The sequence below is a fragment of the Coloeus monedula genome, assembly GCF_965178545.1.
Source record: "Coloeus monedula genome assembly, chromosome: 1".
Classification (NCBI taxonomy): Eukaryota; Metazoa; Chordata; class Aves; order Passeriformes; family Corvidae; genus Coloeus; species Coloeus monedula.
This window is the reverse complement of record NC_138781.1, coordinates 116579062-117055007: the sequence shown is the minus strand read 5'-3', so window position 1 is coordinate 117055007 and position 475946 is coordinate 116579062. Positions and strand designations below refer to the sequence as shown.

General features: G+C 40.4%; 6 protein-coding genes across 8 annotated transcripts; 3 read left to right on the top strand and 3 right to left on the bottom strand.

Moving 5' to 3' along the window:
- Positions 1-19556: 19556 nt before the first annotated feature.
- MCM4 (minichromosome maintenance complex component 4) lies at positions 19557-29981 on the bottom strand. The gene is made up of 17 exons (XM_082296069.1): positions 29915-29981; positions 29684-29784; positions 29401-29559; positions 28496-28659; positions 28290-28388; positions 28049-28144; positions 27871-27966; positions 27317-27455; positions 26634-26854; positions 25991-26111; positions 24309-24568; positions 23001-23366; positions 22695-22822; positions 21198-21405; positions 20439-20667; positions 20186-20319; positions 19557-19825 (listed from the first exon to the last, which is right to left on the bottom strand). The coding sequence occupies exons 2-17, from the start codon at positions 29751-29753 to the stop codon at positions 19733-19735; spliced, it is 2583 nt and encodes an 860-aa protein (XP_082152195.1). The 5' UTR covers positions 29754-29784; positions 29915-29981; the 3' UTR covers positions 19557-19732.
- A 1036-nt stretch (positions 29982-31017) lies between these two features.
- PRKDC (protein kinase, DNA-activated, catalytic subunit) lies at positions 31018-113652 on the top strand (the record flags this gene model as incomplete). Its single annotated transcript, XM_082303206.1, has 86 exons — positions 31018-31159; positions 31615-31691; positions 31780-31872; positions 32678-32752; positions 34023-34131; positions 35282-35394; positions 36079-36178; positions 36718-36773; positions 36856-36886; positions 37882-38039; positions 38251-38397; positions 40507-40671; positions 41510-41678; positions 42738-42787; positions 43955-44092; positions 44381-44530; positions 44983-45098; positions 45761-45920; positions 47039-47125; positions 47482-47601; positions 47976-48135; positions 48571-48677; positions 50512-50602; positions 51895-52058; positions 52455-52607; positions 53821-53928; positions 54676-54902; positions 55329-55423; positions 56835-56934; positions 57887-58020; positions 58512-58766; positions 59821-60047; positions 60731-60939; positions 61062-61194; positions 62241-62396; positions 62560-62760; positions 64174-64359; positions 65295-65399; positions 66387-66554; positions 66832-66959; positions 67946-68153; positions 69281-69459; positions 70530-70698; positions 71205-71270; positions 71731-71803; positions 72028-72176; positions 73383-73520; positions 73721-73840; positions 74730-74873; positions 75095-75246; positions 75810-75941; positions 76373-76484; positions 77882-78006; positions 78100-78249; positions 78648-78821; positions 79632-79730; positions 80401-80611; positions 81199-81388; positions 81736-81951; positions 83196-83308; positions 84325-84456; positions 85630-85809; positions 89114-89322; positions 89774-89912; positions 90486-90674; positions 91191-91415; positions 92024-92132; positions 92822-92933; positions 94489-94678; positions 95775-95949; positions 96038-96228; positions 98801-98981; positions 99474-99634; positions 101006-101217; positions 102221-102308; positions 102986-103129; positions 105739-105943; positions 106487-106554; positions 106825-107045; positions 107359-107451; positions 109297-109389; positions 110608-110679; positions 110763-110964; positions 111401-111589; positions 112195-112334; positions 113360-113652. 86 exons carry the CDS (start codon positions 31018-31020, stop codon positions 113562-113564), a joined length of 12408 nt encoding a protein of 4135 aa, XP_082159332.1. The 3' UTR covers positions 113565-113652.
- Positions 113653-122082: 8430 nt separating this feature from the next.
- Positions 122083-123715, top strand: CEBPD (CCAAT enhancer binding protein delta). Its single transcript, XM_082296759.1, has one exon. It carries the CDS (start codon positions 122219-122221, stop codon positions 123245-123247), a length of 1029 nt encoding a protein of 342 aa, XP_082152885.1. The 5' UTR covers positions 122083-122218; the 3' UTR covers positions 123248-123715.
- Positions 123716-125292: 1577 nt separating this feature from the next.
- SPIDR (scaffold protein involved in DNA repair) lies at positions 125293-321682 on the bottom strand. Of its 2 annotated transcripts, XM_082291139.1 has the most exons (20): positions 321647-321682; positions 314642-314797; positions 313634-313712; positions 311935-312120; positions 309158-309315; positions 268786-269042; positions 259422-259522; positions 246180-246399; positions 193823-194033; positions 191747-191997; positions 152610-152768; positions 143293-143380; positions 140752-140895; positions 140598-140657; positions 137217-137415; positions 136039-136191; positions 130577-130670; positions 128743-128857; positions 128206-128259; positions 125293-125809 (listed from the first exon to the last, which is right to left on the bottom strand). In XM_082291139.1, exons 1-20 carry the CDS (start codon positions 321659-321661, stop codon positions 125675-125677), a joined length of 2835 nt encoding a protein of 944 aa, XP_082147265.1. In that variant the 5' UTR covers positions 321662-321682; the 3' UTR covers positions 125293-125674. The 2 variants fall into 2 exon arrangements, with proteins under 2 accessions (XP_082147265.1, XP_082147266.1); XM_082291140.1 differs by lacking the exons at positions 128206-128259; positions 128743-128857.
- An 8001-nt stretch (positions 321683-329683) lies between these two features.
- On the top strand, positions 329684-383433 carry LOC309571438 (ethanolaminephosphotransferase 1-like). The gene is made up of 10 exons (XM_082278930.1): positions 329684-329783; positions 342970-343038; positions 348206-348314; positions 350399-350473; positions 357091-357359; positions 366617-366725; positions 376872-376920; positions 378948-379128; positions 382037-382219; positions 383325-383433. The coding sequence occupies exons 1-10, from the start codon at positions 329727-329729 to the stop codon at positions 383388-383390; spliced, it is 1167 nt and encodes a 388-aa protein (XP_082135056.1). The 5' UTR covers positions 329684-329726; the 3' UTR covers positions 383391-383433.
- Positions 383434-386905: 3472 nt separating this feature from the next.
- On the bottom strand, positions 386906-445139 carry MAPRE2 (microtubule associated protein RP/EB family member 2). Of its 2 annotated transcripts, none has more exons than XM_082291119.1 (7): positions 444954-445139; positions 425091-425218; positions 412754-412899; positions 410589-410802; positions 399472-399611; positions 394907-395065; positions 386906-389868 (listed from the first exon to the last, which is right to left on the bottom strand). In XM_082291119.1, exons 1-7 carry the CDS (start codon positions 445070-445072, stop codon positions 389797-389799), a joined length of 978 nt encoding a protein of 325 aa, XP_082147245.1. In that variant the 5' UTR covers positions 445073-445139; the 3' UTR covers positions 386906-389796. The 2 variants fall into 2 exon arrangements, with proteins under 2 accessions (XP_082147245.1, XP_082147246.1); XM_082291120.1 differs by lacking the exon at positions 444954-445139 and adding an exon at positions 432877-433066.
- Positions 445140-475946: the final 30807 nt, after the last annotated feature.

Sequence of the window (475946 nt, the reverse complement as noted above, 5' to 3'; positions counted from 1 at the left end):
TGGTTTTTCAGCTTGGCTTCAAACAAGGCCCTTAGATTCACACGGGTCTTTGGAGCCGAAAATAATAATTAATTAATTAATTAATTAAAATGTGCCAAAGGCAGAAAAGGAAAGAATACAGATAAAAATTTCAAAGCCACAGAAATGCCAGAAGAAATAAATCAAAGAGGTGACAATTGGAGTTAGCTCCTCAGAATGATGTGACAGTTTCAAAGGCTGAAATATTTGACATTCGGTAGCATAAGAACTGGTGGAAAATTAATTCCACAAATGTCTAGCCATGATGCCAAATGTTTCTTCACCTGCAGAAGTCGATTACAAAACACAAGCTCCAGGCCTTTCCCCAGGAGCCAATGCTGAGCTCAGCTGAAGGTGGCCACTGCAGTAGCACCTCGCACATCCTACCCGGGACCCACAACCTGCACCGTGCTTGGGACCCACAGGCAGGTGGGAAAAGGCAGCTCCCCTTGCAGAGTGCTGGTGAAGGGCAGCAGGCTCAGGAAGAATCCGAAAGGGCCATGTCAGCATTCATGTGGACATGAGGGAAATGCACACCAAAGCAACCTGCAGGCGAACACATCTGAAAGGGAACACGTCCAAAAATTGCCGGGGTCAGTGCAATGAGGGATTCCCAGGAGGACTTGGAGCCAGAGCACTGGGCTGCTGCCAGAAGCAGTCTCTAACAAAAAAAGACTGTCACACACGCACCTCGCTAACCAGTGCCAACACCTACGTGCTATTCTTGACATCCTATTTTACAAATAACACTTAGTTGTTTCCTTTACAGGTTATAAAGAGAGAGTTAAACTCCTTCACAGATCCTTCTGGTAGAGATCAGAAAGAGCAATGATGCAAGATGTTTTTCTTCCAGCTAACCTGAAACCTCTTCAGCAGCGAGGACTCAATCACAAGAATATGCTGAGTCGGAAGGGACCCACAAGGACCAATGGAGTCCAACTCCTGGCCCTGAACAGCACCATCCCCACCCTCACACAAAATGCTCTGCCTCCCTTCATTTATCCTTTGTTCATTTTAGCCCAAATACTGGTTTTGCTGTCTCTGCATACATAAAAATGATAAATCTACAATAGTTTTTACTTCTCCCATTGATTTCTATTTTCTTTTATCAAGTTACCAGTTTCAACCAGGTATTTGTAACAGAAATAAGCAGGAGTTTCAATATTTACACCAAAAGAATTAGAAGTAAGCTTTCCCAGTACAGTGAAACTGTTCCTTAAGCTGCATTTCAATGACCTGTGGAGCTTTCTGTTGTCAAAACAAGCTGATTGTAGGGATTCTCTTGTGTAGCCTATTTCAATATTTTTGTGGAAGTAGTAAGGATACTGAAAAAAAAAAGTCAGAATATTTTTTAAAGTTCTCCCCTCTTGTAACATCACTGTAGAAAAGATTGTGGCCTTGACCAGAAAAAAAAAGTTCCACGAGTTATCCTTCTCCTATTTTTTGGAATCAAGAGCAGGTGCGGGAGGCTATTAGAGACCACTACACAAGCCTTGTCCACTGTAATGTCCAGAATGTAATCAGGCTGTTCTCCTATTAAGATAAAACCTGCACAGCTCCAAGGTCAGAAAGAAGCACAATGGCCACCCAATGTCTGTGCTTTTATTTTTTTTAAGGATTAATCATTCTTTTTTAGGTGATTCTATGCTAACGGCACACCTGCATATCTTGAGACACGACAGAAATACGGCCATAGGCTCACCAAACCAAAGCCCACTGGTCTTTGGTTTTGTCTCTAAAAGCACACAGAAGGCTCCACAGTCCATCTGTATCCAGACCCATCCACCAGATGTCAAAGCTTACACTTAGCAGCAACAAATTACTGCGATACTAATTACAACCACAGGAAATAAAACGGGTCAAAATGGAAAAAAGGCATAAGGTCGCTGGCCTAGGTGAGGAAACCTCTGCTGAATGACTAAAACCTTCTAAAAGCTTCTTATATTGGGCAAAGTTTACTGGGAAAAAATGTAATTTTTTTCAACATTGAATTTGAGAGGAAGAATACATGACAACTGGAAGCTGAACACATTTTAAAGGGGTAACTTCCTTTCCTTTCAAACAGGCTGAGAGAGTTGGGATTGTTCAGCCTGCAGGAAAGAAGGCTCCAGCAAAAGCAGCTTCCCAGTACCTAAAGAGGGCCTAGAAGAAAGCTGGAGAGTGACTTTTCACAAGGGCATGCAGCGCTGGGACAAGGGGTACAGCCTTAAACTGAGACAGGGTAGGTTTAGGTTCGATATTAGGAAGAAATTCTTTACTGTGAGGGTGGTGAGGCAGTGGAACAGGTTGCCCAGAGAAGCTGTGGCAGTGTTCAAGGCCAGGTTGGATGGTGCTCAGAGCAACCTCCTTTAGAGGAATGTGTCCCTGCCCACGGCAGAAGGGTTGGAACAAGATGATCTTTAAGGTCCTGTCCAATGCAAACCATTCTGTGGTTCTAGGATTGTAAGTGCTTACACATGGTAGTGAACTCACCTCTCACTCTCTTCAAAAAGGGTTCAAAACACAACTTCTGCTTACAACTTGGTCAAAATAGGATAATGGTAGTCATAGCAGAAAAAAACTTCCATTAACTTTATTGTCAAATATCCCACAATACCCATCAAGAGAAAAATCAGAACTGCAGTGTGCTCAGCTCAGAAAACAAATCTTCTACAATCATGTTGTGAAATAATTTTATTTAAAAGAAGCATTTCAGAGAGTTGAGATTTTTGAGTGCAGATTCTATAGATGGCCCTCATGTTGTAAAAAACTGTCTCCAGGTTGCTATATGATGGTCCCCAAGCTCCATCTCAGCCTGGAAAGATTTTCTAAGTAATATTTGGAACGAAGTACTGATAAAAGACAACTGAGGAAGAGTTATTTCCTATTTGCAGACTACAACAAAGACATAGCAATATCTTTCAGCAAGTTTAGTACAAACAAATTATTATTCAGCATTAATAACAAACTTGTGTAACTGATTTAAGCATGATATTCCAGAGGACTGTAAAGTATGAGTGGTAACAGTAATAAAAATAACAAAAATCAAATAAAATGGAATTCCCTCATGGTTCTTTACATAGAATATTTCTATGCAACTTCTGACTCAGAAGGCACAGACAGGCCCAGAGTGGTTAATCCTTTGACATGAGGCTCTGGGAACTACTTACCCACAAGTAAGTAGTATCCTTCCATAGGTAGTTCTTTTGAGAGCCAGGACCCTTGCATCTCTCAATCCAGTAAATTCTTCACAGGATAGTTTAGCTAAAAAATAAGGACATAAGACACCACATGGGATGAGAAAAAAACTCTTACTGCTATTCATATTTAGACCAAAAGAATTGGAAGAAAGCTTTTCCAGTGTTTACCAGCCCTAATAGACAGAAATGCTGCAATGTAGGAAGCTGGGCATAAACATAATGAAAAGTCATTAGTCCTGAGAGCTTTCAGTCAGAAGCCACAGGTTTTCCAGTGATTGCAGACTGCACTCGAACAGAGCCCCCGCCCCCAAATTCCCTCATTCCAGCAGTGCACAACTTGCACTTGAACTGCCAAGAACAACAACATAATTCATCCTCTTCAAAAGCACAGAAAGTGTCAGGTATTAAGCAGTAACAGAAACACAGAAAACACAGAAGCAATAATAATCACACAGAAGACTACTGAAGAGTCTCATTCCAGGCAAACAGACATTTAAATCATTACCTGAGTCCAGAGAGGACTCATGACAGGACCATAATACCTTTCTCTCCATTAGACTTCATTTTAAAAGGCATCAAGCAGTCTTACAAGCCACAATTCCTCTTTTCTCTCCAGTACTTCAGCAATACAAGAGAAATAAGCAAATTCCATTTCTATCCCATTCCACCTAGAAGCTAATTCCTTTCTTGTCATGGTCACAGGAAGATCTCCAAGCTCCCTTACTTTCTTCACAGGTGCTACTTGTACATCCATATAGCAGGGTACCTCCTCCTCCCCTAAAATGGAACCTAATGAATATCTTTTGTTTCCCATTTCTATTTGTTTTAATATGTGCCACTCACAAAATCCTGACTGCAAAAATTCCCTGTACTTATAGGAAGCAGGTTCTGCTCGTTTTCTCATGCTGCCTCTAACTGAAAGTACAAGCAGTTAAATATCTGAATGAGCAAGTAAGAAAATAAAACCAAAATTAAAAACAAACAAACAAACCACGAAACCAAATAAAACCCTCATGAAGACTTAAAATGTGCAAGCATATATTTACAGAGAAAATTTCCATGGTATTTCGGAGATGCGAAAATTCACAAGCAAAAGGTACAATCTTGCTACCAGGTGCAAAAGAACTATACAATGTTCTAGCCCACTCTTTCTAATAAACAGCCTATACAACCAAAATAGAGCAGAAACAATGAGTCTTACTCAAACCATGAATACAAAATTTTGTTCACTACACACTAAACTATAATATCAAATGTAAAGTTAAATAATGAATGAAATCATTAACCAAATACCTAAGGACCAATGAAAAAATTCCTCATTTCCTTTCCTCAGTAATTTTTACATGTCATTTATTATTGCATTAAAATCTCAGTAAATTTCGTTATTTCATGCAAATATATTTTTTACTTCCTCTATGCAAAAGAACAAACATCTGATTTTGAAATGAAAAAATGAAATATTTAAAGCAATATGCTTTTTTTTTTTTAGTTTACAGGTCTTTCAGGCTTCTTTACACCCTTATACAAGAAAAATTAAGTGCGAATAGGAAAATAATCTTAACTGCTGCCGTGTTGTTTATAATGAAATCAACACGAAAACACTGGAGAATGCGGGCATCGATCCCGCTACCTCTCGCATGCTAAGCGAGCGCTCTACCATTTGAGCTAATTCCCCGCCCAATAGACGAGCCTTAAAACCTGGGGATACACATTCTAAACTTGAAAAAACCCACAACACAACTATGTTGGATTATAAATTCGCTGTTTCTTGCTGAGTCATTCTTTCCACTCACCAACAACTGACTGCAGCTCGCAGCTGCAATCATGGGACACCGTCTTTCAGCATGTACACTACGAGAATAATCTTATTCATCCTTTTATAACACGAGCCTTTGTTATTTAGCTGTTTTCATACAAGAAGCTCTCCAAAAGATCGAGTGACTTAAAAGAAACCAAATGTCTGTTTAAAGGGGAAAAAAAAAAAAAGAAGCCAAACTTTTATTGAACAACTCTTCCAAATTCCAGGAAACCCCCGTTCTTTCCAGTTTTCAGGGCATGCACATATAAAGACTGGTTCAGGAAACGTTTAATGAAGGAAAAAAAATGTTACATGTTTGATTGAAACAGAGTTTTATAGTCAAAACTTATACTTGTGTGTGTGCATATATATATGCACACCCACATCCTCTCATATAAATACACACATACATCTTTTTGGAATGTGTCTGGCTTCTCTGAGGTGAGAGAGTCAAGTGAAAATAAAACAGCTCTGTATTTTTCTTATTTATTACCTCACCAAATGCACTTGCCTGTAATTAACACATTCCTTTTAACAGCCTTAAACCACTGTTTTTTCAAAAATGAACACACCCGTGCTCTCGTGACTTGACACGCAGCATAAAGCGGGGAACACGATGATGTATGGCCCCCCCAAACTGCACCCGCAGCCCCCCGGGCCGGGCCCCCTCCCCGCCAGGGAGCAGCGATGGCGCGGCCGCCCCGGAGCCGCGGTGCCCCGGAGCCGCGGTGCCCCGGCTGCAGAGGCCGCTCCGCGCTCGTCCCCGGGGCCCGGTCGTGGCCCCTGCAGCTGCGCTCCGTCAGAGACCGGCCCCTCAGCCTGGGCTCCTCGCGTTAGCTTCCCTGCTTCCTCAGGACAGCCCTCTCTCCTTCCATAAACCCTTCCTCTGGCGTTCCAAAATCCCGTGCCACCTGCTCAGTTCCCTTCCATCCCCTCCTCCACCCTGCCTCCTTGCTTCTGCTTCACAGAATCAAGTAGGTTGGAAAAGACCACAGAGATCGTCGAGTCCAACTTATGCCTGAACACCACCACGTTAACTAGACCACGGCACTAAGTGCCATGTCCAGTCTTTCCTTAAACACCCCCAGGGGCAGTGACTCCACCACCTCCCTGGGCAGCCCATTTCAATGTCTAATCACCCCTTCTGTGGAGAAATTCCGTCTGACGTCCAAACTAAACGTCCCCTGGTGCAGCTTACGACTATGTCCTCTTGTCCTGTCCCAAGCTGCATGGGAGAAGAGGCCGACCATCATCTGGCTACAGCCTCCTTTCAGGTGGTTGTGGAGAGTGACAAGGTCTCCCCTGAGCCTCCTCTTCTCCAGGCTAAACAGCTTCAGCTCCCTCAGCTGCTCCTCAACAGGACTTGTGCTCCTGCCCTTTTCTGGACTCGCTCCAGCACCTCAGTGTCCTTCTAGTAGCGAGGGGCCCAGAACTGAACATGGCGCTCGAGGTGAGGCCTCACCAGTGCTGAGTACAGGGTGACAGTCACTGCCCTGATCCTGCTGGCCACACTATTTCTGATACAAAAATAATGTGAACACACCTGTAACAACTTTCACATACACATAACTTGATCAACCCAGGTTTTTTGGGCTGAACCAAACCAAAGTGGCTGAGCTCCAATTTACATCTTTCCCCTACTTATTTTAACCACAGAGGCCTCTCAGATATCTCTTTGAAACATAAAGTGATACACCAAGCAAGAGAGCTGGGTTTGGCTCTCGTTTTCTGTAAGATGAGAAGAGTTTACGAACTCCACCTGATTTGCCGTGGCAGTGTTCACTTCTGCTCTTCTCCATAAGCTCCCTCTGCTCTTGCACATACAGCCAAATTATATAGCCCATCATCTGCCATCCAGTGACTTTCTGACTGCTGCTTGAGCATCTTCATTTACAGAGGAGATTGTTCCTGCCCTGTCAGCCCTAAACCAGACAATGGCTCCTTGTTAAGCCAGGCTGCATTTCTCACTCCCCAGCAGAATGGGAGAAGTTACTCATCCATCAAGTTTAAGCCAGGCAAAGAAGAAATCACATCAGAGCGTGAGTGGAGGTAAGATCAGCACCTGACTGGTTTCTAACCAGCCTGGCTTGTTTTTATTTCTGATGCTGAATCATTTTATGTAGCCCTGACATGTGATGGATGGTTTGGAGCTACTGTACATGCAAATTCAGTTGTTTCCAGAGCTGGATTCTTTGGCAGGTGGCAACACAGACTAGGAATAGCTGAAACTAACCCACTGTCTTTACTCTATGTGGCAGTATTCACTTCGTGCTTGACAAGGGTCAGCACTGATTTGCTACAATTTTTTGACAGTGCCAACCACAAGAAAATAGGAAGGGGAAGAAAAAATAATGGCATTCAGAAAAAAATATAGCTGTTAGTTCTAAGACCACTAATGGTACAAGTTAGAGTACTAATCAGGTATAAAGTTGTTCTGGATTTATGGCCAGCTGTATGTTTAAACTATACCTGATTTTTTTGGTTTGTTGGTTGGTTGGTAGTATTCTGTTTCGTTTTTTTTTTTTTTTTTAATCCTAAAGCTAGTCCTATCAGTTAAACCCAAGATTTTTGAAGTGGATGAGAGGGTGATTGATTGTGTATAGTTTTTCAGTGTTTGTAGAATGTTAAAAAGATTAAAAACAGTGTGAAAATGATGTAACACTTGTGAAGTAAGGAGAGATCGTTGCCATGTAAATAATTCAATTTTCTATGGCAGCTGCTAGAACATGCATAGGCACCTCAGCAGATTTTCTGTTGAAAACACTAGGTGGAAAACTGTGATACAAAATCCAACTGAAGTAGGGCACATTTGTTCATATGATCTTATTTATGTAGCACGAACCGCCTTGGATGCTCATCTGGGCCTAAAAGCACCTGCTTACTTGATCATCTCTAGGAATTTAGAGCAAGTTAGCTAACCAACACTCATTATTCCATTATTTAGCAGTGATGACAAGAACACATTTAGACCAGGCATTCCTGAGTAACTTCCTGGTCAACTATTTGGATTGAAAAAAAAAAAAATCACCTTATTTTTGTCTTTCTTGTCTGAGAAAATAAAGCTTTCTTCACAGGAAGTTGTTTAGAGATGGCTACTAACAATGCAAATGTTGTTATAATCATAAATGACTGGTAAACAACTCAAGATTCTGCATTGATCTTGTTTCAAGTTGTCTAACACCATTAACATTTTTTCATAGCCTTTTATTTATTTGAGAAGTCCTGAAGTAGCTGTAATTTTACTAACAACATTTAGCAAAAGAAGAACTCAAGAGCTACATAAAAATAGCTCAGCTGTTGCTGAAAGAAATCAATGAATTTCTGGTTTTTCCTTCTTTTACGTTTTTTCAGGAAAAATATTTGGCAATACACAAAAATAGCAAGGTTACAAACACACAGGAGATGCGTTATTGCCAAAACTTCAGAGACTCCAGAGAACTGAGGAAGAAGGGTGTAAGTTGGAGCACCTTAGCCTACACAGTTTCACCAAGCCTGCTGGCTGGATAAACCAAAGGTGGGTTTTACCATTTACTGATAAAACTGCCTTTTCTTGCTAACAGTTAACCTGATGTTTGGTGTCAAAAGTGCAGAAGCAGAGATTGTTTTGCAAGACAAGAACAGCTTTTACAGTTACAAATAACCCTTATGTTCTATGATCTCCTTAAGAAAAAAAAGTGACAAAGAACAATATACTGCATATCCAAATTATTCAGAAGTCATGCTCTCAGGTGTTAGAAACTATCAGGAATGTGTCTGGAAAATGAAAATTCTGTTCTCTTTAAACGCATATTAATACACATTTTTCAAAATTGTTTTCCTATCTCTGCCCTCAAAGCAATGCCTAGGAAAATGCATGAGCATAAACCTAATTATGAATTTACATTATGAAAAAAATATTTAGATCCATTTAAAGGCATACACACTTGGCTGATATTCCTGCTACCTATAGCCATTGCACTTGGGAAAACTAGGATAAATATCTGCCCTTTCCAGCATTACCTTTTCCCCCTGATGATACAGAAGGCAGCTTAGGGGGGAACAGAAGAGCTGACCGACAGGCAGACTTTTCTTTTGAAGACTTACCTGCCATACCAACAGCTGCCTCATGCATTAGGAGGAGACACAGCTACAGCACTTCCCTGTTGACACGATGACAAAACCTCCCAGCACCACCTGTTCACCGCTCCATCTATAAAGGAATAAAAGGAGGGCAGCAGCTGCCCTGGAGGAGAGAGTTGCTATGGGGGTGGGTGGAAGTACATACTTCCACAGAAGGTTCTAGCACAGGGCAGGGCGTGCTTGGGAAGGGCGGAGCAGAGGTCAGATCCTGAGAGGCCGGGAAAGTGGGAACATGTGGGGTGGGGGAGCTGTGTCTGCTCTGTTGTCACTTGGAGCAAGTCTGGGCTGAGACCATTGAAAGACAAAGCAGGCGGAGGAGGTTTGTGCACAGCCTTTTACCATGGGGTTTTCTGATTGTGGTGGTTTGTCTTAGTGGGTCTCACAAAATCTAGTTTTGGAGTCATGGGGATGTGTGTCTGAAAGAGGAGGTGCAGCAGAGCAGGGCTGCTCCTCAGTGGAGGGGGTGGTTTTGTGGGTTCCTGTGGGGTGCTTCCTATTCTTGTGCTGCTCTGCCATGACTCAGGCTCCAGTCCTCCTTCAGTTTTTCTCAACACCTACAACAACACTATTTACCATTTACATTGCATTAGTAAATTTTAATAGCTGTTATTTTCTTCTGATACTGCTCATCCAGAGTTTGCTTAACATGTAACATTAAGCCCAGGAGAGAAGTGGAAGACTCAAATCAGAGGATAACTTGGGCTGAAGTGGGTGCTATTCTAAACTTTTTTGTGGCCTTAATTCAGCATGGTTGTGATGTTTCGAATATACAGTAAGGCGGTAGCTTCATCAATGAATGCAGCTCCTCTAATGATAAGTCTGGTTTCCTTGTTCTAGTTTAAAATTATTGTATGCCATGGTGGTGTATAAATTTAAAAAAGAAAAGCTCTCAGATTTTCATATGGATCTGAGTTATCAGATGTTAAACATACGCTGAACTTCAGTGAGTTCTGTGTATCTTAACCTTCTAGTCTTTGAATATTGCAGCCAAATACGTTTTTCAGTTCATTCCATATAACCAGTTCCTTGGGGCTTTTTATAAATGGTTGGTTTATTTATTTGGATGAGATTATTGTTCTTAAAACTACTGTGTTATTCTGGATACAGTCTCATTTAGTGAGTACATAGTTCTGTTCCTTAGTAAAAACCACAGGATATAGGGATCTGAATCTTCTTAAGTCTTCTAAGCTGTGAAAAATCTTCATTCTCACCCCTGTTAAGTTTGGCATGAAAAGTGAAAGATGGATAAAAAGCCAAAAGATAAAGAAATTGTCTACTATTCTGTGTAAATCCGTGGCTTGGAAGAGACACTAAATGAACATGAGGAAAATCTTGTATGTGCTATTTAGTGATAGGTGATTAGCCAGGTGGCCTAGGCATAACTAGCACACATTCTCTCCTATGTGGAGTTATAGGGAATGTAGAAAATTTAGATTCTTGCAGTGGTGATTTAGAAGACAAAGGTTTGCAGATCCAGTGGGATTCAGGCATAGTCCATCTCACTGTTTTTGTAACAACCTTGTTTGATTTTTACTATTAACTATTAAACAGTTTGTTTTGTATGTAAAATGAGTAATACAGTTTTTCTATATTGTCATCCTGTGTATTTCAAGGAGGGCATTGTACATGAGCTCTGTGGTGTTGAAACTTTTAAACACTCATTAAATTAGTAGGGATACAACGTCTTAAAAAAAAAATTTGGAATAAGTTCTGATGTGAGTCTAGCCATTTTCCTAGGGAAAAAACCTAAATGCATCATCATGTTAATGTATGACTTCCTATTTCCCCATCTGAAAACAGCATTAAATCATTGCCAATTTGGAATCCGTATGAAAACCTAGATGGAAATTTAAAATCCATGGATCCTTTTAGAAAAAGAGAATGGTAATTTCTGTATTTTCTTGGTATTTCAACTCTCCGACGAAGTTTGAGATTTTACAGGTTGAAATAATGAGGGTGATTTTTGTATTGGTCCTCAGGGAGATGACAGAGTAGCATAAAATGATCTTGCTCAGAGCTGTGCTCTGAGATCACTGCCTTCTTATTAGTGCACAGAGAGCACAGTGTTAACCTAAGTGCTAATCTCGTAAATATACTCAAAGAACATTATGGTGTTGTACTTCCTACAAAAGCAGTATATTTAATATGAATTATTTTGGCCTTTGCAAGTTTCTGTTGTGGCTGCTAATGGTAACTGAAGTTACTCAGGATGCCTGGCTAAGCTGATCCTTTGACCAATATTACAGAATTTTGTACTGGTACATTAGCTCCCAGATGGACTATACTGATTTTCCTCAAACATGGTAACAGCAGTAGCAAATATTATTAAAAGTAGCAAATCTTTCTAGGGTTTATTATGTTTTGATTTTGGCTTTTTTCTTTTTGGTTGGTTCTTATGTTTTGGGATTTCTTTAGCATGTTTATGTCTTATGCTTTGGGTATGAATCAATGAATGATGGTAAAATGGAGGCAGAATTTTATGAACAAGCAATAACATCGTCATCAACAAATCAAGTTTTATTCTCTTTGTGGCCATTAAGAACAGACACAGGGATTCTGGGCGATTTCTTCTGACTCGTGACATGTCTCCAGTGTTGCTTTTCATGTGATTTACAGTGCAGTTAGGGAGGTGCTGTCTGTTGGGGTTTGAGGGGGTTTTTTTTTGTGGGTTTTTTCCCTCCACAGGATGGTGTGAATTTTGGTGTCCAATTCCGTATTTTGATACTGCTTTTCAGTAAAATTATCTCTGAGGTCCAAAACCCATTTCCTTCAACACTTTAAATACAGATTTTCCTTCAATGCTTTAAATATGGGATAAATACTGGATACAGAACTTGAGACATACTTGTTTCATTTTAATGCTATATCTATCAACTTGAAGGTTAGACTAATTAACAGAATGAACTGAATATACTATAGCTGTCCTTACTAATTTTGTCACTGCTTAATTTATAGGTCAGTCTTTTTGGTTGATTTTAAGTAGATTTTACCCTACCTGCTGTGTTAAAGCCTTAAGACTTTCAGTGCCTAGACACAAAAGTTTCAGTTTATGTGCAGCTGTAAGCCTGCTTGGGGATTGCCGTAATTAAACCAAGTAGATGTGCTTTACCGTTCAAAATCTGGCATGATGAAACCCTCATCCTACCTGGCTGTGTTCATACAAGCCTGATAACAGACACAACTAGAAGGGTTCTGTTTGCTTGCTTATTTGTTTTATAGTGTAGGTGGTTTTGAGACTTAAATAGTTTTTGTTCAGAAGGAATACTAAGAAAAATGTGAAACATCCCAGAATAGAAGGAGCAGCAAGCTTCCTTACTTTGCCAGACATACTGACCTGTGGGACTTTCAGTCAGCCACTTGCTTAAATGTCAGTGGTATCTGCAGCGTAATTCCAGTGGTAAGAACTTAATTACCTCCTGCAAATTAATTTCAGATGCTTCTTTCCACATTGATTAGTTTTAAATAGGAAAGGGAGAAGCATTTTTTTGGCAAAGCTAGCTGTTACAATCAGAGTGAGGGAATACGTGGCAAGACACTGGAATTTTGTTAATGGAAGAATCTGCACAGGACTTTTGGTATACGGCTTTAGGGTTAGACCAAAGACTGAAATTTTGTTATTTTGTTTTCTGAAATCACTAATTCATTGAAGAGGAGAGATTTGAAAGATCTTTATATGTCAGTGTGATTCCTGTGTCTTAAGCCATCCTGGGGAAATAAAGAGTTGTTTGTGTACTTATTCAATAAATTTCATTTCAGGTACTCCTTTTTCTCCAGAAAGGCAGATTATTTGATATTGTACATTTAATAAAAGTTCACAACTCTGTCTTGCTTGTTTTGTGAAACCAAACCATTGAACAGAATTTTCACTGCTGTTTCATTATAGTGAAAATTTATATTTTTTTACATTTTAGTTGTATATTCTTGATTTTTATATGTATTTGTCTGTGTGAGTGTGCTTGTTTATCTGGTGATAGAATCACAACTTAAAAATTCCTGAGAGATGTAAGTAAATAATGTGAACTACTACTTTATTTCCTAGTGTTCCATTTGCCTGGATGCTTTTTTTTTTTTTACCCCTTTTTTGTAACATGAACCCAGGCTCTTGCCACAAGAAAAAAAGATCTGGAAGAACCCTACCTATTCAGTCATATATATTTTATATATGGAGAAGGATGTGTATTTTGTGGAGAAGGGTGAAGTAATTTAGCTGATTGTCTTCCACCTAGGGATTACAAATAGGAAAAATCTGTTTTAGAAAAATACAGTATTTAAATATATCCAGATATCTCTTAAGCAGTAATAATTGTTTGGTGTGAGCATAAGTCTGCGATTGCCTAGAAACACAGCCCGGATGCTATCCAGATGCAGCTCCCCTTAACAAGGCGCTTGCTGTTGCCTCGAGGAGTCCAGATACCGGATTAGGCAAAATTCCCACTGCGGCTGTCAAAAGCAGTGCGCTTGCAGGAAGACCTAATTTTTTCTGCGTTTCACTGGAAGGCTGTGCGCTCTTACTGCCTACCGGGGACTTCGGGAGGGGATTAGAAGGGCTCGGACTGCCCAGCTACCGTGATTCGGGGGAGGAAGTTTTTGTTTGTGTCGGGAGACAGCGGGCCACGTTTCAGCGCGCTGTGTGGCTACTCCGCCAGCGAGGAAAGTGACAGCGCGAACTGTGAGTGAGGGGAGGGGGGGACTAGCCAAGGGGAATTAGCTCAAATGGTAGAGCGCTCGCTTAGCATGCGAGAGGTAGCGGGATCGATGCCCGCATTCTCCATCTGCGGGGCCGCTGTTTTGAAGATGCGTCCTCCTGGAGCAGTTTCGTAAGGATTAAAATGAATCAATTTTGAGACACGTTTGCACGATATGGATGATTTAAGTTTTTAACGTTGATCAGAGCTGAGCATTTTTTGTTTTTACAGTGCAAATTATTTTCTTCTCATGGCTAGAGGAAGACACTGAGTGATACTGTGAGAGACCAAATGTCACTTGAAACTCACGTTAGAACAAGCGTGCCCTCCCATCCTACAACGGGTGCAAGGTAGCTGGAGAGACAGTAATTCTGTGGTGAGCTGATGATTTATATAGACCCTACAAACTTTTACATCTTCGCAGAGACAATTTCAGTAACTTTTCGTATCATTAAAAAGCAGTAATAAATGGTCATATTCGGTGCAACGGTAAAGGACGGAAGTGACTTTTTTTCCTGTGTTACAGAGAGCAACAGCGTTAGTTTTGATGGGTTTGTGAAGAAGTCGTTCTTCGGAGAGTGCACAAGTGTAATCTTGATGGTCAACATTTCCCCTCCCCTTTTATTTGCCGGACGAGATGGTCTGCATGAGCTGCTGTGGATTTTCTACCACAAACCCGGGACAGTTCATGGAAGAAAATCTTTTCCCACCGTGGCGCTACAGCCGATCAAAAGTCTGGAGAATGCGGGCATCGATCCCGCTACCTCTCGCATGCTAAGCGAGCGCTCTACCATTTGAGCTAATTCCCCTTGGCTGATTCGCCCGGGGCTGCTGTACTTGTGCTGAATCACCGCGCGGCCGCTCCGGCCGTGGTTGCTGTGTTGAGTCATTCTGTCCAATAACACTGAGCCACCTCTGTATTTACGCGGAAAGCCCGATGGCTGAAAAGCCAGGCTACACACCTGGTATATGAGGAGCGTTTTCTGCTGTGTTCCTTGGGTAAAACAACTCGTTTTCCTGAGCAGTGCATCCTCTAGCGTTTATTCAGGAAGAAGAGAGAACTAATTTTTTTACATCTCTTACAGTGCATATACAAAGGCTTGTAAATCTAGAAAGTCTACTCCTAAAAGTCACTGAAGCACAGCTAGATTTTCCCTTCTTTTTTCAAGTCTCTAGTTCCTTTTCCAACTGGATTTTCCAATTAAAAATATGTAAAAGATAAATACAATGGTTTAAAAGTTCATGTTTATCATAGTTTGTGGAGAGAAAGAATTCATTAATATATTTCTGTGTTATATTCCAGAAATTATTTCTATTTCTACCTTTATTTATTGACCTTGATAATTCTGTTCAAATAGTATTGCATCTTAAATATATGGGGTTACTAAGAACACTTCTGAAATAGAAAAATTCACCTGTAGTCATGCTTATTGACTTTGCAGTAAGAAGCACATTACCAAAGCTCTGTTCACAGGCTGTTAAAGAATGCTTTCTGGATTTCAAGAAAGAAGATGTAGTTTACAGTGAGAGTGGATACACTGATGTGCTCTGTTTTAAATGCAGAGGAGTAAGTCCTGCTGGTAAACTAAAGTGTGTGCAGTAATCCAACAGTACATGTACTGGTGGTTTTCTCTGAAGGATTTAACTTGCTGGATGACAGCAACCAGTCAAAACAAAATAAATTTCAAAATTGAGCATCAGCAAGTTACAACTTGTCCTATGTAAGGTAGTACTCTGAATCTTTTACGATCTAGATTTAGGTCAAGATGTGGAACTACAACTACAGTGTTGCTGCAAACATTCTCTTAAAATTCAAATATTCTCCTGCCTAACTTCAGTCTCTGCACAATTAAAAAAAAAAAATTGTCCTTAACACTTCTTGCATTATATTGTAGATGATTTTATCTACCTCACTAGAGTAGACTTGAGGGAGAAAGCAAATACGCAAAAGCAGTTTCAGTCCTTCACACAGGTACATGTATATCTTAGGCTCACTGATGGTCCACTGCATGCCTGTGGCCAGGATCTCTCCCATATCGTGTTTCATGAGGTTCAGCTCTATGAACAGTTTTCTTTATCTACCCTGTGCAGTTCGAGTCATTATGAAAAAGGCAGATTACCTCTCCCTGTTTTTTACCACCACATCTCACTCTGTGGCCACTGAAAAGGCCTAAAGCTTCACCCATCCAGCTCACAAAAAACCAGTTTATTTTGTGCCCAAGCCAGGTAAAGGGGAGGAAAGACCTCTGCACTATTTTCAATTATTAAAATGTGTATTTTATATAATTGACAGCATTGTTTTGTGATCTTAAATTTGTTGCATTGCTAAATTTTCGTGTAAGAGGGCAAGTAAAATGTTCTAATTTCTTAGCCTGGTTGGGAAAACTTCCTTACCTATGTCTGAAAAATAGCCTGACTTTCTTAGTTCCGTTAAAAAAAAAAATTAGAGTGTTTCAGTTTTGAAGGCTTTGTGTCCACATACTTTCATTTAACACAGCTCACTTCACTGCATCTTCTTGTCAATACTAATGGAAACTCATATAATTTAATCAGGTTTGAGTTTTGCTTTCTAGATGGTCTCCTGAGGTGACATCAGGGCAAATGCGAGTTTTGTATTATGCTCAAGCTGCTCCACTGCATTGTCTGTGGTGTGATTTCCCTCGGTGTAGGAGAAGACCAAATCCAGCGTGCATCAGGTGCCACTGGAAGGCTGCAGGGCACCAGTTTGTCGTGGACGTTAGCGTGAAGCACCTTATCACATTACTCTGCCTTACCACGTTAGGTTTTTTTGTCATTTTGGGCAAAACCGTAGACAACTGAAGGTCAGGCGGTAGTTAAATGTTCTGAGGCTGCCCTGGGGTTACTCGTCACGGTAAAAGATGAAGGGTGCAGTTCGTATTTGTAGCTGTTAAAGTCTAGAGTTATAGGATGTTGCTTTGGTAGTGTGGGGGGAATTAGCTCAAATGGTAGAGCGCTCGCTTAGCATGCGAGAGGTAGCGGGATCGATGCCCGCATTCTCCACTGCTGGTTTTGCTCCTGGGGGGAAGTAACACCTGCATCCCTGTGAGTATTTCAGAAGGTATTTAAATACAGCCTGACGCGTGTAGTGAGAAAACGAAATGCCGTAATGGGCTTTACTTTGTGAACGGCAAGAAACAAACTGGGGTTCTTTTTGTTACTACATACACACAGCTGGAATCATGTCTGTTCCAGTTTGCCTTGTTTCTTGCTGCTTGATTTGGAAATGCTAAATTAAATACTACAGCTTTTGCAATCGAAGCTGAACGTGGTTTTGTTTGTGAGCAGAGAGGCCAGAGCAGGAGGGAAAAGTGCATTCTACATGTGGAACTGCGGTTTTAAATGCTCGCGGGGAATCAGAATTCCATGATGCCCGTCCCTGGTTTTGCAGAGGGGAATTAGCTCAAATGGTAGAGCGCTCGCTTAGCATGCGAGAGGTAGCGGGATCGATGCCCGCATTCTCCAGACTTTTGCCAAACAGGAATTGAGCCACACTACCAAACAGAACGTGTAACTATTATGGGTAAATGTTAATTTTTTTTTTAGTTGGAGTAAACCGGCTTTTTTTCCTTCCTCCTTTCCTTCCTCTGTCCTTACTACCTAAATCAGGCTTATATAACTGTATAGGTCAATCCTCTGTTGTAACAGTTGACTTCCTGGACAGTGTAAGTCAAATTTAGCAGAAAGAGAATGCTGCAGTATGACATTTTTCCATGTTAAACGAAAAACAGTGTCGTGGTTTAACCCCAGCCAGTCACCAAGCCCCACACAGCTGCTCACTCACTCCCCCACCAGTAGGAACAGGGAGACAATTGGAAGTGTAACAGCTAGAGAGCTCAGTGGTTGAGATAAAGGCAGTTTTATAGAGAAAGCAAGAGCCATGCACACAAGCAAAGCAAAACAAGGATTTAACTCACTGCCTCCCATGGGCAGGCAGGTATTCAGCCATCCCCGCGACAGCAGGGCCCCATCACGTGTAATGGTGACTTGGGAAGACAAACACCATCACTTCAAATGTCCCCCCCTTCCTCCTTTTTCCCTCCACTTTACATACAGAACATGTCATATGGTCAGGAAAATCCCGTTGGTCAGTTGGGGTCACCTGTCCCAGCTGTCTCCTCCCACCCTCCCATGCCAACATGGCAGTACAAGAAGCAGAAAAGGCCTTGGCTCTGTGTAAGCCCTGCTCAGCAATAACAAATACATCTCTGCATTACCAACCCTGTGTCCAGCACACATCCAAAACACAGCCCCGCAACAGCCACTGTGAAGAAAGTTAACTCTACAGGATCCAAAATCAGCACACAATGGATGAATGATGGTTAGAGACCTGAATTAGTGTGTCTTGATCATGCCATGGAAGTAGTTTAGGGAATGCTTGTTCTTCCCCAGCTGTCCATTGTGATCCCTGCCCAGATATATAGGATCTTCTTTCACTAATGATCTTTATTAGGCTGTGGTATGAGCTGCATTGGTCAATTTAAGTTTACAGGTAAAAGCTGTAAACCTCCCAAGTCTGTGTCCTAGAAAGCACCCTGCAGCATCCATGTCTTTTAGCTATGGCCTGTGTGCAGGTTATAATTGAGCTCCTTAGACTTCTACTTCCCTTTTGCAGAGCTGCCTTTGAGAGGCTAATGCCTACCACACTTCTGTTAGATCTTCAGAGATAACCTTGAGAATCTAACTGATTCACTGACTTCCCCCAACACCTTATTAATTTCTTCTAGTCCTTCTCCGGACATTATCCCTTTCATTATGTGTGCAACTTTCCCCTGACCCTTCCAGGAGCTGCACAGCAAGTGCAGCTTTTTAGATCTTGGTGACCAGCGATGCTAATTTTGTTGTGTCTTGAATGTTAACTGAGCACCTCACAGCGTGCAACAAGGCCTTCTTATTTCCTCACATTTTGTGTCTGTTCATGGGTAAGAAAACGTGTGCAGAACTAGAAAAATTTATTATTCCATTTCTTGGCGTGCCTCTGGCAGCCAAAAGCTTAACCTTCTCCTTGACCTCTCAGGCATGCCTGAAAATTCATAGCATCACCAAATGTAACTACTTTCAGTATGATCAGTAGATAGCATTGTATTTTTCTATTAAAAAATCAGCAATACCAGACACTTGGGAATATGATTGTACACAAGCTACAAGACCTTGTTCTTTCAGGACTGATTATATGTTATTACAGCAAAAGTGGGTATCTTAATTTATCCAGTCATAATTAAAATAATTGAAGTAAAGAAATGTGGTTTTAAGTAGAATCTATCTACCTTTTTTACATTGAGGATACTTCTGCAGTACACTCAGGTCAAATAAACAAACCAAAAAGCAAAGCTCCTTTCATGCTCTCACAAAGAACTTACAAAAAAATTGCAGAATTCTAGACTGAAAAGGGCTCAGCACAGGAGATGCTGATTTGTACTTGAACACAGAAGTCCTTTTAAGACAAATAATTTTATTTCAGCTTACAGCAATGCTAATAGTAAAAACTGCAGTTACTAAAAAGTCACTGAGGATGAATTTTTACAATTCAATTGGAAATACAGGCAATACTGTTAGCATGCTCTAAAAAAACCTCATAAAAACACAGAGGCCTTGACATATTAGTAATTACATTTTGCTAGAATGTAAATAGCATTATTGACATGAGGATTTTTCAGGTATTTCATAATATCTTGTAATGACAGAAGTGCCACTTAATCATGACTACCCTTGTCATAGCAAATGATAGCCCAAGCTGTGAAAATCTTGCAGAGTGACAATATAGTAAGGCAAAGTGAAGCCATGACAGCTGGCTGGCAGGGACAGGCTATGCCTGTCATAGCCGATGATAGTCCCAAATCTCAAAGATCTTGCAGACTGACACTATCTTGAGTGAAGTGAAGGTCATGACAGCAGGCTCTCAAGCACAGGGTAACTCACAGCAGCCTCACAGTCTTTCCAGTCACAGTCAAGAAGTCCTCATCAGCCAAGGCACGAAGTGCTTCTTCAAACATTTCCTTCGTGACAGCCTTATAGAAAAGGAGCAAATCAAATAAAGATGGGGAAAATACTTCAAACATAGTAAAAATGCTATACTTTCTATCAATTTTCTAATATTTTTATTTGAAGTTTTCATTGCTTCTATTTGAAATTTGAAGCCTGGCCTGGAACCTTGGAGCTGAGTTTGCTAATTCCAGAAGCCCTAATAAACTAAGATACAGCAGATTCAAGTCATTTGTCTGTAACAGAACTGGCTTTCTAGTTATGCCAACAGAAATTGTTCATGTTTCCATTTCCCTCCATAATGCAATTTGTGGACAAGATTGTTCATTTGGAAAAAAATGCTTTTAAAAATTAATGGAAATGTAAAAGCAAAGCAGGAAACTTACTGTATCAGACTGTGCTCGGAGATCATCCAAAAGCTGTTGGTACTTCAAAGATGGTGCTTTACCCTTTGATTGGATGAGCTTCCGTAAGGCTTGGGCCAATTCCTCTTTCCGCTTACGAGCTGTTGCGCTCATCCCTTATAAAAGCAAAGAAAATACCTTTTAGCAATCAGCTAAGGAGGACAAGGTTAAGTTACATTTTAAAAATTACAAAATCCCAACAGCGGCCCTGCTTTAGCACTACGGAAGCACAAACCTGTCGTGAGAATGGAAATGTCCACAATTCCAGTCCTTGGATCAGTAGCAGATTGTTTCAGTGCTTCCCGATGGAGGCGTTTTGCTTCCTCCACATCAATTGTTTCAACCTTCTCCGAGAAGCGCACCTTGGCGTGCGCCTCCGCCAGCCGGATCAGAGACTCCAGCTGCCGGGGATATGCAGAAACCATTCCCCTGCCACTGCCAATCTTCCTCATGTCCACGTACGCCTGAAAGGAAGGCAGTCGTTACATATCTCACTGCAAATTAATTCTTTTTCCTGCATCCCCCACCTCTTATTTCAGAATACAAGCAATTCTGGCAAGGCATCCCAAATACTGCATTTCTGCTCACACACCTTCACAGTTCTTCTGCAGTGATGAATAACCACATCACGTAACTTTTTTCCATTATAAAGCAATTAAACTATGGTAATGAATCACATTTGAATCACTTTAGAATTCTGGATTAGTCTTATATAGCAGTACTTGTGTCTATGATGACACATTTATTTTGCTTCAATACAATTTATTGTGTTTTATGGGATGGAACCAAACCAACCTATCTGAAAGCTAAACATTAGAACGCAGAATGACTTCTCATTTGATCCCTCTTTCCTTTAGAGACCTTCTTTTTTTTTTTTTTTTTAAGGATCTTACAGAAAGTTGTTATGTAGGTAAAGAGGGTACACACAAGGGAATTTCACCACTTCTGACAAGTCAGGGAAGACTCTGAATATTCTTAGCAGCAATTCCTTTACCTCAATAAGGGCTTGGCTTGCTTCTTCACCTAATCTGGGATTTACATAACTACGAGCATATGCAATGTAATCCCTCAATACTGCCATATCCATGTATTCCTCCTCCATCTTCTCTTCACTTTGGTAGTACAGCAAAACCAAATGGCGAGCAAGGCGTCTGTCATAAGCTTCATCACGTGGATCCAACATCAAAAAGATCAAGTCAAATCTGAATGGGATATGATCCAGTATTAGTGTGCTTTCTTGTCATTTAGGTACTGGTTTAGGAGGGTTTGATTTAACAAGTACAGGTAGGAGTTACTAGACTGTTAATTCCTACTCTAAGTAGAAATTGCTTTCTTACACCAGCAATTTTTCTGGAATTCTCAAGGTACAGAACAGCATAATGGATTTGCTTACACCCTAAGGACTTGAAATTTTGAAAGCAAGGTACATTCTGCAAAATTCAGATTCCCTGTTCAAGGCTGACATCTTTTGTTTCCTTAAAAAATCCACATCCTCTCCCCCCCACCCCCCCAAAAAAGCTGCACCTGCCACAAACAAAAAATCCCACACACATAACAAATGCACAGAACAAACTTGCTGGTAAAGATATTTCCATGAAAGGTAACAGCAAAAAAATGTAACTAAATAAATTATAAATAAGTCAAAAAGCACTTGGCAGTTTAATCCTGAAGAAAATGGTTTATAATTTTACAAACAATGTATTCAACTAGTTGCAACTATAAGCAGACATGGATAATCCATTTTTAGCCAGCCATTTATTTTTGTAAGCTTAAATCCGATAAATGGCAGACCTGAGATCCACTAGTTTCATCCAGTACACCTGTACTAAGGTACCATTTGTCATTAAGTGATTAAATTAAGGAGCTCTTAATTGAAATTTAAGCCATAAGTGTTCTCAGGATATCCAGTATACCATTAGTGTACTTCAAATTTAGTGTGGGAATTCTTAACAAGATGCAACTCCAGCATGTAGTTTAATTTTCTGTCAGCAAGCACTAAATGTGGCTCTAACAGCTACTGCCCAAATGATTGACTAGCACTGCTACCTCCTCAGCTGAATTTTGCAAAGCAACATGAAGCAGGCACAGATCTTAGGATTCTACCACCTCTGCTGCAAAGTTCCCTGCTCATCAGTGTTTCACTTTAAAAGCTTTATGGAGCTAAGAAAAGCATCCTGAATTTTTGCTAAAGTTATCAATATGCTAAGTTTCAGAACAGGTCTTTTCAAGGAGATGATTATGAAACAACAACATAGAATTAAATAAAAGAGATCCTACAGATCTTATCACACCTGCTGTTCAAGGTCTACATATAAGTATTAAAGGACACTTCTGTGCTCACATAGAAATTGTAAGAACAGCATTTGAAGTATGTGCTATAAAAGTTTTCCACTAGGTTGTGAACAACACAGTTGTTCTATTCTATGTAATCATCTTCAGAAGAGGAAGTGTAACATCTCCTAAAAATGACACATGGAGTGCAGTTCAGTACCTTGACAGCAGTGTATGAGGAAGCTGAATGTTTTCAATAGTAGTCTTTTTCGGATTCCACTGTGATTCTATAGGATTAGCTGCTGCTAGGATAGATGTACGAGCGTTCAATTGGCAAATAATTCCAGCCTGTCAAAAGGAAAGAACATTTCTGAAACCAGCTGAAGCTATGTGCCACCAAAACCTCCCTCCGATTTCCTGAGATCATCAATGTAATTAGATGGGTTCAGTGGTCAAAAACTGCATTGCGAAAGCCTCTGAGTAAAGCAAGAACAAAAGCCTCTAGGAATACTTTGGTTTCGTTTACCTTTGCAATGGAGAGTGTCTGTTGTTCCATTACTTCATGTAGAACTGACCTTGTGCTTTCATTCATTTTATCAAACTCATCAATGCAGCAAATGCCATTGTCACTAAGGACTAGAGCACCTGTCTGAAGAACCAGCTGCCGCGTTTCTGGATCCTTCATCACATATGCAGTAAGACCAACTGCACTTGAGCCTTTGCCAGAAGTATACTGGCCTCGAGGAACCAGGTTATATACATACTGGAGCAGCTGGGATTTGCTAGTACCAGGATCACCACAGAGAAGAATGTTGATCTCTGCACGAAAATTCCCTCTTCCTGTGTGAGTAAAATCCTTTCTTGATCCCCCAAAAAGCTGAAGCAGAATGCCCTATAAAAATGAAAACATCACTTCTTGTATAGATGTAACAGAGCAAATCCAACTGTTCAACTGAAACATCTGAAAAACAAACACTGCTAAAATTAACACAACTCAATGCATCTGGGTTTCAAGTATTAAAGACAGAAATTCTGTATGTTGTTGTAAGCAGATTTTGGTTGGAACCTGAAGAACCCCCTTTGATGACAGGTCCTTAGTTTTCCTCAACCCCACCCACTAGATTTGATGTGCCTTATTAGCATGTTGAGAAGGTAACAACAAATGGAATAGTCATTACTGTGTTCCCATTTCATAAGTAAAGCATTGTATGGTTTTGAATTATACTTTCAGAAACCTGTGAACTATAATAATGTATATATCTATTAAAAAACCCTCAAAGGAATATACTTGGAAGATGAGTGTGTGATGTCTAACAGTATCTTGAGACCTGCTACTGATTGGAGTTGTCACAATGTTCTAGTTAGTACCTCAGTTGACACTTTATTGGAATAGTCCCTTCTTGGATACATTTAAGTAAATGTTTTCATACTTCATAACTCGGAGTCAACCAAATGTCATTTTAAAGCTACTCTTCTCTTGTGGAAGCCTCTTTTCAGCAAGCACTTACTATGTTACAGCTATTTATTTTCCTTTGATAATCAGTAATCTGAACTTCTACGAAATGCCCAAGATGCATCCTGCAATTAAGTTGTCCCATTTCTGCTGCCTTCCTACCTTTTCAGTTATCTTCCCTCTAATTAACACTCCTTAATTGCTTGATAAGAATTATGCTACACTTAGCACCGACTCCACCCTGACAAGACCATGACATTTTAAGACTGCTCAAGATACAGCTTTTTGAATTTTTAAGCTTCAAGATTCCTTAACAACTAACATTACAAATATATACACATATAAATACATGTCTTACAAGAGAAAAACAAAACTTGTCACCTTTTTGATATCTTCATGCTCATAGATACTTGGAGCCAAGGCTAAAGCAAGTCTCTCATATATGTCTGCTTTCTTAGAAAGCTCTTTGAGCATTTCCACACGTTCCTCTGTAAACCTCTTTTGCTCTGTTTCCTCATCAACACCGTGCAGGCGTTTGGAGTCTGTCTTGCGATAGTGTATGACATCAATGTGGGTCTTATACACGGATTTTACACTGCTGACCCGTGGATTAACTCGAATGGGGACTGCCCTGTAGATACCTAAATACAAATTTCAACCACAGTGTTAGGCATGGAGAAACATGGTGATTACCAACACTAAAAATTTTACATGTTCCCTGGAAGAGTAGAGCTTTTCTAAACAGGCTAAATATTTTGTCATCTTATTTCTCACTGTGTCACTTATTTCTCATGTAGAAGCCATATTTAAAGTCATCTAGATCCTATTTTTGCAGATACACATATGTGTTTTACATTCCTACCGAAAGTGTTCTCAACAATGAAAGCATTTTTGAAAAAAAACGTAAGGCTTGGTGCTTTTGAAATTCCCGCTCCAGTCAGCTTTTCCCCCTCTTTTTAAGTGCCAAGTTTAATAACAGCTTTCAAATGCATTTCAAACAGCTTGGGTTTTTTACAGTGGTCGTTTTAAAGCAAAGTGGTTTTTAAAATGTTGCTGCAGTATCACAAGACTTACTATACATTACCACTCTCCTGACTGCAGACACTATTTAAGATACTGCCTCTTCTTCAGCTACAGTTTCAGAATGAAGGAATCCAGGTCAGACAGCCTGAAGATTGTCTAGTCCAATCATGGGCTCAAACTGGAGTCAGCTGGAGTCCACTGCTTGCTAAAGACTGCATTCAATCAGGTTTTGAGTATCTCTAAGGACAAAGACTCCACACAGCCTCACTAGGCAACCTGTGACAGGGCTCAACCACATAAACAGTAAAAAAAGTTCCTATTTTTACCTGGAACTGCCTATTTCATTTTGTGCCCTCTGTGTGCCACTGGGCATCACTAAGAAGAGTCTGGCTTTGTCTTCTTCACAGTACTGCCCCTCCAACCACAACAAATCAGGTGTTTCTAAACATGCTGCTAGGATTTCCCCAAGCCTTCTCTTCTCCAGGCTGAGCACTCCCAGCTTTCTCAGCCTTTCCACGTACGACCAAGGCTTCTGTTATCATCACAGACCTTTGCTGAATGCACTCCTGTATGTTCATGTCTCCCTTGCATTGGGGAGACCCCAAAACTGGACCCAGTGCTCCCTCAACCTGCTGGCAACACTCCTAATACAGCTCAGGAGAATGCTGGCACCACAGTCATCGTCTATCAAGCACTGCTTCCTTCCAGTTCTGTTTTTGTCTGCAAGTCTGCTGAGGGTGTACAACACGGCCCCAGTCAGAAAAGGTCTCCAGGATTATTGGCTCTATCACCTTTCCCAGGGGTCAAGATGAAGTTGACTAGCCTACAGTTCCCCAAGTCTCCTCCTCACTCTAGGGAGTGACACTGGCTTTTTTTCTAGTATTTTAGCCAGTCACCATGACTTTTCAAAGATAACTGAGTGGCCTTGCAAAGAAAGTGTCAAGCTCCCTCAGCACTAGCAAGTGCATCCCATAAGGTCCCTTTAGACACAGTTAAGATCAATGAAAAAGAAGAATGGAAATATTCAACCCAAATTTTACCTGTGACATTAACTCTGTCACCTGGCTGAACTTTATCAACAAGGTCATTGTGAGCAAAGAGCGCAACCGTATGCGGGGTCTGCCCAGCTGGCATATCTTCAGGAGACTCCTGCAGTTTGATCTAGCAAAAACACCAATTAAGTTTCAGTTGCAAAAAATGAAAGCTTTTCCACAGAGCATATAACAGGATTTTCTATTAACACAGTCTTCAGCATCATTTTCAATCAGGAACATTGCTCAGGAACAAAATACCCCCACCCAAACAGCAAAACTGATTACTGATTAAAAGAGAGAATGAAAATGAGAATTCTGCTGATTGCTACTGGCGTGGCTAAAATGCTGCTACGAACAAGGCACACCTAGTCTAGACAGAAGTGGATATACTGTAGATAAAAGGGCTTCCATACAGAAACATTAGAGGTGTACATACTTCATTTCATCCTACTAATGCATTTCTTCTCCAAAGCAGACTGTTTCCACTAAGTTGTTTACCCATTTCCACATTCCAAAACACTTTTTCTTTTCAAAGCTTTCAATCTCAAGACATGTAATTAATGTTATTGATGATTTAGGAGGGTGGGGAAGCAAAACCTAGCAACTGTTTCATTTTACCCACTATTAGCTACTACCTCAGCCAACATACCATCTGTTTGTCAGAGAACATGGATCTGTTGTGAATCAGCGCCATACTGTGCGTTGTGTTACAGTTCTTGCACACTGATGGTTCTGCAATCCTGCCACGGTCAATTTCCACTCTGGTGGTGAAAGCGCAAACCTGGCATCTAAAGAATGCTTCCTGCATCTCAGGAATTAACTGGGAGCTTCTGATAACCATGCCACTGATGGTGATGAGTTGATCAATGTCTACAAAAATATAGAGATTCATGTCATGACCTCATACTCTGATAATTTAAATAACCTTCAAAATTTCACATTACAGTAGTTTTTAGGCAGGAGGCAGACAGTCAGGTTACTATTATTTTGTTTGAGCAAAAAGAATCATAAATGCATAGTACAAATATTCTAATTTACAGGATGTTTGTATGCAAAATATGTATGCAAAATTATGTATGCAAAATAAAGAATCCTTTGCACCTGCAGTACCAAGAACATGAATAGTTGATGATAGGAGAGATTTCCTTTATGGGTAGATTATTCTGCATTTGGGCTCTAAAGCGTTTGCTTTTGAAACACACATATGAATGGAAGACATTGGTGTGGATGGACCACAATTCTACATAGTCCTAATGTAATTTTATGTTAGTATTCACCATGTTTATGAAAATCTTTAAGATTCTTTTCTAACATGGTAAGAAAAAAGTTTACCTTCAGGGTTTAGATTTCTCATATTCCTGGTCTTCAGTGCATTATATGGCCTTACTTGAATTTGGTGCTCTAGTATTGAATCAGGGTAACGATCAAAAAAGATCTCATTGGCAGCCATGTCAAATGTTGGAATAACTTCCTGTATGAAAACAGCTTAGAAGTTAAATCATAGAACGAAGCAATTGTGCATAAAGCATTTTATGTGCTGCTGATCAGCCAGCAATGACTATAAGTTACGCCATCTGAGCATTTTCCTATGTAACAGAAAACCTGCTGTTCAGATCAGATTTATTCATTCACTTGAGTATTGCAAAGGGTGGGAGGGAAGTACAAGACTGGACATTGCAGTTCACCAGCTAACTTTGCATGCACGAGGTACACACTGTGTCTATGATCATCTGCTATGAAACAAGACATTTTATATTCAGTAAAATAAAGTAGCCACTGAGATTGCACCGAACACACACAGTATGCACTGCATTTAAACAAACATTTTAAAACCCAGAAATATTGAAGAGCCACCTGAAAGCCAGAGAACAAGTGCACTACTTCACCTGAGGATAGCAGATCAACTGCCTGTAGAGATTTTCATCAAATGATCTCAGATGGTCACAATTTACGTTCAGGAATGGTTCCCCAACCATATTAATCTGCAAGAGAGTTAGGAAATCTTTAGCTCAATGGCATGCAAGACTGAAAAAAGAAAAGTTGAATTCACTGCCTTCCAAGTACCTCTTGAAGTCGTTGCATATAGCGTGGCTCATTAAGATCCAGGCCAATGTCTTCATCCTCTTTATCCAGTGGATCGATAAAGCGCTGGAGAAATCGCTGAATGATAGCGGTAAAAGAGAGACCGACAAGAAAAATGAGCAGAATTTAGCAATACAAACACCTACTTTGTATCAGATTCAACTAATATTTGTTTAAATCAAACTAGCTTTTCATTTAAAAAAAAGGAAGAAACGAAACCCACCTGGAATTTTTCTTTGCACGAGGCCACATTAACATCTGTTCCCCAAATAACAAGCTTTTGTCCAAGAGATTGCTCGGTTGCTACTATATCCTCAGCCAGCTGCATGGAAACAAGTTAAGCATATATAAATATATATATGTTTAAAAAGAAGCTTATATATGTTTAAAAAGAGGCTGTCAGATACAAGAGGTGAGACATCCACCTACCCCATCCGAGTGTAAATCCACTTGTCTGGCTTTACGGACAGACCCAAGATCTGGCCTCTGCCTGACTGGAGTTCCTCGTACACCACTTCGTGGGGTACCCTCTACCCTGGAGCTGGGTGTGCCATAAGTCAGAGGTGAACTGATGTCGAAGTCAAGAGGAATAGCTACAAAAGGAAGTGTTTTGTAATGATTATCGGCATTTTTTACTTCTAGAGCAGACTAAAATTCAGGCTCTGCATTTGTCTCATCGTTCTTTTAACTCTACTGTCATAGAATGAGTAGTATGAAGTCCAGTGCTTTGTCAAAACACACAATAAAGATGTTGCCAATCTACCTAGAACTTTTCTTTGTATTAACAGCTCTTCTCAAAGTTCTTAAGTTCTAATAAAGCTTCCCTAGAAAACTTTACAGTAGTACCGCATTTTAAAACTACATTGGAGTTCAAGCACAAAAATATGCAGAATTTTAGATGAAACGCTTTTTTTTTAGTATTTTGGGGGCTGTAAAGCAAGTGACACAATTAACAGCTACTGGAATTAAAAACAATCTTATCTATAAAAAGAAAGGCTTTCTATAGTAAACTACCTAATTCTTTCTGCATGAGTAGTTTCATTATTTTATTGTTTCTAGAAAAAAGCTTTAAAACAAAGTATAATCTCCGATACCTATTCCCATGCTAACTGGAAGCTACGATAGAGGCCTGCACCCCAGACACTGACTGCCCTCCTGTAGTATTCACTTCACTAAATTCAAATGAGAAACATGAGACAACACTCATTTTTTCCTCGAGTGTTTTTCAGCCGGATCCGTTCCCGACGCTGGCTCGCCCCACGGCGGTGCAGGCGGCTCTCCGGGCTGCATCCCCCGGGCCCGCACAGCCACGGAGCGCCCCAGCTCCAGCGTACCGGAGTGGCGGAACTGCGGCGGGCTGGAGAACAGCGCATCGGCGGCGCCGGGGCTCTGCACGTCCGCGGGCGGGGACGTGGGCATGGGTTGCAGGTCCCCGGTGGAGGTGGAGTCGTCTGTCCGACGCTTCTGGGAAGGAGGAGAGCGAGCATCTTGTGCTGCAAGACACAAGCGCACCCGGAGCCGGCGTTACAATAGCCAGGCCGCCGCACCAGGCGGACCGAGGAGGGGGCTGGGACAACACCCCCGGGGCGGGCGGCCCCTTTCCCCCGCAGCACTTACGAGTCGGTGGGTTGCTGCCCCGGCCGCGTTTGCCCCGGCGGCGGCTGGGAGTGGAGGCTGGCGACGACATGGCGCTGCTGCGGCTCCCGCGGCGGTCCTACCTGAGGGTAGGGGGTCGGCGAGAAAAATGAGCGGAGCGGGCGCTCCGCCACCGGCCGAGCCCCGACCGGCGGGGTTGCCTCCCTCTCCTCCCCTCGCCAGCCGCGACCCCCGCCCGGGGCCCCCACCCACCTGCACTGCCCCACAGACGCCGCCACACTCCGCGCCAAAGCCAGCGGCGTGCGCGCGCTCTCCCGGGCTTTCTGGCCAATGGCGAGGCGCGATCGTAACGGGAGCGCCCAACGAAGGCAGAAAGGGGGGATGCGGAACCGAGAAGGAAAGGAGGAAGGAGATGAATCCTCTAGACCCCCGAAGTGAGAGTTTCGCCCCACTCGACCTGCTGCAACAGAGAAAGAATTATAATTCAGGTTACTACCTGTGGTACAGGGCAGAGGCTGCCCTCAGTAGTGGCACATCGCTTCCCCCCCCGCAACCTAGAGTGGAGCTGCCCTCACCTTACTGAATTTCGCGGCAAAACTAGAGTTGCAGGGAGGCGGGGGGAGGTCGGAGCAGCCCATTCGGGGGGGAGGAGGGAACACTACTACTCTATCCAGCATTACTGTCCCGTTCCGGGATCCTCGGTACAACTGGAGCTCCTGGAGCGGGTCCAGAGAAGGGCAATAAAGATGATTAAGGGACTGGAGCATCTCTGTGATAAGGAAAGGCTGAGGGAGCTGTGCCTGTACAGTCTCGAGAAGAGACTGAAAGGGGACCTCATCAATGTCTGAGTATCTGTAGTGAAGGTGCCAAGTGGATGGAGCCAGGCTCTTGTCGATGGTTCCAAACAAAAGGACAAGAGGCAACAGGCAGAAACTGGTGCACAGGAAGCTCCATCTGAATGTGAGGAAGAGCTTTTTTACTGTGCAGGTGACCGAGCACTGGAACAGTTTGCGCAGAGAGGGTGTGGAATCCCCCTTACTGGAGATACTGAAGCACTGTCTGGGTGCAATCCTGTGCCTGCTTAAGCACTTGACCCACTGGGGTCCCTTCCTGCCTGACCCATTCTGTCATTCTGTATGTGCATGTCCTGAGGCCATCCTGCGACGAGAGACATAAAAACGCTCGAAACGCTCTTCCCTGCTGCCGGCCCTTATTCCGCTGGGAATGGTGTGGCGGAGCGCTTCGCCGGCCCGAGCTCAGCAGTGCGCGTCCCCCGCGGCTGGCGTTGGATGCGGCGGGAGGCGGGCCCTTCCCGCCCGCTTCCTTGCCCTCGTTGCCCGCGGGGCCGGGGCAGCATGGCTGGGGTGCAGCAGTGCCTGCTCCAGCTGCACCGCTGCCTGCAGCCCGGCGATGCCGCCGGCAGCGCCCTGCACGGATACAGCCTGCTGCGCAGCCTGGCCGAGACCTGCGTGGCCAGCATGGCCAGCAGCGAGCAGGGTGCGCCCGCGGGCCCGGGCCCGGCGGGGGGATCTGAGCGGGGCCTGGGGAGGGCTCGGCGGCGGCGGCACACACGCACCGGAGCGGGGCGGCTCCCTCCGCGCTGCGCTCCGTGCTTTGTGTCACTGGTGTGGCATAAAGGTGGATTCCGAGGGAGGGGGGTCTCTTGCCCCAGATAACCATCCACCGGGGTAAAAGCACTTCGGTGCGGGCCTCTATGCTGAGCTGCCCCAAGGCTGGCTTTCCGTCGGCCCTGAGCCAGGGGCGGGCTCCGGTGCGAGGGCACGGGCTCGGGACCGGGCCATGGGGAGGTCACTAGCACCCACACTTGTTGTGGTTTTTCTGGTGACAAGCGTCAGTCGTCCCCAAGGCGTCAGGGCACCCTTTGCATCAGGGGATGGGCTGGGTGGTGTACATCAAACCAACCACCTGATGGTTCCTTTGCCTCCCTGCAGCGCTGCACCTGTCCCTGGTGTTTTCCCAGGAGCATGGCTTACTCGTCTTTATCCACAGATCCCTCACCATCGAGGAAGTAAGTTGGCAAACTCCAAAGTAGCGTTTAGGTAGTGCTATATGAACAACATGTTACACACTTAAATTGGTTTTTTTTAACTTTTCAGTTTCGAGATTGCAGGGAAGAAGCGTTGAAGTTTCTTTGTGTCTTTATGGAAAAAGTTGGTGACAAAATTCATCCTTATGCCTGTAATATTAAGGTGGGTAAATGAAAATTATTTCCTAAAAGTGTCTTTGCCAGATAGTTGAAACAAGTCTGGTGGGTGTCATGTCATAACACTCATAGCTATACTTCACCTCTCCCAGTCAGCCTTGCCCATCTCTAGTGTTCGTGTTAGAGCTGAAATAATTTGTTTGACATGAAGTAATTCATACCACAGAGTGGTGTGGAATCGTTTGTTCACCTATAGACTTAATATAATTAACTTTTCTTTATAGGACATAGTAGGTATTGTTTCGGAAAATCAGTTACTTTCGTTGGAAATAATAGTTGTAACTTCTAATTTGTACAAACTAAAGTGATAATTTTAAGTGTAAACTTTTAAATGTTTTTGTAGGTGGTGGTTAATTTTAAATACCATTTTTTTTTAAAATTTCTACTGAGAAGTTGTTACTTTTGCAATATATATAGAAATTGGTGGTAACTACAATACCTGAGGTTGCTGGAGTCTGGATTGCTGAATAGCTGTATGCTGCTTTGCATAGAAATGCTTAACAGCACCACTGAAATTTTTGATCTCAAATTAGTAGCTACTGATTGTAAGGAATGATACTACTGAGGTAGAAAGTTTGCTCTGTGTGCCTTTTACTGCAGAAACTGCAATTTCTTTGCTTGAGCTGGGATTTGTTACTGTGTCAGACAGTGCTGCAGTATTGTCAGTGAAACCACTTCCAGGACTAGGTATTGTTTTAATCTTTTTAAAAAGGAGGTAGAGGAATGTTGTTATCTTTGAATTTTCACCTTTACTTACAAGTATTATAATCTCCATTTTTTTTCCTTTGTAGCAAACTTGTCTTAGTGTCTATACAAAAGAGAGAGCAGCAAAATGTAAAATCTCAGCACTGGAGCTTCTGATTAAGGTGAAATGCATTTTATAAATTTCTCTTGTTTGTAGAAAATTGGCTGTATTACTATAGTTATACTATATCATGCAGAAAATCTGTATCACAGAGTCGCAGAATAAGCTGAGTTGGAAGGGATCCACAAGGATCATGGAGTCCAACTCCCAGCCCTGCACAGCACCATCCCCAAAAGTCACACTATGTGCCTGAGAACACTGTCCAAACATTTCCTGAACCCTTGTGTGGTGCTGTGACCACTTCCCTGGGGAGCCTGTTCCAGTGCCCGACCACCCTCTGGGTGGAGAACTGTTTTCTGATACCCAACTTAAACTTCCCCTGGCACAGCTTCAGGCCATTCCCTTGAGTCCTGTCAGTGGGCACCAGAGAGATCAGTGTCTGCACCTCCTCTTCTCCTCATGAGGAGGTTGTAGTCTGCAGTAGCAGGAGACTAGTGATAGCGTAATATTTAGATGTTAGAAAAAAATATGTCTTAACAACAGATTGTCTTCAATATTCTCCAGTAGGTTCCTTAGATGTGGGCATGTCATTCCTTCATATGTTAGAGCAAAATACAATTGTTTTGGGGGCAATTGCAGATCTCTCTCCGTTTATTATGATTATTTAAGGAGAAATTTTGCTGTTGAATTGCATTCTTGCTTTAAAATACTATGTATTTTATATGTTATTGTAATATAAGATAAAGTATTTGAAAGGTGTGGAGGAGGAGGAGGAGGACTTTTTTTCCAGAAATTTATTTGCTGTGCGAGACAGTAGTTCTTTTGAATGCATTTAGACCCTTCTTTTGTAAATGCTTTTATGCCTACATAGGTTTGTTTGAGAAACTAAAGTCCCTTCTGAGTTACTCTGAGTCAGTTCTCTGAATTGGATTGGCTTTATACCAGCAGGGGGAGAAATGCAGTGTGATAAAAGCTACTGCAGACTTGTTAAGCATGTGCTCTTGTGGGGTTTATGTATACATATCTCTAAATCATACTGCGTAAAGGTTTTATGTAGGTGATCTGTGTATAATCTGTATACTATAAACGAAAAGTTGTAAATTTTGTATTTATGCGTATATAGGAAGGTAGTTTGTTGTTAAAGTAGGTTGCATGCCATTACTCTTCTTTGGACAAGTCACCTTAAATCTCTCTCATTGAATAGCATACTTGTTTACTTAATCTGAACTTACATGTATGAACTGTGTTTTTATTTAGACCAAGTAGTACTGGGTTATTGATCTTAATGTTTTTCTTTTTCTTTTCTTTTTTTTTTTTTTAATCTATCATAGTTGCTTCACAGGTTACAACGTTCCTGTCTGATGGAAGAAATGAAAGTTAGAGAGATATTTAATAAATTTTATGGGGAGCTTGCTGCAAAAAGTAAAATTCCTGGTACAGGTAGGCTTTAGTTTTTCTTAGATTGTGAACCTGTACTCAGCACTGGTGAGGCTGCACCTCGAATCCTACATTCAGTTCTGGGCCCCTCACTACACCTAGGACATTGAGGTGCTGGAGTGTGTCCAGAGAAGGGCAGTGGAGCTGGGAAGGGTCTGGAGCACAAGTCCTGTGAGGAGTGGCTGAGGGAGCTGCAGTTGTTTAGCCTGGAGAAAAGGAGGCTCAGGGGAGACCTTGTCACTCTCTACAACTACCTGAAAGGAGGCTGTAGCCAGATGAGAGTCAGCCTCTTTTCCCAGGTAACAAGTGACAGGACAAGAGGAGATGGCCTCAAATTGCATTAGGGGAGGTTTAGATTGGACATTAGGAACAATTTCTCCTCTCAAAAAGGGCTGTCAGTCATTGGAACAGGTTTTCAAGGAAGTGGTGGGGTCACCATCACTGGACATGTTTAAAAGATGTGTAGGTGTGGCACTTGGGGACATGGTTTCGTGGTGAGACTTGGCAGTGTTAAGTTAATGGTTGAACTTGATGATCTTAAAGGTCTGTTCCAGCCTAAACAATTCTATGATTCTAAAGCTCTTTGTAGTCTTATTCTAACCCTGGCTAGTGTTGTCCTCAAAGCTGCAGTTTTAGTGCGATAGTTCCTGCATTGATCACCTGTAATGTGAGCTCATCAGTTCTGCCTTGCCTCATAATATTATTTATGGCATATTACTATGAGCTCCAGTTTGGTCATCTTGGCTAGTTACAGCTGAAATCTTGTCTTGACAGGTCTGCCCCTCATAAAACTTGCTGTGCCTGCATAGAATCCTTCAGTCTGAATTCAAGCCTATAAACTTCTGCTAGCTGTTGGCCTTAACAAGAGCTTCCTCAGTGGATATGGCATTTAAATCAGTTTCCTGAGCCCTGTTTAAAAACAGTAAATGTGTTTAACTAATTGATGTGAGAGAAGGATGCATCTCACTTTATAGTATGTAGATATATAGATGTATGTGTATGCATAAAAATACGTCTGTCCTACACTTTAATCACCAATTAAACCGTCAGGGATGGTTGTCTCATGGATACAAGTTAGTAGGAATTGCACTGGAAAAGTTGAAGCAATGAGTTCAGTAATTAAGATTTAACAATATTAAAAATTACTTTCTAGTATTGGAAAAGATTTATGAGCTTTTGGGAGTTTTGGGAGAAGTCCAGCCTAGTGACATGATTAACAACTCTGAAAAACTATTCCGAGCTTATTTGGGAGAGCTTAGAACACAGGTATGATTGGAATTTCTTTTCATTCTTTGGTTTTTTGCTTTGGTTTTTTTGCATTGCTTTGGTTTTGGGTTGGTTTTTTTTTTTTCCTTTGAAGTGTATAGCACTGGGTGTTGGAATACTACTGTAGCTAGTACAGTTTGTAGGGATCTGAGTGGACAGTTGTAAATGCTTCCTTAAGGACTGTTTAAGTTTGTGTTCTCTGGTTCTGAGAAGCTTTCAAATTAAAAATTCAAGGCCATCAGTAACAGACAAATGAACCAATTTGCTGTGTGAAAAGATGGCATGTGATGATCGTTCCCCAAGGAATGTTATCTTGTCATGCACTGGTAGTTTCTGATTTGTTCTCTACTAGCTGCAAAGTCCTTGCATTTGAGGTAAACATCACATTTCTGCTGAACTTTCATATATTCTGCATTTTTAAGTACTTTTAAGACTAGTGTATTTTATCCAAGTTTTGGTATGGTTGGTCTTGGTGGAACATTTCCGTGCTTTACAAAGGATCTCTTACGCTTCCCTCCAAATGAAGTGACGCTTAGGAGTAAAAATGTTTCCGTGGAGTTGTTTCATAGAGTTGGGTGCTGATATAACTATTAAGTTGAAAGAAGTTATTTAACTACGCTTCTAGGAAATGGGAAGCCTTGGTGTAAATTTATCTTAGCTTGAGGGTATTTTATTTTTTTTCAGATGACATATGCTACGAGGGAACCCAAGCTACCTCTTGTAGCAGGTTGTCTGAGGGGACTGGGTGCACTCATGTACAACTTCACCAAGTCTGTGGATGAAGGTATGTTCTTTTCCTATGTGAAAGGCAGTTACACATTTTGATACAGTTTTACAGAAAGTCATACATACATTTAATTATTATACAGCCATAAAGTAGCACCATTTCTGTGTGTAAACTCAGAATTAAAATTTCCATGCTGGTAGGTAGTTTATGCAAAATACACAGTCCTTGTTGTCTGTCTTTGTGTGAAGTGGCCTCATCAGCGTTTTTCTATATGTAAATGTTTCAAGTGCTATCTTCTGACCGCATATTGGGCAGCTGTGAGAGCCACATTGAAGCCGAATGCAGTTTGTATGGAGATGTGTTTCTCTTAAAGAGTCTGTTAAAACATGGGTATTCAGAAAAATCAGCTAATATAGATGTACAATTTTTTTCAAATTCAAGAGTGTTTCAGGAAAAAAAGGTCTCTTTCTTAAAATGAGATATATAAGGCTTTCCAATATCACTTCTTCATACCAAGCTTTGTTAAAAATATCTTAGTCTTCACTCTGCCTACTGTATGTCATTAGTGAAATACTCACTATTGGATTGTTTCACAGATCCTCAGACTGCAAAGGAGATTTTTGATTTTGCAATGAAGGCAATCAACCCACAGGTAAATCTGCTGCATGTTAATTGTTCTACAATTAGCCCTGGTGAAGAGTAAATCACGTGACAAACCTTTTCTGATATTACAGGTTGATCAGAAGCGATACGCGGTACCTCTGGGTAAGATGTAAACTATTTCCATTCATGCTGAGGTGGATACTGTCTTTTGTCTGGAAGTGTTTATTCTTTACTTGATGTGTTCAGATGTCTCTAGTCTTTAATCTTCTAAGCTGGCCAAGGGGAAAGCTGCTGTACTTTTAAGTTGGAATATAGAGTTTGACATGTATTTGGTTAAACTAGTCAAGGTCTAACCAGCTTATGAATAGCAGCATTATACTTGATGTTGTTTGCTCCTTTGGAGTAGTACAAAACTGACGTGAGAAAGGAATGGTAGAAATAAGAGGAGTGTAGCTAATAAGGAGAAAAGATATGGCAGTGGATTGAGTTAAAAGAAAAATAAGGAGAGAAATTTCACTGGAAGAAGGAGAAAAAGAATGGGGGGAAAAAATTAAAGAAGGTTAGAGATTGGCCTCTGAAATATGAGTGGTTCATGCAGAAATTGCAAAAATGCAAGGTTTGAGTATTAGGCCCATAGTAACTGTGAGGGGTAAAACCCTCTTTAAAGACAGTCTTCCCTCCCCCCAGTTAATTCATTAAGTATCTTGAAATTTCATTTATGCTTATATTTGGAATAGCGAAATTACCTATAATCTGAATTCTTTATTTGTCTGCATCACAGTTTGGCAAAGGAGGGGACTTACGCATGTGTCCTGACAACAGAAACCAGATCCTTCTGAATTGTGCAATCAAGTATTCTTATTTAGAACCCCTAAAGTCCCTTTCTTTTTCAATATTAATGTAAATTACATCAGAACACGGTTGTGTGTTCCATAATGGTGTACATTTAAAAAGAGGATTTTGGAGGATTGTTTTTATGCTTAAATTTTTAATGTTTGGATACTGATACTGTATTGGCTAGAGGAATATATTTTATACCCTTCAGTCATGGTGGGTCTACCTACCTAAAGTCCTATTGTGGACTTTTGTAGTCTGGGCTGGTTGTGTGAAATGGAATATAAGTCTGTTTTTTAATGAGAATTGTTTTTAAATTGCAGCTGGGCTACAGTTGTTCAGCTGGCACGCTGCTCAGTTTGGAGCCTTGCTCCTGGACAACTATGTGTCCCTCTATGAAGCAATGTGCAAGTGGTGTGGCCACACACATCAGGAGCTGAAGAAAGCCAGTTATTCTGCACTGGATTCATTCCTCAAGCAGGTGAGCATCACCTGGATTCACTGGGATCTCCAAGTCTAAAGCAAAATTAAATTTCTTTAAATAGTGGGGATATTTGGTGCTTGGAAATTCAGTGAATCTTTTTCATAAATAATTATTTTGTTTGAAGTGCTTTGTATTACAAGCTAGGTATCTTCTAAGGCTTACTGTAAATTTTTTGTGAAATGCTTAAATGCTTTTGTCTGTTCTACAGATTTCTTTAATGGTGGCTAAAGATGCAGAGCTACACAAGAGCAAGTTGCAGTTCTTCATGGAGCAGTTCTATGGAATCATCAGGAGGATGGATTCAAGCAGCAGAGAATTGTCCATCGCCATTCGCGGATATGGGCTTTTCGCAGCAGTATGTGCGAAAGAGTTATTCTGATGAAGGAGCTTACTGAATGCATGTAAAGCTAGGATTCATATACCATGCATCTTACTGTTTTACCCAGCTCGTTCAATAGGGAATGCTCCTGGTTTTGGACTAAGTGTTGGACTTAATTAACTATGCTGTAAAATATCTTTTAGATGAAAATTTTTAAAACATATACTGAATCTAGTGGGAGCACTTGCAGCATGGGGCTGTAGTTGTAGTTACTTCCTGTGCACAAGTTCTGAAGTAGGAAAACAGGAGCTTCATATACAGCTGTCACAAAACTTGAGGATGTGCTTAATTGTTCAGGTACAGGCAATATGTTGTTATCTCTGTCTGCATTTAAATGGTAGAATCCAGGCCAACTTTGCTCTCAGAGTAGTTCAGAGATTCCTACAGAGCTCACTCAAACAGCTAAAAGGCACTGCTGACTGAAACAACCACAAACTAAAATACAACAAGAAACAGCAAACAAAACCATGCCTACATACCTATTTGGATGGCAGGTATGTTTATCAGGAAGCACCACTAGGAACAAACTTCCAGTTTTTGTCAGCAGTCAATTAAAATGGGAATATAACAATAAGTTAAAGCTCAATAAATAAAGGGTGGTATTTATGTATCTGCAGCCTCTGTGCTTGGTGTTGGTACCACAACTTTTATATAACAAAATTCTATACTTTTTTTCTCTCTCTCAAAGCAGAAATTAGGTTAGATAATGTCAAAGATTGTTGGGGTCCCAAAAAAAGATTAGGTAGAGAAGGTTATGAAAGGTGATAGAACAGCTAGTTACTAGCTGAATCCTTTCTATTTTGCTACCTTTTGAGCAGAGAGCATTTGTTTTGTAGAATTTTCCATGTTCTTTGTTGAAACCTCATCTTCCTTTTTTGTGGTATGAGGTAGAATGGAAATTAGTTCAAGGTATTATTTCCAGAAAAAAAAGAAGTATTCCAAATTCCAGAGTTGAAAGAACCCTATTGAAAACATCTATTATGGAACTCAAGAACTTAAAATTGCATAATGTAAATACAGAGATAGGATAAAACTGCAAATTTTAACAAATTTATTGCTCCAGTACCTATAAATCTTTAATATATTAAGACACACTGATAGTTGTTAGTGTGTTTAGATTAAATCTTGGCCAAGCATCAGATACGGGGTTGTGAGGAAGCAGAGTCTTGGTGCTACTGCAAGTTGTGATTGTAGCACTGAACTTGCGTTCATGCTTGGTTCAGTTTCAAGGCAGAATACTTCTTTAATTGCTAAAATAATCTTAAAGTAATACTTGAACTTCTGCAAACTATTAATGGATAGTCTTAATTTTGTGAGCATGTTTTTAGATGGACTAGATTCAACCTTTAGGCTAACTCCCATATTTCACTGCTATGTAAATCAGTCCATTCTTTTCCATGGTCAGTTCCTTACCACAGTGCTTGCCTGTGACCTGGTTTCTGTCCACAAAGACTGATTTTTAACCTAGTTCATGCTGTGATTTACAAATCATTCTATAGAAATTTATAAGCTTTGTTACAAACCCTCTGTTACTCCTTTGGATACTTCCCACTTGTTCGTTAGTTTAGGAATAGTCTTTATAGGTTCTGTTTGTACAGGACCTATAACAATAAAAGTTCAGAATTTGGACTGCTCAGTTAAGTGTTTAATAGTAGAAACCTGTCGGTGATAATCAGTTAAGCAACATTAAGGTAAGCCACTTATTACTTTAATGCGGCTAATTCAAAATACAAGTGAATCTTAGCATCCATAATGCCATATTTAAGATATTTACAGCCAAACTCCCATGTTTTTCAGGCTGAATATGAATTCATGTCACTGAAAGTTCAAGTACTTTTACAGTAAATTACACTGCATTAGTGAACTATTATTATAGTCCATTTCAGGTACTGTGTTTCTCATACATGTAGCAAGTAGAGTACTTAAAGTTAGTTTATTCAGATGTGTTGAGTTTCTGGAAAAACTTCAAATATCATTCCTATTATGGTTCAGTGAAGACGTGGCTGGGTTTTAGTGCTACAGCATGCATTTGTTTGCTCAGCTCTACAAAATTGCCAAAGCAGGTTTTTATTTTCTCTCTGTAAGCCCTGTAAAGCTATACATTCTGAGGATGTGGACCACATGTATGTGGAGCTCCTTCAGCGTTGTAAGCAAATGTTCCTCACAGAAGCAGAAACAGTAGATGACCATCTGTATCAGCTACCAAGTTTCCTCCAGTCCATTGCAAGTGTGATATTCCATATCGATACAGTAAGTGGAGTATTTAAAGTACCACCCAATTCTTTGATGCAGTTACAGGTCTATGAGGAGGTAGTAGCTGTGAACCTATCTATGGTAAAGGGTGTTCCTTTAAGTGAAATGTGATGACATCTAGCCCCTAGGGGATGGGAAGAATATCAGCAGAATGCTCTATTGGATTTTATTTGGATAAAGAAAATGCACTGAATGTGCTAAATAAAATGCTACAGTGCATTGAAATTAATGAAAACCATTATTGCCTAATGTGAATTCGTTTTTGTTTATTTTAGGTTCTTTATTTGGACGTAACCATACCCTTTATATGTTTATACCACTCTGCTGCTGCTTTGTCTTTTGGTACTGATAGTTAGCATGTTCTCTGAGGCTGATGCTTTGGTTCTGCTATGATGCTATGCTGTCTGTTTAAATGAGGGCCTTCTGGTTCCTACCTGTAGCTGTGAAGTAAGATTGGGGCATACATTTTGTATTCAGGCGGTTATGGATAAACATTATAATGCTGTTATTGGGATTTAATTACATTGGTACTTTTCTAGTAAGCTTAAGACTAGATTCACTGAAGCACTAATCTGTTCAGGAGCTACTTTCCATTATGTGGTTCAGGAAACTTTCTTATTCTGTTTGGTTAGTTTTATTTGTGGGGTAATTTGTTGGTGTTGTTGCTTTTGTTTGTTTCTTTGTTTGGGATTTTTGTATGTCTGAAATGAATTCAGTTGCAAAGTCTCTTCTTGTTCTCAGAGCAGATCATCATGCAAGCTTTTGTAACAAAGTAACTTGCTGAAATAATTTCATGTAATTTGCATGATGGATATTTTGTTTTTCTTTATTCTAGGTTCCTGAAGTGTACACTCCAGTTCTTGAACATCTAGTTGTGCTGCAGATCAACAGCTTTCCAAAGTACAGTGAAAAAATGCAGCCAGTGTGTTGCAGATCTATAATAAAGGTGTTTCTGTCCCTCTCAGGAAAAGGTCCAGTTCTCTGGAGCTTTATTAGCACTGTGGGTGAGTCTGTGATATTAACTTCATTGGAGTTTTTTGGGATCATGGGGTTTTTTTCCTCTGGTTGGTTGGGGTTTTTTTTCCCTAGATTGCTTAACCAGTTCTAATAGGGAGATGTGGAATAGCCATTTAAGATCAAAAATAAAGCTTGTTGTTCTTCAGTAATGGAGGTTGAGTGTTTCCATGGTGTTATTTTTCAATATCCACTGTTAAATAACTTCAGGAATGCATTTAACAATTGTTTTGGATAACAAAGTGGATATGGTTAAGGGCAGGTGAGCACATGTTTGTGATAATGCTTGCATTCCTGCCCTGAAGGATTATGGGAAGAAAGGGATTTCATGGCAAAGTGTACAAAAATCTATTCAATGTCCTTTCAGTTAGCCCTACAAAATAGCACAGAAAATAGGGGGAGTAGGGTGAGTGTTACCTCTATTGGAAATGCAATTTTTTTCATGCTCTGGAAATTTTAAATAGTAAAAGTTAAGATTCCAAATATGCAGTTAGTCAGGTACGGTTCTGTGAATGTGATACTGAATGTGTCAGCATTGGTAGCTGACAGTTCCAGTAGTCTCAAGCATGCTGACATTTCTTTTTAATGGTTTTCAGAAATGATTTTTAATTTCTTTCAACTATTTATCATGGCTTTTCTCTGTTGCTGGGGCATTTTCATTGTTTCCCATGTTCTTGAGTTGGGAAGTGGTGCACCCAAGTACTGTGTTGATCCTAAGTCCATGAAAATCATTGGGAGTTGTTGCCTCTTCAGCAAGGGCATTATGGCTGATTCCTTGGTCATCATTCATAATCAGGAAAAAGTCAAAGCAGTATTGAGAAAAGGTAGTAAGAAGCAAGGTCAGAATTGACTACCTGTGGAACATCCTGGAGTCAAGGCTCTGATTTGGGCTATTTTGTCCTTAAAGGTAAAAATTTTTTTGCATCTCCCTTACCATGACAGAATATAGAAAACAGAAGACTGATTTGTTTTGTTGTTAATGTAATGAGTAATATGAATGCTGTGTCTTTTTAAATCTATTCAGGGAATTTGGTTTTTGTTTGTTTCAGTGCATCAGGGATTAATCAGAATTTTCTCCAAGCCGATCACATTTTCGAAGGTAAAATAACTGTTTAAACACATTTATTTCATTTCTATTCCTAGGGTGTACATTCCAGCTCTTGGCAATCTAGCCCAGTAAACAAGGGGAAAGCCCAAAGAAGCAAAAATAATACTCTCCATTTTGTTATTAATCTGTTCTTATTATTAGTTATGGGTTCATTTGTTCTTAGTCTCTTGTTCCCACATGTGGTCTGCATAATGTGGATGTGCCTCTTGATAAAAAAAAATACAGGAAACAGACTTTTGTTTGGTCAGGTTGTGTGTAATAAAATAGGCTGTAATTAGAGTCATCCATCTTTCTTCCAGGGTAAGTTTTGGACATTTTAAAAGTTCTACTGAATGCTTGTGTTAAGCAAGGATATTAAAGCTTTTTACTCCTGTGCAGCAGAATAACTATAGAATTTCTCAAATAACTGGGCACTAGGAGAGCAACTTCAGGGATTTTTTTTTTTTTTTGGTGAGGAGGTGGTTGTTTTGTGCTCTTTTCAGATTGATGGAGAAAGTTAAACATTTCACTTTTCTACCTGCAGCAGTAATGTTAACACTGTGTTGTAAGACTCAGGTAGTTCCATAGGCAGTTGTAGTGAGATTTGACTGAGATGGAGTTAATTTTTCCCTTAGCAGCCCTCATGGAGCTGTGCTTGTATTTGTAACTGGAAATGTGTTGATAACACACCAGTGTTTTGGCTGCTCCTGAGCGGCACTGGCACAGGATCAAGGCTGGCTCTCCAACATTTCCCCCTCACCAATAGGCTGGGGGGACAGGATCTTGGGAGGGACCCGAGCCAGGACAGCTGACCCAAACTGACCAAAGGGGTATTCTGTGCCATATGGTGCCTGGTCAGCAATAAAAGCTGGCAGAAAGAAGGAGGTGGGCAGCATCGGTTATTAAGATGTTCGGCTTTTGGAGCATCTGCTCCATGTACCAAAGCCCTACTTCCAAGGAAGTGGCTGGACATTGCCTGCTGATAGGAAGTAGAGAATAAGTCTTTTGTCATCCTTTGCTATTAAACTTTTATCTTGACCCGTGGGTTTTTTCCATGTTACTTTCCCCTTCCCCATCCTGCTGAGGAGGGGAGTGGTAGAGTGGCCTGGTGGGTACCTGCCATGCAGCTAAGGTCAAACCACCAGAGCAATGTTTCTGAAAAATATTGTGTCCCTTCAGGATTTTTTTGAAAAAGAAACTTCTGGATCAGAAGAATCCTTTGAAACTGGAGAAGTTGGAACACGAAGATCAAAAGTACCGACTTGTAAGGACTATCTGTACCTCTTCAGAAGTCTACTGAGCTGTGACACAATTAAGGTAAAACATAGTTAACATGGAAATACAAAAGAAAACATGATTCTGAGTCTTCTCATCACTGGTTTTCTAACCCTAGACTTTTTCCAAATGTCATGTTGTAGAAGGATTGTTTCCTGGTTTTAGTTGGATTTTATGGCTGATAATTTAATTAAACAGTGATTAATTTATTCTTTCATAGCTGAGAAACATCTAAAACTGGATTCTCTGGGTCATTTTAATGTTAGTTTATAAATTAAAGAAATCATTTTCATTTGTGTTTTGAAACATGAACGTTTTTGTCCCACAAAGGAATGTGGTTTTGAAGATGCAAACTTTCTTACTGAAAATGCACAACTGCAATCCCTGAGTCGCTTGCTGTATGATGAACTTATAAAATCTATTTTGAAGATTATTGAGAAATTGGACCTGACTGTTCAGAAACTGGATGTTAGTGAACAGGTGAGACCTGAGGACCTATCCATTAACTCCTGCTGTTGCAGGGGAATCAAAATCATATTCCCTGTTTTGTTTTCGTTATGCCTAGATAGCACCCTTTAGTGTCCTTGAAGTAACATTTATCATAGATAAAATGTTTTACTTAGTATTTCTGAATGATGCATTGCAGTGTTAGGAGATGGAAACATCAGAATCAGTAGAAGTTCACAGAACCTGTTATTTTAGGCTTTTTACTCTGGAATCTACTGGTTTTCATTTTTCTACTTGCATTCACCTTAGAAGCAGGCATCTCTTATTTTTCCTTTCAATTACTGATGTGCCAATTGTTAGTCCTCCGTCTGTCAGACTACCTAGTAACAGCTAGAAAAAGACAGACTGTTAATGTGGCAAAAAAGGATGTAAAAGTTTCTGTTTTGTTGCAGATCCAGTGTTCTTTCTCCAATATTTATTTTCAGGGTGAAAATGCAGGTGACAGTGCTTTGGTTGGGCCTTCTTCTGACCCTGCTTCAAACCTTCAGCCAACAAAGCCAATAGATTTTATTGCCTTTATAAATCTAGTGGAATTCTGCAGGTATTGATATGTTTTTATGTAATTTGAAAGTTACAAAGTGGTTAGAAGAAGTTGGAGGTGAGATGTATTTAAGGTGCTTGTTTCTGAGTTAGTTTGATAGATTGTATTTCAAAATGCACAAGTGATTAGCAGGGAGACTGGAAGGGTTTTTCAGACATCTGGGCCATAGGTAAACATACTAGCTCATCAGCTCAGGTGTTTTTAAAGAGTACAGGAGACAAGCATTCACTTTCATTATTTGGGTGTAGTTGTCTTTCAGTATATGTTGCAACTTTCAGTATTATACTGACCATATATCCTAAATACTTCAAAGACCAGAGATACAGTCTTCATAGACTAGTAAGGGACATTAAGTGAAAGGTACAGCATTAGCTGCCTGTGGAGGTCCAGCAATGAAATGTGAAATATGAAGATGTGTGTTTGTATAAATTCAGTAATGAGATATAATGAGAAATGGCTTTGCACTCTAAAACAAAATTAAAATCTTGCTGTGCTTCTCAGAAGGCAGCATGCATTTATTCTCTGTCTGTCTTTGGAGCTGCTCTGTTACAGCAATATTTCTTTCTAGTACTGAGATGAAAGTTTGAAAAAATAAAACATTTTTTTTTATTTCTTTTTTCTTTTTTTTCCCCCCCCCTATGTTTTCTGTGCATCTGTTTTAGAGAGATACTTCCAGAGAAACATGTGGAATACTTTCACCCTTGGGTATATTCCTTTGGTTATGAGCTTATTATATATTCAACAAGACTACCTCTTATTAGTGGATTCTACAAGCTGCTCTCTGTTACAATGAAAATTGCCAAGAGGATAAAATACTTTGAGGTGAGATCTTTTACCCAGTGGAGGGGTAACATGTTGTGTTAATGATTGTGTCATTCTTTATGTATAGTATTTTATGCACTATGGGAAATAGTTCATTGAAACTGTTACTGGGTTGTTTCAAGTGTTTATAGCTTCCTATGCCTCCATAATTAGAAGCACATTAAAAGTCAAAATTTAGACTAGAAGCCCAGTTTCTGGAAAGACACCATCCATGTGTAATCACAGAATCTCAGAATTGCTAGGGTTGGAAAGGACCTTTGGAATTCATCCAGTCCAACCCCTCTGCTAAGGTAGTGTCACCTAGAGCAGGTGACACAGGAACTCATCCAGGTGGGTTTGGAATGTCTTCAGAGAGGGAGGGTCCACAACCTCCCTGGACAGCTGTTCCAGTGCTCTGCCCCCCTCCATGCTCTTTTCAAAATCCTGAGCTGGATGAACAGAGATGGGAGGTACCCTTGCAGTGCAGGTGGTATAGAAGATATTTTGGATAGAAACAATCTAACCAGAACAGCAGAGTAATGTACTGGTTAATTGCTCTACTTCTGGGGTATAGTCCTATTCCACTCACTGATTTCCACAGGGAATATGATGCCTACTGGTGGATGCACTATTTGTGGTAAGGAAGCTATTGGGCTAAAACACGTGGATGTGTAGCCCACCACAGAGCCCAGAGCCGTCCCTGCCACTGCTGCTGATGGCACCAAGTGAAGCACATTTGGAAACTCATTGGTGTAGAGGCTTGTACTGTGGGCACTGTTGAAAATTGTTTTCTTATTCTACCAGCATTCTTGCCACCTGGACATCCACTGTTAGGGAAGTTTGGGGTTTTGTGGTTTCTTGGGTGGGTGGAGGAAATTAAACCATTGAAAAGTTACTTTGCAGTCATATATCTGTTGTTTATGTGCCTAATATTTAGCATAGTCCAAAAAGTTGACCCTCAGTGAACCATAGTAGTGTTAATTTCTAACCTTTGAAAGATCAAAGATACATTTCAAGTTTTCACTGACACCAGTTTCATATTGGGCAGTGATGTATGTATTGTAAATGAGTTGAACTTGTGATTTGTAATTGTACTATGTGCTTTTTAGTAGTGTTGACTTTCGGTTTCTGTTTGGTAGGGTGTCAGTCCAAGGAGCCTCAGAAGATGTCCTGAAGACCCAGAAAAGAGCTCTTGCTTTGCACTCTTTGAAAAATTTGGAAAAGAGGTAAGGAATTTTGCTCACTAACTTTCTTAGTCTGAATATAAACATATGTGATTCAATCAAAATTTTATCTTCTGAGGAATCTTACATATACAGTAGAAGTATTCTTGCTTTCTGAGCTATGCAACACAGTGGGGTTTTAAGATCTTTTTCTGTCTTTTACTTAATGTCAGAAGAGGTGTATTGGTCACCAGTTCATATACAATTGAGAAATAACAGTATAAATACTTCTGGCAACTGTCTGCAGGTGAATGAGATTCCAGTATTGGTTTTGGCTTATTTTACATGGGTATCAATACAGCTAAGTTAAGATTTCAAAAGGTTTATGTTTGTTCTCGATCTATTTATCTGAATTTTAGGTTGCAGCAAAGATGAAACAGTATAAGGATGAGTTGTTGGCATCTTGTCTGATTTTTTTGCTCTCTTTACCACATGACATCGTCATGCTTGATATCAAAGCATATATTCCTGCACTGCAGGTGAGTCAAAGTGATGTACAGCTAACACTTTTTTTCCCCTAAGATACGTATAAACATTCTGTAGCAGAGTTAGCATCCTTTTGTACTATTAAGGTAACTATTAAGCTCTCTATAGTCTTCAGTGAGATAGAATACAAATGACTTGACTGTTTGGATAAACAAGTAAATTGTTGGAATTTGCTTTTGCACTAGGCAGACCCTCTTAGTGCCTGTGTTGCAATATAAATGTATCTCCTGTGCTGATCTTAAGTGAGAAAAGTTACTACAAAGAGAGATGTATTGTAAGCTAAATGCTTTTAAATTTGTCTCTTTTACCATGAAGTAACACTGGTCAATAAATATGAAAGGCTGATAGTTTTGTATTTGACACTTAGAATGCATTTAAGCTGGGCCTTAGCTGTACCCCAATGGCTGATCTGGGCCTGGATGCTTTGGAAGACTGGTCAGCTCACATCCCCAGGCATATGATGCAACCCTACTACAAGGATGTCCTGCCTCTTCTTGATGGTTATTTGAAAAGCTCTACATCTACAGGTACATACATGCAAAAAATTGCTAGTCTTAAGGAAGAGGAAAAATATTTTTTTATAAAGATGTGTATATGCCCTACCTTCTGTTTATATTGTGCACTTTCTGTGGTCAGAACAATACAACTTACCTTACACCCTAAAATGTACTTCTTTCTTAAACTAGGATTTACTTGCTTCTGCTGAACAATCAGTAATTGTTGCCATTTTATTTGTTACTTCTCTGTGATATGTTCCTTGTTTGCTTAAATTACCTTAGGTTTCTCTAGGAGACTTATTTTCCGTAATAAAGATTTTAAATGAAAGAATAATTGTCACATCTTGAAAATAAAAATGGGCAAAACCAGAGTGGTTTTTTTTTTTAAATGAAACTATGAGCAGGAACATGAGATACTGGTACAATAAACTGGTTTTGATATGCTGGGTTTTTTTTGTTCATCAGGTGAATCCCAGAATAACTGGGAAGTAAGGAAACTTTCTCAAGCAGCCCAGAAAGGACGTAATAAAGTTGTGATACAGCGTATAAGAAGAGCAAAGACACTTTCAGTGGTAAGAACCCTCTTTCTTTTTAGAGTTAAATATCAATCCTTCCCTCCCACTGCTTCTTTTTCTTTCTTGCATGCATACTTTTTTTTTTTACAAGGGCTACTTCTACATTAGATGAGTTTAATGAATTCCATTCTACAGTGTGGCTCAAGAAGCTGTCACATCAGCACAGCTGGAAAGATGTTATATTCCAGGGTGAGAATGGGAATTAAGCAGGGAAAAGGGACTGAAGAAATCCTGTAAGTCAGTATCACTGCTAGACTGATACATTATGGCAACAAAAATTTAACTCCAACTCCCAAAATCAGGGCCCAGCTTAGCAGTGTTGCAGTATGCAATATAATTTTGTGAGTGTTTAAGTGTTTTGGGTTTTATTAATTATCTTGTGGATAGGCTTTTAGTCTTTTGTGGTCAACATATGTATTACTTTGACCAGTGGCCTCTCAAGTGTTAAGTGTAGTTTTATTTGTATATTCCAGCGCCTCTTTTTAGGCGTGAAATTATTAGTTACTCCTATATGTAGAACATTTTCCAGCCTGATTGTCTTTAGCCATAATGCTCCTGGAGTGAATCCAGTGGAGAGCTACAAAGATGATTAGAGGACTGGAGCATCCCTTATGAGGAAAGGCTGAGGGAGCTCGGCATGTTTAACCTGGAGAAGTGAAGACTGAGAGGGGACCTCAGCAATGTCTGTCAGTATCTGAAGGGAGGATGTCAAGAGGATGGAGCCAGGCTCTTGTCGGTGGTGCCAGGCGATAGGATAAGAGGCCATGGGCAGAAACTGAGGCACAGGAAGTTCCATCCAAATGTGAGGAAGAACTAATTTACTGTGCAGTGACCATGGACTGGAACAGATTTCCCAGAGAAGTTGTGGAGTCTCCCTTACTGGAGATTTCTAGCACTGTCTGGATGCAATCCTGTGCCATGTGCTCTGGGGTGACCCTGTTTGAGAAGGGAGGTTTGACCAGATGACCTCCAGCAGCCCCTTCCAACTTGAATGATTCTGTGATTCTGTGAAACAAAATGAGTGAATTTTATATCCCATACAGGCTGCTTCTGAAAATCAGTTGCCTGAGAGAGGCACTGTTTAGTCTGAAGAAAGGAGGCTCAGAGAAGACCTTATTGCTCTTTACAACTATCTGAAAGGAGGTTGTAGCCAGGTGGGGGTCAGTCTCCCAGGTAACAAGTGACAGGACAAGAGGAAGTGGCCTCAGGTTGTGGCAGGGGAGGTTTAGGTTGGATATTTGAAAAAATTTCATCGTGAAAAAGGTTGTCAAGCATTGGAACAGGCTACCAAGGTAAGTTGTAGGATCACCCTCCCTGAAGTGTTCAAAAAACATGTGGGTGTGGTGCTTGAGGACATGGTTTAGTGATGAGCATGGCAGTGCTGGGTTAATGGTTGGACTTGATGACTTCAGAGATCTTTTCTAATCTAAATGATTCTGTGATTCTATATAGGCACAGGATCTAAACTTTAAGTTCTGGAATTAAAGCAAATGAAAAGAGCAATTTTTGCTTCAGATTTGTTTCTGCTTTTTATGCTTTTATGCCATTCTGTAGGTATATGTTATCTGTGATAATAAAATTTTACTTGAGAAATAGTAATTGAAAGCTCACAAAATGCCATGAAAATGCTTTCCAGTCTTGCCCTCTTTTGCTTACTAACCTGAAGTTCTTCTCTTGTTTGATGCAATTCTTGTCCTCATGGGTTCTTCATTTTACCTTTTTCATCTGTGTTTAATAAGAGCCATAAGACCTTCATTTTCTCTGTAAACCAAATTACTTCTATAAGGAAGTAACTGTTCTTTCACTAATATTAATCTTTCGAATTATTTAGGATAACAGTCCCTCCTTGGAAGCAGTAAGGAGTAGAGTGGCACACCTTCTTGGATCCTTGGGAGGGCAGATTAACCACAACTTAATTACAGGTGAGTATCCTATCAATGGAAATGAAAATATTTATATGTCTCTGCTGTCTCTCTTGAAAGTAGATTTCAAAGGCCTCAATATCACTTTATGAGAATGAATGAGCTTTTCAGGTTTACCTATTTTTTGTTGCTCATGTTTAAACAAAATTACTTTTATTCAATTCTGGAGTTTAGTAGAGCAAAAGTACTCACCAACTTAATATGGAGTACAGAAAGTGTTTAGGAAACTACAGTTAAAAGCAAAAAACTGTGCATCTGAGTGTATGGTTTTATTTATTTCCCCCTTCACCCTCTGGCTGCAAAGCCATTTTAAAACTTTGCCCCAGTGTGCAGCTTCCTAGTACTTATTTCTACCTCTACTACAGTTCTCAGTATTTTAAGAACTGCAGTCATGAATTGTGTAAATCTCAGCAAGCTTACTTTTTCACTTGCGAGTTTAAGGTACATCATGCCTTTAGTGTGTGTGGGTAGTAGAGTTCCATTGAGGGTGCTCCTCAAAAAACAAGACAAAGTTTTCTCCCTTTCTCTATCCAGTCTATGAACAAGCTTTATAATTTAAATATTAAATATCATACAATCTAATAAAAATGGAAAACAATAGTGTAAGTACCTGACCATGAGATTCAAGGGATAAATTCAGCACAAAATTTAATTAATCTAAAAATTAATGTAGTATTATAGATTTTTTTTTTTCCTTTCTTTGCATGCTTACTTTTGGTTTTTCTACCTTTACAATCGATATTCTTTTTGCCAAGTAATTCGCTGTTACTTACTCAAAAATACTGTGGGAAAGTAGCCTTATTCTCTGGAAATTAAATACAAAGTGTGGTCAGACTTTGTTAACCACATTTACAAATATAGGGGAGAGAAGGGTGTAAGTATGCCAGTTTTCCTTGGAGGAGATAGGTATAAATGGCTGTAGATGTAGTCATTTCCTGCGCAATTGCAGGAGTCAGTATGTTGGATCTTCTTGTCTGATAGACCTTCACAAAGTTTCTGTAACATTAGAAGACAAAAGCATTGTACTGGATGTCTTACAGAAGTATTTTAAATCAAGTGGGATTCAATGTCTTCTGGATTTATTGTCTCCGTCCTTAACCTATATTGAAACTGGAGGCTGCTGCAACTCTCACCTGAAACATTGGCTGCAATTTTTTCAGTAGTTTACAGAGCATTAACATTGCATGGCAATCTAACTGAAGTTGGAAGGTTGCAGATTTTTTGACTGAGCTAAATACTCACTCTATGTGTATTGTATTAAGCTTGTTTTCATCTTTTTTCAAATGCATCAGCTACATCTGCAGAAGAGATGATGAAGAAATGTGTATCCTGGGACACTGAAAAGCGTCTGAGCTTTGCTGTACCATTTGCAGATATGAAGCCTGTCATCTACTTGGACTTATTTTTGCCTCATGTGACTGAACTGGCTCTTTCTGCAAGTGACAGGCAAACAAAAGTATTGATGTTTTTTTCTACATCTTGTTTTATGCTAGATGATAAAATTGCATAAAGTAATGTGTTCCTTGTTACTAAAGACCTGTTTTAATTAATTCATAGGTAGCAATGTGCTTCTTTGGCACTCTTTCATGGTTGCACTATTCTGAGTGCTTAGAAAGTAAAGAGCAGAAGTTGCTGTAAGCTCTGTCTGACAGCATTGTGCTTGATTTAAAGGCCAGTTAGAATGTGTGCAAGTTATTTCCACGGTCATGATCTGGTCCTGGAATGGTGATTTAGCATAGATTGGAGTGATTTCTCAAGTACACCCTTTCATGTGACTCATTGTCTCCTGCCCACACTTTTGTCTTCTCTGTGAAAGTAACAGATGCAAACCAAAGGGATTTTTCAATTTCAGGTTGCAGCGTGTGAGCTGCTACATGGCATAGTCACATATATGTTGGGGAAAGCCTCTCAGATGCCAGAAGGACATCAGGGTCCCCCACCTATGTATCATTTACATAAGCGAGTATTTCCAGTACTGCTTCGTCTTGCTTGTGACATAGACCAGGTAAACAGATTTATTTATATGAATTTTAGCTTGTTCAAATACCCTTACATATGGGAATTAATTAATAGTTTTATTTATAAGTTTTCCTGACATGTTGGGGTTGGTTATTTTTCCCAAATGCAGTGTATTTTGTAAGCTGTAATTCTGTTCTAGGGATAGATTGTCTGGATTTTGGGAGTAGGTAGAAGCCTTTTCAAATAGTGGTTTCAAATACTTCTGTGAAACGTAGTTCAGAGTACCTCAGGGAAGTGTACAAGAGAGATTCAAGTTTCAGGGTTCACTCAGAGTTTGTGGCAGCAACACTCTATCACCATATTTAATTTCTGTAGTTTTTCTGTAGTAAGTTAATTGAAGGTGAAGTTGATTATTTCGATATTGAATGTGTACAAAGCTACAATCATAGGAAAAGCATTTGGGAGAGAGTTTGTAGCTGCCTCTTTGATATCTACAGATTTAATTCAAACATTTGAACTTTATATTTCTCCTCCTTTGCACAAAACAGAACAGATGCATAGGTTCATCTCCACTGAAATTATGGGTCTTATGCCTTTTGAGACTGCTGTTTGGACCCTGGCATCCATATCTATTTTTAGATCAAAGGGATTTTGTGTTCTGTTAAAATGTACAGGAAGTGGTGTTACCAATTTAGGTGAAACCTCTTTTACTGGCATGTGGCTGAACATAAACCATAGGAAAATGATGTCTGGATTGGTCCAAACCACAGGCGTATGCACTGCACTTGAAGCATGTATAAATGAGTGTATTTAATGTTTCTTCCCTTCATGTTGTAGTATGACAGTACTCAATCAGATAATTTGCAATTTAATTGTTGAAATCTAGGAAGTTAGAATAATGGTAAAGATAGATTTTTAGATCTAAATACAGATTAAGAAACAAACCTCCCTGTTTCCCTGACTGTGTATTGGCACATCAGTCTGTGGCATGCAATGTTCTTTGTCTCAGAGGATATTACTGAAAGTAAGCTTGGAGGTCATTTGGACTAGCTGAATAGAAAGCATCTAACCCATTTTAATGATTTGGGGTTTTTTAATCCTTAATATGGAAATGTAGTATGAAATTGGTTATTCATTTCATAGACCCTTTTCAAAAAGGGTTTTATTCTTATATATGGGTTTTATTCTTATATATTTTGAATAGCAGAGTATAGAAATGTATTCATCCTAGAAATGCAGTTAATGTTTGCTGTTTTCAGGTAGCAAGACAGTTGTATGAGCCTTTAGTCATGCAACTCATTCACTGGTTTACCAACAACAAAAAATTTGAGAGTCAAGATACAGTGGCATTCCTGGAAGCTATCCTGGTAGGTGATGAGTCTTTCCTCTCTTCTCTGTGCCATGTGACTTTATTTTTAACTAGCATAATTTTTACTACTGAAGCAACCAGGAACACGTGAACAGATAGAACGGCCCCTTAACTGTTTGAAAGAGAGAAAATGCTTGGTTTATTGATTTGTTTTCTTAACTGAGATTTTGATGATGGACTTCTCTTTCTTTGGCATTCTCAAAATGCAGGTATATCGTCTTCAGATAAATGAAACACTCTTTATCATCAGTGTGTACTAGAAACAACTGAAGCACATTCACCATTCATTCCCCTGGATGCCTTTGTTGTCTGTTTTATCTTTCTCTAAGTATCTTTGTTTTCACCAGTTGCAAAATTTTTACATTTAGAAGAAGTAGTTGGAGGCGAGAGGTTTGGAGTAGTTTTTTTTAATGAAAGTCAGTGTTGTCTACCACTTCTTAAGCACAGGAAACTCACCCATCATGAGAAAATGAAGTGACTTAGACAAGACTCCTACATTGATAGCTGAGACAGGAGTAGAAATCCAGATCTTTGAGGTGTAATTCAGTGCTGTGAGGGCTGAGAATGCTACCCTTCCTTTAGAGAGTGGCAATTTTGAATGAGCTTTGTTGATTTCTGGGGAACCGTGTGTACAGTTTTTTAATTTGTAAATAATGCCATGTAAACAAGCTTGCTCTAACACTGCACTGAGACAATGGTGGGGGTTTTTTCATTCTTGTAATGAAACAATCTTATGTCATTTCAGAGTGGCATAGTGGATCCAGTTGACAGCACTTTGAGAGATTTCTGTGGTCAGTGCATACGAGAATTTTTGAAATGGTCTATCAAGCAGACAACACCGAGACAGCAGGAGGAAAGCCCGGCAAACACCAAGTCTCTTTTTAAACGGTTGTACAGTCTTGCTGTTCACCCCAGTGCTTTCAAGAGACTGGGTGCAGCACTTGCTTTTAACAGTATCTACAGAGAATTTAGGTGAGCAAGCAGGGCTTGAAACAGTAGCTAACTTGAACTAAAGGTTCAATAAGATAAAAAGAATTAATTGTAGAACTCAAATAGTCATCCACTGACACTCATTCTGTTAATGTATATGGTAGCTGTAAAATTAGGTTACTCAGCTTCTTAGTTTTTAATAATGATTTTGTAGCTTGAGCTTTCTGCCAGTGGGAAATGTATAAAAATAAATTTTCATCACAAGTTTGTGGCAAGTTTTTTATGCCTTTTCAGGATGCTCAGCAAATTTCACTGCTGTTTTTAAACTGGTTTAGGTGTACTTTTTTTGTGCAAACATAGTGTGCAGTTTATATCTACAGTATTTAATTTGATAGGTTTTAATTAGAATTTTACACTTAGTGCTTCTTCTCATGTTTCTCATGAAATTTTTTCCTGATTTTTTTAAAGGGAAGAAAATTCTCTGGTGGAGCAGTTTGTATTTGAAGCCCTGGTTGTTTTTCTGGAAAGTCTGGCTTTAGCCCATACAGATGAGAAGTCATTAGGTGAGCCATAGTTAATTAACTGTGGAATGAAGCAAAAAGTTACCTTGTTGAATCTTGGGTTAAAAAAGAAAAACTATAACTGTAAGAAAAGTACATGCACTTACTTTAGCAACAAAGGAAGAATTATTTCTCATTATGGGTAGAGAGGTCATTTTGATACCTTAAGAGGCCACCTAAAAACAGAGACTAGACAGGAGTAAGGGAATAAGGTAGGTATTTATTTGAAAGGCCTTCAAAGGTACATCCTGGGGAGCCAGAGGCTTTTGCCAAGATGGACCCCAAGATGGATGAGAGGTCACGAGCGAGTTCTTCACACTTTTATAAGTTTGGTTCATTTGCATATCAGGGTTGATTCTCCAATTAAAGCTTCAGTTTAATGATGTAATTTCCGCTCAGCCTTCCCCCCTTTAGAGGCTTTTGGTTCGTACTTTTTGGGCCTAGGATGGTCTGAGTGTCCTTGGAGAGCAGGCCTGGAGAGGCTTTGTTATATCTAACCAGCAGGAGAGAGCAGAAATTAACAGGCTACAAGAAACTTCAGAGTTACACCCTAGGCAGTACAGGGTTTGAAAAATATGAAAGCTAAAACCTAAGGCATCAATTTGATATCTAGTTGGGAACTCTTGGAATCAACTCCTTGCAATGTATAAAGGTGGAATATTTTGAGCCCAGGAGAAAGAACCTTTTCATATTTATGATGATTTACAGTTTTGTAATAACACTGAAAATGCTGGTGGTGCTTCAGATTTGAGTTGTGGTTTTGCAGTTACACAGTGTAAAAAATGTAACTTGATGAGAATCAGCCCACTCTTACATAACAAATAAAATGCTCCAAAATTTGTCTTTTTTGACATATGCTGTGGAATATTGTCACCATTTTCTGATACCTTTTCCTCGTTGTCTTGTCATTCTTTACAACAGGATGTAGTTGTGTGAAGAATCTGTGACCTCTTTCACAGTACTAGTAGTTCTTCAGTAAACCTACTTTTCTCTTTTCTTTTTTTTTTTTTTTTATGCTCTTTCATTGGTTAATAGTAATTAGAACATAAAACCAAAAGTTGGTGTAACAGAACTTCATTTCTTTCAGATGAACAGTTCAGGATGTGATAAAATGTCCCCAGAAGAATTACTCACATGGGAAAATTTTATAGTTTCTCTAAGCATAATCACAGAAAGTAGAATGCTCAGTTTCATACCAAAGGCCTCAGGCTTGGCTCAGGCCAAGCTGACCTGTCTGGTATTTTGTGATTTTGTACTGCACCTTAGAAAAATTTACTGTAGAAGCATGGAGTAGTGGAGCTGGTAGACATTATCATCTAAGTCTCTTGCACCATGTCTGCAGTGCAAATATCTCAATTAATTTAACCAGATTACTGACATTTATTTATAGGTGTCAATTCTCTCTCTCCAACAGGTACTGCCCAACAATGCTGTGATGCTATTAATCACCTGAAGCGCATAATCAAGCATAAAGCACCTTCTCTGAACAAGGAAGGAAAACGGCGGGTGCCACGGTCAGCTATTTGCATTTATTTTCACGTTGCATTCTAATAAACATTGTCAGTAGTTCTATTAAATGCTTGGGATTCTGAATGAGGGTTTAATCCTATGACAGTTGCTGACCTCCTGGTGTGTCTGTTGAACAACTGGTGGGAAAACACTGGACATGATATGAGAGGAGCATGATTCTTTATTCCAGCATGGTGAACTTGATTTAGTTTAGCAAGAAGAGGTAGAAGAGGAGTGCATGTTTCCCTCACAGCAGTGTATATAATAATAACATTAGCACTGGTGGTACAAAGCACTTGGAGGAAACTCCTCCAAAGCCTTTCTTACTGTTGTTAAATGTCACCAGAAGCAGGACATGCTGCAACAGGATGATCAGCAATTAAAGAAGGGTAGAAAAAAAGGTAAAAGAAGCAAAAATGGATTCATTATCAGGATAGATGAAGCTCTGAGTCACCTAGCTGACCTTGCTTTGAGCTGATGGCATAGCTGAAACTGCTTTGAGCAGGAGATTGGACTAGAGACCTCCTTAGTTCCCTTTTTACCCAAATTATCATGTGATCTTGAAGAAACTGGCAAGTGAAGTTTAGATTTGTGTCGCTGGTATGGCATTTGATAAGCTGAAAATTATGGGGATGAAGAAAAACTGTGCAGGCTTATTTAAACTTTATCATCCATTTTTGCCTCTTTGAGTCACAAAGAGAAGGGAGGATACCTGATTCTGCATTTTAAATTGTTTTCCACAAGGACTTTGCTCTGGGGATCCCAAGTAGAGTGAGGAGAAGGAAAAGCAGTACAAGACATGATTGTGGAAGAGCTCTTTCTTGTAGTGCAGATAGGTTGTGGTTAGATAGATAAAAGGGATTCACAGTGCTCGTGGAACATTTTGATTTTTTTCAACTAGAAGACTATTGCTTCTTGGCAGATGTCAAGATGTTAATCCCTAGTATTTCTGTGCAGAGGATTCCCAGCTACTAAGTCAGTGTGTCTTCAGGACATTGTCATGTGGCTCTTAGTGCAGTGTGGACGACCTCAGACAGAGTGCCGGCACAAAGCCATGGAGCTCTTCTATGAATTTGTTCCTTTGTTACCAGGTATTTTTAAGTCACGGTGTGCTATTATCTTTGCTTTCAATATTCTGTGAATGCCTTCCCTCTGTGTTTTCTATTCAAGGTGGTAGTTACAAGTAAATATCTGTTCACTCAGTGTTGTTAAATAGAAACTGAGTAGTTGCTTATACTGCAAATCGGGTACTGTGAAGACCTCAGGGCTTGAGGGATGTTTTTGGATGTAGAAGAGGCTTTTATTGCAGACTTACTTCCAGGCCCAAAGCTACTGTTGTATCCAGCTAAAAAAAAGCAAAATTTGTTGATGGGGAACTGTGAATGTCTTAGAAGTTGGCCTCTTCCTTATGAGTAATTTTAGGAATGTGACCGAGGCTAAAGCAGAACCAATACCTTCTCTGCTAGAAGGCACAGTTTAAATCACAAAGTTTGAGTGTGTTAGTTCATCTGCCTCTAGTTCCTTGCTAGTTTGAAATGTGTTTTTCCTAGAGAATTTATATTTCTGTTTTTGTTTTTATCAGGAAATAAGTCTCCATCTTCTTGGCTGGCTGATACTCTAAAAAGCAGAGGTGTTTCTTTCCTCATTAACAAATTTGAAGGAGGTGGCACCGATGCCAAAAGTCCATCTGGGATCCTTTCTCAGCCAACTCTCCGTGGTATGCAGGAACCCTTCAGTTTACAAGCTGTCATGCAGTGGATGGACATGTTCTTAGCAGCACTGGATTGCTACAATACATTCTTTGAGCTGCAGATGATCAAACCTTATGAAATAGTGGGTGAGTGATTAAATGTTGCATTGGGTTCATTCGTGTGTGTTACACAAAGCCCACCCAAGATGAGTTCTTAACTTGGACTGGAAGCTTTTTTTTCAAATGTAGAATAGATGGTTTTACAAACTCTCCCAAAGTTTTCCAATGACAGCTGTAATGGGATGGGGGTTTTTTTGTGAAGTACTGTGAATCTTAAAATGTTTCTTTTTAGCCTTAGAAATGCATCTTTGCATTTCTGAGTCATCCACTTACCAGCAACTTCTTTTACTCTATCTCATCTTCGAAAATTATTCTGTACAGCTAAAATCCCACTGCTCAGAAGAGCAATAGATTTTTATCATATTTTTCTTTAAATCTGTCCAAAGCTTTTTACCTGCTCTTTATTAATATCTGGAGGAAGCTACCAGAAAACAGTGAAAGAAGTCATCTTTTTAATTCAAGCCCTGTACATGTTACCTTTCTTCAGTTCCTGATGTATCAATTGCATCAGGTCCAAAAGCCCTGTGTTTGAATTTTGATCAGGTAAAATAATTAACACCTTGTTTAGCCATTGGGTCTCCCAAAAGGTTTTTCTTTCAATTATTCTTGCAAGTCTTAACAAAATGCTTTTGTTCACCAATAGTACAGTTTCATAGTCTTGTACAAGTTTCAGGTGGTCTGTCTGTCAATGTTATGTCTCTCTTGGTTTAAAACAGTACTGTGAGATCATTGCTGGATGCAGCTAACATAAGGCTAAGTCATGCAAAAGTAGGGATTTAAATTTTTTATCCATTTCATTACATAAGCCTACATCATCATCATCATCATCATTAATCAGTGCTTGTAGTGGTCAGTTTCTGGAGTGATCACTAAGTACAAAGCTGCCCTGCTATTCTATTGCCCAGAATGGTAATATTTAGAACTGGCATAGAGCTTTCAGAAAACACTGGTGTGAGATGTTCATCTGTTTGTCATCTCAGTTTGACTGTTTTCTTCCAAGCATGAAACAGTCATGGAAGAATGACAATATTTTTAAATTGAGAGCTGCTGTATCATTTCAACTAAGTGTGATTCTTTCTAGGTGTAAATGAAAGCTCCTCGTTCTTGGAAGCCGTGCAGTTCTTCCTTGACACTATTGCTTTGCATGATATCCACGCAGCAGAGCAGTGCTTTGACTGCAGTTTGAAAGGCAGCACGTTCAGTCCACAGGAGAGAGATGTGTACAGCTACAGCAAGTGTACCATTATCGTCCGGATCATGGAGTTTGTCACCGTGATCCTGGAAATGTGCCAGCAGGATTTCTGGGAGGTAGCTCTGATATCTGTAGTGGATAAAAGATTCAAATTTTATATGTGGTTAAATATATGTGTTCTGTATATGGAGTACTTGCAATGAATAGTTCCTGTATGATTCCTGATGGCATTAAATGTGTGGAGGTGGTAGCTGCTTAAAAGGCAGAAAGGCAGATTGTGTTAATTCTTTCTTGAATTCAGTATAGATATTCAGGTTCCTCTATTTCACTTTCTCTATTTGTCCCTCTATTGGTGTCTCTATTTGATGCACTATAAACCATATTTAACTATATAAAGTGTAGTACTTCTGAGTCTCTTAGGAAATTTACACTGCCAAGTTTAGTTCTGAGACAGTGATTGTCTCTTCAGCAAATCTCTCTGATAGTGTGTACAGAGGTGTACATCAGGATTTACAGGTGTATAGTCAGGACTGAAACAGGCCTATGTGGTTTAAAAGGTCTTACTTGCAGTTTGATGGGATAGCATATATCCTATGTCTATTTCTATAGATACCTCATTTCTGTGCATTAGCATAAATGATTGAAAGTCAGACATTTCAATAGGGAAAGTCAGTGAGAATAGGTACTGTTTCATGTTTGTTTTCATTTTAGATAGGATTAATTGTAAGTTATGAAGAATTAAATAGAGAAATCTAAATTAATTTTTCAAGTTTTTATTTTATGTTTTTTTTCCTTCCAGCTGCTTGAGAAGAAACTGCTAAATGCAAGCTTCATAGAGCTTGTGGTGATGACAGTGTGTGATCCATCACGTGTAGGCTTTAACACAGCTGATGTGCAAGTCATGAAGAACCTCCCAGATATCTCAGTAAGACTCATGAAAGCTCTGATGAGATCTCCCTATCAGGAATCTTTGAAACTGTGCATAAGAAAAAGAATCACACCACAGAGGTAAGTAGGGGCTTTCTGGCAAGCATGAGTCCAGAGCAAACACTCACTGTGAGAAATGGAAAGTAAATAATGTTGTCTGTGGATGCACTAATGTAACATTATTGCTTCTCTTTCCTCTCTAGCCTTGAGGACCTTTATTCTGTTGATCTCTTTAATTCAGAGGCACGTTTTGATCAAGTTAGGTTTAGTGCTGTCCTTTCTGCCTGCAAGCAGCTCCAGAAATCTGGCCTGCTTCATTCCGTTCTTCATGGTCAGGTAATTGTTAATACAGAAAATAATAGTGAACATTTGTATATTGTAAAGAGCTTTTCCTGTGTAAAAAACCATGATAAAAAGAAAGAACAGATCAGATGAAGTTGTTTAAAATGAGATCAACAGTGAAAAGCTAGTGTTGAATGGGATCAAAAATAAATGTTTTATGGTTATTCTACAAATCTTAGTAGCACAAAAAGCTTGAACAACCTTTAAAATTATATTAGCCTTTCTCTGGTTGGCTCCAGACTCTGGAAATCAGAATGTAGATTCTCAAGCTTCCTTTCAGTGAGCTTCACAAGACTGAAAGCTCAAAAATCAGGATTAACTATCCTATAAAAGAGGCATTTTTTAACAGCTTTTACACAGAGACCATTCAAAGTGATGAGGGAAATTAGGAAAGGAATATGTCCTGTCTGATCAGAAGCAACATAGTGGGTCTGAATTGCAGGAAAACAGGATAAAGAGCTCTGAAGTGTGAGGATGTAGGCTAAATTACTCAAATTCCTTCTACTAAGTTTCTGATTGTAGTAAATCTCTGCTTTGGGCAATTGAAGGAAATCAGGTTATGCAACAGCCACAAAGACTGAGAACTTGTGAATCAGGCTTAACAAGGCTGAGCAAAACTAACAAGTAACAAAATATTTCATTTCTGTGTGCTATCCATCCTCTATATCAACCAAATCTAGATCTCTGATTGCAGTATAGTGATAATCAAGGAGCCACATGGTTTACCATTTGTGTCCCACCCATCCTGACTTAGCTGTTCATTTTACTTCTGTAGTCAAGTAAACCTGAGAAGGTGGAGGAGGATCAGAATATTGGGAAGATTTTCAAATTACTGTTGGTTTGTTCTGAACTTTGTGCACAATAGGGTTGTCTCATTTAAAATGTTATCCCCGAGTTAGAAAGGTGTCTTGTCATGCTGTATTTGCATTGCTTTTTAAGGAAATGATTGGCAGTTCAAGTGTTTTAATTAACTATACAGATGGATTGGAATGCCTTTTTTCAGCTTTTATTGATTGTCACTTCTTTTTTGGTTTCCATAGGATGAAGGGCCTCATTTAGTTGGCTCCAAGCTTCTTTCAGTTGTTTATAAAGGCATTGCACCTGGGGGTGAAAGGATATCCCTTCCATCATTAGACATCAGCAGTAAGCAGTTAGCTAATAGGCTCTTGCAGCTGGCCTTTGCTATTGATGAGCAGGTAGGACATGGTTCTCCAGTTTCAATACTCAAAATAAAATAAACAAAATAAATATGTTTGGGATGATAGCTTTAAAAAAAAATCATGTGCTTTTCTAAGAAATTTTTAAGTGAAATGTAGTGTTCTTGAGATAACTCTTGTCTCTATACCTTAATTTTCACAGTGTGAGGAGCTAGTAAGTCTGCTGTTGAACACAGTAGTGTTATCTGTGCCACTATCAGGAGCATCCCAGAACCACCTGATGAATTTCTCTCATGGACAGTATTTCTACAGCCTGTTCTCAGAAACCATCAATCAACAGCTGCTGAAAAACCTGGATGTGATAGTCCCACTTATGGAATCATCTGTCAGCAATCCTCAAATGGTATTGGACTTACTCTTTAAAAGGACAAAGTCAAAAGGGAATGTTAGAAGTAACAATTGTATTTTTATTGTTAGAGATAGGGTGTGTAGTGGGGAAAAAAGTGAATTGGGTTGGATTTCAGACAGCAATGCATTGATAGTTTTTGGTTTGGCTTTTGGGGTTTTTTTGTCTTGACCTACTGGCGCTACCTTCATGATCTGTGGCAACCTGGCATTACTCCATGATCTCACATCAAACTGAGTGGCAAGTGCTTACGTATTACCTATCCTGAAATCTATGTATTTCAGGATGTCTTTGCATAGTATTTCAGATTAAAAATGTCCTTTCAAAGGAGGGACCCATTTACTGTGCTTTGATTTTCATTGCTGAGTGGTCCCAGAGCATGTGGCTTGGATTTGTTTTGGATAAAACTAAACTGAAAAACAAACTCCAGCTACTAATGGGCATTTAGTCCACAGGACCAGGGTAGAGCTAGATCAGAGTATTAAAAAGAAAGACATACACACACACAACCCTCCTGAGCTGAAATAAATACTTTGTCATGTACTCAGTCTCAGCACTGCTTGTTTGGCTCAACAGGCTTCTTCCTGTTTGTCTACTGCACTTACAGAACTCAGTGCCATGAAGGAAGCTTCGATCTGAGAAGCCTTCCTTCACTGCTTCTGATAACAGAAGGGTCAAAAAGACAGATGAAAAGCCTGCTTTTCCTTTTGATTTAAAAGATGCTCAGCAAAGTAGAATCATCCTTTTAAAATAATTGGCTCTTTTATAATCCCAAATGTTATGCTTAGATGTGCTGCATCCAAGTAGTAGTTTAAAACACTTGCAGCATCATTTTTGGTCATACTAAAAATTGTTCAGTTAGACTGTAGAGGAATGTGTATGTTTTAAAAGGCTCTTTCTGGTGATGATTATCTAGTGTTTCCAGTGTGGAGCATGCCATAATACATTAACTCTTTTAAGTCTATCTGATTGATGATAGTGACTAAGAGTTTTTGAAGAAAAGAGATTTCAAGCATACTTAGTTCATACCTGCTATGCAAGGGTTGTTTTTCTTTTCAAAATGGATGTGAATAAGTTCGCATGTGTGCTATTTTTCAACTTCGCACTTACTAAAATTACCAAGTATTGATCTTTATTCTGGATTATCATTTATTTCTCCATATATACACAAAAGGTATCGGAACTAATTGCTGCACTGCTCTCTGAAACAGGAGTAAATTGGAGAGGCGCCTTTTCTTTTGAGAAGGGTGTGCTTTTAATTTCCTGCAGAGACCTTTCTTCTGCATCCTTTTGAGATTTAAATCTAGCATTGCTTTGTGATTCTTTTTTATGACTGCCCATACCACTGAAGTGATCCTATCACCCTTTCATTTGGGATGAAAGAATCTTACCTGTTGCTTTTCCTTCCAGGTTGGGAGCATTTTGAATGGCATGTTAGATCAGAGTTTTAGGGACCGTGCTGTGCGCAAGCAGCAAGGAGCAAAACTGGTGACAGCTGTCCTGAGAAACTGGGAGAGACTGGACAGCTGGTGGGCCAAAGGTTCATCTGCTGAGAGCAAAATGGCAGTCTTGACCCTGCTGGCTAAAGTTCTGCAGGTATGCACTGCTTTATAAAATAAAGGTAACCTTTCTAGTTCTGTAGTGATTGCATCTTATTTTCAAGAAATGCTGTTTAAGTCAAATGTTTTATGTTTGGGGAAAAAAGGGAAAAGTTGGACAATGTTAGAATCTGAGTTTTTATTAGCAAAGGACAAAAAAATTTGGGACAGGTGGAAATTACTAGATACTGCTCTTCTTCCCCCTACCACCTTTTTTTTTTTTTTTAATTGTTCTCATTTAATTGTTCTTGTTTAGCTGCCTCTTTTCCTTTTGGAGAATTGGTAGAAGTAGAGAGAGTGAACTCTGAGCAGCCTCTGATAACATTCTTTGTCATGTTGGCATCCAGAAAGTCACAGTGGAGGAGTTCTACACATATTAACAGACTGCAGAATTATCTTTATTTTAAACACTTAATTTTTGTGACATTGAGATTTTGGTCTGGTTTTTTTTCCCCTTATTTTGAAAACATAATTATCTACTTATCCTTTTGGGATTTTTGTGGGAACTTGTAAAAGTAGTTGTCCACAAAGATGCTCAAAGATCAACTGTTGAGCAGAATTTTTATTTTTTGTAATTTAATTATTTTAAATTTGAATTGTTTTACAGGTATGTGTTGGGACACAGAATGTGAACTGTATTGCTGTATTAGCTGGCAGTGAACTGACCAGTAGGAAATTCGGCTTTCAGAAGGAACTTAATATTTTTTTGAATTGAAAAATATCCAACATTATAATTTTGTTTATACTGTGTAGGAGCTTTTCTAGTTCTTCTTTTAAAACCAAAATTACTCTGTATGTGGTTTCTGTTAATTCAGTGTGGTTTTGGAAATAAATAAATCTAGCTCAAGGGCTTTTGATTATTCCTTAATGCAAATCTCTTTGACTAGTTAAAAAAAACCCAAACTAACTTTTTTATTTCTTTTGTCTTTCCAGATAGACTCTTCAGTTTCTTTCAATACCAATCATGAAGCATTTACAGCTGTTTTTAATACCTATACCAGTCTACTTATTGATCAGAATTTAGGCTTAAATCTTAAGGTAAATTGCTCACTTCTTCAGCTTCTCTACCCTCCCCAGGTTAGAATGTTAGTTGTTCATGGAATTCTCTGTTATTTGGCTTAATTTTTATCACAGACTTATGGGTTTTTATTCTTCTGTTCAACATCCTAAAACCTGTAAATCGTCCTTTTTGTTCTTCAGACAGAAGGCACTATCACAGATGTCATGTCTTGGTTTAAGGTGCTCTTTTTTTCTCCCTTGATCAAAAGAAAGGAATGTAATTGTTAGGAAGAAGAATTACCATCAGTTGCAAGTTGTCTTGAACTCCCAGGTGTTCACTGGAGAAATGACAGCTAATCAGGCTTTTAGCAAGGAGTGGCAATTCCTACAGCTCATATTATGAACATTTGTCGAGATTGAACGTCTGTGTCTGCAAGTGTGAGACCAGTACTAATGGAGTAGCTGCTATGTGCAGCTTGGGCAGGAGAGGGAGATAAAGTGCTGCAGAGTGGAAGTGTGAGTTATGAAAGATGCTAGAGCATAAAGGTTGGACTAGAATAATAAAAAATTGTATATTTATGAAAGTTTTGCATAGTTGCTTCTCAGTCAGCCTGCCTTTAATTAGACAGAGTTTTGTACTTTCCTATGCATTCAAAATAAATAAAGTTCGGGATTTTGCTTTGGCTGCAAGATGATGCATTAAATCAGTGACTTGTACGAGATTGAATGGTTGCTTAAAAGAGCAATGAGATGTTATTCATAGCCATGTCAGCCATGAGATATTAATTAACTTTTAACTCTCACTCAGAAGTGACCTGACAGTTAAAGGCTGTTCTCTGAACCAGTATCTGAAAAGATGAGCAGCTACATAACATATTTTTATTAGTACACTGAGCCATTGAATCGGTGAAAAAAACCACTGCTGCTGTTTTGTGGTCCTGTTCAGCTGGCTCCATAGTTAGGGAATAACTTATTTTTTAGTGTGAAACTGTATCTTTTTTATGTTTGTTTATTTTTTTTCTTCAGGGCCAAGCAGTGATAATTCTCCCGTTCTTCACTAATTTGACAGGAGAAAAGCTTAGTGACCTTAAGAATGCTCTGGATCAACTTGTAGCTTTCAATTTTCCCATGAGGTCTGATGAGTTTCCCAAAGGAACTTTGAAGCACAATAACTATGTAGACTGCACTAAGAAGGTCAGTATTTTTAACAAAACATAATTAGAAGCCGAAGTGAACTGTGTCTAGAAACAGTGTTTCAGAGGATCTGGAATTAAAGAGATATTTTCTAAGCTCACATGAGGGGATCAGCTTGCCTGTTTCTGGGTTACATATTTATCCAGAAATTGAATCTACAGAAGCACATTAAATAAGCACACACTTCTGTGCATCTGCTTCTGATCAGTATTAATCATTAGATTGAAGTGATCTGATCCAGTGTTGCTCTTCATGTTACATGTTGCTTCTTCTTCAGTTTTTAGATGCGTTAGAATTGTCTCAGAGTCCAATGTTGTTGCAACTGATGACAGAAATCCTCTGTAGGGATCACAGACATTTCATGGAGGATTTATTTCAAGCCAGCTTCAAAAGAATTTCCAGAAGGTTGGTTTAGTCCACTGGATTTTGTGCTTCTTCTCACTGAATTTTTGCTGAAGCAAATGTGCTTCTTGTATTTTATTGTCCTTATAAGAGTGATGATTTACACTATAAAGTTTTGCATAATAGTTTTAATTCAGGTTTTGCTTTTGTCTTCACATTTTCAAAGTATTTCCGAAGTGTGAACAAGTGGCACCAGTTTCCAGATTACACGTCCAGTGCTTGTGCAAATTTGGAAAGCCTTCTGTAAATAAGCTTGTTCTGAGAGAATCCAGTTGACAATAGTACTTGTTTGTTATATATTTGCTATCCCTATATGATCACTTAAGTTGATAGTACTTAAATTGACACAGAATTCATTTGTTTGACCCCTTTGAAACTACAACAATGCACTTATTTAATTGAATATTTCCAGGGTGTTAAATTGTAGACTCAAACATGCTGTGTCCACAGAAGAGGTATTCAGTATCTCTTCCAAAACCAACATTCCAGTTTTGATGGGCTCCACAATTGTGGAGCATGTTATTTCCTGAAAAAGTCATTTACCTTATGCCCAAATCCCATTTTTGAATCTTTAGCTTTAGTAAAATTATTCAGAACAACAGATCATCTAGTAGTGGAATGCTTGATAGCCACGGCTCTTTTTTTTCCTTCGGTTTGCCGACATCCTTCACATGTTCCAGATAATATATATATATATTTTTTTTTAGGTTTCTCAGTGAAAAGGACTTGAGAAAGTTAATGTTTGCTTTAGGATTAAATTATTAAAGATACACAAACAAGTTTGCCATCTCTTGCAGCCTAAGAAGCTGAGGTGGGTTGTTTTGAGAGGTGCGTAATACTTGGTGGTTCAACCTGATCTTGCATGTCTTGTAGGATAATCCAAGAGGGTATGAATGCAGACAATAAAAAATTTTAAAGTCCTAAGGATTTGAGATTTTAAGTGAAGTCTGGTAAAAGAGTTTTCATCTTGAGATTTCCATCTTGTTTAGGAGCACCACTGACAAGCAAGTGATACTGTTGGACACTGTTCACAAAATGTTCCAAAATGAAGAACTTCTTTCAAATACTGCTCGTCAAGCATTTGTGGATCGGTCCCTCCTCACTCTCCTGTGGCACTGCAGCTTGGATGCACTGAGAGAATTCTTTGGCAAGATTATAGTAGAGGCTATGGATACACTTAATTCCAGGTTTACAAAGGTATGAATTACTTTTTTTAAATTTTTTTTTTAGGGTTAGGGAAGGTCTAATAAAATGTTGATGTTGGTATGTACATTTTGCTTAACTTCGAATGAAACACTGATAAAAAGGGTTTCCTTTCTAGTTTTCTGTATCCTGGAACAGAAGCATGTGCCAGTTATATAATTTGATTGTTATTGATAAGCTTTTCTTTATATTGATAAGCTTTTCTTTATTCCCCAACACACTCTTCCTTTGGAGTTAATGCATGTTTACATATCTATTGTGTATAAAAATTGAAGTTGGAATGTTAGGTATATATATCTAAAGGGGTCTGAAGTTCTGTCAAAAGCAAAAACCCATTTTAACCTCGAAATATAAAAGCTGTATAAAATTGTAGCCTGTTACTACATTTTTGGAGAGGTTTTCAACCTCTATAATGAAAGCTGTGAAATTAGGTACATTACTTTTAGAGAAAGAAATACATCTGTAATCATTGCAAAGATTCTTCTGCAAGGGATTAGGAGCACAGTTCTTCCTTTCCCTATTTACAGGCTGTCTTCCAATTTAAGAATACAGTTGTGTGCAGTGATCTTGTTGCCAGTGGAGGTCTCTGCTCTTGCTATAGTTCTTCACTCCCATGGTTTTTCTGGTCAGATGTTCAAAGGCAGCAGGACGAGCAAGATGCTGAAATGACCCGTGTTTAGTAATAGTTATTGAAACAAAATGCTAAAACTAAGATTCATGTAGGGTCACCCCCACCATGTTCCTGTTGCTGTAAATGTTGGTACCAAAATGAGGTGCAGAAAGAAACTCATGAATGATACCAAGGATAGTGACAGGTGTGAGTTTTGCTTACACGTGTTGTGAAGCTGAGCTGTCACTTGGTACTCTGCTTATTTTCCTCCAGTATCCTTATAATAATTTAGGCCAATTGTAGTTAACACAGCTCACCAGACAAACATGGGTCAACACAGTTTTAATAACTGTACTACACAGGAACTCAGAGTCTGTCAGTCTTTTATTATTGTCAGCTCTTTCCTCTTTTAGAAGGTAGAAGTAAGCTAAAGGCTGTCTAAGAGAACCTTAAAGTGACTGTGGAACCATTTAAAAAGGACAAGATCCAAATTTTGCTTATTTGTTTCCAGTCCCATGAATATACTTTTGATAAACAAGTCACCAAGAAAATGGGGTATTACAAGCTGCTAGAAGTGATGTATGTGCGACTTTCAAAAGAGGAAGTTTACTCCAAGGACTCTAAAATTAACCAAGCTTACTGTGGCTCCATGAGTGTAGAAGGAAATGAACTTACCAAGACATTAATAAAGTAAGACTATTGTTTATTTTGTTACTTTATGTTTCTCGTTAGGTTTTGGCCAGATTTGCTTTTTTTAAGTAGGCCATATGAAGCAGAAGATGGATTTATTCAAGGGTAAATGTAATCTCTTACATAACTTTTGATTTTAAATGAAATACACAATATTGAGTTTGCATTGATAGCATGATCTACAGTGTAAACTTACAGTCCTATGTCAGGATAACTTTTGCCCCTGCTTTTGTCCTTTCCTTTTTTTAATTTGTTAAGCCTGTGCATTTATTTCACCTCTTCAGTATGATTCTTGGCCTTTAATTTGTGTTTTCACAACTTCAGTTTCAGCCTACTCACACTTTCATGTGGAGTATGGTTCTGTGTTGTAAAACTGATATTGATATGATTGATGAGAAGACAGGATGGATTTTCATTTACATTTCATAATACAGCAGCACACCCTGTAGGAGTAGTTTGGCTTAATCATCACTGCAAAGGGGGACAAAAGATAAGTACTAGATATGTATGTTAATTAGTATTGTTTAGTTTGTTTAATATTCAGAGAAAACCAGAAGATGCCTGAATTGCTGTTTGCTTTGTTTTGTTTTAATTTTGTTTTACAATACTATGTCCTCTGAGGACTTCAAAGAATTTCTTGGCTATGATTTGCAGATCTATAAATGGCTTTCTGCCAAAGACCTTTAGAAGTCACATCTAAACTGGTTTTCTTCAGCTAATCCATAAAATACCTTAGCATGCGTGTCCATTCATAATTCTTGGCAAAGGACCATGAGAGAAATTTATGTATGCATCAAAACATGTACTCATCTTACCTGAACATTACCTGTCATCATATTCCTGACATTAAGGACTCCTGTGTAAATAGTTGGGGAAGTTTTCTTTGTCGTTGCTGAATGGTTCCATTTTGGTTCCATTTACCTGCAGAATACTTGAACAAGTCTGAGGTGATTTAATCGGATACTGCTCCCTTGAAATTCTGTTGATTCACTGGTCTCTGATTGGAACTCTTCTCATACTGCTTAATAAAAGACTTCTAATGGTGTTTTCTTGCCTGTTTGTATTTCAAGGTCATGCTACGATGCATTTACAGAAAATATGGCAGGAGAGAGTCAACTGTTGGAGAAGAGGAGACAGTATCACTGTGCAGCATATAATTGTGCTATTGCTGTCATCAGTTGTGTCTTCACTGAAAGTAAATTTTATCAAGGCTTTCTTTTTTCAGAAAAATCAGAAAAGGTGAGAAGCTTTTGTTGCTGGTAGAAGGCTTCCAGAGCATGAGACACAAAGTGATGTTACCTGATTGCAATAAATCAAAGAATGAAACCTGAATGACATGCAATTATACTAACAAACTACCCAGTGAGGCAATAGAAGGAGTGGTAGCTGATGACAGTTTTACCAACTGTTTGGGAATGAGTGAAGTAGTAATACTGTTTTCCTTCCACTCCCAATTGATTTTCTAAAATATGAGGAAAAAGCCCCTATTGTTTAAGTTCTCCAGGGCTTGGAATGTACTTGAATAAGAGAGACCTTTTTACAGAGCACATTATGTGCCGTGAATTCTTGAGTAGTTAAATAGCAAAATTCTTCTTAGAGTACTGATGTAGAAGAGAAAACATGCCATACTTTCTATGTTGTACATTGATCTGTTGAATTTCCTTAAAGAAGAAATACATTCAAAGCAATTGTTATTGTGTGCAGCATTATAATTTTGCTATTTCCAAACATGCTTCGGTTTGCAGAACTTGCTGATTTTTGAAAATTTGATAGACCTGAAGCGTCAGTATACATTTCCTGTTGAAATTGAGGTGAGTGAAATTTCTGGCCTTTAGTATTTGGAAGTAAAAGAAGGGTATGAGTTAACAGTGTAGTTACTGAAGACCAGGTCAATTCTCACATATGGAGAAAGAGGGTTCTGTAGCGGATACAAAAAATGCAGTATTCCTCTAATGACTTAAAATACATTTTTGTGAGAGAAATCCAGACCTGAAATTTGTAATGGACCTGCAGTGTGTATACTTTTAACATACTTTTTAGCGTATTTATTTTGACAGTGAACAGCTATAGGAATAAAAAATTCAGTTGTTTTCATTTAGCACTAAATAATCATTTACAACATGAGATTTCCATTCATGTTAAATGGTTTTGATCTTTTTTTTTTTGTATCCCAGTAAATAAATAAGTGTAAATAACCTGTAGTATATTTTTTTTAACTAATTAACTATTTTTTTTAATTAAGTAATTAGAACTTTATTTCTTGCTGTTTAGGTGCCTCTGGAAAGGAAGAAGCGGTACATTGCTATTAGGAAGGAGGCCAGGGATGCAGGGAATAGCAGCCAGGGTATGAAAGTTTATTTATGGCAATGAAAGAAATGCTTTCTTACCTTTCATACAGTGTTTCTTGATGTGTTCTTAGTTGGCTTCTACAGTAGCAGGAACAAATAAAAGCATTCAATGTATTTCATCTAACAATCAATTCCCACCTACCCTCAAGTTTTAGTGGGCAGTAAAAGCTTGTTTCTTGTAATTACCTTGATTAATGGACTGTTCTTCTTTCCTGTTTAGATGAGCCCAAGTATTTAGCTTCTTCATCATACATGATGGATAGCAGTTTGAGTGAAGAAATGAGTCAGTTTGATTTTTCTACTGGAGTCCAAGGTTTTTCTTATAGTTCCCAAGATGTTACAGCTAGCAGCACTCGTTTCAGAAGAAAGGTAATTTAATAACTTATGGGCTGTGAGAAAGACAAGTTTTATGCTTTTGAGCAATTGCATACATTTATTGGGGTTGAGAAAGAGAAATTTCTAGTCTTCTATATTTGTGCTACCTGACTGAGAATGAGTTCCTCCAGAAGATGATGGAGGGGACCTGAGCTGTTTTCTGTCCGTCACTTTTCTTAGTTCTTCTCTCCAGTGTCTACAGCTGGAGAAAAACAATGCCCTATTGGGTTTCTAAAGCTGAGCAGTGTGAGTGAAGTCCAGCCTGAGTTGTAAAATGATGGCTTGCGACTGCACTCAGGCACATCCTGTGATGGTTGTGTTTTGCTGTTAGCCATCAGGTTTCATTGTTGCCCTCTTTTGGTCTGTGACAGAACTGGCTGTATTATTTGCATGGAATAAATAATCAAACAATTGTTTTTGCTTTTCTGTTGTGGCACCTTGTATTTAACTGTTGCTTTTGGGAAATATTAAGTGCTGTTCTTTGAAGACTTGAAGTTGTGTTCCTTCTGCAATCAAAAGATGTCTCACTAGCCCTAATGCTGATAGAATAGATACCTGCTGTGAAACAGACAGCTTGTAAAAGTATCATAGACACTGAAGACACAATCTGTCAAAATAACTGTTAACATTGGTGAAGATAAACTGTTTCCATGTTTTGGAGCGAGGAGGTGTTTTAGCTGCAGGGAAGTTAAGCAAGATAGAAAATATGCTTCTAGTTTGCCTAGTAATTTTGTAATTTCTAACTAAACAATTTTCTTTTGTGATTAACTCTGTGTCCCTGAAGAGAGCTGCTGCAGATGCTAGTCAATGTGAAACAACACATCCATAGAAGTAGAGCTTTCCCTCATGTGTTACCGCATTCTTTGAGCTATGAAATGAAATCATTTCTGTGAGGTTCAGCTTCACTCCTCCTCTGCTTTCAGCATTTGCCACACCTGTCCTGGCAGGTAGTAAAGTCAGAGTAACATAAAGTTGGCATCTGTTGGCACAAAAGGTAAAGGACGTGCAGATCTGCTGCGTGCATTTGGGAGGTGTCTGTTTGAACAATACATTTGATGTATTCCCTGTTGCACACACCGAGTGTGTAGTGAAATCTAAGCACAGATAAGATCAGGATGACTCATGGCATGATTGGGATTTAAAATAAAATGCAGTGTTGTTATTAATCATAGTAACACTTTTTTTTTTTTTTTAATTAAGGAGCCCACAGAATACAAGGTTTTAAACGATGAGATGGAACTGGAAATGGATGAATTCAACCAACATGAATGTATGGCTTCTATGACCACTCTGATTAAACATATGCAGAGGAACCAGATCACACCCAAAGTGGAGGAGGCCAGTATTAGCTAAAAAGTTGGCATTTTTCCATTAACGCTACCAAGAAAAGAGAGTCATGATTGAATCCTTTCATTTTTTCATTTTCTTGGCTATGTTATAGTGAAACCTGTGTGGTTTGAGCTTGGGGCTTTTTGGCTTGGTAAGCCTGTTTGGTGCAAGAAGTGATTTGACTTTTGCTCATCTTGTCTAAATTTCAGGGAACAGTTCCAGTAGCTCTTCCTCTTTGGATGAAATTTCTTCATGGCAAATTAGAAAACCCATCAGTACCATTAAATATTCGCCTCTTCATAGCAAAACTTATTGTTAATACTGAGGATGTGAGTAATTTTTTTTCATAATATAAACTGTGTAACTCTTGCAGGGTAAAATATTTCATCAGCTGAGACCTTGGGGGTATTCAAATTGAGTAGTTTGCTGTGATAAAAGGGAGTGCATTTATGGCCCAAAATTCCAGATAGTACAAGTATTTTGAATGTATTATTAATACTTTTTCTCCCATACTCTACTTCTATAAGTAGAGGGTGTCCACCATATGTGTCTTCTGGAAACCACAAGTAATGTATTCATTGATACTTATGCAAAAGGTGTGGCTGATTATACTTTCCATCTTCACAGCAAATACAATGTTTTATTAATGGTCACAGATGAGTCTTATAGAAACACTTTGAGTTAAATTTGTTGCAGAAAGATACTAAGATAGCATAAGGTGTCTTTGCTTGAGAAGAAATGTTTTCCAGCTCACATTCTTGAGTAAAACATTCTCAAGCTATTTCATACAATTATTTTAAAGTATAATGGTTCTGTCTGGAATATTCCAAATCCAAAAATGCTGAATTTCAGAAATATTTCAAGAAACTTTATACCCATTTAATGCTACTTTCTTAGTAAAGCTGTCTGAAATGGAAGGATAGATGAATGGCATACTCTTTCAAATCCTCTACAGACAGATTTTCTATGTGAGAGCCGTACTATCTGTGCCCTGGTGAAATAATTAACTTAATTAACTTTCTGTGGTTAAAGGTCTCTAAGCAAAAGTGAGAAGTGTAGTTATGGATACTTTTTATTTTAAATTTTTTATGGTTGTTGCCTCGAGGGTTGAGCAAAAGTGCTAGAGAGGTTGGTCTAGCAGTCTTACCTGTAATGTTTATTGAACAGCAGGTTGCTGAATACTTGGGTAATTTGTACTTTATCATTGATTCTCTGTAGGTATTCCGGCCTTATGCGAAGCACTGGCTTGGTCCATTGCTGCAACTTGTTGTTTCTGGAAATAATGGAGGTGAAGGGATTCACTACATGGTAGTGGAAATAGTAGTTACAATCCTTTCCTGGACAAGTGTAGCCACTCCTAAAGTAAGGAAATGTGAAATTCGTTTTTATTATTATTGTGGCTGTTTGGTAAAGAATGAATGAATTTGTTTTTATGCTCTTAAATAATTTTATGCATCAGTCCACTTTTACATTTTACAATTCTTTTACGTATTAACTTCAAACATAACTTGATTACTTACTTGGTTTTGTAAAATACATCTTCTTGGAGTCACTATGGTTATTTTTGCTCCTGGTCTTTGTAGGGGAATATTAAGGATGAGATTTTAGCTAACAGATTGCTTGAATTCTTGATGAAAAATGCCTTTCACCCAAAAAAAGCTGTGTTCAGACACAATCTGGAAATCATAAAGACAGTTATAGAGTGTTGGAAGAAGTGTCTCTCCATACCTTACAGGTAAACATTTGGAAAACTGCTTTCTTTTATCAGTATTTCAAAAATATAAGTGAAGGGTATCAAAGGACATGGGAAGGTAAATTCAGCTGCTATAGTAAACTTTTTGTCCCTCAAGTGGACAGTAGAACTTCAGAATCAAACTCTCCAAAGACTGTAGATTAATTTGAAAAGCAACAAGGAGAGAGATGGGAAAATATGTAAAGGATTATGACAGTAGCAACTAAAAGCAGTAGTAATCTCTACAAAGATGGCTTTTTATTTGAAGTTTTGGATATTATCATTGAATATTGGTGCCTTCTTAGTAAGACTTCTGCTATCTGCCATGCTCCAGAACTCATCAAGCATTTGTGTGGGGTTACAATCTCTTTTTAGTTGTTTTGGGGTGGGTTTCTTTGCAAAAACTTCTTCATTGAAGCTAAATATTTACTGCTTTCTGACAGTATCCCTTTGGTGGGTTGTACACGTGCATATATATCCCTGTATACACAGACAGTGAGTGATTTAGGGTGCATCTCTTTTGGGGTTTTAATGTCTATCACTGCTTTTGTGTTTTTATCCAACAGTTTAATATTTGAAAAGTTTTCTGGTGGAGACCCTGATACAAAGGACAATTCAGTGGGAATTCAGCTGCTGGGAATTGTTCTTGCTAACAATATGCCACCCTTTGACCCAAAATGTGAAATAGATCGTGTCAGGTGAGAAATGCAGATTTTTTGTGAATGATCTTGAAAAAATCTTAAGCCAAAGAGAGCAAGTTTAATTTGTGAGCATGATGTATGGGAGCTTGTTCTTTGGAATCCCTTGTCCCATCATCCCTTTGTTATCATCTGGCAGATGTAATACTTTTCTAGCTACAAATTGCAGACCACATTTATTTTGGAAAATATCTAGAAGAATGTACTCTTTTTTACGGTGGGCCCCGGGGTTGCAGTTTTGTGGACATTATTGGAGTCAGGAATTGCTAAAGCAGGGATTTGAGGCAGTGCAAGTGGAAAATCCATGTTGTGCTGTCAGCTCTTCTGAAAGCAGTCACTATTACTCTAGGCAACTCAGATTTAGTTTTTTGCTTCAGTTTAAATTTGTGTGCTGGAGTAGTGGCTTGCAGCAGGTCTATCTTTTGTGCTAGGTATTTTCAAGCTTTGACCAGCAACATGGGCTTACTAAAGTATAAAGAAGTTTATGCAGCTGCAGCAGAAGTGTTGGGACTTGCTCTTCAATACATTGCTGAGAGAGAAAATGTAAGTGAACTGTATTTTGTGTTTGACCATTCCTGTCTTAATTTTATATTCATCGTCTGTATGACTACTCAATTCATATCCAAAAATGGATGTATCTAAAACTCAACAGTCTTTATCCAACAGATTAATTAAAGATTTAAACTACTAACTCAACAGGAAAAGAATTTGAGGGCAGACTAAGTGCAGAATTTTTTTCCTTGCTCTTTTGGATCTGTCAGTGAATGATCTCTTTCTGAGGCTTTGTTCAGCTTTTGCCAGCCAGCAATACTAGCGCAGCATGTTTTAAAATTGGGGGGTTTTTAAGAGGAAAAAAAAAAGCAATTTGGGAGGTTTGGAGCTACCTTTTGAATAACTGTATCTGAATCCAGGTTTTTTATAGGTAGGGGATAAGATGAATGCAAAACTGTTACTCACCAAATCCTACACTACTAGAACTAGGGGATTGTGCTTGATGATCACAGAAGTCAGTTTGAGACATATGCTAGAGGTACTTATTCACACAATGGTTAGTGAACTTCTGTAGTCCGGTGCCAGAAGAGGTTCTAGGGATAAATAGATCAGCAGGGTCAAAGAGAAATTAGGGAAATTCATGCACAAAAAATTGTCATGGAGAGAGGTTCTAGAGACAGCAGACAGCAATGTACACTCAAAGATCCCTAATCTAATGACAAATGCATGTTGGATTGTGTATGAGAAAAGGAGGACAAAATGCAGCCAGGATCATGTGTTCCCCCTAAATATAATTCTATAACTGCTATTCAAGACAAAAATACCAAGTTGTTGGCTAAGTAGAGTATTAGCCTGACCTTGTAGTTTATTCTTCCTTCTCTCCTTATATCCTTACTTCTTTTCCCACTTAATTGCATTCTGGTTGTTCTTTCACTGTTTGTAGAGCATATTCCATAAATCTTCCTGAGTCTTTCTCAGTATTCCAAGTTCCATTATAAGCAGTGTTTTGAATAAATGAGAAAAGGTGGTCTAAATTTTATCCTCAACAAGGCTTATTTCTTTGATGTTAATTGCAGGTTGCTGGTTGTTTTTCACCTTTTTACTAAAAATGTCTTGGTTTTTTACATTCGTTGATTGGAAATTTCTGTACTGAATGAGAAGCTGCTTAATATTTGCATAAGCACACTAAGCAATTTGTACTACAAAATTAAGGTGTTGGTTCCAAACCAGTCAAAGGAAGCTCAAAAATGTGTTTTTCAAGCAGCAGTCATGTGTTTCAGCCAGGCAGATCTGTACAGGACCCATGAAGCACCATGAATGTTAAGATGAGTTGGATGGATCTTGCCTAGTGAATTGCACTAGAATCAAACAGCATAGCAGCAAAACAGTGTGTCATTAAGGTAGTTATGAGTTTCATGGGTATCCTTGTCTGTCTTTCTTATTTTTAGATACTTGAAGATCCAGTTTATGATTGTGTCGTAAAACAATTAAAACATCATCAGAACACCCAACATGATAAGTTTATTCAGTGCTTGAATAAAGTTGTTAAGAATTTTCCACCTCTTGCTGACAGGTGTGTGATGATTTATGTGATATGTTGACTGTAAATCTAGAGGAATAATAGAGAATAACTTGCTTTTCTTTGTGGGCTTCTGGCTAAATTAAGGTTTATGAATGCAGTATTCTTTTTGATACCCAAACTTCATGGTGTGATGAAAACCTATTGTCTGGAAGTAATAATGTGCCGGGCAGAAGAAGTTCCTGATCTCCACTTGCAGTTAAAGAGTAAAGACTTTATCCAGATCATGAATCATAGGTAAGTAGTCAAGTGATGGATTATGATGGATAGTTAAGTTTCTTGATAACATACATTTTTACATTCAGAAGCATTTATAACTCACCTTCACTTTTTGGTCATTGCTCTCCTAATTTGAGCTAATGTAATCTGGGAGTTAAGATGGTTAGCTCTTTGTGAAAAACAGACAAAAGCCCCTAAAATAGCCTTAGGGTGAAACACCAGTGGGATGTCAGTTTCTGAGGTCTGTATTAGTTTACTTGTATTCTTACTCTTAGGTTGGATCCAAAAGTATTTACCTAAAGCCCTTTATGCAAAACCAAATACTGTTGCTAAAACATAAACTGATCTTCTGGTTCTGTGTGTAGCAGTGATGAGAAAAGCAGTGTAACTGGGGTTTTTTTTCCCTCTTCTTTTAGGGATGATGAAAGACAAAGGGTTTGTTTGGATATCGTGTACAAGATGCTGTCTAAATTAAAACCACTAGAACTTAAAGAACTTCTGCCTGGAGTTACAGGGTTCATTTCTCACCCTTCTGTCATATGTCGACAGCGCATGTATGATATCCTGATGTGGATTTACGATAATTACAGGTGTGTGTTCCCTGCACAGGCAGAGTGAAAGTGTTTGTAAGAGTCTTCCAACTTCTTGTCCCTTGGTGAGGGATTTTTCCAGTTGTCAGAATAATAGAGTCTGTGATTTGCCTAACTGGCTCTGGCCTTTGGTGGCAATTTTATCACTTCCAGTAAGGGATAAATACTTGGACCAGAACTAGGACGTTGCATCACCACAGCAGGATGGCATAAGAGGTCTTAACTTCGATGTTCCAGCTTTTTTTCTTGTTGCTGGAATTTGTAACTAGTGAAAATTATACATTAAAGAAATTTGCTTTTAGGTAGAAGATACATTAAGGCACGTGGGCGTGATCTGGATCCCTTCAATCTGGTAGTATAAAGATGGTCTTTCTGCTTGACCCCTTAGAATAGGGAACAGGCACATGACAAGTGGGGTGCTGTTGAATTATCTAACTTAGTTGGGTTTTATGTGCTTTTTCCCAAGATAACTGTTTGAATGGACAGTTACTGTGAAGAAAAAGTACAGGCAATATTTACTCCAGCATCACTTGTGAAAAGCATTCTCTGCCTGTTTTTTCAGATTTAACCATGCAAACTTCATAATAAATACCTAATGTGTTACTTAGCTTATTAGATTATTTCTTTGATAAGTAGTGGATCTTCACAAGGCATTTTTGGCAAGGAAGACCTCATGTTATGTTGTCATGCCAAGTTGAGATTTTTATCAGAGGGCATAATCTTCCTTTTTGTTTCACCATCCTCATTCTCTTATTTTGCTATGGATTATTTGAGAGAAGTCATTAATAGATATTTTTCTCCTACCATCAGTGATCCAGAAAGTCAAACAGATGAAGATTCTCGGGAGATACTCAAAGTGGCAAAAGAAATGCTGCTTCAAGGACTAATTGATGAGAATGCTGAACTGCAGTGAGTAGAGCGTTGTGATAACTGTCTGAAATAAAAATACCTACATTTCTCTTACTTTGTTTATAGCAAAAGAGTTGATCCTGAGAGGTTTTTTGAGTATTTCAGTGTAAAAGAGCAACACTGAGATAATACCATTTCCTTTTCTTCCAGTTTATAAAATTGTGTCCCGTGGTTTTACACCGAATCTAAGTGGAGCATTTGAACGAACTTCTAAGCTGTGGGGAGGTTGTTTCACTATGTTAAACCTAATTCTGCATTAATGTTCTAGAGTTTTTGAACAAGGAGGACCCTCCTATACAAACACACAACAGTAGATTAAATGTTGGATTTTTTAAATTTCTCTTGGTGGAGCAAAAGATAGAAGAGGGGATCTTGGTGCTTATCTGTACATAGCACTTCTCAAGAGGAAAACACTTGACAGAAATATTTTGTTCAGAGTAAACCTTTACTATCAGGCAGAGAACATGGTAGATGAATGAGGAATTCAGTGTAATTCGATGGAAGATTAATGGCATTAAAGTGTTAGTTGAAGGCTTTAAAAGCTTATTGTTCTGGAGGTTTTTGTTGGTGTGGTTTTTGGGTTTTTTTCCTTTTTAACTTGACTTTTTTAGAAGTGTTTTTCTTTATGTTTGCAAATAACCAAGAATAACTTTATTCTTTGCCTTTGCAGATTAATTGTTAGGAATTTTTGGAGTCATGAGACAAGGTTGCCCACAAATACTCTTGATCGCATGCTGTCCTTGTTGAGTTCTTTATATTCCACCAAGATTGAAACACAGTACTTGAGTCTAATCACAAATTTTCTACTTGAAATGACTAGCAGGAGCCCGGATTATTCCAGAAAAATATTTGAGCATCCACTATCTGAATGCAAATTTCAGGTGAATTGTAATGTGCTGTCCTGTATGCAACTATGTGACAAATTCTGTTCCTTAATGTAGCTGCCACTTAGAAAAGAAGGGCATAATGAAGGAGATTTTTCGAAGTGTTTTGTGCTCCATAGTTAATGGGTGCAGCAGTTGTGAGTTATGCACAGTATCAGAAATTTGCTGGTTTTGTGGTGGCAATAGTATTAGTTTCTTTAAAAAAAAATTAATTAAAATAATTATACCACGTATAGCTGATTTGTAGAGTACTGAAATACTAAAAAAAAGGGTAGTGGAGAGAAGCACCATCAGGTGGAGAAATACTGTCAAGAAACAGGAATACTGGTGCAAGAGCTGTAAATCAGTCCTCAGCTGACCAGTCTAAATTAGTGAGCTTTCTTTACTGAGCTGTGGAGAACTTCTACATGTTTGTGGTTTGTTGGGGTTTTTTTTGTTTGTTTTTTATATATAGTCAAGTTCTGCCCCTATACCTGGGAGGGTGTTTTGGTTTCTGGACTGTAGTTTCTGCTGTCCTACTCAATGAAGAAATGCAGAAAGCCTCCATCCTTATTGTTCTACTTAAAATCTTTCTTTGTTCGTAGGACTTTGTAGTTGATTCCAGCTGGCGTTACCGAAGTACTGTGCTCACACCAATGTTTGTGGAAACTCAGGTTTCTCAGAGCATCCACAGGAATTTGTCACAAGAAAGATCCCTTTCTCCTTCTGGGTCAGTTGGTGGGCAAGTGAGGGCTACCCAAAGGCAATATGAATTTACACCTACACAGCATGGCAGTAAGTCCAGACCGGTGTCTTCTGAAATGTTCTTGTTTGCTGTAGGAATGATGTCATTTCTGTTACATATGATGTTTTAGTGTAGAAGTATAAATATGTTTAGTATTTTGTTTTCAAGGGCTTTTTTGTGTGTGCTATGAGAAAAAAATCATGTTTTTATTGGTCTCATACGTATTTTATGTTCTGCCTAATGTAAAAGAAGCACTGTCTTACCTAACAGCTTAAAATCTGTTGTGCCTATCAACATGAGGAAATTATATTTTTGGGAGGGAAAAAATACCTACTTTGTAGATGTTTTCACTTTATTTATCTGTATGTTACAGCTTTTTTGCAATTTCTTTTTACAGGTGGTAGAAGTTCTTTTAATTGGCTAACTGGAAGTAGCATTGACACATTGGCAGAGTATGCAGTTCCTTCATCCTCTGAATCCTTGTCTTCATCCATGCTGTTGGTTAGCAAACGGAGTGAAAAATTTAAACAAGGAACCTTTAAACCAGTGGGGCCAGATTTTGGGAAAAAAAGGTTGGGTTTGCCTGGAGATGAAGTGGACAGCAAAACTAAAGGTCTGTAAGCCTTATTGTGCAGTTTCTATGTAATTAGTACACTTTTATAAACCATCCTTTATCAGTTATTTGGCTGGCAGTCCATTATCTTTGAGACAGTCTAATTGAGGTTCACTTTGAGAGATTTTGTTTCCAGGTGTGTGTGATGATACATAACATGTGACAAAAAGCTAGGATTGTGCTAGGAATTGTAAAGTTACATGTTGCTCATTGAAAGAACTGACTGGCATGCTCTCTGCATTCCTACCTCTCCCTAAGATGTTCAGAGCATGGATGTCAGACAGTTCTGTCCCTTCTGTTTTAAATGTAACTCTTTAAAGAAGATATTTCTTTAAACATATTTTCTAAACCATTTCTGTCATTAGAAGTCCTTGCTTTTTTCTGAGAATGCTCCTTCATCCATCCAGTCAGTAAGTGAAAAATACCAGTACTGCTCTGAATTGACTTAGGATCCTTCTCCCTCTTTAACTCTTGTCTACTTTGTCATTAAAATTTTGACCAAAAGGATGACATTAGGAGTTCAGGCATAGAGCTGTAAAGATCAACCTTTTCAGTACCTGAGAGGTGTTTCAGGGCAGTTGCGGGTGAACTGTAGTTCATGCAGAACTACAGAAATAGAGAGGTCAGTCTACCTTTCAGTTATTCCCTGGTCTTCTACCCAGGCAAATACCAGTTACAGTGGTATGTTTTTGTTTGCTCACTCTCCTTCTCTAGGAGGTGGACTGAACTGAGTCTGTTGAGTGGCCTTTCCCCGTGACTGTCCTGAGCAGGAGTTGATCCAGTGACAGTTCTGTAACTGTAACTTAAAAAATACAGTACAATATTCTTATTACACAATATTTGAATATCTTTTAGCACCTCTTTTATGTAGGGGGTTATATACTTTCTGGACTACAGTGCGAATGCCATACATGTCTTTGAGAGTCTAAAATAAATCTGGCATAGGGGGTATATTTGTTCATAAGTTTTAGTGTCTTTTCCAGTACAGATCTTTATACCTCATCCATGCACTTGAAGTTTCTATATAAATGCTTATTACCTCTTCTCCTAAGAGCAACTTAATTTGTCATCATTGGCTGTCTTGTTAAAAGGCCTTGCACTGAGTTGTTTGCTAGGAAATTTAAAGACTAGCTGGTAAGCTAGTAAATGCAAAGATGGTGTTTGTTTTTATATGATGCTTTTGCCTTAAATCTGAAGTGTGCTTGGGAAATGAAAAGCTGTGGACATGATCATATGTTCTCTAGGTATAGAAGAACGAGCAGAAATTCTAAGACTGCGGAGACGTTTCTTGAAGGATCAAGACAAACTCAGTCTGATTTATGCCAGAAAAAGTCTGGCTGAACAGAAAAGAGAACAGGTTTGTCTATCCAAATGGGTTTAAAACTTTAAGTCTCGATGTCATTTGCAGTCTTGTACTTCAACTCTCCTGGTAACTTTGTGTAAGGTACTTGTTGCTACTTTAAGAGCTTTAGAAGGTTTGATTTGGAAATAATGCTATTTATGGCCTTAAAGCTAAATTATGTTACTTAACATGGGTGACAGAAGAGCTGGATGATAACACTTCCAGTCTACCACTTAAAGTGCATGAAGTGATTTTATGTGATGGAGTCCCTAGCAGCTAAGGAAGCCCTTTACAGTTGTCATTCTGGAAACTAGGAGCCTTGGAGCTACAATATGCTGCAGAAATAGCTGGAGAACATTATCCAGCATCCGAGGGTTAACTCAAAAATGTGGTACAGCTGATGGACTAACCAGAACTGGTTTGAACTTTTAACCTGAGGAATGTCAGTAATAATCATTTGCTGAGTGTTTGTCAAGGCCAGAAACATACTACTTTGTGGGTTTCCTGGTTGTGTTATGTACTTCCAATAAATCTAAGTATTTTTAAGCACTGTAGCAATTTTCCAGAGGTTCCTGTTGCTAAAAATAACATACATTATTGTCAAAAAATGATAGCATTTAGTCCCAAGAGCAAAGGAACCCAGGATTGAGAGCTACCAGTTTGAGACACTCCTGTAATACCCTCCAGATGCAGACAACTGTGTAAACAGAACTTATGTCTGGAAGAACCACACAAAACACCTCTTTTAGCCCATTTATGTTTACTTGCAGGCTAAAGCTACCATTTCCTCCCACCCTACAAGGGAGAACCTGTAAATGTGTTCTGTATGGCAGTCCAAAACACAGCTAACAAAATCCCCAGTCTTTTGAACACTTCCAACGATGGTGTTTCCACCACTTCTGTGGGAGGCTTGTTCCAATGCCTGACCACTCCTTCAGTGAAAAATTTTTCATAATATCTAATTTAAACCTCTCCTGGCACAGCTTGAGGCCATTTCCTAACTATTTTTTAACATGATTAATGCATTTCAGGAGATGAAATCCGAGCTGAAGATGAAGTATGATGCCCAGGTTACTTTGTACAGAAGTTACCGAGTGGGAGACCTTCCTGACATCCAGATTGAATACTGCAGCCTCATTGCCCCTCTGCAGGGCCTTGCCCAGGTCTGTCTGCTTTTCAAAGGTCATTTGTGAAGTTTTCTGGTCCTGTGGGCAAAATGTCATGTAGCTGAGCAACCACTTTGAAAATTGATTTGTAGTTTTGCAGTCAACCACTGTGATACACATTTAAAGACACTGTTTTGAGGGAGTGTTTCTCCTTCCCCTGTGCTGGTGCAGTGTTAAGAGACGAGGCTTTGTTGCTTGCCTCATCTGAGCAGTTGAGGATGGATACATCAGCTGTTTTCCATTTCCTGCAGGTTCCGCTGCTTGAGAAACTGATGGTGGTCTCTGCAGACATTATTGCAGAGGACATCTCACTGTACAGTAACAAAACAGTCATTTCTCATCTAGTATATGTCTGTAACAGACTTGTAAATATACAAATGAACTTAGTGTGACTAAGGCTGGACTCAGACTGCTCAGTAAAGCTGATCTAATATTCCTTTTCCTACGTGAGAGTGGTAGAAACTGTAGACCAAATTGAACAGTAGACTGAATCCCATTTTACAGTCTTTGGGAAGTCACAGTCTTCCTGACCACCTTTGTATTTCATTACTTTTGATAGTCCCTTATCTCTCTGTAAAGGGTGGAAGTAGCACACTCACAAGTTCTCTGAATAGCATTAGGTAGAGTTAGACCGAACTCTAGGCCTGTGATAGATCAAGATGCATAGGGTTATGTTACACACACATAAGTATTTCTGGATTGAAAAAATGCTGTTAAGTCTCAGATGAAACTGTCTGTCTGTACAGACAGTCTGTCTCTCTGTTAGCCGCCTCAATTTTTAGGACCAGGTCTCCTCACACATTGCTGTCTTCTTTTTTTTTCTGAAACTCACTTCATGGACTGTGGTGTCCCTAACATGATATTGGGTGTCTGGTTCCTGTAATGGGAGTTGTGAATATGTGCAAATTGTAAATTCCACCCTCTCCACTAACACTGGCCTGAAAACTGCATTGTCTTGGAGTTTCTTTAAGTAGAAGAATTAAAATGGGATATGAGTGGGTAGTACAGTAATTCCCAGCACAGGTGAGATGCATGCCAGACTAAATAGTCCACTCCCAAAGAGTGTCTAGGGATTACATACCGGGTGGATCGTGTCTTTTAATTTTATTTATTAGCCTGTTGTGTCACAGCAAAATTCAGTGACCTCACCACTTTTGTTGTAATTTACAGAAAGATCCAACATTTGCCAAGCAACTTTTCAGCAGTTTGTTTAGTGGAATTTTTCATGAGGTAAAAAAATCTAAAAACCCTTCTGAGAAAAACGCTATTGTCCAGAAGCTCCTGAACAACTTCAATAATTTCCTCAGCATGAGCTTGTCATACTTTCCACCGTTCATTGCGTGCATCCAGGTAAATCTTGATACATGGCGTGAAAGTAACTGGATGTCATGTCTTTGTCTGAATGTGTGATAAGTGGCAGTGAAGGTCAAATACTGTCACTGAAGTTTAGGCAGAGGTGGAAAGAGAGTTGTTAACCAAATGGGTATTTCAAGTGACACTTACTAAGGTGAACAAGGTAATTCATCCTCTGAACTGATTTTTCAAGGTTTCTATGATTTTTGATATCTAGAGTTTGAGTCACCTTTTAATGTTTTAATTGCATCAGTAACAAGAAGAGGTTTGATTACAAATGATAGCTATTTCAATTGAAGTGGGATTTGAGAACAATTGGAAGGGTTATGTGGGTGTTGTGCTTATCTTGCTGTTTCTGGGAAGTGCTTATTGAGGAATTCTTTGATGTCTTGAGGATATCAGTAGCTGCCAGACTGTTTGTTGTTAGCCTCTCTTGCTTATTTTTTCAAATTAGTCCCCTGAAGTAGTTGTCTGGGGATTTTCAGTAATGAGGGAAGGGCTCACCAAAGGATGAGTGGGTGCACCACAGTTGTTTCACTGGAAAAGATGCACAAACGTTTCTGTTATGAGAATATACTGACCTGGAATAGGTTGTGAATTTCATCTTTTAAACCAGTTTTCAGGGAGATAAAAAAACCTTGTCCCAACACCTGTTGCATACCCATTGTCGCTGTATGTAATGATTCTTATCAACTGTATTGCTTTTGTGTCTGATTCCTAGCTCTCGAAGGAATCTCTTTCTGAGTGACAGCTGATGGCTAAAGGCTTTTTGTTATGGAAATGTATATACTCTGTGACAGTAGGTGTCATTCCAAATACAGGAGAACCATCTAGTTTGGAGTAGCTTTGTAAACAGTGACAAACTTTGCTTCTTGATACTTGTAACTAGACATCTGAAAAAATGTAATTGCTTGTTTACTTTTTTCTGTGCAGCTGCATAAAAGGTCAAATACTATGGGGATTTTTCTGGGCTGTCTTGGTATTTTTTGAGCCAACGTCTCACAATAGCTATCTGTTAATATTCCCTCTTGACGTTGCATTTGTTGGTTCTGTCTTGACAATATTATTTGTGTCAAATTATGCTGTCTAGACCCTGCTAATAACACTGTTGCATTAGGCTACGATTTTTTTCTGAATAGACATTAAATGAAGACTCAAAAAGTAGGTAAGTTAAGATTCATCAAAAATACAGACTTTGTAAGAACAATAAAAGCATCTCATTGCCATCCTCATCAATAACCAAAGTACAATAGCATGAAGTACAAACAGCCTGCAAGCAGTGAGAGGAGGTTTTTTTCCCAGTAGGGAATTGAGTTCACATTGATCAAGAGAGCAAGCTGGGAGAGTGTGAGCAAGAGCAGAGCAGTGTCAAGGCTTTCATCTGGCTCACAAAGACTGTCCTAATGGCTCGGCCATTTGGAAATACAGCTTCTCTTTCCTGTATACCAACAGCATAATAAATACTGGCTGGTTTCAGAAAGGCTTCCTACTTAACTGCTGTTTCCTTCTGGCTCTTTGAGTTTTTAATCTTCTACACGTTCACATCCCATCAGGAGAGTAACTTGGTGGGTAAAAAGAGTTGGTTTTGTCTACACATAGAATCTTAAAATTGACTATGAAGCTCTGGGATTCACTTTCAGGGCAGATTAAGAGCCAGCTGTAATACTAAAAGAGGCTAACTCCATGACAAAAGTTTACATACCCTCCAAAGAGATGCTTGGCCTCTGAAGAACATATAATTGCGTTAGAAATATTTTAGCCGCCAGGCCAGCTTGGATGCCATTTCCCCTAATCTGTGAACATATGGTGCAAGTAAAGCCAGTGCTCCTTGCATATGGAGCAGGGAACATTCCCTCTGCTTTCAGAAGATAAGTAATCCAATAGTCACTAATATGCACTAAATAGAAAGATACCTCCTTTGATGTTGGATGATGTCTGTAAATCTGAAGTTTGGGAGGATATTAATTCTTGGGACATACCATTATATTTGCACAGTTCTTGCACTTTTTCCTGTGCTATGAGAAAGGGCTTTTGGCCTTACCTTAGCAAAGTTGTTCTTAAGGTTTTAGATTGTGCAGTTGTCACTGTGTTCCTGACATAATCCCTAAAAGCTGGCAGTCGAGGAATGTGTCTGGGGCATGTGTGCAGCTCATTGGAATTGCCTTAACAGTAGTGAAATATATATGCTAACCCCTTATTGGGATCTGCCTGGTCTGTAACTCAGGAAGCCACACAAGGCTGTGGTTTTTTTCCTCTTTCTTTATTGAGCAAAAATTCATTAGTGTGAGAGTCTCAACTCTGCAAATTGTGTCATGAGTTTGCTTATGCCAGGTGCCTCTTCTGTAGTTTTTGTGGTGGTTGTCATTTATCAAAGATGTATAGCTTGGCTGTTCTCAGTCTCCTGTTGCAATTTCCAAATAGTGGTTTCTTTTCACACAGTATTCTTGAACATACTGTGTTGCAAGAATCAGATTTTTTGTTCTAAAACATGGTGCTGTTCCTTGTAATGGAAGCTATACTGAACCTCTTCCACGTTGTGAATTTTTTCTGACAGTTGTTGAAGATACTGTTGCAATTTTTCTTTAGAGGGAAAGAAAACAAAGAAAAAACCCAACACTGGCTTTAATAAACATGCTGATTTTTTAATATATTTACCTGTATTTAGAGTAGTGATGTAAATATTTAAAAGACCCCTTCAAGTGAACAAGAATGTTTATCCCTGAAGAAGAGGTTATTCTATACTATTATTGGACTAATGTTAAAAATTATAAAGAGAAATACTGTCATGTCTCTAAATCATGCAGGAGTAGATGAGCACTGTACTAGAGGAGTCTAACAGGAAGCTGTGATGTGCTAAAACTGGCCGAGTGTGTGGACAGAAAGCCTCCAGCTCAGACAAGACATCGTGGTAAATCATGCCTTTGGCTTATGGCAGGAGCGCACCACTGAATAGGTTAAGTGAAGCACAGCTGCTGTGCAGCAGGCAAAATCCTGCCAACAAACAGAAGGAAAAGTTCAGGCTGTCACTGTGTCCATCTATCTCTCCCCCAATTTCCTTGTGATTCTGTCCAGAGAGCTGTCCCATGTCCCAGAGCCAAAGTATATAGGGTTATTCTGTACTGTTCTCTGTCCAAAGAGCAACAGCACAGAAGGAAAAGATTCCAGTTTTCCCTGAGTTGGGAACTTCTGGAGACCTAATGGCCGATTTCCAAAGCTTGCACTGTAAGAAAAAGGATACCAAATAAGTGATCTGTATAGTTTTACACCAAGTAGGCACCCATTGTTTTGTTTTATTCTACAGGAAATGAGTTACCAGCACAGAGAGCTACTGGAACTGGACTCAGCTAATGTGAGCACGAGCTGCCTTGCAAGTTTGCAGCAGCCAGTGGGCATTGTTCTTCTGGAGCGTGCCCTGATGGCTCTGTCCCCTGCAGAGGAGCCCCCGTCCAAAAGGATGCGTGGGAGGACAGAGCTGCCCCCCGATGTGATCAGATGGATTGAACTTGCTAAGTAAATTCTTATTTGAGACAATTTGCTCCCACTTAGGTTTACCTTCTGAAGAACTCTGCTTTTATGGCTTGTGGGATTTCTCTTTTAGTCTTTCTGTCTTTTAGAATCAGATATGCTTTTAATTTCTTCTCACTGACTTCTCTTAATACAGTCAGTGAGAGCAGTTAGACTTAAAAACTGTGCACTCTTATGGTGCTGTCAGACTGCTGAAAAACATCTTGTTCATAGCTTTTCAACTGCAGGAATTTCCATAGTTCAGATATTACCCTACAAGATGAAGTTTATGTGGTTAAGTATGTATTTCTGATCTTACATAATACTTGCTAAAAATTCACTACTACAAGCCAGTAGTATTACTGCTTATTGAATTGTTATTTTTTTAATAACTTCTGTTTGCATTGATATACATCTGCTGAGCTCTTTAAAATATTTTTCTTTTCAATTTTACTAGGCTCTACAGATCCCTTGGGGATTATGATGCCCTTCGTGGCATTTTCAGTGGTAAGATTGGGACTAAGGAAATTACACAGAAAGCTTTGTTGGCAGAAGCAAGGAATGATTATGCTGAAGCAGCTCAATATTATGATAAGGTAAAATGACAGCAAGGTATTTTCATTTCATATATCTCTTATAACTTTAATAAAATTAGAAAAATTTGAATTTTGAGAAGTACCATATTGTCTAAAATGCCCTTGTGCTTAATTGATGGTTCATTGTGTAAAGACACTGGGAACAGATGAGCAGTCACAACAAAGCAGTAAGCAAGATGCTTTTCTTACTGTTTGCTACAAAGCTTCACAAGTGCAGTTATCTAGGCAGACAAGTAAAAACACATGGGCACACAGCAACCCTGAGAGAGCAAATTGCATATGTTCATGGCATGAGTTACTGTGGGTAAAAACAAAGAAGGATTTCTGACCTTCTTTTAAAATGTTCACTCTTCAAAAATGCAGGTTTACTGAAGACAGCTACCTGAAATTAATTTATGTATAAACACTGTCAAGCTTGAATTTTCTGCATTTAATGTTGCTGTCACGCTCTGGTAAATGGGTAGATGTTTTTATGAGGCAATGAATTACTTGTTAAGTTTCTGGTGACTTAGAATTGAAGCGGGTTCTTGGCTGGAATCTGGCACTATTCTCCCCTCCAAATTCATTCCCTAGGCACTCTCCCAAGAAGACTGGCAAGATGGAGAGCCAACAGAAGCAGAGAAGGACTTCTGGGAACTTGCGTCTCTGGAATGCTATGACCACCTCACAATGTGGAAGTCTCTGGAGTATTGTGCTACTGTTAATATTGATAGTGGAAAACCTCCAGACCTAAACAAAACATGGAATGATCCATTTTTTCAGGTTTTTAGAAATTATTTCATTGATACTGCACCATTTTTATCTCTGCAGGGATGTCCTACAGTATTGAGATTATGGGTGAAAATCAATCATGTTGTTTGGGTTATTTTATTATGGAAATTAGTGGAGAGTCTGATATATTTTAAAAATTGAAACAATTACTTCTGCTTGTTCTTTTTGATGTTTAGTTTTTATCTCAAGTCAATGGCAGATCCTATAGGATCAGCTTTATCATCACCTTCTTCCTTTTGCAAGTCTTTTTGTTGCTTTTCTTGCTTTGTTTCCTCTTTTAAGAGTTACCAAACCATGGATTTTGAAACTGTTAGAATTTACTAACAACTTCTTGAGCTATAGGAAAAGGCTGCTGTGATTTGTTAGCAAATAGGAATTTGTCTAAAGGGAAAATATTTTTAAAAACATCCAAAATGTTTTTATATTTATTTGATCTGCCACTGATAACAAAAAGCTTGATCATTTACTAGTCCATTCCTAGAAATAAAGACTGTTTTCACCTTGTAGGAGACATATCTGCCCTATGTAATACGCAGTAAGCTGAAGTTACTGCTCAGTGGTGAGAATGACCAGACTTTGCTAACCTTTATTGATGAGGCAATGAAGACAGAACAGAAGAAAGCCATTATAGAAATGCACTACAGCCAAGAACTTAGTCTCCTGTACATCCTGCAAGATGATTTTGACAGAGCCAAATATTACATTAGCAATGGCATGCAGATCTTCATGCAGGTAATAGTGTCTTCTATCTCTGGTGTGGTTTTTTTGTGTAAACTGGAACAATGAAACTGCTGTTGCTGTTACTGCTGCTAGATTATATGCTCAAAACACTCCAGTACAATGAAATTTAGGTGTGTTCCATGTCATATGACAAAACTTCTTTTGAATTCAGTGCTTGCAATGATGAAAGGTGAGTGAGCCAGTGGAGTGCATCCTCCTGTTTTAGTTTGTTTTGTTTTGCTGATTTAATATTTTATACGTTTTTCAGTGTCATTGTTTGTGCAGGTAATAAAAGTTTTATTTCTTTCGTCTTTTCAGGGGCGTCCTGTCCCCAGAACAAGCTTGCAAAGAGTATTGCATTGAGAAGTTTACAAGTTCCATCCATTACCAAGTTCTAATTAGACTGTAGGACTTTGCTAAAACCTAGGATAGAAATTGCAGCTAGACTGTGCCTCTGTGCTTGTCCAAAGCAGAATTGCTCTCTGATTATGGGCTATTAAATTATTTGCAAGAGGTTGGGTTCTAAAGCATAATGTATAGCAGCATCAGATCAATAGTTTGTAGAGCACTGAACAGAACCATGCTTTAAATTCTGTCTGATTCTCTCCCTTTCTTTTCAGAGCTACTCCAGTATTGATTCCTTGTTATATCAAAGTCGGATGACCAAACTGCAGTCTGTACAAGCTTTGACAGAAATACAGGATTTCATCAATTTTATGACCAAGAGAAGTAAAGTGTTTTTTTCTCAAGCAATTTTCTTTTTGTATTCAGTAATCATGGTTTCCTGAACTTTGAATTTCTGAACGGCTGTTTGAAGAAGCATAAGTCTGGAATTACTTCTTATTGTCTTCTTGACAGTAAGAACTATTACAGTTTTGTAAGATAGGATTGAACATAACTTTGTGTTGTATTGCAAAGTTCAATTAGCATAACTCTTGTGATAAGAGTTAAGCATCTCTTTTAAGTGTCAATTAAAGTTTTAAACTAAGCTTTTTTTGTTGGAGTAACTTTTGGTAGTAAATAGCAGTTAGCAGAGGTAAAAAAATGGATGTGGTATATAAGTTGTACCTACTGACGTAGGCCTGAAGTACAAATTTATGTGCACAAACCAAATTAGATACTAAATTTAGTTAACAGTTCCACTATATCCCAGCATGTTGCTATATGGAAAGGAAAATATCTGGTGGTGATCCTCAGTGGCAGTTGATGCAGGTGTCCTTACGGAATCTCCTGTGCCTCAGCAACAAACAAAAGTAATATGATGGTCACTAAGTAGTGTTTTTTATGCAGTCCCAGAAATGCAAGTGCATTGCTTAATTGCAGTTTTTCTGGTTTGAATGTTAGACTATGTTTTCTTTAGCCTGTTTTTGTGCTGTTTGGCTTCAGATGCATTTAAAATGTTCTTAATTGATTTCTAGGTAACTTAGCTTCAGAGGCTTCCCTTAAGAGACTTCTCAGAACTTGGACAAGCAGATATCCAGATGCTAAAATGGATCCTATGAACATCTGGGATGATATCATTACAAATCGGTAAAATTGCATTCTTGGGTTAGCTTGAGTTCTGTCTGCTTGTGGAGTTCCAGGAAGTGCTTTTTCTAATGCTGCTTGTTTTCATATGTGGGAGGGTTTTGATCCAATGTATGACTGGTTTTTTTTCTTTTTTAACTGTGGTAGTAACTTTTTCAATATAACTGGGCAGTTTGTATGACTAACTTGTGGTGAGGAGCCAAAGGAGGTTGAGAATAAATTGTATTTTAATAGGGAAACATAGATGTTAGCTTAGTCATTTTCTTGCATCAGTGATTACATGCACTGTGTAAGGTGGCTCATTTCAGCAGCCCTTAAACATACTCACTTGTAATTGTGTAGATTAGCTGCATTTAGCTCAATGAAACACCACCCAAAAGGCCAATCTGTTATGAATAAAAATACTTGCCTACTTTGTAGGCAGTTCCAAAGTGAGGGAGTATATAAAACAAGCCCATCCATGTCACTCTCAGTGCTTCACCTGTTTATAGGAAAGTTAATGGCCACTGCTTTAATTGGAGACTTCTGTTATGCAACTGTTGCTAGAAAGAACAAAGGCTCGCTGGAGACTCCTTTGGATTAGCTCTGAAGAAACTGGAATGCTTTTACAAATTTGAAGGTTTTCTGTCCTTGCCGTGGTGTCTGTCTTCATCTCAATTCATTCTTCCAGTGCAAATCTAGATTAGTCCTCCTTCCTTGCAATAACTTCTTCAGTAGCTCTGCTGATACATACTGTGCTCTGTAATTTATTTTATTATCTCTTGGTGTCAGGAAAGCATGGCTACAAAAGAGCTTTTTGCAGTTCAGTATAAGGCAGAATACATGGCATGGCTTACTTTTGAAAAAAGTTTCGAAACGTTTATGACTTGAAGGGTTGTCAGGGCCTTAAACACTTTTTGTGCTTAGAAAACCTTTGTCTCAAATTAAAAACAAAGGATGTTCCAAGTGCCACTTCAGACTGCAGTGCTGTCCTCTGCTTTGAGTAACAGTCTGCATAATGAGATGTGCTATTAAATTAGATAGGACTAGTTGTGGAGTGACAGGATTCAGCATTGGTTCATGGCAATTCCCTTTCAAAAGCTGAGTGCGGTTGCTGATCTGGTCTGCAACACAGACTTTGATGTTGCCATGTGTTGATGTGATAAACATTTGAAGAGCAGGTTGACATAAAATACAGCCTGGCACTCACACTAAATAATTGAGGCTCTTGTTTGTTTACACTTCCATCAAATTGGAATGCGAGTTATGAGTTACGGCTTGGTGAACTTAGGGACTGTAGCTTGCACAAATGAACTAACTAACAAAAAATCCCACCCTATAATGGACATTTTCTAATACTAATCTTGTTAGTTCAAGATCCTGAATGCTCTCAGGGTCAGCCTGGCCCCTCTTAGGAGTGTCCAGACTCTGAGGCCTGTGTTTAGCCCTGCTAAAGGTGATAGCTGTAGTTTGACATTTTTTATTAGCTTTGTTTGCTGTTAGACAGATCAGCACTTTTGAACATTGATTCCCTTGAATGTATACCAGAGTGATCTACGCCCCTGTTGTTGTTGTGCAGGTGTTTCTTTCTTGACAAACTGCAGGAAAAGCTTCCCTCTGATCAGGCCAATGACAGTATGGAGGTGGACGGAGAATACAGTGCTGGTGACCAAATGGAAGTGGATCAACAGAGTGAAAACATTTACTCCATGATTAAAAGCTGCAAATTTAATATGAAAATGAAGATGATAGAAAGTGCCAGGAAACAGGTGAATATACTGTCTGATAGCTTCCAATTTGGTGAGAAAATACATAGGAAAAGCCTTTAAGGTGGGTTATGATACCCTTTTGCCAGGGCAAACCTTGTCTCTTTTTGACCCTACTGTCCAGGACATTTTGAAAGCTCAAGAAAGTCAGTTCCACAATGAAAGAAAACAAAAGGATAAATGTTAATTACAAAGTTGATGATAACTTGTCATTACTGGAAGTATGCCTGAAGCCTCCTTTGATCCACAGATGGTTTTGAACACTCTGAAGGGCAGATAAAGTATCTGAAATATTTCAGTCTTTAATGGAAGGGATGCTTGCAATCAAGAATTATGCTTTCTTATTTATAAATAATCTCTTCTGTACAAGAAAACAAATCAAATTCTTATTGAATTAGTATAATTTACTTCAATCAGCAATGCTGAATTTCTTTTTTTCATAGTTTTCATTACTACTGTTAGTTAACGCTAACAAAGAAGTAAAGTGACTTAGAAATTTTGGGTTGAATCTGGCTGTTGAAATGACTGGAACAGCCTTTTTGATGATGGGCCTTTGGTGTTTCAAGCTTGAGACAAGTTGAATAATTAAGTCAAGGTCTCCCATCTTCTGAGATGCTGCAGAAGTCTGCAGTCATTAACAAGAGTTTATTTTAAGCAATGTGACAAGCAAATATAACATTATTGCTTTGTTGACTATACACTCTTGAAGCAGTAAGTGAAAAATTAGATTTCCTTTAATGTTACTGTTGTGAAACTTCTCATCGAAACATAAACACAAGTGATTTTCTTAAAAATATCTTAAATCAAGTTGCTTTTCCCATATGTGTTTGTACTACAGAGCAGTTAAATGCTTGTTGAGTCGTGCAGCTGGAATTATTTTCTCAGTTTTTTAAACCTCTGTTCTTCTCTTTTGCTTTTCGAACTTCTTCATTAGCACAAATCTGGTTCTTAATATGAGACCTGGCAAGCAGTGGACATCTCTTTGCCTTATTGCAACTTCACTTGTGTTACTTAAATCTTCTCATCCCTAACTTGGTTGCAGTCAGTTTTAATCCTTCTTCAGATATATTGTCTGAAAATTCTCTTGATCCCAATGCAGAACAGCTTTGCAGTTGCCAAGAAGCTCCTGAAGGACTTGCGCAAAGAAGCCAGAACGAGGGAGGACTGGCTGGTGAGGTGGAATTACGCCTATTGCCGCTTCACTCACAGTAGCAGCCGCAATCTGAGCTGTCCTGAACGCGTGCTCTCAGTGTTGAAAACCATCTCCCTGCTTGGTAACAACCTTCTCTTTGCTTCACCTTGTTTCTTTTACGAAGTTGCTTTGTTGTCCAGTTACCAGCTTTTGTTTTTGAATTCCAACAGAAGATACCAAATCTGACTATCTCAGCAAGAACATAATGGCCTTCCGAAACCAAAATCTTCTCCTGGGTACTACATATCACATCATGGCCAATGCTCTTAGTCAGGACCCAAGATGTCTTGAGCAAATTGAGAAAGAAAAGGCTGGAAAGATATCACTAATATCAGGAGAAAGCCTTGAGAATCCTAAAAAGGTAAACGAGAGGGGAAGATCTTTTAGTTACTTCAGTATCGTAATTACTACAAATTACTACTTCAGTAGGTAGTGATGGCTATGGATAGGTACAGAGCATGTGAAACCTGTCTGCATTAGCAGTGATTTGTCCAGCAACAGCAGACAGAGAGAGAGAAAGAGAAAGAAAGAAAGACAGACGGAAAGACAGAAAGAAAGAACAAACTGTGGTTGCTGTTTCTTCCAGGTTTTGCTCTCCTGGAGTTCTGCATCTCTCTAGCCTTTTGAACTGGGAGAATGTTCTTGTGTTTCTCTGTACCTGCATTTTGAGTGGAGGGGAAAGACATGGTCAGAGCAGCTGTGTGTACATGCTGGTGGGCAGACAAGGCTTGGGATCCTCAAAGAATACCTTGATTTCAGCTGGGCCTTTGTGACCTGCTTCATGCTCCCAGACTGTTCTCTTCGATAAAGAGATATTTATAATACTGATAATAATGGTGATACGCTTTTTTTATCTAAGTAATTTTAATGGAAGAGAGAAGAGGGATTTTTTAAGGCAGAGCACATGCAGGTCGTCTTTGCCTATTTTGGGTAGGTGTGCATTTGAAGAATACAGTACTGGACTTTGCTGCAACTAAAATTATATTTGCTGTCAATTGTCCCACATGCTGGGGACATGGTGTCCCACCATGACAATGGGGGCATTGACTTCTTGTCTGTCAAATGGGTACAGATTTTGAAGTGCCACTGTTGGCTTATTTCTACTAATTTATAAAGCCACCGTGAAGACCCTTATATATAGAATCATAGATTGGTTTGGGTTGAAAGGGACCTTAAAGATCATCTAGCTCCAACCCCTCTGCCTTTGCCAGGGACACCTTCCACTTGATCAGGTTGCTCAGAGCTCCATCCAGCCTGGCCTTGAACACCTCCAGGGATGGGGTAACCACAATGTCCCTGGGCAGCCTGTTCCAGTGTCTCACCACCCTCACAGCAAAGAGCTTCCTCCTAATGTCCAGTCTAAACCTACTCTTTTTCAGTTTGAAGCAATTGCTTCTCATCCTGTCACTACATGCTCTTGTAAAATATCCCTCTCCATCTTTCTTGCAGGATCACTTCAGGGAATATGAACCATATTAGTATAAAACAAAACAAATGTTCTTAATTTGTGTTTCATGGTTGTTAAAAGTAAAGCAGACCAAGAAGAAATTCCTGAAAAAAAAAGGTTTTAAATTTTCTGGTGTGTAGAAACTTAAGCAAAAGCTTGAGCTTAATTTATTAGCTAATTCTTAAGAGCATTATTCTTTAGGCAATCTAAAAGATGAGCAGATGTCAAGTGTCAGATGAGTAAGATTGCCGTAGCAGGTATTTCTGTAAGATTAAGAAGCTTAGCCTTATTTTAGCTTAGTATTAAGCACTACTCTGACCCTGGTAGTCTCCTTCTACCTACTTGACTATTTAATTTCAGTTACAGCATTTAGTGTGGCCAGAAGGGCCAGGGAAGTGATTGTCCTGCTGTGCTCAGCAGTGGTGAGACTGCCCCTGGAATCCTGTGTTCAGTTCTGGGCCCCTCACTCCCAGAAAGACATTGAGGTGCTGGGACCTGTCCAAAGAATGGCAGCGGAGCTGGGGAAGGGTCTGAAGCACAAATCCTGTGAGGAGCAGCTGAGGCAACTGGGATTCTTTAGCCTGGAGAAAAGGAGACTCAGGGAAGACCTCACTGCTCTCTACAACCACCTGAGAGGAGACTGTAGTGAGGTGAGGGTTGGTCTCTTCTGCCATGTCCCAGGTGAGAGGGTTAGATGAAATGGGCTTAAGTTGTGCCAGGTAGGTTCAGATTGGATATTAGAATTTTTTTTTTTTTTTTTTTTATGAAAGAGTGGTCAGGCATTGGACTAAGTTGTCCAGTAGAGTCTAAGTTGGTGGAGTCACCCTCCCTGGAAGTGTTCAAGAGGCATCTGGGTGTGGCACTTCTGGATATGGTTTAGGAGTGATTATGGTGGTGCTGGGTTGGCAGTTGGACAGATGATCTTGAAGGTCTCTTTCAACCTTGGTGCTTCTGTGATTGTGTAAAGAATCTTGTCAAGTCACCCATTGCGTGAGCTGCATTAGAAATGTATGATGAATATTACTATATTTATAATAGGGAAAAAGGCATCAGATTCAACATAGTTTGATGCATGCTTTTTTTAACACAAATTCCAAGTGTAACTGTTATGCAGATGTTGCAGTTATGTTTTAATAGAAGAAAAACTCCGAAAGTTTTATTATATTTTCTGTTAACTGTTTCCAAAAACTTTAGAAACGTTAACTTTTTTGCAGTGACAAAAATTCCAGTTAACATGTCCAAAGACTAATTTAAGTTTAAATTGTGGTTTATATATTTCCATTGAAAAATTGTGGAAACTAAAGTTCTGGAAATTACTGCTAGAAATAACATCCCAGTTTTTTTCCTTTGTATCAGCTGCTCGGAAGATCTTAAAACAGTTCAAGTTTTATCTACTCAAGACTTGCAAAGAAGCTCCAGTTTCAGAAAGGATTGTTCAGTGCTACTTGCTAATGTGTGCTTTTTTCCTCTGATGGTTGAATGTCAGGTGCTGGCGGGTCTGAACAAGAAGGCTTTTCAGTGTTTCAGCTGTGCCGTGAGGAAGTCGGAGGAGGAGGTGCAGTCCCACTCCATGGAGCACGTGGACGTGGTGGGAGTTGTCGATGCATATATGACTCTGATCAGCTTCTGTGACCAGTATCTGCGCAGGGAAGAGGAAGGCTTGCTTGGTTAGTCAGGATTTCTCCTAAGCTTGTGAGGTGTATTTATCTGTGATCCATGAGCTTTTCCTATACCCACAGCTGGAATTTAGATGGAGCAGTTTGACCTCCAGTTCAGCAGTATTTGTATTCCTTTTTTCACATCCACTGTTACTGCTGGCTTTGGTGCTAGTGAAGCACTTGTAGTCTCCTTACTTCTGAGAAATATATCATATCCAGCAGATGCTTCCCTTGTTCCTTCCCAGACCACAGCAGCCTTGTATTTAAAACAGGCAAGATACCAGCAGTGATGCAGCTTCCTGATAAAGCTAATCCTTACAGTCCCCAAGTAGATGTGTTGCAGATGTGTCCAGTTCAAACAGATGGGAAGGAGAACAAAGTAAAAATACAAAATACACTTGAAAAAAAATACCAAATTGTAAAGATGAATGTTTCAGATGATCAAAGACATGGAACAAGTAATGGTGTTTCTGATAATTCTAGTTTAATGTCTCTTGGCAGAAATTGACACTGTGGATCTGCAGCAGTTCCCAGCTATTGTGGTGGAGAAAATGATAAAAGCTTTAAAACTGAATTCCAGAGAAGCCAGGCTGCGATTTCCTAGACTGCTCCAAATAATTGAAAGGTATCCAGCAGAGACATTGGGTCTAGTGACACAAGAGGTTAGTTGCTTCAATTTTTCTGGCAGCAAATGTTGCTGTAAATCAAATTTTAAAGGTGGGGGTGGAGGTTGGATACATAGAGAGGTTAGACTGGTAAGGTTTGCTTCAGGGAAATCAGATAAATTTTATCCCATCATTGTTCCTTGTCTTTTCTGTAACTTGCTGAGTAATTCATATGGACAGAAAAGTTTTTCTTAAAAGTTCAAATTTTTGTCATTATTCTGATTCCAAATGTTAGTTTGAGAGTTGCTGGAGAACAACTCTGGTATGTTTTTGGGGTTTTTTTCCTTCAGAACAATATAAATGAGCTGATAAAGGTGGTTAGTATTAGGGTGAGGAATGTATCTTATTCCTGTAGACTGAGTTTCCTGTATGCAGGAAGCCAGCAGCCTTTCCAGACTCATTCCATGTCTCCCACCTTTCCCAGTCCTCCTTCACTTCAGAGGTTACTACCTCTGAAGCTTTGTCTTCCTTTGTATTTCCCACTTCCTTCCTTCCTTCCTTCCTTCTACAACCCCTGACTTTCCACTGCCATTCCATGGCAGGATACCATGAGCCTTCCCTGCTGCCATGGGGCAGATAAGCTGAGACCTTCTCTGTGACTCATGCTTGTTCCTGCCTTGGCCTGCACGCCTTTTCAAGCCCGTGTCATTGTGCTGCTGCTCCCAGAGCAACAGGCCCTGTCAGAGAAGGAACTCAAGTGAGACAGAAACTCGGGTTAGTTATCCCAAGGAACTGGGAAAATAGAAGAAATGACTGAGGTGCATAAGGCGTGTCCACAGTGAAACACCAATAGTTCAAACAGAACCTGACACCTGGTCCAGTTGACAAATCTCACCCAGAAAGGGAGTTCACCAGGCATTTATTTATCCTATCCTCTGTCTTTCCGTGAGATAAATACTGACAATCTAATAATAAATTCTATTAGAAATTCTTAAAGCTGAACAGAGGACAAAACTGTGATAGGTGTTTCAGTGTTCCCCTTCCTGGCATTTTTTGCTCAAATCGGGACTTCAACCCAGTGGTGAATTCCTTCAGATTTTTGAGTTGTTTGTATGTGATGATGAAAAATTATTGTATTGCATCTAGAGACAAAGGCCACAAGTTTGAGTGTAAAGCCTCGTATTGATCAACAAGCTGCAAATCTTTATAATGGAAAACCTATTAAGCAGCAGTGGTGGTGGTAGTAGTAGTGATAGTAATAATCAAATCTGTGCTTCATCAGGGGATGTTTTGCACCCCTAGTTGACATTCTCTGTTTCCTTTTCATGTTTCTCCCTGTCAGGCTGCACCATGGAGCAGTTTCATTTGTTTGCTATGTTTGGTGCTTTTGAGGAGGACCAAAGTTGAAAGGGGTGTCTGTTTTTGCAGCTTTCTTCGGTTCCCTGTTGGCAGTTCATCGGTTGGATTAGCCAGATGATGGCACTACTGGACAAGGATGAAGCAGTAGCTGTACAACATACTGTTGAAGAGATTGCAAATACCTATCCCCAGGCACTCATCTACCCTTTCATGATCAGCAGTGAAAGTTACTGCTTCAAAGATACTGCAGCTGGTTGCAAGAACAAGGAGTTTGTAGAGAGGTGAATTTGCAATTGGAGTAGCTCTTTTGTATGTTTTTTATTCAGGAGTGGACAGATTTATTTATTTTTCCTATGCAAACTCTTTTCTTCAGTGAGCACGAGAAATATTAGAGGGTGGTCTTGAGTTTTCATTTAAAGGCACAGAGAAATGCAAGACATCAGCTCTGTCAGTGTCAGGCATACTCAGGTTGGTGGCATGAATGCTTTATGAAGTGTTGGGTACATATAGTACCTAGGCTGTTGGAAGTTAGACGTTTTCCAAGATAAAACAAAAAGACCAAAGAGAGGCAACCTGTTTTTCCTTGTAATTCTGTGGTATTGAACATTTACAATCTTTCTAATACCAAGAGGAAGCAGGTATGTTTAAATAGAATAGATGCTCCTACCAGACTTCAGAGAGGGCAGTGAAATGGATGCATGTTATCTTGGGGAATGGCAGCTCTTGGCAGTGGTGTTCTCTGCTTTTTCAGTATGCAACATGCAGTTTCTCTTACAAGCCTTCCCTTGCCCATTTTGCCATGAAGTAACACTTGAGTTAATCCCCAGGCAAAAATCAGTGTCTATCACACAATGCTGTAGAACCACATTTTGGGTGTCTTTTTGCCTTTTTCTCAAGTTTGATACATTTGCTGAATAAATTTTAGCTTAAAATAAAAATATAGTCTTGTGTTTCACAGACAGTATCACCCTTCAGTGACTGTCATGACAGGGTGTATAGTCTGGTCAATGCCTGTGTCTGTTTCAAGCATGCTTTCCACTCACCAAGTTCCTATTTTCATAGTGGGACATACAGTTAAAAAATTGGGAGTTGTGTGGCATGTTTAGTCAACATATAAACAGTCATGCAGCCCAGGAGGGAATTCTGAGGGAGTCTCACCTACCTACACCTGAATTATTTTACCAGATTCTTATATACAGCAGACAGTCCACATCATTGCTTATCTGCAGGCGAGGTGGTGATAGTTCCTGTTGCTTTGTGATGCATTTTTCTCTTCTTTTAAAGGATCAAGAATAAGTTGGATAGAGGAGGAGTAGTTCAAGATTTTGTTCACTCCCTGGAGCAGCTCTCTAATCCTGTAATGATTTTCAAGGTAAAGGTTTTTTTTCCCCCTTTCCCCTTCATTCTTCTCCCTCTGTCCAGAAGAGCAAGTGCTGGGTGGAGCCTGACACCACAGCCACAGGAAGTGGTTCAACTCAGCACCAGCACATGATGATGATGGTGATGTCAGGGTGCTGTCAGCAGCTTTCACTGGTGATGGGCTCCCTCCTTTGTGCCAGTTGGATGTTCTGCTTCAGCCCTTTTCAGCTTTCCCCTTCAGGGTCTATGCCCTGCCCCGCGGTCAGTGTTCCTTAATCATTCTGAAAGCCTTACACAATTATCATTTGTGGCCATCTTCATAATTTTGGACTACTTGTGTTCTTATGCCCTTTTCCTGCTGGGCATCCTGTCTACGTTCTGACTTGTTTGTCCAAGGGATTCTTGCCCTGTGTTTGGTGCCACTCCTGGCCCCACAAAGGCTTTCTTAGTTAGCACTAAACACTATGGTAGTAAACATAATTATTGTAATAAAGTAGAAACATTTTATCAAGACACAGAATGAAAGGAAAATATTTCCACAGTCTTTTGGTTGCTCTTTTTGTTGTCAAAAGACACATAATAGTTGACTACTATTAAATACAGTAACCCCAGTGCAATCTGAGTGGTTTACTGAAAAGCAAGGGTCACTAAATCTTTTCTCAGTACTCATCTGTTTTCTTCTCTTTGCAGGATTGGACTGAGGATGTCAAAAATGAATTGTCAAAACCTCAGAGAAACAAAAAGAAGCTTAAGGAAATGTATGAAAGAATGTACAGGAATTTGGGAAATTTGGACGCTCCTGGCCTTGGATTGACGAGGAAAAGGTTTATTCAGGTATATGAGGTTCCTGGGTAGCGTTGACATCATGTGCTTTTCTAGAAGACAATAGAAAGTCAAAAGATCACAGCTTTTACAGGTGCTGCAGGACTTGATGAGACTTGATCAAGTCAGGAGTACAGGACTGGGATTTCTTTTCCAGAAGCCATGGACTTAACATAGTTCACTTTCCTCTTCTAACTGCCCTACAGGAATAAATGTTCTTAGGGAGTTTTGCTGTATTATACTACTCAAATTTGCTGCCAATACAAGGTTACTAAGGGTAAGTAATACAGAAGAGTTACAACTATGAAGAATTATAGAGAAGACTTTACAAAACTGACTGAGTTCTAAAGTGGTGAAAATCAGTGTAGAAAATGAAGTGACACGTGTGGCAAGAAAATTTAATTACCCTAGTATCACATAGAAATTCTTTGGGGTTTAGCTGACTATTGCAATTCAAGAACAAAATCTTGATTTGTGATAGTTCTTTGAAAACATCAGCTGTGAATACTCAAGGGCAGTCAAGAAAGAAAAGTGAATGTTCATCATTCTTAAGAACAGAGAGCTGAACGTGGATTTGTACATTGGCATAGCAGCCTTCCCTGACTCTTGCTTCTTGAATGTTGTAGTCCTTGTCTGCAGTATTCTCAACACAGATCTAATAAAATTGGATGAGGTTCAAAGTGGCAAGAATAATCAGAGGTACAGAGTAACCACTGCATAAGCAACTTTAGCATTCCTCCAGTTGGAAAAGATGCAATGATGCCAGGTACAATAAAGCTCTTAACATCAGTCCCATGGTTGGACTTGGTGGACTTAAAAGCCTTTTCCAACCCTAACAATTCTGTGATTCTATCGGGAGTGCCAAACATGAAGTAAATACTCTATGGAAGTGGCAGGTTCAGACCAGTGAGAAGTGTTTCCTCATTCAGTACACACTTAAGTGCTGAACTCCTGCTGCAGGCTATTACAGGTGCTTTCATGGGTTCAAATAGCAAGCAGGCAGTAGCATGGAGAGGGGGAAATGCTTTGAGAGCTTTTACATACAAATGCACACTTCCTGGTCCAGAAGGCCCTGAGCTGCAAATTGCTGAGGCCAGGAGAGTGATACTCCTGTAGAAAGAGCATCCTGACTGCTTGCACTCTATGTGCAAAGCCCCGTGGCCAGGGTGGGGTGCATCCAGCTCTTTCCCATGTGGCCATCCTTATGTCACATTAGCATTAGATAAACTAACCTGGGTGTCTGTAGGGAGATTCCTTCCCCATGAGCGGGAAAGGTGGAGGATGAGAGTAAGGTGGAGTTGGGAGGAGGTGAGGTGACAATGAAGCAGAAAGGGTAATTGAGAGTTGAGGGGCACACTAGCCCTTTGAATGTGTTGCTGTGAGATAAGATGGGACTTTGATGATAATGACTTTAAACTTAAGAGCAGGGGATAAGAATGTGCAGGATGTGCCGGTGTCGGGGTGAGGGGTAGGGAGAGGGGAGCAGCTATATAGGGTGCATGCACAGCAAGGGACATGGCAGGCATAAGCACAAAGGCTGTTTGGGTGATTTGTGTGCCCACACAAAAAAAATCCATGGCTCTTTAAGAAGCTGAAATGTGCAGTAGTAGAGGATACCGAAAGAAGAGCAAGAGACATGCTAGAGAGGGATATCAGGGTTGTTCCTCTCTGTTAAAGGGAAGAAGGAGAGCAGTATTCCTGCAGAGAGTAGCTTCAGAAGAGAGTTAAGGTGATGATGCACAGGCTCTGAATTCTTTGCTTTCACAATGCATTATTATGAAGAAACAAAATGTGCTGTGAGAATAACTGTATCGTTTCTAGTGTTCTTGCTGGGGAAAAAAGGTTGTCTCTCTTGACTAACACATAAAATTGCTCTACTATGTGCAATACTTCAGGCTCATAATCTGGAAATAGATTTAAGTGATAAAGGTGTTTTTGACTGTAGCAGTCCCCTCAAAAGGATAATGTTTTTTGTATTTTCATTTACTGTAGTGAAATAGCTGTGTTTTCATAGCTTGGGAGAAAAATGATCAGGCATTAAAAAAACATATCTTTCCAGGTCCAAGAAGAAACATTTGGTTTTTCTAGAACCTTGAATTATGAACACAGGAAGTCAACTCAGTTAACTATTTGTAGATAATGCTTACTTGGTTTATTGAATGGGCCCATGTGAAATGACTTTGCACTTTTCCTTTATCAGGATATTTCAAATACTTTTAAATATGAGTTTATACATTTTATGTCCAAAATTATTGCTTGGCAGTAATAAATCCACGGATAATAAATCCGATAGTAAATAAAACATCTAAAACATTTCACAGAATCACAGAATGGTTTGGGTTGGAAGGGACCTTAAAGACCATCTGGTTTCCACACCCCTGCCATGGGCAGGGGCAGCTCCCACTAGACCAGGTTGTTCAGGGCCCCATCCAACTTGGCCTTGAACACTTCAGGGATGGGGCATCTACAACTTCTCTGGGCAGCCTGTTCTGGTTTATATTAAGAATTTCTTCCTGATATCTAAGCGAGCTGTGTGTGTAGATAGGAAGGTACTGTTTTGGTGCTCTTAGGTGGTGTCTAGCACTGTGTAAACAGGATTCCTTTCTATAAATGATTGTTAGGCTTTTGGGAAGGACCTGGATGATCATTTTGGCAAAGGTGGTTCAGAACTGTTGGATATGAAGATAAGTGACTTTGGTGAGATTGCAACGTCTCTTCACTTAAAAATGAGCAAAACCCATAAGGAACCTGGGAACCTCAAAGAATGTTCACCATGGATGAGTGAATTCAAAGCTGAGTTCTTGAGGAATGAACTAGAGGTTCCTGGTAAGTTCCCCTTCAGTGTTGATAGTGAACTGTCCCTTACAAGAAAGTTGCTGTTCTTGAGCTTTATTTCTTGTATGGGCTATATGGCCCTTCTTTCTGGCTTTATGCCTTACCTGGCCTTACTTGAAATAATTCTGTTCACTCATTATCTCTTAAATCTGTTCTTAAACTATAGTCCTGATTTTTAAAATTGTATTCAAGCTTGTATCTCTTACCTAAGAATTTAGTATTTTTCTAAAGGCCTGACTCCAGGAAATCTGAATATAAATCTGTGTTTAAATTTAATTCAAAAAAGGTTGTATCTTCTGAAACCATCAAGAGGTCAATTCTAAGAGATAAGGAAAGGGAGTCAGTAATTCACAGATTAAAATCATACTATGTGTATGTTGGATCTTTTTTACACATGTAAAAGTATTTTCTTCTCAGTTGTCATTCTACCAGTTTGACAAAACATTTGGATGGGTGTTCTGGTGTTAAACACACTTTAAAATAACATCAGTTTATGTAACTTTTTTCTAATTTTTTTTTCCACTATCACTTCAGGTCAGTATGATGGAAAAGGGAAGCCACTGCCAGAGTACCATGCAAAAATCTCTGGATTTGATGAACGGGTATGTTTTTAAGATTGAGTCAAAATCCTATGTAGTATAAATCTGTGTCCATATTCCAACTGAAAAATTTGGCAGTAGCAGGGTTGTTGCTTGTTTACACATCTTGCAGCATACAAAGGAAGGGCTGCAAGTGGGCATTTGTTCTCCTAGTATAATTGAGTAAATTGATTATGTCATCTAGGGATGACAGATATGCTTAATGCCAGTGGTGATTCTGTAAGACCAAGTCTTCTGTCACAAATATTCTGCTTTTTCCTGTCTCTTTCCAAGATAAGTGTAATGGAATCCTTGAGGAAGCCAAAACGTATAACAATCCGAGGCAGCGATGAGCAGGAGTATCCTTTTCTTGTCAAAGGTGGTGAAGACCTGCGACAAGACCAGCGCATTGAGCAGCTCTTTGATGTAATGAACATTATCCTTTCCCAGGATGCTGCATGTAGCCAAAGAAACATGCAGTTAAAAACTTACCAGGTCATCCCCATGACAACAAGGTAGTTTATCTTGAAGGGACAGAAATCTTTATATTAACATCTATTACTTTTGGGATGTTGGAAAGTGAGAATTTTGTGTGCCAGGTTCAGATTGAGAGTGTTTTGTGCCTTGGCTTAATTCATCTTTTTTCCTTTTCCTTTTAAACAACATTGAAATTGCTTTGTCTGGAAAGTGTTTTTCAGAGTATATTTAAATCGGTAGCTGTTAACCTTCTTTTAGTAGGCACTAGAATGTGGTGCTTTCCATTTGGGGTGTTCCTCTAAAGTTCAGCTCTGAGCTACTTGTTCTTATCTCTGACTTACTTTGTTCCAGACTGGGACTCATCAAGTGGCTGGAAAATACCTGTACCTTAAAAGAATTCCTTAAAAATAGCATGTCTAAAGAGGAAGATACCAGCTATTACAGGTGATGCTTGGTTTAGCTGTCTGCTCTAACAGCATTACTAATGAGGTTTTGGATAACTGACGGTCTTGTGGCAGGATTTTCTTTTTTTCTTTTCTCTTTTTTTCTTTTTTTTTTTTTTTTAATTAAGTAGTGAAATAAAAGCACTTATAAGCAAGGAGGCAGTTTGTACTTCCTGACCCAAATTAGTAATTGGCAACTGTTTGTTTAATGAGTGCCATTGTACCTGGAATATCCTCCACCCAGCTTGTTTAAACAAGAGGCTTATAATTATAATCATGCGTGACGTCATTATCATCACCATTTCCTTATCAGCAGGTTGATTTTACAAGCAGAGGATTTTGATCTCTTGATTTGATCAGGCAGGAAATGGACTTAGGTCAATAGGGGGCAGGGGAAGGGAATAGAGACAGAGCTGTTCAGAACCTGAGTTCAGCAGTGAGTCAGTGATGGGGGCTGGAAATTGGCAGCAAATGCACAGAACACGACTGTAAAAGAGCACTCTCTCTGGCTTGATACAAATGCTGGGTTTGAATAAATTATATTGCTTTCTCATGATTGTAATTGGAGGTTGAATATTTGTAAAATTGATTTAATTCTAGCATTTCAGCCTAGTTCTGTCCTGGAATTTAGAAATGCGGTTTAATTTACAAATGTGGTTCTTAGTTACATAATCTTTATTTGGGTTTGCCTGAGTGTTGTTGTCATCATTTGTTTTTACTGGTTAACATTTATGGGACAGGTTGGAGGAAACTCCAGCGTGGAGGTTGGACTCCAAAGAGTCTTTATTTCTATGGTTATTGGATTTGTGAGCGGTTTAGGAACTGCTACAGTTCCTGCATTACTGCTGTCTGATTCACTGTTGTGAACAGCAGTGGTATTACATTGATCTCAATTCACTGAGTGGGAAAGTGAAGGAGGACTCACATGGAACCATCTCGTGAGGGGAGGAAATTTATAGTATGCTCAATGTGGAAGATCCCCATACATTATTCAGTCAAGACAATTAAGTTATTTTATATGAGCTATGGTTAAGTGACAGCACTCACAAAGGAAAATTTTGGTTGGGGTGGGGGGAACAACTTCCTGAATTTTTGAAATACTTTTCTTTATCCCAAGGTGATGGGCTACAGTCTATAACTGATAAGTGCTTCTTAAATGGAAATGGCATTCTCTATCTCAAAACATGCTTTGGAAGGAAGAGAGAAGGCAGCTGCTCTGCTAAGTTGCTGCCTCTCTGGAATAGAAGTTTAATGTCTGATGCATTTAGTTAAGATGGGAGAAAAATACCAAATTATTCCATAAGCAGTGCAACTGATGAATACTGGCTTCTCATGGATTAATACCCTAAGTTCAAGCACCCGTTCATTCCTCCTCTCTCGTGCACACTGAGAAGATACCAAACTGCCTTCCTGCATTCCCTGCCCATTTGGGTGGACAAAGGGCAGCATGTACTGTGGTGGACTACATAAGTCTTCTCAAAGGCTACAAGGCTGTGTCAAAATTACCTTTTCCTCCCTGGAAAAATTATTTTGGACCTTTCTTCTGGAGGCAGCATCTAATTTTCACAGTACCTATTGACAAATTAACACCAGTGAGATGTCTTATCTGTCAGATATGACTGAAGTGTGTTCAAAGTTGGGGGGGGAGGAGATGGATGGATCAGCCTATACTCTGACTGCAAAAACTTCATTTCCATAGCAAGGCTAAAATTAATGTAGGCTGTAGCTTCCCGACTCTTCCTTTGCATAAAAATCTCATGGGTCAGAGCGGCACACAACCTGTGGGTAATCAAATAGAAAATAGATACAGGGAAATCATCAGTGCTTTTCTTCTTTTTGTCCCTAGCCCAAGAGGACCTCGTGCTGCCTATTCTGAGTGGCTGTCCAGGATGGGTGGGAAAGCACAGGGCATCATCTCTCGATACCATGCTATGTACAGGTAGGTTTCAAAAGAGAACTGCATGTGAAATGTAGAAACTAGAGTGTGCACACATGCAGAGTTGTAGAAATTCCAGGAAAAAAGTATGATCTGCATTATAATATGGTGGCTAGATCTGATTTTTGCTCATTTTACTGCTTTCTCTTACTGGAGATGCTGTGCAAAATTCCTCTTGCCAAAAATCTTACCAGAGCACAGGAATGCTTCCAGAAGCTTGCTCACTTCCTTTAGAAAGTGTCTAGAAGCAGATGCTGCTCTTCAACTTTATTTCCTAGGCATCTTGTTCCTGATTATGCAGTTAGGTAGGCTGCCTCAGAGCCCGAGCATCTGCTGGAGTTGGACAGAGAAAATCACCGTGATTCACTGAGAATTTAAGAATATTTGGTGGTTTAGGTCCCACCTTGAGCATCCTCTCAGAGGAATTTCCACACCTACCTAGATCTAGCACTGTGGGTGGTGAAGTGAAGCGTCCAGAGGAGCATTTATTAGCTCATAATGTGCAAATGTATTGCTTTTTAAAGCAAAACTTTGACTCGATTAACTGAATTAATACTTTTATTCAGATCCAGAATGTCCTTTTAAAGTAATTCCCCATCACCCCCATTCATCTTCCGTCTGCTGCATCAAAGAGCTGTTCTCTAATTCTCAACTCTGCTCCTTTCAGAGGGAAGTAGACTGGAAGGAAAGCACCCAACACATTTCAGCTCTCACGAGCATTCAGAACTAGACATGGGCTAGGACAAAGCCTCCTTCCCCAAATCTGCATGGCATGAATGCCCTCAGCACCAGTTCTTCAGTTCTGTTGCTTCCCCTGTGCTGCACTACTTTCTAGTGTCAGTATGGCCTCAGCCTGTTGCTGAGAGATTTAACTGGGGCCTTAATTCCTCTGCTTGGAAGAGACTGTCCAGCCAGAAAGGACATGATGATATTGCTGTAATAAAACTCAACCCATCTACTTAATTTGGGGGAAAATACACAAAACTACATACTCTTTTGTATTTAGAAATGTCAGACTTGGAAATAACCCTTGTGAGAAAGAGAGGGGATGGGGCATTTGTAATATCAGATAAAATTTGAGGGATGAACTCTTTGTGGCTTTGCTGTACTGTCTACTGGAGTAAGCACCGTACACTGCTGCCATCCTGGGCATATCTTGACTTTCAACATGCAGCAGGCTGTTATTTCAGCAGCTACCTTTATTTCTCCACTACTTTGCAGAAATGCCAACCGTACAGAAGCAGTCACGTCCTTCAGAAGCAGGGAGAGCAGCGTTCCAGAAGACCTGCTGCGGTAAGTGGCTGCTGATGGCTGCACATTGTGAAACAAATGTTGGTGTTTCTCTGCATTCAACAAGCGAGTTCTGTTTTGTTAAGGCGAGCCTTTGTGAAAATGAGCACATCTCCCGAGGCCTTCCTCGCCCTGCGCTCCCATTTTGCCAGCTCTCACGCACTGATGTGCATCAGCCACTGGATACTTGGGATTGGAGACAGGCATCTGTCCAACTTCATGATTAACAAGGAGACAGGTGGCATGGTGGGAATAGACTTTGGATACGCTTTTGGTGCAGCCACACAGGTATTTGTTTCCAACTAATTTGTTACAGCTTTTGCATTTGTTACGTGCGATTACGCATGTGTTCTCTGTACTAAATTGGATGCTCTTCAGTTGCCATTATTTTGGCGCAAAATTATCTTTACAACTTATTTCTAGTTAATTGAATAAAATATCTGAGTCCAGATATACTCAGACAAGCAGTGAGCTGTAGAACTCCACAGAGTCAATATGGTGGTGTTTTACACAGTTCAACCATGCTTTCAACCACTGTCACTGAATATTCATGACTAGAGCTTTGATGTCACAACTTGATTCAGTTCTACTTTTGCGCGTTATTTTCAGTTAAGTGACAAAGACAGTTTCAATCCTTAAAAAGAACAAAATATTCCCGTCTAATCCTTCTGTTCCAAGGCTTCTTACTTCTTGTTTTCTTTTGACTGCCCTTCCCCTTGGCTAGTTTTTGCGTGTGCCAGAGTTGATGCCCTTTCGCCTGACTCGCCAGTTTGTTAATCTGATGATGCCAGTGAAAGAGTGGGGACTCATTTACAGCGTGATGGTGCACGCCCTGAGGGCTTATCGTTCAGATCCAGACCTCCTCATCAGCACCATGGATGTATTCGTAAAAGAGCCTTCTTTGGACTGGAAGGTGGGGTTTTGTCCTCTTTCCTTTTTCTTCATGTGAAAATTCTTAAACTGTAATAAGAATAAAACTGATGAAAAAGGAAGTATTCCTTGAGGCTCACTCTCAGTACTCCTTTTATCTTTCTTGGTTTTATTAAGTTCTCAGAGAAACTGAACTTAAAAGTATTTTAAGTTTTAAGAAAGTGTTTTAAAATGACAGAATTCTATACTGATGCACAAAAAATAGTAGCATATGTCTGTGTTGTCGGTGTACTGCTCTTTATCTCTCGTGATAATCCTAAAGATGTGGGCTACTCTTGATCACATTATGTCACTTATAGCACCAGCATAAATATTTTCAACTTCTTGCATTGAACCTCTTAAACTTACGTAACAGCACTGTATATATCAAACTAATAGTTACAGAGAAAAAAAAATCTGAAACTAGTTGCACTTCGGTAAGTTGAGTTGTAAATTAAGGTCACAGGCAAGTTAGATATTATCTCACTGCTTTGTCCTCCACTGCATCTGCAGTTAAGATACTGGCTTGACTTGCTATGATCTGCGTCTTAAAAGCCTTTTTTAAGTGTGTGATTTAGGATAAATAGGGCAAATTTGTTTTCTCCTTAGAACTTTGAACAAAGACAGCTGGCAAAAGGAGGCACGTGGATTAAGGAAATAAACACATCTGAAGTAAACTGGTACCCTTTGCAAAAAGTCAGCTATGTCAGAAGAAAGCTTACAGGTGCCAATCCAGCAATAATCACTTGGTAAGATGCTCTCCTTTTGCTTTAAACTGCTCCACTAAGAGCTTTGGAAGGCTCCTGTGTCAGATCTTGCTCCCTTTGGATAGAATGGTGCCTAGGAAAAGAGAAGAGACAGACAGGGCAAAATTTCAACAAACCCTCTGTCAGAGTAATTTTGGTCCATGTACAATCTCTCTGAATCACCCTGCCAGCCAAAACACCAGATATCTCTCTGTGAGTTTTCTTGCTCCAATTCAGGCCTTCTGAGCAGTTTTACTGCTCCTGGCAACATATGCCTCCTCTCCCTGTCAGGCTGCTTAATCTCATATTCTTCAGCCCCACTCTTCTTTATGTTTGTCTCCACTGCTTTCAGGGTAGGGATCATATTTAAATTAATATATGCTTCTGATGGAGGATTGCTTGAAATGGAACCTGAACCAGCTGTGACGGAGGCATGGAAGAAAGCTGCTTATGAGAAACATCAAATTCAAATCTGGTGGCATTCCCAGGTTATTTATGTCAGTCTAGTCAAGTCTGGCTCAAGCCAGAATATCTTCAAAGTTCAGTTAAAAGTACAATTAATCCCTTCCATCCTCTCTTAAAAAGGCATTTTGGATTAATCAGGGGAAAGACAGAAAAGCAAAGAAAGCAAGCCTGTTTTAAAACCATACAAATATTGAAAAGTGCAGGACTTGGGAGGAGTCCCTTTTGCGGTCAAGGCTGAACTGGAAAAGGCAGCAAAATACTTGTTATAGGCATAAATCAGGAGGGCAGGTAAAGAGATCAACAGCTTGGATGTGAACTGCTGCATCTGTTCAGCTAGAGACCTTTGACAAGATTGGCATATTCATGCCAAATACCTACTAGTAGAGGACACCTGAAATCACCAGTCTTCACTGGCCAAGCCTTCTACAGCTCTTGAGCAGCCTCCACATCTTGATCTCAATTCAAGCTTTATTTTTCAAGTGCTGTTTTGTGTTTAAAAATCCATCTCACATTTTTTGCTTGTTTCTTTTAGTAAGAGCTTATTTTTGTGTTCTCAATTTCAGTGATGAGCTGCGCCTGGGCCATGAGAAGTCGGCTGCTTATAATGATTTTGCAGCTGTGGCTCGTGGTAACTCTAACCATGATATCAGAGCCAAAGAGCCAGAGGATGGACTGTCAGAGGAGACCCAAGTGAGGTGCCTCATCGATCAAGCGACAGACCCCAATATTCTTGGCAGAGTCTGGGAAGGATGGGAGCCCTGGATGTGAGGAACTGCCCTCTACAAACCTGTCTGCCAAGGGATCTGTACCCTAAAACACAGCTGCAAGTAGAGCAGAATTTTAAGGCCAAAAAGTAAAAAAACTCGTAACTACTTTTATCACCGGTTAACTTGACTAATAGAGAAAATAAACTTTTGTATTAAAGCTGTATTGAAACAGTGATTTTTGATTCTTTTTTTAAAATTATTTTTCTTGAGTGTGGTTCTGTAACAAAGCAGCTTTATTGTCTTCGTGTTAAAATCAATGTAGAAAGAACTGGAGAGGCTCTAGAGCTTAAAGATTTGAAAAGCACTAAGATTCCTCAGTGGAAAGCGCAAATTCATACCCTGCAAACTTGTGGGCGTCCATGCAGTGATGTAGTGAGTCTGTGCTTTTCTTTTGCAGAGACCTTGATGACAATCGACTGAAACCATTCTGCAGCCACATACTATTTGTAGTTAAAATTAGAAGATTTTCATATCAATAGTATCAGTGAACCACATGGTGAAATTAAACAGAAAACAGCTCTTAGCTCTAGATAACACCTAAAGTATTTGAACAGCTTTTTCATTACTGGATAATGAGATAGTAATGATGAGACTGTTTTTAGCAATTAGCCATTTACCCTGTTATCTTTGTCCTTTGGAAGTCTGCACTGCTCACAGTGTGTTATTTCCAAATTATTGTTTGGCCCAAGCCAGAAGTCACTGTCGACAGAGCTGAGCGCTGTAAGCTTCTTGCCGTAACTGCAGCACAGCACAGGAATGGCTGCTGCACTTTGGAATTTGCTTATGCCAAACTGTGGGGGTTGTGCCAGATGTGGCTCTTTGTCTCCAGCAGCCAGTTCTCAGGTGTGCTGGGTTTGCCTGGGCTTGAGTTTGTTTTCTTCAGAGCAGCTAGAGTGGGGCTGTGGTTTGGATGTGTGCTGGGAACTGTTGATAACACAGGGATGTTTCATTAGTGCAGATCAGGGCTTGCACAGGGACAAGGCCTCTTCTGCCTCTCACACTGTGAGGAGTCCGGGGTGCACATGGAGCTGGGAGGGGGCACGGCCAGGATAGCTGACTCCAGCTGACCCAAGGGATATCACATGCCATAGGGTGTCATGCTCAGCACATAGAGCTGGGAGGAGAAGGAGAAAGGGGGAGATGCTCAGAGTGGTGGTGTTTGTCTTCGCAAGTCACTGTTACCCCAGCTTTCCTGGGGATGGCTGACCACCAGCCTGCCCATGGGAAGTGGTGAATGAATTCCTTGTTTTGCTTTGCTTGTGTGCACAGTTTTTCCTTTAATCTATTACACTGTCTGTGTCTCAGCCCTCGAGTTGTCTCATTTTCCATTTCTCTCTGGGGGAGTGAGGAGCAGCTCTGTGAGGCTGAGCTCCCAGCTGGCATTAAACTGCAGCATGGGCAGTGAGGGAGAAGGAGAATTCTCTCAAACACTACTGTTGCTCATTACCCAGATTCACTGCAGGAGATAGATCCCATTGAGGCTTTTAATAATTATCATAAAGGATGTAATAAAAATGAGTCTTTGCCCTTTCACTGCTTACAAGATTTCCCTCCTGCCTCTGTGGCAGTGGGGCAGTTCTGGTCTCACTGAGGGCCATGTCTGCTGCTGGCACCAGTCTCAAATGAATCTGTCAGCTGGAGAGCAGAGAATTCTGCCTCCTGGATACAGCTCCGTGAAAACTCCTGATGAGGAAGAATGCTGAGCTCTAAAGAATGGGGAGGGAGCTTTTCTGCTTCAAATACTTTCCAGCAACAATTACTATTTGTTACCTTTCTTCTTAATAAACATATTCAATGGTTTGTGTCAATACTGTTATAAATCAAGAAATTCAGAACATTTTTATCAGACTTTATTAATTAAAAATATTGTTGGAATGTATTTTTGTAGAGGAAACATTTAAAAATAAACTTTCAGCTGTATACCTCATTTCAAAAGTTAATTCAGGGCACTTTAATCACAGAAAGCTTCTACATTTACCCATTTATGGAGATGATAATTACTGGGCAGTAAGGTGGGGGTTATTTTAATAAAAGTGTTTAATATAGTTTTTTATATACACTTCAGTAAGATGTTATGGTGTTTTGTTCTTTTGATCTCTGCTAACAATTAGGACTGCAACCTTATGACTGAAACTTGGTCAGGTGAGGTACCCTGGCTTTCATGCTGTCACTCTACAAATACAAGAAAGTTTAAAGCACAATAAAAAAGGTAACATGAAAAGGCAGAGGGCATTTAGAAATCAAGTGGCTGGGTGTACGAGGTGTTTAATGGCACTTCTGGCACATACCTCAGATAGTTACTGGGTACTTTGACCTGCACTGTGGAGGACAAAGTTTGGGTTTATACTTCAACGAGGCTCTTCTCGTAGGACTTTTGATATCTCAGCAACAGCAGATGTTTGTGCACAGCAGGCATCCCTCCTTGGCCTTTGGGAAGGGGCTTTGGAGTGCAGCCTGGCCCCTCCTGGGGAGGGGGCTGGGGGTTGCTGCCCCGTGCTCACTGCTCCCTGCAGTCCAGAGCGAAAGGCCCTCAAGGCTGTGACACAGGCAAGAGTGACACGGGCTTAGAACGTGTTCATGACAACTTCAATACTTAAAAGCTCCATTTTGGCCCAGAAGAAGCACAACAGTGGGAAGCCTCGGCTACATCAGCCCTTATTAGTCATGTGTTTGTCAAGCTCATGTGTCTGCTGAGGCACAAAGCACGAGGCTGCTGGGTCTTCAACACATCCTGTGCAGAGCAAGTGGAGTTTCCCTAACTTTCTTTAGGGAGCTTTCACCCTGCAGCTGAATGGCCCTGGAAATAACCTCCAGCACATGTGAATGGCAGCTTCTGTCCCCAGTCCTGGCTGCTCTCAGTTAAGATGCAGCAGCTAAATGGAAAGGCTGGAGCCAGCCTGTCAAGCAGCATGGGAGGTACTACACAATGCAAACCTCAAGTTGCTGGGCTCGGTGCTTTACAGGGTGGGTTTATTTGGCTTCCAGAAAAGAGTAAGATGATGTGAAGATCAGAGTCAGAGACTGCATCAGGTCTCATGATGCAAAACAAAACTTGGAAACTATTCACAAGTAAGACAGAGTATTTCCTTCTCAGATTAAATAACCAGCTAGATGGGCACTATATCTGGAAATCCATTCGTTGCATCTAAAAAGTTATGTAAAACATTAGCATATATTCTCACTAGGTTTTTCTTAGTGTATGGAATGATACTGTGTTTAAGCTAATCCTTACCATCCCTGCCAATCTTACAATTTCCCTCTAGCTAAGAATAACTTTACAGCTGAATCCAGAGGAAACTGGAACTGCAGCCTACAGTCTCCTTTCCCAGCTGATAGCGAGGTTCCTGCATGCTGCTTCTTGTTTCTCGTGATCAGGATTTTCTCCCTTAGTCCCCACCACTGCCCCCCAATTTAAATGTTATCTTGAGGTCTCTGTGGCTGAGAGGTGATACAGCACCAGCACACATTTGGGCACAGGAAAGAGCCTGGGAGCTTTCCACAAAAACAATGAATTAGGCTCATATTCAGACATGGAATAAGGAATTTCCTGCAGCTCTTCTGGTCTCACACTTACGGGTTTGGCCAGCTGCTTCCAAAAGTAAGCATCTATATAAAGAGACATTTCTCCCCAAAATTCTTGTTTTTCAAAATTGAGGATAAGGATTTATTACCTCTGCTTTAGAACTTTTTTTCCCCCAAGGATGAGGGTCTGACGAGTCACTTTATTAATACTGTGCCTCATTTGGAAATTACATGGGCTTTAAAAATGTCATTTTTAAGTTATGCTGCCTGTAAGAAATGGCACCCACACAGAAAGCTCACACCCTGGCGGACACCCACAGCACCAGTTGGTATTGCTGGTCTTGTCGCAAAACTACCAAAGAGCCACACCTTACATCAAACAAAGTTGTGTCCAGAATAGGGTGTTTAGAGGGGTATATCATTGTTGCAAAAAGGTTGGGAGGCTTTTTGGGCCACAGAGATGATCAAAGAGCTGAAGCACCTCTCCAGTGCAGGTAGGCTGAGAGGTTGTTCAGCCTGGGGAAGAAAAGGTACTGGGGAGACCCTACTGCAGCCTTTCAGTACCTAAAGGGAGCTTGTAGGAAAGATGGAGAGGGACTTTTTATCAAGGTCTGAAGTGACGGGACAAGGAGGAATGGTTTTAAACAGAAAGTGGGTAGGTTTAGATTAGATATTAGGAGGAAATATTTCACTGTGAAAGTGATGAGACACAGGAACAGAAAAGATGTGGATGCCCCATTGCTGGAAGTGTTCAAGGCCAGGTTGGATGGGGCTTTGAGCAACCTGGTCTAGTGGAACTTGTCCTGGCCCATGGCAGGAGGGTTGGAACCAGATAAACTTTAAGGTCCCTTCCAACCCAAACCATTCTGATAACATGAAGGAGTGGCCAAGAGGGACTGGAAAAGTTTTGGTTACAGTTTCCACGTTATTTACATGGTGAGTTTTTTCTTTGCCTTTTTGATGGGATAGAAGAGGGTGGCACTGACTCTAATTGTCCATTATACTCATAGTAAATTATACCACACAAGATTTCATTTGATTAATGAAGATATTAATCAATATCCAGGCAAAAGATATAGCTGTCAATTTGATCACATGAATGGCAATTCATGCAAAACCTGTATCACAAAAAAGTTCAGAGTATCCACCAAAGAGTGTGATAAAACAAGGAGCACAGGTTCTGAGGTGTTTTGCTGCAGTAGCACTTGGCCTTTGGGGACCCTGGGGACCCTGACCTTATTCAGCAGCTCAGCAGCCACAGGTGCAGCTGGACAAGCCCAGCCCAGGCTGACACTGCCAGAGCTTAAATGTCTGTAGGGAGACAAAACACAGAGCTTCAACTAAATGAGCTAAAAGGAAAAATCCTTTCAATTACCATCAAGTTCTTCAGCTGCCAAGAGTAGGGAGGCCACAGGCAGGCAATGATGTACAAGTACAGCACAAGTGACAAGCAAAATCCTGTTACAGTGCTTCAGGACAAGGGAGAGGCAGGAGCCCTGGCAGAGGTGGCACAAGCGGGTAGCAAGCGACTGTCCAGCAGTCACTGTGCTGGCTGACAAGAGCCAACACCAACCTCAGCCAGGTACTGTCCCTCCCTAGGAGTGTGTGGGGAGGTTGTTTGACTCTCCCCAGGCAACTTGTACCTCCTCCTTTATGTGTCCCATTTCCTGGTCAGGCCCCATGTGCCATTGCTGGCTTCCAGCTGGTGGATGAAAGGATACTTGCGCTCCTGGTGCTTCTTGTGGGGAGGAGAAATGCAGCAAACCAGTCCTCCATCTTTTTCCCCCTTGTCAGCTTGGTCTTTACCCATTAATCCCCCAGGACCTGATGTCCTGCTGGCACTTTCTCAAGCCCATAATATCAAGAGAAGAGAAGGGCTCTTGAGGCTCCTCAGGATCAGTACAGCCTCGCCACACTCCTAGTCCCACTGTCCCAAGAAGTCCTGTATGCCTGGCTGGCTTGCTGGAGGTGAGCATGCTGAGGCATTACCCTGTTTCCTTACCTCCCATGAGTGGCCTGTCCCCTATTTATGAGGAAAAACTTGTCAGAAATACAGTGTGATTTAACCGCCATCCCTGAAGGGCTCAAGGCCCTGATGTTTCTCTGGGATTCACAGCCAGCAGTCCAGAGTAAGTTAAAGTTTTGCCTTTTTTCTGCTTCTTAGAGAAAGGTTTCTTGTCCTTTCTCACCAGGTTTAAACACTTTCCTTGATTTGGAGCATGAACCTCAAGCAAGTTTTAAAGAATTTATTCTGAAATTCAGATGATCACCTGCTTCTTCTGCTGTTTAAAATGACTGGATCCCAGAGACAAGCTGTGAGTCGGTGGGTCAGATACTCAGCAGGACAGATGAGGGAAATCAAGGGCTTGTCTGTACTTCACTGCTCATGAAATTACACATGCATATGGGAACAGATTCAGCTGCCGAGATACCAGACAAATCCACCCCAGGAAAGAGTAGAGTGTGGATGTTGTCCTGCCTTCAGTGCACTGCTTTGGTAAGTGCCAAGTATCACATGCTCCTGGATGCTTTGCTGCAGGTGTCGTAGCACCCCAGGGCTTCACACCCTGCATGGCACATGGGAGAACCCCCTCAAACGTTCTCCTGAAATCACACATCTCAGGCTCAGCAACCAACACAACCAACCCACCTTCCAGGGGGTGGATCCTGCTGCTTGGGTTTGGGGGACAGGCACTGACAGGTCTGACCACAAGTTCTGAACACACCTCCAGGTCCTGAAGACCCTTTGGGCAATGCTGTACCCCCCATGGTTAGCTGTGACACAGATGGCTTATATTGAGGTTTACACAGTGGTTCTGTGCCTTTTACTGAGGGATTCTGAGAATCTAATTGCCAGGAGGCAAGGTGCCCAGCGGGGGTCGGGTGACCTGGCTAGGAATTGCATGTCTTTTTGGAGTAACACATGATGGGCATTAAATAGGCATGTTCAGGCTGGCACAGCGGCATGCCAACACTGGCTGACCTTTGGGGTAAGGACTTCAGTGAGCTGGAAATGTAACACAGTTCTGCATGCAAACAGTTAAATGAGTGCTTTCCAAGACAAATCATAATTTTGTGACTACAACCGGTGAAATCTAACCCCTTCCAGCAGAGCAAGGGGAGAGACAGTGGGTATCAGACTGCCTCTCATTCCTGAACTACCTTCCCATGCCTCATGTGCACACTCCTCTGCACTTCATGCAGAGAAAAAAGGTCCAGGAGCACCATGTTCCCCGCTGGACAGCCAGACCAGGCCAAGGGCAGGTGGCGCAGAGCTGTGCAACATGAATAGACCCCAGTGGTAGAAGGCAAAAAATAAACATGTAAAAAGAATTTGGGGCATATTATTTCTTTGACAATGTGGAAAAAAAGAAAAGCAACCATTTCTTGTGCCACTGTCAAATTCAGTGGTTAATGCTGGTGTAGATAGAGGTTGTGTGTAGATAGAGGTTGTGTGATCAATCCTCTGATGAGAAAGGAAATCAAGTTTATTTAAACATGAGACATCTGGCAATGCTAGAGTTAAAAGCAAAGCCTCTCCAAGCGAAACCTTACCTGCCAGATGTAAAATCTCACCTGCCAGGCACTGCGCACTTACCCTGATCCCACAAGCCTTCCCACGAGGAGTTTACATCCAAAGGGAGAGCATGTACCAGTCTTGTTCCCAGCTACTTATGTTAAAACACACACCCCTGTGATAAACAGCTGCGGTCCTGCAACAGCTGCGGCGGCGGCAGATGGAGTCCTGCCCGGAGAGGGGCAGCAGGCCCGGCATGATCGGCACGTACCCATGGTCCCCAGAAAGCCACTTCTGGGCGAGTGGCAGCGCACTCTGCAGGGCACAGCTCCGTGCCAGCAGCGTCAGCTGAGTGCTGGGCTGGAAAGTCCTATCTTAAATACAGAAGGGCCTTCTATAACTATTATAAATAAGTAAATGGTTTTTTGGAGTAAATTTTAAGGGCATCTTGTGTTTCTATAGTAATTCAGTCAGTGGAGCACCTGGGGGTGAAGCCAGGGTTTTAGAAACTCTTATACAACTATAAAACTTATCTTTTAGCTGAAAGTTCAGCTATTTTCAGTTCTCTGATACTTGCCAATTCTGTAGTAGTAGTTTGTGGGATGCAAGGAGGGCGGAGGTCAACAACATGCATAATTACTTTATGCAAGGTTTTAAGAGGCATAACTTCATGCAGACAGCGTGAAGCAGCTAAGATGCCTCAAAGACCCCTTTCCCACCGGAATGTCCTGCCAGAAGAAATCCAAGTGGCCACCCTCTCCCCGGAGCGGGGGATTTCTCGGGTGAAGCCGCCAATGCTCCAGCGAAGGGAGATGAGCCTGGGGAGGGCGCTCGGGTGATACACAGAGCCACGCGTGGGGCAGGCAGCATCTTCCCCGTACCGCTCCATCCAAGGAGCCGCTGGGGAAGCGCGTGGGGGATGCAGCGTGGCGCTGGTGGCGGCGGTGGGGTAAAATCGGCTTTTTCAACCAGCTTTTCCGCTGGCCCCCGTGGAAAAGGGAAAATTAACTCTCAGCCGCGGGAATGGGGTGCCGGTACCGGCGTCGGGACAGCGCTCTCCGGGGACGGGACGACGCGGGGAGGGCGCCAGGCGCCCGAAAGGCACCGGCACCGTCCCAAGCCCGTGGCGGGGGCATCTCGGACCGCGGCCACCCTCCGCCGGGAGGTGGCAGCTCGCTGCGGCGGCAGCCCTGCCTCCGCGGCCGCGCACCCCACCCGCTCCCGCCCCCGGGTCCCCGGGGGTGCCGGGAACAGTCGTTCCCCGTCATTGGGGCAGGAGGCGGGGCCCGCGCCGTATAAGAAGGGACCGAGCGGGCGTTTCACTCCCAGGTCCTGAGACGCCTTGTCCCATCCCCGCCTCCTACCGCTGCTCACGGCGTGACCGGAGCCCGGATCGGCCCCCTCGGGGAGGAGACGGCGGGGCTACAGCGGCAGCGCCGGTGTCACCGACCAGCAGCAGTGCCAGCGGTGCGAGCAGCGGCAGCAGCAGCAGCAGCAGCCCCGCTCCCACCTGCCCGTGACAGAGGCTGGAGCTGCGACCGTCGCGGAGCGGCGTTTGGTGCCCGCGCTCCGCAGCCCCCGCGCCGCGGCCGTGCGGTGCCGCGTCCCGCTCGCCGATGAGCGCCGCCGCTCTCTACAGCCTGGACTCCCCGGCATGTTATAAGAGCTGGTGCCTGGAGCCCGCCAACTTCTACGACGCCAAGGTGGGCAGCGGCGGCGGGCCGGGTCCCGCCTGCAAGCCGGGGGCCCGTGGCGGCTGCGGGATGAGCGGCGAGGAGGCGGGGGGCGGCGTGGGGGGCAGCGGCACCAACCTGGCGGAGCTGAGCGCCGCCGCCCCGGCCATGTACGAGGACGAGAGCGCCATCGACTTTAGCTCCTACATTGACTCCATGTCTGCCGTGCCCAACCTGGAGCTCTGCAACGACGAGCTCTTCGCCGACCTCTTCAACAGCAACCACAAGCCCGAGCGGGGCGGGGAATACGGCGAGTACTTGCCACCGGGCGGCGGCGCCGGCCGCGACCCCGCCAAGGACCTCGGCGCTGCCATGACCACCCTGCTGGGCTCCGAGCCCCGCACCGCCTCCTCCTCCTCCTCCTCCTCTTCCTCCTCCTCTTTCTCCTCCCGCGGCGCTCTGAAGCAGGAGCCGGACTGGAGCGACAGCGACCTCTCCTCCTCGCTGCTGCCCTCGCAAATCGCCACCTGCGCCCAGACCATCATGAACCTGAGCGGGCAGCCCACGCCGCCCACGTCCCCCGAGCCGCCGGGCAGCAGCTCCCCCTCCAGCTGCAGCACCCGCTCGCCGGGCCCCGCCGCCGTCGCCGTGCCCGGGCCGGCGCAGGGCGTCCCGCCGCCCGCCGCCGCCGGGGGCAAGGAGCGGGGCGGCAAGAAGTGCGTGGACAGGTTTAGCCCCGAGTACCGGCAGCGCCGGGAGCGCAACAACATCGCCGTGCGCAAGAGCCGCGACAAGGCGAAGCGACGCAACCAGGAGATGCAGCAAAAGCTGCTGGAGCTTTCGGCCGAGAACGAGAAGCTGCACAAGAAGATCGAGCAGCTCACCCGGGACTTGACCAGCCTCCGGCACTTCTTCAAGCAGCTGCCCAGCGCCTCCTTCCTTCAGCCCGGCTCGGGCACCGACTGCCGGTAACCGGGGGGGAGAGGGACGGAGAGACGGACTCCGGGAGACGGTGGATAAATACCTCAGAGGGCCGTGCCGAGCCTTGCCGGGCCGTGCCGCGGCGCCCCGGGCCGGGCCGGGCGCGGCAGGAGGCGCGGAGCCGCGGCGGGACCTGCCGGCCCGCGGCCGAGCTCGGAATGTGGCAGCGACGTGGAGCGATGCCTGGGTCTTTCACCACGAAACTTGCGAAAAAGGGAAAAAAAGCTAAATATATTATTTTTTTTTCTTCTCTCCCCTTAAATTATTTTTGTAATGGTAGTTTTCGTCTTTTCTACATTTTACTCATACCGATGCAGCTATGGTACATCTGTTAAAATGATTCAAAATCCCATGTATTTTAGACAGTAGGATGGAAAAAAAAAAAAGACTGAGCATGCTCAACCTTTTATATAAATTTTTACAGCATTTCTAAGAATAAAGAAAAGCATTTTAAATCAACCCTGCTCTCGTTTGCTCTGTGTCGTGACAGCAGCGGGCTGGCGGCGGGGAAAGCTGCGCTGCCCGGGAGGGGCTGAACACGGGCGGGGAACACGGCGGGGGGGGAGGGGGGGGAAGGGGGGGTCCCAGCAGCCGAGAGGGGAGGTGACGGCAAGCGAGGGGCGCTACGCTATCTCCCAAAGCAACCAGAGAGCGATGCAGGGGTGGGAACAACCGGGAGACCCCTCGGCCGCGGGTTGCGAAGTCTGCTCTCGCCGGAGCCACATCGCTGATTCGGGAGTGCTGACTCAGGGTTGCCGTGGCGCTGGTGGGACCGAGCAGCTGCACAGCAAGAGACTGGTCCGTGACCAGGACTCTGCCAGAAATACCGTACTCTAGATCTAAAAAAAAAAGCCAAAACCCACAACTATATAGGACTACTAGAACACCATTAAAAGAATACCATTGGTTAAAATTCCTGTTAAAAACTTCCAAGGGGTTTCCATTCCAGATAATAAAAGCTGCACCTACACTAACGCATTCCAGAGCTGGGAACAGCTGTAGTGAGTCCCAGAGGTGTTGATGCACCCTCAGGCTTCAGCCCACTGTAGGAGCTGGGCACTCTCACTGATCCCAGCTAGTGAAAGTGAGAGTGGGCAACCACTGCTCATCACAGACTGAGTGATCACAAAGACTTTCACTGATCCCTGCTAGTGACAGTGAGAGCAGCAACGCTGCTGCTCCTCGCTGAGTGAGTGAACAGATCGCAGAGGATCGGGCAACTTGTCTAAATGTTGGTAGTGCAGTGTTAAGAGCACCTACAGCATCTGTAGGGCACTGGCAGAAAAATGGCCTGACACGACACGCATCTCCAGCTTTCTCAGAGACTCAAGTCTTAAACGGTTTTGAAGGGGCAACCCCAGTCTCGAGTACAGACCAGTATCCTCTACACATGAATGGGCTGCAATCCCCTTTTTCCTTACAGGGAGGCAGGTAGGAGACTGAAATGCTTGGAAGAGGGGAGGAAAAAGGGGGAATTCAAAAGCTGGGTCATTCCTTTCGTAATCGTGACATCCATAAGACTTTTCACTATTGGCCTGAGCCACAGAAATGACCAGTGTGACAAGTTTGCTGTTCCTTTTCTGCTGGTTAATCACATATGGGACTTGTGCAAAACCACTCGTTCCTCCTCTGACCTGCAAGGGGCTTTTAAATACTGGGTGGGGGGGGAACCATCCAGTCTCTAATTCTTATATTAAATCTCGCAATGCACACTCAGAGGAAGATTTTGGCATTTATCTGATCTCTAGTCTCCACGGTCTGGCTGAGGATAGTTGCGTGGCCTACAATGCAGTTTGCTCCTTACCCGTAAAAGAAACCATAATGAAACACCTGCTTTGTGGGAAGCTACAGATAACACACTACTTCTATGCTGAGAGACCAATTAGCTGTAAAACATTAACTTTATATGTGGTTGACTTCAAAATATAAGCTTTATTCAAGTCTCTGTCTTTATAACAACTGTTGCAAGGTGATAACAACTCAGAATTCGCACATCACACAGGTCTGGAATCCACTGATAAAACTCAGCTTAGACCAACATTCGCTGCCCACAGCAAGGTATTTATTTCAAAAATATCAGTAAAGTATTTTCCATTGACATGTAATAAATACAGTATTTTTTAAAAAAAATTCACAACCATTCAAAATTCAAAACTTCCAGAACAAGATGTTTTACATTACATAACAGCAAACATGACAAAGAACTGTATTCTTAAGATTCTGCACTGATCAGAAAGAGTTCAGAAAGTTGAACAATATATGGATATTTTTTCAGTGTTAGCACAATGTGCTTTATAAATCACAGTTTTAATAAACTAACTTAATGCTTATCACACTTGCATTATACATTATCTGTGGCACTGGTTAACAGATAATCACATTACAAAGTCCACAGATGCTATAATAGCTGACTAGAGTTCAACTCTGTCTTGCTGCAGCTTCCAGAAGAACAATTTCCTCCAGTGCAACACAGTTGGGATGACTGGTTACAGAGTGGACGTAGCAGTTCAATAACCCCACCTCCTTTCCCAGCACGCTCTGCACCTCGTAAGTCTGCAGGAATAAAAGCATGGAGAGTAAAACAAACAGTGCTGGACGTTCTGTTCTGGGCAGCGTTCAGCTGGGAAGATGCAGCATGCAAGATCCTCTTCCAACAGACAATTTTTTTAAGGACTCGAAAAGTGCATTAGAACTAATGGAAAGAATGAATACATCAGATTTTCAATAATTAGATCACACTCTTGCCTAAATTGCTGCTTCTCTAACAGGCTTTAAAAACGAGCTGTTTAAAAACCAAAAATGTTCCTGTGACTTTAAACTCAGTTTTGCTAAAGCAGAACCTACACATGCTCCCTTTATCTGCCTTTCTGATACTTGCAGGACTTCACGTGTGCTGGCAATGCATATATCCATACTATATATTGATTAGCTGTGCTCACTGATCCACTAAAGGAAAAAACATTTTGTAACCCTTCTTACTCTCCTCCCTCTCCCCCTTTTAATTTTTTATTGTTCATGCATTACCATCACCAGCACCTACACAGTCCCTCCTGTTTAATGATCCGACCAGCATTTCACCTGTGAGTTGTGCCTGAGCAAATTTGTAGAGGCTGTATTCTGTGTGGAGGAGAGGGATGCAAGGCTGGCATGGCTTCACTAAGATGAGACAGCACATTAACACAAGAACAGGTAACACTCACAGCTGATATTTCACTTGTGAGGGTATCTCAGACGGCAGCTTCACATCCATTCTTTCCTTAATGGGCCTTGCCTGTGACCAGCCTCTGGCTGTGCCCCTGCCTTCATCTGTGCTGTGCTTCTGTACAGGTATGTGATACCCATGGCTTTGCCTGGTTCAAGGTATAAACAACCTTTCTCCTTTTTATTTTCCTGGATTATTTTTACCCCAGACCGGTTCTGCAGTCCAGTTCACCGTGCAGCTGCACAAACAACTCTACTGGTGTAACAGAAGGGCTGCCACAAGGTGAGGAACAAGTGGCCAGGGCTGGTGACAGCTAAAACCAACCTCCCTGCCAAAAGAACTGATTACAAAGCTACACCCTTAGAAACTTTAGCAGCACTGGCAACAAAATGCCACCTCAAGTACTATTTCTTGTGACTAATCTTTATCCCTGTGTTTCAGTAAGGGAAGAAAAAAATCTGAGTTGCCAGACTTCTAAATACTGGCATTACACACATTGAAACATGAACAAGAGGTTGTTTGAATTCTAATAACTCAAAAAAGAACTATGTTTTGCCAGGCACATCTTGTAAAACTCAGCAAGACTTAACTGCTATTAAAGGAGCAAACACATTTTGGAAATTTCTTGTATCTCTTTGCTTAAATGAAATATACACCCTCCAGCATAAAAAAAAAAAAAAAAAAAAAAAAAAATTAATTCAGAGTAACTTTCCACTTTAAATATTTTCCACAAATCCCACTAAAACCATGGAGCATGTAATAAGAAAATGCTGGAAAACTTGTAAGACAGGGAGAGCAAACTGACCCTAATGCATATCACCTAACTGAAGGTATTTAACTCAGATGATTAAACAAGACAACAAACCGACCTTTACTCCCTTCCACGTGCAAGGGAGAGGGAAAATCTTGGAATCTTAGCTGGACTTAATGACTCTCTGAAGGTGCTGCTCCTTTGCTGCTGGCCATCCAGCAGCCAATGCCAGCCAGGCACCTACCAGGTGCCTTCCTCACCCACAATAAATCTGGGTCACTGTGCCAAGTGTCAGGGTTCTTCTGATATCTCAGATTAAAGGAATAATCATGATTACATAAAGTGTACTTTAGCCCATGGATCTCCACAGCTTACGTGTGGTTCATTCATACAATTATAAAGTAACATCTTGCACGCATTTTGCAAATTCTTTTACTGCTTCCACCTGCCTGTACTTTCAGTGTTGTGCTGTTACAAAGTGGTTGTGGTTTATAAGATTTAGAAGACCAGACCCAAAAGGTGGGATGCTTGGAGGGTATCTTTCCTGTCTTTGGATGCTCAGCCAGAGAACAGAGTAAAGTCCAGCACTGCCCATGGCAGCTCTGAGTGCCTGGACACGGTGCTGTTTGCAGGTAGCTCTGCAGATCCACAGCTGAGCTGAAGCCACGCAGCCCATCTGCAGCATCCCCCTTCTGAAAAGGAGAGTGTGAGTCTGATGAGATGGAGGGCAGCCATCTGGAAGGTGGGATTGCCAAAGGGCACAGCCCACTCAAATCACAGGCTGGACATGGGAAAAAAAATCATTTCACTTCTAGTGAAATCTCCTATCACTCCTAGTGCAGTTCTGAACTGCCTGGAAAGTCAGAATCTCCATCACTGAAGATTTTCAAGACCCTGCCAACAAAGGTCATGGCTGACCTGCCAACATATTGGTACTCTGCCTTTACATTAAGTTCTGTAGTTTAACTTTCTTTGGACAGCATTCATTATACCTACCCCATCCTCACTGGCAGAGGACATCAGGAGAGAAGAGATTGTCCTTTGCAACAGCTGGAATGAGAAAATTCACAGGTTTTGTTCATGACAAAAATCTGAAGTGTGCAAAGACATTCTGTTTACAGTCACATAGAATAAAGATTTATCATTTTAATATCAAGAAGTTTTGTTTCTCCGGCCAAGAAAGCAGAGGAGAGGTAACACAAAAGATGTTCAGAACGGAAGTCTAAAAACACACATTCCTTTTAGACTGTGTAGACTGAGGTTTCCCAAGGCCCAACCTAACAAATCCCTCCATGTGGGCTGTAGAACAGTTTGCAGACCTCAGGGTGAACTCAACGACTGCATTACTTGAGCAAGACCTGGGAACTGGGTTCTTAGCCCAATGAAACAAAAGTTTAGTACTAAATTATGGGATAGTCTTACATATTTTGTCTTCTGACAGAACTGTTCATAAAAGTGTGACATAGAGTACCTATGTGTCCACACATCTGGCCTCACTACACCTGATACACCAACGCTTCTTTCATGCCATACCTTCACTTTTACTGTACTTTGAGATCGGGATGGACAACTCAAGAAGACTTCCAGCTGCATTTTCAAAACTGGTGTTGTGACAACTTCAGAGCACTGGCTGCAATATAGCAATTGCCTAAACGCACAAAATAATGATGGAAAAAACACAGAGAAATAGACAAGCCATAAATCAAATCATTTATCAGTCATAGATCAAAAGAAATAAAAGCCCAGTTAGTTTATTGTCCAAAATACATTGCTGGTAGACTTTTAGCAACAAAGCCCTGGTAGATACAGCTGATCATAGCAAATAGAGCTCTTCTGTTGGCAGTAACTCTCTTGGAGGACCTAAACTCTTCTGGCAAAAGGATCTTCCTTTTATAATTTCTGGCAGCATAGAGAGAGGTTGCTATTTATAGTGACCCCACTTAAGCAAATATTAATCTCATAACCTCCTAAAAGTTATGGCAAAAGAAAATTTGTAGTATAGATTTGGCTGAAGTGACTTATTGACTTAGGCCCTCATTCAGCAAACGTTCAATGTTTTCAGTGCACACTTAAGTCATGCACAAAATTAAGCTCAGCTATAAGTCCTTCTTGGAAGCACTTCTTAAATAAATATTGATAGTTCATTTGTTCTCCAAATGAAGCAAAAGTGTCCTTCACAGGTGAGATACTTTTTAAATTGGACTACACTATGTGAACATAGACACATCCTTATCTTTCACATGACAGTATAATACAGGACACCTGGTTCTCATTTTCAGCCTTTTTCCCCCCAAGGACAAAGCATAAAGGGCAAATCTTCTCATATTTAGGAAAATATTATCTATTACAGTAAGACCAACCCAACTTCTCCTTATGCTCTTTGTAAGCTTTTTCAGTAGAAAGAACACCTTCCTTCCTTCCTTCCTTCCTTCCTTCCTTCCTTCCTTCCTTCCTTCCTTCCTTCCTTCCTTCCTTCCTTCCTTCCTTCCTTCCTTCCTTCCTTCCGAGTTCCTTCCTTCCGAGTTCCTTCCTTCCTTCCTTCCTTCCGAGTTCCTTCCTTCCCTTCCTTCCGAGTTCCTTCCTTCCCTTCCTTCCCTTCCTTCCCTTCCTTCCCTTCCTTCCCCGCCTTCCCTTCCTTCCCCGCCTTCCCTGCCTTCCCCGCCTTCCCCTCCTTCCCCTCCTTTCCTTCCTTCCTCTAACTACTCTTATCCCTTGGGCTTTTATTCCATCAGGTATCTCACACTGCAAGCACAAGCTGGCTAGGCAGCTGCAGGGGAGGCTTTCCAAAAGTATGTCAGTGTGACACAGGTTCAGCATTTCAGGTGGCAACAGGTCCTGTAGGATCAGTCTTCACATTCAGGACAGACATAGTGTGGGAATTATTCAACATTCTTTTTAGAAAGGTGACTAATTTAATAGGTCTGAAGTGTAACTCTTTCATACTTAGACAAATTGTAGCAGACACCACAGTCCAGTATAAAAATGAGGTGAATTGGGGGTACACAGATTAATAAGGCAAGACACACAAACACATGTGCCTACTTTAAAGGAACTTAAAATTAGACCTGTGGCTTATATATTTATGAAAAGTAATACTATAATGCAGTGGGCTATGAAACCTTTATAAGCAAGACTGGTTTAAAAAAAAGTAGTAACTACAAAATCAAACCATTTCATATCTACTTGTATCTTTCTTAATAAATTAATGTAACCTTGCAGGTTTTATCAGTTCATCAGCAATAAAAATACTACGTCTTAGTTCTAGGAAGGAGCAAAGTGCAGCCTGTGCCTGCAGGAACCATTGCATCACCTGTTATGGCTACATCTACAAAACACCTGGAGTGCTCTGGAGCATGCTGACTCTCACCTGTCCTGGGGACACAGTTCCAACTTTCCATTGCCACATCTGTCGCATGTAGGCCAGGAGAAAGCAGTGCTCTCGTTAACTCCTACAACAGTACCTGCAGAACATGGAATTCTTAAAAAATGCTAACGTTAAGCCAGCAAACACAGTCACTCTTGGCTTCACAGCAGGTTTGAGCCTTTCTGACCCACAGCTTAAGACTTGTCAGAGCAAGATTCAGCTCTTCCAACAATCTCATTCCCTTTCTCCTTCGTCCCTCCAACATGGGATGAAAGTACAGCAGTGTTACATTCTAAAAATACCAAAAGGTAGATTGACAATTAACTTTCCAAACAGGCTTGGTTCTTTTGGTTTGGATTTTATTGCTTTTCTGATTTGTTTTTGCTTGTTTGCTTTCTTTCTGGTCCTCTGATGCTTTTTTGGCAGTAAACAGCTACAAAAATCATCAGATCGAACAGCTTGATATCGATATTTAGAAAATAAAAACCAATAAGAAGTCCCAATCCCTTTTGAAGACAACAGTGCAGATTAAATTCCACTAACAGTGGAGTTATTCAGCATTTATACTGATTTAACAGAGATTAGACCAGGCTCACGGTCTTAAGTGTGTGCATAAGAAGGGAATGCCAAAGATACTTTGGACTAATAAAAAGGGCCTTGCTAGTTTTGGCAAGAAAAAATATATTCAGAATTTTATGAGAAGCCAATAAAGAGTGTATTATATTTTATGGTAACAATATGCTGAAATTATGAGCATTATTTATAGAGAAAAATATTCACCTGTAAGAATGAAATTACACTAAAATAAAACCTCATTAGTACAACAGAACTACAGACTGAAAAATCCAGCTTCTATTGAGCAAGAATCTCACAGTTCTATACCACATTCAATAGAAGAAAGCCTTGGAGACTATGGAGCATTTACAGTGTCTGGACTGTGAGACAGTGTGTTAATCCCTTGTTTTTCTGGTTCTCCTGGGGCAAGGAGGGAGCTACACCTAAACAACAAAACTGTAATTTTCTTTGGGAATTCAAAGGACACTGAGTCTGAAGATCTGGAAAGTTGTTTCTCAAATACAACATTTATGACTCAATTTCTAAGCATACAACAAAACAGTAAGCACTTCACTGATAGAATAAACAATTCTACTTAACCACTTGGACTCTTAGAGGAATAATTTTGATTCTTCAGTGTTTGTGATAAACTGAGAGTTTCCATGGGTATGTTTCTCTTTAATTATGTGAATGCTTAATGGAGTTAAATCCAGTTGGTGGCCAGTCACCAGTGGTGTTCCCTAAGGCTCAGTATTGGGGCCAGTCCTGTTTAACAGCTTTATCAATAATCTGGATTGAGTTCACCCTCAGTTTGCAGATGACACCAAGTTGGGTGGAAGTGTTGGTCTGCTGGAGGGCAGGAAGGCTCTGCAGAGGGATCTGGACAGGCTGGATCAGTGGGCTGAGGCCAGTGATATGAGGTTCAACAAGGCCACGTGCCAGGTCCTGCACCGGGGTCACAACAACCCCAGGCAGCACCACAGGCTGGAGGAAGAGTGGCTGGAAAGTGACCCAATGGAAAAGCACCTGAGGATGCTGGTTGACAGTGGCTGAACGTGAGCAGGTGTGTGCCCAGGTGGCCAAAAAGGCCAATGGCATCCTGGCCTGCATCAGCAATAGTGTGGCCAGCAGGACAAAGAAAGGAATCATCCCCCTGTACTCAGGACTGGTGGGGCCACATCTTGAGGGCTGTGTCCAGTTCTGGGTCCCTCACTCCAGTAAAGACATTGAGGTGCTGCAGCAGGCCCAGAGAAGAGCAATGGAGCTGATGAAGGGGAGCTGGGTTTTTCAGCCTGGACAAAAGGAGGCTCAGACTTTCTTGCTCTCTACAACTGCCTGAAAGGAGTTTGTAACCATGCAGGAGTCAACCTCTTCTCCCAGGTAACAAGTGACATGATGAGAGGAAATGGCCTAAAGTCATGCCAAGAGAGGTTTAGATTGGATATTAGAAAGAATTTCTTCACTGAAAGGGTGGTCAAGCATTGGAACAGCTGCCCAGGGAGTGGGCACAGAGGGAGTCCCCAATCCTGGAGGTATTTAAAAGATGTGCAGATGTGGCACTTGGGGACATGGTTTAGTGGTGGACTTGGCAGTGCTGGATTAACAGACTCGATGGCCTTAAAGATCCTTTCCAACCTAAATGATTCTATAATTCTTGTTTATCAAAAAGCTACCAATTAGCTTGCTGAGTGTGCTTTCTTCTTCATTAAAAAATAATTTAAAAACCAAAACAAATCCCCCTTCTCTCTAAGACTTTTCACTTTCTCCCAGTTGTGTGCCATATTCCAACTGCAAGATGACAGTGCCCAAGTAATGAAAGTACATTTGAAGAAAATCAATCAGGATCATACGGATGAGATTATGTCCAGCCAAGAAGATAATTTTGATGACAATGAGAAAACCACCAGACATCACTGAAGTCAGAACAACTCAAAGTCAGAACAGGTGTAATAATCTAGTGACAGTCTTGTGCACCCCATACACAAAGTGATTTCTCGAGTTTAAGCTGCTGAACTGCTGCACATCTTTTTCAAGACTCTAGATTTTGCTTGACATGCAAAAACCTTTTGGATATTGACCCAAGATCCTTCTTTTAAATGAAAATGATCATAGCCAAGATTTGATTTTTACCTCTAGTCTATTTTTAAGGGTTGTGGCTGGTGTCATTAAGAAGAGATTGACAATAGGACAACACCTGGAAAAACATGTCTCCCATGTGGAATGCAAAGGAACACTCCAGTTGAAACATTAAAAAACGGAGGTGTTGTTTTGGACTTTTTTCCCCTGGTCAGTTACCCTGATTAATGGGACACAAAAGGCAAAAATTCAATCAAAAAAGGAAACCTAGGTAAACTGACTGAGCCCATTTTAGTCCCACTATTAAGCAGAACACTGAAAAAACCCCACACCCAAGTAAAGGCTTAAATAAGAAAACATCCAATGTCAGAATTCAATCACCGTTGGTGAGTCATATACTAAGCAAATATCATTAATCAAGTAATATTCCCACGTATCATGTGGTATAGACTAAGTAGAATTTGCTCAAAGCATGATTAAAAGGAAAAACAGTTCTGTGCCATATGAGCTGCCAACATTTCAGTCATCCTGACTGCTACTATAGAGCAAAAAGAGGTTAGGAATTACCTTGAAATGCATAGTGATAACAAAACAAATCTATTAACCCTAAGATCACAGGTGAAAACCGCAGATTCATCTTGCAATGAAGAATAAACTTTTCATTAGAAAGCAATCACAGGTTTTCACTCATCTGTTGAAGAGCAACACACTCCATTATCCCAGAGCTGGTACAACTGGACACCCCCGAAACAAGGATTTCTGACAAACTCATTGCATCTGCTTGGACTGGAACACTGTTTACTTTGATGGGGAAGGAACCTCTGAAGAACATCAAGTCCAGAGTTGTACCAAGTTGTTCAGGGCCCAGCTTTAAGGAGGAGCTTGGACTGGAGGAATTTCAGAGGTTCCTTCCAAAGGAGCAGGAAGGCACCTGCTCTTCAAGAAGGAGTAGAGAAAGTCTTTGCAGCCTCTGTGTTAGGTGGGAGGATGCCAATGTGCAACATACATAGGTGAGCAAAAGTACAGGAAGTGAAAGGATGCACAAACAAAAAAGAATGAATGAGGTAATACTGCTTCCCAGTGAAAGCCAGACTAACAACTCTCTGACTTAGGAGATAAGAGACAGTGACTGAACTTTAAAGATGTTACACCTCCCTCCATGCGTTACTCCACCAAAACTATATTATCCCACCAACAAAGTAGGGTCAATGCTATTAGTTTCATTACTTCAGCAGAAAGATGTAGGCACTAACTAATTGAAATTTAAAACAGTGAATATATCTCTTGAATGCTATTAAATTATTTCAGTACACACCAAAGTGAGAGTTGTCATACGTGTATTGCAGCAGCATAGGTATAAAGAAAATATTTTATATTCTATGTTGGTATTCAGGTGTGGGAACATAGTGGTAACAGCCACCCAGAACAAATTCCAGATTAAACAAGACAAGGTTGTAGGATTAATTTCTTTTTGTCATTCTTCTTTCTGTAATACAGAACAGGCAAAGCATGACATCTCCCATGTGTGTAAAGTAAGTACTTGTTTACACAACAGATCAGAAAGGTGTACTTTCTTTGCTCTGCTGGAAGAAAGGACAGAGAAATATTTCCTTTATCCTACTATGCACGCTGTCAACAAGAAAAAAAAAGACAGGCACTTCTCATAAAATTAACAGCAGAGAAGTGAAAATCCTTAGCATAACTACTGGAGAGGTTAAAAAAAAAAGTCAAAAAGTATTTCACACCCAGTGACAGAAATATCTTTCAAGTAGATGTATCAATGCAAGATGTCCATAACAACCAAGGCTTTGAGTGAAGTGCCTCTAGTTGTGCTTGGTTTTCATTATGCACTGTTCAACATTTGTCACTGCACGGTGCTCAGTAATCAATCACAGAGGCATTGCTAAGTTGTGGCTCTACCATAGCAGCAGGTATGTTTAGTAAAGGCTTTGCTTGGTTTCAAACTGTCTTCCCAGTCCATCATATTATAGCTGAAGAATTAATCTGAAAACGATTATTTGTTGTAATTTTAAAGTCAATTTCAAATGCTCCAGTGAATACTCGAAGGTGTAAATGCAAAACTGTATCAAGAATTTTCTACAAGGGCTACTGGAATAATAGGAGTTAATTTAAGGAAGGAAATAGCCTTTAAGAGTTGTTGGGCTTTTAAGGACTTTTTCCTACAGGCACTGTACAACTGGAGGTTTAAGAAGCTGTCTGGACAAAGCATTAGAAAATACACAGTAGAAAATGTTTCTGCATGATTTGGAAACACTAGAAAATATGTAGTAAGAAATGTTTCTGCATGGTTAGTGGTAAGACCAAGATATTAGACAAAGCTATGATCCAAAGTGGTTGGTGAGCAAATACTGGCCACATTATGCTAATTTACTATGGTAAAATAATAAATTCTCCTACTGCAGCAAAGCTCCAGGGAAATCAGTCACTAACCCCTACCACTCAAGATCTGGGTAACATATCTTATCCATCTGCCTAAAAAATATTGGTATAACTCACTGTTGCCAACATCAACAAGGCTGGTGTGAACAGAAGGCTCCTGAAAGAAGACAGTGAAGGAAGGAATATAATGAAACAGACTGTGCACTAAACATTTATTCTGGGGTATGAGTGAGTGGGAGCAGAGCTTGGCCAGCAAAAGGCAAACAGAGCCCACAAAGAAGCATACAATTTTAAATATCTTAAGGAACCACAGCAAAGCCACGCTTTTTTTTATCTCTCCATGCTGTTTGTGCAAGAAATCAATACAAAGACAAAAAAGACTAAAATGAGCACAAATAATTAACCGCATTCATTTCAGGCAAGGCCATACAAACCTCTCAGAGCACAAATGGAGTTGGCCTCTGTTGTAGAATCCAGCTCATCGAGTCTGACAGGGCCAGTCAGCTTACTGAGGTCAGCACCAGCAGCCAAGCACAAAAGAGGCTTTTGTAATAAGAGAACAGTACGTTCAACACAAATAATCCTACCTGCCAAAAAAGACATTTCAACTCAGTACAGTAACAAGGAAAAAGGTGACCACGTTAATTGTCACGGCCAATAAAGACAACAATCTCTGCCAGCTACCAAACAGATGAATAGACTGCATCAGGTTTTCTCAATGACAAAATATTTTGCTTTCAGTGATATACGCACCATGTTCTTGTTACACTTTTCGAGTCTTGGTTAGAGAAAGAAATCAGAATTTGAAAAAAACGAAATTCAAAAATTTGAACACGGTAGAAGAGAGTCTGATGCCACCCAGACTGTATCACATCTCGCTCCCTGCAAACAGGTTACAGTCTTTTCCTTGGTAATAAGCTTGGGCACCCCTTCAGGTGGTCCTACTTTGCTTCAAAGATTACAAAGAGTAGGTGCATGCGATGCTTTATTCTCCAGAGCAGAGATTTTTGCTTCAAGACACATAGCCTTTTGCATAGCTTGGTACTTCCAGTTCACTTACATTTTGGAAGTGACTGAAGGCATGAGATGTGAACCACCCCTGCAGTCACCATACAGAACTAAGCTTGAACCTCAAAAAAAAGTGACTAAAAATGAAAGTAAAGTGAACAACCATAATTTCATGATCTGTATGTGAGCGAAGGTTCACAGCTAAGATAGTTTAGGAGAGCTTGAAAAATTTCTCTAAGGACATTCAAGTTTCTTAATATTTTTGAGCCTTCTGTCAGCTCACAAATTTGATTGACACTGGTCATCAAATTCAACAGTCATCAGAGAAGACTTGACAGTAGTATTGGTGGACATACAACAACAGCACTGAATTTCTCATTGGCTTTGGAGATCAAGCCAAAAATATAGAAAAAAAGAAACCTATAGAATATAGAAACAGGAAAGCTCTAACTACAACCCCTTTCAAACTTCTCATCCCAAACCTGCAAAGTCTCATCTTCATCTGATAATGAAAGTCTCCGGAGGTCACATGTTGGGGTGTCAGAGATAAAGGGTGCTATTTCTGTGGGACTCCAAGAGCTTCAAAACCACGTTCAAAGCTTACCATTTCCCCACAGAGCATCCTTGAAGAAGACAAGTCGTGAGCCAGCACTGAGGGCTTCTCTGATTTCCATACTGAGAACACACGATGCAGTGACTGACACAGCAACAATTCTTGGAATCCCATGAACCACATTTTGCAGTGTGGAGTCAGTCACAAACAACAAAATATCTCTTTGGTCTATAGGAACATTGTGTTTTGTCTATGATTAGAAAAAAACCAAAGATACAAAATTGGAATGCAATTGGTAATTTTTTCAGTAGAAGGAAAGACTAAACATCTTCATATTTAAATAACTCATAAAACTGACAGAAATTATTACATTTAGGGCTTGTACAGGATAATGAGTCAAAGCTTTACTAGAATTTTTTGGTATTCCTTATTTCAGATACAAACCTTAAAATCTCTACCTTAAATTAACTTTTCGAGGTTGACTCTCTGGACTCTTGGCTTTACCTCAATCAATCATCACACTTTATCATAATTTTCATGGATTGTGCATGGGATTTGAAAATATATTTTCTAAAAAATATGTATTATATTGTACATATGGTATGTATAAAAAGTTACTTGGATGGTTTTTTTAAGACTTACATAATTTTTGTCTTAAAAAAATAAGGAAAGAGCATTTCTACTACTAATATTATTCCTCTGTGGGCACATTTTCTAGGCACTATTATCAGATTCCCAAGCATAACCAAGTTGCAAAGTGGAGCTTTTTCTTTCAGCTGAACAAATATCCCTAAATATTCCAATGATGCATAAAGTTAAGGAAGTAAGTAACTCCTAAGTAAGAGACATATGAATCTGCAGTGACAGTGTAAATTTTCTGCCCCAGACAGGTACAAAAGTATCATATCAAAGCATATTTCATATGCACCAGTGCAATGAACGTGCAAATTTTAGGATTCTGATATTTTAAAATATCTAAGATTAAATTATGTCATTAATTTAAAATGGTTTTGTTACTCTTTTTAATTAGTCTGCTGATCAAAAATGAATGCTTAAAACATTTAACTGAAAATTAAATACTGTAAAGACTGGAAAGACACTTAGCATTTTATTCTCAAAGCTACATGTCTTTAGCAGAAGGTAACAAAGCCCTCAAAATTTTGTCTTTGGTTGAATTCTAACCTTGAAACCATCAGCCACACTAAACATAGCTCACAGCTCTTAGAGCAAATGAGGTAATTGCAAATAGTAACTGGAAAAATTCACAGTTCAGATATCACAGTTATGCCTTAATACAGCACATGCTGCCTACGGCACCGATGTTGTTTTGGCTAGTAACTACATACATTTGGGCACCTCCTCTACATACATAACATTAGGACAGCTTCAAAGAAAGAATTTTTACATCTGTCCCTTGAGAATTACTAAGACATTAAAAGCTGGCTTTCAGAAAAATCATCCAAAAAGTAAATAATAATAACAGCAAAAATCCCAAGTCACTATAAAATCATCATCTTGCTATGTGTGACAATTTGTTCTGAACAGAGAGGACACAACAGACAAATAGCAGCAGGATTGAGTTACAAGGAAGGACAGCTCCTTAACCACAGATGGAATATATTTCCTCATATTCCTTCTGAACCACAGTTCGGATTCAGAGTAATAATAAAAGCGTATTTCCATTCTTCCTTCACACAAATTAAGTCATTAATTTAAGTACTTAATACTATAGCTAGAGAGAGTAAATACTAGTTTTTAAACTACATCTGAACTAGCTCATGTAGCAGATTATTTAATAATAAATCTGCAAAACAAACCAAATCATTGTCCCTTCCTCACTTATTACAACTTGGTGATTTTGCTTGTGAAGGGTACATACTCTTGGCAACGGCAATGACAGGATACAAGCTGCTGTTTGTGATCTTCTGGGAGGACTAGGCAAGTAATACACTAACAGCAGGTAAATACCCTTTCATTCTTAAAGTAGTTATCTAGAAAGTTAAACCTAAGAAGAATATCTTCTGTTGCTTTTCCATCATTACTTTCAAAAAACTTATGAGGACTCATGCTGTTCACTTATGAAAATTTAGTGCTTACAGTTCATCAAATGAATAGCCATTACAAAACAACTAATAAAACTCCTAGGAGCAAGAAAAAAAACATAGACCTTTATTTCTGCTACTCAACATTCCATTCTTCAAAATCACATCTGTTCCTGCACGCTTCATCTTTTCTCTAATTCAGTGATGAAGTGCTTTTACACAACATTACTGATAACCCACATCAGAATTTCGGATGCAGGCATTCCTGAATTCAAAAATGTTTGGCTAGGATGCCCCTAGTCTGCAATTTTATTTCGTTTTTCACTGGAAGAGTTTTTTTGGAAATAGGAGTTTATGCATGTATGTGTCTATCTTTCTGCTGGCACACTAAAGATCCCATCCTGCTAGCCCTAATTCCATGTTTGCAAATGCTCTGTTACATTCTCAACTAGCACGGAGAAAACACAAGAGATACCCCTCATCTCAGTAGTTAAAAGTACTCCCTGCCTAAAAATTAAATCATAACTCATTGGCTTTTGAAGCAAAAGGGCAAGACCTAAATTAAATTTATGTCTCAAACTTGTGGGAAGCATCTCCAGCTATTTTTCTGGCCGTTCTGGAATTTCTTTGTCTTTGGTTCATATGCTTTGATTCACACTTTGTTTCTTGTGGAGCTGATGGACAATTGCAAATTATTCTCTGCTAGAATTCAGTGCTGGCTTCACTAAGGATACAGTCGCCAGGAAAAAATAAATAAATCAGCAACAAAAAATTCCTTTAACTACTAAGGGAGCTAGCAACATTTTGAAAGAACATCGTAGCATCATTCAGAAACAAATAAAACATAATTGTAAGCTTTCCGGCATAGTATGGACGGCAGATGTATTTACCTAAGAGTTCCTCCCTTTTACTACTTATTGGACCATAAAAGTCAAATTTGCCTGAGGGTCTTCTATGTAAGTCAATGAAAATCCCCCACACACTTGCATGAAAAGAGCAAAACCGTATTTTTATATAACCATCATCTGTTCCATTCTATCCCCCAACAGACAACTGACTGGGAGCTTCTTGCTATGTTCCTAAGGACAGCATTTAGCTATAAATTGAGTCTCAACTAACTTCCTGCAAGCTCCTCTCTAGGGTGCAGTATTATCTCTGGTTAGATAGCAATTTACTCAGGAATAATTAGCTTTCTAGACTGAATGGTCTTGAAACTGGAGATGCAGTTCGTTTTACCCACCCACAAGCATTTTAAACATGGTGATAACTCTGCCTGTACAACACTTTAAGATAATCCTGGCAGTGGGGTTACCCCTAAACAAGATGAATGCTCTTCACATAAATATTATGCTGATTTTATGTTGAATTCATTGCTAAGTAAAAAGATTACCTGCAGCCTTTGATAGAGCACTTGGGCCCAGAAGCTACACCGCTTGTTACAACCATCCATCTGAAAATAGCACAAAAACAGGGAATGAGAAAACTGTGATACCAGAAATCCAGTGGTAAAAAGTATTTGTTATCTGATTTGTAAAGCAGATTACCCGAAGAATTTCCTTTAGACCGTGAACAGCTGGTGGCTGGTACAAATTAGAAATCTGTTCTTCCTCATCCACTTCCACATGTATTTCACCAGACTGAACAGTAAGAATGTAACAGAAGCTGGGAGGAGGAAGATTAGTTGTCATCTATTAAAAAATAAGAAAAAGAAATGTGACCATAAAAAAGGCACTTTAGTTTGGCTGGTCAAGTTTTATAGTAATAGGCAAAATGAACAAAAGAATTTACATTTTAAGATGGATAGGGAAACAAAATTATATGGTTAACAACAAGGACTCTGATGTAGAAGATGAGTTAATAAACCAACATTCACAAGTTATAAGTGAAATTAGCTTGTGTGCATCATTCTTTCCATAATCTGACATTGATCCTCATCACAAAAACAACTCGTAACTTGGCACACTTGACAAACACAGTGACTATTTCAAGGTGCTTTTTGCTGTTTTGCGTACTTTTATTACGTGGTAGGAGTGTGTCCATTAGTCATTTTTTTTTTTAACATCCATAGCTTTTCTGAGATTTGGGGACTTTTGCATGTGGGTGGGTTTTTGTGATAGTAAACAGCTGCCGAACTTTTAAAGCTGCCAAATTAAATCCAGGACAGCACAAGGAGATAATGAAGAACAGGAGTGCAAGAGCTGCAAGAACTGCTCTCTTTGTGGTATGCCAGATTTTTCTTCTCCCCTTAAAAAGTACCATGACGTAACAACTTTATCAATCACCACTTAGAGCGGTCCCAAGCTGGAAAGACTTCTCAGAAAAGAAAAGACAATGCTAGAAGATAATATTTTTGCAAATATGGTAAAATATTCTTTTAGCAATGTTTGTTGTTAATAAAACATTTAATTTAATAGAACAAACATGAATCTATTAAAGACAGTTGCCCACCCATTAAAAAGAATCTGCTTAAAGAAAAATAAGAGCAAAGGAAGCTGATACCCAAACTCTGTTTGCCTCTGACAGCATTAAAGAAGGTATTTGAATGTACATAAGGCTCAAAATAAATCAGTTCCACAGATCTCTTCCCAACAACATTATCATCATGCTGGCAATATTATTTATGTACCTATGTATAAAACTGCTTCCATAAAACTGTGCATAAAACTATACTGTTTGTATCAAGAAAAGTGTATCTCGGTTGAAAGAACTCCACCCAGCCAAAAACGTGGAGCATCAGAATGCACGTTGTAATTCTTCGTGGAATTAATTACTATTTCAAACCCATAACAGAAGTGTAAATTACATGACTATGGAAAGTTTCCTCCATTTTTAGATTGCTAATAAAAAAGAAAAAAAGAAGACATAGAAGGAGTCATAACAACACCAAACATTTAAGAGCTTTGCCTCAGCCATAGATATTCCCATTCTGTTGCCCACATTATTTTAATGCACAAACCCATCCATTCCTCTGAGACTTCCAAAATATTTAGATGAAAGGGAGAGTCAAAAAGAGCACAGCTATTTCACTGAGTTTCAGTCTTGATTTTCTTTATAACTGAGCTTTTTGTTCCTCAGTATATACCCCTGGACAATGCAAAGAACACTTTACATTTTAGACAAAAGGTCCTTGGACTTTAGAAATAACTAGTAATATCCACCTTCAATATTCCCTGGTTTTGAAACTTATTTCCAGCTTTCTCTTTTTTTTTTTTCATATTGACTCCTTTGGTCTAAAACAAATTTTAATACCACCCACTTCTTCCCAAAGAACAGCCTATACAAGAACATCAAGAAAGCCCAAGCTTGGCTACCCAGAAGCTTCTCAAATGATCTCGTATTACCAAAATGACTTGACACGACAGAACTCCTTTCCAAAGGTAAAAGCTAACTGAAGTAAGATTACAGATGTGATTTTAGCTTGCAAATATATGGTAACATACTTTAAATCCATGTCTATACTTTCCCTCCTCCTAAAATCACAGAAACATTCATTAACTTTTAGTAATTACTTTTGTGTACTTTAAATCCATTTCTATACTTTCCCACCTCCTAAAATCACAGAAACATTCATTAACTTTTAGTAATTACTTTTGTGTTCATCCTTCTAACCTCTCATGAAACAAGTATCAGTCAAAGTCATCCTAACTAGTAAGAGACCTGATTCCAGCAGTCACACTGTCTTCAAAGATAATCTTCAGAAAAGTGCTTTCAAACCTAAGGCTGAAAAGTGCTTTTAAAGAATGAGTTAATATCTTTGTATACAGATTTCCTTGTATATAGATTTCTCAGCAGGCTCCATGATACCTCATACCTCTTTACTCCTGTAAGGAGAAGAGAGGAAGAATTTGTCAGGGCGTCTTATCATTCTAGTTCTAGAGGATTAATAAGGGGCTAATTGTATCATTTTGGAAAGATGATGCTGATCCAGAGGGCTTCAGGTTAGCCTGGAAGGTTGTCAGAATGAGTAAAACAAAACTTGGTAGGTAAAAAGGAGAGTGTTGATTCCCAAAGTAAACATGATTATACCACCACCAAAAATACTAGTTGTGAGTGAAAAAGTTCATATCTATAATAACAAAACTTACCATTTCAGAGTCTTGACTTTGTCCAGGAACTTTTAGAGGCACTACTGGAGGCCACAGACTGTCTATCAGACTAAACAGTCCTAATGCCCTTCAAAGAGACCAATAAAATCAGGTTTAAAATTTTTTCCAGTGTTACGCATCATATTAAAAAGATTCATTAAGAAATCTAAATCTAAACCATTGCATGATTATGAAAGCAATTTAAAATCATATTTGTTTTGTGGAAGCTGGTTTTGATTTGGTCCAGTTGAATCCCCATAGTTTCTGCTGCAGGGTGGAGAGGGAGAGAAGGGATGTATCATATCCAGCAACAGGAAGACATGTTTAATCCTTTGCTACAAACAGCTTGCTACACGATAGAATTCAGGGGAACTGGGGTAAATAGTAGCTTGGGAAGGACACAGATATCAGTACAACCTCTTTTAAAAAACAGCTTTTAGCTATTTAGCTATTAAAAAGTTTTGCTTCTAACATTTTAATTTCTATTTTTTTTTGGGGGGGGGGAGGGTGTTGTGTGTGTGTGTGTTTGGTGGGTTTTCTGTTATTGTTGACAGCTGATTATAACTGCTTTCCAGAAAGTCAGCAATTATCAGATACAGAGCAACAACAGGCAAGATTTTGCTATGCTAAATACATGTGCAGAGAACTATCTCCTTCCTACACTGCTGATCACTTAGTTATGATTTGTATTTACTCATTTTGCAAGTTCCACACTTTTGATTTAAAAAACAAACATAAAATTAACAGCCCAGCACATTAAGGTAATACGTTGACCACTCTTTAGCAAACCAAGCTGTACTTTGCAGCAGTTCTGGGGCTGCCTTGTGGGTGGAGCATCTTTGCTGGACAGGCAGGAGTAGCCGAGGGAGGGGAAATAGCCACAGATAACCAGCTTGAAGAGGCATGCATTTTTGAGTTAAAGCTCTGAGTTATCTTGTCCCAGTTCTCTGTTCTGTGCAGTTGAAGCACAGAAATCTGGATTTTAACCCCACACTGCCTCCAAGAACAAGTTGTCCGTTCCTCCAATTAAGAAAACCACTATTTCTGAAACAACTCTAAAAAATGAAGTCAAAAACTTGTTAAAAGTAATATTAGCTTCTAAACCCAGCTGTTTAGAAGGAAACCACATACCCTGTTTACAGGGCTGAAGCACGTTGCAATATGCTGCTTCTCTTCAAGGGGTCATGGAAACTTTCCTTTTAAAGTTCTGCTTTTAGCTCACTTCTGCTTAAGCTTATTTATTTCTGCATTTCCTTAGTCCTTCTCTGGATCCTTAGACTTTGGGTGCCTACAGGGAGCTTCTCAGCATGTTTTTTCCCTGCCTGTGATTCACTGTTAATGGTGATGCCTTTGGACCAGCACTGCAAGAAATTTTATGGCCGTAAATCTCAGAGGAGATCCTGGGGAATAGAACTTGAGGCTCACAATTCAGGTACCAAACTGGCAGACTAAAAAGATGATGTTGCTACCTGTAGTTGTGTTCTCCACATGAATGAACAGACTAGAGACACAAATATGCTGCCCATTTACAGAAATGGACTTCCTGGCTTACATGGCATCATCCCCAGGTCGGTAAAAGGAAAGAGACTGGGGTAGTTTTGGTGTTTGGAGGTTTTTTTGTTTAGTTTGGGTTTATTGTTTGTTTGGTTTTGGTTTTTAACACTGATAACATTACAACACACAAAGCAGTATTTCTTAGGTATTAAAGATACTTCACAGCAAATCAATCACTTCTTGCTTGACTGGGGCAAAATTTTCTGTTTTGTATTGTACAGAATGATATCTGACACAAGGAAGGCCAATCCCCAGAGGAACTAACAGGTCTTGCTAACTGGGAGATGAAAAAGGAGAGCTACAAAATGAGAGCAAAGCCTCCTGTACAGCTCAGGCAGTTACATAAGTGGCCTTCCTCACACGACCCCAGCAGAAGGTCGGAGCACAGATATGAATGTACCACAAACAGTGCGTGTGTGTGCACAGAGACTGCGTATGTATCAACCTAGAGCAACTAAGCCATGCTGCTTGTTGCAAGTTCCCATCTTCACACAGACCTTACACTGACCCCCCATATGCATTTTAAAGTATTCACAAAGGACATGAAGTTGTCCTTTCTTATTCAGCTCACTTCTAACTTGTTACCCCATGTCAGAATATCTAAGACATATGGTACATTTTCTTCTGTTCTATGTGTCCTTTTGGAGAAGGCCATCTACTGCTTGAACTAGGAGCACTTAATTAATAAATGTAATTAATTAATTACTAAATGACAGAATTTGTTTACCAGCAGGCAAAGGATCAGTGCTGTGAGGGGTAAGTTTCCTGAACATCTTGGCCCCATCATTTCTTTGACACCAGTCAGGCCAAGGGCAGGGACAAACGAAATGATTAGCAAGTTCCAAATCACATCCTGCTGTGATCCTTGTCTATGAGCTGGGATGTTCTCTCCTGGAGCTCTCACTCCATCGGTCAGTGTCCCTGGTGGGGAGTTCCCCTCTTGCTCCACCCACTTACACACCTCCAGGAAAGTTAACTCTCTCTTTGCGCTTACGGGCTTCAACTTAGCAGAAGGGAGAATGAAGTGGGGGCACTGACAGTGGAGAAATGACAAAGACATTGTGTCCTCCTCTGTCGGAAATCCTTATCCTCACAGAAAGAATAAAACTAATTCCCTTCACTGGCCAAGTAACACTCAAACTCCAGTTCAATCTCATTTGAACAATGGGTGCAGTTTATTCAATATGTGTAGCCTTCTTCAGCTATGGAGTCAGGACAAGAGATGAACAGCTGGCTCTGTGCTACAGTGAAGGGACATGGTTAGCACCCATGTGCATATAGAGCCTCTCTAGATGCAGAAGACAAAATAAAAATGTTAAAATTTTGCTCTGTGAGTGTAATTACTAGTTACTTAAAAAAATAAGTAATTTTGATCACAGAAGGACAGACTTCTAAGAAAGGAAAAGCAGAATAAGAAGAGAGAAGAAACAGGCTCAAGGATCAAAAAGAAAAATGAACATGTGAAGTATTTTGAATAACTTTCTTTTTTCTTTTACTTCAGGGACTAGGGCTCTATTGTAGTACTCTATAACTTTGAAAAAAAGACTGAATCTATAGCAGGAGAAGAACAAAAATCATCAATCAGATTCTAAATGACAGACTCAGCTGTCTACTTTCCATGCCAGACTTAACTCTGTGTTTGGTAAAACAAATTTTGTCCCATCCCAAATATGTATGTTTCCACTGTTTAACACCAACACAATAAGACTACCAGTAACTCCAGTGGAGTGTTACAGTAAAGATTTCCACAGAAATATGGACTTATGACAGGCAGGTATGCCTCTCTTCTGTAAACCCACATCTTCAAGCTTTGCTTATGTATAATGAGATTTTTATATATGCGTGTGTGTATCTCCATATAACATGTAAAATAATTTTTTTCATGTCCTTAATTATTTTTATTATCCAATGTTCTCAAAGGACATCTCTCTCCACTTAAACTTTCTTTGCTAAACTTCAGTACATCTTTTCACTGTATCCATAAATGCACACTGCCTGCTGTGTACCCAGACAGCAGGAAGAGAATTTTAAAGCTATAATACTGTTAAACAAGCTAAATACATGACTGATAAACCAGTACTTACACTATCAGAACATCTCTGATCCTGTGGAAATTCCATTTATTTCATACTACAGGCTGTGTTTCAAAAGCCAGACAACTTCAAGCTCTGATTTTTCAAAACTGCATTTCACTGATTCTGACCTGACAACTTATTTCATAATTTAATAAGATGATCTTGTTTATTTCTCTCACAAGCATGAAGTTTCAGCTACAGTTCTGCTCCAAGAACTTTGTGTGTGCCATGCCTGATCCATCTTTTAACACACGGCTTATTAGTCTGAGGGATTTTTCAACTTTAATAATCACAACAGGCTCAGGGGAAAACTACTGGAGGGAGAAAATACCAGCAATGTCAGAGAAAAGAAGGCACATAAACAGGGAAAAAAGGAACACTATGTAAGGCTTACAGCAAGGAACAGAAAGATGCTAGGATTCTCTTCCAACATCTTCCACAGCTTTGCTCTGAGGACTCAGGACTTGGCACTTCTCTGCTTCCTCCTCTCCTACTTCTTAAAATTTTGTCTAAACTGAAACAGTTTTCCTTGGCAGTGTCAGTCTCAATTATTAAAAACTCAAAAATAAAGCAATTCCTAGCCCCCTGTGCAAAACTAAGGAATTCCTTAATAATCACCTAGACTGCATAAGCTTCAACTTCCAAGGGACAAGCAATCCAAACACAAGGCTGATACTGTAGGCTCTCTCTCTCCCTCCAACTGACCTACTAAGATTTTGCAGCGCACAAACTATGCAACACCACATTTTCTTAGACTTGAGTAATAAAAGCAACAAAATCACAAAGTAAAAATCAGAGCCTACTAAACCAGCATCTTTGCCAAAATGCAAACAGGGAGGAAGGGCTGCTGACCTTTTCTCCCCACAAGTTTTGTTTAGATATATGGAATTATTTTGTTGAATGATTTACACACTTTAATGACTCAGTTTTCTACAGTACATTAGAAATTACACGTACTACATTAAACCACTGAAATTATAATAAAAAAGTACTTTGGTTCAATATGGATATGCCTATGTTATTCTCCAGTGCTGCCTACTAAATAGATTAATGATAGAAGCACTAAGATACAAGCAGCAGTCCATGTTTATTAAAGAATAGAAAATTCAGAAAATAACAGAGTTCATTTCTGATACAAAAGCAGCCATAGAAATTAATTTTAAAATAATGCAAATATTCAAAACTTCAATGTGATTACTGAAATTATGCTTTAAATGAAACTCAACTTTCAACCACAGCAATTACTGAAGTATTTCAAGACCTCGAAACCCAGAGAAGTGGGGTGGATCTTTTAGACGGCAGTCTTTTTGGAGGAGGGAAAACCAAAGGAAGGAAGTTATGACCTCCTTGCTCTGCGGAGAGTTCTTACTATTACATTTCCTGTCTACGTCTAGCAGTTGAAACACGTACTCATGCAGCAGTTAGCAGAGGTCCTCTCTTCTGAGGACACAGCAAAATGAAGAGAAAGTATACAGAGAAAAGGGGAAAAAAGGAGAGAAATTGAGCTCAGAGAAGTATGTGACTCAAATAAAAAGGGAAAAAAATAGAAAAGAATGAAAACCCTCAAGCACAGTAGTGACCACTACAAACATACAGGGAGATTTCACATTTCAGTGCCTAACATTTGAAAGTTTAAAATGACAAACAACAGAAGCCAACTTTATTTGAAAATGCAGAAATTCCTCAGAAAAACATAACACTGGTTGATGAACTCAATATTCAGAGTCTGTTTACTGTAGAGGAAAATGCAACAGATAATACAGACTGCCATGAATTAAATGTTGGCTCAAAAGCCAAAGCTTAGGAGTTGATGTATCCTTCAAAGTGTTTTAGCCTATCCAAGACAAGGGTGGATTTTAGCACTCTCCATGCAGCAGTTGCCTCTTCTTTTGAAGCTTACTAACCATTTTTTTCAATTTAGGGACAAAATTTGCACTGACACCCTGTGCTCTTCCTCCCCCCTCCATTTTTAAATTGCTGTCATCTTTCTGTTCTGCTGCAGAGAAACTCTTCATATTTCTAACATATAAGAAAGCATAAAGAGAAGAAGCAGGTACATCTGCTATACTCAGCAGTAAAGCAACTCAATGCTTGGAAAATCAGGTGAAAAGACACAAATTGTCAAAATCCAAACTGTTGTTCTGTGTGGAACTCCAGGTAGGGCTGAAAAAAATAAAATCAGTATTTTTTGTTGATAAAGACAGGTATCTAAGTACAAAGATTTTCTCAGCTCATTGAAATTGATTTCTGGTAGGAAGCAGGAACCATGACAATTTATAGGTTATTTACTCCTGAGGCATTTTAGTGAGTGCTCAGTCCCTGCATCTAATTGCATTCATTTAGTTCCTGGTTATACCTGACATACCTGAAACATGCCTGGGACCTATTAAAACAGGAGGGTTGCATGTGCTGCATATGGATTCTTAACCAGCATTCCTGCCTCTAGCAGCACACCCCCAAAATCTCACTTCCTCTTCCTCAAGGGGCTGAATTTAAGACTGACACATGAGGCAGTGGGAGGTTGAGGGTGAGAACATGAGCCTCTAAGGAGCCAACACCACCAGCAGCCTTTCAATTAATATTTTTCAGTCTTCTCCCTTTAAACCACTGCACCTTTTTTCTTCTCTTTTGCTGATACTAAGCATGCAGTCCAGGGAATAGTTGTAGGAAAGGCTAAGAGACAAGTATGAATGAGAGGATGAAGAGAAAAGCTGTCAGGAAGCAGATACTGAAGCACACAAGTTCAGTCAGTTGCCACAGTACTGCTTCCTACTTTATCCAACAGCCTCACGAACAGAGTAGAAGAACTGCTGGAAATCAGGCACTGAACAAGCCATGGCAACTCTGCCATGACTCAGCCCGGTCCTTCTGTCTTACAGGATTGCCAGAAACTGGACTGCAAAGGGAAACACAACTTCCTTTACTGGACTGCAAAGGGAAGGAAGGACTTCTTGCAGGGGAGTTTAGGGGAGTATGCTTTATGTGGGGTATGGGCCTGGCTCTGAAAACCACCTAAATCAGTAAAAGACCTTCAAACAACCTATACAAGACCCTACTACTTGTCAAAGCATACTGAAAACCAATATTCAACATTACAAGTGTTTCTCTCAATGTAAGGTTACTATAATTCCAACTTTTCACAGAGCTGATCTTTGTCAAGACAGGACGTGGTTGTGTAAGTTCTTATCCCGCTTTTCTCTTGGAACACCAAGTGTTTTCTTATCAGAGAAGAAATGTGTTTAGTTTCTTTAGCACTCCTTAACAGTACAGGTCCGTTCCAAAGATCAAGCAACGTGTCCAGCCAGGTTTTCCCCTGCGTGTAGAATACCCCTTATTACAGGCTTATAGGTTTTTAGCCCTTGAAATGAAACTTCAGCTTACAACAGTGATTTTAAAATTGCATTTACAGGAGTGATGTCAAATAGCACTTTAAATTAAATATTTGATGGTGAGGATGGATGATGGCCTGGAGAATTTTCTGAACAATAACAGTGGTCCATTGACGCAAAATGCTTGAGAACCTCTTGTATCTATTAGCAAATCTCCTCTGTCTCACAGAGGGACTGATGAAGCACTCTGTCTCTGATTACAATCCATGTGACTGTGGGACAACTTGAACATACGGGATCTTATTAGCCATTCCTGGCTCTCTCCAGATCATGTGCTTCAAAGGCACATACAAAAAAAAGTCATTACTTTTCCCTCGTATTTCCTACACTTTCTTCCCTTTTATCCACTTAAAAGCCACTGTCAGACTCCAGGAAACAAACAGTTCAAAAGCCATCTCCTTCCAAAAAGTAATTGGTGTTCTCAAAAAAAAACCAAACAAAAAGGCAGCAGTCTTTCTTGCAGGGCAGACCACATAGTTCTTACTCACTCATGTGCTGCAAGCCAAGGTTGGGCACTCACAGGCATATCCCATCATGTGCTCGGATACACCACTGGCTCTGGAAATCCATTTATCCAGTGGCAATGAGTTCTACAGCTTAATTACACTCTCTGTGAGTAAGTACTGCCTCATATTCATTTCAGCTATGGCTTTACTGTGGTTTCCATCACACCTAGAATGTGTCCCAAACACTTAGAAGTAATAAAAAGTTATAAAGCAGAACTTAGGCTAAAACAATTAAGAAAAAAATAAATCCCTGAACAATTCCCCCACCCACCCATCTTGTACAATGAAATCACGTTTTAACCACTGCACTGTCCCCGAAGCTACACTGTACCCATTTTCTTTTAATGTTCCCTAGCAGGGTTACCACCAGCACAGCTCCAGCTGAGCCACCAGCATTTTCAGCAGTGTGTCTTCTAACTGTCCTCAGAATAGCCAGAAGTAAGTAACTGCTGCTTTGAAACAGAATTTACATTAGAAAAAGTCTGTCTCTTATTAGTTAGGCAGAGTACTGGAAGCACCAGCAGCCAGTTGTAAAACTTCATTTGTATCCAGAATTCCAAAGCCATTATTTAATTTGTTTGGAAAAAATGTAACTTGAAAATAAAAAGCCAACAAAATAATTAAATAAGAAGACGTGTTTGTTATTAAAGATCCATAAAAATGCAAGTAGGCTTGAAATCCAAAGGCTCTGAAAATTAACACTGCAAGTACATAAAAAGAAAAGCATACTGAATAGGGCTGGCTGGAAAACAACAATTCCATTTTGCTAAACATTTCAAGGCTTTGAAATTTGTTTTTGTTCCAATATGAAACAAAAAATGAGACTTTCTCAAAGTTTTCATGAAATGAGAATGAGAGAAAGAATATTCACTCCCTCTGGACCTGAAAAAAATCTTCCCAACAAAGCTGTCTCCAAAATAGATAATGTTTCCATGAAACATTCTGGTTTTGATGAAACAGCATTTTTCAACAGGAAAAAAAGTGTCAGCAGAAATACCATAGCCATTCTAATAGCAAAGCTTATCTAGATCGGATGCTTGTACGAATAAATTATGTTGAGAACTGAACCAATCTAATTATATTTATATAGGTCCCCATGAGAACATTGTATCACTTTCCTTAGAACGATACTCTCTACGATAATCGACGTATTTAAGGTTTTTTCTTGACTAAAGATATTTTTTTTGAGGAAAGTAAGAGGAATCACAGAGTAAGCAAAATCTGAGATGTACCATAAGTCACTTTGTTACTTACCTGGGGGAATTTTTCTATAAAGCTGTTGACATTCTTATTCCAAAATGAGAATGGCTTTGAGATTTGCAAGACTTTTTTTTTTAAAGAAACTTAAACTGTGGTTCTAAAACCATATAGACTTCACAGAATTAGGCTCTCATATACTAAAGGGAAGTTTGTGCTTGAAACTTCAAGCCATACTGGGCAGCACTGTAGAAGAACTTAGTGCAGTAAGAAGTTCTGCAATGAAAGGGAGGTGAACTAATGTTTTTAAGTCTCTGAATCTACTGAAGAAGAAGACACTCACATTTTATGAAATATTGCACACAGAATTCCTTACTCTGCTAAGTACATATTTGTGCATTAGCTTATTTATGCTCATTTTGGAGAATGGTTGGCTCAAGCACAGCTGGATGGCCCAAAAGTGGCAATGAGGACATTTGATTGAACAAAGCCAGGTTCAGTTGTCCCAAAGAATGTTGGTCACACATATAAATAAAAAGGCAGATCACCTCTGCCTGCCACAGCAAGCAATACATTCTTCCATTAATTGTTCTCACCTTCCTCTTGTAGTTCTCTGCAAAATTTTCATTCCAGCTAAGCAGCAGGATTTTCCTTCCCATCTCCTGCAGTACTGCTCAATGTCATCTGTGGAACTCAGGGACTGCAGCCACACTTCACTGAACATGCCATAGGCATCCTGGACAAGGAGGCATAACCTGCAAAACATTCCTCCATTACTCACTGGCATCTGCTCGTACCAAACCAGTGAGCAAGGTTCTGAGAACGATATTACAAACTTCAGGACAGGGCTTATCCTCTGCAGTATCTGCAGAATTCCTATCAAGTAATGTATCAATAAACAAACCCAACATCATTAAAGGTTTTCTCACGTACATTTTCAGGACATAACAGGGCCAAGAAGTAGAGAAGCATGACTGAAACAAAGAGGACAGGGCTTGCACTGGGGATTAGATTAATTAACTGCTAGGCACTGTGGTTTGTGTACTTAAAAAGGAAGAAAGTTGAGTTTTTGCCTTACTTGAGGTGAAGTCTACAGTGAAGAAAGAACAACAGAAACATAAATATGTGTGTGTTTATAAATATAAAAATTCTGCTTAGAAGTAAGCAAAGCAACATATTTCACAGGTAATAATCACTGAGACTGGCAAAGCAAGCATTACATTTTCTGATTTTTTTTTTTTAAAAGAGTCCTCAGGATGCAAAAAAGAGTGAAACATCATTTTTTTTTCTTTGAAGAAGAAAAACCCCAAACAAAACAACACAAAACTGAAGATTGGTATATTCAGTATGGGGTATGAAGCCCAGAGGAACTATTTTAAGAAGGTAATTAAAGAACCTGCTAAACAAACAAATTGATTAAAATCTATGGAAGTAGGGGCTGGGAAGTATTGCTTAACCAACTTGATGGCATTCTGAGAAGATAGTACTGTCATAACAGATAAGGGAAAATCAGTGGATGTCATACATTTAGATAGTCAAAAACGCATTTCACAAGATTCTGCACCTGAGATGAGCAGCCATGATAGCATGAGTCATGCAGGGCTGGAGGAAGGAGGCCCCTGTCTACAAGATTGGTTTTAATTGCCTCAGAAAGAGACAGTTAAGCATGGAAACTTTTCAAAGGGAAACAAAAATTACCTTTGAGGGTAGCACACACATCTTTGTTTCCAAATAAAACTCAGGGGTGCACTAGGCAGCAGAATTCAGTTCATTTCAAAGGTACATGCCAAAACTACCCTCCCCAGAGCAGCACCATTGTTCCTAGCAAGTCAACTCCAACTGCTTTTGGAGCACATCCTATAATGTGCATGCACACTGAAAGCATTCAACTGCAGTCACTACATCTTTATAAAATACATTTTAAATTAAATGAACTCCTACACTGAAGAAATTAATGTATTTTCTTCACATGGAAAAATAGGCACATGGAAGAGCACTAATCACACTTTCCTTGTTCATGATGAACTGTCTAACTTTGGCTTAGACCCTCAAGAAGGCTGCGTTTGATGTAAGATACAGCCCCAAAGGCTTTCTGACAGCAGCAATTGTGCAAGGACCAGCTAAGAGTCCTCATTTTTCAGATTCTGGTGCTGGTTTTTAAGAGCAGCGAGGGATAGGACTCGATATTTTCCCCATACCTCTAGCTACAAAGGTCCCATACAAACTGAATCATCATCAGAAAAAAACCCCAAAATAAATCAGAAAAACTACGTTTGCCTGCTGCTTTCCATGTTAGGACTTTAGAATCAGTTAAGAACCCCCCTGAGTTTCAACTGATTTGACTGACACTCCCTGTGATATTGTTATGTTTGGAAAACCAGAGCTCATATTCTCTGGACATTTCTGAAAACCAGATTGAGGGGAACCGGAACAACAAAGCAAACAGTTTTGCCTCTGTTAACAAAACGTTGACTGTTAATGGTGAAAAATTAGGCCTCCGTATCTTGGAGCAAGAAGGGCCAACTGAATTTGTGTCTCACATCAGATCAGTTCAGCAGTCTCTTAACTGATCACTGGAATTTCTCATATCTCTAGTGAGACATAACTGAACACAAGTAAGTCTCAGACTAGCTGGCACCAGGGTTATATTAAGTCCTCTGGGACATGTTAATTGCCCAAATAAAACTAGCTTGGTTGGTGCTGAAGACATCAGTCACCAAAAGAGCATTTTCCAAGTCCTTTTAAGTCAAGCTAAGAGATGGTTTCTGTCAGACATGGGAATCTCAACTCCCTGCATCCCTGGCCACAGATTTCCATTCCTTTGTGGTGGCACATAAATGGCTAGGACAGGAAACTAATCTGACCAAAAAATACTGTAGCCAAATCAGCAGCAGCAGCAGCATCTGAGTTCCTTGAAAATTAACTCTGTAGAAGTAAACTCCTACTTGCATGGAGTACTGTTCTAGGCAAGGATGTATTTTCCTTGAAGCTCCCACTCCAGCTGCCCAGTGTATGCAGCACATACAGCCATCTCAGGTCATATGATGGGAGAATGGTCATCTTATGACCATGCTCAATGCAGAGAAGAACTGTGTAATTTGAGGCTTCCATCATTAATGTTCCCATTCACACTGGGAATACGTTCATGATGATTGGCATCACGAAGGACCACAGAGCAGCAGAACCTATTGCATCAGATTCCAAGTACCTTTGCTCTGCCAGGTTCATACACAAGAGCAGACAGACATTATATTTAGTGCACTTGCTCTAAGTGTCCAAAAGGTAGTCACAGTTTCTCTACAACATGCATTTAAAATGAAATGTATGTATTGCCTCACTTGGAAGTCAGAATTTAATGAAAAACCTTCAGATGCCCGATTTCAGACTAAGAGAGAAATATCCCAGATCAACACCATGAAGACAATTTCACAAACACATTATCCCTGCTTTACCATGCCCTTTAAACAGTATAAATGAATGATGACAAAACCTTGAAATACTATAAGTGTTTGAGGGACTACTTATTTTTCCACTTAATGACTATCATGACATCAGCTGTATCCCACAACAGACTCAGCAATGCACTTGGAGAACTACTCTCCTGTTCTTTGGGACTGGTTCTGTTTTTATGGATTTTGTACATGCTGTCAGCATCACTGACAGTAGTTCAGTTGCATTCACAGCCTATTGATTCACAACCTTAACTTCTTTACCAGCACTCTTTTCCCCTTGATTTCACTTTATTCCAAGAGCAGTGCATTTGGATTCTTTTCCCATGTTGCAGTGTTGCTCTCACATTACAGCAAATGTTCTCACAAATTAATTTTTAGCTGGCAGTCTAACTGTGATTAAAGCCAACAGCTTGTCCCATTACTTTTTTTTCCCCCTTTGAATCTCACTACCATGATGAAAACCCACATTAAAATTATGAGACAAGCTGCAAAGCCAAAATGAGTATCTCCCCCCAGGAATTCAGCATTTGTGTTTTATGCACATCTATAGATTTTCTATTCTATAGAAAATACTTTTTTTTCATAAAATGTGGATTTGTATAGGTTAATCAGGTTAAACATACCTTTACCAATGCCTTGTCAGCATGCATAGTACTGAACTGTTAAAAAAAGACAGGCAACATCTGCAATTTAATCAGTGGTGCTTGTGCAGGGAGGAAATAAGGGCCATCTTTATTTTTGGGACAACAGGATGTAACCCTGTGTAAGACCTCAACTTAAAAGATGGGGTTGGAAACTGAAATCTCTCAAGTAAAACAGCAGAGAATTCACTCCTGGAGAGAGGGGTAGCAGGAAAGCCAGTAGAGGAGCAAATATAGGAGATACAGACTAAGGGAAAGGTGAAGTATGATGCATTGGTAATAACAAAGGGGGCAAAGATAGGGAATGATAAGAAGTGAGGCAGAGTTTGGCTTTTTTTTTTTTTTAATGTAATGACACAGTAAGTCTCATGCAAAAGCTTGGGAAGATTTTGTTAATTTGCTAATAGCCAGAAGCAAGGTTGGGGGCTGGAGGAAGATGAGACTGATTACTCTGCATTATTTCTATGATGGTGCTGATCTTTAGGACAAAATGCCTCCCAGTAGAAATCTGGAGAGGATTACAGGATTAATGCCATGCCCTTCTCCCAGTTAGTCACTCTTCATGGGTAAAGGGTAAGTCCTTCTTTTACTAATATGTTTTTATGCATGAAAAATCATCTCTCTCCATATTGCAGCCTTTTAGCAAGCAGCTGACTTTCTGGAGAGGTAAGGGCAATGAAAACCTTCTCCATTTTTGGTCACCTCCAGCCTCCTCAGCAGCTAGCAGCAAAGAATAAGAAAAGGAAGATCTGCCTGCAGAGATGAGCGCACAGGGAGGCCAGAACAGACTGATTACATAGACACTGCCTTTACTGAGTCTTGTGAAAACAAACAGCAGAAATTTGTCATGAGCAGATCTTAACCAACAAGTAATTGTTTTAGCCTTGGGTCGGAGGACAACTGTGTGGCCCAGGGCAGCTCTTCTCCATGCACAGCTAAGATGTGCAGTACAGCATGAGAAGGACAGCCAGGCAAACACCCCCACCTTTGCAGCACTCTGCACAGACCTCATTAGTTGCTCTTTCTTTGGAAGGGAGAAAAACGAGGGAATGGGAAAATGCCTGAAAACTAATTGACTTGTATTAGCTCTGATATTTGCTCATTCTTTATCTTAACCATCCATGAGACAGCTGCTGCTGCTTTGTTTGTCAGGAGGACTTCTTATCTCTGTGAGGTGCGGTCCTAGCAGAGGCATAAAGCACGCGTACATAAACACACACAAACAAAACCCCCTCTCCTTTCATCACCAGAGGCACAACACTACCTACACAACTCCAATCCAGCAACTTGTCTGGTCAAGTCTCAAGGTGGAGCTGATTAACTCCTGCTAATATGGCTCAGATTCAAATTGTAACCTGCAGGACACCACCCTACTCGGGTTTAATTTATCCCTATCTTATGAACTCCTTGCATTCACTATACCCATATAGTAACTGAAAAATCAAAGCTCAGGGCACAGGGACAACTGTCCATCTTCCCCCTTGCAACACTAGCAGGATTTCTTTATTAAAAGCACCATATTCACCAGGTCATACATTCCTTCATGCTCCTTTGTGAAAAGAAGGTACCCACTGTAGCCTTCTTTGGGGAGACACAAGATTGAGAGTTTTCTGCTTAAAATCCATACCATTTGCTGTCAATAAATAGTGAGTGAGGCTCTACAGAACACAGCTATGGATTGAATGCTACAAATACAAATTAATGATGATGGTAACTACCTCCTTCTCTGCACAGGTTGCAGAGGCACGCAGGTACACAGGAAAACACAAGCACCGCTGTTTCCAGTTTATAAGGGGAATGTCAAGCTGGAAGAAGAATTCTGGTCCAAGTACAGACATTTCTAGCACCCAGCCTGGTGCTCTGGTTTGAAGCACTGAGATGAACAAAATAGTGATAATTTGCTTTGAAAACTGTAGGTTTAAAATTACTGAAAAGTACAGTTTGCGATCATGTATGTTTTTATTTGGCAACCATGGAAGGGCCCAGAAGGAAAGAAAGAAGGCGGCAATTCTGGAGCGCTGGACCTGGCAGAAGTATTAGTGGAAACTGCTCATGTCATAGGAGCATCACCAGGGAAATGACCTAGTCTTATCTCGGCATCTCAAATAGAAAATATGTAGCAGAGGCCTCTCTGGTCTCAGGAAAGGAAACTTATTTTTGCAGATATCTCCTTACAGAGGATTTCTGTAACATACTTGCAAGAAACTCACTACAGTAACTATACCAAGTCACTCATTTTGGATTTTCCCTGCTTTTCATTACAATTTTTATATATATCTTAAAAAATGGAGTGAGAGTGGTTATAAAATAACTGTTGCTTATTTTTATTCACTTCCTTGAATCATCACGTAGTTCAATACAAACTGGAAAATCAAATACCACTTCCACAAGGTCTTTCATGATTCCCTGCCTGTTGATTGCTTTTTCCATTTCTTCATTCATGTTAATCCTTCCACCTACTATTTTCTGCCTGTGGCCTGAAGAAGCAGCACTTCTGTGGGAAACAGCTTTTGTGCGTAGGAAGAGACCTGCACGAGCCAAGCATGTCAGCAGAGCAACCTTTTAAATGCACAATGCGGGTGGAGAGAACAGGGCTGCACAGCACTGCAACCATTCCCACTCAAAACATGGAACACCACCTGCCTGGTGGGAGCTCCATACAACTTGTCAGGAATTGGTGTAGCATGAAAGCCAGCTTTTTGTACTTGCCACAGCAACCACGGCTTCACATGTGACAATTATTTCTGCAAAAACCATTTCTTCTATGAAGTTTTCACGTGACACCAAATGAACTTTTTAAACTCCCCATCTGATGCTGTCTCTAAGTGCACTTTTGAATGAAACTGCTGATGTGTGTTTTGTTTGTACTTGGAATTTCTCTAAAAGTAAACAAAACATTCAAAACCATAAAAAGACATTCCTGACATCCACTCAAACACGATATGGAGCCTAAGCTGTAATTTCAAACAGTTACAGAGTTGCATTTGAAAAATATTTCCAGTATTGTGGATAGCTTCACTTATGTCAGATTCAAAAATGAATACTGAAGTTGTTCTACACTCATAGCTTAAATCCAAAGTAACTATGCCATGTAAGTCAATATTTATAGTGATAGCTGGTTTGGAAGACACAGAGAGTTAACAAAAAATAACTTCCTAAGTATTGCCTAAAAGTTTGTATAAAGGCTAGGCCACAACGGAGCAGTAAGGCCTTCCTCCCTCCAGATCCCCTGTGTATCTCAATGCTGCATGGGACATAATTTATGGTCCTTCTGCTAAGACCCATTCCATAAAACCAGTTTTGAGTGGTAACAAAAAAGCAAGCACATCAGATCACCCCAGCCTGTTTCACTCACTGTGCTGTTAATTGTAGTTGGTAAGAAAAATAATGATGCACACACTCCTCAGGTTCCTCAGTGTGCCATTACTTCAGCATGGAATCCCATCACAATCCCTTGGTTATTTCAGTATACAAATCAGAGAAAATATTATTTTCCTGCATGTCATGATTTACTAATCCAGAGAAAAAATGTGTATTTAAAAAATTTACAGGCTCAGTTGAAAACTGCAAGTCTTTCTTATGGATGATGTCCAATAGAAAAATTATGTTCCAAATATAACATGTAATTACCACCCAGTGATTTCACGTACTTATCTATGAATCTGAGGAGGGGTTCTTTGTTTATTTTTTTAATCTCAAGACTTTGTAATTATTGTTTTGGCATCCAAGAATTCCAACAGTTAGTGGGGTGCTGCCAAAAAGATCTTTTCTTGCAAGGTGCTCAGCACCCTCCTTTCCAAGAAAATCAGCGTTCAGTTGCTGGTTCTGGCAGTGTTTCACATCATCCTCACTGCGCTACGTTTCCTCCACGCCTCAGTTCCTTACACGTAAAAATCAGAATAAAAGTCCTGTCTTCAAAGGGTGATCTGAAAGCAATAGCTGAATAACATGATTGTATCTGGGATGGCTGGTCCACAAAGCCTATTATGTGTGCTAGATCCCATTTGAGTTAGGGGAGGAGGCTATTTATATGTATGTGTATATCCAGAGAGAAAGGGCTTCCTTGCAGTATCGACTCATTTCTTTCACACTACAGGACTTAGAGAACTCTCAACTTGCCCTGCAAAACCCACAGTGAGGGCTTTACAGCATCTGGAATGAAGCAAGAACACTGCAGCAGCTGGACTGGGGTCCCTTATCTTTCAAGACTGTATTGTTTGTGGATTCACCAGATTTACTTCTGAACCACAGAGAACTATGACTGGGATCCTGGAAAATTTTATTTTAAAAACAAAAAATCAACATGCAGTGAGTATTAAAAAAACCCCTGCCCATTTCAGCAGGCACAGATCATCCTAAATCACATTCTTGGTAGTATAGCCCTGCTCATGCACTTCCTATGGCATGTGAAAGGTAAATGAAATGTAGCAACCCTGCAGGATTTCTTACACAGCTGTGGCTGTATTCAAAAAAACACTCTGCTGTGTCAGTGCCACATCATCCCACTGAACTAGCAGAAAAGTATAACATTCATCAAAAATCAAGGGCAGAGCAAAGAGCCAAGAAGAAAAGCAGAAGTGCAATCCTGCCGGGGCTGCTTCCCCAGCAGAAAGGCAATTTTCCACTTTCTCGCAGGGCCCGCTGGTTGTGTTTTTCACTCATGCTGTTTTCCTTCACTCCGTGTTAGTGGCTGCCTGTCCTAGGTGTGTTTCCAAATGAGGGAGAGGGAGCGTGTTTGTGTGTGCATGCCGTGTGTTTACAAGAGTTATGGTAGCAGTTCTCAGCAGTCCACTGAGAGTTCTAGGAAACAGCCCCTGTTATTTTATTCTCGGTCAATGTCAGCTCATGTCAGGCAGTAAAGATCACACAGGACAGCCCTCTCCATCTCGCAGTCCTGGCCGGAGGCCTCAATGGGAGAGGGAAAGGGATCGAGCTGTGAGTGGGCGGAGAGCCTTCCCAGCACTCTACCAACCACTGCAGGAGGAATTATGATAAACACCACTCTGGAAACCAGATACAACAGTACATTGTGTTCTTCTTCGGAAAAACAACCCTACTTCAGCTCACTTAAAGTAAACAGTTAATCCTGTTTATCTTTTTTCTTTTTCTTTCTTGATGAGTTGTTAACAGAACAATCTCTTCTGCAAAGCAAATAAGAGATCTTTCCCTTAAATTCATAAGATTTTTTCTTTCCTCAAGAAAAAAAAAAAGGCAGTTTGATATGTAAACTTTCTACTATCAGCAAACAGTGTGGAATAACAATCTTTCTTGGCTTAAACTGACTTAACAAAGTGATGCCAAAACTGAATGAAACCTTTCCCTCACTTACATATTTTAACTTGGAAAACTGAAGTCCCAAACAGAACATTCTATTCATCCCTTTTAACTACTCTGTTTCTGAAAAGAACAAGCGAAACTGGTAAAATTTAAAAAACCAGGATATTTGTTGTCCTTGCCACTGGAGCACAGGGTGCCTGAGGAGTAGAGATCAGCTACTGAGCAGGGGGGTGGCTGGTCTCAGGTCTTCTCTCAGAGGTGAAAGGAAAGGAGTCAGACTAATTGACTGCAACTAAGGTAACAAACTGTTATCCTCCTTTTCAAAATATATGCTTACTGTGCAAATTCGTGGTGTCCCTGACTTTCAATAATAAGGGTGATTAATCAGAAAAGCAGATGGAATTTATTATGTTGTTTTGCTGGAGTCACCACAGTCTACCTATTAACTACTTATTGGGGACTCCAATAGAGTCCACTGAAAGCTACAAGCTTTTCCAAAGGGAATTCTAATTTTTAGCACTCAGGAGTTTAAATAGTTCTGAAAGTCAACAACGAAAGTGTGCTTAACATTGCTGGTCAGTAAAGTTTGTTGATTTAGCTATTTATAATCAAAAAAATACATGATTTGAAAAACTGTAAGAGGAGAAGAAAAATATTTCCCTGTTTTATTTCTACTCATTTTCAAGCTCTGAGATCCTGGGTTTTCTGTGCAACTGATGTCATGAAGTGCAAAAACGTAAATTAATGCGAATGAAAGTCCAATTTTCAGATTTTTTTAAAAAATACTTTACATGCAAAATTTTTATATTTTTCCTGTTTGGTTTTTTTTTCCCCCTTGAGATCTTAATTTAGTTTGCATTTATTTTTAAAACTTTTGTAGCAGTTGTTGAATTTACACTGCTCAGGTGAGCTCTAACGTGACAGAGCAGGACAAAGGAGAGCTATTTCCCACGACAGAAGGGAGGCAGGCTCGAGAGGCAGCTATCAGTGGCTGCGGCCACAACCCCAGAGGAGCAGCCTCAGGACTATTCCCCCAATCCACCGCTTAGCCCACCGTGGCCTCCAGCCAAGACTGGAAGAGCCTGTATGCCTCCAGGGAAGACTGGAAGAGCCAGTATTGGTAGGACAGGACTGCTGCTGAACACTTCATCTTGCTCTAGGTGCACCCTGTCATTTAACCCCCACCCTCCCAGTGCTGCACCTGCAGAAGAAAAGCATGGATGCCCCCTCAAGATTGTGGGTTTGGCCTGCCAAATTTGTCCCCAAATTGATGTACAGCCCACAGCCCTCTCTATGAAGGATCCAACTTGCACCAAGGGGCTGCAGCTCTGAGCAGGGTGGGTACTGGCTGCAGGACCGCAGGGAAGAAGCAACAGACCTTGGTAAAACCTCTCTCTTGTGAAGCCAGAAAAGAATGTGGTGGTCCTACTGTCTCCACTTGCTGGGAGACTCTTGAGCATAGGAGAAGAAAGCAATAAACCTAAATCATTCAGCATGCAGTTGTAATCCACGTACAAAAAAGACCCTCTTGTATGAGCCCGTGGCGGCTGGCCACCATCACACCCTCCTTCAGGAGGGAATGGATCAGCCGAGAGGAATGCGGATGAGAGGTGAATCAACTGGAGATCATTAGGAGATGACGCAACAGCAGGAAAAAAATCGGGAAGGTGAAGGAGACAAAGATGAGGAGGAAACGTTCTCTGGTATCACCTCTTTTCCACTTCCTTTCTTACACCTTGCTGCTCTCCATATCTCTTTTAGTTAGAGATTAGAGGGGGAAATGCCAGTCTGTGGCAACACCACTATTATCCCATGGATGACCTACAAGCATTACTGAAGGAGCACTTTCCCCAGATACAGTGGGATTTTTAATATAAGAAATTATGGACACAACAAGCCCTGCTGAAAGAGAGGTGCAGATAGCAGCAGTTTTTCCAACTTGAAAATGAAAAATAAAGTTTATTTGCCATTTTAAGCTTTTTTTTTGAGCTTTGCAAAATGAGAAATCCCATTTTCAGTCATAGGTCAAGTAAAGCTTTATAAATTACTTTTAAATAAGCAGTAGGTTTGGGCCATTATCAAATTAACACCTTTCCTTTGATTTCAATGAGCTGTATTTCATGCTGTATAGTAGGCAGAGAAAATACCTGGGCAGCATCAGTTACATTCCTTCATCTTGATTTCATTCAATCATTCATGCAAATTCCATGCTTCTCTTTTAAACCATCTAAACAGAACACCAATCAGGGATCAAGCACTGAAGCAATTTTATTAACACCACACTTAAATTTTCTTATAATTTCAAGGAATCATTTTTGGCAGGATCAGAGCTTGGAATACAACACACAGTACACACAAAAAAAAAAATCTTAAATTTGCCATATTATCTCCTTTTTGTTTGGGTTTTTTTTCTTTGTTTGTTTTTTGGTGGCATTTAATTGGGTAACCTTAAAACAGGCACAGAGAACTTCTCACTTCTTTCAGCACTTTGGTTATCTTCAGATGTGTAAGATTTCAAATATTATGTGGACTAGCAGGAAGTGCTCCAAAATAAAAAGTCTCTGCTAGAGCATCTTAATCTCAATCACCCTGTACAGATGACAGTCTGTATTTTACATCTCATGCATGTGGAATACTATTTAATTGTAATGCCATAATCAGTAATTACACTGGATTTGATATAATACCCTGATCAAATACTGAGAAACTTCGTGCATGGTATATTTGATTCCATTTTCCCTTCCCGATACAAAGAAAATGGTCCTGCAAATAAGAACCTGTTCAAATATCAGTAAAGCATAGTTTATTCTCATCATTTATATTCCAAAGTAAAGAAGAAAACAGGACCAAATCTAATCAAAACTACAGGAAGAGTTTAGAGACACAGAAGATAATAACGTAAATTAGAACTGGATTAGGGCTTAGTAAACCTATCTATTCATGCCAAAAGAGGTGATTTAATATTCTGTGGTTAAGATTCTGGGTTTGTGTCTTATCCAAAAGAATATCAACAATAACACATTGTTCTCCTACCACGATTCTGGTGGTGTTACAGCCTCTGATGTGATTCAGCAAAGACTTGAAGGGACAGACACTGCTAAACATTTGGATTTTCCTGAGCTGTCACCCATTGCAGGCCAGCAGGAGATACAACATCCCAGCCAAGATAACAAGATAACTTCTGTTCTTTAAAACATGCAGTTTCCTGTTGATACTATTCTATATTGTCACATTTGCTGTCTTGTCCTCTTTTTCCTGTCACACATTACTGCTCTAATTAAGTCTTCAGGGTAGTGCACTGAGGAAACATCAGGACAGGGACTTCTCTGTGCTGGCAGAGCACCTGAGATCAGGGTATACGCCCTGATCTTCACTGGAGCATCAGTGTAACAAAAGCAGATCAAAGCTTTGGTGTAGCCGTCTAATCATCGGTAGCTGCTGCTTACCCTTCTTAGCCACAGGCAACAGGGCTGGTATTTGTATTTTCTGTCAGCAACTTAGCAGCTGCATTTTTCCCTTTCAGGCTCTCCACTTGAGTAGGATCTCTGCGCAGAAGGGCGTCAAATCGGGCTGGGAGGCTGCTCCTCCAGCCCAGCTTCACCGTCATCCCCAGAGCAAAGAATTCAGAGCACATCAGAGGGAGGTCTGAACGTTGCTTTAAGGGGGTTCCTTCCTACTGGACATGTGATTATAGGACACACCAGCATATGAAAATGACAAAATTTAAATAAATATAGGCTGTATTTTCATGCACTGCTTGTTGTCATGGGACACGCTGTCCATGGTGTTCTCTCTCTCCGCTCTCAGGTAATGTCAGAAACCTGTGGTTCTGGATCACTGTGACACTATGTAACTCATGTACTCCTAAGGTGAAGCATAAAAAGACCCTAAATTTAAATATCGAAATACGCTAAAACAAAATTGACAAACAATATTCAAACAATATTCTCAAAAATAGGAGACAAAATGCCTACATTTTTAGAAAATGTGCTTTCTGATCACCCACTTTTAAAACATGTTTCCTAAATTCCACTGCTGCAAGAAGTGTGACAATATCAATAAGAGAAGAACACAACAAATGAAAACATAGCAAGTGAAGCCCATTTGGATCAATTTAAGCATTTTGTTTTACCAATTCAAAAAAAAACTAGGTTAAAAAAACCTAACCAAAGTGGAATTTCTAAACAAGTGGTTTCAGAGTAGGAAAATGGCATTGTTCCAAAACATAGCATTTCAGCAATTTCACAACTTTTCATTTGCTTGTACAAGCTTTTCATAAGAAGTTTCCATTATTTTACAAGTTGATCTGACAGAAAATTATTTCTTTGAAAAATTCCCAACCATTTTTCCTAGAAATATTTTTCAAACCTCTCATGCAGTAACTATTCATTAACTTTCAAGGCTTTGTTTTAACAAAACGTATTTATTCAGCACAACAAAGAATAACTATCCAGTATGCCTGTGAGTAGAAGCAGTGCTGTACAGTGAGAGACAGAAATATAAAGATTTATTCCCCCTCCTTCTCTAACAATAGCTGTAGAAATACATTTGAACATATGTGCTGGATTTGGCTCTGGTAAAGTTAATTTTCTTCAGAGTAGCTGGTACGGGTCTGTGGTTTGGGTTTGTGCTGGAAACAGTGTTAATAACACAGGGATGTTTCAGGTATTTAGCCTGCAGAGAGTCAAGGCCTTTTCTGCTCCTCACCCCACCCCACCACTGAGGAGGCTGGGGGTGCGTAAGGATCTGAGAGGGGACACAGCTGGGATAGATGACCCCAGCTGACCAAAGGAATATCCCAGACTAGATGGCATCGTGCTAAGAAGGAGAAAGAGGGGAGAACATTCAGAATGATGGCATTTGTCTTCCCAACTCACCATTACTCATGATGGAGCCCACTGTTCCTGGTGATGGCTGAACACCAGCTTGCCCATGGGAAGAGGTGAATGTATTCCCAGTTTTCCTTAGCTTGCATGAGCAACTTTTGCTTTACCTGCGAAAGTGTTTTCTCTCAACCCATGATTTTTCTCATTTTTACTCTTTGGATCCTCTCCCCCATCCCACTGTGGAGGGATTGAGTGAATGGCTGTTGGGGCTCAGCTGCCATCTGGGGTTAAACCCTGACAACACATCACTTTTCTTTTAAGCAGAAGAAAAACTGTAGGAAAAGCTGTAAAAAAACCCTCCAAACCTCTTGAGTGTAAATTTTAAGTTTTGGAACTTACACAAAATAAAAGTGAATTTCTGAGTTTACATCTCTTCCTGATTGTTAAAAATAGCCTATTAAAGCTTAGGAAAAGTAGAAACCTAGTGGGAAAAAAAGGTAATCTTTAACTTTAGAAAGAAAACCCAAAAAAGCCTGGGTCCTTTACAGAAAAAACCAAGAGGTTGAGACTGCTGGTGTCATTTCTGGACATTCAGTATGGCTATAGCTGTCCTCCTGGGGGCTACCAGGGTGGGGTTCAGGCCCTGATCCTGAACGAGGTACCATGAGAACAGCCTTCTGCCTTTATATGCACCTGAAACAAAGGTACTGGGCTGGGTGTGGGAGCAGCAACCTGCCTGGACACCACTGGGTTTTTGAAGGAAGTCAGTGGAGAAGCCCAGTGAGGAGACTGAACTTCACTAAGAAAAGGGGCTTATTCCAACCTCCTCCACTACCTTATCTTACCTGGACTGCGCTAGGCTTGAGGCAGTGCTGACTCCCAACAGCAACTGCAGGATCTGATCTGGATTTTACAGTGTGACTGCACCTATGGTTTCCAAAAGTGGTAAATATGCATTTCCAGTGAAAAGAGGGAGAAACACTCATGAAAATTTTCTTGGAAAAAAGAGAACTACAACCTGTACCTAACCTGATTTGAATGTATCATTATCACTAATTTTAATTTCAAAATTGCAACAGACACGAGCCATATTTCACTGGTCTTTTTAAGCTGGTTAATAGGCTCCCTTAATGGCAGACCCATGAAATACAAAATGTTCCACACACAGAATTAGATTTTGAATTTTTAAAAATTTGTTTGGAAGTTTAATTCACCACAAACATTCCTTTCTTGACCAAAAAGTTATTTATCTACAGCACACACAAAAATTTATGTTCTTGTAGGACAAAAAAATGTGGTATCATCTGATTTGGGATGAAACACCGAAAGCACATTTAATTTCATCCTACAGTGGTTTAATTTGAATTCATAATTCTGTCTTTTCCCATTCACTTCCCCCTTCTCCCCAGTCTACTATACTACATGTGCTTTTCACTACTGCATATACTGACCTTTTTATACTTACTGAATCCAAATTTCAATGAGGTATCACTGAAAGGTTTCCAATATTCCTCATTTTTTCATTCCACACATGGACACTAGTATTAATCCTACAGCTGGTGTGTTAATGCATTACAACACTTATATAAACAGTGTATTCTTAGTATATTTTATATTACAATTTTGAATTATTATTGAATTAAGTGGTAGGAGCTGGGACCAATCAACTTTGTAAATACAGCTATGTGAACAACATTCAATTGATGAAGTGGCAAGAATCTTTTGTAGAAGTCAGTTATAGTTCCTTAGTAGGCAATACTGTTTTCTAGCTAAAAAAGAGCAGTTAACGAAAGATTATGGTAAGCAGAGTAGGAAAAGAAAGTGAACAGAAGTTCTCTTTGTTTTACATGCACAAGTCAACAACAGAGGAACAGAAATCTTGAGGCATGGCTGCAGATTCATCTTGCGAACTCCGGGTAACTTCTCTAGCGTCAGCGCTTATAAACCTTAGTAAGAAAGCAAGCAGCCACCAGGTGCCAGAGGGAAACACTGAAAGTATTCCAAAATGAGGTCATAGGGACAACTCATCATTTCCAAACAACTACTGCAACAACTAGATAGAGGGTGCTGGTGCTGGTCTGGAAGGACACCTCTTGGGAAAAGCACCGTGCTCACCACCTGTATTTTTGCCTACCTGAAGAACAACAGAGACAATTAATCTACTTCAACACCACCTACAAGGTGTTATTTATTCAGGTTTAGAAACACACAAATGGAAACTACTGTTATAACTGCTATATTATGATAATTACCACAATAATCCTCTTCTTCTACTGACTCAGTTTATTAAAGCTGCCAGAAAAGATTGCCTAACCGTGACCACTGCTTAGGAGTTAAGAAGCGGTTCAAACTTTGGGTATTTGCAGTTGCAGAATGGGTTGCACCATTTCAGAGCACAGCGGGTGAAATGGAATAAGGGGGGGGGGAACGCATCCTTTGGATATTAAACGCTTCCTAGTTTTCTACCTGCAGGTTGATTTGAGTAGCATTAAACGGAAAAACAATTAAATCATCAATATTTTCAAAATAACTTATCTGAAGCCTACACTGGGCAGAAATAAAATACCAGGTATTTAAACAACACACAAAAATGGCTTGGAATCTTATCACAGCTGCACACAAAGTGATGCTCCCAGAAAGCAAGAATATTATCTTTCACACTGCAGCAGCATTTTCACGTACAGTAAGAAACTTCCACACAAGCTTTGCACTTCAACAGGTTTCAGTTAGAAGTTTTCTTGAAATACAACCCTGTCAAAAGGAGAAGCCAAGGAATGCTCTTCCTCTGTCTTTCCAAGTCCTTCCCAACACCTCTGTTTAATCCAATCAAATTACAGGGATCTGTGATGAGGTCAGTTTGCAGTACGGGGTAAGACACAGAAGAATGCCATGTGAAAAGAAAGAACAACATCTACTATCTTTGATGACCTAAGGCTGTATTAATCTAAGTAAAACTGCTCAAAGAAAACAGAAATCAGACTTTGCAATGCTCAGGGTCAGAATACTTGGTCTGCTTAGAAACAGACAAAATGACCCTCCATGTTCTACTTGCTTTGTATAAGACTGTTGTATTAAAAGACTGAAATTAACATAGGCAATCTCAGGACACAGGAAACTTTTTACATTGTTTTCAAATTTCTAGTTGAGCAATGAAAGAAATATTAACATCTCCACCTACACTTCCCCACAAACTAAACTTCTTAATGACCAAATTCAGCTAAGAAAATATCCATCTTCTCATGGCATGCATTTGAGTGCTGTGTAGATTTCAAAATCATTTTTGTCTTCTGTGACTTGAAATTATGTCCACTGAAGGATTTTTCTGTAAAATCATAAAATTCTGTGTTTTTCATGACGTACAAGAACAGCGAAGTTTTAAACTAAACATTTTTCCTTGTGCAATATACATATCCATGGAGAAAAAAAAAAAGTATATATACATATTGAACTTTCAGACTTGAAATCACTGTTTGCCAGGTGGTATCAACAATGCAGTTAGCATCCACAAACAAAATTCCAAACAAAATTTCATGTCAGGAAGTAGAGAAACCATATGAAGATCTTTCTGCCCTACACCACTGATTTCACAGTTTTAAGCTGTCCCCTCTCCTCTCTCATAACTGTGATGGCAAAAACAGGTTGAGGCAGCACAAGAAATCAGATCAGGGAATTGATCTGCTTAACAAACAAGTCTCAGACACAAAAATAAAGTTATTTACCTGAAGTACTACATCCAGCTCTGCAGTTTTCAGCACAGGAAAGATATGAGACCTGTTGGAGCAGGTCCATAGCAGGGCTACAAAAATGACCAGAGGGCTGGAGCACCTCTCCTATGAAGACCGGCTGCTGAAACAATTGGGATTGATCATCCTGGAGAAGAGAAGGCTCTGGGAAGACCTTATTGCCTATTAATATTTAAAGGGAGCTTATAGAAAGATGGGACAAATTTTTCAATAGGTTTTGTTGTGATAGGTAAAGGGGTAATGGTTTTAAGTTAAAAAACTGTAGATTCAGACCAGATATAAGGAAGAATTTTTTTTTTTTTTTACAATGAGGGTTGTGAAACACTGCAGGAGGTTGCCCATACAAGTGGTAGATACCACATCCCTGGAAAAATTCCAGATTAGGTTGGATGAGGTTCTGAAACACCTTATCTAGTTGAATATGTCCCTGGTCAAGGCAGGGTGGTTGGACTAGATGGCCTTTAAAGGCCCCTTCAATCCAAACGATTTTATGATTCTGTTTTTCTTTTGCATCAGTTTGCTGACTTAGCATCACAAACAGCTGTCCCAGCTCACCTGAATGGGCACCCTGGCATGTAGTGGCAAAAAGACAGCTCACTGGGGTGAGGAAATCTGGGGAGATAGACACAGAATCAGATTAATTTCAAAGCAGATTAGAGAGAACAAGAATAATTTAGCGTGGATTTCCCAATGAGAGATCACAGCTTTGTCACGCCCAAAATGAAGCATAAAAACAAATGGGCTTTCTGCCACTGGCTGAAGGTCCATCACAATCCTCCTGCCTCAAGCATTTGTCTTTTGGCTTGGTTTTGATGGAAATATTGGTCTGAATCCCCACAGATTGGGGGCATTGTTATTCTTGCAAGAATAACACTTGTAAAAATAATTTTACACAAAATATTTACATAAATGATAGAGCAAAATGTAACATTGGAAACAATATTGCATTTTAATTTTATAACTGCAGAAGAGACAAGCAAATTAAAAAACGTAAGCTTAACCTAGCAGGACCAGCAGAAACAGTTCAAAATCAGTCTGAAAGCCAGTCTAATGGAAAACATCTTTAAAACCCTACAAAAAGTTTACTGTTTTGCATATTTTAAAGTCCATTTAGTCTTTTCAGTTTGCCAATGGGCATTTACAACTATACACTACAAAAACACACAAACACATAACCCAATTTCCCCAGCAGAATCAATCACTAACACTGAATATGTAAAACAGTCTTCAAAAGTGAAATTCAGGCTTTCAAACTCAAATTTCAATCTGGGTCCAACTGCCAACTACACTTCTGACTCATATTTTCTTCTAATGTACCTTCAGTATAGTTTACTGAATTTATTCAACTTACCTAAAGCTTCAAATGTGGATGCCATTTAATGGTCTGCTGTAGTGATTTTCTATTTTACTTGTATATCAATTTTATTTTAAAAATTGTTTCAAGATCCTTTAGTGACATTTGCAACTCTCGAAATACACTGGAGTGAAAAATTTTTACGTTCAAATGAACATATTCACTTTAGTATTTCCTCTTCTTGGACTGAGGCAGATCAGCTGGTAAATGAGACAGTTACGAACATTGTTTCCTTTGGTTTATCACTTCGTATTTGGCAGGAATTACAATTAAATTTTTTTTTCATAATGACCAAAATAGTACCTATTTAAGGAGATAGGGACAAACCCAGCAAATTTTCTTGCTGATATAAAGAGAGGGGATAAAAAAGAGAAGAAATCATGTTTGCTGTTTTTAAAGAACTAAATGGATATAAACTGTCAGACTCTGGGTCATCATTAAGCACAGGCCAGAGCATTGGCACAGATGACCGTGTTGTGAAGCCTACAAGCTTTATTTGGTTTTTAGTTCACATTCCTGTAGAGTGAGACATTCTTAATTCGGGAGAGCTACGGGGTAAACATTTATGGGAAAAAATTATTAAATATTTCCTTTCACAAAGGTAGCAGGCAGAATAAAAATAAAAACAACTTCTGCACAAAATGCTAAAGGTGGTCTTTAACTACCAAAATTCACCAAAGCAAATGAGGTATCTATGATCCTTTCTGACAGGCACTTGGGGCTTTTACTATTGAGAGACCAATCTTCCCTCCGCCATTTACCACTCACAAACTCCTACTATGCTTATTTTCAGATTGGAATAGTATTATCCATATGTGAAATGGATATCCAAATAGTCTAGCCCATCATACGGAGGTAATAGTAATTTATGTACACTTGCACCTAGATTTAGCCTTACAGAAGAAGTGAAAAGACTTACAAGGCAATGTACTTATTACACCACCTGATGTAATACATAACTACTGGTTCCTTCCCAAATCTCTCACTGAACTCCAGTAGCCTTTGAGAGCTGTTTGTTGCAATTCAGTTTATGAGACAATATTTTAAATGTTCTTACTCCAAAGAAATCTTGGAACGATGAAGCCCTCTGAATATTTTCTTTCTAAATATGAAACATGTTCTGCGAGCAGAAGATTTCAGAATTTTAAACAAATATAAAACACAGTTTATTCACCCCAGTGAAAAAAGACATCCTGTAGAGGGGTCTGAGGCTTGAGTGGACACTGTGCAATTTCTCCTGGCTTTAGCCCTCAGCACTACAACTCATTTGTCTAAGTTAAGTTTGAGAAATCCACAGGAACACCTAGGAATGTGTATCAGATGTGTTTTGACCAGCGTGTACAAGGAGCTGAACCTTACTCCAACTCTACAAGCAGGAACATGCTGGCCTGACTGTACCTGGACCAGAGATATCAAAGCTCTCTTCCTCCTCTGACCAAGTAAGACACAAACTTTTTCTAGAGAAAATTCAAAGGCACGCACACCACTGCTGCTGCTGCACTATAAACCTTATGTGATTTTTAGCTATTGAAAATTCAGAAGATTTCCTCCTCTTCCTTGTATCTATACAATGACGAGTGGCTCCTGGCTCCTTAGGAAGGGTGTTACTCTCCTTACCCCTCACTAATTGTTAAGACCGAAGTTCAAAGAGTTTGCACTAAATGGGCAAATCTTTGAGAGCAACCTGGTAGATCCTTCCAGTCAGTGTGCAAAGATGAGGTCGCTTTTCAAAATTTTACCACCACTGTGGTAAGGCCAAGGTTTTATTAGTATTTGCAGTATTTGATGCAATTTCCTATAAATGTCCCAATGTAGCTCAAAAATAATCTGGGGCACCATCAGTATAGCAAAACCTTGGGCATATGTTTTCCTGAAATCTCAGGCAAACATCTAGAACATTTCTCTTTGTGGTACCACCATAACGGTGTCACACCAGAAAAGTCAGTAACAATAAAGAATATTTCAGATGTCCAATGGAACAATATGCCAAAGATTTAACCTTCCAGAGGAACAGGTAACAGATATTTAGGAGAATTAGTTTCACAGCACTGTGTGTCACCACAGCTATGAATAAAGATGTCACAGAGCTTGGCCTTTGAGGAGAGAACAGAATCATTGAAAAACAGGACTGACAGGAGGAGAAAAAAATACTTCTTCCTGGGAACTGAGCTATGCTAAATAACTGATCCTTCTTGCTCAAGTATCATACTTCTCTGACTGTTCACTAGTTAACCTGCTGCCTGTCAGGGAAACTGGGAGTATTTATCAGCTAGTATTAGTCACGTGACTTCAAACATTAATCATATTTGTTAAAAAAAGTTGGTGTAGTAATTGCAATTTCTTACTCATGAGGGATAAAATGCTGCATTCCACTTCAGTTTATTGAACATTTCTGGACTATGTTAACTGCTGCCTAATATATCTAAAATATAGTCAAATGAAGTAACCTTTTAAAAATTAAAGGTTTATTTGTATGTGGCTTACTAAACTTCTTCTAGGAAGCAATAAAAGGGTAAAATGCCCTAACAAAACATCAAGATACTATGACATGGTAAAAGAGAGAATCCTACCTGATTGCCACACCTTTTAAAATTATGTATAAAGAGTCTTTTGTTCCCTGGTTTTTGGAATGTCAAGCAACTCATAAATAATAATCTGGACCTAAATAAACATACACTAGTTAAAAATCCCATCTTTATTTAAAGCATTAAATGAATCGTTACTTCAAGTGTTCAAATAGCAATATCTTTCCTCAGTTTCTTACTTAACCTCTCTTTTATAAAGCCAACCTAAGACTATACCAATAAGCTAATGACAAATTTTTCTCAACCTGTTTAAAACTTTCACCAGACAGTTTTAGATACCATCAGAAATGCTTAATATTATTATATTATATTATGCTAGTTTAAAGCAAGAAGCTACCTGCAAGCCTTTGTAGCAGGAGAAACTGAATTATGAGGATTTTTTTTCAGTATTCCCTTAATGCAATTACCTCAATTCCTGTATTTTGTCATTCCATCAGTAGCATCAAGATTTTTTCAGCAGAATTACAAGAAGCAAAAAGATGACGAAAGTAAAAAGACCCTTATAATACAGTCAAGACTTAAAAACCCCTACATGATAAAGAGTTTGTTTCTTGGTTTGTTGTTTTTTGTTTTTTTTTTAATAAGAGGAAAGTATCTTCACTTGGGGGTCACTTCTCCCCTTCACTTGTAACATACCTATATAAGATTAAAATGTTCTTTTATTCAAGAGAGGGTTCAGTTACTTATAAAGAATTACTTACTCTTTGGCAGTGGTTTGTATCAACTGAAGAGAATAACATGGAGAGATGTGTCTTTAAAGTGGGAAAATCCCACAACTCACAGACTTGAGCAATGAAGGTGCATACAACCTCTAAAACAGTAGTTGATGGGACAAAAAGGAAGCAGGGTCAAATCTTGGATCAATCCACTGTGAAAAAATGGCTAAATTGGTGTTTGAAGGATTTCTTGACCAACAAAGATGGCAACGTCCAGTTACCCCCTCCCTCCAGCCCCCTTAAGTAATAGATAGTTGCACTCAACTAAAACCACCTTTGTTTAAACACACAGTTTCTCCTACCCTCCCTCATTATCTGGTCAGAATTAATGATTATCTGATTCATTAATTGTTACTCAATTACCACTTAATCCAATCCCCATCAACCAATCCTAGGCACACCTTTACAACCACAATAAATAAGATGAATGTTCATCTCCTCCTCTTCTTTTCCCACATCTCCTTCCCATCCTCCCTTTCCCACTCCCCCCAGATTAACACATTTTGGGATTTATTTTCCTGTATGAAATCCAAGAACTAGAGCGTTCTCCCTACATTTTCCACACAGGGTGAATAGGAGATGCTGGTCCCAAGCCCACCCTCTGGTCTCACCTTGGGGAGAGTGTCAGTGACTCCTGCAGTGTTGCTGTTCTAGCAGAACTCTTTAAAAAGTGCTCCCACATTGCCCAACATTCCTTGACTGTCTTTTCTCCTCCAATGCTACTTTTTGGGATTCTTTTTAATTTCTCAGCTCCTTTCAGAGAAGCACCTGCTTAGCCCAGCTCACTTTAATTGTTCAGAGAAAACTTTTATTCACCCTGAATGAACAAACTACTTTAAACATGAAACAATCAAAAGACATACAAATTCACTAATAAAATTCCAATCACTGTACTGCCCTATTCCACATGCTCTGCAACTGGTCTATACTGTGTGCCATATGCCAAAATGATTTGTATATACTGTTGGCACTTTCCATGTTCCCCGCAATGTTTGGAATACCACACGGCACAGGGTGCAAGAAGATAAGATCATTTATGTAAGCAAAATATGACCTTACAGCGTGTAAATCCCCTATGTGCGTATGCAGGAGAAAGAGCCGCGAGTACCAGTACTATTTGTATGCGTAATTATTTGCTTTACATGCCACATCAATTCTGCAAACAAATTGTAACTATTTAGCAATATTCATCTCTTTCTATTGTATAACACAGAGCTGGGTAGAGAGAGAGAGAAAGGTAAGACTTTAAAGTTCATTAATAAATATATACTGCTCACAAACTAGTAGAGAGATCTCAAGTTTGTGTTGTGAAAACAGAAATTCATGGCTGATAAAACAGCAGAAAATGGAAAGAACAGTCTGATCCAAAAAACAGAAAGTGCAACAGGCTGTGCTGCTCTGGGAAAAAACATGGGCCTAGAAAGAGTAAACAGAGCGTTTATATGCATCATTCATTCACATAAACATATATAAACCCACACACATCCTAAGTTGTGCTCTTGTGGATTGTTTTTTTTTAATTCAGAAGCAGATATAGATAAAACTTCCTAAACCTTCCTGTTTGGAATCTGAAGGTGATAAGGTTAAGCACTCTGAAATCAACAGATGACACATTCACTTTTCAGTACATATATATGTATTCTGCAGAAATCCGGTATTACATGTCTTCGAGTATTTTGCACCTGTGCCTCTCAACACATGGTTAAAGAATGTCTATTTGTATTAGCAGGCCCACAGCTTGAGCAGACTGGTAGCATTTGAATCAGGGGACATTTGAGTCCCACTGCTGGGTAAGAAAGAGGAATGCTGTCAGCCCCGGGTCAGGCTATAGGTAAGTGCCACCCACCTATTGCTTCACACACAGGGAAAGTATCGTATGATGCCCTCACAGAGGGAGCTGGAACAGTGTGGTTTATGCCCTACTTGGGAGGATGGCTTGGGAACAGCTTTACTTCAGCTCTCTGTCCCGCACCTTGAAATATTTCCTGCCTGGGGTGGCATGAACCTCTCAGGCTGGAAGAGGAAAGTCTACCCTTTACCTCTCTCTCCCTCCTCCCTTTCCAACCCCAACTGTTTCCATGGTAGAGCCAGCTTCAGGCGCTGCCAAAGAAAACAAGGCATTTTCCCACCTCGAGGGCATTCCCCTCTGAACATCAAACGTCTACAGCAAACAATGGAGTTGAAACAGCTTTGCAAATAAAAGGTCACAAGAATTTTTCATAGTGGAAAACATCAGGCTACCTACAGGCAGGGGTTGCTTCCAGCTCACAAACACTACACACGCTTTCAAACACACCTCACTGTGAGCTGAACTAGTCTTTGCTGAGACATTCCATGGTCCCAGTGATGTAACTCGAATTCATTCTCCCTCAAGCTATTTGGTAATCACCTTAATTGTCAGGTCTTAAAAAGAAGAGATTTTTAGTTCTTTGGGAAGGGAATGCATTTACATGCTTTAAGAAGCCAAGCAAACTGTAGGGTGTTCTGAAACAGCAGGTCACACACTAAGCAGAGCACAAAGCAGGGAAAAGGAGAAAGGGCATGTGCTACTGGAGAGCTACAGGGAGAAGAGCAGAGCATGTGATAAGCTGTTGATGGAGCTGTACTTCACAAGCTCTAGCCAAAGGACAAAGGAGCAATGCAAAGAGCCCCTGACTGCCAGAAGCTACTGAACCCATACTAGAGGCCTCCATGGAGACTTGGCAGGATGGTGTTCAGCAACAGCAGGAGCCACATGTTTTCTGGGCTCCTGCTCTATGCCTGCACATACGCTCAGCACTGCTAGCACAGCAGTCTCCCATGGGGTCATGTTTCCCCATGGCCACCCTGGCCCCTGCTGCCCAAACTTCCCCTCTGCTCCACTCTCCTACACCACCAGCATTCCCGCCTTCTTCACAAGCATACTCTGGTGGTCTTCCCTCTCTCCTGCCTCTCAGAAGCAGAGGGGAAGTGTGTGATAGAGAACTCTTAGTCCCTAGACCAAGAGCAGATGAAAAGTAACTCAAGAAATAATTTAGTGGGAAAAATACTGGACAAGATATCACAGAACAAGTTCCTGTTACTAATCCGAAGCCAGACTAAAATTCCTTCAGATGAGCATAACAAAAAAGTTTTACTGTGGGAAATTACCAGAGTTTAAATGTGCACCTCATATATTTGGCATTCATCTCTACAAGAATTCTGCATACAGGTAAGCCTTAGCAAAGAGGCAAACTGTGATTATCTGTATTTTTCCGCATTGCTGGGGCAGTGGAGAAAGGGAGTGGCGGGCATGGGTTGAATGCTCTGAATTTTCAGAATTATGTTGAAAATGAAAATTGTCATAATTTCATAATAAAAAGAGCTTGCTTTGAATTTCTTTTTTATTTTCCCACTTTCCTACTGGATAGTTTAGCAGACACAACCCAGGAGAGTGGGTGATTGGAAGTGTAGTTAAGCACTTGCTCAATAAAAGAATTAACCCTACACATCTTTCACAAATTACCATCCTGCCAACTCCCATGGGAAGCTGCCCAACAAGACCATCACTCTCACTTACTGCCTACAGCTTCTCCTAAGATTTCAACACCATTCTGTACATTCATGCATGACCTAAAGTGCCCAGCATGGAAATGCTCCTCCAATCTTGCCTTCTCTCCTCCTTCTCCACTTGGAAAAGACTGGTCAGCCAACATTTTCTTCCCAACAGGATGAAGAAAACCTATGAGTCTGACTATTTGCAAGAAGACACTCATGCTAGAAGTACTGCTGAGAACAAAACATCTGAGTTTTTAGAATTAAATGTGGGTGATTGAGAAAACTTAACTGGTGAAGGAAACTGGTAGTTAAAGGTCACTGATAAATGGGGGGTAGGGGCTAAAGGGAGTAGTTCAGACATTGTCTGTCATTGGTATATAGAACATTTCTATTTGATAGTTTTCCATGTTCAACCATAAAGTTGAACAACTGGTTTATAGACACTGTAACTTTAATCTTAGCAGAGACCATCAATTCAGATTAATCTGAAATCTTAACTCAGCACTTCCAAATAAAAACAGAAATAAAAACTGTTACTGGTTAATAGCACCATATGAATAATCTTTTTTTTCCCACTCTTTTTCCATAAGGCACATATACCAATTATTACAAAATGCCTAGAAACTTTAACCAGGTTCATGCCCCACTGGGCACATGAGATACGCAGCAGTTTGCTTAGACTGCTCACATGCTTTTAGCAAATTTCAGCAGATGGATGAAACAAAGGGGTATGTACGTGTGTGTGTGTGTGTGTGTGAAGAACAACAGGCCATGTATATAATCTAGAGAAATCACTGTTAATTTTTTCTGTTGTCTTATCTTTACTGTAGTGAGTTGTACTGTGTATGGATGGATTTTCAAAACACACCAAGGTTTCCAATACCTCCTTAAAGGTCCCTCTTCTTCAGCATCCATTCCATTTGTACATCTGAACCTCAAGACAGTAATTTCTTTTTTTCAAGCAGGCAAAACAATTATTTCTCAGATATTAAATGTACTAACATAATACAGACATACAGAGAGAGAAAACATGCATTAAACATTTTGCAAAGGGGCCAGAGAAGGGAGTTTCTGGCAATTACTCAGCATAAGGAGTAAGGTATATGGTGAACAGATTAGATAAAATAAGTAGTTGTCAACCCAGTACTGCCTGATGACAGAAGTTACAGTTTTATCTCTCTCTTATCCATGCCTCCTACATATCACGTGCCTCATTAGGATCCTATGGACAGAACACACAAGAAAAAGACCATCCTCAAGCAATCAGAAAAATCCATCCAAAAAATAAGTGAAAAATCTCCTGCCAGATCTAGTAAAAATGATTTCACTTGGCTGCAGGATATAATTATGTACTATCCTAGACCATCACAGCATTTGAGGAATGGGAAAATCCATGCTGTAACCAGGTGCCTTGCCATGGTTAAAAATGTCTCCTTGCCCTCAAACACATGTTCTCTGCATGTTGGGAAAACTAGCCATAAATTAAAACCAAAAATTAAAGACAACTGGCAACTGACTCAGGGAAGGGACTGGGCAGTCAGGATCTAGCTATGATAAATTTGCCTGTGTTAAGTGAGGTGACACAGAAGTATGAACTTTGATAAAGCACTAAAAACATCTTTGCCAAATGTTCGGAGGAGAAAGATGTTTCTTTTTAGGCTACATGGTCTATACAGTATCTGGTACAATGATCTGTAGCCACAACACCCAAAGCTAGCAGTACAGTGCTGGTTGTCCCAGCCATCTTTGTGGGAAAACTCTGTTGGGTAAAACTGCTTTTCCCAATTATCCACATTCCTCCAACTAAGTTCTTGTGCAGAGGTTTTCATTTCAGTCACAAGAGCATGAGGAACAAATGAGCAAGGACCCTGAATGGCTGAACAGTAAGTCCAAAACAAGCCCAAGGGCCAGCATGTGATGACACCGCATAGGTCATTTCCTTCTGCATAAAAAAACCAAACGCTTATGAAGCATTTAGTAGAATAGCAAAAATGAACAAAAATATTGTCTATCAGATCACACTGAACAAGTTTCCAGCAGATTTACCGAATGGTGCAAAACATTCCAGCACAATTTTGCAGGTTTGCATTAAAAGGAAGGATGTGAGCACATCAAAGCTTGAATTTTCTTCTGGTCCTCAAAAGACCAGTTGACTTTGAAATTAGAACGAACTGAGCTTTGACCACATTTGTAAAGGCAAAAGAGAACCAAATCACAGATACGATCTGTAGGGAAGTCTAGATACTGCCGACATGAGTTTTCCCACCTGTATTTTGAGGTTAAGGCTGTAGGCACTGAACACGCATAATTCATGAGCTGCACTTCCACAGCTTCACAGGGCTTTCAAGAGCCTGTCACATTCTTCTCAAGTGGATCATTAAGGGTGGTGTACCTAAATGGATGGGTGGAGGAAATTTATCTGAACAGAAGATTAGAAGTGATTCAATTTTGGGAGATAACCCGACTTTTTGTCTTGGTAAAACTATAGTTCAACCATGTGAGTTGACTCTGGCATGTGGGGCTACTCAGCAGTTTCACACACAGATTCTGTTGTGCAGATGAAAAAGAATAGCACTATAAAACTTCTTTTTGTGAACCATAAAGGTATAATTCTGACATGATGATGGCTGATGTAATCAATGCTTTCATGAGGTTAGGCTTAAAGAGACAAACAAAGCTTTTTACAATGAACTTTTTGAATTCCCCTTGACTGAAAGGAGTTCATCACTGACAACTGGTGGGACTGTGACAAAGATAAGAGGAGTGGAAATTCACGCTGAGATCTTTTTACAATGGCGAAGGAATCTTCTCTAGTCTGTAAAACACACTGCAAGTAGCAGTGAAAGACCTGGGAAGAAAAGGAATAGAGATGATGGTCTTCAATACAATCTATCTTTGGAAGAAGAAAACTACTTGAGAGGAAAGTCAGTGCTGAAACTTTCCATTCCAAAGCTTTAACTACTAGAAGGACTAAATTCTCTGTGAGAAAGTACTAAGTTCACTTCACACCTTCTACAGAAATGCAAAGCAGAGCATAGACAAAATTTCCTATTTTTTCTTCAGGCATCTCTGTGGTTGCCTGGATGAACGGAGGTGTCAGAACTGTAAGGGGAACACTGACTGACCAGGAAAGGAAATTGTCTTATTGATGCAAATACCAGAGACCATGGTGCTTGTCATGCTGGAGCTCTAAATACAAAACTTCTCGTTCCTTCCTCATTCTCTGTTTTGCAGTTGCTTTTGTTATTTATTTTTAAATGCCCTCCCGACTAACTAGCTTCCAGAAGAAGAGGGGGGAAAAAAAAACAGTAAAAGCAAAAACTGGGAGAAACCAGAGAAGGATAGCTGAGCCATCAATTTCTCTAGACCAAACCCTTAGGTCCAATTCACCCTGTGCTACTGCCAGCCACTTACATCATTCACAGCAGAAACTTTAACAGTCCAAACTGGTGTGCTCAAGACTTGCAGGAATACTGCTTATTCGCAATATAGCCTAAAAGCTAAACACAACATAATTTTAGTATCTGCATAGCTGCAGAGCATTATTTAAATAGAATAGCTTTTAAACAAGCAATACTCCATTTAAAGATGCAAATCTCAAGATTTGCTGCACTAAAAGTTTTCATACAAAATCCTCTTGAATCCTGGAAAACTTGTTCGTTAGAAAGGTGCATGCTGTTCTAATATATATATCCTATGTCAGCACACACAGCCTTCATGTAAACACGCAGCCGGGAGTACCATGAGTAACAACTCTGTTTCCATCAGAAGCCCTTTATCCTGCGTAAGAGGTCTGCACGCTAATAGATGTCCTAGGCTAACGCTAACTAGCTACAGCTGGCTCGCAGCTATAAAAAGCATTAATGAAAACATAAATACTAACTTCTCCACTTCCCTCAGCCCGTACGTCAGGGCTGCGCAAAGGCACCGCTTTCCAAGAGGTCTGTGTGAATGAACTGGCTGCTCTGAACCAGCTCGCTCTGGTTCTCCCGAGTTTGTTTACTGAACAGCGTGTGCAGAGACACACTGGGGGATGCAGGGGGAGAGAGACACACCACGTGCCCTCCGGCAACCCCGAGCCCTGGGCTTCCAGGGAGGGCTGGGATAAAGGCAGGAAATATCTGTTCACCAAGGGGCTGACCCACGGGCAGAAAAGAGTCAGTCTGAACACAGCCCGACGTTACCATTTATCCCTGTGTTTAGCTGTAATATCCCTTTGCTTTGCTGTTACAGACTCGGTTATAATAAATAACGCGGGCAGCGACATTCACGGAGCAGAGAAACAACACTTCGTACCTGGGAGTTCTGCGCGCTCTCTAAACTTGCTACAGTACTTACATTTTTATTGTGCCAAGTATAAAACTAAATTGCAGGAAAAAAAAGGAAAGAGACTCAGGTTTATCCAGGACATATAGCGAAAAGGAAAAAAGCACCTATTTCTACTCCATGGGACTAAGAGTTGCAAATTGAGACCAAAACATCTGGATACTGAAGTGCTACAACAACCAGCAATTTTTATTAATCCACACTGCACACAGACAAAATCTTCATTATTATTTGACTATTGGACTGATTATCTGCTCCGTTAAAATAGTTGGTTTTATCGTGAAAGCAGTTCCTTTGCCACCATCTGCTTCTGTGGATTTCAGCAGGTTGACCTCAGACAGAGAAAAACCCTTCCGGTGTTTGCAGGGAGGCCAGGCATGTTGGCTTGCTATCCAACATGGTAGGCTAACCACAAGCCTGAATCAATAAGTAAGAATCATACCTAGCTTTTATTTTTTATTTTCATTTTTATAATTGAAATTCATTTATACACAAGGTCGATCAGAAAATTTGGGATTCTTCATTGAAAAAGTTTAGGAAGACTCAAAAGTACATTTATCTTAAAAAAAAAAAAAAAAAAAAATAGTACCTTATTTCCAAATACCATGATTCCTCTTTCTCATGATTTTGTTCAATGCGTGACTTTTTCATTTCTTCTGATTTGCACTACCCAAATAGCAACGGCAACCAGGCAGATCACCCCCAAACGCAGCTTCTATGTATTCAGCAGGGATCAAACAAATCACAAAATGCAACTCATTTGTCTATGCAGGAGTTTCCTAAATCTAGCATATAGATGTTATCTTATGAGGTCCAACCCTTGCAAGCATTTAAAAAGAAATCACCTGATTGCAATTCATTGATTTGCTGAAGTTGCAACCTCTAAACCAGATATGACACCTCTTTTTGCTTTGAATTCTCCTCCTTATCCTTGCACATATAAGCTGATTTCCAACTAATTTCTTAAAAATCCACTACCTTAGTAGAGTCCCTTCCCACTTGTTTATGCTTAAACATAAACGGCCTGAGAGACACTGATTTTCCTAACTGTTCATGCATCCACTTCAAATACCTGTTTTCTCAGAATGTTATTGCTATGATTCTCCCTCGAACCCTGGCAGTCCAAATACAAATGGTGACTCATACACAGAAGCACCAAGGTATAGATGAGCTCCTAACCCAGATATTTTTTCATCATGACTAAACAGCCCAAGCTGCAGCAAGAAAGTTTTGGCAGTTTTCAGCTCCCTTGGAAAGGAAATAACCACTTACCATTAAATTAAATAGAAATAAAGAAATTAAAAACACTTTTGGCAAGATTAGGCACTGAGTGTCTTTGCTAACATTGTCTTCCACGTCCCACTTACATTATGTTAATACAGCCACTTAATTTATAGCTCCATATTGAAGATGTGACATAACTTGTTCCAATCAAATTAATTTCCTTGAACATTTTTCCTCATGTCAAACAGAATTTACAAATTTTGGCATTTGTTCAGAGGCAGTGGAAAATGCATAATCCCATTGTTATAGGACAAAGACAAGAACATCTGTAGTTGTCATGACTAGATCATATTTGAATTCAATAGTGGGGAAAGCTGCTGCCTCAGAGAGGAAATCCACAGCTTCCAGTAGACCAGGTTATTCAGAGTTCCATCCAATCCGGCTCTGAACACTTCCAGGGAGGGGGCATCCAGAAACTTTCTGGGCAACCTGTGTCTCAGCACCCTTAAAGAATTTTTTCCTAATATCTAATCTAAACCCATGCTCCTTCAGTTTAAGGTCATTTCCCCTTGTCCTATCACTACATGCCCTTGTAAAAAGTCCCTCTCCAGCCTTCCTGCAAGGCCTCTTTATGTACTGGAAGGCTACTCTAAGTTCTTCCCTGGAGCTTTCTCTTCTCCAGGCTGAACAGCCCCAACTTTCTCAGCCTGTCAAATCTGAAACAGCTCTGAAGTACACTTTGCATTCACTCCTAGCCTTAGGCACTTGTAAAGCGTGTTGTCCAGAGGAGTCCACACTGCAGTCAAACACACACCTCCAGTAAAGTATCTAAATTCAGCCTGTTACAAAACCAGTTTGAACATTTATCAGGCAGTATGTATCAATTAAATAATTCCTTTTTTTTCTCACTGTAGGATGAAAATTAAAAAATAACTAAATCTCTCTTAACTGCCAACCCACTCAAACCCTTACACTGTGAAGTGTAATATACAGGAAGTTCATCCCAGGCCTTTGCTCATCACTTTTCCCATTTGAGGAGCATGTTCTTCTCCAAATGCTGTGAAAAGCCCTTTTGTCAAAAGAGGGAGTTGAAGCATTAACTGAAATGAGTTCGAGGATTTCAGCACAGCAGATCCCTACTCAGTGTGATGCTGCTGACTGCCTTTGGCTGTGAGAAATGGAACAAAACCAGCAGCCACCAGTCAGAACTGGCACGTGAATGTAAGATAACCTTGTTACATTTATAACTTACATACCAATTTTAAACCACAATACTTACTGAAAGAACTAATTGTCTTCTCAGAGGAGCTTTGTTTATTTGCATTGTTAGCTGTATCTTCATCTTTTGCATTTTATAAAAAAGTGTAGAAGAGCTTAAAATATAGATGTTCAGGCCTACGTTTCAGCAATATTGTCCCTTTCAAAGTCTGTCTTTTCTTAATTAATAGAGTATGCCCATCATCTGCACAGAACTGTGTATTCCTGACTCTTTGAGACTCAAGACCTCCTTCTTCCCAAAAGAGTATGTTAGTAATACTTTTCCAAGGAGTATTGATCAGTTATATCCAACAGAAGCTTTTACAAAGCTGATGACAGAAAGTTATTTCTAAGAATCTTCCATTTTGGAAAATCACTATTACATAAAATCTGCGCTGATGTTTTCATGCACGTGCTCTACCTCTGCAGATACCTAAGGCTATGCATACAAAGACTGTTTACCTGCCCAAGTGGCAAAGAAATGCCATGTAATATTCAGGTGGTTAAAATTCTCTCCCAACTGCTAGTTCACCTCCATCCAGGCATTTATAACATTTAACACTGCTCATGGTTCTTGCCTTCGGGTACGATGGTAGAAGAAAAACAAATTCCAGAGACACAATCTGACTTCTACAAAGGTTTCTGAGAGCTTCAGCACAACTTTAACACTTCCTCCAGGAAGTCGTGTAGTCAGTGAAATGTAGAGGTGTAAAACACACATGGAAGATTTCTGCTCTCAGTTCTATCAACCACATAACTTTCAGAGATAAAAAAATTCAGGGGGAAGAAAGGTCAAAGCCAAGGAAAAGATTCCATACCTTTTATGTAGGCCATCTTAGAATAATTTTAACAGGTGCTGGAAAATTACTATTCTTGTTTGAAACCACGGAATGTACAACAGCACATACCTTGACTGTGGCTCTAGGGCTGGAAAATTACCTTTTCAAATTGTTTGCTTTCTTCTCCCTAGACTGCTTTCTACTGTAGGATAATGTACAGGGACCACATCACTCTTCCCATTCCCTCCATTTACACAGTCCCTCAAAACCAACCAATTGGGTGCATACAGCCATGAAGCAAATGGCAGTGGGAAATGAGGTGTTCAGGTGCAATAAAGCTTCCCCAGCTTCCTAAAGCCCTGCATGTGATCATCAGAGGTGAGAGTTGTGAAATGGTATGGTTACAAGGTAAGTGGTGGGGAACACAGAGCTCTACATAATGAAGCTTCTATACCACTTACCTGTCTCTCTGTGCTACTCAGGTATCTCTACAATTTCTCTGTCATGGGGAATACATCCTTCTCGACCAAAAAAAAGGCTTGGGGTGTGTGTGACTGTCTTCTGTGAGCACATGGGTGCTTTACTGATCAGACTAAGCACTTGAGTATGGAAGAAACACAAGCAAACAGTGTCCCCTTTTTGCTAGATGCATACAGGAGCCTACACACAGTATTGGCCACCTGATGGTTTCTATTCCTGTCCATTTGCTTTCCAAAGAGACTGAATCCCTGTCACACTTGTGGTCTGTGCTGGCTATGGTCTTCTTAAGCCTCTTTTCTTTACCAGCATTTTTTATCACTGCCCTGACATATTTTAGAACAACAGCAAGTTGTTTAATTGCATATTCTCAGCACAGGGACGAAAAACGCTGGTGTACATTGAAGGGTCTTTTTTTTTTTTATTTGTACAGAGTATATCAGATAACAGTGCTTTCACCTTGCCCTTGGACAGAATAAGACTATGTAAATATTCAGCACTGAAAAATAAACAGCAATGTCAAATTAACAAATTGTTGTACTACGGTGGCACTGGAAGAAGCCCAAGTTCCATTTGGTCGTCTGCAGCATCAGCAGTAGGGAAAACAGACTCTCAGGGCTATCCAGACAACAGCATGGGGAAGCTACAGTGTTAACTACATAAGACAATTTAAAGTATTAGCTGGACAGTGTGATACCAAAGATGTTTTTCCAACAGTCTCTTGTTCTTACTCTCTGTTTTGGCGGCTTCAGTTTGAGAATTACAAATAGAGCAGGGTGGAGGCAAAAGGGAATAATCCAAGTGTCAGGGAGTCTTTATTGTGAATAAAAAAAGGAAAAAAAAAAAAAAAGAGAGAGAGAGACTTCAAAGCAGAAACCAGTTACTAGAGCTTGAACCACAGCTATTAGAGGAACTATTATAAGTCTGTCAAGTAGCAATTAGACTACTTTGCAAGAATATTAAGAGCACGTATCTTCACTTCGGAGAAGGATTTGAAAAGGGCAAAAATAGAGAAACTTTTTAGTTTATGGAGTACTCTCTACTGCATTTCAGTTACTTATTTCCTGTTTATTTTCCACTTGAAAAATCACATCCCAGAAACATAATGTAATTTTTAAAAACTTGCATTTATGACCATTCAATTTAAAATGTTTTGTTGAAAAAAAACACAAAAATCAAATGGAATGCTGTAAACAGATTTAAGTCAGCCACAAAAAACATTCTGACAGATGTTAGCATCTGTGAACATGGATCTTTCATGACAGTCCTTTCCAATCTGGGCTCTTTTCAAACAAGAATACCTCCAGAGTTTTTTTATGTTGTTTTTGTTTATTTCAATAAGCTTTATAAAACGTAAGGTAGGTTGTCCATACCAGAAGGATGACTTTTCAATATATTAATCCATCTCCTTGGAATGCTAGTTGCAGCATCTGACACTCAACTTTTATTTGTGCCTGTTGCCAGGCGTTGACCCATTGATTAGATCTGTGTTAAGATAAACAGCAAAGATCACTGGATGAAGAAAAAGGGGAAAAAATTAAATCTAATTTAGAAATTAATTAGTTCTACGGGATTATCACTTGCCAATAAAACTGTTTTGCGAAGAATTACATATGAACAGACTACTCAGAAACTTGCAACAACTTGCTAGACCACAACGAATTACAGCAACTGACTATCATGTTTCTGTGGGCCTGCTCAGAAAGAGAAATGTGATTGTCCTCACTTCTATTTCTCCCAGCCACTCAAACAAATCCTCAGCTCTTCTAAATATTTTGCTCCCCAAGGGTCCTGCTTGCATGGTGGCAGACCTTTCCACTGCTCTGTGATCTGGCAAATGGAAAACAAAATAAAGAGCAAAACTGAAAGAACTACAGATGACAACTAGTGCAGAGATGCCGATCACACTAATTTTTAAAGTAAATATATGGTCTTTCTTTTGTTCTTGGAATAGAAAGCTATAGCAGGCTTTGTGCAGGTAGGAAATAGGTTGAAACATGCCAAGAGAAGTGAATGGAAAATTTGTCGAGTCACCCACAGATTTCAAAGTGTGGATTCACAGCTATAGCTAGCATTGTTTTCTACCAGCAGTGGTTAGCTCTTCATGACAACACCCTTTTCTGTCCAGCCTCCTCACGCAAATCCTCCGAGTGCTCTGACCAGTTTAACTGCCTAATAGTCCTAAAAATGCATCTATTTTAGTTACACTGACTACCACACAACCAGCCCTGTCCTTTAAGGCACAAAACTGACCAGCTCTATTTTTTACTAAACTCACGTGGCCTGCTCAAAACAAACAGATACTGGCAGGAGCAAAATCCAAATTATACACTGCTTTATCCCAGGAACACAAAGTACAAGGCCAACGCAGTGAGTCAGACACCTCTGGGCCAGTGAGCTCCTCAGGTTGACAGGAGTCTCTTTGGGATCCTCATACTTTGTAAGCCAGAACATTTTAAAAAAGAATCAAAACAATTGGGTTTAGACAAACATGTGTTGTGTCATTAACAAAAGTATCTATCTGCCATCAGAGGGGAAAAGGCAGCAAAAAGCATGCCAGGAATGTTGGAAATGGGCAGACAGTCACAGCGAGTCATATTTTCTTCTTTTTTTTTCCACCCCAAGAAACTCCTTCAGCATGAAAAGTCCATTTGCAAGCGCAGTTAGTTATGGGGGAAAAGGCAGATATTTCAACAATAATACAGGAAATGTGGATCCAATTTATGGACAACAGAAGCCGGAGAACTCCTCAGTCTCTGCAAAGATTTCTCAGCATTCTTGGAAAATGCTTTGAATACTTCAGCTGAGCAAACTTAAACCCTTCAAACCTATCCCTTTGTCTATCAGTAAAAGGCTATATTCCACACGTGTGTATTTATGAACAATAAATGCTAGATGCATATGGGCAGCCCCGTAGTTTCTATGTTTCACAAGTGTTAGTTTTAATCAACTAAATTAATCCGCTTCCTTACAATCAAAATAGAGGTTTCTCCCACAACTTGCCAGTCTCCTACTAGAAACCGGATGCCTTGAACCAAATGCATCACTTCCCCTACTCCACATTTAATTTCATGTTTCTTTGCAGTTTATTGTGGAGGTTTTTATGCTTCCCTGTGCCAACAGCATCTAGGTTATTGTGGAGTGCTACAAAAGAAGATATGCAGTAAACCAGCCTGTTTAAAATACTAATCAATTAGGTATTATTGTACCTTGATATCCAATTAGAAATTTTTGTTTATGAAACAATGAATAATCTAACTCATCTTGCCTCATAAAATACAAACCTTGTTCTTATGGCAGTTTTACTTTACAGAAAGAAGTTTAAAATAGGGTTTTTTAGTTACAAAAGAATAAGCCATCAGTTGGTTCGAAGGACTGCCAGAGGGCCTTTTTGCTCACATAGATGTTTTTGGTAGAGGAGGTCTCATGTGGATGTTTATCAGCCATGGAAATAGCAGCTGAAAAAGCAGCAAGAGGTGTTTTTCATTCCTCAGTCTGTAAAAGAAGTGTTCTTTCTCCCCTTTGCAAAAGAGAAAGTGGGTTGTTTTTTTTGATTCAGGATCCAAAACAGTCTGATAGCTGTGAACAACAACAAACAAACAGTTTTCTGAGCTATCTATGAAATTTGAGGAACTTTTAAGAGACCAGTTTAACAACTGCACATGAGAATACCCAGCTACAGCATATACGTAGAAGCAACAAGCTCTCATTTTTTATTTCATTTCTATTTCACGTTTGACATAAGAAGTGCAATCTCAGATTTCTGCTTTCTTTCACCCCATTCCTGTGAAGGGTGTGGGCTCAGGCAGGTTAACTACCTCAAATTGTGTGACTGCAAGTTAAGTGTACTTTTGGTAAAGAGTTGGAAATTAAAAAATCAGCTTCAATAACACAGCTGCCCTGACATTTGATCAAATGTAGCTCTCTGGAAGAAAATCTACATGGAGGACTACTGTCCTCAAAACCACATATCGATGTGGGCTGGTAAAGTACTTTTTCTTTTTAAAAAAATATATATGTTATAGTAAGAATGAATTAAATACAAAGCAAAGAGTCCACACAACAAGATGTATCAATTACTTTAAAAAAATAATGTTCAATATAACTATTATATGTAAAAGAGCTCCTAAAAATGTTGGGGACAAGGCTGTTGATAATTACTTTCCTGTGGGTGATGACCAAACTTGTATTTTAGGAAAGAATAATCTTTCTAAGTTCCTTCTGGAGAAATTTTATTGATCAATTAGTGCTGTAAATTACCCAGTGGCTTACAAGGTACCAAGAATTGAGAGAATTCTAGTATTTCAAAAACTCAAGAAGAAGAACCGTTGAGGACACCACTATCCACCTGCAGGGTGGCTCAGAGGAACTCAAATTTTTCAAAACTGAGAAGAAACCTTTCAAAGCCTATTGCAAATTACATCTGGAGAGTTCTCAACAGGACCTGTTAAACTAATTGCACATCCCCATTCAAGTCCCAAACTCTGCAGGAAGAAATGTTTACTTATGTCCTGAAAGGCTGAACCTAGAACCTCAATACAAGCTCTTCTACTATAATGCACTTTAATCATCTTCCTGAGTGAAAATAAAATCTGATACATCTTACCTTTCAAAATTTTAAGCCAAATGAACCAAAAGCTAGTGCAAAACCAAAGGAAGAAAATGCAATAACAGACACAGCTAACACAGATGCAGGGTTGCTGAGAAAGACTGAAATCAGTCTTTGGCCTCAAACCTTGAGAGTCATAAAAGGAGAAGGAAAGAATTCAATGGTTCACTATTGGTCAGAAAGGAAAACTGTTTGCCATATCTTTTGTTTTTAAGAAAACAAGGTCCAACTCTTGATTCCTTCCACTGTAAACAGAACAGTGTTAGGATGCAAAGACTAAAACATAAGAGGCTAAAACAACTGGTTGAAAGCTGTATGTTCCATGGGGTTTGCATGTAATGTTTCCACAATGCTGCTCATGTTTTGACACCACAACACTTTTTACTGTAGAGGAATCTTAACTGCTGTGGCCTCCAGATTTCCAGAAGTCAACAGGATCTTTTTCCAGCGACTTCACAACGGAATATACACCTATGTTTCTCTAATAGCATGTGTGCAAAATCCTCATTATAGAAAAGCCTTTCATTTCTGTGTCTCTCTATGTATTTCTTTTTTGTTTCAAAAGACCATTGCATGAGCATAACTTACTAGCAGAGCATACCAGAGACTGAAACAGGCAAATGTGATGTAACAATTATTCTGTGAAGCTCAAGGAACAGTATATGATGTTCTCAATTAACTTCTCACTAATTAATTTTCAGTGTTCCTGTCATCTGTTGATGACATAAACATAGACAGATCCTTTCCTTCCCTGGGCAGGACTACTTCTGTGTCACACTATACCTATGAAAAAACGGCACCACTCTCATCAACAGCCCCATGCCTTCCTTGCTGAGTGTGCTTATTCCCCATGGGCTGACAACTAAGAATGACATTTCTGAACTCCCTCCTCTTTGGTTTCTCATATATCACAGCCTCAACAAAGAAATTGCCATGCATCTTATTACTCACCTAACATTTGGTGGATCTGAATTCATGCCAGGTGTTGCACAAAGAGGCTTATTTCCTTGAGTATGGCTCCTGTACCCTTCTCTTGCAGGCAAACAGTACACCCTCTGGATAACGACTCGTACCTGCACCTCTCTCCATCCCATGGCTCCCTGGCTTTCAACCATGTCAAGCAGAGAATCATTAACAGCACTCAGTGCCAAGGGATGCTGTTTTGAATCACCATTGTTACGAAGTTGTGGAGCACAAGCAACCTGGTGAAGGAAAACCCATTAAGAGAAACATTCCAGAGAACCTTGAAACTGTGTAGAGCTAGAGAGGAAAAACGTCAGCATGAAAAATCAGGTTTCAAGTGCAAAATCAGTTTCAAAATACTTACTGCTCCTAAGGTAACTTGCAGACTAGTGGCCAGTTATTTATTGTGTATTTTTAATAGACACTCAAGAGAGTTGCACACATAGTGTGCTCCTGTATTTAACTGGCACTCTGCACTGAGCTAACTCAACCCGTGAGAGATGAAGGTGACACCAGCAGGAAAACAGAAAACAGATATTAGCCCTTATGATTCTTCCCCTTGAATGGAGTTTCATTTTTACTTCTTTGATGTTCTGTTCCTTCCTCTTCTAAAAAAAGAGTGAAATTCATCTTGAATACTTCCGGACTTTCAAATAAAGTTGGAAATGAACAGGTGTCTTTTATAGACTAGTAAGCTAGTTCTCAGACTTACACATTTCAATGGAAAATATTTCAAAGTAAAATAATTAGATGATTAATGAAAAATACAAAACTTTTAAAGCAAAAACTTTAACTTATTTTTTCACTACTTTAAAAACATATTTTGTTAATAAAACCTTCCAAACTTGCAAAATAAACTTCATGAACACTGCAGTTTGCCTTAATCTAAATTAGTAATGTAATTTATCTTTATTTTAAAATAAATCTCTCTCGATAAAAATTGTATGCAGGTGTAGACTAACATGGTCAATATACATATAGGTCCCTTTGCAGCATGAACCAATTTTCTATTTTCACAATGAGACCTGTTTTTATAAAAAGCTGGATGCCAAGAAAGGTTTTCAGAGTATCACAGACTGTACCATAAGTATTATACACCAATAAAGAAGAATTTGCAGTATTTAAAAGAAAATTGTGGTACAACACTACCCTTTGTCTACAAAGTAGTTGCAATAAAACTTGTCTACCAAGTTTTAAATGAAGTGGTTTGCTTGTTAGGAGCAATGAGGGGAACAAGTAAATTGTTCTGGTTTTCAAATACCACAGTAGAAGCTTTTTACAAGTCAGAGTTGAAGCAAGAAAGGCGATTAGGATTTGATTTATGTAACTTTTTAATTCCCAGGCCTATAATGGGAATTATATATAAGGCAAACACAAAATGTTGACACTCATTGCTCCTCAAACTTGAAGGGCCAAACTTCTCAAATATTAAGAACCATTTAGGTAGCCAATATAAAGCTTTTACAAGAACCTTACTTTCAGAAAGTGCTGGCACAGACTATGAAGAAAACAAATCTCTTAAAATACCTCAGCTTGTACGACCACAGTTACAGAAATGCAGAGTCAGTAGGCATTTTAATACAAATAAAGTCAAAATGGGAAAGAAAACAAACTGAAGGGGTAGGAATGGGGGATGATGTTATCAACTGATGCTTTAAAGAAAGGATAGGATCAATAAGGAAATGAGTTAAGATAAAGGAATAGGAAAAAGGAATGCTTATTTTAAATAGAATCTTGAGTGAGTTACAAGAAAACAGCTATTTTTTAGCTATTCAGCTATAAAGAATATGAGAAAAATCAATGAAAAAAACAAGTGATAATTACTGTTTAGCACAGTAGTGAGATTTCAGCAAAATAACCTCACAGCAGTTCAGCATTTGGATGGACCAAAAGCCTCTACTAAGAAAATATTAAAATAGACACTGCATATTAATTCAGCCTTGACTAAATGAAGGGGAAACCAAACAGGTCAGTACTTTACAATTTTTGTTTTTCTTATGATATCCAAACATCTGCTCACCAACTTCTTACCAAGTGCTTAATTGTGAACCAAATGGACCATACCTGATTATCTGAAGGTTCCTGGCGTAACTTATCATCAAGGTCATCTAGTCTGAAGGTCTGTGCCAAAGATATAATATTCTTCCTGATAAGCATCTTTGTAAGACCATATGTCTTCTCTCTGGCTTCTGAATGTTCACTGAGTAGCACCTTCTGACTAAAGTAAGTGTTCATGATAACAGGAACATCTGCATTTTGGAGAAGCAGTTTTTGCCTGGAAAAAACAATTTAAGTGGTATCAAATCCATTACACGTTAAACTACTGATAAGCACTATTTAAAAATGTGTGCTGCATTGCATTTCTCTCACCTTTTTTCTATATTTACCACCAAAACACTTCAGAGGTGTGTTATCCTAATTGCAAATTACCCATCCCACAGAGTCGGCTTGGCTCAGCCATCTTAGCTCAGGCATAGCCCTGGGCAATTGGAGATCCACTGCACCCAGGGACGAGTTACACATGGAAGCCAGCTGAACTGCTGAGCCCCATCTGGGTTCACACAAATGCTACTTGGTGTCTCTGTGTTGTTAGCACAGAGCACCAGGACCCTCTGCATACAGTTACTGAGGTGAAAGCCATGAACAGAAGACTATTAATCCTGCTCCGTGTTAATTCAGAGCACTGCTCCGCTGGACCCAGCCTGACCCTTGCAGGACATTCTCTGGTGAGTGCTTGCCACCAACCCAAATCCATTCTCATGCAGCTGGCAGCAAGCTGCTGCTTCCTCCTCTATTTTTTTTAAAAGCAAAATCCTATGTTTTTCTTACACTATGCTGTATATTATCTTGCCTGTGTATTTGTTACTGTAATAAATGTGCTCTCCTAGATCCAGTTTTGGTTTCTAGTGCCAATGTAAATTCCCAAACAGCTCCACAAGCAGCAATTTCTTACCCACCAGATTAAGGGAATGTTTGCAGAATCTCTAAACACACAATAATTTCATGCCAAAGCACGTGTTGATGTTGGGTTTTTCTTATGCTGGTATCACAGTCGAACATTTGGAAGTATACTTTTTATGCTCAGAGGACACACATCTAATGAAGTCAGCTAACAAAACCAACCAGTAATCTCATTTTCTACAGACCATCAAAACAGACCAAAATCAACTTGGTGACTTTACCGCATTCTGAATTTTTCTACTATTAGATTTTTATCACCTAGGAGTAAAACAAGGCCTCCTGCCTTGGCAGCAAAGCTGTGCTGACCCGAGTTCAGAACTTCACCCTCTAGACTGCTCAGCAGTTATATTACGGAGATGAAGCAAGTTTCCACATCTGTGACATTGTTTCTCAAAATGCAACCATACAGAGTTAAAAAGCAAAATGAAACAATGAAACACTCAAAAATACTTATTTCTGATCTCAGTCCATACAAGATCTTCACCATGGTCTCTTTTATAACAGACGCCTTCGTTCTTTAGAGAGTGGATAGCTAAAGGGAGATTGATGTATTCATATTTTCAAAGGCATAGGAAGAGTTGCAGCAAGTTTTAAATATAATCCCTGTAATTCTATAATTAGGAAAATAAAACAACAGCCAGATGATCTCTGCCTTTTAGGAAAAAAGGATACATTTAAAACTAAGCTCACAACTTAGAACTATGAATCACACATATAAATTATGAACAAGATGCATTGTTTCTACTGTGAACACTCAGAGAAGTTATGATTTGAAACAGAAAATTCATGAAAAGTTACAGCATAAAACTAAGTCCTGAACTTCACCACAAAGAAGCCTTACTGCCATCTGTGAGCTCCCCCGATCTAGGAGAGCAGCAATTCATGTCTAAGGGACACCGAGTCCCTTGACTTCAGATGAATTTGCTAACAAAGCTCCCAGTTAAGAGCATGACAGTAGCTCATAAGGCTGCTGAACTGACATTGCTTGATAATTTTCTGCATTACGGGATTAAAACTGAGCAATTAGCTTGGTCAGCAAACTGAAACACCTCTGATTCTATGAGATTTTTAAACTGTCACCCCCTTTTTTCTAGAGAACAGAAATGTATATAAAGCTTACTACAGATCTTGGAACAGTTTGGGCTGTCTTTATTTGCAGATGTGTAATGAAAATTTTAGCACCTTCTTTCTTGAGATGTCTGTGTTCAGACCCAAAGTAAACAGGAAATCTCTCTGAACACGAGACCATTACGTCACTAATGTCAGAAGAATGTTTGCTTGATCTAAAACATCTCATTCTCTAAAAAAAATACTGACGTTAGTAGCAAATCATTTGTAGAAACTTTGAGGTTTATGGTTTTATTTTTATTTTCCTGAGCAGGAAAATGTGATCAGGTTTTTAACTTTCTTTTTTTTTAAGGCAGGTAGGTTTTACTGATACCCAAGTGACGTGTGCCTTGCTTTTGCTATGCTTATGCATTCCATGTCTTGAGTACTTCTATAATCGCCAAGAGCTTTCCTGGTGAAGCACTCATTATGTCATCATATCTTTACATGGGTAATGCATAAAGTAATGGCTAGTTGGTATTTCCACAAAGCAAAAATGGGGACATATATACATTTTCAGGAGAAGCCTCCCATTTCTTAAATGCAATTAGTTCACCAAAAACACTCTCCTGAAGAAATCACTTGTTTTAGACCTGCAAAAATGTGCACAGACTTAGCAGTAATTCTTCAGTTACATCAGAGGAATATTCACATATATCTACTTAAATCTTCCCTATTTCACAATGGACAGATACCTCACGATGAAAAGAACCAGGAATAAATAGAAATAAATCCCAATTGAAAGAAATAACAAAAAAGTTTGTAATAAGCTCATTATTTTGTGCAGTTAGACTGCTGAATGGAAGTATTTTGTAAGTATACATACACATAGAAAACATAAAGTTATTTATATTTTGCATACAATATATAGAATAATTGTACTGTTTATTTACATTATTACCAAGTTTTATATATATTCTTCAATATGAAGAATAAAATTATTAATATAGTATCAATTAATTGAATGAAAACTCTTTTTCCAGAAATTCTTTCTAGTATTGCTCAGCAAAATCAAGCTCTGCGGGATAGGAACTTTGACTGTCATCATGGCAGAAATCTCTGCATTGCCCCTGCATATTGTTTATACTTTTCTCTTTGCAACAAAGGCAACCACGCTAGAGACACATGTATACCTTAATTCTTTTTGTCTGTTTGACAGGTACAGATCAGGGCAAAAAAAGCCCAACAGGCTGGAAGATTTGGGACAAAAAAAAATCCCTTCCCCAAGCAATCCCTGCATGTGTTGCCCCTGTGCCTGAGACACCATAACTGATCACCTCAACTTTAAGCATCTGTTCCAGCTGCAGATTCCCTATACCCAGAAGCAGCCTTACTCTAGAATACAGAGTACACTCTGTAGTATCCTCTTAGACATAAAGTGTTAAATCAGCATTGCAAGCTTTCTGTGACCTCTCTTAAATGGCTTCTTTTCTATCTCCTTCATTTTATTTTAAAAGTTAGTTTTCAAAGAATGGGAGACATCATCTCATTCAGCTAACCACAGAGATGATGGGGAAAAAAAAAAAAAAAGCTCATCACAGATTACAAACCCCCCTGAAACAATCTATTGTCCTCTCTGATTTTTTCTTGCTCAGAAAAGGATATTTAAAAGTTGGATTAGTAGTTGACTTCCTTTGTAACTGCCTTTAGACCTTTGTAATGACATGAAGTAGAGACTGGGAACATTCTATACTACAGGGCATTATTTTCCTGGTATGTAGACAATCAGCAATTGCTGTAACTGGTCACATGCTAAAGGAACATGAGGCAATAATGTTATTTTTTTTATTTTCCAGCAGCAGCTTGCTTCTCTGTCCAAGAACGTAGCTTTCTTTTTCTCTTCCTCCCTCCTACAATGGAGGCTATCTGGCCAAGTAGAAGCAGGAGATGTCCTTGCCCACTTCTACGTTAATTGTGGTCTGTCCCCATCCGAGATGCGAAACCCTGCAGAACGTACAGCATGGCACTGGGTAAAGGAGCTGACGTTTCAATTTGGGGCAGGGTCTTAATCCTGGGGCAAACAATCAGTGGGTTTGCACTGTGGTCTGCCCTGCACAGCCCATCCACAGCCAGTGAGGAGTTGTGACTCCAGCAGCAGCGAGCTCACAAACCACACGCTTCCGCTCAGTTCTGCTGACATCAAACGGTGGTGCTGGTTCATGAACTTGAGAAGACTCTGGATCACTTTAAATTAGAGAACATATTTTTTTGTTCACTCTCCCTGGGTATTTTACTGGGCTTTTGTTTTTTGTTGTAGTTTTTTGGTTTTTTTTTTTTCCTTTACAAAGTGTAAAATGCCTAGAGTGGTTTTTTTTGAAGAGTACACTGCATTAAATGAACACTCTTAACATTTCAGTGACCTACAACTTGCACTGTAATTATGAAACAGGCTATTCTCAAGTCTCAGAACAATGATCTCTGTGTAAAGAATGTTTAACATCCACCAAAGTAGCACAGCAGTAGTACATGTAGAAAAAGAGTGTGCCAGAACCTTACACTGTTGCCCAGAAGTATGAGGAATCATTCCACATAGGAACAACATACAGGGCCCATCCCTGACTTCCTAGGAATCGCTTGTTTTATCCAATGTAGAGGAAGTTGCTCATGTTGCCTCTTGCTTAGGGTTGTGTAGCATTTGCAATGCTTTATCTGTGAAATGTCCAAGAAATGCCTGAGCATTGAGCTAATGATAATAACTAAGAAACAAACCCTCCCAAAAACCCAAAAAAACTTAACAAGTTCAGACAGATCTCTGCCCACCTATCATCCAAGGACAGTAACTATCTTCTCAGTATATACACCAAATCAACAGGCCATTTGGGACAGACCTGCTTTCTGCCATGCCTAGAGATTGCCCAAACACAGAATTTTCATCCATGAATGAGTAATCTCACCACTTGTGTGTGAGTCTCCATCAGCGTCACTGACTGCCCCTGTAACGCTGCACGGACACTGATTCTGAGCTCACACTTTTACAGTACCTAACTTCTTCCCATGCCCCAACGTCAAAGACAGAAAACAAAAATCAGCTGGTATCTCTTTCTCTGAAATTATCTTATTCAAAGCAACAGATTATTGTGGTACAAGTTCTCAAGGCTGGTTGTACTCTTTTCCCCATGAAAAAACAGCACTAACCATCCAGACCAACGTCCAGAGTCACATATGGCAAACATACAATTCTCAGCTGTGTCAGGTTTCCAAACAAATGTGGCTTTGGCACCTCAGAGTAGCAGGTCTGCAGAAGATGTAACAACAAAAAGCTACCCAAGCTATGTCTGAAACTTCTGCTTTTAAAGTATGATACTTTTATTTGTGAATAGAACAGCTAGATACTTGTTTTGTTCCCCTACTGGAAAAATACTTTGTCTGAGGACTTATTCCATGACTCCAAGAGACAAAGAAAAGAACAAGAAGCTGTTAAACGTATAGATTTGTTATAACCCAATCTGTCACCATTTGTCACTGAACCTTAAGCACAAAGCAAACTAAGAAAATCAGTAAAACAACACAAGTAATGAAAATAAATCTTTTCTACTGCAGTGTAAGTTCTTTCTGCAAAATACTATTGTACTTTTCAACAAAATTACCTGTAAACCTAAGAAATCACTCCAGGAAGAAATTACAGTACACAAAGCCAACATTTTTATCACTATATCATTTTACTAATTTCAGAGTAATCATATAAACTAACCACTGGCTTGCCATAGTGTTGCCTTTTGAAATATGACACCCTGTAGCATGAAAAAAAGTTGTATGGAAATTTTCACATTTAAGAGCTCTGCTATAAAAAGCTTGTGGTTAACATTAAGCATTATTATACCACACACCCAGTGCTCTCACCTCTGCAGGGAGCTGCACTGTGTGCTAACTGAAGGGGATGTACAGGTCTTCTGAAGTAGGAAAGCACAGATGGGTATCAAACCAAATCTCATCCACCTCCAGGAAATTATTCTAATATCAGGCTTTACAAAGACTGGAAAGCAGGGAAGTTTCTCAGAGCTCTCCAGCCACTTATTTTTGGCTATGAAGAAAGCACCTGAAATTTCTAGCATTCTGAACCCAAATTCATCCTGATGAGTCTTAACCTTTGGCACCACCAAAACATAAAATTCCACTCACAGGTAGTGCTTACGTACAAAGTGGCATGGAAATGATCTCTTGAGCTGACTGGGGTAATACCTTTGACAGAATTCACTAAAACTCTACTCCAACTGGGATGCTGAGATTTTTTTAAACACGTAATACGTAAGTCAGACACAAAACAATTAGTATTAAAAAACCTGCACACAATAAAGCATTAAATGGGAAAGTTGCTTTAAAAACAGAACAAAACCACTCCCCCACACATAGTATGAGGGTGTTACAAGTAAGTAGGGGGATATAAATATCATGGTTATCTTTTCATAATCAAGAGGCTATGAAAGAATTCCAATCTGTGTGTTTACCCCATAGATCAACTTGTGTGACTAGCCATGAGCTCATCATTCAGATTACTTCTTCCCTCTGTTCCCAGTGCTAAACTGCACGTAGGGTATGAGGTGGCTGAGGCAGCCACCATACACAGAGGGACATACCAGAGGGATTCTGAAAGGAGAGAAAAAGGAAGCAAGCAAACTGCAAAGTGACGTCATATTAAAACTTGTGAGTGTTAGAGAGAACAAAAATGGCTGCACTGGTGTGAGATCAGAGGCCCACCTACCCCATACTCTAGCTTAGAGCAGCAAACAGCAGATGTTTGAAGACTATGAAAATAAAAGCAAGCACCTAGTGAAAGTTCTGCAGAACACTGTCTGATAACTTCTAAAAACTTTCAGTTTAGGGACTTCCTAAGGCAGAAGTAATATCATTGTATCTAACAGTCTTGGGTAGACTTTTCTTCCAGGAACCTATGTGCCTGCTTTTTGACCACTTGCACATTGACAGCATCCACAACATCCTGTAGCATCCACCATGCTCTACAGTCTAATTACACGCATCTGAGAAACCACTTCCTTTGATTTGTTTTGATCTGTCACCTAGTGGTTACATTGCTGCCCCCCACTTCTTGTTTTTAAGAGGCAGTGAACAATCATCCTTCCTGATGCACTTCCTAATACAGACCTTTATCACATCCTCTCCCAGCCACTGCTTTCTCAAGGTGAAGAGCTCTAGTCATTCTAGTCATTTCTCACAGGGAAGCTGCTCCATATATCTCTTCTTGTCACTCTTCTCTGCTATTTTTCCACTTCTGCTAATTATCTTTGATTTGGAAGACTGAAATCCTAATGCAGAAATGCACCACGAATTTCTACAGTGACATCATGACGGTTTTGATGCCATTTCTAGTCAAGTCTTATTTTACCATGTATTTTCCTGATCATTAAATGAAGACTAAGCTGACATATTAATGAAGCAATGAGAACACTAAAAACACATTCCTGGATACCAGCAATCCAGACTCCATCATTTTGTATGTGCACTTCACATTTACCTACAATTTCCCAGCAGGAGAGCCTAAGTCCTTCCTCCAGTCCTAGTTTTAGAGCACTATGAGGATGAACACATGCCCCTGTCCATAGGATTGTGAGGATGACAGCATGCCATTAAATACAAACTTGCATAGTGTTCTGTTGTACAAAAAGGTGTCCAATTCTCTGTTTTCTTCATTGGTACCATGGAGATTTGAGGCAACAGGTTACACCAACAACTCCTCTGCCAGTGGATGAAAGATCAGGAGTGTTGCCATTCTGCCACCATTACACACAATGTCACCACTCCTGAAGTATCAGGAGAAGCTGCTTCTCACACCAGAACTCTGCAATATCCACCCAAGCAGCTGAGGGCCATGTGTTAAAATGAAGAACTTGAACTTGAGACTTTCTGACCAAGGTATGGGGAGTAAGGGTACTTTGTTGGTTGGTTCAAGTTTGGAGGACTATTGGAGAAACTTTAATAAATAAATGCCATTTTAAAAAGCATTGTTCAATGTTTTGCAGAGATTATTAAGAACACTGTCCTCTTTTTCCATAGACATTTGGCATTTGCTATTGGCAAAGACTCCTTACAAGTCCAGTCTCGCATTCATGCTCACAGGTGTCTTCACATGCACAGCAGCAAGAACAAATAACTATCCCTGAGCAAACTTCAGAAAGACAGATCAATATACACATATGCTCGATTTTATTTAAATATTTTATTATCAAATCTAGTATTAAAAAAACCCCAGCACAACTACTAAATAACCAAAAATCTTCAATCAGACTTGTTCTTATACTCCTGTCTTGTTCTGGTACTCATTTCTGGGCATTTCCTATTGTTTCTTTGCCAGGCCATGAAGCAAGACCAAATTCTGGTTTTATCTGGTGAGGTCACTTTTTATCTAGCCAAATCCAGTGCTGTCAGCACAGGAAGAGTAACTGAAAGTAGCAGTCGTTCTGGGTTCTCTGGTAACACAACTGGGAATAACAAAAGGTAGTGAGAGCTTGCTCTGAGCCACAGAGCACAACAGCAAAGCAGAACACTCCTGAGCTGGTCAAACTCTGCTTCAAGCAAGAAGATGCCTCAAGTAGCCTGGAGGTCTCAATGAATATCATCAGGCAAGGCGAAGGCTGAACCCCTGGTACAGAAAGCTGCCCTGCAGAGCTCCACAGGTCTTTAGGCAGGTTATAGACCAAGTTTTCCTCCACCACAGTCCACTTCAGCTTTACTGAGCTGAGAAAAATCCTTTTTTTCACTTTATTTGCTGCCACTATTGATAAATGTGTAACAAAAGTAAAGGTGGTGTGGATAAGCCAGGCAGCACAGAAATCTCTTTTAGGCAAAGTCCTTTCTGCAGTAATCCATTCACAACAATCATCAGTGAAAATACAGCAGTGCTAGTGACCAGAGTGGAAACTTCTTTACCGAAACATCCTGGCGGAGACATAGCCTAAGTGAAACCTTCTGTGCAAGGAAGAAGTTCAGCATCTCAGCCTGCCACAGAAACACTGATCGTATGTGATAAAAAAAATACCTTTCTTCTTTTTAGGTTAGAAAACAGCCCTCAATAGTGTGTGTGCTTTGAAGTTATCACTCACAAGAATAACTTTCAAAGCTTCATTTTGCTTCTATGCAATACCACATATCTTCTCCCTTAAATCACCATAGGTGGATTCTATGGCATAGCTCTCTCAGTCAAAACAAGGAAAAACACTTTGAGAAATAACATTTAAGTTCAATGTTCTCCTTGATGTTTTTTTCTTTTCTGAAAATCTTAGTATTCCTGTGTTACTTTAAAGACATAATTGCACAGAACAAGCAAAAAATTCTAATTCTAATATTGAAATATTATATGGTCTACAGGTCACTGCTAACTTGGCTTGTTTTGTTTCAACAGTTGCAATGACACTTCGCAACCAGATCACATCAGATATGGGAGAGTTTTCCTACTGCATCACACTATTATATGCTCAAATTTCTTTTTCAGATTCATGTAAGAGGGCTGGTGACTCAGCAGAGCAGAATCAATAATGCAATGAGATGGATGAACCCCTGGCTTGTTTTTTTGTGCTCCTATTAGACTTCAGAGGCTACACAGCTTCAGCATGTTCTAGGTTTACTTTTCCACATCAAAGAATATTTATTTTTAGAAGGAAACAGTCTTTTATGCTTCAGAGAGAAAAAAAGTTAGATTATAGTGGAAAGATGAAAGCCCTTATTATCATTATTATTTTTTTAAAAAAGTACATGCAGCCCTGCCTCAATTTACTATATTTAAAATACTCCAACATCTACCAACCCAGTAAGTTTACCTACCACAATCATCTGTGTTGCACAGTCATATGAACACAACTCCTTAAAACTAATCAATCAAAACTAAACACAAGCCAAGCAGAAAGAAGTGGCAAAATACCAGACATACCATTAAAGAAATAAAACCTAAGAACAACTAAGGACTAGAAGGAGATCTGTATTTTCTTAGAGGAGCTAAGAAAACAGAATTGCAACTCGAGTCATTGCTTGAAGCACTACCACAGTAAAACCTCTACAAGCCTGATACAAACACAACTGCCAAAAAAAAGGGCCATCAATGACCTCTGAAAACTGGAAAGAGTCCTGGCAGCAATGAAGTTGTGACTTATGATCACATAAGGGACAGTTTTCTGATAAACCACTTCAGCTAAAGCTCTCTGTGGAAGCAACCCACTTCCAAGGCAGAGGAGCATTTTGTAGCACACCTATCTCTCACTATTGCACTCTGCCCTCCCCTGCCAAAAAAGCAGAAACAAAGTCTTTGAAGTTGTGGGAAAACACCTGTAAAAACATACAGATTTTGGAGAAAACTGGTGTGAGAGACATAAGGTGGAAGGTGTGCCGTCACAGACATCTTGGCCCTGGCAAAAACCCTGAAGTTTAAAGTGAGAATGATATTCCAAAAACAATAGCAAAATTTGCCAGTCCAGAGAAATGTTTATGCAATAAAGGGTGAAACAACTCCACTACACACACATTTCCCAAGCAAACAACCGTAAGTTAATCAAGGGCTCAAATATATCCCATAGCGTTTAACAATGGATGGCATCCCTACTCTCAGCTTGGAAGCCGCATATCAAGTTTTGGAAGAAGGGATTTTGCAGCCAGATTTGAAAACCTGAGAAATATTAACCTAAAGAAAGAATGCTGACTGACTTCCTATAAAGGAATCATCATGCGTTTCATTTTTCTTTTCCATGCTGTCCACTCTCCATGTGCTTCCACTAAAACAACAGCAAACGCAGTATTGCTGTACAATACCCCAGGCTTTATGTGACGTACACAGGATCTAAATGGCCCCAGTTTTTGAGCCGAATCACAGGCTATCACAGGCAAAACCAGGAGAGGGAAAAAAAAAAAAACCCACAAAAATGATCAAGCTTTAACAAAACTACCTGCCGTATCTCCCTCTACAGCTGAAGCACTAGTGGTAAGAAACCATCTTCTAAACTCCAAAAGAAACAAGTTTGTGACAGCAGATAATGATCCTCACATATAAGCGGAAATTCTTCATTTTTTCCTACTGTGGTGGCAAGACTCTCCCCAATTGCTTATGCATTTATTTTGTCTTTTATTTAGAAGTGTTTCCTCCTCTTTTTCATCCAGGCCAAGGGCCAGCTTCTCTTACATCTCCTTTCCCAAGGAGGGCATCCTGGTCTGCAGCCACCCTGCCAGGCCCTTCCTGCAGTGCTCCTCCTGATGCTGGTGCTCTGTGAGGGAGCAGAGCACTTCATACTCCCATTCATCTGGAATTCAAGATGGACCTGAATAAAAATGATTCCCTTGCTCAACTGCATCACTAAGCAGGACGTGGAAAAAAACATATAAATGCAATGATACTAGATCAGTCTTGCTTTAAGTTCTACAAGTATATATATTCAGGATATTGTATTTTGACATGTATTTATATATCTTGTTTTAAAACAAAGTTACTTGTATTCTTTACTCTCCTGTCTATCAGTTGCTTAAAAAAAAGAATCATACCTGAAACCACTGAAAAACTGTCTAGTACAAATACTGTTCAAAGAGGAGTGAGTCTCTGGGCTGATTTCCTGTATGTAAATGTGCTCAGCTGAAAAAATGTCCAGGGCATGATTCCCAGACTATGGTACAGGAAAAAAGAGGAGTTCCCTGGCTTAGTTAAGATGAGAAGGAAGACACAAGGGACTCATCCAGGGAAAAGAGGCCAGTCCGTGACTCTCATATGTGCATGCACACACACACACAGAAGTGCAGGTACATGCGTGTGCGCTCCCCTCCCTGCCTTGCCTCTGCCCTGGGGGGGGTGGGTGAGCTGGCGCAACATCCCCTCAAGGGAACAAGCTCTTGAAAGATCTGATATGACATTTTTACATTCAACTGACTGCATGCAACATTCCTTTAAAAAAAAATTATCTGTTTGCTTGCTTGAAGCGTCACAAAGATAATATTCACGTCTGTGACCCTGACTGTCTCTGGTCAAGAGGCAGAGAGATTGTGCAGACTGTGTTGCCTTCCAGCACCCCTGGGACGCCTGCCAGAGAACAGAGCTGCTGTCCCAGAGGAGAGGGTCAGATCCCCTAGCCTTCAGCTAACACTGTTAGCACTCCCTCTGGTAACTGCTGAGGAGGTGAATCGCACACACAGAGGACTTGGCCTGCACAGCCCTACACCTGTGTTACTGACGTACACTGCAAAAACTTCAGTGTCCTCAATCTGGGGAAAAAGTATTAATTTTTTCCTTTAGAGAACCTTATCCCCACATCACTTGTCTTTCCATTTCTTCTTTATCATTGTTGACCTCCAAATTCCTACACCACCACCCTCTTTCAGCATCTACCAAAACATTCATATCTGTTTTCTACATTGCGGTTACATGTCCATGTGGGCTGAAAATCTTTTAAAGAATCTTATTTAAACACAGCTTCATCATTCAGATACTGTTTGGGCAATGAGCTATGCAGAGCCAAGCAGCATTACAGAATCTTATTTCAAAGCCTGTTTCCACTACTGGAGCACTCGTTTTAAAGTGAATCTAAATTACTGCCTTTCCCATAAAAACTTGCTTAAGTGCATTTTAAAAGAAATGTTGCCAAGTACAGAAATGCAACCTCTGCCCTTGGAAGTCCTTGAACTAAAGTTTGCTGAAGGCTCCCAGGTTAATCCAGGGCAGAATGGGTCTGTGTTTGTTCAGTCCTTCTGCTCTCCCACCCAACATGCACTCCTGGAGATGGGATACCCAGATAAGCAGAACTACAATTTCACCTGATAGGGCTGATCTGTTCATCACACCCACCACCGTTTGCCTCCACACCAGTAAGGACATAAACGAACAAAAAAGCTGATTGTCAAAAGCATCATGCGCATTTTTCTATGTCTCAAGATCATCCTGCCATGACAGTGGTCTGTATAAGACCTCCTGCTGCCACAGACCATGACCACAACTGAACACGTAATGACAGTAATGAACATAATTTGCGTGGCTACATATATGAGCATACAACTCCCTAATTTTATAAACTCGTCACAGAACACGTGAAAAGCTTGAGATGCAAGCAGATTTCACCTTTTTTATTCTAAGCTTTTTCTGGGACTGCCATTTTTATTTCAGTCTCCTCTTTAAAGATTAAAAAAAATTTTTTTTGAAGAAATGCAAGGCCTTACTAAGTCCAAGGGTGGTTACCCAATAGAGAGCACCAAAATGTGTATCATCCACTCTGTAACCCACATGCTCCTCCTCTCACTTCATAAAGCAGGGTTTCCAGGGCACCCAGAATTTCTGGCTATGTCTGATCAGAAGAGCACACATTAGGTTAGAAAGCCTCTTAAAGTCATCCAGGGAGCTTCTCCCCTGCGCTGCCAGAGGGTATCTGGCTTAAGGACACACAATAAACACAACTGTGGCAGCTTAGCAGTCATTTTTTACACTTTTCCAAGCTACCTTCTTCAGGTTCTTAAATCACCAAAAACCCGGTCTAACAGCCACCAAACAATTTTTAAAATGTGGTAAAATCACCTATCCACTAAAAAATATGTAGTTATGCAATTTTGTTGGCTTACTTCTGTTTACATAATACAGCTGCATACAAATTGCTGTTGCATTTTAATAAAATTGTAATGTTAACAAGGTCCACATGAAAAGCACAAGTAGCTAAAACTTTGAGTAGGCATAGACAGGAAAAAAGACTATGCTAGACCAGAAAACATAGCAAAAGAATATTGAAAATTAGTAATTCAAGCAGCAGAATGAATGGCTGATAAAATTTTAAGCAAACACTTTGCCTCTGTGCTTACTTCTTCTATCGTCTTCTCTGCGGGTGAGCCTTTACTGTGCTTCCATTGCACCGAGTCTTGGACTGTATCAAGAAAGCTACACTTTCTGAAAGGGTAATAATACCTTTTTGCTGCCATAACAGACTCAGCCTTACAGAGAACACTGCAGGTGGGAAGATTAAAAAAATTAAAAATCCATCTAAACATAGACCCAAATACTGCCTTCATTTTTTTTGTTGTTCTCACTTTTTTTCTTTCTTCCCAGAAATATTCTTGCCAGCTGTTTTGCTGTCTCTCAGTATTCCAACAGCGACTGAACATCACCATGTGGTGCTGGATCTCAAAGGCAGAATTAAGATTAACAGTGTCATGATTGAGTGCCAGATGAAGAAATGCAGCTACAAAACCAGACTCTGTGGCTGAGAGCTCATGGCCCCACTCAAGATGCCCCTGAGCATTGAAATTTTCACCCACTTCCCCCCAGAGCCAGGAAAGGGATGGCACTTCCAGAAAGAACAGTCACCCTTGGATGATAAAAAGAGTTTCGACATTGAGACTTATGAGCATTGTCCGATTCCCCAGTCAAAAAACATAATTCAGCTCTATGCTGATACAGGCACAGGAAACCTATACATGGAAAATGCAGGTCAGATGAAGGCCAGTGGGATAAGGACCACAGGTATGTGTAGCCATGGTACCTCATGCTCAGGATGGAAAATATTCCACAGGCTGGCACATTCTTCAAATAGCTTTCCGAAATAATTATTACCACTTAAACCAGTATAACTTACAACAAGTTAAGCAAATAAAATAAATAAATTCCCTAGTTGTGTCCCTTAACCTCATCTACTTATCTTGAAAAGCAAGTCAGTTAGCTTTACTTCCAGTGCTCCTCACTGCCAGACTAAGGTTGCTATGGGGCACACAGTATTTGATTAAAGCAATTATATCTACTGGCATACACATATGTGTTTGTTTTATGCCACGGAAATATCTATATGCTCTTCACAGAAACTGGATATAAAAGTTACATGTGGAAAACCCAGTACCTGTGAATGCCCTCCTCCCAAACTGTAAACATAGCAGGAAACTTCTAATGTTTGTTTGAAAACACATGCCCTAAGTGATAATCCTGATGGAAAAAAGGAAGTAATTTTGCTTACTCTTTGCCTTCAGGTGGCTCATTAAAACACCTCTTATAAAAGAAAGAGGATATGAGTCTCTCTTGACTTTATGCTGAGGCTAACCATCTTCGGGGAAAGATCCTGGCAGCAAAAGACTGTAAACTCAATTCTTTGTTTTAATTTAGAATTTAATTTGTCAGCAAAACCAAAGTTCATAAAGAAGGCAAATTTTGACAAATTGCAACTGCCATGAGCTCTGCTAAGAGCAGGATGTAACATGAATGTGGTTCTTCAAGAGAACAAATTATAATCATTGCATCCAAACAAAAAATGCTTACATTAATAAGTTTATTCTATAGTTTGCCAACTCTTCAGGCTGGCTACTAAGGAGAATTTGCTAACCTCATATTCGTAAGATAAAGTGATCTGCAGCACATCTGCTACATGTCAGCAGGACAAGATGACAGTTGTCCTGTTGAGATTTTGGATTACAGTTAGCCTTTTCTTGCACTATAGCTATAATACCTTAAATCTGAGCCACCTCTAAACAGAAAAAGGTAATATAAGCAAAGCAGTTTTCCAAATCTCAGAAACCTTGTTCACCCAACTCATTTGCACCAACAGAGAAAATGTTTGCTTATAAAAATAGTAATTTATTCATGTATCTAAAATAAAATACAGCAGATGTACTAGGTACAGACTAAGAAGTCTGCTGCTCATTTCGGCTATAGTATACTCATAAAAGCAAATGCTTAAGATACACTATGTCAAGTGGACGGGTAGCATGGTAGATTCTGCAGGGAAATGTAATCTATTACATTAGTATTACAAAGACATCAGTAAATAGCTGGAGATGTTCAAAGCCTGAACACTTACCAGACACTCAAGACTGGGACTTACCTAGCTAACTTTATCAACTGGTCCCCTAGACTGTCTTTGCAAAGTCTAGCAAAAACAAACTTCAAAATGAGGTTCATTTTATGTCCTTAAGAGGAGAGGAGACACACTTCAGAAATGCCAACTTCCTTCTCCCTGATTCCTACAAAAGGATGACAGGCCCATACTTGCACAGCTGTACCACAGGTGCCTTGAGTTGAATGCTGCCTGCCAGGCTGCTCAGGCAGGGCCAGCACAGCACAGAGGCAATCTGTAACCCAGCAATCCTCATGCCAAAACAGGAGAGATGAGCTCTGCTGTGGTTCTCACAGCATCAGCTGCTCTCAGCTTCGCAAGCTCCATCATCACATCATGGGAGGATTCACTGGGTTATGAAAAATCATAATGAAATCTTACTACAAACTGCTCCCTGTCTCCTGTAATTAAATGTACCTCTTGCCCAAGAGGGAGATCTTCCCCTATCTGTCTCCTTGATGCTGGGAAGAGGGAGGTCTTCTCATCATCTACACTTTTGTGGATAGAGAGATACAGCTAAGGGAAGAGATCTTCATTCCTATTTCTGTTTTCTTTCACTTTTCAAATACGAAAACACTGTTGTAGAACCGCATGAAAATTGAACTAAATCACTCACAGAAGAAATCACACAGTTTTTTCCACGTCCCACCAAATCAGATGTCATGCATCAAGGAGAACACCCACTTGAAATCTGGCACAGTATCACATCAGAGAAGTGTACTCCATGTTTTCCTAAATACGTCCAAACTCTAGGAGATGAACTGATGAACAGCTGTACAAATGGGAATAACACTGGTGTTCAGCACAGCCCCACACAGAAAAAGTGCAAGTGACTCCAAAGAAGCAAAGAGCACAGCAGATGTAGTGAGGGTACAGCCATGGCCATAGAGCCAAGAAGTGTAACACACCTAGGAGCACACGGTGTGCAGTTCATTCTCCTCCAGACCCAGCTGCAGTGCCCCTCTCAGCTGCTCAGCACTAGGTACTGCCAGGACCTTACCACCCCTTGTGGCAGAGTTCCAATCCTTCCAGCGCAAAGGCAGCCAGGTCATCACGAACTGACTTAAATCATCAGTTCCCACTCAGATTTCACACTAATGTGCATGAAGGACTTTCACACATTCATCTCCACTCTCTGCTGGCATGGGGCAATGGTGTCCAGCAAGGCATCCGGAGTGAGCAGGCAGTGAAGCCAGCAGTGCCAGTGGCAATCCACACTGCAGACAGACTCGCTGCAGCCTCCCTTCTGCCTTTGCCTCTCTGTTACTCCGGGATATGCTTGATCTTGCTGAACCAATTCAATCAGCAGCATGTCAAAAAGTCATACTCCTCCCCCCTCCCCATCTTTTTTAAAATGTATTTTCTGATTAGTTTTCTACTGGTTTAACGATATGGATCACCAGCGCCCAAGCACTACAAGATGATCCAACGCTGCAAGCACATGCAACGGCCAAACTTTGCCCTATAGAAACACTTTACGTAAGTCACTGAAATAAATTATGCTGCAAATTATGAGTAAATTATGCTGTAAAGGGGTAAAAATTCTCCTACATTTGTTCAGGACAATCAATTCCTTTTTTTTCACTGTCAATCCACATTAGACTGGTAACTGTACATGATGCTTGCAAAATGCTCTCTGAACACTTCAAGCAGACATGGCTCCTATTGTGCTACTGGGCTACAGTTTATTATCTTGTTTTTTTCTGCTTAATGCAGTTATTTTTTTGAGAGGACAGAACAGAGTGAATGAGGATAAAGCAGAGAAATAAACAGGAGCCAAAATCTCTCCCTGTCTACAACAAAAACACGTCACTAGCAACCACAAAGGACATTAAAATCAACAGATAAAGGTCAGATAAAGCACAAGATAAGGTAGTGCGTACATTAATATCTCAAAGATGCTATTACAAGGTTAATCAGTTATGCTGGCAAGATTTAGATTTGAGCTATTTGGTGCCTAAGAAATATAATCAAAACAATTTATTTTTACTTTATAAACAAAATGTAAATCAGCCATGAAATTACTACTTCACAGAACAAAATTAATATAATGCAATAAAAACTAAGTTTAGAGTCACAGCTCCCTAGGGATTTTTAAACTAGTACAGCTATAAACAATACAGCTGCTCCAATGTAAAGAAGAACCCCAAGTTTTTAACACAGGTAAGCCTTGTGCCAGCTGATGGCAAAGAGAAGAGAGCTTGATTTATTGTATTTTTGTCCTCATTTAGTTACAGGGTCTTCCCCTGGCTGGTTTTGGGAATGCTACTGAATACCGTGAACTAGAGGTGTCTTTACATTTTCATCTGACAAAAATCAGAAGTTCAGTATTTGCATTATGACTGATTCTGCAATTTCTCTTAACTTTGGATCATACTATATTTTTATGACTGAAACTCAGAATAAAATGTCAATTGCCTGTTTCACCTAGGGGATGGCTCAAGATTTTCTGTGACTGTTCAACACAAGGGTGGCTGATTCTTGAGCTGAGGGGAAATTATTTAGGCTCATGCCACTACAACAAAACAAAGAAGAAAAGCAATTGACAATATTTGTTCAGAAATCTTTGCAATTGCAGCTTTCACAGCAGTAGCTCTTGAGAAGGACTTGCAGGCACAAATCAGAACACAGTGCTTTTCCCCAAGGCCTGCCTGTGCTCTTAGCAGTGCTCTCCCTTAAGCCTGCTCAACATAACGAGGAATCAGAGTCTCAAAGACAGGGTTAAGTCTAATTCTTCAGCCAGATACATCAAAGGGAACATGAGTATAACATAAGCCATATTTCAGTATTTAAGAGCCCCATATACAGCTTAAGGAGAACTTGAACTCCACCTTTATCAAACTATTACCTCTGCTATGTATTATTCACACAGCAAGAGTCTTAATTGCCCAGACACTCTGCCAACTCTCTCCTCTCTGTTGAAACCAACCACACAAATCTAAAATGCCTATTTTCAACAGAAGTCTACTGAAGCACCCACTAGAGATATTAGTTGTCAACTGTTAAGCAGAAAGTTTCACATTTCACGAATTACAGATTTATACAGTTCCATGAGCCTGTCAGTGTCTGTGTGTCTTGGCAATAGCAATCCCTCCTTTCCCAGCCTTCAAGAGAAACACCTTAATTCCCTGCTTTGTTGATTGTTTGTAAGCATATGTGGGTGTATTGGCCTCTAACAGACAAAGAAAGTGCATAAGGAAATCAAGCTAAAGCTAAACTGAAAGAAAGACTTTCCCATTTACTACTGAAAACACTGATCAGTTCCAACACTCTCACTTAATTCACTGAAATTAAATACACATCAGTGCCACTGGAACTGCATTTCCAAAGCGCAATAATCTTGTATTGCAACCCTTCACTTTATAACAATGTTTTGAAAAGCTAATGGTTAATTTAACTGCAAAACCTTGTATCTCATGCTATTAAGCAATTCATTTTTGCTCACCTGTTGCTTACTGCTTCACTGTTGCTGATATGCCACAGAAAGTCTGGAAATAAGAAATTGCTTTAAGCTAGTCCTGCAGATTTTAAGACGGCAATCATGCTTAGTGCAGGACCAAAACAGAAAGGAGAACATTAGTGAATTCTCTGAACCTCTTTGCTAAACAGACAGATTTGCTGAACCAACTAAACCTTCCTCAGGACACTTAGCTTTAGAACAAGATTGAGCTAGTGGCACAACAACTGGAAACCCAGCAAACAAAGTGCTGTGTCTACGAGTGCAGGATGTCTCCTCTACCGAACAAGGCATTTCATAAAATTAAAATGGTTACTCCATCAACATCTAAAGACGCAGGTGGTAAGCTACCTGGAAACAATGTCTAGTTCTTTAACAGTACCTTTTCCTTGGAGATTTTATAGTAATGCACAAAAATTAAAAAGTTCACACAGCAATACTAATTAACAGGCATGTTACAACGTCTGCTTTAGTTGAAGTGTTTTTTTCTTTACCTCATGAAATAAAAATAGAACATAGAGAAGATAGTAATTTGTCGAAAGGAACACAGAAAAGGAACCTCTAGGTTCACAACACTCTCAACCCATGGTTTGCCCCCACCCCTCATTTAGGCTGACAAGTCTGTGGGTTGTGCTGCAGACCAGGTCAAGGACTCATTCAACTTGGAAAAACAGAAACAAAAACCTCTCCTTTCAAAAAAAAGAAAAACAAAACCAAAACCCCACCAGCTTATAGCTGGAGCACTCCCCTTGGTCAAATCCAGGTCTCAGCATAGCCCAGTGACTGTTCGGCTGGCAGAAACAAGGTGTGCCATGGAGCAGGAGCAGGGTCCAGTGGAACAGTTGGAAGAGGCCAGAAGAGCTGAGGCAAGGATTTATCCCAGATCTTGGCTGGAGGTGTCAGAGTGCTTGGTTCGTATCATCCTCTACCTCATACCCTTAAAACTCCCTACACCGAAGGATACATTCAAAGGGCAACTTCCAAAGGAAACATGCTATTCGAGGCTTGTGCTAATTGCAACTTGTTCCTTTGCAGTTGCAATAGACAGCCAGGAACTGTCTGTGTGTGCAATAGCCGCTTCCATCACTTTTCTAATGGAACGTAGTTCCTGTCAAAACTGAAGCACAGTCCCCATCCGAAGCCAGCAAGAGGCAAAGTAAGATAGCACAAGCAGTAATATTGCAATCTAAATACTTTCCTCCAACAGATCTGCCTAATCTCATGTCAGCATATGTCATTCACAATTTATCCAGAGTTAATTTCAGGTCTTCTACAGCAAGGATTTGCACTCTGCTCTTTAAAGCAGTGCTCACTACAAGGAAGCTCATTATTACACCCAAAGCACTAAGCAGAATCTGCAACTCCTTTCAGCTGTCATGTGGCCAACAGAGAAGCTGCAGCTATTTACTCTGTGGAAAAATGTGAGTGATCATGGCAGAAGCTCGATGGCTGCTTAGCAGTCCATGTTCAGGGTCTTTGGTTTAAAAAAAAAAATAAAAAAAGACAACAGAAACCTTTGCCAGTGAACTGGCGTCATTTCTGATAGCAGTGTTTTGACATCAGCCTGGCAGAGACATGTAAGCAAAGCCCTGCTGTTTGTAGTTTGCACAGACAGCTTCTTGCAGGTAGCAAGCTCAGAACTAGCCCGTTACAGACCTCTGAGTTATAATACAAATAAACAGTCCTGACCATAATATGCAGTACAGGCAACAAAGCCAAAGAAAGAAGAAAAATAACACATGCCAAAACATGAAAGAATAAAGTAGGTGAAACATTCTACTGCTAATGCTTTATGAAAGTGTAAGAGGATGGTTCTGTCCAGAGAAAGGCTCCTCCTCCTCTCTTTCACATGAGGTAGGAAAAACAACATACAAGAAACGCAGAGATCAAGATGCTAAGTTTCAAACAGTAGAGGATTATAAAACTGAAACTGACAGGACTTGCACAAGAGGGTTTTTCTGCTCTTCATTGAGACACTCTTTTGAAGTGCCTTCAGGACAGACTGCACACAGTATGTCCTCTCAATGTCCATCTGAATCACATTTACTCTTCTGTTTTAGAGTTTTTTAATTTGTGAAACCAAAAAACTCCAAATGCAAGGAGGCCAACTAAGCCTACAGGCAGGAGTTACCTTTTCTTTCTTTTTTAATAAGCTTTTATGATGGTTCTTCACCCAGAATCACCACTAACGGTAGAGATAAAAGAAAAATGAGTGCTAGGCCTTTAGACATTACATTTTTGAATACAAGATGAATCCTCTTCTTACTATAACCCTTACCACTGCTAACCTAAAGAGCACTGAACTACAAATTAATGGCAAATGCTAAACTGCCCAAGCAGAGCAAAAACAAAACCTCCTTTCACTATAGGAATTCAGAAATGGTGAGAAACCAGTGTTGACTGACAAGGTGTATTATCTGGATCACAGGGAGATCAAAGTACCTGAAGCCCTTCGTATCAACTAAAACCTGAGCTTTGTGGGTGATAACTCCTCATCTTTGGCATACACATCTTTGAGTCAGCAAATTGCCTTCATTTGATTTTCAAAAAACCTCTCAGGGTTTATCTGCTGAAGAATCCCCCTTTTTTGTTTAACACAAGGAATTAAGAAGTAATTACATTATGTTTACACATTTATAAATGATGGGTTGTCTTTTGTTAAGGGTTCTGGATCCCTTAATCCTTCCTTAATCTAATCAAAGAAATTGGCAATAAATAAAGCACAAAGGGATGTGGCAGCCCAAGGCAGAAGTTTCAAGGAAAACAAAGGAAGCTTCAGACTGCTCCTCAAACCAGTGATCAAGTGCAGGCAAAAGAAAACCTACCACTCAATTCCAGTGGAAACAGGGAAGTAATGGGTATCCTTCTAAGTTTTCACGCAAAGGTATAACACAGTAAGTCATAATAACACAACGCGTCAAGCTCCAGTATCAGGCAGTGAAACAACTACAAAATATTTGGATTAAAAAAATGTCTTATTAAAAAAAATTGTTAAAGGTCTGAGAGCTTATAGTTATCAGTGGAATCTAATTTACTCATCTAGTAGCATTTGATGTCCCTTTGTTCAGTAGTGTTCAGTAAGTGCTGAAAAAACTCCAAAAAAAATTTCCTCCCTCAGTAGTGTGAGGAACAAAAAAAGTACAGTGAAATGGTTCAAGTAGCTTCATATGGCAAATGTTTCAGCGTGGGCTATTGATATTTTATTGCACAAACTCTTCCATCAGCTTCCTAGCAGAAGAACTTAATAAATGAAATTATGCCTTTAAGCCTTGGACAAAAGGTACAAGGGCAGATTTTTCTCAAGCTGCCTTCAAGGTGAAGGATCAAACAATGTTGCTGTAAACCTCACAAGCAACACAGCATGACTCTATCACAGAGTTCAAGTTTTCAACAAAGAGTAGGAAAGTGCTATGTCACAAGAGGGGTTTCTGTCCTGGAAATAAAGAGCCTGGCTTCCCAAATCCATCAGCCAGAAGCATTGGTACTGGGCAAACCCCAATCTGTTTCTGAGCCAGCAGCCTTGACACTGCTGAGGTTGGCACATATTAGCCCCTATTAGGATTGCTACAGCTAGTAAGGCTTTCAGCTTCTTTTTTTCCCCTTCAGCTTATTTGCCTGGGCCAAAATGAGTTTTGACAAGTGCCGCTTCTGAGCTTTTCTATTTAAAACCAAGCTGAGCATATACTTCACATTTTATTTTTTTCAGATGTATCTCCTGAGAGCACAGACCAAACTAAAACGCAACACCTTGTAAATCAGAAAGGTTTATCTTTACTTGGAATTGGGTCAACTACAATGGTTTAAAGCTATTTCTTCATTTCACTGTCATCCAGCCACCAGCTTTGAACTTCTTTGTTTAAAGCAAAGATAGTAAGGAAGGAGTGCCTTGCACAGTAACAGTGAAAAATCCAGCAAGAGCAAAAATTGCCAGGCATGTGCTTGGTTGGTAGCAGGCAACAGGAACTTTAATCATCTAACAGATAAGTATTCGCTTAAAAAAATTGCCATGAAAAATGAATATAAACATAGTCTCAGTGTTATAATCCTTGATCATGCAAGATTCCCAGAAATGTCAGGGTGTTTTGCTTTAATGGTAACCATAAAACAAACAAAAATTCCAAGATTCTGTGACCAGCCTGTGCAGACTCCTTTTTAAAACTGTATTTTACTGTTTTGTGATTAAACCTTTCCCACTAAATCTTGATCTTTGCAATGTGCTTTTATTTCTACTTTAACTCAGATACAGTTTCCCAAACACAAGATAAAGATTCAGCTTTCCAACAACCAGAAACAAAATCCGTCTTTTGTAATACAACCTCCTAAAGCATTTATTTAAAAGTATATGGCCACAAACAAACCCCAGCTGAGACTGCAGTCCTCTCTTCTTTACTTAGTTGCTACAAAGTAGAGAAATGTATAAGTTCTTCACTGATTGTAACACTTTGCAAGAAAAGCGGGGTTTTTTTTGTGTGGAACAGGAACACATTTCTAAACTAAGAACAGTGGTGAAAATTATTTACAGTCTCCACTTTACCTAGACTCTAGTAACTAGAGTGCTGAGTCATAAATTAAACTGGTGCTCTGACCTTTAAGGAACAACTGAGATCATAATAAACACGTCTCGTATTTTCAGCTGAGTCCAAGTAAAGAGGAGTCTCACAGCTCCTCGAACAGCCTCAGGAGATGCAGTTTCTTAAAGCACACATAAAATTGATTAGTGTTCACAGTAACCAAAAACACATTAGAGAACAGACATGTTAGAGGAAAGAGATGTTAGAGAACAGAGAAGAGAACAGACTTAATTTACTTCGAATTTGCACTCTTTTCCCTCTCATATATGCTCTAAATTAGAAAAGAACACTGAAAATCAACCATGCACGTGAAGAACCATCAAAAACATACAAAAAACCTGAGAACAGAATAGACCAGACAGTACAATAGTTACGTGCAGCCATGCAAGAGCTCGAATTTAATTTCTGTTTGGGAAACTGTGGAGATTTCTTACCTAGAAACGGTCACTTTAGTGATGTATATCCCATGAAGGTATTCTTGGGACATAAAAAATTAGGAGGACAGAAAAGATAGAGTCTACCTTGCTTCAACAAACTTGGATATGGAAACTTCTTCCCATTGTGTGTCATACTACTCATTTTCTCCTCCCAGCTACATCTTCCCGCAGCCCAAACAACACTAAACTCTTACTCGGAAAGTCCCTCAAACCCACCACGGACCTTCCATAGTCTGAGTGCTGCAATGAGGGTCAATATTCCTGTATGCAAGCCTGTGCTCATGCATGCCTTACCACCTTTTATCTGTCTACATGAAGTTGCACTTCATCTTTACCAGTTCAGTGACCAACACTGTATTTCACTATACAGACAAAGTTACATCAGCATAAGTAAGCAATTTATTCTTAATCAGGGTGTACTACAAGCTATAGTCTTCATGAGTCAGGTATGCTGCTAAGCATATTTTATAACAAGGAGGCCTTCTTTCTTGGCTTGGCTGGTAACACTCCACCTGCGTGGCACCAAGCTGTAACATTGTTACAGGCAACTTTCAGGCAAATGGATGTAAATAAATTTAGAAAACAAGATACAAATGCTATCTTGAAACCCTTTCTGCATCCACAAAAAGAATTTCTTAGACAAAAGCAGAAGGCTACATGATGCAGCTCAATACATCTACATGCTGGTTAACCCTAAAAAGGGGAGGACCTTCTCCCTGCTTGTCTGTGAGCTGGTTCAGTTTGCTAACCCAGGGAATTAGTAATGCAGAGCTGGTGAACGGAAACTGCTCCCAGAAGGGTGTGATGTGTGCCGGAGATGGCACAGGCAAAATGGCAAGGACACACACCCCACCCTCCAGGCAGCAGCCAGGGCTCTTTGCTCAGGAATGGAGCTGAACAGCACCATAAAAGAATCCAGTTTCAATTGAAAAAGTGTCCAAGCAGACATCAGAGCACAAGATGAACATCAATGTAGCTCATTTTAGGTACTTCTCATTGGCCTTTCCACCTCATTAAGTCATCAGCTAGACTGTAGACTCCCAGGAACACAGGTCATTAAGACGGGAATGATATTAACTGTCAAATAGTTCAGGCATTAATAGTAATAACAAGAAACAGAAACAAAAGAATAAACATCAAGTATTGTCACAGCTCTCTGACTAAATGCAAAACATGCTATTTACGTTATGTAATTGAGTTATAAAGCACTTTCACTCTTGCTTGTGAATAAGAAATTGCAGCCTTCTATTTCTGCAGTTTGAAATGTCTCTCAGTGGCTGTAGCAAGCTCACCACAAAAGTTCACTATTGTATCACGTGTTGAACCATGTGCCAGCACTGGCAGGGTATGTAAATGAACTCATTGACCCCTTTGGGTTTTCCCCTTTCTTTTCCCTGATCTTTAATGAGGATATCGAGCTCACAGGGAGTAGCAGGCAGGAGATTGCGCTGTACTTTCACAATGGGAAAGAAGCCAAAATGCAGGCACAATGCCTGGATTCAGCAGTTTCAGGCAAATTCAGCAGAACTGCATACATCCTCCTCCGGGAAGAGAGCTTTCCACCGCCACTTTAACAGGAAATCTAGCTCACAACCAAGGGTGGGCTATCCCCTCATTCACCTTTCACACCTAGTTATTGAAGCTATTCCTCCACAAGAAAGGTTTTCCTGTTAGAGAAACTTCCAAAATTGCTTAAGAGCAATTTGCTTTGATTTGTTATGATGACTTCATTCTGTAATATTCCGAATATTACATGTCATGCTTATTGGTCTTTAATTTGGGGCTTTTTACGCTGAAGATTTTGGTAAAAAAAACCTGTACATACTCAGAAAATAGTAAAGGAAGAAAATGAACATAGCATTAGTCAGAGAAATATAAGTATATATACTAAAATGTCTCAAAGTTCACAGTGTATTCATTTTCTGCCTGAAAATGGATCCCACTGACACAGACTGTGTATGCTTAATTCCAATTTTCTTTATGTTCCACCTACCCTTTCCTTAATTAGTCTCTCTTTAGCTGCTTACAACACAGAAAAATTACTTGGTACAATCTGAAGTTCTCCTCTTTCCTCTCAAAAGCAAAACAAATTTCTCCAACTAGCTGGCAGAAAATAAATTTAGATGTGTTCTATGTTCTCACATTCTATATGAACAAATACATCTTAAGGACAAGACTGCACATGCCTCTAGACAGAAGACGCAGAAGATTCAAAACTCAAGAAAGAGCAGCCAGAAGCATCTTTAAGTCTCTCTGAATGTGCTGCTGCTCTTGGGAACTACAGCAGCTTCTGACATAGCTCATCCAAATGCCTTAAGAAAAGCACACTTTGTGTCCCCCAGATCTCTCCCACCCCCCCCCTCCCCCTTTTCTGGCCTTCCCTCAAGCCCAGGCCAGTGCTTCATTAGCATTAATTTTATTTACTAATATTCCAATAAAACTGAGAATCACTATTATTGTCATTTTTTTAATATGCATCAAGACTCACAACAGATAGCTTGCTGGAGATTTTATGGGAAGCCTGTGGCATAAGCCAAATGAAATCAGGAATGTAAAGAATATTTTGAAAACATAGTCTGTTTTTCCTCATCTAGTTGCCTTTGATTATGATTCTGCCTTAGACTACAAGATGTTTGAACATGTGTCAAGAGTCAGCAGAGAAAGGGATGAGATTCTGACCATGTGATTGGCATACAGCCAGCTCTATGACATGGACTTCTGTGACACAGTGGTAGAATATGAGGTAACAGCATATGATCCTCCTGTGTCCCTGGACAAACTGTGAAACCAGGAGAGCTTTGGCAGAGTTGAGGTTTCATGCACTGTCATAAATATAGGTTTGCCTAAAGAAAACATTCTGGCTCCATGCTGTCACAGTTAGGCATCCAGGCGAGCTGGCATCTTCTTTCTTGACTCCAAAATCAGACTCACAATATTTTAAAATTTTTTTTAAATATTTGCTAGAACAATTTTTTTAAAACTATTTGCTAGAACATTGAATTGTCCATTTGCAACATTATATTGTTGAGAAATGTGAGGTTATCGCCCAAAAACTTTGTTCTGGGCCACTAACTCTTTCTCAGCAGTTCAGAGAAGTTACAGAAAAGGTGTATTGATTCAAATAGCAACTATTCCATGCAGATTAAACAAAACAAAACAAAAAATGAAACAAGCACATTTAAGACTAAGGGGACATTCTTCCTCACAGAAACTAGTAGTTCTTGGCTGGCAAAGAATAAGCTTGCACTTTCTCACTCTTTCTCCAAACAGGGAGAGGAGAAAGAGGCGATGGAAGGAAGGGAGAGGATTAATCAAGATACTATTTGCTGATATTTATATTCTGAAACAAAGGGGAATAATAATCTGAGAAGATATATTACATGACAAAGATAGGAAGTAAGTTGCTACATCACAGAATTATTGGAGCCACATCCCAGCCGTAAGAGCCACGGATAGAAACACAAAGATTATTTCAAATGAGGTTACTAGTGCATCACTGTTAGGGAAACAGCGGAAGCGAAGAAGGAAGTAAAAACTAAAAACATTGTTTGTTTTGAAGATACTATATTTTGGCAAGTCTGAGGAAAGGCTGTCAAAAGAGGAAAGTTGTACATCCTGACAATAATGGACCCTATGAATAACTTACAGACAAGAGATTCTGATAATGTTTGTTTTTATATGAGGCAAAAACTCATTTGCTACTCTTATTGCCCTAGATTGAAGTTGCTGCTATATAAACAGATATGACACAATGAAAAACTGCTAGGATTCATGGAGCTACAGAATGTCCTTCCTGCTCACCCTGGCTCACTTTTAACTTCGAAACGTAAAAGGAATGTCATGCATTTGTAAACTATGTCTGGGAGCGAAGCCTCAAGTATCATGAATAAAAACACTCAAGTTCTACACTGTACCAGTAAAAATGCTACGTGACTTCTATTCAAGCACAAGCTCACATGTTTCTAAATACAGATGGTATCCATCAAATGAAGGAGGAACATTAATTACTGCATTTGACATCTTTCTTGAGAACTGCACCCCTCCTCACTGAGCAGAACAAAGTCTCTGGCACACTAGAAGTTGCCAAGACTTTCTGCTTCTCTGTCCTCAATGCAATGCATATTCTCTATGGAAAGAGGAAAGCAAGAAAGGGAAAAATTTGTAAAGCAACCCTCTGTTCTGTATGCTACTCCAATTGATTTCTCACATCAGTTTTTAATACATAATCTTACTGTAACCATGTTTCCAAGCAATTATATATTGAAATACATATTGACAAATCAGTTTTTCACTTGTATACAATAACTGTTTGTTAAAAACCTGCTACTTGCAGGTTGGCCATTTGCAGCTTCTATTCAAAAGAACAAGCTGTAAACAGTGTGCTAAAAGGCACCTGACTGGGTCTGACTGACCTGTTGCTCTGCTCTGCTTGTATTTCCTGGCTCTAACCTGGCTGTGTAAGGGAACAAGGTAAAAGTCCACATGAACCTGCTCACTTCTCCTGGAAACAAACCTCGAGCTATACGCTGGGAGATTAAGAGTCTGCAATTGCTGTGGTGTGGGCATGTCTATCCAGGGGATAACTGTTCTATCACTTCACCAAAATAAAGCCTGAAAGAACCACGAATTATTGATTTAGGGCAATGGGGTAAAGGACCACCATCTTACATTCCATAGCTCACACATACAAATTTTTTCTAGGTGTTCATGCCACGGTAAACCCTGAACTTGTTCCTCTGTATAAAGTTACAGTGCTTAAGACTGGTTTCCCTACTTATCGTTCCAAGTATCTGTTTGCTGTACCATCAGGTATATAGTATGGCAAAAGCTGTCTGAGCTTTCCAGGGTAGCCAAGGGAATGAAAACATACTTCTTTTCAAATTAATACATACCAGCTACAAGGGAACAATGTCAGTATTTTAGCACAGTCTTAAAGACTCCACAAAAGAAAGGATGCAGTCAGACAAGGTCTAGAACTTTGACAGATGCTACACAGCCACCATTACCAGAATGAGCAACACCCAGGTATTTAAAAGCTGAACATCCACCTTTTTTTTGTTGTTGTTTCTTCTCCTTAGTGTTTAAAAAGCAGCTTATTGTCTGGGTTTTTTCTGTTTACTAGTGTGCATCTGCATATGTGTATGACAATAGGAATTCTCAGAGCAAGCCAAACTGAGAAAGATGGATTGGTCTGATGTCTGGTCATTCATGGGTGTGTCCACACCAGTCCCGAAGTTCAGATCAGTGGTGTGTTTCTGCAGCAAATCTCTCCATCTTCCCTGAGCTTTGGTTTGGATTCTGGAGCAGCTTTCTGAGCTCACACAACGGATTCTTTTCATATGAAACTAAACCTGAAGATGTGCTCCAACTGCTATAAGGCATTCAGGCCACACGATCAGCTTACAGCCTGTCTGGAGTAAAGCCCCACAATGCCTACAGCAGGACCAAATCTCCCACACCAGCTTCTACTCCACAAAGCTGCTCCTACCACATCACATTATTTGCTAGTATAGACATGTCTGTGTCAAAAACTATGTTCCCGTTCCTTGGAAAATTCATCTTCTATACACACAATCCTACCTGCATCCTTTGATAGCTTCATTTCAGACAGACACATTACTGTGGAAGGCCATGAAAGCAGAAGACAGACAACCTTTCCCAGCTGTACAGCAGCACAGATGTTTTAAAACAGACTGGGGAATCAATGGCACAGGAAGGAAATCACCAAACGATGCCATTCACAGTACACAGCAGTGGCAGGCACAGGGATGATCAGATTCTGGGATATGCTGAGGCTCCACACCCCACAATGCTCCTGATGTGAATATATGTAAATGAGTTAATAATGACGCCCTCAGCCTACAACCTGCAATGCTGGCACAGGTTTTCTTGACAGCTGCATATGTACTCATTTTTTGACATACTGATTATTGGGGCTGCATCACATATAGCAGACATCACATTCAAATAATTGCTGTTTTGCAAGAGGCAAACCTTGATTTAGTTTAAGTCTTAAATGATAGTTTGTGACACAGCTTCTAATTTAGTTTACACCATGGAATCATTAGGGTAATCAAAAGAAAATACTGGAAAAATATTACAACTCAAAGAAAAGATGTAAAAACCAGAAGAACTGGAAAAGATGACTGAAGAGTCTTAGCAGGAGTTGAGATGAGGCGGAGAGACCTGGAGACCTAAATAAAATAATGGTAAGCCATTTTTCCTTAACCATCTGTTCCCTCTTTCTACCCCCAGTTTCCCTGGATTATTTAATGGTTCAAACAAAATGTGACTTATTTCTATTCACTGCTTCAAACTGCTTAGAAGTATCAGTCTACATTCTTGGAATTTATCATTCATGTGTTCAGACATACTGTGTGTATTTAGTCTACTGTGTGCATGCTTTAAAATTTCTCACAAAGGGTTCCTCTAACCTTTACCAAAACAATTGGATTGACTTATTGCACTACTTAAGATACTCAAATTCTGACTACTAATTTAAAAAAAGTTTTATTTTTTACCAGTGGAATCTCATCATTATATAGAAATCAATGTATGACCCACCCTACCCAGCAAACAGTAAAGTACTATGCAGTGCATTTCTTGAACTGAATCCTTCTGAACACCAACAGAGATTAATGGACAAACAGAGCAAAAGACAATTAATGATAATGCTACCATGTAAGTGACAATAATGATAAAGCAGCTGACTTCTCAAGGTTTACCATTAATCTTTTTTGCTCTTTTTGTGCTGTCACTATAATGTAGAAGAAGAAATATGTTGTCACGGTGACCCTAAGTGAAGTTACAAGAAGGGTGTAAGAAGAAATTACTCAAGATCAAAAGTAAAAATTATCTAAGACAATGACACAGTAAAAAAAAATAGTGTGGCAACTGAAAAAGACATGAATTGCTCAGATTTCATGCAGCTACCAAGACTGTAGTGCAACTAGCAGCAAATAGTGGAGAGATCAGAAAGCTATGCAAGAACAGAGAGCATTAGGAGAACCAAGATACGTGAGAAAGTGCAAGCTTACACTGCCACAAGCAGAAAGCTCTTTGCAGGGCATGCCTGTATTAGAGACAGGAACCAGACTGTGTAGCATAATACTACTAGAAAGGACTAGGGCAGATTCAGTTACAAAAAGCTGACCGTAAAATGAGATGTTCTCACTACACTGATACACATCGTACCAAGATGATTCCTGGAAAGCTGGACAACATTCACGCATAATAATTTTTTTTTATAAGTTTGGGGACAGAATCTTCACAAAAAGGTACGTTCTGTGCCTCATCCAAACTAGAGTAGGGTCAAGCAGCTGAGGATTGTAGAAGGGGTTATCTGGAGTCAGGCAGTCCAGTTGAGGCATGTCCACCCAGGTCGGATGACACATCAATCTAAAAGGGGGCACACACAAAGCTGTTAGTTCATGGCTCTTGTCCTGAATTTACTGACAGGTGGCTAGAAATAATGTATGACCTATATTATTTTCCCAGTATAGTGGCGGGTGCCAGGACACAACTTTCCTAAAAGAGATTGTGCAGCTGCCGTAAAATCTTGGAAGGAACTGGCAGATTTGGGTAGGAAAACAGCTTTCTCTTAGAGGTGGGTAGCAGGAAAGGTTAGAGTCATTAGTAAAAGTGGATTTGATTGTGAAATTTTGTGATAGATGTGCAGTCTACAATTCTTTCTGTCCACAAAAATCACCAGCAGCTCACGTGCACACATAGTATTTACATTAAAATGACTAAGACAGGGACTTTTGCAGTGATGAGCTAATAAATGAGCACGTCGTGGAAACAGGAATTGTCCTATGTTCCTGTACTTCCTGCATAGAATTATCCTTTTCCTTTTTGTTGTTATCAGATGTGGACCCTGCTGGACAGGTAATATCACTCAGTCCCAGGGAAAAACTAAGGAGAGCAGCTAAACACTGTCCACCAACAAGAGGGAAATGTACTTTCTCAGGGAAGCTGTGCACCAGGTATTCTCAAGCCAGACACTGCCGGGTTGCAATAAGAGGTGTGGGTTTCTTTCTTTGTTTCTTTTTTTTTCGTATTTGCAAAATGTGCTGGTTTATGCTACAGGTTCAAAAACTATTAGCACTGTGGTTAGAAGCAGTCTGCAGATCATTTGTAGAATCATAGTTCTCTATTAAGGTGTAAAAAAAGGGCTGCAAACGGCTCAATAGGCAGAGGTACAGAGATGCGAATGAAGAACCACTGACAGCAAATTTTAGAAATTAGAAGCAAAAGAGTTTATACAAACTCATATTTCATTTATGATACTCTCTGGGACACTGCATACATTGGAGATCATCCCAAAGTACTACTGCTTGTTCAACAGAAAAACAATGCACACAGTCAAGAATGTGTTAAAAAAATGTACTGACTGTGGGAGGGGTTGGGGGTGTGGACGGGGGAGAAGAAAAGAATTTTGTCCTTACAATCTAATCATTAAAATCGTATTTTGAGAGGTGGTACAGCTTGAAAGGACTCCTCCCTCAGTCTTGTTCCTGGCAGAAGTTAGCAGAAAACACTATAGGGCATTTTCTGTTCAGAAAGAAAAAACCGAAATCGCACAGCGAATTACTTGTGAAGTGACTGCTAAAAACAAGGGAGGATGAAACACAAGCACCAAGCTTTTACAATGATCTTGTAACAGCAGCACATATCTGGCTACACTTCAGCTCCAACAATTGGAGCTGCAGTCCCACCTCGGCAGAAGTGAAAAATACATGCAAGTAAGTGCCAACTGAGTTTCAGTCTCAAATACTTCAGTATTTCCTACCCTGAAGGACATTTTGAACTGCAGTGGTGGTAAAAGTCTTCCTGCATGAACTCCTTAAGGCTCCTTTACAACAACCCATTTACTAGGGAAACAGAGAAGTGTCTGTATTTTAGCAAAACAACCTGTTTTCCAAGTTCTAAAAATAGGAAAGAAAAAAAAAATTAGAAGTGTCTGTCATTTTGAAACCACTCACAAGCATTTCATCCTAAGCAACACAGCCTCCCCCCTTGCTAAAAATAAAACAGTACATTACAGCAACATTTTTTGCTGGCTTCAGCCAAGGATTTGAAAACCTCCCCTCAGCCCAGACAGGCCGTAAGCTATGAGTCAGCACTTCTCAGCATTTCTGGAAATTCCTCAGCAGAGCATCCACCCTGCAGCAGGAAGCTGCTGTTCACTTCACTCGGTACCAGGAAATGGATGGCTGCTCATGGGCCTCACCTGACCCGGGCACACAGCCCAAGGAAACTTCCCCAAAACTACCAAATGTTCCCCGTCCCACCAGCTTCCTGCAACACCACCAAATACACTGCCTGGGAATAAGATCGGTAACTACACCCCAATACAACTTCGTGCAGTGTCAATGAACAGGAAAATATAGGATCAATTAAGAAAAAAACCCCATCACGCTGGACAAGGGCAAGTCTCTCTGGTGCAATTTTAATGGTATGGGCCCTCCCAGACTGAATCCAGAGGCAGCTCAGCTCCACCAGCTCTGGACAAGATCTGTCCCCTGCCCAAGGAAGTCTGGATTCATACAAAACAGCCATGCCACACCACGTAAAAAGGGGGGTTCCTGGTGCTTACAGACAAAGTGATTCTTTCCCATTTCAAGGGGATAAAGGCACAGGTTCAGGGCACTGCCACACTTGTGATCTGAAGGGACAAGTGGCACAGCTTCGTCTCTCCCTCCAACAGTCCTTGCGCTTCAAAAAAAAATCTTACGATCTGCGTACAACAGAGCCTAAGGATGGGAGGAGGATCCATGCCTGTCTGGGGGATACCCCAAATCTGCCTCTGCCTGTACAGGCTATGATATTGTCAGGTATCTCACCCCCACTGAGACACAAGCCAGAAGTCCCCACGGAAGCTCTTGGTGCTCAGTATTCCCAAACGTGCAGCACTGCCAAGGTGGAGACACTGCTCTTGAAATGGAGCTACAACATGCACTCGGGTCCATCTAAGGATATAAAGCAGCTATTTCACAAACACTGCCTGTGCTGAATGCAATTCCTACTTTATTCACATCGGACTGAGTATCTACTCTTGTTTTGCTTTAAACACAGGCTTTGACAGGGATTTTAAAGAGGGAGAATTAAGGGAATAGGAAGTACTTTGTGAACAGCAGTAATTGCATGTTCTGACCTCTCCAGCTTACATCACGCGCGTTATCCAACAACCACAAATAAAGAAGGAAACTGAATTTCAGGGCAATAATTTTCAGCACAACATATATGTCAAAACTAACAGAACAAGACAAATGTTGACGTTTCCCTGCTTGTTTCTTGCTTTCATATATATGGCTATTCTCCCATTAAAATCTTGTCTCTTTTTTTTAATGACTATTTGTAAAAAGGAAGCTGTCTGAAGTTGGGTACAAAAAAAAAAAATGTTTTTCTCAACTGTTTTTAAATACAGAGCAATGAGATTAAAGCGAGGCAGACAGCCAAATACCTCAGCCATCACAGTCATTAATAAACGCGTTTAACATTCGTGCAGCTTTCGAATGCAGAACATCTGGTTCCAATTCCCAATCTGGCTTTTAATAAAAGTGCCTCCCCCACAATACTTTTATTATAAAGTGTTCTTTTCCTCCGCGCACTCTCAACTCCCCCCTTCCCCCCCCCCTTTTTTTTTTTTTTTTTTCTTTTTGGAAGCGTCTGTTCCTTCCTTCTTGCTGGAAGCCACCTGACCACTGCCAGGAAGAGGAATGCAAAACATTCCCAGGAGCAGCTCCTGACGTCAGGGCGGCAGCATTCCTCCTCCTCCTCCTCCTCCTCCTCCTCCTTCTCCTCCCGCCGCGGCCGGGCCCGGAAAGTCCAGGGCTGGTCCCGCCGCCGGCCCGTGCCCCGCTCCCGGGGTTTTCTTGCTCTTCCCACAAACACGGAGCCAGAATAAACCTGGGACGGGGCGACGATGGGGCTCACGCTGCTCCAGAGCCGCTCCATACCCATGTATGTACCCCTTTCCCCTTGCCCCAAAACAGGAGTCTGTGCTTCCGATAAACTGCGGGGCCCCCGTAGGCTTAAATCAGCTTAGGCGCTGACTTTGGCGATTCTGTACTCCTAACTTCTTCACTCGAAGGCAGGCGGCAGAAGGGTGCCAAGGAAAACAGGGACACGCTGCCGCAGGGTGGGTTGTGTTTTCTCTCCTAAGACATTCACGAGAGACATGACATGATACCAAGGCAGGCAGGCTGCATCCAACACGGACCTTCTCAGTTTCCTTCTTTCTTCACACAGTACCTACCCCCTAACACATCACAGAGTGGGATTTCAATCCTTCGCCTCTCTAATTTCATTCATGAGAATACATTATTAAATGGCATTATTTTATTTATTCTACTCTTGAACTAACTGGTAGCTAAAACTACACAAAAGAGACTCCAGGTTGAGTTGCAGTCCTTGAGTTGAGTTTACTCCTTTCCGTATTGTTTAGTCTGGTATTTCTGGAACATATATTTTTAAAATTCTATAAAATGTTTTGCCTGGGAAAAAAAATCTCCGTATATTTTAGTCAACCACTGTATCAAAGACAGTGTAAAAAAAAAAAAATCCCTGTAGCTGCTACCAGATCCATGATAAAACAGAGAGTTTCCTGATTCCACCATGCCAAGGGAGCAGAATGGTAGGCTAAGGAATATGGGGGGGGGGGGGGGGGGGGGCAGGGGAAGTATGGAAATACCTTCATTTCTAGAGGATGCAAAGAAGGAGCTCTTTAATAGACACCTTTCCATTTCATGTCTCTAATTGTTAACAACAAGTGTAAAATACATCATTTCATCACTCCAAAACCAACAAAACCCTAATGTGTAGATGCTAGTTTAATCATAATTTTCCAGGGAATACGAAGGAAGCCAAAACTCCTCCTGAATAGCTAAGGCATATGACTGGTGGTAGCAAAGTGCTCACATATATCACTTTCCCCCAAATATTTACATAATACATACAAATTTCTCCATGTTAATTGACCACAATGAAAAAATAAAGATCTGGAAACACTAAGCAAGACAGTTGCATTACTTTCAGTATTAATGATAATTAATCAGCTGTTAGGGTTATACTGTCTGTGCAGCTGCAGTTCTACACATGAAGATCCAGATGAGTCCAAAACTTGCAGGCCATCTCTCAGTCCCAGTTTCTCAGCTTCTCACTCCATTTGTGGCAATTTAAGAAATAAAAACATGTTTGGGTTTCCTTTTAGTGGAAGGACTTGTTACTAAAAGGTCAAACAAGTGTCTGCCCTCTGACTAAGCTCATGCCACCTACAACTTTTTTAAGGAAACCTGCTCTCTGAAGAACCACAGGCTAAGTAAACACACTGCTTTCCTGGTAAGAACACTCTCCAAGTGTTCTTGCCTTTGTTATACCAGCTGACCACATCTGACCAGCTAGAAAACCCAAAACCACCTTTTTTGCTTTCTTCTCCAGAGGTCACTAGTATTCCATATAAATGTGTATCATATAAACAAATTAGTATTGTTGAGAAAGTGACAATGAGACTCATCAATTTTGTTTCATAAAACTTGATGGGGCCCTGGAAAAACATCAGCCAGCTTCCTGCAGCCACTGCAGCCAGAGGCTACTGAAAAAACTAGCTGATCTGTAGTTTTATATATACAGCTATGAATTTTAACTGAGGTTCACTGATGTCAACAGCCAGCCATCAGTATACATTACTATTAAAAATAATACTTTCATTTTGTATTTTGCAACAAAGTGAGAAAAAAGTATAAGAGATTTCCATCACTAAAAAACAGAAGTAGGAAGAAATGTAACAAAAATATTTTATTACCTAAATAAAAGTAGTGGCCCAGTAGAACTGGTCAATTTCCTAAGCTAGATAGCAAAGAAAGTGAAGTATGTCCATAGTACCTCCTGAAATTAAGCACAAGCTAAGGTCACCTGTAGCCATTGAAGAATACTACACACTTTATGGTGCTTGACATTTCTCTCCATTTTCTATTTTTTTATTTTGTACTACATACAAAGCTAGATATACACACAGTTTTTTTCGGCTATATAGTAGGGATTTTAAAATTTTCCCTTTTTTCTTCAGAATTTTTTTAAAATTTCATCTTATCAAAGTGTAAAATACATGCAAATCAATACCAGGTCACGTCTGAAAATAAGACCTTAGAATTTCTGAAAGATGAACTTTTAAAAATGATTGACAATTTAATCCCTAGTATTGAAGTTTGGACGGAATTAGAACAGGCATGGGCATACAGAAGTGATGAGAATTGGGGTGTGTTCTCATCTTCCCTGAAGATTAAATTCATTCTCTTCTCTTGTGTTTTAGCTGCTTATTCATTCTATTATTCTTTTATCACCAGAAATAACACTGGGATGCCAAAAGCATGAATGAAGTCACAGCGAGAACTTCCTTCTATGCATGGTACACAGAATTAAGCTTCAGGTGTGTTTTCAGGAGGCTGCCTCAAGAACCTGTAATTCACAAGCCTTGTCCCCAGCATGCATTGCCATCAATCATGGCCAACTTTCTCCTGGCAAAATCTGGGAAGTGCTTTGATGTCTCCAAATGAAATGGACACTAGACTGGAAATTCAGCCTTAGAAGACCACAAATACCTTAAAGATTCCTTTTTAGCAAAAAACTTACATAAAGTGACAGGTATTTGCTGTGGCAGAACCACAGCAGGTCACTTGAGTTCTGGAGGCAGAAGCCATTTTCTTTAACTTACAGAAAAGGGATTAATTCATGAGTAACAAGGTTTAGAAAACAATGGGTGCAGAGGAAAAAAAGATCAGAAAATTGAGTAATACCCAGAGATCACTAAGAAAAATACACCAACTCTCTTTTCCTGGTTACTTTTCCATCTTCCTTGCTTAGACTGCCATTTGAGTGGATAATTTTTTCTCCAAGTCTAAAATTTCAGTCAGTATCAGTGTGCCCTGTGACACCTGAAATACTGTTAACTGCAAAGCATCAGAAGCAGAGGAAAAAACCCACCTTAATTTCACAGATTCACTTTTACATCTGGCAAGCAAAACAGCCCAGACTGCAGGTGCTAATGATGCACAGCCCTACCTACAGAGGGCTAAGCCAAGAGCCTCCTGAGAACCAAACTCCCCCTGAGGTTTTGGAAGGCCACACTGGAAGAAGGTGTGAGTTTCTTCACAGCTCCTCTCCTTCACACACAAACTCTACACAAACTCTGTTTTGAAGCCTGCTCATTCTTTTTTGAGGTACACTCCCTGCTCTGCTCCTTGGTTTTTCTTCTCACGCATCTCTGTTTTCTGCTGCTGGCTGGGCCTGGCAGTGGAAGTGCTGAACAACAGGAGTGGATCCAGCCCTGTTGCTGACTCAGATAGGAGAGCCCATGCTCATCAGATTTTGCAGCTGCATTCCAGATTTCGGTACCCAAAAAAATTCAGATGCTTATCTAAACTAAACTTCCTGAGGGTGAACTATCCCTAGCACTAAGACACTTTGAAGGTTGATATGCACTTGAGCAGGAGACAGCACGCCAACTTGCCCTTAAAGCAGTGCCTACCTACAGAACTTCAACTCTGTCTGCCTGGGTAAATTACCCAGTTAATTGCCTTGGCATTCATATTTACATTCAAAAAAAGGATAAGCAGAGATGAGGTCAAATCACTACACTGTTCCATTAAAACCCTTGTTTTAGGCAAATGGACTTCAGAAAACTTCTTTTGTCATGTAAAATGAAACCATCTGTACATAACTTTGTAGAGTCATTTTGATGTTAGGTTTATTAATATAATTATGTTGTTACTAAGCTGTTTACCATTTTAGGCTCCTAATAGCTATGAGGGCTTGTTAACAATATTCTGAAATCACAGGGAAGTATTCTTTTTCTTTGGTTTGAAAAGAGAAAACAAAATTCTGAATGTGTTTATTTCCATGTTTCATATTGCGTGTAACATCTACTTCCTTTAATGTGAAAATTTTATGATCACAAAGCCTTTTCCTCGGCCAAATTATTATCACAACAGTGTGAGACTGCATTACTTAGCAGTGTTTAAATTAAGTCCCAAGGTGAAATATTTCACTTTACTCTTAAAGCAATAAGACTGTTACTACAAAAAGAAATAATTACAAAAATTACAGTGGTAACAACCCGTCATATCTTAAATTCTCCTCTTTGGAGTTGGAGATTATTTTTTCCACTTTCAATTTTGAAAAGGAAAATTCCCCCACACAACAGAACAGAAAGCTTTCGCTGGCTTGTCATTTTATTTGGAGAGACAGGATATAGCAGTTTCTGCCAGACTACCTGCTCAAAATCCCAACTAGTTTCTGAAAGTCTTCCTTTACATTTTTTTTACAACTAAGGAGTCATTATCCATGGTTCTCCTGGACAACTGCTGGGTCATTTGTACAATAAAGTGAAGAGCAGTGGTAGGCAAAGTATCCGTACAGCAACAGATTTTGGTACCCAGCAAACAATCACTGTTTAACAGAGACCAAAGCAATTCTAGAAACCTTCAGTGTCTATTTAATGCAGGGAGTAGCATCTCCAGTACATGAGTCAGGAATGGGATACGCACACACACACACAGAGCTCCACAGTCTCAGAAGTTGTATTACATTAGTTACCCTAGCTCTGCCTTCCTATCTTACGAAAAACAAGTAACTCGACAAGAAGTCCAACAAAAATTGTCATTTGTGTTGCAAATGAAGTTAAGTAGGAACGTGGGGGATTACAAGGTAATGTCATCCTATTTGCTCTCTGCTTACCGTAAAGTACATCAAGAATATTTAATTTTTTTTCCCCATTTGACCTCCTAAATGGTTTAAATATATTACATCTTGTCAGAGAGGCTTGGTAAGGAACACAGAGTGAGAGGAGAACCCAGCAATTAAATATGTTGAAAAGTTCCATGATAATTTAAATCAATGATCTATTTACCAGTGCAGAATCAAGACAGTCACGAGGAAAGGAATGGGGTAACATAAACCAAGAACTTTCTCGTACTTTCCCTTGAGAGTCAGGAATTAGCATTAGACAGAAAAAATGTTAAAAATCATAAGACACAAAAGTCTTTGAGAAAATCAGTTGAAGAAGTTAAAAAGATTCACTGAGTTAGCTGAAATATGAAAAGAAAAACATCCCCACCAAAGCCTGGAAGAGGTCTGTTAGGCTTTCAACAGGTTAAAAGCCTGTCATAGCCAGGAGGTAGCTCTTAACATGACTGTGGCATGCAGGGAAGTTCTCGGTTTCTCCCCTGGCAAGTTCAATGCAAAGCAAAGTTTATAAACATCCCGGGGGAGTGGGCAGAAAACGACCCTCTGTTTCAGAAACATTTACAAGTGTTTTGCAGAAATGAAACTTCACTTAAAGAGCTCAGTTTCGCTCTCCCGGGTGGAGGATGGTTGTCGGTCTGCAAGTTGAGAGGCAGCCAGCGCGGAGAAGCCTTGCGGGGAACGAAGCTGTGCGAGCAGCGCGGTGCCTGCCTCATGCGCATCCCCACATCCAGCACCGAGAGCGCACCGAGTTATCGCAAGTTGTGCAGACGTGATGGCGCACAAACCCCAACAAATCCCCCTGCTGCAGGCTCCTATTTCACGGACGTGGAGCTTTGACGCCAGAGAAAGCTGTGGACAAATACGCGCTGCGGCTGCCTCGGCGAGATCAGCTTTTCCTGGGCTCCTGCTGACAACATTGCCACCTTCCGCAGCCGCCGGGAAGGGCACGGACCTGCGGCCGGGGGGCTCGGGCAGCCTCCCACCGCCCCGGGAATTGCCGCGGAGATGCTGTTTAGGAAGGTGCTTTCCCACCACTGCCCTTCGTAACCAGCCTGATAACTCAGAATAATTTGTTTTCAGAGCCTGTGATTGCACTGACGCAGGGCGCAGCACAGTCCCAAGAACTGGCGCGGTACAGCCGAGCGCACACACGGACGGGAAATGCGACACAGGGAACGCATTCTGCACCACATGTACAATATGCTGCTCAACGCATCGCCAGCGTGACTGCTCCTGTCACTCCCAAAACAGCTGAAGAAGCTGAGGAAAGTCAAAGCAGAAGTTAAGGGGAGGCAAATATCGCGGTCTCCATGCCCGGACATGAGCGCATCTCATTCCAGACTCCAGCCCTCATGCACTGGATTGCCGTCGTGCCCAGTTTCAGTGAAAGGGGCAACAAAACACATGTACTACCCTGGCTTCTACATACTTACAATGGAGGCATGTCACTATATGCATTTGATGTAAGTTTTAACATCTGATGAGGCTATACGTTAAAAGGCTGGATTTCATCCTGCTAGCTTGCAGGGAGTATTTCCCTCCAAATCATCCACAGTTCATGCACAGTTAATAAAGCAGTAGCATTATGATAGCAGTTAAAATACAACTAATAACAAATCCAATATATTAACCAACACATTTAGTGCACATTCTGGACGGAAAATGGCTTTATTTAGACATAGCCAAAATACATCAATGGACCTGTTAATGTGGGATAGGAAAGTACTTTCCAAGAAAAGCTTCAAAAAGTCAACATGCCAACCAAGTAATACATAAATTAATTTAGGAAACGGGTGTTTAGAGTTTAATCTAAATAAGTAGAGAAGGTCTTTTCATGCAAGATTACACGTATTTCCAAATCTCAGACCTCTTCTAGGAAGGCAGTCTTCAATATGTAAGGCTTTGCCTAAGAACAAGATCCATGATCAAAGGTAAAGAATCCCAACCAATTGACTGGAACATACAGGAAAGGAATACTTTTATATGTAGTCTAATCTAAAAAATAAATAGATGTAAAAATTGCCCGCCCCCCAAGGTGTAATATATATTTAGGTTGTGGCAATAACCTCTCCTGCTTGCTTTCTCCTCTAGCTGTCTTCAGGGCAGTTTCAGGATAACGAGTAAACCTCGTAAGATTCCATTTCTTCCTAAGTAAGCATCAGTCCTCAAAAATAAAGAAATTGCAGTAGTATCCGAAGTGACCTACAACCAAAGGCAATTCTCAAGACCTAGGTGGACTGTTCTAGAAGCTGATCATGTGGTATGTTAAAGTTGTTTTTAAAATGAGTTTGCTTTTGAGTATAGCTAGAAAACAGGTCCCTGCTATACAGGAAGATTCAAAAGCAAACTCCTAGAGTCAAATATCTCCCAGCAAAATTAGACAATCACCTCATGCAGAACTTCTCAAACTGTAAATCACAGGAGGCTGCAAAAAGACAAAGAAAATGCTGGGCAACTTACTTGGTTTTGTGCAAGAGACGAAGGTAAGAAATATTTGGGAATATAATAAAGAACAATCCTGTGTTGTATAAAATGTCTTCAAATAAATTGAAGAATGATTATTATACATATATACTGTAAATCTGAGCTCCTTTAAGCCTACAAACCCTGTAAGTTCCAGTGACAGCCCATATCAATAAAATTTATCTCTTCCTCAATCTGTACATTCACAATGCATAAAACAGTACCACCCCTATTAAATTAATATTTATGACAAGCTCAGTGAACCAGAAGACAAGCAGGATTTGCTAAGGCACAAATGCAATGTACAAATCTCGCATAGCTGCATTGCCCATGTTTCTCAAAAATGAACCTCAGCTTGGAGGAGAAATTTGTTTTTGGGAAACACAAAAGACAGACATGCTGTGCCATGCTGGGAAGACAAATGAAAGCACAAATACAGTCAATGTAATTTATGGTTTTATACTGAATCTTAAGTGTTCTCAAGTTCAGTGCTTTCAGTGCGTGCATGCAGCACTGTAGATATTCTGCCAGCTTTTTTTTTGGAGTGGTTATGATCCTCAGTGTCTGTCCCAACAACACCTCAGAGTAGCCCAGGGTATTTCTTCACAGCCTCAGTTCAAGTTACAAGGTATTAGCTGGAGATGCTGACAGACACGGGTTTGCACTAACAGACGTGCTGTGAACAGCAGCAGTGTCAAGGTGGACATGCAGTCCTGTTTTTTATGCCAGCCAAGGACCTTGGACTGACTATGGACAAAGACTCCCAGGAAGACCATGCAAAAGCCCATCATCATAATCTGTGCAACAGCAAACATGCGCTGCTTTTTTGGAAAAAAAAAAATTAAAAAATCCAAGACTTAGAAAAGGGGAAGATAACGATCAGAACAAAAAACATCCACAGAAATATTCACTAGGCTTCTCCATTTTTAATTCTTTCTTTAACTCTTTTATCAAGGAGAGAGAAAACAGGTAACATTTCAGAAGTCCAAAGAGGTTAAAGAAAGAGAAAAAAAATCAACCAAAACAAACAAAATACCCCCATACGCACAACCACCCCCCTTCCCACATACTGCCAAGTGTGATTTTTTTTTTTTGGAGCCACATCAGTGATTTGGCTTTCCAAACAGAAATCCCTCAAAGGTAAAAGTAGTGGTTGTACAGGACTTCTAGTGCTCTAAATATTGTTCTGATACTTCTGATTGGAGAAACTCGGTGTTTCAGAAGAGATCTCCAATCACCAGATTGGAGAAACTTGGTGTCCCTGGCTGTACTGGGGCAGTAACTGGAGGAGTATTTATACAAGACATCTCAGGACACTGTCAAAGAAGCCTACCAGCCAGGGACAAGCAATACATTGCAATCTGCACAGTGAATGTTGACTCAGGAGACTGGTAGGAAGAGAAGCTTCATCAAACACACAAAAGGCTACACTGAATGTTTCACAGCTGAACTGTTTCATGTACCAAAGTACGTCCTTCAGCCAGAATACATAAAACCAAGGATATTTTTTCCACGAGCTTTTACTGAAAGAGAAGTAATCTGCCTGGTAGAAGTAACAGTAAAATTTGTTTTCCCCCTTGCTCTCCCGTGCTCCCGCCCCCCAGGATAGCTGAGATGTTTTAAATACTCCATTTTGGGTAGCAACATTCCAAATCTTTCAAATATTTGAAAGCAACATTGGCCTTTTGAAATACTTGGGGCTTTAATTACTATTTCTGGTAGGAATACAGTAACTAACTGTTGCTTACCTACACTTAAATATGACATTCAGGAGGAGGAATCTAACAAAGCATACCTTGATATCGTAGGGAATGACCACACAGGATAATTTGGCAAACTCACACTTTATCCATCTCTTTGCCCACACACAATTGCCCAAGGACACAAGCATCCTTAGCATGAAAACCCAGTGTGGTAGAAAATATCCAGCATATTCAAACCCCAACCTAACTGCATACAGAACTGCATGGAAGAATCTTACTCTAAATACACACCTACTATTACAGTAGCAAATCAGACCTGATAAATAACAAGAATGGCACTTGTCTTGAAAATTGCCTCTCCACAGTGAGCTATGGAAATACATTTTATTTCACGAAGTGAAACTGCTGAACAGCAATCCAACAAGCAGAAACCATAATTTTTCAAAATGTAAGTTTTTTAAAAAAAGATTAGCTGATTACTGATAAACATTTAAAGAAACCCATTCACAAAGTCAAAACTTGCCCTTCAGTGGTTAAACTACCACAGGAATTTTGGCACATAGTCTTTTTACAAATTAAGTATTGTTTTACACGTCCCAAATCTGTTAGTCATAAACATTAGCAGAGGAATACAAATCACAACTTTTTAATAACCCTGCAGTAATTCTGAACTTGTTCATCTGAACTTATTTAGCTTGTTTTTCCTTCATGACTGGATAAAGCAGACTGCAGTGCCAGGTCTTGGCTCCATCAGTTGCTCATTAAACAAGATCTGGAATTTAGCATTGGATTGAATACACATGGGAGCTCATGTGAAGCTGCTCGTATATCATTGATAGCTCTGTTGCTAACACAGAGTTTATCCAAGACCGTACATTTTTCGTTGACTTGAACAAAGCTGTTCACCATCCTCTGTTTTTGACGTCAGTGGACAACTACCCACTAACAGTATCTGTCACTACAAAATGCTTGGAATTTCCTCACTTAAAAAAGCTGGAAAGTTTCAAGTACAGACCTTTCATTAAAAAACAAAACAAAACAAAACAAAACATTATTAGATTTTTCAGGATAAGAATATTAAGTGAATATTAGGAGAAGACATTTTCATTCTCCCTGGATATTTTTTCCAGTAATTTTTCAGACATAAACAATTATCACTGACTGTAAGGAATAGATGTTTAAAAACAATTTTCCTATTCTCTTGCTAAAAGCTGTGGACTCAAATGTATGCTAATTCCTCGACATGGAAGTACCACAGTGAGGTAATTCAGATTTTGCCTGTTAACTGGACACTACAGTTATTCCAGTAGGATCTAAGTTGGATAGTATCTATTTTTTAGGAAAAATGTAGCAAAACACATAACAAGCAGAAACCAGGCTATTCACATCCCCTGTCTCTTTTCTACAACTCCTTTATTCTTACAAGCTCATATTGGAAAAAGTCGTCCTGGGGGAGACTCCCTTGGGAGCACAGAACGACCTCCTGAGAACAACATGCAGTGCTCCTTTTGGTTGAGCTCTGTGCAGGCTGCCCGGGTGGGAAGCAGGAGCACAACAACTGACTGGATGTGCCCAGTTCAGACACACATCTGGTCAGGGAGACATATTCTACCCCAATGGAGGCTTCTGTGCCGGCAACAACGCATTTCAGCCTTGATCTAAAAACCAAGCTGCTGCTTTGCAAACACACTGCTCGCTTCTGACCCCTCTGATTTGGCTGAAAGCAAACAAATGTATCAACAAACCGCCGCACCTCATTGGTACAATACAGTGGAAATTCCCCTTTTTCGGCGTGTCAAGATACCATCAGCTATTAGTCCAGAGACAGGCAGTAGTGTTTAAAAATCCAGTTTTAAGCTTCTACAGAACACTGTACCTACTATCTTGAGGCTCCCATCTTCCTGTGTTGCCATTCTTTTCTCCATGGAAACCCCCTTTTACAGAGAGCAGGTTTTTAATTTTTGTTTTTCAGGGTACTCATATTTTATACATGGCATTCAGATAATGCGTCTATCCATGTCACTGTCATAAAAATAAGCATGTCTGTCTCACTGTAAAAGTGTGATCGTGCTACTGTGTTTATTAGACATAGCCCACATCTGAAATACCGGGTATCTGCTGCTTCAGGTGGTTGTGGCAAATCACAGAAATGACATAAATGATTTATTCTCCTCTGGGAATCAAAGCTGTGCAATTCTGCATTTTTCCAATTATGTCATCCACCTATGAAGGAACATCACTATTCATTGATTAGATTACTAAGAAGTTTTATTATTTTGATTTCCTACATGCAAAGTGAGCAAACTCAAATAATATAATTTCTTAATCTCTCCACTTCTAGAGGTATAAAATAGCATACACCTGAGCAGCTCCAAAGATACAAATTTCTTGCTTTCCATGAGGGGATAGACAAAAGAAAAATAATTGATTATTTAAAGGAAAGAAAGGAGAAAACTCCTAAAGACTACTCTGTCAAGAAAAGGCAAAGCAAAAGAAGCATTGAATAAATTACATTAAAAACTTGCTAGGGACCACTTTCAGCTCATAGAAAGTATGTGTACTTCTGTTCTTAAAAGGCAAATCACCTCTTTTGAAGTGATTGCACTAGGAAAGGTATATCCTAGCAAAACAACAAATAAATTCTTGGAAAAAACCTGCTGCTGCTTCAGCTGCTTCTGAAAGGAACTTCAATTTTCACAACTGCATGATCTCTGAGAAGCAATTCCAAGCAGATGATATGATCTGATCTTTGGCTCCAAGGCCATTCCCATATGTACTTTAGAAATAGTGCCCACACTGGCTTTACAGCTCTGAAGTTTTGTAGAACTTTATCTTCTGAGTGAGCCCTGTCCCTCTTATCAGGGTTCTCCCACTCTACTATTGTTACATTCTTTCTTTGAAGATGTTAAGGCAGAGCCAACATCTTTCCAAGGAGAGGGATCTGACTGGTGATCTTCCCCCCTCCCCCTTTTCCATATGTTTGAATATTTATATGTGAATATACATTTATAAGTGCCCAGATTTCATTTCCTTTCAGAGGAAGATGGTGAACACTGATCAGTTGGACAAAACTGATCCATCAAGCATTCAAAGAAACTGCCTCTCTGTGGAGCAACCAGAGAAATTGAATGTATGTAAAAGATGTTCTATACATGTCTTCCTTTAATTTGTATTTGTTTTTGACCCTTATGGAATGAGAAAACTTTAAAGGATATAGATGCTTTCTTCACAGAGCAGCAGGGGATTGTTTCTGCATTTCATTAATAGGTGAAGCCTAGATCCTTTCACATGATCTTTCTTGTGATAGGAAGGTACTCTGCAAATGTTCTTAAATGTTTTCCTTCACAGGTGTGAGCAACAGTGATAAAAAGTCTCTATCTCCATCAAATGGAAGCCAAACACTCTTTAGCATGAGCCATGCTAGCTCAAAACACCTATTTCATGTTAGCTCCCTGTGCCCCTCCTCTTGTTTCTCACCCAGATGATGTAAGACAAGTGTGTTAGGTAAGAAAATGCAAAAATCACAGTAACATACCCATTTATCATAAATTCTGTCATTCAGTCAACAAAACAGCCTACAGCATACCCAGGATAATTCTAAAGTAGAATTACCTGAATCCACCAAACCAGATTGCTTCTCGTACATAAATTTCTTCAGAGCTTGCCTGCACTTTTCTACAACTTCCACCACTGGCCTACATTAAAGGACTTGAGATACAAGGTTTCATCCCTGTACATCAGCTGATCTGCAGCAATGTTTTGTATGAGTTGTTCTTCTTGGCAGTAAATTATTCAAAGTCTTTTAAACCTCTTTCACTGAGGAGAGACTGAATTTAGCGTTATGCAAACAGAAAGGAGAAGTCCACATTAAACACTTTCTCCAGGCACTGGAACACTCAAAGCTGAGTAATTATGACTCCCCGTGGTTTCACAGGTTAAGAGAAACTAAAGAACAACTTTGAAGTTGCTTGTTGATGTCACAGATTTAAGTGTTTTATGTACTTGCCATACCAAGTTCCTAAAATAAACTGTCTCGGAGAAGTTGCATGGGGAATAGCGGCTATCCAGCCAAGGATCTTGTTTTCTGCAGTGTTTTCAGGCAGTGTAAGAACAGAATACAGTTGGTTATGTCCCCTTCATACTGCCCCTGCCTCCAGTAATTAGCACCACATGAACCTCCTGAAGTAGAGGCTGCATACTGGACATTCACATTCAATAGGTATGGATCGATCTCTGAGCCTGTCTGAATCAAACGTGATCTGTGGTTTATGCTGCTATTGCCAAGAACTCTATTAATATCACATATTTCTAGTAGTTTAACTTCAGAAATACGTGGAAAACATTTCAAAGTTGTTAAACTTACTGGCAAGGAAAAGAATTCTAATCGGCACCATTTTCTTCAGGTCAGTTTATCTTGAATATTAACTAGTAGGCATATCTATGAGCAGAAGACAGGAGTATCTAAGGGAAACTGTCTATCCCCAAGTCTTGCAGTGTCAACAGTCAATTGAATCCTGAAATGTCTAAAAATGCCAACCCTTCTTATTTTCTGCTAGGTATGGTAAACTATTCCTATATTTTTTACAATGAAACAAACAGGAAAAAAACCAGGTAAGTTGAAGTCAAAAAATCACCACCAGTGGAAAAGAGTGAAAGCCTTTGTTTCCACTCTCTCTTGTCTTTGCAGGCAGTCTTTACTTTTTTGCTGGATATGTATTTCTGCAAAGTGAATAAAGACTTAGTAATCAATTTAATTAAACTCAGTAATAATATTTTTCTTTTCCAGATGTTAAAAACACTTAATGATTCAGATTCAGTTAGTAAAACATTATGAGATGTTCATTTAAAATCTTAATCCAAGAAGTTGCTCAGGTACTGCAAAGACAATCAAAGGCAAGCCTACACAGGCAGAGGCAGGCAGGGCTGAGTTCTTCTGCCTGTTTTGTTCCTGGCTGGCCAGACAAAAACCAGCTTCAGCCCAAAACACACAATTATTTTCATGTCATGTGTCCAAGCTAATAGGCCTTCGTTAGATACAACACTGCAATAATACTTCCATATAGCCACAAGATCAGAGCAGGCTCCTGTCAGATGTCTCAGTGGACAGGCAGCTGAGCTCTGTCCTCCACCACACATGCTGGTTTGAAAGCTTTAATCAGTTTATGGGGGTTGCTTTCCTTATAGCAAGTGACAATTCTCACATCAAATCCCTTGCTTTCAAGATTATAAATATGTCCCTTAAGACAAGAGACATGAAGAAATTCATATCTAGTTATAAAGAAATCTGGGTTCAGACCTGCTAATTCTTGCCCTGACACAAAGCTCCTCTGAAATCCAGTGAGATCATTCTCATGAGCAATGTCCAGTGTCCAGTGGTAAGATTCTTATAACCAGCCTCCTGTCAATATTTTATTTTTTAATTACATTGCTTATACTGCAGTGCTGAAGTTTCATGGGATTCTGCATGCAAACAAATACCAACAAGTATATTAGCACTTCTCTAAACACTGCTTCCTAAAGTACTTAATGCAAGTCTACTGCTAGAGATGTTTTACATACCAAGTTGTGCACTGAGTTCACAGCACATACAAATAGTTACAAAAGCAAAGTCTAATTTTACAATGGCTCCGAAACAATGTGTTCAATTTTTGACATGAATAATCACCTCCAGGAGCCAGCAGCCTGTGTGTCCACATCTTACTTGGTTGCCTGGTCAGAGAGCAAAAAGCAAAGTCAAAATGTAATTCTGGGGTTTTATTTTAAAGGTAACAGGAAATTTTGCTCTCAGGACACTACAGCACCAGAAGCAGACCACTTACAAAACATCCCATCTCATCCCATTCTGTCTTACCATACAACTGTCTCAAAATACAGGACAACGATATACAGTGTGTTACGTGTCCCAAAACCACACAGGTAATTCAAAAATTGCCTCCCCTTGCATCTAGTGGTTTTTTGCTTCCTTTTGCTTCAGATTGATATTAATAAGATACAAAAGATGTTAATAGGATACATAAATATGCTTATTTCACCATGTCAGGGTTAGATTTAGTTCATTTGTTTTTTCACTAGTCATACATTTGAATTGACAGACAAGCATTTTAACAGAAACAGCATTTGTTTTTAACAACAGAAGTACAAATTCAATGCAGAGTAACAAGAACTACATTTCAGCATTCAGAGCTTGCAAGTAAGAGTTTAAGAGAATAGAAGCTTGGAACAGTGATAGAGGAAACTTCCACTAAGTGTACAAGTCCAATTTCCAATTAATGTAAACTAAAAGTGCCAAATTATAATCTAAAACAAAAACATCCCTCATTCTCTCCCCTTCCCGCCTCCAGTAGTTTAACAGTATCCAGCCCAACTTCTTTTGAAGTTGGTTGAGTAAACAAAGAGACAACTAACATTAAGATAATTTGAAAAAGATAGAAAATAGGACTAGAGGTATAATGCAGTTTTACCACAATTAACTGGTGTATTTATAAAGTGCCTTGAGAAACATATATGTAAGGAAAGCAACTCTGACAATGCAGATGTATCCTCTATCCAAACATTAGTTTCATGAAATAACCTTTTGCCTACATGAGAAGCACATCCTACTAAGAAAAAAAAAAAATTAAAAAAAGCAAATAAAAGTAGGATTTTCTGGGAAGACAGACAGCTAGCTATGAAGCTTTCTAAAGAAATCTCAGTTTACATACATATAGGAATGAGCTTTGTGTCCAGAACATCTTAAAATTTAAACAAATGAGAAGACTACACTAGTACAGTTGCAGATGTCTGTAGTCTGGAAAGGATCGTATCAGTGCAGATTTACATCTTCCCAGAGCAGACGTGCTGGAAGCTGGAGCAGTCTGAGACTTACACATGCTAAGCATTCTACAGTAACAGCTCAGGAAAAGAAAAAAGAAGGAAAAAAAGAGAAAAGTTGAATCACACCCTAATTAAAACAGTTTTTCTGGTACAAAAATCTTCATGTAGGTTAAGGTCTACACAGAAGGATACAGCGGCATAAGTGCAATGCCTCGTGGTTTAAAAACAACAGAGGAAACCTGAAGAGAAAAACGGAACTAAGTTTGTAGGAGAGAGAAACAAGAAGAAAACAGGCAAACAAGACCAAATGTAAAGCATGGGAAAAAAGCCTGTGAAGGAAAAGATAAATGAGAACAAAAAAGGGCAGTGAATTAGAGTTATATCAAACTAGGACTTAATTAATATTGAACTGCATTTTCCCTTTGCTACCGATCTATTTACATCTATCAATAGCTGTATCTGTAGCCATAATAAACCCCAAATAAAATATTTTCTCTTAGTTTTTGAATTGGCTCCTAAAGAGTTAAGCAAAAGATTACAAATTGGGGAACTGAGAAAAGATTTGTAGCTATTAATGAAGATAAAAACCAGGTACAGACCTTTGCAAAACAGGAAAAAGTATTTTGCAAAAGGATATGGTCAAACGCTAGAGACAGCTGGAGGCTAAAACTCAGGTAATGAATGCTGAAATACATAAGAAAAATATTTCCTCTTCTACAATTTTGGTGGAGGGTAGTGAAGAGAGGTGTAATATTCCCACTTCAAAGTTCCCCATAATTTTTATGAAGAGTAGTCCTTCCAAGCTACAGCCACCACCAACCAGCTGTTTTACTAGACATCTCACCACTTTTTGCTACCCCTTAAAATTCGGGTAAATAATCCAATTCAGAAAATAATCACAAATGTAGACCAAACATCTTGAAGAATACCAGAACGGGTTGCGCTGAAGAGGGACTCACAGAAAAGAAGACTGAGTGCTATACAGCTAATACAGACTTTTCCACTGAAATATTATACCCATGCTCACAACAACAGATGAGCATTCCTGAACTACTTTGCTACCAGAAAGTATGCACTTTATTGGCCTTATCATTGATAAGACATTGCTCAGGCCTTTCTAGCGCTCTAAACATGAAAATATTAAGTGAAAACACAACTGAGGCCCTGAGCAACACTAGAGGCATTATGATACACATTTAGTTGTTATCTGAGCTGTCTTTAAGGTATCTGTCAAAGTCTCTCAAGCTGCCAGAGACAGATGACCACAAGAATGCCCTGCTCTCCCATTACCCTCCAAGGTTTTGCCTATGATAGTGCAGCCAGCACTCTACTGACTCCTCTTCATTCTGCAGTGCTACAGCAAATGTGGCCCCTTCTTCTTACTCACCATGGGGGATAGATGTGGATGACATCCTGTGGTCTGCTCTTCAGGTGAGCTGCTGTCTCTCTTGCAAAGAGGACTTTGAGTATTGGTTCCTCTGCATTGATGACAGCATCCTCGGGTGAAAGAGTACCAGGAGACTGTTTCAGCTGCTGGCAGATGGCAACTTGTATTGTGCACTCCTCAAATATTTCTAAGATCTTCACAATTAAAACACCAGATTTATCTGGAAAGAAAATTAAAATGAAAAATAAAAATGCAAAGTCTGGATGAGGAGAAAGAAAGAAGTTCCGGAACTCTAAAGATGTGCATCCCTCTGTGCTCTGCACATCTGTCTGATCCTGATAAATCCACATATGAGCAGAACACACAGCTTTATCAAAAGACCTGTGTTAAGCTTTCACAGTAATTTTTGTTTTCTTTATAGATACTATTAACTGTAAAGAAAAAATCCCACCTGCACTTCTTCCAAATACCAGTTAAATCACAAACTCACTACAACAAGCCCTCTCCCACCACACCCAAACTTTTAAATCTTGCAGCTCATTGACTTCGTTCAGTTTTTTTTATTAGATACTGCAAAAAATGCATTTATTTACAAACAGAATAACCAAACACTGTGTTAGAAGTGAAGTTGTGTTTGCCTTCCTTGACCTTTCTCAAAGCAGCAGCTGTCAGGAACCAAGTTAGAAGAGTACAAAGCATCTAAAACCTGATGATTCACATTGAGGGACAAATGTTGAGAAAGAAGGAGTAAGATGCACTGCCTAAAAATAATTATTGCAAAACTGATCATCCATTTTATCAGTAGGCAGTCAGGGCAGAAAGCTCTTGTTTTAAAGCAATGTGAACAGATACAGGCATCCACACAGATTGATTCTAAGCACTTTTGTCTACACTGAACAAGAAACAACTTTGCACTGAAATGAAAAGGGACTCCTTGGTCCCTCTGCAGTCTGCATAGGGTAGCAGCTACCCAGACAGACCTCAGCCTGAGCTGTAAGATTATGTAAGATTTATTCTCATTCTCACCTAGCCTTACTCAGTTCTGCACTCTGGTCACTGAGGGGAGAACAGTTGTTACCCTGCTGAATGCTATGAGCATTTAGTGGGGCAAGACAGGGTCCCAGAGGACAAGGGCAGCAGAGCCCCAGTTGTACCCTTTTTGATTTACAAGTTGCATTGGGAGAAACACAACATCCCAAGAAAAACAGCTGATATAAATTATTGTCTTCCCACAGCAAAGAAGAAACAGGGGAGGAACAGTGAACGTGATACTGGAACTTAACAGCAGAGCTGTACTAGTTATTTGTTTGTTTATTTTAAGGCTCATTTCACAACTGTGAATGTTTTTCCTTTGGAAAATAAATCAAAATATTTTAGTTTGAGTTTATGAGAAACTTTAAAAAAAACTTAACCCAACCCTCAAGAAGCCCGAACCAAAGAAACTGGGCCCTAAAACCTTTCGAATTTATTCAATAAAGTTGAATTCTACAAAAATAAAATAAAAAAATTATGTCCTTGTCTTTATTAAATTTCATACTGAAACTGAAATAAAGCAATTTGGAAATATAAAACTAAATTGTTCTCAAAACCACTTTCATGTGAACCAATTTTTCATCACATGCAACATACTTCTGCAAAGCATTCTGCTTCCCCTGAACTGGTATTTTCCAGCAGCATAAAGGGTTCCACCAGACAGTCTGACACAAGATGTACATAAGCCAGTTCTGTCCAAGCCATTACAGCTTGACCTCCTTTTCCAGATCTGAGAAGTAGGAGAATCAACCCTTTCTGCCAAGTCCTTTGAAACTGACTGATGAAGAGAGATGGTCGTCATTGCTGCTGCTCCTCACTGCTGTCACCTTCTCAGAGAAAGCTGTGACATCACAGTGCCACTCCAGATACTCCCTACACTGTGTTAATGTTTGCTTATGTGAAAATTCTGACAAGGGTGCGCGCTGACTAGTTTTCTATGCCTGAAGGGAAGGGCTTAGAATATTCTCACTTGAATTCTGTTTTGCCTGACTAGCTGCAGTTGTGGTCCTCTGTCAACCCCAAGTCATTTGGCACGCATAAACAAATTCTCCTGACCACAAAAATTCTCATCCTTTAAAGTAACTAAGCACTTACCTCTTCCCTCTAGACATACTGCACAATTTGCATTTGCATCCACTTTAAAAACCAAGTCACAGAAAAATCGGTTTCAATTTTCAAACGCACCAACAGTTTGTTAAAAAAAAAAGTATTAAGACACTTGTGAAAGGGACTGCTCATCACTTCTGAACTATGCATTTCTTACATGCAGAATTTTATGACAATTCTTACTGGTCAGCAGCTTATACGTTATTCAGCTGATACAGCAGGTTGATGACAATGAATGACAGCCTAATAACATTTTTCTTTAAATAGCTCTGACTGTAAACCAGTTAAAAATACTAGGTAAATCAAGAACTGTATCTGTATGAAAGTCTCTAAAAGACATTGGAGTAAAAGATATCCTACCAAGACACCAGAGTCTCTTGCAAGCCTGAAGTTGGTGGAAATACCGGGAGCTGATACTAAATGAAGCAGAATGCTTCTACACTAAAAACATCTCAATTTCAACAAGTAGCCAAGTCTCACACTTGGCACACATGCACATTCTACAGAACCACAATCTATTTGTTTATTTAGATGCACAGAGATAGTTTAGTTTAATTACGCTGAAATTATTATTACTGCTGATGATAGCGCTCTCTTGAACAACATGGAAAAGCACTTTGGATTGCTGGCACATGATGAAACACCAAAGTTCAGAATGTAGCTTCAGTTTTAATACATTTGGCTCTTGTATTGTTATGTCAATCAAAAATAAATCAAACATATGTGGCTGCACACTGAAGGGCAAATCTGTGGGTGAGGAGACAGGCTGGATCACTGCAAATTCTATGGTTTCCAGAGTTTACTTGTTTGTTCATCCATGTGAAAAGCTCACTTTAAGGTTTTGCAATATTCTCCCTCAGCCTTGGATAACTTACATAAATTCCCACTTGCTTGCTGAAGTTATCATTCACTTACTTTCATTTGCAAAGCAGAATTACAGCCCAAGAAATGCAAACACACAGATGTGCATGTTTCATGGCAATACCTAGTCATATTAAATATGGAAAAATACCTTACAATTGCATGCATTTTAAAAGGTGCAGTCAATAACTGTGCTGCAATGGTGCCCACTCCTACACTGCAAATTTCTTCATTTCACATTCTGCTGCCCAGAACACTCATGGATTTCTTTCTTCAGGGTTAGTTTCTATGAAAATCAATGAGCTAATCCAGCTAACTGCAAAGCCACTTCAGTTTACTTACTTGAAGGTAACCTTTATTCTCCCACCGAAAGACAAGTACACAGGCATGCTCACAGAGAGTGAGCATACAGCTGCCTGATGCATTTAGAAATCTTCCATGAAGAAGCAATCAGCAATTTGAGGACTGCTTAACAAAGCTCTTACAGAATCATAGAACATCTCAAGTTAAAAGGGACCCATAAGGATCCTCCAGTCCTGCTCCATACATGATCACCTAACACTAAATCATACAATAAATGCTCCTTGAAATGACAGGCTTGGTGCTGTGGGGAGCCTGTTCTAGTGATTGACCATGCTTTCAGTGAAGGACCTTTTACAAATATTCACTCTGGTTCCAGATGCCTCTGAAACAGTGAAATGCAGATGCCTCTGAAACAGTGAAATGCTTGAGGGAGATAAAGATGGAAACCCACATCAGCCTGATCAGTGTGAGACATAGGTGCATTTCTCAGCAAAGCCCTGGGTGCTCTGAGCTCGGGTGACAGAGCTGCAGCTCACTGGTCCTGGAACACAGCCTAACATGGACAGCTGCCCCTTCCAGCATCTCTCTGTAGCCTTCACAGAGTCAGCTGGAAAGTCAGAGAAAACATCCACTGACACAGGATCAAGGATCATTTGAAATATCTGGCCCCATGAGTATAAAGACAGGGTTTATTCATCCCAGGAGCATGAAGTGTAATTCAATCCCTGATACACAAGGCTTAAGGTGCTACAAAGAAAGACAAAAAGGCACTGATAAATCTGGCTGAGTATGAATTTTGCAGAGGTATTTGAGAGGTACAATATGTGTCCTCTAAAGAACACCATCTGAAAGGAGGGGATCAGCCACCAAGGCCTATAATGCTCCCTCACTTCTCACAGAATTTTCTGTAAGAAGAGAAACCTTCACAAAGTTATGCTGGCCACTACTGAATCGACATATTGGTCATGGAAAGGACAGTGTACAAGAAAAATCAGGTACTAGTTAGGAGCTAGGTTAGTCACATCACCTTTTGCAGAACACCACTGTGATAAATGCCACCCACTGAAAGGAAACAGATAGAAATCATCGCTAGATGGACCATGATCAAACAATTCGGTTCTTCCACACTTTGTAAGTGTGGGTCCAGAAGGAGTGAAATCCACAAGAGAGACTGACGTGAGAGGAACAAGCCATGTAAGCAAGGAAGCATCTTTGGTGAAGCCTTGCTGTGATTGGCAAGAATCTCCCTCACCTCCCAGACAAGAAACAAGAAGCTCTGACAAAGATTAAAGAAATCCTGATCCAAACCTAGGCAAATGGAACATCAAACTCTCACTGCTACTGTTAGCAGAACCTTTGAAATCAGGGAAAGGTCTTTTTGGCAACAGTAGTAATGGAACAAACCTGGCGGTGACCTTGGGCATAATTTCCAAAAAAGCCTGATGCTCCATAATTGTGTGATCAAAACAGGTCTATATTGTATGTGTGGGTTCAGAAAAACAACCAGTAACTTTTTGGTAGGAGAAAAACTTTTATTTAGAGCTACTAAGAACACAGACAGTAATTCTGGTTTAGAGAAAGTTCCTGAGTCAGAGGTCTGTGGGAGGTAATTGAGAGAATACTTTGGGAAAATATCACGGAGTGATAGCCCTGTTAACATTTTTTCTAGGCATTTTGTTAGCTCTTGTCACTACCAGAAATAGGATCCTAAGCTAGAGGCACTTTGGTTTAACCACCTAACAGATCTGCTCTGACATACATAGCTAATTATTTAATTCCAGGTGTCCTCTGGGATGTTGGTCTCTCACCCCAATTTGTAACCCAGACATGAAGTAGTTCAAACTGCAATGATAATTCCAGTGCCTGGGAGATGAACAAACAAATTTCACACTGAATGCATCAGTTTCCCTGGGCACTTATTTTTTGTTTATTCCTTTAGTACACAGGGTGATGCTGCCCATCAGTCATATACCATGTCATATACCATGGCATCAAAAAGTGTTTCGACACAGTACTTTGAAGATGTTCTGCATTTACTCTGAATTCCAGGAGGGTTAAAAAAAAAACCAAACAAAAAGAAGAGGAAAAAAAAAGAGGGGAAAAAATGACAAAAAAAGCTTCCCATTCCTTTGGGGATCACAGACCCTGAGGTCTTGAGCCTTTTGAAGACTTCAGATGACTCTACAGTCTCTGGCAGACTGAATGCCCTTAAGGTTCAGACCTAACATAGTGGCTTCACAGCAGACACATATATTTAAGCCACATCAACACTGAATGTACATGCTCATAGATGATGCACTGGCCATGCCAAGGGCAGCCTAGGACGAAGGCTAAGAAGAAAGCCAGCGTGCTTTGACTCTCAACAACCAAAAAGCAGTTTGGAGACAAGAAAAGGAAAAAAAAAACCATCAGGGAGCTCAATTTAAAAAAAACAAATGTTCAGACATTCTGGCTTCAGTGCCTGAAATACAGCTCCAAAGTTTGTTTTAATAACTCTGTAACTACCAATAAGGAAGACAAATGAGGAGGAAAATATAGAAATTATGATCTCTTGGGAACCACATATTTTATGTTTCTCCAGTGATACAGTGACAGGAAGCTGAGCACACTGCAAGGAGAGAATCCATGGCACTTGATGTATAGAAATGTATCAAATGTCGATCTCAGTAAGAACACATACAGTTTCACCTCACTCCAGTGAATTTTGCTAAAATGCTGCTGTTCCAGTGTTCCAAAAGAGCACCTGTAGCCTTAAATGGAAAGTTCTCAAAGGGAACAAACTCTCTTTAGAGCCAGTCAATAGAACTCCAGCAGCAGAGCAATGTCTACAAGACCTACAGAGTGAGACAAAATGTTTCAGGACATCAAACTGAACTCTGCATGGTTTGAACGTGCTAGCTGGAATAGCCAGTGCACCTCCACGCAGATCAGACCAGCAGAAGTAAGAGTAACACCACCACATCAACAAGAGCAAAACAAAGCCACATTTATGACAACAGATACTCCTAAATTTTCCAATTTTCCATTCTTCCTGAAAATTTAAAAATCTTGCAATGTTGCAAGAATGCACCTCACCCACAGGGCTGAAGGATGTTACATCTGAACATAACAATCACATGACACAAGGCATAAATAAGTTCCCAAAGCCACAGTACCAATGCAGAAAACAGTGAACTACAACAACACAGACCACATCTTACAAACACAAAAGAAAACTGGAGCTTAGGAAAATGCCAAGCAGTGAATGGCTCTGCTCTCCTGAGCATTCCAGAAAAAACCCCAACTCATATGCAAGCAGGAAGGAGAACAGAGTGGAAATTATTACTATTGTGATAGCAAAAAGTCTACAGTAATAAGGACCATATAAACACCTACAAGTATACATGTGAACTATCATGAAAAGCAAGACTGACAAAATAAAACTCCTCAGCCACAAGACTTATCTCACAAGTCACACGGATAAAAGAGACCAAGCAAGCACAACATGAGGCAAAAGGAAGACTATTTCCCCACCTTCCTTTAAAATCAATTAAAAAACTACACTCATGCAAGGAGAGCTTTCTAAATAAAACCATGACAAACTCATAAGAAAAGGCAAGGGAGGAAGATGAGATTGCTTGAAGCCACATTAATATTTGAAAAACTGCTAACAAATATATGCTTTGTGCAAAAACAGTGAGGACAATTTGTATTTGTTCTTACCAGCTAAACAGTCATAATTCTTTATCTTAGTGCTATCTGAATGATATGGGGAAAGGACAAATGCTTTTAAGAAAAACAAATTACCGTCACTTTTCCTCAATTATCAAACTAAGAACTATCAAACAAATCATATACATGAACTGCAGTTTAGAAGTAAATTTGTACTGTACCTGACATACCTAGTTGACATTTCCAAAAAACATGGCTGAGAAGTTATACTTCCTCTTAACTGGGAAATTCTTTAGAAATACACACTATGCAAAATAGAGGTGTTACACTCAAGTCAAATTTCTACTAATCCTAGCTAAAAGTTTTTATAAAATAAACTTTCCCACTGAAAGTATAAAGAATTGTGGGCAATTGAGGTTGGGAATAGTACTCACTGCACAAAGAATGAAAGTCACTTTCGGCCTTTGGTTCTGATGAATAGGTCAGACACACATTATGGAATTATAAAGGTAACAAATAAAATTCCACTTTATGCCTTGTTCAATAAAGCAAACTAGCAACACTCTTGCAAATTTGTCTCGCTCAGTTATTTTTTTGAAGGCATTATTTCATCCCAACATCATTTAACTTCTGATTGTCAAATGTGGTTCCAAAACTGCAGTTAGTAGACACCCTCCTGGGACATCACATCCTATCTGCAGTGGAAGAATAGCCAACCACTTTCTGGTTCAAGCCACAAAGTTTTACTTTCATTCTCAAGCGTAAAAAGTACAAAATGTCAAATTACAAGCATGAATCAAAACAAAACCATTCTTTTGCTTGGCATCTCATTATTGTTCTTCCTCCTCCCTCATGTATAACTTGCAGGTGCAGGCATAACAAACTCAGCAAGCAGGAAGATACCAAGCAGGTCCTTGAAATCCAAAGTCAATGCTGAAAACCAGGCCTGGATTACAAGGTTTTCACAGCCTGTACAAAACTGTTTGGTTGCCATTCTGATCTATAAATGTTGTTATTCTTCCTGGGCTGGTAACTTCTGAAGCCATTCAAGAAGATTTTTCTCAGAAACACAACAAGTCTCTCGTAGGCATGATGGCTTCTTGCCACATTTATATTAATTTTTAAAAGGCTGCTGAATTTGGCTTTGCTTTAAACACTACACATTCTTTATAAGAACATATGCAAGCTACTTAAAGAGACAATGTATGTCATTATAGTTTCTCATAGGAAAACAAAAACAATACAAAGATTATTGTTTGAAGAAGACAAGTTTACATTTGATTTTTTCCTTTCCAATGCTGTAACAAGTTCAGACAGTTGGCTAGGAAAAAGAAATCTGGCCACTTGCTATGTCTCTAATTTATATTACTAATTCTTAAGTAATAAAACAAACTATCAAGAATTAAGAAAATAAGCAACAACTAGCAAATCTCAGACTTCTTTGTTTTTAGAAGAATTTTACATAGTAAAGGAAACCCTATTAAGGGCTGCCCGTGTTTTCTTCATCAGGTACATGTTTCATGGCATTCAGGCTGCTAAAATCCTTTCTTCCCATCATCTTAACTAGTCACTGAAACTGGAAGAGAGGGAGTGATTGTTTATACCCTCTTCCCTAAGGCTTTCTGCCTTCCACATGTTACATGTGAAACCCTGTCCTCATCTCCAGGGCTTCACCCTCCTCCCCTCATGTATGTGTTTCCACTTGCCTCAGCAAACCAAAAATTTGTTGCCCCTTGAAGGTCACTTTTCCCTGAGAGGAAGGAGCAGTTTGGAAGGAAAGATCAATGGTTTTGCTCTTTTGTCAGTTCAGTATTCACTACTCTCAAATTCAGTTGTAACACAATCGTGAATCTTAACCTTGGGTCAACAAATACCAAAATCTTGCATCAGACTGCAAATGCTAGAGAAATGTTTCTGCATTTAAGGTGAAGAACTGTTTTGATGACAGCTGCAAGACAAAGAAAACCAATAGAAGATAGGATGTATAGAAAGCAAAATTTCAGAAGTTACAGTAGGAATCTACATGAGTTTGCTTTAAATATTATTAGTGTCCCGTCCCTATAGACAGGAAGGTTGTCTGAATGTAACTCAGAAAACCACGATTTTTTATTCCAGCAGATGTTGACAGGAAAAAGGTTTGGGTTTTTGTTGTGGGTTTGGTTTATTTTTCTCTTTCTGTCTTTCAGCTGTCCAGATCTCCTCTTTGCCCAAACAGGAAACTTATGGGGAAGTTGCAGCACTGCATACAGAAAAAAGCCTGCAAGTGGTCTACAAGCCCTTGCACAGAGTACCCTCAAACCATCAGCTTGGCTGATGAGAGACTTGCTGTTATGTGGCCTGCACCACCACTCCCCTTTTACATCTTGTGAAGAACAGAAAATTTTGGATTTGTGGCAGAGCCTGACATTTGCCTCTGTTAGAGCTGAACCACAGAAAGCATCCAACCAACGCTGTGTGGCATGGGCAAACCCTGATATTCCCTCCCTTCAGGCCTCTGCATGGTATGGTTGCCTTGATTTACAGAAGTGGGATTCCCAATCACCTTGCAGAAACCCATGTCCTTGGTGAGTGCCTATTCCAACACAGGGACTGGCTGTAGAATGTGACTCTGCCACAAAATTGTCAAAATCTGAGAAAGCACAAAGGTTTCTTCTACCCCGCAGAATGAGTCAGCCAAAGTGAGACCCTGTGCACTGCATAAACACCAGAAAGTGCGTGCTGAAAGGAGGTGCTCTCTTCTGGGCAGTGATTCATCCTAGTGACCAAGAGGCAGCCAAACCACAATGGTTACTTACAGAAAGGGGTCAGGGAGGTAACAGACAGGAATTTTTTAAAAAAATAAAGCTGAAAACTAGGGGTTTTGAATAATATGGACATGGATACAACCTAAAAGTAAGCAACAGCAAAATAAAGGCATATAATTCTGCAGTATGAAATGTCTAGTGGGGATGACAGCCAGAACTTTGGAAAAATTTTTCCTTAAATCTCAGATGTAAGGAGGACTTTAAACCGATCTCATTTGAAATTGCTCCCCGTTGCTTTAGCAATGAACTTCTGGTCTGCACGCTATGGGATATCCAAAATGATGTGACAGCTCTCCCAGCAATTAAGTGACTTCAATCCTCCACAATAATCTTCAGGCTTCTTTAGTAACTCAAATGAGTTTGTTATTTGAGAAGTTCTTTCCTCTAATTCTGTGCCGAAGTCAGAAACAGTCCTGGAAACAACGTGGCTTCGAAATATTACTGGGCAAAACAGAGGGGAAACAAAATTCAAGAAGGTTCTCAGATTAGTGAGACACCCTTAGCTTGAACCTAAAGAGATGAAAGCTGAAAGTGACATGCATTTGCTGTGCTGACACTTCACATTCCTCACTAGAAACAAAGAGAAGGTTATCCAGTTACATTACTAAAATTTCAACCATTCTGACCGATGTTCTCCAAACCAAACATCAATTTCATTTTGGTGACACGAAACATTATGGCCATTCTAAGAATACAATTATCAAAAATAAATTTTGCTCTAGATGAAAAAGTATCCCCAAAATATTATCACAGCTATTTTGATGATTATTTTATAATCACTGTACTTTGGAATAACGACTGAGAATTGGAAGTGAAATTTAAGCTGTGAAGTTGAAGTGTATTCCTAAATTTATGGCATATTCAGCATTTTTCATAAATTTTAGCAAAAGCTTACAGGCTAATTGAAACAGTAGTTTGTCCTAAAGACTTCTTGTACAATTTTCTTATGATGGAAAAGGCATATCCCAGAAATAGTTCATCTTCTGCCAAAACTAAATCATCTTAAAGACACTCATCAGTATTTTTTAAACATACTTAAGAATAGAGCAAGGTATTTTCCCATAGCCTTTTTTTCATAAAATGCTAACGAATTCTGACTCATTTTCTGAAAGAAAGAAGAAGAATCAAAGAAAGGAATTCAGCCAGGGGCAGATGTTTAGCATGGAATATTTCAGCCTAGAAGCTGGTCTAACAAAATGTTGAGCAGCCAAACACAAGGTTTTGTAATGACACGTGAAACTAGGACAAAAAGAATATTAGCATGTTAGCAATGTTGCAGGTCTGTTACTACACAATACATTAAAAATCTTCATTTCATTAAAAAGGCAAGCCTATTCAATGTCTATTTCTGTCCCATATTTGAGAAGCAGCAAGAGGATGTCCTCACACCACATACAAATGATGGAGTAACCTCTCATGATTTTAAGTGAGCATGCCTGTATAATTTTCAACATAGCATTTCTGAAAAGAGCTGGCTAAAGACATCTCTGGTTCCCTGATGTCACTTTCTAGTGAGTATTCAGATAATGGTGAAATTCCAGAAGACTGAAAGGACGATGATATTGTGCTACTATTCAGGAAGGGCAAACAAAGTGGCTTACAATAACTGGAGACCAGCTAGCCTGACATCAGATCTAGGCAAAGTGACTGGAAAAATAAGCAAGGAATTAAGGTCAGAAATACAACATGCTATTCTGCATGGGGGGCATTTTGAACACACAGCATGCAAATGGCCAAGGGATGTAAGACCTCTAAAGCTCCAGTGAGATACGGAGACTGAGCTTTAGCCAACAGTTTGGGTGTCACTTTAAATCATACAACCTTCTTATGAAAAATCAACCATTTTCACTATGAGTAATGCACCCTTTGAGTGAAATGCAAAAAAAAATTAAAATTCTGAGAGCTAACTTTGTGAATTGCAGTTAGAGCTTTTTACCAGTGGAGAATTATAACTGAGTAACAGCAATTCCAGCAGGACTTGAAAGTAAACACTCATGGTATTAAATGGTTTAATCAGTGACATAAAGAAACTGTGTGAATACCACAAACTCAAGCAAATCTGTGACTAAAAGAAGACAGGCTTGAGCTACACAGTGGTCTGAACTGCATGGTTAGCTGGACTACTTAAGTAAAATCAACCAGGCTACAGCACAGACATTTCCTTGTGTTTAGAAAGGAGAAACAGAAAGAGTAGCTGGAGAGTGGGAAACAGCATCTCAGAAGAAAAACAGCTGTAGAGGTTATGAAATCACACTGGACAATCAATTCAAGGTGAAGTCCCAGCACCATACTGTGACCAAAGCCAAACCAGACTCAAACACTTATCACAGGCCTCAAATACCCAGGAGGCTGAGAAGTGAACTGGACCTGGCCAATGATTTTAATGAGACTAAAACTGGAAGAACACATACTGAGTTGCTATCCTTGTTCCTAAGACCCTTCTGAACAGTTCAAGAGGGTACAGTAAAAAGCCATGAAAGTCACTTGAACACTGATGAAAATGCTTTAGAGACCCTTAGAGAGCTCAGTCTGTTTAGTTTACGAAAATTGTGAGGCAGCAGAGGGTTTGCTATGCAAGTGCCAGAAAGGGAAAATGTCACATACTAAAGAAATCTGAAAGGGAGAAACAAGAAACAAAACAGGGGAACTGAAGCCAGACAAATTCACATTTGGAAGAAAAACCACCTTTAAAAATTTGGGAGTAGAACTGGGGACAAACTCTCAAGGTAAATGATAGATTCACTTAACCACATGTTTTCAAATTAGGACTAGAGGACTTTCTGAAAAACAAATGCAAGTTAATAGATGCTCAAAAACAAGCAGTTGGCCTAATATAGAATAAATGCTTGACATTTTGTAGACTATAGCCACACACACAGCAGTTGATGCAAGAACTTAACTACTTCTTTATACTTAAACTCTTAAGAATCTGCTACCTCTCGAGAAACACTACTGAAAGGTGGTGCTATCAGACACCAGTAACTAATTTGCATGACTCCCACTGTTTCTTTTTAAGTGATGTGACCACTGTAGTTATGCTTCACACTCTTGGTGTCATTCACAATTTCAGCACTTATCCACAAATTTTTATCCATGTCTGTTTGTTGGCAAGAAGTGATCACAAAGCAAAAAGAACAAGCAAAGAAAAAGAGTTGATTATAAAGAAAGAAAAAAAACCCCAAAACCTGCTGAAAACACCATTTTTCCATGTGATGCTGGAAATCAAGGAGTTGTGAAGAACTTAGATGGAGGCTACTTAAAATATATCCTTTACCTTATGCATTCAAATGATGACTGAGTTGTTAGAAACCTTCATATTTACCAGAAATGCAATTATTAGCTCAGAAGACAATCAAGATAGCATTAAACCCAAGTCAGGAAAGACCAGCAAATAATATAAACTTCACTTTTACCCCTACTTGGGCCATAGATAAATACAAGTAGGTATAATACTTTCCCAGTGGTATTGTGTAATGCTCCTTACCTGAGGGGGTTTTATCATCTGAAATACACTGATGCCTCCAAAAGCTAATGGCAGATCTTTCTCTGTTCTGGAGCCGACATAATCTCTCAGCTAGCCCGCCCCTGCAGAGGACAAAGGAATGCTCAGCTTTGCCAGGAATCAATACTTGGTTTTGCCAAGTGACAAGCCACAGGACAGATGTAGATGTATAGATGTGTATGTATGCTTTGACCCTTAGAATCATACCGTAAAATTACATTTTGTAGATTAGCTCTCCTAATTTTGATTTTTCTAATGGAGTTACTCCCAAAAATCATACACCTCAGGTCATAACACACAATAAAACATTTGCAGTATCCGGGTGTCCAAAATCTTCATGTTTTCAGTCCTGTCTCCAGTACACGAGGAGTGTAAAAAAAGGTTTCTAACTTTCCCTTGCACTTATGAACAGATCCTATTAGACACCAGAGACAGTTGCAAATTCAAAACAAACCAGTATAACCACTAGTTATAACAGGTTGGGTTTTCTTTTCCCTCACGGATTTGTTTTTCTGTTGGCAAGGAGTGATCACAAAAATATTCTTTTACCCATACTTGACCCTATGATTCATTTCACAAGCTGGGTCAAGTGTGCAGTTTCAGTGGTCTGAACACTCTCCAAGATGAAATTAATTTAGCATTCCCAAGGTGAGGAGCAGAGGAGTGGCATCTAGCACAAATACACTTAAGGTAACACTAAAGCAATTCTTACTCTTGGACTCAAAGCCAGAAGACATAATTTCTCACTTTTAAGAACAAGAAGATGTATGTGTTGGAAGCTGTCTTTGGGTTACTGTGGGAGTGTTTGAGCATTTTTCTTTGGCTTCAAAGAAGTTATTTGCATAAAGACCTACTTCATTCTTTTGTTGTAGTGTAAAGTTTCTCCACAAGTACTATTGAATCTATTAATAAAGATTTCTACTAAGGTGAAATGTGTGCTTGAGTTAAACTGGTTTAGGAATCAATAGAGATAGCATACAACCACCCTATGACTATTTGTGCACATGAAGAAAATTTTTTGGCTAAGTTAAAAAAGACAAATAGCTTGGTAAAACTCACATTGTAAATGTGAAACTGGGAAGACACACACCTGTGGAAACTGAGAAGGAGCTAAAAAGGCTAAGCAGAACTTCAGGTGAGTTGTAAAAAAATCTCTTTGGTTACTAGTTATTAAGCAATTTCATCAGCAGACAAGTCAATACGTTATATAAAAAGTAGTTAGCAGTGTCAGCTGAATTTTTAATGAACAACTATATCCATTGCAAAATTATAATTATCACAAGAATTATCAGATGCAATGGCTAAACATCTAAGCAGCAGATCACAGAACGAACTCTGAAACACAAGAGCCCCATTTAAGCCAAAATGACCTATAGAAGTTATGCAGTTTACATTGCTGCATCGATATGGCTGGTGTCAGGCAGAGAGGAGAGAACTCAGAGGAAGAAGAAAACCCCCAAAGCCCCAAAATAAAGAACTCAGACTTAACAAGCTATGAGCCCACACTTAACAAGCTACGAACCCTGCTATATTAAGGAGAAAAACAAACAAGAATGTTTAGAAAATATTGGCCTCCAGTGAAGTTCCCGGTAAGCTTAACAACCTTGTTTAATCCTGGTTTCAACGAGGGCTTTAAGACAGAGAGGCAACTAATACAGAAGTGCAATGGAAGCTTTGGTTCCAAGAGCAGCACAGTCAAGCACAAAACTTCATATGGGATAACCTACTCTGCTGATAACACTGTGCTCATCCATATTTTCCTCCAGAACTTGAGCACTGAAGCATTACCACACCACAACACTTGTGGGCAAGACAGTTCTACAAACTCCAACTAACTGTCCACCCAGTTTCTCTTCTTGCCAGGGAACCATTCTCAGATGCAGTTGTAATTCAGCTTGGCTGGGTGGTCTACATGAGCCATGCTGGAGTTGGTAGATGCCAGCTCAGCTAGGCTTAAAAATGCAGCAGTAAAAATGCATTTTCAGATTGCTTGTTTAAAAGTCTTGCATGCATGAGTCTGCAGCTGAACCCTGTGGTTGGACTGTAGCAATACACTATACAGTTAGTAGCTCAAAAACTTGTTTTGCTGAAACAAAACTGTTCAACAGGAGTGTTCTCCTACTTCATTCCCTCCACAGACACCAGTCAGAGAAATTTATTTTATTAGTTTAAACAATGCAAGAAAGCCTTAAAGTACCTGCAGAAGAGAGCAGCTGTTATTGGCTTACAGCCTAATTTCCCCCTTTTTTCCTGAACAGGGAAAATGTTGTGTACAGTCAATCAGCTCCTACTCTTCTTCAAGCCCACCACTGTTACACCTACAGCAGGAATGCCCTGTAGCATGAAGGAAAGAAAGCAAGTTTCTGGTTCCTTGCTGTGGCTACTGCACACAACAGCAAGACATCATTGCTGTTTCAGGGCTGATATGACTAGCAGGAGGGTCTCACTGATGCTCACAGCTTCATTACTAATTTGCTAACCATGTCTGTTATCAGGATACCACTTATCACAAAGGTCCATATAAAGTAAAACTCTGACTTTCCTTAGCAGCCCTCTGTGCTAAGAAAGTACACTGATATTTATTAATCATAATCCTTCCATTCACATTCCAAATGCAGTTAAAAATAGTTTAAACAGAAAACATCATAAAGCAATTTGCATGTGCTTGGTTGCAGAACATAAAATGTAACTAAGAATGCATTTATGAGAGGTTCTCAGCTGGTCATTGGAAATGTTTTTGTGCTGTCTGTTTCATACCTCATGAAATCAGAAAACAAAGTTCAAGGACATGCCATGCACAAAAGGAATTTGTATGGCCAGAGCAACAGTTGGTACTTTATGGTTTGTTTCTTTTAAAAAAGGTAGAAACAAAGGAGTTTAAACACCACCGCAACCCAGGAGGATCAATCCCCTTTTTAGCTCAAACACATAAAACAAAGGAAAAGGTGCTTTCTGTTACACAAGCTGACAGATTGCTAACAACAGAATTTGAAAACTACTCATCCCTTCCAGCACAGTACAGGTGCCTACACTGTAAAACACTTGTGCATGTACTGTGAGATACTGAGAACTATACAGGCAGAGTCACTCCTGGCTGTGAATACAAGGTAAAACAACATCCCGGGTGTGTGTGTATATAAAATTGGCAAATATATTTTTGTTACTAATGTATCAATTCTGTAATCAAGGGATGTGACAGACTGCATTGAAATAACAAAAACTAGTTTAGGATTATTGACCAGCACTTCAAACTTCCCCCAAAAATGTTTTAATTTGAGCAAATTGAACACATTTGGCAAATTGTTAATGCAAAGGCTGTTCGGTGAAGTCAAACTGCTCAGATACAATCTCCACTGCCCACCACCTTTTTATTTTTAATCACAAAACTTCCAGTACAACTATTTTGTTCCTTTAATTCCCTGAAGGCAGACAGATTTAAAAGCAGCAATTCATGTCCTGTTTCCATACTAAACCTGAGTTTGTTGAAATACTGTATTTAAAACAACACATTGCCTTTACTGTCCATGTCCAACAATATCCACATGAAAGACGGCTTTGAAGACTGTAAGAAAGCTCAGCATCCTGTAAAACAGCTCAGGTTCTGGTAGTTGCCCTTCCCACAAACTTTAACAGCAAGACTGAAGAGTTTTGTGACAGCTATCACCAAAAAGTAATACTGAGACTAATCTGTGACTTCCAGGCTGGTTCCTATCTCCCAACTCCAATGAGGCTAATAGAAAGCAACAACAAAAGAGCATTAGTGAGTCTGCTGTGTTTTGAAAAGTAATTTTCAATCTTTCTGAAATGTTGGAGATCTTTTTGTGTTTTTTTATTAAGGTTTTCATTTAGCAGGGCACTTATGAAAAATTACCCCCCTGTTCATCCAAGTTTACTCCTTTACAGACTTAATTTGAAGTCAAAACTTAAGCATCTCACTACTGAGTTTTTTTCCTCAAACACAGTATATGCAGGACTCCACATAATTAAAAACAAATATATATCCCCATCTCAAGACTGGGCAATTTTTCCCTTCTCTCATTTCAAAGCAAGGAGAGATCTCCTTTCCTATTTGCACATTACCTGGTGAAGTAACTGACACTCAGCTGTCTCCTTCCACTCCATGGGGCACTTACTAAAGAAATAAAAAAAGCCCTGCTGACTCATGTTCAACTTGCCAGTGACCAGGACCCCCAGGTCCCTTTCTGCAGCCCTGCTTTCCAGCATCTCATCCCCCAGTCTGTACACACAACCAGGACTGCCCTGTCCCAGGTGCAGAATCCAGCACTTGCCCTTGTTAAACTTCACGCAGTTGGTGATAGCCCAGTCCTCTGATTTGTGGAACGCTCTCTGCAGGGCCTCTTTGCTCTGGAGGGAGTCAGCAGCTCCACCCAATTTAGTATCTTTGGCAAACTTACTTATTATCACTTCAAGTCCTGCATCCAGGTGGATAATGAAGATGTTGAAGAGAGCTGGGCTGAGGATGGAGCCCTGTAGAACCCCATTAGTGACTGGATGCCAGCCTGATGTCACCCCATTCACTGTTGATGTCACCCTTTGTGCCTGACCTGTGAGCCAGTTGTTCACCCATCACTCACCATGGTTATCCAGCTGTGGATTTGATCTGGAAGGTACTGTGAGAGACAGTATCTAAAGATTGGCTTTCAAAGTCCAAACAGATCACATCTACTGGCTTCCTAGATCAGCTCAGTGGGTTACCCCATGGTAGAAGGAAATAGATTTGACAAGCAAGACTTTTCCCTCATGAAGCTCTGCTGACTGTGACCAGTGACAAACATGGTGCTTTTTTTTCCCCCTATTAGCACCAAACATTTGGCCCAGTGAAACCATCCACACTTTCTAAAGGAGAAAATACATTTTAACCTTCTCTAAGTGCAAAATAATTTTACTGTGTATACTGCCAGTGATGACAAGTGGTACATCAGTACTGGCAGCCATGATATTCTTCATTTATACTTTCCTAATCCAACAAGAAATTCGCTAGCAAAGAAAACTTAATCCAATAGTTAAAATTAGCATAAGAACATGACCATCTAAAGGGCTAGTCTGCTGCTGTTACACCCTTATGCCACTTGTGGATGCACGTAGAGAAAGAACAGTCCCAATTTTAGAGTAAAAGTCTGCTTCATTTGTGCCAGCTCCCTCTTCCCTTGGCAATTTCCTTTATTTTCAGGACCTCAGTTGGCCTCATATGACAACTGGGTTTCATTTTACTGCACATAGTACCAGGACATTCTGTAATTTTCTCCTCTTTTGATAACACAAGCTAATTTTAGCTGATCAGATTTGTAAGTAGTCTGCAAACAAGTAGATATAGGACAATTTAAAATAAAATATTGGGAAATCCTGTTTCTCTTGAGCTATAAGCAGCCACTCAAGTATTTAAAAAAACAAGCAAAAAGCTAAAGCTTATTCTTCACAACTAAAAGCTCTTGCAACATGACAGATTTAGATGCAGAGTTAACATTTTATAACTTAAGATATTTATTTCCTACAATGAACCTCAGACTTTTTTTTCCTGATGGAAATAAAATCTCAATGGAAAAAGCAAACAATTCAGAAAACCTTTAAGAAAGGTTTACTTGTAGACAAGAGAAGCCGAGTACATCCATTTTGAGTTTTCTTCTCTATAAATACTGAATTAACCCAGTTATATGCTTAATCTATGTAATAAACGTTGACACTTGCAATACTCTACATTTCTCCTTTCTTTCACAAAGAAACTTTGAAAGACTTGGAACTAATACAGTTCAGACATTTCACCCAGTAGCATTAAGACGAATTCCAAATGTAACAAGAAGAGCTTCTTGAAAACTGTCATTTGCAATATATACCCTCTCCCCTCAGGTTATGCAAATCATTTGCACAATTTTCCCATGAAGTGCTGACTCAAGCTGAGAAACTGAAGCTTTGGGATGGAAAAAAAGGGCAGGAACATGTAAACCCAACACCTCTTGACCTGATCACCAAGGCAATTCATTTCAGCACCAAACACCACTAGTAGCACCTAATTGTCAACTCAGTGGCTCACAGGTGCAGTACAAGGACATGGATCTGGCAGCACACCTGGGAAAACTATGTACTCCCATGGCATCCATCAACAGGCTTGTTTAAATAGAGGAGGGCAACTACACAAGCATATAATACCAGTGTTTAAGGTGAGGATGTCCTGAGTGGTGGCATTGATGGCTGTGAATGGGAGATGATCTGCTTTGCCTTCAGCATGACAAACTGGCATCTCCTACAGCACAGCTCTTCAGAACCACCAACACCCCCGAAGGCCAAACCTCACCACACAGATTACCTGCCCTCCTAGGGACTGTGGTAGAAAGAATAATCTTTACTCAGAATATTTTTGAAAAGAAAAACTAACATTACATGGGATACAAGAAAACATATGAAAATTAGATATGGTGGGGGCAGTATATATGGTGGGGGAGGAATTGCTTCTGCCACATCTTTCTTGTCTTCAGACACCAATTGTCTTCTGAGACCCCACTTAACCCCTAACAGAGGAGAATTGCAACATACCCCTTCAAATGTGGCTCAGCAGCACTGTTGATTTTGTGCATGTTGATTTGGGGATATAGATGGGCTTCTCATTTTATTTACACTCAAAGGCGTTGAACTTACAGTCAAATTACCTATGCTAGGATCACAAAAATTTATTTTAGTCATCCATAATTAGCTCACTTCTGAACATTTTTGTTGCTTTGGTTGCATCTCAATTTTTGTAGTGTATGACAATTGCATCTGGAATAGGCTGAAACAAACAATACTCTTTCCACCCATCCAGGCAACTACCCATTTCCATTTTAGCACCAGGAGGTTTCCAGGAGGAGAGGACAGTAGAATGGAACTTATCTGAATTTTTCCAGAGACTCTTATGGCTCTTTTCTTTGTTCGGTTTGGTTTTGCTTGGGATTTGGGAGGTTAGGGGGGATATGTTAGGGGGTTTTCTTTGAAGTTGCACAGAGAAATGTACCCATTGATGTAACAGAGGCATAGCTGCAATCAGAGAACACAAAAATAAATGTAGATTGCAGCATGACTGTAAGATTTCTACAGAAAATATAAGCTAAAATTTCTTGAAAACATTAACTCTACTTTTGAAGCTAGATTTACACATGTCCAATAGCAAAGAGATATGAAAATAGCAGTATTTTCTATTTTTCTTAAAAGGGAAAACAAAATGGAAAGAGACCTGCTCTACCTACATCAGGACTCTTCCATGAAATAAGCATACGCAGTACAGTCTGGATTTGGAGTTGAACCTATGGCACAGGAATTCACACAGGAAGATGGTAGCTCTACCACTGCGCCACCTCTGCTCAGTCCATGCTTCCCTAGGCACTGGCCTAGGAGAAAGAGAAAGAGAGCCCAGCTAAGCAGAGACTTGTGGCTCTCTTCCACCTACTGGGCAGTTCCAAATGGTCCATCTGAGTGGAAAGGAAGCTCACGGGCCAGATCCAGCTTGCAGGATGATTCCCCTGCTCACTGCTTTTTCTGCTGTGGCCTTGATCTGCAGCAGAGGTAGGAAGGAAGGAGAAATGACAAGCCAGTGGCTGCTTTGTAGCTTTTAGCTAGTTAACCACAAAGAAGGGATTGTCACTTCATCAATCAAGAAGCTGACAAACCTTTCCCTGAACTGGCCTTCAATCCACAGCACTGAAAACCCATGCTTTCCTAGTGAGGATGCAAACTCTTACATTGACTGTTACCACACCAATGAAAATGTTCTCTGTCAGCAGTAAAAGGAAGGATGGGAGAGACACATGGAATTAATGCCCTGAACAGGAAGAGTGAAAAGATGACAATTACCTGGATGAGCAAAATAACGAGATAAACAACACTCATAACTAAGGAATTTCCTGCCTGCTTCCCTGTTCCCAAAGGAACCCAAAGCGGAACCACAGGATGGAAGGTAAAAAGCCCTGTAAGCTCTGCTCCTCTGGCCATTCCAGACAGATTACATTCTACATAATTGTGGATGGCTCGGTCTTGTTCTGTTTTTAAAGCAATCTATTCTCATATACACTTGTGTCAGAGTATCTTTGCTATGAAACATTTTTTGCATTAAGACTGTTGATAGTAAAGGTCACCAAATGAAGCTGGACCTCGGAAAAAGACAAACCCACTAAGGGTAACAAACAGCTCCAGAACTGCTTAAAGCTGGAAGAGCGCCTGGGCAAAATACCGCTGTGTACACTTGTCCTGTTTTTATTACAGTCACACATACTTGCTTTTGGCCACTAAAAGGCATTTTTGGGGGTTACAGCTCTGGTCTGACCTAGTACAGCTGTGTACGGAGGTTTCTAAAGTAATAAGAAATAAAGCTTGACTGCACAAGCAAAGCACTTCTAAGTACAGAGATGCTCCATAATTAGGACTTCCAAACCTGTTTCCTCAGACAGCATTTTGAAATAGCCAAGAATATTTCAGAGAAAAATAAGTATGCCTAGTAACTAAAGATTTACTTTTTAAGTGATTGTTTACTGTACTTTTTCAGCTGTAAAAGAAGTAAGAGAACCAGACTGTTAAAACAACAGCAGGGATGTATAGCAGCACCATTTGTAATTGTAGTCTCCACAGCTTGAGGCATATCTTCACAAATACTATTTAAGTTAACACAATTTTCATTAATTCAATATAGGAAGTCACAATTTCTGCAAAGAAATTAGCTAGAACATCAGGTTTCAACTGCTCAATCTCAGGCTACTTTCTTTCAGCAGTTACTTTCTAATGTATTTAACTTTACACACATTTAAATTTCACCTTGAGAACATGCCCTCCCATTCCTACATACCACTTTGTCCTACACTCTTCAAAACTATTGCTCATCCACTCCTTTCCTACAGTATTTTGGATAACTTTGCCCTGACAAATCTGGAGAGGACAAAAAAAAAAAAAAAAAACCAACAAAAAAAAAAAAAAAAAAAAAAAAAAAAACCACCAACCCCAAAAACTTGAGGTACAGCATTTTTGCAGACTTTCTGGAGGGGCACAAAGCAGTGAAACGATTAGAATCTGAAACAGAAGTACGTCCACTCACACATCTGTAAGGCATTATTAGAAGTGCAAAAACCAAACAATTTGTACACAGGAGTTCAAGACTGAGAGCTTTCACCACAGATTTAAAATCTTTAGTTCTTTCTTGCCTCTTTTGCTTGTTTACAGATAAATTACATTCTTTAACGTTTTTCGTATTTGCATCTCTAAAATGTTTACCCTCGAAGCACATTCCAACACTTTGGTAAGTATTGTTTCACTTATAATTTAAGAAGAAGAACAACCCAAAAGATTTCCTTAAGGTGGACAGTTCATTTACCTCAGTAGCTTCCTCTTCTTGGCAGACTCGGTGGGGGCTCGGGGGGCCTTTCCTGCCTGCTTCCCAGGGGTGCGGAGCAGGGCCTGTGCTGACCGCAGCCACTCGCTGGCCGGTTGTGCTGTAACATCCCCCAGGTCCCCTCCTGCCCTCGGCTGTAATCCCTTCCTGGACCCTGGAGTAGTGGTCGCCAGGCTCGTCTCTCCTTCTCCCACGCTGTCATTATCAGATGAATACTCAGATATTTCTGTCGAAATTGCCTAAACAAATAAAGATATTTGACCAGAATGCTAATGAGATAGTACAGCTTTATGTAGGCAGTTTTATGTTCCCCAGTAATCCATAAATGGAATGCGAACTTATTAACGTAACTTGGACAACTTCACCGTAAATGCACAACAATCTTTTGTCAGTTAACATCAACTCCTGAATACAAGGATCATCTCCTGAGGGACAACTGAGATGAGCAACATTTAGGTTTTTTAAATAAGTAGGTCTGGAGAATTAAGCTAATGCTTTTATCTAAAGCAAGTTTTGAGGAAAGCAGAGAGAGGTCAGTGAGTGACAGGATCACGACCGGCAGCTGAAAGAAAGAAAGAGTTTTTATATTGGGATTCAAGCAAACAGGAAGTTCAGCTTCCATAGTCTGAATGGAGGGAAGAAACACATGCCTCTATTGAGAGCTTGTAGCTGGCAATAAGTATGTAACCTTTTGTTAAAATATAATTTTGACCACTAAAGCAGGCCTCCATCCATGTCCACCAGGCCTAGAGCTTCGCAGGAAGGTTTCAAAAGTTGAGCATAAACTGTTGGGCTGTCTCCAGGTAGCTCCAAGGAGGATGGATCACTGGTCAGCAGTCAGGGCTGGGGGCCAGCAGGGCTGGAGTTCAGCCCCATAGAACGTCACTGGAGCTCTTCTCCCAGAAACTCACAGGACACACTGAACTCATCCCACTGAGGGAGGGATAAGAAGGCTGAAGAAACAACTCTGCAGAGACATGGAAGGCTGAGAAGAGGGCTGGGAGGGAAAATTCACCTGCTTTGGCTGAGCTTACTTTACTCTCCTCTAGGGCTCCTGCAAAAGCAGATTAAGGCTGCTGGGTTGGCTCCCTAAGGTGAGATCTGCACAGCTGTTACATGCATTATGTTCTCCTGACCCAGTGTTTCTTAAAGTACTGAGTATTAAGCAAAAATACTTGGAAAGTGGCATTTTACCAGTTCCAGTACAGAACAAAATGATCTAAACCACTGAAATAAGCAGAGGTCTAAGAAACATGAGCTGGGCTCAGTCTTCAGGAGCTAGTTGAAAAAAAGCCCAAAACAACCAAACCAACACTGTCTGCAAGTTCTGGTGAGATGAGCAGTGACAGTCCTGTCACTGGGACCACCAGCACTAGCCCAGCTCAAGTAAGCAGGCATAAAACTGTAGACGAGGCAAGTAACTCAGACAGATCCTTGAAAGAGCCCAAACACAAAACATTAACTTTGCATTATCAATGGGAAACTGGAAAACCCCAAAGACTGACATTGCTCCAGATCATGCTGCCTCAATCACAGAATAAGTTCTGAAAAAAATTAACCCGTTCCTCTGGTCAAATGCAGTAAGTAGTGCTCCACACAGGCTGTTCGACAACTGACTCAGATAAAGACTTGAAAGATGAAAGAGGAGCGGGAGGGAAACCACAGCATTTGCTAAAGCTGTTCTATGTTACTAATTAGTGCAATCATCTGAAAACAGAGTTTCTTGACTGTGCACAAAAATAAGTTCAGCTCTTGCCAGTTCTCTAATACATTTTTCACGTAAATGCCGAGACACTGTGCTCATGTTCCGAGAGCTTACCTAAGTATTCTGGAAACTGGAAAGACCTTTTAAAGTTATCCAGAGAAGTAGAATAGCTAAAAGTATGTAATTAATATCAGTCTGCTTTAAACACAACACAGTCAACATCTGTCCCTTGGCAACAATATTTCTCTGAAAACAAACTCCTTCCATATTGGAAATGAGCCATAAATGAAAGATTTCAAAGACTCTGAAAGCAGTAAGCAAGGACTTCATTCTTAAAACACCATTCCAATGCACTCTCTTGCTTTAGGAATGCTTTAACTTTGCTCAAATAGCTATGATACCCACTGCACCTAAAAAAAGTATGCAAATCTGAAATTCTCTGGGCAAGTGAAATGCTAATGAGAAAAGCCCTCTGGAAGAGCTTCAAGTCAGCATATTTTAATCCCACTGACTGCTGTAAGAGTTAAGAAGCTTTCCTAACTAAAGATTGTCTAATAAATCCTTTCTGCTAATATTTATTACCGTATACTTGTTTAGACTGGACTTCCCCAAGGAAACTGTACTTTGGGGTTTTTGTTTTGTTTGCTTGTTAGTGGTTTTTTGTTGTTGCTGGTTTTTAATTGGTCAGTTGGAAATTTTTCTTAAAAGAGGAAACTCTAGAAATGGAGAAGAAAAACAAAGAACAAAAACTTAGCCTTCCAATTCTATACATTATTTAACTGTAGCCATCATCAGAATTCTAGTCAAAAGAGAAAAACATTTTCAAAACACAGAACAAACATGATTTTTCAAGTATCCAGTAATTGAGCTGGAAAGTCTACCAACAATATGGTGGGGAAAAGCTGGGAAAAAAAAATCATTTATTTGATTCACTATAAAACAGTCATTGATAAATAGTTTAAAATTTGTCTATTTTTTATCAATATCTTAAACATCACGAAAAAGGATTTCCAAGAGTTTTGTTGTTATTTTGTTGGGTTTTTTTAAAAAATAATATCCCCAGCAATATCATTAGAGTTTCAGAAGAGCACCACTGCTAAGCACAAAGAATTGTCAAATTAAAAGGAGTTGATTTTTCCACATGGCTTATCATTTTGAAATATAATAGCTTTGGTTACAGTGGCTGAAAGTACAATGCTTCCCACTATATGCAGGCTCAGTTTCCCCACCTCAATTCCTTCCTCTGACCCCTGATCGCAGTGTAATCATCCCCAGTCCCGGGGATTTTCATGACTGTCTCCCACATATCCCAATCCCTCCAAATACTTTGTAGTAGACTGTTCACTAAGGTATACCTACACTTGCTATGATGGCCTTTCGACAACACCCTCTTTTAGATCATGCTAGCTACTTGTCCATATTCAGGAGCTGACTGAAAAAAAATTCAGGGGTTGACCTCAATCTCTATCACTAAAACAACAAATATATTTCATTTTGTCTGATTTTAAGATAAATCTATTTTCTCTGGGACTGGTGTCAACTGAAAAGCTCTAAATGCTCCCCTTTTATGGCTCTTCCTTTAAGGAAAAATGACAAGTATAAATGCACAGACTTCTGACATTTTTTCTCTCAAGATCTGACTACACAAAAGCAGAGAAGTCATTGAGTACTGTATCAGAGCATCCAGGACCCTATATTTTAAAGTTAGGCATTTTTTAATCAAAATGCATCAAAAAAGAAAGAGTTCTCAAGATTAATTAATTTGTGATGCATTTTTGAAAGCACTCACAGGTACTAGTTAACACAGAGGATGGTACAAATGTAAAAATAGAAACCAAAATGAGAAATAGCAAATACCCTCCCAACTAAGCAGCTAAGATTGCCAAAGAATGTATGTTTACCTGTGTCAGCTTGCATTCACTAAGAACAAAAAAAAAAAAAAAAAAAAAAAAAAAAAAAAAAAAAAAAACAACAAACCCCACAGAAACTGTAAAATCCTAGCCCAAATTGTTCAAAGACAACACTCCTGACTTCAGTGGAATGAAGACAGCATTCCATAAGCACATAGATTTTGCACAGAAGATACCATGCTGTTACTTCTGTGACCAGGTGCTCCCTCCCTCATCCTCAAGAGACTTGCTTCAGCTACGTCTTGCTTCACCTTGAACACCTTGTGAGTTCTCTGGCAGTACCTTGGCAATCTGCAGTGTTTCCCTCTAAAAGGTCTGAAAAAACTACCTTTTCACTTCAATAGTGATGGAAGCAAGCAATATCTGTATTTGATCAGTTTAATAAGCACTTGATATTTCTTATCAATAAAATAGCAGTAAGTTAATACAAGAAGGGTTACGTTTCCTTTTGAAGTTTCCAGCTCCAGCATAGAAAGCAGAACCTTACAAAGGTTTTTGTGCAAAAAGAAAGCTAACAGATCATCCCTAGCAAAATAAATAATAAATCTGTACTTTAAAAAAATGGCCCTCGGACAGTGATTGCTAATTAGAGGCAAGGTGATGAGCAGTTGTGCAGGTTTCTCATCCCCCTCATCTCTCCTCCCAAGATACATCACTCAGTGATTTCTGCAGAAAAACATCCATATCCATGCCTTACCTCTGTATTCATTAAACACTTTCATTTGTTCTGTTGTCATACATTCAGATAATATTGTAAATCTTCCCCAGAAGATATGAAGATACTTTGCAGATAAGATGCTCAATAAAAGCTCAAAGATATTATGAACAAGTTTATCAGCTGAAACTAAGATACTTTACCATGCTGCAGTATGTCTTAGAGACAAAAAATGGGTATCAAATTCTATATAGACATTGATACAACTTTTTGCAGATGGAGGTCACTTGGTCTGTCATTTCCCTCCCTAAATAAAATAAATTTCTTCCCCCCTATTATCCTACTACAGCCTAGCTCAAATGGCAGAACTAACAGGGTTTCTCAGAGCACCCTTAGGGAACCAGGCTTTCTCAAGGTAACAGAGCCAAGTTATGTCAGAAACACAAACAGTTATTTCAGAGTTTCAGACTCTGATCACTGTACATACAGAGAAAAATTAATCTTATGGCATCTCCTTTCCTACTTGTTCATTCACGTATCTTTGCCTCTGGTTCCAGAAGCATTTTCTGTTACCCTCTGCCTGTTCTTTCATGGACTATCTTTTTCCCTTTTGTGATTCCCTTGTTTTTTTCAGAATTAATCTGCATTTCCCCTACCTGCCCTCTCATGACAGCTCTCAGGATGGGTGGAAGCTGACCAGTATTAACAAACACACACACAGTGAACTCAGGTGACTATCCTACTACCTCTTCTTTTATCCAGTCTTCCCTGCATTTGCACTGCAGGTACTTTGCTGTTGTGCATGCAAAGGGATTCAAATGCAGCCAACTTCTACCCCAGGTTATACCCGACATTATAGGTTGCAAGGAGATTTTGTATCTTGCATGGTACTCTCTAAAAAACAGACTGAGCAGAAAAGCCACTGGATTTAGCACAATGAATATTCACAAGCATAAACCATCAGCACAGTATGTCAAAGGCCCGGGCCATGCTAATGAATGCTCGAAGCTAACTCCACCAGAATCTGGCTTGCATGATTACAGGGAGTAGGGTAAAGGTAAAAGAAAAGAAGTTTTCCCTTAATTAATCAACACAAAATTAATTCAAGCATTGTGCAGGATATTATTCAGCGCTACAAACATAACTAAAGATACAAAGGATTTAAAACTTGCAGTTTTCTTCAAAGCTCTTTGTTTTCTGAAGCACTGAAGTCTATGCCAAATGTACTTTCCTAGTAGCTTCAGAAATAATTTGGTTCTTGGTAAGCTAGCTACTTTTACTCTAGAGAGATAAAATTCAAATATTCCTTCATACAAGAAACTTTATGCAGAAGTGCAGAGTTAGGCGTGTGCCGCTCTGTGGGTGACACCAAGCTTTCTTCTCATGGAATAACTGCAGGAACAGCACGCAAAAATACAAGATTAGGTAGCAGTGCGTGGGCAGAGATAATCGTATGACAAAAAAGAACAACAATGAAAGACATAAATCACTAATAAGGTATTTTTGGACTTGCAAGCCCAAACTGACACAGCAGATTAACTGAAATTTTGTATCTGGAACAACCACCCAGTGTTATTACAGAGACAGCACATATTTAAAATGGATCTCAGATAATGCCTGGTTGTTTAGCCAAGTACAGCATTCCTCCCCAGCACACGCACTCAGACCATCTGATCTGTACTAAATATTTATCAGCGGTGTTGGTTTAGTGCACTAGGAAATGACATGTCCTGCTCCACACATACTACCACTTTGTGGCTGCCATTACAGGAAATGGAGCCATGTGCTCTTCAAGCACTGTGACAGTCACCTTGAGCACTTCTCTGGGATTCTGCAGAAGTAAGCACCACTGAGCTTCTTTCTCCCTGCTTGGCCACCACTAAACTTCAGCGACATCTCCCTTCACACAGACATGGGAATGAATTTTTGCTGTCTCCCAGCTGCCACCACCCCAGGGCTGGAATGCAGTAGTTATTAGCACACAAAATCATTTATGCCAAGTAGCAAAGAAGAATGAAGCATCTACTTGAATATGGAGGAAAAGTGTAGGCAGCAACACTGTAATTATTCAAAGCAGAATTTGGTCACAGACTGCACCCTCATCTCCTCTTAATGGTGTTTTGAGACCTTTAAACAAGTGGTTAGGACTTCTCTTCTATGACTAATCAAAAAGGATTCATTGCATCCAGCAGCCCGGAGCTTCCTATCGTAAAGGAAATTGATTCATGATTATCTCTGGAGGAAGCAGGCCAGCTACCAAACCTTACACACCACTGCTTAGATTGCTGGGCTTCCCTTTGAAGAACTCCTGGGGAAGTCTTACCCATGTTTGATACCATTTATTGTGCAAGCCCTGTCAAAAATACAGCTGCATTAGCTACTGTCTTAAAAGGTAACCCCAAAAGTAGGAGTCGACCCAAAGGAAAAATACCAGTAGCTGTTATCACAAGAAATGCAAATAGGACAGTTTCAGAGATGCTTTCATACACTGAATGAGTTGAAAGGGCTTTCATGGAACTTCGCAGAAATTAATGGAATAGTATGGATGCTGTCAGATCCAAGAGCCAGTTATCTGATGCTGGGCTTCCTGTACCATTTCTGAAACCAAGAAAAGTTGTGGAGGGACAGGAAAGCTCCCTCTTACAATTCACAGAGTGAGGAAGTTGAAGCACAGTACACAAGCCCACAAAATGGTGGTTTATATCACACATGAAATAATAATTAATAAAATAAATAACTTGTATCATCATTTATCAGCTCCCTGATCTTGTTTAGATCATAGTGCCTTGAAGTGGAAAATGAGGTGACTATTAGGATTACACGCAGTATGTTTGGCTGTGTGTTCTTTATTGTCAGGGGAGAGGTGCATGTTTTTGTTTGGTTTGAGCTCTCTCACACACAATCCTGTACACATACACCACTGCCAGAGAGTATCCTGCATGCAGCACTAATCACTGAGGAAAACAAGAACAGAAGAAATAACATTAAAATAAGATTTTGCAGACATACACAAAAGTCAACATGAGAATCTGATCTTTGGAAGAAACACTTTGGGAGAAGAGTTATTAAAATTACAAGAAACCAGATTTTTTATAGACCTAATGCAAAGATGGTATTTACTGACTCTTTTTTTTTTAAGCCAGGTAAAGAATGCACAAGTGGTAAGAAAGATGAAATCAAAGCCATAACTTCTAATCCTGAGCAGAAACCTCAGCTTTCACAAGGCAAACAGGTTAAGCAGGCTATACCTCTGGAGATACATCCACAAGCTGTTCCAGCCTGCCTCTCCCAGAACAGGTTGTTCTGAGGCATGGATCAGCCGACCGAAACAGGTGAGGCTCTCGTCTCAGCCCAAGTGCCTTTTTATACAAAATCGGTGTGGAAAGCAAGAAGCACTGTTTATTTCCAAGCATACTCTGTAGATGTAGAATTAAACAGTGATCCCCAAGATAAGACTGAACACAATACTGTTGTCTGCTGTGCACAAGGACAGGAAAGAACAGTAGGGACAGTGAGCTCCTACAGTGAAAAATGGGCATGAAACAGGATTATTCAACATCAGTTAAGGGACACTGATTTGTATGGAGTATAAGGAAAACCCTGCTGCAATCTTGGCATCTGTAGCATTTGCACTGCAAATGCATCTCTTAAGAGCATTGTTTTAGTAGTTTAGTTGACTTCTTTAGCATTAAGAATTCAATCCATCGCTTCCTAATATTATCTCATTACCCCTGATCTCATCATCAGTCTAATCAGAGTAATAGCCAACTTCTAACAGACCAAATAATGCTGAAAAATGTTAACATGGACAGCATACAAGTGCTTTTCCTGCTTTGTCTCATGTTTTTTTCCATCATACAAGAACATCTTCATTTTCTCTCAGGGAAAATGACTGGCTGTTAAAGACAATTTGGACAATTTATGCATACTGTTAGCCAACATTACATTCAAGTGAATTACTGTAACCCTTGCTCTCCATTCCCTTCTTAAAAAAAAAAAGAGGGGAAGGGGGAGACGCCACTTCACGTGTTGCATCTTGCAAACTATTCAGGGACAGAACCAGGTCTCCTCTCATGCAACTGCATATTATCCCACGCAGTTGAGCTCTCATCTTGATAAGGATCCTCCAGATGATAGAGACCCAGGTTTTCAAATATAAATACCTGACTCTGATAGGGCATGCAGATAATTACATCATTTCGCACAGAAGCCTCAACATTATACGCTGAAGTTTGGGCACACAAGAAAATTGCAGTCAGTTTATAATACCACTTAAACAGGGTTTCGTTCTTGACACAGAAATAGTTACTTTCATGTTTCCAAGGAACAGATGTTATCACATGGTTTGATAACCTACTTTCACATTCTTTGTTTATAGTTATTCACTCAGTTTCATTTATTAAAGTTAGTGGGTCCGGGCCATGAAACCTCAGTTTTATTGTCTCTGGTTTAGGTGATGCTATGCTAATAATCCTGGTTAAAGCTTGGATGTAACAAGAGAACTCAACTGAAAGGCACAATGAAAAGCCAGATTATAATTTATGAACAAAATCCTAAAGCACCTAGACTAAACACCTGCAGGATTCAGTAGGGACTGTTAAAGGAGGAAATAGATTTCCATCTTCAAGCAACTGTTTTGTTTTACTCCAAGCCTTCAGAAAGAACAAATACTTGAAATGGGAGGTAATATCTTTTACTAGACAAACAGATATAACCGTGGAAAACAGTCAAACATGTAGCACTAAGCCCTTCTATAGGTCTCAAAAGTTTGGGGTTTTTTCCGCCAAATAGATCATTTGATCTAAGTAAATTAAATCTTTCCTTATAAAATTGCTTCTCTCTTATCTTTAGCCAATAGAGTTATGAACTGTATAACCATCTTGCAAGCTTTTTAAAAAGTTGTTTCTGAAAAAGAAAATGCTTCTCACAGTAATGTCACTGTATAGATGATCAGGGAACAGTCAAAGACTTTCAAATCTTTCATATTATGTATTCTCTTTTTAAAAGTAGATGATAACTGCAAGCATGTTATTTTTGAGATTAAAGGAAGTAATTCCAGAATAATCACCTAAAAGAGAGATTGCACACAGATATTCAGTGAAGCACAAATTATTCACACCGATTTCTCATCTTTGGTTGATCTGCAGTTTCCTGTGAAAACCCTTAGAAAAGCACTTATCATAAAAGGAAAGAAAAAAGAAAATGAGAGAGAATGGAAACACAAGTGGCACAGTGTGGTAAAATACACAAATGCAACACAGGCATCATTTCTGCAATAATGCTCAGCATTGAGTGGAAAAATTTTTGTTAACAATATCCACGGGGACACACAGAAACATCTTGAAATTGAGATTCTGCACTTCCAGCTGCAGCAGTGCCAGCGTTCACGGCTACAGCACCGCCAGCTTAAGGAGACACCAGGCTGCCGGGCAGTGCAGCACATTGCATCCATTTTCTTCTACTCCCACTCACTCCACATTCTTCTCACTTGACTGTGCTTCCCTTTGCCCCATTTATTGCTTCACAGCTCCTGCGGAACTGCCCCCAAAGCCTAAAATAGTCCCTTCATTTCTTCCCTCCTCTTCATTTCCAGCTTCTTCCAACTCTTTCCCTCCTCTCCAGGAGTCCTTTCACAGCCTACCTTTTCTAGATCATTTTGTGGTTTTGCACTGTTAAAACTATTTTAAACAGCAAACATTTCAGGGCAGGAAATGTCTTACCACGTCTGAAATACTGTGTCAGTGATGACAGCATGTGCATGCACACAAAAGCACCACCTTCACCTAAACTGATTTCTAACATTAATGAGAGCACCTCTATGCAGACTAAAGAAACAGAAGACCCATTTAATTGCTTTTTCCAAGTAAGCCAAAGAACACCAAACAATGGAACTACTTTGAAAAATACATTAAATGTACTCAGCTAAAGTTAGTTCTGTTTGGATAAAGAACAATGAAAATGAAGCCCAACACAAAGTTTACAGATTTTCTTTTGGATCATGTGCCTAAACTTTGGTGAAACAGAAGGAAAAAAAAGTAACCATCAATTGGATAAGGCATTGTAATTGAAAATTGTAATGTTGCTGCAAATACATACTTCATAGAAAGATTGAAAAGTGCTAACTGCTGCAATACAGTCTTAAGTTTGACACATTTAGCTGTGCTGATTGTTCACAGTACATGAAAGTACAGACTTTAAAACTCCTTTGAGATCTAGATTAGAATAAAAACGTGTGTGCTGTAACATAGGTGTGGTACATCACATTCAGTGACATGACTGCCATAATATGGGTATAACATACATTGCAGGACCCATGGGGACAATCACAGATATTTTAAAAATGTGTTAGAAAATAAGCACACACATAAACTGATCAGGAATATACACTTGAAATGTCCCATTAGTCAAATACAATCCTTACACAATGAAACTCAATGGACTGTAATTCTCTAAGAACAGGCTAGTGGCTGACCTGGAGAACTTGTAAAGAAAGGAGCCCTGAAATATAGATATCCAGAATTTGTATAAAGGAATTCCTTATAAGGATTATAAAGCTTGCATAAAGTAGTATTATTGAGAAGACTTAAGGTAATTCTTCTCAATTACAAACAAAGAGAAAAAGGGAGCCTCAGTGCATGTCTGCATACTTTAACATACTTGAAAAAGCAATAGCCGACTGGTTTCCACAGCAGTCACCAACAGCTTTTGGCTTCATGCCTCCTCTACTATCTCAAACCAGACTGAGAGATTTTGATGGTTCAATTTATCTTCCACTCTTAAAGCAGTGCTTCAGAAGGGGAGGGGAAAAAATAATGGAAAACTGTCATTTTCTCTTCTATTCTGTTAGCACACGTCAATGTATATTTACAGGTGGAAAACGCAAAATGAGTATGTGGGATATGTGTGTCCCCTTTATTTATAATATAAGAGAAGCTCAAAGCTGACAAGATAATGCTAAAATCATAGAAGTTAATTCAAAAATCTCAGAAGAACATTTAGAAATGTGTCCTTCAAAATATTGTTAAACATTCTCTCCTTATTTTCCTCTTCCCAAAGTAAAAATGCTTATGTGATATTTGTGCTTCAGACTGAACTCTGCAGCTAGAACGATTTTTTTTAAAAGTGTTGCAAATCCTTTTTCTCTTGAACTTGGAAGTGACCTATAAGCATTCTGATCAAAAACTTGCATGTGTGAAGCATAAAGCAACTAAAAATACCGTGCAAGTTGCAATTTCATGAAATGTTTCAGGCCACAAACCCAAGCCCAAAGTTTGTACTGAAAGTAAAAAAAAGAAAAAAAAAATACTTTTCATTGAACAGCAGTTAACTCTCAAATACCAGCAAGCTCTGGGAGCTGTGCTCAGCACTGAAAATCTGGGACGGGGGAAGCGAAAAAAGTTAAATTGAGAAAGGAGAGGGACAGTGACAGCAGCTTTGAAGAAGTGCTCAGGCAGTTCTGGGCACTGTTTTTAGAAATTGTGTGACAGGCAGCTTTATTGCCTAAATGCAGAAGTGCAAATTTTGGCACCCACTGTATCAATTTTGTGCTTGTCTTAATGGCAACAATTTCAATCGGAAGTTCTTTTCTTAGTCTAGAGAGCAATGCACCATGCACTCGTATTGCTTCAGTAGAAACAAGTGGTCATCAGGGTCTACGGTACCTAAAACACCACATCATGTTGTATCTCCCACTCCCATCACCGAAGAGATACTTGTGCATATAGTAAACTAAATTGCTGCCTGGATGATCTGCATTCCCCAGCTCACAACAACAGTAATTTCATTTTGGTCAGAAAAATGGGCGAGACATCACAGCAGACATGGTTTGAAGAATAATAACAATAATAGTAACAGTAAAAAAAGAATCTGTCTTTGAAATCTCAAAAATTTCAAATGTGTCTAGGGTCATTCTTCAGGGTACAAAATACAACAGACCTGCAGTGGTGCAAGATCTTGCTTTCTACTTGCCAAGAGCCCGATCAGTTTATCTATATTAATGTTTTAACTATTTAGACATGACTCATACAGTATTTTCCCTTCAGTGCTAGGACAGTAACTACATGGATCTGTCAATGTATTATAACTCTTCTCAAATATGGAGAGCCAAAGTTAAAGCAATTTTTGAGACATCAGAGGAATAGTAGGTATCACATTGTGTTCTACAGTTATCAATTCATTAAAAGCAAACAACACACTAATTATGTTTTTAAAATAAAGCAAAAAATTTAGTTAAGAAAATTCAGAATAAGAACAAACACAACTGTGTTTGGTGCAAGATGATTTAGTACAGGGATAAAGGGGAATATATTTTCAGGATTCAGAGAAGCATTTGAATATTTTTGGAGAAAAGATTCCTTCTCAGCTTTACACACCTATGTCAAAATAATGTGAAAATACAAGTGCATCAATTAAACCCTGGATATTCAAAATGTTGACTTAAAGTTTTCCACTGGAGCTACTACAATTCAGACCATTAATGTAACTTTAACACATACCAAGACTTCAGGACAAAAATCCTTTTGACATGTTTATTGACATCTGCAATAGACAAATTTACACTTGGAAATCTAAGACATGTTAAATGCATTTTCCTTCCAAACTGCCAAAAGCCAACTGATTCTGTTATGGACTAATCACTTAGAAGAGAGGAATAACTGAGTTTCCAGATCAAAAGTTTACCATTTGTGTCAATTTCCAAGAGTAGCATCAAACAAGATTTTTTTTTTTTTTCTCTTCATTTTACTATGAACAAAAGTCCTGCAAAATTGCATCACTACAGCCAAGTACAAGCAGTATTTATTCCTGGAATGCACTTACTGAAAGAAAAGAAAGCCTACCCTATGTAAAATAGCAAAACTGTACAACTACATTTGGACTACCTAATGAGACAACCACTTCTTAAGGAAAAAGCACTTAGGAAATTGAAAATTGAATTTAACAAGTCACCCACACTCTCCAATGCCACAGTGAAAAAAACACATGTATATGCACACACCTCACTACATCCTACACATAAACATTTACATTTGTTTGTTTATATTTAAATAAGCCTGTCATTTTCTGTTTAGGAAATGCCACATACTTTTCTCCCCAGTTTTAGGATTCTCTTTGTGTACTTCTAAGGTTAACTTGTTAGCTTATTCTGCCTAAACTATAAGTAGAGTCTGGCTATTAAAGAGGTTCCTTAATTCACTCTGCCTTTTGCAGAATAGAAACTTCAGTTATCTTCACTAACTTCACCTATGTAAGGTTGTAGTAATTCAAGATAAATTTTACTAAACAGAAAAGGAAATAAGACCATATGTCGAAAGCAGATGCATGCACCTACATACCCACTCCTCCTTGCCCCAAAACTGACCTGCACATCACTTCACAACCCACTACACATGGGTACATACTCTAGAAATTAGTTCCAAATATATAAAAAGATTTGCAGGACTTTCATGACAGCTGTCTTTACATCTGAAGGATTACAAAAGCACATTGCACAAAAAAATAGGGAGCAAAAGCAGCAATGCTTTCTTATACTCAAAATCTCAAAACTTAAGGTCAATATCACAGTTGGTTCTGTGGTTTCAAGTAATACTGCACTGATAAACCAGAACTTGGACAGCATTAAAGTAATGCCTTATTCACGTCCTGAACAGCAAGTATAGTGGTCCAGGAGAAACAGAGATCAGAAAAGCCCCTCTATTTCATTTAAAAAGCACAGTGTAGGGAGAGGATCCAGAAAGCACATAAATCAGGTTTGCTATAATAGCAACACCACTGGGTTTTATGCTCATGGGTTTTCTAGCTCTTATAGTACCACCACATATCATGGCCAAGACTAAAAACCAGGTGCACAAATGTGGCCTCTCTATGGATACAACCCTGGCACAAAGAAGCACAGAGGATGTCTAAAGCAGTTTGACAGAAAACATATAAAACCACATTGGTGGAAGCAGAGGAAATAATTTTCTGTAGATGGCAACCGCCATCATAAGACTTTGCTTGTGAATGATGAAGTAAAATTAAACCAGAAGACTTCCAGGGAGAGAGTACAACCCAGAATTACAAAAAAAAAAAAAAAAAAAAAAAAAAAAAGCTCATGGGAGAAATCTGGGGAATTCCCTGTTTCAGATATAGAAGAGGAAACAATAGCTGCAATAGAAAGCTAAGGATCTACTTTAAAAAGCAGATGATGTTTATGAAGTAGTGCCTGAACTGGTGAATCTTCACAATAAAATGTCATCATCTAGTGGTGTGGTGTAAGTGCAGGACTGAGTCAGAAAGCCTGATGTTTAAGACTTAATCTAGCATCTCCTGTGGTTTGGGGACGTGTTGTTTAAGACAAATTTTTCACAAGTGATTCTTAACTGTATCTGGCAATTTTGTTCTGAAATATATTTTGCACAAGTGCTAGGCACCAACTCCCATGCAAAAACACTGAGCACTGTTAGCATCCAGGGGTGGGGGAATCAGAACTGCAAAGCATCTGTATTTAAATTCAGTGTAAGCACATGTTCAAGTTTAAAGTCCTCACTTAATTGGTTAACTCTTCAAAACAGCAGACTGGTAATCACTTAGATAACTTCAGGGAGATGACAATTAAAAAAAACCACTAAAAAATGTTCTATGTATGCAAATACATAAGGTTATCTTCAACTATAAAAGCTAAGACTCAGGCTCCAAGAGGAGTTTTGATGGCATTTACACATCAAAGTCCAAGAGGTCAGTCCTTTTGGACATAACCAGATGCATTGCAACTTTGCAGACTCGTGGTTTATGACACATTTAAGCCTGTGAGTACAAAGCTGGTACTTCTGTACCTAAGCCAGTTTAGGGGCTTGATTCAGTAGGTGTGAGTTTATGTATGCTCTGCAGGGATTTCCACTCACAGCATACTGTACATGCATTGCTTGCACTGGAAAGCACATCCCCAACAGTAAACACAGCTCTTCTGTAACACTCCAGGCATTTCAGCCTAAGCAGTGGAGAAGCCCAAATTCTAGCTAGACAATCTCTATATTAAGAGAATTTAAATCCCTTCCTCTCAGTAAAGCTCTCAACCCACCAAACAAAGCAATGAGGAGATAATTTCTACCTCTGCCTCAAAGGCTGTGACACTGCAGAGAAAACCCCCCCAAGATTCAAATGGTCTTGAAGAGCTTCAGTCCCTGCTCCACATCAAACAGGCATTAGATAAAGTGCAGGAACACCAGGGAGCTTAAGTGTTCCTTGGACAGAAAGACAGTAGCTGGGAATCCTGGTATTTAGCACTTAAGCTCATCTGTTTATTGTATATAGAACACAGGCATCTAAATTTAAGTTTAATGGCTGTTTTGCAGGCCAGGACTTAGATTCCTGTAGCTCTGGCATGATGATGGGCTGCACCGCAGAAATCAGCCCATTTCTGCATCTGCCTCCAAATATGCTGCAGCATTTTTTGTAAATCCACACAACTCCCAAACCTCCCAAAGCCAATGCTGATCACAGCAAAAACGTGACAATTCAGTCCCCTTGAGCTGCCTAACCAGGTTTCAATTACCACAGTTTGGAATTTTACAATGACACTGCATGATCAAGCACAATTTAATTGGATTTTCATTTGTTAGTTAGATGAACTCCTATCCACTTCTGTACTTCCTCAATTTAGACAGTGCAGAAATTCAAGCTGTGAAGACAACACTGGATTTTGCAATGCCTTCAGGACTTCAAAAATATATTTCAAATACCTCAAAGTGGTCAGATAAGTTAGTACTCAATAGGAAGTTGTTTCTCGAAAGGAAATTGCAAATTTCAGTCAAAGAGGAAGATGGAGGGTTAGAATTAACTAACTGTTCCAAAAAACTTCGGAAAGCAGGAAGGGCTTGTGAAGGTTGCATGAAGAAATTGCACGCAACCACATAAACAAGCTCAGTTTAGGACTATGTAAGTATCTTAAGAATATGTCTCAAATTAAAAATCAAAAGAACAAAAAACACCCAGAACTTTCTAGCATTCAACTATCCTATCTAGTTTTCACTGAAGATCAGGGATTATTTCATAATCAGCCAGCAACAAAGCAACTGGTATTCTTACTTGGCTAGTTAATCCTTTCAGTTTAACATATGCTTATACCCAGTGTCCACATTGTGGGCATCTGGCCACAAGCACAGACGGGGCAGTGGGCTGGATAGGTTTTTAATCTGTCCTACATAACCATTTCTACATCTTTCCTCTGCAGCCTGCAATGCTCCTCTGCAGCTAGGGAGAAAGGCATCCTTGTAGGGTCGTTTAATAAAAGAGATTATACTGGCACTGAGCAAAGACTGTGTTCTCTATCTGCCCAGCAAAAGATACTTTGCCTTTTTTGCCCCAAAACACCCACTTCAAGCTGTAACTCTACATACATACAGTATTGGCAAAACCTTTCCATTTACCTTGTTACTGTATCTGAACCTAACTGGGAATGCGCCCAGTTCACAGACAGTTTTGCTGTAATACCATGATAGTATGGGCTTGGCACAATTACATCATACACATTATCTTGGCAGCCAGGCAGCAGCAGCTCCACCAACTGAGCTCAAGGCCAAGCCATCAACAGTTGTGCTGAATGAGTTGTCTGTACATTTTTACAAAGGCTCTTCCATTTCCTATGTTTGCTTTAATTTGTTGCCCTTATCTTAGTGTTGTACCAACATCCCTATGCAATATTCGTGTATACCCAGTAAGCTGTGAGAGAACATGCAGTAACAGGCAACAAACTCTAGCCTTGTCATGATCTCTTTTGCAAACATGATGCTCAGAACTTTTCACTCATGGTGAAGTAAAACAGACTGTGCATAATTAAGACTGAGAACTCTGCCAGGTGCATGTGTGTGTCTTGCAGCCACAGGTCTGCTCACTTCTGAACTCTGGGCCTTTCCATGTGAGATCAGTTGCTACAGCACAACCCTAAGCTCTTTTTAACCTTCTTAAATAGTATTCTCAGCCATTCTCAAGCCTTCTCCCAACAATGTTTAACATTTTAGACTGAAACTAGCTTATGTTAGTTTCAGAGATGACAACAAAAATAAACCATGTATGCCACCTTGTACAATCCATGCATCTGGCTGCATTTGACAGAACTGCCTTTCTGGTGGTGTCCCCTCATTATATGGCATCTGCCCCTCCCTTTCCTCCTCCATCCTTTCTCTTTACATGAAAAAAACCCAAAAAATCAACCAACCAACCAACCCCGTATCAGGCAAAACATGAAACACAACAGAAGCACATATTGCAAGCAACGGTATTTCAACTAGAGCAAAAGATTTCTTTTAAAAAGAGCTGCTCATATAATTAAGGTCTGCAAGAAATAGCACTCATTAGGCTTTATTAAAGTCAGAATTAACACCAGAGGTGGAGTGTGTGAACTAAAAGATTGATATGATAGTTGTGGCAGTACATCTTACTTTAAGGATGAATCCCAACACACCAGAAATGAGAGACCCGCATTTAGCTTGCACAAAGTGAACACCCAGCAGCCCGGCTGTGTCTTTGAAGAGCTGTGAGGACAAGGACACCTCGCTCATTGTTCAAAGAGAGGCTTTCTGGAGGCCATGCCTCCGAACTGTGCATTGAAACACTTGCTTTCCACACCCATAAGTAGCTTCAGCAGCCCAGACAGACTAAAAACTTCTCTCAGCATCATCAGAGCCACATTCACTTTCAAACACAATACAACGGTAGAAGAAATGCATTGAATGCTGGCAAAATGATCAGAGGCAGTAAGAAGAAACATACGATAGCGTCCTCGCAGACTCAGGATAAGGAATTTTCAGTAACGTGTGTCTTTCCTGTCTGTCCTCACCACCACCCCCAAAAGTAAATCACATAGCCATGTACACTCCTGCACAGTGGCTTTAATGGGCTGAGTGATTAAAGGTGATGATGATGACTATGGGCCCTACTATGCATCTTTAGAGGGTTTTCAGTTCAACACTGAGGGGCCAAATGGGGCTACTGTGTATCTAAAATAGTTCAGTCTGATTAAAGGTGTAATTATATAGTTAGTCATAATAGCTGCCATACTTGAAAAGAAACCCACCTCTCCTTCAGGGGAAGGGAAGGAAATTATGCTACTTTATTCATTCAAACACAACTCTCAGTTAAATTCAAATACAGCGTGTGGACTAGATAAATACAGTGACACACAGCCACAAACACTTAGTAATCCAAGATAGAACAAGGAGATGAATCTCAACCTATAATCTTCGCAAAGGGAAACTAAATCTTATGATTAAGAGTTCTGTCATATCTGTGCAGGTATCAGTGGAGGCTGCGTGTTTTCTTCTCGGCTGTCATAAGAAACTCATGCTAGTTTTAGGGCCTAAATATGAGCAAAGACATTGCAAACACAGGGTCTGACACAGAGCTTAAGAGATTTATGTGTTTATACAGTTAGCACGTAACTTCTCTGGATATCCACACAGCAGATTTGCTCTATTATTGTTACTTTCAGCAAATCCTCATTGCAGGTCAGCAGGAATAATGACTTTTGTCTAGAAGGGGTTTCCTCAGCTTAGATCACCTTTCACAGAGAAGCAGGTGATCTCAAATAGCCTCTACTCTTCTAGTATAAGACAGGGTGAGGAAAGGTAATTTCTGTATACAGGTACACCTTTTAAACTAATGCTTCTGGTTACACAGGAGGGAGGGTGAAAAAGAAATGCACAATAGACAAGCTTTAGTTTTTCACCTTTTTTTTTTTCCTGACACTCCAAGTTCACATTTAACACCACTGAAGCCGTATAGAGAACCTTGCCCAGTGACCACTGCCTCAAGACCCTCCATGAGATTCAGTTTCTCAAGGAGACAGACACAACCCAGACCTAGTTTACCTGGACACGAAGGAGGGAAGGCACCGTCTACACAACATTCTGATCCACAGCAGTCCCAGCCCCCAAACTAAATGACAGAACCAGGCTGGATAAAACATACGTCCCATTTCAAGGGAAAAATACAGGGGAAGGGTGAGAGATACAGGAAAAGAAATTTGTCATCCTTGCCAATAAAGTTTCCAGCTATCCACACGGACACTTGTACACTCTCTAAAAAATCTTCCTCTGGAATAAAATAGTTAGAGCATTTGGTGTGTGCTGAACAAATCCATTGAGTTTCACTGTTTAACCTTCCTCCTCTCCCCCACTTTTATTTTTTCAGCACTGGTGTTAGAATTTTGTAATATTCTATATTTCAACGACTGAACGTACATTCCCCACACTAATCATTTGATGAGAGAGAAGGCTAGCCAGGACCCAGCTGAGGCATCACATTCCACATAATTTGTTAAATAACACAAAGATAAATCATCTTTATATGTGCACAGTTTTTAATCAGCATCCTTTGCCCAACATAGCTCAGCAGTCAAGTTCCAAGAACAATTTTGAGTCCTGTCATCTCATTTTTTTTCCAAGAATTCTCTCAAATGATCCTGTAGTTACATCATCGCACCCCTCTTGAGCTAGATTTCCATATCTTTTACATGCTATCTGCTATTCAAGTTTTTACACACTTGATAAGAGAGCAGAAAAGATAATTGAAAATATACAAGAAAACATTATCTTGCATCAACAGAACTATACAAGAAAAAGAAAAAACAACAAACTAAGACACACTTAAAGCAATAAAATTACAAAACACCACATACAATAGTTTTATGGGAAAGAAGGATGAGAAAATATTCTTTTTCCAGATTTCACACCATTTTCTTCCCCCCCACACACCCAAACTGGGTGAGGTAGGAAGCAAGAGAGTTTCTTATTTCTTTTAATTTTGCCCTGAAATGTAGTTTAAGTAATTGCAAGTGAGTGACACCTAGTGATGAACACAAATCTGATCATCCTCCACTCTCCCACACAGAGAAGATAAGCCAGCAAGCACCAACAGGTAACTCAGGAGTGGGTGTTGAATCATGGGAACCTGACACTACTATGTTTCTCTCCCTTAAAAGCCAAATATCAAGTGAGCCAAGACCTAGAAACTTGGTGCACAGCTAGAAAGAATAAAAATAAAATGGCTAATCTGTCCAAACGAGAGAGAGTGAAAACAGATCTAAATAATGAGCTGCAAATTCACTTCTCTATTCTCTTTAAAACCAATCAGCTCTCTCTGGAAACACCAAGTTTTCCCAGAGATCTCATTCTTAATTAAAAATATATATCCCAGAAGCAAACAGGAAGAATGGGATTCTCATTAAATACTAAAATATCAACAGCTGTCTTAGAGACCAGTTAGTGATGTCTCTGGTGTTACAAATGCTGTCCTGTTGTAAGGATCTTAGAAGCTTGTCAAAGACTCTTATTTTGCCAGTAGTTCCAAAATTATTGCTCACAGAGCAGTTACTGGAAGTGAAGGGGAGGGGATCTAGTGTGATTTCTGGTAGGGTTACAGGAAGGAAAAGTATGCTGCTATGCAAAGTAGCAACAAAACAGTCCCCTGAAAGGGAAGCTGGACTAAAGAGACCAAGAAAACTGGTCTGATTTTTAAGACCATGACATGGGATAATCCTCTACATGGGAAGCTCACCCTGACCAAGAGATTCCTTTGCTTAATGCATTTTTAAGAGCAGTCCAAAGTTTCAGAACTAAGACAGCAAAACACAAAATCCTGTAGGAAAGGGAAGTAATTAATCTAGCACAGCCATCACCACTTTTATACACTTTGTGCCATTTCATCTTTTTCTGTCATGAACAGGATTGTCACTGGAAACTCAGGAGCAGCTCCTGCTTTAAAGACACAAAGTCTTTGCATCATGATTAAAAGCCATCCAAGGACAGGAGGAAAAAAAAAAAAGAAATAGTAAAAATCAGTGGGCAGAGAAACACACGCTCCAACTTGCAGACCTTGTTCTGCTCAGTAAACCCATGGCCATCTCCTTTTCTCTCCTCACAGATTCAGGCGAGGTCAGGCTATTTTTTTGTTTGTTTGTTTGTTAATCCCTCTGCAAACATTAAGGAAAATCTAAAAGCCTGTAAAATTTAAAGCCCTGAAATCCCAAGCTCTCCAGAAAACTAACACAAGAGAGCCATCTACCATGCGAAGGCAGGACTGTCGGGGCTGGGGCAGCAAGGGCCGCCGCTGAAACTTATTTGAATGAACTTGACCCAGGTTGGCGGGTGGCCAGCACCCGACGTCACCCCGTGACTTAACAGAACACAGTGTTCTTGGCACCCACACAAGTATGTGTTGAAATCCACGCTGGAGAGGGAGAGAAAAAAAAAAAAAGTCACTGCATGTTTCAAATTAATAAAGGAAAACGGTAATGAAAAGGTAATAAAACGCAAAGGCTGCATTAGATGTTTTTAAATGTATCTGCTGCATTTTTCCCCTTATTTATTAGTTTATTTATTAATGGTATTCCCTCATGTACCAGAGGCTCATCATACAGGTAGATCTCCCCAGGACGAGCCCTTCCCTGTCCAAATCCCGTCCCACGCGCTCTCCCTCTCACCTCTATCTGTGCCCTACCTGGAAAATTCCAGTGCAGCACTCAGCCAGGCAGTGAGGGCAGACAGCGGCTGCGTTGCCAGGGCTGCCCCTGACTCACCCCCTCGCCCAGCCCTCACCCAGAGGCAGCACAGCAGGCACTCCAAGCCTATGGGGGATGATTGGTGACACAGTTATGCCACTCACCAATGGATTGTGCTAATACCTTGTCACAAGACTGACAAGCACACAAGTAGAAGCAGGACAGGCAAAATAAACTTAAGGAACCATGAACTCTATGTGCTTTCTCCACACACCATATTGCTATCACTTCCCCTTTCTGCATTTCCTCCCTCCCAGACTACCCCTCTTTCTCTCCAAATCCAGGCCTCAAGTCCTTTTCCTTCTTCTCGCCTGTCACCTCTTATCTCACTGAGGCCCTATGTTCCTCTTCAGTGACTGATCAAGACATTTGAGACCCGTAGGTGCAGGATCAAAACCAGCTCACACACACCTGCTGTGGGAACTCTCCGCAGTCACCTCTTCAGGGCCTGTACTTGCCACCAGCAAACACACTAGCATCCAGATGGCACAAGCCTCCAGTAATGCTTTATAGCCAGGCCATCAGTCACAACAGGAACATGGATCCAGTTTCATCCTCATTACCTTCCACACACACTTCCTCAGCCTAGCACCCTGTGCATACCATTAGAGGAACATACAGGAGATGGTAAGACAAAATTTCTACCCTACCTGGACAGCCCACTGTTGCTTCTACCATTTCAGTGCAAACCTGAAAAGCTGCATCAGTTAGTATCTTATCCCGTGTTCCACCACCCTTCATCCATCAGCTGAGAGATGACAACATTTTTGTCTAGTTACAGATTCTCTAAAAAGACATGCATCTAGCAGATGATCCACATCTCTGGCCAGTCCATCCAACATCCTGAGCCTGTGTGAAAGTTGCACTGATTATTTTTCACCTTGACTTTTACACACTGGCAACTATAGAAATAAACCATCTGCTAACCAAAGAGACAGTAAAACTTGCATAGGAAGCAATTAGGCACTTTCTGGAGTCCCTGTTCAGGATCACAGAAAACGCCTTTTCTTCCGCCCAGAACTCTGCCTATGCCTCTCAAATTAAAATAGTATTAGTTTTAGTACTTTAAAAGTACGGAAAATAATTCTGCTTTAATTCCCCAAGGGTGAAAATAACTGAGAAAGAACTCAAGTATTTATGTTTTGTGCATATAATTTCCTGATGCTCAAAATGCCATTTTCTGAGTAGCTGCATCCTAAAATAAAAAAAAAAAATCCAGAGACATTTAAAAAAATACAATTCTTGCACCATTTTCTTTTGCCTTTCTGTGGGATATATCAAGAGCACATTCACATGTGAAAAAAACCACAAATGCTGATCAGGACAAAGCAGAGAATGGAACTACTCAAAGAACAAGTAATTTAAAAGCTCACTGTAAACAATCTACAGTTTTTTGACACAACCATCTATAAGTGAAAATTTTCACAGAGCAAAAGAAAAAAAAAGCGGACGAAATTTCTAATCTCATCTTTCTATGGTCAGACTCCAGATCCAAGAAGGCACATGTAGCAGAGAAAGTGAATTCAGAGTTTGGCAAGTTACAGGAAGAAAAGGCATTCAAGTAAGAAATACGAAGACTCCTGATGACAAAAATGACAGGGAATTCATAGGACATGCAAATTTCCAGTGACATGTCTTGACTTGACAGTTATCTTTAAGAATCCCTATGGAAGGAGCAGTTCATATTTATTTAATAAAGATGTGCTGGCATTCACACCATACGCTTCTAATGTCAAAGCAGCTGCCTGCCCATTCCCCTCCAAACACAGCCAGAAACACTACTCCTGCAGCAGAGATGGGGGAAGATTTTCACAGAAGAGGGAAGCTCTTTGGTAGTCTCATGTTTACAGAGGAGTTGACTGGGTTGTCAAGGAGGAAAAAGCCCCGCAGCAATCCTCATACTACATGCTTTGAATGCACACAATTAAATTTGTCACAAAATTACAGATGAGTCTTCCGTGAAACTTTGAAAGCCTGCCCCAGAACCCTCGCCTCTCTCCTAATTGGGTTTGGCAAGGAGAACCAAGATACTGTTAAGTCTGAAAGTTTGCTCGAGAACCAGATCCACAGGTTAGAGAAGTTTTCTCGAGCCACTCCCAGCTGGCTAGTGGGCAAACCACAGAGAGACTGCCAGAGCCTCCAAGGAGGGCAAAGTTGAGGGCAGGATGTGACACACTTACCGCAATCACGCAGGCTACTTGTCTTCCTAACACCCAGTGTGGTTTACAGCCTCTAAGCAAATGAACAGGCCTGTTTGTTCAAAAAGGGTGAGTTTAATTTTTTATTGTATTATTAAAGTGTGTATTCAATAAAATCATTTGTTCTTACACCCTTCAAACCTGTGAACGGGATAGGAAAAAAAAATAGTTGGGATCTCTTACAATTAAAAGATAAAACAACAAGTCCTCATGTCTTGCAGCTGACCACAAAAGCCAGCAAGGCCTGTGCTCCATTGCCCCCCTCTCTCCTAAACCACCTCATCTCTCTGGAACATGAAGTCCTACCATATTTTCATTTGCAGTTTAGGGAATCTCAAGTGATTGGATGCAGTTAGTTGCACCAGGACCAAAATCAGAGGATAAAATTCCCTGACTTTAGTACATACTGTTTGAGTTAAAACTTTCAATTGAACCATGTTATGTTTTTATTTAACACACAAAAGAAAACCCCACCTATCCACAAGTAAGTTTAATTGTAAAATCCCATTTTCAAAGCATGGCTGAATCCTGAGCCATCTCTAACCATGTACATATGAAAGCAGCCACAACAGCACACAATTACATACCTGCCAGGTAGGAAAAAAATGCAGGCAAGAGGGATACTTTTATTTTCTTAAATACAATGCTGTCATTTTAAATTAAGGAAGACTGTATCCAATGGGTCATCCTCCTCAAAAACAAGTGTAAGCAAGATTCAGATACTGAAAAAACACAGAAAATACTGTGTAGTTCTGTTAACACGCCAAGTTACTAATTTGAGAGTTAGGTCATTTGCTAATAAAGTGAAGAGCACTTACTATCTGTAACGTTGCAGAACCTGACAATCTAACACGTTTTCCTACTTTCTCCTCACCCATTTTTAAAAACAGTTAATACCCATTTGGAGGGTCAGAGAAAAGAATCTAGGACATATCTGTAACAAGAGTGAGTCGTTAAGTGCAGAAGCAACACAAAAACATGACTTCAGAGCAGCAGGAAGTGCGGTAGCACATGACAGATACAATCAAATCCATAGGTGAGTAAACCCAGGATAATGCCACAATTAGGTTAGTGTTGCATTTCAGCTTCTGCAATATTTAAAGTCTAAGCATTTTATTTCTATTGCTGTTTTACAGCACCCGATCTGTCAGTCCTCACAACACTTTGGTCTGGAAATGACTTATTACCAGATGAAATGCACAGAAAATGAGCGAAAGGAAAAACTGTTAAGCTACCTGCAGGGCAACACAACAGGATTTACGTGATCTGTGGTTACAATAAATGCAGACAGAGGCAAACAAATTGTGTCTACCTGACTATGCATACAAAACTCAAGACCTTTCAGTTTATTAAATAGAAGTTATTATTGTTTGCAGGAAAGGAGGTGATGTTCCTTGCCAGCTACATATGGCAACATATTTCTAGATGCTTGTTTTTATTTTTACCAATTACAGCTTAGGGTTGATGTGTGCATGTGTGTGTTTTCTTTTTCAAAAGCTAGTGCAGGTTGAGGTATTTTTCTAAAAACAAACATACACACCTGTAGTGGTGACCACATTTTAACCACAGAAACAATGTGATATAACCCATCAGACTTCTGGATTACAGTTTCACAATGTTAGAACAGATTTGTACTCAGATCTTACTTAAATAAAATATCGAATTGGTGTCTTTGGTCTTAATTTCATCCTTACTTCTTGTTAATTTCTTTATATCCATAATTATCACCTTCTTCACTTTAATCTTATGCTTCTGCTTCATTATGGACTAGTTTGCCTTAGTTTGTCCTCTGTGTGGTCTTTCAGAGTTTCAGCAAGTATTGATTTTCCAGAGTACAGTTTCCTCTCTTTCCAACACTACATAGTTAAGCTCATAAAACCAAACAAAAGAATTCCTTTCTAACTTTCTCCAGCATTGTTTGTTTAGATTTCTGAGCATGCAATTAGTCTAGTTTCACGTAGCAGAAATTAAAACACTATTCCTGCTAGAAACTGCAGAGACTGGGACTAATGCCTGCCAGAGAGACTGAGGCACCAGGTACAAAGTTTCAGTTTCGCTAAACAGAAATAACTAATCAGATTTGCTGATCATTTTAGATGCAAGCAGCAAACCAGGGCTTCCTTTTGCTTTAATCCCATCAACACTGGCATAATGCCACATAAGATAACATGTTAACAAGGCTCTGGAAGCCGAGGATTTAAACACACAATAAAGCATCAATTAAAAAATTGTGGAGATGAAGGAAACCAAGTGAGAACAGCAAGAACAAGTCAGGCCAGAGACTTGTTGAACTCAGCATCCTATCTGGGACAGTAGCCCACATGAGGTGCAAAAAGCAAAGAAGCACAAAGCAAGTGAATGCTTCTGCTTCTTCCCTGACACACTCCTCAGGAGTGAGGTGACTTGCTACTCCGGAACTTTCCAAGGGAGCATCATTTGACTTACTAGGTAATTAGATTTTTCTCCAGAAAAAAGTCCAACCACTTTTAAACCAAACTCTGCAGAATTCTAGTGATATTGTAGAATTTCTTACATTTTACTTAATGTTTTTAATGTCAGCAAAGAAAGTCACTAGAAGGGACCACAGGTGGGTCAGCAGCCACAGATTTCTGATTTAGTCATTGTGGTTTATTATTGCTGCAACATTTAAAGAAGTATCAGAAAAGTTAATGACTGTTATGCTGAGAATTGTACCAAAATGTACAAGAAGTAGTGGCAACCTCTGCTCAATGAATTTGTGGCAGATGATGAGCTTAAGCAATGAAGTGCATTTTTAAAAAGTCACAGTGCTGATCAAAAAAAATACACTGAAAGATATTTTTCTTGCAGTTCAACCTTACAATACTACCAATACTTGGAGATGTCCGTCAGAACATTTCATTCATTAATCCATTCCAGTTCATTCCAGATCAGGAAAACACAAGCATCTTTCTTCTTTTCAAAAACAGAGCATAGTGCTGCTAATAAGCAGATGGAGAATTTTTACAATTACTGGCACAAGTCTCATAAAAATTAAATCCATTTGCTGTTCTTCCATTTTAAAATGCATGGTACCAAAGTAACAGAAATTAGCATTCAGTGGTCTCTTAAATCATCCCTCCCTGCTCAAAATGTGAAAATAAACTGCCTCACATTGTATCACCAGCAGTCTTACTTTTTCACCTCTATGATGATGACAAGGATCGTGACTGTGTCAAAGGCAAATGATTATTGCCTAAGTTATTACTTCTGACTGTTCAGAGCGTCTGGAGCATGCAAGGCAGAGAGAAAACTTCCACCATCACTTTCCAAAATCCTTACAAATTAATTGATAGCAATTAACATCTGAATAGTATTTGAAAACCCTGAAAATCACATGCAGAGGATGTAAAAAGTTTTGCATTTTTGAAGTCACAAGCAACCTCTGCATTAAAAGTGCAGAAATGCTCAAAGTAGTTGCAGTTATACACACAACAAAAAATGATATTGGGTACTTTATTATAACACAGTGCAACTCCTCCCCCTCAAATCTTACTGTCATTCCTGCCTTCAAAAAGTAAGTTGTACCACAGAAGTGTGGCATAGAGGTGGTGCTGCTTTCCAATCCTACATAAAATCATGTTCTAGTCTTCCTTTCCGTATTATTTCCACTGTTTACTTTCCATTATTTCCCAAGTTATGATTTCTTCCACTTACCTCTGAACAAAATGAGCTATGATAACTTAAATATTTATACTCAGCATCCACAAGGATGATCCACCAAGGAGATATGTACAGTATTTTTCACTTAGACTTATTAAAGTGATGAATCAACTCGACAGCTTCATTATCGACAGGATTGATACATTCAAGTTTTCTTTCTTTTTTTTTAACACTGAAGAAACCAAACCAGAGATTTCGCCACAGATTTTTCCTCTGAGTTCATTAGATTTGAGAAGCCATCAATATGTATGAGAAGCAATTATCTAAAATTGTAAAGCCATGCAAAAAGAAAAAAAAAATTCTCTGCCCTGTTCTGATGCCTGCTTAACTACTTTTTTCCTCCATAACTGCTGTGGGTAGTGATAAGTTTTTAACAATGAAATGCTTTTACATATGAGAAAAGCATCACAGAATCTTTAAATTGTAAGCAATGTAAGCCGCAAGTCTAAAATAATATAAGGAACAAACCTAGCTCTACTGTTTGCATAGGAAAACTAGACTCAAGTGCATATAAAGGTTACAAAGTAGAGGGGAATAATCACCCTCCTGGCATTTATTTCAGACTTGTTTCATGTAAAAACATTGGTTTTGTTGTTGTTTAAACTGACAGTCTTATCTATTGTCCGGCTCATTGCTTTTTAGCCATGAGAGCAGCAATTATGTCCTGTTTTATTTTCCTCGTCCTAAATTTGTACCCTTCAAAAAGTCTACTTAACCTGGTATTTTTTAATCCAACATTCCACCCATGAACTATTTAAGAGAAAATATAGCTCTTTCTCTTCTCCTCCTCCTCCTCCAATTACTACAGACTGAGGCTGATGGCAGTGTCTTAGTCCAAAGAGCTGCTTTGGCCCTTCCTTTCCAAACCAGTAAACAAACACCATAAAAAAACTCATGTCCTTCCAACACACCACAAATATCTCACATTATAAGGGTGAAATCTTCTGAATTCTGTAAAGGAGGAATAAGTAAGTCAAAGCTTCTGTAAAGTGTCCTGGTATACAGCTATATAATCTGGTTTTCCAAGCAGCCATGTAAAACTGTTATATTACTGTCCATAATATTGTTAATTCGTCTCTCTGTACAACTCTGCAAAGAACAGGCCAAAAGGCAACATGATGCTTTATCTGCAACTGTCACCAGAAAAAGGTATTTTTTCTAATTCTGCCTTTAAACAGATAATGCATTATTAGATTGGGATATTTATTTATTCTTTTTATACAAATAGTTATACTGTTCTCCCATTCTAAAAGATACTGAAGTGCTTCATATCCTAGACAAATCACATTATTACTCGAACATACCAGATTCGCAACTTGGCAACACCAATTATTTTTTTTTACTTTCATGATGCTTCAATGTACTTCAACAAATGTTTATGTTTTAAAAAACCCAACATAGTGCTTTTCCAATTAGTCATAAAAATTAAAGATTTCAATTAAAAAAAAAAAACAAACAAAAAGCCCAGACTTACCTTTGCACTTCTCCCTCACCCAATCAAGAAAATTAAAGAAACTTAGTCTGTGAAGCTCACTCCAGGGAAACAAAATTCTTCTCTAGACAAGTCTGGATAGAGCCATCGCCCTCTACAAAATCTATGCTGTCTCAAAAGCTCCTCTCCTTCCCTATGTTTGTACAGAAAGCTTTATTAAAAACATGAGGTAAGCACAAACTAAACTACGTGAAAGAACACCCTGCAGAAGCCACATAGAGCAGCAGGTGGTAGAGAACTACAGCTATGAAGGGTATCCACTGCACTGACCAAGTGGAGACTCATTTGCAACATTGTCTTTTGGTATGTGACTTCTCAATTGCTCTGCATTGGAAGCACCGAGGGTGGCAATGGTAAAAAGGACAAAACTCATACATGCTGAAAAGCCCACAGCACACAAACGTGGGAACAGCTGTAGGGGAGTCTACCAAGGATCATTTTACCCCCTTACTTTTGTCTCCAGCTATGATTAATGTCAGATGTTTAGGGAAGAGTTTAAAACAGGACAAGCATGCAGCAGTGTTGCCACAGAAGAGTTTTCCTGATTCCAGTTTGTGGCTACAACTAGAGGAAAGATCTTTGTATTTAATTCTTAACAGATTTGTCTTGTCTTCCTTGAGTTTGTCCAGTTAGTCTTGAATCCATATAATCTTTCAGCATCTGTATCATCCTGTGACAGGGAGTTCAGCAGTTCGTATGGTGGGATGAATCAACTCCGTTTTAATGTTGAATCAACCTGCTAGTTTCACTCAATGCCTCCTAGCACTAGACAGTACCCAGTCATTTTGTTTACTTCTTATCTATTTATGAGGCATGGGTTTCTTTCATGCCTTCTCCACAGCAACCTCTTTATGAGGTTGAAGATTTCTAGTCTATAGAACTTTTTGTTCATACCAACTTACTCTGAAGCTTTTCAAGTTCCACTGCACCCTTTTTCTTGTGAATGGAAAGGCCAAAACTACTATTCACAAGTACAGTTTGTGTGCAAACTTAAGGGATTCTTAAAGTTGTGGTGTTTCTAGCAGCCTTTCACAGTATTTAAAACCCAGAACAAACCTCAACCCTTCTCATACATGACTATTTAGGTCAGGATGAAGCTGCCCTGCCCACCATGTTTGCCTTCACAAGCAGACAGTTCTAGTCTGGTTTTCTCACTTAGCTTCAGTGTTCCCTTTCCCATGCACAGGAAGGTGTCACGGTGTCTGCAAAACAGCAACAGGTTTTCCACAATCAGTGTTTCTAAAGAGCTGCAATCAGATGAGAGTACTTGGTGGTACAGGACTAAAATGTTGTATTAGGCAAGACAGAACCAGTGAACTGACACCAAACAATGGCCAGGTGAAGGTGAATGGGGACAAGTGAATGAAATAGTGACTGCTGGGAAGAAGAGACAGAGTGGGAGGAGAACGACTGGGACAGAGTCAAAAAGAATGCCACTGTGCTGAGACTGAGCAGTGAATCAACAGCCATGTGCAACAGCTTCTCCATGTCTCCAGGAAGTTGGAATAACAAAGCTTGGCTGAAGTTGTGAGTAGTGGGGAAGATATCGTATGAAGTAACAATTTCATAGCGTATTTCCAGAGAGATCGAGGACAAAGATAAAACCAGCAGGTAGTCAAGGCTGTTACCCTCGTCTGAAGGCAGATAGTGCTATCATAAAGGGGATAATAAGGGATGGAGCAGGATTGTCTGCAGCTGGCCTATACACAAGAATGTGCTAACAGATTCCTACGGAGCATGAAAAATCCTCTTTAACATACTTTAATACTCCATATTACAGCTATGAAGTTAGAGAGCATCTCCACAGAAAGGGTTAATCAGTCACCAGGGTTGTTAGTCTGGAACACAAGTATCCTGATAACAAAAGAACTGTAAATCTGAATTGTCATCTACAGATGATTCAGACATTTGTATAGAAACTGTTTATCACAGAACATGACACAGACCCTGACAAACTGGATATGAGAGGCATTGCATCTTCACACCATCCCAGTTCCTTCTTATTGTCCCCAAGAAAGTCAACCCCTTGGCCAACATCATTTCATACCTCCATACTTCTCAAGTTCTACTATACATATTCTCAGTTTTATTCCATTTGTTCTGCCCCCCTTTATTCCTCTCTTATCTATCCAACACACTTTCACACTGTAATGGGAGCTAGGAACAAAAGCCATGTTCCCCATGCCGTACCATCAAACTGCATTCTTTACAAGCTAAAGATACAGTGCCATGACTTAAAAAAAAAACCAAATCAACCACAAAACAAAACCCCACATAACTGCCTTCTTCCATATATAGATATGGAGGGAGCTTCATCCATTAAAGAGAAACACACTGGAAAAACCTCAGGGGTATTTAATAACCCTGAGGTTAGTTTAGAATACTTTCTAAACTTTGGTCTTCCTGTGTTTTCTAAGATAGTCTAAATTTACTTCTAGATCTTCACAATTCAGTAGGTTCTACAAAGAGCTGCTACACACTAACCCTTACTACAAAAGGAACTTTTCTGTTTTGGTGAATATTGACAAGAAACTCTTTAGAAGATGAAGCCTAAAAGCACAGATAGTTGGATGACTTTGGCACACCTCATGCTTTACTTGTTCTACCAGGAATTGGATGACCGTGGACATTTACGTGTCTTATTGTCACTTTAAAGCCATTTTATAGGCAATATTACACATGCACTTTTTTTGAGATAGACATATGCATGCCTTTCTTATACTGCTGCCACAAACCTCAACACCAGTAAGATTCACATGTGGAAAGATGGAAACTGCAACTGCACTAGGAACCTTAAAATGACATGCAATGATTTTTTTTTTCCCCCACAACTGGGTGCAACAAACATCCTTGGTAGTAAAAGAGAATTTTACTTTCCCCAATATATTAGGTCCCTCTCCTGACACCATGAACTGACAAAATTGGTGACAGAACCAGCCACTAAAAGATCAAAAAATTATTTTTAAAGCAAAGTGACAACCCACAAGAAAGACTGAACCAAAGGCTTTAAGAGAATTCGAGCCATTAGCCAATCTACTCTGTTCAGGTCTCCTTCCAGAATGACAGTATTTAGAAAGCATGTTTGTAAGAAAGAGAAATTATTAAGACTGGTCCTATGTATCCCACTAAAGTTCTCTTCCACCATTTCCTTCAAAAAGAATTTCCAACAAATTCAAATCAATCTCTATTCCAATTTATCCTGAAGACTCCTAAGACAGTTTGGAAGACAAAGTCAGACAAAGCAAAACGCAGCAGCTTTCTCACTGCGCTCACGACTCTTTGCAGAGAGCAAAACTATTAGCAAATTATCCATAATAGCAAACAACAAAAAGCCTCATCAGAGGTGAGGAAACCAGCAAGACAAAAGTCTTTAACTTCCTATTAATGTTACTTCCCCTGGCTTTATCCTCTCTCTCTTTTCAAAGGAGAGCACTGTACTCCAGGCAGTGCATGCTCTGCTCGTCCCTGTAGCATCTTCTGCTGCAGCACCAGGCAAGCTACCAACAAGAGACAGACGAGACCCTCTTTCCATGCTTCATCTCTACATGGAGCTCAAGGCCCTGACAGGGCAAACAGATACTGCTTTGCTTGTCCCTGTTACTCCTGAAGATCCGCTGTGGTGCTGTCAGGAGCCGTGCTCCAGAGAGGTGCCAGACCTGAGGAAATGCAGATGCCTTGTGTGGCATGCAGCTGCAGGAAAGTGAACACAGGCCTCTTGAATCTTGTTTAAAACACCAGGCAGACTTGGGGAGGATGTGGGAAGACCACAAAGAGAGGGGCATTCAATACATGGATACAAAGATAGCAATGCTGTCAGCTGCACTTAAAGTTGTTGCTCTCCAGAGCTGTGTAAGAAAGAATATGGGGCTCAGCTGAAGCCTTAAGTTAAACAAAGCAGAGGGGTTGGATTAGCATTCACAAACAGCCTGGTGCTTCAAACAACATAAAAATACACTCTGGGAATGACAGCTCATGGCAGCAAAGTCTAAAGTCTGTTTACGTCACTGTCATAGGTGCTGTAATCCATCAGATTTCATACATCCAGAACATGGCACACAAGTCTCCACTAAACTTAATTAATAAGTCATCCAGGAATTTCACAAACTAGGCACAAAGAAGCACAGCAACCTTAGTGACACTGGACCACCTACAAAAGCACCTGTAAGTATGAAAACGGTGATCAAAGATGCTTCCTTCAAAATGGGCATCACAGACTTCAAGCATTGTTACAACACCAAAAGTACACATAACATGCATCAAGACATTCATATGACTGTGTCCTTCTTGAGGAGGATAATGAGCCAATTCAGTCACACTGACATTTGAACCCCTGAGTCCCAGAATTATAAAGAAAACTATTCCCAAGATAATTCAAACTATCACAGCAAGAAACATCCGAGCCAGTTAGGTATTAGCTGAACTAGTGTAGTCAGTCCTGTTTTAAACTTAATGGGGTAATTGTTTAACTACAGACTGAAAAAAAGCTAGTTATAATACAAATAGCTACAGCACACCCAGAAACATCCTGTTTCCTATTCTGATAATCTGACTAAATCACGGAAACAAAGTTGAGAGGGGACTATTGTCTGTGACTAAGGAAAAAAGCTTCAAGGCTTGATTCCTGTATCAGAAGACGCAGAGACATCCCTGCCGATGGGATGCAGCAGAAAGCAGCCGGTGCACAGGTTCAGTTTTGTCTGGTAATTCAGGTATTAATCCTTCCACCTTGCAGGTATGAATGCAAAAGGTGTCTCTTTCTGTGCCACTACTGACTTGCAATCTGCTGATCTGTAGGTCTTGCCTAAAAGGCCCAGCTGAAGAGCCCTGCTAGAAGAGACCAGTTCTACCCAGAAAAGTAAGGTTCCTGTTTTTGGAAAGACACGGAGGAGAGAGACAGGGAAGGGAGAAGGATGCTGCCCAGACCGGTTATGCTATCTTCATCCTTCAAGTTTTCCAGGATCCAACTAGATAAAGCCCTAAGCAACCTTGTTTGACCTTGCAGCTCAGACTGCCTTGTGCAGGTTGACTGGAGAAATCTTGGAAGTTGTTTCCAATCTGAATTATTCCATAAAGTACATATTTAAAAATAATTGTAAGCTTGTGGGTATTTTGTGTATATTCTAATACACTTCCTTCAGTAATGAACTGACAAAAGTGCTTACAATAACACGGTCATATCATCACCCTTTATCCGTGTTAAGTCATCAGTCTGACAGGATGACACAAATTCCATTTGCCATAATAATGATTCCCTACCTTGAGATAACCTGTTTTAAATTCTGTTACACAACAATAGTTCTAGACTCAATTCTAATTACCAAGCCAATGTTAGTTATAATTACCATTATAATGGATCAAGAAAGCCAGGACACAAAAGCAAGTCCAGAAATAACAGCAAGTCTTGGCCTGCTCATCATTTAAGTGACCTCTTCAGAATTTCACGAAGTATGTTGAATCCCCCTCAATGTAATGCCACAGAAGGACAGAATTTGTTTTGAGGGGGAGTTTTTTAAGCCAAGTTAAGACAGTAATAAATCCACGAACTAAGCAACTGAATGAACCTCAATTTGAAAGATTGTAAAAGACACAGACCTACATATATCCATGCAGGAAGGACTTCTAAAATAAAGTGTTCTTCACTCAGGGGAAAACCCCAAAATAAACCTTTTGCACAACATTAAAATAATTTTTGCACAATATTCAGTTATCACATCAGATTACCCACTGTCAGGGCACACAGACTGCAGCACAATAGAGAGCTGAGAATGTGATAGGGATTTATTAAAGAGTTTTGAAACACGTAACATACAGCAAATCTCTTTTTCAGTCGTCTATCTTCATTCAGCATAATAGTTTGGGGATATTACCACTCTCTATGTATTCCAGTCCCTACCAAGTGCCCATGAGAGAGCCAGAGAGGGATTTCTTACAGCAGTAAGACAGTAGGACAAAAGGGGAATGGCTTCAAACTGAATGAGGGCACCTTTAGATTAGGTATTAGGGAGAAAATCTTTACTATCAGGGTGGTAAGACACTGGAACGAGTTGCCTAGAAAAATTGTGGGTGTCCCACCTCTGGAAGTGTTCAAAGCCAGGCTGGATGGAGCTTTGAGAAATCTGGTCTAGTGAATGGTGTCCCTGCCCATGACAGGGGTTTGGAACTGGATGACCTTTAATTTTCGTTCCAACACAAACCATTCAATGGTTCTAAGATTTAAAGGGAACAAGCTCTTAACCATGTGACTTTTGGATGAATTTTCACCCAAACAGAAGTTAAGATCAGCAGACAAGTATCTACTGCACTTATTAGTGTGCTGTGCAATAAAGAGGACCTGCTGTAACCAGTTAAGCTTTATTCATGCTACATGGCAAATACGTAAGACTAATTCCTCACACCATTCTGGGATATACCTCACTTGTTCCACATGTAAACCAAGCAAATCTGGCTACCCATCAGAAACTGATAAAGTGAATTTAACACACAGGACACAAAGAAAAGACCATACTCTTGTAAGATACCGAAATTACATACTCCATAAAAGTGCTGGCCTACTTTAAGGGATTAAGTGTTTTGAGGAAGGGTTCACGTGGGGAAGAAGATGCCTCCCAGTGCACTGGGCCAGAGGAAGTTCCCAGTTTCAGAGGTAGTATGGAAGAAGAGAGGGATTTACCAACAGGAACACACGTTTTCAATTAATTACTAGCATTTAAATATTATAAGTTAAAAATAATTAATAGATAAGCAGTTCTTACAAAACATGGAACTTCAGCTCATGAGACAAAAAGTCTGTTCAGAAGTTTGGCAAAAAGTGGTCACTATCAACGCATAAAAATATGGAGTTTTTCAATTTTGAAGTGATTACACTGTGCTCTTCTGGAAAACATGTATGCTGAAAAACTAACATTAATGGTTAATCTCTATTTTAATACCATGTTCTCCAAGAAAAAAGTTCCCTTAGGTATCCACCACTAGCAACTAGAAGTCAAGAACTGTAAGAATACAACCATCTGGGATCACCTTGTCAGATCTTTGTCCTGCATCACCTTAAGCAAAAATTCAACCACTTATAGGTCAAATGAAAGCTAGCATAAAACAACTCTCTCATCCCTTAAAAACAGCCAAAGGAAAGTAAAGCATGGCCCTGTCATATCTTGCATAGTTTCTTCAAAAATTCTGAACTGAAGACAAAAATTAGCTGCTCCCCACAAGGCCAGCTTCAACTTGCCTTCCTCATTATCCTCTATCAAGCAGCTTTACACATCAGAAGTGAATAGTTGATAGGAAAGACACAGCACAGGGACTTGGAACATAAACTGAATCGTGACTGCAGCTTCACAGCCTACAGATAAGCAAGAGTCTTATCTTCCAACCAAAACAATACGTGAAGCTTTTCTATGCAGTTAATTATCACCAAATAGAAGCAATTTTAAAATTAGATATAAGGAGGGGGGAAGCCATAGTTATCAATCTTCTGAGATTTCCCAGTAGAAACCTAATACACTCCTAGCAAGAGTAAATACTACCATAAAGATATTTTGGCAGTAATCCTAAACCTCCAGAACCTCTTGGTATTTGGCATATTTTGAAGTGGGGTAAAATAAATTTCATGGTCTTTTGATTATCCACACACTCCATTAGATTCTAGATATTTAGTAAATACCACAAAAATGATGATATATCAACATTTGGCTTTTTTTCCCCTTCCCTCACCATGAACTAGGCCACAAAATTAACAGGCCTTTCTAAAGAATACCCATACAGCAAATGACCTCCTATAGTGAATAGTGCTTTTCTATTCTCTCTTGGAAACCTCTCAGCTTGCCTGCAGTTTTTTTCTAGCAGTTTTTTCCCTGGAAAACAGCATATTCGAAGTAAAGCAAAACAAAGACTGCAACAGGCAGAGCAATCACTGGGGATTTACCCTCCTGCATACACTGAATTCCCAGAAGAAAGTTTTCTGGTGAAGGTGACCATCCAGCAAAATTCCCACACGGTGGCACTCCAGCTAGGATGGGGGAAGGGGAAATCTGTAGAGACAACCTCAGATTCCCAATGCACCAGCATCTTTTGTACTAGCGTAACTATTCTGGTTAGATTTAAAAACTTTTTATTACAGTATGGTTGCATCCCAAAAACCCTCTCATGAGCATCATTTAGTAATATGAACGTGTCTCATAACATTTATCCAACTTTCCATGTACACTGGGATCAGTCACACTGGTGTAATAAAAACAGGACAACTTTTACCGCTTGCACAAATCTCAGTTCTGTTTCCACAGCTTTATGCAGAGTGTGTAGTCTCTTCTGACACTGCAGCCTGGGACTTAGGCTATATAAAGTAAATTCTTCAAAACCTGAAAACACTTGGCTAACCCTTGCTGAACTCTGAGCTACAGACACTAGAGTGGGACTGACACCCACAGGAGCCCAACAAGAGCTGGTCACATGCGTTGCCACAGCCAGACCTGCTGCTTCACAGAATCAATTAGATCGGAAAAGACCTCCAAGATCATCAAATCCAACCTATGACAAAACACTACCAAAACACTACTTCAAGTAGACCCCTGCACTAGGTGCCACATCCAGTTTTTCCTTAAACACCCTTCAGGGGTGGTGACTCCACCACCTCCCTGGGCAGCCCATTCCAATGTCTGATCACTTTTTCTGTGAATAAATTCTTCCTGAAGTCCAACCTGAGCCTCCCCTGGCACAGCTTGACGCTAATTTTGTCCCCTCACTTGTCGCCTGGGAGAAGAGGCCAACCCCATTTGGCTGCAGCCTCCTTTCACAGGCAGCTGTAGATAGTGATGAGGTCCCCACTTTTCTGCAGGATAAACACCCCCAGCTCCCTCAGCCGCTCATCGTAAGACTTGTGCTCCAGACCCTTGCCCAGCTCCACGGCCCTCCCCTGGACTCGCTCCAGCACCTCAGTGTCTTTCCTGTAGCGAGGGGCCGCAGACCCATCCCACCCTCCAGCCCCGGCAAAGCAGCAGGACCCTGCGATGGGGCTGATTCCCGGGAAACTGGAGGCTGCTCTCCCTCCTGGGCGAGCAGGACGTCCTATCACACTCCATCGGCACTCACTCGTGAGCATTTTAATACCGCACCGATACATAAACGAGTCCCCGTCCCCATGGCCCCCGCGGGCCGAGGTTCCCGGGCCTGCGGTGCCCTCTGCCGGGCTGCTCCAGCACGGATCCCGGCTGCTCCCGCCGCTCCGACACCCACACCGCCTCCGGCCGGTGTTTCCCGGCTGCCAGGCGAGCGCTGCCCCTTCTCCCCCCGCTGGGCTCCTCATGGGGGGTCACAGCCCGGCCGCTCCGCTCTGCCCGCCCCGGCTGCGGCTTCTCCGCCACATTCCGGGGAGCGCTGCCGGCGCGGGGCTCCCCGGTGCGGCACCGGCCCCCAGCACCAGAGAGAGGGTAAATTACAGTCAGTCAGGTTGGAAAAGACCTCTGAGATCATCGAGTCCAACCTTTGAACAAACACCACCATGTCAACCAGACCACGGCACTAAGCGCCACGTCCAGTCTGTGCTTGGACACCTCCAGGGACACTGACCGTGGGCAGCCCATTTTCAAATGTTCCTTTGGCCCAGGGTACTGTCACATCTCAAGTCTTTTCACACAGGTCATTTCACTGTAAGATACTAATTAAAGATCTATAGTTGACACAGAATGCCTTCTTTTGAAATAAACTTACATTTTCTGCAGTAAAGAAAAGTAGCTACCACGTTTTAGCTAGTAAGATTCAGTTCCTACTGCCTTCTCCTTCTGGAGCTTTGCAATCCTCATTACTGAGAAGGGAGTCCTGCATGTAGTCCTCTACCTCATCATGCTCTATTCCCAGTACGTGGAATTCTAGGTAGTCACAATTTCAAAGTACTAAAGAGGAATAGGATATGGTCTCACACCCACCACACGACAGGAAATTTGGGCACCAATTTGTCACTGGCAGCCAGGGACTGTAGTGAGTCCGAAAGATCACATCTCTGGTGAGAAACCCACCAACTTGATGACTTTTTGCACACACATTGAAATATAAGAAATTCAATTTTAATATAAGAACAAGCTGCTTTACTGCAAGGGTGACCAAGCACTGGCACATGTTGCCCAGAGAAGTTGTGGAGTCTCTGCTCTTGGAAATACTCAAAACTGAACCAGACACAGCCTTGAACAGCCAGCTGTTCAAGCCTACTGTGAGCAGAGGGGTTTGACTAGGCATTCTCCAGAGATGCCTTCCTGTTGGGGAAGATGAAACAGGAAAGCCTTATAAATATGATTGCCTGACAAAAGATTTTGGGAATATGAAAACTATAAGCGACATTGAAATGAAAGCCACCTTTTGAGATACCAAGTCTTAGTTACTGAACAACTGGAAAACAATGGTATGGCCGACTGAAGGTAATCCCCTCTTGATTGAACAATACCCTCTGCTTGCAGGCAGGTCCAAGGGTCAGAGCAGACCCTACTAGCTCAGCAGAAGGGGTCCAAAGAGTAGTTTTTAGAAGTTAAGATGTAACACTCTACGGTAATATAAGAACTCTTATAGGCTGTATGTAAATGCTATAGGATTTGTATCTTGTATTAGATTGGTTAGTGACAATTAGAATATTCAGTACAAAAGATGATTTATTGTATTGTAACCAGGACTTCAGACACTCTTACTATTCACCCTTACTCTACTACTTCCATTCTCTCTCACTACTTCTTCACCCTCATTCCTCTCTCTCCCTCTCTCTCTTTACTTACCCGCTTACTCTCTTGCTCTCTTGGGCCTGCTCAGAGCTGCCAGCTGCAGCTCTAAGCAGTGCCCCTGTACCCACGCCCTTTGCAATAAACCGCATGTTCCAAGATCTGACTTCAGAGATCTCGCGTCACCACGCGTCTCCCATCACCATCCGTCTCCGTCCGTCCCGACCGTCTGACCCACCCAAGCCCCCGCACCTTCCCACCTCAGTCATCCTGTGATTCAGTGACCACACTACCAAGCTCTGTGTAAGGGGCTTGGTTTTGAGGGTTAGCAGTCAAAGAAAGTGCCTTGAAGTTCTTGTGTACAGAATTCTTTCTGAAAAGATAAGCAAAATCCTCAAATTCCCCCAATTCAAATGCAAACAAATATGAATATACTCCATAATTATAGCAGCAGGTTTTTTTCTTAGACTTGGAACGGTTTCTCACCTTACAAAGTTCATCACTCTCCTCTTTTACAGGCAGAGAACTAGTATTTGTGCAAGAGTCCGAGTCTGATATCTCTAGTGAGCGGTCCTCTTTTTCTGACCCATCACACTTATCGGTGGAATCAGTATCCTTCTCCCAGTCGATGAGCTCCAATTCATCTAAAATAGAATATTGGTAAAGAGAGTTTTTCTTAATCACCATCTATTATAAGCATGAAGTGAGAATAATACTACAGCTATCCTGAACTTGGGAGAAGAATTGCAACATTATTTTTTACTTATGTTCAACTGATCTTTAAGTATTTTGTGTCTCATAAAAGATAAATCCTACTAGGAGAAAATGTCCTCTGAAGAAAGATAAAAATTACATACATACAAAAAAGATTTCAAAGTATTGTCTGCAAAGAGGTAGTACATTTAACTGCATAGGTAGGTAGTGTGCTCTTTGTAGTTTAGTTAATATCAATTTTCCCATGGTTTAGTTAGGGGGCTTTTTTGCCCAGTTGCATTGGATTTTCCAAGCATACTTGTTCAGAATTAACTGTTCTAAGCAAATGCCTTAAACTGTGTTAACTAACATCTGCTATTAGTGGTAACCCTCACAGAGGAATGACAAAACTAGTTGAAATGGTCACCTCCTAGAACACTATGCCTGAATATACAGGTCTGCAAATCAAATCTCTAAGCACAGCAAAGAGAGAATTGCTGATGACAAATTAATAGAAACAGGCATAAGAAAAGATGGAGCTAAAAAAACAACAAATAAAAGAGCCCCAAACAAACTCACAATTCAACAGCAATAAACAAAGAGATGCAGACAGAAATGCAGAACTTTTCCTTCCACCATCCCCATGACCACATGATATTTAATGCAACTCCAAAAGCCTATCTGTAACTCCAAGGATCTACTGAAGGCCATGGAAACCTGAGCTGTGGTAGCACCCTCACCACCCTTTAGGTACAAGGTACTGAGAGAGATAATTTCAATGTGTTTTGTACAAATGAGCACGTTCGAAGAAGGGATGAAAGCTTTCTGAGGGGTTGCTTTTTTTGCTTTGTAAATGTCATATTTCTAACACTGGAATAGTCATGTATAGTGGAGAGGCAGCAGAGAAAGGAGGCACCTGCACAATGCTCCAGGCATCTGTACATACCCCTGGAACTGTGGCAGCACCTTCTGTACTTGGCAGTGCCACTATAATCTAAATCACTAGTTTCTACATCGAACTTCCAAACTCTGAAGTCACCCAGACAAATAAACACACAGCTGTAGCATTGCCTCCTTTTACACACACAAATGCATTTCTGTTTCTGACTGTGAGGAAGCTTCATCAGAAATTTTAAACACAGGCATCAGCAACCAGATAGCACAAAGAGGTTCCTCTAGAAGCTGTGTGACAAGTTGCATGCACCTTGTGACAACAGTATCAATTCCTTGAAAAAATAAAAGGCAGTCCATTTTATCCTGTCACACTGAAGTACTGACGCTGTGCCTCTTAAAGTGAACTTCACATGAAAGGAAACATCTCTTTTAAAAATACTTTTTCACCTACTGTGGCCACACCTACAACTGTACCTATATATGCACACACAGAGGCACACTATGTACAATGCTAAAATCAGTGTATATGATGGTTGCTTCAAAAAACATGGAAATTACAATCCTTCTACTCCCCATTGCTTTCAAGATATTTTTCTTCTAAACCCAAAAATATGACAATTATTGGATTTTCTCAGTAACCTTCAAGCAGATACATAACACATCAGGGTTTCTTCAACTACACAGAGAAACCAAATTTTGCTATCTTACAAGATTAAAAAAAGTCTGTGTATTGTCTCTTAAAAAAAAAAAAAAAGAGAGAAAGATTAAAACCTGCAGGATATACCTGCAGGGGACAAGTGAATTATATTAATGGTAAGTCAGCAACAGATTGCAGTTTAGAAAATGAACAGTCCTTCCTTCTGAAAAAGAATAAAATGACTAGGAATTACAAAAGATAACCATCAGATATGTCAGTGACAGTGTTATATAGGTGGTAAAAACATAGATGAAAGGAGGAAGATTTTGCAGTTTTAAACCTAAGGAGCATATTTAACCAGTGTCACACACGAAACAAAAAGTCATCAGTCAATCCATTTGCTTAGCTCAAAGCAGTGTTTGAATGCTTTGCCAGACATCCAAGATCCAGTCTAACTGCAATATTTCAGACCAAGCTGAAGTATTACAAAGTTAACCTAACTTATTTTTTACATTGGAAAGACTTCCTAACAAGTTCTAATGCAACTTATACATTATCCTAATTAACACATATAATAGAGCACACAAGCAAAGCTTTTTCTGTCTTCAGCTGCACTTTTAAATCAATTCCTCTCCCCAGTGTCATTTCCTGCTCCATGAATTAGAAAGGAAGTTCTAAGAACTAAACTCATGGCTGTTCACACAGTGCAGCTAACAGGGGAAGCAAGGAGTACTGTGTTTCAAAATGAAAATGCATGCCACAGAAGATGATGGTATCTGCAGCTGCAAAGTCTGCCATATCTAGTCAGCAGATGCAGACAACTGTGCTCCTTTACTCCAAGGTTTAAAATTTCTGTATATAATTTTTACTAAGAGCTTACTCTATACCCAGATGAAATTTAAGGAAAAAAATCCCGTCCAACTGATTTAACCAAAATAGGAATGGATCATGTAATTTTGTCAGAATGACCTCAAGAGTATTTTCATTACCACCTTAAATTGACAGAAGGTTTCTTGTTAAATCATGCACTTCAACTTACCTTCACTACTTCTGTCCTCTAACAATAAATCATGTGTGCTAGGTGATTCCTCTGTTTTGGAAGCTTCACTTTTTTTGCTGTGCAACCTTGGAATCAATGTTTTATTTTCATCATCTGAAAAATCACTGCCACTAGAGGTCCATATTATGTCCTCAGCTTCCTTAGAGCTTTCAGCAGCAGCAGCTCCTATGAAAAAGCATTGCAAAGTGTTATACTGTTAAATTGAAATGCAATTTTGTTGAATTTAAAATATTACAAATTAAACTGCACTACTTTTTAATGGGCAAAATTATCAAGTCTGTTACTAGGCATCAGAGATTAATACTGAAGCATTAACTCACACGCATCTTACACATACATGCATTATTTTCAGTTTAGTTCTCCATGACAAATGCTAACACTTCATTTTATACAATGAGGCTACCACTGTGTCCTTCAGCCGAGTGAGGACAAGTCATGACTGTCTGACATTTAGTCCCCCTACACACAGTCCTAACACTCCTCCTCTCCCCCACGTGTACCCTTGTGAAATGCTAAGTGGTTTAAAGAAAGACTGTCCTTAGAATTCTGGGTTTGGGAGCTCTCTGACTTTATGCAATGAATAACAAAGGAATAAAAGTATTCTATCAGTAGAGATTACTCTCCAGTTTTCTCCTGAGAGAAAAAAAACCCAAACCTTCTCAGGTGTTACAAAGAAAAGCTGTTGTGCTTCTGAAGTAAGACATTTTAATTCAAAATACCTTCCTGAATCATTTTTAATAAAGCAAGGAGGAAAGGATTCATACTTAGCATGGAGCATACAGAACGAGGAATCATAGGAAGGCAGAACTTCCCACTTCATATCACTACTAAAATTTTATAAGTAAAAGGGAATTTAGACAATTATTGGGGATTTGGAATTAGGCAGATGGGCCCAGAAGAGAGAAACACAACCACATCTCCTCCTGCAATACAGAGAGGCGGCTCTTAGAAATCTAGAAAAGCTAGAACCCCAAAAGGTAAAAAAAGTGCCCAGTAGGTCACCTACTTACATCCAACAGAAGCAGCACAACTGCTGGAGCAAGCAGAAATACAGACTGAAGAATACCACCCCCTCTTTCTTTCCTTTCCTCTGGGCTCAAAAAAAAAAAAGGAAAGAACTAGAAAGAGTCAGTAAGTCCTCCTCCTCTTTATTCTCCCTAGAGTTCTTTTTTTTAATGACAATATTAAGCAACTCCAAGGCATACAGAAGCCTGTAAAAGCAGGAGGTTGACAAAATTCTTTTTTTCTATCTATTGCTCATATTTACAAAATGTGTTCTCTCATCCCTGCTTGTCTGTCTAGAAGAAGACAGAGTAATTTCACCCTCGATCTACACAGCTAAGGGCTATTTTTCATTCCCTCTTGATAAAAATGTGAAAGATTTAAATATCCCATCCTTGTTGTAATACACACCATATACAGCATTAGTGATGCTTCTTTCACCTGTTCAAAAGCAATAGTTGAGTGCCTGCAGCTTTGCAGAATAAATTTCTGGCACTCCAGGTGAATAGAAGAGCCCAACCACAACAGCAAGAGACTGAGCGTCTTATCAGAATTAGCTTCTAATTACAGTAACAGAAGGAAGCAACCAGTATTTTGAGCCAACTTCTACCCTAGTGTAGGACAAAACAAAGTAACAATATTCTGACAATGTTAACACGAAATAATCAAAACATACTAGATGCACTTTCAGCAGATGTTAACAGTGGTCCAAGACGCTTCTTAATCCTGGATTTCTTATTAGAAGGCCTCTGAGACTATATTAAAAAGAGACATGGAGAGAGATTTAATCACTGAGATATTAAAAATAATTTGAACATGTATCAATATATTCAAAGCTGTCATTATTCACCCACCACAGCTCAGCAGAACAATTTCAAATTAATTTTTAAATCTTTTACAAGATTGTAATATAATGAGGTATTAAAGCATGACAACAGTAACATAAAATCTGAATTCTTATAGATTTGGAAAATACAAACTTTCTGTGACTATGACAGAAATCACATGTGACTCTCCCTTAAGAAGAACAAGAGGCAGTATTTTCAGCACTAAAATGTCAAAAGCGGGCAGTAACAACATGCTTGATAAAGGATGTGCCCTATTGAAAGGTTCAGAAAGAAGTACTTGGTCGCCCTGTCTCTGATTTTAGTATATCCCACAAGATACGCAACACTGTGGCTGCTCAGTACCAGAAGAAGAAACAGAAAAGCAACCTGGGTCAGCACAAAACACTTCTCATTCAGAGCTGGCTGAACATCTCTGTTCATGATGGAGCAAGATTTTCTATGCTTAATTCACTACTGCAAACACATTATTTAGGTCTAGCAAAAAATCTTCAGATGCATACTACAATATTTTTATTCCATATTTTTTAGAAAATGTAGCACTCCATCCCAAATGTCAAATTACTTTTGCATCCTTTAGTGTATTATCGAAATTTTCTAAGTGATAAGTGCTATCTAGAAGACAACATATTAACATATGCTCAGCAAGTTACACTAACAAGTTAAGACAATGTCCTTATGTAACTGTGCTTGCCATTTTTTGTCTATTTTGACAGTTGCAACAATATGCTGTTAGTTTGGCAACAATACCAAAAAAAAGGCAACATCTTATTCAGTCAAGCATGGAAATCCACTGTCAGTTTGCATCTCTTTGTTACATCACTGAGGCAGCACTTTACCTCCAGCACTGAAGTGCTCTGAAAACCATCCCCACACCTAAGCCACGCATTGGAAATCGAAGCGGCAGACACTGATGTCCTGACATTTGATTTTTTCAGACGTAGGGGTGTCTCATCTGGGAATGGTGTGCATTCTGCACTCCAAAGTCTCTTCCGCTAGAGAAAGGAAAAACAAACCCATCAAAAACTCCGTGCAGACATAATCAATTTCAAGTTAAATTTACTTAATCTAGATTGCCCCTGGTATTTTCTGAATGTTTACAAACAAATTACAATTTTTAATGAGCTCGGGAAAAAAAAGTCTCAAATATTTGCAAGCATTTTTTATGTAGCACTAAATAACGTCACCACCAATGTCAGGAGTAAATTAAATTTTTGATAAGTACACTTTCTGTTGGTCTAAGTTACATCTCGTAGTACCTCACAGCTGCTCAATGAAGCTGAAAATATTATAGTACACAGGAACTGCTCAGTAAAATACACTTTAACCAAATAATGCCTTCAAAGTCACATTTAATCCGATTTCATTTAGTATATGCAGGAGGTCAAACTAGGTATCACTATACAGTTCACCATCAAAAAATAACCAACCAACCAAAAAAAAACCACCCCAGACTCTTTCAGCTGTAAGAATTACATTTATTTTCATAACCATTTCCCCACCAAAAATGTTGCCTTCCCCTTACACGGGATGCCAGAAGTCCTTTGAATTATTAGATAAGTCACGAAACAGGATGCTGATTAGCACCCAGTGCCAATTTCATGCAAGAGATTGTAATATCTGAAAATAGCTGAAGATAAGAGAATTGCCTGTTATCACATCCAAAGCTATCTCTCAGACTCAACACCAGTCTATACACAGAAATTGAACTTGAGTATGATAAACATCTTATCCTGCTATGCTACTGAAACTTATCTTAGAAAACGCTGACTACATCATCTGTCTGAGTATTTCTGTCTTCTTCTGATATACCTTCTCTCAAGCAAGTTCCTACCTATAAATAATTATTACTCCAAAGTTAAGTTAATCAGCACACACATTTTCCACCAGGCTGGTCAATCAGGACTGTAACATATGTGTCAAACACACGGGCAACAAAAAAAACCAAAAAGTAGAATCATAGAATATCCTGATTTGGAAGGGACTCAGAAGCATCATAGAAGCCCAACTCTTGGCCCTGCACAGCCCCAAGAACCACACCACGTGCTTGAGAGCACAAGCATTTGGCACTTTTTGTCCGTTTTGTAAATGGCAGTGCATATTTGCTTTCCACAGGTTTTTTTTCAGTGCTCTTGAGAATGAAACAAGCAGCTCCCAGTACAGTGAGCAGCATCTTACTTCGCCCCTCCAGTCACACAGTCCTGCTGTGCATGTTAAGAAGACAGAGCAAAACAAACTCGCTTTGCATTTCCACTGATGGTAGCTGACCCTGCTAAGAGCCTCTTCTAAAACTGCCGGGAGTATTTACACCTCAAAGCAACTACTCATTATCACCAAAGTCAAACTGTCCCCATAACTGCTCCCACAGATATATGAAAAGTACAGCCTCGAATCTGATGTGGTATTAAATCTGGAATCACCAGCACTTCAGAAAGGACACGATGTCAAGTAAGGAAACTACAGCAGTTTAACAAAAAAGGTTAACGTTACAACACAAAGAGAATTTAAACACTGCTTCCCTCCCAGTGAAGCTGCTGGCCTAAACCTCGATTTCCAGAGTGCTTAGACAGGAACCTCTACATTGGGCTATCCTCTTGGCAAGTGCTTCTGATGGTTTTTAACCTTAGTGCTGGGAGTCTTCCTTATATGACCGGTTTTGCAGCCTCTAGAAGATTTTGTGACATACATTTTGCAGACAAAGACTTACAGTATCAAATACAGTTCATCTGAGCTTATTTCTTGAATGGGACACTCCAGTTTTGAGGAATACATGTCTGTGCCAACAGCAGCACCACAGCTTGCAAGCAAGTTTACAGCATACCACTTCTGATGGTCAGTTAAAAGCAGAAATGGTTGCAAATAAGTGAAAAAGAAATGCACCTAATTGCATGCACAAAGAGTTGCATGAAACACGCTTTGTAATGTACTTCTGTTGTTAGGAAGCTTGATAAACATAGAACTAGGGAGTTACTCTCTATTAAGTCTCTCATCATGTTATTAAAATCATGACATTTCCTGACAGACAGCAAACCTCAATTTCTCTGTGCTGTGCAATACCAACGGAGCAAAGAAAGAGTGTGACATAAGAGGCAGGGGCTCAACAGCAGAACGTGGCAGCTGAGACATGGCCACTGCTGCACAACTGCCAAGATTTGGGATGGGAACACCATATAAAAATCAGCCAGATAAAGGCTACATGTTAGCTCCCTCTCCCTAAGTAAGAAGGGCTGGGGTGCAAGCAGAAAGGATGTGTTTACAGGCCACAAGGTTAAAAAAGCAGACTGAGTAGAACAAATAGCTGGGTTTATGCTTAGATGGTTACACTTCTATTCAGAGTGCAATGAGAAGTTGCACTAGAAGTGACTTTTAAACAACTGAAATTCAGAGTACTGGACAGTCATGGCTGTGACAGGCAGAAAGACTTTTCATAAATAATGACTTAACAGCAGGAGTTTTATTTAATCCTGCACTTCCTTATCCGGAATAAAGGCAGGGCTGCTCAAGTTTTCAGAGCAGCACTACAGAGCTGTCTCAGGGCAGGTGGTTCCATGACAAACCAGAAACAACTGGAGTCCCCTCTTCCTCCTCTTCTTTTCAAGCACTTGGCACTCGTCAGACTCAGTGCAGACACAGCAGTAATGAACCAAACTGTCAGAAAACTTCTTTGGAAAGAAGCACTTGTTACCTACAGCTGGCACAGCAGCAGAAAGGATACAAGGATCAGTGGGACCACTCCAGCAGCTGCTTGACACCATGTCAACTTAATTACAACCTGAAGAACCATCAGTACTACTGACAATTCTGGTTAATTAGCTGTGTTTCACTATGTATCCTGCTCCCCAGATTCAAGAACATCTGAGAGTTTCTGCCACCACCACACAGAAATTTACAGCCACTACAACCACTGAGAAAACCTGAAAACGGTCCCCAAAGTCCCAAACCAAAAAAGTAAAGAAATATATCCTTTACATGAAACATTCCTCAGCTACTGCAAATTTCTGGCAGACACCACTTGGAAGGAAGCAAAAGAGAAGGACTTATGATTGTTGATATTGACAGCAGTGGCTTTGAGTTCTGTGCTTTCAATACAAACATCTTGCCACCATTTCCCACATCCTACATCACCTTAAAAAATGGAAAAAAAAAAAAGAAACCTTAAAGACAAGTACCCCATCCCAAACTCCTTGTCAATTTATATCTCTCCATGTAAATATCTGATGTGAATTCGAGAAACTGGACCTACAGCTTCAATCCACAGTTACTGAGAGGGTCTGGGAGCAGGTGCAAGGGAGCTGAGAGCAGCCTGCAGGGACTGTTTGGCTCTTTGCCTTCAGACATGGTGGGACAGTGCCAGTGCTGAGGACAGCACTGTCACCCTTCCCCTGCAAAGCCACCTTGCCACAGAGTGTGGTGTCCAAGGACTTCTGCCACAGGAATACATCTGCTGGCATGCAGAAATGGCAAGTTTTAAAGGCTCTTTGCTTCTGCTCCAGCCTGCTTCAATGCAGCAGAGAAATGAACATTTTAAGAAACTTACTTCTCAGGAATAAATATTTATAATGAAGCTAATCTGAAGACTGTGCTGTTCCCAGAGAAATGCAGCAACAACTGTGAGTTCTTTTAATCTTGAGTCACAAGGTTAACCATGTTTTTCTTTTAATCTAAAAGAAAAATGGGGCACACAAAAAATAACTTGTGTAATTTATTAAAGGAATTCATGAAGTGTCTAGAAACAAGGTACTGGAATTTTTTAAAAAAATCACCAAATCAGGCTCAAAAGAGCTAAAGCATGTAGCCCTGGTGTACATCATAAAACCAAGATTTATTACAAACCAGAGTCAGACAAAGAACCTTGTAAATTATGTAGGGTGTCAGAAACCAAAATATGACCTCTGAAATTTAGAGTTAAAAAGGGGAAGGCTAGGATGGCTACCTCATATATAAATTGCCATGACCTCTGTTCACAAAAGCATTGCATTTTGTCTCTGGAGTAGTTCCTTCTAAATGAATGAAAAAAAAAAATTGAGTTACTCCTGTTGGCGTTAGTGGAATTAGGACCAAGCCCCCCTCACAAAAGGCATGGCAAGCAACCCTTATCCCATTACTCCTTTAGTTATTTCCAGTGAGATAAAGGTAAGTCAGCCTACCAGGGTGCAGGTGTGACGAAAAGGGAAGCACACCCTGAAGAAACAGTGAATATGCATAGCGATTATACAACAGACTACTGCAAGTATGGGGCCGGGGTGTTGGATTTGATTTTTAAATAGATGTTCCTGTCTAGAACATCTCCACTCAACCAATCTGTGTAATTACTTATGGCCAGGACTTGTTACCAAGAAACAGCCTGTATGAAGTCACTGGGACCACATGCTCAAAGGCTACTCCCTACAAGCCCTTTACACTCCAGACAATCCCACTTCCTCAGAGTTGTTGCAAAAACCACGGCAAGAACCCCCAGAACACATGACCCAATATATTATTTACCCCATATGCAAGTGGCATTTCTTTGACACATCGCTTTCTCTAACACAAAAAGCAACATAAGCTGAAGGACAAAACTAGTAATTAAATGTTTCACTACACGAACTACTCCAGCTACTGGCTTGCAAATCCAAAAGTCAGTGACATCACTTAAACAGCACTCAAAAGTATTCAAATACAACTGTTGTATTCTTCCTGAAGAGAGCAGAATGAAAAAGTATTGAAAATCACAGCTCTAGTTTCCAAAGACTTTTTGTTTTTTAAAAAAAAATGTGAAGAGAACAATCACACAAATGTACACAAATATGAAACACTGACCAATAGCCACCCTCATCTTTCACCTTTGTTCTCCTAGACTTCACATAAAAGTACTCATAAACTAAAACCACTTTAACTTGTCTTGGCTTTCCAAAGTCCAATTTTAAGATAGTACAAAACTGACTTTCACAACAGGCATCCCATCCTCAGCAAAAATTAGCATTCCTGATACAGAGCTTTTGAAAGTCTAATTACTGGTTTAAGTGCCTAGATAGAAAGTAAAGTTGTAATTTAACAAGAAAACAGCCTTGCACTATAAACACTCAAGTGGGGATTTAAACAGTTTGCAGGCTTAAACCTATAGTTGTATTTTTTTCCAGCCAAGATTATTTGTTTACTCCTATGAAAATCAGTATGCATATTTTCCAAAGATGATTTGCAAGAACACATATGGTCCCTAGAAAGGTCCTCATCAAGTTGTAATCATTCATTAAAAAAAACCCTATACTGTATGATCACAGTCAATGATAGCAATGATAACATGCCATACCCTACCTCCTTCCACTCTCAGTATGCACATGGAAAAGAAATACAAAAACCAAATTAAAATCTCAAAATACTTTTCCCATTGCTATTGATGTGTGAGACCAAAATTTTTAAAACACTCTTTCAAAACCTTTCTTCATGCGCATGATTTTTGCTACAGTAAATGAAAGACTATTCTCATCGACTTATACCGATGTATATTAGATTACCATTTGAATGTCAGGATTTTTTAGCCTATACATCCTTTTTTAAGCAAGAGTATAAATTATTATATGCTTACATTGAACAAAAAACTCTCATGGAATAAGAATACTACTGAAGTACACTTTGTATTAACAACTAGTGCAGAGCAGTTAGAGAACTCTGCAATCTATCAAAGCAGACGTATTTTAGTAGAGATTACACAAAATTAGGTTATCCAAAATGCTTAGGATACAATAACAGTATCATACATTTTTGTTACATCTTATGGCATGGGTTTTTAATCAGTTTAATTAATAGGCAGCAAGCGGGAAGGACTGCTTTATTTGCCCTTGACCAGTACAAGCTTTCATTCATAAAGCAACAAAGAACATTATCTTTGCCAGCAAAAGGAGCTACTATTATCACAAGCTGTCATCACATTGCAACAAGACTTGGTTAAATCTTGTTTCAGTTAAGTGTGCATTTTTTCACTAGTCAAGAACTTAAAACCTTTTAGAAGAAAACATGTATAATGTCAATATGACAAGGTAATTTATGTGAAGTATAGTAGGTTATTCTTAAACTTGCTGTTGACATTTTCTTCCATTAAAATTTATTTTAAATGTGCTTATATTTAAAAAGCGGTTGGACATTCAGACCAGTACAGACAAAATTTTTAGGAACCAGATCTGTCATTTGTCAACTCCATAGATCAAACAACACTTGCAGTCCCACTTTCAGCAGTACCTCAATATTAGGCTAAGCACGGCTAATCAGAGGCAGCACATCCTAATTGCCACTCTGCGGGGAACCCAGCAAATTACCAAAGGAAAGGGACCGAAAACCAGCACGGGCGCTTCTCCTCCCTCCACTCCCAGACAGGGAAGCGAAGCTGCTCAAAACAGTATCAATCCTGCCAATTCCCACAATTCTCTTTTCCTCCTGAGTTTTACTCTCCCTGCACTTTTTCCCCGACTGCCATGTAGCAAGGCCGAGCTCCCCTGTCCCTTCGGTGCAGCTGTGCCACGACGGATCTCACTGTCGGTGTTGCGCAACCGCGCACGCCAGGAACGCGGGGAAAGGCCCGTGTCACCGCCCCGCGTTCCAGCGTGGCGGGTCCCCAACACAAGTATCGCCTTGGAGCCGGATATGAAAGGGCAGCGAGGGGACAGCGCGGCGGCTGCCGCTTTGCCGCCGCCGCCACCAACACCCACCCCCGCGCCCCTCGCAGCGGGGCCGGGAGGCGCGGCTGGCCGGCGGCCGAAGCGCACGGCAAGGCCACCGCGAAGAGCCCAGGGAGCGCCACGGCTCGGCCCTGCGGGGCAGCGCTCCCCGGCCCGGCCGAGAGCCTTCTCCTCCCGTCCCGCCGCCGGTACCTTCCCGCCGGGCATCGCCCCCGGCGCGGCGCCGCGTCCCGGTCACGTGGCGGGGGAGCACCGGGGGCGGGGCCGAGGGAAGCCCCGGCCCGCGCCCGCCCTTTGCAGCTTTGGCGCCGCCAGAGCCGCGGCTCCTGATTGGGCAGGGTGCGGGTGACGTCACGGGGCAGGGCGGTGTTCCCTGGCAGAAGGGCGCGGTGTGCGCGCGCGCGGGGGCGGGGCCGGCAGCCCTGAGGGCGCGGCAGCCGATCCGTGTTGGCGTGTCGCCGCTCGGGGCCGCGGGGCCGCCGCTCGGGGCCGCCGCTCGGGGCCGCCGCTCGGGGCCGCCGCTCGGGAGCCGTCGGGGATTTCCCGGCGGGAAACGCCACTGCTGCCACCGCCTTCCTCCTCCTTCCCCGCCGGGCTGCCCCGAGGCTCCAGGCGGAGCTGGGCGTGCCGCGAGCGGGGAGCCGTCTGTTCTCTGCCCAGGGCAGGGGTTGACTTGGCAGTGCTGATTTCTGAGGGGATGGTGAGGAGACCGACGTCTGAGCTCTCTCCCTGTCTGAGGAGAAGTTTTTCAGCCTGGGTTTCGCCTCTGCATCCTTCCTGATAGCCGAGGTCACTCATGCATGCTTCGTGATACCCAGGTTCACCCAGAAGTAAATCTCGAAAGAATGCTTAACACCACAAGGAAATAAAGCACAGGGATGGAAACACTGGCTACGTATCTAAGCAAGTAATGTCTACACACAAGGCACTTGATGAAAAATACGTTTGCTGTTACGCCATTAAAATAAGATTTTTTAACTTCCTAAACAAAAAGCTTTGTTTAGGAAACAGCTTTGTTTAGAAACAGCTTTGCATGGACTTCTGTAAAATGGTACGTTGCAGCTAACAAGGAAAAAAGGGCTGATCACCTTTGCAAATGTGCTACTGGTGCAAGTGGAAACACGGGCAGAAAAGGGACAGATAGGTTATCTTTATATTGCTTATTGTATGTTCTTGAGAAGGTTGCCTTGGCTGTCTGCTGCTGTTAAATACAGATAATAATAAACAGTCTTTGTAAAATGAGGTAGTTGTATCTCGTAGCTTAATTAGAATTAATGAAGTACTTACATTTTGATAGAAGGTACTGCATGACTGCATTTTTATTGTTGAGCCCTAATTACATATATCTGTCTATAGTTCAGAGTTTGTATTTTTTCCAAAGCACCCTATGGCAAATACCCATCTGGTGTTCTTTATAAAACTGCCACTAATTAAAGTGGATTTTGCAAACAGAAGAGCCAAAGACCTCATCCAAACCCCATACTGCCTTTGATTTTTATGTTCAAAACAGAATTAAAAGCACTGGGTTCTCATCCTTCCAAAAATTTGCGGTATTTCTTCTAAAATTACCAGACTGACAAATTAATTCTATTATATATCCTCAAGGTGGTTTTCTTTGAAAAAGTATGTTATTGCACTACTCAGCTAAATAATCTTGTGTTAGAGCTAAACCACAGAGAAATGGACCACAGAAGTCTGGTCTGTTTTAGTGAGTGTATTTTTTTTCTGTACATAAACTCCTTCCAAGGATTCCAAGGTGCTTACACCTGGGAGGAACTCACTTCTATAGAATCCCAAGAAGGTGACCCAATCAATAGATTTCTTCTATTTGTTTTCATGTTCTTCACAAACAAGAACTGAAGTGACATGGAAGTAGAGGAAGCATGTGAGAAAACCACCCTGTAAATGAGGAATTAAAATAGAGCTGCGACTTTTTAAAAATAATATTTCTGTTTCATTATTTGAAATAATGTGAAGAAAGAATAGTAAAAGCTAAGCTTCTTGACAAAAACTTAAATTTCGTAATATCAGTACATTATTCTTCAAGTCCATTAAAAATTTCTGTGCATTATATTTTGGAAGTAATAATTAACATAATTGGTTAGGTAATTTTTGAAGAACTGGTTTTTCAACTACATATACAAGCATATTTGTGTTTTCACAGGCTTAAATAATAGTTTGAGTCCACTGTTTTATCTGATATACTGATTGACTGTATTTGCACTCAAGATCAAATCTACTGCTGCTCAGGGAACATTAAGAAATTGTGTACTTTTTGTATTTTTGTTACATGAAAATTCTATGAAAAATACAAAATTTCTCTTAGCAATAAAAATTGATTTCTTTAGTGAAATCCAGAAAAAAGGGCATTTTTATTTGTTGGTGGTGCTGTTGATTGCGCCAATGTTCCTTAATCCATGTGTAGAAAGAACTCTTTCAAAGACATAAAATGCATTTTATACAGAGGAGTCAAAAGATAAGGAACCTTAAATTACTGAAGTTTGGAGCACTTTTTTATATTGATTGAATGTGCCCATCCTTCATTCTAATATGGGTTTATGGATTCATTTCCTCCTATAGAGCATTAAGTTAGAGCTTTAAAAGCTTTCCAGTGTACAAAGTCTAGTACAGACAATGTCAAATTCAAACACAGAGAAAGGTTTTTGGTTTGAGTCATGTCCTCAGGAAAGTTTTAAAAGTCACAAGCATCCCAGACACTGAATTGGGATGAAGTAGATGAGGAAAAACTCATCAAATATTTTAGAGTCTTTCAGGCCAGATAGATTTTTATAAGTTTGTCAGGCAAGAGGTGATCCAAAGGCCTAGGCTAAATCCCAGACAGATCCCAGTCTAGATCCAAAATAACATTTTCTTCTGCAGACTCTGTTGCAGTTTGATCATTCCAGGCTTTCTAAGGTTTTTTTTGGAAACAACAATAAACACTTCAGTCTTTTTAATCCTCAAGCTACAATGTCAGTTCCACATGAAATTGAATTGTACCATTTCACAGTACAGCACATCGCTATGCTGGGGCAAGCTGTAAACTGTGGAAGAAATGGGGAAAACCCCGCCACAAAACCCCTCAGGGGATTCCAGGTTGCAGTGAATCAAAGAGTCAAGTTCTTACATTCACACAAATTAAAAATTAATAGCTGATCGTTTAAGAATCAAAAGCAAAAATAGGTTTTAAATGAATCAACATACCCAGGAAGCATCTCTTTACCAGCCCTTGCCCCTGGGTCATAAAGACGTGAGGGGCTCCAGCCTCTGGAGTGTCCTGACTGTCGACTGGCACACAGTGGCTCCACGCTGAGCCTAAGCCAGGTCATCTCAGCATCCCAGCTCCAAGTGCTCCCCATGGCATCTTGCAATGGCTGGCTGACATTTTTGTCTTCTCCTGCTATTTCTCTGTGTCAGTGCTATAAAAGGAATATGAGTACATAACTTTTTGACAGACAGACATATTTGGGAAACATATTTGCCTACTTTTTATAAGGTGTCCCTGTAGTTTAATGAGGTAACTGCAAATAAAATAATATTTTCCAAGCTGAAACTGAACGTCTATCATAAAAGTACTCTCTTTTGGCTCTAGCTGGTGAGAAAAAATGCAGGCACATATTCAAAGCTGGAAAAAGTGGCATATTTTAAACTTCAATCGTTAGACCAGTTTACTCCCACGGAAGCTTTTCCTCTTAATTTATTCAACAAGATTTTAAAATTACTGAGGAGCCAATGACACAGCGCTTTATAAATTTCAGTAACTCTGGATATTGAATTTCCTCTTTTAGGTCTAGTATTAATACTACTGTAGCCTAATTGGTTTTACCATGACTATGGTGTGCCCTTGTGTTGAAGACTTTGCAAACACTCTTCCTGAAAAATGCCTTGCCCAAGGGAGAACAGTATGTTAAAAACTGGGTAGGGTAATACATTAGTCCCTTCTTCTACTGCTTTGGCAGCTATCATTTTGGCTTGCCTTCTACATTATTTCTCTCTGCTTTTTTTTCACTTATTAAAGTAGGCAGGAATGTGCTATTAGATGCCTTCTAGATAAAGCCTATTGCATAGTACACAGCTTTAAGGTGGGCAATAAGCAAGACAATAAATTATTAAAAGCCAAATTTGCCATACTAGGCAGTCTTCCCGAACCAAGAAACTCCATCATTATTAATTTATCATTATAACTTAGAGAGAGAAAAATGAAACCCAAGGATTTATTGATTTATTATTTACTTTTTATACTTATATATATGTGCATATATGTATTTATTCTGGGCCATCCTAAGCCCTCATCTATTTGCCTACCATTCTGGTGGATAAGGAATACATTTGTATTCATGTTTGGTTTCTGTTTTTCAAAAAAATACCATTTGAATCTGTTGAACAGCTTTATTTTTAACTTTTTCTTGCATAATCCACTGGTACAATATGTCCACTCTTTCACAATAATAAAAAATTATTTTCTTCTCAGTACTACATGTAATTAATAAATAGCACTGAAGACCTGGGAATTCCATTGCTGATTTCACTGAATTCGAATCTGACGTGGAATTATTTCCTCCAACCTGCAGAAAGTCATGTTTGGATCATGCTCTTAATAAAGTCTGACCTGTTGTAAAAGTTCCAGCCACAGTTTGTGGGGTATGCCCAGCCCCTGCCCTGGAGGGATGTCTGCTGAGATAAGAGATTTCGCAATCACCCAGCAGGACTCCCTGGAAAGGCAACCACTTCTGTGGTCACGGCGAGAAAAGACAGACCCACAATCCTTTAGGAGACCCTATGCAGATCCTCTGTAACCCATTGGTCTTCACCCATCCCCTGTATCCCTAAAAAAGCTAAGGCCTCTGCCCCTGTGAGAGGGAGTTCTCGTTCCTGGCTTTCCCCTTTGCCGGAGGGGACCCGCAATAAAGCTCCCTTCGTGCGGAACCAGCCACATGAGCCTCTCGTCTCTCTCTCCGGTCTGGTTTGGCCTGGAGGCTGCCCTGCAGAGCTGAGCTGGAATCACGAGCTGATAATCACTAAAGAGCTGACAGCCTCTGCAAGGGCTCCTCTGCCAGCAGCTGAGGGAAGACACCGGGCCTCGGGAAGGCGATTCCTTTCGGGACCATCTCCCCGGACCGGTCACCTCTTCCTGGGTCAGAGCCACTGACCCCATCACCAGCTGTAACAACAGTTGTGAAAAGACTTGAGCTTTTTCTATAGTGGAAGTTAACGGTACTCTGATCTGGCCTTTTGTCTTAATGCTCATCTCATCCATGATCAAGCTCATGAAATGGAAGTTTGTTCAGGTAGTAATACTCACGTGCCAGTTAGAGCTCCTCCTTACGCAGGCTACGACTCATTACTCTTCCAGAAAAGAATCAAGGGAATGTGCTGCAACCTTCAGGCTGCTTTCACTGCTCTTCCCACAGTCCTGCATGTAGGGCAGACAGCTTGGATCACAGCTCAAACAATTGTCCAGAAAAGAACTCTGAATCACCTCAGATTGAAAAGTATATCCATAGAATAAGCTCTAAATATATACGTGAATATGGCATGGAGACAGTGAGAACATCAGGTGTAGCAGTAAAGCACGTGGCTTGACCTTGGCTTGCACCTGGGCTTGGCTAGTCTGTGTGTGCGGTTTTAGGGGCCAACTATTGATATGAATCATGATGCCTAAATCAAGGAAGTTCCTTAAATCAACAGCTAGCACATAAGTATAATTTCCACAGTATTCTCAAACCCCATCTTATTTGTGTCATAGCTTGCTCTGTGCTGTTCCATACCCATTCACTGGTTCCTTTCCTGCTCTTTAGTGTAACTTATGCTGCCTCCTTTGATGTGCTCATTAGCAGACACAGAACATGCTGAAGTACGAGTTCAAGCAATTGCATTTTTACATGTAAGCAGTCTTTAACATTCCTTGTTTAGTGGAGTAATTCTAAGGGTTTTTTTTAAGTGTTTCATTTATCACCAAAATAGCGTTGAGAGAATAGGAAATAAAATTTTTATTTTCTGTCTGCAGTATTGGAGGGGTTTCCAGCCACTGGGAGCTGGAAGAAAGGGGTTTTTCCCCTCGCGTGCCGACACAAGGAAGCCCGGAGGTCAGCGCTGAAACCTCTCTGGAAGGCGGCACTCAGTGCCCAGCACACGATGAAAATGGGGCAGAGCTCCTCACCCAAAGGGGCTGGATCTCCCTGTCGCTGTTACGCAGGCGAAGGCAAAGAAGTAAAGAGAAGGGACTCTCCGTATGTGTTCCACACAGGTTTATTCCCGTGAAACGAAAGGGACGAAGAGGCCACTTGGCAGGAGGGTCCAGGGATCTTATACTGGGTACAGAATAGGCGGGGAAAGGGATCTCAGCCAATGGGATAGAGACAAGCAGGTGACAGGAAGGGAACCAATGGGAACAACACATAGGAGGGACTCAGGGAAGGATCCAATGGGGCGTTGAGGAACAAGGAACTTTCTAGAACTAATACATATTGAGGAAGGAAAATGAATATACATAACTTCATACATAACACAGGGAGACAAAGTATTAACCAATCAGGGGAAAACATACAAAAGGCAAAAACAAGGGACTCATGGGTTCTCACCATGACTGTAAAGTTACATGCTAAACTTGGGTTGCTGACCACCACAGCTGGTTGTCTGAGTTCTCCTCAGGATAAAGAGTAGCTGCAGCCACCTGCACTGCTACACTATATCTCTATATTTTCTGTATCTTTATATTTTTGACACAGGGCTGCAAAAAGAAAAAAATACTTTGTTTTGCCTACCTTCTACCTTTCAGAAAAACAAGCACCTATTCTACTACTGTCCATCACACTCCTAATAGTTTTTCAGACAAATTTCTGCTTTCATGTTTGGAGCTTCCAAGGTTAGAGTTAAGAAGTGAAAGTGAACTATAAAATGGTTTGGCCAGTTTTAGTAACTTACTCGCATAAAAGAATTGCACTGAGTATGGTAGAGGTCACCAATCTTTTCTTATCTACCCTTGGAAAGTAATCCAATAGCATAACACAACTTAAAAACATGATAGTAACAATGAAGGGGATCCCAAATCAAAAATCAGGGTATGAACATTAATTAAAATTAGAGTTGTCTCATGAAAAACATTAACTCCAAACACTTTAGCTTTCCTTACTGGTATCAAGCTCTTAACTCAGTAACCTGATGCTAAGTTAAAGTTCTGGGTTGTTTTCAAGAGCAGAAGTTTAGCTGCTGCTGCTGTAAGCAGAATGCAAGTGTAAGAACATCTCAATTGATTAATGTGTAATTAATAATACAGAACAAGAACCACTGTATACAGTTTGCACTTAACGATCATAACTTGTATATAATTCCTATCAAACTTGCACAGTTTGTAAAATAACACTGACTCTCACAATACATAAGATGCCTCGTGGGTTGCAAGTAATGGATTTTAATTGATTTGCTTTCTGGATAGATTCCATTTGGTCCATAAAATCTCAGACCCTGATGTGTATGATTTCAACTCTCTCTCCCCGTAGTGTACAGCGAAGGTAACACAAGGTGTCATGCCATATGCTTAAATACGTTTGCAGCTGAAACATTACTCCTGATGTTTTCCAGTCTTTTTTTTTTTTTTTTTTCTTTTTTTTGCCTATACCGGTGCCTCACTTCCCTAGAAATCAGGAGGCGCAGAGTGCACTGCTGACTGATGTGGTGTGGCAGGCTCCAGTGCAGGTGTAATAAAGAGATGCAAGACCCAGATTATTGCTGGAATGCAAATATATACCTTAATCCTCAGTGTCACCTGTTTCTGAAACACGTTACTTAACATTGTTTTGTGTAGTGTTACTTGGCACGTTTCGTATTTGTTACTCAGCCTTGTTTAGTATAGCGACTTCACGGGCACATCACGACTTCATGAGACTTTACATCGCGCACGCTGTAAATACGGCACCTTTAACAGATCCGTAGCCAGAAAAACAGTTCGGAGGTGCTTCTGCGACGTGCCTTGGCTGTGCCCAGCCGAGTACCGTGAGGTCATCGCGGGTGTGTAACACACGCTGTTGGCAGGCGGGCCCCGGGATGGTCCCGGGGCCGCGGGGGAACGCCTGCTCCCACGGGAGCCGCCCGGACCCAGCCCCGCGGGCACCCCCGGCGCGGATGCCCGGAGCCGGGGGCAGGTCCAGCCCGCGGGGCGCGGCCGCGGAGCCGCCCTCCGCCCGCCCCCGGCCCCGCCGCCTCCCTCGCCCATCCTCCCGTCCCCGCCGTCCCTCCGAGCCTCGCTGCCGGCGCGGCGCGGCGCAGGGCGGCGATGTGGCGGTGGCGGTATGTGAGCGGCCGGCAGCTGCACGGCTTCCGACGCTACAAGGTAAGGGCAGCCCCGGCGCCGGCAGGGAGGGCGGCGGACGGTCCTCCCCGTGTCGCGTCTCTGGGCTCCGGAGCGCTGCGCTCGGGGCGGCTGGATCCCAGCCCAGCCCCGCTGTGCGTGCGGCCCCGGCCGGCCGGGCCATCCCTCCGCCACCGCGGAGGGTCCGCAGGGCTCTACCTGTGCCCGCAGGGGGGATGTCCCGCACCTCCACCTGTGCCCGCCCGCACCTGGCCTGGGCTCGGCTCTGATCGAGTGCGTGCCCTGGGCAGGAGCTGGGCGTTCGCGGGGCGGCAGGTCACGGTGGAGACAGAGTGAACTGGGTTTTGAGTGAGCATCAACGTCTAGAAAAGCTCTGCCCGTTTTAGAGCAGCGTGGTTTCGGAGGTATCCGGTGTTTCTCTAAGAAATCATGCATTGATGCTGTTTGTCTGGCTTTCTGCAAAGCCTTTGGACACAGGAATGCTCTGGCATTGAAAAATAAATAAGAAAGCCAAGGGGAAAAAAAGAAAAACTTACTTTAAATAATTTGAACTAAACCTTGTGTTTGCAAATAACCAGCATGCAGAATCCAAATAAATGGGTGAATCTTTAGATATTTGGATTTACCAGTGTTATGTCACAGACTTAAGAGTTACAGGGGATGCAGTACAGGGAATTATCCAGGTTTGCTTTAGTTGAGGTGCAGGTGTCTGAGATGGGCCATGCCACCCTGTTCACACACCCTCACCCTATTCCCTGTGAAAAGCATGGGGGGCATGCCAGCTTCTACCAACCTTTTATTTTCTGTTATGTTCAGTTTCCCAGAGCAGCCCCTACACCATGCTCCCCAAGATTCCTGCCTTCTTGCTCTTACCATGTGCCTTCCCAGGCTGGGCTCCAACCAGGGTGCTCAGCTTTTCCTGGTTCCTGTCAAGCTCTTCCCTTCCCAGGGCCAGCAGCTCTGCCTGTTCACGTCAGCAGGAATGAAGGTGGAGGAACTGTGGCTTTGAGAGTGTTCTCCATGTTGCTTACTAGGAACTCGTTTTGCACAGCAGCTCATTAAAATGTACCAACCTGTTTGTGTGTCTCCAATGTGAGTGGGATAAAACATTCTGCGAGCTGCTTCTGGCCGCTGGGCGTGAGCTGCACAGGTCTGTGCTTGAATGGTGAAGCCTCAGTCTTGCCTGAGATCCGGAGGAGGAAAAATAAAAAGCTATTTTTAGCATAAATGGACATTGTTATTTAAGTAACTTTCCTAAATTATTTGAGTTCATAGTAGAAATACAAGGAACGCTTGTATTACATTCTTTCTTATCACTTGAATGAAAATAGCTTCAAACAAGTGCAGATGCGAAGAATCAAAACAACATTCTTTTGAAAACTTGTAACGTGCCAAACTTAAGATTTACAGGGGAAAAGACTACCAAAAGACATTTTATTTGAGTCTATTGCTTTCTTGGCAGCATTGCAAAAAAACCTATGTAGGATGATTTTCTTAACTCTAAGAATCAGCCAATGCTCTTGAGAAGTATCTGTTCATCTGTGTTCTGAAAAAAATGCTGGTAAGTGCAGGGTTTAGAAAGATGAAATCAAATAGTTTTCTGTTATCTGAGGTGACTTGGGACTGGGATATCTTGGAAATAAATAAATCCAAATGGCACAGGTTACACACAGAGAAGTACAGCTACATGGGGTTGGTGCTACTGAGCTGGTTGGGTATCTGCACCATTTTCCTGGTGCTCCAGGTTGTAGGAGGACCTGGCAGGTGATGGCAGCTCTGCCTATTACTAAATGCTGCTCGCAGTGGATTAAAGTACTCCAAAAATACAAAAAGGGTACAGCAAGGAGACACTAATCACTACCACAATCTCTTGTCCCTCACCCTCCCATACCTTGGGCTGCTGCCATCACCAAAGCTTTGCTCTCACCACCTCCCAGGCCTGAGACGTGCTCTTCAACCTCCTGTTGCCCTCTGGCTGCCATCTCCTCCCTTTCGGCCTAGGGCCTTACTGCATCCTGCTCCTCCAGCTTCCCAGCCCCTCTGAGGAGATTGCTGCTTCCTTTGCTGCCTACTCAGCAGGCACTAAACTCTGATAGCTGTGCCCAGCACACAAGGGTTACTTCTTCTTACAACCTTCTGGCTATTTCTGTACTGTGTTTCCTGGTGAACCCAGCTCTGTGGTACTGTGGAGGGATACATGAGTTGGCCCTGTGAAGAACCAGGTCATCTCTGAAAGTATTTGTGAGCATACATTCAATACTGAGCTGAAACAATGTATTGCATCTGGACTTGAAGCATGCATAAAAAACTTTAGGTTTAGTGGAATCCATCTCTCTGTTGTGTGTCACACTGCAGCATTGTACTTGTAGTAGTGTCAGTGGCTTAATATACTCCATACTTTGCACAATTTATCTTCTGAGTGTAACACAGCTTAAAAAAATAATTTGTGTAATCAACTCTTTTTGTAAAGGTAAATTTGGCCTGAGAAAAATGCTGTGCAATTTTCAAAATTTTCGCACAGCTGAATGCATTTCTCTACCATGAATGCTCCACTTGTATGTCTCAGGCACTGTCTGTCTCCTGTTTGCAGTTGGAGGAGGGCCTTGAGAACAAAACCAGCACAGTTCTTTGCAAGGGGAATGGCAGAGCTCTACTGAATACAAAGACTTCAGCACCCTTTAGCATGTTAGGTCCATGTATATTATAGGCTTTTGAAGCAAGTTTTCTCCAATTACCAAGCTTTGGCTTACATCACAGAGTGATCTCAAAGCACAAAAATGCATTCCCTTAGGATGAACCTAAACCAGCTGTACTGGGAACAAACACACAAGTACACTCAATACATTCAGTCCATAGTATTATAATGGAACCAGTTTAATGTGATACCTTCTGAAATCCTTATAGCACTGACATTGGCTCCTCAGGGCTAGCTATTTCACTTTACAAATCTGTTCCCATTGATTCTCTGTGTTAATGAGGCTTTAGCTATTCAGTTTTCCTTTTTCTGCTCAAAACCACACTGAGAACAGGTGGAGGTGTGATGATGAGACAGTTCAGACACAACCCTGAGTATTGCTGCTGTGATATTTCTGCCATCTTCTTGCCTGTGTGGCAGGTGCTGATTCCAGGATGGTTGCATGCTCAGGTGATTTGCTACAGCTGTGTCGCAGAAGATTCTCATCCCTGGTTTGTGTGCTATTCCTTAGGACATGGAGCAACACAGCTAAAAAGCTACAACCAACTGAAATTGCAGGGTTTGGATCATGTTGTTCTTACGTTTGTATTTTATCAGCGTTTTGCAGTTCTACAAGAGCACCCGTGGAACTACACTGCTACCTTTTTTTCTGCCTGCTTGGGTTTCTGTTGGAGACAAGCTGTTCTGCAACAGCCAGCTGATGAGTACAGATAAAAACAGGATTTGGTTCTTTATTTTTATCCTTCTCACCAGAATGCAGTAATGTCAGTGGTGAGCTCATGTTGCCATTGCCTCTTCTCATCCCTTCATTCTTAGGATTTCCCTTGCATATTTGCCTTGAGTCACCTTTTTTTACAGTACCTGTGCACAGATGTTTTTCAGGCCAGAAAACTTTGATACTTTATCCTGTTTCAGAATAAAAGAGATCTAAGAACAAACTATAGAGGCTTGACTCAAACAACAGGCCTTGGAAAAGATTATTTAAAAAATCAGATACAATATTAAAAATTAACATCTGAGGTTCCACATTTTAATCTTGTTTCGTCCACACTGTTTCTATCCTCTAAGCCACATTTTTAGCAGGTAACTCTGTGTTAGGAGGGGAGAGTAAACGAGTTATAAGTTGTTTCATTTAAGTGAGGCTTCTGCTACTGTCCCATGTTCTCATAAGTAAAGTAAGTAGAAGTAACTACAATGAAATCATTGGAAAATGGAAGCATTTTAAAGAGTTAAAAATGTTTCTTTTAAGAGAATGGAAGCATCTTTAAAGAGAATGGAAACATTTAAAGTTCTCTGTCAAAGCAGGAGGTTCTGTCAAGTGGGATTCTACCTACAGAGCTGTGTCTCTGTCCATTGCTGTTTGATACTTTCATTAAGTAACAGAAGGGAGAATATTGTAAAATTTTCTCTATACTAAGCATTTTGAAGAATGGGCTTATGATTTAAAATATACTTGGAAAGGGGATATAATGGCCAGAAATCAATATGAAGAAATTCGGTAAACAAGGTACAGCACTTAGGGGAAAGAAAATCAGCATTTCGAACATAAAATAAGAGACAACAGACTGCAGGAAAGATACAGGGGATCAGAGTGTCGACAGCACTGTGGCTGTTACAATGAAGAGAAAAAAGTTCTTAAGTTGGAAGTGTCATAAATATGTCAAAGGGTTACATTTACTCCTGTAGCTGATGTACTGATCAGGTATCAGCTGGAATAATGTGTCCTGCCTTCTTTGGCCCACAGTTTGCCATCCTCAGAATGGCATTGTGAATACTAAGAGGCTTAGAAAAGATGAGCTGTGTGAAACAGTCTGAGTAAAGTGGGAGTAAGAGCCTAGCAGCCAGTTAGTCTTCATGACTGCCCTTTTAAAGAAAGACAATACATGAGCTTCGGCTGCACAAAGAGAAATTTAAGGTCTGCTATGTCAGTCTTGTGTTGATAAGGCCTGCTGGAACAGGTGCTAAAGGGGATTGGGCAATCATTTTATCAGTCTTAAGAAATGGCTTGATTTCTCTGAGACAAGATCAACAATCTAATGTTGAGTATTAATAAACCATTGCTGACACCTTTTTAGGAACGTTTTGGATAATGTATTCTCTTCTAGTGTGCTGACATGGTTGTTTCTTGCAAGCAATGGGGTCATTACCTCATGGAAACTTGATCTGCATCCTTAATGTACACTGAACGTGATCCTGCATTAGGTGAACACGCTGGGCTAGGGTCTCTCAAATTACATCCCAGCCCTCATTTTGGAGGGTTAGAGAAACCAGATCAGATGTATGATGCTCACATTTCAAGGTCTGACTCTTTCTCTTATACTGGCTTATACCAGAAGAGCAAAGTGTGTTGAGTATAAGGTAGTGAATTACTGTCTGGAAGTTTAGGATCCACTCAGAAACAAGACTGGATTTCTGTGGAGTCTATGCTTTTCCAAGGCTACAAGTGTAACTATGAGATTTAGAAAAATCGTGGGTTCTGCTCACCTTACTTGAACAGTAGTTTTGCTTTCAACTCTTGTAACACAAGGAGTTTAAATGATTTTGAAAATATAGGATAAGAGAGTTTCATTTGCATGCTTATCTGGAACTTCTTAGGAGACATTCAATAGTGCTCATGCAATAATGCTCATTGCACGTGGACAATGTTATGTATGTTGAGTACTTTTGTTACATGTTTATTATATTGTGTTTTTCCACGTAGCATTTTCAGGTTTTTTCACTAATATTGCATTCCAAATATTATCTGAAAGCAGTTATCAGCTGTGTGTGCTGTAGTTAGATTTTTCAAACCACTGCAATTTAATAAAGTCCTTGAATATTTGAGGCAGCGAAAACTAATGTCATCTGGCTTCAATAAAACCGTGACTCAACAGCCCACTGTTCTACAAATAAAATCTTGCAGTCCTCTTCATGTTACTTTGATGGATTGGAAGACTGGGGTTGTAATTAAATGTTGTTGAATAGTATGTGAAATAAACCAAACCATTACTCTTACATTATCTGTCACTGCGTTCATGTGTCTGATGTGTCAAAGAGTCACAGTCCAACTGAATATGTAATTCTGAAAGACAATCTTCATGCACACATTACCTCTTTTTCCTCATCCTGTTGTAATTATAGCTGACATAATGTAGCATTTCAAGATTTCTGTAATCATTATCTTCCTTCTACGTATCATATGCTAATGAACCAAGAACTTAATGAAATCACATCACTGAGATGCTGTAGTTGATATCACTTGCCGCAGGACTTTTTTCCCAATCATGGGAAATTGCACATGGTTTTGAGTGCAATATTATGCCCATGAATTTATAAAGGTTCATTAGATCACTTTTAGGACAAATATGCTCAATATAAAGAGTTGTGTGCCATGTTGAATCTCATAAAAGTGCAGATACCAACTGCATAATCTCATTTTATTGTTTTATCAAGAGATGTTAGTGTTCTGAAATGCTTATTGGATTTTTATGTGTAGAATATGCATGTGATGCCTTGTCGGGGCTACCTAAAAACAGAGGCTAAACAAAATTAAGAGGATGAAAGCAGGTATTTATTGAAGGGCCTTCAATAAATGTACACTATGGGTACAGAGCCCTAGGGCTACACCCAAAATGGACGACGGGTTTTTCACACTTTTATAAGTTTGGTCCATTTGCATATCAGGGTTAATTCTCCAATTACAATTTCAGGTAATGATGTCATTACCCCAAGTTTGTTCCCCCTTTTTAGAGGCTTTGTTTACATATTTCAGGGCCTGGGACAACAAGGTGTCCTTGAAGTCCAAGCCTAGAGAGGATTTGTTATGTCTAACCAGAATGGGAGAACAGTAGCTAACAGGCTATATGGAGTTTTAGAGTTACACACTAAAGCAGTACAGGATCTGGAAAATATAAAAGCCGAAATCCTAAGGCATCACATGTATATATATGTATTTTTGTTTATTCATCTGTGTTTTAATAGAAGACTAATTGCAAAGATATATCTGTGATTTGGTTGTGGATTTTTTGCTATAAATCTAGGGGAACCCTTCTTCTAAGGGTTGTTTTATAGAGAGAGGAATCTTTCTGTGAAGTATTCCCTCTCTTGTGCATCAGGATATTAGATAACACAAGGGTTTAGTGTATGTGCTACAGAACCCCTGTTTAGCATCTCTTGTGAAAACTACAACACACTTTTAACCTGTCTTTCGTTTGGGCCTGGAGTGGTTTCTTTGGGTTCCCCAGGGCCTTAGGTGCACACTCTGGCAGAGCTCCAGCTGGATAGGTACTTGGTCTACTGTTTGATCTTTAAAGGGCACATACATGTTTGTACACACACAGAAATAGGTGTAGCACAAAATCCTGCTGTTGTTTCCTTTTACCAAGTGTAGAAGACCAGTCTGCACAAAAAAACCCCATAGAAATCAACTTTCTTGCTATGTTAGAGCTTCTTGGAATAGCGAGTTAAGGATCAGTTGTGTAGTTCCTTGAGAGTGTGCAGGTCTTGGTTTTAGCAGGATTTATATTTTTACCAATCTGGGCCAGCCTCTTTGTCCCTTTACAGCAGCACACATGTAGCTGTCTTCTATTATCCCTTGCTCAATATTTAATCATGTTTCTATGTTGTTTTTAATTATTTTGGCTTTGTTGTTAAGTGCTTGAACGTGTCCCACTGAACAAAGACTTTTCCTGAAGACAAATTAGGCAGCATCCTTAATATAACTACTATTAGTTGAAAAATGGTTGCTGACTTCCAGTCCCACTGGCTGTCCACCTCTCTCTGGTCTGTATAAAGCACGTGGTTTTGAGCTCCTGGCTGAGCCTACATTGAGAAGGAGGAGACCTGCTGAGGTCCCTTCTGACCTGAATAATCCTGTGATCCAAACCCATGGTTCTGTGATCCTAAGGCAATGACGCTGCTCTGCAGGCAAGGGGATGTGCCACTAGCAGGCATGAGTCCCTAAGAGTAGCCTGTCCTGAACCACAGCTCTATGTGCCCATGACCTCATGGACATGGGTCCATACCTACTTCATTAAGGGAAAGGATGTGGCCTGTGACTCAACATGTGTGTCAGGATTCCTGAAAATGAGGAGGTGAGTGATAAATATACCTTTGCAACAAAACGTCCCCAGGACAGCAGTTTGTGTAATATCACCTTCCTGATGACTTAGTAATACCAACCAGAATTTTTGAATTGCACAAACCATGACATTCTAGTATTTGCTAGGAATAGTATCAGGTGGAAGGAAAATCTAATTATATTTTCTATCTGTAGGGTGCACAGGCTAATGGAACTGAAGGGGGCAAAGTGGGAGGGGAGAGAAGAGTTCAGGAGCCAAACTTGTACAGCCTCTTCCTTCACAGTGCAGCTGCATCCAGCCCTAGTACAGGCTTACAACTCCTGGACTTAGATATTGGTGACCTTATATATATATATATATATATGACCTTATATATATATATATATGGGTGGGGAGAAATGCAGGATAGTCCAAACTATCTCCTACTGTTTAAGCAGTAGGAGATAGAAAATCCAAGCCATTAGTTATGAATAATTAACTAACTGATGATATAATGTAAAACAATTCTATTGTTAGAAATAACAGGACTGGGTTTTGGAATACATGAACACTTAAACTGCTGAACATATTTGGCATCCACTGTGTTGTGGAGCTCTGTTTATAGCATGCTTCTCTTTCTTTCCTTTGTGAAGCTTTTGTTAAAATCCAAGATTGTGTCCCATAACAACTACAAACCTGTAAAAAACATATATGAAGTAGAATTAAACTCCACATGTTTAATGTATTCTAGGAATTGGAAAGATTGATGGAAAATTGTTACCAGATGTGCCAGTATTTCAGTATTTTCTTTAATTTTTGTCTGGTTCCTGAAGTGTAATGTATCACAGAAGCCAATTTCATGTTGCATAAGACATTGCCCAGAAGGGTGATTTCCCACTGAGCTCTCTTAAATAGCGACTGGTTCATGCCCTGGATTGGGAGGGTCATTTTGCAGCTTTCAAAACCACAAGAAAACCTCATCTTGTGCAAAAGAGAGTCCATTGTCATGCCTCCCATCCCCTTGTCTGTCATTTACAAAACACAGGTGTGGTGAATGTAAATGACTGAATGGCAGGATATGGTGCTACCTGGGACAAGATGATTTAAGTACAGGAAAGGAATACTCTGTTAGTATAAAGAGCAGCTGGAGTTGAAATAATTATGTAATGTAGTTATGCAACTACATTTCTTGCAGCTTGCTTTCTCTCATGACTTTGAAGTTTATGTAGACATGTTTTATATTTTTCTCTTCATTGTAGTCATTCCAAAATTTTATTCTTGTGATGCCTCCACAATGCAAAGCTGGAGAGGGCTAGGCAGTCCAGTGAAGATCCAGTGTCTGCTCTCACTAATGGTTAGCTCACTCCTTGTTTGGGTTTTGTTTGTTTGTTTGTTTATTCTCTCTTAAGTCTCCCCAAGGCAATAGCTGGGCTTTGGTTTGGAAGTAGTCTGTTCTGGAGACAGTGCACATCATTTTTTTGGTTTCACCATCCTTCAGCACTCTGCCAACATGGGCTTTTGGGTTTTTGAACATGCACAGCAGACAGGGCTTGCTTTCATGCTCTGAAAGTGCTATATTGCTGGGTTACAGTGTAGTCTCCAGATTGTTTCAAATACTTTGAACTTAAACATACTGAATGCTAATGATGTGTTGGGTGTGTGGGGCCAGATGATGAGGCCCAACACCCCTCTAGCAGATGCTGTGCCGTGTGGATGTGACCAGTTTGCAATAATGGGAAGTATTTCTAAGCTGTGTGGATGTGAGCCAAAGGTACCATTTGTCTTGTATTTAGCAGAGCAGACCTTGATCACTGTGAGGGCTTTTGCCCCTCGGTGTTTGGCTCTACTCTGTCACTGCAGAACCGTTGTCTTTCTTCTGTGTAGCCAAACCTTTGCTTTTGCTCACTTTTCTTTCTTTTGTTTTTCTGCTACTTTTAAAAACTGTTTATCCCTTTCTCCCCCCTCCTCTTTAATCTTGTTTCCTTCCCCTTTAACGCAGGTGACCAGCACAAACTTGATGCTGTGCTGGATCCCCTAGGTGGAAATTAAGATGCAGGAACACAAAGTAAAAGCACATCTCATGTGTGCTGCAGAGTCACCGTGTATGTGTGTACATGTTGGGCGTCTGTATTCTACTTTCCAGCTCTGCTAGAAGCCATTAACACTGAGAGAGAAAGCAGATGGCTTTCAAGGAGATATCAGCAATTAAATAAAACCAGAAGAAGCATTTTTAATTTGGGAGTAAGATGGAGTCAACGCCATTTTTCCTATTCCCCCACTACTGCTATTCCCTCCCAACTGTTACAACTTCTTTTAAAAATAATTGAGAGAAGCTTTCTGATTATTCCAAGCCCTTCTTCTTTGTATAAGGGCGATCAATCCCTTTCCCAGGGCAGAAAGTGTTTGCAGGGAAGTGCTTAGTACTTGTATGAGCCTTGCACTTAAAAACCTCCAACAGGCTTATCCTCTCCACTTCTGTCTTTGAGTGTAAGTGCCCTGAAAATGACAGAATTACACAATAGCAAATGGCAGTGCTTATTTTTTACGTCAGGTTCAGTGGACTCTTGCATTCATGTTCATTGATCGTAATGTGAGCATGTTACTCAGTACTTTACTTTTCTGAGCAGCCATGAACATTAAACTCCTGAGGATTTCAGTGCCTTGAGGTCAGTAGCTTCTTGGGAGCAGAACAAAGCAGAGGATTAAACTGTATAGCAGACTTTATTTGTCAAGTTTTATTTTTTGCCATGACTGAAAACTGTTTTTCCATGGCTGTTTTCTTTGGTCTAGCTAAAACAAATTATTGTTGAGGGAAGAGCAAATTTCCATTCTTCTGCACATCTGCTGAATGTTCCTTCCCCACCCAGAGGACCATGGTTCAGCCACAGACATAGAAATCAACAGGATGAAGTGTGGTGGGTCTTGAAATGTCTTTAGGTGACAAAAGCTGGCTGTAATTCTATTTTTTTTTTCCCCAATTATGTCTGTTTTGATTTTTGATGCTTGACTTTGGAAACTGTGTCTCATGTTTGTATCTATTATGTAGAGATATGTTGGAAAGCTACATAATCTCTCATATTTTCCATTTAAGAAAATATAAAAATTACATAATACCTACATAGTCTCTTATATTTTCTCTGTAAGAAAACAATTTCAAAGAAATGAGACTGGTTTTCCTTTTTTTCCTTCTAAGAGAAAGCAATAATTCTGAACAGCCAGTGAATATGTTGCATAGAAAGCTTCGTTTCACTGTTTTTGTTTAACTATAATTTTCTTCTTTTATTCATGACTTTGACTTGGGGGTGAGGGAAGAAAGAGAATGCCAAAGCAGAAGCAAGGGTAAAACTCACTTATTTTGACCATTGCACATTCTTATCCAGGTATGACTGAATGCTGGTCAGCAAATTGTCCCATATCTCACATGGTCTTTGAATACCAGCTGGGGTAAGGAAATGGGCAGTAGCCACAGTGAAACTTTGGGCAGACTCTTGATTACCTGGAACCTCAGAAGTGCTAATGGATGCTTTGAATTTTCTTCATTTTAAGAGGATTTCCATCATTCTCATGTGAATTAAGTACTAGCTGACTGGTCCATTGGCATAGGTATCATATGGCTTGGTATTACTGTTAATTTTGGAACAAATCTAAGCAAAGCCCACAGGTTTGGGTAACTCACATGCAAGCTGAACTATCAAAAGATCAAACAGTTGTAATAATCAATGTTTGAAAGATAGATGCAGCATCTGGACCTGCAAATACATACAGAATAATGAAAACTTTAGTTTTACCTGCATATTCATTTTTTTCTGAGGTAGTGTATTTAAGAATCCTAATATATATTCTGATGGAAAATCTGTTGATGACAGAATTGCATTGGGTTTTAAGTAATATGGGTGGCAGTAGCAGAGAAAAATTGCATATAATGTGAATACTAATACTTCCAGTATTTTTAGAAAAATAAAAATCAGTGATATACAGTTCATTAAACTGTACATTTTATTCCCTTCAGAAATTTAGGCAGCCTGGTCTGACCAGTTGCTGCTAGGTTATTTTTTTTATATTTGTCAGTATGTATTTACAGTGTATAGCTGTGTTATAATAATTTTAAGAGATGCTATGTTTATGATCTGTGATTTAAGCTTGAACACATAAAATTACTACGTGAACGCTTTGTTTTGTCCAGAAGGTAATTAAAACATATCCTTTGTATTCAGATAGGAAAAGAGACTGTATGGAAGAGTTCCTAAGTATTTCATTTGTAGGTACCTGAGTTTAAGACAAGTGCCTAGGTTACTTTAATAATTAATGACTTGAAAAAGGTATTTCCAGAGTGCAGTCTCCTCCAAAGAGTACTTGGCTAAGAGAGGTCAATAAATTAACTATATATACGGAGAGACAATTAACTGTTAGCTGAAGTTATGTGAAAGGACAGACTCTTTGTCATCAGCTCTTCTGCGAGTGAACAGCTTTGTCAAACTGTGGTCTAACACATCCCTATGTTACTGCCATTGTCTGCACACAATGTTTGGATAGTGCTGTATATAGATATATCTGAATCTGTGTGTCATATGCATCATCCTAACATCATTAAGACATATATGCACTTTCAAAGTCCAAGAATTTCTGAAATAATTACATGTACCATCCCAGTGATGGATAACCTCTTCCAATGCCTACCTGCCAGGGCTCAAGTATGTGGTTTTGAGTGATATTATCAGTTAAGATTGTTCTTCCTCAGATTATTCTCTGTTCTGCAGTCTCAAGGCAGGATAAAACTTGATACTGTCCTCTGCAGAAAAAGCAGACAACAGCAATTCAGGGTGGCCTTGGATTTCTGAAATATTTTGTTTGCAAAAGATACAGATATGTACTCACTGGAATTTATAAAACACACATATTTACATATATTTTAAGTCTATCCAATAGAGAAATTTTATTGTGATAATGAACTGTGCTATTTTAGAGCTCATTTTTATAATAACATTGCCTTGCATGAATTAGCATAGTGCAAATGCAACTGTGTTACTATGACAAAAGCTGTGTATCTCTGCAAGATAATATTCCACCTACGAACACATTCCATATTTACTATCTATCGTACATACTAGCAATGAACTGGTGCTCAGACTGTGCATTACTGGTAGTGCAAATAAAGGTGTTAAATCCAAAATATGGTAAAAATGCAGAATCTTAGAGGGTTGTAAAATTAACTAGAATTTAAAAGTAAATTGTGACTGCAGAGCTGTTTGCCATTTCACAAGCCTAAACCCTTGTGTTACTACACAGAGTTGCTAACAAGGTAATGGTAAATTAGGCCAGTGCTTGTAAATTAAAGAAAGCCCGTATGATTCAGAATAAAATAAAATTGCACCAGTCTCACTGAGTGCTCTTAGATGCTGAAAGATATGATGTAGTGCTGGAAAAATAGCCATTGTTCAGTGCTTTGTTTAACATGCTTACTTTTTCCCCACAGTACAGTGCTGTGGATACAAATCCTTTATCTGTGTATATTATGCAGCCCATCTGGAATAAAATTATTAAGGTAAGAATTTTATTTAATAAAAACTTGACATGTTAATATAAGAATTTGTTTTAAATACAGCATGTATTTTCATTTAGAAATACATATTGATTAATAAAGCTGAAATGAAGATATCTGATAAAAGAAAACAAATGTTGCAGGATATATAGCTGTGTTTAAGGTATGTTGTTTTGAGATTATCTTTTTTTAGAAAGAAATGGCTTGTTTCTTTTTTTCTGATTGCTGTAGAAAAGGCATCCATTCCTTTTTTACATCTTTCATTATTACATCTTTCATTAAACAGCTTTGCAGACATGGATGGTTTTACTTAGTACAGATTATTTTTGTGCAGCATATGCTGCCTAACAACAGCATGGCTTTCTCTCTGTGCTGTGCATATGATTTTATGCAAGCACTGTCTCATTTTCTCCCAAGGGGACTTGCTTGAGGGAGCCAGGCATTCCTCTAAGAAGCTGAAAATGAGAGTGGTTACCATGATCACCATAACGATTGGAAGATGCCATCTTTTGAATGCATTACAATCTGCAGTTTTTAAAAATAAACCACTCACAGTTAGTTATGCTGTTGTTGGCAAAAAAAAAAAAAAGCTGTATCTCAAATAAATATGAACTTTATTGATCTCTAAAGAAGCAATGACTTCTGCATCTGCCTCATTGCAGAAAGTGTTTAGATTGGAGTAGAACTGAAAATAAACCTTTGTTCAAACAAAAAAGGATATATGTGGTCAGAGTGCTGTTGGATCTGCCATCTTTGGGTGCTATAATTCAGGTGTTGCTTATTCTTGATATGGTAGGAAAATCATAATGTCTAGTTCATAACCTTAAAGTAATTTAATGAAAAGTGTTTATATGACCCAACTGAAGAATTAAAAAGCAACCTGAACACGGGATGAGAAAAAAGCAATTCGAAGATGTGACACTGAATTCAGTAATCCAATTCAGAGACTTTGCTTTTATTCCCACCATAATATTGAGGAAAACAATGATGCAGAAAAGCCCCTCCAGTACTCTGGCATGGGAGATGAGTAGAAGCTTTACTGTGCACTTCCCCTTTGGTTTAGGAGATGGGTGGGTATTCTTCTGCTAGCACATTGAACGGGGAGTGTTGTCAATGCAAAACTTCCTTTGGAGATAAGTTCTTCTAATGGTTGCAGCATTTTATCACAAGAAAAGCAACATTATTGAATGTCCCCAGGTAGCTTAGGGTGATAGGTCCTATAAAAAATGTGTCCTCTTTAGATTTTTTAAAATCTTATGGAGTTTTAGGTGTGCATGATTTAGTTCTCTTCTTGCTGGAGGAGAACCCAAACCAGAGCAAAGAACCTAAAACCTATTTCAACAATCTGAGTACAGAACCAAAGACAGAAGTGGGTGCTGTCTGTACTGTGCCATTTGGTTTGGTTTGAATCCTGAAGATACAACAATGAATGTTCTACTTTACCTTCTGGTGCAGGAGGGTTAGAGAATACTTACCAGTGATGTGTCACAAGGATTTGAAGGGGAATTATATTTGTCTCAGCTTTTGTAAAAGTTGTCATTCTAATGTTAAAAGATACTGCCATGTAGAATCAAAGTCCTGCAGAGGAACTGGCAGCACATAGCTGCAGAGGGAAAAGCAGTATGTAACTGAGATTGCAGTAGAGTCTACGTTGCTCCTAGAAATAAAAATGAGAACTGTGAGAGCACCAAAATTATTGGCCACAATATAACTGTTTGTAAAAATATCAGTAGGAATGCAAGTTGCTGTAATGGTTTTGTTCTTGAGCAGCACATTACAATAGGGAGATTGGGATAATTGTTAAAGAATTTTTAAAGAATTTTTTGCATCTAATATGTTCATTCAAAATTGAGCTGTACAATTGTGTATCTTGATGACTTGGAGAAGTTCCTTCACTCTGTTTAGACATCCTGATACATCCATTTTCAGATATGAATCAATTATCTTTTAGTTTCCAAACTGGTGAAAATAAAAATTCCACCTGGACTATTTTGACCAGATTCTAGAGGAGTTTTAAAAAAGCAACCTTAAATTCACAAAGCCAAGCAAAAAAAAAAAAAAAAAAAAATCTGTGACAACAATGGCTTGGGATTTGGGTCTTGCCTTTCATATGTCCTAATGGCAACACAATTTTCTCTGTATTCCATAACACAGAATTCATTGAAAGACATGTTACAAGACTTTACCATTCATTGTAAAGTGTATTTTCTATGTTATAAGAGGAGGAGCTTGACCTTAAAGATCTGTGAATTTGTAAGCTGAAAAAATATTGTCATAACCCAGCTCATTTATCTGTGTGGATGCTGGACAATGAGAGGAAAAGGAAGAAATCCCACTGGAATACACAGGTGTATGCCAGCTTCACTGAAATCAATTACACTCCCCTCTGTTGCATTTATGAACTTTGAATTTATCACTAGAATTGGGGAAGAGTAGAATTTTAGTAGTCTCAAGTGACTTAGTGAAGTTTGAACAGAGCTTTATGTAAATGTGTACTTCACCATTTATTATACTAATTTATTATACCATTTATTATACTAATAGCTGCTGTATTAAAGCATTTGCTGTTTGTATTAAGGCTTTTAGAATGAGTGGTTGTAGAGCCAGAGAAACAGAAATCAGTTAACACTTTGTGGAACTAAGAGTTTTTTAAAAGGTTCAAGCACACACGGGTTTTGCCAGAGAGCAGATGTGATTCTTTGCATGGCAGCTCCAGTTGTATTAATCATATAGCACATTGATGTATGAGACCTCTACTGTCTGTTAATTAGATAATAAAGATTGCAGCTCATCCTTCTCTAGCATACTAATAAATTCAAGCTGTATTTTTGCAAGGTGTGTAAGAAGTTAGTCTTGAACACCCTGTGATTTTCTAATTATGAAATAGGGTGATGGTAGTGTAATGCCAACCAAAAGGATAAGGGGCATTAAATATAACAAAAGGGATTTTGCAACTGGAATACTTTCCAAATACCTACACAGATTAGTTTCAGTAAGGATCAAAAGAACATGCTTAAGGGTTTAACTACAGGAGAGTCTGTTTTCCTGAGGACAGAACTCCTGTCTGTTAGCCAAAGGGATTGCAACTATAACAACATCCTTTGAAGGTTTCCTTCTTAAAATACACAGTGTTAGCAAGAAAGTGGGTTAAAATAACTTCTTCATGTTTACACCATGTAAGCATAAATTATTTCCTGTAATAACTTAATAATGACATTGTGACTGTTTGGAATGATGAGCCTAATTAGAAAGCAGATGTTTGTGGTGCCCCACTTGATTTAATAGTCAACAATTCCTGTGAATAGTCCAGGAAAAGGCAATCAGTTTAAAACAATGCATTAGGTGGCATCTGTATATCCATGTAAACATTCCATCCACAGTGTTTTAAAGCACTATTTTGATCTATGATTTAGATTAAAAGAGACAAATCTAGAATTTTTTCAGTGTCTGTGCTTCTTATTCCACATGAGGTTGTAGCCACTAGATAAATCCCCAGCAGGAGATTCATCTTCTGCATCCTCAGGTAGCAAAACTGGGAGCTGTGCAGCTCTTGCTGCATGCTGAGCATGCAGTCAGTGTAAGAAAAGGCAACCATGCAGTGAAGGACTCTTCCTTAGATGCTCTCCAAAAGAAACTTCAGGGGGCATTTGCTGTCCCTTTTTTTAGAGGTTTAGATTTGCCCTTTTGAACACTCAGAATGATAGATATGTTACATTTTTAAAATTATGGCTGTAAGCATTCCATGGTGTATTTTAAGCACTATGAGAGCTGACATACAGTGTTTTAAAATTAGCGATAAAGTCCTGCCAATAAGGAAAGTAAATATCAGATATAATAGTTTTCCCAATGTTATTACAGAAAACATCTAAGAAACATAATGGGAAAGTGTTCAGGAATTTTAATCTGATTTTTGGAAGTGTACACTTAGTCTGTACACCATCAGTTGCACAATTTCTCCTGGATATTATAAATTGCTCTATAGTTGAAAAAGATAATCTGGTTAGGATAGTTAATCATTCCAATTCAGATTTTAAAAGTAAATTTTTCATCTAGTAGTAGGATAGAAGAAATGTAAAGATGTATACAAATTACTATGTATTCATCTAGCTGACTAGTTCAGCTAGCTAGTGCAGAGCTATTACCAAAACATTTGATTTCAAAACTATTGTTAGTATCAGAAATTGGCTTGATTTTCTTTAATACAGTCTTGTAATATTTTATAGTGTTGTAGTAGTTTATAAACATTTTGAGTCCTTAGACACTCCAAATAATTTAATTATAAGTCTCCACTGTTTTTGTGTTTTAAATATATTGATAATGTGTTTGAGAGATGGTAATGGTTGATACTTAGTATTTCTGCAAATGTGTTCTGTCTAAAAATCATGTAGAAAGCTGTGTATGCTATTTCAAAAAATATTCTGGAGAAACTGTGTTACTTGGGAAGATTGTTGCCAAAAGGGATTCCTGTCGCAGTGTAAGGAGCATCTTAAAGCCACAGGATATGAATACCTGAGAATGGTTATTAGGACAAAGAGGTTTAGGTAAAGGCAGAGAGTCCTTGTCAGCACCCTACAAAGTAAAATGAATTAATGGAGTGTTTATAATCGATGAGTAAATAGGCAGACCCTGTCAGAAAGTTACTATCTAGAGAAGAAGGGAGATGCTTGTAACAGGGAAATCTTCTGAATCTAAAAGTGTAATGCACTCAGGGTCTGATTTTGTTGATATTTTGATTAAGAAATTATTCACATACTTTGAAAGAAGAACTTTTCCTTGTTAAAGTGTGGGAACAGAGTACTTAAGAAACCTGCCACGTGGATGCTGAATTACCACACTGGGGTGCTGCAGTCTTCTTTCAGTTCTGATACAGCCGATCACAAAAGGCTTTCCTTGTTGGCTGGGTAAATAAGGATAACGTACAACACAGGGAATACTATGTTTTAAAATGTCATTCTTACTTCAGTCACAAAAATCAGGCAAAAGGATTTCATTTGAAAATAAATTTCAGACATTAAAACTGTATTTTAATTTGAAAATGGGGAAATACACACAAATCTGAACATTGCTGATGTCATTAAGGCTTCTTTCATGATACAAAATATTTCATTAAAATAGATGTACAATTTGAAATACAATTTTTCTGATTTTTTTTCCCTTTGTTTTTTAACAGATAGTGCCTTTGTGGATTGCTCCCAACCTGTTAACATTCTCTGGATTTGTCATGATTTTATTTAATTATTTTCTATTATCTTTTTATGACTGGGACTACACTGCCTCAGGTAAATTTCTTCACACTGTAATTTTTCAGAATAAATGAACTGCTTATACTTCTGAATGTTACAGGGAGCTATCAGACACTTGAATTTCCACTTACTCCCTTAATGAGGCTCCTATATGTGCATGTAGAAGAATCTACCTCACACATAGCATTATAAATTTAGATCATTTTATTGAAAAATCTTATTTTATTTTACCCCTAAAATGGGTTTCAGCATATGCTGCTTGAAGTCTCTGATAAGATCTCATTTTATTTGAAGTTCATTCCAGGGTTTAAATACACAGCCAAAATCCACCTGAATATTCTCCATAACATTTTCATTGATTTCACATTTCCTAACACCTAAACTGATGCCTGAATGAGTTCATTTCCCTTTCATTACTCCACACATACACACCCCCTATTCAAGACTACTTCTAGACAGAAGCATAGTTTCTAAATAAATGTCTCTTCAAATTACAACTTTCGAAGTTTGAGTCCACGTTTGCTCCTCATTGTAAACTAAGTCAGAAATTTTTTGGATCTGATTGCTCCTGAGTGTAGGACATGTTTGGTTTGGGCTTCTCAGACCAGCTATTGGAGGCCACAGAAAATAGTAAGAATCTTCCAGGTGATTAATATGTAAAATATATTTAGATAAAAGGCTTTGATTTTCTTTAAACTAGACAATTTAGTGAAGATAACACTTTTATTTCCTGAAATAACTACATTTAGCTGCCTTTCATTTTTTATGCCTGTGGTTAGCTTCAGGATGTACCCTTTGGTGTGAGCTGTTTGTACATTTATCATAGCAATTCTAGAGGCAGGGATACTTATTAGCAGTTTTGGGTCAAAAGTTACGTTTTGAGGACTAGCTTGTTAAATAGTTGTCTGGCCTCATTCTTAAACACTTGGGGTTTTTTTATCAATGCAGATGATAGTTACTCAGTCTGTAATAAAAGAGCATCCAGAACAGATCTTTTCAGTGGGATGATGTTATCTTGACACATTCTCAGCAGATATATGTGGAACTTGAAGACATTTGAAATGGTGATTAAGTCTGTTAGAGTTGAGACCTGTATGAGTAGTTTGCAAGCTCTTCCTCAGTCCACATCAGTACCCATCATTTCTCAATTTTTGGAAAACTTTCATGCAACCTAAAGAGCATTTTGGGTATCATATATCAATCCTATACCTAGGATCAGAAATAAACTACCTAATTTCCTGCGCAGTTGGTTTTCATTCTACAGTTTGCAGATTTGTAGCTAGGAGTCAGGAATTGTCATAGTTTCTTTCAGAATGGTGAGATGAGGCACTGAGAGAAAGGTAGTCAGGGCACTGCTTTAGGTGCAGGCATCTCCTGGCATCTTTCATGCAAAGACACACCTCTGTATGCTGGAATTCCCTGTGTTTGGTGCCAAATGACAGAAACCTGAGAGAGCATTGCATTTACAGTTGTTTAGTGTTGATGTAGTATTGGGTGATGTTTAAGTTAAATAGAACACTCTTTGGAAAAAGGATCGATTTCCTTAAAAGAGCAACAATAACCTTAGGTTAGTGCTATCATCAGAGCAATAACAGAACTGGCCTCTGTCCAATTCAGCTATCTCTTCCTTTTTCTCAAGAGGAAAAAAATAAGGGTGGTAATATTTCTGCTAGCCTAAGGACAAAAACTTCCTGTTCAGATCTGTGTGGTAAAAGTGCTACACAAACCCCAGACTGGCACTGATAATCATGCTTGAAAACTTTTTTTTCTCCCTCTATATAGTCCATGAACATTAACTAATTTTTCAATGGATAGTCTTCCCATGACCTGTGAAAATTTTTGCCTAGTTATTATCATTTGTTTTGTGCAATACTAGAGTCATTTCAGGACCAAAAACCTCTGCATTACCTTTTGTCCTTTACGGTGTAAACACATTGAAGCCTGCTCAGTGCTTCTTTGCTAGAGCTCACCGATGCCCGAAGGTCAGACGCAAGCATTGCCATCTGTTTGATGCAGTGGGTTAATCAGTGGCAGCTCGGTTGTATGTATACGTGTATCTTGGGGGATTTCTTTGGTGTTAACCCCTGTTACACTGACTCACTACCCCCCATTTTTTTCAGGTACCAGTCCTGGACTTGTTCCCACCTGGGTGTGGCTGTTCAGTGCTTTTACCACCTTCTGTGCTTACGCTTTAGGTAATGTACAGTGAAATAATTTGCATGTCTGACATTTTCATGGTATTTTATCTTCAAATTTACTGGTGCTGATTCTGAGATAAAGAGGCATTGTGGCTAAATTACTGATCTCTTTCCAAAACAGCTCTCTTTTTGATTAAAAACAAACAAACAAAAAACCCCCAAGCCACAACACAAGAAAAACCCATTCATAAGACTCAAACAGCCCCCCCCCCCAAAAAAAAAGCATATTAAGTAATGTATTAGAGGATCTATTACAGTAACTCTTATCCATCTTGAAAGTTCAAATTATTTTAGAGATACAATAGAAATCATTATATAGCAGCAATCTAGTTCCAATCCCCCTGGCGTGGGCAGGGACACCTTCCACTAGATCAGGTTGCTCAGAGCCCCATCCAGCCTGGCCTTAAACACTTCCAGGGATGGAATGTTCCCAACTTCTCCAGGCAACCCAATCCAGTGCCTCACCACCCTCACAGTAAAGGTTGTCTTGCTAATACCTAATCTAACCTTACCTTCTTTCAGTTTAAATCCATTCCCTATGTGCCCTTGGAAGAAGTCCCTCTCCAGATTTCTTGCAGCTCCCTTTAGGTACTGGAAGGCTGCTCTAAGGTCTCCTTGTAGCTTTCTCTTCTCCATGCTGAACACCTCCAACTCTCTCAGCCTGTCTTCATAGGGGAGTCACTGCTGTTTGGTTTCATAAAAACCTTTGTCCCCTGATGATGACATTCTGAGAAGCTTCCTGACACCAGCATTAGCAGAGGGTGCTTTTAAGATAGGAAAAATAAAGGACAAAGCAGAAAAAAGGAAATTGTTAGGTGTTTCAGTGCTTAAGGTGTGTGTCAGGAGAGATGGTGATGACAGATGTGATGACAGACCTTAGCTTCTTATGGAAATAAGTATCTTTTTTTCCTTTCCTCTTGCTGTTTTTCTCCTATAACACCTACACCTCAATTTCATATTCCATTTTTACTGCTTTATATGGTGCTATGACTGTATTTTTAGGTACATTGCACCTTGCTGTGCAGTGGTATGAAGACATAGACCTGAAATGATGCTGACCTGGGAGTGAGATCCACGTTAGTGTGGCTTTTTCACTTTCTCTTCCAAAGCTCTCTCATTCCAAACTAGTCTTTCCACAACATGGTGCAACAGAGTTATTTTTCTGGGGAGACTCAAGGTAGTATATTTAAAGGGACTGCACAGTTCTGTGTAATAAGGGTCCAGAAAGGGTGGATATATTTAAAGAAGGAAATCTTAAAGGCACAAGAGCAGGCTGTCCCTATGTGCTAAAAGATGAACCATCAGGGAAGAAGACTGGCCTGGCTGAATAGGAAGCTTTCACTGGAACCTGGGGAGAAAAAAAGAGTTTATAACCCTGGGAAATAGGGGCAGACAACTCAGGAAGGGTACAAGGATGTCATCATGTCTTCTAGAGAGAAAATTAGATTGGTGAAAGCTCAGCTACAGCTCAATGTGGCCATGTTGTGAAAGATAATACAAAGTGGTTTTATAAATACATTAAAAAAAAGAGGGCCAAGGAAAATCTCCATTCTTTATTGGAGGTGGAGGGGAGCATTGTAACCAAAGATGAGGAAAAGGCTGAGGTACTTGATGCCTCCTTTCCCTCAGTCTTAACAGAAAGACCTGATATCCTCAAGGCGGGCGGCCTGCTGAGTTGGTAGACAGGGACAGGGAGCACACTGACCCCCTGGAACCCAGGAGGGAGCAGTCAGTGCCCTGCTGTGCCCCTTGACACTCACAAGTCTGTGGGGCCGGATGGGATCCACACCAGGGTACTGAGAGAGCCGCTGGAAGAGCCAGGCTGCTCCATCATTTATCACCAGTCCTGGTGAGCCAGGGGGGACCCAGAGAACTGGAGGTTGGCCAGTGTGGTGCCCACCTGCAGGAAGGGTTGGAAGGAGGATCTGGGGAACTGTCAGCCAGACCTCGGTGTCTGGGAAGGTTACGGAACAGATCATCTTTAGTGTCATTATGCAGCACATGCAGGACAACCAGGGGATCAGACCTGTTTAACAGCTTTATCAATGATTTGGATGAGGGGATTGAGTTCACCCTCAGTGAGTTTGCAGATGACACCAAGTTGGGTGGGAGTGTTGATCTGCTGGAGGGCAGGAAGGCTCTGCAGAGGGATCTGGACAGGCTGGATCAGTGGGCTGAGGCCAGTGATATGAGGTTCAACAAGGCCACGTGCCAGGTCCTGCACCGGGGTCACAACAACCCCAGGCAGCACCACAGGCTGGAGGAAGAGTGGCTGGAAAGTGACCCAATGGAAAAGGACCTGAGGACGCTGCTTGACAGTGACTGAACATGAGCCAGTGTGTGCCCAGGTGGCCAAGAAGGCCAATGGCATCCTGGCCTGCATCAGCAGTGGTGTGTCCAGCAGGACCAGGGCAGTGATGGTCCCTCTGTACTCGGCACTGGTGAGGCCACAGCTCGAATCCTGTGTTCAGTTCTGGGCCCCTCACTACAAGAAAGACATTGAGGCACTGGGGCATGTCTGGAGAAGGGCAACAGAGCTGGGGAAGGGCCTGGAACACAAATCCTATGAGGAGCAGCTGAGGTATCTGGGGATGTTTTGTCTGGAGAAAAGGAGGCTCAGGGGGAACCTTATCACTCTCTACAACTACCTGAAAGGAGGCTGTAGCAAGGTGGGGGTCGGTCTCTTCTCTCAGACAATGATCAACAGGATAAGAGGGAATGACCTCAGGCTGTGCCAGGGGAGGTTCCTGATTGCTATCAGGAGGAAATTTTTATCTGGAAGTGTGGTTAAGCCTTGGAATGGGCTGCCCAGGAAGGTGGTGGAGTCATCACCCCTGGAAGGTGTTCAAGAAACTACTGGACGTGGCACTTAGAATTATGATATAGTTGACATGGTGATGTTCAGTCAGAGGTTGAACTCAGTGACCTTGGAGGTCTTTCCCTTAATGAGAACCTTAATGAGTCTATCCTTTGATTCTAAATGTACCCTCTCCTTGGAGCTGTTTCTGGTGAGGCCATTGCAGTGTAGCCATACATTTATGTGCCATATTGGAGATCCTCAGGCTACGTACAGATGTGTTTTATGTTTAGGCTGCAGTGCTGTGCAAAGGGGCTGACCACTTTTGGAATCACACCCATGCATGTAGAGCCACCTTGATTGACCTGAGGTATCCCCTTGGGCAGACATCTCCCTCTGCATTGTACATGCCTTGGCATTGCTATTCAATTGGTGAGATTGTGCCAAAATCTTCTTGTCTGGGATTTCTTTGTATTTGTACCATAAAAAGCAATGGGACAACCATCCTTTGTCAGATTTCTCCAGCCACTCTCTGTACTCAGAAGCAGTGGTTTCTTTTGTGAAAACCATTTTTTATGTCATTGTATGGAATTTAATGAAGTGACTATTGTTTCATAAATTGGAATTACATATTGGAAGTGTTACTGTATTGCACCCCAGTAGGCACATGGGAAGTTCAGCTTCTGAGATTTTTAATGTAGATGGTATCTGCCAGTGAAGCCTGTAGTTCCCAATACTTGGAAGACAAGGAATATGATGCTGACAGTCAAAGCTATAATGAACTAATGTATATGTAGATTTTTATGTCTGCTGTCCAAGCCACTTCATGAAATATTTAGTCTCAGATTTAATTTTGCATGGTCAAAGTTTTCCCTCTGGAAGACTGCAAAGAGCCATAATAACTAACTAAATATGCAACTGTAATCTTTCTCAGCTTATTTTAATGACACAGTTACTGTCTCTAAATTCCCTAGCATGCTGTTCTTCCCCACCCCTGCTTTTTTAAGGTGGTTTGGTATCATTTCCTTTCCATGAAATAGAGTGCTCTTTGCTGTTACTTTGAATTCTACTCCTTAAAAGTTATATAAACTTTAATAAAACTGAATATTTATGAACTTTTGTAAGGGAGAATCATAATATAAGAATTCTAAAGCAATGGAAGTGTGAAACAGTGTATGTCCACTACTGAACACACAACATCACTGGCATGAATGATTTCAAACCGAAACCTAAACCAGAAAATATTTTCAGTCTCTTAAAAACCTAATGAAACTACATGGAAAATGTGGTTAAGGATTTCTGAAAATCCAATTTTATGTATGTGACATATAGTTCCTGTACTTTTCTTCATGACCATTATATTTAGAAGTACTGTATTTTATGCAACATTATACGTCTCTTTTTAGAAAAACCAAAGTTTTTGCAAAATGAGAACCACTAGTTCACTGTGAGGTACATATTTTAGTATCTATATACTTGTGTGACAACCTAAAATTTATAAACAGACAAATCTTCTAACATTCTTATTTTAAATAGTAACACCTGTGTGACTGAATTCTGCCTGATTTGGGATAGGTGTTCTTGGACTGTAAAACACCATAAACTCTTTAGGATTGTTTACATCCTTATTTCCTAGTTAAGTTTCAGAGATACTGTTTAATGAATGGAAGAATTTCTACTTCCATAGCAACACCATTCAAGTAACCTAAAGCTTATACAGTTTTCTTTCAGCACATTTCAGAAAGATGCTGAAAATTCAGTGGAAATGTTAATAGAGAGAGAATGTGTCTCAAGAAGGAGGCAAGCTGTATTTGAAATCCTCTATGAGATATTTAAGTTTTAGAGTTGTGAGAACTGTCTCAAGAGATTTGTATTTGAGCAGAGGATATCTCACAGCTGCTTAGGTATTACAATAGAGATATAGTCTAAAATCTGCACAAAGTGAAATCCCATGTTTTCCTGGTTTAGTTCTCTGAACTATATTTACATTATACAAAACTCATAGTACTGCCAAATAATCTGGAGAAGTAAGTAGTATATGATCTACAGCAGCTGTGGTGTCTTTGGTCTCACTATGCTGGGTTGTGTTCCTAGTCAGTTTTGGGTTATTAATGCCATCAATAGTTAATAATTGTTAGCTATAGCACCTTCCAAGTAATATAAAAAAGAAAAACATCTCCATTTTATTTTGAGATTCAAGACAACAATAAGTAATCTGTAGGGTTTGTTCTCTTTCCTAAGAGGTTCATCCTGCATCTTTGCACTTAAGAGGAAAATATTTCTATTTTTCTCCTGCACAATCTCAGAAAAGAGACTAAGGGTATGGTTACAACTAAGAAAGGTTACAGCTTCTAGACCACCTTTCTCCTCCCTGCATTCACCATCCCTCCCTTGTGCCATCTCCCATGCATTTTGTACCATTCATAGCACCAATTCAGTGACCCAGAAGAAAATGTAATGTTTGCTGACTTTCCACCATCTGAACAGGCTGCACGTTGCCCTGTTTGACCGCAGTGAACTATCAGATCAACTCAAACCATACTGTCCAACTACACCCTCAGAGTAAGGTCCAGAACAGTGTTGGACCATTTTTCAAGCACTCAATACTAAAAGTGATCAGCACATAATGCACCTTTAACTATAATGCATTCTTAGAATCATATAATTGTACATGTTGGAAAAGACCTTTAAGGTCATCACGTCCAACCATGAACACAGCACTGCCAAGTCCACCACTAAACCACGTCCCCAAGTCTGCACATCTTCCAAACACCTCCAGCAATGGTGACTCCACCTCTTCCCTGAGCAGCCTGTTCCAATGCTTGACAACTGTCTTGGTGAAGAAATTTTTCCCAATGTCCAGTGTGACCCTGGTCCCCTGGTGTGACCTGGGGCCATTTCTTCTTTTCCTGTCACTTGTAACCTGAGAAAAGAGACTGACCCCCATCTCACTAAAACCTCCTTTCACATAGTCATAGAGAGTGATAAAGCCACTCCTGAGCCTCCTTTTCTTCAGGACAAGAACCAGGACAACCCCAGCTCTCTCAGCCACTCCTCATAAGATCTGTGCTCCAGACTCTTCCCCAGCTCTGTTGCCCTTCTCTGGACACCTCCCAGCACCTCAGTGTCTTTCTTGTAGTGAGGGGCCCAGAACTGAACGCAGGACTTGAGATGTGGCCTCACCAGTGCCGAGTACAGGATCGCTGCCCTGGTCCTGCTGGACGCACGCTTTCTGATGCAGGGCAGGATGCCATTGGCCTTTTTGGCCACCTGAACACACTCTTGTTTGAAACTGAAAAACACTTTGAAATATATGGAGGCACAAATACAAATAAATTTTGTGAAATTTGCTCCTTGAAGCTGCCATGTAGCTGTTAGTCATTGAGGTATTGAGCATCAAGCAACTTAAATGCCTTAGTGAATCTACCCCACAAGGCTCGAAGGGTCCACAACACCTATGGATGGGCAAAAAGCCCTATGGACACTTTTCAGCACTTGAAACTAATTGCAGGGACTGATGTAAAAGTGTTTCAAGACCACTGGGGGCAAGTAATTATGAGTGTCTTTCTAAAACTTATAAGGAAGGAGGCATTCAGTTTCAGAGCTAAGGACAGAAAAATTACTTGATAACTGGATCAAATATTTTATGAGCAGTTCTAACCTGTTGGCATTGAGGGGGCTGCTGTGCTTCAGTTTGCTGTCATGAGTGTAATTTTCCTGCATGTTATATATGGCAGTAGCGAAGTGTATGTGAAGAAAGCTACTCCTTTTGTTGTGCTCTAATTCTTTGTTTCTTTTCCTTTCTCAATCCTTCTAGACTCCATAGATGGGAAACATGCTCGAAGGACTCAGTCCAGTACTCCTCTGGGAGAATTATTTGACCATGGGCTGGATAGCTGGGCTACCTCCATTTTTGTGCTTTCTTTTTTTTCTGTCTGTTCCCGTGACAACGGGAAGACTGGAGTTTCTGTATATACAATGTATATATATTTAAGCATTGTCTTGTTTAACTTCATGTGTTCACACTGGGAGAAATATAACACAGGAGTTCTTTTTCTTCCTTGGGGATACGATATAAGCCAAGTGGTAAGTATTTATCATCCCTGTTTTGGTTTTGGATTTTTAACTATGTAATTGTTTTCATAATATTAAAGCAATAGAAAAATGGAGCTCGAGGCAAATAAATTTGGCTGAGATATTGAAAAATGTGAAATTGCAAAGCCCTAAAAGGAATTCAGAAATATTTTCTGTATTTGCAATAAAGGGCTGCTCTTGAGCAAGTTGTCAGCATCAGAGATCCATTGCTGTGCAGGAGAAAAAAGGCTTGCAGCAAGCCTAGCAGCCAGACAGTGCCCATAAGAACGTCATTTAACTGCATTTGATTTGTGTATTAACAAAAATTACTGTGCTGTCTGAAGTCACAACCATTTTTTCCCTCAATACCAGGTTGCGAGGCACGATGTGAATTAGTCCAAGTAGTATCTATTAACAGTAATTACCTAGTTATACACTACCAGACCTCAATTCTACCCCATTTTACAACAAATGTGGTGATGGAAATAGCCTTGTACCTATGCAGTGGGCATTAACTGTTGTCAAGTGAGTTCTACCTTTGAAAAAGAAGTCAGTCATCATGGATGTCAAAGAATCATAGACATTCAGTAACATGAATTACTTATCAGCCCACAGTCAGCACCAGCTGAGTTCTTGTCTGGTTTACAGCCCTATCTTGAGGTGGACCTCTTCAGAAACATGGCCAGGACACCACAGTGAATGGTATCCTCAGTGCACAGATGAGTAACAGTATTAACCAGCACTTCCAAGGGCCCAGCACTGGGATTTCTCTGGGCTGGCTTATCTGTGTCTCAGAAAGCCAAGGTCTTGCAGCCTGAAGAGCACAGTCAGTCTTCTGAGCTTCCTGTCACAGGCACGAGATGAAAGGTGCAGCCAAATAATTGAAGTTTGACAAATACTCAAATATGTGTTTTAATGGAAATACAGTATTCGAATTAATGGCTGCAGATGTATTGCTGTAAACATAATCAGAATCCAGTGGTTTGAGAACAACTCTGAGATGGTGGTCCAGCTGTGGTGCATCTGTGTTGTCCCCTAGAAAATAAGTTTTGGGAGAAGAAGTTGGCTCAGGACTAAGACATTAGGCAGCCAGCTGGTGTGCAAGTTTCAGCCATGTCTGTGTAAGGCTTCTTTGTGAAGTTCTTCCAGCAGGAGAGGAATAGCCTATTTCACTTGTTGCTCAGATGATCACTGTACATGTGAATGTTTAGAAAGCTCTGCTGGATTGCTACAGCATCCAAAGTGTATTAGTGGTTAAGTCTGGGAATGGATATCAACTAGCAGAGCAGTACTGTTAACTCTGTCAGTGCCTGTTAGTGACCTGTGCCTGTGGCACTGTTTGCCTGTGGCACTGTTTTCTCATCTGAGAAATAATGGGAATAATATTTCCCTGCCTGACAGATTTTTGGCAAGGCTGAATATCAGTAAAGTTTGTAAACTGCTTTGATTAACTGGGATGGAAGGTGATAACAAGTGCTGTTTCCTGTTCCCCTCTGATGCTGAACTGCTGTCCTGCTTACTTGCTTTCTAGTACCTTCTGTGATGACTTGCTTACAGTCAAAGTGATAAGCTTGTAAATGTAAGGATTTTTTTGTGCTATTTAGCACAGTCATCAGAAGTGGTGGAAGACTGTACTATTGAAACCCCTGTATGTCAGTTTTCCCATCTGTAAAAAATAGCTGTTGTAGTTGTGATTGCCTATGAACAAAGAGAAGGCAGGATTTGTAGATCAAGCTAGGTTTTTTTCCATTAGTCTAAACCACATTGCATGCACACCAGAAAGTACATAATGTATTTTTTCCAGCTCTACTAACTAGTCTAGTAAAATATCTTAATTCCCCTAAAAATTTGTCCTTGTTTTGTAAACCCATTCAGCAAATTTGACATGATAGGTGCACTATCATCTCCACTAACTTGGAGGGTACTGGGGAAAATAGCAAATGGCTGATGATGAGTAAGAAAGGTAATGTTTTCTTTTGCTGCTGCTTCTCTGCCAGGCATTCCCACATTTAGAGGCAGCGAGTAGAAGCACCCACTAGCTGCTTCAAGACTGATTCACAATGTTTAGTTCAGTATTTCCTCCATGGCATTCCTAGCTGGATTGCTGCAGGAATGTGCCTCTCTGTCCTGTCTTCAGTAATTTCACCTGCAACTTGATGCTGTTGCACTGACACGTCAGACACTCAGGTGATTAGTTCCCTGCTTCTGCTTTTAAATTTGATGGTAGCCAGGAAGTTTGGGCTTCGTTATCACCCCAGAACTCAAGAAAAACATTAGTTACTGTAAGTGTGCGAATAGAGGACTGATGGCCTTAATGAGCACTTAGCTGGCATGTGGCTCCCAGGACGCTGCTGCTGAGTGAGCTCCGCGGTGCAGAAGCACAGACAGCCCGCTCACGGGCTCTGCCTTAGCTGGGGTAGAAAAAGAGCTGCTGTTCCTCTTGAAAAAATACCTTGTTGTAGACAGAGAGATCTGTGGGACTTATGCACATCACGTTTTTCTGCGACTTGATGAGTCATCAGAACTGGTAACCCAATTACACTAGCTGGGCTGTAATTGGCACTCCAATTAGCTTTGATTACAGCAGACAACCATTTACAGGAAGCTGTGGTTTGTAAACTTGAAAAATGGCTGTAATGTGTCTGAGAGATGCTTGGTCAGAGGACTGTTACATTTGTGGATCCAGAAATCAAGGTGGTAGCAAATGCAGCAGGGAAAGCTATTCCTGTCTCTCCTCCCTCCCTCACAAGTATCTATCCTGTGCTGATTCCTGAGTAGCAGAAAAAGGTGCAGGGAGAGGAGCCTCTGTACCATAGCATCTAGACAATTTTCGTACACTTTTGAGTAAGCACACCTATTGGAAACCCCAAAAGTCCAAAGAAAAGGCTAAAAAATAAACTTCTGCTATGATCTGTGAGAAATTCCCTTGGATACATCTTGTGAAAACGAAGACTTTTATTTTTGTCACCAGGCTAACCAAAGAAAGCTAGTATCTGCAAATTGTTTCTTGCAGAAAAAAAAAAAAAAAAGACAAAACTTTCCTGAGAAATTAAAATTTCTGGCTTCTTGCCATATGTTAATTTTCACAGACATCCTCTTGTTTTGTTTAAAAAAAAAGTCTGTTTTCTTTCTGAAGAATTTAATATTACCCTAATTAAATACTCACCTAATCCTGCTGTTGCTTTTCATAAGCCACTGCAGCTGAGTTCATGGCAGGGGAACAAAGTACTAATTTTTCCTTAATATGATGTAATGATACCTCTGCTCCATTGGTGCTGCCTTAAGTGTAATGGGAGATACCCTTTAAATACTTAATTAAAAATTCAGAAGTGAAGAGCTGAGTGAGAGCTGCAGTGACCCAGACAATTCCACTCTCCTTCCTCTCCCTCTCCCCATCCGAGGGCAAGCTCAGAAGAAGCACAAGCAGCAAGATCCTAAAGGTGACAGGCAGCTCTCTCTGGCCCAGCCCTTGCCCTGCAAGGAGAGGATGAGCAGAAATCCTACCTGTAGGGAGAGTCATGCCTGAAGGGATGGGTGTTGGACCATGAGCCCCAGGGTTTCAGTTTGAGATGCTTTCCCAGCTGCTTCTGCCCGATGGCTTTGGACAGTACCACCTAGAGCCTCTGGGAGAACTCTCTGCCTGCCTTGAACTCTGAATAAATTAGGTACACGATGCCCCTAGCAACTGAAACATTGTAGAACTTCCTTTTCTCCTTCCTTTCAGTCAAAGCTGGGGAAGGTTTCTTTCGTGGATGCCATATACCACGTTTTCTTTTGGCAAGCTTTTTTACAGAACTCATGCTGAAATATGTTTCATATGACCTTTTCCAGGGATGTGCCGTGGCAGCCAGTGTTTCAGGAACTGGCAGAGAAATCCCAAACAATACAAGTGCACATCACATCTGGAAAAAAATTCTACCTCTTCTGAGGGGCAAAAAACCTTGTCTATTAAAAGGCAAGATAAAGATGCAAATATGTTGTCCTTTGGTCACATTATCAGGATTCACAATTTAATTTCAGTTGAAAGGATATTCACTTTCAGAGCTTTTTAAATTTGAAGTGTCTGTGGAAGCATAGCCTTTCTTGTGAAGAAAAAATATTGTTACTTAGTTCCAAAGTTGGAGCACAATGGAATTGTTGAAGTAAGAGAACTGATAGCAGTGAGGAAGCAGTGCTGGCCAGACCGTGGTGTCTGCTTCAAGCTGCCTCCGGACATGGCTGGAAACTGATCTCAATACTCAGTTATCTGAGGGAAACCCCATGGTGTATCCATGTGAAATCTGAACAGAAGAACCTGCTGTGCACAGGCTTTTCCTGCAGCAGACTGCTCCATTCTTAACCACTTGATTATGATTCCCCTTTCTTGATTAATTAATCTTCCACCGTTTAGCTATTTATGTATAATGTCTAAATGCAAAGTGATCTTCTTAGGTAGAATTTTTCAAAGTCTAAGATTTACAGCCTTCAGCTATTTACTGAAAGGAAAAAACTGAGAAAAAAAATAAAATGGAAAAATTGCACATCACATTGAAGTTAACTGCTATTGAAATAGCTTGTAGGAAATAATTCTTACTCTTTTAGGCAAGTGTCACACTCATGAGAAAAATAAAGTAGCCTTGTATTTTAAATGACTGTTTTCTAGATGTTTATTTTGAGCACTGTGTTAATGGAAAATATTTCAGCACATGAACAATTAATGCTATAGCAATATGCTATTGAAATTGAATATTACAGTAAAATTAATGTCATATTTTTGTGGAATCATAAAGAATTTAAAGGCATATCCACATTTTTTTAAAAGATGACAAAATATTTGATTTTTTTTTCACCATGTAGAATATCACACAGAATACTAAATGTGCCTGTGTGTAAAACAGAAATGGTAAATCAATGGTAAGAAAAAAGAATGTATGTACACACAAAATCTAAAATATTGTGGTCACAAAACTTATACCTGAAATAGTGGAAAGACATGAAAAAGATGCTGATTTAAAAATATCCAATGTCTTAGAGAGCAGGTAAGAGGCTAGAAGGTAGAAGACCTTGAGGGGTTATACTGCCTTATGTATACACAGAACTTTCCCAATGCCACATCAAAGAATTATCCTGATTTTACACAGGAACAAATGTGACTATGTCTCTGTTATTTACAAAATTTTGGCAAGATAGGGAGTCCCTGCTCAGAATCCAGCTGTCCTGCTCTCAGTCATATCAAAGAGCCTACAAATTAACACCTTGTGTTTCCACGTTTTTCTCAGCATAAGTATTCCTCTTACTCATAGACAAGGTCTTATCAAGCCAAAAATACTCCTGGTCAGATGCTGCAGAGAGATGGAATCCCAGATTGTATCTGTCTACACTACCTTGCTATATAGTTGTCACTTGTGTTAATGTGGTGGGCTGGATGTTACCAAAGCTGCCCTATCACTCCCCTCTGCAACTGGACAGGGGAGAAAAAATAATAATGAAAGGCTCATGAGCTGAGAGAGGGACAGGGAGAGATCACTCATTAATTACTATAATGGGCAAAACAGACTCAGCTTGGGGATATTAATTGAATTTATTATGAACCAAAATCAAAGCAGGATAATGAGAAGTAAAACAAATCTTAAAAACACCTTTCCCCCACCTCTCCCTTCTTTCTGGGTTCTGCCTCCACTTCCCTACTGGCACAGGGAGACAGGCAATGGGGGTTATGGTCAGTTCATCACAGGTTGTTTCTGCTGCTGCTCAGAGGCAGGAGTCCTTCCCCTGCTCCAGTGTGGGATCCCTCCCATGGGAGACAGTTCTCCATGAAGTCCAATGTGAGTCCATCCCACAGGCTACAGTTCTTCATGAACTGCTGTAATGGGGGTACCTTTCCATGGGTACAGTCATTCAGCCTGCTCCAGTGTGGGTCCCCCACAGGGTCACAGGTCCTGCCAGGAAACCTGCTCCTGTGGGGGCTTCTCTCTCCGCGGGTCTGCAGATCCCTGCCAGGACCCTGCTCCAGCACAGGCCTCCCACAGGTTCACAGCTCTCTCTCAGGCACCCACCTGCTCCTCATGGGCTGCAGGTGGATCTCTGCATGCCCATGGGTGTCCTTGGGCTGCAGGGGCACAGCTGCCTCACCATGGGCTGCAGGGGAATGTCACCTCCAGTGCCTGGAGCATCTCCTCCCCCTCCTTTCCACTGACCTTGTTGTGTACAGGGCTGTTCCTCTGCATATTCTCACCCCTTTCTTCTCTGGCAGTAATTACAACAATTTCCTTTTAAAATATGTGTTGGCCAGTGGTGGGTCCATCTATGTCTGGTGTTGGCTCTGCTGGACATGGGAAAAGTTTGTAGCAGCATCTCACAGAAGCCACCCTTGTAGTCCCCCTGCTACCAAAAACTGGCCACACAAACCAAATACAATTATTTAATTTGGACTTCTCATTTTACAAAAGGCTGCAATTATTTTTGCTTGCTGAAGACTACATTTATATCTGAAAAGTACTAAAGCTAGTTGATAGTAGAGAGATAAGTAAAAAATTTGGCCATCTTTTCTTAAGTAGAATTATTCAGTTGCACTTAGGAACACTGCTTTACTTTTACTTTTTTTTTAAACCAGCAGTGCCTCTAAAACAGTTTATACAGCTGATTAATAGGTTTTGCTAATAATTTTGACAATCTTCAATTTTTTTCCTAGTATACCTTGGATCAAGGGACACAGCCATTTTCTTATCATTCCTTTCTAAAGATGGTGTGCTTTCTAAAGCCAGAGACTGCTTTAGAAAGCTGCTTTCTAAAGCAGGAGACTGCTTTACTCTAGTCAAAGTCATGAGTCCTTAAAAAACAATATACCAAAATTTTGAAGCCAAGGAGTGGGTTTTTTTTCATATGCTACATTTGTTAAGTAAGAGGCAATCTTGACCTGGGAGTCTTGCATCACCAAATCCCAGGGCAGGGAATTCCCTGTGAGAGCCCATTGCATCCGCACTCCCGTTCCTAGACATGCGCTGACATCTGACAGTGATGCTCATGACTGCCCTGCCAAAAGTACTGACTGCAATAGTGGTTAATACTGAAGTTCCTCTTTTATCACTTGCCAAAAATGTCTGTTCAGGATTCAATGTGTGAGGGTAGATTCAGGCTCCATCAAAGCCAGTTGGAGTTCTGCCATCAACTTTGATGGGGTCAGGGTTCCATCCATCATGTCCTATGGGTAATATAATACAATTTCTTCAGGAAGCCAAATGTTAGCTCTGATGTAGTGGATTGCAAAACCCATTATAAGTGTCCTTCACACTGACCAAAATTTGACTCACTGTCTTCAGTGGCCTGAGACATAATGACACTCAGTAGTGCCTGCTCTTCCCTGCTGCAGATCTGTTGTGCTGCTGGTTCTTGCAGAGGCATTTCAAACATCAGTGTTTGCAGTTCCACAATGCCAAATCCAAGTAAAACCTCTTAGAGATCTACATACTGATGACACTGAACTGTGCCATAAATCAAATCCTTCCTGATGGGAGGGAATTTTTTAAAAGTCCTTGCAAGGAGTTTCAAAAGATAAACCGAGACTTTTCCTTGAGTTTCAATGCTGCCGGACAGTTGTTCCTTAAGTCTTACCAGAGAAACAGAGCCACTAGCATGACCCAGGTACAGCATAGAGCACAGAAAGCAGGAGAGAAGTCTAATTATCAAGATTTACATGGCCTTTTAAAGATAATTTAACCAATAGTTACTAAAAATGTATATTATTTTCACTTTCCTACCAATTATTCAGTAACACAGGCAGGAACTGCGGCATTCTCTATCCAATCATCCCAAACTACTTTTACTGCAAAATATGGAGTAGTAGAAGAAGAAGAGAGAAAGTTCAGAGAACAACAACAATCCTCCATTTTGCTATTTTTTACTCTTATCTATTTACTACAAAGAGAAACCCAAAACCTCAACATTTTTCACCCTGTGACAGTCTTACATAGTAGTCTATCACCTAATTCACACCACTGTATGTTCTAGTTCTTGTCTGATCGTTGGTAATTTTTTCCAAGGTTGGAGGTTAAAACAGTGCTGTTCAGGGGGGCAAGAACCCTTAAAAACAGGCAGAGAAATATTCTCGGTACCCTGGGTTCCTACAACTGACAGGGCAAGAATCTTGATTTTAGATACAGAGAAGTAAATGAAATCAAATGTAGTATTATTTACGTGTAATGGAAGTTTAAGCAACATCAGCATTCTGCTCTTAATCTGTGATCTTAGAAAGCCCATTAATTAACAAAGAGGTTTTCAGAGTATCTTTGAGTTAAAATTTAATAGAAGACTAGAAATGTGTTTGTTGAAGTTAAAATGGAGAAAACACATAACATAGAGAAAATTAGTATAAAAAGAGCCTAAATAAGAAATAGTAAAATCTGTAATACAAGTCAAGCTGGAAAGCGTTTTTCATCCCAGAGTAAGAAGCTGTATTGAGTGGAAAATATTAAGGTTACTGAGTGTTACCTGGGAATAAGTTGATGAATATGCAGTTTTCTAAATGGCATTGTAATTAACATAGTCGTTTTAATTTAGAGCTAATGTAGCATGAAACATACAGCCCCTTATGGGTCCTGTGGCAAAACTAAACAGCTGAGAACAAACCAGCAGTCTCTCTAGCTGGGTGCTCATGAGTCTTGTGTATGTGTCCTTTCACTCCTAGTGACATCTGTGTGATTATTTTTGTGTGTCCTGTAATGATGTTATCTGTCAAATTAAAAATCAGGGAAGACTTCATCTCCTTCCCATTCTTTTTATTTCTTCACATTCCACTGAATGTTTTTATTATTTTTTATTATTATTTCAGGTGAGCTTAGGGTTTTTCTCGCCCCCCTTCAGTTATTCTGATATGATCAGTTCAAGGGGCAGAGCTGCAAAAATAACCACATTGCTAATTCTGAAGTCTGTATCCAAAGACAGGGGAGTGCATGTAGAGTGGGGAGAGCTGGCATTAAGAGTGGATTTAGAACTTAGGTGTTTTGAAAAGGTAAGTCAGTAATCCTTACCACATACAAACAGATGCACACATCACCAGGGAAGTTACTTGCTTACCATATTTCATACATTTAAAATAATTCTATTGGTGACCCTGAAGGTTGCTTCACTGCTTAGAAGTAATTGTTTTGGCATGGCAGAAGGTAAAGCAGAGACAGGAGGTAAATAACAGATTTTTTTTTTTTTTAACCTTTGCATTTGTATTAAGATGATAAGTGAAATTCTGGGCCTTTAGAAGAAAAGGATTGAAAATAAGTTATCTGTTTTTTCTATAGGTATTAATAGCGGCATATCTGCTCACCGGGGCTGTTGGTGTGGAAATCTGGCAGGAGCCTTTGCTATTTGGTTATTATATTACAGATGCATTAGTAATCCTGCTTATAGGTAAGTGTCCAGATCTATGCAAAAGTGTACTGCTTTTTAATTATTTTGATTTGATATTTTTTACATTTTCTTTTTTTGTTTGTTTGTTTTCCTTTTGTAATGTTGGCTAGTCCAAAACTACACGAAAAGAGATGATTAAAAGAGCTTATACTGAAAAACTTTTAAGAGTAGATAATTTTGGCAAATTTTTTCCTCGCTGAGTTACTGCACACAAATAATATAGAAAATACTCCTTATCTGCATGTGCACTTCAGTGCAGTGTGCTGGCTGGCTGGGCTACCAAACTCTCAGGAAGTCTTCATGTCACTCAGGTTAAATGTCACTTACATTTATGTATATTCTAAGTTTAATGTTTTGACCTGGAGCACACTATGTTCCAAAACATTATGAACAGAAAGAATGAAGACATTATTTAAATAACTTTACATGCACAGCTGTAAATATGAATAAAAGCCAGGTAGTTTCTAAGCTCTTTAGAATTCCTTTGCAAACAGAAGAGATTAATTTTTCATACACAGCAATAGCCTATTTGCTCATTATTTGATACTGTCAGTGTAGTTTGAAATGAGCATTGAATGTTTTTTGACTGCTATATCAAGACTGAGAACAAGAGCAGTTACATTTTAATGAGTTAAAAATGTAGAAGTCTTAGCTGAAAATCTGTGTATGCAAAATGGCTTTGATGTGTTGCTTGGAAGGTGGAGAAATTAGCATATACATTTTGGGATTTTTATATGAGCATCCAGGTGGTGAGAAGAGGGTACCAAAATACTGTTTGACACAAATACTGTAGCCTTGCATCCCAAGAAACTTCTTCTGCCCTTGAGCCAAATGGAGGACTTGGCTATAGGTGCTCACCTCATGTTAACTTGATAGGAGCAACCTGAGCATTTTGGAGGGGGGGGGACTTTGAATCTGCTGCACTGATAGGTTCTCTCATCACCCTCTCCTATGGCAAGATCTTTAGCAGGTACCACCTCCTGCCCCAGCAGTTTCCCAGAATTCCCAGATTAGAAATGCATTCAGGGTGTGCTTTCTAATGAGCAGCATGTGCAAGGGCATGGTTTTGTGCTTTACTCAGAGTGTAAAACCAACAGTGTGTTACCAAGATTATACAGTCTTTTCCTAGTCAGGCCTGATGAAAAGAAAGAAAGAAAGGAAGGGGGAAAAGACAGTGGATGGCTTTTCAATAGTGATTCAGTGAAAATTTTTCATCTTTGACAGACGTGTAGCTGTAGACAGGGAGTGATCTCTGCTCTTGGAGCAGCACTGCAAGCCCAGGGGAGATGGATGCTGGCTCACTCAGAAGGGGCAGGTTAGGGCAGCTTCAGGTGCTAGCCAGGGCCAGCCCACTGAGGATGCTTGTTCTGTGCTACCCCACACATCCGTGCTTTGGTTCCTGTCACTAAGGCACATGACATCAGGGAGTACTCTGATGGCTTCCCTTGCACTTGGGAAGCCACAGATGAAGGTTTAATTCAATCTGTTCAACATAGTAGGAACATTTGTGGAAGGGAAGCATTTCAGTGTTATCAGATCTGCAGGCCTGAGGATTCTTTTCCATATTCTATCAGAACCAGCTGCAAAGCAAGGTCTGATAGACTGTTCCATTACCATTAGAAAGAAGTACTGCTTCTGTCTTCTGTGGTATGCTTGTATGAAACGATTTGTGAGCACAGAATAGTATTTCTTCCATCATTGTCCCAAGCAGAGTAGGCTTAAGTAGGAGCCAAAAGGTTTCTCCAAAAACTTTGTCTCTAGCACACTATCCACAATGACAACTTTTGCAACTTAGTTGAAGTTAAATATGGGTTTAAAGTATGCAAAAAATGGTCTTGATTGACTTTATATTACAGAATCAACACAGTGCTTAATAAATCTCTTAGAAACAGACACTAAATTTAAATATTAAAAAAGTAGAATCCTTCCACTAAGGATCATGCTGGTCCAGAAAGCACTGCCATTTCACATTTGAATCTCAGCTCAGCAGTAGGGATTAAGGTGGTTATCACTGGATAGCCTGTGTGCAGTGACTAGGGATATGTAAAGGTTTTAGAATCTCATGGTAAATTGCAGGACCCCACTGTGACTGCAGCAAAAAGTACCTGTGTAACCTACACCAAAGGCTGAGCAGCCAGGAATATTCAATTATTCTCTCCCTTAGAGAGACTGCAGCAAGTGTGTTTTGCTCAGCCAGAACCATTTGTATCAGAGAGCCCACTCTGGCTTGCTCAGTTAAATGCCTTTGTGGCTAGTTAAAAACAAAGTGGGCCTCTGATGCTTTTTACAAGCTCATTTCCCAGGATCCTGAGAGGAGCCATTAAACCCTAACTGGCTGTCCTTAACCATCTGGTGGCATTTAGTAGTCACTAGTGGTCCTTCTAACAACGAACCTGTAGCTGCTCCATCAATACCTGGCATTTGTTTGGTGCTTTTACAGTTCTGTACACAACAGGAGTTCAGCTGCTGAGCCCTCGCTTCTCGGAGAGCAGCTGGGCTTTAGCTCGTACCTTCTGTGGTGGGAAGGAATCCAAAAGAGATGCACAAGAGTGCTTTTCAGATGTCTTTCCTGGAGTTTTCTGGGAAAAAAAAATAGCCCATGTATAACCTAAGGATGAACTCTGCAAAAGCACCTCCTCAGAGGAAGCTGTGGTATCATCACGTGACACTCACTCATTGAAAATAATGGAGTTTTTATCAGGTGCCAGAACACACAAAGATATACATAAAAGTACAGCAATACTGGTGTTTAGATTAGATGTTTTAGGAAAGAGAGCTTTATGTGTGTTCCTGGGAACTGTCTGGCACACGGTGAACACCTGTAGGAAAGCCAAGTCTTGAGCTGCTGAGTAGTGACCTCAGAGGACTACCCTGTGAAACAGAGAAACTCCGGCATAGTATTTTACGGGAATTTGTCAGCTACCCAGCAAACATGATCCCATAATTTTCACTGGCAGTGAATGCAATTCCATCCTTCAGCTCCAAAACACACACCTATCTGGACACTGAACCAATGAGGAAGGTCCTTCTCCTGTTTCCTGAGCATGTTGACCCGGCTGCTAGGCAGAAATGCCTTTTCTCTCCCAGCATGGGAGCAGACAGACCCTTTTAAAGTTATGTGCCTGTGTGCTCATCTGGAGCTAATTACTTCTGCACTCATCAGGGCTCCTGTGGATGACACTCCAAAAGCTCTCTTGGGATTTAACCACAACTGTCCCATAGCATTATTTGGCTAACAATGGTCCCTTCAAAGGGCAGCACTGGGGTGAGAGCTATCATTTATTTTCACCCCTCCAGGGCATCCCAAATGCCTAACATTCCCTGTCACTCTGCTATCAGGTTGAGAGCAATATAAAATATTTACAATAAGCATTTTAAAGCAGTCAGTCCTGCACATAAATTCTAGTACCACAAATGATGCTGTAGACTTTGTAAGAAGATTTTCACTGACAGGTAGGCATCTGTAGTTCAAGAACAGCATTACTAATTGATGATGGTTTCTGTCTCACATTGCTGTTAAGTGACCTGTAGGTGCATGCTCTGCATGAAGCATTTCCCATGGGAAATGCCCATTGGGACTTTCATACTTGCTCTGTATGAGATAAATTTTATAATGTCTATAAAAATTTGAGTTCAGGCTACAATCCTTTCCTCACTGGAGACATGCATCTTACTGGAAATTTCTTTCAGTGTATTAAATTTCTTCAGAATTGACTGAGGGCTTGGAAGTTGTGGTGGGATGTACAAACAAGCAGTGTTAGCACATCAGCTGCATTCCTTAGGAAGGCAAGTTGGAAAAACTGGCTGCACTCCTGGACTCCTGGATGCACAGAGAGTTTCCTGCTTCTCCTCAGTCTTAATTGCAACCACAAGAATAGGCTTTGTGGGAAAAGGATCACTTAAGCATGGAGTGGATATGTTATACTTCATCAGTGTGTGGCACACGGGGCAGGCTATTCTGTAATCCAGTCATGGTGTCACATTTGAGTCCACTGTGTGTGGTCAACAGTGCCCAGATCTGGCTACTGAAGCCTGTGGCAAAGCTGAGACAAGTTTTCAAAGTGCAGGTTTGAACATGAAATGTGAATTGAGTATTAACATCTGTCACAGATCTGAAACTTGAACTATGTTTTAGAGATGAGGCCAAAACATTCAGAATTTTTTCCTATGATGTGCATGGGTTTGGGTTCTATGCTGACTAGATCTGCAGTGTTTTCCTCGAGGTCACTCTTCTTTGAGTTACTTAAGTATGTAAAATGAGGAGTAAAAACATAAATTAAAAGCAACAAAAAACTAACAATGAGGCCAAGCTGTAACATTTGAAACATGCCAATTATTTGAACTCCATCATAGTGGGAAAGCACAGTTATCCATCTAAAACAGTGCTTTGTACTTACACTGTGTTACATCCTGTGTATCAAAGGAGGATACACAAGTCCTTGCCATGGGTGTCATACAGCAGTCTGCCCCTTTTTCAGTGTCAGAAAATGTTTAGGAGGCCAAGGTCAAATAATGAATTGTTTCTGCCCCCTGTGGAATGAGAAGTCATTCTGTAGAGATTTCCTATAGCTCCCATTGCGAAGCGGCTGATGGATCTGCCCTAGTGATGACTTGCTGAATGATTAAACATTAAGTGATATGTTTTCAAAATGTTATTGCTCCGACAGGCTTTGACCAGTCCTGTTTGAGAAGTGTGGTTAACATGAGTTGGCTTCTACGTGTCTGTCACCAATTTAACATTTATTAAGGCATTGTTGTGACAGATTGTAACGAGGCTTCGTTAAAGTAAAGGGTGCGAAATACTCACCTGTCACTTGAGATATACATTTAAGAAGCCACTGAGTTCATGTTCGGAGTAACTCCTCTGAACCAGTCAGAACAATAACCCAGAAAAGCAGAGCGCTCGAGGCCGGAGGCAGAGCAGTGTCACGGGATGCTGATTACAGGTGGGAATGAGTTTGGTGGTGTTAAGCTGTGAGGAGTCACTTTAGGGGCGCTGGGAGCCCCAGGAGAAGGTCAAACAAGGGAGCTTGCCTGGCAGAGTCCCTCTGGAAGCCAGCCTGGGTTGTCAAATAAAGGCACTGTTTCTCTGGTGCTTAATTCTTGCTGTGCCCAGAAACAGAATGATGTGTGAACAGAAAAGCAGCTACATCCATAAACCAGTTCTTCAGTCTGTACTAAATGCCTCTGAATGCTAATGGTTATCTTACAGCTCAGTTCAAGATAAATGCAGTGTGCATTTCCTTAGACACTGAAAATAAGGTATAAAATCAACAAGCATGATAAATGCATCCCTCTACAATCTTTATACGCAAGAAATATCTTAGATGCTAAACATTCAAAACCTACATCAACTTTGTGCATGAAGACAGTGCTTATGTTTACACTGTTCCCTTAATCCCTGTAAAATCATTTTACACTGTGCATTTTGGGTGTATTTTTCACCCTAATGTCTTCAGACTTTACAGGCTCAATTAAGTCTGCAAATTATATATTCATTTTCTAAGGTTCACCCCCCATCCCTACCAATTTCTAAGTGGTTTTAAATTTGCCATTTTGCATACTAATAAAATATAATTTTATTGTTAGTGGACAGCTCAATACGCAATTAGGTGTTTGCACATTCAATTAAAAGAGTTGTCTTCTCAAGATATGCCTGAGAAGGTCACACTGTTCCTTAAAAAGCTTCTGTTCCAGTAACAAGTGCTTCTAAAATATTCACCTTTTGATGAAGCTTGCTTCCAGGCAGTGTGCTAAACATTCAGTGTGCTAAGATATTTTCATGTGTCTAGCTGCTCTAAATGTGCAAGGAATTTGGAAAAAAACACCATGGAAAAAGTATTTAAATATTTTTCCAAGTTAATATTGAGGCCTGAATATTTTGAATCTAATTTTTCTTGTCTGGTGACTAAGAAAGGTAAATGATAACATCCTATTTCTTTACAGCAAACATTGATTATGATGAGTTATTAATCTAGAGATGGAAAGTCCAAGCAGTGTACTGAAGAAGGCCATGTGGAGGTGTGGGCAATTGAAAAATGAGAGAGGAGAGTGATAGTATTTAGTTTGTAAGCAGAAATGCAAGTACAACTGCTTGCTGTTAGAGAGTTGGTCAGCTTGTGCAATATGCCCAGGAGAAGGTCTGCACAGACCTCTTCCCTGCCTCCCAAATGGGATGAATGCTCTGGGGAGTATTTTTTGTGGGGGAGCAGAGCAGGGATGGTACTTTCATGAACAAATTCACACAATTTCCAGTGCAGTGTTCACCTAAAATTACATCCCTGTATCGCACTCTCTCATTTTTTAAATTTTGAATTTTTAGCTATCAGGAAAGTCAGTTCTTAACAAATAAAATTTTGGTGCTTTTCTTAGGACAGTTTAAGGATGATTCATGTTAATAAGTCAGGAACTTACCAACAAAGGGGATTTATGATAACAAAGGTGTGGAGAAGATAAACAGTGAAGGTTGTCCTTCCTTTGAAGCAGTATAACTTGTTTAGTGGTTTATGTGTCTTGGGGTCACTTCTTTATTTAGTGGTGTTTACAGTCTGTGAGCTTTTGTGTTTTTAGAAAGGTGGCTACCTGCATCAGGCTGCTTGCTTTGTCTGAGAGACAGCATGGGGCTGTTGGGTACTGAAATAGCATTTTCTGGAACTGACAGTAGTGTCAGCAGTTTGTTTCTGGCTGTACCCTCTCTTTCTCTGCAAGGACCAAGTCTGTATTTTGCAGAAATGCCTGAATTAACTCAGGTACAACAGCCACAGTAACTGCAGCATGTCATGGAAACAGCCTGACCACCTGCAGGTCTTCAGTAGTCTTTAAATTTAGTTACATGAGAGTTTAAAATGCCCTCACAAAATTAAAATACATTACTGTTACTCCAAATAACATGGGTGACAATGTACCATGGTATCCATCATGTGGTAGCTTTTAAAAATTATTATTAATTTACTCAGCTGTATCACACAACATCTTATTGGTTTGGAATTGAATTTGAAAGCACCAAATGAAATCTAAATTTTTCATTAAGACTAATGGGAATTACCTTTTGATCTCTTTTATACACATGTATATATACATATATACATGTACACACATATTTATATGCATGTCTGTGTCTGTGTGCTTTTATATATATATTTGGAAAACAAGATAGTGCCTTTATTTCTTCACTTCTGATATATCTTTAATCCTGAATTTCTGAATGCATTGGGATTTGTTTGTTTGTTTATGGTTCTGTCTGCCATTTTTTAATATGGACAAAATAATTCCAGATAAAGAGCTTTGAAAATGTTTATTTCTCTGAAAAGAGTCTACATCGTGCAACACAGAGGACTGATGATAGGATTGTATCTAAATCTGAGGATTTGGGCTTGATACTTTCAGCCTAGCGTGACACAAGAATTCCCTGTGTGTATCTGTGCCACCCATCTGTGCTTTGGTATTTCTGCCTTTAATATAGGCCTGTGTTCTTACAGTTGGGTCTCGGATTTTAAATCAGCTGGAGAACGGGAAAATACTAAAGAAGAAACTAAAAAATACTGGAAGAGCAGTATACTACTTCTAAGAACACTTGAGGAGTTCTATTTTCTCTAACGTGTTAAAAACATTTATTGTGCTGAAATTGGATTTTAAAAAATATTTTAAAATAAAAATAAACCAGGTACTTTTAGGACATTAAAACAACAACAAAAAAAAGCTCCATGATCATCACTTGGGCAGTGCCTGTGTGGCTGAGCGCCAGAGAGCCAGCAGTGGGTTTGCTTTCCAGGCTGCACCTTTTGTTCCTCAGAGCAGCAGGGAATGGCAGCAATGCGGATACAGCAGTTTAGCTCCTGGGCACAAAGGGATCCTTAATGCCAATTAAAAAGCAGACTTAATGAGTACCAAAAGCAGCCCCCAAGCCAGGCCTCCTTAGCTAAAAAAAGACGGGAAAGCAACACGTTGTAGGAAATGATGGAATTCCGAAAATCCCATAAGAAACAGGGAACACCCTTTGCTCTCCCTGCTGCCATCCTCAGCTCTCTCGCTGTGCTGAAAGCAAAGCTCTGTGAGAATACAGGGGAGTAACTGGTGGAACTGCCCCGTTTGGAAGGTGGCTTTTTGCTAGCTGGGGGGCTGTTTGTGGTCAGTGTGTTATTTCTAGCTAAAATGGCACTTCATAAAAATAACAAATTGTTGGCAACCATTGCTCTTTGAATTCTATTTCTAGTTCTAGTCTCTATTTCTGTTCCTCTCGGTTGCTTTTCTCCTAACAAATCAAACTTCAGGATTGCAGCAGGAAATTTAGATTTAACCTCAAGAGTCAGTGTTTTGTCTCATGTCTGCTCTAATGTGATACAGATGTTGGAACTGCTGTACGTAACTCAAGATTTTATTGAACTAGCGCTCCCTGGCTAATAGAAAACACAGCTAACTGGAGTGCACATTAAACACAGATCTCTCCAAAGGCACTAAGCCTGTGAATTTTAGAAATATATTGACAAAATACTTGGAATATTACTTCAATTGCACATCCTTCAGCTGTTTGATAGGGAGTTTCTGCCATGGTAAAGAAGCAGAGCTCTTTATCTTAATTGTTTTAAAAAGCAAACCCAAAAAGTAAACATGAAAAAAATGCAGTACCTGAAATTATTTATGGGCTGGCTTTTCTTTTTTTTCCAATTCTTTGTTTCCTTCTCTTTAGCAGATAACCAGAAAGACTGGAGGGGCAGATTATCTATTGCATCCCTTTTTACTTCTTCTCTTTTCCAACAATCCTGATCTCCACTATTCTTTCATTTTTAGTTTTCCTTCTCTTGAGTTGCCACTGTGGCCAGGGCATTCTAAACACTTGGGTATGTCCTTGATGAGGACTGAAGGGTAAACACTGACATTTCTCACGACACTTCTATGTCACATTAGCCCCAGTACAAAGTCATCTGAAATCAGCTCTTTCCTCCATTCATTTCCCCCCCCCATATTTCTAATAATGAGATTAAAGTTTTCTACTTTTCTGTATGGGCAGCACACTGTGTTTCTTAAATGAGCTGGTTTAGGGCAAACTCAGAAGGTTTAGCACATCAGAGTGCTTTTCTTGCTCATAATATAATAGGAATTATGTGTTAATTTAGTGCACCACACCCAAGTCTCATGCCCTATAATAAAAAGTGCAGAAATGTGCTACCCAGAGCAATCTCCAAGCAGCAAATTGACCAGGGAAAAGTTCTTAATACACAAAAAGTGGTGGAAAAAATACAAACCAAAGAGCTCTACAGGGAATCATATAGATTTAAAAAGTCATATACATTTTTACCTAGTTGGGGCTGACTCATGCTGTGCCTTTCTTTGTTTAAATCTCAAAACTTCCACTTGTTGCTGAAGGTCTTCTTTGACTCTTGGGTGGACCAGCATATTTTGGATGTGGGTGTTTGAGTGGGTACAACTGGGTCTTCAGGCAGCTCTGGGGCTGCTGGCAGCTGCGTTGATAATGTCAGCAGCAGGGCAGGGAGACACAGGGTTCGCAAAGGCGAAACCCTTGTGCTCTGTGGGTTAAAGCTGAGCTCCAGAAACATCACAGCTGTGTTACAGAAGAAGTAAAAAACCCCCACTTGTTCAAATGATGGACATGTCATGAACATTAATTCATTTGAGCTATTGTATTATCAAAACAGGTAGTTCTGATAAGTTTGATAAGTTGACCCTTAATATTTTGAACTATACACTTATTTTCCCAGTAATAAGTGAATAACCCAGCTTGAAGTTTACTGTCTTTCTATATTCCATGGGAAGGCTTTTGGAGTTAGACTTGGATTTTTCTAGATAAACAGCAGCTCATGAAAAGTAGGGCTGTCCTGGGTCCAGCAGAGAAACCTGTAGGAAAAATAATTGATCCTATCTATTAGCTACCTCAGAGTTTTTAAAACATCTTTCTGGTCTTGTCACTGATTACACAAGAAATTCTGTATCGGCAACTATTTCTAGCAGCTAGCTTTTGTAAAAAAAGACAGTTTTATTATTGCCTAAAGCCTCCAAACTCATTTCATATCCTGTAATGAGTACAGGAATACAGAGTCATTTTTAGAATAGCACACTAGGTCTGTTATCATATGAGAAAACTCTGAGGTCATCAGTGTCGAATTACATATTAATATTTTTCTCTTCCAGGCTTCAGTCTATTTCTATCATTTCCACAAACACTATACAACATTTACAGGTAAGTTAATTAACATTAAATAAGTTCTATCACCTCCCCTTTAATTCTGTATATTTAATAATTTCCTTATTTACAAATAAATGTAATGCTTGAAGTAGGCTGGCTTCTTTCATCCAGATGCTGTCCTGATACTGTAGTAAAAGGTTTTTCTGGTGAGTTTTCAGAATCTGACTGGTTTCTTTTCCATGTTTACAACTCTCTTCCTTTCACTTGGTGTTCTCCTGGCTGTCTCACAGTGGTCCTGCACAGTAAACTGATAAAGGTTCTGTGGTAAAAATCACTGTATTTTATTTGCAATCAAATGTGATTTGTAACTTCTGCCTGTGCTGGGTAGAATTCTGTAGCTGACCATCCTGTACTCTGTGAAGTAGTTAATTGTCTTCCTGGTCCTTCTGTAAAACTTTCCTCTGTATGAAGTCTGTAGATAATTGCCATCAGATAAAAGCTAGGCAGGTGGCAAGCTGTGATTACATCTAAGAGCTGGCTTACTGCACCTAGGAATTTTATACACAGTTAGTTTATACTCCAATGGCCTATTTTTATTAATGCTGCCTGCCTTCCAGTAGTACTTGCTAGCTCATTTGACTCATCTGTCACTTCAGGTCTCTCAGGTCTTAAGTGTCCTGGAGGAGGGACTGTCACTGCCTGTCTTCAGGAATTAGTGGAAACTGACATTAACATTTAAATTTTGGAGAGACTATAAGACAATATTGCATCTCTCCTACACAGCCCTTTTTGTGTGGTGGTACTCAGGGTAGTTACTCAAAGCATGCACAGCCCCGGGCTGGGGCAGGAAGTGTGGAGAGTCAGGAGACATGGGGCAGGAAAAGCTGAGGACCTACAGAAAGGCTGGGCTCTGGGGCTGGGAACCAGCTGTGCAAGGCACTCTGGTTCGGGGACCACTGAGAGGAGGAGGGAAGCACCTTGTGCATGTCAGCCACGGGCAGTAGCAGCATTTACCCCAATGAACACTGAGGCTTTGGTTTCATTCCTTTCCTGTCAGGAGTTTTTTTATTGTTTTCCTTTTCAAGTCATCACTTGACAGTTCCTCTCAAGCTTTCTGGTGGGTTTATCATTCCTCTGAAGAGAAGAGCACAAAAATTTTAAACTACCAGTCAGGTTTGCTTGAAGGATGCACACACAAGCTCTTAAGTGATGAGGGATTTTCCAGTCATCTCCTCTCTTCTTCATCATGATGCTTGTTCTCAGTTGTTATTTTAGGAGTAGATTATTCCTTCTGGCATTAGAAAGCTATTTCTTGGATTTTTGTCTAGCTGTTTCTATAAATACATATTTTCAAAGACTTAAAACAGGACATTTCCCAGTACATTTCAAACACAGAATTGCTCTTCTGAACTAGCGGTATGAAGGAATGGTTTAGTGGCAGTGAATTTAGAGTTACCATTTCCCTAGCTGACAGAAAATGCAGTAATTTACTACCTTTAAAAGACAGCTTAAAATATCCAAAAAACACAATGCATCATTAATTTTCTGTAGTCTGATTAGCCAAAATGCCTCCCCTTTAGGCTGTACTTGGACTAAAGTGCATAAATCCTAATGTACAGGATTGTCAAGCAGCATCACCTCTAAACAGCAGCAGTACCTGCCAGCCATGTGCTTGACTGCTGCTGCTGGAAATGTGCAGTATTGATTGAAACAATTCTATTTCTCAGGTTAGAAGCTTCATCCTCTAAAGCCATGTATTTTGAATTCACAGCATGTCTGCATATTTGAGAGTACTGCAGCTCACTTTGTGTGAGATTAGTGGTCCATTGCCAGACAATGGTGAGCAAGTGAAGCTGATCAGCAGCTACGTGAATAACCCAGTATAATTTAACCCCAGAAATAAATGTTACTTGGGTATACTACAATTTCTTGTAAAATGTCTGGTATCTAGCACATTTGCACAGGTAGTTGTGTTGCAAGATGAATTCTTGGGCTGAGTTTAGTCTAGAGTTTGAAGTTACTGTGTAGAAATAGAATGGATAAACTTTCTTTCTCCACAAAATTATTGTATTTATTTCCAGAGCACATTTAAAGAAAACACTGAAGAATGACTCTCTGTATGAAGGACTGCTACCTCTTGTGTCACCTCTGTTGCTGTTTGTTCTTCTTACAGTCTGGGTGGTTTTATCTCCAAGCAACATATTAGCAAAGCAACCCAGGCTGTTTTTATGGATGGTTGGGGTTGCTTTCTCAAATGTTATTGTAAGTATATGTGAGGTGGTGCTATTATTTAGAGATAGCTTTCTACTTTTCTGTGAATAAGAAGAAGGGAGCAGAAAATGTAGCTAAAATCAGCCAAGTCACACAGCTCTTCTACCTCTGTGTTACACCCTGTCTCATAAAAATACACCGCAACACGTGCCTGGACTCGGGACACTTACAGTACTGAAATACCTACTCTGCCACAGCATAACACTTCTGTGAGGGTTCTGGTTTGTTTTCTGAGGGTTTATGAAACCCTAGGGATGCCTTACTTCCAGAAATGTAACAGATACTCCCCAACACACAGGCAGAACTGGGGACTTGTCAAAGTAAAAGAAAGGTCAACACTGGCACAGATTTACTAGCAAGAGTAGAGGAGCTGTAGCTTTTCCTTGCTCTTGTGCCCATTAGTGTGGTACATGCATTCCTGTATCCTGCAGTTCAGCTGATCCTACATTTTCCCTTCACCATTTAGAATAAGGGTGTACCACTGGCAGTGTGTTTTAGGGAAGGATGTGAAGAGCTGCAGGGGCCTCGTGATGGCTCTCTGCTCACAGATCAGTTTCTCCTGTACCACATCATGGTGAACAGTTTCCCCCCTTTAATTCCCAAGAGACAACATAAACCTCTGTGCAGGTCTAGCATGGGCAGCCAGACAGTGGTGCTGAGCCCTGAAGGTAACCCAGGGCTTTCTCCTCTGGGGGAAGCCAGGAGAGCAGCCAAGCAGAAAGGTGTTCTTCCATTTAAGCTAAAATACCTAGAGGATAGTGACTAGTGTCATCTTAGGAAAATAGTCTCCAACACCATCTAAAATACTGTCACTGAGCAGTGCTACATCCAATTTAAAAAGTGAAAGTCTTGAAGTGCCTTGCACTATGAGAGAGATCTTCAAAAATGTGGGGTTTTTAAAGACAAAGCATAACTTCTTTAGAAATCTGAATTCAGGAATGGGAAAAAAATTGTAACTGAGATGTTTGTTAGATGTATCCCATAAATGTACATTTCTGAGGGTCACAAACAGTTCCATCTTAAGGACTTAATCTCACAAAAATGAGGTTATTTTCAGATGTGTAAGTTTTATTGTATGCATTATTCAGTACCTAATCTACCCCTTTTTTTAAGAGAATAGTGGAGAATCCAAAATGGGAAATACAACTGCATCTTAACCTACCAAGAGTGATTGTGGCAGGATGCTTGCAGAAGAAAAATAGTAAGGCAAACCAGAAATTTCTTTACAGGCTGCAGTTTATCAGACACTGAGTGCAATACGTATTCTTCAGGCCTTTTCTTTTCCCAAAACATACACTGCCGCATTGGAGGCTCGTGTGAATTAAAGATGTATACATGTTAGCTGAAATGTTTAACATTTTAAAAGCAAGCATTAAAAATGTATGGGTGTTAGCTGGAATTTGTAACATTCTGAAGTTGCAAATCAAGGCTGCATTTCCTTTCACCTCTTCTGGTCCCTTAGACACGTTTCCTTCAGCATCAGAGGAAGGCTTGTCACGGCAATACTTTTCTTCTCCGTGATAGCCTGACACACTGGGTTTCCATTACCTGTTCTGTAGAGCACAAACTGCAGACCATGTTTCTCTACCTGCCATTCTGGTTCCAGTATCTGGAACTTCTCATGCCTTTGACCATGTATTTGGTCACACAAATATATAAGAATAATAATGGTTTAAAACAATGTGAAATCCAACCTCTGGACAGGTTCAATTATGTAGCCAGAAAAATTATAGCATATAGATTGCTTTAGCAATTTCTGATACCCCTCTTTGATTCCCAAAGGACTCATAAAACCAGTGTTATTTAAAAAGTTCACAGTCAATACTGAGAATGTAAGTGAAAATATTAACATTAGGTACAAAGGCTTACTTCTTCCATTATTCAAAGTTAATTATTTTTTCATGGTTTACTTTTGCATTCTTCAGCTTCCACAGCACAGGCAGTAAAGCCAGTATTTTGTTCCTATGGTCAGACTCCTACTGCTGCTGTCATAAGATTTCAGGCACTGCACAGGGAATGAGTTATTCATTCTTCTACTGTTTTCAGGATACATAAAATCTATTTTTAACCACATTTCAATTTTGAGTGAAACTTAAATCAATAAAATATTTCAGATGTGCCTAAATTTTTTTTTTTTTGGTAACGGGCATGGTGTACCTGAGACACATTTCTTAAGGAGCCTAAACCAGACAAAACACTTTGGTATGCTTAATTGCTTTTAAAATATGGAATTTCAAGTGAGTTCGTCTCATTATGTTTCCAGAACTCAGTAGAATTAAGCTAATTGCCTTCAGTTAAACCATGTACCATATATTCATTTTTTCTGCCATTCTGAGTGGGATCCCTTTCTCCGGGCCCCCAGCTACATCTCCAGGGAGCCCACTGCCATGATTGAGCCAATAAATTAGGGTTTTAGTACATAAAGGAGTGCTAGAGAAGAAAAACAGGATGTGAAAATGTCATATATTGTCTTCCCTCCATTCCATACAATGAACCAGAAGATATTTCTGCCACACCGTGTGACTAAAATACCAGCATGCTCTCCCAGTGATTCAGTGGTGGCACATTTGATTTGGGATCACAACTTCATGAGCCTCTGTGAAAACGTAAGGTGGCAAACAAATTCCTCTTTTGTGAAGATGTGCTTCCACTTACCAAGTGTATCAAAGCACTGTCTCCAGAAAAGGGTGTATTTTCAATTGTCCTAACTTCCTCCAGGACCCAGTGAGGCAGAAAGGTGTGTACCTAGAGCAGCCTTCTCACCAGAAACAAGCCCCATTTGCACTGTAGCCACGTTTCCCCCTCACCCAAAGCAACCTGCAAAGAGGATGGAAGTACCTTTCCTTAGACCCTCGGGGCTGGCCCAGCGCTCCTGACGTGGCCCCTTTTGCTCCGACAGTGCAAGGTGATCGTGTGCCAGATGAGCAGCACCCGGCCGGAGCTGCTCCACTGGTTCCTGTTCCCGCTGGCGCTGCTGGTGTACGCGGCCATCTCCGGCCTGCTGGGCTGGATGGAAGAAGTGCTTCTCGGCGTGTTCGCCGCCCTGGTCACGGCTGCCCACGTGCACTACGGGGTCTGCGTGGTGAGCAAAGGGCTCTGAAAACAGTTTCTGGCTGGGGTGTTGTCTGGGAGTCTGAATGTTTGTGTTTTGGGGTTTTTTTTTTAATCCCGTGTGTTGTTTTATTTAGTCTAAAGGCAAACAAAAATAAGCCAGTTTATTGCAGGCAATGCCTTTTGCATGTGCAGCAAGTTCAGTGACTTGAGTTATTGCAGTGTAGCCAACTGGTTTTGGCTTTAAACCTATCAGAATCTGAATATTTATGGACTGGTTTTACATAGCAGTCAAGCCATGCAGCATGAATGCTCCTACCACTCTTTTTTCTTTTGCCTTTTTCTTCCTAAGGTCACTTGACTGAAAAAATAGGAAGGTAAAATGCGAAGTGACATAAATAGAAAGAATAAAATAAGGTCAACTTTGCTTTGAATCTGCAGGCAAAATAGCTGTCCCAATTTTTTCTTGGCCCTCTGCTAGCATCTCTCAAGCTGGAGACATGAATAGCTCTCCAGTTCATTCACTCTTACCAGCACATTTTGTGTCTGCTAGATCTCAGTCTTGTCATTGTCATCTGAACTACTGCTTAAGTTTTACTTTGTTGATGCCCACTTTTTAAAATTGTCAAATGATGCTTTAGCAACTGTTTTAATGTGTTAGCTTTTAGATAAAATGCCTTGCATGGCAAAGATCTCATTTCAGAGGGAGCTGGTCAGCATTCTTTTATTTAAACCACATCAATGGCATGTAAGGATTTTTCTTTGAAAGCAGCCTTTGGTCAGCAGACATTGGTGTCTACTATAGTAGAGTCTACGCCAGCATCAACATGGGCCTGTTGGTGGGGGTCAGAATGGAAATACCTGGTCAAAATTCACTATTGACTGAGGGGCCCAGCTCCATCACAGCTGATGTCACCTGGGAATCTGGTCTGTAGCTGTTTAGCTTCCCAGCAGTGTGTTGCAAGAGGAATGTAGGAAAACAGCTCTCTTGTTTGAATACTTACAGGTCCCTGTGTACTCAGAGATCCCCAAGTACGTGAGGACAGTGGGGTCCTCCCCCCTCTTACTGGGAGAGGAGGCAGTGAATTGTGAAGCACATATAAAATAGGTTGCTAATCTCTGCGATTTCTCTTCAGGGTAGGCAGCTGAGTGAGCACTTGAACATTTACATCTTTTCCCTGAAGAAACGCGTCCAAGAGTGAACACCTGCACTACCATCAGGCTGTAACTCATAACATGGAGATTTGCAGATCTTCTGATGTGATAAATAGTTGGAATGAATCTGATTAAAATAACCAAAGAATAGAATAGTACAGCTATCTGAACCACTGCGACAATGAGCTATGCAGCAAGATGCTTCATCTCAGAGGCAGATGCCTGTCCAGCAGAGTTTACGAGGTTGTTCTGTTTGGTGATATTTATTCTTTTTACCAGCTGTGTTACTCGCCTCTCTTTTGTCTTCCTCCTCCTTACCACTGTGTCCAAAGTCCTGGGTAAGTCCACACTGGGTTACATGAGATCCTTGGTGGTTTATAACCAGCACTGGTTTTTCCCAGCCTAGTCACCAGTGGGACCCCAGCAGTGCAAACCCTCCCTGTACGTCCTTCCCACTCAGACATCTGTGCCTGCTTCATTTGCCATATTTATTTTCTCACAACTCATTTCTTCCACACAAACTCCTGAAAGGCTTATGCACATTAAGTCTTTTCCCCACCTCATATGAATGTGTGAAGACAAGAGAATGAGCTCAGAAAGCTATGGGTGCAGTAAAGTGTTTTTGAAATGTACAGTTTTTTCCCCATTCTCAGCATTAAGATGAGTCTCAGCTGACCTGTCAGAAATGCAAGGCTCTACACAGCAGCAGCTGGCCCTTCTATTTATTTTCTAGGCAGTAACAAGCATATTGTTTATATTTCAGTAGCAACAAACAATATAGCCTACAAAGGTAAACAGCTGAAAATAAATTTGGCCAGCAAACCTTTGAAGATTCGCATATTTCTCTGCAAAACTAGTTTCAGTCCAACATCATCTACCACTGTGAAATGCTAAACAAGTCATTATTTGCCTGTGTGCTTGAAGCAAATTTTTGTGGTTTTAGAAAATGTCACAGGAAAAAGAAACAAGAAAAAAATTTTTTTAAACATTGCATGTTTGCATGCAGATGCAAACTGCTCCCTTCACCTATAATACACGTAGGTTTTCTGTGTGCCTTGGACGAGAGAGTAAGAATTTGAGTTTCATCTCTTTTCATATGCTGCCCTAGCCAGAGGGCCTTTGTGGCCTCAAAGCACTAATTAAACAATCTGTCCACTTCCCCAAGGTAAGCACAGAGAGATGTGACTGACAGCCTGGCATGTTTATTAACTACTTAACCATCTCGCTTGCCAGAAGCCAGGTGGAAGTGCAGTTTTTGAGCTGCTGAGCTGAGCCTGAAGTTCCTCTTTTTCAGTTCTTGGACCATTTCTCTGGGTTTAGCACTAGCCTGATCATTTTTTCCCCCCCAGTTAACTTACCCTTACATCAGTAGCTTCTATTATATTTCCAGCTGAGCACTGGCAAGTTGTATGAACAGCTTCAGCATAAGCTGGTACTGCCTGTTACAGCAGTTGCTCTACCACAACAGCAGCAGGGCTGATTTCCCCAGGCAGCTCTAAGCACAGACACCAGGGGACAAACCTGCACATCAGCTTCCCCTTTTCACAAAGCATAAATACCACTCTGACTCAGAAAGTTCCTTCAGGTTTGAAAGCATCCATGTTCCACCTACCAAACGAGCACACTGAGGGTCCCACCCCCAAATGAACATCAGATGAGTCACAGTTCAAGCAGCTTCAGGTCTGAGTTAGGCAGAGGGGTCAGGTCATCCTGTAATGCTGGGTCAGAGGTTTTGCCAAGAGCCCAGCAGGGAAGGGAGGATGCCCTTGGGCACCACTGCGGTCCAGCTACAAGAAGCATCTGCCAGCCTTCCTCCCCACTGGTGTGGCAGCCATGCCCTTGCCCTGTGTGATGCCCAGAGAGCATGGGGTCTCCACAGAGGCACTCCCTAACTGCCCAAGGACTCCCCTGGAGTAAGTCTGAAGGCTCTTTATTTGATGAGGTTTGCCAAAAAAGGCAGTTCTGACTGTGATTGAAGGGGAGCGACGAGTTTGGTGTTGTTGCATGGACCCAGCAGTCTCAATGTTTGCTGAAGTTAAATACTACATCCAATACCTGATACACTGCCACAACAGTCTCACCTGCTTTATTAAAGGCAGTTTGTATTTCACCTGTCCGTCACAAGTATCGAGGAAATTCTGGTGAGGAAAGAATTAGGATACAATAAACAAAAATAACTCCAAACTGAATGTGGTTGTACTGGAGAAACTCTGTGAACAGGCTTCCTTTTTCCATCTGTCTTGCACTTATTTAGGAAACAGCTGGAAATAAGGGTAACAGAAGCAGTGCAATTTGATGCAGTGGAATGGAGTATTTTGAAATATTCAATAAATGGAATTAGAAAACTTGAACTACCACAACCTGCCTGCACTTGTACCTTTCTAACAAGAAATCAAGTATCACTTTCAGAGGACATTCGGCTCTGGCCAGCTTTTTCACCTTCTATATGAAAACATGGCGAGTAACTTTCTTTTTCCTTTTCAAAGCAATTTGTCACTAAAGTCTGTATAAAGACAAGTATAAAAAGAGATCATGTACTGCACAGTGTATATACTGAATTATTAGCCATCATGGATGGCAACTGGTTCCATGATTAGGAATAAAAATGCTTTGTTCATATGGCTGTATGGTCACAGATTTATTTTGCAAAGTCATGTATGTAGGTGACCTAACAGTCTAACAACAGATTTTTGTGGTCACAACATTATGGCAGAAAGTTTTCAACTATCTGAACTGGAAAATATGTAAATTTTTTTTATGCTTTAGAGCATTTGCACTAACCCAAGGACATGCCTTCCTCCTGGTCTTACTAAAAGCAACTAAACAAGAGCTGCTCTCCCAGGTTTGAACATGTGGGTTGGAAAATAGGCTCCTCTGGTCCCTGCTTCATCCTCCCCTCCTCTGTCAGAGGCCCAGGGATACCTGGAGCAGCAGGGCACAAGCTGGTGGCTCACAACAGGGTCACTTCAACACAGAAGAAAAGGATCCTGGCCCAAGGCTCAGAGCTCCTGGGCTTGAGCAGCAGCTACCGTGGCAACATTGCTCCTGCTACAAAAGAACAGAACTGTGAGAACTACAATGAATCTTCCCCCTTTTCTTCCAACAAAACCTAATGCTTTAATCTAAAATGTAGGTGGCTTTTAGGCACTGCATTGAAGATTCATCCCTGAATACTTGGCCACTGCAAGGAAGCCCACTGGGAGCTTCAGTACCTTTCTACAGTGCTCTCTTTGCCTCCTGGCTGCTGCCAGTTTTGCTTCTGACTGATACCCATGGGAGTCAGCACTCCAAAATCTGAAAGTATTTACCATGAACAAAAATGTGCTGTTTACATGCACATACATACATGCATTTTCTGTTTTGATTTATAGAAGGGGATACAGTTGCTGAGCTCTTGGGGAAACAGATGCTATCCACACACACAGGATAAATGAACTACTGGGTTTTTAAAGCAGCTGCCTTTTTCCTCCCATATGCAGCCCCTGATGAATTAAAAAAATGTATTTAATCCAGAAAAATTATTATTTTAGAATGTTCTGAATAGTCTCTAGAGCTAGACAGATTTTAACATATATTTTTTTATTAAATATGTAAAAAGATAAACGCAAGTCAAGTTATTCACATATTCAGACAAAAATCTACTCTATCATGCGACAATTTGTGGATAATGTAAAATGACTGATACATCTGAATAAGACTTTTGTATCTATTATGCCATTACTTATCTATTTATAATTAACAATACATATGTTTACATTCCTTTCAGTTTACATTTAATATATAACCAAAGCTTTATGGTGTGCTATTTAGTAAAGGTAATTACAAATGCATATTAAAACCATAACAGAAGAATGGGTTACTCACAGGGGGTGGGGGGGAAGGACAACTCTTTCCCCTTTCAGAACACTGCTCTCCCCTCAGCACAGCCACATTTCTGGTGCCCCCAAAGTATTTCACTGCCCTGGCTCCTTACATCAGTCACTCCCCCCTTAGTACAAGCAGTGAGAGGGCTATGGTCCTCAGATCAGAAACAGGATACAAGGAATTTTCAGGAAACGAAGTTCAGCTATTCTTTTAATTTTTTTTTTCTATGTGCTTCAAAAGAGAGAAAAGGAGAGAGGCACAACAGCCTGGCTATGAACCATCTGGGGAGCTCAGCAACCCCAACCATTTGCACCTTCAGAAAATGTTTTCCCTTGAAGTGCTCTCCATGCATCTGCTCTATTATTGGCAGAAGGATGAACTCTGGTAAGCAGAGATGTGCTGATGAAATTAAGTTTATATATAGCCTGATCCCAAACTCCTTGCCCCATTCAGAGATCCCATAAAGGTTAAAGGACATTCTGGAGTCTGGAAAAAAAATTAGTAACTGCTCTTCAACAATATTATGAAGAACTACTGTTTATTACAATGACAATTGTAATAAGTACATATGTTCTAATAAACACAAATACAACAAAAATGACAATTCCCCCATTTGTGGTGATTCTTGGAAATACTTATTTTGGAATAAACACAATTTTGTAAACCAGACCTTATTTGTAACCAATTGAACTGGGAGAGGAAAGCGCTGGTCTGCAGGTTGCAGTACTTTGATTTCATCACTGGGTAGGATGTGAGGTCAATACTGGATGCAGAGCTGGGAAAACCAGCCTGCAGGGTCCAGAAACTCTTCTGCTGTGCAGGGGAAGGATCAAGGAACTGGAAATACCTGTTCTGGTGCTCAACAGTATTTTATATATTGTTGGTGGTGCAACACAACAGCAGGGTTCTCACATTTAACTAAGAGCCACTTAGCTGCAGAAGACTGATTAGGAATGGAAAACTGCATGTGCATGTGTGTGTGTGTGCCCAGGGGCTGATTCACTGGGAACCTTTCTATGCAAGCATAAGCTGGGGACTTAATGCTTTAGGAGCCTATGAACACCTAAAATGATTTAGCTGTTCAATAGGCTGTGGAGTTTTTCAGTGAATGCCAATTGCGATGGGACTTCCACGTGCCTGCTAAATCAGCACAGCAAACCAGAATTCAGAAAATGAAGTGACAGACCAGGAAACCAGGCATTAAATAACCAGAGACTACAGCGCACAGGGGTATGAGAGGAACAAGGAATGCTTTTTATACTTCAAGATACCTCTGTTTATAAAATACCATCATTTAGAACAGGGCCATGGGACCACACTGGAAGGGAACACTCCCACTGCAGACATCTCCAGTGCACACATGGTTCTGCACCGCACTGGCCTCGAAGGCGGAAGGTCAGCCAAGTGCAGAACCAGCTCTGTGCCCCTCAGTCAGATGGTCCCCTTCTGATGTGTGCTCTGTCTCCAGGAGGACTCCTCACTGCCTCTCCGTGCTTTGGAAGCAGCCTTAAACCTGTGTTCACCATCCACTTATAGGGGAGTTCGGGGTGGGGTTTGGGGCCCATGCTCTTGCTGTTTTCCCCCATACTTTGCACTACTGACAAAATTTCTGTCTTCTATACTTGTATGGCTGGGGCAGTGGAAGGGAGAAGGAAGGCAAAAAGAAATGGCTGGCCTACTTTCTCCTTTTCTGAGGGGCGGGAAGCCAAGGAGGATGGGACCGTGTCCTGCAGCTACACTTCTGTCAAGGAGATTTCTCTCCTCCCTCAGTACGGAGCTTTGCGGAGGTAGAGCTGCAGCTGGAGGCTGGGACTGGATTCCTCAGGAAAGAAGAAAAGCTGGAAAATGTCTATTGACTAGTTAGGAAACTGGGTGGGTTTTCAAAAAGCTTATGTGGATGTCTGTTCCTCCAGAAACAAGCCAAAAAACATACCATGCAGCTTTCTAACAAGCTTCCTAACACAGGGGTTTAAATCTCCCAGTGAAACAGATGCTCTGCCTTTCATCTGTGAAGGCAGGAAAGGAATAAATGTGAGCAACACAAGCGTTTTCCTCCACAACACAACCTCATCGTTATGGCTTGAGTATGACATCCACTGTATCCCTTTATTCCAATTGTTCGGCCAAATTGATGCCCCACGGCAGATGTACTAGAAAATGCAAAAGCACCACAAAGTGAGAGACACAGCTAGTGGTACAGAACTCCTTGCCACACAAAATGCCAATATAAATATGTTAGAACAAGTTACAAGTGTATCATACTTAAGACGAAAAAGAAAAAAAAATAAATATATATATTTTTAAAGAGCAGAACAAATCTCAAGCAGCCAAGTGGTGAAGTTGCAGTGATGTACAGTAGGTGATGTAGCCCTACAACCTCTTGGGAAGATACACTGAAAGAAGACGTCTGCAAATGCATCTTGGCAAAGTATTGGTACAGAATGCAGTGGTTGGCTGGCACTCACTATGGTACATAAATGTTAATGGCAGACTGGGAGTGAACTGATTTCAAGTTTGAGGCCGCACATGTTCCATTCTCCAGAAGAAAGTTCTCACACAAAACGAAAATTGTCAGAGATGCTGCGTGAGTCAGTACTCATCCTGCTGCTGGGGCTGTTCATGGACTTGCTCTTCACCTTCATGCTCATCTGTGTGGCTCTCCTGCAGGGAGAAAAAGATCCCAAAATGCTCTTCAGCAGAAATAATTCCTGATGTAATCTTGCCCCACTGTAGCATAAAACTTAACAATTTCCATGCACGGAAGTACAAAATGAGCTGTTACCTGAGAAAAGCAGCATCTCATAATATTACATTAAAATGTACTTACTTTACTTCTAATTGAGGCATGTGCAGTACTGATATTTCCCTAGAAAAAATGTCAGCTCTAAACATCACTGTCATCTGTTCCAGTGAGCAAACATTTTGAATAGTTAGACGGTGATACGCCAACAGTTAGATACTGTATCATAGCATCCTGATGTCCTCCCATTTTCAGCTTGTCCAAGGTTTTCTGAACCTGTCTGCTGTAGTTTTCACACAATCTTCTCTCAAGGTTTAGATGACTAAATGGACAAGACACTTTTACTATCACCTGCTTTAAAAATTCAACACAGCCTCCTTTTTGAGGTCAGGCACGTTACTTTCCCAAATTAATACTCCCATGCTAACTCCCACAGACTTGCGAGCACATTTTCTTGGGGAGGGTGGGGGGAAGAGCCCCGTATTCACTGACTTCTACAGCTACTGTAAAAAGCACTAATTACTAAGTAATCACTTCCCACTGTTTTTATGCACAGTATTATCCAAAGCTGTCTCTCTGAATATACATTCCCACTGGGAGATGAATCCCTGACACAAGGAAAGGCTGGATCCTCGCTGCAGGTGACACCAGTTCCAAACAACTTTCAAATTAGAGGCAACAGGCCTAGTATCCTGAGTTGACCTGAATGTTATCTGAGCTCAAAAAGTCTGGCTGACTTTTAGAGCATCCCTTCTGGACTGCCATTAAGCACAGCTGCATTTGCAGCTTTCCATCTTTCCACAGCACGGTTCACTGAAGAGATCGCTCTCGTGTACACTCTGCTCTGCATTAGTACTGCTCTGCCGTAGGCAGCTCCAAAAGAAAACACTTTTCCAAGACACTGAGCTGCCATTCAAAACCCAGCATCCCCAGTGGGGTACCTCTGCAGAACTTGCCTGGCTCCCTAACTTTTGTTAGAAGCAAGCGGCTTGAACAACAAACTTTAACAAATCGATACTGCTAAGTTTTCAAGTTTGAGGCAAAAATCAAAAGAAAAGGAAGGCTGTAATTTTAGTTCTCCCACAATAGTCCAGAGCAGCTTGTGAAATAAGCAAATTGCCTTCTGGCAGTAAAATATTCATCTAAAGGGCAAAAGCAGAATAAGGTTCCTAACATTTGCTGATACAATGGAAAGAGCCATCCATTTACCACGTATAGAAACAGCCCAATTTCAATTGAAAACAAGCTTTCTATCACACTTGGGTGCCATTTTCAGGTAGAAGCCACACATCAGTCAGGGCAGCTGAAGTTGAGCATGTTTTGGCCCCCTGGGGGAAATGATGCCCTTATTACATACAGTAGGTACATCACATCAAAACAGCTTTGTGAGCAGCACCTAAAAACTGCAGCTCCTGTGATGGGCTGCAAGGGTGCAGGACGTGCAGAGAACAGGAGGTTCACAGAGAGGAGCTGACAGCTGTGAGAACGTGACCCTGCCTCATGGGGTGAGAAAACTGACGCTTCTTTAGCCACAGTGAGCGATGCTGCCTTAACCCCATCTGTCCTGACCCTCCTTATGTGCTGAGGTGACCTGCTCTGGAATACACATGTCCCACAGGCCCTGTGCATGATGACTTTATGGGATGCACTATTAGAAAGCCCACCTGTGCAGACTTTATGGGTCGTTTACGTGCTCTGCTCTCATTCGTAAAACAGGAAAAGCCTCTAAGCACAGGGAGTGGAATCTACTCCACAGCTCTGAAGAGAAGTGGTGGCCCCTATTTTGCCCAGTTTATCTTTGATGGAAATAGTGAATCTTATAATGTAACTACCTCAGAAGTTGTTCTGAGACTTGAAACACATTTCTGAGTATGTACAGCTTGTATAAATCCATGAAATGGGAACCATAAGAGTCCAATTACTTTGGGACTGTAGAATCTCATTGAACAGCATCCCCTAATAGGGAAAGTAGTGGAAGATCTATTTAGAGCATTTATTTCTGGCTTGAGCCACATGACCATGGTCATCCCTGTCTCCCACGTTGAGAGGTGCTCTCTTTTGGCCCTTAGATCCATATGCCTCAAACTATTCAGGTGTGTCTGTAGACTGAAAGAGTTTGACTACAAAAACCTGATGTTAGGGACGGTGAGGGCCTTTTTCAAAAGTAGCAGCAGATATAGAAGCTGCTAGAGCAGAAAGTTACCAAACCAGCTGCATTTTGAGCAACTGCTCTGGGAAATTGAGCAGAGCAACTGAGATACCACACATGAACAGTGCTCCCAACTTCTACATGAACTGAACCACAACAGCCTGTGAACAAAAGCAAAAGCTTTCCTACATTTCTGCTTTATGCCAAGACCTAAACAGCCCTGGGCTTCATAACCAGACACAGAGCCTCTTCTTGTCCATCAGTCTGAAGCTCTTTTAATGAACACATGAACAAGTGTTTTACACACTGAGAGCTTGAAAAGTACGGGCCACATCTCTCCATCACTCAAATGTAGCCTTTTGAGCACTGTTCTCTGGCAACTTTGATGTTCTTGATGGAGAAGAAGGATTACAAATGACCCATTCATAATTAAAAATTACAAAGGATTACAGGCTCGTCAGCCACTTGTTAAATGACAGTAGAAGATCCCTCTTGCTTAAGCAGAGACATAATGATGAGGTTTAAGCAGTACCATAAGAGGGAAAAGAAAAGGGAGGCTCTAAAGAGAAGGAACCCAACTGGATTGATATTTGTGCTGCTCAGACTCACCAAAATCAAGCAAAAAAAAAAAAAAAAAAAAGTGTTCAGTCTTAAAAAAATTAGTTCTTATTGAATTAAGCAAAACAGAAGCTTAGGAAGTGACATGATTGAAACTACACTATAAACTGGAATTCTGAGAAAAATAATTACCCCACTCCCGACCCCAAGACATGAACCTGATAAAAATCTCTTCAATGCAATATTACAATAATCAAACAGCTGGGGAATGATCAGGGACTAAACTCTATACTTGCATTCTGAATCATTCTACACACAATTCACCTAACAGCCTCGTGGGCTGACTGGGAAAGCCAAACTGCTGTTACCAAGGGATTAACCTGCAAAATACTGCAAGATAAAGAATTTTACTAGGGACAAATTCATTACAGAGAGAGAGAAAAAAAAACCCCAGATCTGAAGGGCAAATCAGGGCAATAAGAGAGTAAAGTCCAAAACCAAGCAGTAGCCAGGATCTGAATCAGCACTAAGCTACAGTCTTTGGTTTAGTGCTGATGCATTTGGGTCTTTCCTCAGCAGTCACAGTCCATCTGTTAAGCTGAGGAGATCAAGTCTCCCACCAAAAGGTACCAAAAAATTGTGAGGAATGGCCTCTGTATTCCTCTCTGGAGGAGCAGTGCTCTCCTGCTGCAGTGACACGCCCAGTCTCCAACAGCAGCCACATTTTAGATGAAAGCACAGTCGTATGTAGCTCACATGCAGGCATGGATGATGATTTCAACAGAGAAAGGCTTGGAGGGAAGAAGTAGATAAAACACTGGGAAATGGACTGAAGTAGAACATTTTGTAATGTTCTGCAGCAAGGAAAACTGCAGAAGGAAAAGCAACAAATGCATTCCTTGGTGCGGAATCACTCTGCTATTTAAGCCAACAGACAGACAGATGTGGTAGGGGTATGGGGAGAAGAGGGATTTTTCTGGCTTTGCTTTATAAATAAATCACTGCTCTTGAATCCAGAAGACATTTTCTCTGACCGCTATATATATGTAACACTTTTACCCTGTTATCACATGCCTGGCAAATTTGTCTCATTGTTTATTCCTGTGAAAATAATGGTTTCCTCCTCCTTTTCCTCTCTAACATTTACCCTGCACTGCTGAAGAAATCCTCTTTCCCTTGTCAGTTCTCATCTGAGCAGTGGCACCTGTCAGCTTCAAACTTGTGGTCCTCTTGCACCTAACTTTCAAACACTTATGCCCTACATTAGCCTCTTTTAGAAAAAGTATGTTGAGTTAGTCGTTCCCTCAGCACTATGTTTGATATAAAACTAAGTCAGCTGACTACTGCTGCAACAGCTTTCTGGGAGCAGATATGGTACCACAGTGCTGCCAAGGGATTAAGTTGAAGCTTGTACACTCTGGAGCCAAAGCCTTCGTCTGCTGGAGACTGAAGGGTCAATTGTCAGTACAATCCATACAGGGATTTAGCTAACATGAATGGGAGTAGTTCAGCTAAATCTCCACTGAATCATTATCCCTGAATGTCTCTGAGGAATTTAACCAGCACCCTTTGCAGCTTCTTGCTTTGTTCAGTGTCTACAACATTAAGTCTAAGATGCAATGAGATTCTTGCTTAATCTTGCAGACAATACACTTCTGAAATTTTGCTAATAGAGGATTATTTGGTTTGCACAAGGAAGAATTTTGCCTATAGCAACAGGATAAAAAATGCTAAAGAGCATTATCTTTGGAGCTATAATCATGTATTTGGCAACCTGCAGCATACATACTCCAACACTGCCACATGGGCCAGAGAAGGTTCACAGCTGTAGACAGTGAACTGCACCTCTGCCAGAATTCCTGTGATTTTCAACACGTTAAAGGACATGAATAAAAGACTTCATGCACATTGGGGGAAGATGAAAAAAACAAAACTAAGGCTCAGAACCGTATGAAATCAATTTAAAATTGTGACACAGACCCACCCCTTTCAGATATAGCTCAGCAAACCCAGAATGCAAAACTCCACTGAAGCAGTGAAAAGCAACCAACCTCCTGAATCTTTTCCCCAAGCTAAAAAGTCTGTTGTTTGCAATTGCAAACACAAACTTCTTTTCTGGGGAGGAATCACAGGAATCCTAGCTGCTACAGTTCTGTTGGCCTAAATACAGGATATGACCCAATACTAAACCAATAAAATTTTACAAAATTAAGATGGTTTGTTGAAATAAAAACCATTAAGCTTCAACTTACGTGTTCATCTGAAGCATAAAGGACTTCCATTAGCCGATTGACAAGGTCATTATTCTCTCCCCCGTGTTCTTGGCAGAGAAGTTCAATCTCCCTTAATTTGCCAAAGTAGAAATCCCTTTCCTTCTCCACGCCTTCAAGTGCAAGTTTTAATGAATGTACCTGCATATAAACCAAGACATGATGCATCAGTTTTGAGGTACACTGCAGACAAAACAACTCAGTCTAAAATTTTGTATGCTAAACAATCTTAAATACATATTCAATTTTATAGCTTAAAATGAAGTCCAATTTTCTTTCTTCAGTGCTAAATTGAACCATACCCCATTAGATAACAGTAGATCAGGCTCTGCCATTACTCCCTCTGGATACATCTTAACCTTGATCCTTAAAGGTCAACTTTCTCAGCACTATTTTATACTGAAGCCCAAAGCAGCAGTTCAGAAATCAGGGCTACCTAAGCTGTGTCTCCTAACTAGGCTGCCAGCAGTGTCATGTAGTGGCAACTAATAAAACGTTCAGCTCAGTACTTGCATTATTTTGCCTGGATTAATGTATCGTTGTTGGGAAACCTACAGTATCTCCTTGCCTAAAAATACACAGAGCTAGCAGAAGCGCTCATAAAGGGAAATAGTCTAGTTAGGAAATTAGAAGGTCCTCTAGTTACAAATGTGGTATTGATGTGCTGGTTTTCCACGTCTCCTGTTCTGCCTCCCCACTTACCAGATTTTGCAGACCTGTGTTTCAGCACTCTGCTGCCATGACTGGCTGCACCTCAGGCTCCCTGCTCTGGCTGATGTGCTGTTTCTACCAACAAATTCTCTCAAATGCCAAGTACCTTTCTCTTTGCAACCTTGTTCACAGGAGTCTTCAAGCTACACTGTCAGCCTCAATTTCACCACTAGGACTGCTGCAAATAATTCATGGGCAACGTAGCTGTTAATGATTAGGCTTTGTATAAATCACGACATGTTGCGATATATTTTTACACATATGTATTTTCAAAAGAACAGCTCTGTGGTAGCATGACATATAAACTTCTGTCTATCGGGGTATTCACGATCAGGATAACATCAAAGTGGCCTGGAAACTTGGAGGACAGCAGTATAAAAACCAACAGAAATAATCACAGATGAAGCTGTCTACAGTAAACACACTGACCCCAATCACATCCAATTACAGCCAAATTAGCATTCACATTTTAGAGCCCGCAATTATACAAATGATTCTCTAAATAAAACATGCTAAATAAATTAAATCTTATCAGACTACATTTCAGTGAACTGATACAATTTAATAGAAATTTCTGTGCTGCCAGTTCTACTGCAAGTTAACTGATTTCCTTCACTAGTAAAAATATCAGCAGAGTTCAAATAATGCTTTGACAGCCTACTAAATCCTTTCAGTTTGTTTTTCCATGACTGCTGAGTTAGTGATACCTTCTTCTGACCTTTGATTGCACTCTCAAGGCATCCAGCAGCAGAACTGACCTGTTAGCAGAGCAGGATCTCAGAGCATCTCATTTATGTACTAATTCATTTCTAACCAGCTGCCTGAGTGTGACACTCAAGTCTTCCCTTGATAGTTTGAATCCATGATGGATATAATGACCAGTCACCTTAAAATTAACTATTTTTTGACAAAAGTAGGAATAGCAAAATGAAACAAGAGTTTACAATATTCTGGTTTATAGATAAAGACCTCATACTTAGGATGTGCCTTCTGGAACTGCCACAGCATATTGCTTGAGAGCAATGCCTGCATCCAACCAGAACAAGAATGTAACTGCTTCCAGATCTCTTCTCTGTGCTTGCTACAGCTTGGGAAAACTACGAACTTCAGCTGAAAAACTGGCAGCTAATAGCTTAGACCATCTCCCCTTCTGACCTATTTAGTATGAAGACATTCTCCTGTTTTCATTCTATCACATTCACACTGCTTAAAGAAACAAAATCATTAAACGATGTACATTTGCAGGGAGTTAATCAGCTACTGTATACAGTAACCATTGTTATAACCAAACCAGACATGCTTTCCTTCAGTTACACACCAGCTACCTGTCTGGGCCATGTGAATCCGTATTTCTTCAGATACTTTGCACATCTGCATCCCACTTTTTCCTTCCATGAACTTGCCAAAAGGCTGACACTTGAGGAAGAGCTCACATCAACTCTCATGTTTCTGTTTCTGGACCAAAAGTAATAACCCTCTGCAACCCAGGTAATGGGTGCAAAGGCAGCAGTTCTTACGGACTGGTCTTCTCTCTGATGGCACTTACTGCTAGCATGAATACTCACAGAGCTGCAGAGCCAGGCTGCAGATTAAGCACAACTGTAGGCAAAAAGCCATGATGGTGCTGTTTTCAGAAACTACACACAGCTAGTAGTTCCTGGGACCACTCTCCATATGTAAAAGTCCCTTCTCTGTATGTAATGGCCCCTGGTTTGTGTTGTCATCTCAGCTGCACTCAGACACTCTTCAGGAGAGCAGTAGTTGGCACAGACCAAAGACACAACAGGGACCACTTTGTTATTTTAATGCTATGGGTAATCAAGTCCCAGTACAGAGTGACAGTCCTTAGAATTTCACTCTGGAGTTTAATTTACTGTCACAGTTCGAAGATGATTTTAAGAGAAACTTTAGGATTGTTGGGAGCCATTAAACTGGCAAATGTTAGGGATGGCTTACAATTATTGCAAATAGCTCATTAAGCTGCACTATGGTAAAACAGAGTGTACAGACATCCCCACTAATTAAACTTTTCTGCTACAAATTGCATGCAAGTTCAGATGTTTCCATCTCCCTTGGCTGCTATCCATGAAAGGGATGAAAAAACTATTACAGCCACATAGGACCATGATATCCAAGACACAATTCAGCACTTCTTACTCATAATCAAGACAGAAACTGGGTAATGGTGGCCACTGCCCTCATCTCCACAACTGCTGTAGAGTAGTAAAAACCAGGCAATTTGGCTCTTCCATCATGTTCACACTGGGGGTCAGGAGAACCTGGCTCAGAGCTGCTTGCAGCAGAGCTTTTTTGGCTCGTGTAATATGCCCATGGTTTACAAGTATCCATTAGTGGGAAATGAGATACCAAATGCTGTCAGCATTTAAAAAAAAGCCTTCCAGACCATTCTAGCTAGATGATGTTTCTTAAAAACTAGCTATTAAAGAATCAGTTTTTCAAATCCTCAGAATTTTTTCTTCTCTTTGGTGATGGAAGAAATCATCAGTTTTTCCTTCGGGGTAATCTGTATATAAAGCTTAAGGTTTTCACACATGGAACGTGCTAGGAATATGTTAGCAGTGGATGTGATAATGACTGTCTATTGCAGTAAAGATCAAATATTTTGATGTTGCTCAGATGCCAACCAACTCTTCCTTCCTGAAGCAAACACATTCTGACTTCTGAGTACAAATGTCACGGTTTAAGTGGCATTAAGCTGACGTTTGAACTCTGCTTGACATTGATCAAACAAAAAAGATTCCATTAAAAAAAAATATATATATCCATTCCCTGTGCAACATTTAAAAACTGTTGTGTTACAGCACCAATCTAGAGTCCATTTGGAGGGCTGGTGGACCCTGTTGTGCTCTCTGCTGCTCAGAATGATACTCTCAATCTGCAGAATGCTGTGTTTGGGATGTGGCTATCCATCCACCACCTTTCAGTGTATAACTGATCAAGAACTTGCAAACAGTGCCCCAGCAAACTGAAATCTTTGCTGACCAGGTCAATGAAAGTCTGAAACTGAAATGCCCTTAATTGTGGAAAATTATACTTGATCCAGAATAACAATTGCTTCTTCAATACAGCTGCCAGGCAGCTCAAACTCTGAGTTTTTTCCTTTCCATCTTCCCTCACCAAGGACAAATACACAGATCAGGCCTCATTTATAGTAGTGGCATTTACACCATTCTGACAGCACAGTCTTAAATCAGATACAGGTATTTATTCTTGTCCAGTGCAGGCACTCTTGCAGTCCAGAAATGAGAGAATGGTGTAAAGTTCCAGAGCATGAACAGAAATGAAGCCCTTACATTCCTAACATTACAGAAATATCGATGCTTTATTAAATGAAAATGGTGTGTTAGCTTCTTAACACCTTCCTTCCAGAAAGCAGAGCACAGTGCTCTAGTCTCAATTTAGCTGCAAATCTATTAACACCTTGGTATTGCAAACAGGCTTGTTTTCTCCACAATGGCACATTAAATGATTTCTTTCAAATTTGTAATACACCAGAGCAAAGACACTATCTGGATTTTTCCTATCCAAGTGAAATAAAAGATATATTTCAACATCTAATGAAATTATCATACTTCAGCAAGACATACCTGTCTCTCCTAAAATCATAATTTAAAAATACTGGCAAACATCAGTCACCTCTGCCAGACATTATTTTTTACAATAAATCTCTTTTATTTTTTTTCTTTCCAGCTTAGCTATTTCCACTTTTGTCCCTTTGTAATTCTGGAGAGCATCATTCATCAGAAGACAATATTAGATTTCATGCCTGCCTGTGACAATGAATGCATCTACTTTTGTGCCTAAAGCAAATTTACCTGTTCACTGAGCTGTATGACTTGAGTTTCCAAATCTTTGTCTGATTTGGATGCCGAGCCGCTTGGTGCAGCTTTTTTTGCTGAAGATGGGCGAGAAGGTGTTGATCCTGGTTTAGAAGCTGGACTGGATTTAGCAGCACCTGAAAACCACAATAAATAAGTAAACAATAAACAAGATTGATCTCCATAATAAATGCATTCCTATTAACCTGATTAATAGGCAGGAATAGGAAACACAGTTATTGATTTTACAGCCGTCCATCCTCTCTCTTACTTCAAGATGACAGTAGAGGAAATTCCACTGCTGTTATACCTTGGGGAAGGAAAAACCACATTTCCTACCAATCTGAGTTTGCTACTGAGAGTGAGGTAACTCTAAAACCAAAATAAACAACATCAAACCAATAATATAAAGTTCCCTTAGATCTGAGCAGCTTTCAGCTTAAAAAAAATGTGCCATTAAGAGAGCGTGCCCCCAGCCCATTACTTAACATACATAGCTATCCTCAATTTCCCTGGAGAAAGACAGAGCTGAAATAAACTCAGCTAAACTGCATCTGTGCTTTTCTCATTTTTAAATGTAAACCACCCCTGAGACAAGGGCACTGAAACTCAGAGCAGAATTAAACCCATTGGTGAACTCACAGCTGGCCACAGCGACCAGATGTGTTTTGATCTCCTTAGATTTTCCTATTTCTTTTTAATTACTTGCACTGCAAATCTGCCAGAAGAATATGGAGCAACATCTTCATCAGCAAAAATGGCAAGTAACGGGTGCGTACAGAGACTCTTTTTCTGCAGTGACTTGGCACATAAATGCCACAGCAGAGGAACAGTTGTGTGAAGGGGTTTGCAGTGCCTTCACAGGAACCTCCCAGCCAACTCCTCACGCCTTGCTCTGCCTCTCCATCTTCCACCTCTTGATGCTGGCTGTTTGATGCAGTCGCTCAGCCCATACACAAGTGCCTGGCTCACAGCTCTCCCCCTGCCGCAGCTCCCACAAGCACTGCACTCTGACTCGCCCTTTTCCTTAGTCCCTCCAACAAGGAATACATTTGAGATGTACTGGACAGACATCTAATAGAGAAACTGGTTTGGTTAAGAAGACAAAACAGAAACCCAGCCTCTCTCTGGCCTATTTGGTTTGACTTATTAAGCAGGCATGTGACTCAGAGGTCCTGCTTGGCAGCACCCACATTCATCACTGTTTCCTACAAAGAGCAAAGCACAGTTGTCCAAATGTGCTGACAGGCTCCATGCCATCCTCCTCAAATGCTGCTGGCTCTGAAGCCTGAGCCACACAGGAGACAGCCCTAATCCAGTAGGCACCCAGCTCTGAGCTGGCAGTTCACCAGTTCCAGAGGGATTTTGCCCTGGCTTTCTCAGCAGCCACTTTCTACCCCACACCTTGCCAGCTGCTCCTCCCATAGGATTACTTGATTTATGGCACACTACAAATTGTTCTAAGTTGTCATTTCCATGATGTATCCCCAGTGTCAGACAATGCTTTAATAAAGCAATCCATTGTAAACCCAATGCATTGAAAAAAAGCCATCACTAGGAAGAAATTGCAAGGAGGCAGGGAGAGGAAGAGAAAGCTTGTGGGGCTGTCCATATGTCCAGACCATGGAGCTCACAATGTCACTGACCTAGAACTGTGACAGTGGTTCATTGGTGGAGCTGGAAAGTGATGGGAAAGGAGAGCAGCAATGGGTTATTTAATCAAGCTTAAGCTTTCCTGATGTAGTCACAGGCCTCCCTCTGTAGCAAGCATCTCCTCCCACCCCTACGGATAACTCTGTATTAACTGGGTCACCTAATGCCAACAGAACACAAACAAACAACTTGGTAATCCAGTTAGCATGTGTAAACATTTCTGTGCAAGATGGCCATCCTCCTTTTCTATGCTCTTTAACATAAGATGGATAAGAAAAAAACCATACTGGTGGGGTTTTTGTGTTTTTGTTGTGGTTTTTTCCCCTTTGTTTGGTGCTTTTTGTTTTGGTTTTGTTTCTTGTAGAAACGGGTGACTCCAATAGCTTCCATGTCTATTGCATACACAAACTCTTCGCTAGCACGTTTCAGATATAGTACACAGGCTTGCTAAAGTTGGGAAAATTCAGTGTTGTGTATATGTTTGAAATGAAACTTTTTTTCACATCATACTTAGATCAGCAAAGAATAAATCATTTGTGGAAAAACATTAAAAATGCCAAGATCTTTTGCTGCTATTTTTCTTTATGAAATCGCCTAAACTTTAGCACTCTGCCTTCAATGGGGTTCAGCCCATATTCTGACTAACTAAAAATCAGCTGCTCCAGAGCAGGATTGCTAAAATGTTCTCAAAGCCAGTAAAATAATTTTCATTTGGTTTAGCAATAAACAGAAGAAAACTAGTGTCAAAATATGCAAGAAAAACACACACATGAGATAAAATCACTTTGACTCTAGCATTCCAGTTGGGTCTCAAGTTATTTAATGACCAAAGCATCAACATTTACTTCTTATTGTATTCTACAACTACAAGATGCAGGTTCAGGGTATCAACTGAAAAGTAAATGCTTTAAAGCTGACACAGAGAGCGCTAAGGACAGAGCAGGCACAAACATTTGATCCCTAGGTATTCTCTCTAATTTGCAGCTGACGTGCCCCCCCAGAGCATGCTGAGCAAACCCCATCCCCAGTGTCTGCAGCACTGATACATGGCATTATATTCTGCCCTCCTTTGAAAACAACAAAGCCTTTTGAATTTCTACAGCAAAGTGTTACTAAGCTTTATAAAGTCCAGACAAATCAAAAGAACTCGACTTTTGCTGCACTGCTTATGATCAGCTCTTAAATGACCATGCTATCCCAATTTGAGTAACACAGATAAAAACCAGCTAACTAGCTGCTAGAAGGTACCAGCAACAGCTGGATAGAACTTAATTGCAACACAGAACGCTTAGGGATTTCTAATTTTAAATTTCCTGGAGGAAAAAAAAAAACCTTTACTGCACATTTGTTCTGAGGCATCAGTTTTATAATCGGCTCAGAGGTAAGCTTCCATTCCAGCAGAAGCGTAATTTCATAAAATAATTAAAGGATGCTGGTTGATAGAGTAATGAAAAGCACTTGTAACAGCCAGACATCTAAACAGAGACGAAAGATCTTGATAGACTGAATGACTTGGGTGTTGAGCAATGGTTTCACAGTCAATTAGTGCAATAATGGAATAACTCCTAATGCACTGTTCAGAGGGACTATATAATCCAAGCAGTTTAAATTCTTTCCAACTACATACCTTTCATGAAAATATTTTTATGTATAACCCATTTACACATTCTGAGAAAGCACAAAATTTTATACAGGTATTTTATGTAAAAAGTATCAAATAATCATCTCTGCTCCCCAATCAGTGAGAGAACTGCATTGTAATCAGCACCATAACTGTTTGCCATTATTAATTCCTCTTCAAGCTTACTGCTGATGTTCAAAAGAAATGCACGGCCCTTCCCTGGAAAGGAACATCCCCATGCCCCAGTGCTGGCAGCCAAAAGACTGGAAAGCACTGTGGCAGAAAAGGATTTGGGAGTCCTGGTGGACACAGAGTTGAGCATGACCCAGCAAAGCACCCTTCCAACAAGGAAGGCCAGCAGCCTCCTGGGCTGCATTGGGAAGAGCATCGCCAGCAGGCTCAGGGAGGTGATTCTCCCCCTCTAGTGAGCACTGGCGAGACACATGAGGAATGTTTGGTTCAGTCCAGGGCTCCCCAGCACAGGACAGACATGGATGAACTGGAGAGAGACCAACAAAGAGCCACAGAGACTGAGGGAATGGAGCATCTCACCCATGAGCCAAGTCAGAAAGCTAGGTCTGTTCAGCCTGGAGAAGAGGGGCTTCGGGGGGGATCTTATCTACACCTCAAGAGAGGGTGCAAAGAAGATAGGAAACAGGCTCCTCTTCAGTGGTCCCCAAAGGATGGGAGGCAATGGACACAAAATGAAACACAAGAAATTCCATTTAAACGTAAGAAAAAACTTCCTCACTCTGACAGTTATCAAATACTGGAAGAAACTGTCCAGAGAGGTTGAGGGGCTTCCAACCTTGAAGATACTCAAAACATGACTGGATATGGTCCTGGGCAATGAGCTCAAGGTGACCTTGCTTTCAGCAGAGCAGTTTGACTGGATGACCTCAGAGGTGTCTTCCCACCTCCATGGTTCTGTGAGAACTTCTGTGACAGCATGCTCTGATTTTAGGTCAAGGCAGGACTCCAATAAGAATTTTTTTGTAAACAGTATTGCAGCTGCTTCAGTTTGCACCTGGATAACTTTTTGTACCTACCTACATAATACTCACAGAGATGAGAAAAGTAAATTCACAGTTGAAAGACAAATTATTCTGTTCTTGTACTGAATTAAGATGAGTCAGCTTTGAAGTGCATTAGAGGTTTCCCATCTGTGGTACTCCAGAAACAATTACTAGTCAGTCCACCGTAATTAAACGTATCCCACACAGTTTCAGCTTCGCTATTCTTTTTGCTAAATACGTAAGTTCTACAAACAGATGTAAACTTCTGCAACATAAAACAGTGGATGTTGGCACTGTGCAGGTTTGGGTACAAAAAAGCTAGGCTGCAAATTCCAGTTCTCTTTGCATCACAGGCACAGTCTTGTGGACAAGAGACCTACTTAGCGTTTAGGGAGAAATCCTCCTTGAAGCTATATGAGTAATTAGTATGCTGTTAAATAATTATGTAAAATTTCAGGAAAACACATGCATGAATACAGTGTGGATGTGCACAAGGAGAGTGTGGAGAGCAGTGGAGAGCAATGGGAGCCCTGAACAAGCACAAGACGTGGCTGAGCCCACACAACCACTGCTTCAGTGGAATTTGGGAATCACTCGCTGTCTATTTTAGTCAAATTAAAGGATTTCATAAAATGAATATTCCTGACTCATGCCACAGGAGAAAAACCAAACCCAACAATAGGCCACAGTAATTTCTTCACAAGCTAAAGAAAAACTCTCCACCCGCTTAAACCAAGTGAGTGAGAACAGTGGATGAATTAATATTCACACACACAGTTGTAGCTACACCAGGACACAAGAAAATGCTCAATTTAGGGACACTTAATGGAATAAGCGATGACAAATGATGCTTAAGGGGAATTAAATCACCTCAGACAAAATCTGACTCAACTTTCAAAATCCCAACTTACTGCGGGTGCAGCTGTCCTAATTATTTCGTGGTACTACTTTCCCCTGGCTGGCAGGACCCTTCTGTCCCCTGAGCTCCCCAAACCTTCACTGCTGCTGGTCCAGTACAACCTGGTGAGCTCTACATTCACCCTCTCTGCCAGACAGCTGGCAAGTAGAAGTGTGTACGAGTACTTGAAATTTTCATAATTTCAACAGAGCTATCCCAAGCAAGAAAGTCCAATGGAGTCCACTAGTCAAATGAAAAAGTTTTTATTGATGGCATGACTCTGTCAGTTCGTCTTTAATACAATATTTGATAGAAGAGAACTAACCAAAGCCTTTCCCCCATCATAAATGAAGACTCTACTCTAGATATAAAATAATCAACACCTACTACTTGTTCTCAACTGAAACCTCTATTTGCTCTAGAAACATCTTTAAGTAGTCAAAGATTTATCTTCAATGGATTAAACCATTCCACACAGGCTTAACAGAAGAATACAATATAAAATTTCAAACGGTCTTAAAAACCTGCATTTTCTAAAATCTCACTGTCTGCTTAGCTATAAGGAGAAAGCAGTCTCAAAAGAAAAATCTGCAAAAAAATCTGCAAAAAAATGCATGTTGAAAAATGAAAGACTGTGCAAACATTTGTGCAACACAGACACTCAAACCACACCCACAGTACACTGAAAATTAAGATAGCCATTTTCACCACTGCTGTTCCAAACACAATCACCTCTCTTGAAAAAAGGCTCTGGCTCCTGCACTGAAAGGAACGTTGCCTCCTGGTCTAAAATCTCAAGCTCAGTGGGTTTAAAAATTAAATTCTCCTCATGCTGGCAGGGGAGATGTGTCTGTATTACAGCTGAGCCACTTTACCTCCCAGGCCAGCACTGTCACTGCACATGCTGTTCCCATCGGTTAGTACAATTCCTTGGCCTTGTATGAACTAGGGATGAAAACACTTTCAGTTTGTCACCCTGCAGCTCTTCCCCTCTCCAGCTCTGCCACGTTGTCCCGGAGCACCGCACCACTGCGAGCAGAGATTGCCATTGCCAACACCTACTGCCTGCCACCGGGGAAAAAGGTAGCAAGTCTTGGTGGAATGCAAAAAAAAGCATTAGGAGTTCTCTAGTCTCCCAGGAGTCCTAATTGTATCACTAGCTGCTAAAATAAAGACAGGTTTTGCTGAGTAATTTTATCCCTCAAAATTAATTTACAGCACATCTGCCACAGCAGGATATACCATTTCCCTACAGAAAATCAGTATTTCTCTTGTGCAATTGGCTTTTCGATGGCACATTATACGTAATGCGTTCATGCACGAACAGTTCATTCTGCCCTGGTTATTTTCCCTGTCATAGTGTGAGTATTTTTAGCCCTCATGTGATTCTCCAGTATTTTCCAGCTCTGCTTTAGTCATCCTGCTCTCACTGAATATTTCAAACCAAAAAAAATCTAACAGTCTTCAGATCTAACCTCTCACATTTTTAGCTTACATGTAAATAATTAATTTTATGAAGCTGTCTTTTACCCATGTATTTTTGACACCCCACTACATACACCAGAGTGCTCCATGGAGATTTGCTGTGACATACAGGAATACTTACATAAGACACTAAGCTAAAATCCTGACAACCTGATCACTATTTTCAATTTTGATCAGATGGAGTTTTTTCCCCTACTTCCCGCAGGGAGCATTAGAAGTGGCACAAACAACAGTGCCCTAATATTTTAATCCTAATTTTGACTCTACATCAGTAGGCTGTTTACCACTGCATTAGAGAAGAGCGGAGGCTGTAGGAGATCGAAAGTCAGCTCAGGGTTGGCAGAGGGCATTAGATCTAAAAGCAGCTGTAGTGCTGCTGCCAGAGAACCTACAGCAGTGGTCTGTGCTGCTGGCTCTGCTCCTTGAAGGAGGAGAAGACCCTCATTTCCCCAGCTGGGAGCTGCATCCACCTGGTGAATCCTTGCTGCTCCTGCTGTTTCTAGAAGCAGAGTGCGGCACGTTACCAAACCCATCCACCCACGGCACCACCGTTAGCCCAGCCACAAATCGGCTCTGTCTCTGAAGGAGGGGACAAGGCAACGTGGGGGTGGCACAGCAGATTAGTTGCAGGGACCTATTTATGCTTCCATTTCCGAGCTGCATTATCCTTGACCTGCGCTGACTCCCCAGTAGGATCACCTTTGGAACAGGAAGGGCTATGGCTGCTGGCCTGCTCACCGATTAACACAAAACCCGCTGCATTTTTAGATTTCTCGAGTTTTGGGTTGTTTTAAAAGTGTTTATTTTTCAAATTAAATCAAGACCACACTCTGCATTTATAGAGATACAGGTTAATATCCATTTACAGGTACAGGAAGTAGCTACCTGATACCAGGGGTCCTGTCAAGCTTTAGATTAAAATGTCAAAAACTATTTTAACTCATGCCAGTACCTTTTTGGATAAGTTTTCATAGCAGTCTGTAGGGATGTGACCACTTGTTAACTCAAGGACATATATCTTAGTCTACCTCTGAAAATATATTGTTAGAACAGTGTTATAAAGCAGTTATGAATAGTTAACAAGCATCTCCTAAATCACTCAAACCCAAAACTCTGTCAAAGGGCACTCACTGGAAGAGTTACTCCATGGAGCAACAGGAATCACCTGAAATGCATATGAAATTGCTAGCAGCTAAAGTAAATTACTCCCTTAGAAATACATATATCTGATCAATTTAGAATAGGCATATTTTAAAGCCTGCCAAACCCCCAAATATGAATGAGTACCCATATATCTGCTTGCCCCTGACACCAAACAACAGATGCGTACATTTAGGTATGTCCACTGCACGCTGTTTAAAACCTTTTGGATTATGCTGAAGGATCTTCTGGGTTCTTTATTTTTTCTCACTAGGGCTTCCTTTTCTTTTGTTAGTGAACTGAAAAGGCAGTACTAAAACTTCAAAGCTTCAGTGTTAATGTAGAGCAAATCACACAAATTAATAATGGCACCAAACTGTGGTGTGGTGCGGTCGCATGCTGGAGGGAAGGGGTGCCATCCAGAGGGACCTCAACAGGCCTGAGAGGTGGAACCTCATGAAGTTCAACATGGCCAAGTGCAAGGTCCTGCACCTTTGTCAGGGCAATCCCAAGCACAAACACAGGCTGGGTGGGGAATGGATTGAGAGAAGCCCTGAGAAGGACTTGGGGCATTGGTTGCTGAGAAGCTCAGCATGACCTGGCAGTGTGCACGTGCAGCCCAGAAGGCCAGCCATGTATATATTGTATATTATGGCTCCTATAGCAGCTGTAATGAATACTCCCTTCACTTCCAGCTAAGTGTGCAGGTGCACAAGACAGAGGTACAGAAGCACATCTTTCATGGTAATTTCCCAGCTGCCCAGAACTTGCTCCTGTGTCATCCCAACTTACTCCCAAACAGCAGGAGATGAGGCACACACAAGTTTGCAGATGCACACAGAACTCCTCTCAGAGCATCAGTAAAGGCTCCCATTCCTTCCAACATGCAGGTTCTGTGATGCAGTGAGGCGAGGCACAAAGGCACCATACATCAGTGCCATGATGCTGTGCTCACCCAGAATTCAGTAAACCCACGGAATGACTGACATCTGACTGAACTAGTTCTGTTCTGAAATGCAAGCAGCAAGAAAAGCCAGAGCTCTCATTTCACCCTGCATCATGTAACATCCATACCCCACCATCCTCAGCTCAGCAATTAAACTAGTGTCCTGCCTGTCATACTTCTGGACAATACTTAAGTTAATAATGAAGGAAGTTTTCCATGAAAAAGGTAACTCTCACAGCCACAGGATCTTATCAAAACTCATCACACTATCTCAGTTGTACAATTCCAATTCCACACAAAGGCTGGGAAGGCACAGGACATGCTCTTCATACAACCAACAACACAACATGGCATCACTGCATTATCCTCCATATCAGCTGGCTGGTTCCACTTCAGTAGCTATTCGATTTCTGTAGGATTGTCACCTCCACAGCTTTAATTTGGATGACATATTTGTGACTTTGGTAAAAATAGACCATCTGTAGGAAGAATTAACAAGCACAGTAAAGTCTGTGTTTAATAAAAGTGTCTTTTTCAATTTCTGAATTGGACAACATCTTGACATTAGCAATTGGATTTTCTGTTTCCGAAGGGAGTACAAGACATCACATGGGAAATTGGAGTGCGCCAGACCCTGAAATTCAGAAGTTCACACACAAGATGGTACAAAACAAAGATGTAAACAAGCTTTAGAAGCCCAGAGTAGCACTGGCCTGCTATTAGGTGCCCCATTTCCTGGAAGCACTAATGAGCTGAAGGCAGCTGGCCAAGTATGCCCCACTTTGACGTCAGAGGTGATCAGAGCAGAACACTGAAATCTGGGTAGGATTCCAGAGCACAAGGCAGCCTAAAAGCGAGGGTGCTTCATGCTTCACACCTGCCCCTGCTTTTGCCAGTACTGGTGCATATCTGAGCCCATGAGAGGACAGGTCACAGATTTAAAACAATTAAATATTAATCCTTACTTGAGGAATAGGTTAGCATAAACCCAGGACAAACCAATAAAGGAATTAGGTGTGTGTACTTCCATATGCACAAACCTATGTCCAGTAACACTTTTTTAGTGACTAATTATTTTTCTTAAATGTTAGCTGCTCTCCTGTTCACTTAATTCTCAGTTAACAAAAATGACATCTGCTTAGTGACTAGTCATGCCCACATTACATAAAGACCAAAGATCAGGTTTAGTCCTTTGGCCTCTTCCAGAAACACTGCTGTGGCTTAACCCCAGCATGCAGCTGAGCCCCCACAGCTGCTTGCTCACTGTCCCCTGCAGTGAGACGGGGGAGAAACTCAGAAGGGCAAAAGGGAGAAAATTCATGGGTTGAGATAAAGACGGTTTAATAGGTAAAACACAAGCCACGCAAACAATTCATTCACCACTTCCCATGGGCAGGCAGGAATTAACCCACCTCCAGGAAAGCCAGACTCCATCACCCATAACAGTGATTTGACAAGACAAATGCTGTAACTCTGAACCTTCCTCCCCACCCTTCTTATTGCCCCAACTTTTCTTGCTGAGCACGATGCCATGTGGTATGGATTAGCTGTTCAGCCTGTTGGGGTCAGCTGTCCTGGCTGTGTCCACTCCAAATTTCTTGGAAACCCCCAGTCTGCCTCTGGAAAGGCAATGTGAGAAACTGAAAAAGCCTTGACTCTGTGTAAGCACTGATTAGCAATAATTAAAATATCCATGCCTTATCAACACTGTTTTGGTTTTAAATTCAAAATTTAGCACCAATCTCCTCTGAAGTGTTCTCTCTATCCTAGCAAAACCCAAGCACAGAATAAAAAATTAGAAGACTGAGGTATCTTTGTGAAAGAGCAATAGCTGTATGTTGTTCAGTTAGGAGGACTAGCATACCCAAACAATAAGCAGACATAAAACCAAAAAAAATTAATTTTTGCTCTTCTCGTCAGCCCTTAAGACTTGGAAACATTTTACTCACCATAAAAATTAAAAAATACATCAGCTTGTGCAAGCATTCTCCTGTAAAGGTAGAGGTGTGAAAGAGGAACACACTCCATTTAATGTTCCTGAATACACTTGCACATACCACATTCAGCAACAAGATGGTTAAATGCCTTTGTCTCCACTGTCAGACATTACCAGAGTCCACGTCATTTACATGGAGAGGCTCAGGGGAGGAGACCCTACGCTCAGCGGGGCTGGGCCAAACTAGAGCACACAAGATGTTAACTTTCTGCTGTCTCAAGATGCTAAACCTATGATGAGGTAAAAATAATGGCTCAACCACACAAGGAAATAACTTTTAACTAGGATTTATGTAAAGTGAACCACAGTTTGTGATTGTCTTCAGAGACAGAAATGGAATTTCTTAAGACACAAAATACCTGCAGTTGGAGAGTTTGCATGGTGAGACTTTTTGGGCAGGTTAAAGATCTGTTCACCAGGGTCTGGTGGAGGAAGAGCATCTTGGCCTTGTCGAGCTTCCACAGGATCATACTCCTTCCCATCATAGTTAGCATCAAAGAACTTCTTAAACCATTGAATGAAATCTAAGTTGTCTTGGAAGCGCCCTTTGACCAGTTTTTCCACAGGAATTACCTGAAAGGTAGATATTAATATCAAATATTATGTCACTGCCATTTTTAAATAGAAAAATTACATATACACACTTACTTAAAAAGATCTACTAAATGCATCAACAAATAAACCTCTGCCATTGTTTTGTTCCTAAAAGAAAGGGTAAATTTGCAGGTGCTCTTAAAAAATGAAAACAAAACCCAATGTGGACCCATCCTTTGACGTAGCTTTACAGTAGGTGTATGTAAGCCTTTATAGCTGCTGTTCTACAGAGGTACTCCCTTACATCCCACGGGTACATCCCATGACGAATGAGACTGTTCTGGCAATAACACTATGCTCAGCCAACTAGGGATTTTTGGTTTTAATGCACATGGTACAGTCTGACATACTACAAACAAACAATTCTTCAAAAACTCCAGACAGAAGTTTCTTGCTTTCTGTCCTACTATTTGAACTACAAAACCCAGCAGCTTTTCCAAGACGTGCTAAAGTTCAAACCAACCTACATTTTGGTAGCACATGGTCATCATATGAACCAACCCTGAGGTTTTAACCGTGTAATTTTTTTCTCTTCCACATGGAGCTATACATAGAACAGTTTGTGGACGTGCAGAAGTTGACTTAAACGCCTATGAAGTTCTAGTAAAACAAAGGAAAGGTTATGAGGATGTCTCCATATCAATATCTTAGAAATTTTTCACAGACATGAAACCCCCAAAAGGTGTCTTCAGCCAATATTACAGTACCTAAGGTTCCTAGACATGGGGAGGGAGGGCAGACAGGGACCACAGCTGCAGGAGAGCTGCCCTGCTTTGCTTAATTCATGCAGCTGATTAAAGAGCCAAGTTAGGTGGACCTAATTGCCTCTTGAATGTATTGAATTTTCAGCTGGAAAAGGGCTTTCATTTCTTCTTCAAGATTAAGCCAACTGTACAGCATTTTATAAATCTATGATGCTTCTGCAAGAATTAACATTGCACTTTGCATATCTTTTCACGTTGCTCCATTTGTATCTTAACTCCACTTAAAAAGGTATGGTAAATTTGCTCCCTACAAGAAAACTGACAATGTTCACTACATTAGTCTTTCCAATGTTTCGCTAGCAAATCACACTGTAAATAGAAGTATCCGTAACATTTCACGAAACAATGAAGGTTTTCCAGTGCTTCATAGAAGTCTTAAGGGACCCTCTATTATGACTGTTTAAATTTCAGAATAAGGCAACACAAAAAGCCGGGGCAGAACCTTAAAAGGGTAAACAGGTAGTGCATCAGTGTAAAACTGTAAGCATGACAACGTAACTTCCATTATTCATTTTTATCAACACAGTAATTTATATTGGCAAGTCTGTCAAACTCTCACATTCAAGCATAAACCAAATACATTATGTCTGAACAAGCATTTTCTCAGAGACTTCCATTCTCAACTTTACAGGATCACATGTGCTGACCAATCTATTAAAACACTGGGTAAATTATTCCAGCTTTCAAATTATTTAAATTCCTTAAACCCTGCTTCGGACAAAAAACATGGAATACTTATAACAGCATATTTTTAAGTTGTTTCATTGGAAATGCAGGTCACCAATAATTTTACTTATCTGAAAATTAAGATTCACCAATGACAAGGAATTTCCAACACATGGTGTTTTATCAAATATAATCTCTGATATTAAGATATAATGAGTTAGATGGCACATCTCCTCAGCAGACATATGGACTCAATTTTCAATTTGTACCTAAACAGAGCCAAGTGCCAAACTTCTTTCTTCACACCCAAACACCCTTTTCAGATGATGAAAGGTCAAGAACATCTTCATACACTACTTGCAATTCCAGTTCTCTATCCAAAAGTTGAAAAAATGGATTTTCAAGTGTTTTGAAGTTTGTTTCCCCTATTTATTAATGTTACACAATTCATATAACTTTTGAAACATGTAGTGACCGAAATACAAATACAGAATGCCTACCTTATCCACATTCATTCTTTTAAATGATGCCTGCAGAAGTTTGAAGTTGTGAATGTACTCATGCTCCAGCTTTGCTTGAAACTTTACTTTCTTCAAGCTAATGCACCCTGGGAACAACATGTCCATGAACTGGCAGTAAGCTGCTCCTATAACAAGAGAATGCATTGACGTTAATCCAGATGCACCCAGCTAAGACCAAATGGTGTTTCATGTCATTAGCAGAAAGCATGAGCAGAAAGCAATGGTGCTGAACAAGTCCCTGCTGTAATTCAGCCTAACACTATGCACCCAAGACCTGCTTATCTAATGTACATTGAGCAGTGACATGTTCAAGTGGTTCTTTTCCACTCGATCTGGATGCATGATGCACTGCTGTGCAGCATCCGAGGAATCACCATAACTAATGCAAAGTGAAATGGATGTTCTTGGAGTCCCTATACACAGTAGGACTGTCCATATAATGAAAAGATAATCATACAGTGAAAATGAAAACCTCTTAATAAGATTCCTCAATCCACAGTCTCCTGAATTCAAACAAGCCAGGATCATCTTTCTTCTGGCCCTTGTACCCAAATGCCAAGCAAGTCCAAGGCAATCATTTGAGATTAAATCCATGATTTAAAAAAAAAATTAATTGCAAGGCTCCAGCTTCTTAAAACATATTAGTCAGTTCCCACCCCTCTGCAATGAACATCCTTACTAATTTTCATTTCCTGAGAAAAGCATTTAAATAAGCAGACTCTAGCGTAGTCCACCCATAGCTTTCAAAGCTGGCCTGACATCTTTAGTTCCCACTCAAACAGTAAGCTTCCTAAGTTCAACTTTGAGAGCTCTCTGAACTTAGAAGGTAGGGGTATGTGTGTAACTAATCCAGCACAAAGGAGGAAGTATATGGAAAAATTTCTAACCAGCATCCTGAGGAGAGCTAATAGAGACAGCATTTCTTGTATGCAGGGAGCTTCCTCCTACAGCATCATGCCATTGACATTTGCAAAGCCTTTACTGTTGACACACTCAAGTGTTTAGAAATAAAGGATGAAAATGTTTGAGGAAATCAGAGGAAAAGCAATTTTCTTTCTTCTTCAGATGAGTTTTCTACAAAATGCTCTATACTCGGCAAAGATTCAGTGAGGTCCACAGAGGGCTGTAGAGGGTGAAGCCCCTGTGCTTGAGCATCAGGGCAGGGAAGTAATTGCCCGATTACCCCTGACAAGTTCAATTTCACTTCCACAAAAAAGACTGTTGTGCTTTTTGTGCAGATCAGTTTTGACAAAGAAGTGTCCAGATCTCACCTAACAGTTCAGCCAAGTATCAACAACGATTTTTTAATCACAAATATTTCTGAGTGTTCACAGAGAAACCAAATTAACAAAGCAGACACCTGGCTTGTCCAGTTTTACAGGAGAGTCAACAATAACTTGAACTTTAAGTCATTTTTCTCCATGGGTATGCATATGTTTTGACAGGACCAATTTTATGCATGAGATAGTTCTCATTCTCTGTATCCAGTCAGCCATCATACGAAGGGTTACAGAGATTGTAACTTCCCAAAGAGAAGCAGAGTTTGAGAGTAGGGTCCAAAAATGCTGTCTAAAATACCAACACAAACTTTACTAAGGGACTTACCAAGATCCAACTTTAGTGCTGAAAACCACTGCCATTTAAAAAAACAATCTGTTCACATTGCCTAACTTTGCGGGGAAAATGGTTAATATAAAATCTCATTTTCCAAGGACACCTTGTAATTAGCTGTTTGCAATGGTCTTGATATGATTAGGAATCAAAGTAAAATATTCCCTAAAGGAAAAGGAGCCTTCTGGCAAGTTACAAGCATCAGATGACAAATTTGCATTGTCTTAGAGAAAACTTTATAAACACAATTATTTATTCAAAACGCATCCTTAGCAAGAGAACTTGTAAATACGTGGCAATGGAAAAATTACATTGCAGTTAAAAGCATGGATACAGATAATGCATAGGTTGAGTACACTTATTACTGTTTAATTTAATGCAAAAAGATTTTTATGCAATCATTTAATGTTATAAATTGAATTTGTTCCTTACTCTGTCCTTTCATCCTCCCCATACCCCAATTCTAAGCTGTACTCTGATATCTAAGTAATTGCCTGGAGGCTCTAAAAATGCATTGCACAACCTTTCATCTAGATCCTTTTAGAAAACTAGAAGCCCAAAGTGTTCACATGAGATTTTTCTTCTTCTGCTGGTAATGCAAATTCCTTCTGCATGCCTTTAGATAGTCTCTCTCCAGTTAGGGTATTTCCGTGTGTTTCTCCCCGGACTGCTGGCAGTTGTTTCTGCGCCTTTGCCAGCCAGGAGGTGGTCCTGGGTCTGCACAACACTCGAGGGCAGAAAACACTGGACTGCATCCACATGGCAGCACGGACCTGTTCTCTGACACAACACTGGAGCGGCTGCTGGGCTGTCTCCCCAACAGGAGGATTTTATTACACTGGCAAATACAGTTCATTAAAATACTCCTTCCTGAAGAGCAGAGGCAACGCACAAACATGGACTGAACTAAACACTGAACTACAAAGAGAGGAAATTCCTCCCGACTCCGAACAGCCAGAGACCTGCCTACCACAGGAACAGGAGAAAGTAAAAATATCATTACGGTCAACTGAGACTGCCTGATTTTGGACATTGAGGTTATGTACGTATTTAATATTATACAGACGTTTATTTATAATTCAAAATTTTACCCCCTAAAGCTTGTAGCTGTCAGATTACATTTAAATGGGAAACACCAGTGCAACAGAATGAGGACACTACTGTCTACGCTGCCCATGGCTGAGTTTCCTGGAGGCAGCAGAAAGAAGAGCTCTACTTAAGTGATGTGAGACTGCAGTGCCTTTATCTTACAGCTGCAGCATATCCATGTGGCCCTCTGCACACGGGACAGCACTTTAGGCCTCTGCAATGTACTGCACAATTGATGTCTCAATGTAGGGGCATGAGAAAGGAATCTTTTTAATGGAATACAAAGAAAATGACAGTAGGGATAAAGACATTATGGCTTGTGACATACCTCTTGCATAATTTACACAAACAAAAGAATTTTTATGCTACTGTATTTTATTCGGTATTAGAAAACTTCCCTACATTTTCTGGAGGAAAAAAAAATTAAAAGAAACCCCAACAATCCTCCCCCTCCAAAACCCAACCTGAAAGACCCCCAAACCTATATCTTATCAAACGTGTACAGAGAAGTTGAAAACACACTACCAGACTAGCTCTTACAATAAATCTCTCTGACCAAAAAACTTTTATATGCATAAACATGCACATACACACACAAGAAGAAATAATTTGACATCTACTCAAATGAAAGATGAAAAGTACAGCTGGTGGCACTGCAGAAGAGGGATCAATGCTAAAAACCTCTAATCCTTTATTAGCTAACAAGCAATTTAGAATCACTGGCTAAAAGTCCTTCTGTGTTTTGATCTAGACTATTGATGCAGCTATTAGCTACAGAAGATACTCACAGGCCTGGCTCTGAAACAAGCCTGCAAACGTGGCTGTGCCGAAATCACCCCCAGGAGTTGCTATTTTTAGCCCCATCAGTGAGCAGAAAGAGCCCAGCAGCATGAGGGCTTTGCAGGTGTTTCCTGGGCATCCCAGGCTTGGGGCAGGGCAGGCAGCAAGTGGAGGGAGGGCATTGCATCCACCAGGCTGGGCAAGCAGCTGCCAGGGGAGGGGAAGGGATGCCAGGGCAGGATTCAGATACAAAAGAACAAACTCAGAATTGAAAAGGTGATTATTTAAAGCTGTCACAATTCAAGAATTTTGCCACATGCAGTGGGGTAAAGCTGAAAATTACTACCAAATCTATAAAAGCTGAATGTCTTGCAGAATTTTCAGAGTTGAAGATAATCTTTCACTAGCCCCTTGCAGTAAGCAATACTGAACTAATTTTAGCTTTTGTCCTGTATGCTTCCTTCCCTGCTTCTATGTTTCTTTCTGACACTGTCCATGCTGACTTAGTCTGCTGTGAAACATATGCACTCTGCATCATTAGAGATTTTCAGTTTTTCTCCTCTCCTTCACCATCTGGAGGCTGATGAATCCACAAATGCAAAGAAGTATTTTCTTGATTATCAGAAATACTTCTGCTCCTGACTGACTATTTAAATCAAAACGAAATTAAAGGAGGCAACAATGAAGACAAGAGAATCCTGTTTGCAACAAGTTTTTACCACTAAGTCAACTTCCTGGATTTCAGACTAGAGATCTGAAACCAAGATTAGACCCTTGGTTTTATTTAGCATTGATGTTTATATATTTAAATTAAAAGGAAAACTTTATCTGCAAACTAACTGCTTTTAATATACTATAGTTAGAATTTATTATGCTAATAAAATATTTAGTAGAAACACTATAAGCTCAGGTACTGCCAATATGAGTGTGCCCGACACAAATTAAGTCAATCCTCGACATCTAATGTCAAAAGACTCCCTAGTGGCTCCTCCCTGAATCCCTGCAGTGTGTGGGAGCAAGATCCCAGAAAACCATATAAAACCACACCACCCAATATGGAAAACAAAGGACCCATGAAAAGATAGGGCCTTTCTGGGGCAGGGGTGGGGCTGATTTCTTTTAATTCTGAAACCCAAACCACAGCAAATAGAGCCAAGTTCTACACTAGAAATTTGGTATACATGTTTAGTATTAATTTTGTTCTAAAATTGCATACAAATCAAGTTTAAACCTTTTAACCAGTCCCAGTTTGATTTTCACACACTCAGTTTTTGAAAAATTCCATTTGGGAAAAGGGCTGACTGTGCCTTTTTCTGTAACAAAATTAGTTTGTTTGCTTTAATGAAGTATTTTTCAGATAATACAAAAACACATATCCAGTCATGTTAGATAGATACAAACTCCTTCAAACTATTCATTCCCTCCAAAGCTGCAACCACCTGATCATGCATTTGGGAAATACAGGATGATTTGTGTATGAATTAGTCATCAGTACTTCAGTTCACTATGGTTGCTAACGCTGATGGAAAGCTGCACACACCCCGTATTTCTGTTGCTGGGACGACAACAACAATGAAAAAAGAGCAGTGACTCGCAAGGAGCACGTGTGACTTAATAGTTTTGATAAGAAAGGGAGAGAAAAACCCACAAGCGCCAGCAATCATTGTTTACAGTATAGCAGCACTTAGGGCTGGTCTTTTACCTCAGGCTTTCTAGGACTGCTTCCTTGGCAGTGATGTTTAGGCAAGCACACAGCAGTAGGTCTTCAACTTGGATATCAGAGTATAGATTTTCATTTAGATTTCAAGTATGGGTGTTCTGTTATGCCACTCAAAGGTTTTTTTAAAAACTGAGCAGTGAAGCTGGTGAAGGGTCTGGAGAACAAGTCTTAGGAGAAGCAGCAGCTGGAGCTGGGGTTATTTAGCCTGGAGAAAATGAGGCTTGCAGGGGAACCTTCTCACTATCTATAACTACCTGAAAGGAGGCTGTAGCCAGGTGGGGGTCAGTTTCTTCTCCCAAGCAACAAGCCATAGAACAAAAGCAAATAGCCTCAAGATGTGCCAGGGGAGGTTTAGATTGGGTATTAAAAAAAAATTCTTCACAGAAAGGGTTGTCAAGCACTGGAACAGGCTCCCCAGGGAAGCAGCAGAGTCACCATCCCTTGGATGTATTTAAAAGTCGTGTAGATGTGGCTCTTAGTCACATGGTTTAGTGGTGGACTTGGCAGTTGGACTTCATGATCTTTAAAGTTTTTTCCAACATAAATCATTCTATGATTCCCTGTCTGTGAGCATAACGCTGTGTTACATACAACCACATGTTTAAGAAACAGAACACTTTATATTGAGTGCTCCACTGGAGAGACCACAGTCTTCAAATTCCTCTTCCTTTCCAGAAGCACCTATATGACCTAGTATATAGGTCAACACCATTCTATTTCTCCAGTTAACACACACACACTCCCTTGTGCCTTCACTCTTATTTAAGAGGTTTCAGCCCCTTTCCCAGTGAGTGTTCAAGAACACATCCATTTACCACCTACTTAGTTGTAGAGAAGCAAGCTTTTATGGGGCTGTGCATCACTGAAGCCACTCTGGCCTAGCTTCACCATTCCCAGCAACAGTCCTAGGAGGCCACTTAAAAAGCCCTAGAACGGACGCAGATTAGAGTGCAGCCCTGCCCTCTTGCCCACAGTTGCATGAGCACAGCTGCCTCGAAGAGGGCAGGGTGAGTGCCTGCATACAGACAGGAGCTCGCAAAAGCAGTGCTGTCCCCACAGGACACAGCCTACAAGAACTGTGTACCTCCTACCAGCCTTACCAACAGCCCCTGAGATAACGTGCACCTAAAGGACATCTGCTTCCAAAGTCCTGTTCCACAGAGATAGGGCATGCGTGTGATGTAATCCACAGTATCCCCATACCATCTTAAATAATGGATATTGGAGGTAGGTTTTCCCTGTGTTCACTTGTTTTCTCTTTTTCTTAAATATGTAAATCATTAAGCTGCTCATAAATTATACACAGCAGAGTTTTTAACACTTAAATTTTTGGCAATAATTTATTTTGGAATTCGTTAATTTTTAAACAGGAAGATCAGAACAATTTCAGAAAACACAGTTCCCATTTAAGTTAAAATAGCTGTGTAACTCATCATGCCTAAAAAAAGTACCACACAAAATCTAACAAGCTCTTTAAACCAGGGGGAAATCAAGCAACTGACTGCAAATGAGTGCTATTGAGTAATTAAATAATTATTTTTAAAAAGCAAAAACTTGCTCAAGTTCTATTCCTCCTGAATTTTTAATGAGTGACATTTAAAAAAAATAAATTATTGGCTGGGAATCTCACGATACTGCTTTGCAAGCTTCTCCAGAAAGTTTTGGAAATGATTTAAATTCAATCATTAACATTCATTGTATCCCTCTAATCCTAAATATCATATGGAAGACATTAGAGAGTCATTGACACTGAGTATACTCTGTGTTGCATGACCTCAGGACAACATGCCAGTTCCTTGAAACATGCCTCGGTTACAGAGTGCAAATGGGATCAAGCCATGTTTTAATCATGTTCCCAAGTTGCGCTAGAGACCCAGCCTTTGCAAGGCTGCAAACGGGGAACAAACCAAAACCACCAACGTGGAAACACGCTTTGGCTTCTCAGGCACACTGGGATGTAGAGGAGTGCTGGCAACAGGGTCCTGTAATGCAGATTATAGTAATCCGCATGTAGGAGGTTATGGGTTAATATAGGCATTGAGCAAAATACACCTTCTGAGATATGAAAACACAAATCCTATGCAGCTAACCCACAGAACAAACCGCGTTTGCGTGTATATTTACATGACTGACTTTCAAAAAAAATAGTCCTGCTCACCATTTCTCTGTCTGGCCAACACCCTTCTTCTCCAGCCCCCTCAATCGTGCCTCTCATATGGTGGAGAGAAGAGGAGCTGGCTCCCATGGAGCACTGCTCAGGAGGCAGCATGCTTGGCACGCGCTCCCAGCTGCTGCCCAGAGGGTGAGGGGCTGGAGACACAATGGCTGCCCTGAAAACAGGCACTGCCCTGCTGAGGGGCTGGCGTGCAGTACCCAGTTCCTGGAAGCAGAACACCATGGACACCCTCCACAAGACAGGAACGACCCTCCTCCCTCACACAGCACCAGTCGCAAGGGACAACAGCCCACAGATGCTGCAGTGAAGCTCTCCCCCAAATCCCTAGCCAGAGAGGCAACACAGTCAAAGAAAGAATGACATCTGCCCTACTGTCACACTGCCTGCTTTCCTACGACACCAGGGCGGCAGAGTGCCAACAAAACGTATATATAAAGGGACTACATATTTCCACAGGAGGAACACCAACTGAGATATGGTACCAGCGACAGCAGTCACCACATGAGAAACTCCCTGTGGCAGCACCCAGGGCATCTGCAGAGAAAGCATCACAGTCTAAAATTTGAAAATGCCAAACCACATGCTTTCTTTATAATACGGCCATTTATTAAAAGCAAGGCAAAAAACAACCCTGCATTCAATCCTTGATCCTTGCATACAAATCCTCAAAGACAGAAGGTCTGTATGCACTGGGGGCCAGACAATTTGCAAGTTTATAATTCTACTGAGAATTTTCAAATGCACGGAGTGGGGAGACTCTGTATCTCCTTAATCTCACAGGATCACAGAGGTATAGCTAAGACAAAAATTGTACCTTGCCCCAGGCCACATTTGCCTTTCTATCCATTTACCATTTCCTTGACATTATATAGCTTGTACGCATTGTGTTGTTTCTTTTTAATTCATATGCAAGCCCTCTAGCTCCTGCCTGACTCTTATTTTGAATATACTCTCATGTAACACTCTAACAGTCATGAAAAGCCCTGCAACACATATACTTGGTATTCCTTAGAGACGAAAAACAGCCTTAGTAAAGAAAATTCAGTTACAAGCTGCTTAGTCAGAATTCTTTCTAAGAAGCCACCGTGTATTCCTTAAAAAAAATAGCATGACTCCTAGGAAACAACTAGTGTCATACTTCATATGAAACTCCTATCCCCCAAACCTATGTGTTTTGCAGACGGGATCCTATGACATTACAACTTCTCCATTGTTCTCTATTATAATTCATTGATGTATCAAATTAAATGCCCTCTCTAATGCCAATCTAAAGGGAATGCACTATGCCTTCTATTAAAACCATGGTTTATAAATTTCATGCTCAGGTTAAACAACTTTGCAGGAAATCAAACCCAGAGTCCAAAAACTGACAATATGACGTGTCTAAAGCAAAGAGAATTGTATTACTTTGAGATGCCCGGAGAGATTTTCCCTGTTTAGTTGTCAAAACTAAATTACCAGAGGAGCTGCAGACTAAATTTAGACTCTCTAGGGCTGCACCCATCCATAACCTGGCTTTCTTGGCACATCACTACCACAGCAAGCATTCAGAAAGCTCAGGGGACACTGCACTTTGCTCGGCCTACTTAGCAGAGACAAAAACCACATCTAAGACTCCCAAAGAATACAAATACTTTATGACTAAGCCAGCCTCTTCCTTTGCTGCTCCTCATCCTAGCAGCTCTGTTCCTGTAAGTGGAAATTGAGAAACAGGCTGGTATTGCTACAGCCTGTGTATCACCAAAGCTACTTCTCCCCAGCAATGAGGAAAAGAAGGTCTGATTGCTTTTTCTGTTGTTGTAACTACTGTCACATTAAGCTTCAGATATGCTCTGAATAAAGCCTTCAGTAAAGGCAGAATGTCACATTATTCCTTCTTGCTTAAGCTGTGAATGTCAAAAATTATTGCTAGGTTGGCTGCAAAATGTGAGCACCCATGAGGTCTCACAGCCAGGTGCTGAACAGAAGCACATGCCATATCTAGGTTGCTCCTACCTCCTAAAAGTAACTCCTTCAAGCTTTTAATTCAGATATAGCATCCCCCCCGCTTTTCCCTCTCCCGCTTTTTTGGCCCTGCACTTAGCTTTTTCTGGCATTTTGATAGCTCCTTATTAACAAAAATGAACAAGAACTGAATAGTCATAAAACAGCATGACTAATCTTAATGCTTTTTTTAAAAAAGAAGAAAATGTCCATACAATTTTACAGTAGGTTATAAAACTTCAGTTACAGCAGCTCTGCAGATCCCTGTTAATGCTGTGAAATGCTTCATAGCTGTAAAGAGTTTCCCACATATTCCTTCCCTTTGAAGTCCCGGAGAAATGCTTGTATTTTATGGAAACGAACATTAATCTGCATGAAAGCTGCCAATGGTTCAAGGAACATCTGCCAAAGAATGCCAGAATGAATGAGTTAGGCTGGCTGTTCTCAAACTGCAGTCCATACCATGCTTCCTGGTGCTCTGCCTGCTAGCTGGCTCATCATTTGTTCTACTGTTCCCTTAGTTTCTCTCTTGAAAGCTACGCTAGAAATAGTCTAAATAAAATACACATACATTAAATAAATTGCTTTGCATTTACACAGGGTACTATATGAAATGCAGAAAGATTCCCAAAGCTGCTTGTCCATCTGTCTTCAATCGCTACACATGGATGCCTTGCACATGAGAAATGCACTGCACAGTCCCAAATGGGAAGGACCTATTAAGACTAAGATTACTGTGCTCTAGTGTCTGCAATAATCTCTCAGTGTTTTGGTTCATCAGTTCAGAGAGTAAAGTCCTCTGTAACACTAACACAGGAAGTACCATGCTAGAATGCTTCTTTAGATAAGGAACTACTACAGCCCCTTCTGGATTGCAATACATATGAATGTAAAAACAGGAATGTGTAAGCATCAAGACTACCAAACCAAGCAAATTAACAGCTTTCACCCGTAAAGACAAGAATGTAGAAGCATCAGGTAACAATAACAATTAATACAATCCAGGAAATTATAAAGGAAGAAAAGATTTAATTTTATACAGAATGGAGTAAGAGCTGTAATGAGACAAGCCTTTTTCAGTTCTTCCCTTGTGGCATGTCCCAAAAACCTCACTGTAGGTCACAGAAAAAGTTGTGTAAGAAGCTGTGTGATGAAATGGGACAGTGGATTTGTGACAGCTCCCATGCTTTTCCCCTCCTTGCCCCACCCAGCTGAAGTCTCTCTATCTGATCTTCTTACATAACTTTAACTCATTTTATTCTGCTTAGTCAATATTTTCTTAGATCACTTCTCCCCTATTTTCAGAAAGGGTTTTGGTGAAGTTTTTTATGTCTTAGTTGGTTTTTTGTTTGGGTGGGTTATTTTTGTAAGCCCACACACATTTAACTTGATTGAGAACTCACTTTAAAAGCTTCCTTTCAACTATTTATAAGCATTTAAATAGCTACACAGGAACAAGTCAATAACTTGTCTACTATGCTTCCTGTTTCAAACAATAGCAAACTTTGGGTATTTTGGGAGCAAATGTCTATTTTCTTCTATGTTTCTATCTCCTTCAGTGTGTGCACACATGTATCTATCTATCTATAGCTACTCCCTGGGTGAATACTGTCCTTACTTACTCCAAAATAAAATACTTAGGCTAACTTCCCGACATGTAAATATAACAACAGCTAAAGACAACATTTCAAGTTAAAGTTTGGTAACAGCTAAAGAGATTATTTCCCATGGTTGATGTCTTTAGTTGTTCAGTTTATATCATTTGCTTACATGCACCCTAACCTGCACTTTTTCAACCTCAATTTTACAGTTGTGCAAGGCTGCAAACATGCAACCCTACTTCTGCAGCTGTGACTTGGTTTTTTTTTAATTCTGAAGAATAAGCTACAAGACTATCAACCTCAAAGGATTATCTATACCTTCCAGGGAATATCTCCAAGACAGAAAATTTACCCAGAACAGTAGGTAAAATCAAATATATGAATATAAGACCTCATTTATGCATTTCATCTGAACCATGAAACAGCTGAAATCTGGTCATGTGGTTCCTCTTCCATGTACTTTGAGCACTGTCTTCATAAGATAAGATAGTATCTTCATAAAATATTCCCAGCACGTTAGTTGAAGTAGCAATCTAAGTTAGATCTCCTCCACCACAAACATCTTCACATTTAAAAATCACAGTAGGAAATCAGAAAGAAATCATTCCCCAGGGGCATGTATATTCACAGTGAAACATCAGCCTTTTTCTGTGTCATTTCTAGCCATCATCTAGTTACAGACCCTGTTGTTTAACACCTATCTTCTAGCTGCCACTCTGATTAACCAAAATGTCTGAAATATTCCAACTAATACCCTTTCTTCAGGGCTCATTACCAAATATACTTAAAACAATAACTCAGTTAGATTTAAAGAGAAACAGGCAGATTTTGACAAAGTTCTGAAGCCCTCACAGCAGCTAAAGGCTCGTTTCCTCAAATCCATGTTTTTTCTTCAGTCACACCTGTGCTTTTCTCCTGCAAACATCAGCAGGGATTTGAGAAACCTCATTAGGAAGGAAAAGGAGCTGGAGAATTTTGTTCATCTGGGGTGCTGGTTCTCTATTTGTCTCTTTTTCAGTTATGTCCACTCTCCATTTGTAAAGATACCACCCCAGTGGCTTTAAAACACTAAAACTTACCACTGTATTCTTTGCTTGCTTAGCCAACCTTTTTATTACTTCTATGTATCTCCTGCTACATTTGTCCCATTCACCTCTGCCTTTGTTATGCTTTCCCAAGGTACCTTATCTTCCCGTGATTAACACAAATGCAAAAATGCTTCCTGTGCACATACATTTGTCTCTTTTTTCAGAGCAACTGGTTTATGTCAAAGTTAAAAGTTATCTATTTTCAACAAATCAGACTTTTAAAGTGGTTTTAAAATAAACATTTGTAGAGCATACTGTGCTTTCTTACCTGAACAGAGTTGTTCAACTTTTGTGTAGTTTAAAGCTAATATATCATTAACCCATGCAATGATGTCATGTCTGCTCATAGTCTCCTGGGTTATAGAGGTAGAGTACACGTTGACCGCCATTCCCCAACTAGGAAAAAAAGAGAGACAAAAATATTTTTGACATTTTGGTAATTGTTTTCTGAATACAGTGAATATATGCTTCATGCTCAAAACAGGGAAAGAAAAGGTGCAACACTCACAACCCTCTCTTATTTGTTGAAAAAGGAAGGCTTAATTTTTATTCTTTGATGATACGTAACCTCCTCAATGTCCTCTTGGAATCTATGAACATATTTCTCTGGCTGTCACTGTGACCTTAAAGAACATACAAACCTATGGTACTCTGCTTCATGCCAATAAGGTAGAAAAAAAACCCAGCATCAGACATAGCCTAAAGATACATAGACAGGATCAGAGACCAAAGATTTTGCTACATTGTGCTGCACCAATACAGTGATCTGACATCTGTCATTTTTTTGCCACTGCAGGATGATCAGGCTCCCTAAATCAACATTTAATTTGAGATAACTTCTAAATGAGGATGTAGCTGTTCTATTTACTGAAATACTGATTTCTTACTGGTACAGAGCCCTTTTGGATCATTAATTCAGTTCCTAACAGTCACAGAGTGAATATCAGATAAACTCTGTTATCAATTTACCAACCTCTATCGTGAAGGTAACTGAGATTTGCACCCCTAACTGTCCAGCTGGAAAGCTGCCGTGGAGCCTGATTCTCCTAAAACATTAGGAGCATTTCTTCTCAGCTTAAACCCATTTGTTCTTCTGCCAACATTTTCCTCCAGCCCTAATGGCTTTTTCTTCCCCAGAGCAGATTTCCTAATGCATTAGGGACAGCACTCAGTGTCTGTTCCAATGCCCAGGTAGTCTAGATCAAACAAATCAATCTGAGTCTCTTATATCAAGTTAAGACATTCAGTGACTGATCATGCCAGCAGTCCTCTTTGAACAGACAGTTTCAAGCACTGTTCAGACAACATTTCACTGAGACCTTGGTAAATGCCACTCTGTCCCTAGTTTTCACAGCTACATCACCTCAGATAGATTCTTTTAGCTAGCAAAGGTCCCTTCCTGGAAGTCAGTAACTCATGCTAGCTTTTATCATGTTCCTAGGTACATAGACTAGGAACACGTACTACTGAACTTTGCTTCCTGTTATCCTACCCGAGTCCCATCTTTCTGTTGCAAGATGTTGCAAAGAGGAAAGATGAGCACACTCAAGTTTATCTCATCAGTAGTTTCAAAGAGCAGAATCGAGTTCATGAAGAGAGTAAGTAATGTTCCCATGAGTAATGGACTTCAGAAAGTCCACTAGAAGCAATCCAAGTATGAGGTGTCTCAGAAACGACCAAAGAGTCAAAGCTGAACGATTATTCTTGGAAAGAATAATATGCTTGGTTTGCTGGGGACTGCACACCTTTGTCTCTAGTGGCACCCTGTAGCTAACACTTATCTGTCTAACTTTGGTGCCAGTCCTGCCATCTCAGCTTTGGACCTCAACCTTCTCAGTCAATGCAAGAGAGCAGGATCTCCTCTGTAGGATCCAAAGTCTGTGTGGACTATTTCCACTGAGATTTTGCAGAGATGTAACCCTTTGAAGCCTGACAGATAATTCTGCAGGGAACACAAAGACTGCAGATTAACTCCACCCACAGTTAGGTGTGCTAACTAGGTGGGGCAACCTAGGTAAAATGTGTGGAAAAACCCACCAGCACAAACTTGACTTGGTAACATATGAGTGCATAAGCACACAACACAGAGAATACATTTAAATACAAGATTACAAAGTTCATAATACAGGTCACTTTCTAGGAAGTAAATCTCACAAACAGAAAGTTGTTGAAATTGTTCCCACCTGCTGACATTACGATGCAAGACATAAAGTCCACAAATTTGCTTTATGGAGAATTAAAGAAAAAAAAGAGAGAGAAAATAGGGTTGAAAAATTCATGCTCCAGTAGTCACACAACCAGTGCCAGAAATTCATTCGGAACCAGGCTGCCTCCCTACCTGCTTCTGTACAGGCAGCTCTGGAGCACACAAGAAACCAGCCTGTGACAGCTCAGTCTGCCCTGCTCTTCCTGTGGGCTCACATGCAGCACAGCCAGTTGTGTGAACACAGCCCAGTATTCACTGTAAGAGTTAGCAAAGGTCACTTTCTTGGCATGCACTAAGTGCTTGGATTGAACCAAGCGCTAGGAACAAAGTTTTAGAAACAGGGAGTGCCCTTTTACTCTTAAAACTACACCATAATGGCTAAGCATAAAAGCTTAGCTTCAACATCAGGATGGAAGGCAGTGAGCAGGCAAACACCACCTTTGGTACCAATGGCATCTGAAGTTTGAAACGCATCATTTTTACTTTATTATTTTTAGCCTTTTTATATAGATGAGAAACTAATAGAAGGATACCACCACTGTCACTATTAAACTAACATGTTAGATATTGTCTGTAAAATCAGTTGAAATGACAGCTTAATAATGAATTAAACATTCACTTAGAATTAAGAATACTGAGCTTAATAATAAACCAACAGTTCAATGCAGAAGAGTCCACTGAATTCTAAAGCAACTAAAGATATTTAGATGATAACATGTGAAATAAAGTTACTCTGATATGTAATTGTCCCTACTTCAAGAAAATTTTAATTGGCCTCTGAGGCCAGGCAGAGCTCAGAACAACCATCAGCTACTGCTAGTGAAAAGGGAAAGTTCGCTTTGTTAAAAAGATCAAGAAAATACACACACACAGAAAGGAAGCAGAACTTCCCTCATCATCTTTTTCCACAAAGAACTGCAGAGAGGAATATCCATCTTTCTGCAACCCACAGGGGAGCAAACAACTTCCTCTGCTGCAGTGCATGGGGTGGGGAACTCCACTGCAGGAAACTGTGAGTAAATGAATAACCTTGAGTTTTACAATGCTACCCTGAAGGATAATACAACTTATGCTGCATCTGTAAATGAGTTATTATGGTCTATGGGTCAAACAAAAGTTCAGACTATTTATTAGAGACAAGTTCAAACTATTTGTTGGACACAACGGTTTCAGATTTGTACACAAGTATGCACAAGGGTGTATGAGTACAACTGTAAACAAAGTCAAGCAAAATTAATCAGAATTTCTGTTAAAAAACTCAGTAACATGCCACTGCCATTCATTCTTAAGTGTTTTGTTGACATACACGTGAATATTCCACAGCTGCTTCTCTTGAAAGAGTTCACTCTGTCTTTGCATCTCTTGTTCCCCATCCTCCTACTAGTTATGTCCTAAATAAACTCAGCTGGGAAAGGTTTCCTTTACAGTAAGCATGTTCTAATTTGGTGCTCAGATACACACATATCCTGTTTGCCACACAGAGAGACCTTGAACAAAACAAAAAAGAAGGAAAAAAAAAAGAACAAGCAGGTGTAGGTAGCACAGCTACCACGCTCAGCAACAGCCAAGAACCTCTGTGCTCAACATCTACAGCTGGGCTGGGGTTTTCTGCAGGACTTAGTTCCCCAAGTGCTGAAGTACTTTGAAAAATGTGATCCATCTTCAAAACACATTAATAAACATGAGTAAGGCAATGCAAGAGAACAGTTGGACAGGTGGAGACACACAGGCCATACTTGGAACAGCCAAGTAGCTAACAACTTGATTTTATGTCCTAACATATTGCTTCTTTCCAACAGCATTATTTACATTTTCAACTTTCAGGCTTTCACTTGTTTAGACTGAAGGCTCTGAATCATAGGATTGCAACGAAGCTTACACAAGCCTGAAAACCAGTATCTACCTGGATTCCATAGAGGTGCCTGGTGGTGCTGTAGTAACTGAAAGCAGACTGAAGATAGCACATCATACCTCCCACTTCAGAGGGCACAGGGGGAGATTAAAAACCTCTGGCTGTTACAGCACTGCCTAACCACAAAGGACTCTCCCTTGTGTACTTCAAGCCCTAGGAAAGTCTTCACATATTAGTCTAGGCCATTTCAGAAAAACACTTCACACATGCACAACTACACATCACAGACATGAGTTCAGAGGATTAGACAGGTGCTGAAAATCCTGTACATGCTTAAGCAGTTTCCCCAGCTAGAAATATACTGGCTCAGCACGTCTGACGGTAAACATTACACCCAAAAGCCTATTGATTTTTAAGGCATTATATGCAGCATTGAACATTGAAATATTGGGTATTTTCCACTGCTCTTGCTAAAGATAACTGCAGCTGTTACAGGGTGCTATCCAGCTGCTGTTCCTAAGGACAGTTTTGCAAGAAGCACATTTACTTTATTTTTCCAGGGATAAACTAACGGTTGTTGACAGCAGAAGCTGTATCACAACAAACCAGTAATAATGACAAGCCTAGAAGGATTACAGCGAGGAAACTATTTGTAGTGTAAGAACTTGCCATCACCTCTGAACCCACAAGGCGTTCACATTTTCGCAGAATAGGCAAGGTTGGAAGGGACCACTGAAGGTCATCCAGTCCAACCTCCCTGCTCAAGCAGGGCCACCCAGAGCACATTAGGACTGTGTCCAGATGGTTGTTTTTGATTCTCTTTAGAGAAGGAGACTCCACAACTTCTCTGGGGAACCCGTTCCAGTGCTCAGTCACCCTCACAGTGAAGAATTTCTTCCTCATGTTCAGGTGGAACATCCTGTGTTCCAGCTTCTGCCTGCTGCCTCTCATTTAGTACAAATAGACATATTTGTACTAAATAGTAGTACAAAGAGACAAGTAGATACTAAGTTTTTAAATGCAGTGGAAAGTCTGTGTGACAGTACAGAGGAGCCTTCTGGAAGCTGACACCTGATAAGATACTGCCAGTAAAACAAAAGATTTCACACCAAAAATTACTAAAGCAGAAGATAACAGCAGAAAGGCTAAGATCAAGCCGAGTGAGACTGCTGCAGCTGCTGGTGAAAAGGCTTTGTAGATTAAAGCTACTGCAAAAACAAAAAAATCCCCACAGGAGAAACCTGCCATATTCAGTAGCTAAATCCCTGTACAAAGAAAAGTCATCCTTTTATATCATCCTGAAATGACAACTGATTTGCAGCTGGACCTTGCCTGTTTCTTTAACGCTCACTGCACACAGCCTTAGCCACAGTCATTAGAGGCCAGTTATGCTCGAGGTTGTCTTTACTGAAAAGAGTCCTGCGGATGGAAAATCAACACAAAAAGCTCCTATGCAGTGCTGACAACACTGTTCATACTCTCCCTTTTGACTTACGCTGTACTTCTGCAGCAAATACCATGGCATCAGTGTTGCAACTGCAGTGGTATTTGTAGCAAGCAACATAAAGGTTCTATCTAGCCAGAAACTGAATCAGATACAAGATTAATCACAATGAGGCATTGCCATGGGAAAAAAAAAAAGAAAAGAATAAAAGAATCCTGTGATTATAACACTGTGAGAAATTAATGTTTTAAAATGCTGAATGTCAAATCTCTTTTGCACTGTTCCCATGTTACTAAATAGCCCTGAAATGTTAAAAATATTTTTATTATCTGTGTACCTCACCAGCTTCTGAATGCCATTTTACATTTATCACACGGATCTGACTTGACCTAAAATGATTTGTGAAGTACTCTACAGAGTCTAGACGAAACTGAGGCAATCCATGTACATTTTATGGCTTGAATATTGCAGGATTATCATTTAACACAGCCAACAGCATATTTTTTATTGTTCTCATTGCACTTCCCTGTTTAAATGAAAGTGAAATGAGAGTAATAGAGATGTACTCGGACTGGATTACGGAATTTTCTCTTTTGAATTAGAGGCTTCCTGCCAATGCTGGGATGTTCTGACCTACATAAATGTTTATGACAGCTCTAAAGGACTGGTTTAGACCCAAATCTGAGTATCTTTTCTAAAGACTCCTGGCAATTCTGGTTAATGCTACACGTGACTTTAGAAAACCTAACACCCCCCAAAAAGCTTATTATCTAAGTCAGAAAAATACTAGTTCTTTTTCAGACATTCAGTTCCCTCAAATGTGGAAAACACAACCGTAAGTATTCAAATAATAAACACAACTTGAGCCAAAACCTCTGATATAACTAATAACTAGCAATAACTAGCCTAATAACTAGCACTGCATTACACTGTCTACTGCATAGCTTTTAGAAATACTTAGAAATTTATTCACTAACCAGTTATGAAATTGGGGTAGTTCACAAAAATGAAAATAACAGTTTCAAATTCCAAGACAATTATTTAGTGTTTCAAAGATTTCAGGGCACCTAAAGGTCCACCTGAGGAGGACAAGCCACGTTCACTGACTCACTTGCATCTGCCAGTCGTATTTGCATATCGTAAGCAAGACTTTATTTCTCCAACTATGTTCTCACTCCTGCTGCCACTGAAACTGTACACCAATGTCATGTCTCTACAGTAACACAATTCCTTTTTTTTTCCACGCTTCACCTTTGCCTTCAAAAGTACAATGCAACAGTAACACCTAACTACAAAATATCTTCATTTTGGCTGAAGGTATTTGCATGCTCTGAAAGGCTCCTGATCAATTTATATGAGGAAACAAATCCTAATTAAAAAAAAAAAAAAAAAGCATTCTTGACAAAGGACAGAAGTTCAAGAAAGGCAGACATCAATAGCTTACACAAAATGGAAGCAATTCAGAGCTTCTGGCCACCACCATTTCCACATAGGTATATTCACTGCAGTAAGAAATGAACCACAGCAGCGCACAGCACCCTCAAACCACACCTTAGAGCAATTGAACGAAGTTGTAGTAATGTTTTGTGTTGAACAGACAGGCACTAGTTAACATGGGGTAAGGACACGCACATTTCAGTATAAAAAGAATGTTACTACAAATTAAGAAGGCATTTTATTAATGATGAACAACAAGAAACCTTTGAAGTTGGCTGAATGAGAGGAACCTAACTGTGGCAAGGCTGCAATGCTAAAAAACTTCACTGCTTTTACCTACAGTTATTACCCTCCCCCTGCCAAGGCTTTCAACTCTAAGATCTTAAGCTTGAAATGCTGCTCTGATGCCCTGAAGGAAGACATTCAACGTGTCAAATTTTCACAATAGACACTGGCAACTAGTCTACCTTTCACAATAGACAAGGGGATTGTGAAGGGGGGAAAAAGAAGTTGATTCAAAGGAAAATAATTCTCAGACTTATAATTCTCAAGTCAATTAAAAACACCTACATTTTAGGAAACAGAAGATGCCTATGACCATTTTGTAACGAGAAAACCTCTAGAAAGCTGATGAAGAAACCATCATTTAATCTTCTGTTAAACGAAGTCTCAAATTCACCCAGACACAAACAGGAACTTCAATTCCCCTTTTTTTCTTTTTTTTTTTTTTCCATTAGGGATAACAACAGATTACCAAGCAAACATGGAGACATTGATGAAGGATTTCCAAGAGACTAAAAACGTGCCATAAAGCAAGGTAACATCAGCGCTGAGCACTGAAGGAAGGATGCCTAGAGAGGCAGCCCATGTAAGCAAACCTCAGCTCCTAGCTCAAGTTCTGCAAATAACAGGGCAACCTCCTATTATTTTGCTCCCACGAGTTGATGGATGAGTAGTTTCACTTTCAGAGAGGAGATTTCCAAGTTCTTTAGCAAATGCAGATTTACTGGAAAATGAAAACAGCAGTGGAGGAGAGCTTGTCCCCAAATCCACTGACCCCACACGAGCGCAGCCTGTGAACTTCCAGGCAAAACATCGCGGACACAGCCACCCACCTGCGTCTACACCAAGGAATACCTGCCCGTGATTAGGAAGGGACAAGCACAGTCAGAAGCCCTGATTGAGAAAGGCCAGCAGAGCTGAGCACGGGGCTGCAGGGCACCGAGGCACTGTGTCAGAGGCAGAACGCAGCAGGACAGCAGCCACGCTGCAGCCCAGCGGCAGCTCTGCCAGCCCGGCTGCTCCCGGCTCCTGCCATTTCCGCCTTTTAAGTCCAGAAAACGCTGCGGGCAGGCTTGGGAGTTTCAGCAGGGATGAGATCCAACTAGAGACAGATGAAGTCACCAAATGAATTTAGTTTTAACCTATCCGGGGTTGCGCTGCCCCCCTCCTCCTCTCCGGCATGTATACATTCCGAGGTGAAAGGCTAAAGTAACACGCTGATTTACTCCAAGCATAACCTAATGGCAAATGAGATTTTGTAATACTATACAGCCCTCCTGACGGGGGGGCCTGAGCAGCCTCCAAGTGCCTCACAACCCCGCAGAGCCAGGCAAGAGAGGCAGTGACTCAGCAGGAGACAGGCACTGAGCATCCATGGGTTTCAGAAGAGGACAAGTCTGGGTAGAAGGGAAAACAGGAGGATAGAGCTGCCGTTTCCTAACAAGAGATTGCAGTATACTTAAAATACCCTGGCTGCCCAAGGCAGGCAAAGCTAAGGAGGAGAGCACTCCCAAGGGAAACCCCTTGCATTAGCTAAGGAGGGACTGCAATACAGCTTTCCCACTCACAAATGATGCACTATGGGACGGAGCACAAGGACTTTGTCATGCATCAACTCTTCTCTCTCCTACATCAAAAACAAGTGTAGATACACACTGATTTATGCATTCCAACATTTATTCTAACCTTAATATACATATATGTTAGAATCACAGGATATAATGTGTTGGGAGGTGCCCACCAAGGATCATCAAGTCCAACTCTCTGTTCCTGCAGAGAACAAGGCCCTTTTTAAGTGGCTTTCTAAGGCCACCTTCACTTTGACTGTTCCTGGAGTGGTACCAAGTAAGGGTCAAGAAACAGCACAGCAACCACTCATGCAAGCATCCCAGGACCCACGGGCAAAGGTGTCAGAGCACAGCCTGCACGACAGAGCTGCTGAGATACCAGCCCCACTCCACCCCTGAACAAGTCATCCTGGCAGGAAGGTGATGGCACTGATCAGGGGGTATAAGGCAACACTTATTTTAAGCCCTGAAGTTGTAAACAAGCATGTGACAACAGATGAAGCAACGGGCAACCACGCTAGCTGCTTTCACTGGTGCATCACTCTCTAAAACACAGCTGTGTATTTTTGCAACGAAAGTATTAAGCTTTAGTACGGTTGCCCAGGGTTCCCAGTGCTATCACAGCTCTGCTACCATTTGGGGAAAAGGAAAAGCACCAGGCTTTCTGCTGGGAATGCAGGACCATGCTCCAGACAACATCTGTGATGATAACCAGCTGAAAGTCCCCTGCAGCACTGCCTCTGCAGACCACTGCACCAACACACGGCAGAGCTTTTTACTATGCTCTGAGGCCAACCGCTCTCCCTCTTCTCCCTCAACCACTGGTGAAAGCTAGACTAAAAATGATAATGATGATAATAATACATTTTGGAGTTCTGACATCTCCAGTGTTGTTGATATAAGCACAAATAAATATCCAAGTCTTTGGCTTATTACAAACTCCCTACAAACCATTTTTAATATTATCCAGACTTCAAGTGTTAAGACTACCAGCCACAACACTTAATTTTGGGTTTGGATACCAAAGTAACTTGATCTCTTCCCTTGTTCTCATGAGTTAATACCATAACAGACAAAGAAGCACTCTTAAATTATTCTGGTGCTCAACATACTACCAGTAAATCACCTATCTTAAGAATTAATCCTACCAAGTACTATCTAGAACAGGGCTGAACTTCCAAGTGCAATTGCTTAACTGCTAAATTAATTTTGGAGCAACTAAAACTAGAATTCACTAATCCTTCATGAAGTAAATTGCCCTGTAGGAACATTCTAGCTCAACCATCTGTGATTTATGTAACATATTATTCTTGCTGTGTGCCAGTAACCACAGACTGATTTTACCATTGTTGCAGTACCAACACAATTGGTGAGTCTACCAGCATCATCTAAAGCTTCCCCAAAACCTTTTTTTTCAACCATGTTGGTCTTTGAAGGTCTGTGAAATTGGCCTTTTCAGACAGATTTTAACTTTTAGCATCTTCTGCCTATCTAAAGGGGGAAATCCCCAAAGCTTTGTTTTCTAAATAATGTTCTTTAGATGGTGCTCACTGCTTTGATGTAACTGTGATTGTAGAAACTGAATTAGTTACAACAGTCTTTATGTACAAGCCCCAGTAAAGCTGTGCACCTTAAGCTAAGAGAAGCATAGATGCACTGTTTAATAGGATTTGGCCTCCTTTCATGGAATATCTTGAGGTCAATTCCTAAACTGTATTGCTTCCAGCTGGAAAACAGTGACATTACCAAGTGCAACTCTTACAATAAACAAGGAAGAAAAAAGTTTATTGCTTGAATTGCCTTCAACTACGTGTAAGTGCAGTTAGGAAGGTAATCTGGGCTCAGTGTGAATATTTAGTTCCTGCAACCCTCTCAGTGTTGCTGCAGGCCATGCGACAAGACAGTTTTGCACCACTCCCTGTAAAAAGCACATCAAACTAAGCAGACATCTGACACAGCTTAAGAACTGTGCTCATCATTAAAACATTTTCTGCAGATTCAATTTATCAATAATGCCAATATTTTCTGCATGAAAAAAGCTAAAATTCCTTAAAAGCAGAGCAAGCAATTTATCAGCTATTAACTTCAAGACATAATTTTTAATTGCAATGTACATAATTAATTTTATGACACAGCAAAACTATCCCTTTGCTCTGCTGTGTCTTACAAACTTTTGATCAGCCCTAGATACTAAACTGCAGAAGTTGTTCCCAGCGATTTAGAGAATGCAATATGAAATTATATGAATATGAATTAATATACTGCAGCTGCAGCAGTACAGCTTTTGCAAGAATTAAACTAGAAAACATTTGATATTGATGAAGTCATACTGAGACTGCATACACATATTTTTCTTTTCCATTGGAAATCTTTGATGGCAAGGCTGATTTCACCTCCATGGCAGTAAAAAAGTTGTTGCCAGATGATATTCCTTTCATCTTTAAAGCACGTGATTTCTTTACTTTGTTTTTTAAGTCACGAGCTGTTTATGTTTATTAGAGTTACAGAATGGAATCATAAAGTGACTCAGGTAGGCAGGGAACTCCAGAGAGACCTGCTCCAGCCTCCCAGTCACTGCAGAGACAGCAAGAGAAGGCTGCCGGTGATCCCATCTTGTCTCAGTTTCAAGACCCTCCCAGGACAGATATTCCACAGCCCCTCTGGGTAACTTCTGGTGTTTGACTGTCCCTACCGCGTACACATTCCTCCCAATATCTAAAGTACTTTGTACTGCTGCAGCTGCTGACTGCCATTGCCTCTCATCCTTTCCCCATGCACCTCAGAAGAACCTGGCTCCATCTTCTTCACACACAGTCTCCCCCTAGACAGATAGACTGCAGCGAGGTCTTCCCCTCTCCTGAGATGGCTCCTATCCAGACTAACCAAACACAGGTCACAAGCTCCAGCCCCCTGAGCATCCTGCCACACTCACTTCAGTATGTCACTGTTTCTCTCAAAGTGGAGAGGGCCAGGCTCAGACAAGGTATGTGAGATGTGGTCTCAGAAGCACCAGAGGGGAAAAATCACTTCCCTGGAGCTGCTGGCTACATGCCTGCCAATGCAGCCCAGCATGGGCTTGGCCTTCTTCCCTGCAAGAGCACACTGCTGACTCATGTTCATCTTGTTCACCAGCACCACCAGGTCCACACTGTGTAACCCTTCAGGAACAACTGTGCACAATGTGGTAGTGGAAAAAAACACCTCACCATATTAAAAATAGAGCTGCTTGAGAGACAAGGCAGTTCTACAGCATCCCTGCTGCTGTGGAACTCATTCCACACTTGGGAACCACAGATTATAAACGTGCACTAGAGAGCCAAACCTCTGCAGACAGAAATACGCAGGATAACGAAATGGTTTGGGTTGGAAGAGACCGTAAAGATCATATAGTTCCAGCTCCTCAGCCTTGGGCAGGAACACCTTCCATTAGACCAGGCTGCTCAAAGTCCCATGCAACCAAGTCCCAAACATTTCCAGAAACGGGGCATCCACAACTTCTCTGAGCAACATGTTTCAGTGTGTCACCACCCCACAGTAAAGAATTTCTTCTTAATACCTAATCTAAACATACTCTCAGTTTGAAGCAATTGCCCCTTATCTTATCACTGCATACCCTTGTAAAAAGTCCCTCTCCAGCTCTCTTGCAGGCCCCCTGTAGGTACCGGAAGGTTGTGCTAAGGTCTCCCAGGAGCCTTCTCTTCTCCAGGCTGAGTAACCCCAGGTCTCTCAGCCTGTCTTCATTGCAGATATATTAAATGAAATAAAAAAGCAAAAAGAGAATATTCCTTATGCCTCCTTGAATCTGACAACTAGCACAACACAAATGTGTTGACTGAAAACAGTGTTTTCAGACCCTGATTCAGAATCTACCTCATGTATAACTCTGAAACATTATTATGGGCAAGCAGTGATATGGACCCCAAACAATTCAATTCAGTAAAATATAACGAACACCATTCTGCATAACAAGGTTTCCAACAGAATGACTAATTACAACTGAATGCTGTCCTTTTGGGAAAATGTATCCCTTCTATCCAACCAATTACCACTGCTTCCCTGCTCTCAGCACTCCTACACACCATGGTCTTTCTGTATACACAAGCTCCCGTGGGACTTCCATATCACTGGGTTATGTGTTCCACTTCCATACAAACAATTACTCATAGATTCTATAGTTATTTTAACAAGCTATGATTTGTGTAACACTGAATCCATAAGCAAAACAAATGAGTATTCTACTTCAAATATTTCAGTGCTTCCTATTCCTGATATTACTGGACTAGCTCCATAGAGATTAACCTTAAGAAGCGAAGCATAACAACTGCGTAAGATTTGCCTAAAATGAATTTTCATTCCCCCTAAATTGTTTAATACATACTGCCAGCGAGCCCTTCTGAGCATCAACACTGCATTCCAGAGTGACAGGAAAGAATTTGCATTCATGTGCATCTCTGAATAATTACAGCTGCTTGTGTAGGAATTCTGTATGGTACTAAGGAGCCCTGCTCTAGGGGGGAAAATTCACTTGAGTTGCTCCTAAAAGATAAAACTGAAGTGCACAGATCTCACTAAGGGCTCCACTGAGGTCCGTCTCACAATTCCAAATTGCCAAGAAACATAATATTGAAAATTAAGCCTCCGAAACAAAACAATGCAAGATGGTCATACACAAGGCCAGAAGATCAACAGTACAACCTGCATGGCATATTTCTCTCCAGGCAGAATAATTTGGCACAGTTGTAGGATTTCCTACGGAAGCTACATCCTTAAGTCTTGATTCACTGATGAATGTTTACACTTCCTGTTTGGATAGCATAGCAAAAAACCACATTTAACACAAAAGCACCCTTCACTAATCATAGGGCTCCATGGGAAACAAGAAATTATTTCAGAGTGTCTAAACTGAGACATTTAATGGGTGTGCTTTCAGAATACAGAGCCTTCTCTACAAAATACTTAATAACTTAGTATACCACTAGAAAACTAGACAAACTTTTGTCAAAATATCGCAGGCAAGGTTTCAATTTTGAATGAAATACTTCATAGCACAAAGACAGTAGATTTGTACTAAAAATAAAAAAACCCCACTCTTTTTAAACCCCAACAGTTAAAGGCATGTTTAGTAAACTTTTGTAGCTGATATTCCCTTTCCCGTCCCACCTAATTGTAATGAAACAATATGAAGAAGATGCTTTATCGGTGAGTCAGGCAGCAGAGATCTGAGCAAGATCCAAACAGCTACGCAGCACACAGCTAACACCATCCACAGAAGAAACACGGATGTTTTCCATTTACATTCCCTAGCACTGATCCTGGAAGTGAGTGATCAGTGCTGCTAGCTGGAGGCCAGGATTCAGGGAGTGAGGAGGATGCAAGCAGCCAAACGCTGTCCCGGTGCAGCGCGAGTCTCGCGGCTGCTGCCACCGCGCTACAGCCTTCGTGCCATCCCACTCGGTGGTTGGCGTGATTGAGAACAGATGTGGCAAGACCACTCGTTTTCAATTATCAAAGGCTGAAAGTTGCACTTCCAAAATGAAAAGCTGGCACACTATTCATCTGCTTCCTTACCAAGCCTTTGCTATAATTAGCTTTGGGCATAAGGAAGGAGAGACTGTCAAATTAAACTAACCTCCCCACTAAACCCCAAAACCTCTGAAGATATTTTTAAAGAGTCACACATTCAAATGCCAAGGCTTGAAATGTAGACCTACCACACATTTTCTTTTCTTAGTGCCTCCCAAAACAAGTTTTATATCACAAAAGGTTAGTCCAGGTATGCCCCCTGGAATAACATTCCTGTGGTCCAGATGAGATAACTGCACCTCCCTCAAACGAGCCGAAGAAATAGCTTTAATCAAGGTCTCTTGCTGCACAGCCCCACCTCCAAATCACCTTTCTTTCACAATACAGCACATTTTTCAGCGCCTGTTTTCCAGGAAGACTAGATTGAAGACACTAGGCAGAAGCCAAAATGTCTGTTTCTGAAAGTGCCAGCATCAGGTTCAGTTCTTGTGCGTGCCAAACTTGCTCCTTTTTCTTTTAATATGCCAAAAACACATTGCTGTTGCTATGCAGCTCAACAAGGTAGTTTAAAAAAAACCACATCACACAACAAAAACCAGAACGCAGCCTCCCACCTACAGGATGTTTCTGAAACCCACGGAGGCTGGGTGCAAATTAGGCGTTCTCAGACCTTTTTGGTGAGAGCACTTGGGTGTAAGCTGAGAAGTTCGTGCTGTCTGAAAATTACCTCCATTTCCTTAAACAAACTGGGCTGTCTGTGCAGTGTTTTCTCTCCTCTCTCCCCACTCCCCAAAAAGCTACCTCCGTCTTAGCCCCTGATTTAAACAAATAACCCCAACCCCCAAAACACTATGAAGGTATTTCCATCAAGGAAGATCTAAATCCAGTTCAACAGAGATACCCCAATAATGCAGGCAGGGACTATCTAGGTTTCAAATTACTCATGCAGTATTGAGCAGAGTCATCCTCCTACCCCTCAGAGACATTTACATGCACTCACATGTGATTCCAAGTTATCTTCAGACAGTTTCACCCTTTGCTTTTTGAGAGCTGGACCTGCCCAGCAGAAGATACTCACCGAAACAGCTCTCTCTAGGCAGAGTACTCCCTAATCAGAAAACAAGATTAAAGAAGAACAGCAGTGGCAGCAATAGGAAGACAGCTTTATGAAAGTGAAAGAAGAGAAAATAGAGGGTACCTAAGCTGACAGGAACCAAAGAAAGATTTCTGCATAGTCCCTCTTTAATGCTGGCTAGTAAGCTGTTGGCTCTAAGTCATCAGGATGGTCTTCTCCCTGCAGTAACTATCTTATTGCAGTCCAGATGCTTGGCAGACAAGGGGGTTATCACAACTACAACTTTTAGAAAAACACAAGCCAAATTTATGGGGTGTAATTTATATTAGTTTGCTGCTGGTTTTTTCAAACATTTGTTATTGCATTTTTCCTGCTTTCAGTGAAATCTAGGGCAAAATTCTCATAATCTGCAATGCAGCTGTTAGGACAAGAGCAGATGCCTCTGAAAATAAAGATTCACTTACTAATATATTTAATAGCATTTGCTTTGACTGGCATTTACCGTTTCAGAAGTCACACCCATCTGTACTGTGAAGTGAGAAGACAACTCACTGCTTTTACTCTGTATCATCTTCCGAGTTCTCAGCAAGCTTGGGCCTTAATATATTAATTTTTTCAACACAATTTTTTTTTTTTTTTTACTCCAGTGTATCTACCTGTTTACCATATTCAGTGGAACCTAATTAAAGACCAATAAATTCCTTCTGCCCACAGTCAGGTGAAGCAACAGGTCTCCCTTTGAACCCTGAGTAAAGCCACACATGTGGAAGGCACAGAGTCACCAGAGACAGGGGCAGGTCCTGCCAAGGGAAGGATGCTCTCTGCTGCACAGGGCCAGCCTGCATCCGGCAATTCACTGGGAGTTCGGAAGGCAAAGACCAGAACAGATTTTGCTACAACGTAAATCTTGACTTTCAGCATGGAAGTTATCAGCCCATACTGCTGTAAAAGGCAGCCCGCTATGCTCTGTAACACCCCACAACTTATTCCAGCAGTGGGTGAGGAAATCACCACTGCTGTCTAGCTTTCATTATTATGCACAACACCATGACTCACTGCTTACACAATGATTTCTAGAATGAAGACAACACTTAAGAAAAACAAATACTTAAAACAGGTAACATTAAAAAGGTATACACTCATAGATAAAAACTAAAACAAAAGTACTCTTTCCTTTCAGCTTAGTGATTTGAAGAAAAATAATCAGGAAGTTGGCCCCTTCCCCTCTGCTTCATGCAAGTTCTGGGTATAAAACTAAATATAGCCAGGGAACGAAGGCCCAGAAAGCCATTTTTCTAGCAACACACAAAGCAGAAGTTAAGCACAGTATCCTGCAAAGGAAGGTACAACAGTTTGTCTCTTTAGGACCAGGGTGCTTTAGACTAGGTATGCCATTTGAACCTACAAGTATTCACTCAATACTTTAGCTTTTAAAAATATGATGAGCTGATCAACCACACAGGATGCCCGGAGTCTGGCAGAAAAAGCACTGCAAACGTGCCCTATTTAAAAAAAAATTCTCCACACAGCTGTTGATTTTGTTTCTCATTGAATTTTTTCAGCCATCTTTGAACACGGAAATAAACTATCATTAAATGTTAATGCTATTCTTCACTGCTTCAGAAAAGACCCCAAGTCTACTTTGGGCCAACAGAAAGAGACCTCAGTACCAAACAAATTTTCAACAGTCTCCTGATCTGAAGCACATGAAACAGCACGTGAGCAATACAGATTGATTACAGTTATTAACTCCAAAAGGTAACATCACCCTGTGACTAAATTTTATGCCAAAGTGCCTGGTTTCCATTTACCAGCTAAGTAAATCTGGCTGAGAAACTTAACACCTTGGGCCTGTATGTCCCAGTCTGCAAAATATAGTATGTCCTTTGGAAGACTTGAGAAAACTATTTGTGGCTTTGCATACATAGCACATGGCTGGGAATTGTGGTATAAGTTCAATTCCCTGCTGCATCCTCAGCTCAGCATACAACTTACAGCAGCTCCTTCCATGTCAGCTTCCTAGTCTGTAAAAAGGTATAACCTGTAGTTGTTTTTAAATCTTCTTCAGGAGGTGGATATCAAATCTTTGGTAAGACCTGGTATTAGAAATAGCGAAGTTGTTTCTTAGGTCTGAGAGTATCCAATCTGATCAATACAAATTTTCTGGTCAGGTAAGACTACTTCTGTTTTAAAATATTTATGAAACAGAACATGTTAAAAGTTGTAAAATGAGAAAGCATTTCTGTTACTACAGGAAAGAAGGACTGAAAGGCAAATACTGAACCTCTATACACATGGCAGATGCAGGTTAACTTGAGAGCAAAGCTGCAGGACGCAGAAGTGTTTTAGCTTTGTACAACTGCTCATCTGATGTCAACCTCCAGGGTGTGTGTAATGACATATTTATTCCATATTCCTAGATGGAACAACCCAGGCCAACAATCAGAGGCATAGCAACTTGATGTGTCATATGGTGAGGTCCTACAAGCTGCTCCATAAGTCTGGAATGACACCGACAGTCCAGTGCGGCAGCAGGCACTAAACTGATGGAATTCATCTGTTGTACCAAGTGATCTCCTGCTGCCACTCACACTGAACAAGGACCAAACCTGCCTAGCTACTAAAGGTTGTCATGGAAGTTGAAAGCCATTTTTCCAGTATCAAGGAGAAGCTTCACTTCAGTTTTCACGTATTTTCTTTAATGTTTCTCTTCTGTTATGCTTGACATTTCCTTCCTGAAGTATTTTACCTACAGATGGAAGCAAGTTAAGCATCATTTTCTCCCCCGGAGAAAGGGAGAAATCAAAAGATATGGGTGTTATGACTCTGCAGAACAGGGTAAATTTCCAAAAGGAAAAAAATAACCTAAATAGAATTCCCCAGTGGAAATTTTTATTTGTGCATTAAAGGTTTATTTCTGAAATATATTGAACTGAATTACTTATTTACTGCCTAAAAATAACATGCAACATTAGCATTAGTAGTTCTGTATTCCTTTATATTGCTCTAGAGAGAGATAGAAAAGGATAAAAATCCGTAAAGGACTAAGAAGCACTTCTCTGGAGGAAAGGCTATTCAGATACAGAGTAACTTCACAATTTCTGGAAAACTGGGCAAGTGATACAGTTATTCCTGTCATCATGTGCTGTACACAGCAGCCTCACAAAACGTCTTTTCTAGACATAGTTCAGTGTATGATATGACAGGCAAAAGGGCAAGAAAACTGACTTGTTGATGACTGCAGAAAAACATACACACCTACTGAAAAAGAATGGAAAACCCCACTTAACGGAGGTTTTCAAAAGAACCCTTCTGAAGGAAACAAGTGAGACAGCAATCAGTGGTACCTATGACATGTCAGAATAAAGATAGATGCATGGCATTTCAAATCTATTTCATATTTCTGCTTAGGTGCAAGATGGAAATACAGCTTTCCCCTAAAACAGAATCTTGTACTACTCAGCTGAAATTGAGATATAAGAAGTGAGAGCTCTAGGCTTTCTGCAAGTAGAAATAGGTCCTTACAAAAGCAATTTTGCTGCGTTGTGCTAAGTGCGTGCACTGGGGTTCCAGTGCATGAGGTATAAGGAGATTCAGAGAGAGACACCGACTAAATTTTGTGCAATTCAAACAAACCACACAGTGGGATCTCCGACGCCTTTCATGCTCACCCGTCAGTGTGTTATCAACAATGAGATTCACTGTTAAGGTTATTAATGGCCAGCTACGCCGGTGGCAGCTCCGTTATTCCTCAGCAGAAGAAAAAATACTCTGATTTTCTTCAGACAAACAAGCCAAGCCATCCACGTTTGTTTTCATGTAATCGAGCTACAACTCGCCACTTTAGTCAGATATTTGAGAGCAGCATCATTTCCTGCTGCTTGAAAATCAGCTTTGAGGGGCGTGTACTCTGCAGAGGCACTGCTTGCTGTCATCCAGGGAGCATTTAAAATAACTGTATATTGACATAAGGAGCCACCGGCCGTATTACCGCCCTTCGAGTCGGCAGCAAGGAGCACATCAAACCAGTTGCGTTCCGGGCTGCGCCGCGACCCTTATCAAACAATGCAAACAATTTTAATGAGCTTATCTGCCGGAACATATTGTCAGAGATGTTAATGCAGAAGCGCTGCCAGCACCGCATGCCAAACGATTCATCAAAAATGCCTACAACTGCGACAAAAGACGGGTGTCCCCCCAAATGAGAGACGATAAATAAACACAAAATGGGGCTGGCGGGGAGCGGGGGGCGGGGATGGAGCCGCCCTCCCCCGCGCAGGCACCGCGGGAACTGTCACCCCCGCCCCGACGAGCGGGGGGCGGCTGTCACCCCCACACCGGCGTGCGGGGGGCGGGCACTGCCCGGTGCCCGGTGCGGCTCTCCCGGCCGGGCAGGGGCTGCCCGCGCCCCGCCATCCGCGGCCGCCGCCTCCCGCACGGCGCCGCCTCCCTCCGAGATCCGCAGCGAGGTGCTGCGGCTCTTTTCCAAGGGGAGCTGGCTGCCCGCGAGAGGGGCGTTCTTTCCCTCCTTTTTATTTCCCCCTCCCCACCTCTGTTTTTTTTTTTTTAATTATCATTTTTAACCGCCTTTCTTCCGCCCGGGCGCGGCGAGCCCCCGCACGCATCCCGCCTATCGCCCGAGCGCTCCGCAGCCGGACAATGCGGGGCCGGGGGAGAGGAGGGGGCTGCAGCCCGCCCGCCTTATGCAACCGCCCCCCGCGCCGCCGCAGCGCCCCCGCAGTACCTGTAGGAGCGCTCCCCCCGCACCGTGTGCTTCCTGAAGGGGATGATGGTCCCGTTATCCTGGATGATGTCGTTGTTGTTCTCGCCATTTGGGGACAGGGCTTGGGTCGGTCCGGGCATTGGCGCTCCCGCCGCTCCGCAGAGCCCCGAGCTGCTGCCGCTGCTGCTGCTGCTGGTGTGCGGAAGGTGGCGGCAGCCGCGACTCTGCCGCCCGCCCGCCCCGCCCCGCCGCGCGTCAGCCCCCGCCGCCGCCACACGTGACCGCCCCTCGCCATGGCAACCGGCCGGCGCCGCGCTGCGCCCGGGGACGGCAGCGGCGAGGGAAGGGAGGGACGGGAGAGAGAGGGGCCCGCCCCGCCCCGCGCCCCCACACAAAGAGCCGCTCGCCCCGGGAGTGCGGGGCAGCCGCCGGCCCCCGCGGCGGAACGGCCCGAGCGTTCCGGCGGCCCCCGCCCGGCGCGGGCACAGACAAAGCGCCGGGGCACCCCCACACACGCCCCGGCCGCGCACGGCGGTCCCGCCGCCCCCGCGCCTGTCCCTGCACCCGTGGGCGCAGAAACGCCGCCTCTCCCGAGGGGACCGCGCCGTGCCCCTGCCCACCGCCGACTGTGACAGCCGCGTGTGCGCCCGGCTTGTACGAGACCAGAGGAGACCTCGAAGCCCGATGCCTCATCATCACCCTCCGTGCCCCGGTACCTCAGCATCGTCCGCCTTTTCCCCGCACCAGGGAGCTATCGCGCTCAGGCTCCTTCTTTTGCAGGAGCCCCCACGCCGGGCTGCTCGGTTACACAGCGCCGAGCCGCAGCAGCGAACACCGCCCAGCCCTCCCCAGCATCTTCCCCCGGTGCGGGTGTGCCGGGGGCTATGGCCATCCCCACCGCACAAAGCCCGCCTGCACGGGCTGCAGCTTGCAAGAATCATGGAGTGCGTTTTGTGTTTCATATCGTAAACACTTTATTTTTAAAAAGTGCATAAATATTAAGTGACATGAAACTACAAGATGTAAAAAATCATGGACTCCTAGTAATAAAACAGCACACGAAGGTGTAAGTTATTTTATGCTCTTTTTTTCCCGGTTCCTGTGTCTGCTATTCCGCCTGCATTTCCACCCCAAACACCAGGATGTTCAAGTTACCAAGGTCTGTATCCCTGCTTACAACTTCACTGGAGAGCACAGCACGACATCTGTCAAGCTGTATTGCACATTTCCAGCATTCTCCTGCGTTCAGGCTTCCACAGAAAAAACATTTGATGGTACATCCTTTAAAATCTTGCTTGGATCAGAAACAAGAATGGAAGAGACCTGCCAAAGCAGTAGCACTGAACTTCTGGCACTGGTAGCGTCACCAATCACACAACCCTCCTCTCTTCTTCCCCTTCTTCTAGAAGGGTTTTTGCATCCTCCCCAGTCCATTTCCTTCTGCAAAGCACCATGATTTCTGTATATCTCCCCTTGCCTAAATAGCAACGTGCTTCAAAGTTTGACATTACCACAGATCAATGCTGGTCATCCTAAGGAGCAGATCTGAACTTCACTGTGGTCCAAACCTACCCTCATGTCCCAATAGTTCATCGAAACACACACTTATACCACATTAGAAAAACATACTATCCAGCTGTTTACAAATTGTTTTCTCTAAGCAGAAACCAACAAGGGGGGGGGGGGGGCTATAGGCACAGTCTCTAAACAGATCTGTATGACCTCAAGGCTGTTAGATGCAAAGTATTTGAGCCGATCTATTAACATCTTAAATACATGCCCCCAAATCCAACACTCTTTTAAAAATAATTTCAAGATGGTAGGTGAAACAAAAGCCATGTGAGTATTTCTAATGTGTTCTCAGAGACATATGCTGATATTTTAACTCAGAAGTTCTGAAGTATGAGTTTGATCAGGTTTCTACCCCAGATTTTTTTCTGCACAAAGACAGTGACTTACTGAAATTTTAACTAATTTTTACCTAACCTCAGACTGAAATGACACTTCACTGAAAGCTTAGTTTACATGATTATATTCATAATATAGACCACTCACAGAGAGCTTATAAGGTGAATACTATCAATAGTACCAACTGCACAACACTTGGACTGCTGAGAATATCCTTGGATTTAAATCAGATGTATACATTAACACACATTTTAGAGCAAACTCTAACAAGGCTCAAGTTAGTCTGACAACTTGCAACTGTCCTCTGAACATCAAGACAGGGGATCTTACTTATTCTTTCTGCTGGGTTTTCAAATACACTCAAACTTATCTTTCAGTAACCAATCTATGGACATTTGCAATTGGCACACTTCACTGAAAAATGTTTCATCCATCTGGTAATTGGAGGAAGCTACCTTTGAGCCTTTTTCAAAACAAGCAACAAAAAACATTCTGTTAAAAAGGCCAGTAAGCATCTTAGTAACACTCAAGGACATGGAGAAGCCAGAAAGGCTATGTGGTGACAGAATATAAAAATAATCAATAGCAGGTCTTTATCTGCCAGACATAACCCTACCTGCTCTGCAAGGCACCAAGCAGTAAAACACTCTGCAACCCTAACTTGTAAAAACATTTTTATTTCTTCACCAGTAGCAAAGAACAGAAGCTTCTTTATTGAAGTCTCCAAAACTGTTTAAAACATGTACCAACAAAAGTATAGAAGAGAAGTGCAGGTGAGGAGAGCATGACAGCTTTGCTTCAGACCTCTTCTTGCCTCTGCATTAGGACTCAAGGTCAGAAAAACCCATGCTGCCTCAGCACAGTACCTTAGCCTTATGGAAAAAGAAGCCTGGTACTGGTTTTCAGGAAGCACACATTTCAGTGGGCTTCAGTGGATCTAGCACAGCTCAGGGGGCTCTGGGTGCAATATGGATTCCATGTGCACGGCCTTCCCTCTACTTAATCTCTGTTTCTGGGCACTGTGTGGCCCACAATCACAACTCCTATCTCTATGTGCTGGAAGCCCCCAGCATCTTCTTCCCACTTCCATCATTCTAAGCTAAGAGGTCTCAAAGAAAGAGGAAACTTGTTGCTGTTATTAGGTGTCCGTCCATCTGTGCTACCTTTATAGATTTTTACATGCACTAGGCACACCAAAAGAGAATTGATCTGAAGAAGGAAAGGTCAGCGTCAGTGTTGATAAAAAGCTCCACCTGTGGTATGCTGAAAGTACCGAAATCTGGTACTCACAAGTGATGTGCAGACTAAGCAAAGCACAGAGCCAGGAAAGCAATTTACTCTGAAGGGTGGAATTACAAAACCTGATGTAATAGATCTTCAGCACTGAGACCACAGAGGCAATGGCTGAAAGGGACCTGTGGAGGTCATTCAGTCCAATCTCCCACTTGGAGCAGGACCATCACCGATATGAGATCAGGTCACATTTGGTGACATGATCTTAATCAATCCAAATCTTGAAAATCTTCAAGGACGGAGATGTCACATCCTCTCAGGACCACATGCTCCCGTGCCATGCTAGCCACACAGCAAGTCCCAGGTGTACTGCTGATGCAAAAAGTATCACCCTACCACATCAAATGCATTCCAGTACTTTGATTTCTGCCATGGTGAACCAGGTAGAGAGAACACTAGAACAGGCCTAAACATCATTCTCCAAACTGGTTGCTCCTTCCTCTTCAGAGCTTTTGTTCTCAGTTCCTCTCTCTTTACTTGCTCTAAGTCTCACTTACTGCAGTGGAAAGGCCATACAGGCTAATTTATAGTGCCTGAGAGTAAAATCCTCTAAAAGCCCAAGATGCGGCATTAGAAAGACCTCAGGCACACTCAACCCAGAATTTTATATTAGGCAGTTAATGTGGAAATAAATTATAAATATTTTAATGCTGATAAGAAGCAATCAACGTACAGCCTCTGACAGCAGAGGTGATGGCCAGGCTAGAGACTTCTGCTGATACATTTGTAAGGGGATTAAAAAAAACACACACACACAGTTTTAGGGAGTATTTCATGTGACATAGCCAAACTATAAATACAATTAATGATTGCAGAAATTCCCCACTGCTTGGATAACTTCGGGTGGTGGAAGCAATAGGGAGTGAGACTAAGAAAAACACATTTAACCCTACAGTGGCCAGCTTGAATCCCTCATCTCTGACATCTCTGTTCATGTTCAAGCTCTAAAGGAGTCAGTGTGATATTGCTTGCACTCTTCTCAGAATACAGCCCAGCTACAAACTGCAGCAAACACCATGCAAATATAATTATTTTGGGCCATGGACATCACTTTTCTGAGGAATTTAATGAACATTCCTGTCACAAGTGCAGTTTTTTCCAGTGGGGAAAAAAACCCCTTTGATTAGATTTCAGAAAACAGTTGGAAGGTAGCAGTAACTTTTGGAAAGCAACAGTCCAGAGCAATGTAGTCTGCTTTCCTAATTTAATTATTCTCATAGTCTTTTTTTATCACAACAAAGATTAACAGAATTCTGTAAAGCCACAGATTTACACACTGTAGATTAAAATAAGTTAATTCTAGCAGTCGTGTGCCTGTGTTTATCAGAAACCCATGCAGAAACAGGCTCTTTCTCCTGAAGGAGTTGGCCAAGAGTGTTTAAATTTGAAAATAAGTGAATAAAGCAAATCAGGAAGAAAGTTTTGGAAGAGCTAAAAGAAGTCACTCTGTTAAGTCTTGGGCACATTTTGGTTGTTCAAGGAAGTCCCAATTCATTAAGGTACATTGACATACTTTATTCCCAGCAAGAGGAGATTCAGTAAGATGGGTATAACCATGAGCATACTTAATTAGGCTGCATCACAATCAGCCTAATTTCTAAAGTTGCATTTACTAGATTAGGAACAGAAGATTTAGGAGATCAGATTTGCATGTTATCTGTGAGAAGTGCAAGTGAGGTATCTGCAACTGAATGTCTATTAGACAGCACCGGCTTGTGCCAGCCTAAACTAGAGCACAGTTCTAACCTGCGACGATAACGTATCACACAGAAACACCCATAAAGGGATCAGCGACAGCAGTGTTACTAACACAGCAAACATGTATCAGACATGATGTGGTGCATGGTAAATTTCAAGCTGACCTGGGTTATGCAGAACTCATGTTTCCTGTTTTGCTGACATACTGTCAACAGCACTGATCAACCCAAAGGAAGGCAGTGTGGCATAAAAACACTTCAGGTGAAAATTCAAAACTGTAACTTTATAGACTTTGTTTACACAGCACTGAATAAATTGTCCCACCTCCATCCTGGTACTTCATTCTGTACCTTGTATTTCTAGGCATTTAAACTCACTATGCCAAACAGCAAATTATAATTTTGTCACGACAAAGAAACACTGCATGAGTTGTATTAAAACAGTTACTTATCACTCCAGACATCCTGTAGACAAAGAATGAGCTTCCCACCCTTGGGGATTCTGGTGTTGCCACTTTAAGCAAGTCTTGATTATTTGCCTTCCCTGGAGAGACAGAGATAAAGAGGGGGGGAAAAAAAAAAACCAAAAAAGAGAGGGCTGTCCCAATTACACAATGTGCATGGACCACATCCCTATGAGGTAATTCAAGTCTATTTTTAAATATACAGACATATTTATATTTCAGAGCTCACATTTAACATTTTAAGAAGTGCTCTGTGCCTGTGAGGAAGCGTAAAATAAGTGTTGGAGTCTTTGTCTGCTAAGCATACTTGAAAATTTGGTCTTACGAGTTGCAAATCCAATCTGACCATTAGTGCATGAACCGATTGCTAAAGAGAGACATCTTGTAGAGCCACAGTCCGTGGGTATTTTCCTTCAGAAAGACTGCAGTTACCTTTTATAGTTACTGTAGAAATCAAATAGAAATCAAAGGATTAATTCAAGATTCAAATACTGTCTACAAAACAAGGGCTTACATTCACAGGAACAGGATTTCAAAAAACCTTGAATAAAATATTTTAAGTTGTGTACTTTTAATATTAATTCTTAGATTAAAATTAATAAATTGGTTTAGTGGACATTTATTAAATCCCATTAGCTAAATCTAGCTGCTTTAAAGAATAAACTCCCCAAATTCCTATTTAGAAAGAAGCATTCTTCGGTATACATCAAAGGATTCCTTACTTAAACCATAAGAAGTTCACACCAAATAGCCAGAACATTTTTATCCAGTACTTTCTACATAACAAAAAGCTCCCGTGAGAGCAGGAAATACTTCAGTGAGGAATGGTTCCAAAGAGAAGAAATTTTTACTTCCATTAACTCCAGACTAACCCAAAATTTGGAATTCTTTAGTGTCTGTTGCATTTGTTTTCAGTGATACCCACTGGGCTAAAGCAGAGTTTCAGACACACCTTGTGGAGCAGCTCTCATTTAAAAACCTGTAAATGGAGGCTGTGATCAATAAATGCTTTGAGTAAGGATTCCTGTGTCCTTAATACTGGTTGAAAGGAATTGAGACTGGAGAATGACTCATGGCTCATTCACATGCATTTACATGGAATTGTTTGGCTGGAGCTGTTCTAGATGTACCATTACCACTTCCATTAGCACTGAGGTGTTAACTAGTTTTCTAGACTTGTTTTGTCAGAGTTCAGATGCAAAGACTATGGAAAGCCAAAAGTAAACACATCAAAAATGTTCAGGTAATCTGGATTCCTACATTTTTTCAGAGGATGACAGAATTTGAATTAAATGAAAGTGAGATTAGTGTTCTAGAAGAGAAGGATTTGGGTTTTCATGTTTCCACACAGTATAGTTTATGACTGTTACAACTGGGAAAAGCCAGAGCTTCAGACATTCGTATCTTAAACAAAACCAGTAAAACAAGTTATAAATGGCAAAAGCCTGGAAGGGCTTGGAAATGTGAGAGGCTAAGCCTAGCATTTATTTACTTATTTTCAGCTGTTGAGGAATCTTTGGCTCTCTTGGGGCTCAGGAAGGGTGTCTGGAAAAAGGTAAAAAGATGATAAAATCAGGTGGGAGTGGACAGTCTCCATCTCTGATGTATGTTCTTACTGCTCTACACTGAAAATGTTAGCAATACACTTTGAAGGCATTTCAGTCTTTTGCTACAGACCTGTCCGACCTGCCCAAGATGCTCGCCACTGCTAAAGAGGAAGAGAGAAGGCTGGCACAAGAAAGTAATGATTCCAGCAGATGGTCTATTAAATTTTACTGGATCAACAATGTTTCAACCAGCTGACAAAGACTTTACAAACCAGGATTTGAAGGGGTTACTTTGTCCCAGGAAACTGTTAATTAAGTGTCTCTCCTCCCACACCCAGCAAAAAGCCAACATAAACAGTATTACATGCCCTAGCTAATGTGAAAGAAATACAGAGCACATTCATGCCTGACCAGGATCAAAATCACACTGCCTAGTCATTCAGTAGTGTGTGAGTGTTTCTGTGATTGCAAACCCCAGCCCAAGAACCCATTGCCCTGCTGCAAAATACGTTTTCTCAGGACCCTACACTGCACTACAAATCATTCTCTTTCAGAGCCAAGGTGTCTCGTTGCCCATCAAATCAGCAAATGCCAAGAAGTTACACAGAAAGTGGTGTGCTTTTCTGTTTCTATGCAACCTTCCCCCTTATCCAGATAATTGCTTTTTATCTGGGACATTCATAACATTCAACAAAAACTGATTTCTGTCAGCTTTCCTCATTTTACAAGCACAGAAACGGGTCCTGCTGTTATGACCAGCTTCCTCAAGACACTTAACTGTCACAAGTCTGTGCAAGCTTCATCCTCAGCACCACTGTGGTGCATCTCCATCCTTTCTTCCACAGGTTGCTTTCTAATCTTCTCAGTACTTCCAGCTCTGCAGCTAAGCAAATCCAATCCCTCTTCTCCACTGCTATAACTAATGAGCGCCTCCTCCTTTTTATCTCAGGATTTCTTCCACACCTGAGGTTTCTCCATTGTTCCTTCTCCCATTCTTCCCCACTCTTCCTTTGTCAGACATAATCCTTTGTAGGCTTGGGCAATTTCCACTTTCCTTCCTCAGCCACCTGCAGGGGACCTGGGTCAAATTGGTTTCCTTCCCTCAGATAAATCTCCAGCATACTTACTGTCCAGCTAACATACTGTCATTATGTCAGCTAACATACTAACATATGTCATTACGCCTCATTTCAGCCCGGCCAAGAGGAATGGGCTGCAGTACTTGCCTGCTGAGCTGCATGCACCTTCACATGCAGCCACCCCAGGAAGTGACACCTGTATTTAAAGGCTGCATCACAGCCAGGATTCACCACCTCGTGTGACACATTGCTGCCATTAACACACCAAAGAGCCGAAATCCCTGAGGCACCTCAGCACCTGTGAAAAACTAGGTTGCCAAGGATTTGCTTGTGATCTCTAGCTCGAAGAGAAATCAGGGAGTGCCTCCTCTTTGGGCTAGAGCAAATACATGTATTGCACACAACGTTTTTGAAGAGACGTTTGCCTTCCCATAGACAAATAGACTTGTTTCAGCTATTTCAGGCTCCTTCCCGGCCAAATGCAAGCATCTGAGGAATTCTGCTCTTTATTTTCTGAGGATTTCTTACACACATGCTTTTTAAATTGCTGTTAAGAATTTAGACCTGTAACACACTTCTAAAGTAATAGTTTCTGTTTGCAAGTACTAGAGCATTTGGGAGCAACAAAGTGTTCTGTGAGTATAATTTAATTGCTACTTAACACAATATCCTTACTAATCTGAAAGTTTTCGTTTTCTCACTTATTGATGGAAAACAGACTCTTTCCCCTGGCAAGTCAATGCTCATTATCATCTTAGTGTTTATGCTAAGTCTTTATTAATAAAATAGCTTTCAAATGCAGAGGAAAAATAATTTTCATAAACAGCTTTAATCATGTTACACTTATATTAGTAGTCTGAATTGAAAAAAAATTAGAATACTTGAAAACTGTGTCACGAAAATTATGTTGCTGACAGACATTCCCTAAGAGGACTTTTGGAGCTTGACCTATTAGACTAAGTTTCCATTAATACTTTGAGCACTTTATTAACCTAGTGCTGGAAGTGCTTTATTTAGATGCTGGGACCCTACAGAAGGCTTACATAGCAATTTCTGAAACCCTGAAATTTCAAATTACCCAAAAAATGTTAAGAGTTAAAGCTAGCTGGGAGAAAGCTCCTGCTGGTTTGCTTTAGTGGAAGATGCATCTGTTGAGAGCAACACACAGAAATATTGGGGGTTTGGGTAGGAGAAATAAAGAAGCAAGAAAATTTTTAAACAGTGTACAACAGTAAATTTTCCTCATGAAGTCAAATTAACAACTTTTTAAAAAATCACACATAGGAATTAAATTAACAGTACCACAACTGCTGCCACAAATTTGTGGATCAGGTGGGATACCAGCAGAAGTAATACTGTGACTATATTTTATTTGAATGTAGGGAAGAAATGAAATATAATGTAAAGCTCATGCCCCTACTCTAAAATAGAGGGAGGGCCATTAAAAATGTACAGGTCTCCATTCTGAGCAGACAAGAGCATACAGAAAGTGCATGATCCCACTGAAAAGATAAACAGCTGGATTTACTTGCTTCCATTAACCAATGACCCACTTGTCAAACATAAGCTGTAGATTTAAAAGAGTGATTATGTGAAGCCTCTTACATTACACAAAAACGATCGTAGCTATGAAATCAGATCAAGTCTGAAAATACTTGAGCACAGTCAATATTGTTCTTTTATACAGACACAAGACAGGAATTAGTTATTTGTTTAAAAACCTACAACATGATATAAGGGTAGTTTCCCCGTAGTGCTGTTCAGAAGGCATTTATCCCACACATCCCGCTCAGGTCATTAGTGCTGTGCGCCAAATCCAGACCTTTTGTAAGAGGATGAAGCTCTAATGGAAGCCACTGCATAAACCTGAATATGGGGGCTCTGCCAGCTTCCTTCTATGAGGAACAAGTACTGATGAGACTTAAAACTGCTGCTCCCCACAATAAGTGGTACCCATGACATGTACCTGGCCTGCCTCATCCCTCAGAGAGGATTTTTAACACGGGTGGCAACTGTGCACACTTTGGTGGCAGATCTCCAGCTGAGGCTTTTAAGGCTCAAACCAGATGCCACTGACTTTGCCCTGTGCCCCCTTGCACCTCCCACCAAATGCCTGTTTCTGTGCCTGCTCCAGGCTCAAGTAGGAGCAGACATGCAAGATGCTACCGGTGATTACAACATTTAGATTTGAGTGCAACAAATTACTAGGTCCCAAGACCTGAAAACCTCTAATTTTGCCACCTTGTATTGTAACACAATAGCATTGTCCACAACAGTGGCCTTCTCATACTTGACCTAGTGCTAAACAAGTGTCTAAGAAGGTCGAAGAAGCCACTATTACAAGGAACAATTCTACCATAAGAACAACTTAAATGTTGCTTCCACCTGACCTCATTAGTGTGCTGTGCATCACCAGTGACTCCTACTTTGCTCTGACTCAGTATATAGAGTGATTTTCTGCAAGCTGCAGATCATGGAGCAACTGAACTGTATAAGCATCCAAGCAGTCAGCTAATGAAAACCAAAGTTTCCAGCTCCACTGATTGCAGAGAAATATTAAAAAATGCTGATACTTGGAGCCTCTCCACCTCTGGATTTTACTCTGCTGCTGGAGGCCCTGAGCACCACAGCTCAGTATCCCAATGCCTGCTGTGCAGATGCAGGCTTTAGCAGCAGCATGGGAAGAGAGGCCAGGAAAGCTCGCTGGTGCCTACCACAGGACAGGGGCACATGCAAGATTATATTTATAAAATCTAGAAACTGCTTTGAAAAATCACACAGTTATTTTTATAGCATCTACATGCACTATAAATACTTGATATATCTGACAAGGATTACTATTTTCCAGGGTCCTAGATTTTATGGTTTCTTTTTCTGCTGGAGCAAAACTCAATAATTACTTGAATCATCCTTTAATCAACATTCTCCAGCTTCTAAATGAAGCACCATTGATAGGCAAGATGCAGAAGACAATAAAAGATGACTAGAAACAAGGGTGTATTTTTTAATATATATTATTTTATATTATCATGGCTTCAGCAGTCCTGGCATTAAGTCGCACCATTTTGTAACCTCTGAACAGCCACATTGTATATAAAGTAATAATAATAATAATAAAAGGCTTCTAACACTTCGAGTACAAAAGGTACTAGTGGCAAGAAAACAGTGCCTTTTCCTCATTACAGTAGAAAATGAGGTTTCTATTTAATAAAAACCCCAACCACAAGGCTATGTGTTTTTGTAACTGTAAATGTATGTCAGTGCTGTTGACAGCTTCTGCGTTGGAAAGGATCTCATTAACTCTGAACAAAACCACACGTTATCTTTTTGAAAAGCACAGTTACGTTCCTGATGAATCATCAGCTGCTTTGCTGAGCTCCTGTGGGATAATTTTTGGTATCGGGTACTGGAAAAATAAATATCACCCCAAAGTTCAGAATATTTTCAGACAGCACCATAAAAGGCTATCCAAGCTACCCAGTTCCTAAGTTAAGAAGGGAATGGAGCTGGTGAGCGCACAGCCATAAGCAAACATTCCATTTGGTTAACTTTGCTCCCTCAGGTTCAGGCTTTAGGGCTCTGGTTTTCTCATGTTGGATCTAAACCAGCTATAAACCATCTGTGTTCTGTGCAGGACTGACTCCCAAACAGATGTCCTCCACTGCATTTTGCGGGACTTTGTGGCGTTTCCACAGAATGACCACGCTTTAAAAGCACTCCGCTCAGCCCACCTACTTCCCACTTCTTCAGTCTTTTGGCTGAAGTTGCAAGGCATCCCTTAGGAAAGTCAGGTCTTCTTTGGTGGACATTGTGGGAACCAGTTGGGGGAAACAAGCAGCAGGGAACTGAGGGGGAAACAAAGTGCTCTCATCTAGAAATAGTGTTTCTTCTGTACCAGTGCTGGTGCTGGGAGATAAGGAGAAAGAAGTGAGAGGAAGCAATTCTTTAGTCTGCTGGTTTGGTAAGTACATGCACCTTTACCATGAACAGCCAGAGAATATTTATGTCTGCAGGGAAGAAAAAAGCTCGTAACGGCCTTTGTTCAGATCTCCCCTGAACACTTCATGAATTAGTACTTCATCATACCAACATACTTTATATACACGTGTACATATATATATATATATATATATGCACACACTTTTAAGGTATTTTCTTTCTCTTCACCTATCCCAAAATAACTGAAATCTAATGAGTAATTCCTGAGCTGATGTTCCAGTAGAAACCAGCCTTGCTTTCTAATGTTAGGACGTATTGTAATTGCTTTGGTGATAATGCATCAATCAAGGAATTGCTACTGCCAAAAGGCCCCATCTGCATGTCGCACATGAGAGCATCTAATACAAGAACTGTAAAACTCCTTGGATATTCCAATATCCATCCCTCATGTTGTTGTCCATATAACTTAACTCCACAGAAAAATATACCCATTTGTCAGGCTCAAAGCCACTGAAACCTGACCAGAAGGTTTCCTGTGCAAAGACTAGTATATAATAACATGTTACATGGATTTGGAATTGTAATAGCTCAGCTAATTCTATAGCAGTGTAATGAATCTCTGGTATTAGAAGGCTGATAACTAGATCTTCATTTGGATATATAATAGGCCATAAGGACTAAAGGATTTGAAAAGGAAAGGCTAAACAGTGAGCAGCAATCCGTTGGGAATACACTGGAAAATGGTCTTGCTTCACAGAAAGGGTTACACGTTGCAGGAAATCTGCACATGTCAGATAAGTTTCTGTTAGACAGGTAGGACGCAGTCTGCTTTTATAAATGTCCACTTGGTGGTTGTGCACTATCTCCATGCTCACAGTTTTCTTTAGACTTCCTGTTGTTTCCAAGTGCTTGTGACAATGCCAGTATAACCACAGTGACGAAGCCTGACTTTAAGCAGCAGCATCTACTCCATGCCAGAGCGGAAAGCAACAGATGAAAGCCTCTGTGGCTCAGCACAGGGCATTGTCCTGCTGCACTTCCATCTGCAACACCTTCCCGGGAAGGGTTGCATCCACGGGGGAGAACATTACATTTTCCTAGTTCTTGCTCTGAGATGCCTCCTGTAGTCTAGATTTATTGCTTCGTCCTTGAGGCATATGAGCCACTTTTGACTAAATTATAGGCTGATTGTCCTGAGAGTCATCAAATACACTTGAGCCCCACATATCTGCTAATTGCTGTCGAAGTTACTCTTGCAGTCTGATGAATCTGGACTATATGATTCCTTGTTTAACTGTCCCTCTCCTACTTACCTATGTCTGTGCTGGTGAACAATTGCTGGTGGCAATTCTTGTATTTACCATAGAACTTATCCTGAATAATTTCTCACACCTATCAGGTATCTAGAGAAACCTTTCTGCAAACATATTTAAGTTTTCTTTTTTTTTTTTTTTTTGGCAGGGCATTACATAACCTGGAGCAACCCCCCTAGTTTCACAGTAAAGCTAGTCTTTTCACTTTTAGCTGTGAAGCACGAAGAAAGTATCACTGCAAACTGAGCTGCCTCCTACATCCAAAGTTAGCATTTATTTACACACTGTAACAGCTTTGCAAGCATTAGCTAAAATGCAGCAGTATGTTTTGAAAATGAAAGTTCTTCATTACACAGGCTGAGCATCATTTCAGTGCCATGCATGTGTTTATTACTAGCTGTGAATAAAGAAACCCCATGCTACTGCAAACCACTAATGCTGCAGCACATTCCTTCCAAGGGAAAGGGAAGGAATGGTATCCAGCACAGTATGGTGAGCACCGCCAATGGTGAACCCGTTCAAACAAGAGGTTTAGTACCAGGTATCCTATGCTCCATTTTGGCAACACTGGCATTTCTTGTTTAACAGCACAGAGGCAGCAGCAATGGTACAAGGGCAGAAAATTATGGCAACCGCAGGAAGCAGGGATCTGTTCAGGGCACATCCCTTCTGAAGGCTTTCTAAACATTGCCACCTTGTGGGCCTCCTGTCTGATATCACCGGTCCTTCCACTTTCCCAAGGTGACTTCCTGAGCAGATTTCACAGATGCCAAGCTGGAGGCTGGATGGTTGAAGTTAAAATCCCATAGCTGGGGATTAAAAAAGGGACAGCACCTTACGAATTCTATGCGGCATTAATTACTAACTCCATACACATGCTTCATGTAATTTGCTTTTCTTCCACTTAACATTATGATGGCAGCACTAATAAAGTGCAGAAGAGCTAACATTTAACAAAACAAAAGCAAGGAAGGATACAATTTCTCGAATCTCCCAAGCAGAAGGGAGACATCAGATTCATTGTCCACCTCTAGGTTTTTTTTTTTTTTAGTTCCTTTCTGTCACCATTCCCTTCTTACTCCAGTCAAAACCCCTCCCCCAAAATTACTTACTATATTTATTATAAAATTATTTATTATAAGATATCTGTGGCCTCTCATTTAGCTTTCATCAGTTTTGTCTCATGACTGTTACATAGTCAAAGATGATGGAGAGGAATATCACTTGTTATTGATACCAAACTTACTTAACTACTGCCTTACAGCCATCAAACACAAGTTCTTAGGTAAAAAAACCACAAATGCACAAACATACTTACTTTGGGCATCCAAACACTTTCCCTGGTTGCCGGCTTGAATTGTTCCTTGCAGCAATTTGGCACTGAAAAGAAAACATGAAACCTTTAGTTCAACCACCAAACAGGAGGGGGGGAAAAAAAAAAAGATTCACTGGATGGTCTTTGTTTGCATTGGTTGAGCAGTGATGCTGTAGTCGTATGCTGAAAATTGAAATGAGTAGAAATCCTTCATTACAATGCCCCAATTCAGCTGTGTTCACAATGGCTCAGTGTCTAACACATCTGCACAACAATCAGATGCCCCCCGATAGAGTAGCAGGTCTATGAGCTCCCTTATGCAGTACTGCATTTAGAGTTTATTCATGATTTCCAGGCACACTGGTCTTTCTTCATCCAAGCAGGCTTCCTCTGAGCACAGGCAATCAGTTATGACTGTTGTGTCATGCAACTGGAGCCTTGCTGCACTTGCCTAAACAGCTTTGCAGAGGGAAAAAAAAAATCTGCCATTGAGAAGCACAGTAACTGTTATCCAGGAAAGCCCGTGTCTTTGCCAACACAGCACAAAAACGCTGGCAGTTCTTTGAAGTGTCTCACTAAACAATGAAATTGTGGTGCTGCCCCCTTGTAGCAGCCACATTAAGGCCCATTCCCTTCTGTGCTCCTACATGGAATTGCCTATGAATGCTAAATTTGTCCTCACATCCATTCTCTCAAGTGGTACATTACAGACTACAGAAACATAAGATGGAGCAACCATATATGGGTTTCAGTTTGTGCCTTGAATTACATACTATGGTTACGTGGCTAAGTTTCTTAATTCAACTCCTCAGTCAGCAGGAAATATCATTCCTAGCAGGTAAATAATGGTTTACAGTCAGACCAGGGCTCTGGTTATTGCTTGTTTTGCATTCCTAGTCAACTAGTTGAGACAGCCCAGCAGGGAGGAGTATTCCAAAGACACCTATCTCTGTGTAACAGCACGAAACTACACCAAATAGGATCCCAGGAGTACTCAGACTGCATCAGGGACCAAGGGATGTAAGAAGCTACCACAGGTGAATTTATATTCATCAAAACCCCTGTTTCAAGAGGAGGAAAACATAAAGCAATTCTCACTATAATTCATTATCATCTGGAAAAGGTAAACAGACCTTTAAAGATGGCTTGTCTAAAGGGCTGGATCCCAGCTCCAGAAGCTGTGACTCATCCTGGCAGAGAACTTAGGAAGGCTGCTAGCAAACTGGAAGGCTGAAGCTACCTTAAAGCCAAACCAGAATGGGAATTAACTATTAAACATGTTATTGTTTCATTTCTTTGAATCTCTCCAAGCCTCTTAAGCTTTAGTTTTCAATGTACTCTTTTTCCTCCATTTGTTTAATGTGGAAAGTGATTCCAGCACAGCTGACAAACCTCAGGCATCCTATTGGCAAAGGAACAGCAAATCCATCATGGTACGTTGGCTTTTGCTTAAGTAGTGCCCCTCTGAACTGAGATCTGACAGCACTACTCCAACAAGAGTGTCCTGTCCTTACAAGTTGAGACAATGGTTAGAAGAAGACATCTCTCGCCAGAAGGTGTTGACCAGCACTTCTAACAGGCAGCAGCAATGGAGACACAGTGATTCCGTTAGAAATATGACACTTAATTTACTCATGGAAAGTTTTCCTAGCTATACTTTCTGAAAAGTGTGGTATTTATGGCATATTGAAGACAGAGGTAGCTAACTTCATCGTCTTCAGTATGTAGACCTCAGTTTGAGAGGGATTTGAGTAACACCACCATACTGAACTTCATTCATATAGTCTCAAATAAAAAAATCCTCATAGCACAGGATCCTAAAACTTGGAAGCTGATTCTGCTGATGCTTGCACAGGTCAGGCCAAAGAGGTACATCTCAGCAGCAGCTCCTGCCTTTTTGCCTTCTAACAGGTACTTACCTGAGCTGCAGGGAGCAGTGCGATCGCTGTGGCCAGATGAGATAATTGGCACTTGCTGCTGTGTGCAGCAGCACTGCCAGGTCTCCACCTGCTCCGTAAGCCACACCAACACCTCAACCCGTCCTGCTGGCTTGAGATGCCGCAGCAGCACCCAGGCAAGGGAGCGGCAGGAAACAGTGGATCATTAGCGTGGAATTTAATTTAGGTGGACAAAGGAATGCAGTAGAGGTCTTAGTGGGTGTGAGGAAGGTAAGGATGGAGAGCTGGAGTCTCCTTTAAAAGGGTGGAGGGATAAAGATGTACAATGAAGACAAAGAGAAAAGGATTCCACATCCTTCTACTTCATAGCAGGCCATGCACTGCTCTCAGCTGCAGACACTGGCATCACATCACCACCCTACATAAGCCAGCAAGCACAATTCAATTCCTCAAAACTCCCCAACACACACAGGCTGAACTGATTCTAAAATAGGTTCCCATCTCCTAAAAAGTCACCTACCAAGACATCTAAAGAAATTCCTTCTTCCACATTGGAAAACCTAGGAAAAAGGGGTAAAATACAAGAGGATGAAGTTGTAGAGGATCAGGAAAATGGAAAAGACCTTAGGATACAGAAAAAAAAAAATTAAGAGCAATTTAAAGAGTAGTTTCAGAAAATCCTGTGCAGTAAAACAGACAAAAACAACTATGTTTTTCTTCTTTCAGGACAGAAACTTATGATTTGTTCAATGTTGTAATGCAAATATTTGCAGCTATGTGTGAAGTTACACATAGCAGGAAGTTCCCTATGTTGGACTATCCATTTCCCTGAGGAGTGAATTACACTGGGGGAAAACAGATCAATGTTTATCATAAAATGCTTTTGAGTTTAGCTGTTATTAATAGAATTGAGTAGCTTTTATTAGTAGCCAATGACATAGTGCATTCAGTTCTCCCCCTCCCACAACCCCTTGTGTCATCCCGCTACAGCTACAGTCGGGAAGTGAAACCCAGGCGAGGGGGGTTGGAGTAGTGGGCCACTGGCTTCCAGAGGGCCCCTCAGGGGTCCCTTCCCTTGCTTCACCAGCTGTGTACACAGCTCTGTAGCGTACGTTTGCCACTTTTTCAGATGCTGCTGGGTTACATATTCTGATTGATACTAATGAGTGCTAGTGGAGGCCTCGGGCAGCTTTGGCAAACTTTTACGGTTCAGAGTTTATGGAATCTTGGGGTGTCCAGCGGATTCAGCCAGACTCCTGCTCTCCAGGGCTTACGTGGTCTCTGGAGGCTTTCACTTGCTCCCTCTCAGCATATACTTTTCCTCCCTGTGCACAACAGCTATTGCTGCATCCACAATGCTGAACCTACTGACACAAACTGACGCAGAAGGGGCTTCTATAATAATAGCCCTTGAAATGCTGTAAAGCATTACATTTAATTTGAATGAATATTGACCAAAAACAAATCCCAAATCAAAACAAAAACCACCCCAAACAAAACAAGAATTGGGCAAGAAGGATATGAGAATGCAAGTAGAAAGCAAAGCAACTAAATGGAAGAAAAAAGTACAGCAGAGAATCTGTAATAAACAAGGAACAACAGCGTCTAGAAGCACATCCTACAATCGTAATATGAAAAGTAGTACCCATAGTTGTTAGTTTGAAGGACCAAGGAGGAAAAGTTAGGACAGAATGTAATTAAAGTCATTTAAATCTAATGTCTTCTAGTTCAAAACTTTGTCTCCAGAAACTGTGTTTCCCCTGTGGGCACTGAGCCCTGTCTTCTGCTACTGTCTCTCTGCATACTGGATGCTTTCTTCCATACTGCACATATCTGTTTTCCTCCCCCTGCCAAAGACTGGAAATGCAATGTTGCATGAAAGCAATTCGTAATATAGGCTGACAGTCACTGATTATTGCCTCAAATATCCTCAGCAGTTACAGAAAAAAACTTCAAAACCAACTTATTTTTAGCAACTGAAAGAATTTAAGCAACCCCATGTGGCTGCTATCCAGCCATTTACTGAGTGGAGAATAGCTTGACGAATTACAGAAATGGACAAACTCAGAGTGTAAATCAGAAAACCATGTATATCACTATTTACATATGCTTTCCTGTTGAAAAGATGAACAAAACCATTAATTTTAAGGCTTCCAGTGTCAAAGGAAAGAACGACTGTTTTTATGAGTTGAGCATGAATCACAAAAACCAAAATAAAAATCCCCATCTACTTCACAGTTTGGCAGATTTCTCAACTTGCTGGTAACTAACAGCCCAGCCCTACGCTGTCTCACTGTTCCTGAGTAATTCCTCTGTGTCCACTCAGGACTCGGCTCTGCGGCACTACAGGGAAGGCACAAAGGCAAAGACCCAAAGCAAAGAAGTCATGAAATAGAGCTGAGTTTAATACTGTCTCCAGCTCCAAAACTACAAGAAACCTAGTCTGACCCAGAGTGCTTCACAAGGAAGGCAGTCCCAGAAGATGTGAGATGCTGGTACTGAGCACTTCCCACCTCTTCTCCTCTTCCAATTTCAAACATGGATTTGTCCCAGCGGTTCTGCTTCTCTCCAGTGCTCTGATTTCAAGTCATCTACTGGCATGAAAAAGGTCCTAGAGATTTCTTATAAGACTCTGTTCTCTCCCTTTCATTTACAAAGCAAATAAACTTTTTTTTGTCATTTACATATAAAGTAAATCCAAGCATGTCCTGCTTAGCAACTTTGTAGGAAAGAACATACATCCTTTCTCAGGAAGACTTCTACTCTGTTTGGGAAGCCTTTAGATTTTTCTCCCTATAGAGCAGTAAACCAATTTGTGTCATTTCTGCTGTCCTCTCCTGTCCCCCCTCAACTTCTTGTAAAGGGGAATTTCTATGACACTGCTGGGTTCAAAGCTCCGGCCAACTGCCGTGTGACACCTACATTTTTGCAGCAGCCTACCTGTCCTCCTCCTAGTCACAAACACCTTCACTCCCTTCCTGCCCAGTAACTCTGAGATGCAGTAATTATCTTCCAACCTGGAAACGGTAACAGAGCTCAGTTTGTGTGATTTTACTTAGGTAGTGTGACAGATTTGGCAAACCCTTTTTTTTTGCATGACAAGCAATGCCAAACCAGTTTATCAAGCAGTAGGTGGCAGACCTAATAGGGTGATCAGATGAGACTGCGTATTTATCGTTCTTTGTATTTAGCAGCAGGCTGTCACATCTCACTCATCTCCAAAAAAAAGCTTCTCTTTGCTTCATTTGGAGAAAAAGAATCTTGCTTCAATTATTTGAGGCATCCTTTTCTTTAAAATTTAGTTCAGAGTCATTGATGTCTGCATCTCAATTTCTATCACACAACTAAAAGTCTGTGTCCCACTTGCCATAGTCAGTGCCTGTGTCTGTTGACTTCTACATCCAACACACCAACTTTGTTTGGTGCCTGTCTGCAGATGGCACATTGGATTGCAGTTTGCTATTGATGCACTACTGTATGTATTATATTTTGGGCTTTTTTTCTGGTAGGCATTATATCATCTTAAAGAAAGCACTTGGTTTAAAAATAACTAGAGTTGATCAGGTTTCTGCTTAGTTTCATGCACTACAATCATTTAACACATTTCTTTAAAATACTTATAAACAAAGTTATGCTGTGATGATGCATGTTTTATAGTGAGGCAAGAAAAGCCAGCACTGACTAAGGTTTCCCATTATGAAGAATTTGGCAATAATATTGCCTTAAGGCATACCAGCCCTTACTGTTTGCTCCTTATTTATTTCTCTGGGCTGCCCTGCAGTTTTGCTAGAACTCTGAATCCCATCCACTCTGAAGCAGAAGCAAAAAGGGATCTAATTTCAAGGTCACCCCCCCCCCCTTTTTTTTTTCTTTTTTCTTTTTCAGATTTAGAAAAGTAAATCTGGGACAGTTGCTGGTTTTTACAGTACACAGCAAGGCCCCATCAACACTTGGGTTGTCACAACTGGGAGGACAGGATCTCTCTCACTGGCTGGTATTGCTGGCCAGAAACAGACATAGGGAACAACTCCACTGAGTGGGATGGAATATCAAGCTTTAAAAGCAGACACAGAGTCCTCAGACATGGTCTAAAGACCAGAGGATACACAGACCTAAGGCAGAACACACATCAATTTTCCCCTGTTCAATATGGAAGGAGCAAGAGACACATGGAAGACAGCTAGCAGCAACTGCTCCGGTCCAGGTCAACTCACCACCAGTCTCCAGATGTATCCTCTCCTATACTCAGTTTTAGGCTTCATTTTGTAGCTGAATCTTACAGACTAATCATCATCTTAGAATTAAAAAGAAGGTTCAAGGGAAAAGCATTAAAATACACATTCAAAAGTAAAAAAAAAACCAAACCACCAACAAAAAAAACCCCTTTGTATTCTGACCTGAGCTATTTTCTGAAGTTCTTTTAAAACAGCAAATCCTGAAGCTAACATGAAGAGTTCTGATGGCATAATAATATGCTGAATTACCCAAGCTGACATTCTTTGAAAATAAGCCTGCTGAACAAGCACAGTAGGAAGTGCCCAAAGATAACTTCCATAGGGGTGTTATGCAGTGTCTGGGGAATTCTCAAAATTGCTTCAGGGATATAAAATGTACCAACTTCAGGAAAACATTTAGAAGAGCAAGCTGGTTTACAAGACAGGTATTTTAACTCAAAAAGTAACTTAAATGGAAGTGGCATTCTTCACTGTAAGCCTTACACCTCCAGACATGCCTGAGAAAAATGCAGGTAGCTCAGTTCAGGTGCCTGAGATTAAATGGGCTGAATCCCCCAACTATTGTGAGATTAGTTTTTCAGATCTCTCTTTACAGTGAGTGAAGAAAATTCAGCACATCAGAGAACATTCAGCAAAAATCATTTAGATGGCTAGACAGAGGGGGAATAAATGCTCCTACCAACTCTCTGTTTTAACCTAGTGCTTTACTATAAGCACTTTGCCTACAAATTGCTTAGACTTACAAACTGGTGGTCTTTGCTAAGTTACAGAATTCAGTAACTTCCTTTAAAAATTAAAAAGTTCTCCAAAACAGTGCAAGATTCACAACCTATGCCTATTTGAGACCAGGAAAGAGGTGAGGACAGGTCTGGAAAGCAAGGATGCAAATTCTTGCCCCAGGGAAGGAATGACCTTGCTGGGTACCAGCCAGCTGGAGACAAACTTCAGAGAAAAAAAATACCTGGGGGTCTCAGTGGACAAGTTGAAAAAAACTCAGCAGAATGTTCTTGCAGAAAAGGAGGGGAACTCTACACCGAGCTCTAGGCTTGCAGATCCAGGGCAGTAATTACTGCATTCAGGGTTTACGAAAGCACGGTACTTGTGTACTGGGGAGCCACAAACCAGTGAGAGACATGCTGGAGCCCAGTCTACCATACCAAGATAGGTAAGGAGATGGAGTGTACGATGCAGGAGAGGCTGAGAGAGTTGGGTTTGTTCAGCCTGAAGATGAGAAGGTTTAAGGTGTGTGGGGGATGTATGACTGCAGCCCTCAGCTACTTACGGGGAGGGTGTAGAGAAGATGGAGCCAGGATCTTCTCACAGGCACATGGACATAGCAAGAGGCAACAGACAAGTTTCAACAGGGAATATCCTGACTGCATGTTAGGAAAAGTGTTTTCATCATGAGAGTGGTTGAACATTGGGTCTAGTGAGGCTGGAAAATCTGAATGTTTGAGATACTCAGAACTCAAAAAGTTCGTGAGCAACTTGACCTGTTCAGGATAGCTTTGAACAGGAATGGACAAGATTATCTCTTTCAACCAGTATCATGCAGTGATTCCATGTAGAAGCAGCATCACTGCAGGCTACTTGTTGCCTGCCTGCCTTACCCAGGAAAGAGAGCCCTAGTTAGGGTCTGAACTGCCATCTCAGCCCTTTTAACAGTTCTGGCATCCTTCTCTGCCGTAAATTGCTGAACAGAAAAAGGGAACTAACTCAAAGATGTAAAGATAGATTCCGGTATCTGTGGCAATAGTTAAAGCAGTTCAAGTCTTGGAACTTGGTTTTTATTTTGGTCCTTAGAAATCTAAACATATATATTCTATAAATAAATTTATAATAAATAATATTTAATACATATATCTAAATTCAAAAGTTTTTCTCTTTACAGCACTGGTGAAGCAGGTAAGAGTTCTTGGATTCCTGTCTTGTGTGAGCAGAATGGATTACCTGCAGTCAATTATGTATGTGCAAACCTATGAAGGCTTTAAGGCTACAATTTGTAGAAATGTCCTGTGAACTTCTGATTAGATAAGGTGCTCATGTGATGGCTGATGGGACATTGAAGGGTGTAGCATCACCTCATTTGACCTGCACAGATCATCACAGGTACTTCCAAAAACCAAAGTCTCTCCTTTTCATCTAATCAATCCCAACCATCCAGTTTTCCTAGGTGGAATGCAAGAATCACTTTTCCATAGATCCACAGTGTGACAATCACCCCTGGGTTCCCATCTCTGCTGAAAGGACCATGTTAATCTTTTACACTACTTAATCAGTGGAGAAAGGTGAGTAGGGGGTCGCAGTGATATAGTCACAACCTGGTGATCATGAAACTCTGCAGGAGCATGTTTTAAGTCTTCTCCAAGCTGCTGAGGGGCAGATCCCCTTTAGTATCCCATGTTTTGAGTCAGTCCTTTAGCCCTCCTTGTCTACAAGGTGGAGGAACGGCCCACCAACATTTCACGCTCTTCCACACATATTTTGACTAAAAGCAAGTGGCGAATCTGGGGATTTGATAGGATTGGATCTCTTGGGGGAGCAGGCAGAGAAATACAGCTTGGTATTTATTCATGTTTCAAATCAGTGAGTACCGATCTGCTTACCCTACCCAGGTGCAGTACCTCTTATCACTAAGAGAAGCAGAACTTCACAGACAAATATAACAGCTACCTATATTCTCAGTTACAACCAGAAACCTGCACTTGCAAAAGGTCTGTCAGAAACTGGGGGCCTGCCGCCTGCAAAATGGGAAAACTAAAATACACTGAAGCTTGAGGACACTTGCATGGTGGTCATGATCCCACACAAGTAACTAGAGCTAAAACTGCAAATCTGTATATTTGACAAAGAGAGCACGGAACCAACCCAGCTTTTTTGGGATCTTGAGTGTATGTAGAGCTGGAAGTTTCCCCATTGAGGGAAACTAAAAAAAGCCATGCAGGAGTTCTTCAGGGCAGGACTGTATATGAAAACTGCATAAATACCTTTTACTCCTTCAGTTACAATAGCATTGCTACCTGATCACAGCTTGTGAACTTCAAGGAAAAATATTCCAGTTTGTGAGATGAGTGACAGCTTGTTGCCTTATTTAAGTACTCCATGATACTACACAATAAAGCAAGTCGTATGGGAGGGAGTTCAAAAGATGGGTTGCTAAGCCTCAAGCCCTCAAGTTAATATTGCTTTGTTCTGAAAGGATAGCCTGCACTTGAATTCTACTGTATCAGAAATTTTTGGGCTGCAATATTTCCTCCAAGAAGCTGCAGTACAAAGCTCACATGAATTACCAATTCTTTATGTTGCTCTGCAGACAAGTGCCACAGAACACAGTGGACCAGCCCACTAACATGAACACATGTGCATCACTTATTCATAAGAAGAAAACCTAATTTGGAAGTTTTCAAGTTATTTTACAGTATCAGGTTGAATTTAAACTTCCACAACAATCTGGTCTGCAAAGCTTTTCCTTCAAGCACACTGTGTAAGCACTGATTTGGAAGAGCACTAAACTAATTTCAATAGTATACACAATTTAAGTGTAGACACTTCTCTCACTGCCTTTCCAGACACTTATGCTTTTTGTTTGCTGGCCAAACCAATCAAGAAAAGTCATCACTTAACTGAAAAAACAGCTACTTTGGATTGACTGGTCATTTACATACACACTATTTCCCTTATAGACTTATACAAGAGCCAATCTTTCACATTTAGAAGACAAAGCCTTTTAGCAGTTTTGGTGTTTGGGAGGGTTTGGTTTTGTTTGTATCCTTCTTTCATAAACCTGTCAGTACAGCAGACTCTGTGCAGAATAACAAGTCTTACTGTTTTTACTCCGGCACACGCAATCTGCCCTCAAGAACCCAGCCCCTGTTAATGTTGCAGATAAGCTCTCTTCAAACTGTGCCACTTGCTGTAGCAGCAGCCTCCCAGTAGCTGTTTTTCTTTGGAATGACCAGAGTGTCCTTCAGATGAGCCTGAAAGAACAATTGGCACATCTCCTGTCTTGCATAAACTCACACTCTTTGCATCAAAGGCTCCTGAGATGGCAACTATCAGGTATTTTCAGGCATGACTGCTTTAGTAAATGGTGCTAGATATAAAACACATGTACAAAAGCATTTTGGGGCTCTAAATAAAACTTGTGAAAACACAATCCTTATTTCCCAGGCATGAACTCATTTAACAAAGCCTTTGTGTTTTCATCAAGATTAGTCAGCTACTGGAAGTCCCCATAACAAGATATTACTGAACTGAACATGCCCAAGGTGAATCAAGGTAGTAACTTGTGGAACAAATGAACAGTTGCATAGTGCCTGCAGCTGAAGCATCCACCATCAGCTGAAAGCAGGTCTGTCTCTCCCAAGCCACTGAGCAGTTTTACGTATGCTGGTGGTGTAAATCCAATTTTTCTCCCTTTTTGGTAGTCAGATTACTTATTAACTCACATAGCAAAAATCTGAGATTCAACCTACGCTTTCCCATAAGATTGATGTCCCTTCAGGGCCTATCTCAGAGTCTGCTGCACTCTGCTGCTACTCTCTTACGCCCTTCCATTCCTGGTCAAAACACGCCACACCTTCCACATGAGTCAACAGAGCAGGGCAGCATCTCCTGCAGCAAGCAGGGAGGGAGGCAAGAGGAGAGACTGGCTGTGTAAACACAGTCCATCCTTCAGCAGTGGACAGGATGCACAGAGAAATGCAGCCTTGGTCAAAAATATTACCAGGACAATGCAACAAGCTGCACTTGATCTTGAATTCACTGGAATTCAGGTGAATTCAAGTGACCAGAATGCAAGGTCACTTCTGGTGAAATACTCACAGAGATAAATTCCAAATCCCCCAGATAGTTAGTTAGCATATGCAAGACAGCTGGAAGTCTTTACAACACTCTCAAATGACACTGTTTGGCACCTTATCAAACTAAATGCCTTTTGCCTGTCGAGAGCACAAGCACATCATTTTACTTCACGTTGTTCTGTTTTCCCTCGGCGTGAAGTGTTGGTTGTGAGAAACTGCTGTATCCAAGACAAGATGTCAGGGTTCAGCTTTCCTACTCCTTTCTGATGACAAATTGATGTTGAAGTTTAATTTCCAGAATATGAAAATTATCAAGATAACATATTTTGACATACAAGACATGTAAAGAAAAATATAACTGAGCCTGTCCCAGCTTTAACCAGGTGACCTGAAGCTACTCTGGGAAGTGCAGTATTTTTAATCCCAGGAACAATCCTGCTTTCCTTATTCAGCAGAGATGCTTATAATCTTCCTTGTTTGAAGTGCTGTGTTCTTTCCCTTACTATTCCATGCAGGAAAACAGGATGTTCAAGTCAATGTAACAGTTCTCTGACACTAAGAACTCAATAAGTCCAGGAACACAAGTTACTGCTTCTTTTATAGTAGTTTTTTAAAACTGGAATAAGGCCACTGTTTTGTCAGTCCCTGTCCCAGAAGAAATAGCCCTGTCTGTACTTGATATCAACAGAAAGGCATCCTGTAGCATGGCAAGAGAATCCAACTCAAAGAGTTCTTGTGTTTATACACACATACACAGAGCTATTTATTTGACTGCTGTGAGTGCACTCCATGGGGTGAGCTGGGAGTGAAACCCCTCCGTGTTCGATGTGATGCACAAGTGGACAATGGGAGATGCCTGAGCAAAGTACTGGGCTCATGCCAGGGACTTGGACCAAAAGGCAAACCAAACAAGAAGTGGAAATAAACTGGAGACAGCAAAAAATTTCTTCAGCTTCAGAAGTCACAAAATTAGACAACTAGAAAAGATAGGAGGGAAGGACCCTACTGCACAGGATACATAGGGCATGGAAGGTATATATTATTAAATAGCTTTAATCTCACCCACCAGATTTCTGTCCTGTCGGTAAGTGCTTTTTCTTGTCACATTTATTTTTATGTTCTAATAAAATCAGTTTTGTGGGCTGCAAGCCCCTAACACCTCACTTATGCTTATATGAAAGAGTGTGTGGTTCCCCCATGAAGCTCAGGCCCTGCTGCAGCACCCTGCAAGCACACAGGCTGATACCCAGCTCCCACTGATTACTTCTGAGTGGGCTCTCCAGCACTTTCCAGGACCAGCCCATATGCTTAGGGCTATGAGTAAAGCAGAAATGCCTTTCAGTTTTACCTCAGACATAATTCTGAACAAATCTTTACTTGCAATTTCAAATTTTAAACAGGTCATCAGGAAAAGCAACACATATAAACACTGCACTGTACAGCAGGATATATGCAGGAAACTGAGAGGCCACCAATCTTAGTGGATTTAAATGGGTACAGTTAGGCTACTGCAGAACAGACACATTTTATTTGTGATTTATTATGTATCACTGAAACCAATAAAACCTGAAATAAGACCTTCACCGTCACACATCAGAAGGCAGCACTTCAATTTCTTGCAGTAGCACACAGTGAATGCTGGAACAAAGCACCATCAATCCCTCTGTGCCACATTGTTTTAATGGACAGAACTGTACCAGTAGCTACGCGTTCCTTTCAAAGGGACACCAGAGATATCTCTGCCATCCATCAGACAAGTGCTTCTTGTTGGTCTGTTCCACAGCTACATAATAAGTTCCCTGTCATCTGACAAGCCCATGATAGGACTTCTCTGTCTGGTTTTCTACCATGATCACATGTTGCCTGTAGTCCCTGCATCCCAATGAAAGATTTTTGCTGCAGCAGAGACAATGCATCACCCTAAAGTCATAGACAGGATGCTAAGCACATCCTTTACCTGATGTGGCCTTCAAGTGTTTTACAACACACCTCAGAAACATTGTTTCAGGCCAAGTGACATCTGACTGGGAGTTATATTTCTTTCTCTGTTTATTATTTAGATCTCACTTATCTAAGGAGTTTTCATTGTATACCACATCCTTTACAACTCCCCTGCCAGCTTGCACAAAGGAGTTAATTTCAGTCTTCTTCATTATGTTGGAAATTGTTGTCTATATGCATGACTGTCAGGTGGAAAAAAACTGAAAAATTGCAAGTCTACAAGATTTACTGTTTAAACTCAGCAACTTGGTTTGACTGCAACTAAACTAGGGCAACAAAAGCCAGCTGTCTCTGTCCTCTGACAGCACTGCCCTGAGAAAAAATACATTATTTAAGGTCATCAAATAATGTTAAAGAAACTGCAGTTATTTTAAGATGACAGTTGAACAGAGGAATCCATAGAGCAGTAAGGCATCCAGCTGAGCAGGGTCAGTTTGGGTCTTCTCAGCAGTACAGGTAAAATAGACTTTGGTTGTGACCCAGGAATGTAGAGAAAAATGCCTTTCTATTTTCATCCATTGGTGGTAGTGGAAGAGATGACTGTGCAGGGCCAGCAAGGCTTAAAGGCTGGGCCCAGATTCAGAAGCTGCTGTTGTGAGAGGGCCTTTCCTCTTCCACTCTGCCCTCCCTATTCTCCTGGGCGTCCACGTCGTCCCTTCGGACCCTCTCAAGCCGTCCACACCGGACTCTTCTCCACAACCAGCCCTGCACTCATCCCAACACAACCTGCAAGCCACCCCACATCCCACCTCCAGCTCAGCTCTGAACAGACTGGGGTTGCCATGCATGAGTTAAGGAGGGAGAATCCAGAGCCAGACTCAATTTTAGCATCCACTTACATATTCTAAATTTTCTGCTGAAATCTTCTGATAGCAGAAGTTTTGAAATGTGAAGGGACTAACAGAATACCACGTCAAGGTAATGCCACTGCCAATGTGGCATCATACAGTGCCTCAAAGAAGTTACAAGGAAGTTACAAGAGATTGCCATCAGCCATCGTCCTCTTCATTACTCAGCGCACCACCAAGAAGTCTTCCTACATTTAGTACATAAGTGGCTCCAAAAATCAAATCAGAAAAGGAAGATGGCACCCAAAGGCTTGTAATTTGGCCACTCAAAAGTAGCCTTTTGAAGATTTATCTAAATTTATCAAATAAAATAAGTAATCAGCCACAGGACAGTCAGTGTCACTTGAGTAATTTGTGTTGAATAGCAGGTGTCAGAATTATGCTAGATAAGTATTGCATAAAATATTGCTTTCCAAGTCATTTTAATCCCTGCTTGGGGGAGTGACCAAATTTACAAACATGTTAAGCTATGCAATGATGTCAGAAATTAAGTAACTCTGCATTACCCACTTGAAAAAGCTTCAACTCTCTCCCTGATTCAGAAAACCCAGCCGAAAGTATCCAAGAGTAGAGACACCTAAGACTATCTGCCAGTACTGACAGTATTGTCCTCCTCCTTCATCTCCTCAATCTACTGTACTAGAACAATAAGATATCAGCAAATATTTTTTAAGACTTTAATCAACACAAGGTACTTAAAATAAACACAATGCACTTAAAAATACCTATGGACAATCTAACTGCAGCATGTCAATCTCCCGGAAGCATGGCAGTGGACAAAGCCAAGGGCCCGCCCTTGCAGGAGATGCTGTGCTGTCAAACAAGACTCTTCTCACCACAATCCAGCACAGCCACAATTTGCCACATATCAGTAAAAACATATGGTAGACAGCAGAAGTGACCACACTGCTCAAGTCAAGCATCCTACAAGTTTAACATTGACAGCAGAAGCTCTGAAGAAAAACCACAGCATTATCAAGGTGAAAAATGTGTCTATTCAAATGTAAGATGCATTTATTTTCTCATGTCTCTAATCACACAAAGTCAAAGTGCTCTGACAGTGTCTCCAACTTGCATCATGACATTTTGCCCAAGAGGCCATCAGTCAGCTTTTGCCAATACATTACTTCACACTTTTGCTTACAGTTTGAAAAAGAGAACCCATCAAGAGCACCAGTTTTGTGGAAAACATTACTTTGGTTATTTCTGTAGCCCATGGTAGTTATTCCAGAATATGCTCAGACCACTGGTAGACTACTGACCCTCAAATATTCCCATGTTTTGGATACAATTAGTAACAAAAAATATTAGTGACTTCTACTCCTTCTATATTGAAGGCTTGTAAAAGAAAACTTATTACTCTCTTCTCTGATCTAGTTATGTACAGATGAAGTAATTGGGGAAGAAAGTTAAGACACTTGTATCTGGTTGCTTATTAAATTTTCAAAGAAATCCATCCACACATCCTTCCATTTTCCCAGAAGCCTGGAAGGAGCTCCTAAAAAGTACTTTCAAGGTTCATTCCCTGCTCTCCAGTTCCTCACAGTTCTGCTTTACCATCACACCAGCAATAAGCCCAGAGTTAGGTAACCAGTTTAATGAGATAGGTATTTTTTATGCTGACCAGTGTTCTTGCCACATCCATGCTACACCCCCTGCACTGTTGTGATCACTTTTTCATACAGTACGTTTAACTTCAGTTAAAGACTATGAAAGATTTCACTCAGACATCTTGTAAACTGATAGAAACCTGTCATCAGAAATACTGTACCAACATGAACACCTGTTCAAGAGCAAACAAACTTTTATGGCACCTGATCTCACTGAGGAACATCCACAGTCACGAGGCCTCTGCTGAACAGAGTAATTCATAAGCAATCCTGTGCATGTATATATAAGGAAATTGTGATACAGTAGAAAACAAAAATTATAGCAGGATTTTTGGGTGTATCAAAAAGTCATGACTAAGCCACAGCAATTGCACAATGAAGCATAGCATATCTTTTATTTGTATGCTTGAGAAGTTAATATTGGTATGACTGACAAACAGCAGCACAATTACAACAGCCACATTAACCTCAGTGCTGTGGGCAGGTGGTGCAAACTAGCCCTCAAAGTCATCAGTCTTGAAAGCATAATTACCCTATGACAACCAACAACCTCTGCAGGTTTGGGGATGCTTTTTAAAACTGTTTTTTCTCCATTTGAGTTAGTGATACAGGATTACAAAGCTATAAAGAACAAAACCTCAATCACACATGGCAGAGAAAACACAGGCCTTTGAAATGACAGTAATACTCCATTCTCTGACAGAGAAATATTAGGTGTAAAAAAGGAATTAAAGTAGTAAAGCAGACTCCATGACTTACCTTACCTTGCTGTCTCAAAGGTTCATTTAGAGGAGTATCCCCAGTACGGGAACCTTTAAGAAGCCTTGACATGGTAGGATTGGTATTATGTTTTAAGCTAAAAACCAGTTAAATGAAACTGCCTGTTGTCATAGACTGGTAGAAAAGAGCTTCCCTTAGATAACTTCCCTTTATAAACCTTACCATGGGTGTGGCTAAATGACTAGCTCCACCTTTCATCCTATTTAGAAACCCTACCAAAAAAAAAAAAAACAAACCACCACTTCTCTGAAGCTATATAATTATTTTATCAACTTATCATGTGCT

Bases quoted from the DNA above. Each gene is read 5' to 3' on its own strand.
- MCM4 (XM_082296069.1), bottom strand. From the start codon at position 29,753: ATGTCGTCGCCAGCCTCCACTCCCAGCCGCCGCCGGGGCAAACGCGGC. The intron at 28,660-29,400 runs GTACGCTGGAGC...TTCCTTTTGTAG, and splicing joins GCCGCAGTTCCGCCACTCCG to CTATTCCTCTTGACTTCGAC. The intron at 24,569-25,990 runs GTAAAATTTGGG...ATTTGTATTTAG, and splicing joins TGACAGAGTTAATGTCACAG to GTATCTACAGGGCAGTCCCC.
- CEBPD (XM_082296759.1), top strand. From the start codon at position 122,219: ATGAGCGCCGCCGCTCTCTACAGCCTGGACTCCCCGGCATGTTATAAG.
- SPIDR (XM_082291139.1), bottom strand. The intron at 191,998-193,822 runs GTATGGTCCATT...TTCCTTCACCAG, and splicing joins AGGAACCTTCAGATAATCAG to GTTGCTTGTGCTCCACAACT. The intron at 140,896-143,292 runs GTAAGTTTTGTT...ATTTTTTAATAG, and splicing joins AAAGTCAAGACTCTGAAATG to ATGACAACTAATCTTCCTCC.
- LOC309571438 (XM_082278930.1), top strand. From the start codon at position 329,727: ATGTGGCGGTGGCGGTATGTGAGCGGCCGGCAGCTGCACGGCTTCCGA. The intron at 350,474-357,090 runs GTAATGTACAGT...CAATCCTTCTAG, and splicing joins CTTCTGTGCTTACGCTTTAG to ACTCCATAGATGGGAAACAT. The intron at 376,921-378,947 runs GTAAGTTAATTA...ATTTATTTCCAG, and splicing joins ACACTATACAACATTTACAG to AGCACATTTAAAGAAAACAC.
- MAPRE2 (XM_082291119.1), bottom strand. From the start codon at position 445,072: ATGCCCGGACCGACCCAAGCCCTGTCCCCAAATGGCGAGAACAACAAC. The intron at 410,803-412,753 runs GTAGGCATTCTG...TCTACCTTTCAG, and splicing joins AAAGAATGAATGTGGATAAG to GTAATTCCTGTGGAAAAACT. The intron at 395,066-399,471 runs GTAAATTTGCTT...GTTTATATGCAG, and splicing joins TCATACAGCTCAGTGAACAG to GTACATTCATTAAAACTTGC.